Here is a 487,587-nt window from a genome sequence, read left to right as displayed (position 1 = left end):
CGTGTTCGATGTCGTGGTAACCATGGCCACAAACGCAGAGATTGCTGTCGGAAAGATTAAAACGAAAAAGTAGCGCGTCTAACGAACAGTGATTGGACATTAGTTGGGGGAAGGTGCGAATAAAGTCCCGACTCAAGTCCAGACTTTTGAACCATGGTTTGAGGCTAACCTTAGGGATAATTGAGTGGAGCCACCGGTCAATTTATACATGAAAACGAGTTTTAGTGTGTCAAAACGTTGTCAAGTCGCACTGGAATGGATCATATACTTTGTTTGAGTACGATTCAGATAGTTACAGCGTGTCAATAATGGAAGTCAACAAAGAGAAAATTCGGTACATTTTACACTTTTTATTTGATAAAGGCGAAAATTCAAGCCAGACCGCTGAAATCATGAATGGTGTTTATGGTGTCGATACTGTAACAGAAAAAAGGCGTGCAACTATTTTTTTAATTTTTTAATTTTTTTTTAAATTTTGATTTCTTTTTGTTTTGGTGCAATACACAACATTCAGATCTCTACTGTCACCTACTGAACCGGTTGAAGCTAGTTATTCACCAGAAACGTCCAGAATTTGCCAATAGGAGAGGTGTTGTATTCCATCAGGGCAACGAATGTCAAGGGTGACAGTCCGGACTTGGCACCAAGCAATTACCACCTTTTACACGCATCGGAAGACTTCCTGGGTGATAAGAAATTGGGATCAAGAGAAGACTGTAAAAATCGATTGCTAGAGTTTTTCAACAATGAGAAGCAAGGCTTCTATGAGAGAGGCTTTATGAAGCCACCCTTTAGAAAGGAAACAGAACGGTGCATATTCAATCCAAATCGGACAATCCGAAGTATATTAAAAAAAGGTTTGAACTTTACGCAAAAATAATGGAATCATTTTTCCCCAACCTAATATGTATAAAGGACATGTTCGGATTTCAATGGAAAATCTTATCAGATGATGTCTTCAATAAGCGCCACAAAAGTTTTTTTTAAATAAAACAAAAAAAGGTTTTGGATATCAATGAAATTGTTCATTCATGTACATTTGATGACATTATGTGTGAAACTCGATTTTTGTATGGCCATCACGGGCACGCTTGTAGAAGTCCAGACGCTCAACCCAATTTTCGACGGTTTTCAAGCATGAATCGGCGGATACTGATGCAATTTCACGTTCGATATTCATTTTATTTATTTATTTATTTATTTATTTACTATGATTCAACATCCCATTGAGAGATTAGACCTGATTCACAACTTTTCGCCAATAAACACGATCCATTGCTGCAGTTCTCAAACTCCCGGCTGCTCCGATTCTTCCCAAGTCCTTCTCAACCTGGTCCAACCACCTCGTTCACTGAGCTCCCCTCCTTCTTGTTCCTACCGGATTCGATGCGAGCACCATCTTTACAGGGCTGCAGACCAGCAATTTTGCAACATGCCCTGCCCATCGCATACGTCCAGCCTTGGCGACTTTCTGGATGCTGGGTTCGCCGGAGAGTTGCGCCAGTTCGTGGTTCATTCTCCTTCCCCATACGCCGTTTTCCTGTAGGGGAGAGGGGGGGGGGCACACATTCGGACACTTTTTTCCTTGATTTTTAATATTTTTTGTAAACTTAAAAAAACCTGAATTCATCCTGATTGTCATTTGGATATCAATGCATCATATGAGCGTGTTAGAGGTGTGCGTTGATGCGACTACGGATGGTTTATTCGAATTTTTGAAAAATTGCCTTCCTGTCCGAATGTGTGGGACAGTTTCGGTCAGTCCTGGGGCACTTTCGGACAACGAAAAAACATTAAATTAAAATTTTATGTTTATCAACAATTACCTCCGTTTCCTCTTATTTTCAGCATATTCTGCATTTTTCTATTTATCAGTATTTGTCTGAAAGGAAACTGCTTTCTATGAGAGTCAGTAAAAATTCGTGATTTTGCTTTCTTCCGTTTTCGAGTGGTGGTTTTTCGCGGTGAAATTTTTGGAAAAGATTCAACTTTTTCCGGGGACAAAGTTGCCAAAGTGAAATCTATCTGTGCTGTAGACGCAATGTTTTGCAGCATTATTGTATTACCCGATGAGTCAGTTGCTACATCCGCTCCAGTAGGTGAAATCATTTGAGCATTCTAAATCCTTGTCCGAAAAAATCTTTCTCGAGAATGGATATCAACCTGTCATTTTGAATCCAGCTAGGATATTACTCAGATTGAAAGAAGCATTATAAGCCGATGCAACTATACCTGAAAGGTCGTGTATAGAAACAGTTTTCCAGGATGATTGAGTAGCCAATCGTTCTGGGAAATTGAGAGCTTTTGCTTGAAAGGGCTATAACTGAAACATCCAGCGGTTGTAAGCGATTTGTGACATAAGGTGGAAAAGATACATGAATAGTGCAATTTCTCGGCAATAATTAATTGTTTCCAAAGTGCAATGACGTTTTGATTGATTTTTAATTTTTTGAAATTGATTCGTTTACGTTGATTTTTGCTACCTTTTTTAATTGTTCCAGAATATTGAGAAACAGTTTTTCCGTTTTGCAACCGTTAGTTGGGAAGTTAGCAAATACAATGGACCCAGTTGGACTACCTGTGAGCTAGAATCATGAAATGCTTCGTGCCCATAGAGAACAACCATTGACTCCGAATTTCGGTAGTAAATATCAATAATCTCGACTCGATGCTGGATCGTATATCTTTCCATTATGAAATGGCAAACCTTACTGAAGAGAAATGTCAAGAGAGCGGGAGAAAATGTGGCGTCGTTTGCTGCCCCTATCGGTCTACTTTTGTAGCGTCCCTATTGAAATACCCTTATCAATCCTGAGGCGCTCTTTCAGACAAAAAATTTCAAAGTGCAAAACTGGGCAAAAACTAAAAAAAATAGTATTCTCAGCAATGATCCCGGGCGAGGCCAGTAAAGACGCCAAGTCAAATAGAAAACTTGTCAGCACTCGATATGAAATAAACTGTCATATGCCACGCGTGACTTAATTTGCGTTATTCCTTGTTTATTACGAATTTCTTCTCGCTCATGGTGAAACAGTGCGTTGTATATAAGATGGAAAGCATAAAAACGCATCTATGTGATTATCAGAACGTCTCGCTCTGGGGTTAATTGTTGGTAACACTTTTGATTTCCTGAGAGCGGAACCATCGACTGAATTCCGGGAAACGTAATTTTCCACTCCATCTCTATTTTGCATTGTCGCCACCATGCCCGATTCACCGAGTTACTTTAGTTTCTTTTTCCCTATCAAGAGCTCTGGCACGATGCGTCCGATTAGCATTAAAAACCCGTACTGCTTTTTCATTGTAAAACGATGCACCACAAAGACCTGCAATTCTTTGGCGACCTCGATATTCAGTGAGGTTGGCAGGGACAATTGCTAAGACAGACTGCAAATTCTGCAAACAGAGGAATCAATGATCGGATCAGTCACGGCTTACAGAGACAAGGCTAGCTACTCCGGATCAGTCATTTTGACGTAGGACTACGTCTAACCGGAAGATATAGGGGGTGAAATGGAAATCTAGGCACTGAACAAGTAGGAAAAAATGCAAGATTTGGAACGCTTATAACTCGAGCATTTCTCAATAGATCGCAAAGGTTTTTGCATCAATTGATAGGAAATATATCTACGCATCTATCATAACGAATAACATTTCATTTTTCTTGAGATAAATAATTGAATAATTGTGAAATATCAAGCATTGTCCAAAAGCACTATGTGCCCATTTTTGATTGGTCCATTTTGTGCTCCTCAAATCGTACCGACCAAAACGGGCAACCAGAGCAGCAGCGAAATAGAATGAAGCACGATTGGAAAGGAAAAAGAAAAAAAAATGAACGAAACATTGGTCGCAGTCTCACACATGCGTAATTCTCGAGCCAGCCAGTCAGCTTAAAAATCCCCGCTCCGCTGCCGTAACGAGCATTCTCATTCAAACCGTACACCACATCGGTTCGCATCACAACACATCAACAAACCAACCCAAGCAGCCATGTCTGGACATGGCAAAGGAGGAAAAGTGAAGGGAAAGGCAAAATCCCGCTCGAACCGTGTTGATCTGGAGTTCCCCGCAAGGGTAGCTAGGCCGAGCGCGTTAGTACCAGTGCACCAGTCCACCTAGCGGGCGTTATATAGTTTCGGCCGCCGAAGTGATCGAGTTAGCTGGCAAAGCTGCTTGCGACGATAAGAAAACCCGCATTCGGAACAGAACACATTCGGTTCGGTGGACATCAAGACAACAGGCAGTTGCAGCGAGTGGCGAGTGGCAAACGCAATCGCAAAACGGCATCAGGTAGCAGAAGAAAAAAGTTTGTTCTTTATACAAACTGCTTTGGTGGTCAATCCAGAACAAGGCGGCATCGAGGGCGTTCGAAATGGTTTTTTTCAAAACCACGAGTACTAAGTTTTCTAAATTGGAACCATTCCATAAAACAAGGCGCTTTTCAGGGCCATTAAACCTTCCAAAAAAGAGTTTAGGAAATAAAGTTCAATGCTTTCTAAAACATTATCCAAAATAATAATAAAACACAAATTGATTTTTTCATAATTTGTTTGCCAGGATGTGATGAGTATGTGAGTTTGGCAGTTGTTTTGAGCTTATTGATTTTCACCAATTCTTAAATTGCTTCTAGATTGAAAGTACAGTAATTTAAACTTATCTCGACATTTAGCTAATTGGACGGACCTGCAATGCGACATATTTAGTTGGACATTTTTGTAAACATAGAGTTCGGGGTCCAAATTATGACCCCACATTGAAAGTCGACACTGTATCACTGTCATCGCAAATGTTCAATTACAGGTTAAAATTACCTCCAATCCGATACTGAGTGGTGGTAATGCGACGTGCCATTGAATGTAATTTACTGTAAAATATGTCACAAGCTGGATGGGAAGAAATTTTCCAACTGTGAAAGCTGTGGCGAGTGGCAAACGCAATAGCTAATCAGGAAGGTTTAACCGAACAAGATGGGAATATCGAGCGATAACAAAAACACAACACCAAAGGTTCTTTTCAGAATCATCAACATATTCATAAAGAGTAAACAGTAAACTAATCCATTTTTCAGGTAGATAGGTAGGTATTCACGTAGGAGAAGAAAATAAAACAATATATTTAAAATATATATTTAACAAAAGCTGTCCCCTTTGTATAGTCCTATGTCACTCCGGTTATGTCCCCGACATTACCCACCCGTCTTTTTTAGTGACGTCATCTGAATCATTGAAGTAAACAATGTGTTCTGGATTTACTTTGATGAACATCAACAAGGAGGAACATTTTGAAATTCCCTAACCTGTCGTACTCAGAAATAGCCTCCTGTACGATTTCCTTCCGTTCGGATACGGTGATTTCGTTTTTCGCAACAAAATTGTTTCCCGCAGGCAATAATTGGCTTGGAACCGCATCTTCCAGCAGCATTCGTTTGCTCCATACGGTGTTTAGTAGAATGTCCTTCAATCGGTAGTCCTCATCTAAAAAGAATCTCTTTTTTTGCTCGATAATGTCATTTTCATAATACATCCGCTCACAGCGCATTGAACCATTTTCGATTTTTCATTTCAGGAACATTTACGCATAAGTCGGAAAACAAAATACAACTGGCGACTGTTTACACTAACGAATCAGATGACGTCATCAAAAAAAAAAGTTTACTCGCTAAAGAACCAGCCTTGTCTCTGTAAGCCGTGGGATCAGTTATCTGTCAAAACGGACAAATGCAATGATATGCTGATCAATTCTAAAGGATTGCCAATCATACTTGAAGTAAAGTTATGTGATAAACCCACTGTCATTAACACTCCTATTTATACTCGCGCATTGGTCTGTCAGACCGAGAAATCAATAATTCGTTCATTTCTCAGAAAATATCAACACTACGACTTTGCGATTCTCTCTAGCTTCGTTATTCGTCGTTCGTCATCTTTTAGCGTATCGCATGTGTTGGTACAAAGGAAACGTGTACCACTTTTTTAACACTTTCGGTCTGACACACCGACGCGAGTATAGGAGTAACTTTTTTGGACAAGTGCCTTTTTCATATTCTAGAATATTGTTGAATGAAATGAAAAAATTAATGCTAGTGGCGTGGAATATTTATTAAATATAATGTATAAGATCATTACCGGACTATTCTTATTTGAATTCAGTGCCTTTTGTAACTGGATTGCCATCCATATATTAACTATTCGTCGATATATTCGTCGTTAGAGTCATACGTTCAAAAGCAAACTATAAATGTTTGACTTTCGTATAGTTATTCGCTAAATATAATGGTTATACATATACACACTTGTGAAAGAATTTCACTTGTGTAAGAATAGTAAACAGTGAACTATAAACTAATCGGTAGCTTATGGTAATTTTTAACAGTTACAGTTTCGGGGAATTTTTTTTTATAATGGACAATATCGACAAGAAAACAAGAAAAAGAAAAGGAAATTCGTAGAAATGCTTTTATATCATCTTTTTATGCCCCATCTAAAAAAAGGCATTAATTCTTACTTTACCAAGAAAACAGAGACAAAGAATATTAGAAATATGCAAACATTATATTCCAGAACCTTTATCATCTGGTAATTATCTAGAAGTTCGTTATACATTCTTCTCTTCGATAAAAGACTCGAAAAACACGCAACAACTGCATGAAATGTAAAAATATGTTTGTTTCGAGCATGCAGTTATGCTATGGTCTGATTCTTACTCCAATGAAACCACAATCAATTAATACGTTTTTATGTTATTTTATAGCTCTTTATACTTCCATGAATTATATTCAGTTGCTTACTATCAATCAATAACAGTGAAAAATTCGAATTTCGTTATTTGTGTTGGAGTATCAAAAATTACTCTATTTGAGGAGGCTGAATTAGGTGACTATTAAAACATAATAAAGACGAAGAAAACATATTTTTTGGAATTTTTTCATTCAATCATACCCTCTTCTTAAAAAAAAATGCCAATAAAGCCCGAAAAATACACAATGGCAACATTACAGAGAAGTTCAATTTTTGGTCTGTGACACCGTGCGCGAGTATACGTGTTATGATTTTGCACGCGAGTACAGGAGGGTTAAGAAAAGGTAAGAAGCGAATTGTCAGGGCTCGTTTCAGGATAAGAAGTTTAACAAGCGAAGCAACAGGTTGAAAAAAAAGTAACAGGAGGGTTGTGTCCGAGACACGACCGCATAGTTGACGTAGGATTCAGTTAGGCTATCTGTTGATTTTGGATATGTTTGAAGAATAACATCGTTAAACTTTTTGATAATGATTTGGTGGCCCTGAAAAGGACCGTTTTGTTTGGTTGTTTGGTATTGTTTGTTCACTCCACCGAGTGATGATGAGAGAAGGATGGTAAACAGTCGTTGGATGGTGCGTATCAGATAAAAAATAACGAATTGGAACAAGATATGATGAGAATCGGCCTCCGTGATCCTAGACGAGATGCCTCCTGTGTTATGTATGGATGAAATGAAGAAAAAAAAACTCACCAATGTAATATAGGATAATTACCAATACCGAACACAATTATCAATTTTACTCATCAGTAAAAACATTTAAGTAACATGTTTTTACTGATGAGAAAAATAGAGAAAACATATTTGAAATGGAAAAGGTAAATTTCTTTTACAATTTTTACTTTCTCTGTGTTTATTCAACCCAATGCGAGTTTTATATGGACTAACAACAACTGATGGATGCATTTTCTAATATTTCTTCTTTTTTTTCTAATATTTCTTCACTTTTCTAATTTTTCTCGCCGTATAAACTTTCCTTGGGTGAAAATGAATACAACAAAACAGACAGCTTGAACCAAACGACCCGATCTCGAGTGGGAACACACCTTGCTTTTTATTTATGAGAATTGAAATAAAGCGTTTCATATAGTCAAGTTACCACCCAGGCACGGTACATCAGCAGCAGGGAGCATTGCGACCCAGTGCACCGAGTCACAGGCACATTTTTCGCAACACTCGGCATAAAAGCAAACATTATAAAAACAATAGTGTAAGCATATTTAGGCAATCGTGTAAATCAATGAAATAATAAAGTCAGTTTACATTGTGACTCCGTTCAGGGTAGTTCAGCTTTTTTAAAAAGTCAACCGAACTTCCCCAAACGTAACTGGCGCCCGAAGTCGGGACCCTCCACCTGGTAACAGTATTGTACTCCTAGTAGTGAAGCCGCTCCGAGTTAACTTTCTAAAGTTACTCCTACTCCGGACCCAAGCTCCGTCCGTCGTCAACCGAGGGATTTGCGTGTAGGAGCACAGCGAACGAGCGCACCAGGAAAAAGAAGGACCCGAGTCAACCGGCATTAATAGGACTTCCAAGGACTAAGGCGTTGTCCCGCGGTACTCGAATGTACCTCCTAATAATCTTGTGAGTATAAACTCGAAAGAAATAGACTAAGCTAAAACCGTACCGCAAAGCGGATAGTACGGAACCCAATAAACTTATACTAATTCAGAGCGCCGAGGCCGGACCCACCGTAACCGGAGCGCTGTTATATCACAAAATAACGCGGAAACTAACATAATTCCTCCAAACAATAATTAATCTAAAGTGAAGTGTTGTGTGAAAGGTGAAAGTGTTTAGAATTAGCAAAAATTGATTCAATAATCGAGGCATTAGAAACACTTACGATCGATCCCGACATGGCCTTGAACCCGTCGAACCCGATCGTTTCTGTGCCACCTGTTTTGGAAAACGCCACACCACGTTTTACGATCGACACCAGAATGTCGTTCCACGAGCGTGGCAAAATTCCAGCTATCGTGGCAGACTTGCCCATTTACACAGGGAATCCGCGCAACCTCGCGCAATGGATTCTCGATGTAGAAGATATATTGGAATTATTCGAAGATGGTAGAGATACATTTCACTATCATCTGATAATAAAAACTATCCGACGTAAAATTAAAGATGAAGCAAGTGATGTACTCATCACAAACAATACGTTGAGTGGGAGGCAATAAAAAACACTTTGCGTCTGTATTACGCGGACAAAAGGGATTTGATGACACTGGACAGCCAGCTGAAAAATATGACAAAGGCAAAGAACGAATCAATCGAAACCTACTATAGCCGGATCACCGAGATGATAACTCTCATAAGTTCCGCAATAAACTTAGACGAACAATGGCGGGGACACGAAACCGCCCTAATAAAATTATATAATATGCTTTCCTTAGATACCTTTGTGAGAGGTCTGGGAGAACCGTTCTCACTTTTTTGCAAAAACTACAAACCAAGTAATTTAGCACAGGCCTACCACTATTGTGTAGAATACCTGAACCTAAGTGCAAGAAACGCTCCATTTAATACACAGACACCACTGCCATTACCCGCTCCTCGTAGCAATCTACCAACGAGAAATATTACGCCACCAGTGCCCCCGCGTTATTCGCAACCCAAATTTTCAAATTTCCACCCAGGAAAATTGCCAATATTACCACCTCGAAATACACCATTCCAAAGTCAAAAGTTCCAAAATACCAATTTCCAATCACAACCTAACGTATTTGCACCCAAAAGGACATTTATGCAACCTCAACCACGACCGGAACCGATGGATACGAGCTCTATTCGTACTAATCAAATTAACTACGGTAATCGACCTTTTGCACAACGTAGGCAAGCAAGCGATTCAATGCGTGTTCACGAACCTAACGCTAAACGAATGGCAAACATCTTAGAAGAATGCCCCGATCCGGAAGAATATGAAAAATGGTACACCGAACAATTGGAATTGAGTAAGGATGATTTCAATAACGAAAATTATGTGGAATCGTTAGAAAATTTAAATCTAAACGCCGAAAATTCTAACGAAGCTAACACCAATCAAATGCCCGACCAAGCTGAAGAAACTAATTTTTTAGAGGACACCGATTGGGTCACGAAATGGTTTTAGGAGAACCTGACGTTAAAACCCTCCCTTACGTTGAAATACCTACATCGAAAGGAGTCATTAAAATGCTCATCGATTGCGGTGCCAACGTAAATGTTATCTCAAAGAAATGGGCTAATTCATCCGGAATGCCAATAAATACCATGCGTGAACAAAACATTAAAGGTGTTATTGGTACTCAGAAAATAAAAGAATGCGTCAAATTAAAAATTTTCCACCCACTTTTGCATCGAAGTTTCAACTTTTTGGTATTCGATTTTCATCCTTTTTTTGACGGAATAATCGGAACCGAAATTTTTTTCGGCAATAGATTTAACCTTATTAGTGCGGAAAAAACCCTTAAAGTTAAATGCGATTCAGGAGATCTGAGAACCATCCCTCTAAAATTTTACAGCCCTACACCTACACGAAGACAAACGATAAATAAAACAGAAACAACAAACATTTTAGGAAAAATTAGAATTTCCCATCTAAACGAAAATGAGCGAAATTCCTTGATACCCATCATAAATAACATCAAAGAAGTGTTTCATAATCCCGATAACAAATTAACTTGTACCACCAACGTCGAATGCGAAATTCGAACTGTTGACGACATACCCATTTATCAGAAAGCATACCCGTATCCAATAGCATACAAATCAGAGGTCGAAAAACAAATAAGCAAACTTCTCAACGATGGTATAATAAGACCATCTAGATCCGCGTGGAATTCACCTGTTTGGATTGTCCCTAAAAAACTGGATGCCTCAGGGGAAAGAAAATTCCGGCTTGTCATAGATTATCGAAAATTGAACGATAAGACTATCTCGGATAAATACCCTATGCCAGAAATATCGAACACTATAGACCAATTAGGAGGAAATAAATATTTTACTACTCTCGATCTTGCATCCGGTTTCCATCAGATCAAGATGAAAGGAGAAGATATTGAAAAGACGGCATTTTCCGTCAATTATGGCAAATACGAATTTGTTCGTATGCCATTTGGCCTAAAAAATGCACCGGCCATCTTCCAGAGATCTATAGACGACGTATTACGACACCACATCGGGAAACGGTGCTTTGTTTATATAGACGATGTAATAGTCATGGGAAAGACACTCAAAGAACACCTCGAAAATCTAGAAATCATTTTGAAAACGTTGCACGACGCCCATCTTAAAGTTCAGTTAGACAAGTCAGAATTCCTACACGAATCAGTGGAATTTTTAGGTTATATAATAACCAACGGAGGAATAAAACCCAACGAGAAGAAAATCGAAGCAATAAAAAAATATCCGGAACCCAGAAACCTGAAACAACTTAGAGGATTTCTGGGCATGATGGGATATTATCGGAGATTTATTAAGGATTTCGCTAAAATAGCCAAATCCTTAACTAAACTCTTGAGAGGAGAAGGAGATCAAAGAAGTGCTAAAAGTATAAATTTCAACACTGATGAAAGAAGATGTTTCGAAAGTATGAAACGGATACTGACCGGAAATGACATCCTAACTTATCCAGATTTCTCCGAACCTTTTTGCTTAACGACCGACGCGTCTAATTTCGCGATTGGTGCTGTTTTAAGTCAAGGAAACCCTGGAAAGGATAGACCGATACATTTTGCCTCTAGAACTTTAAACAAAACTGAAGAATCGTACAGTGCCATAGAAAAGGAACTGCTTGCGATTGTTTGGGCTTTGAAGGTATTTAGAGGATATCTCTATGGTCAGAAGGTTAAGATCTATACAGATCACCAACCTCTAACATACAATCTTTCTCCTAAAACTTCGAATAGAAAACTCATGAACTGGAAAAATTTCATTGAAGAACATGATTATGAAATCATGTACAAACCGGGAAAATCTAATGCAGTTGCAGACGCCTTGAGTCGCGTTCAGATAAATTCATTAACGCCCACTCAACACTCTGCAGAAGACGATGATTCCAACTACATCATTTCAACAGAAGCCCCTTTGAACAGCTTCCGTTCCCAATTAATAATTGAAATTTCAACAACTAACTCAGAAACAATAGTAACAAATCCATTTCCTGGCTATCGTAGAATTCTGATCAGAAGAACGAAATTGAACGAAGAAATTTTGACCACTATTCTAAAAGAATTTTGTGATCCAACTAAAACCAACGGATTGTATACTCCTGAAGAAATTCTGGGACAAATCCAGGAAGTGTTTAAAAAATATTTCAGCAGGCCCGGATTGCTCAAGATTCGTTTCACCCAAATTATATTACGAGATGTTACAGACGCAGATGAGCAAACAAGAATAATTCAAGAGACTCACAATAGAGCCCACCGCGGAATCCAAGAGAATAAATTTCATATTTTACGTGAATTTTACTTCCCAAATATTATACAACATTTGAAGAAATTTATACGCGTTTGCGATGAATGTAACACTTCGAAATATGATCGACACCCGCTCATTATCCCTATACAAGAAACACCAATCCCTAATCATCCCTACCAAATCCTTCATATAGATATATTTCAAATAGAGTCCAACTACTTTTTATCTAGCATTGATAAATTTAGTAAGTATGGTCGCATGATTCCTATTAGATCCCGACATGCTGTTCATATTGAGAAAGCAATATGGGAAACAGTTACCTCCTTTATCGTACCAAGCTCCCTTGTAATGGATAACGAGCGCGCATTTCAATCACCCGATATCAAAGGGAAATTACTCGATTTGAATATCAAGGTTTATTTAACCCCAAATAGCAAATCAGAAGTAAATGGCCCTGTGGAGAGATTTCATTCCACCATCCTAGAACTATACAGAATTCAAAAGCAAATCACCCCTCACTTGCCATCCCATAACATTATCCACATAGCAGTGGAAAAATACAATAACACAATCCACTCATCCACACTCAAAACCCCTAAGGAAATTTTATTCGGAAATCAAAGGAACCCCGACAGACAAATTAATCCTGACGAACTAGAACAAATACGACAGAAGACTTACGACGAAATAATAGTTAGACTAAAAGAAGCCCAACACAAACAACTTGAAAGAGCAAATAAAAATAGTAAAACTGCACCTGCACTAGAAACTGGGCAAATGGTATATGTAAAAGACAAAATCATTAAACCGAAGCACAAGAAAATATTCAAGAAAACTTTTGTTCAAAATAGCAATGAAGTAACGTTCAGGAACGAAGAAAATGCAAAACTACACAAATCTAATGTAAAAAATATCAACTTATTTCCAGGATCCCAGCAGTCTTAGGAACACTGCAAATACAAAGCCTTAACCAAGTACATGTAGCAATCATACACCTATCCCAGAGCAAAATTGTAACAGGGCAGTCTAAAGTTATAAACAAAATAAACACAACAAATATAGCATTAGCCGTACACGACATCAAAACCAAGATTCTGACTAGAGAAAATGACGACCCCGAAATGACAGCTTTACTAAAATGGAAAATAGATGAACTAAAAACAAACCTCAACCAAATACAACCGGCACACCGACGACAAAAACGATGGGACGCACTCGGAAGAGCATGGAAGTGGATGTCAGGCTCACCAGACGCAGACGATTTACGACTTATCGACTCTGGAATTCACAAAATTACCGAAAATAGTAACCAACAAATTACTATCAATGACGATCTTTATGATGGGCTGAATAACATGACAGAAACCATTAATGATCTAATTAAGGAAGAAAATAAAACACACAGAGCAGTTAAGGCAGGAAATGATTTAATAAATATTATTCTCAATCTAGATATTATCAACCAGGAAGTATTAAAAATTCAAAATTCCATTACGCTATCAAAGTTGGGAATTGTTAATAATAGAATGCTTACATCAAAAGAGACAGATTTCATGATTCAAATTCTTAGCGATCAAGGTATACCAACCGAATTAATAGACGAGGCACTTGGGTTCGCAAGCGTCACCATAGGCACCAACGGACAAACTATACTCTACATCATCAACATTCCAAATCTTAGCAACTCAACATATCAGCACCTGAAAATTGCTCCTATAATAACAGATTCATTACGTATAAAACTGGAAGGAGATGAGTATCTCTACGGTAATGACAAACTTTTCCTGAAAACAGACCATTGTTCAAGATTAGGCAACTGGAGTCTTTGCGACCACAACAGTTTGAAAGATGTTTCCTTAGACGAATGCATATCCAATATAATAATTGGCCACGACAGCAAGTGCACGTATGAGAACGTCGCGCATTACCCAATAGTAACGGAAATGAGTCCCACAATACTACTATTAAATCAAGTGAACGATTCATTTCACAACACATGCGGAGTTTCCAATCGACGATTAATCGGATCATTCCTGATCACATACCAAAACTTCTCAGTTTCGATACGAAACATGACATTTACAAATCAAATCATAGAAACCGTTGAGCATCCAATCTTCTCGCTTTCAACAGGACTAAATGTTGTTAAGCGGAAAATAGAACAACAAACCGACATTCATTCATTGAAAAGACTTCACCACAAAAACCTGGAACATCTGGAAAACCTGAAACTCACAACAGTTACACACCATTGGACAATAATCGGAGCACCTGAAAATTGCTCCTATAATAACAGATTCATTACGTATAAAACTGGAAGGAGATGAGTATCTCTACGGTAATGACAAACTTTTCCTGAAAACAGACCATTGTTCAAGATTAGGCAACTGGAGTCTTTGCGACCACAACAGTTTGAAAGATGTTTCCTTAGACGAATGCATATCCAATATAATAATTGGCCACGACAGCAAGTGCACGTATGAGAACGTCGCGCATTACCCAATAGTAACGGAAATGAGTCCCACAATACTACTATTAAATCAAGTGAACGATTCATTTCACAACACATGCGGAGTTTCCAATCGACGATTAATCGGATCATTCCTGATCACATACCAAAACTTCTCAGTTTCGATACGAAACATGACATTTACAAATCAAATCATAGAAACCGTTGAGCATCCAATCTTCTCGCTTTCAACAGGACTAAATGTTGTTAAGCGGAAAATAGAACAGCAAACCGACATTCATTCATTGAAAAGACTTCACCACAAAAACCTGGAACATCTGGAAAACCTGAAACTCACAACAGTTACACACCATTGGACAATAATCGGAGGATTTTCATTTACAACTTCTATGATCATAATCTTTATCATCTACATTCTTTTCAAGTTTAGAACCCAATCAGCTAAAGCAACAATCAACCCAGAAAAGTCAACCATAGATGATCATTTCGCTGACCCAGCACCAGTACATTTTTACCAACCACCATCGCTAAGAACCTGACCGTTGAACCAGGAGTTTCAACACTAGGGGAGGAGCAGTTACCACCCAGGCACGGTACACCAGCAGCAGGGAGCATTGCGACCCAGTGCACCGAGTCACAGGCACATTTTTCGCAACACTCGGCATAAAAGCAAACATTATAAAAACCATAGTGTAAGCATATTTAGGCAATCGTGTAAATCAATGAAATAATAAAGTCAGTTTACATTGTGACTCCGTTCAGGGTAGTTCAGCTTTTTTAAAAAGTCAACCGAACTTCCCCAAACGTAACTGTCATTTTTAAGTTGTTGCTACCATATACAATTTTACACTTACACTTGTGCAAAATTTTCCACAATAGACGATCGGTCATTGATATGAAATTTCACGAAGCAGCCCACATTGAATTTCCAAATTTAAATTTTATTTGCTAGAATTAATCGTATCACTCACTTTACTCGCAATATAAAAATGCCCCCGACTGGCATATATTTGGGATGCCGATTTTCCCCAAGCACCTTGGTTTTGATATCTCTGTTAGGGACAAAAGGAACATAAGCTCGCCCTACATTTCATGTTTCATGCTTTGATGTCTCTGTTAGTGAACACATTTCGGTAGGAATAAAAGTTCCCCATTTTTTCATGTATTTTCAATAGAAGAAGGAAGGAAGGAAGGTCTTGAATTATTGAGACTTTAAACTTTTGCAGTTCATTCGTCTCTAGCCTTGAGAAAGGCCCTTTGAAAACTCTACTCTATTCTACTCCAGCGCTACCACCTCCGCCCTCTTGCCTTGAGAAAGGCACTCGATCCCTCGCCGTCCAGCCCGTCCAGCAACCTTTTCAATGGCGATTTCGCCCAGGCAGCTTGGCTTTGATGTCTCTGTAAGGAAATACATTTCGGTAGAAACAAAAGTTCCCCCTACTTCTATGTATTTGTAATGTCGATTTTCTCAGGCAGCTTGGTTTGATGTCTCTGTTAGTGTTGGAAGAATAGTCGCGAACGTCGCCAGAATTAAGCGAATTCAATAACTTTATTACCGAGAGTAAATAACGTGAGTTATAAATTCCTTTTAGTAATTTCACTCCTCTTCATATAAATCCGAATGTGTGTCGAATTTTCCTTATTTGCTCTATATCGTAAATTTATAAATTATATATTTTTTAGGAATTGTATAATAGTGTTAAGTTCAGATTCTCACCGATAAGATAATTTGTAGGTATAGCGTAATAGTAAGTAGTAATTTCTTCTTAGTTTCTATTTGTAGCTGTAACCTAAATTTTTGCTAAGAGGATGAATCAAAAATCAAATTCCTCTTTCATTTTCAAAAAACCAATAATACATGCAAAAAAAAAACAAATGAAAAAAAAAATTTTTTCGACTCGATTATATACAGGTTTTGATTATATACAGTGAAAAGAAATCAAGAACTGTGTATAATCGAGTCCGCGCTGTATTGTTATTCCCACATCATGGAAGATTCAATAAATGTATGTATGAAAAAAAATATCTCAACATTTTCATTCTATTCAAACTGAAGTCCCGATGTACAGTGATGTCTAGCATTCAGATTAAAACCGAATCTAGCTTAAGTGGGTATTCTAGTGTAGAGACACGATTTTCGGATGTTTCTTCGAGCTCTAAAAAAAAACAAAGAACATTTTTACTATCCATCATTTCATTATTTGTTTCTTCATCTTTTAACAATTCAACAAGAACTAAACGAAAAAAAATAATGATCGCATGGCGTACACCATTCCAGCCATTCTGGTTATCCGAAACATAATATCGAACAGATTCTGAATCAGTAAAAATCCACTAAAAAACTCCAGCTTCATACTTAGACAAGTAAAAAAAATTACGAAATGGTGACAGTTTAAAAAAATGGCTTTTTGCACGTTTGAACGACATTTTTTTTTAAATAGTAAAATAAAAAAAAAACAATTTCTATTGGTTCATGCGATAGAGAGATGTATAAAGATCTAGTCACATTAAATTAGGAATAAATCGGTTGAGTTCGAACTAGTTTCAAGATAAGTGCGTTCGAAGTTTTATGTCGAGGCCGTACTAAATACCGCATCACTAAAGAGGCTATAACTTGGAAAATATTGGAAATTTCGAAGTCTTTTCTAGGGTATATTTTGGAATGTCCAAACTTCAAATATTTAAAGAAATAAAAATCGCTTTTTTTTACGAATTTCTAGACTAGAATTAATTAAAAATTAAAAAAAGATTAATTAAAAATTGTTATGAAGTACCGAATTCGATTAACGCAAAAAATTCATCAATCCATCATGAAATGACTGAGCAATAAGCGTTCGAAATTGGACAGTTTTCACGATGTGCTCCATTTTAGCTATTCAATTTGTACACCAATATGTTCCCGAAAAACGAAATCCTACGTCAAAATTAGCGAAGGCTTGAATGACAGAAATGAATAAAAAAAGATCCCATGGAATGTCCTGCTTTATCGTTTTGAATGTTACTTTGACCAAGCTGTTTTCCTCACCTCATTCGTACCACCCTTTAAGAAAGACTAATTTTATCACAACCGAAGAGTGAGAAATGATAAGACACTCTGCGAGAGCTATTTGTTGTACTCTAAAGTGAGGGTTGAAAAAATAGGTACAGTATCACTATTTTTCAGCTCATCATCACTAAGAAAATTCGGTTGGGTATTTTTGAAAAACTTGAAAAAATTTAAAGTAAAAAAAGAGATTCTATTCAAATGACATCTGGCGGTGGTGTCATAAAACTTGTGCACGGTCAATGTTAGAAAGGAGCGGAGAGAGAGAGAGACCATAAAAGCACGTGTCGCGATGATGACGCCGGCGCCGTTGTTTACGATTGTAACATTGATGATGATGATTACGTTTTCTAGTAACTGATGCATTTTGGAACTGCCATTAAGAATGTGCTGGCTGATATGTGTCAGTCGGACGTCGTCAGCCGGACCTGTTGGACGCATTCGTCGGATCATTTTGAGCGAAAACGGAATGATAAAGATTGTCAAGACCACACACTGGAACGGGATAGTGAAATTTTGGCAAGTGCGATCGGATTCGTACCGAAAATTTACACAAATCGTATCGTGTTACAGCGGCAGAAAAATACACACCCGCGAATTTGGCCGCTGATTAGTGGGTGGATTATAAGGGAGCGGTGTTTACACAAGCATGATATATTCGTAGATGATTTGTGAGCAGTTTTGCGTAAATGGGATTGATGTGTGGAAGTCATTCGGCGACTTCCTGTGTCACATATTGAAGCCACTAGCTACGAGTCGTGTAGTCTAATGTGAAGTGTTAATTTATAATTTCTTAAGTGGAATTTTCAATTAGATATAAAACACCACCGCAGCCCTCTGGTGTGAAAGGAATTAAGGTGTAGTGATGGTTTCAGTTTCATAATTACGTTGATGGTACTTCACATCGAGCGAGTGCATATTTCATTAAGGATAATTTGCAGGAGGAAACATTTAGGCGAATCATTTTTTAAACGTTAATTTGCTTTGGTAAGTAATTTTCGACACCGGTCCGTATAAAATTGATATTGAGAGAGAATTGCAACAGGTTTTATATATTGAACATTGTTATCAGTTAAGACATACTATTATCCTACTTGACTTGACGCCTTGTATTCCGATAAAAGGTGAGAATGGCAAACAGTGATAAGATTACAACGAATCTAATTTCGATGTACGATTCGGAAGGTGTCGCCATGATTATGCGCAAAATAAATAAGCGAACATGCTCCTATCGATATTGGAACTGGAAAACAAGACGGTATCAGTTAAATTATTTGCACCACGAATATTTTTCAGTTATTGGCAGTGGCAGTGGCAGAAGTCATCTGAATCATTTGCATTTATTTTTATATCATGCAATTAAGAGCATTGAGTCCTTACCACCTGATCACTATTTTATTTTCTCGGATAGTCTTAGCAGTATACAAGTCATTCAATCCTTGAAACAACAGACGAAAGCATCATATTTTCTTATCGAAATTAGGAATGCATTGAATTTTCTTGTTGATAAAAGTATTCGAATCACTTTCATTTGGATTCCTTCCCATTGCTCTATTCCTGGTAATGAGAAAGCGGATACACTCGCGAAGATGGGTAGTATGCAGGGCATGGTTTTTGAAGGACAAATAGCGTATCGGGAATTCTTCTTCATTTCCCGACAGCTCATCACTCATCAGTTGACAAAACCAATGGAACAGAGATGAGTTTGGGAGATGGCTATACTCTATTATCCCCAAAGTTTCAACGAAGGCCTGGTTTAAAGGGCTAGATCTTGACAGAAATTTTATTAGAACTATGTCCAGATTGATGTCCAATCATTCCGCGCTAAATGCGCATCTCTTCCGCATAGGTCTTGCTACTAACAATTTATGCAATTGTGGTCAAGGATATCATGACATCGAGCACGTTGTTTGGTCATGTCATGAATTTTGCAATGAAAGAATAAAACTGGTTACCGATTTAGAGGCTCAAGGAGTACACTCACGCATGCCAGTTCGTGATATTCTAGCTACTTGCGACCCTAATTTTATGTTCCCCATATATGTCTTCCTAAGAAGCGCTAATGTTATTATTTAGGTCGCATCTCCTACTCCCACTGTCCATTCTCCCTTCCTTTTCTATTACCCAAGCAGAACTTAGTATCCGTTGAGATAAGATCATTACAGGAATTATTAACATAACAAGGAGGCACTTACTACCAAAGGATACCGTTGCTACATCAACTGGCGATGTAGTTGTTACGACCCACCACAGGCACTGTTCAAGACAAGGATAATACCGAAGAGGCAACGAAGGAATAAATTATATATTTTTTTATATAATTTAAACTACAGTGCAATAGGTTTAGCTAATTAGACTTAAGTTAATAATAAAGTAGTTATAATATATTCAAATAGTTTTAAAATGTATTGCTTGATGGTGGCTCTTTATCCACTTGAACCGAATTAAATCAACAAAGGAAAACAAAATTGTATTTATTCTTCATTTGTATCATTGATTGTGTCGTGATGGGAACAGTGCGCCTTTGATGCCATCTGAAGATAGTTGGAAAATTAATTTCTTGCAAGACATCCACAGTGAAACAGTAAAATTGAAAACAATTTCCCCCATATTATCCGGCCGCTTCCCCGCTTTTTCCAACATTGTACATACGATGATGGCTACTCAAAATTACAATTAGTCAGAATGTAACAAGAGTGAAGAATTGACGAAAACATTTCAGGAAAGGGTTTGATGATATCGACACATTTATTGATAACAGATAAGATACAATGCAACGTAAAAGAGCATCCCATTTGTTAACCCTTTCGAGACTGTAGGGACACACAGGCCCCAGCCAAGTTTAAGGCAGTATTCTAGTCTAGAAATTTGGAAAAAATCTAAATTTTTTTGATTCATATTTCTGTAGTTTAGGCATTTAAGAATATACTCTAGGAAGGACTAATCGAAAATCCTACTATTCATTCAGGTCGAGCCATTCTAGTGAAGCTGGTTAGCTACGGCTACGTTAGGTACGGCCATAACAATGAACTTCAAACGCGTTTTTCTCGAAACTAGTTTTTCCAAACTGGCGTACACGATATCTCAAGTTCTACTGAACCGATTCATGTCAAATTTATGTGAATACAATCCACATGCTTCTCTCTATCGCATGAACCTCTAACAAATGATACTTTTTTAATTTCACTATTTTAAAAAAATCGGGAAACGTAGGAAAAACCGTTTTGAACCGTATTTTGTTCTTCAAACGGCCGCCATTTTGTCAAAAAAGTTCTTTTTGACCTGTCCGAGCTTCATGCGATAGCAGCATCTTTACTGATTCAAAATCTGTCCGATTTTTTTGTTTCAGATAACCAGAAGGGCTGGAATCGTGTAGGCCATGGCACAATTTTTTTCTGAACTCCCTCACTTCATCAGCTTGTAACTATTCCAGTTATGGATAGTGATATAATGATATGTGATATAATGGAAAGTAAAAATATGCTTTGTGTTATTTTTACGGAGCTCGGAAAAACGTCCGAAATTCGTGTCTCTACACTAGAATACCCCCTCAATCGTAGATGCTAACTATCGAACTTTTTTTTATATATTGCTCCATTGTGAACAGATTACGCTCCTTAACATCCAGTATCACAATGTCTTGCTGTCGAAAGGTCGCGTGAGTGTGAAATATCAACGCGGTATCATTATTTGTGGATATTTTCCAAAAAGTGGTAACGTCATATAAGAACAATGTTGTGATCAATTTTTCTCGTTTTATTTAGAATTAATTTTTATTTTGATTTGTATCCAATTCTAATTGCTCAGATTTTATGTAGAAAAAGAGATGGGACAGATACATTTTTCTTTAAATCCAGAACAAAAATAATGAGGTAGTTTCAGAGCTTTTTGATTTTTTTTGTTGCTATTAGATACAATATTACTATGACGAATTGTATGCCATCGCAGATTGCAGAGCAACGTTATGGGTGGAAAAACATTGGTTATTTAAGCAACTTACTTGAAATCTTCTTTTCTTAAATTCTTACAAAAATTTCTAGCGGACTATGAGGCCTACCAAATTTTGGAAATGTGGAAAACTTTTCACATGTTCATTCAAAAATATATAAAAAAAGAAAAATTACTCTGATTTTTTTTTAATTAACACGTTGAGCCCCGAATGATTGCTCCGCCGTGATTTCGCAAAGTGACGCAAGCGCCAAAATTGACATTTTACTTTTTATGTTATAAATCGATAAAGCATACCAAATCCTTTCAAACGACTGCGAAGTTTTATAGAAATGTGGAAAAATAACCCCGTAATAGCTTGAAAACGGAATGGCGTAAGCGCCATTTCCACTGTGATTAGCGCAAGCGCCACATCCCTTATAATGTGACATAATTTGGAATCTGATGCGATATGATTTTTAATCCGTCCTGACGGCATAGAATGAACGAGAAGGGACAACAAATTTCAAATAACAACATCAATCAAGGGACAAAGCATCTTAACGATGTTCACTTACCTCACTTGCTCAATGTCTTTTTCGGATGAATTGAAGCTGAGAGTTGATCGAAGGGTAATGTCTAAAATCTCCATCGAAACGCATCTTATATCAAAACTCAGAACATCCTCGCGTAAACTGTATTTGCTTTACATCGGATAATTTCGGACGGCATTATCTTATTCAACACGGATGTTTTCAATTGCATTTCGATTGGAATAGAAGATGCTGTCAATAGTTATTACAATCGGGTTCTCAACTACGTTGGCCCGCTCGACACACGCTACAAAGACGGAAAATGTGCAGAACTCTTCTCTCTGATGCTACCTCATGCTCCACTCAACGGTGGCATGTTGTAGAAAATATTTGGAAACATTGTCTCCCATACTTTGATGGATGAACGCCAATCGGTTGTGGAAACAGCGATTAAAATTTGCTGTTTTCACAACAAACTGGCGTTGGCAACATAGCTTAAGTAAAACTGCATTTTTTCAAAAATCGAGCCGATGGCAATGTTTTTCCATCAATTGTAAACAATTTGTACAGATAAGATTTTCGTAATGTACGCGTGTGCTGATTATACATGCAATTTTGCGAAAAGTCTCGTACTGAAAATTTCTCCCTCTGGCGCTTGCGTCACTTCGCGAGATTACGGCAGTGCTGCTTCACTTTCCCACGTCAAGAGAATTTGCACAATATCAGTGTTGGTCCTCGCTCTCTAAATTATTAATTGTGTAAAGGTTTTATGTGCTATTACAACGGGAAAAAGTTGAGTATTTTTTAACAACAACTATTAGGTGTACCGGTAAGTTTCTTAGGTTTTACAACAGATGGCGTAGCTTGATTATTATTCCAGTGAATCAAATTTCCAGACATTCGTTGGAAAGCTACTTTCATTGCGCGTCTTTTTCAGTATACGTCAAAAAGTTGAAGCGTAAACAACAAAACTTTTTGCCACTCCGAATTTTGTACCAACGAGAGTGTTTTTGCGGAGAGTGTTACTTCATTACTTCAATATGAAGAATAAAGCTGCGGAAAGTCATCGCATTCTAGTGGAAGTTTATGGTGGCCATGCTCCAACTGAGCGAACGTGTCAGACGTGGTTTGCACGGTTCAAAAGTGGTAGTTTTGACTCTGAAAACGAAAACGTTCCGGATCGAAGAATGAAGATGAAGAATTGGAGACTTTACTCGATCAAGATCCTTCACAAACGCAACAAGAACAAGAATAGCTCAGTAAACCATATCCGATTGTTTAAAAGCAATGGGAATGATCCGAAAGTTAGGACATTGGGTGCCGGATGAATTGAAGCCACGAGACGTCGAACAACTGCTCCAGAGGCATAAAAAAAGGAGTTTTATGCATCAAATCGTTACTGGCGATGAAAAGTGGGTCCATTACGACAGTCCTAAACGTCGGACAACGTATGGATACCCCGGCCTTGCATCAACATCGACGGCCGCGTGGAATATTCACGGCCAGAAGGTTATGCTGTCTATTTGGTGGGACCAATTGGGTATGGTGTTCTATTAGCTGCTAAAACCGAATGAAACCATTACGGGGGAACTCTACCGACGACATTTGATGCGTTTGAGCCGTGCACTGAAGGAAAAACGGTTATCATACGAGTAAAGACACGATAAAGTTATTTTGTAGCACAACAATACTCGGTCGCATGTCGCGAAACCGGTCAAATCATACTTGGAAATGCTGAAATGGGAGGTCCTACCCACCCGCCGTTTTCTTCAGACATTGCTCCATCCGATTACTACCTTTTTTGATCGATGCAACATGGCCAACATGGCGACAAACCGGCCGATTATTTCCGCAAAGGGATCCGTGAATTACCAGAAAGATGGGAAAAAGTTATGACTAGCGATGGGCAATACTTTGAATATTAAATTTGTAACAATTTTTGCAGAATAAAGCATTAATTTTTGGAAAAAAACCAAGAAACATACAGGTACTCCTACTAAATGTCAATTTCGTGTCCGAATGATCGAAATTGACATTTTGTTTCCGTTTAAAAAGTTGTCGTTTGACAAACTCTTTTCCTGTAGGAGTGCTCGCATTTTTTTCAGAAATGTGAAAAAACGATTTTGAATAAAATTAATCTCGTGTTTCAAAATATTTTGTTCACAGTGTATTTTTTTAAATTTGTTTTGATATTCTTAACTAAAAATATAATAATTTCCTATACACTGCAGTCACTTTTTACGCGGTTTTTTTATACCCGGTTTTATTTTACGCTGTTTCTGGAATTTACGCGGATTTCGGAATTTACGCGGATTACGGAATTTACGCGGATTTCGAAATTTACGTGTTTTTTTTCACGCGACACGTATCAAACGCGTAAAAATTCAATATGCTAATTGATGTGACTTTTCACGAAAAAAGTTTGTATTGTATCACTGATTAGTAGCTGTGAAATAAAAGAAGATACAGATATCATGAATATAACATGCAAAAAAAAACAGTTAATCAATTGTTAGAATATGGGTTGCATTTTACACTAACAATTCACTGTTTGTTAGATTTTTACACGGATTTCGAAAACTACCTGGTTGTTTTTTACGTGGATATTGGGATAATCGCGGTTAGATTTTTTTCAAAATTTCGAAAAGTTCCAACTCAAAACCTATAAGACCCACAACATTTTAGTAAAATAATGAAATGTAGGGGGTCCCCATTGCCCGATTTTAACGCGACCATCTTCGACTTTCGTAGTTCGAATATCATTCATACTACTAAGCCGATTCAGATGATCAATATATCAATTTGAAGCCAATGAGTTGGCTTCTTTGAAAAAATACCACACTTGCGTAAAAATTGGATTCTAGTCGCATAGGAATATTGAACGGAAACCGAAAACTCAAGAAATCATAACTCAAAACCGAAAAAAAAAACCTCTCTGATATCCGGATATGTTATGTGAAAAAACCTCAGCTTTTAAGAAAAAATATTAAAATTAACGGCGCTCTTGGTCCCGAAAACATGTAAATTTTGAAAATCAAAATCCAATTTTTACTCAAGCATAATATTGCAAGACTAACTCAATTGCTTCAACTTGATGTGTCGATCAAATAAATCGGTCCAGTAGTTCAAAACTTATACATTTTTGTGGAGGAAAAAGGGGATAAAAATTGATTTTTTGGACCATCGGTTAAATTTCAAAAATAATAACTCAAGAACAAAAAATGACTCCTCTCTGATTTTGGATATGTTATGCAAATAAAACTTAGGTTTCAAGAAAAATTATAAAAAAATAGCGCCTTTGATCCGGAGCCCTTTAAACTTTAAAAAAATAAATCAATCATTAATTACGGAAACAACGTCATTTTTTTTTACAAATTGTAGTATTTTTTCAAAGAAGACTAGCCCACTGGCTTTAATTTGATATGGGAAAAAGGGGACAAAATTGATTTTTCGAACCATCCTAAAATGGAAATGGACATCCTAATAAAAAAATAAAAAAAATACGGGTTTAATATTTATCGATGAAGAACAAAATTACAACTTTTCACGGAAGTCTGAGAACTACTATATCGGATTGACATGGAATGGATGTATGGTGGCTCGACACCCCTCCTCCTCGGGAAGGGGACGGCCATCAATATATTGGTATACAATGTATTGGTATGCACAAAACTCGAGGAAGGAATCGTCCGATCTCCGATGTCTTCATTTTATTATATTTTCAGTATCAACCATGTATTTCATGTAACGAATAAATATGTTTTTTGCAAGTGATTGAAAACTCTTGAACGAGAATGTGACTGAAAATTATTTTATATTAGAATGACAGGTTTTGGTCGATTGGCCCCATGAACGTTCACTTAGTAAGAAAACGTGGATATTTGAACGTATTGATAGCATAAAAAATCCATTTTGGGCGGGACGAAGTTTACCGGGTACGCTAGTAAGAATATAAAATGGTTGAAAACGGAACGCTTTAGCCACGACTTTTGAATATCCAAATTACTATCTTGCATATACATTCGACTCGTGAATGGTGAATCCCGTAGCTTCAGGCGGGTCATCAAAGATGTGTGAGGCCGAGCGTTGTCCTGGTGGAAAACAACACCATTCCTATTGATCATTTCTGGCCGCTTCTGGTCAATCGCCTGCTTCAAACGGTCAAGCTGCTCACAATAGAGAACCGAGTTGAGGGTCTGACCATCGTTGAGCAGCTCATAGTGGATGATTTTCGTTAGCAGTGTGCTAAGTAAAAACCGAACACCTTCGTCTGAAGCGTATCTAGACAGTTTTCCTCGATATGATTTTAATATGGCGTCTTTCAACTTTTCTGTCGGCGATGTGCTGGACAAACTGCAGGGACTAGATGCTACCAAGGGTGCGGGACCAGACCGACTATCTCCGCTTTTTATCAAAAATTGCGCCGACTCGCTTACCGTTCCCACTACCATCCTCTTCAATCGTTCCATTAAGGAGGGTATTTTCCCAAGCTTGTGGAAAACTGCGGCTGTCACTCCCATACATAAATCTGGCAGTATACACGACGTCGAGAACTACCGTGGCATCTCTATTTTGAGTTGTTTGTCGAAAGCCTTCGAAAGTCTCATCCACGATTTGCTTTACCCGCACGTGCATCGAATCATTTCCGAGCACCAGCATGGTTTCGTACGAAAACGCTCGACCACAACAAACCTGATGGTTTATGTCTCTTCGTAGGTCGCCGCTATGGAAAATCGTCAGCAAATTGATGCCATCTATATCGATTTCACCAAAGCGTTTGATAGAGTTCCACATTCTCTTGCGGTGGACAAATTGTGCAGAATGGGCCTACCCGCTTGGCTGACTTGCTGGATTCTTTCCTACCTCATCGAACGTCGGGTTTACGTACGCATTGATGGAGTTAACTCGGTCCCTTTTGACATCACGTCCGGTGTACCTCAAGGCAGTCACCTAGGCCCTCTTATATTTGTGCTATTCGCCAACAATCTCTGCCATTCCATCAATTCTCCGAAAATAATGTACGCCGACGATCTGAAATTCTACCGTGTAGTCTCATCAGTAGTTGAGTGCTGTGCCATCCAAGCTGACATTGATGCGTTGCTGAACTGGTGTGAGCTAAACGGAATGGAGGTCAACACAAGAAAATGCAATATAATCTCATTCTGTCGGACAAGAAATCAAACGGTCTTTGACTACAGAATGTCCACAACGAGCATCGTCAGAGTCAGCACTGTCAAGGACCTCGGTGTGCTACTCGATAGTAGGCTGAATTTTGCTCAGCACATAGCAGCCACAACAGCCAAAGCATATTCGATGCTTGGCTTCGTAAAACGGAACACGCAGCAGTTTAAAGATGTATATTGCCTGAAGACACTCTTTTGCGCGCTGGTACGCAGTGTACTTGAATATGGTGTGCTCGTGTGGGCGCCATATCATGCCGTTCAGGTGAACCGAATTCGATATGCGCTTCGCTTGCTACCGTGGAATGATTCTGTTCGGCTGCCACCGTACGAGCAACGTTGTGCTCTGATACAACTTCAGAGCTTGGCGAGTAGACGGATTCTATTGCAGCGGCTATTTGTTTTCGATATCTTCAACGACAACGTGGACTGCTCGATACTGTTGGGAAACATTAACATCAATATTCCGGCCAGAACAACGCGGCGTGCAGCTTTCCTCCGTCTACCAATGCATCGTACTATCTTTGGACAGAACAACCCGTTTGATGTATGTTGTTGCCGTTTTAACGAAGTGTTTAGTAATTTTGATTTTGCCGTTTCCAAGAACGTATTTAAAAATAGAATAAGCTAATCTGTCTGTACGATCAATTTCGAAGACTAGTAAATAAATAAATAAATAAATAAATAAATTCCCTTCCAATCCCACCAAACACACAGCAAAACCTTCCTGGCCGTCAATCCGGGCTTGGCGATGGTTTAGGCCGACTAACCGCGCTTCGACCACGACTTTTTTCGCTTTAGGTTGTCGTACCTGATCCACTTTTCACAGCTTTTTTTGGAATCCAATCTTCTACAAATGGTTCCAAAAGGTTTTATGGTCTATACCCAGTTCCTTGCCAATCGAGCGAGTGCTCACATACCGGTCTACTTGGATGATTTCAACGATTTTATAGGTTTCCACGACGATTGGCCTACCAGTACGGGGTGTATCTTCGACAGCCACTATACCAGAACGAAATCGATCAAACCAACGCTGTGCTGTGCGAATCGTTACAGTATCGGGTCCATAAACTACACGATTTTTCTCGGTCGCCTTCGTTGCAGTTTTACCTCGCAGGTTGTAAAAACGTAAAATATGGCGAATATCTTGCTTGGTGGACTCCATCTTTGATGTGCTATAACTTGAGACTGAAAAGGACAATAGGGGTAACATCCATACCTTTAACGCTCAAGATCACGAGTTCAATTCTGACTCCCGATATTCTTCCAAAAATGGAAGCAAAAGTGACGAACCAGCCAGAAGTGTTGAAAATCACTATAATACAAAAAAAAAACACTATCAAAACGCACTTGTAGCACAGATTGTCGTCTTTAAATAGCCGTGTAGTATGACCTGATGCGATAAGTACAACACAAGATATGTTTAAGTGTTGCCATATATTGACAATATACGACATTTCTTTTTCCCCAACCCAATATCAACGAATACTTATCAGAAGACCCCTCGAATGTTTACGTTTTATATTTATAAACAAAACATTCCCTTTTTTGGCATTCTTGTAACAGGTTCGCTTTGTTTGCAAGCCGTTCCATTTAGAATCAGGAATATCCCGATGTTTTGGAACACAATTCCTTTATGTTTCCGTAAATTGGTGGTTCAAGATGAGGAAAATGACAAATCACAGGAAAGTATGGTACACATTGACTACTTTCTGAAACTGCATCCCATTTTCATAAATTTCGCAGCGTTTACAGCGCAATCGATGTTGTGTAAAAATGTACGTCTGTCAGTAAACACATGTTTTGCTTAGTGTGAAACTTCTGATATTCACTGCACGGGTTCCTCAATGCTGTTTGTATAATCCTACAGTGAAATCACCCGATACAGAGAGGGAAATATTAAGCGTGGCTTACCTATTCCACCGTTGTCTTCTGAAGAAGGAAATGAAGTGGAAATGTATGCTACTACTGCTGCTATGATATATCACCAACATCACTGTTATACTGTCAGCTGCGAGGGGTAGGGTATTGTGCATTTGATCTTTCTTCCACGCACCTCACATCTCCCTTCTCCCTTCTTCTTTTTGTGTTGTTTTTGTTTGTCTTTTGTCTGTCATTCCTATTTATATTTTTTTCAATCTACGATACGGAATACTCCAAAAAATATGATTAAAAATATTCTGCTGCGTGAATTTTCTCTGATTACAGTCCTCACGGTCAATTCTAACCTGGATTATCTATCTATAACTAATATAATTTGCCACATGTCCACATATTTTATAGGGTAGGAAATAAATAAAAATGACGACACTCTCTCTGGGTGCCATCTGTGTACTCAACGCGCAGCGATAGAAACAAGTACTGCACGCACTCGATAACACACCAACTGTCAAAATTCATTGATTGCGCTGTCTATTATTTTCTTGTTTTTGAATCATTCAGTTGACTATTTTGGAATAGAAATATCAATGACATTATTTTGCATGCATGGCGGTAGTTTAAGTGGAATTTGAAAAAAAACATATATTTATATATCGCTCGCTTTCACTGTTTTATTTTAGGTGTGTCTGTCTGATGATCAATAGTGAAGGTAAAACCGTTTGAATGATCCTTGTCAATCGCACAGTCAGATGAATAACCAGGAGCTCTTTTTTCCTCTGCTTGCTTTTGGAATTTCCTCCGGACTCTGTTCTTTAGTTTCTACTTTTCGCCATGAATACACTTTTATCGTTCGAGTGACATGTCGTCTGAGCGGATACCATCATTGTCATTCAAGAGTAAGCTACCATTATGCTCTTGTACTACAACCTAACGTCCATTGTCAAATCTTGAATCTTCCTTAGTTTTAGATTATTGATCGGTTATTACGGTGTCGCCAGGCTGAACATTGCACGGTCTAGCGTCTCGCGTTTTATCCCAATTCTTTTTCGAAGACAGTTTCGTCTTTGCGTCCCTTTCGTTGAGCAACTGTTCATCAATATGCGCTTATTCTCGGTTCAATAGTGAAACCACCCTGGTTTATTCAGAATGACTTCCTCTGGATAAACTGGTGGTTTAGTGGGCAGCAGCATTATGCGGCTGTATTGCAGCCTGCAGCCCATCATTGTAGTTGTTCCCGGTTAGCTTTATTAAAAATTCTCATGAATTTTTCGACTAACCCATTTTGTTTAAGGAAAAATGGTGTAGTGAATATAGTCTGTTCCACAACAATAGCTTCTGACGGCGCCAGTGGTTGTATGGTTAGCGTAACAGCCTCACAATCCGATCGGCCTGGGTTCAATCCCAGCTGGCGTCGTTGGGATTTTCTGAGGCGAAAAATCTCTGGTTACGTCTTCCTTCGGAGCGGAAGTAAAAGAAGTTGGCCCGGCTCATGAGTTGTTGAGTCTGATAGGTAGGAACAGGTGGAGTCGCCTCCCTGATGTCGGTGATTGGCACTAAAGTGGCGGAAATAGGCCGACGAAAAATAAGCGAAGATAAAAAAAAAAAAAAACAATAGCTTCCATATTCTTCAGTATTAAATGGTGGACTATTGGAATCGAGCGCAATCGTCTCCCAAACCGTTTTAGGAGTGAATATCTTTTGCATTGGAATTGGTTTCACCGGTCTACCATTTATGGCACAAGTTTCGCATGAACCATTGATCAACATCTGTGGCTATGCCAGGTCACCATACTCGCTCTCGTAAAATGCTTTTAAATTTCGCTGTTTTTTGAAGTTCAACTGGAATCACGACACAAATGAGTTTTGTCAAATATTCCGTTCCTGGTGGATAAGTTGAAATCTACTACAAAGCTTCCAGTTCCAGTTGGAGTGTTTCACCTTTTATAGTTGAATTCCAGGACGACATTAACGCGTTTTAGTTGCAGCAAAATGCCCAAGTTGACCGCATTTGTTGCATTTCAATTTCAATACGGGCAGCACCTATTCCAGTGAGCCCTCCTATTACATACACTTCACCTCTCGTTGCCGATTGTACGATGAATTTTACTTCGTAACTAAATGTGCTAGCAGTTCTAGCAAGTTCGCTGTTGGACATGCCCTTGAGCAACTGAGCCCTGACGAAACGATCCTGATCTGCTGCACTATACTCACGAAGACGTACATTCTTCATTGGTCTGACCTGGAAACTCATAATCGATTTCTCCGATCGTTGTCTCGTGCAAGAAAATGCTTCGTGCTCAACCGCGGTGTCGATTGTTCATCAAAAATTACTTTCGTTGTTCTTAACAAAAGTTGTGTAGCAATGACCTTTCGTCAGGTTTGGCCTCAACTTACATACTCGTACAATACCCTGCAATTCTTCACCCATTGAAAGAAAAAGCAGTTTGACCGTTGTATAGGTCACACACGTTAGATAGAAATGCTGCGATCTCAGAGCTTCCAATATATTCGAACCACCCTTCCCGCATTTTGTTTGCATTTACGTTTTTTTAAGAAAGGTTCGATTTGGTCGCATCGGACGTTCGTATTACTTGTCGTCGCTTCATACGCCGAAATGTCACGACACTTCTAGCTATCATCTGCTTCAGTGCATCCAATGTTGTTTCCTGAGAACTATTGTTACTGAACGAGCATTTCCCAGCTCGCTGTTTCTTTTCGATATTGGGTGGTTTCTTCGACACACCATTTTTTCAAAAGCGGTTGTCCCAACACGCCCCCTTTTGCAAGCGGTTGTCCCAACACGCATTCTTTTAGGCGGTTGTCCCGACACGCCCCTTTTTGCAAGCGGTTGTCCCAACACGCATTCTTTTAGACGGTTGTCCCGACACGTCACTTTTTGCAAGCGGTTGTCCCAACACGCATTCTTTTAGACGGTTGTCCCGACACGTCACTTTTTCAAACGGTTATCCCAACACGCAACATCTCAGGCGGTTGTCCCGACACGCCATTTATTTTCACAGACGGTTGTCCCAACACGCCATTTTCTTAAATTTCTTTCCTCTATGCCGGATGATTTCACTGAATATTTAACGTATCGTTTTTTTTGGCCAAAAACATAAAATGTCCGGCAGGATCGCCAATGTGAAACTTCTGATATTCACTGCACGGGTTCCTCAATGCTGTTTGTATAATCCTACAGTGAAATCACCCGATACAGAGAGGGAAATATTAAGCGTGGCTTACCTATTCCACCGTTGTCTTCTGAAGAAGGAAATGAAGTGGAAATGTATGCTACTACTGCTGCTATGATATATCACCAACATCACTGTTATACTGTCAGCTGCGAGGGGTAGGGTATTGTGCATTTGATCTTTCTTCCACGCACCTCACACTTAGGCTATTTCGATGATGTATTGCAGCATGTGTCAATAACACTTATTTTCAGGCCCTTTCATCATCAATGCTACTTATAGATGATTGATCATGACCTATTCTGATTCTGTCATCGCCAAACAAAATTGTGTTTTCATATAAGTTGTCGCAGTTTGAAAAATATAAATTTCAAATATAACTTATTTGTTACTTGAAAATTGATGCAAGAACTCCTTGTTCAGTTCAGGGCTCCAAATTCCGATGATGACTATACTCCAATAAGTCGCTAACAAAATTATTGTCACGAATGCATATCAAACTGTTTGATTTCACAAAACTATCTTCGACGGAGCGATTAACAATTAAACACTGTTTAACCCTTTCCCGTACAACATCGAGTCTCACTCGTGGTGCCATATGAATGAAACAGAAATTTCTGATTACATTTTATAATTTCTGAAATAACTATAAATTTATCATTGTTGAAATTCGACCATATGCGTAGAAGGATTTTTTCCATCAGATATTATATAGAATCTGACGTCTCTTGAGAGATTCCAGATATCTGTAGTATTTTTATAGAAAGGTGTTCTCTGACTTTAAGTGGATTGATAAAAAATTATTCTTCTATAATCTAGAAATCCAGCTCTGTTACAGCTAAAAATGCTAATGAGCCTAAAAACGAATAAAACAAATGGGTTAGAACAAATTCAAAACATTTGAACTACTGGACCGATTCAGATGATCGACATATCAAATAAAATTTAATTAACAATTAGCCAAAGTTTTTTGAAAAAAATATTACACTCGCAATTTTTAGATTTCTCATGTTCCTATATTCTCTCCAATAAGTAACCACAATCAAAACATCTTAACTTTGGGAAATAATAACTCAAAATCAAAAAAAGCCTCTATGATTGTTGGATATCTTATGCAAAAAATCTCAGGTTTCAAGAAAATATATATAAAAATTGGTCCCGAAACCATGTAAACTATAAAAACAAAAACAAATACAATAAAATACAACACATATATTTTTACCATAATAAGATGTTGAAAATCACAAGCAAATTCATAAAATTTCATGAACATGGCGGTATAGTACGACAAAGATATTAAAAGAACCTATTTTCTATGAAAAAAAGATAATAAATTAAAAATATTTTTTAAATACCTCGAGAATGGCTGCATTTAGAAGGAAATTGATAAAGATCGTTTTTTGTTTTAAATCATATTAGGATTCATAATTTGAGCCTAGAAATGATTTTTAACATGTGAAATTTCCTTGTTTCGAAAATTCATAAAAATTCAATGTTCCACAAAGTTTGTCAAGAATAATTTTATATATATTATATATATTATATATATAAAAATGGAGTGATGTCTGTCTGTCTGTCTGATTCTTATAGACTCGGAAACTACTGAACCGATCGACATGAAAATTGGTATGTAGGGGTTTTTGGGGCCGGGGAAGGTTTTCGTGATATTTTGAGACCCCTCCCCCCTCTCTAAGGGGGGGCTGCCATACAAATGAAACACAAATTTCTGCATTACTCGGAAATTAACCAAGCAAACGAAACCAAAGTTGGCATGTGAAAGTTTTAGGGTGCAATAAATGTTTCTATGATGGTTAGACAGTCCTTCCCCCACTCAAAGGGGGGGCTGCCATACAATTCAAACACACATTTCTGCATTACTCGAGAATTAATCAAGCAAATGAAACCAAATTTGGCATGTGGAGGTTTTAGGATGCAATAAATGTTTCTATGGTGTTAAGATACTCCTTCCCCCTCTCTTAGAGGGGGTTGCCCTTGGCCGAGTGGTTAGCGTTATAACTAACATGCCGGGTGTTCGGGTTCGATTCCCGTTCTGGTCGGGGGAATTTTTCGTCAAAGAAATTTCCTCCGACTTGCACTGTGATCACGCGTATTCTAGAACTTGCCACTCAGAATGCATTCAAGGCGTGTTATTTGGCATAGAAATCTCAACTAAGTACTAATAAAAATGACGCAAGTAATACTAGGTTGAGACGGCGAAGTTCCTCTAGGAACGTTAGTGCCATTGAAGAAGAAGAAGAAGAAGAAGAACGAAATGGACTGTTATGTCAAAACATTAAAAATCGATCGCATTCTAATCCAGTCAGACAGTCAGTCAGTTCAGAGTTGGACCAAGGCGCCTAGAAGTATATACTAAGGTGGGCCAACTTGCTAAAACCACTTTTCAGCCATCTTGGAAGTCTACTGTGTTTTGTTTGAAAACAAAACACAATACGCTATTGCCGAAGCTCGCTCGTGATCAGTCTGTCTCTTTCACGCTACAAGCAAATAATTCCCCTTTTACTTTCTTCCGTGCTGTTTTCATATACCGCTCCCCTAACCAACTTAGTGACGAAACGGCCTCACCTAGTACCATAGAACCGTCTTGAGTTAGACGTGGGAGATTTTTCTAGCTTTTGACGTCTGGTTAGGTGTTGAAAGTTGAGGACAACTTTCTCGGTTCTTGCTATGTTGTGAGGTTTTATAAATATAGCTTCTGAAGTTTGAAGATCTTCAACTACATCTCGACCGCTTTCGATTACACTATACCACTATAAACATGTGGGTTTTCTAATAAATCGATTTACCGTAACTTTCTGACATATTCACCAAATCTTCACATCTTGAGACGAGTTCTGTATTCTATATTTTCAACCACTGTAAGAAAATCTGAGACTTTTTGTGAAATGCATCTATGTATTCACACATAACACTATCACAGTTCGAGTTCTGTTGATGGAATTCGCTGAGATGAAGTATCGCGTAACTTTTGAAAAGGTCCAATGTAACATTTTAGTCAACTCGAGAAAAACGAAGTTGAAAACCCGAACATTATTCCGCGAATTGTCTTAAAAGCAATCGATCTTTATCGCTACTCTCACCACTAGCAGTCAAGAATAACTCTGAAAAACCAATCGTAACTGTTGTTCCGTGATTTGAGATTAAAGTTGAAGTTTCGGAGTGAAAAATGTTACTTTGGACGTTTGCACATTGGACATATTACGTTGCAAGATAAGAATTTGAAACTGACTACTAAACAACAATCCAAATATCAGCATTTCGTTCTTAGGATAGATTATTATTGTTATCACTCGTTGAATTGCACTGAAATCGTTAACAACACCTGTAAAAAAACAAAAACTCAGAACGACCGAAGTACGACATCGTGTTGTTTTGACTGCTTTAGTACTTCGGACGTTTCGGGCGTCGGAGGTAAGTGACGTCCGAAGTAACAGCCGGGTACTTAAAATCCCAATCTGTACATAGGATATTTTTTGTATCGGCGATAAAAAGATGTAGAAAATAGATACGTGAACGATTGTTTTTGTAATGCATCCAATGATTGAAAACTAATAGCGTGCATCCATTAACTCGATTTGTTTACATTTGTTACATAGGACCTTTTCAAAAGTTACGCGAGAAGTCTATCAGAAGAAGGAAGTCGAAAAACGAGATAAACCGTGTCAGCGGGATGAATCGAGTGCATTCTTTTTTGCCGAATCTACATCTTCATCCGAAGCATTTTGCAGTCGAGACAGGCGTGGGTGTGGAAAAGTTTCTCATCGGTTCTACCGCTGGGTGATGATCAACTTTTTCGATGCTATTAATGTTGTAAACTTTCAGAATTGTTGCTTTCGATACGTTATAGTCTGCTTGGTAGATCCAGTCCAACGCAGAAAGGGTTAAAGTTTGATAAATGAGTGGAAGCTATTTTCGAATTAGAAATGTGACGGGAAGATAGAACGCCTGGTCAGGAACTTTGACAAACTGGTAGAAATTACGTCAATGATTTCACAATACCACGGTATATTTTTAAACTGACGTTTCTGAGGTTAAAAACCACAACAATTCCACACCAAACTAAAAGCTATCCTGTTTAATCTGCTGATTGGAATAAGCAAGAATCGAAGACCAAGGGCGCTCTATTTTTTATATTTTTTCTTGAAAGCTGGGGATTTTTTACACAAAATATCTAAGACCCAAAGATGTATGTTTTTTTCTTTTTTAAGTTAGAGTGATTCGGAATATCAATCTTTTCTCTTTTTTCTATTTTCAAAAACTCATAACTTTTGAACTACTAGACCGATTCAGATGATCGATGTATCAAATTGAAGCTAACGAGCTGGACTTTGAAAACTTGCGGAAGGATTGGGTTTTGCTCGTTGATTATTTTTTTATTTTTTTACAATTCAGGCTCAATCGCATATGCTTTGCGTAGCCGCTAATTCAAGACTTGTTTATTCAAAATTTCAACTTAAATCTATGTTTAATAGGATTCGACCAGTTACTCGCGGTTTACAGGTTAGAGGGGCAACAATTTTTGTGGGACGAGTCAGGTTAGGGATATGGACATCGTTGTCTCAACCGAGGGTTGCCGCACCCACTGTAGCATTGTGCATAATGACCAGGCATAGCATCTGGTGTTTGACTATTTGTTGAGGGTGGGCGACTGTGAGATAAGGGGACAAGACAAACAAATTAATAACGTAAAAGAAAAACATAAAAGCATTAAATTCTTATACTAGACCGTTTCCCAAACATATTGATCAATTGCATATAGCAGATGTTGCGAGTTCCCAATACGTCTCTACCAGGAACATAGGGTTGTCCTCCTTCGGCCTCAAGGGCATTCAAATGGTACTCTCTGGCTGCGTAATTATCCGTACATTTCCAAACTGCGTGATCGATGTCATCGTAACCGTTTCCACACCGACAGCTATTGCTTTGAACAAGATTTATTCTGTGGAGATGCACATCTAGCGAGTAGTGGTTGGACAGAAGTCTACCACTTACACGAATGAAGTCACGACTTACGTCTAAACCTTTGAACCACGCTCTCGAAGAAACCTTTGGAATAATTGAATATAACCACCGCCCAAGACTTCCACTGTCCCAATCGGTTTGCCAACTTAGGAGAGAACTCTGACGCAGTAGTTGGAAAAATTCATCGTATGAAATCTGTCTATCAAACAAATCGCTTTTCTGGGCACCCACCTTTGCGAGAGTATCCGCCTTCTCATTGCCAGGAATTGAGCAATGAGAGGGTACCCAAACAAAGGTTAACTTATAAGATCTTTCGATCAGTGCACTCATCTGCTGCCTCACTTTTGTGAGGAAATAAGATGGGTGCCTACTAGTTTTCATCAACTGGAGAGCCTCAAGCGAACTGAGACTATCCGAGAAAATGAAGTAATGGTCTGCAGGCTTGTTCGAGATCATCCCCAATGCGAGGTCAATTGTTGCCAGGCTCAGCAACACAAACGGAACAAGGATCCTGCAGTTTACGGAAGACGCAAGAATTATCATTGAAACCACCGAAGCCAGTGGATCCATTGAGGCGAGACCCATCAGTGAAGTATCTTTTCATGCAATTGACTTTTTGGTACTTTCGGTTAAAAATTTGGGGTATAAAGGTTGGTCGAAGTTGTTCTGAAATCCCAAGTATTGCTTGTTTCATCGACAGATCGTATTCAATTGAGGAACTGTTGATGGTGAGTTTATTGATTATTGATTGTTTCTGTTTTTTTATAGTCTTCATTGTTTCGGGACCAAGATATATTTTTTAAATATTTTTTCTGAAATTTGAGAATTTTTAACAAAGCATATCCAAAAATCAGACATGTGTTCTTTTTCGTTTTTGAGTTATGATTTTTCAAAGTTAACATGTTTGTTCTCGTTTGATGTTCCTATGCGACTAGACTACAAATTATGTTTGGTGACATTCGGATGGCTTTTTAAAAAAGCAGAGCCGTCCTGAACGGAGTTAAAATGTGAACTGATTTATTATTTCTTTGATTGAACACTGTTTCATGGTTGGGCCTAAAATATGCTTACACTATGTTTTTTGATACATTTGTTACTTCTGCTGTTTATTGCAAAAAAATGTTTATTGCAAATTCATTCACTTGATTCAGTAATAGTATTGTGGGGCTCATTTCCGTTACTATCGGGTAATGCACGATATTCTCGTGAGTGCACTTGCTGTCGTGGCCAATTATTATATTGGATATACATTCGTCTGAGGAAACATCATTCGAACTGTTGTGGTTGCAAAGGCTCCAGTTGCCTAATCTTGAACAATGGTCGGTTTTCAGGAAAAGTTTGTCGTTACCGTAGAGATACTCATCTCCTTCCAGTTTTATACGTAGTGAATCTGTTATTATAGGAACGATTTTCAGATGCTGATATGTTGAATTGTCAAGATTTGGAATGTTGATGATGTAAAGTATGGTTTGTCCGTCGGTGCCTATGGTGACGCTTGCGAACCCGAGTGCCTCGTCTATCAATTCGGTTGGTATACCTTGATCACTAAGAATTTGAATCATGAATTCTGTCTCTTTTGAGGTAATCATTCTGTTATTAATAATTCTTAACTTTGATAATGTAATGGAATTTTGAATTTTCATTATTTCCTGGTTGATAACGTCTAGGTTGAGAACAATATTTATTAAATCGATTCCTGCTTTAACAGCTCTGTGTGTTTTGTTTTCTTCCTTAATTAGCTCATTAATAGTTTCTGTCATGTTATTCAGCCCATCGTAAAGATCGTCATTGATTGAAATTTGTCGATTGCTATTTTCGTCGATTTTGTAAATTCCAGAGTCGATAAGTCGTAAATCGTCTGCGTCTGGTGAGCCTGACATCCACTGCCAAGCTCTTCCGAGTGCGTCCCATCGTTTTTGTCGTCGGTGTATCGGTTGTATTTGTTTGAGGTTCGTTTCTAGTTCGTCTATTTTCCATTTTAGTAAAGCTGTCATTTCTGGGTCGTCATTTTCTCTTGTCAGGATCTTGGTTTTGATATCATGTACAGCTAGTGCTATTATTGTAGTGTTTATTTTGTTTAGAACTTTAGACTGCCCTGTTACAATCTTGCTCTGGGTTAAATGTACAATGGCTACATGTTCCTGGTTAAGACTTTGTATTTGTAGTGTTCCTAAGACTGCTGGGATCCTGGAAATAGGTTGATATTTTTAACATTAGATTTGTGTAGTTTTGCATTTTCCTCGTTTCTAAACGTGACCTCATTGTTATTTTGAACAAAAATCTTCTTGAATATTTTCTTGTGTTTGGGTTTAGTTATTTTGTCTTTTACATATACTATTTGTCCCGTTTGTAATGCAGGTGCAGTTTTACTATTTTTGTTTGCTTTTTCGAGCTGTTTGTGTTGGGCCTCTTTCAGTCTAACTATTACTTCGTCATAGGTCTTCTGTCGTATTTGTTCTAATTCGTCAGGGTCGATTCGTCTGTCTGGGTTTCTTTGATTTCCGAATAAAATTTCCTTAGGAGTTTTCAGTGTGGATGAATGAATGGTGTTATTATATTTTTCCACTGCTATGTGGATAATATTATGGGATGGCAAGTAAGGAGTGAATTGCTTCTGGATTCTGTAAATTTCTAGGATGGTGGAATGAAATCTCTGCACGGGGCCATTTAGTTCTGATTTGCTATTTGGGGTTAAATACACCTTGATATTCAAATCGAGTAATTTCCCTTTGATATCGGGCGATTGAAATGCACGCTCGTTATTCATTACGAGAGAACTAGGTACTATAAAAGAGGTAACTGTTTCCCATATTGCTTTCTCAATATGAACAGCATGTCGGGATCTAATAGGAATCATGCGGCCATACCTACTGAATTTATCAATGCTAGATAAAAAGTAGTTGGACTCTATTTGAAAGATATCTATATGAAGGATTTGGTAGGGGTGGTTAGGGATTGGAGTTTCCTGGAGGGGAATAATGAGTGGGCGTCGATCATATTTCGAGGTGTTACATTCATCGCAAACGCGTATAAACTTCTTCAGATGTATATTGTAATATTTGGGAAGTAAAATTCACGTAAAATCTGAAATTTATTTTCTTGAATTCCGCGATGGGCTCTATTGTGAGTTTCTTGAATTATTTTTGTTTGCTCATCTGCGTCTGTAACGTCTCGTAATATAATTTGGGTAAAACGAATCTTCAGAAGTCCGGGCCTACTGAAATATTTTTTAAACACTTCTTGGATTTGTCCTAGAATTTCCTCAGAAGTATTCAATCCATTGGTTTTAGTCGGATCGCAAAATTCTTTAAGGATAGCGGTCAAAATTTATTCGTTTAATTTAGTTCTTAGAAGCTGTTCAAAGGGGCTTCGGTTGAAATGATGTAGTTTGAATCATCGTCTTCCGCAGAGTGTTGAGTGGGCGTTAATGAATTGATCTGAACGCGACTCAAGGCGTCTGCTACGACGTTAGATTTTCCGGGTTTGTACATGATTTCATAATCATGTTCTTCGATGAAATTTTTCCAATTCATTAGTTTTCTATTCGAAGTTTTAGGGGAAAGATTGTAAGTTAAAGGTTGGTGGTCTGTAAAAATCTTAACTTTCTGACCATAGAGATATCCTCTGAACACTTTCAAAGCCCAAACAATCGCCAGTAGTTCTTTTTCTATGGCACTGTACGATTCTTCGGTTTTGTTTAAAGTCCTAGAAGCGAAATGTATCGGTCTATCCTTTCCAGTGTTTCCTTGACTCAAAACAGCGCCAATCGCGAAATTAGACGCGTCGGTCGTTAGGCGAAAAGGTTTAGTGAAATCTGGATAAGTTAAGATGTCATTTCCGGTCAGTATTTGTTTCATGCTTTCGAAACATCTTCTCTCGTCAGAGTTAAAATTTATACTTTTGGCACTTCTTGAATCTCCTTCTCCTCTCAAGAGTTTAGTTAAGGGTTTTGCTATTTTAGCAAAAACCTTAATAAATCTCCGATAATATCCCATCATGCCCAAAAATCCTCTAAGTTGTTTCAGGTTTCTGGGTTCAGGATATTTTTTTATTGCCTCGATTTTCTTCTCGTTGGGTTTTGTTCCTCCATTGGTTATTATGTAACCCAGAAATTCTACGGATTCGTGTAGGAATTCTGACTTGTCTAAGATTGGCATCGTGTAACGTTTTCAAAATGATTTCTAAATTTTCGAGGTGTTCTGTCAGTGTTTTTCCCATCACTATTACATCGTCTATATAAACAAAGCATCTTTTCCCGATGTGGTGTCGTAATACGTCATCTATAGATCTCTGGAATATGGCCGGCGCATTTTTTAGGCCAAATGGCATACGAACAAATTCGTATTTGCCATAATTGACGGAAAATGCCGTCTTTTCAATATCTTCTTCTTTCATCTTGATCTGATGGAAACCAGATGCAAGGTCGAGAGTAGTAAAATATTTATTTCCTCCTAATTGATCTATAGTGTTCGATATTTCTGGCATAGGGTATTTGACCGAAATAGTCTTATCATTCAACTTCCGGTAATCTATGACAAGTCGAAACTTTCTTTCTCCTTAGGCGTTCATTTTTTGGGGTCGATCCAAACAGGTGAATTCCACGCGGATCTCGATGGTCTTATTATCCCGTCGTTGAGAAGTTTGCTTATTTGTTTTTCAACCTCTGATTTGTATGCTATTGGGTACGGGTATGTTTTCTGATAAATAGGAATGTCGTCGACAGTTCGAATTTCGCATTCGACATTAGTAGTACAACTTAATTTGTTATCAGGATTGTGAAACACTTCTTTAATGTTGTTTATTATGGGTATCAATAAATTTCGCTCAGTTTCGTTAAGATGGGAAGTTCTTATTTTTCCTAAAATGTTTATTGTTTCCGTTTTATTTATCGCTTGTCGACGCGTAGGTGTAGGACTATAAAATTTTAGAGGGATGGTTCTCAGATCTCCTGAATCGCATTTAACTTCAAGAGTTTTATTCGCACTGATAAGGTTAAATCTATTGCCGAAAAGAAGGTTCCGATTATTCCGTCAAAAAAAGGATGAAAATCGAATACCAAAAAATTGAAACTTCGCTGCAAGAGTGGATGGGAAATTTTTAATTTGACGCATTCTTTTATTTTCTGAGTACCAATAACACCCTTGATGTTTTGTTCACGCATGGTGTTTATTGGTATTCCGGATGAATTAGCCCATTTCTTTGAGATAACATTTACGTTGGCACCACAATCGATGAGCATTTTAATGACTCCTTTCGATGTGGGTATTTCGACGTAAGAGAGGGTTTTGACGTCTGGTTCTACTAGAACCATTTCGTGACCCAATCGGTGTCCTCTAAAAAATTAGCTTCTTCAGCTTGATCGGGCATCTGATTAGCGTTAGTTTCGTTAAGATTTTCATCATTTAGATCTAAATTTTCTATTGATTCCACATAATTTTCGTTATTGAAATCCTCTTTGCTTTCGTATTCCTCCGGATCGGGGCATTCTTCTAAAATAATTGCCATTCGTTTAGCGTTAGGCTCGTGAACACACATTGAATCGCAAGCTTGCCTACGTTGTGCGATAGGTCGATTACCGTAATTAATTTGATTAGTACGAATAGAGCTCGTGTCCATCGGTTCCGGTCGTGGTTGCGGTTGCATAAATGTCCTCCTAGGTGCGAACACGTTATGTTGTGGTCGCAAATTGGGGTTTTGCAACCTTGGAATTTGGAATGGTGTATTTCTAGGTGGAAATACTGGGAATTTTCGCGGGGGCACTGGCGGTGCAATGTTTCGTGTCGTTACTACGGTTACTACGTGGCGCGGGTAATGGCAGGGGTGTTTGTGTGTTAAATGGGGCATTCCTTGCGCTCAGGTTCAGGTACTCTACGCAGTAATGGTAGGCCTGTGCTAAGTTGTGTGGTTTATAATTTTTGCAGAAGAGTGAGAGTGGTTCTCCCAAACCTCTCACAAACGTATCCAAGGATAACATGTTGTATAATTTGATCAAGGCGGTCTCATGACCACGCCATTGCTCGTCTAAGTTTATCGCGGAACTTATTAGAGTTATCATTTCGGTGATCCGGCTGTAATATGTTTCGATGGATTCATTCTTCGCTTTGGTCATATTTTTTAGCTGGCTGTCTAGCGTCATCAAATCTCTTTTGTCTGCATAGTGCAGACGTAAGGTGTTCTTAATAGCCTCCCACTCAACGGGAGTATTGTTCGTGATAAGGACATCACTTGCTTCGTCTTTTATTTTACGTCTTATTGTTTTTATGATTAGATGGTAGTGAAAGGTGTCTTTACCATCTTCAAATAATTCTAATATACCTCCACATCTAGGATCCATTGGGCAAGGTTGCGCGGATTCCCTGTGTAGATAGGTAGGTCAGCTACAATTGCTGGAATTTTTCCACGCTCGTGAAACGACATTCTAGTGTCGATTGTAAATCGAGGTGTAGAACTTTCTAAAACAGGCGGTACGGGACCGATCGGGTTCGACGGGTTTAATGCCATGTCGAGATCGATCGTAAGAGATTCGAAAGCTTCAATTATTGAATCAATCTTCGCGATCTAAAAACACTTTCACTTTTCACTTTTCTCACTTCACTTGTAATCTTATTATCTATTTTCTTTCTAGTTTATACTCACAGGAGCGGAACGAAGTTATTTCGTCGGGGCATCGATTTGACTCCAGTAAACCCTGTGGAAACGATGAATCGATCGCCGCCGGTTAATTCCAATAGCCAATGGTGGGTATCCTCTTGGTGGGTATCCTCTTGGTGGGTATCCTCTCGGTGGGTATCCTCCTGGTGGACTCCTTCGCTGGTATAGGCCTCAAATCTTCGATCCTGGTCGATGACGGTGTTGTCTTAGTGCTCAGAGCCGCTTTTCCGTTTCGGATTATACTGTTACCAGTCGGGTCCCTATTCGGGCGCCAATTATGTTTGGTGACGTTCGGATGACTTTTTAAAAAAGCAGAGCCGTCCTGAACGGAGTCAAAATGTGAACTGAATTATTATTTCTTTGATTGAACACTGTTTCATGGTTGGGCCTAAAATGTGCTTACACTATGTTTTTTAATACATTTGTTACTTCTGCTGTTTATTGCAAAAAATGTGTTAGCGACTCGGTGCACTAGGTCGCGACGTTCCCCGCTATCGGTGTACCGTGCCTGGGTGGTAACTTACATCAATACGAAAAGGATTCCATTTTTTTGCAAGTGTGATATTTTAGACTAACTCATTGCCTTTAATTCGATATGTCGATTATCGGAATCGCTTCAGTAGTTTGAACGTTATAATTTTTTTTGCTAAACGTCATTTTTGGAAAAAGGGGAAAAATGATTTTCAGATCATCGGTTTACTTTAAAAAATCACAATTCAAAAACTAAAATGAACACATCTTCAACTTTTAGAAATGTTATGTGAAAATTCTCCTCTTTCAAAAAAAATATATATATAAAAATATAGTGCCTTGGTCCCAAGACCATAAAAACTATAAAAAACAAATACAATCAATAAAAAGAAAAATTAAATTTTCTGCATTAGCAGTATTTTTTTCAAAAAAGATCAGCTATTTGAATTAATATTTTATGTCATCTGAATCGGTTCGGTAGTTCGAAAGTTATGAGTTTTTGAAAAAAAACCTTTTTAGAAAAATGGAAAGAAAGTTGATTTTTCGGACAACCCTAAAATAGAAATGGGAACCCAAATACAAAAATAAAAAAATCGGGTCTAATATTTTGGGACAAAGAACAAAACTATCATTTTTCATGAAATTCTGAAAACCACAATATCGATTTGACATGGAATGGCTATAACATTGCTGGAAACACGGATTGATCTCAAAGAAAAACTATTTAATTTTTCTTTACTAAATTATTAAATCAACTAACTATTAAATATGCATCAATACCAAGGATGGAAAACTAGGGAGCATGATGTGATTAACGATTATTCGCGAACTGCACAGATCACGAACCGTACAAACTGAACAAAGATTGAGTTTAGAAAACTCCCTTGGGGCCAGAGGGAACAACCCAATACTCCAGTATCGGCTAGGTAGAATCTTGTTTATATATTCAAAATCTTTGTTTCTCTCAATGCTATTGATTAATTGGGCCAATATCCCAATATTGTTATATCCCGTAATCTTCATGTCGAAAATACGTCATCCTACTAAAATCGAGACGTTTGCGAACGATCGATTTTTCATACTATCAGGGATGGTCTAAGTAATCTGAGTGTACCCCCTACACTCACTTCACTACAAATAGAAACTATTACGGGTATTAATTTGATGGTCCCACCTCAAACCCCTACAAAGGTTTGAGCTGGACGATTTATCTTCAAGATAATTATGGATTTACGGATGTACATGGAAACCAGGATGCAAAACAAAACGGAATGGTTTAGTTGCAGACATAAATTTGCTATCAATAGAACAACGGGCAATAAGCGAAAACTGAAAAATTGGCTCAGACGATTGTAGACAACTCTGTATTCTTTAACTTAATTTTAACAACAATGATGTATAAAAATCCATCATCACCAGTACGAACATAGTAGCTAATGCGTTTGGAAAAATATTAAACATATAAACACTTTTGCCATTTTATAACATAGATTTAACATACACAATTTTTTAAACTCGGCTATTGTTGTTGCTCGTTTAATATTTCTGAGAAACGAATTGAAAAAATTCACTCCTTTATATAGTAGCGAGTTTTGCGACCTACTAAATAGAAAGTTGGGTGTTCTTGCATCATTCGCGTTTCTTGTATTATACCTATGTAAATCACTTCCTCGTTCAATTCGATCACACAAGTATCGAGGCAGCATTCCATTCAATATTTTAAAGATGAACACCATTGTCAAGTAATAAATCCTTTGCCTAACTTATAACCACTGTAGCGCGTCCAACATTATGCTAGAGGAAGTGTATCTATGACATTTTGATACTAATCGGTACTAATCTCAATAATTGTGTGCTATTTGCAAAGAACAGGATGGATGAGCAGAAGTCTACGTAAGGTGAAACTAGTGATTTGTACAATCTAATTTTACTAGATATAGTTAACTCATTCTTCAAACGGCATATGACGCCATACTTTTAGCAATTTTTTGATGACATTATCAATGTGAGACTTAAAAGCTAATTTGTCGTCAGTCAATACTCCTACATATTTGATTTCTGTAACGCGTTCGAGTGCTTCACCATCGATTTCAAAATTACCGTCGAATCTGGAGTTTGTTGAAGAAATGAGCATGTATTAAGTCTTACTAACATTTAACTTCAATTGTTTAAATTTCAGCCAATGAGCGAGAAAATGAAGATCTTCGTTCAAATGTACAACAGATTCATTCAAGTCCATAGCTGCGATAAACAGAACAGTATCATCCGCGAACAAATTAGCATCACGAAATCGTAAAACTCGCCGCATATCATCAATACAGGCAAACCTTTTTTTGTGCGGGGGATAGGGACCGCACAAAAAAGTCGCATAAAAATATCGTGCAAAACATTACCAGCAACTTTAAAAAATCGTGTTGGGTACACATTTTGAAAAAAAAACTTTTTTTGTGCGGTAGATAGGGACCGCATAAAAAAAGTTTCCCCAAAGAAAATAACTCAAATCCACGTCATTCAGCGTTCAATTTCCTTCTGTTTCCTTGCTATGCGATGGGACACTTTGCCTTTTCGGTTGCGCGTGGCTGTTTTGTGCTTTTAGTTGCATGTCGAAACGTGTTGCTGTTAGAAATCATGTCATGCAACTTAGAAAAACTTAGAGCATTTGTTGAGAGGAGAGGAATGATTTCAGAAGTGGATAATTGAGACGCAAACATGCTTTTTTCGCACTGAAATGCATATAAACCATCGAAAAGAACTAAATGAACGATAACTCCGTCAAATATGCTTCTTTCCATACATCGCACAAAAAAAAATGGGTAGGTTATATCTATGATATAACCGCAAGGTTGACGTGGGACGACCTTTGCTTAGCAATCATTTGTTTGTACTGATTAAATTTTTGATTTAAATTTAACAATTTCCGAATTCAATATATTTGCTTTGTGAGTAAAAAGATTGTATAATGTCATGTGCATTGTGATAGATTATGTTCTTCGTTACAAGTAAATTTAATGACACTCTATTTACGTTTGATATGATGCCTGTGATGAATTATCAAACGATTATTTTATTTTACATTTCCCTCTGAAGTTTGCATCTCTCAAGTGTAAGTACTTCTCGAACCGCGAATTTTCTTGATTTGATGAACTTCAGGCACCCAGTTTCGATTTTGACATGTACGTCGAACGCTTATTGTTTAATCAATAAGCGTTATCGCAGCAAATGGCTATCAACATTTTGCCTAATCATAAAGTTGTATGCGTAGAAATTCAGTGAACAGAAGATATGAAGGCATATCGTTCAATGCAATCTTGAATAACCGAGCCAAAGCGTTGTGTTCGTACCGCTTTTATAATCCGTGTTCGGAAAACACTTTTCGGAGTGCAAAAAACATGCGGGTGCAGAAGTATCCCCAACAACTAATAAACAACTTAAACTTCTACTTTTTATTTAATTTAAAGCCTCAAATTCCAAAGTTTTTTCGCCTCTAGTGTCTGCACGATTTTCCCAGGCTCCTAGGTTTAGGAGACCGTGTTGAGGCAACATATGCTAGTCTACACAAAGACAAGCGAGTACAAAAGTACTCGCAGTTTGTATTTATTTGCAAAGCCGATTTCCCCAGACGTCTTAGTTTTCAAGTCTGTGTTAGGCAAACACATTTCAGTCGGAACAAAAATGCACCCGACCTGCATGTATTTGCAATGCTAATTTCCACACGCTCCATGGATTTGAAGTCTGTGTTATGGAAACACATTTCAGTCGGAACAAAAATACCCCCGACTTATATATATTTGCAATACCAGTTTACCCACGTTCCATGGATTTAAAGTCTGTGTTAGGGAAACACATTTCAGTCGGAACAAAAATACCCCCGACTTTCATGTTTTTGCAATGCCGATTTCCCCAAGGCTGCTTGGTTTTGATGACTGTGTTGAGGAAACCATAAATCGGGCCAATCAAAACGAGGCAGTTAGGGCGTTTAGATAACGCTTACCATTTTACAGTTATTCAATTGTTTATCTAATGAAAAATATCATTTTAATAATTGCGATAGAAGCGTAGAGATATTCCCCATCAATTGATGCAAACATCTTTCCGATCCAGTAAGAAATGTTCGAGTTATAAGCATTCGGAATCTTTCATTTTTTCCTGCATGTTCTGTGTTTAGGTTTCCATTTTACTCCCATATACTCCGGTTAGACGTAGTCCCACGTCAAAACCGCACAAGAACAGAAAACCGCACAAAAAAATTTCGCACAAAAAAAACCGCACAAAAACAGGTTTTACTGTATATAAAATGAAGGCACAGGCACAGTAACTCGTGTCCAATAACATGAAAGCAATCTTGAATCACTTTTGCATTGACGACTCAACCGGCTCAACAGAAGTGAAGCTTGATGAAGCACTGCGTTATGCTTTTGTATGTGATGTAATTTAGCGTGTTGTTGTATTCAAAATGAGAGTATCTTTGAACGTTGGAGGGGGATGGAGTCAACTAATTACTTAGAGGAATATCCAAGCTATCTGATTGCGACCTTTTAGATTCGAAGCGAAAAGTATAATTGCTAACAAAATCGACTGTTATGTGAAAATATTCCTGATCGATCGCCATCACGATCCTATGATTTGGTGGTTACTCTAAGCCAGGGGTTCTCAAACTATTTTGACCTAGAGACACTTCTTCCAGAATGAAGTGATGCCACCGACCCCTAAATTCAATTTCTTATAAAACATTATCTTTATCTTATTCACACAAAATACACTTATCTATTCAAAACTTTGCGGTTAGTTTAGTGAGTAAACATGACATCATTTTCTCATCAAAAGATATACATAAAATTCAGTAAATGTCAAGTGTTATTAACGGTTATTAATACGAATCACAACAATAATACTTTCTACTAAAATATGAGTCAATCTCATTATAAGTTAGTTCACGTAACACAACTTATACAACTTATACAGTGGATTCAGATAAGAACTTATGTTTATTAATAGGGGCGATTTCTAGACCTCGTCGACTCCGGAAATCAGTTTTACATTTATGTCGACCCCTGGGAAAACGACACTGAGACTTTGAGAACCCCTGCTCTAAGCAGTACGTACTTCAGCTCATCGCTGGCCTGGTGTATGGAGCAAGACGAAATCGGTTATTACCATGAACTGCTCGAAAATTATTATTCATCATCATACCACTGGTTAATTTTGAGTACTGTTATTATACTAACACTGTTATGAGTTGATAATATTTTAATTTTAATACCATTTCGGATATGTTACACCTTAGTTCTTAATTCGAGTGAATTATGTTTATAAGCTATTTTGTTATAATTTATCTTATGTTAATAAGATATTATTTGTTTTGACGTAGGATTACTTCTTTCGGGAACATATTGGGGTACAAACTGAAAGTCGACAATCGAACACATCGTGAAAATTGTCCAATTTCAAACGCTTATTGCTCAGTCATTTCATGATGGATTGATGAAATTTTCGCGTCAATCGATTTCGCCACTCCATAACATTTTTTTATATTGAAGAAAAAAATATATGTCATGAAACTAATCATCGAACAATTGAAAAATCTCAACCCCTATCCTAACGGAAATACCCACTTCTGATTGGTCGAAATTGACGACACATGCGACGGGTCCCTAACAGACACATCAAAACCAAGCTGCCTGGGGGAAATCGTCATTGCAAATACATGAATGTAGGGGGAACTTTTGTTCCTACCGAAATGTATTCCATAACAGAGACATTAAAACAAATCTGCCTAGGGGGAATCGACATTGCAAGTATATGCAAGTCGGGGGCATTTTTATATTGCAAGTAAGGTGAGTGATACGATTAATTCTAGCAAATATAATTTAAATTTGGAACTTTAATGTTGGTCGCTTCGTGAAATTTCATCCGATTTCCGATCGTGTACTGTGAAAAATTTAGCACAAGTGTAAGCGTAAAATTGTATATGGTAGCAGTTGTGTTAAAAATGACTTGATATATGAAACGATTTATTTCAATTTTCATAAGTAAAAACCAAGGTGTGTTTCGGAGTCGTTTGGTTTGAGCCGTCTGTTTTGTTGTGTTCATTTTCACCCAAGGAAAGTTTATACGGCGAGAAATAATGGAAAAATGAAAAAAATTAGAGGAGGGTAGTGATTTCTCATATACTCTACATATAGTATTAAGTGTTGTTAGTCCCATTAAAATTCGCATTGAGTTGAATAAACACTCAGAAAGTTAAAATTATAAAATAAATTACCTTTTCTATTTCAAATATTTTTTTCTCTATATTAAAGTATTATGTTTTTAATGATGAGAAAAAATGATTATTGTGTTCGGTATTGGTGATTATTTCATATTACATTGGTGAGTTTTTTTTTCTTTATTTCATCAATACATAACACAGGAGGCATCTCGTCTAGGATCACAGAGAGCGATTTTCATCATATCTCGTTCCACTTCGGTATCTTTTATCTGATACGCGACATCCAACGACTATTTACCATCTTTCTGTCATCATCACTCGGTAAACACTGGAAGAGTGAACAAACAATACCCAACAACCAAACAAAAAGGCTCTTTTCAGGGCCACCAAATCATTATCAAAGGGTTTAACGACGTTATTCTTCAAACATATCCAAAACCAACAGATAGCCTAACGGAATCCTAAGTCAACTATGCGGTCGTGTCTCGGACACAACCCTCCTGTGACTTTTTTATTCTTATTTCCATTATCCGGCCGCTATCCGGTATCCGGTCGGATAACAAATATTGGTCGGATAGGCCGCATAACGGATACCTTTGCCTTTTTTTTCTTTAAATAGCCTCGATTTCCTCATCTGATATCCTCTTCCCCAAATTGAGGATGTTATATTTAAGTGGATGTTGGTCCCTCACGTGCCTCACATAGTTCGAGATCACAAGAGATTTTGGCTGGAAATCGCAGCTTTCACCTGCTCGCCGTTTTCACAAGCGATAAAAAAATAGACGGATTGTTTGTCTTCGTTTTATTCAGTTTTTTTTCACCTGCTCGCCGTTTTCACAAGCGATAAAAAATTAGACAGATTGTTTGTCTTCGTTTTATTCATTTTTAATTGAATTTTGAATAATTTGATTGCACCGATAAACGGCCTACGGAGCGGGTGACGAGCAATACAATGACACTCAACCCGGTCAATGTAGAAGCTATGCAAAAGGAAAATTAGAACTCATAGTTGTTCGTGAGATGTACATTGTCGGAACAAGTTCTCATCGCAAGCTTTATACTCTGCGATTGATCGTTTGTAGCAATCGCTCACGATAAAGCTTGCATAGTAGAAGCATTGCGTTGGAGAGTTCAGGCCTCAGCGATTCACTGCTCATACTGCTCTCTTGAGATCTTGGTAACTCACCGTTCAAAATATTCTCTGTGTAAAAGATTGACGAGTAAAAGAGTGTCGCCTGCTGACGGGGATGTCAAGAAATCCGATAGAGAAATATACCTATTCATTGTTCGCATGATGCGATTTTTTACCATCACTGATCAATACACAACGTCATTTTTGTCAGGTTTTGCACTACAGAAGTAATATAGTATTTTAGAACCTCCATACTTTAACCTTTTTACTTCATACTTCATCTACTGATGATGTTAATCTACAATATAAAAAGTTACAGTTCGATTCCTGTATTTAAAGGGTGTGTCACATCAAATTGCATCACGGAAAAAACGCTGTAGAAATTCGCCCAGTAGACCGATCCTTTTGAAAATTTTAGACAGTAAAATAAAAACTATTAAACAACTTTTGGAATTTTCTTTTTATTCATACTTCGAGCCCAAGCCCGTATGCTCGCACCTTCCTCTTTACCCCGTCCATAAGGCCCGGCAGCTGACGAAAGTCCGCTTTGACGTAGGTTTCGTCGTCCATTACCAGGCAATGCGGCTTCGTCAGGATTTCGGTGTACAGCTTCCGGGCTCGCGTCTTCCCCACCATATTTTGCCTTTCGTCGCGGTTAGGAGCCTTCTGAACCTTGTATGTACGCAGGCCCTCCCGCTGCTTGGTCCGCTGGACGAATGAACTTGACAAATTCAGCTTATTGGCGACATCCCGGACCGAACTTCTCGGATCACGTCTAAACTGCTTAACTACGCGCTTGTGATCTTTTTCACTGACGGAGCATCCATTTTTGCCGTTCTTCACCTTCCGGTCGATGGTTAGGTTCTCGAAGTATCGTTTTAGTACTCTGCTGACCGTGGATTGGACGATTCCCAGCATCTTACCGATGTCCCAATGTGACAACTCCGGATTCTCGAAATGAGTGCGCAGGATTAATTCACGACGCTCTTTTTCGTTCGACGACATTTTTCCAAATTTACGAAAAATTGACAGTGAAGCATGGCCAACGTGATTTATACACTCTTATCTGATTATAAGCGAAAGCTGAAGATATAATTCCTAAAAATTAAATTTCTACAGCGTTTTTTCCGTGATGCAATTTGATGTGACACACCCTTTAGTTCGCTATCAGAACTCAACTTTGAGTTATTTTGCAAAAGTTTCACTGCAGTTGGTGAAATAATTGGGGTTTCTTCGATCTTTGCTTCCGCGAGCTGCCTATCAGAGGACTGGATGACATATATGTACAATCTTACAAAAGGGACCTGAAATTAAAATTTGATTAAAACAAGTATGTTATCAAAAATAAAAAAAATAACATATCTTGAACTTTTTTTGGATCGCTTTTCACGAAATCATTATGAATCTTTATTTCTTCACTCTTGATGTTTCTTTGACAGACAACCACTCGGAGGCATTGCTGTCAGTGATATCAGCTTCGTGAATGAGAATGCAATTTACCGATGACGGCATGTGATACCACCCGCAATGACTAACGTAATATTTCGGTTCATAGGACAACTCTTTGAATGCTGGTATGTACATGAGTTGACCATATTCCAAACCACTCAGAATTACTGGGAACTTCTGTTCTGAACGAAAATCGGACCCGAATAATTTCCCACCGAGATATGTGTGATGTGATAAGCTCTAACCATACGATAGCCATACAACCTTCTGTTGAATTGATGCTGTTTTCCGCAAATTCAAAAATAAAACGATGGGCATTCACTGTCGTCTCGGCAACGATTGCATATAAACTGGATAAATTCTAGGTGTTATCGGGCATTGTTACACTAGACGTGAACATTTGGTGGTGATATCGCGTTGTAAAAAAAGGTATGGTTCGCAGTACACAATTTTCTCGGAAGCTGTATACGGAATTATGATGAATTCACCTGTTTCAATCGTGAATGATAATTTGATCCATCACTTTGACATTGTGTCGATTTTGTATGAAAGGACTCCAACCCAATTGAACGCAAATACTCTGCGATGTAATGTATTTCATCTGCTTTGTTTTTGTGAACCGTATTATGGTGGCATTCAAGTTGTAGTGGCGATGCGTTTTTGTCCAAGAGTTGTAATTGTGTGCGAAATTGAGGTGATGATGTTGTTTACGAACAAATTCATTTGGTTTTACTCGGTTCAATCCGATGATGTTTATTTAAAGGGTGTGTCACATCAAATTGCATCACGGAAAAAACGCTGTAGAAATTCGCCCAGTAGACCGATCCTTTTGAAAATTTTAGACAGTAAAATAAAAACTATTAAACAACTTTTGGCATTTTCTTTTTATTCATACTTCGAGCCCAAGCCCGTATGCTCGCACCTTCCTCTTTACCCCGTCCATAAGGTTCTGTACAACGTCAGGTTGTAGTTTTTTTTGAACAGAAATCCATTTTCTCTTGAAGTCCGCCTCCGATTTGACAACTTTTGGGTTCTTCCGGAGGGCCTGCTTCATAATCGCCCAATATTTCTCTATTGGGCGAAGCTCCGGCGCGTTGGGCGGGTTCATTTCCTTTGGCACGAAGGTGACCCCGTTGGCTTCGTACCACTCCAACACGTCCTTTGAATAGTGGCACGAAGCGAGATCCGGCCAGAAGATGGTCGGGCCCTCGTGCTGCTTTAATAGTGGTAGTAAGCGCTTCTGTAGGCACTCCTTAAGGTAAACCTGCCCGTTTACCGTGCCGGTCATCACGAAGGGGGCGCTCCGCTTTCCGCAAGAGCAGATCGCTCGCCACACCATGTACTTTTTGGCAAACTTGGATAGTTTCTCCTTGCGAATCTCCTCCGGAACGCTGAATTTGTCCTCTGCGGAGAAGAACAACAGGCCCGGTAGCTGACGAAAGTCCGCTTTGACGTAGGTTTCGTCGTCCATTACCAGGCAATGCGGCTTCGTCAGGATTTCGGTGTACAGCTTCCGGGCTCGCGTCTTCCCTACCATGTTTTGCCTTTCGTCGCGGTTAGGAGCCTTCTGAACCTTGTATGTACGCAGGCCCTCCCGCTGCTTGGTCCGCTGGACGAATGAACTTGACAAAATCAGCTTATTGGCGACATCCCGGACCGAACTTCTCGGATCACGTCTAAACTGCTTAACTACGCGCTTGTGATCTTTTTCACTGACGGAGCATCCATTTTTGCCGTTCTTCACCTTCCGGTCGATGGTTAGGTTCTCGAAGTATCGTTTTAGTACTCTGCTGACCGTGGATTGGACGATTCCCAGCATCTTACCGATGTCCCAATGTGACAACTCCGGATTCTCGAAATGAGTGCGCAGGATTAATTCACGACGCTCTTTTTCGTTCGACGACATTTTTCCAAATTTACGAAAAATTGACAGTGAAGCATGGCCAACGTGATTTATACACTCTTATCTGATTATAAGCGAAAGCTGAAGATATAATTCCTAAAAATTTAATTTCTACAGCGTTTTTTCCGTGATGCAATTTGATGTGACACACCCTTTAGTTCGCTATCAGAACTCAACTTTGAGTTATTTTGCAAAAGTTTCACTGCAGTTGGTGAAATAATTGGGGTTTCTTCGATCTTTGCTTCCGCGAGCTGCCTATCAGAGGACTGGATGACATATATGTACAATCTTACAAAAGGGACCTGAAATTAAAATTTGATGGTTTACAACAAGTATGTTATCAAAAATAAAAAAAAATAACATATCTTGAACTTTTTTTGGATCGCTTTTCACGAAATCATTATGAATCTTTATTTCTTCACTCTTGATGTTTCTTTGACAGACAACCACTCGGAGGCATTGCTGTCAGTGATATCAGCTTCGTGAATGAGAATGCAATTTACCGATGACGGCATGTGATACCACCCTCAATGACTAACGTAATATTTCGGTTCATAGGACAACTCTTTGAATGCTGGTATGTACATGAGTTGACCATATTCCAAACCACTCAGAATTACTGGGAACTTCTGTTCTGAACGAAAATCGGACCCGAATAATTTCCCACCGAGATATGTGTGATGTGATAAGCTCTAACCATACGATAGCTATACAACCTTCTGTTGAATTGATGCTGTTTTCCGCAAATTCAAAAATAAAACGATGGGCATTCACTGTCGTCTCGGCAACGATTGCATATAAACTGGATAAATTCTAGGTGTTATCGGGCATTGTTACACTAGACGTGAACATTTGGTGGTGATATCGCGTTGTAAAAAAAGGTATGGTTCGCAGTACACAATTTTCTCGGAAGCTGTATACGGAATTATGATGAATTCACCTGTTTCAATCGTGAATGATAATTTGATCCATCACTTTGACATTGTGTCGATTTTGTATGAAAGGACTCCAACCCAATTGAACGCAAATACTCTGCGATGTAATGTATTTCATCTGCTTTGTTTTTGTGAACCGTATTATGGTGGCATTCAAGTTGTAGTGGCGATGCGTTTTTGTCCAAGAGTTGTAATTGTGTGCGAAATTGAGGTGATGATGTTGTTTACGAACAAATTCATTTGGTTTTACTCGGTTCAATCCGATGATGTTTATTTAAAGGGTGTGTCACATCAAATTGCATCACGGAAAAAACGCTGTAGAAATTCGCCCAGTAGACCGATCCTTTTGAAAATTTTAGACAGTAAAATAAAAACTATTAAATAACTTTTGGCATTTTCTTTTTATTCATACTTCGAGCCCAAGCCCGTATGCTCGCACCTTCCTCTTTACCCCGTCCATAAGGTTCTGTACAACGTCAGGTTGTAGTTTTTTTTGAACAGAAATCCATTTTCTCTTGAAGTCCGCCTCCGATTTGACAACTTTTGGGTTCTTCCGGAGGGCCTGCTTCATAATCGCCCAATATTTCTCTATTGGGCGAAGCTCCGGCGCGTTGGGCGGGTTCATTTCCTTTGGCACGAAGGTGACCCCGTTGGCTTCGTACCACTCCAACACGTCCTTTGAATAGTGGCACGAAGCGAGATCCGGCCAGAAGATGGTCGGGCCCTCGTGCTGCTTCAATAGTGGTAGTAAGCGCTTCTGTAGGCACTCCTTAAGGTAAACCTGCCCGTTTACCGTGCCGGTCATCACGAAGGGGGCGCTCCGCTTTCCGCAAGAGCAGATCGCTTGCCACACCATGTACTTTTTGGCAAACTTGGATAGTTTCTCCTTGCGAATCTCCTCCGGAACGCTGAATTTGTCCTCTGCGGAGAAGAACAACAGGCCCGGTAGCTGACGAAAGTCCGCTTTGACGTAGGTTTCGTCGTCCATTACCAGGCAATGCGGCTTCGTCAGGATTTCGGTGTACAGCTTCCGGGCTCGCGTCTTCCCTACCATGTTTTGCCTTTCGTCGCGGTTAGGAGCCTTCTGAACCTTGTATGTACGCAGGCCCTCCCGCTGCTTGGTCCGCTGGACGAATGAACTTGACAAATTCAGCTTATTGGCGACATCCCGGACCGAACTTCTCGGATCACGTCTAAACTGCTTAACTACGCGCTTGTGATCTTTTTCACTGACGGAGCATCCATTTTTGCCGTTCTTCACCTTCCGGTCGATGGTTAGGTTCTCGAAGTATCGTTTTAGTACTCTGCTGACCGTGGATTGGACGATTCCCAGCATCTTACCGATGTCCCGATGTGAAAACTCCGGATTCTCGAAATGAGTGCACAGGATTAATTCACGACGCTCTTTTTCGTTCGACGACATTTTTCCAAATTTACGAAAAATTGACAGTGAAGCATGGCCAACGTGATCTATACACTCTTATCTGATTATAAGCGAAAGCTGAAGATATAATTCCTAAAAATTTAATTTCTACAGCGTTTTTTCCGTGATGCAATTTGATGTGACACACCCTTTAGAACCGAAAGCCTGGGTTTGACCTGGTTGTGATATATCCCTAACTTCCATTAAAGGCAATCGGCTCAGATAGGGAGTAATTTTTGGGGCATTAAATTTACACATTTTAGCTATGAATAATAGCGCACCCGTGGCCGAGTGGTTAGCGTCCCACACTATCATGCCGGGTGTTCGGGTTCGATTCCCGTTCTGGTTGGGGGATTTTTCGTCAAAGAAAATTCTTCCGGCTTGCACTGTGGTCACGCGTATTCTAGAGCTTGCCACTCTAGAGTACATTCAAGGCGTGTTATTCGGCATAGAAATCTCAACCAAGTATTAATGAACGACGCTAGTTAATGAATACGTTGAGACGGCAAAAGTTCCACAGGGAACGTTAACGCCATTCAAGAAGAAGAAGCTATGAATAAGCTTAAATTCATTAGTGGTTCTCATGGCCGAATCAAACATACCGCTCTGGGATTATCGGGTCATATTTCCATTTCAGCTGGTTGATTTTTTTTTTGTCAAGAATATTTCTTCCGACTTGCACTGGTGAATTTTCAACTTGCAGTAGAGCTACTCAGAAAATAGATTCAAGCCAACACTGACTATGGCACTATCTCAACTATGTAAGGTACACCGGGCAAGTTGAAACACGGTGTAAGTTTAAACGGAAGCTATAACTTTTACTACCCCCAAAATTAGTTTTTAGCACATGTTATGGCATGCCGATTTGTTACATTAAATGAGCCGAAAAATAACAGAAAATGCTCTACTTCCCAATACGTTTATATATTTGTATAATATGGCTCTAGCATCCAATATGAACCAATATGAGCGAGCGGAACAGAAGGCACATTGAAATAAAAGCACATGAAAGCTCTTCGTACAATTTGCCAAATACACGGACTGCCGTTCTACGCATAGTTGTTCCATGTTCCAAAATCAGCAACTGAGAAAAACGCAATCAAAGTTTTCTTGCATTTTGTCTACCAAAAGCTTTAAGCATTTCAATTTAGCAATACACCGGGTTTTTTATAAGCACTGTACTATTGTTTAATGGAATGTGATGAGATCCCCTCACTGAATCAATCAAGCTTGATTACGGGTTTAAAAATTAATGGTGGGACTGCTATGCCTAGAATATCAACATTGAACTTGATGTTGTTTTTTGATATACTGGGATCAAACAATATTTTTTTATATATATGTTTTTTTTGTGATTATGCATAGAAAAATCGTTCTATGAAGAAATGAGTGATCTGCAACACCTTCGCAGAATATAAATCTCATTGATATTAGGAATTCGCTAACAAGGTGTACATGTGTTCTGTTAAACTTTTTTCTTATTTGTTTGAGAATTAGTTCGTTCTCCCAAGCCAGAAAAGAGTGCATTAGGCCTGCTGAAAGTGTGACATGAAATTCTTGTACTTGAACCGACTTATTCGATATGGATCTACAAAAAATATATGGTAGGACAGTTATGAATAGAATATCAACATGGGGCAATTGAGCTTGATGTTGTTTTTTAAAGTTGGGAATGAACTATATGTTTTTTTGTGTTTTCCGTAAGATTATGCATAAAAACAACGTTTTATGAAGAAAAGTGAAAATCGTCAAAAAGTAACATGGGACAATTATGCGTAGAACGGCAGCGGATCAGACAGAGAAAGATATTTATTCTCGTTTATGCTCTTCTTTTTCCTCTTAGAAAACGCAATTCAATTTCATTTTATAATGAGGTAGGAAGGAAGGTCTTGTATTATAGAGACTTTAAACTTTTGCAGTTCATTCGTCTCTAGCCTTGAGAAAGGCCCCTTGAAAACTCTACTCTATTTACTCCAGCGCTACCACCTCCACCCTCTTGCCTTGAGAAAGGCACTCGATCCCTCGCCGTCCAGCTCGTCCAGCAACGATGTTGTCCAGTCGGTGTCCACACAAAGAATAGTATAATGAGGTGTAATACTATCACGCTTTTATACAACAGTATATGGATAGCGTGGTCGTGTGAAACAGCATTCCAGCCAGCCTTGGTTCGATCCCCATTGACATCGAATACATTTTTTTTGGTGCAATTCCTAATGAAATGAAAAAAGAAAAAAACAAAGAGATGTCTGCTCCCATACATACAAACAATTTTGAGGCTTTTAAAACAGCACAGCGCATTATTTCTGCAGAAGATGAAATGTTTTCTGCCAACGCTAGTTTGGCTGTAGGAATGATGGATTGACGTGTTATATTTTTTCTGTAGACAGTACCTTTTGACCCACCGTACTTTTCCTTGATCCGTGAAATCAAAACAAACATTTTTACGCGCTGACTGAATCGGCTCAGTTCACGTAAGGTGATAAAATAGTGATAATTAAGTGCAGTGGTAGTGTTGTTTCAACTTACCCCATGTTTGTTCAATTTGGGTAAGTTGAAACTGCAGTGAGAATCGACTTTTTTATACTTTGCTACAGGTTTTAATGTATGTACTGGTTCGGACATTATGAATCAATGAATCAATGATGATGAACTCAAAAAATAAGAATTTTTGAAAGCAAATTTAAGACTATTGAAACAAGTTTTTGGATCAGAAAGTAACAAGTATAGAACGCGTAGACATTTTATCTTTCGAATGAAGTGTTTATCATACCATTTCGTTCAGTTGTTTAGGAGCTATTAACACTCAAAATCTCGGTCTTCGGCGTAACGTTTTCGTTTTCGAAACTTTGATTTTACACCCCAGTATAGAAATGAAAGACGTAGTCCTACGTCAAAAATAAATTGGTAAAGGGATAGGAAGGGTGAGTAGGGATATTATGTATACATTGTGAATTTATTTTACATAAAATGGGTAAAACTGAAGCACACATATTAGGCTGTCAAAAAAGTCCTGCGGTATTTCCGCGAGGTGTCGTTGTAAGCGCGTAGTTCTAGTTGTATTCATTGTATCGAGTCATATTATAGCTTGTTGGTAAGGTATTTTTGCGCGCTATAATATAGTCCTTGACAGTGTTTTGTTTGGTTAAGTCGTTCGTGAGTTATAGTGTCGCAAATAAAGCAAAATAAAGAGAAAATCCGACATATTTTACAGTACTACTATGACAAAGGCAAAATTGCATCTCAAGCTGCCAATAAAATTTATGCAGTTTGCGGACCCGATACAGTTTCCATTTCCACCGCACAACGATGGTTTCAACGTTTTCGTTCTGGTGTAGAGGTCGTCGAAGATGCGCCATGCTCCGGAAGGCCTGTGGTCGAAAATTGCGACAAAATCGCTGAATTAGCCGAGAGAGACCGGCATAGTAGCAGCCGTAGCATCGGCCAAGAGCTGGGGATAAGTCATCAAACCGTTATTAACCATTTGAAGAAGCTTGGATTCACAAAGAAGCTCGATGTATGGGTGCCACACACGTTGACGCAAAAAAACATCTTTGACCGTATCGACGCATGTGAATCGCTGCTGAATCGCAACAAAATCGACCCGTTTCTGAAGCGGATGGTGACTGGCGATGAAAAGTGGGTCACTTACGACAACGTGGAGCGCAAACGGTCGTGGTCGAAGCCCGCTGAAGCGGCTCAGACGGTGGCCAAGCCCTCATTAACGGCCAGGAAGGTTCTGCTGTGTGTTTGGTGGGATTGTCTTCCATCAGGACAACGCCAGGCCACACACTTCTTTGGTGACGCGCAGAAGCTCCGGGAGTTCGGATGGGAGGTTCTTTTGCATCCGCCGTATAGTCCGGACCTTGCACCAATTGACTACCACCTGTTTTTGTCCATGGCGAACGAGCTAGGGAGTCAGAAGTTAGTCACAAAAGACTAAAGGCCTGTGAAAATTGGCTATCCGAGTTTTTTGCCAATAAGGAAGCGAGCTTCTATAGCAGGGGTATTATGAAGTTGGAATCTCGTTGGGAACAAGTCATCGAACAAAACGGCGCATATTTGACTTAAAACAGATGATTGTAACTAATTTTATGAACAAATAAAAATTCAAAAAAAATACCGCAGGACTTTTTTGACAGCCTAATAAAAAAAACTGGATAATACTGGATGATATTTCAAAAAATTGGAAGATTTCAGGATTTAACTGTTCGACTGAATCGAGAGAAAAAAAACTTTTAAATTTCAGTTTAAACTTGAACATTGGCAACGCTGGCTACGACAGACATACGTGAAACCACTATCACGTGGACATAGTTTTTCCCATATGTCATGCAGTTGTAGTTGTTGTACGACTGCTTTGAGAGCGGGACTCGCGTTCGGGCTGCTTGAATCGCATGTTCGGAGCACGCAATTGAAGTCGCCAGTCAATATTACATTCGTTGTGTTATGACGAAGGTAGTAGGGGAGCGTTTCGTGGAAAAAATTCTCCCGAACGGCGCGTTGTGAAGAACCGGAGGGAGCATAAACATTGCAGATCGTCGTGTCTTGTACTCGCAGCGCAATCAGTCGGCTGTCCAGGCTTCGCTCAACGTTAGTCACCTGTAAAGGGTGTGTCACATCAAATTGCATCACGGAAAAAAACGCTGTAGAAATTTAATTTTTAGGAATTATATCTTCAGCTTTCGCTTATAATCAGAGTGTATAGATCACGTTGGACATGCTTCACTGTCATTTTTTCGTAAATTTGGAAAAATGTCGTCGAACGAAAAAGAGCGTCGTGAATTAATCCTGTGCACTCATTTCGAGAATCCGGAGTTGTCACATCGGAACATCGGTAAGATGCTGGGAATCGCCCAATCCACGGTCAGCAGAGTACTAAAATGATACTTCGAGCACCTAACCATCGACCGGAAGGTGAAGAACGGCAAAAATGGATGCTCCGTCAGTGAAAAAGATCACAAGCGCGTAGTTAAGCAGTTTAGACGTGATCCGAGAAGTTCGGTCCGGGATGTCGCCAATAAGCTGAATTTGTCAAGTTCATTCGTCCAGCGGACCAAGCAGCGGGAGGGCCTGCGTACATACAAGGTTCAGAAGGCTCCTAACCGCGAAGAAAGGCAAAACATGGAGGGGAAGACGCGAGCCCGGAAGCTGTACACCGAAATGCTGACGAAGCCGCATTGCCTGGTAATGGACGACGAAACCTACGTCAAAGCGGACTTTCGTCAGCTACCGGGCCTGTTGTTCTTCTCCGCAGAGAACAAATTCAGCGTTCCGGAGGAGATTCGCAAGCAGATGACCGGCACGGTGAACGGGCAGGTTTACCTTAAGGAGTGCCTACAGAAGCACTTACTACCACTATTGAAGCAGCACGAGGGCCCGACCATCTTCTGGCCGGATCTCGCTTCGTGCCACTATTCAAAGGACGTGTTGGAGTGGTACGAAGCCAACAGGGTTACCTTCGTGCCAAAGGAAATGAACCCGCTCAACGCGCCGGAGCTTCGCCCAATAGAGAAATATTGGGCGATTATGAAGCAGGCCCTTCGGAAGAACCCAAAAGTTGTCAAATCGGAGGCGGACTTCAAGAGAAAATGGATTTCTGTTCAAAAAAAACTACAACCTGACGTTGTACAGAACCTTATGGACGGGGTAAAGAGGAAGGTGCGAGCATACGGGCTTGGGCTCGAAGTATGAATAAAAAGAAAATGCCAAAAGTTGTTTAATAGTTTTTATTTTACTGTCTAAAATTTTCAAAAGGATCGGTCTACTGGGCGAATTTCTACAGGGTTTTTTCCGTGATGCAATTTGATGTGACACACCCTTTATGTGTTGTTTCAGAGCAATAGCTGTTCCCCTTTTCATGTGGTCTATATTGAGGAAAACGACGTAGCCCGGCAAGGAGAGCTGATCGTTCTCTACTTCTTGCAGACACTCGATGTCAAGGCTTCGACTGTTGACGAAGCGTGAAGCGTTCAATTTCGTGGGTTTCGTGATGGTAGCGATGTTGATGGACGAGATGTTATACGATGTGAGAGCCATTTAAACTAACATTACTTCAAAACTCTCTCCGTCGGTGTCGTCTCGGCGAGGATTCTTACCAGCCGGTCTTCCACGGTTCGGTCTGCTGTTGACGGATGTGGTAGAGTCATCAGTTTCGTTACCATTGCTACTCTTGCTCTGCGATCGCAACGCTGGCTTCTTGAAAAAATCGTCCACAGCCACGATAGCTTGCGGAGGCGCTAGTAAAGACGATTTGGTTCGTTGAGATTGAGCGGCAGGCTGGCTGCTTGTATTCGTTTTTGGAGCTGATGTGCTTTCGGGGTGACTGGTTGTGTGCGTTTTCGAACTAGAAGGTTCCTCCTGGTTCGTGACACTCGGCAGTTCTGGAAACATTTGCGACGATGTCAGTGGTGGCACGGTAGACTTCTTCGTTTGTGCCGGTCTCACAGCAGCTGCTTTCTTAGGTAGTTGACCGGTAGTTGACCTGTTAGTTTTTCCAGGTTGTTTCGCAACAGAAGTTTACAGAAGCTTTTTGTTCTGTACACATGATATGCCAGTGTGCGCTTGCTCTTTGCAGTGGCGACAGGAGTGTAGCTGTCCCTTGTATACGACAAACGCTTGCTCTCCGTCGATGGTTACCCACGAATCGATATTCCGCTTCACCAACATACGAGCAGACCATATGCCAAGCGGTATGCCTTGGGCTTCATTGTTTTCGCCCCACGTTACTTCTCGGATCGAGACTACTTCACCGAACGTAGTAAGAAAATCGACGATCTTCCTTTCCGATACATCTTCAGAGTACAAAATACAAAACATCAGGAAAAATCAGGATCATTTCAGAAAAATAAGGATAAATTGAGTGTTCGTCAGGAGCATGCTAAAAAGTCTGGGAAATCCTTAGAAATCAGGAAGGTTGGCATCTCTGGTGGAAACCATTTGTGAATTTCTTCCACATTCACCTTAACTACATACGAAAATCCGGTGGCGTTAATCCAGTCAGGAGAGGAGAAGCTAATACGCTGAACGAGTTATTTTTTTTTAATTATTCATGCGGTACCAATCTAGGGTATTTTCAGCTACCTAATGTGAACTAAGTCATATCTAAAGAAATTACATATTGTGCATCCTTAGCAATAAGAAGATTGTGTCTTATTATAACAGAAGATTGTGTCCCTCCCTCCGATTTGGATGAACATTTCCGAAGTTTAAGTTGGAGTTGATGGATAGGTTTGACGTTCGTGACTAGAAAACAAATTTAGTATACTTCTTCGGAGAAGAAAGAAAGCTTGTGAGAAAAGCATTGTTGTATTGAAATATGCAAATCAAAGGACGGACTTATAAAAATGCAGAAATATTTTGTTCTGCTTCAACAGTGCTTTGATATTTCTTTATACAGAATGTAGCTGTGCTTGTGTCATGTGTATGCAGGTTCTGGTTTAACGATTTCTGGAAAAGTAATCGTTTCATCCAGGTGTATGACACGATTATCGCTATCACACTCTACCTACCGTCACCGCCTATCTCACTATCCCTCTGCTGTAAAAATTCATCATCGACATCACGATATGTCAGATGATGGTAAATTGGTAATTCGCGATGACGTCGACGTCTGGTGGCGACTTCAAATTAGAGCCATAATTTGGGTCCCAAATTCGTTAGTGTAATCTCTACCAGATAAGAAGACACGGAGCCGGTTTTTAAATTTTAGAATTTGAATGAAAATTTTCACATTATGTTATTTAATTATTAGAAACACGTATTTCTGACTTTCATTCAACCATATGGCCATACAATTCCAACATTGTTGCTGATTTTTTTCATTACAATATAAAGTTGTCTTCATAAACAATTTTCGTATGAGACTTTTTCCCCACCTGCAAACAAGAATGTTTTTAATTTAAACAGAATACTAATTTGATATGGAAAAGCTAATTTTCATTCATAATTTTAATTTTGAAAACGTTCACTCCGACTGAAAATCAGCTATTCTTTGACGCTCACCTAAACTAGTAAACGAAGCTCAATGCCATCTACGCGGATCGCTGTTCTGAAGAAAACAAATACTTTTGACGTTTGAGATGTTGGCACCAAAAACATGGCGGGTGCCATACAGCTAGTTTCATCGTAAACTATCAAAATAAACTTATTCTCTACATTATTCCTTACACAATGATGATGATGTTGGATTAAAGAGGCTTTAAACTTTTCAGTTCATTCGCCTCTAACCTTACACAAAGTAATTCTGAAGCCGGTATGTGGCGCAACGTGAATTTCCTTCCGGTATTTGGTTTCTGGCGAATATATATTTCTTCACTTCTGAGTTTTGTGGAAATATATGTCTATGTCAGCTGGCTTGTCTTCTACTCTCTCGTTATGAAGCTATTAGCTGCTATTTTCAGATAAAAAGAAGCGATGAAAGCAACTCTTCAAGCAGTTTTTTTTCGTCAAGTAATAATTGGTGTTATCGTTTCCTCGAAAGAACGGATGGCATAAATAACTGACGAAATCAATAATATACAGAGACTGGGTCATCGCAAATTTTACTGGAAAAAATAATTGAGTGCTGGCACGATACCACTGAAGCGGTTGTGTAAAATTTTACCGCATCCCATTCTGACGTTCGCCAGAATGTAACAAATACCTGAATGAAAGTGTTGCATTCTGATGTTTTGTACTATGTGAATCTCTATTCAAAAATTAAGGCAATATTAAAAGAAAATATCGGCGTTGAAAATCATTTCTAAAAATGAGCGAATGCACGCATTTCTGTTGCTCTTGAATCATAATAAATATTGATTTGAAACTGGAGAAAACAGCTCTGAATAATACAATCAACAAATATTGAAATAATTTCATACTCACTATCGCTACCCATGTTTTTCGGGCGAAAGTTCACAGCTCGAAGGGATGTCCCCGACAAGTTAAAGTTTGCCTTTGCAGGAAAGACGGCAGTAAGCTACTGTATTAGTATTTTTCCTTTGCAAGTTCGAACCCCATCAGCTTATGAAACAGACCTCTCGAACTAGGTCAGATTATTTCTGTGCCAACACAAATGAATACGAGAAACAGAGATAGGTGTGTGGGTGTTTCAAATGATTTCTATTAGAGCAGATTAACTCGGGAAAAGCGGCTCATCTCATAAAGATCCTATTCAATTTTCATACTATTCATAACGAAGCATTCCCAGCAAATAATAGTTTAGGAGAACGACGTTACTTCGAAATTCATTCTGATTGAGCAAGATACCAGATACCAGATACCAGTCTATTGTTTTTTTGTCGGAAAATATGTTCAGATTTCCCACCATAAGTAGTCTCAAGTTATCAATTTCCTCAATGTAGCGCAAATGCAATTGGTACTGCCTCGATGTACTCTCCCACAACCAGTGCCACAAATTATCAAAATTCATTCATGAATGAAGAAATTAGCTTTTTCCCAGTGTCAGTTGACTTCTCTTCTGTTGAAACTCAGCACCATATCTGTCCTATTGAGTATAACACAGGAGTCGAGACGCGTGAACTTTGTTTTGTATAGTGAACGAAAACAGCATGAATGAATTTCATTACTGTCAATAATTTCAGGTGATTATCGCGAACGTTAAGTTGATGTTCATCGCTTGCAGTGAATTTTTATTGAAAACGTGTTTAATTTCCATATTTAGGAAAAATCGATCTTTGTTTCTAACAGTTTCTTTGTCTAACTTCACTTCACTAACTTCATTTTCGGTATTTCAGGGCCTTTCACAATGAACAGGAAGCCAGCATTTTCTTTTCTAAAATGGCATCGGAATACGATATTCGACATCTGCTGTTGAGGCCCTTCATCCAATACCCATATCGTAGGGGTTTTATATTGATGCTGGTCATTTAGAGCCAGTATCATTAAGCCGGAAATCAAAACAAAATTATGGTCGTTTTCTGCTCTGCTGGTATTTTCACCTATTGCCCATATAATTGGACGTTATGCCGTTTCTGGTCAATCGGGGGTAGATTAACAAAACATAGTCAGAATTATACTGTACATTCCATTGCCGAAGTCGCCAAAAACAAGAATTTTGTATGATGTATGGTCATCCTTCCCCATTAATCGATTTTACTCTCAACTGGTTGACGTTGAACTTTATGCTTTGATTTTCACTAATACGCAATGATCTTCAATTTCGACGTTTCGAGTATCATTACGAAAATGAAAAAGCAAATGAAAAATGAACTTCATGGCAAGCTGATGTTCTTGTTCATTCCACTGGTGTTCATTGACAGTGTTGTTTCATATTTATTGACTCTCACTTGAGCAGCAGGTTATCAATACAAGATGGGCTGAAATTCACTGTATTTGAATGTCGTGAACATGAATATTTTCGGCACCGCCCACAACTGAAGCCGAAATATGTTTTCCATTCAAAGCTTCCTGAGAAGAAGAAGGCGACAAATGAAAGGAAAGCTCTTCGTACTGTTTTGGAGAAACGTTTTATTTATTCCAAAATTGTTAACGCTGTATTTTTCTATGTTGTTAGCAGAGTAGCAGAGAGGGAATCGAGAGTATTGTTGGAATAAGATAACATATTGGGAGGTTGGGGAAAATGTAATCTATTATTTTTAGGTGAAATTCAAAACTGTTTTTAATATGCTTCGGATTGTCCGATTTGGGTCAAATAGGCACCGTTTGTTGGAAAATTTCCTCATTCATTCTAAAGGTAGCTTCATAATCATAGAGGTCTTGATATTTATTAGCGGAAAACACTAGCAATAGATTTTAACAATATTCTCTTGATCCTAATTTCTTATTCCTCTGGAAATTTTAAAATGCGAGGAAAAAGTGGTAATCGCTTGGTCTGGAATATATGGTGGATGCATTAAAACATCCCAATCATGCTCTCGGAATTGTGTGGCCTCGCCTTGTCCTGATAGAACACAACACCTCTTCCATTGACCAATCCTGGACGTTTCTGGTCAATCGTTAGCTTCAAACGGTCCATTTGTTGACAGTAGAGATCTTAATTTAGTGTACTGCACTAAAACAAAAATTGAATTTTTTTTTTAAACTTTGAAAAAATAAATTAAAAATAAATTAATTTACACGTATTTTACTGTTGCAGTATCCGCACTATAAACACCATTCACAATTTCAGCGGCCTAGCTTACATTTTCGCATTTATGAGATAAAAAGGGTAAAATGTACCGAATTTTCTCTTTGTTGACCTCCATAGTTAACACCTTGTCACTTAAAATTGTATGGAACAAACAAAAAAGTCACAGGAGGGTTGTGTCCGAGGCACGACCGCATATTTGGCGTAGGATTTTGATAGGCTATCTGTTGATTTTGGATATGTTTGAAGAATTACATCGTTAAACTCATTGATAATGATTTGGTGGCCCTGAAAAGGGCCGTTTTATTTGGTTGTTGGGTGTTGTTTGTTCACTCCACCAGTGTTTACCGAGTGATAATGACAGAAGGATGGTAAACAGTCGTTGAATGGTGCATATCAGAGAAAAGACACCTGAGTGGTACGAAATATGATGAAAATCGCCCTCTGTGATATGTATGGATGAAATGAAGAAAAAAATACTCACCAATGTAATATAAGATAAATACCAATACCAAACACAATTACCAATTTTTCTCATCAGTAAAAACATATTACTTTAATATAGAGGAAACATATTTGAAATGAAAAAGGTTATTTTATTTTATATTTTTTACTTTCTGAGTGTTTATTCAACCCAATGCGAATTTTAATTGGACTAACAACACCTAATACTATATGTAGAGCATATGGAAAATCACTATTTCTTCACTTTTCCATTTATTCTCGCCGTATGAACTTTCCTTGGATGAAAATGAACACAACAGAACAGACAGCTTAAACCAAACGTCCCATTCTCGAGCGGGAACACATCTTGGTTCTTATTTATTAAAATTGAAATACATCGTTTCATATATCAAGTCATTTTTAACACAACTGCTACCATATACAATTTAACACTTACACTTGTGCTAAATTTTTCACAATACACGATCGGTCATTGATATGAAATTTCATGAAGCAACCAAAATTAAAGTTCCAAATTTAAATTTTATTTGCAAGAATTGATCGTATCACGTACCTTACATGCAATACAAAAATGCCCCCGACTTGCATATATTTGCAATGCCGATTTCCCCCAGGCAGCTTGGTTTTGAAGTTTCTGTTAGGGAATACATTTCAGTAGGAACAAAAGTTACCCTACTTTTATGTATTTGCAATGATGATTTCCTCCAAGCAGCTTGGTTTTGATTTCTCTGTTAGGGAACACATTTCGGTAGGAACAAAAGCTCCTCCTACTTTTATGTATTTGCAATGCCGATTTCCCCCAGGCATCTTGGTTTTGATGTCTCTGTTAGGGACCCGCCGCATGTGTCGTCGATTTCGACCAATCAGAAGTGAATATTTCCGTTAGGATAGGGGTTCAGATTTTTCAATTGTTCGATAGTTAATTTCATGACATATATTATTTTCTTCAATATAAAAAATTGTTATGGAGTTCCGAAATCGATTGACGCAAAAATTTCATCAATCCATTATGAAATGACTGAGCAATAAGCGTTTGAAATTGGACAATTTTCACGATGTGCTCGATTTTCGATTTTCAATTTGTACCCTAATATGTTCCCGAAAGACGTAATCCTACGTCAAAACTGCAAAGGATTTTTCTAATGTGAAATTTTACCTTTACAACGGGCCTATATCCGAAATTGTATGATCGATATTACGCGAGATATTGTTCACTAAAGCCAGCCAACGAGAAAATAATGAATATTAGTTATCTAATATTAGGTTGGGGAAAAAGTTATCCATTATTTTCTCGTTGGCTGGCTTGAACAATATCTCGCGTAATATCGATCATACAATTTCAAGTTTTGGCTCATTGTAAAGATGACATTTCAGACTAAAAAAATATTTTGTGGTTTTTCGTTTGTTCCATTTAGTTTTGAGTTACAGGGTGTTAACAATGGGGGTCTACAAATAGAAAATTCGGTAAATTTTACACTTTTGCTTTCATAAATGCGAAAATGCAAGCCATGCCGCTGAAATTGCGATTGATGTTTATAATGCCAATACTGCAATAGTAAAATACGCGCAAATTAATTTATTTAAAAAATTTTTTTTTTGTAAATTTCTTTTTAATTTTTTTTCAGTTTAATACATTAAATTATGATCTCTACTGTCAACAAATGAACCGATTGAAGCTAGCGATTGACCAGAGACGTTCAGAATCGGCCAACAGAAGAGGTGATAGAGACATTTTGAAGCTACCTTTAGAATGGCAATACATTTTCCAACAAAACTGTGTATATTTAACCAAATCGGACAATCCGAAGCACATTAAAAATAGTTTTAAATTTCACCCAAAAATAATGGATTACCTTTTCCCCAACCTAATATGATGGGTATTTTGCAGTCTTGTCTCGGGACGGGTGGAGACATATTCAAGAACAGCGTGTTTTGAAATTCATCTAGTGCAGACTCAGGAGTATGTAATATCGAATAAATGAATGTAAAACATTTTCCTGCATCCAGGAGTCTGGCGTTTGTATGTTTTGGGGCGGAATAGGTTGGCTCCGGTGTCCGGGCAGTAAGCGGCGTTAGTGCGTATTAATATAGTAAAGCGAGCTTTGAGTTTGTTTTCCGAGCCGCGTTATCATTTTGTCGAAAAATGATTCAATCTATTTGTTACTGAACGCAATTACTTCGAACTTGCCACTTAAAAATATAATCAACGTGTGTCGTCCGCTATCGGAATCTCTACCAAGCATAAACGAAAATGACGCAAGTTATATGTTGTTGATATGACGAAATCTCTCTACGAACGATGATTCTATTCAATAGATGATTTTAATATTAGGCTGTCAAAAAAGTCCTGCGGTATTTTTTTAAATTTTCATTTGTTCATAAAATTAATTAAAATCATCTGTTTTAAGTCAAATATGCGCCGTTTTGTTCGATGACTTGTTCCCAACGAGATGCCAACTTCATAATACCCCTGTTATAGAAGCTTCCTTATTGGCAAAAAACTCGGATAGCCAATTTTCACAGGCCTCTTTTGTGGCTAACTTCTGACTACCTAGCTCGTTCGCCATGGACAAAAACAGATGGTAGTCACTTGGTGCAAGTTCCGGACTATACGGCGGATGCAAAAGAACCTCCCATCCGAGCTCCCGGAGCTTCTGGCGCGTCACCAAAGAAGTGTGTGGCCTGGCGTTGTCCTGATGGAAGACAATGCGGATTGCATACAACCATTTATTAAAATTTTCGAGCAGCCGCCATGATGTTTAATCGAATCTTTTGATCTCAAAATAGCGTTCATCGTATCGTTTCTAAGCCGATTTAGAAGCTTGTTTTTGTTCTGATTAGTACGGCTCAACTTGGATTTTTCATAATGTCATCTTCTTTTATTAATGAACCGTGTGTAACTAACGTAAAAAAAACATTGGTAAAATTCGACAGGTGGAAGGAAATGGTAGCATGAACACACCAAGAACTTTGATTGTCCAAAAATGTGAATTTTCCGATCGTGGTTTTAAGGTTTTTCCCGCTGATTAAACAAACTTTTCGTGTATTGAGCAGTAAAGTTCTGTTCGTCTACAGAAGAGGATAAATTTGATGCAGCGAAACTGTAAGTTTGATATCAATAAATGAGATTAATTGCATTTAAATTTTTGCATGTTGTGTGGGGTGATATGGACATGTTTTTGTGGGGTGAATTGGTCCTACAGATTTGAGGTTTTTCTTTGGTTTAATTGATTCCAGATGCCCCTGAATTACAAAAAGAGGATTGGCGGACAACGTTGGAAGAAGGAGGAGCTTGAAAGAGCAACGCAGACCATCAAGAACGGATTTTCTTTGACCAAGCATCGAAAGTGTTTGAAAATGCTCGAACAACAGTGAAAAAATCCATGCAGAATTCGAGATGGTCTCAATCCAATTTTTCTGGTCTGGAATCTGGCCAAGACACCTGGTATCGATCCCAGAACACTGTACCTGGTTGTAACATTATTCCAAAATACTTTACATAAACATAAGTATGTTCTTTTCGATGAAACACACACTGGACCAAATCACCCCACAGATGGTCCAAATCACCCCGCATCTAATTTTAATGTCCAAAAATCATCTCTTTTATTTTATGATATATTTGGTAGTTTAAAGCTTGATATAATGATTAAACATTATTGATTGAGAGAAAACAAGTGTAGCTTAGTATACAATGTGACATTTTTTATTTAGACCGTATTGGTTTGGAAATATTAGGTGATTTACGCATAGTGAGAGCGTTACAAACAAGTCATCGAAGCGCCGAAAATGCGAACGAACCGTCAATTCAATTTATGCATTTAATTTTTGTCATTTCTGAAACTGTGATTTCTGGAACTTCTGAAACTGTAATTTCTTTCTTTTCTGAAACTGTGATTTCCTTACGGATTAATTTTACCTTTAGGGTACGGAATTCATTTTCCAGATTTTATATATTCCCATCGTGGAACCCTGGAAACGCCTCTAACACAACGTTGATGCTTGTCAAATTGGAAAAGCTTTTGGAATTTTAAATTGCCACAGCCTTGAGTGTCGAATCAACAAAATTGATTTTTTCATTTGCTTGATCAGCTCCACGCAAAAACTGTGACAAGTATCCTTAAAAATGATCTGCATTTCGCTGTCCACTGTTCTGATAGTTTATACTGCTGCCATTCCAACCTAAAAATTCTTGCCGCTTTTAAATGATCTTCAAATTTATTAGCGTTGGACATTGAAACAACGCTATATTCCTTGCAGATCATAGTGAGAATGGCTAGATCAAAATCTCTCTGCTCTTTATTTAGCATCGTGAATTCAGGATTATCGGCCTGGAACAAGCGATTCAAAAAAAAAAAGGCACAGAGTTTTTGTCATTAAATCTTTGGGGGCAGTCAATATTTTGCAAGTAGTCTGATTCATACTAAATGATTAAAAATAAAATTAACTCTGAAAATCGTGAAATGCATTTTCTCACCACCACCGCTAATGAAAGCCAACGGCCGAAGGGTGTAGGATTTTAAGCGGCTTGAGTTCAAAAATTTCCTGTATTTCCTCGAATTCGTTAGTTCTTTTTGGGGTATTGGATATATGGGTATATATGTCCCTCAATCAATTCTCAAGATAGTCAGCGATTTTCTCGAACGACATGTACATTTGACGAACACTAGATCTGGGTAATCGATTTTTATCATGCGAACCCTTTCAGACGATCCTTGTGATGCATTCCGTCCTTATGAAACTGATAAATTATTGCCTTTTAAATGCTTTTGTCAATGCCAGCACCAAGCGATACTGCGGCGTAAAAGTCATCACGTACCTTAATATTGCTTTGTTCAAATATAAACATTTTCACACGCGGAAAAAATCTATACCAATCTGTACTTTTTGACGAAAACCTGTACCCTGTACCGTACAGAATCTATACCAAAAATAAAGAAAAAAATCTGTCTTCTTCTTCTTCAATGGCACTAACGTTCCTAGAGGAACTTCGCCGTCTCAACGTAGTATTACTTGCGTCATTTTTATTAGTACTTAGTTGAGATTTCTATGCCAAACAACACGCCTTGAATGCATTCTGAGTGGCAAGCTCTAGAATACGCGTGATCACAGTGCAAGTCGGAGGAAATTTCTTTGACGAAAAATTCCCCCGAACAGAACGGGAATCGAACCCGAACACCCGGCATGTTAGTTATGACGCTAACCACTCGGCCACGGGAGCACAAAAAAAATCTGTACCTTTCCAGATAAATCTGTTCGTGTGGTAACACTGCTCCTAATTTTACACCATCTCACATCGAAATACGTCTGAGTTTAACCAAAGCTCACATGAACCGACAGTATGAAGGATCACAAGCTTGACTTATTGGACTGGCCGGCTCGCTCTCCAGACATGAATCCTGTTGAAAATCTTCGGGGGTTCCTAGTACGCAGAATCTACGCTGAGGGAAAGCAGTACACCACGGTTGATAAACTGAAGGCCGCAATTTCGAAATCATAGGAAAATATTCAGAAATCCGTTCTGCAGAATTTGACAAATAGTATGCCAAAACGAATCTTCTAGGTTATTACCCGAAATGGCAAGGTTACCAATTATTGATGTAATTGATAATATTTATGAATTTTGGAAATGGTCTTATTAAAACAGGACAGCTGAAATTATCATTTTTAAGCCCAATAAATAAACAAACGATTCTACTGAACGAAATTGACGTATACTTAATTCTAAGCAATGTTAAAAAAAAAATCTTGTTGGAATTCTAACTGTTTGTGTTACAACGAAATATATTCAAGGTGGTCCTTTAGATGTTGGACAGAGTGTATAGATAGAAGAAAGTGCGTTTATTTATTCACCTGGATATCCATTTCCACTTCCGTAACTTGTTCCCTTTAAAAGTGGCAATCTTCCAATGTATGGGTGACTTGTTGAAAATTGTATGAGCTATTCATATAATTTTTATGGGGATTTAAAAAAATAGGTTTTTAAGAAAAATGAATTTCAAATTTTAAAATTTTTATTATATTCCCTTTGAAAGTGGCAATCTTCCAGTGTATGGGTGACTTGTTGAAAATTGTATAAGCTATTCATATAATTATTATGAGGAAGGTTTTTAAGAAAAATGAATTTCTAATTTTAAAATTATTATTATAAAATTTATAAAAATTATAAAAAATTATAAGTTTCATAAAATAGCCAAGAAACTTATTATGAAATGAGTCATGAAACTCTTCTTCGAAACACTATCGACACTTTTGTTGTCATATGTTGTTAGTAGATCAAAACACTAATCCGATAGTAAGTTTTCAAGTTTTTGAAAGAAGAAAGATGAATCGATGATGATTACGATGATCAATGATATGTAGCTAAATACAAATTTTGTGATTTTTTTTTTGATTTGGGTTGCATACTAATAATTCTATCTTGTTTAACTTTATTTACAGTTATCCGATTCGATATTCAACGCTTCGCTAAACCTTCAAATGATAAACTGGAGTATGGGAACAGTTGATTGTTCATGGATGCGTTAACTAGAGCGGCCTTGCTTGCGGTTATCATTATCGCTGGGATGAAACAGGTACTGTGCAGGTTTGGTATCATCAATAACACAATCAGTTATAGGTTGGGTTGTTGAGTGTTGGGTTGTCAGCGTGCGCCGTTCAATCAGTTTTGTGCCTATTAGCATTTTCATCCTTCTCGTTCAATATTCATCATATTCAAAAACTGATTAAACTTGACATTTGTTTTCAAATCGAAGATAGAAAGTTCTGATTCCAGAACTGTGCCAATTGAAATTTTTATTTTTAATAAATCATTAGAATAATATTTTTTCTGTCCATTTACAGAATTCGCTTGCCCAGGACTCAAACGGTATAGAACCAAAAACATTGTTTTTAACCAGCGTGAAAGAATAATGTCCTGATTCCTTCGCAGAGCTCCTGGTTGATACAAAACGATTTAATAGTAGCACAGAGGCGCTTCAGTTGAACGTTTCATGGTATCCAACATCGAAAGGTAGTTCTTACTATGGGGTTTTTGTTGATCACGTGCCAACGGAAAACTGTTCTATACGCACTCTCTCTGACAACAATACGGACATCAAATGTCACACAATTAGAATAGATACGGTAAGTTTCTCCCTGTTTTAAGTGGTAAATATTGGCGGAGCTTCCTATTCTCGATGATAGAAAAAGTTTGACCCTCGAGTGAAATCGCGCTCATCCGCGCATTTTTAATTTGACCGGAATGAAGAAGATTGCAGCACAGCGTAACTTGAGCTATTTTCCATCCGTTCGATTGGTTCTGTTAATACAAAATTCGATCGATTTGAAATGCAGGACCAAGAGAAAATCACCAGAGATTTCAAGAGACATTATGTTTTTATAACGTACCGTCGATGGGGGTGAAAAATGGAGAAAGTTACTATTAGTAATATTTTGACAAATATTGCGAATATTTTTGAAAGCTGTGAGCCGTTTAATAGGAGACATATTTCCACAACTTCCAATGCATAATACTTAACTGTAGTATAAATAGTTATTATTTAATAATTCATCAAAGTTTGATGAGTAAATAGTCATCAAATAACATCTAAAAAAAATCTCATGCCCAGCATTATACAGAACTACTAAAATTGTAAATATTGGATAGAATTATTCTTCGTGCCAGATGAGTCATTACTGATTTTGAACATCTCAATATTTTTTTCCATTCGAATTTCAATAATTTCGAAATAATCTCTTATTTACACTGAGTGGAGGTGAGAATGGGTCAAGCACAAAATTGAAGTCAATGCCAAATCGATATAGTGATTATAAGATTTTCATGAAAATTGGTAGTTTTTTTCCTCATCGTGAAATAGTAGAATTCAAACCAACGAATTTGATCGAATACTGCCAAGTAGTGCATTTCGTCGTCCATAACGACGAAATCACATTTTGTTAACACATTTTTGTACAATGTCTTCAAGCACTTCTTATTCCGGCCCTCTCCTTCGTCTGTGAATATAGGATTACGAAACATTTGTCTTTTTCCACGCTTCCCTCGATGACAGCTTTGGGATTCGTCCAAAAGATCCTGTTTGTTTTTAAATTTGCTGGCTTTGCCGGTCTGGCACTTTCGGTTCTCATGACGATGATCAAACTTTCCCCGAACCTTTTCAGAACGTCACACACCGTGGGTTTATGAAAATCCTCATTTTCGACAAATGCTCCGTTTTTCATCGAGGTAAAAAGCTGCCGAACCAGCTTGGGACAATTGTCAAGTGTATGGAGAAGGTCAGCAGCAACGCTATGGACTTATTCCCCAACCCAATATTATGTTATTTATACATAACCGATTACTCCTGGATTACTAGAGGTTAAAAATACGATTTACAGAATTATAATTATTATTGGGATGCAACTGACCACAAATCAGCAACGCCCCTTAGTCTATATCCCACATCTAATGTGGTGTGTCAACTGAAAGGATCTATAAAAAACAGGAAGTGGGTTATATCTATGGTATAACCGCAATGGTGACGTAGGACTATCGTTGATTTAGAGATCATTTGTTTGAAGTTGAATCTAAATCCATTCTGAATGAATGGATAAATGAATATTTGGAGGACTTTGAAAACGAGAGCGTTACGTTGGAGGCTCAAGGTTTTATGCATCCAATATTGGATACAAAAAACCTTGTTCTGAAGAATAATCTTCAGAAACTTTCCTGCTAACTGCACTTGATTGACAAATCACAAAACCAAATGTATGTGGTCGCATTATTATATGGATAGAAAACATTAAAATAAACTCGCTTGAATGTAATTTTCAATTCCAAGGGGAACTGGCAGATTATTTTTCAGCAACGATCACTTCTTTCCAGGTTTCTTCTCGAAAAGAGTTGCGCGCGTGTATGTGTGTGTGTGTGTGTGTGGAGGCTGCTTCGATGTCTTCCCGGGGAACCGTTTTTCGATGCTGATACTCTTTTGGTCACCTTTTCTCCTCCTTCTGATCGTTCGGCTTTTCTGCGCTCCCTCACAGTTAAAACAAACTGATTGCTTTTCAGGTCAGGCCAGGTAATGAAATCCTCGATACCTCGCCGTCCAGCACGTTCAGTAACGATGTTGTCTTGCCGATTTTTTTTTTTTTTTTTTTATTAAATCGTTTATTTTTACAGGCTCAGTTACATAAGTTTAAAGGAGCCAAACTCCTATTTGTATAGTTACAAGTATATATAAACATTTTTTATTAATTCTAATGTTAATGAAGTAGAGAACCGATTACTCGCGGCTTGCTCGAGTTTAGAAGGGTGACATTTTGTTTCAGGAAAAGGATGGGATATAAGGATATGTTGACAATGTTCACACTCACATTCGCACTCACATTCATCATACTCAATTCTTAAGCCTATCTTATATCTAACATGTATTTACATTTCACCTTATTCTATTTTTAGTAAGAAGGGATTTGATTTCTCGCGAAGGGAAAGGAAAAGGAGAATATAAGGATATAAGGACAATCACACACGAAGATTGATAGCTTTTAGGAAGACATATATTTGGGACATGTAATCAAGGTCTAAACCAGCTAACACATCTCTCACCGGCACATTGGGCTGCCTTCCTCTAGCCCGAAGAGAGTTTTCTAAATTCGATCTGGCAACAAGATACTCCTCGCACGACCAAACAACGTGTTCGATGTCGTGGTAACCTTGGCCACAAGCACAGATATTGCCATCGGCAAGATTAAAACGAAAGAGTAGCGCGTCTAACGAACAGTGATTGGACATGAGTCGAGAGAAGGTGCGAATAAAGTCCCGACTTAAGTCCAGACTTTTGAACCATGGTTTGAGGCTAACCTTAGGGATAATCGAGTGAAACCACCGGCCCAATTCATCTTCGTTCCATTTACGTTGCCAGTTAGCGATGGTATTTTTACGGACTAAAGAATAAAATTCATTGAAAGCGATTTGACGCTGATAAATATCGCCTTCAATTGCACCTACCTTTGCCAATGAGTCAGCCCTCTCGTTACCCGGAATTGAGCAATGTGAAGGGACCCAGACAAAGGTAATGACATAACAGCGTCTGGATAAAGCACTCAAAATTTCTCGTATTCTCTCAAGGAAGTACGGCGAGTGCTTTTCCGGCCTCACTGAACGGATAGCTTCGACAGAGCTAAGACTATCCGTTACAATGTAATAGTGTTCAACAGGTCGTGAGGCGACGCTGTCCAGCGCCCAATGTATTGCTGCCAATTCAGCAATATACACAGAGCAAGGATTCTGAAGACTGTGGGAGGTGCTAAAAATTTCGTTGAACACTCCAAATCCTGTGGACTCATTCATAGAGGACCCATCAGTAAAGTACATATTATCACAATTGACACGCCCATACTTTGCATTGAAGATCGTAGGAATGATCCCCGATCGATGATAATCTGGAATTCCATGGATTTTCTCCTTCATGAACAGATCAAAATGTACAGAGGAATTGATGTAGTCAGGAAAACAAACACGGTTGGGAGTATACGAAGAAGGATCAACCTGCATGGAGATGAATTCATGATATGAGCTCATGAATCCTGAATGAAAATTTAGCTCGATAAGCTGCTCAAAATTTCCGATCACCAATGGGTTCATAACCTTACACCGGATGAAGAACCGAAGAGATAATAAATTGAAGCGATCTATTAGTGGGAGTACGCCTGCCAAAACCTCGAGACTCATGGTATGCGTTGAGGGCATACATCCCAACGCAATACGGAGACAAAGATACTGAATTCGCTCGAGTTTAATGAGATGTGTTTTGGCAGCTGATTGAAAACAGAAACTGCCATACTCCATCACTGAGAGAATAGTTGTTCGATACAACATTATAAGATCTTCGGGATGGGCTCCCCACCATGTGCCGGTAATTGTACGGAGAAAGTTTATTCTTTGTTGGCATTTTTTACTCAGATACCTAATATGGGCCCCCCAAGTACATTTGGAGTCGAACCAGACCCCAAGATACTTGAATGACATAGCATGAGTGATCGGTTTACCCAAAAGTTGAAGCTTTGGTTTTGCTGGTCTATGCTTCCTAGAAAAAACCACCATCTCTGTTTTCTCCGTGGAGAATTCGATCCCTAGCCCAATGGCCCAGGTTGAAAAATTGTTCAAAGTATCTTGTAAGGGTCCTTGCAGGTCGGATTCGTTTGATCCTACGACAGACACCACTCCGTCATCTGCAAGTTGTCTTAGGCTGCAATTTTGTGTAAGACAATTGTCGATGTCGCTTACATAGAAGTTGTACAAAAGGGGGCTTAAACATGAGCCCTGGGGGAGGCCCATGTAGGAGACCCGATTTACTGTCGAATCCCCGTGAGAAAAATTCAACTGTTTCTCACAAAGCAAGTTATATAACATATTATTCAACAGAGGCGGCAGACCCCGAGAGTGTAATTTGTCTGACAAAACCTCTATTGAAACAGAATCAAAGGCCCCCTTTATGTCCAAGAATACTGAAGCCATTTGTTTTTTTTCGGCGTAAGCCATTTGAATTTCTGAAGAAAGCAACGCAAGACAATCATTCGTCCCCTTGCCCCTGCGGAACCCATATTGTGTATCTGAGAGTAAGCCATTCGTTTCAACCCAATGATCAAGGCGAAACAAGATCATTTTCTCCAACAATTTCCGTATACAAGACAGCATTGCTATTGGGCGGTACGAATTGAAGTCGGACGCGGGTTTTCCGGGTTTTTGAATAGCTATAATTCGCACTTGTCTCCAATCATCTGGAACAATATTATGCTCCAGAAACCGATTGAATAAATTCAACAAGCGATGTTTCGCCACATCAGGGAGGTGTTTCAACAAGTTGAACTTAATTCTATCCGTTCCTGGAGCCGAATTGTTGCAAGAAAGGAGAGCAAGAGAGAATTCTACCATCGAAAACTCGGAATCAAGATCGCACCTATCTTGTGGTATATCTCGAACAATTTTTTGCACAGGAACGGAATCGGGACAAACCTTGCGTGCAAAATTAAAAATCCATCGATGTGAATATTCTTCGCTTTCATTCGATGAAGAGCGATTTCTCATGTTTCGAGCCACTTTCCATAATTTTTTCATTGACGTTTCTCGTGACAAACCTCCCACGAAAGTTCGCCAATAAGCACGTTTTTTCCCTTTGATCAAGTTTTTAAATTGATTTTCAAGGTCCAAATACGTTTGAAAATTCTCAATGGTTCCACGTTTTCGAAAAGCTTTAAATGCGTTCGATTTATCCTGATAAAGCTTGGAACATTGGCTATCCCACCATGGATTGGGAGGCCTTCGACGAATAGTGGAACCTGGGATGGGTTTCGTTTGAGCGCGAACCGCGCTGTCATAGATCAAACGAGAAATGAAGTTATACTCCTCCAATGGAGGCAAACCATCTTTGGAATTGATGGCTAGAGCAATCGCGTCCGCATATTTTTTCCAGTCAATGTGTCTTGTGAGGTCATATGCCATGTTTATAGATTCAGAAGAATTCGACCCAATGGTGATGGAAATTTTGATTGGCAAGTGATCACTACCGTTGGGGGTCTTGCCGATATCCTCACGAAAAATTAATAGGTTTCACCACCAGAATATCGCTTAAGTATGCTTTTCGTGCGTGATTGAAACGAGAGAAGGTGTGGTTTACGATGGCAATTTGGAAGGCAAACTAGAGGGGAATGAACTCTCTGAGTTTGAAACTTTCGGCGACTGAGCAATAATCGATTGAAAATTATATTATTTTCGCGATACGAAACATTTTCCGTTGCGCGCGCATACAATATTGGATACGAAAATATCCTACTGATGGGGGAGAATAATCTTCAGACACTTTCCAGCTAATTACACTTGATTGAAAAATTACAAAATCAAATTATTTGGTCGCTGTGTTATATGGTTAGAAAACATTAAAATAAACTCTTTCGCATGAATGTATTTTTCAATTCCCAGGGAACTGGAAGATTATTTTTCAGCAACGATTAGATCTTTCCGGAATTTTCTAGATGCTGAATGGCATCCAAACGAAGAGAATTCCGCGCGTGTATGTGTGTGTGGCGGCTACTTCGATGTCTTCCCAGGGAACCGTTTTCGATGCTAATACTCTGTTGGTCAACTTCTCTCCTTCTGATCGATCGGTTTTTCTGCGCTCCCTCACAGTTAAGACAAACTGATTGCATTTCAGGTCAGGTTAGGCCAGGTAATGAATCCTTCGATCCCTCGCCGTCCAGCTCGTTCAGTAACGATGTTGTCTTGTCTATGTCCTCACGAAAAATGAATGGTTTTCACCAGCAGAATATCGCTTAAGTATGCTTTTTATCCGTGATTGAATCGTTTACGTGAATGGTTTACGATGGCAATTTGGAAGGTAAACTAGAGGGGAATGAACTCTTTGAGTTTGAAACTTTCGGCGACTGAGCAATAATCGATTGAAAATTATATAATTTTCGCAACATTTTCCGTTGCGCGCGCATACAATATTGGATACGAAAATATCCTACTGATGGGGAAGAATAATGTTCAGAAGCTTTCCTGCTAATTACACTTGATTGAAAAATTACTAAATCAAATGTATTTGGTAGCTGTGTTATATGGTTAGGAAACATTAAAATAAACTCTTTCGCATGAATGTATTTTTCAATTCCCAGGGAACTGGCAGATTATTTTTCAGCACCGATTAGTTCTTTCCAGATTTTCCTCGATACTCGAAGCCCACAAGTGGGTAATGCTAACTCGAGAACCACCTGTTAATAGCACTTGATTGAAAAATATTTGGTCGCTATGTTATATGGTTAGAAAACATAAAAATAAACTCTTTCGCATGAATGTATATATGTATATTTTTCAGCAACGATTAGATCTTTCCGGAATTTTCTCCATACTGAATGGCATCCAAACGAAAATACTCCTTTCAGTTTGGCCTGAGAAAAACTTTCCTGAACTCTAATCCATCAAATAACCGCGGAACTTTGGAAGCGCAAATCGGTTTTGAAGTCCTGAGCAATTCCACGAACCAAATGCTGCAAAGCTAGCTTGCGGATCAGCAATTCGGTCGACTTCTGATAGCGACGAATTTCACGCAAAGTTCCCGGTCGATAGCGATGTGGCTTCTTCACACTTCCTGCGGCTGGTGCGCTTATCCGGGCTGCTATTCGAAGATACCAATTTGAGTGTTATCCATGCAAAACGCGTCACACCATGCTCAAGGACATCCAGCTGGCACATCGTATCCGAGGAGAGCGTGCTATATTAGCTTAGCATATAATCAACGGCCCTTTTCAGGGCTCCAAATTTGATGGAAATAATCTCTTTCTGGCAAAACGAAGTGGTATGAATCACATTATTCAAAAGATAAAATGAAGATGTTTTCTGCCAATTTCATTCAACATCCAAACATCTCTTTCTGCCTTTTGTCATTTTTGCGCTCGCTAATCCTTTCTCACAACACTTATTTCTCGTTTGAGAAATTGTTGAGTAAACATCTTCTACTGATGGGGAAAAATAATATTCAGAAGCTTTCCTGTTAATTGCGATTGATTAAGAAATCACAAAACCAAATGTATTTGGTTGCATTGTTGTATGGATAGAAAACATTAAAATAAACTCTTTCGCATGAATGTACTTTTCAATTCTCAGGGGAACTGACAGATTATTTTTCAGCATATACGATGATAGCAACGAGAATTCCGCGCGTGTATGTGTGTGTGTGTGGCGGCTGCTCCGATGTTTCAAGCGGAACCGTGGCATCACTCTCCTCCTGATGGATTCCCTTCTGGCCTAAGGTGCACAAACAGGCTCTTGGTGACACCGTTCATCAGCGCTTTTAAAATAATCGAAGTTAGCTTCACCACAACAGCGACAACATGCTCCAATCGCTGTTCAATTATAACTGAGTGGGTTTCCGAGCGGTGCTCGCTTATTTACCGATTGGTGATTTCAATAGCCTATTTTGAAAGCAATTTTAAGGCTATTGAAACAAGTTTTTGGATGAAAAAGTAACAAGTATATAACGCGTAGACATTTCGAATGAAGTGTTTATCATACCATTTCGTTCAGTTGTTTGAGAGCTATTAACGCCCAAATCTCGGTGCCCGGCGTAACGCTTTCGTTTTCGAAACTTTGATTTTACACCTCGGTATAGAAATGAAAGACGTAGTCCTACGTCAAAACCCTTATTGGCAGCGGTTTTAATTTGTCTGGACTTTTTCGTGTTCAACCTTTAACATATGTTCCCAACTAATGATAACTAACGTTTTTGTTTTCGTTTTTTTTTTTGCAGAAAGCAACATCAGTGTTGGTGCCAGATTATTCACCCCCCAGAACACCTAAATACCAGTGTGTTATTCTTCCGGTTTGTTCATATAACATTTCCGTAATGTCTTTAAATTATCCAGAACTATTCGATACAATTAGTGTGGTATATCAAGTTCCAGGTAAGTGAAGCGCTCAATTTATTAGAGTGTACGGTAAAAACAATACGAAATCGTGAATTCTATGAACTCTAGTGAAATGGGAAAATTTAGTATCGTTCTTTAAACCATGATATTGAGATATACTTCGTTTTTTGAAAATTGTCAGATCAGCAATTGGTATCCTACTGCCCATTGGTATATAACTAATACGGTAAAATAATAGAAAATTTCCGCCCATGATCCTAGAGTCGTCGTCAATACGGTATAGAACATAAATCAAATATCCGGTGTACAAGTATGTATTGCGAAAACAGATGGCGCACCAATGCAGTGTGTGATATGTGAGTGCCTTTTTGCAGTGCCACCCAGGGTTGCCAACTATTTTTTTGTCAAAAATCAGGAAGAATGCAAATAAAAATCAGGAAGAAATCAGGATAGCTCATATAGGGTTGTCCGGAAATTTGGTGCTGATTTTTTGAAAACAAAAACATCATTTTCATAGGTAGTCTAACTATATCTATATTCTATGTTCAAATTTATTCTACATTCTAATTATTTTGTTCTTCAATTATTCGTCATATATCACACAGCTTCAAAATTATATCCTCTCATAACATGTTTTTTACTAACATTTTTTTATGCTGGTATATATTTTTTGCAGGGATCTATTGATTGTTTATATATTTTTTCCAAAAATCTACAGCATCACTACAGTAAATTGTAGAGAATCAATATTCCGAATTTCTTTAATACATCATCCATACTCTGGAATTAATCTTTATTGATGAGGAAAGCACATCAGCAGAGGATGAATTGTTGTTTTTTTTGTTTAAATTTTGATATTATCTGACTCGGTCATAACGGGTGTTAAATAAAAAAATGAGAATTTTTTCAATCACATATAATTTTTTTTCTTTTTTCATCGATTTCAGTATTTTTTTATTAATAACAAAATGTATTTTATTCAAAAAAATGTCAGTGAATTTTTGAGTAAGGGCCGTGGTCTGCTGTTAGACGCAACTTTGTCGCGATGCACTCACAAGAACGTTGTACGGCACTTACGTCCATTTTCCGGATACAATTACGGATTCTTGTAGTCAGTTGCTTCGTGTCCTTGGCCCTCCAATTGTTTTTATACACTAGGGCACTGAGTGAGCCAAAGAAATCCTCTATTGGCGGCATTGGGGCAAGTTTGTTGGATTACGATCTTTCGGCACGAATGGTATCTTTTTCTCCTCAAGATACGCCTGCGTTTTCTTGGCATAATGGGAAGACGCCTTGTCCGGCCAGAAGACGTACTTCCAATCCGCGTGATGCTCGTTCAGGAACGGCAGCAGGATTGCCCCGGTCAGAAATGGCGATGTACAACATAGCCTTTTTTTTCAAACTTGTGATTGAATTTATATTTCACTTCAGGCGGTGTGGATGACTTGTCGCTGGAGTAGTAACTATCATTTCCTGGAATATGCGTTTTGGACAGCGGAAAATAGCTTTCGTCGTTCAGAACGAAAGACGTCCCGCGGTATTTTTTGGTCATCCACTGATACTGTGATTTAACCGTCTCAATCTGCTCCTCCGTGTACTCCGGCGACCTCGTCTTCTTCCTGCAGACGATTCCTTCTATCTTGAGGGTCCGATGGATCAATACGTGGGAGCAGCCATATTCCCGACCGGCGTCACGCAGACTGGTTGCGCCCTTGTTGTCAAACAGCTTCTTTAACGATGTCTTCCTCTGCTTCGTAATTATCGTCACCGGACGACCGCTTCCGACCTTCCGCTCTACGTTCAGGGAACCCAGGATACGATATACCGTACTGACAGGTACATTTTCTTCCTTAAAATGTGCCACCGTGAACTTTTTTCCTTGCTGGAAATGCGTTTCGTAGAACCGTACAATGCGTTCGCGGATCACGTGCTGTTTCGACGCCATCTTTGCTTTGACTAAATTCAAACTAGCAAAACCAAACACGCCTACTGTTTCTAGGGAGCCCAAAGAGCAATTTTCTTGGAGAAAGAAAATTTTACGCTCTTTATTTGAGTTACTGAAAGGTATTGAAAAAAATCTCATTTTTTATTTAACACCGGTTAGATATGTTCATTATGATTTCACCAATAAAATTTATTCTACTTTGAGTCTGACGAACAAATGTGATATGAAATCTTATTATATTTACTTTGAATTTAAAAACTTTCTCCTGAGTAATATTACACTCAGAAACGTATTCCTTCCTTAATAACTTTGCGGCTACTCGTACATACACATCGGGTCTGATCACGAACGTCACTTCACGGTGAAAACGAAAGGAAGTGCGTATAACCTTGCATACAAATAACTTCATTTTCACCGTGAAATGACGTTCGATAATGCAAGATGATGTTGTTCCTCGAACTTAGTCCCGTTACTTTTTTTTAAAATTCGTCAAATTTTCTGGTTCCATGAAATCATCTAGCGCCGTTTTGAAGAGCCTCAAAACATTTGTGCGTAGTAAAAATAATTCGGGATTTCCACTCTGGAAAAATCAATTCAGTCGATTTGCAATGATTATACATATTGATATAAATGATTTATATATAAAATATATGAATGAATATATAAAATTTCCAGGATACAGGCAAGGAACACGGCCGGGAAGGTACGAACATATAGCAATGAAAGCAATGCTGGATGATGGTGGTCTCCAATGAGGTGTTGGGAGTCGCCTACGATTAAAAAAAAACGATATATACATTCTGTCAAATATATTCCGGGGGCTTGAGCTTGGGTAGACTGTACAATTCGTAGTTGCTCTCCGTGATTGACCTGAACCTACCAAATTGCACAAAGAACACACAGAATGACGCTTGGGACTAGCAAATCATTCTCGTTTTCGGTGATTCGAGCTTTAAATGGTCAATAGCGACGCCGGCCACGTCCTCACCAGGGGAAGGGAAGGAATGTTAGTATGATATTCGCCGCCCGAAGGCCAGAAGGGTCGCCTCTATAGCGTGGTTCCCTAGCGTTTATCATAGAAGGGATAGTTGTTAGTGGGAATGGTTAAGAAAAATCAGGATTCATTGCGGTAAGTGATGTGATTCTAGAAACGCAAACAATCGACGAAACGAGAAAATGAAATTTCGAAAATCCTATGTGTCTCAACGGCAGAAATTATCTCCAAGTATCCTGAGAAGGAAAACCTGCAAAATTGATTGAACCGACTATATATTATATTATTTATTGCACGTACTTTTTATTGAAATCCAATCGTGACGGCGGATAGTTTTCTTTGGGAAACCTGAGAAGGTAACCGAGAGAGCAGCTTCAAAACTAATAAGACCGGAAATATATATATATACACATATCTATATTCATCACGCGTCTTCTTTATCGATCTTCCATGCCGACGATGAAGAGTTGTCTTTGGGAAACCTAAGAAGGTAACCGAAGTCACAGGTACTATTTATAGAACTCCAATAACGGCGGAAAACTGTAGATTTCAAATATCATTTCCTGAAGCTGAAATTTCTAGTCTCAAACTCCAGATTAAAAATTGAAATATCGAATTCCGAATACCAAATCTAAAATTCTCAATTTCAAAATTTCAATCCTTTAAGTTGTATATTTCAGACCTATGTTTTAATTATAAATTTCAATTTTTGAATTTCAAATTCTAATTCCGAAATTTCATTATCTCACATTCTATTCTTGCCAATCATGCATTGTGCTCCCCCTTCCTTAAGAGAATCACATTCATTAATTCTAATAAGATTCCTGATTGAGCTGAAGGAAAAATGAAAAACAGAGAGACACTGGTGCTATTCGATTATAAGCTCTAAATGAGTTATGTAGGATTAATGTATGAATATAAAAGAAGAAATGTTATTCAAAGAGTAATAAAGTACTTAGCTGGGATCGTTGTCAACTTATCGTTCCTGCAATCCACCCTATAGTGATACCTGCACTACCGAACACACAGGCACGTACTTCGCCCTAGCCAGAGCTGCATTTTTTCATCAATAGGCTGTATGAATAAAAACAAAATTCACCTTTACTTTACTTCATTCGAGCAGTCGAGCAGTGAGATTATGTTTTTACTACGTTTGGTATGAATAAAAGAAACAACAAAGTATTTACTTTTCGAAAATGGATGTTTAGCTGATTTCGTATGAATAAAACAGCATTCATCAAGTATTTACTTCGTTATTATCAAGTATGCTCATGAGCATACTTTGGATCTGAAAACACTATCATTCGTTTTGATGTCATATCCGATTTATGTTTAATGCTGCTATCTTGCGCTTGATGTTAAACAAGTTAACGATCCGCATTGATGGCATTGAGCTTCGTTTACTAGTTTAGGGGAGCGTAAAAAAATTGATTGATTTTCAGGCGGAATGAACACGTTTTTAAAATTTAAATTATGAATGAAAAATCACCTTCCCGTGCCAATTTGGCATTCTGTTTTAATGAAAAACATTTTTGTTTGCAGGTAGTGAAAAAATCTTGTACGATATTGTTTTTGAAGACAACTTTATATTATAATGAAAAGTTTCAGTAATGATGTTGGAAATGTATAGACAAAGGGTTAAATAAAAGTCGGAAAAAAGTGTTTTAAGTGATTAAATAACATGATGTGCACATTTTCATTCAAATTTTAACATTTAAAAACTGGCTTCGTGTCTTCTAATATGATAGGTATTACACTAACGAGATAGGGACCCAAACTATGGTCCCTAATTGAAAGTAGTCACCAGACGTCGACACTATTCCTTTTTCATCGCGAATTCACGCTTTGTCCAAAAAAAAAAATTACAGGAGGTTGTGTCCAAGATACGACCGCATTGTTGACGTAGAACTACGCTGTTATTTTATATAAGTCGCTTGTTTATATCTTCGGATATCATTCTATAACGCTTTGGCGCACACTCTTAACGTCTGCTTCGCCATAACGTCAGTTTAATGCATTGATGCATCCTCAAAGGCACCAACGAAGCCCTTATGATGACGGAAAACAAACAATGTTAACTGCTTGGAAAAAGACTGAATTATGCCACACAGCGTGTACCCTGCTGTAACACTCTTCGATGCGAATTCGCTGATGAGTTTGTCAAGAGCGACCGCCTTCACCACCAGCGGGGAGAGCTGGATTTGGTTGCTGCCTGGGTAAGCGTAAGAACACACTGGACGGCTTCCCCGCGCGGATTTTGCAATGACAGACCGCCGCGGGGCCTCGATAATGGAATGTGAATGAGATAAAACACACAAGGCGGAGCGGGTACGGCCGGTTCTAAAGTCACTGTTGTAAGGTTCCTCATTCTCTGCGGTGGCTCGATGGAGATGATGCGCCGCAACGGTTTTGTGATAGTATTAGTGTTTATGCGGTGCACATGAAGCAAGGTAATAGTTAATGTACTATCGGTGAGCCAATACGTGAAAATCACTCTGCGGTCATGTAGCTGCGGATTCTCGAATACTACCCAAATTATCGAGAAATGCAATATTTCAGACGTGTGCGATCAACTTCTTTCTCCCTCTCGCTCAGGTAAACATCCCTCTTCCGTTTTCCACCATTCTGTCTTTATATACCTTCCCTCTAATCCGCTTACTGTCCAAACAGTTGTACCTTGTACCATAGACTCGTCTTGCATCCGTCTATAAAAATATGATAATGGCCGCTAGTGAAGCCGTCGAAAGCCGCTGAATGTGTTTTTCATCGAGCTCCTGCTGCGACTTGTCATTGCGAGAATCGCGCGGGAGAGCCGTCTAATGTGTTTCCACGCTAACGGCGTTTACATGTTCGACCGACGCGCCGAAATCGCCTACTTCGCTGTTGTTCGATGCGGTGTCACACTCGCGAAGGCTCGTTCAGTGCGAGCGCTTTTCACTGCACCAACATCGCGTGCATCATTAGATGACGCTTGCCTCGAAATTTTATTGCCCCTGGCAATGCGTTCGTTTTTTGCAGGGCTCGAGCCTGCCTTCCTCTTCTTCTTGTGTCCAATTTATGACGCGGAAAGAAAAACACATGATACGAATAACGCCAAAAACGAACTGAAAAAACCACACGACGATATTCAAGTTGGATTACCACTGGTGGGGTCCAATCTTAGATCGAAGCTTAGCGAAAGCAAAGTGAACTGGATTGCTCAACAGTCCGATGCCGAATGAAAGTTTGCCTTTCTTTCTTTCTTTGTTTTTAAGAGGCTTTAAACTTTGCAGTTCATTCGCCTCTAACAAGTTTGCCTCAGCGAGATCCACTTTTTAAACTCTAAGCAAAAATTCCCCTTCATTCTTCTACTTTTTCTTTGTTCACGAAGACTTGAAATCCTACGGCTTCCCCTCCGTTGGTCGTCGATAAGTTGCTCGTTACTGACTGCTCTGTTCGGGAAAGCACACAAGTGTACAGAACAAATGTATGGGAAAATGAAAACGCTAAAAGTTTTCATGATTTTTAACCATTTACAAACCAGGGAATTCTAATGTATAGCATATTGAACAAATCTTACGGAATTTCCGATTCGTTTAGTATGTGAATCGCCAAAATCCTTTCGCGGCGAAAATAGTTATTAACTTTAACTTTATTTCATCTCTCACGCAGAGATCACGAGTTCAATTCTCACTCCCAACATTCTTCCAAAAATGGAAGTAAAAGTGACGAACCAGCCGAAATGTGTTGAAAGTCACTATAATGAAGAAAAAAAAAAAAACTTTATTTCATAAAAACGTGACCTGTTTTCTGAGTTGGCACCATTAATGAAAGACGTAGTTCTACGTCAAAAACGTTTTGAAACGAAACCTAAACAATCAGTTGATAGATGTTTGACAAAGTAAAAACTATGTTCGAATTCGAAAATCAAATTAGTAAAATAAACTTTTATTCATACGGATTCAAGTAAATACTAGCAAAGTTTACTTTACTTGGAAACGGGCAGAATAAGTAAATACTTTTTTTTATTCATACGACCTAATGTCACTGACAACTGACGAGGCACGTTAGTCACTTCCTTCTGACAAAAATCTCGGTCATATGGTGATTGACAGAGTACGATGCCACAATGTGCCTGTTACTGAGCTCTTTCAATACGCTTTAACCGATCAAGTAGACGGTAAAATTGTCCATAATGAATTGATGATTGTCGCAGATTGTTTTTTATTTTCATCGGGCAAAGCTTCGATTTTCATTCCGGTTGTTGTTTCTTGTATTTACAGAAGTAAATAATATGTCGAACGCGCGATAACGCGTGAGCGATTGCAAACCATTTAGGCAACGGAATAAATAATTGACCAAAGTTTCAACAATTTCTACATGCTGAAATAATGAAGAAAATTCTCTTTTCGTTGAAATTTCTGCCCGATATCGAAATTCACGTATTTGAAAGTCTATTTAGACTCATTTTTAACCTTTGTTCTCCTCGATGTTTTCTATATAAGCATTTTATAGCATTTTATATAAGAATGATATTCAGCTAGCAACGTGAACAAATGCATCCTGGTAAACGTGTAAACTTCCATTACATCAGGTGACATGGTATTTTATGTGTTGACGATCATAATGCGCCGACTTGCAACATGCACTCTGACAAACTATTTCGCATCAAAGAGTGAGGAATTTGTTTTGTCGGTTTATATTTTGTTGCACGTCATTTGGTGGTAATGTTGCAATGGTCGTCATAGTAGCCCAAATATATGCAGTGACTGTGACAAATTGCTGCTCTAGCCCTAGCAATGAATAAAAAAAAGAACACACACACATACACACAAATGGAAAAAAAAAAGTCTGACGAAGCCAAACGAAATCTTCGCGTCTTCGCATCACTAACAATTGCTTTCTTCGGAGATCATTAACTTTTCAACTGCTTCAGTGAATTCTAAACACACTCGCGAATTTAAGGTCAACCGCTAGAATTGTACTCAACTATCAGCAGAAAAAAACGCGTTCGAACATGTCTGACGAAGATAGAAGAGCCAAACGAGGAGCGAATAAAAAATGCGTCCTCTCCCGACGACTGCCCGATCGAAACCACCTTCTGTCAAATATATTCCGGGGTTGTGTTTTAAAAGAAAATGCTTTATTTATCATCTAAATTTATATTAACGCCTTCGATAATGCCTCTTCTAAAGCAATACAATTTTTCCATCGAACAATACTGTCATCGAAACATTTTTGTATGGCAGTATTTAGGAATAGCCTTCAGTTCACGCATTGAGTTCATTTTTATCTTTTAAATGTTGTGAAAACGGATCCCACGAAGTTGTAGTTTGAGTTTCAAAAATAGGAAAAATCAAATTCACATCGCCAGTAATAATGCCAGTCAAATGAACGTGGAATCAGAATTTGATCGTTCAAGCTTGCCTTCAGTCACTTTAAAATTTTTTTTAATCTTTTAAATTTAAATTAGGTTTAATTTTTTTTCCAGTGCAGAAAGCCAACCCAAAATAAGAAAAATAAATAATAATAATAAAAATGTTGAATGAGTGTTTTAGAGGCCTTTATTTCAATTCAAATGTAATTGAACATATGACATTTTTTGACATTAAATTCATTTTTATTCATCTGATCTTATATCCTGTACATATTAACTTATATTCTAAGAGATAAAATCATCATATCTTTCCTTTTTTTTTAATTTTTATCTAACATTTTGAAGATTTTAGGATAATCTACTGAATTTGAAAACTTTTAGCTGCGATTTTATTTTCATCTACAGCAGTAAAGCAATGATTTTTGTGCTCCCGATATTGTTTTCGCGTGATTGAATAGTTCCTCAAGCTCACTCGTCTTTTTTGTATGTTGTTCTTTGGATACGTAACAGAAATTCAATTTCGTGATAAAAATGTCATTTTGTTTAACTGCCCAATCATAAAGAACTAGTGTTGTTTGGATTGTGTTTCCGTAATCTTGAGCAAGACTTGCTCTCTTTGCCATTCGTTTTAAAGTCCCTCCTATTGCAACACGGTGTCCTTTCCCTCGGGAGGTAGCAATAAAATATAATTCTGCTCCTAGTCCGTAAACTTTTTTGAAATTACACAGACTAGCGAATTTCTTTTTGTTCTGGTAGTGTGCTGCTGCTCCATCGGACATCAAAGCTATTTTAGTAAAATCGATTATATTTGTGACAAAGTCTATGGACAAAGTCTATTGGTTTTTCTATAAACAACTGCTCTGTAGTATATTTCAAAGAGGTAAATAGTAGCTTTTAATTCTGAATGAATCATTCTCTGAAAAATCACATTTTACTATTATTTCTCCTTGCGTCAAAGATCCTTTATTATTTCGTAAAAAAGCAGACTGCTGTTTGTAAATAAATCCATGCTCTATGAGTTTGTCTACTTTTTCAACAAAATACGTCACAAATTCAACGATTGGTTTTAAAATCGTTTACTAAATTACAGCGGCCTGTGGTCAGCCATTGTTGAAAAACGATTTCTTCTTTTCCAGCTTCCTCTAATAGAAGAGTTGTTACTTCATGAATTGATGTTTTGGAAACACAATCCTTACAAGTACGAAGATGACAATCTTCGATTTCTTCTTTTCAGAGACATCATCAAAATGCGCTTCTGGACATGCTCTCTCTTATCATTTCGAAGCTCACATACATAATCGTTATTTCCAGGCATTGTCCTGCAGATATCACCACTGTCATAGAACTCGCTAACTTTGAGTTTAACTGTTTCACGAATTCCATGCCCACTTTGCGCACTAAAACTGCAAAGAACTAGTTTTTTCATTTACTTCATGGTGCATTGAACTCTTCCACGATTTTGTTTGACGACCGTGAATAAGGAAGTATCGATAAAATTCTCAGCTGGTCGTTTCTGTCAGCAGTCGGTTAATTGAACTTCTCTTTCAATCGTTACATTATTTCGTCAAAAGCGTCTGCCTTGCTAATGTCTGAAGCCTCCAAACCAAAAACCAAACCATTTAACATTTGCATTTGAAAAAAAAAACTTTTTTCGGATTGTGATAAAAACAAGTTTAAGTTCCTTCTTCGCTTTATTTATCAATTCCTTCTCAGCTTTCGCGACAAAATTGTTGGAATAGATCTTACGCTTCAGGTTTGGCCAGAAATCCTTAGAAATTTCTTGATGATCGACGCAACTTCCGGCAGGCACTTCGTACTATAAATTTCCTCATTCACAACTAGTTCGGAGCTAAAGAAGAGCGGCTTTGACATCCCCTTCTCGCTGATTGTCAGTCACAGCCAGCACCTTCTTAGGTAACTTGGCGTATGAAAAAAACTTCACTTTGAAATTCACTTCCTTCATGGGCAAAATAGGAAGTGACCTGCCAGTTGTTGCCACCCTGGGTTGGGATAGGTCTCGTCGTACATCACCACCGCCACGTCGCGATTCACCGGGAAAATCGACTTGACTATCTTATTCAGTCGCTACCACTGCGTCATTGCCTGCAGCTCCGTGACCAGTGACGGGACTTCCTCTTCCAGCGCACGCAGCGATGTAGCCACTTTTCCCTCGACCTTCCTCTTCAGCATCCTTTGGAGCTTCTTGTCGCTCAGGGCCGTCGGCTGTTCGGAACCGGGTGTTCGATGCTCTGATTGTTTTCCAATATTGCCAAGATGTTATAGATGTCGAGGCGTATCTGGCGTCCACAAAGTGCCGCACGATGTCCGTTTTCGATGCAGCGGGGTACCGTTCTTTGAATTTGCACATACCTGAACGGAATAGCTTCACTGTTTTCGTCATCACGGTTTGAGTTCGACTGATAGAGCTGTCAGTTTTTTTCTGCTGACTCATGGCTTACAAAGATTGATGCTACACGTGTCAGTGCGTGTGAAAGTAAACCCATGAAAAATCTCCATTTTTTGTCCATTTTTTTAATGCAAACGTTATACTCAGCCAAAACTGATGCATTTTCTAACTATTGCCAACACTACCACACATACTCAACTTATTTACGTACCTTCTGCATTATCGAACTCCAGACCATTTGATGGATCTTGTGAGTCTTCAATGTTTTGGTTAGTTTTATCCTCATCTATACGTCGTTTTTTCTTTGGAACACATCTATTGGGCCAATTCACTACAAAACAAGACTCACAAATTCGCATTGTATCATCCAACGGGTGAGTATTTCCCAGTAAACGTATTATCTCTAATACTGTTGATGTTAACCGACGGCCTGACTCATGTTGCTAAACAATGTCACACTTTTCTTTGTTGAATCCTGATGATTACGCAGAAACAAAATAATGCTATTTCTTTTCCGCCACTTTGCATCTACTGCCGGTCACGACTGGTAAATTTCAAGACTGTAAACCAAAAATCAATAGATTTTTGGCAGAGGGCTATTGTTTGAGAGCTGTTCTTGCTCTCTGAATTGAAAAATATTGTATTTGACTACAAAAATAAGCTGAAAACTGTACCTTAGCACCAACGGACCACCATAAATCCATTTCTACCTTTATTGATTTTTTTGTATAACTGTACACAAAAAAAAATTGAAAATTTTCGAGAAAATATCTTTTTTTTATTAGAAAAACTTTTTTGCCTTAAATAAGCACTTGCGATGTAGGGTCCATATTTATCTTCCACAAAAAAATCATCAAATTCTGAGATGAACATTTTGAGAAAATCCACTTTAGTTTAGTTTTTGAAATCGATTTTTTTCAGTGTAGGATTTCAAAAATTATTTTAACAGTTTTTTTTCTTCTGAAAATTCAATTATTTTCTTCAAGCTCTTCCATAGATCACTTTTTTGTAGGACTCACCATTTTAGAGTAAAAAAATTTTATAAAAAATTGTCAAAAATATTTGGCCCTCTCCTTATGTTAGTCTAGAAAATTTTTGGAAAAATGAAATATGCCATGTTGTTTAATCAGGTAAGATCTGTACACCCACAAAATTTCATTAGGTTCTGAGAGGGTTGTGCAAATCTCATAGCCGAGTTGGCGCGAACCTCGTCAATAGTAGAATCAGTATTTCAGTTAGTAAAATCATAAAAATATTGTTGCGCTATTTTTGCTTCGTATTTGTCTTATCTATTATGACCTCTTGAAGTATGATGAAACTATTGAATGATTTAAACTATCTTGCTTGAAAAACGGCAAAAATACAAATATGGTAAAAACAAAACTATTTTTCTTCATGACCATGCCCAACACATGTGACAAAGTCGTCTCGGGAAACGTTGGAATGTCACGCATTGCATACTTGTACACACTTTAAAAGCGAAATAAATGGAACATGAAATACTTAGTTCTCGGGAGAATCACATGATGTCGATGTTCAGTACAGGTAAGATTAATAATGGTAGGAGAAAGATGATAGAATCGTAAATGCAAGCAACAGAAAAACATTAATGTTCGCCATGGATTTTTTCCAACTCGGTAAAAAATAATTATCGCAAACATTTGCAGAGGTCCTGGTCCATGCACAGCGGTTCAATGATACGGCAGACGCGCTACAGTTGGACGTTTCCTGGTATTCTGCATCGGAAGAGAGTTCCCCCTATCAGGTTTCTGTGTATCACGTGTCAACAGAAAACTGTTCCATAAAACACACCCCGTTCGCCAACAACGCGGACATCAAATGCATTCCGATAATTGCAGACACAGTAAGTGATGGCATTCATTACGTAACGATCTAAATACTGAAACTAATTATAATCAATTCATAGTAAAACCGGTTTTAATGAAGTTGTACGTTTACATCGTAGTATCAATTTAATAGTTTTGTTTAACACGATACCGATGCGAGTCAGGCACTCATTACACTTAGAGCATTTCAAAATGAAATCGTCATAAAATGCAGACTTGAAAAACATGTATTTTTGATTCGAATGAAAGTTTGTATTTCGTTTGGGTTGGGGGAAATATGAGTTTTCGAGCGTATTGATGTCTGAATGTGAAAAAAAACTGAGACAAAATAGTACTCTTTTTTATTTACAGAATAAAACTTTAATTTGCAATATCTTAAATATGTATGTTTTATTTTTTTTAAATGTTTCATATGAAATATAAGTCATGTAGAAAATTTAAAAAGTCCAAGATGGTTAAACTATTTTTGACAAATTTTGTAAAACATTGAATTTTTATGAATTTTCGAAACTTCGATTTTTTGTATTTTAACAATCGTTTTTAGCTACAAATTATGAATCCTTATGTGATTTCAAACAAAAAAGCTCATTATCAATCTCCTTCTGAATGCAGCCATTCTCGATATATTTAAAAAAATATTTCTAATTGGTTTACTTTAAAACCATCTGACCCGGCAAGCTTCGTCCCGCTCAAAATTTATTTTTCGTTATCACATCCACGTTTTCTTACTAAGCGCTCGTTTATGGGTCGAATCGCAAAACTGTTCATTGATTGATCAACTAATCTACCCTTCAAATTTTTTTTTACCATAAAAGTTTAGTACTTCTACCAAAACTCAACATTATAATATCAGATTATTTTCAGACACAATTCTCGTGCAAGATTTCACATCCACTTGCAAATAACATGTTTCCTCGTTGCATGGAATAAATGCACCCCCCTCTCCCCCCTTAGAGGGGAATCTATTCACCATAGAAACGTATCTTGCCCCCTAGAACCTTCGCATGTCAAATTTGGCTTTAATGTCTTTTCTAGTTCTTGATTTATGCAGAAATTTATGCTTCATTTGTATGGCAGCCCCTCTTAGAGAGAGGGAAGGAGTGTCTATTCACCATAAAAATGTTTCGTGTCCCTTACACGCCAAATTTGGTTTCATTTGCTTGATTAGTTTTCGAGTTATGCAGAAATTAGTGTTTCATTTGTATGGCAGCAAACCCTCCTCCCCTCTCCTTAGAGAGGGGGGAGGAGTGTCTAATCACCATAGAAACATTTATTGCACCCTCTAACTATCTCAAACTATCATAAGAACCTTCCCCGACCTCAAAACCCCTACATATCAATTCCCATGTCGATCGGTTGAGTAGTTTCCTAGTCCATAAGAAAACAAAAAAAATGTTTCGAGATGACACTAGATTTCGACGTTTCATGATGTTTCAATTTTAAGACATTTGACATCAAACAATTTATTTCGAAAACCCCGATTTCCTTTACTCCCCCCTTGGGTGATATTTCGGGTTTCAAAAAACTTAAACTTTGACCGCTTTGCGCTTAAGTCCGATTGAGCTAATATTTGGCATAGGGTGTTTTTGGAGGTGGTGAACATTTTGTATAGGGTAACTTCTTGAAATTTTAGGGTCGATTTTTTCCCATACATTCATTGGCACCCTAATATAGATGCATGTATATCGTCTCCACTTTTCTGCGTATACGTCTTTTTTGCATCAGTACGATTTAATAAATGGATTTATATACAAGTTTATTGCTGTTATAAATTGTGATAAACTTTAAACATTACCTTAGGATGGATATTGAAAAACATTATACATCTTCTTCTTCTTTGTTTTAAAGAGGCTTTAAACTTTCCAGTTCATTCGCCTCTAATAAAAGCATGATATACAAAAGAAATCATATCAGACCCCCTACTTGATCTTGTTTTACAAAGCCAGTGTCATCCCGATCAGCAAAAAATGTAATCAACCGAGTCAACCGAAGAAATGACATAGTAGGTGAAAACACTGAACCATGCTATCATCGATCATCACAGATTACATCTTCTACAGGGTTTTCCATTTCGGGCTTCCGAAAGTATACAGCCCTGCGCTGACAACCGTTTGACATAGCTGTCAACCAAAGCGTCATATCGTTAGTTGAATGTCTGCCATTTTTCAATATGGATCGTTTTAGCATCGCACAACGTGTTAATTTTGTTAAATTATACTATAAAAATTATGAAAAACCGGCAAATGTTTTTCGAGCATTAAGGACGGATTTTGGTCGTCATGGACGGCCTACAGAGCACACAATCGCTAATGTAGTGCGTAAATTCGAACAATCTGGATCCGTAGCGGATATTGTGAGACCTGTGCATCATCGTAATGTGCGTTCGGCCGAAAATATTGCTGCTGTTGCTGCCAGTGTGGAGGATGACCCGAATGTTTCGATTCCACGGCGTGCTCAGCAATTGGGCTTGTCAAACACATCATTGTGGCGAATTTTGCATTTGGACTTGCACCTACATCCATATAAAGTCCAACTGGTACAAAAATTAGAGCGTGGTGACCATGGAATGCGTCGGGCATACGTCGATTGGGTGAACGAACAACAGCAGCAAAATGCTGAATTTTCGCATCAAATTTTCTTCAGCGATGAGGCACATTTCGAGCTCGGTGGCTATGTGAACACCCAAAATTTCCGTATATGGGGTTCAGAAAATCCACACGTGGTTGTTGAGAGGCCATTGCATCCGCCAAAAGTCACTGTTTGGTGCGCATTATGGTCTGGTGGAGTCATCAGGCCGTATTTCTTTGAAAATGAGGACGTCCAGATCATGCGATTTGAACCCGCTAGACTTTTTTTGTGGGGTTATGCGAAAGACCGTCTATGCCAACTTTCCGCAAACTCTTGAACATTTGAAAGACAACATTCGTGAAGTTATGACCGAGATACCGCCCCATATGTGCCGAAAAGTCATCGAAAATTACCTGTTCCGTGTCAAGGTGTGCGAGGAAGCCCTAGGTGGTCATTTGAATGATGTTTTATGAATATTTCATACATAATGGCATAAACCAAAGTTTATTTTGAAATAAAAGTTTCATCGAAATTCGAATTCTAAGTGTGTTTTATTTCAATTTACTTTCCGAATTTAAAGTTGGAAAACCCTGTACAACGTAAACATAAATGCAATCGCTAAATCAAATAACAAACAGCGATGTAACCCGACTTCAGAAGTGCGACCAACTAGCGTCAAACAACATAGATTATTCCCAGGAATAGCCCAGGATTACTGTTTATATGCGTGGAAAAAAATCGTCCGGATATCAATAACAAAAACAATGACAGATATATATAAACACGTTCGTCGCCCACCGCGGTCCCAGGAACATTGAATTGCATTTTTTCCTACAATCATATTTCCCCATTATCATATTTCATCTTTCAATTGAGGAAAAAAACATCCATCATGAGTAGTTGCTTCTGTCCGTACATTAATAAAACCAATAACCTCTCTCTGATTTTCGCAAAATTGAAACACCCAACACCACATTACATCAATACCCTTTTGATTATTCGCTACGCATACCTGGGCGCCTCTCCATGCAATGCAAAACAGATGCATGGAGCCAATACAGAGGGGCGGAGGGGCGCCGAAATAGGCCGTGAATGGCCGTACGATGTTTTACAGTTAAAGCATGTTTCAGTTTGAATTTGGTCGCATAAAGTAGGACATTTCTCAGCATAGAAAAAACCTACAAAAAAGGGAAGGATGTTATTTTGTGGGTTTGTCGACTTTAAGGTTAAAAAACATGAAAATTATTCCTCAACTGTTCGGATGGATTTTCGAACATTTCGTGTGATACCACCAATCATTTTCTGCACAGTACTGCTGGTAACTTTTTTTGCTATCTTCTTGGAAAAGTGATGCATTTGAATTGTATTGATGATGGTTTGTCGCATTTCTTCAATTTGCCTTTGATATTGTCCATTATCTCTCGAAAATCCGAACAATTTAGTGGATTGATAGTTTTTTCAATGAAGTCGATTTTGTTCTCCTTATACCACTTGATGCCATCCCGGCTGTAATGGCAGCTTGTCAAGTTAGGCCAGAACTTCACTGGACCATTGTGTAATAGATTGAATCGCAAAATCCTGTTCTGAAGCAACACACATGTGACAATGCTTGACCCAGGATAAATAATATTCTTGGTTGACTGTCTAGCCCAATGGAAGGTACTCATAGTGCACTACGCGTTGACAACCGAAGAAAACAGTCAAGATCACCTCCACTTTTGAGTGGATTTGCCGCGGTTTTTTCTCGTCTTCGAAGCGCTACTCGGACGATTCTTGCTTTGTTTATATGTCAAATTCATAGACCCATGTCTCGTCGTTCGTAATTATCCGTTTCAGGAGGGTTGGATCACTCTGGGCTTGAGAAACAATTTCTTAGGTCTCAGGTCCTTCGGATCGACCCAAAACAATATGCTGTACAGTTCCAGGTGCAATGCCAAATTCACTAGACATCTCTCTTTAGCTGGCATGACGATTTTCAAGCACCACTTCTTTCACTTTCTTCAAGTTTTCATCGGTGTTCGACGTCTCCCGGTAACGTTTGAGTACGGCATTTACAGTCGATTTTGGAAATTTGAGGAATTTTGCCACGTCCCACGTCGGGTTCTCAATGTGATTGTGCTTTTTTTTCGCCTTTCGCGTTCCATCGTCGATAACTTTTGGATGTATCCTTCAATTTTGGCGAATTCTGTACTACTGAATAAACAAACCACCCGGATCAAAACATTTTCAATAGTTTCTCGATGTGACAACTAGGGGCGCTGAAGTGAATAAAAATAAGCGACCAAATTCTAACTGAAACATACTTTATTTATAAAGCTGCATTATAAGAACTTCTAAATAATGTCTGTGTTATTGAAAGGCAATTTTTTGAGCAATTTTTGTGCTGGAATGAAAGAGTTTGCTAGTCTGGTTTACACTGAAACGAGTAGGTTGTTTCAGAGAGATTTTATTAGAGTTACGCCTATTGGATATCACCTGCACTGCTAGAACCAGACACTCAAAATAATCGATAAAGATCTTAGTAGTCCTCAACGAAGATTCTAGATTAACGGATAGAATAAGGTCAGAACTGGAAGTAGGGATAGGATAATTGAGAGTTTTTCTAGAAGTTTCGAAAGGTTTCGCGATTAGATTTTTTTTTATTGATAAATTTTCGGAGTGATTCAAATAAAGTAGAATAAGAAAATCGTGAGTTGTGCGATTATTCGAATCGATTTTGAGACAATTGTACAATCGTGTACAAATATTTAGTAGTGATAATAATCAGTTGCAGCAGTGTGCTTTTGCACCCAGAAAAACGGAGCCTTGGTGGCTCCGTGTACAGGTTACATTTACGTGCCCGAGTCCTGGTCTGGACTGCGCTTGCGTTCCGGCGATCTGTCATCGCCTGGTGAAATCGGTAAATCACCCGGAGTGGTCTATCGCCTGGTGGTTGCGTACCACTATAGACCATACTGGAGCGCGTTGGTCAACGAGAGGGAAGCTCGGCCCCGTGTGAGTCGCACGTTAGGGTAAGGTAACATTGGCTCGGAGTACGCACGAAAATTTGATTGTACGAATACAAACAAACAATTTTGTTCGATAGAAGCTGATGAATTCGATCGAAGCAAGGGGGAAGCAATGTAACTACACCAATACAATTCAATGTGGTTGTTTACTTTCACTATTGCATACAATTCGTACGACCATTTTTCTGCATCCAGTGTCACCGACGCCTTACATGCGACCCAACTCCAACACGGTTAGCTCAGGACGGGAAAGTTCACCAACGCCAGCGAGATTTACCGAAACTCACGTCGGTGAGAGGTTCGGTGTGTGAGCGGTGAGAATCACCACGCGGCTCCACTAATTGGTAAGCCCCACCGTTGCTGCACGAGTATACCTATCAATGAGAGTGAGTATCGTGAAACAGAACGCTATATAACGGACCACCAACACAGCTACACGTAAAACGACACCTATAAGTAGGGACAGAATATTGTGTTAGTAGGAGAATCACAGGAAAACACATAAAAAAAAAGAGTAACGTCACAAGGGATTTGGAATTGTTGGGAAGAAGGAGTTAGGTGTTTTGACGAAAATATGAAAAAAAAAACATTCGGAAAATTTCTGTAGAAAAGTTTTTATTAAAATATTAGCGGTTTATTTTAAAATTAGTAATATTTTTTTTATTTAGTTTTGGTTAGAAAGAAAGATTGGTTTCCTCAAAACGACAGAGAAACTTTTCGAAATTCTCGTAAGCAAATTGGGAAGTGTGGCAAGCAGCAATTTGAAGGAGGATACTGTAGCGAGGCCTACGGTACGCACTAGTCCGGGCAACGATCAATCCGAATCCCGACAGAGGACATTGGTCCTCTGGCGCAAAAGTCGGCGATTTTGAAGACCCGCACAGCACCCCCTTTACAACACTAAAGTAAAAATGGCACAGACCTCGCATCGTGCGAACACAGTTTCAGCATTCGTAAATTGATTGAAAATTATCTGCGTTCAAAAATGAACCAAGATCGAAAATGAATCGTTAGCAGATTTTGATTTGAAGGCAATTAAGGATCATTTTGCTTCAGTTAAAGCACGCAAGACAAAGATTTGACTAGAGCATAAGCGAAGCTGGTAATGAATTTCCCTAACCTTCTTAATACGAATAAACTGCTCAAAGTGAACTTTGGTATAACAGCAGTTCCAAATGAAATCGTCCTAAAAATGCAGATTTTTAAAACTTGTATTTTTGATTCCAATGAAAGTGTGTATTCCGTTTGGATTGGAGGAAATATGAGTTTTTCACAGCAATTGGGATTTTTTTGACTCAAGCGTAAATTTTGAAAAGGGCGTATCGATTTTAGTAAGAAAAATCTTTGATAATTTATATCTTAAAAACTATGAGTCGTACCGAAATAGTGTCATAGAAAGAGTTATAGAGTATTGATGGTTGAATATGAAAAAAACGTACACTGAGAAAAAAATTAGTACTCTTTTTTTATTTACAAAATAAAAATTCAATTTGCAATATCCAAAATACATATTTTTAATTTTTTTTTTCATACAAAATAGAAGTCATGCAGAAAATTTAAAAAATGGGCCCAAGATGGTAACACTATTTTTGACGAACTTTGTGGAACATCGAATTTTTAGGAATTTTCGAAACTTCGTATTTTTGTATGTTAACAATTATTTTTAGCCACAAGTTATGAATTCTGATGTGATTTAAAACAAAAAAGGTTATTATCAATCTCCTTCTAAATGTAGCCATTCTCGAAATATTTAAAAAAATATTTCTAATTTATAATCTTTTTTATAGTAAATAATCCCTTTTAATATGTTTGTCATGTTATACCGTCATGTTCATGAAATTTAATGAATTTGCTTATAATTTCCAACAACTTTTCCAAATACATCATCATGGTTCATTTTTTGACTCGAGCGTAACTTTTGAAAAGGGCGTATCGATTTGAGTAAGAGAAATCTTTGATAATTTATATCTCAAAAAATATGAGTCGTACCGAAATAGTGTGTTAGAAAGAGTTATAGAGTATTGTTGGCTTAATTTGAAAAAAAAAATACACTGAGAAGAAAAATTAGTACTCTTTTTTTATTTACAAAATACAATTTTAATTTGCGATATCAAAAAATATGTATATTTTTATATTTTTTTCAATTTTTTCATATAAAATAGAAGTTTTTTTTAAATATCTCGAAAATTGTTGCATTTATATAATTGTTGTGGCTAAGAATGATTGCTAACATACAAAAATTCGATGTTTCGAAAATTCCTAAAAATTCGATGTTCTACAAAGTTCGTCAAAAATAGATTTACCATCTTGAGCCCGTTTTTAAATTTTCTGCATGACTTCTATTTTGTATGAAAAAATTAAAAAAAAAATTAAAAATATGTATTTTGGATATTGCAAATTGAATTTTTATTTTGTAAATAAAAAAAAGAGTACTAAATTTTTTTCTCAGTGTACATTTTTTTCATATTCTACCATCAATACTCTATAACTCTTTCTAAGACACTATTTCGGTACAACTCATAGTTTTTGAGATATAAATTATCAAAGATTTCTCTTACTCAAATCGATACGCCCTTTTCAAAAGTTACGCTTGAGTTAAAAAAATCCCAATTGCTGTGGAAAACTCATATTTCCTCTAACCCAAACGAAATACACACTTTCATTCGAATCAAAAATACTCATGTTTTGTCATTTGTCGATTTCATTTGGAATTACTCATTTCGCACAGATGTTACCAGCTAATGCTAATAGGGGGTTTTTCTGTGTTTTTTTTTTATTTTGCAGGAAGGAACATCAGTTCGGGTGCCAAGGTATACACACGCCAAACTACCCACATATCAGTGTGTCATACTTCCGTTGTGTACATATCAAGTTTCAGTGCAGTCACTGAATCATCCGGAACATTTCGAACCACTAAGTGTGGTATATGAGGTTCCAGGTAGGTGCTCTTTCCTAGCTTTTAGAGCAACATAGAACATATGGTCCTAATGTGAACTGTGGCGAACGAGGAAATTCAATAATCATAGTCGGCAAATACAAAATCACATGGGGCAACTATTATTAGTAACATTCATAGCATGACGTTTGCTGCTGAGAAAATGTTGATGTCAGACCTACGGAAAAAAAACAAATTAATCGTTAGAATAAGACAAAAATAGCAGAATAGATGGAATTAAATGGCCTGCACTTGACTGCATCACTGAATGATGCATTCATTCTACCGTTGTACCATCAATAACAAACCGGAATATGCAATTCCAAGCAGGGTAGCAAGCATGAAATAGATTAACTGCAAGCAACGATATCGAGAAAAGCGATACAATTATTGAGCCATTTGTTTGGGAAAGCTCCATGGCAAAGTTTGCACAGGCTGCAATAGTGAAGCAATTGGAGACTAGTGAGTGTAATATTTTGAATCACAGCACAATGGTCCAGGAGATGCATTTAAGTGGAAATTAGCATTTAGAGCTCGACAGTCATATTTAAAATTCTACTTTTATATTTAAAATTCTACATCAAAATGGTCTTCGTACGACTTTTAGAGCTTATCAATACCAACATTTTGCGATGCAGACCATGTCAATATCTTAATCCTGCTCAAAGTTATTGATAAGTTTTCATCCAAAAACTCATGATTTCAATTTTAATTTACTCAAACACAAAAAATAACATAGTTTTGAAAATCACATATTATATAGAGTGAAATATTCTCCTTCTAATGCCGCCAATAAACTTTGTTTACGTATTCCCCAGAAAGAATGACAAACAAATGAAAAGAGCATGTTTTTTGGGGAGATAATAATAACTTTGAGTAAAGTTCTGCATCGAAAAATGTTTGTATTAGTAAGCTCTAAAAGCCTTTCGAAGACAGTTTGCATGTAAAATTTGAAATATGAAAGATGGAGCAAAAAAACAATTTTTTTCATAGTGACCCTAACGTAACTTAAAAAAAAGCGCTATATCGGTTATTTCAAGAGATAGAGAAAAACTTTGTTCTACAAAGATGTCTCAAATAATTGGAGCTACAACATTGTCGAACTATGTTTACCTCTATCTATAAAGATAAGAAAGTTATATTTTTTATTTGATTGACAATTTTGGTCACCCTATTTTTGACAACATAAAAACGAGCGCTCTATCATGAGTAACAACTTTGGCTGAGACAGTTTTTGTCTAGATAATAACTGTCGAGCTCTAAATGCTAATTTCCACTTAAATGCATCTCCTGAACCATTGTGCAATGGTATACAAATGCAACTGATTGAAATTAATGAAAAATGATACACATAATGGTTGTCAAAAAGGCGGAATAATAATCAAACTAAAGTTTGTGCAGCTAGAATCTGTTATGGGAATACTTCGATATCTGGCGAATGACATCAGTTTCATAAACAACATGGGCAAAACATTTGATGAAAGGAAACTACTCGAGATATATCGGCAGCAAATGGATGCATACTTGTGAGAACTCATGATATCTAGAACAAATAGAAAGTGAGCGTATCTGCGAGTAAAGTGTGAGAAAAATAAAAAATAAATAGTTGGATTATCATCTTTCATGGGGTTTCACTATACATCAAAGTGTCACTCACAATGTATTGATATTACGAATTCGCGAAGCGAGAGCACATTTGATACGCTTTAGAGTCTTTTTTGTGATGATAGCTTTCAAATCTGAAAGTGAATTGAATTATACCGGTTGTGTGGGAAAATTTATAATGTAATGAGAAAACAAGATGTTTTTATCTAGTAACAAATGTCCAACACTGAGAGCTTACAAATAAATTTCTGAAATACCTCTAGCGGATTTTTTTTCCATATAGAATAAAGTCATTTTAATCCCTTCAACTGGATACAATCTGTGTCAGCCCCTCAGGCTGTCAGCAAACATACCAGATAAGTCGTTTCTCTACCAATCCTCACTTGCAAGTGGTGGAGTTAAATTCCGGTTTAAATGAATAAAGGGTATGTCACATCAAATTGCATCACGGAAAAAACGCTGTAGAAATTTAATTTTTAGGAATTATATCTTCAGCTTTCGCTTATAATCAGATAAGAGTGTATAGATCACGTTGGCCATGCTTCACTGTCATTTTTTCGTAAATTTGGAAAAATGTCGTCGAACGAAAAAGAGCGTCGTGAATTAATCCTGTGCACTCATTTCGAGAATCCGGAGTTGTCACATCGGAACATCGGTAAGATGCTGGGAATCGCCCAATCCACGGTCAGCAGAGTACTAAAATGATACTTCGAGAACCTAACCATCGACCGGAAGGTGAAGAACGGCAAAAATGGATGCTCCGTCAGTGAAAAAGATCACAAGCGCGTAGTTAAGCAGTTTAAACGTGATCCGAGAAGTTCGGTCCGGGATGTCGCCAATAAGCTGAATTTGTCAAGTTCATTCGTCCAGCGGACCAAGCAGCGGGAGGTCCTGCGTACATACAAGGTTCAGAAGGCTCCTAACCGCGACGAAAGGCAAAACATGGTGGGGAAGACGCGAGCCCGGAAGATGTACACCGAAATGCTGACGAAGCCGCATTGCCTGGTAATGGACGACGAAACCTACGTCAAAGCGGACTTTCGTCAGCTGCCGGGCCTGTTGTTCTTCTCCGCAGAGGACAACTTCAGCGTTCCGGAGGAGATTCGCAAGCAGAAACTATCCAAGTTTGCCAAAAAGTACATGGTGTGGCAAGCGATCTGCTCTTGCGGAAAGCGGAGCGCCCCCTTCGTGATGACCGGCACGGTAAACGGGCAGGTTTACCTTAAGAAGTGCCTACAGAAGCGCTTACTACCACTATTGAAGCAGCACGAGGGCCCGACCATCTTCTGGCCGGATCTCGCTACGTGCCACTATTCAAAGGACGTGATGGAGTGGTACGAAGCCAACGGGGTCACCTTCGTGCCAAAGGAAATGAACCCGCCCAACGCGCCGGAGCTTCGCCCAATAGAGAAATATTGGGCGATTATGAAGCAGGCCCTCCGGAAGAACCCAAAAGTTGTCAAATCGGAGGTGGACTTCAAGAGAAAATGGATTTCTGTTAAAAACAAAAATAACTGCCAAAAGTTGTTTAATAGTTTTTATTTTACTGTCTAAAATTTTCAAAAGGATCGGTCTACTGGGCGAATTTCTACAGTGTTTTTTCCGTGATGCAATTTGATGTGACACACCCTTTATTATCTCCTGGAGAAAACATCTTTTCATTAGTCATTCGTTAATCAGATAAAAGGATGAGCTTATTTTACATTGCCTTGCTGGTATGAATAGTAGCTGGAATGTGAATTTTTGAGACGATATCAACGCAAAAACGGTAGGAGAGAGGATTCCAGAACATGTATGTTATTCTTGAATGATGTGAGAACTATCTTGAGCTCCCACTCGGTCCCACTTTCGGTTCATGTGAGTTTTGGCAAAACTCAGACGTCTTCCGATGTGAGATGGTGTAAGATGAGGAGCTTCAACTCTTTAAGCCTTCTTTATGTGAGAATTTTTTACCAAAACTTGACGAATTGTCACCCGAGTCACATTTAAATTGAAATATTGCTTTATTTTCATAAGCGATTTTGAAGTATTCGAAGCTGTTCTGGCTGTTCGATTTACTTAGAGCTCTCTCCTTATTACTGTATCCTTGAGGATTCTCCAAATATTTGAGCACTACTTGATGGGATCGTAAAATCCGACGAGCAATTTCTCTGATACCAACTTTTTTTTTTGAAATGCACCGATTTGTCTTTCTTCTCTCTCCGTGAGCACTTTTCCCTTCGGAATTTTCCAGATTTATTGATCAAAACAACTAAAACAACGGGAGATGTAACTGGTGTTATAGAAATTTGACACTTGAAAAATACAAAAACATTCGTTTAGGTTTAAGTTTCGTTACGTTTACGTGTATATTCTAGAAAGGACTTATCGAAAATCCCATCATTTACCGAGTTAAAGTCATTTTCATGATGCGGTATCTAACCTGGTACAGCCATAACCAATGCTGGTAATTAACGAGAGAATCGACGAAAACATCCAACTTTTTTCAGCATGTGAAAACAGCTTCTTCAATCAATGTGTTGGTCTCGCATCATACGATACCACTCAGTGAGTGAGCGAATCCAAACATGTGGTAGACAAGTTCATTCTGTCTCGTAAGTAGAAAGAACAGCAGCTCTGTCAACCAATGATTCACTCTCCATCAATCGGATTTGTGTGCGGATGAGACAGAGAAGGATCGCCAAGCGATAATTTTCCCGTGATTGCACTCATTCGAGCAATTATCATACCGTTTTAGGGGCCAATGCAGCAAATGTCTATATATTGTGATGCATACTGTACAAATATTTATAAGCAGGGAACAAAGCGGCGATTTTTATTCGATCAGTTGTTTTTGAATATCCCCTATTTATTCTTTAAATTTATCATGTGTAATACATATTTTAGATTAATGTGGGCTAATTGTATATGCGATAAAAGATGTTATGTTTTGTAAATGCTTGTGGTACTGTAGTTTGTTTTCGAAGAATAGCAGCATTAAAGGAAATTGGAACACTGCCAGCAAGTAACTTTTAACAACAAAAAACAGGACCACACGGCTAACGTAAAGAAGAAATCATCGAATAAAAAAGTCCGGTGCATGCGAATATACACACAGATGTGATATGAAATTGATAGCAAGAATTTTTCTGTTTTCCGGATGGTCAATATTTACCAATTTTCGTATGGAGTATAGCGTTTCACCAATCGATGGAAAATAAATCCAGATTGTATCCATTACTTTTCCCAACAAAACGTTTTTAACCTGTTTTTAACCCTAATATACTCGCGCAAATGGTCTCCCAGACCGACAATCAATAATTTGGTTTTAAAGAGGATGAATTAAATGACTTTAAAAACTGAGTGAAGGCGAAGAACACATGTTTCTGGAGTTTCTTCGTTCAATTATATCTTTTTCTTCAAATAAATACCAATATCGCCTTAAAATACACAATAGCAATATAACAGAGACACGTACAGTCAGAAAATTTTGAATAATTTGTTAATATACTTTATAAATATGATTATTACGAATTTGTACGAAGCTATATAGAGGAGAGGACTGGAGAAGGGGTTGGTCAATACAACTAGTTTCGATTATCTGCAAATTTAAATGAATACATCGATTTAATATTTAAACATACCTAATATTTCTTCTTCTTCTTCTTCAATGGCACTAATGTTCCTAGAGGAACTTCGCCGTCTCAACGTAGTATTACTTGCGTCAATTTTATTAGTACTTAGTTGAGATTTCTATGCCAAATAACACGCCTTGAATGCATTCTGAGTGGCAAGCTGTAGAATACGCGTGATCACAATGCAAGTCGGAGGAAATTTCTTTGACGAACGGGGTCTGTTTAGTATGTTTTAATTCGGTTCTTTCGAATAATCACGGATGTAGTAAGGAAAAGTTGGGGTAGGAGTGTTGTGATTGTTGCAAAGAATACAAAATAAGTGATAAATCTTTGAATCCGCTTGGATAGTCCTTTGATTTATCGGATTCTCAAAGGATGTCTATTTAGCATCTTTATATTAGGCTGTCAAAAAAGTCCTGCGGTATTTTTTTAAAATTTTCATTTGTTCATAAAATTAGTTACAATCATCTGTGCACCCTTCACCAGGCATCTCCAACCAAGTTTGCTTCCCTTACTTCTGCAATTCCTCTGTCATTTTTGATCTGTCCATGCGACAAAAAATCCATGGAATCACCTACGCTCCGATTCTATTCCGCCGATATTTTCGGCAGAATATGGGAAAGTTAGATCTGATAAAATGTTCTTTACTGACGGTTCATTCATAAACGGGTCCACTGGCTTCGGCATCTTCAATGAAAATTCCAGTGCCTCTTTCAAACTCAAAGATCCTTGTTCCGTGTATGTCGCTGAACTGGGTGCGATATATTACGCATTAGGGATCATTGAAACATTGCCCATCGACCACTATTTTATTTTTTCAGACAGTCTCAGCTCAATAGAGGCAATCCGCTCAATGAAAGTTGATAAACGCTCATCTTATTTCCTAACAAGAATAAGACAACTATTGAGTGTTTTGGTCGAAAAATTATTCAAGATTACCTTAGCATGGGTTACCTCTCATTGCTCGATTCCGGGGAATGAGAAAGCGGACTCGCTAGCTAAGGTGGGCGCTTTAGAAGGCACACTTTTTGAGAGGCAAATTGCTTATAATGAATTTTTCCACATTCCTCGTCATTATACGCTCGTAAGTTGGCAGCGCATGTGGAGTGGTGATGAGTTCGGTCGTTGGTTACACACGATTATCCCTAAGGTCTCGACGAGTGCATGGTTCAATGGATTGAATGTAGGTCGTGATTTCATTCGCGTGATATCTCGGCTTATGTCCAATCACTACAACCTAAACGCGCATCTCTATCGCATTGGGCTCGCAGCAAACAATCTTTGTGATTGTGGCGATGGCTACCACGACATCGAGCATGTTGTATGGTCGTGTATCCGGTTCCATGCTGCTCGCTCTCAGCTCTCTAGAGCACTGAGAGTACAAGGCAGACATTCGGATATCCCCGTCTGGGATATCTTAGGTAGCCGGGATCCTGATCTTCTGCTTCATCTATACCTGTTCCTCAGAAACGCCGATGTCAACGTTTAATGATGTTTCCTTCGTTGTGTCCCCGTTTCATATCCCTCCTATCCGATCGATAAACTTTTACTTAGTCGCGGCAATACATACACACACTCTTTACAGATGCACGGACCGAAGGTTGTGCAGTCCACTGATTATTCAACAAGAGCCAAAGGTTGTACCGCTCATGACAACTCTACACGAGCTGATGATTGCGCCGGCTAGTGACCATTCTATCCTGGATTCCTCGAGTCGAGAAAGACGCACCACGCTAGATATGGGGTACAGACTAGGGGGGCGTTGCTGATTAATGGTCAGCTGCATCCCAATAGGAAGTATCCCATGTCGGGCACACGCATCGAAGCATCGAAGACTGCGACATACCAATTATGAGAACACTTGTAATACTAACCTCGAGTCAACCGCGAGTAATCGGTTACATATTACTAACATAGTTATAAGGCAAACATTGTCGAAATATTGAACTCCCGGCCCCGTTAGGCTGACGCCATATGAGCCTTAATAAAATATATATTTTGGATAAAAAAAAAAAAATCTGTTTTAAGTCAAATACGCGCCGTTTTGTTCGATGACTTGTTCCCAACGAGATGCCAACTTCATAATATCCCTGTTATAGAAGCTCGCTTCCTTATTGGCAAAAAACTCGGATAGCCAATTTTCACAGGCCTCTTTTGTGGCTAACTTCTGACTACCTAGCTCGTTCGCCATGAACAAAAACAGGTGGTAGTCACTTGGTGCAAGGTCCGGACTATACGGCGGATGCAAAAGAACCTCCCATCCGAGCTCCCGGAGCTTCTGGCGCGTCACCAAAGAAGTGTGTGGCCTGGCGTTGTCCTGATGGAAGACAATGCGGCCTCTGTTTATCAAAGATGGCCTCTTCTTCATGAGTGCTACCTTCAAGCGGTCCAGTTGTTGGCAGTACAGGTCCGAATTGAGCGTTTGGCCATAGGGAAGCGGCTCATAATAGATTATTCCTTGACAATCCCACCAAACACACAGCAGAACCTTCCTGGCCGTTAATGAGGGCTTGGCCACCGTCTGAGCCGCTTCAGCGGGCTTCGACCACGACCGTTTGCGCTTTACGTTGTCGTAAGTGACCCACTTTTCATCGCCAGTCACCATCCGCTTCAGAAACGGGTCGATTTTGTTGCGATTCAGCAGCGATTCACATGCGTCGATACGGTCAAAGATGTTTTTTTGCGTCAACGTGTGTGGCACCCATACATCGAGCTTCTTTGTGAATCCAAGCTTCTTCAAATGGTTAATAACGGTTTGATGACTTATCCCCAGCTCTTGGCCGATGCTACGGCTGCTACTATGCCGGTCTTTCTCGGCTAATTCAGCGATTTTGTCGCAATTTTTGACGACAGGCCTTCCGGAGCGTGACGCATCTTCGACGACCTCTACACCAGAACGAAAACGTTGAAACCATCGTTGTGCGGTGGAAATGGAAACTCTATCGAGTCCATAAACTGCACAAATTTTATTGGCAGCTTGAGATGCATTTTTGCCTTTGTCATAGTAGTACTGTAAAATATGTCGGATTGTCTCTTTATTTTGCTCACTATTTGCAACACTATAACTCACGAACGACTTAACCAAACAAAGCACTGTCAAGGACTATATTATAGCGCGCAAAAATACCTTTTCAACAAGCTATAGTATGACTCGATACAATGAATACAACTAGAACTACGCGCTTACAACGACACCTTGCGGAAATACCGCAGAACTTTTTTGACAACCTAATATGTCCTAATATATCTAATTTTTTCCTTGCAAATTATTATTTATTTGGTTTAAAAATACATTCATAAGTAACGATGTGCATTAGAGTGCCAGTGAGAATGGTCATCTCAAATTTACGAATAGGACTTCCTGAAGAATATTGATTACCTCGAAAAAATACACTATACAACATTTTAGCTCATTCAGACTTTACTTACTATTGTCGTAAAGACGCCAAAGTTTGAGTCTTCCGAAAACCATAAAATCACCGTTTATACGTTTATACATTCATGCGTTTTTTACAGCCGACAACGGGGTATCAACATTTTCCTTGACTTCACAATGGAATCAGTCGGTACCTCATCCCAAGCCTCGGCCACCCAAAACATAGCATGAGTCGCTTAACCATCTTATCGAACTCTCCTTGGCTCCAGGATGCCAAGCTTTTGCTTGCATTTGGACTTGACCATTTGATTTTTTTTTTTTTGTATTTGGCACTGGTTTTTTTTTCGAATTTCAAAACATTAATCCTCCCTCATAGGGCGCTAGTCAATTTGTGGCTAAGATACTGCATTATACGAATAAGTCAGTGCAAATCATAGTTATTCTACGTTTACCGAGAGATTTCCTTTTAATTTTTTTATGATTCGGTTATCCGAAAAATTCGATCATCCAGAGTGAAAATAAAATCAACATTCCGTTTCATCTCTAGTCGAGAGTGGGCAGTCTGAGAAACTGATCATCCATTGCAGACCATTGGACAAAACGATTTGTTCAAAGATTTGGTGTTTTTGCGAAAGCCATCAAAGTCCAGCGTGGATACAACCAGATTACAAAACTAGAGGGACGAGATCTAGCTTCATGAGGATGCATCGTATGCCTTTTCGAAATTTACAACAAATCAGTCTAGCCAGCAAGTAATCAACTACCCATCCCCTCTTAGATGATGCCTACACACGCTACTAATGATTTTATCACACGCTACTAATGATAAATCATTGATTTTTGATACAACTTATCTCAAAAGTTTATTTCAATTAGTGCGATCTTTTGCCCAATAGGCTGCGAACTTGTGCCTCATCTATTGGACAAAAGTCCGCATTTGACAATTTGTATTATAATAAATATTGGACAAGCAAAACTCGAAGTGTTTATAGATTGCGTTTCGAAGGTTATATATAGTTACTATTTGGTAAGCAAACTGAACCCTATTGGCTTTCCTTTTAAAAGTTATTAGACGACAACTGTTAGATGCGCACCTGCGAGCATTAGCACATCGAATAGTTATATTTTCATCGCATCGCATTTTTGCCTTGAGATTCAATTCTTTTCTGAGAGCGACACCACTCTATCACAAAGCGATTCGATCCAAAGCTCCGAGGCTAAGCACCCAATCGGATCAGGAAACGAAACTTTGTCAAAAGTGATGGATTGGACTTGTCCGAGGTTCATGCAATAGCTGCATCTTTACTGAATCAGAATATGTTCGATTTCTTGTTTAAGATAGGACCAGAAGGACTGGAATCGTGTACATCATGGCCAAGGTTGCAAAATCTCATAATAGGGGAGCTGTGGGTCAGACGGACAGTGGGGGTATGATGGACAGGTGGTTGATTTGTATAGTTGCATTATGAATTTCAAATTTCTGTTGATGGGAAACTCTTCTACATGCTATTCTATAATATTTAAACCATCCTATGACAATGAATTCTGATCAAAAGTGGAATAGAGAAACAAAAACCGTAAATCGAACATGATTCCGCGTGTGGATGTAACTTTTGCGTCTTCGATATTAAGCATTTTGAGTGGTTTAATTGCAAAATTGAATTCGCTGATGGTTATATTTCGGTTTGTGAGTTGACAGAGAAGCGATATTAGGTATGTACGGAAAAGTAAATTAATTTGTAAGTGGTAAATTTAAATTATGGAAATAATTGCACTGGGGGGTGAAATGGACAGTCACATCAATAATCACATACAATGCATGATGGAAAATGGAGGGAAGAATATTAAACTCTTTTTTATATTGCTTTCACTTTTTGTTCTATTTTAGTTACTGGACACACAAACACTGAGAGAGAGAGCGAAATTATTCTTCTCGCGAGCGATAAACCTCTACGCTTCATATATTATGAACCGGTCCATAATCCGCCCCCCACCCCCCCACTACGTGTCCATTATACCCGCACCGATAAGAATGTTGTACTTTTCGACCTGTTTTAATTTCAGTAAAATACATGGAAAAACACATTTTTATAAAACATTTAGTCAATTATTTCGAAAACCAGTATATTGAACTGTAAGAAACTGCTTTTGAATTTTTGAAAACATGAGTTTCCAAAGATACAATAGAAGTTTTCCTTAACATGTCCGTCTTATCCCCATCTCCCCTAATTCTACTGACAGTGCAAATATCGACACAATATCGTATTCAATAATTCATCCGCCGCAGTTCATGACAAATGAACCGAACAAAATATCACGCAGCCGACAAACATTTCATTATTTCTCACACTCGTTCGTAAACTGATTCACTGAAAATGAACACCCGAAATATTCGCATTCGTCTTAGATCAGCTGTAAGTGATGGAAACAAAAATTCATTCAGAGAAATATTATACTAATGATACCGCATCAGATGTGTTTACGCGCGTTCGTACAGATGTGAGAATAAAACTCGTTTATTATTTTTATTTTTATGTAGATTTAATGCAACAAAATTGGACGACAAGTATCATTTGATTGCCTAAATCAAACCTTTTTTTAATTTCCTTCCAATTAAAGGCTGAGGTAATAGCTTGTGGGAACAACGCTTTCTTCAACTCGACCAACAAGAAGTTTGTCAAGGTGTCCTCTTCAAGTTGTGTTCGACGGTTGGATAGTACTAGACCAAGTACGCTGAAGGCTACGGAAACTCGATGGAGTAGGCAATACAACCATGGCCACTGCATATAACTCTGGGTACGTTGTCTTACGACTCACCCAGTGATCCCAAACGTTATAGCTGTGTCTTTCACGTGGTTCTAAATCCAGCGACTGAACCTGTTGTAAACATTTAGTTTGAGAAGGTGTATTTTCCGTGTCCACAGATCCACCGAACATCTCGGTAAGATATTCGTCAGAATCATCGATACCTTTGGATACTGATAAACACTCGTTAGACATGATAGAGGATGATGATGTCGATTGTAATTGGTGAATCCGCTGCCATGTTTCATTAATGTATCTCTGTAACGATATGAAATTGATGAAGCATATATGGAAAGTAAATGTGTAGGATTCGGGAGTTTATTTCACATAGTTTAAAACAAAGTTTTTACCTGTATCTCCACTTTCTCTTCAGGTGGAAAAAATGTAGACCCATGCTAATTCATGCGTGGATCAAGATAGAGCGCCATTTCAAAAGCCTTAGACTTACGTAGAGCTGCTAACCTAGTCTCCAGCGAATAAATAAGGTACAAATAAATTTTCTTTAATTTTTCTTCATTCATAGCCATGAGCCTGGCAATATAGAAGTCTGGTAATGAGACATGTTGCTCTTGCATTTTTTTCGTACATTGTACAATGGTTTAAATGCATCGTAGTAGTTGTCAATGTTCTAACGTTCCGTAATATCTGTAAAAATCAATGATATATATTACAAAAAAAAAAAATCATTCGAAAATGTTTATCAATTCGTTGCTTTGTTGATCACAATTACTTGTTTTTTATAAGTACCAAGCTCAAGAAATTGAATGGCCAACTGCTCGAAAAATAGTTTTTGATTTTTGATGGATTTAACCATTTCAAAAATTCCTCCCCAGCGTGTATGACACCAAACAGGGGGATGTGCATGTACATCATGGTGGTCAAAATTTGTCTTCTATTTGACGTTTTTAGTTTTTTTCGTGCTCCCGTGGCCGAGTGGTTAGCGTCATAACTAACATGCCGGGTGTTCGGGTTCGATTCCCGTTCTGGTCGGGGGAATTTTTCGTCAAAGAAATTTCCTCCGACATGCACTGTGATCACGCGTATTCAAGAGCTTGCCACTCCGAATGCATTCAAGGCGTGTTATTTGGCATAGAAATCTCAACTAAGTACTAATAAAAATGACGCAAGTAATACTACGTTGAGACGGCGAAGTTCCTCTAGGAACGTTAGTGCCATTGAAGAAGAAGAAGAAGAAGTTTTTTTCGGCAGCTCGGTAAATGTTTTTACCCTTGTATGTGATTTATTCACAACATCCAAAATGGCTCACTGTAGAGTGTGCACCGCACACCTAACCAGATTGATTCGTTCGTTGAATTCAGCACATAGTTCAGTTGAAATATCGTGTCCTAGATCTCGTTCATCCGTATCGTTTCCGTCGTTCAATTTCTCAAATAATGTCATTTCCAACTCGACTTTTAGCTTTTTCACCGCCGCAACCATGTTGGTCTGATGAAATTTCCCGAATCTAAACTTATCCTGTATATAGGCGCAATCGCTTTTTTGGTCGATGTTGCGTTTAAATTTTCCTCTATTCTCAACGATGAAAGATAATGCGATGTCCGTATACGTACGCTTCTTATTTTTCGCGGTGCTTGTAGGCGTTCTGATATCAATGAATTTTCACCAAGATACAATGATAGATGATATAACTGGCTTCCAACATTCAGTGAACTTGGGAATGAACTGACGGACGTGTCGCAAGCAAAGTAAATCAAAGCAAGCATGATAGTGAACCAGCTGTCGAATCGTCGTGAGCGCAGAGACAAAAAGTCACAGGAAGGTTGTGTCCGAGACACGACCGCATAGTTGAGGTAGGATTCAGTTAGGTTATCTGTTGATATTGAATATGTTTGAAGAATTACATTGTTAAACTCTTTGATAATGATTTGGTTTTAATGTCTCTATTAGAGAACACATTTCGGTAGGAATAAAAGTGCCCCCTACTTTCATGTATTTGCAATGTCAATTTTCCCCAGGCAGCTTGGTTGTGATGTCTCTGTTAGGAAACACATTTCGGTGGGAACAAAAGCTCCCTCTACTTTCATGTATTTACAATGCCGATTTCCCCCAGGCAGCTTGGTTTCGATGTCTCTGTTAGGGACCTGCCGCATGTGTCGTCAATTTCGACCAATCAGAAGTGGGTATTTCCGTTAGGATAGGGGTTGACATGTTTCAATTGTTCGATAGTTAGTTTCATGACATATATTATTTTCTTCAATACAAAAAATGGTTATGGAGTGCCGAAATCGAATGACGCAAAAATTTCATCAATCCATCATGAAATGACTGAGCAATAAGCGTTTGAAATTGGATAATTTTCACGGTGTGCTCGATATTCGATTTTAAATTTGTACCCCAATATGTTCCCGGAAGACGTAATCCTACGTCAAAAGAAGTAAATAATGGTGGCGCAAATATTATGCACTGAAAAAAAAAATCATTTTCGATTTCAGCATGCTCTTTTGAAATTTTGCGTCTCTGGTCATGGCACAACTTTTTTTTAAACCCCCTTACTTCATCAGTTGGTAACTATTCTTTTATGAATTCTTTTCCACCGTTCAATTTTTGTTTCATTTTTAAAAAGATAAATAAACAAATAATCGTAATCCACAAGTAAGTATCTAATAATACTGGACGTAATAAATGCAGCAACATAGATCGTTCCAATCCTGCTGTGCTGGTGGGTATCGTTGTAAATAGGATCAGGATATGTCCTGCGTTGATATGCAGCAAACGCTAGCGGATGAAAGTACATTATGGCTCCAATAGAATCAGCATTCGGAGTGTTTGTCAATCAACACTAAATCGATGCGGGGAAATCAGCCAAATACCGAACGACATTAACTTCCATGACCAGACTGCTGTCATCGTAAGAAAAATACGTTCATCCATTAAACCCCAATGAAGTCCTACTATGCATGACCATTTTCGGCTCACACCGGAATAACAATATCTGACATGTTGTTCTGAGCCCTTACAAATTTGTACTTTCTATTTCAATTATACAAAATGAAAATGAAAAACGATTGCAAGTTGTATTCACGAACGTCTTGTTGACTACGCTGTTATTTTATTCAAGTCGCGTCTTTATAACTTCGCATGTTATTTCATAATGCTGCGAAATTTTAGAAGTAACTGTTTAGTAGAATGGTTAGGTCGTCCTGAATAAGATTTTGACGTAGGATTACGCCTTTCGGGAACATATTGGGGTACAAATTGAAGATTAAGATTAATCGAGTACATCATGAAAATTGTCCAATTTCAAACGCTTATTGCTCAGTCTTTTCATGATGGATTGCTGAAATTTTTGCGTCAATCGATTTCGGCATTCCATAACAATTTTTTATATTGAAGAAAATAATATATATCATGAAATTAATTGTCGAACAATTGAAAAATCTCGACCTCTATCCTAACGAAAATACCCACTTCTGATTGGTCGAAATTGACGACACATGCGGCGGGTCCCTAACAGCGACATCAAAACCAAGCTGCCTGGAGGGAATTAGCATTGCAAATACATGAAAGTAGGGGAGCTTTTGCTCTCACCGAAATATGTTTCCTAACAGAGACATCAGAACCAAGCTACCTGGGGGAAATCGACATTGCAAATACATGAAAGTAGGGATAACTTTTGTTCCTACAGAAATGTGTTCCCTAACAGAGACATCAAAACCAAGCTGTCTGGGGGAAAACGGCATTGTAAATGCATGAAGGTAGGGGGCATTTTTGTATTGCTAATAAGGTGAGTGATACGATTAATTCTAGCAAATAAAATTCAAATTTGGAGCATTAATGTTGATTGCTTCGTGAAATCTCATCAATGACCGATCGTGTATTGTGAAAAATTTAGCACAAGTGTAAGTGTAAAATTGTATATGGTAGCAGTTGTGTTAAAAATGACTTGATATATGAAACGATGTTTTCTAATTTTCATATACAGGTCGGACTCGATTATATATAGTCAACCATGTTTTTCCAACAATTATTTTCAAATCCTATACATAATCGAATCTCAAGAAATAAATTTTTTCATTAATGTATGAATGTCAAACATTAATAGAAAAATAGCTTTTTTGACGTAGGACTACGTCTTTCATTTCTATACCGGGGTGTAAAATCAAAGTTTCGAAAACGAAAGCGTTACGCCGGAGACCGAGATTTTGAGCGTTAATAGCTCCTAAACAACCGAACGAAATGGTATGATGAACACTTCATTCGAAAGATAAAATATCTACGCGTTATATACTTGTTCCTTTTTCATCCAAAAACTTGTTTCAATAGCCTTAAAATTGCTTTCAAAACAGGCTATTGAAATAACCAATCGGTATATAAGCGAGCGCCGTTCGGAAATCCACTCATTCGTTGCGTGGACACCGACTGCACAACATCGTTGCTGGACGGCGAGGGATCGAGTGCCTTTCTCAAGGCAATGAGGGTGGAGGTGTAGTGCTGGAGTAGAGTAAAGTTTTCCAAGGCCCTTTTTCAAGGCTGAAGACGAATGAACTGAAAAAGTTTGAAGTCTCTATAATACAAAACCTAACCTAACCTAAATCCACCCAGTTATAATTGAACAACGATTGGAGCATGTTGTCGCTGTTGTAGTGAAGCTAACTTCGTTTATCATGAAAGCGCTGATGAACGGTGTCACCAAGAGCCTGTTTGTGCACCTTAGGCCAGAAGGGAATCCATCAGTAGGAGAGCGATGCCACAAACGGTTCCACTTGCGACATCGGAGCAGCCATCATACACATACATACACACGCGGAACTATTTTCGTTTGGTTGCCATCCAGCATCGTGAAGATTCCGGAAAGATGTCATCGTTGAAACATAATCTACCAGTTCCCCTTGGAATTGAAAAATACATTCATGCGAAAGAGTTTATTTTAATGTTTTCTAACCATATAACACAGTAACCAAATACATTTGATTTTGTAATTTTTCAATCAAGTGAAATTAGCAGGAAGGCTTCTGAAGATTAATCTTCTCCACCAGTAGGATATTTTCGTATCCAATATTGGATGCGCGCGCAACAGAAAATGTTTCGCGAAAATCATAATTTTCAATCGATTATTGCTCAGTCGCTGAAAGATTCAAACTCAGAGAGTTCATTCGCCTCTAGTTTGCCTTCCAAATTGCCATCGTAAACCTCACCTTCTCTTGATTCAATTACGTCCAAAAAGCATACTTAAGCGATACTCTGGTGTTGAAATGCATTCATTTTTCGTGAGGATTTCGACAAGGCAACATCGTTACTGAACGTGCTGAACGGCGAGGGATCGAGGGATTAATTACCTGGCCTGACTTGACCTGAAACTCATTCAGTTTGTTTGGAACTGTGAGGGAGCGCAGAAAAGCCGATCCATCAGGAGGAGAAGAGAAGGCGACCAAGAGAGTGTCTGCATCGAAAAACATCGGAGCCATCACACACACACATACACGCGCGGAACTATTTTCGTTTGGTTGCCATCCAGCATCGAGAAGATTCCGGAAAGATGTAATCATTGCTGAAAAGTAATCTGCCAGTTCCCTTGGAATGAAAATTACATTCAAGCGAAAGAGTGTATTATGTTTTCTATCCATATAATACTGCGACCAAATGCATTTGGTTTTGTGATTTTTCAATCAATTGCGATCAACGTAAGACCACGTCTTTCGGCAATTTATCAGAGCTGCAATGAATCTTAAGAAGGAATTCCCGCTCTACGCGCACTGGCAAACGATGTTTACTCAACAATTTCTCAAACGAGAAATTGAATTGTTAGAAAGGATGAGCGAACGCAAACATTATGTAGACTGATTTGATGCAACAGATATTTTGTCTATTGGAAATGGAATACAAATCGTATCACAATACAAACAAAGTGTATTATGTATTATACAACTTTCGTGTGATTGCTTCTTTTGCTGAATATCGTGCATTCAACGTACCGCTCTCGTTTTCGAAGTCCCCCAAATGTTCATTTATTTATTCATTCAGAAGCAACTCAAAACAAATGATCACTAAACCAACGATAATCCTACGTCACCCTTGCGGTTATAACACAGATATAACCCACTTCCTGTTTTGTGATTCGAATATGTATTGGATTCGAAAATTAACGTTGAAAGTGAAATTGCGATTATATATAATCGAGTCTGTCCTGTATAAAAACCAAGGTGTGTTCCCGCTCGAGAATGGGTCGTTTGGTTTAAGCTGTCTGTTTTGTTGTGTTCATTTTCACCCGAGGAGAATTTATACGGTGAGAAAAATTGGAAAAATGAAGATATATAAGAAAAACAATACCCAACAACCAATCAAAACGGCCCTTTTCAGGGTCACCAAATCATTATCAAAGAGTTTAACGATGTAATTCTGCAAACATATCCAAAATCAACAGATAGCCTAACGGAATCCTATGTCAACTATGTGGTCGTGTCTCGGACACAACCCTCCTGTGACTTTTTTTTATTGTAGAATCTGTTGACGATAATTGATTGATGATTCATTTCAGCCCTAATCGCATGTCGCAGTTTATTTCATGTCAATGCATTGGAAATTTACCTCGAACGCTATTCCGGTGGCCTATTTCGCAATTAACATGCACTCGGTTACAGTCGATTATACACTTGTTGCACCAGCACCATTATTCCACATCTCAGAACTACAACAATCTATCTTTGGTACCGCATGGAAACGACAACAATGACAATACTTGCAAGTATCACGTATCATGCAAATGTTATTTAGTATTGCCTCAGTGGAATTGCACCTCTAGATATCGTTCGTACAACGTAAACCTACCAGCACCAAACAAGCGTTCAACATAGTATGTATACAGAGTCATACATTGGTGCCTCGAAGCGACTAAGAATATGAACGCTTCTCATCAATTTGTGCTGTTCTCAAAAGAAACGCTTCTGTTAACCCTTTTGCAGTCTGAATTAATTTCCCTTCAGAGAGATCCTTTTATCTTTCCACGCTAATAATATTTTGTTTATACCGAGTACCGGTATCTATTGTTAATAGAAACTCAGTATATTTTCGTGAATAAGTTCACTAGACATGAAAAATCATTCAGAAAAATGTAATCTATTACAACGTTGAATAAAATCTTTAGTTTGATTTCTTTTGTGGTGACTGAGAGCAGACGAACGACCGCAAAGGGTTAATATTACTGGCCTCGAAAAAAGTTGCATTACCTTCTCATGCTCGAGGTAAGCGCAGCTGTCATCCTTAGTGAAGCAAGCATTGCTACCGGCAAGCGAAACCAAATCACATACAAAATTCCAGAACGACATTTACTTTCTTGGTGACTAAATAAACGAAATAAACTCTTTCTGTTAATCTCAGTAACCTCGAAAAAAGTAGCATTGCTTCATTATGATCAAGATTAGCGCAAATTCAATCCTAGTTGAAGGCAGTTTTGCGACTTTTGCGAACCCAAATAACTCATAACATTCCAGCACGACATTCACAATGGTCTAGCTCGGTATTCCCCAAATAATTATTTGGCGCACAACCTTAACGGTTGCTTTGCCATAGCGTCAGTTCAATGCATTGATGTAATGTCAAAGGCACCAATGAAGCTCATATGACGATAGAAAACAAGTCTGCTTGGAGTAAAGAGAAAACAGAATATTTGTCTAAGCAGAGATTCATTTCTCATACTCTAGCGCCAGTGTTTGTCAATTGATCCTTTCACCTAATAAATCGCTTCCGCTCGTTCAAATATGATCTTACAGAAATCATTTCTCCCAGTGGTAGGGTAACGGAGGTATTTTGGACCACTTTAGGAAGTGATTGTAAAATTTATTGAAAAAAGTATGATTTTATCGATAAAAATGAATGACTAAACATACCATTGCAAAGAGCTGAATGTATTTGTTCAAATGTTTCGTTCAAAAACTCATTTCAATGGAAAATCACCCAGAAATATCCATTGCAAAGAGCTGAATGTGTTTGTTCAAATGTTTCGTTCAAAAATCCATTTCAATGGAAAATCAGCCAGAAATATCACATTTTCTAAACACTAATAAAAACATATTTTGGACCACCTTGATTATGTTTTGGCCCACCAACAGAACATATTTTGGTCCACCTTTTAATTTTGAGCTGCGTGTGGAAATATATTTTGGACCAGGCATAAAACATATTTTAGACCACCGGTAATCTTATACGGCAATCGTTACTGATTTTAATCATTATATTGTGCCTGGAAGCCCAGGCAAAATGTAGGCAAAATTGAGACAAAAGTGAACTCAGGCAAAATGGGCCTGAGTCCACTTTTTTCGATTTTGCCCAACTTTTACCCAATTTTTCCTGTGTTTCCAGGCAAAATCTAATGATTTAGGCAAATTCTAGGCAGAGCAAAATTAGTAAAGATTGCCGCGTAAGGAATAAATGTAGGGAAATGTAGTGAAAAATGAATAATTGCTAGTCTGCCGACATATTATATCAATAATTTGAAAATAAAAATATATTTTGAATCGCCAAACGCTTTCAAATTATCTTTTTAGTAGAAAAAAACAATCATAACCAAAAAACAATCGCTTTTAATTCATGAAATCAATCGTATGAACGTAAAAAAACAATTTTGAATTCATTAAATCAATCATATGAAACTGTATTTTTTGTGATTTAACTCCAGTGTCTTATTTCGTTAATCTTCAGTTACTTCTATTAACCTTCCTTCTTCTTCTTTCCTCTCTCCTGTTTGGGTTTATCCGTTCTTTTATTCTTCAATTTCTGTGCTTGTTTGCTCGTTTGTTTCATCTTCCTTTCCTCAGCCTTAATTTGCTTTTCCTCAGCCAACTTTTGCTTTTCCTCAGCCTTCCGTTGCTTTTTCTCTGCTTCCTTTTTCTTTTTCTCCTGTATTGCCTCAGACTTCTTTTGCTTTTCCTCAGCCTTCCGTTGTTTTTCCTCTGCCTCTCTCTTCTTCTCCTCGAGAATTGCCTTGTGGTACTCGAGTCTCCGACGAAAAGTCAAAATAGCAGAGCTTCTACGCTTGTATTTCATATTTCCTCTTCGGTGTGGTGTTTCTGGAGATCCCAAAAACTCGGAGAGCACGCTACAGTGCTGTTAAGTATCATCGCTTGGGTGCTGACCATTATCATTCGAAACGTCATAGTCGTCGGTGTTTGAACAGTTATGATTTCCTGAAATCAGCGCTGTTTCATTTCCAGGTGCTTCAGGATCGGTGTCCATGATGTATTGAACCTTATATGCTGGCTGATCAATAAAAAAATCTGCTAATATTTCTTCCTTCAGTTCAGGCTTTCCTGCTGGTTCATACGATCCCGAGTATGAACACTCCGGACCCATTTTGATATCATTTCGATCGAACGAAGAACGAAGAATCGTCGGATTTGAGTCCTTCATCAGTGGTTTCATTCGCCAAATTCACAGCTTCACTATGTACTCCTTCAGGGTGGGACGTTGCGGCATTTCGACCAAGGCATTTGGAGTAATCAACGAAGTTCTCATCAAACGGAAACAAACCGCAGCATTCAAATCCGTTTTTAATGACATTTTCATTGATGTTCTCCATCGCCTGCTGAAGAAGCGGAGCAAAGTTTTCCGTTTTTATATACTTGTTGGGATTGGTCACTTTCCACGAGTCGAATCGAGGTCTAGGAATCCTTCAATGGTTTGAAGACGGCCACATCGAGTGGCTGTAATATGCGTGTGCTATTGGCGTTTAGGCAGACCAGATGAATTTGAAGTTTTCGGTATTCATCGGCAGTTTCCCAAGCGGTATGCGAAGAGTGGCTGTCTACAAAATAGACAGCCGGAAGTGCATCATCTTCAACCAGTTGAGGATAGAGTATGTTCTTAACATATTTCAGGAAACAAGCTGTGTTCATCCATCCCGAATCCGTTTTGCCTATATCTCATTCTGCGGGTACACTACGTATAACTTCCATGGGGATTTTCTTGTACGGTAAAACCACCATCGGCGGGTACATTTTTCCAGCAGCGGAGCAGGTGAACATAACCGTTATGTTCTTCTTGGAAGGACCTTGATCAACTCTATATACATTCCTCTCTCCTCGCATGGTGATTACCAAGGCGGTATAATAAGGTGGAACGTTATGTCAGAACTGCTGTTCAGCCATTACTTGAGTTCGAATTGACAGCGGCCAAACGAACGGATAGAGTTTTCCGAGAAAGAGGATAACAAATGGCATGCAATGAGGAGTGCATGCCGCTATGTGTTTGCTGCGCATAAATGTTGGTTTTGTTTACGCTGTTGGCATCATTGTAGTGTTTCGGTGACTGCTGCAAGTTATTGTCTGCATTGCTGTTCTACGGGACGTGAGGGTTGTTGCCGTTGCTGCTGGGATTGGAAACTCAGCGATTGTGGGAGCTTTGCTAGTGGGTATATAAAAGAGGTGGCTCTTAATAACCGGTGGGCTTGTGCCGTACTGCTTTAGCTGAAGACTCGCCTGATCGTTCGGGTTGTGAGACACAACAGCTAGTTCGATTGAAACCAGCCCAGCGTAGGTATATGTTGGTGGTTTTGTTGGTGGTGGAGATTTGATCTACTTTGTTTATAAACAAAAAAAGCCGCTGTCATTTTTCATCCCCTCCCGCATCATCCATGCCTTATCCTCATACTGTCGAAAACGAACCACCTGTCAATTCCAGCTCCTTGGTGATTATCTTATCCGTCGAGGATCGAGGATCGAGGTAGAAGCTGGATTCATCGCCGCTCAGGACATATTTGGCCTTTCGAAGAATAGCTACAAAGTCCTCTTCTTGGGCAATTCCATAAACTTCCCGGAACCAGTTTCGTAGATCCTGTTCGACGATATTTGCACTGGCGTTGGTGACACCTTCCGGCTTCCGAATGGCAAGATCCTTGTGCCGTTTCATGAAGCTTCTAGACCACGCATCACCTACACAAAGAAAGAAGTTTGGTTAGTTACAGCTGTTCGAGGATTCAATATGTCCATCGTACTTGATGTGCCGGTTTTGAAGCAGCCTTTCTCGGGATTCTGCTCGACGTAGCTTGTCACTCAGTTCAATAAAAGGTATTTCATTACCGGAAATTCTTTCCGGGCCATTTTATTGATCCAAGTGACCAGCTTCCTCTCCTCATCCGCTCCTATTGCCGTGGGTGGTCCGGTTCTTCCCTGATTCCTACATTTCTGTCCCAAACGGATTTTTATTGTGGATCGAGGGACTCGGTTTCGGAAGCAGGCTTTTCGAACGGGGACTCCCTTACTAATATCATGTAAACACCTGCTTACGTCGGCTTCGGAATATGCCTTCTGCCGTGGAGTTTTTGCAATTTTCTCAATCTGGAAATGAAATGAACGGATGTTTGTCTTATTTCATCCATTTTCAGTCAAGTTCAAGTTGTTCTCACGTAATAAATTAGTAAATAACTACCTGCAATTATCTACGAAGTGCTGCTCCGTGCTGGGTGAAACAAATGAATGGTAAACAAAGACCTGTCAAAGCTTGGTTAGGTGGTATGGCCAAAATATGTTGTCGCTAGATAATGACGTACATAATTGGGCCATACCCAAATTAGCTATTTTAACACATTTTTTTCACTTGTAAGTGAATAAAAATTGTTTCTATTGAATATTATTGATGTAATAATCACATTGGATTGTTCCAAATGTATGCATACTGCTAGTAATAACTCTTCAAAATTGGCTTGATTTTTGCCACCTCCTCTTGATTTTGGACCTGTTTGCCATGATTTTGAAAATGCGTAAATTAATTTTAAATTTAACACCCTTTAAATACAGAGTTTAACTGAAAACTAATCTAAGATAGACTTCGAAAATATCTTATTTTTATTGGTGCATACACAATTCTATGGTATGCGATGATTTTATGTGATAAAACACACAAATTGTAGCCAGGTGGGCCAAAATACCTCCATTACCCTATTCTTTTGTTTTTGCGTGCTACAAATCATGACACAAAAGAGAACGAGACAACTCTGCTTCGGTTCGTATTTCATGACATACGAGTAAGCAAACCAAAACGTCATGAACGGTTTCGGTGCCGAAAGTTTATATTCTTCTTTGCCTCTAACTTATTACATGTCTAACCTTTCCATGCATCATGAAGTAGCAGGATCGTACGGACTACGCAGAGCGAATGATTCATACTCAATTGATGTAGCAAATTCTGATCCATGAGTGTCAGAGAGTCCAAACTGTGTGAATATTTTGCTAGATAGATTCTCAGGGAAGGGTAGTCAGATTATATTTTTCATTATAATAATAAAATTACAAAATTATATTAAAAATATTTTAGGTTTTCACAATTTTTTTCTTGAGATATTTCTGCACTTGCTTCACCAAACTTCAATATCTATACACTGCGTTTCACAACTATAGAACCACTCATTTTTTTCTGAGTTTTCAGTGATATGTAAGAAGTCGGTTGTATTGAAGTATACGAAGTATGGCTATTAAATAACGAGATTGTGCGCCTGGAGGGCGCCCTAGAGGGGTGGGGCAAAACGAATAGTGCGTTCGGTAGCTTGAAGTGTCTGCTATAAACGTACGAAAACACGTTTTTATCACTATAGTAGTTCGCGAGCAGCAGAGGTTTGAATGGAACGCGGTTTGTAGTGCGCGTCGGAAATCATGTGTGACGAAAAACATGAACAACGACGCACCAGTCCATAACGTGCTGTCGGTGAAGCAACTTTTAGCCGATAAGGGCATTCCAGTGCTCGAACATACCCCGTACTCGCCAGATCTAGCCCCATGCGAAACATTAGAAAAAACTGAAATTCCAGTGTTTCATATAGAAACAGATGGAAAAACTATCACTACAAAAATAAACGTCAATTTCACATGAATTACAATAAGTTTCTAATTCATAGGTCATCTTTAGCTCTCAATCAGTTCAAATAACTCATTCGGGGTGGTTTTGGCCAAGATGCGCCATCTTGTAGTGTGTATCTCGTTCTACGCAGAGGATACTGCTCGTTTAAGCTCTTCAAATCACTCATACTGCTTGTAAGCTGCATCTACTATTCGTACGATTACTTCTCATATGTTCTCGATATGGTTTTGATCTGGTAAACAAGCTGACCAGTCCAGAATCTGAAGCCCCTATTCATTAAATCATGCCATGAATTTCCGGATTTTATGAATTGATGCCAAATTACCCGATTATCACATTATTTTTGACCTGAAAACAGCAGTAAATGAATCTGAAGTACTTCTTTGCACTTCTGACTGTTCATGCGTGTTGATGGTAAGCTACCTAAACCAGGACTTTTTGAGAAAATTCTCCCCAAACCATGAAAATCTCATCTCCAAAACTGCGGATCCAAAAAATAATGTGAATAGAATTTCTTTATACTGGACGGACTTACGGAACGTGTCATGTAATTTTTCAATTTGTAACTTTGCAGGTGGCAGTTTGATGGTTTGAGGTAAATATTTTCAAAACGGCCTGGTTTAGAGCTTTTCATCAACACCAATGTATAGTCAGAAGTGCAATGATCATTTACTTCTGTTTTTGCATCAAAAACAGTGTGATAATTGGATAATTTGGCATCAGTTAATAAAATTCGGAAAGTCATGGCATGATATTATGAATAGGGGGTTCAGATTCTGGACTGGTAAGCTTGTTTACCAGATCAAACCCCTATCAAGAACTTATGAGGAGTGATCGTACGAATAGTAGATGCAGCTTACAAGCAGTATGAGTGATTCGAAGAGCTTGAACGAGTAGTATCCTCGGCGTGGAACGAGATACTTGGTCAAAACCACCCCGAATGAGTTATTTGAACTGATTGAGAATTAAAGATGGCCTATGAATTAGAAACTTATTGTAATTCATGTGAAATTGACGTTAATTTTGTAAAGGAGTGAGAGTTTTTCCATCTGTTTTTATAGTTATGAAACACTGGCATTTCTGTGTTTTGAATGTTTCGCGCCTGAACACATGTGTTGATACAAAGGGGACGTGTGCCACTTTTTTAACACTTTCGGTCTGACACACCGACGCGAGTATAGGAGTAACTTTTTCGGACAAGTGCCTTTTTTTATATTCTAGAATATTGTTGAATGAAATGTTAGTGGCGTGGAATTTTTATTGAATATAATGCATAAGATAATTACCGGACTATTCTTATTTGATTTCAGTTCCTTTTGTAACTGGATTGAACTGATCCATATATTAATTATTCATCGTTAGATTCATACGTTCAAACGCAAAATATAAATGGTTGACTTTCGTATAGTTATTCGCTGAATATAATGGTCATACATATACACACTTGTGAAATAATTTTACTTGTGGAGGAATTGTAAACAGTAAACTATAAACTAATCGGTGGCTTATGGTAATTTTTAACAGTTACAGTTCCGGGCATATTTTTTTATAATGAACAATATCGACAAGAAAACAAGAAAAAGAAAAGGAAATTCCTGGAAATCCTAGAAATATATCATCTTTTTATCCCCAATCTAAAAAAGGCATTAATTCTTAGTTTACCAAGAATACTGAGACAAAGAATATTATAAATATGCAAACTTTATATTGAAGAACCTTTATCATCTAGTGATTATCTAGAAGGTCGTTATACATTCTCCTCTTCGATAAAAGACCCGAAAAACACGCAATAACTGCATGGAATGTAAAAAATATGTTTGTTTCGAGCATGCAGTTATGCTATGTTCTGATTCTAACTCCAATGAAACCACAATCGATTAATACGTTTTTATGTTATTTTATAGCACTTTATACTTCCATGAATTATACTCAGTTGCTTGCTTCTAATTAATAACAGAGAAAAATTCGAATTTCGTTATTTGTGTTGGAATTACTCTGTTTTGAGGAGGCTGAATTAGATGTTCTATTAAAACATAATAAAGACGAAGAAAACATATTTTTGGAGTTTTTTCATTCAATAATACTCTCTTCTTCAAATAAATGCCAATAAAGCCTGAAAAATACACAATGGAAACATTACAGTGAAGTTCAATTTTCGGTCTGTGACACCGTGCGCGAGTATACGTGTTATGATTTTGCACGCGAGTACAGGAGGGTTAAATGGAGGTAGTTGTTATATGCTGCACTATATACTTCAATTTGACCGACTTGTTACATATCTCGGGAAACTCAGAAAAAATTAGTGGTTCTATAGTTGTGAAACGCAGTGTGTACTAAAGAATGTATAATTGAATACTTGTTTGAAGAGCCATGGGTAGACCTAGGATCCATTTTGTAATTTGTGAGAGACAAGGATTTGGAAAGCACGTATTTTGAAGCGTTGTCACGTCACAAAAATAAATCATTTTTTCAGTTTATCAGATGAGCCGAAGTTTAAACATTTTTATACTTGGGTTTCTTTTAGCAAACAATAAGGGTCAACAACCCATAAAATTTGGTTAAGATCGGTCCTCAAATAGAGGAGTATCAACTGTCTCAAGAAGTTTTTGTCACGTCACGCAAAGTATACGATCCATTCCAGCGTGACGAAACAACATTTTGATTTACTACAACACTTTTTTTGTAGTTCGCAATTTTCCGAAACTACCGAGATTACTCGGATGGGGCCAGACAAATTACGAGTTGTCGTCTCCAGCAGAACCCAAGCGAATGAAAAAACGAAACTCGTTTGACTCGTTTGACTCGAAAAGAGATGCTCGATGGTGTCGGTCGCTTCAAGAACTCTTCACTTAAAAGTGTGAAGATTCTTGCATGCGATCGACTGAAATCTGTGTCACTTAAAAATGACAAAAGAGTCCTCAATCGGACAAACTCTTTTCGTGTGACATTTGAGGGTTCCGCCCTTCCTAACTACGTTGCAATAGGTGCACTTCGTTTACCTGTTCGGTTGTTTGTACCCCGGGTAATGAAATGCAACAAATGTATGCAACTCGGTCACATGATGAGAATCCTTGCCCGAAAGAGCGCAAGTGTCTTCATTGCGGCGGGACTCCTCATGATCTTACTCAATGCCCGGTGTACATACAACGAGGGGAAAAAATCAAGCGTTCCTTAAAAGAACGTTCCAAGCGGACTTATGCAGAAATGCTTAAGAGTCCCGTTCCAACGACTCAGGACAATCCCTACTCCATTCTGCAGAACGACGAGCCTGTTGCTGACGCTCCCAATGCAGGAAGTTCCGGTACATCGCAGGGTGCCATCAGGAAAAGAAAAATTACTTCTTTTCCATCACTCCCCAGAAAGAAAACCGAAACTTCCCAAGTTGGAATGAAAACTCGAATCGAACGTGCTGAGAATAGACCGAAGCAAGTACCTCCTGGTTTAAGCGGTTCTTCTACGCACCAGGGGCCCTCAGCACTTCCCGGAGCAGCACTCAACACGTCTGCTGCTTTTTCGCTGTTGCCTCAGCCACAATATGGCTTGCTTGCGCTTTCTGACCTGGTGGACAACATTTTAAATGCTTTAAATATAAACGACCCTCTTAAAAGCATAGTATTATGTTTGCTTCCGATTGTGAGAACATTTTTGAAAGAAAAATGTGGTTTTTTGGCAGCGTTCATTTCCCTCGATGCCTGATTCAGTGCAAGAGGTCAAGGATTTGACCACTGTAATACAGTGGAATTGCAGGAGCATTATTCCTAAACTAGATCAGTTTAAATTTTTAGTTCACAGCTCTAACTGTGATGTATTTTCTCTCTGTGAAACATGGCTTTCTTCAGCCGATGAGCTGAATTTCCACGATTTCAACATGACTCGTTTAGTGGCGTACTATTGGGGATTAAAAAATGTCACTCCTTCTATAGAGTCACTCTCCCATCGATGACAGGCATTGAAGTTGTTGCTTGCCAGACACAAATCAATGGCAAAGACCTCTGCATTGCTTCGATATATATCCCTCCCAGAACTACGGTAGGCCGCCATCAGTTCTTCGATACTATCGAGGCAATGCCGGAGCCGCGGGTAATCTTAGGTGATTTTAACTCCCATGGAACAGCATGGGGATCACTCTACGATGACAACCGTGCCACTTTGATTTATGATCTGTGCGACAACTTCAAATTGACAGTTTTGAATACTGGGGAAGCAACCAGAATAGCCAACCCTCCTGCACGGGCAAGCATGCTAGACATATCTCTATGCTCTTCTTCGTTATCCCTGGATTGCATGTGGAAGTTAATCCAAGATCCCCACGGTAGTGATCACCTACCAATAATTTTATCGATCGCTAATGAATCAAGCTCTCGTGAGTCAGTCAATATTTCGTATGACCTCACGAAGAATATTGACTGGAGAACATTTGCGGAAATAATATCTGAAGCAATTGTTTCAATGCATGAACTTCCTCCACTCGAAGAGTATAACTTTATATCGAGTTTGATTTACGAAAGCGCACTTCAAGCTCAAAAGAAACGTGTACCGGCTACCACTTTCCGACGTCGTCCTCCATCACTTTGGTGGGACAAGGAGTGTTCAAAGGTCTACCTTGAAAAATCATCCGCTTTCAAAAAATTCAGGAAAACTGGATTAGTGGAATGGTTTCTAAAGTACCAAGCTCTAGAAGCCAAACTAAAAGGTTTGAATAAAGCAAAAAAGCGTGGATATTGGCGGAAATTCGTCAATGGTTTGTCAAGGGAGACCGCTATGAGCACTCTTTGGAATACGGCTAGGAAAATGCGTGGCTGGAACCATACAAACGAAAGTGAGGAATACTCTGACCGTTGGATTTTTAACTTTGCAAGGAAGGTTTGCCCCGACACCGTTCCTGCACAAAACGTCGTAAGCGACATTCCACTTCAAAGCGATTATCAGAATTTTTCGATGGTGGAATTCTCAATTGCCCTTCTCTCATGTAACTATTCAGCTCCGGGGTCGGACAAGATTAAATTCAACTTGTTGAAGAATCTTCCCGACTTGGCAAAACAACGTTTGCTGAACTTGTTCACCAAGTTTCTGGAGCTGAATATTGTCCCGCATGACTGGAGACAAGTGAGAGTGATAGCCATACGGAAACCCAACAAGCCGGCTTGCGATCACAACTCGTATAGGCCGATTGCAATGTTATCCTGTATTCGTAAATTGTTAGAGAAAATGATTCTACTTCGTTTGGACAAGTGGGTCGAAACGAACAATTTGCTGTCAAATACGCAGTTTGGCTTCCGCCGAGGTAGAGGGACAAATGATTGTCTCGCGCTGCTATCTTCTGAAATCCAAATCGCATTTGCTCGCAAAGAACAAATGGCTTCCGTTTTTCTCGATATCAAAGGGGCATTTGATTCAGTTTCCATGGAAATTCTCTCAGAGAAGCTTCATAATCGTGGACTTTCACCAATTCTTAACAATTTCCTGTACAATTTACTGTCAGAAAAGAACATGATTTTCTCTCATGGCAGCTCGAAATCTTCTCGTTACAGTTTTATGGGCCTACCACAAGGCTCCTGCCTAAGCCCCCTCTTGTACAGTTTTTACGTCAATGATATAGATGATTGTCTAACTAGAGACTGCACGCTGAGACAACTTGCAGACGATGGAGTTATTTCCATCACGGGTACTAATCCCGTCGTTCTGCAAAAGTCGTTGCAAGATACCCTGAACAATCTGTTCACGTGGGCCCTCAAGCTGGGTATCGAATTCTCTACGGAGAAAACTGAAATGGTCGTTTTTTCTAGGAAGCACGAACCCGCCCAATTCCAGCTTCACCTATCCGGCAAAACGATCAAGCACTCGATGTTTTTCAAATACCTGGGAGTATATTTTGACTCTAAATGTACCTGGGGAAGACACATTGCGTATTTGAAACAGAAATGCCAGCAAAGAATCAATTTTCTCCAAACAATTACCGGAACATGGTGGGGTGCCCATCCAGGAGACCTCATTCAGTTGTACAAAACAACGATATTATCAGTGTTAGAATATGTTATCAAGCTGGAGAGAATACAATATCGTTGCTTGCGTATAGCCATGGGGTGTTAGCATTCGACACATACGATGAGTCTCGAAGTTTTGGCAGGAGTACCCCCGCTTACTCTTCGGTTCACAGAATTATCCTACAGATTTCTCATCCGTTGCAAGATCATGAATCCATTGGTAATTGATAACTTCGAAAATCTACTCCAACTGACTCCTCAGTCAAGTTTTATGTCTTTATACCATGAGTACCTTACACACGACGTGCACCCTTCACCAGGCATCTCCAACCAAGTTTGCTTCCCATACTTCTGCAATTCCTCTGTCATTTTTTATCTGTCCATGCGACAAAAAATCCATGGAATCCCAGATCACCTACGCTCCGATTCTATTCCGCCGATATTTTCGGCAGAATATGGGAAAGTTAGATCTGATAAAATATTCTTTACTGACGGTTCATTCATAAACGGGTCCACTGGCTTCGGCATCTTCAATGAAAATTCCAGTGCCTCTTTCAAACTCAAAGATCCTTGTTCCGTGTATGTCGATGAACTGGGTGCGATATATTACGCATTAGGGATCATTGAAACATTGCCCATCGACCACTATTTTATTTTTTCAGACAGTCTCAGCTCAGTAGAGGCAATCCGCTCAATGAAAGTTGATAAACGCTCATCTTATTTCCTAACAAGAATAAGACAATTATTAAGTGTTTTGGTCGAAAAATTATTCAAGATTACCTTAGCATGGGTTCCCTCTCATTGCTCGATTCCGGGGAATGAGAAAGCGGACTCGCTAGCTAAGGTGGGCGCTTTAGAATGCACACTTTTTGAAAGGCAAATTGCTTATAATGAATTTTTCCACATTCCTCGTCAGTATACGCTCGTAAGTTGGCAGAGCATGTGGAGTGGTGATGAGTTCGGTCGTTGGTTACACACGATTATCCCTAAGGTTTCGACGAGTGCTTGGTTTAAGGGATTGAATGTAGATCGTGATTTCATTCGCGTGATATCTCGGCTCATGTCCAATCACTACAACCTAAACGCGCATCTCTATCGCATTGGGCTCGCAGCAAACAATCTTTGTGATTGTGGCGATGGCTACCACGACATCGAGCATGTTGTCTGGTCGTGTATCCGGTTCCATGCTGCTCGCTCTCAGCTCTCTAGAGCACTGAGAGCACAAGGCAGACAATCGGATATCCCCGTCCGGGATATCTTAGGTAGCCGGGATCCTGATCTTCTGCTTCATCTATACCTGTTCCTCAGAAACGCCGATGTCAACGTTTAATGATGTTTCCTTCGTTGTGTCCCCGTTTCATATCCCTCCTATCCGATCGATAAACTTTTACTTAGTCGCGGCAATACATACACACACTCTTTACAGATGCACGGGCCGAAGGTTGTGCAGTCCACTGATTATTCAACAAGAGCCAAAGGTTGTACCGCTCATGACAACTCTACACGAGCTGATGATTGCGCCGGCTAGTGACCATTCTATCCTGGATTCCTCGAGTCGAGAAAGACGCACCACGCTAGATATGGGGTACAGACTAGGGGGGCGTTGCTGATTAATGGTCAGCTGCATCCCAATAGCAGGTATCCCGTGTCGGGCACACGTACAGAGCATCGAAGACTGCAACATACCAATTATGAGAACACTTGTAATACTAACCTCGAGTCAACCGCGAGTAATCGGTTACATATTACTAACATAGTCTAAGCAAATATTGTCAAAATATTGAACTCCCGGCCCCGTTAGGCTGACGCCATATGAGCCTTAATAAAATGTATATTTTGGATAAAAAAAAACACTTTTTTTACATTTTCTTGTATAAATCACACAAAATTGAACGGTGTCATTGAGAAACTTTCCTTACAAGAATCATCGGTTGAAGAATATTGTATACTTAGATTGGTTTTTTGTCAGTCAAATAGTTTTCTGAAGTCACAACGCCTGACTTTTTGCTGTTTTCAACTTTTGAACATTAATGCTGTATCTTCAGTTCCGTTTCAAAACATTCAAATGAACTTTCCTCTATATTTTGTCAACAATAGACGGACGTAGATTCCAGAATATAGAATATAATCTTGTTTCGATTTCCGGTTTGCTGATAATTGTATTGAAAGACAAAAAATATGGGAAACCTATATGATTTGGGTATTGCTTGTAAGTATTATACCAGGATGGTGACTTCCGGTTCGTTAGAAACGGATCTAAAAGACTGGAAATTGCATGAATTCCCACAGTGTGATCGTGAATGGTTACATTAAAATACCATTCTGAATCATATTTTGGACCCTTTGTCAAAATAACTTGAAATGCTTAATGCCATGATGGTATAACTAAAGGGTCACTTTAAAGAATCAATTGAGGGGCTCAGAATGTAAGGGGTGTAAGTGACTTGATCGATTCCTCTTCATCGATTTTCTCTTTTGATCATAACATATCTGCAAACACGTTCCCAGCCTATTTGGCAATGTGGACGATAGGTCAGAACCTCAATTATCGGTTTCTATATCAAAATCAAATTGGAACGTTTTTGTGCGCTGAGTTATTCACGTAAGAAAAAGTTTATGAAGAGAAATCGATCAAATCACTTACACCCCTTGCATTCTAAGCCCCTCTATTGTGATAATTAATTTATAGTTATATCATCAGGGCATTAGGCATTTTAAGTTTTTATTACAGAGTGCCCGAAATATGAGTCTGTCCGAAATATGATTCACAACGGTATATCTATGGGTACGCGAAGAAGAGCGACGCGTGTGGAGTTAGACAATAAAAAATACACATTCAAATGAACACGCAAACGTCAACGGTCAACAGTCAAAGTCAACGTCAAAGTCAAAGTCAAAATCATCTTTAACACGCAAACATAAACGCCCTTACACAGGTACGCGCACATGCACAAAGAGTTTCTGATTACAAAATCAAATGCGTTCCACCTCTAGTGAGCGCCACTCATCATATTGTCAGCGTTGTGACATCTTTTATTTGGCACTACTAACAATTCGGTAGGAAGCACCGTTACTAAGATACAAAGAAGAGTAGGTTCAGGCCGAGTGGTTAGCGTCATAACTAACATGCCGGGTGTTCGGGTTCGATTCCCGTTCTGGTCGGGGGAATTTTTCTTCAAAGAAATTTCCTCCGACTTGCACTGTGATCACGCGTATTCTAGAGGTTGCCACTCAGAATGCATTCAAGGCGTGTTATTTGGCATAGAAATCTCAACTAAGTACTAATAAAAAATGACGCAAGTAATACTACGTTGAGACGGCGAAGTTCCTCTAGGAACGTTAGTGCCATTGAAGAAGAAGAAGAAGGTTCAGGACCACCGATCGCGTTAGGACCACTGTTTCCAGTCCATTTTCGACTTTTTGGGAGATCTTAGTGGAAAGTGAGAGGTATTCAGAGTATAAAAAACATAAAAAAACAGTGGTCCTAACGCAATCGGTGGTCCTGAACCTACTCCTCTTTGTATCACATTTGTACCTCTCACTTTCCTCTGAGATCTCTTCTTTCCCTTCAAAAAGCCAGAGGATAGTGAGAGGTATTCAGAATGATAAAAAAAACAAAAGAAATATAGTATAGCTTGCTAAAATACAGTGAATTTCTTATGTAATGAAACTTATAGATTGTGTGACGTTGCAACGCTTTGTGGACTGTTTTTTTCGCAAAGAGTGCGTTGTCACGTCACAAAATGCATGCCGATTTTTGCAAAGTTCTTGTGAGTTTTTTGAAAAACTGAATCCGGGAATCCACGTTCATCTTTTATTGACAAATCATAGAACAAAATTCATTTGTATGTTTTGAAACGGAACTGAAAATACAACATCAATGTTCAAAAATCGGAAACCGCAAAAAGACAGATGTTGTCACGTCACAAAAGTATTGGGCTGACAATAAGCGAATTCGACTTCATTCAGCTGATTCTAGTAAGAAATTTTTTCAATTTTAGGAAATCGTGTGATTTATACATGAAAGCAAAAAAAACTGTTTTTGGTGAGTCAAAACGTTGTCATGTAACGCTGGAATAGGTCATTAGGCTTAGGGCAAGTGCTCCTATAGTGGAGGCAGTACCAATAGTGGATGTATAGTAATAAAAGTCGTTTTATATCAAATTTAAGGGTAATTAAGGCAAATAAACTGAAAACAGAACGTTCGCTGGGTATTTACGTCACATTTGAGGTAATAATGACGTCTTTATAATACAAAATCATCCAGAAAAACTGTTTTCAAAACTCGTTGCAAAAATCAGTCCGATTTCTTATCATTTTTTTAACCGAATACCAATTTTGCTTAACGCTTTTACAAGTAGTAAAATAATGTTGCCCCATCCCTTCACTGTTTTTTATCAAGAACATGACTTATTTCAAGTTATGCAAAGTGTTTTAATATAACATTACTTGTTTTTCCTGCTTTTTACTTTTGTGCCATTATAGGCACATAAAAGCATGCTTGTTCCTATAGTGGCACATCACAATGTTTACAAATGACAGTCGCAGATTCGGTCGTAAACAAATCGTAGACAGTGAAAGTTTTGATTGATATTCTTTGTGATATCGGGTAAGAAACAGTTATTTACTCATGAAAATACATATAGTGACTCCCCAATTTATTACAGAACGGATTTGTCAATGAAGACTGTGCGGAAATACGGTGCAGCGACCATTTCCCGCTGCATGGAGTTAGTGATCACCAAGCAAAAGACTCTTTACGCGGCATGCAGAGCTTACGGCATTTCTCAATCTACCGTGCGTTACCGGCTTAGTGGCAACAAAAGCTCGGAAAGGGCCTTAGACTGTACTTACCGACCAGGAATAACGGAAGTTTCTCCTAAACTTGGCTACAATGCAGAAGAAAGGACTTCCGGTGACGTAACAGTTGCTGCTGAATAAAGTAAAGATTTTCTTCGAAACCAATTCTCGTCCAAATCCGTTCAAAAACAACGTTCCAAGTTAGTATTTAATCTTTTTTTTTTAAAAAAAAAGAGATGTGTTAAGAATATCCTTATCGGTTGTAGGTCGAAAATGGTTGAAAAGATTTCTTCATCGACACCGCGAGCTTACCTTCCGCACACCGGAAGCAGTAACGTCCGCCAGTGCAAAGGTCAAAGAGGCTGACATTCACCATTGGATCCAAGTCGCATGTTCAACGACGATGAAACATCATTCTACATCCGCAGACAAAAGCCGTGCTTGCTATTCACGGCAGCAAAAATGTAGTTGAACACGCAGACAGTCACAAAAACATAACCGTCATGTTTTCTTTTGGTGCGGTTGGATCAGTTGTACCACCAGGTGTTGTACTTCCTATGCAGCGCTTATCTGTGGAGATCCTGCAGAGCTTTCCTGACGAATGGCGTATCGGTAAATGCCCAAAAGGATGGATGGATATTACCAATTTTATGTTATACATCAGGAATGTTTTCTATCCAAATCTTCTGAAGAATAACATTCAATTACCAGTGTTGTACTTTGTGGATGGACACTCTTCCCATACGACTGCGGAGGTGGCCGAACTTTGTTTGGGTATCGTATTGATTGCGTTATACCCAAATATCACGCGTATTACGCGGCCGGCAGACGTTGCTATATCGGAATGGCGGATGAACAACGGAGGTACGAATCTTTCGCTGAAGGACTTTCCCGACGTGTTGCAAAAAGCGATAAATGAAAGGATCAAAGAGGAAAGCATTAAAACGGATTCAAAGATTGCAGTCTGTTTCCTTTTGGCGCTGATAATGTTGACTGAGAGAAATGCATTGCCAGGACAATAACTGAGGATGACGACCGTCCTGCAATATCCGATGCTCATGAACCAGCTGAGAAGGATCCTGTTGCATCCGATGCGGTTGAGGATAATCAAGGCATTGCTAGGACAGTATGTAAGAATGAGGCTAGTCCGTCAGTATGATGCTGATGCTTCCTAGACAGTTCATAAGGATCCTGTAGCATCCGTTGTGGTCGAGGGTCATGAATTAAACGAATATATTGTTGGCCAAGATGTTCTGGAAGATTCGATTATCATTCCAACGTCAACAATCCAATCTGCGATAGAATGTATTGGCAGGAAATGCATAGACGAATTCAATGACGGCTCAGTCAAATCCGAGGAAGAAGAAATCATTCGACAGCTTTACGAGATGTTGCTAATGCCCTTTGATATGCAACATATGGAAACCCCCAACTTGATTCCTGAGGTACCTACTACTAAAGACTCTATCCCTGGAGAGGTTTCAGCATTTGTCGAGCAGATGGGCGACGATTGCTTTAAGCAGGAAGAGCGTAACATTACACCACTCAGAGCTCTGAAGGAAGTAAATGGAGACAACATTGCAAGACGTGAAATGAGCATATCGGAACTGCTTCAGACGCCGCCAACTCCAAGAAGAAACAGCAATCACCGAAATTATAAAAGGAAATTTCACCCAGTCTTAGCAGCGGCTTGCGGAAACTCGTCAACTCGTCAACAAGAGGTGAAGCAAATCTTCCTATGAATTAGTATTAGCGAACAAAATATAACGTTTGTATTAAAAAAATGGACAAAAATTGCCGACTTTTCATGGGTTTACCTCACCCTTCGGCCATATACTAGCACAAATGAATTGACAGCGTCAAACACTGCCAAACTCTCAAGCTGGTGTAAATCAAGACGCTTAACATACTGCCAAGTGGGCCAAAATATGAAAACCACTCTGCAGCCATCTACAAACTATACAAAAGTAATTCAAGACAATTAAGCACAATTTGTGAACTATATTGATACTTCATTACATATGTTACATATATTAGGCTGTCAAAAAAGTCCTGCGGGGTTCCGCGAGGTGTCGTTGTAAACGCGTAGTTCTAGTTGTATTCATTGTATCGAGTCATACTACAGCTTGTTGGAAAGGTATTTTTGCGCGCTATAATATAGTCCTTGACAGTGTTTTGTTTGGTTAAGTCGTTCGTGAGTTATAGTGTCGCAAATATGGTGCAAAATAAAGAGAAAATCCGACATATTTTACAGTACTACAAAGTACAAAGGAAACAATGCATCTGAAGCGGATGGTGACTGGCGATGAAAAGTGGGTCACTTACGACAACGTGAAGCGTAAACGGTCGTGGTCGTAGCCCGCTGAAGCGGCTCAGACGGTGGCCAAGCCCTCATTAACGGCCAGGAAGGTTCTGCTGTGTGTTTGGTGGGATTGTCAAGGAATAATCTATTATGAGCTGCTTCCCTATGGCCAAACGCTCAATTCGGACCTGTACTGCCAACAACTGGACCGCTTGAAGGTAGCACTCATGAAGAAGAGGCCATCTTTGATAAACAGAGGCCGCATTGTCTTCCATCAGGACAACGCCAGGCCACACACTTCTTTGGTGACGCGCAGAAGCTCCGGGAGCTCGGATGGGAGGTTCTTTTGCATCCGCCGTATAGTCCGGACCTTGCACCAAGTGACTACCACCTGTTTTTGTCCATGGCGAACGAGCTAGGTAGTCAGAAGTTAGCCACAAAAGAGGCCTGTGAAAATTGGCTATCCGAGTTTTTTGCCAATAAGGAAGCGAGCTTCTATAACAGGGGTATTATGAAGTTGGCATCTCGTTGGGAACAAGTCATCGAACAAAACGGCGCATATTTGACTTAAAACAGATGATTGTAACTAATTTTATGAACAAATGAAAATTAAAAAAAAATACCGCAGGACTTTTTTGACAGCCTAATATATTACAAGCGTTTCGTCTATTGCATTCGTGTTGATAGCAATGACCATTTGCCATTACGATTTGCGCCATTTGGAAAAAGGCATTAATAATGAATTTTCAGGATTATATTAACGCTAATAAAACGCACTAAAATAAAAAGTAATGAATGAAAATTTACTTTTCTGTATCAAATAATTTTCGCGAATTTAACGATTGTTTCGAGTTGAATATGGCGTTTACGTAAGTGTTAAGCCAGATATAAAGAAGGTATTTGAAAGTGTTGATAGGTGTGTTCTTCGGCTGAAAACTAAAGCTGAAAAATTTATTTCGTTTCGAGTGCTGTTGCCTCCACACCACAACCAATCTGGTTCGCTCTATACTGTAACCATTTTAAAAGTATACTGATGGTGTTAGAGGCGAATGAACTGAGAAGTTTGAAGCCTCTTAGAGTCAAAAAAAAGAAGAAGGACTTTCCTGTCTGCTCTTCAACGTGGCGCTGGAAGGTGTTATGCGGAGAGCGGGCTTCAACATGCGGGGCACGATTTTCAACAAATCTAGTCAGTTTATCTGCTTCGCCGACGACGTGGACATAATCTGAAGAACACATGCGACGGTAGCCGACTTGTATACCCGACTGAAACACGAAGCAGGGCTGATTGGGCTTGGGATCAATGCGTCTAAGACTAAATATATGCTAGCTGGAGGGACTGATCGCAACAGAGTTCTTCTTGGTAGTAGTGTTGTGATCGACGGCGACGAGCTCGAGGTGGTGGAGGAATTTGTCTACCTTGGCTCGTTGATAACAACTGACAACAACAACAGCCGTGAAATTCGAAGACGCATTGTCAATGGAAGTCGTGCCTACTATGGGCTCCGCAAATCCTTGAGGTCCAACAAGCTCCGACCCCGTACGAAGTGTACCATGTACAAATCCATAATTCGACCGGTTGTTCTCTATGGGCACGAAGCATGGACGATGCTTGAAGAGGACTCACAAGCGCTCGGAGTTTTCGAACGCCGAGTGCTCAGAACAATATACGGTGGTGTACAGGAAAACGGAGTATGGAGAAGGAGAATGAACCACGAACTGGCGCAACTCTACGGCGAACCCAGCATCCAGAATGTCGCCAAGACTGGACGAGTGCGATGGGCAGGGCATGTTGCAAGACTGCCGGACAGCAGCCCTGTAAAGATGGTGTTCGCATCTAATCTGGTAGTAACAAGAAGAAGGGGAGCCTAGCGAGCGAGGTGGTTGACCAGGTGGAGCAGGACTTGGCAAGAATCGGTGCAGCCGGGAGTTGGAGAACTGCAGCCATGGACCGGGTTTATTGGAGAAGAGTAGTGAATCAGATCTAATCTCAATGGGATGTAGAGTCATAGTAAATAAATAAAACGAGTAGCAGCTGAATACCACTGAAATTATTAAGAGAATGTAATTTAGACCCTTACACAGCATATCTTGTTTTATAGATCTACCTTGAGCTCACCGAGTATATTGATAAGTTTGGCAATAACAGCTAAATTTGCAGCACATTTTGACTCGCGAATCATATCCTCTTAGCTGGGCGTGGTTTACCTTCACACGCCCTGACGAAACTACCCATGCATCATCAGTCATAGTAACCCACAAGTCAGCAGAAAAAAAATGACACTATCAGTCGAACTCTAACCGTGATGGTGAAAACAGTGAAGCTACGTGAAGTGACAGTGAAGTGAAGAAGTGTGCGCGTTCAAAAAACGATACCCCGCCGCGCCCAAAACGAACATCGTGCGGCACTTTGTGAATACGCCCGTTCCGGCATCTACAAAATCTTGGCACTATTGTACAACAATCAGAGCATCGAAAGAAAGGCCGGTTCCGGACGGCCAACGACCATGAGCGACAAGAAGCTTCAAAGGATGCTGAAGAAGATGATCGATTGAAAAGTGGCTACATCGCTGCTTGCGTTTGGCCGGGAGGTCGGTGCAACCAGCCAAACAGTGGAAAAGTATCTGGCGAACATGAACATAAATGTCCGGAAGAGAAGTCCCGTCCACTGGTCTCGGAGCTGCAGGCAATGACGCAGCAGCAGTGGCTGAGGGTGGTCATGCCGACGAGACCTATCTCACCCTGGATGGCAACGACTAGCAGGGCACTTCGTATTTTACTTCCCTCGCGAAGGAAGTGAGCTCCGAAGTGAAGTTTATTCCACACACCAAGTGCTGCTGTGGCTGAGAATCAACGAAAAGGGGATGTCAAAGCCGCTCTTCTTTAGCTCCGGACTGGCTGAGAATGGGAAAATTTTTAGTACGAAGTACCTGCCGCAAGTTGTGTCGTTCATCAAGAAATACCATAAGGGCGAAGATGCGGTGTTCTGGTCGGATCTGGCGTCGGCCCACTACTCGAAGCGATCGTTAGAGGAGCTGGAGCGGCTGAATACCGATGGTTTTTTTTTCGTTTTTGAAACAAATATAAATATAAATTTATTTCACAAATACAACAGGTAACATTTGCCCTAATGTTAGATACTTAAGTACTATTATCTTAATTTATTTCTACAAAGCCTGTTGTTGTACCCAAGTCGGTGAACCCGCCCAACGTCCCCTAGCTGCGTCCCGTCGAGAATTTCTGGGCAAACCTGAAGCGTAAGATATACCTCAACAATTTTGCCGCGAAAACTGAGAAGGAATTGATAAATAAAACAAACGAAGAAAGAACTCAAAAACATGCCTACACACATGTTTTCGTCCGCCATAGCGAATTCACTGCCGGAAGGCCGCTCGCAAGGGCGTAGATTATTTTCCATGGGAAATTTATCAAATTCAACTATCTGTCTTAGTTTTTTTTTTCTTATCACCATCCGAAAAAGGTCCATTTTTTAATGCAAACGTTTTTGTGAACGCAACTCGTGACGTCAAAATTTACCCGTTGTAAACGGCTCTTTATGATAACTTTATGATAACTTAGTGTTCTGCATCAAATTATCAATTTATTAGCTTAAAGAAACGTTTCGCCACAGTTCTTATTATGGGTTTACGTATGCTGATAACACAAAATTTTTGTTTTTTTACAGAATGCGTGGAAAACGTGTGTTCATGCCACTATGAACAGAGGCTTCCAAACATCAGTATAAGTTCCGTCATTCGAGAAAACCTTCTCATTGTGAATTGGACACTGGGGCATTACATTAAAGCTGACCTGCCGGATGGCGTTGAACTGAACCACACCGTGATCACGTATGTTTAATAGAATAACTGTTGCCATTCATTTCAATAATAATTGTGAGAACAAAGCCTAACAGCGCCACTTTGGTTTAAAACCGTCTCTGTTTTCATTGAGAACCATCGTTTCTTATTTTCCATCACTTCTTTCAGACTATACAACACGATTTTTTGACGTAGGACTACATCTATCTAGAAATGAAATGAAAATCTAAACATTTAACATGTAGAAAAAAAATTGGAATGTTTATAAATTGAGTTTTTTGACGTAGGACTACGTCTAACCGGAAGATATAGGGGGTGAAATGGAAATCTAGGCACTGAACAAGTAGGAAAAAATGCAAGATTTGGAACGCTTATAACTCGAGCATTTCTCAATAGATCGCAAAAGTTTTTGCATCAATTGATAGGAAATATATCTACGCATCTATCATAACGAATAACATTTCATTTTTCTTGAGATAAATAATTGAATAATTGTGAAATATCAAGCATTGTCCAAATACACTATGTGCCCATTTTTGATTGGTCCATTTTGTGCTCCTCAAATCGTACCGACCAAAACGGGCAACCAGAGCAGCAGCGAAATAGAATGAAGCACGATTTTAAAGGAAAAAGAAAAAAATGAGGGAAACATTGGTCGCAGTCTCACACATGCGTAATTCTCGAGCCAGCCAGTCAGCTTAAAAATCCCCGCTCCGCTGCCGTAACGATCATTCTCATCCAAACCGTACACCACATCGGTTCGCATCACAACACATCAACAAACCAACCCAAGCAGCCATGCCTGGACATGGTAAAGGAGGAAAAGTGAAGGGAAAGGCAAAATCCTGCTCGAACCGTGTTGATCTGGAGTTCCCCGCAAGGGTAGCTAGGCCGAGCGCTTTAGTACCAGTGCACCAGTCCACCTAGCCGGCGTTATATAGTTTCGGCCGCCGAAGTGATCGAGTTAGCTGGCAAAGCTGCTCGCGACGATAAGAAAACCCGCATTCGGAACAGAACACATTCGGTTCGGTGGACATCAAGACAACAGGCAGTTGCAGCGAGTGGCGAGTGGCAAACGCAATCGCAAAACGGCATCAGGTAGCAGAAGAAAAAAGTTTGTTCTTTATACAAACTGCTTTGGCGGCAAATCCAGAACAAGGCGGCATCGAGGGCGTTCGAAATGGTTTTTTTTTAAACCACGAGTACTAAGTTTTCTAAATTGGAACCATTCCATAAAACACGGCGCTTATCAGGGCCATTAAATCTTTCAAAAAAGAGTTTACGGAATACAGTTCAATGCATTCTAAAATAATATCCAAAATAATAATAAAACACAAATTGATTTTTTTATAATTTGTTTGCCAGGATATGATGAGTATGTGAATTTGGCAGTTGTTCTGAGCTTATTGATGGTTGGGGACTTTCCCGATTATCCAATTTTCACCAATTCTTAATTTGCTTCTAGATTGAAAGTACAGTAATTTATATTTAGCTCGACATTGAGCTAATTGGATGGATCTGTAATGCGACATTTTTGTAAACATAGAGTTCGGGGTCCAAATTATGACCCCACATTGAAAGTCGACACTGTACCACTGTCATCGGAAATGTTCAATTACAGGTTAAAATTACCTCCAATCCGATACTGAGTGGTGGTAATGCGACGTGCCATTAAATTTAATTTACTGACCAACATGTCACAAGCTGGATGGGAAGAAATTTTCCAACTGTGAAAGCTGTGGCGAGTGGCAAACGCAAAAGCTAAACAGGAAGGTTTAACCGAACAAGATGGGGATATCGAGTGATTAAACAGTAAACTAATCCATTTTTCAGGTAGATAGGTAGGTATTCACGTAGGAGAAGAAAATAAAACAATATATTTGAAATATATATTTAACAAAAGCTGTCCCCTTTGTATAGTCCTACGTCACTCCGGTTATGTCCCCGACATTACCCACCCGTCTTTTTTTAATGTATCTCAAAGATCTAAAGCATAAAAGATGTTTTCGTCAATTGATGGGAAATATTTCTATGCATCTATCACAGTGAATAACGTTTCATTTTTCTTGGAATAAACAATTGAATGATTGTGAAATGTCAATCATTATCCAAACGCGCCAATTCGTGCTCGTCAAATGGCACCGATCAAAAGGATAGTTTTTCTCTCAGTGCATTTATGCATACCGGAATGCAAATGAACTTTCAGGTTTGAAACCTCTATAGCATGAAAAATTGGAATTGAAGTTTTTGTATCAGCATACATTTTTGTACTCCAGAATGTGTTTTCCTAACACGGACTACAAAATCGGATTCGAACACAATACTCATTCAATCGATAATTTAACCAATACAAACAAGAGATTACTAAGTCTTCTTCAACGGATATATCATAGATATAACCCACCCATTTTTGACGTGGGACTACGTCTAACCGGAATATATGGGGGATATAATGAAAACATAAACACTGAACATGCAGGAAAAACGCAAGATTTCGAATGCTTATAACTCGAACATTTTCTACTGGATCGAAACAATGATTTTTTTTTCATTGAATAAATAATTGAATAACTGTAAAATGTTAAGCGTTATCTAAACGCCTTAACTGCCTCTTTACGGTTTCCCCAACACAGACTTCAAAACCAAGCAGCCTTGGGGAAATCGGAATTGCAAATACACGAAAGTATGGGGACTTTTGTTCTCTCCGAAATGTGTTTCCTAACACAGACTTCAAAACCAAGTAGCGTTGGAGAAATCGACATTGCAAATACATGAAAGTAGGGGGAGCTCATGTTCCCACCAAAATGTGTTTCCCTAACACAGACTACAAATCCAAGGAGCGTGGAGCGAGGGGGAGTTAGTAGTGATGTCTAAATTTTTCATTTATTCGATTATCGATTAATCGTTGGGGCATTTTACAATATTCGATACATTCGAATAATTGTCTTTCAATATTCGATTAATCCAGCGAATATTTTTTCTTTCAATAATCACGAATCATGTTGTCATTCTGGTCGTGTGGTCTATCAGGTTGTAGATGTTCCATTATTGGATAAAAAATGATGGATAAAAAATTTATATAGCCTATTTCTTAACCGAAAAATGCATTAACCTTGAGAAAAATGCCTTCTTTATTAATCGCGATTACAGTGACAACTATTCGATGTATTCATATTTTGATTTTAAATTATTCGATACAAAATTACTCGATTATAATTTCAGATATTCGATTATTTGAATTAATCGTATGATTAACCGACGTCTCTAGGAATTAGAATTGCAAATACATGCAAGTCGGGGCATTTTTGTTCCGACTAAAATATGTTTCCTCAACACAGGCTTCAGAACCAAGTTGTCTAGGGAAATTGGGATTGCAAATTCATGCAGATCGGGAGTATTTTTGTTCCGACTGAAATCTGTTTACCTATAAAGATTTCTAAACCAAGGTGCCTGGGAAACTGGCATTGCAAATACATGCAAACTACGAGTACTTTTTGTACTCGCTTGCCTTTGTGCAGACTAGAGTGCGTTTCCCTAACACGGTCTTCTAAACTTAGGTACCTGGTAAAATCGTGCAGACACTAGAGACATGGCATTTGTTCAAACTTTTTACTCACAACGCAAATATAGTGAATTCAATTGAATTCGGAAATTGTTTCATTTAATCAAAAATTTAATCATTACAAACAAATGATTACTAAGCTAAGGTAGTCCCACGTCATACTTGCGGTTATATCATAGATACAACCCACCCATTTTTTCTGCTAATTATTCGACTCTGTTTTTCGTAGAGCTTCGACACTGTTTAGTGTAGACCGTTTTTTTTTTGTTTGTAAAAACTCATAACTTTGATCTCTATTAGCTGTTGCCCGTTACATCGTTCCGTAATTTCGTTTCTCCATTTTCTCTTACCAGTTTCCCCATGGATAACTCTTCTTACGGTCCTTGGGGATATTTTTACGGCGGCGGAAATTTTGTTGCGGCCTTTTTACACTGAGTAAATCGCGAAAACACTGTTGACCAGACTAAGAGTACCCATGAAATAGCTAATATGTTGAAGTGTTAAAGTGAATCTAAATTTATTGGACAATTTCTAAACGATTGTTCTCAACACCTTACATCCATTACATTATTAACATTCAGTAGTAGAGTAGATGAGGGCATGTTTTTTCTGTGAGTATTCTAAGCTTTCGCTCTCAATTGTAGCGTTCGATCCATTCTCAATAAGACCATCGGCTGGGAGGGCCGAAAAAGTATCAAGAAGTCAATTGCATTCGACCCGCTGCAGTTTGGCAGTTACGCATTCAACATGGATGATTTTCCCGGAAGCAAAACACATTTCCTCGTCGAAGCGAGCCTCTATGATAGCAGACGATGCTATTCTGATGCGGATACAATACGTGGTGCGTACATAAATTCCATTCGAACTGTTGACCAAAGGGAGAAGTAAACTGACCTATTTCCCGTCTGCAAATCTGAAGCGGCCCATACACGCACAATGTTACTGTGCAAATGCGTGTACAATAGTATTAATAGATTGTGCGCAAACATACAATATTATTGCGCAACAGTAGGATTTGTGCAACGAAATTGAATATGTGGAGATTATATTGAAGGTTGAACTGGATATTATCCACAAATGAAGCATTATTTTCAAACATTGCACAATAAATATTTAAATTTTAAGATTTTCTACAATATATTGTACAGCCTTTCAATATCAGAAATACACGTTAAATTTTGTTGTGCGACCTCTTATGTGGCGCATTAATATTGGATGTGTATGGGACCCTTAAGGCTTTCGTCCTTGCTGTTTGTGCATCTAAAAATATGTTTCTCTTTATGTTTATTTTGCAGTGTATATTCCAGCCATCGTGGCACAGGTATGTTCAAAAATTTGTCTCGATTAGAAAGGTATACTAAAATAGTTCTTTTCAGGATTCTAACCGTCGGCAGGAGAGTAAGTATCATAATTCTGTAAAGAAATCCTTATTTCAATAAAATAACACGAGCATTCAAAGCTGCTCGCAAGTTCGTGCTTGAAATGCAAATAATTCATTTGGAAGCAAGAAAAATGTGACACGAAAAAATATATTGAAATTTTCAAATTTTTCTCTAGAGGATATCTTTTATTTTCTTAATGATTTAAATAGACAAGCGGTTGATTCGAAAAATGACATTATAAAAAATAAAGAATGATGCTGCGTACGGATGCAATTTTGTGCAATCGATGTTAGGCATTTTGAACGATTTAATTTCAAAATTCAATTTGCTGATGCTTTTATTTCGGTATGTGAGTTACCGTAGAAGTATGTATCAAAAAATAAAGTCCTTTGTGAGAGAAAAATTTAAATTATTCAAATAATTTTACTAGTGGGGTGAAAAAGACAGTTACGTGAGGGAGTTAAAACGGACAGTGAAAGGTTTGCATTTCTAATTTCAAATTTTAAAAAATCACGTAACAGGTTTCGGAGACATGGGATAAACATGTTCTATGGTATGAAAAAGCACGATTTCTAGGTCGACCTAGTTCTTTGTGGAGTTTATTATTGCACCCAACAAGAACTGAACACCATGGACATTGATTAGAGAATCTGTTTAGTTTCTAATTCAACTGATGAACAATTAAGAGCAAATAATAATGTTTTCCTGTTTTCTTCCAGAACCCGAACCGGAAGCAAAGTCATCACAGGTAAGTCGAAACTTAGTGATAGCGCTAGGTAAACCTCATGATCTCTATGTCCATTTGATACAACCATAACTCAAAATAGCATGGTTCGGAAACATTCTTCGTAATGAAGCCGAAACTGCTCGTAAAGAGTAAAACGCGGTTCTGTATGATACACAGCCGCATAGTTGGCGTAGGATTACGCTTGGTTATTTTTTGCATTTGAATGTTGCACATGCTTGAAATGTTCCATTGCTAAACTCTTTAATAATAATTTGGTGGCCTTGGGAAGGACCTCCTCAACGTAGCATTACTTGCGTCATTTTTATTAGTAGCATTTGGTTGAGATTTCTATGCTCAATAACACACCTTCAATGTACTCTGGGGTGGCAAGCTCTAGAACACGCATGACCACGATGCAAGCCGGAAGATTTTTGACAAAACACTATGTCTTTGATTTCATACCACAATAGTTCAAAATAATGGACGCAGTGGTTCACACCCAACAGGGAAAAAAAATGTCTTTGATTTCTATATAGGTGGGTAACTCTACGAAAAATGTAACGACTCATGAAGAATTTTCAAACGCATATTACTCAAAATAATTATTGCACCATATGTTGTGTTATATACCATTAGAAATCTATCCAGCATTTTTGTGCTTGAAACATGAACAGTGAATATAGTAAAAAAGTTAACAATTTGACTATTGAAATGCATGTTTTTCGATTGTCTCGCTTTCTTTTCCGACGCAACGACCAATTTTGTTGCCTAACTTCGGGCGTTCGTTGATGCATTAATGAATTATTCTCTATTTTCCGATAATAGGCATTTATCAGTTATTGTATTGTATGTTGTCCAATCAATTCGTGCTCAATTCACGTTTTTATCGTGTAGGTCTTGCTACTAACAATTCATGTAATGTTGATCCAGGATATCATGATATCGAGCATGTTGTTTGGTAATGCAAAAAATGCAAAGAAAGAATTTAACTTGCTGCTGAATTAGGGTTTCGAATAGGGTATACTCACGCATATCAGATTATGATAGCGTGAGCAGTCGCGATCTTAATACATGTAGGTCTTCCATATAAGCCCGCTACACTTCCTCGAATGCACTTGCTCATTCTCCTTTCCCTTTTCTATTCATAAGCTTAGCACCCAATGAGATCAATTCACTACAGCAGCCACACGAGCTTCCCAAGAGAGCACTCATGGCCATAGGATACTCAATATACATCACCTATAAAGTTATTACAACCCTCTACAAATAATGTTCCCAAGAACGTGGCAACAAAGGAGAAAATGCTATTTTTATCTATAATATATTTCTGTAGTCATACATTTATTTGACTCAGTCTTATATTTATATATATCTTAACTATTTAGACTTGTGTTTAAAATTGATAAATGATGGCCTCTTGTCTTCTTCTGCATGATTGAATAAACAGAAGAAAAAGGGTAATAATGTCTTTAATGGTATTTTTATGTACATTTTAGAACAGAATGTGGTTCCGGATTCTACCACGTTATCTCATCTAACCCGTTTAAAGGATAAAAGTTCATATAAGAAACGCTTCCGTTTAATGTATTAAAAAAGATAAAAATATAGATTTTAAACAATGGAAAAACTCAATTCAAATGCAGTTACTACAAACGATCACAGTCCTATGTCAAGATCCCGTCCGTGACCCTAGGCTCAGACCCATAAACTTTTTTGACGAAAAATCCCCCGGCCAGAACGGGAATCGGAACCCGAACACCCCTGGCATGGTAGTGTGGGACCCAACCACTCGCAGGATTACCTTCTTCCTATCTATTCTTTGAATTTGAGAGCGTAGTTTTGGAATTCCTAAGAAAAGGACGTTTTTGTTGAAACGGGACAAACCTCGATGCTCGATTCAGCACATGTTCCTTTTAATCAAATATTGGGTTGGGGAAAAAGAAATGTCGTATTGATCGAAATATGACGCTTTATTTAACATACTTGAAATTATCCAATTTGAGTCAAATATGCGTCGCTTTGCTCGCAAAACTTGTTGCCATTTAGAAGGCAACACCATTATCCCCCCCCCTTATAAAATCCCCCTCCTTATTTGCAAAAAACTCAGACAGCCAGTTTTCGCAAGCCTCTTTTGAGGCCAACTAAATATCACCAAGAGCGTTTTGCATGGACCGGAAGAGATGATAATCACTTGGAGCCAGGTCCGGACTATACGATGGGTGCAATAGGACATCCCATCCGAGCTCCTGGAGCTTCTGGCGGGTCATCAAAGATGTGTGAGGCCGAGCGTTGTCCTGGAGGAAAACAACACCATTTCTATTGATCATTTCTGGCCGCTTCTGGTCAATCGCCTGCTTTAAACGGTCAAGTTGCTCACAGTAGAGAACCGAGTTGAGGGTCTGACCAGCTGCTCAGCTCATAGTAGATGATTCCCTTCAAATCCTTGTTCTCTTTTTGCACAAATTACGTAACACGCTAATAATGCAGTTTTAAGACCCCCTCCTCCCTATGTAACAAGAAGTAACGCAAGACAAACCCCCCCCCCCCCTCTTCATGTTTTATAACGCTAACATCATTTGTGCACAAAGTCGAAGTCGTTGGAAATATTGACATAGGACTATGTCTATGCATTTCTATATAGGGGGATCACCCTACGAAACATGTAACGATTCATTTAGAGTTTTCAAACGCATATTACTCAAAATCGTTATTGCGACTTATTGGATTGGGGAAAAAGAAATGTCGTATATTGTCACTATATGGCAACACTTGAACATATCTTGTGTTGTACTTATCGCATCGGGTCATACTATACGACTATTTGAAGACGACAATCTGTGCTACAAGTGTCGTTTTGACAGTGTTGTGATTGTGCTTTTCAGTCTCAAGTTATAGCAAGTCAAAGATGGAGTCCACCAAGCAAGAAATTCGCCATATTTTACATTTTTACTACTTTTACTGCGAGGTAAAACTGCAACGAAGGCGGCCGAAAAAATTCGTGTAGTTTATGGACCCGATACTGTAACGATTCGCACAGCACAGCGTTGGTTTGATCGATTTCGTTCTGGTGTAGTGGCTGTCGAAGATACACCCCGTACTGGTAGGCCAATCGTCGTGGAACCCGATAAAATCGTTGAAATCATCCAAGTAGACCGGCATGTGAGCACTCGCTCGATTGGCCAGGAACTGGGTATAGACCATAAAACCGTTTGGAACCATTTGCAGAAGATTGGATTCCAAAAAAAGCTGGATGTATGGGTGCCACACGAGTTGACGCAAAAATCTTTTATACCGAATCAATGCCTGGGACGGAACGAACTCGATCCATTTTTGAAGAAGATGGTGACTGGTGATGAAAAGTGGATCACATACGACAACCTAAAGCGAAAAAAAGTCGTGATCGAAGCGCGGTGAGCCGGTCCAAACCATCGCCAAGCCCGGATTGACGGCCAGGAAGGTTTTGCTGTGTGTTTGGTGGGATTTGAAGGGAATCATCTACTATGAGCTGCTCAACTATGGTCAGACCCTCAACTCGGTTCTCTACTGTGAGCAACTTGACCGTTTGAAGCAGGCGATTGACCAGAAGCGGCCAGAAATGATCAATAGGAATGGTGTTGTTTTCCACCAGGACAACGCTCGGCCTTACACATCTTTGATGACCCGCCAGAAGCTCCGGGAGCTCGGATGGGATGTCCTATTGCACCCACCGTAAGTCCGGACCTGGCTCCAAGTGATTATCATCTCTTTCGGTCCTTGCAAAACGCTCTTGGTGATACTAAGTTGGCCTCAAAAGAGGCTTGCGAAAACTGGCTGTCTGAGTTTTTTGCAAATAAGGAGGGGGGTTTTATAAGCGGGGGATAATGAAGTTGCCTTCTAAATGGCAACAAGTTTGCGAACAAAACGGCGCATATTTGACTTAAATTGGATAATTTTAAGTATGTTAAATAAAGCGTCGAATTTCGATCAGAAATACGACATTTCTTTTTCCCCAACCCTATATTTTGCAATGCCGATTTCCCCTAGCTCCATGGTTTTGAAATCTGTGTTAGAGGAACATCCATACATTCCAGCGATCCTTCCTCAATCGTAGCGCAATAATAACTGAGTGGATTTCCGAGCGACACTCTCTTATTGGTACGTTTCAAAAGTTCTTACTCTCCATGGCCAATCGTCCCCTAAGTGCCCGGAAGGCACTAATGTTCCAGTGGAACTTTCCACAGTTTAACGAAAAAAACCCCAGCCAGAACGGGAATCGAACCCGAACCCCCGACATGACAGTCTGGGACGCTAACCACTCGACCACGGGAGCATTCCCCAAATGCCTGGTATAAAGGCGCGTCCACATCATGCCGAATGATGCCGATCGGTATGTACCAGGCGGCATATTCGGTTCGTTATGTAATGTGGACGCCCCATCGGGTGCACGAAACCGAAGTCCCATCTGATGCTTGAAGTCGTCACGAACACACGAAGCACGATGTCGTCAACGCTAATTTACTTCGTTTTGTTTTGGTTCAACTTTCTCGAACCGGACCCACTTGTTTCGGGTTGGGTTCGGTTTGATTCGAGTCGGTTTTCGACACGTCGGCAAGCCCGGGCGATACGTCCACATTTAGTCGGCTTTACCGGGCGGCCAAGGCCGATTGGCGTAATGTGGACGCGTCTTAATTTTGAACACTATCTTACGCTCTTGCATCCACTGTGCAACCACTGTGTTGTTCATATGCTCACACGGAGCAACTGGGCAAGACGAGGGCAAGACTTTACACACAACCGTTGTGTGCTGTGCTGTGTGGGGGAACTTCATCACTTGACGCTTTTTATTCCGGGACTTGGAATAATTTCATCGTGCAACACACACACGCACACATACGTGCGCGCACACACACACACACACACGGTTGCATACTACCAGGCGCAAAGCGACTTTATGAAAACAGAGAGAAGTCACCACGCGCGGGCAGCACTAGGCTACCACAGTAGGACTTCTCTCTTACGACGCACCACACACCAAACCCTCACAGCGCGTAGCGCATAGCGCATTACACATCACTCTGTTGTGTGCTATACTATGTGGGGGACTTTTCCAGCACTTGACACCTTGCATTCCGAGACATGGAATAATTTCACAAACACGCACAATTGCATACTACCAGGCGCAAAGCGACTTAATGAAAAAAGAGAGAAGCCACCACGTGCAGCTCTAAGCTACCGTAGGACTTCCCCGTTACGACACCCAACACACAACACACGCCGCAGCGCATATGTTCACCCAACGGGCATCGCCGCCCATCGAGCGAACACACATAGCCGCCAACCTCCAAGCAAGGGTAGTCTTTTTTTTTATAGAGGTGAGGAACGCTCTTCCAGCCTTATCTGGGAAGGGATAACCCAGACGTCGAGTGGGGATCGCACCCACAAAAACCAAGCCCTCTACTCGTAGCCTCATTCCCCCCGGGACCACATCTAGGCGACTACTTCAGGGGCGGCTGTGCTCATGCATTTCACGACTCAACGCTTCAACGCTAACTAGCGTTGATCCTTCCCTTTTTCTCTGTATATCTCATTTACGAATCCGTTGTACTCCGCCACGCACATCCGTTACACAGGATTCCTTTTACCCGTCGAGACGTGTACCGATTAGGAATTGCCCTCCAACTTGACGCGCAACCCGTCACAGTCACCCTTGCGGGGTTTCTCACCTGTCGAGACGTGAACCGATTAGGAAGCGCCCTCCAACTTGACGCGCGCCCCGTCACAGCCACCCCCGCAGGATTTCTCTTCCCAACGGAGCGCCGATTAGGCAGTGCCCTCCAACATAACGCGCACTCCGTCACAGCAGCTCTCGTGGGGTACACACCGATTTGATGACACCCTCCTAGGCGCTCGCTCCGTCGAAACGACCCTCGCAGTGTTCCTCCTTCCAATCCACCAACAGGCATTGTCAGCCTTTTGTTGTCCTGCTCTCCAGATTCCGCTTACCCGTCGAGACGTGTACCGATTAGGAATTGCTCTCCAGCTTGACGCGCAACCCGTTACAGCCACCCTCGCAGGGTTTCTCACCTGTCGAGACGTGAACCGATTAGGAAGCGCCCTCCAACTTGACGCACGCCCCGTCACAGCCACCCTCGCAGGATTTCTCTTCCCAACGGAGCGCCGATTAGGCAGTGCCCTCCAACATAACGCGCACTCCGTCACAGCGCCTCTCGTGGGGTACAGTCCATTGCAGCAGCCCTCGCAGTTGTTTCTCTTCGACGGTCAGGGGTTATTACCACGCTGGTCGACCCTCCATTTCCGCTGTAGCTCGGACATGATGTGCACGATTACATTGTTCACAGCGTTCCAGGTGCCCTCCTCGCGACACATTTCCTCCACTATGTTCCCGGCATGAATGGCAGGCAGCCCCTCGCGTCTTGCGGTGAACCTGGGACACTCGAATACCACGTGTTCTGGTGTTTCCACCACATCTTCACACTCCGGACAGAGTGGCGACGTTGCGTGCCCGAACCGGTGCAAATATTGCCTGAAGCTGCCATGTCCAGACAGGAACTGTGTCAGATGAAAATTCACCTCCCCGTGCTTCCTGTTCAGCTAGGTCGATAGTACCGGTATGAGCCCATACGTCCACCTACCTTTCTCCGCCGTGTCCCATTCCTGCTGCCACTTCAAGAGTGATTCTACTCTCGCTGTTTTCCGGATACCTCTGATTTCCTTCCGTCTGTAGCACTCTGCGTCTTCCGACAGAGTGATGCCAATCGGGATCATGCCAGCGATAACGCAGACTGCCTCCAATGAGATAGTCCTATACGTGCTCGCAACTCGCATCGCCATGAGCCGATACGTACGGTCCAGTTTTCTACGATTCCGGTGGGTTTCGAGAGCCGCAGACCAGGCTGGTGCTCTATACCGCAGTATGGACGAGGATACAGCAGCCAGAAGACGTCTTTTGCTACTGCAAGGTCCTGCGTTATTCGGCATTATTCTCGCTATCGCGCTAATGGACTTCTCCGCTTTCTCGCAGACGTGGTCGACGTGGTTGTTGAAATTCAGCCGGTCGTCAATCATAACTTCCAAGTATTCCAAACTACGCTTAGAAGTTATCACGTGTTCCCCGACTGTGAGTTCCGCTCGCTGCACGGCTTTGCAGTTATTCACCAACAATACTTCCGTTTTATTATGAGCAATCTGCAGTTTCACTGCTTGCATCCAGTTCCCTACTGAGACGATGGACTCGGTTGCAAGCATCTTCACCTCTTCGAGTGTCTCGCCTGCCACTGTGAGAGCGATATCATCCGCGAAGCCCACGATCTCCACGCCTTTTGGAAGCTTCAGATTCAGTACACCGTTATACATTACGTTCCAGAGCGTTGGGCCCAGGATAGAGCCTTGTGGTACTCCGGCCGTTATATTCAACGTTGTCCGCCCCATGCTCGTCTCGTAGACTAGGACGCGGTTCTGAAAGTAGCTCAAGAATTCTGCACAGGTACCCAGGAACCTTCATACGGTGTAGGGACTCGGCGATGGCTTCCCAGCTAGCGCTGTTGAAAGCATTCCTCACGTCGATCGTTACTACAGCACAGTGTCGGTTGCCCCTCCGCTTTTGCTGTGATGCCTTCTCTGCTTTTTCAACCACTGTCCGGATAGCATCAACGGTGGACCTGCCTTTCCGGAATCCAAACTGCATCTTTGACAGGCCATGGTCACTCAATCCATAATCCCGACTAAATGAACGTTTCAGTGATTTCCCGTTCCTCTCGGAATAGGGTACACGCTGCTGCCCACATTGTAGCGCGTGTGCAGTCCAGAACATCTAAGGGCATCACGGACCTGTTATCGCTCAATCTAACTTTGCTGAACACAAATTGTCACATTAAGCAGAAGTCAACCTCGATGAGTTGACGTATTATCAGGTCACACTACACTGCGCCAGTGTCCTCCCCCTGCATGGCCTCACTGCTTGCACAGATAACCATGGGATCATTGATAGCGACTATATACAACGAGTGGAGATAGCGGCCCGGAGTTGGGACCCAAAAAACATGGATTACAAACAAACAACAACAAATGATGGAGAGGAGATTGCGTTCACAAGAAGCGGAAAACTACAGAGGTCACCGGCCCGAGCGGCCGCTAGCAGTAACCAACAACAAGGTGAGCAGCATGCACTCCAGGAGGAACTTGTACCAAGCCAGGTGTCCACGCCGACTGCATCCAACAGCACATCCCATAATGGACGTCAGAAGTAAGGTGAACGAGCTATTTGACTTTGAAAAGGATAAGAACAACGTCCATCTAAAAATCAAGCAGCTGGTGACAAGTATTAGATCCGCCGTTATGTTCGCTGAACGCGAGCATAAGGGACTGCAGATGAGAGCAGAGGGTGCTGAAAAAGCTCTGCTCGATGCGAAGGAGAAAACCGTCGAGATACTTGAAATGCCAAAGGGTCCTCTGAACCCACGATCGGACAAGAGAAGGAGGGACACCCCAGGAGGAGAAGAAGAGCTGAAAAAGGCCAAGAACGATCTGAGAAACGCGAAAGGAGGTGAAAGCAGTGAATGGTGTACTGTCGATAACCAGGCAGAAAAACGCAAAAAAACAGAAGGAGAAGAAGAAAAAAGGTGAACAGGAAAAGAAGAAACTCGGACCTCGAGTGGAGCGAATCAAGGGCGATGCTCTGATCGTTGAAGTGTCAGCAGGGGTATCGTACGCAGCTATCCTTCGGAAAGTGAGAGACGATTCGGAGTTGCAGACACTGGGCGAGAACGTCGTGGAAACTAGGCGCACGCAGAAAGGCGAGATGCTCTTCGAGCTTAAAAAAGATCCAGCGGTTAAGAGCTCTGCTTTCAAACAACTCATTGAGAAGTCATTAGGGAGGAGGCGAAGGTGAGAGCTCTCTCTCAGGAGTCAACCATCGAGTGCCGGTATCTGGACGAGATCACGACTGTTGAGGAATTGAGAACTGCGTTACAGTCACAATGTGACTTAGGCGATGTGCCGATGACAATCCGGCTGAGAAAGGCGTACGGTGGGACACAAACGGCCTCGATACGGCTCTCGAAACAAGCTGCGAATAAACTGGTGGAGAAGGGTAAAATAAAAGTGGCGATGAAAGCTACCCCTCGTATGGCCAAGCAAATGGAGAGATGCTTTCAATGCATATAGGCTTCGGTTACCAGGCGAAAAGCTGCGGTGGTCCTGACAGATCGAAATAGTGCAGGAAATGCGGGACGGAAGGTCACGTTGCTAGAGACTGCACAAAGAAACCGAGGTGCATGTTGTGCAAGGAGGACGGAAACGACCACGTCACAGGTAGCTTCAAATGTCCGGCGTACAAAATGGCGATTGCGGGTTCGCAGTAATGGAGGTTACCCAGATCAACCTCAATCATTGCGATATAGCACAGAAATTGTTGTGGCAGTCAACAATTGAAACTAAATGCGACGTTGCAATGATCGCAGAACCGTACCGAGTTCCTCGCGATAACGGAAACTGGATGGTGGATAAAGCAGGGATGGCTGCAATACTAGTAATGGGAAGGTACCCCATCCAAGAAGTGGTGGAAAGCTCACAGGAAGGTTTACCAGTTTACCAGAATTAACCAGACAAATCAATCCACGAACTAAGAACGGTCATGCACCACTACCCTTAATTTTAAGAAAGAGCTATTAATCTGTCTTACCTCAATAAGTTCGGACCTGGTTAGTTTTCCCGTGCTCAGTCAAATTAAGCCGCAGGCTCCACTCCTGGTGGTGCCCTTCCGTCAATTGCTTTAAGTTTCCACTTTGCAACCATACTTCCCCCGGAACCTAATTTTGGTTTCCCGGAAGCCACTGAGAGCACCATACAGTAGCGTCTCCCAATTGCTAATTGGCATAGTTTACGGTTAGAACTAGGCCGGTATCTAATCGCTTTCGATAGTGGCACGAAGCGAGATCCAGCCAGAAGATGGTCGGGCCCTCGTGCTGCTTCAATAGTGGTAGTAAGCGCTTCTGTAGGCACTCCTTAAGGTAAACCTGCCCGTTTAACGTGCCGGTCATCACGAAGGGGGCGCTCCGCTTTCCGCAAGAGCAGATCGCTTGCCACACCATGTACTTTTTGGCAAACTTGGATAGTTTCTGCTTGCGAATCTCCTCCGGAACGCTGAATTTGTCCTCTGCGGAGAAGAACAACAGGCCCGGCAGCTGACGAAAGTCCGCTTTGACGTAGGTTTCGTCGTCCATTACCAGGCAATGCGGCTTCGTCATCATTTCGGTGTACAGCTTCCGGGCTCGCGTCTTCCCCACTATGTTTTGCCTTTCGTCGCGGTTAGAAGCCTTCTGAACCTTGTATGTACGCAGGCCCTCCCGCTGCTTGGTCCGCTGGACGAATGAACTTGACAAATTCAGCTTATTGGCGACATCCCGGACCGAACTTCTCGGATCACGTCTAAACTGCTTAACTACGCGCTTGTGATCTTTTTCCCTGACGGAGCATCCATTTTTGCCGTTCTTCACCTTCCGGTCGATGGTTAGGTTCTCGAAGTATCGTTTTAGTACTCTGCTGACCGTGGATTGGACGATTCCCAGCATCTTACCGATGTCCCGATGTGAAAACTCCGGATTCTCGAAATGAGTGCGCAGGATTAATTCACGACGCTCTTTTTCGTTCGACGACATTTTTCCAAATTTACGAAAAATTGACAGTGAAGCATGGCCAACGTGATCTATACACTCTTATCTGATTATAAGCGAAAGCTGAAGATATAATTCCTAAAAATTAAATTTCTACAGCGTTTTTTTCCGTGATGCAATTTGATGTGACACACCCTTTATTGCTTCTTTTTCGCACCGTAGGTTGCTAAATACGATTGCTACAACTAGGAGAAATGACGAGTGTTTGTTTGTTTTTGTTTTCTGTGAGCTTCGAATAAGAAAAAATATGGAAAACCGGGAGTCTTTTTCGAATATACTTCTGAGCGACGAAGAAAATCAGTTCTCGGAACAATTATTAATTCATTCATGGCAAGCATCATTGCCAAACGGTAAATGCAACCGCGGTGGTTCCCGTCTTGGGAAGCGACCCAATATTGATCGTAGAGCGGAAGAAGGTGCTGTGCTCTTCGATGGACCGAGAGACAGTGTCTGTGAAGTAACGAGAGCTTAAGATACTGTTGCAGCGTTCCTGAATCGATACAAAAAAGTATATGATGCTAGGCTTCTCCATGAGCTGCAAAATGACCTAATTGAGCATCTTTGGAATATGAAAGGAAACGGAGAATAGTTTCAAGAAATTTTTGAGCATTAAATAGTTTTATTTTAATCATTATTAATTAAAATATACATTATTATTTATTTGACGTGAAAAACATCATCGCCTAAAGACAACGATTCTGGTTCCAATTCCTGTTTGGCAAATTCTCTGGTTTCGTTTAAAATGCGCTTTTGCTCTAGCAAGTAATACTCCTTCGCAGTCGTACTCAAACTTTCTAGGTTCATGGACATTATGGTATGATTTGCCATCCTGGTCAAAGCTACTGCCTTTTGCTTGCTGAATGTAAGCCGTTAATTTGCCAGCTTGAGCCATTCCAGTTGCTGTGTTAGAACCAACCTTTTGCTTAAAATTACTAGCTTTTGATGCTTTCTGGCCAATCGGACGATTGTAATGTGAAGGGTCAGAATCTGCTTCGTATACATCGTCTAGAGCCAAATCAACACTCTCTGTAACGCATGTTTTCTGATTGCTTGATATCTAATTGAAGAAATTGTTCATTAATTCATGAATACATGTATACATAAATATATTTTCATTATTTAGATATACAAACCTTTACGGTGTGATATTGTGGCCATTTTGAAGCAGTCTGAATAATGATGTAATAATGCATTTATGTAAAAGGGTTTTTTCCGTTGATGCCAACAATGCAATGGCTTGCTTGACAGCATCTTCCGGAGAAGCTCCACTTTGGCCACGATTCATGATTTGGGCAACAAATCTAGCTAACTTTGCGACGACTCTGTTGATTTGATACCTTCGAGCTTTGATGCCGGTAGGGGCACGTAGTTCTGGATTTCTCATCATATGTCGTTCGGTGCAAATCTCAAAAAAAAATAAAATTTCGGACACTCGATCGTATAGTGTTTTTGCACACTGATTGATACCGATACTGGCGTCCTGCGAAGTATTCAGCCACGCAAGGCACAATGCTTCATCTTCCGATGTTGTCCAATTAGATCCTCTTTACGTCGCGTTCATTTTCTGGTAAATAAATGTAATACATACAGTTCCGAAATAATACTTGCACAAGGCGAATGAAACCCACAACAGATGTTTGACGTTTGTTGAAAATAGCAACACTTGGCTCGGTTGCTATCGCGTTGCCAAATTTGTTAACTCACTATTCACCGAGAGGCAGATTACTATTTCCCACACCTGAACCGCAACCACCATTGGGGATGCTGCGTTATGGTGAGGGTTGTCAAAATGTCTGTAACAACGCATTGGTGCGGATGCCCTTATAGTCATGTAATGCTGTACTGCATACTACCAGGCGCAGGAAGAAATAAAAAAAAAGTATTGCCAGTGTCAATGCCGCGCTGATGACGATTTTATAAACACTCCGTAGGGAAAAAGGGGGGAATTTGGACCACCTAAGCAAATCGCCTAATATTTCCAAACCAATACGGTCTAAATAAAAAATGCCACATTGTATACTAAGCTACACTTGTTTTCTCTCAATAAATAATGTTGAATCATTATATAAAGCTTCAATCTACCAAATATATCATAAAATAAAAGAAATGATTTTTGGACATTAAAATTTGATGCGGGGTGATTTGGTCCAGTGGGTCCAATGTTTTGGGATCGATACCAGGTGTCTTAGCCAGATTCCAGACCAGAAAAGTTGGATTGACACCATCTCGAATTTTGCATGAATCTTTTCACTGTTGGTCGAGCATTTTCAAACACTTTTGATGCTTGGTCAAAGACCATCCGTTCTCGATGGCCTGCGTTGCTCTTTCAAGCTACTCCTTCTTCTAACTTTGTCTGTCCATCCTCTTTTTATAATTCAGCGGCATCTGGAATCAATTAAACCAAGGAAAAGTCTCAAACCTGGAGGACCAATTCACCCCACAGAAATGCGTCCATGTCACCCCACACAACATGCAAAAATTAAAATGCAATTAATTTCATTTATTGTTATCAAACTTACAGTTTCGCTACATCAAATTGTTCCTCTTCTGTAAGCGAACAGAACTTTACTGTACAATACACGAAAAGTTTGTTTAATTAGCGGGAAAAACCTTAAAACCACTATCGGAAAACTCACATGCTTGCTGTGTTTATGCTACCGTTTCCCTCTACTTGTGAAGTTTTACCAAAGTTTTTTTTTTACTTTAGGCACATACGGTTCAACAATAGAAGGAAATGACATTATAGAAAATCCAAGTTGAGCCGTAATTTTTGAGACAAAGGGGTGGTCCAAATCACAAACTTAAACAAACTATTGTGTGCTGTGCTGAGGGGGGACTTTTCCAACACTTGACACTTTATTCCGGGACTTTCCAACACTTAACGTGTCGCAAACAGTTGCATACATTCAGGCGCCACGGGAATTAAGAGCAAAAAGAGAGAAGACACACCACACGCAGCACTAAGCCTCCGGGTCACTTCTCTCTTACGATAACCACACACAACAACAAGTCCAACCAGCGGGCAACATATGCCGATGGAGCATCGTGCATCGTTACATACTGCGTACTGCCTACGCATACGTGTTCCTACGGCACGTATTTCCCATTATTAGCTACAACGTGCCTCCACCTAGCCTTGAGCTGGTCTATACCCCTAGCAAAGAATGCGCCCGACAAGCTGCTGAAATACTCCGTTAGGAAGTCCATGACCTCCTGCTTAGTTTTGAATTCCCTGTTCCTCATACGATTGTGCATAGACCTGAGCAAGTGATAATCAGTTGGGCTCAGGTCGGGCGAGTAAGGCGGATGCTCTAATACATCAAACCCTAATTCCTGTGCCTTCGCTACCGTCTCCCGTGCTCTATGCGGGGGCGCATTATCGTGCAACAAAGGTATGGGTTTGCTAGCAGCAGAGACATTGGATCTGCCTAGCTTGTTGGCCACTATGCTTAGCTGATTCTGATATTGGTGCCGATCGACTGCCTCACCCTTACTCCCAGTGGATCACACCATGACGGTTCCAAAACACACACAACATGAAGGAACGGTAATTGCTGAACTTTTTTGGAATAGTTTCCGGTGGCATACCTCTTTTTATCCAGTGGAGTCCTCTGTATGGGACATAGGTCGAAATTTTCGATTCATCACTGGTTACCAGACTGGATCACGGGTTACCCGACACTCGCTTCTCTTCAGCAAGACTTGCGACAGCTCGACTCGTCTCTGCAATATTCTCGCGTCTGCCTTAAATGGGTGATAGCCTAACCTGCGGGATGTGTAACTAAGTGAATGAAGTGTTCTAGTCATAGTGGCAGCTGAACACCGATATCTTCTAGCCAAAGACCTCGTTGATTGTCTTGAATTAACACTCACGTCATCACTGACCTCCTCAACATTTTCGATGACATGTGGGCGGCCTGACCGCGGCAAGTCACTGTAACTCCTATCTCTTCGGAACCTATCATACCACTTCCGGCATGTTTTGATATTAACGACTGGCCCATAACAATTGCGAATAATGATTCTTAAATCATTTCTGGTTAAACTAGGCCGCAGACGTGTGATCGGTCGTTCGATCTGGGCTTGCGTTTCGACAGTTCCTAGTGGCTGATTGGGCATCTGACTTGCCCTCAGCGGTTCAATCCGAACGCGTAGTTCTTTGTTCGTGATAACATGCTGTCACTGATTCATATTCAGTGGACTTAAAGCTACCTGACATGTTGGCAGTAGCTGAATCGCATTGAGCGGTTCAATCCGAACGCGTAGTTCTCTCTGTTCGAGATAACATGCTGCCACTGAGCCATACTCAGTGGTCTTAAAGCTACCTGACACATTCGAAGTAGCTGATTCGCATCGAGCGGTTCTATCAGAACGCGTAGTTCTTTGTCCGAAATAACATCCTTATTACTCATTTGAATCTCACGAGACGCTGGGGAAATAAAAGTCCACTATGCCAGTGCCCCGCTATAACACAGTAAGGGCAAATTACTGTGGAGGGTGCCCTGGCCCTCCACAATAAATATACCCGCTAGCGAGCGGGTATATTTATTTTAAACCCCCTCAGACATTCATGCCTCGGCACGGTTACCTTGGAGTTGGGGTTACCCACACGATTTTCCGGAGCTTGAGGCTAAGTTTTGACTCCAACGCTCCTCATTTCCGGGCTTGCGACCGGCAGTAGAGTTTTCAACGATTTCATGTTTCCAATCATCAGTTGAGGCCCTCTACTGGCTGAGTTAACACTCTGATACGGGTTCGAAGCGATACACATATGGCCACCGCACCCGTCATGCGCTATCGCTATCGGGGTAAGACGGGTAAGAACTTTTGCAACACACCGATATATACCGATTGGTATGATTTCAATAGCCTGTTTTAAAAGCAATTTTAAGACTATTGAAACAATTTTTGAGATCACAAAGTGACAAACATATAACGCGTAGAATAATTTTGAATAGTGGCAGAACCGAAGGTTTTGAAGAAAGCCGGATAACTTTCCATCGTTTTCCGACCAACAAATTAGTAATCTTTTGGGGATATTGTTTTAACCGATAATCAGCAAAGAAGGCGTCTTCGTACTGGAGGTAAGTGTGTGTTATATAAATTGTGATGAGATAAACTAATCGAAGATGCTCCCAGGAGGGATTACATTACCGTGCCAAAATTTCAATAACCGGTTATTCGGTAATGAAAATTTCATTACCGCTAAAACCGGTAAAAAATACTTTAAAATAAAACCATTTTCTTAAAGTAACGGCTTCACACTCTACTTTGTTGTGCCAAATTGGTCCCAGAAAATAATGTCGACATCGGTACCGACATCGTGCCATTTTGCAATGATTTTGTCGACCTATCCTTGGTGTTTGACAACCAAATACGGGCCAACACTGTGTCAATCTGGCACCACGTCGACCGAATGCGAAACTACTCGACCCTTATTATGACTATATTTATTTTCAAGTATGATCAAATAGAAAGTAAAACAAACATACAGCGGATGGAATTGATTCATTATGTACAAATACATTACATTTCATTGCATAACATGCACGGTTATTCTTAAATTTAATTTCGTTACTACTTTGTTTGATTGTCTACCGATCACTCCCTACCGGAATAGCGTTCAGTATTACAATTCATCAGTTCCATAATATCAATCCGTGACATCCTCTGGTATTCTGCGTACTGTCGCGACGAATGAAGAAATCATTTCTGGGCAATATGAAAAATGTAACAATTATAAATCGTTATCTCACGTTATCTCAAAATCACCTAACTTACGAAGACCGCTCATCTATCTCGAAATATTTTTCCGAGTTTCACAATAATATAAACATCTTAGCATATTATTACACAAATAGCAATCATTTAGCGCGAATGGGCTGACAAAATGCTATCGCAATCAATACTGAAACAAAGCATAAATTGATTAAATATGTGACAACCAATGCTCATACCTAACGGTCCTTGGTAATAGGTGAAAATTTAGACCTCGCATGAACAATATCCGGGGACTATGTCATGATGAAAGTCATAGTATATAGGATCCGTTTGTAAATCCACATAGCGATGCTGGTGGTGGTTACTTTTTGTGTTGAAACACGCCACTTCAGTCAAAAGCTGGTGTTCACTCATGTTCGCAGGAATTAACCTTGAATCAATTTTGATAACCTTCAATTGTTCTGGTTCGTACACGCTATCAGTATATCGTTGGATACGTTGGAACGGCATCGGTCTTATTTCTAACCGCACATCACGAGACGATATTGAGGCAGCACCGGAACGTTAGCATACAAGTTCATCACTGCAAAACTCTCCGCACGGTTCTCTTCATATCACTATGACCACGAATAACTTTACGGATATGCTCAGGATGCATATCATTTTTCCGAGCATCGACAAATAAATACTGCCGTTTTCGTCTGCAACTGCTGCATTTGCATCCATTTTTCTTCGAAATAAGATATCCGATTCGTGGGGGCCCATTCATGGAATAAGTCGAACAACTGCTTGCTGCTGTTGTGTTTTGCTCGCTGCATTATGTAGGTCTTCCAATCTGTGATGTTGTTCAGAAAAGCTGAAAAACAGGAAGTGGGTTATATCTATGGTATAACCGCAAGGGTGACGTAGGACTATCGTTGATTTAGAGATCATTTGTATGAAGTTGAATCTGAATTCATCCTGAATGAATGAATATTTGGAGAACTTCGAAAACGAGAGCGTTACGTTGGAGGCACAAGGTTTTATGCATCCAATATTGGATACGGAAATATCCTACTGATGGGGAAGAATAATCTTCAGAAGCTATCCTGTTGATTGCGATTGATTGAAAAATCACAAAACCTAATGTATTTGGTCACAGTGTTACATGGATAGAAAACATTAAAATAAACTCTTTCATATGAATGTAATTTTAAATTCCCAGAGGAACTGGCAGATTATTTTCAGTAACGATTAGATATTTCCACATTTTCCTCGATACTGGAAGCCCACCAGTGGTTAATGCTAACTCGATAACCATCTGTTAATAGCACTTGATTGAAACATATTTGGTCACAGTGTTACATGGATAGAAAACATTCAAATAAACTCTTTCACATGAATGTATTTTTAAATTCCTAGAGGAACTGGCAGATTATTTTCCGGATCTTTCTCGATCCAAACGGAAAGAATTCCGTGCGTGTATGTGTGTGTGTGTAGCGGCTGCTTCGAGATCTTCCCGGGGAACCGTTTGTAGCATCACTCTCCTCCTGATGGATTCCCTTCTGGCCTAAGGTGCACAAACAGGCTCTTGGTGACACCGTTCATCCGCGCTTTCATGATAAATGAAGAGCTTCACCACAACAGCGACAACATGCTCCAATCGCTGTTCAATTAGAACTGAGCGGCGCTCGCTTATATACCGATTGGTGATTTCAATAGCCTATTTTAAAAGCAAATTTAAGACTATAGAAACAAGTTTTTGGATCAGAAAGTAACAAGTATAGAACGCGTAGACATTTTATCTTTCGAATGAAGTGTTTATCATACCATTTCGTTCAGTTGTTTAGGTTGCTATTAACACTCAAAATCTCGGTCTCCGGCGTAACGCTTTCTTTTTCGAAACTTTGATTTTACACCCCGGTATAGAAATGAAAGACGTAGTCCTACGTCAAAACAAAAAATTCATCATGATTGATATTTAAATAAAACAACAAATCTTGTCGTACCTACGAAACTTGATTCTCGATCCATTCCATTCTCCGTTTTATTGTTTTGAACAAACTGTCTTTATCATGAGAGAAAGAGAAAAGACTCGATCAGTGATGCCGTTTCGCTCTGTACAAGTAATCGTGTACAATTATGGCTGAAACTATAGGCATTGCTGCCTATGGGGGGAAAGGCGGGGTGACATTCCGGCACTTTTGTAGCACTTTCCGTTGCTCGGTCCACATGGTGCTTATAACCGCTCGAAAAAATATGAAACTGGGTTTTATTGATAATCATTAACGAACGATGAATTATAGAGGTTTTAAACTTTTCAGTTCATTCGCCTCTAGATAATCATTAGTTTACAAAAAATTGGTTAACACATTGAGTGCCACGATTTTATAGCGATGGATGATTATTCATATACGGGGAAAAATTTGCATATACGAAACGTCCTTCTGCAATCCTTCCAATTAGGGCTTCAAGCAGCTGCTTCGAAATTTCTGATGATTGCTCCAATAGCTGTTCTACCATAAATTGCAAACTGACTTCAGCTTCATAAAGGGAGCATTTCTTCGAGGGCATCAACCAATTCCTTCATCGCTGAAACTTATCTTGTGGTTCGTTTTCTGATCGAGCGGCGATTTTTGAGTTGAAGTTCGGAGGTCGTATGTAGAATCGGCGGAACACTGCTAGTTGTGATTTTTCGATCTTATTTTGATTCTCGAGTCATATTTCAAAGGGGCATAAAGGCAAATTTTATTTATGGTGTAAAAATGAAAATTACCGAAATTACCGGTTAATGATTATCGGTAATTCGGTAAAGAAGAATGACCCGGTATTACCGGTTAAACCGGTAACGGTAAAACCGGTTAACAATCCCTAGTTTCCAGCTATCCCATACATTCGCTCCTTGGATCTTCCAAAACGTTCCGCTACCATTCGTAGTGTATCTAACATTACCAAGGAATCTGGTGAAGCTGCTACCGCACCCCATTCAACTGTTTCCTACTGCCATTTTATCTTTCGAATGAAGTATTTATCATATCATTTTGTTCAGTTGTTTATCAACGCCCAAAATCTCGTTGCTCCGGCGTAACGCTTTCGTTTTCGAAATTTTGAACTTACATCCCAGTATAGAAATGAAAGACGTAGTTCTACGTCAAAACAGTCAGCAATCAAGCAAAATTTCACTGATGAAGACATCGTTCATTTAAGAGAATAAGCCGTTCTTCAATTTTCATCCACTGAAAATCGAGTCGTTTTAAGATTTCAAGTGGACCTATAATATATTAAATTCAACAATTGATGAAACTATTTTTATATGCCAATTCAAATATATCTTGCCTAATCTTCGCCCTGATATGTGCGACATTAGTTTCATACTGGTTCGCAATGAAGAATGAACAGCGTCGACATCTGGAGGCGACATTTTTATCTATGCAACAATTTAACCTTTTGTGGTCGTTTGTCTGCTCTCAGCCACCATACCTTTTGACGTAGAACTACGTCTTTCATTGGAGGTGCCAAATCAGAAAACAGGTCACGTTTTTATGAAATAAAATTAACGTTAATAACTATTTTTGCCGCGAACGGATTTTGACGATTTATATACCAAACGAACCGGAAAATCCCTAAGATTTGAACATCCATACTTCTCACGCTCAAGATCACGAGTTCAATTCTCACTCCCGACAATCTTCCAAAATGGAAGGTAAAAGTGACGAACCAGCCAGAAGCGTTGAAAGTCACTATAATACAGAAAAAAAAAATATATATATATATATATATATATATATATATATATATATGTATAGTTCACAAAACAAAAATTTAAAAAGCTTATTTTTATAATCATGTATCACTACTTTTTCAAGTAAAAAATAATTCCGACCAGTCGACACTCATGCCCAAATTTCATACGACCGTAAAGGGTTAATCTTTATTGACGAATTTACGCAAAGCGGGATCAGCTCATGCGTCACCTACATTAGAGCTCAGAACCACAAAAGTGATAATGTTTGTTCATTCTACATACATAAAAGCAAGATTCGGTCGTGATTATTTTCATTAATTTCTATTTAAAATCATTTCAGCCATTAAATGTCATCAGTAAATGTTAAAAAAAAATATATTTTTGTCTATTTACAATGGTCTGAACACCCGATTGGACCAAATTCATAGATAATCTTCGAAATGTTTATGTTTGATAGTGAATATAGGTTATGAGTACTAATTTCCGGACATTTTTCAGAAGGTCAAACAGTGAATAATAACGATGCAATCGATATCATATCAAGTTGATTGATATCATTGATTATGCAGGGGCTTCCTTTCGGCCTATACGAGAAGGGTTTGCAATATTTGAAGAGCAACAAATGCCACCCATCATTTGCCTAGTGAAAAAATGTAAATTATAACACTTGTACCGAATCATTGGTCATATGTTATGAATGAAACAACGTAAAATGATGATTTTCGAACCTTTTCAGCATAGAAAAAATACTTCCGGAAAAAAAGGTTTTTGATTTTTCAAAATAGATCAAACCAATTCCATACAAAAAAAAAACATCTTCATTTCACTCGCTGCGCCATCTGGTTGCATTTCTAACGTAAATTCGTTAATTAGTATAGCGGGCCTGAAGGCAGCATTAAATTGTTAAAACGTGAATGCAAAATTTTACTTGGTGTTATCTGAGTACATTAAACTATTTTTTATGATTTTTTTTCGCTGAAACTTCTTCACTATGATATAAAATCGTTATCTGACACAAATTTTCCTCAAAATTTTCTCCATGAATACATATCCGACTCGGAATTATGAATGATTTGAAAAAGCTTGATTTCCAAGATCAAGTTCACAATAACGGAACACGAATCTCAAAGCCATCAACGCGAAATTCAATTTAAAAAAATATTGCTGTAGAAAATATAAGTCAAAGTGACATTTACACAGACATGCAAAATTATTCATGCTATACAATAAATTACTCGCATAAATAAGAATTAATAAGTTCGGAATTAGTAACAACATTGTGATTTTTAAAGGGCATGAAATGAATCCACACTAAATCACCAGCTCTATGGAAAACATTGTATAAAGTCTTAAATAAGACATCCGAAATTCAAACACAATTTTTTTAGTGCTGAATTTTTTGACGTAGGACTACGTTTCACCGAAAGATATAGGGGGTAAAATGAAAATCTAGGTACTGAACATGTAGGAAAGAAATGGAAGACTTCGAACGCTTATAAAACGAGCATTTCTCAGTAGATCGTTAAGATGTTTACATCAATTGATAGAAAATAACATTTTTTTTTTGAGATAAACAATTGAATAATTGTTAAATGTCTAGCATTGTCCAAATGTACTATGTACCTTGTTTTGATTAGTCCACTTTGTGCTTCTCAAATGGTTCCGATCAACAGGAGCAATCAGAGTAACAGCGGAACATAATTTTGATACAAGCAATAAATTATATTGTAAGCCACTCCCCATTTGATTCTACCGCTACCGTAGAATACCGTAGAACGAAATAAATTTTGCTGTTGCTTTTCGAAAATATCATTCATTTTTCAACCGTGAAGCAGTTAGAGAAGAGAAACAAGGAGAAAAAAACCGTGAAGCAGAGCGGATATATTCTAATATGCAGCGGTAGCAACAGCAGAAGTAGCAGAAACGGGAGCGACGGAATCGGCGACAGCGGACAACGAGTTTCAATTTTGCAGCGATCATACACTAAGAGCCTTCGCAGACTACAGACTTTCCATTGGCCGATAGTTTTGGACAGCTTGGGCTAGTTCAAATACCGACCCAATTGAATAAATGCATTGTGCGGGAATGCATACTTCTCCATACTGATCAAACTAATGGATGAAACTAAAGTCTCCAGATTGCCGGGACTTCAAAACAACGGACAACGGGGTTTCATCCAATGGACAACCGTCACTTATCGCTTTCGTGTCATCGGCCCAGCACACAGTGATGATACTGATGTGAAATTGCTCATGCATTGGCAAAATGAGGGCCTCTTTTCAGGACCACTAAGAGTTACTAAAAGTTATTCGGGATACGATGCATTCTAAAGTGATATCCGGATAATAATGAAATATTTGTTTTCGGGAGCATTGGTGATGTAATTTCGCCAATATGTCAGAAAAACCACTCGGATATTTGATTTTTAAAGTAAAGAAGTTTTTCAATTTAATAGCCCTTGGCGTAGTCCTACGCCTCTTCGTTTATGTCCCCGTTTATATTCGACCTTCCCGTATTTTTATTTACTTTGAGATCCAGTACTGCTTTTATTTGTATTTAACCCCTCCTATACTCTCGCACAAAATCATAACTTGTATACTCGCCCACTGACTGTGCGTGTCTCTGTAATATTGCTATTGTGTATTTTTATTTAAAGAGAATGATATAATTGAATGAAAAAACTCCAGAAAATATTTTCTCTTCAACTTCATTCAGTTTTAATCATCATTGAGCCTCCTCAAAACAAAATTACAAAATTATTGATCTTCGATCTGTGAGACCGTATGTGCGAGTACAGGAGAGTTAAATATGTTCCTATACCGCTTCTAGACATGTGTGTTTTCTCTTCAGAATTTAAAAAATTTTGTGCGGCACAAAAAAAACATTTTATGCTTCAAAATTTTGAATTTTTCATAGTAGACCTCAATAATGGTCTAATTTATATTTAAATGTGATTTGTGATATATGTGATGTTTTTTCAAACGGTACAAACATATCTTTACATTTTCCCACTTCCTGTTTTTTTTTCATTTTCGTGAAATTTATGATTTTATTGTATTCGTGTATTCTCAACAATTGCCTCAAAATTTTATTTCCAGTCCTATGGAAAATTTTAAGTTTTCAATATTAAATATTTGAATTCAAAGATTTTCTAACAGTGCATGTAAAACTTTATTTTTTCGAAATAGTTCATTGTTTTTCCAATAACTTTGTCAAACATCATATTTTAATCAGACATCTGGATTTTGAGTTACGGTTTCTTTGAAGGAAGATCAATGATTTTGAATATGTTCTTTTAAAAAAAAGTCGTAATTTAAATTGCTCATACGGGGGCAGTCCGATATGTACTTAGCCTAAAAAAACAAAAATTTTGGAAAAGTGGCGATTTATTTCTCAACATAATCTCCTTTTAGTTCGATACACTTGACCCAGCGATGCTCCTCATTCGACTCAAATTTCTGCCCGGCGAGTGAGTTTTCCAAGCTTGGAAACTAAAAACGTCGCACGGGGCCAAATCTGAAGAATATGGTAGATGAGGCAGCAGTTCGTAGTGCAATTCGACCAATTTGGTCGTGGCGACGGCGGAATTTAAATTTTTTCCAATTTTCTAAAATCCGTGGACACGCCCACTCTCACACGCAGTCAAAACTACGAGTCCGATTCGGCTGAAATTTTGACAGCAGTCGTTCACGAGAATGTACTACACGATAAGTAATCTCTCCTGCGATACTGATACCATCGGGCGATGAGGCTGAGTACTTATCGGACCGCCCTCGTATGACAATGAAAATTGTAATTCTAAATAGTTTCCATCAAAATATAAAGTTTCAAAAAAATCGGAGAGGATCAGGCTGGGAATTGCTCTAGGGTGAAAACCCGTTTTTTTGTTTTTTCACGTCCTTCTCAGTAGATTGGAAATAAAATTATTAAAAAAATACCCATGGTATATCTTATTGTGGTGTACTACGACATATCGACAAATTAAATTTCCAGCGAAAAAAAATGTTTTTCGAAATTTTGAATATAGGAACATTACTGAATATATGTTTTGAACATATACTCAGATCTGTTCTTTTTTTCATTACCTAAAATTATAATTTGGTACCCTATACATTATTTTTCATAGCGCTGGCGATAAGTTTTAGGGGTAGTTTCTACATGATTACCTTGCCAGGCTTTTTTAATTCACTAATACAATGTTATTACATTACAAATTACATTTGCAAAAAATGGACTTTATTTTCGTAACATTGATTGTATTTGTTTTATATAGCTTACATGGTTAAAAATAGAGGGTGCTATATTCATTTTTTGCTATATTATATTTTGACATAGGATTACGTCTTTCGGGAACATATTGGGGTACAAATTGAAAATCTAAAATCGAGCACATCGTGAAAATTGTCCAGTTTCGAACGCTTATTGCTCAGCCATTTCATGATGGATTGATGAAATTTTTGTGTCAATCGATTTCGGCACTCTCAACCCATATCCTAACGGAAATACCCACTTCTGATTGGTCGAAATTGACGACACATGCGACGGGTACCTAACAGAGACATCAAAACCAAACTATCTGGGGGAAATAGGCATTGCAAATATTAGGCTGTCAAAAAAGTCCTGCTGTATTTCCGCGAGGTGTCGTTGTAAGCGCATAGTTCTAGTTGTATTGATTGTATCGAGTCATACTATAGCTTGTTGGAAAGGTATTTTTGACATTTTTGACGCGATTGACAGTGTTTTGTTTGGTTAAGTCGTTCGTGAGTTATAGTGTCGCAAATATGGAGCAAAATAAAGAGAAAATCCGACATATTTTACAGTACTACTATGACAAAGGCAAAAATGCATCTCAAGCTGCCAATAAAATTTTTGCAGTTTATGGACCAGATACAGTTTCCATTTCCACCGCACAACGATGGTTTCAACATTTTCGTTCTGGTGTAGAGGTCGTCGAAGATGCGCCACGCTCCGGAAGGCCTGTCGTCGAAAATTGCGACAAAATCGCTGAATTAGCCGAGAAAGACCGGCATAGTAGCAGCCGTAGCATCGGCCAAGAGCTGGGGATAAGTCATCAAACCGTTATTAACCATTTGAAGAAGCTTGGATTCACAAAGAAGCTCGATGTATGGGTGCCACACACACTAGGTAGTCAGAAGTTAGCCACAAAAGAGGCCTGTGAAAATTGGCTATCCGAGTTTTTTGCCAATAAGGAAGCGAGCTTCTATAACAGGGGTATTATGAAGTTGGCATCTCGTTGGGAACAAGTCATCGAACAAAACGGCGCATATTTGACTTAAAACAGATGATTTTAACTAATTTTATGAACAAATGAAAATTCAGAAAAAATACCGCAGGACTTTTTTGACAGCCTAATATATGAAAGTAGAGGGAGCTTTTGTTCCTACCGTAATGTATTCCCTAACAGAGACATCCAAACCAAGTTGCCTGGGGGAAATCGACATTGCAAATACATGAAATTAGGGGAAACTTTTGTTCCTACCGAAATATGTCCCCTAACAGAAACATTAAAACCAAATCATTATCAAAGAGTTTAACGATGTAATTTTTTCAAACATATCCGAAATCAACAGATAACCTAACGGAATCCTAGGTCAACTATGTGGTCGTGTTTCGTACACAAACCTCCTGTGACTTTTTCTTGAATGCTGAGGTTTTTTTTACATAAAACTCAGAGAGGTGTTTCTTTGTCATTTTCGAGTCTTTTCAATCACATTTGGAATAGAGGCTGTAGTTTTTTTTTTTATTGATCTACCTGTGTAACCAAAATATGTAAAACATTAGAAATATACAAAAATACAAATCTCAAAGAGGAAAAGAAATACAATTAATAATTACGAAAATAAAAAACTATGAGTAAGAGTGAGTTTTCGAAGAAGACTAGCTCATTGGCTTCAATTTGATATGTCGATCATCTGCATCAGCCCAGTAATTTAAATGTTATGAATTTTTGAAAAAAGGCAGTTTTTGAAAACATGATTTTTCGGACCACCCTGAAATGAAAATGTGCACCCTAATGAAAAAATAAAAAAATACGTGTCTAATACGATACGGAACAAGAATTATTGCTGAGCCAAAAAAAAACAACTTTCCAAAATGATTTTTAAACCGTGTCAGAAAAAAAATATTTTGGAGTATTTTAGAAAATATATTTAAATTTTGTAAAAATGGAATCAAGTACTCATGTTAGTTGGTAGTTGGTAGTTTTGGTAAACCCTAGCAAAATTTTTATACGCTTTTTTCCCAATTAATCAAAGTTTTAAGAAAATTGGAGAATCACTTCGTTGCAAATCATACCGAAATTACAAAATACCAAGCGTACACTTGAAATAAACGATTTTTACCTTTCGTGTCCATGTGTTTGTGGGTAGGTGGATTGTGTGCAGTGAGGGCATTTAGAAATATTTATCAGGGTTTTTCGATGAAGAAAACGCCTAATTTTCAGTATGACTCCCAAATTTTTTTTAACAATATTAATAAAATTTTGTTATGCAACAATCACACCTCGCAACAACCCACCAACCCTATCCCCTCCCTCCTATATCACACTAAGCAATGCAACCTTGAACCTACCTCCTCCACTCGCGTTGCGTAATTTGTGCAAGACGCCTTATATGACTACGGTCTTTTTCAACTCCTGGGCAGAAAACATACGCAGCGCTGCGCTTGAGTTTAATTTCCATCAGCGCGCGTTCAAATCGAACCCGTATTCCCTCTTGGTGCGAAGTGCACAAAATTATTAAACACGACAGCGTAAATGTACCCAGCGCAGAATTCAGATACTAAAAATCTCTTCTCGCTTGTGTGATGCGCGCCTCGTTCTACACACACACACACACACACACACACACATACACATCAAATTCTTGCGCCCGCTTTTTTGAGCCGTGGAGCTGCCGGCCTAGAATAGCACTTCGGGTCGAGGTCCCCGTCCCTGTCGTAGAAGGCGACTAATCGGGTGACAACGCGAGTAAGGGCGCGGTAAAGCCTATGGAGAATGCACGGGGGGAAAACCGTGTACAGGAGCAGCGAGAGGAGTGCCGAGCACATCAGGATCGACGCCAGTAAGATCCTGATTACGACACACTGGTATGACATGGAAACGGATATGACATGGAAACGGATATGACATGGAAACGGACAACATGCGACGCTAAAGGCTGACAGTCGTGCTATTCTGCTCCCTGAGTAAGGAAGGGTGACACCTTCTTGAAACGGCGGGTGGGGTAATAGTGCGGTTGCCCCCGTCCCGGTAACAACTTGGCTAGTCTTCGGGTACGTTCGATGCTCGTCTAGGCTCAGGCACTAGGTACTAGGCATCAGATGTCACATTCCTGACTTGCGCTGATCCGGCTCTGAACACGGTCCCCATGAAGGACCGTGTCAACCCCTGCATGGCCTCACTGCTTGCATAGATAACCATGGGATCATAAAAAGGCGACTATGTACAACGAGCGGAGATAGCGGCCCGGAGTTGGGACCCAACCAAAATGGAGACAACTAACAAAACCAACGAAGAACGAAGAAACAGTATGATGGATACAGGAGACCAAGTCAACGCGTTCGCTAGTAGTCGCCAATACTGAAACAAGTGGTAACACCAGGTCCTAGTAGCAGTAATGGAGGAATACCCGAGACCCAGCAAAGTCGGGGGATCAATCCCCTGTTCCTGCCAAAGTCCAGCGGTAGTTTAACGCAGGAAGGTGGCTTGACTGGAGAAAGCATTCTGAACACGATCATGATAAGGGTCAAAGAACTAGACACATTCGCGCAGGACAAACCCAACGTGCATAAAGAGATCAAGTTGTGGCAGTCAACGACAGAAACAAAATGTGATGTCGCTATTATCGCGGAGCCGTATCGCATTCCCCCCGGTAACGGTAATTGGGTGACGGATAAAGTGGGAATGGCCGCCATCCAGGTCATGGACCGATATCCCATTCAGGAGGTAGTCTCGAGGGCTCGCGAGGGTTTCGTGATCACAAAGATCAACGGAATTTTCATCAGCATTTGCTACGCACCTCCCAGATGGACGATGGACCAGTTCCACTATATGCTGGATGTCCTCACCGAGAAGCTCGCCGAACGGAAACCAGTTGTTATAGAAGGGGATTTCAATGCTTGGGCAGTAGATTGGGGAAGCAAATGCACCAACGCGAGAGGGACTTGCTTACTAGAAGCTCTGGCCAAGCTGGATGTTACCCTGTGCAACGAGGGTACCACTAGTACCTTCCGTCGAGATGGCCGAGAGTCCATCATCGACTTGACTTTCTGCAGTCCGTCGTTAATGACAAAAATGAGATGGAGGGTATGCGAAGGATACACCCACAGTGATCATCAAGCCATCCGTTATACCATTGGCCAACGACACTCCGTGGCAGTACGGATAACTAGGACATGCCCACGCAGGTGGAAGACAAAAACCTTTAACAAGGATCTTTTCATCGAAGCACTACGCGTGGAGAGCGACGTCTTGAACATGAACGCGGATGAACTGACGGAAACGCTAGCCAAAGCATGCGATATAACAATGCCAAGACAAAGTGAACCCAGGTATAAGCGACCTCCAGCCTACTGGTGGAGTGAGACACTTGGCGTGCTTCGGGCCAACGGTCAAGCATAGACACCAGAGAAGAGCGGAGAGTGGAATTTAGAAGAGGCTAGATCCACTCTTAAACGGGCGATTAAGCGGAGCAAATCTAATTGCTTCAGGGAGTTATGTCGGGACGTGGTCGTCAATCCATGGGGCAATGCTTACCGAGTGGTGATGGCGAAGCTCAGGGGCCCAACGACGCCTTCCGAAATGTGTCCCGAAAAATTAAAAACTATCGTGGAAGGGTTATTTCCGCGGCACGACCCAACGACCTGGCCACCCACGCCATATGGAGAGGATGAGGATAGCATCGAACGCAGAGAGGTGACGAACGACGAGCTAGTTGCAGCTATGAAACGCCTCAAAACGAAGAAAGCGCCTGGCCCAGATGGAATCCCCAACGTAGCTTTAAAAGCGGCAGTCCTAGCATTCCCTGATATGTTCAGGACAGCAATGCAGAAGTGTCTAGACGAATGCTACTTTCCGGATCGATGGAAGGTACAAAAGCTAGTACTACTGCCCAAACCAGGAAAGACGCCGGGTGATACAGCATCGTATAGACCCATATGCCTGTTGGACACTCTGGGGAAACTTTTGGAGATAATCATCCTCAACAGGCTGACGGAATGCACGGAGGGAGTTCGTGGACTGTCCGATAGTCAATTCGGATTTCGGAAAGGGAGATCCACGGTAGATGCCATTCGCATAGTGGTCGAAAGAGCAAACAGAGCATCTAAACAGAAGCTCAGAGGAAATCAATTCTGCGCAGTGATAACGATCGACGTTAAAAACGCGTTCAATAGTGCTAGCTGGAAGGCCATCGCGACTGCGCTCCACACGATGAGAGTCCCTGACTACCTGTGTAGAATACTTAGGAGCTACTTCGAGAACCGTGTGCTGGTGTACGAGACAAACACGGGCCAGGCGCAGATTAAAACTACGGTTGGAGTTCCGCAGGGCTCTATCCTGGGTCCATCGCTCTGGAACAGTATGTACGATGGCGTACTAAAACTGAATCTGCCCAGAGGTATGGAGATCATTGGCTTCGCGGATGACATTGTTATTCTCGTGACCGGAGAATCCTTGGAACGGGTCGAAATGCCCGCGACCGAGTCGATAGACATGTTCGGAAGGTGGATGCAAAGTGTGAAACTGCAGATAGCCCACCACAAGACGGAAATGTTGATTGTCAGCAACCGCAGGGCGGTGCAAAGTGCAGAAATCACCATCGGAGAGCACTTGATAACTTCGAAGCGAGATTTAAAATACCTGGGGGTGCAGTACGATGATCGACTGAACTTCACAGTCACGTCGACTACGCTTGTAAAAAAGCAACGAAGACAATCAATGCACTGACACGAATCATGCCCAACAACTTTGGCCCAAGCAGCAGCAAGAGGCATCTTTTGGCTAGTGTCTCCTCATCGACATTACGATACGGGGATCCAGCCTGGATCGCGGCGTTAGAAACTCAGCGGAACACGAGGAGGCTGAATAGTACGTACCGCCTCATGGCGATGCGAGTCGCAAGTGCGTACAGAACCATATCAACAGAAGCGGTCTGCGTCATAGCCAGGTTGGTCCCTATCAACATCATCTTGGCGGAAGACAGCGAGTGCTATATGAGGAGGGGAACCAGAGGAATCCGGAAGCTAATGAGGGCATAGTCGATGGCTAGATGGCAGCAAGAGTGGAGTGCGGCTCTAAACGGCAGATGGACACACAGGCTCATACCGACACTAATGTGCTGGGTAAACAGGAAACATGGAGAGGTGAATTTTCACCTAACGCAGTTTTTGTCTGGGCATGGCTGCTTCAGGCAGTATCTGCACCGGTTTGGACATGCAAGATCGCCTCTTTGTCCGGAGTGTGGAGATGTGGAGGAAACACCGGAACACGTCGTATTTGTATGTCCAAGATTCACCACAAGGCGCGAGGAGCTGCCTACCCGTCATGCTGGGAACATCGTAGAGGAAATGTGTCGTGACGAGGGCACCTGGAACGCAGTGAACAGTGCAATCGTCCACATCATGTCCGAGCTACAGCGGAAGTGGAGGACCGACCAGCGTGCGGATAACGCCTGACTATAAAAGATGAACCACAGTGAGATCTGAAGCACCGGAGTACCCCACGAGAGCGGCCGTGACGGAGTGCGCGTTATGTTGGAGGGCACTACCTAATCGGCGCTCCGCTGGGAAGAGAAATCCTGCGAGGGTGACTGTGACGGGGCGCGCGTTACGTTGGAGGGCGCTTCCTAATCGACTCACGTCTCGACAGGTAAGAAATCCCGCGAGGGTGGCTGTGACGGGTTGCACGTCAAGTTGGAGGGCAATTCCTAATCGGTACACGTCTCGACGGGTAAGCGGAATCTGGCAAGGAGGATTGACAAATTGCTGGCAATGCCTCATGGTGGATTGTAAAGAAGAATACTGCGAGGACTTCGACGAAGCGAGCGCCTAGGAAGGCGTCACCAAATCGGTGTGTACCTCACGAGAGTTGCTGTGACGGAGTGCGCGTTATGTTGGAGGGCACTACCTAATCGGCGCTCCGTTGGGAAGCGAAATCCTGCGAGGGTGGTTGTGACGGGGAACGCGTCAAGTTGGAGGGCGCTTCCTAATCGGTGCACGTCTCGACAGGTAAACGGATATTGCCGCGAAGAACAGAAAAATGCCTGCCTGTCAACGCCTTATCGTGGCCTGGATGAAGGAACACTGCGAACATTTCGAAGGAGCGAGCATCATGGAGGAAGCCATCGACAAACTGGTGCATACCCCACGAGAGTAGCTATGACGGAATACGCGTCATGTTGGAGGGCACTACCTAATCGGCGCTCCGTTGGGAAGAGAAATCATGCGAGGGTGACTGTGACGGGGCACGCGTTAAGTTGGAGGGCGCTTCCTAATCGGTGCACGTCTCGACGGGTAAATGGATGCCTGCAAAATGGTCATAAGCGCAGTGGAGAGCAACGAATGGCGAATAAGAATATAGAGAAAAAGGGAAGGATCAACGCTAGTTTGCGTTGAAAACTCGTGAAGTGCATGAGCACAGCCGCCCCCTGAAGTAGTCGCCTAGATGTGGTCCCGGGGGGAATGAGGCTACGAGTAGAGGGCTTGGTTTTTGTGGGTGCGATCCCCACTCGACGTCTGGGTTATCCCTTCCCAGATAAGGCTGGAAGAGCGTTCCTCACCTCTATAAAAAGAAAGCGCCCGCTTTATCTTCATTCGTTCTAAGCAAAGCATAAAACACCAGCCATATCATACCATACCATACGAACCGTATACGCTTGTGTGAAGAAAAATATTACAACAGAGAGAGCAATCCAGATTAAAGCGCGCAATATAGAAATACGGCGCAAAATTCAGCGTAAAACTCAGCGCAAAACTGGGCGCAAAAAAGGCGCTGACAACAAAACATTTCATCTGTGTTTCGGAGTATGCTCATTCGCCAGAGCGCATGTTTACAAAAGAAGTGAGAGCTCAACTGGGTACGAAAATCTTGTTGCGCATCAGCACCGAGTTACATTCTGAAGACTGCTACTGGGTAACTCTAGATTTTAACGAGCAACTAAAACCAGCAAAAAAAATGAGTTAACTATAACCCCTTTGCACGCTTCACATTCTTCATGAGGCCATCTCAAGCAGCGCTGCATGGTAGAGACCAGGGCTAGTTATTTTCGAAGCTAATAAATGTGATTGAATTTTGTTCATACAGCTCTCACTTCCACTACAGTCATTTTCGGTGGATTAATTTCAGTGTATCGGGGTGAAGTGGAAACGAAATATTCTCTACGCATACAGTAACATTGATTCTTTTGTTTCGTTCCATTCCTCTTTCGTTCTCTTACAAGTATAAAAGAAAAAGCTTTCACTGACGATTTAAACTGCTTGAACGGGTTATATTTATTTTCATTTCGCATGTTAGAGGATGCTTGCTGCTTTCAAACGTAAGTTTTATTTTACCAAAATGGATCGTCGCGGACCGTGCTCAAAATTCTTCAATCACTTGTAAATAACATGTTTCTCTGTTATTTGGAATACATGTTTGTTACAGAAAATATAATAAAATGAAAGACGGCACAGATCGGACTATTCCTTTCTCGAGTTTTAGGGGGCAAGGAATATTTCTATGATTTCTACCCTCTCTAAGGGTGAAAGGAATAGTCCGATTTGAGCTGTCTTTATTTTATTATATTTCCTGTATCAAACATGAATTCCATGTTACGAAGAAGCATGTTATTTGCAAGTACAATGGATTCATTTTTATGCGTTTTTTGCGTGATATTTTTTACGCTATTCGCTCAAAATTACGCTATTTTTTTATGCAATTTGCTTGAAATTACGCGATTTTTTTACACGATTTGCTCGAAATTACGCGATTTTCGACTAGGTCTGCGTTTTCAGCGTGCCCACGCAGAATTTCGAGCGCACGCACATACGCATACACGCACACACACGCGCAAACATGCACAAACATGTGCACAAAAACGCGAACGCACACAAACATACAAATGGACGCACAGGTGAGCATAAACGCGCACACACAAGCACATACACGCGCACAAACGTGCACACGCACAGACGCACGCACGGAAAGAAACGAGCTCGCACGTGCACACACGCACACAAATACGTGCACACGTACGCACACACACCCACACATGCCCACGCACAAAAAAGCGCGCACACCTGCACGCAAGCAAGAAAAAAACACGCGCAAACGCAAGCGCACACACGCACACAAACACCCAAAAAACGCGCGAACATACATAAACACCCACACAAATACACGTGCACGCACACAAACAAGCACAAACACAAACATCGGGCTGTCGAATACTCGGCTATCCGGACTCGAAGCTGACCGGTATCCAGTATCCGACAAAACCACTATCCGTTTCATCACTAATTTCACGCTGACAACTAGCACCGGTAAATAATTACTCCTGCACCGTTTTCATTAGTTTCAGTGAATAAGTTTCGAATGAAACAAGGAAACATTCATTTCTATAGAAACTGCCAGAATACATGGATGCTTCAAACTAATTTCCAAGTGACGATTTCTAACGTGGCTTTTGTTTGCAGAATGAAAGGAATCAACGTGAAATGAAAGGAATATGTACGAAAGAGACGAGATATTTTTCTTATTGTGCGTGAAAAGAGAATAGACATATTTTTAGCCTGCATGGTTCTGGTTCTGTTCTGAGAAGCGATAGACACATTATTGAGTGACGATGTGCTAATTGAAGTGAAATTGTCAGGCCCTGGTAGAGACAGTGTTGTAAACGGTCGACATTTCTCTCAACCATCACATACTGCCCTTGCTCAAGAGTTACGGCTCAATATGTATTGCGAATGTAACCAAGAATGCATTGCTCGGTTCTAACAGTCACATCAGAAATAAACGCACAGCCGCAAACACGACTATCAATTGAACGTTTATATGTTTTGTCTTTCTGTCGATCGTACCCAGAAGAGCGATGAAAATATGCTATTTCCATTCTACCATTCTTGCTCATAACCATCCCTCAATTCCGGCTAATATGACTGTAGTTTTAATGTCATTTGACATTAAAACTGCAGCGGTGTGCATTTTTTTCTCCCTTTATTCTGCATTCAAGCGTAGCTGCACGATGGATGGTATTCAGACGGATTGCTATATCAAAGCAACCGTCGAACTCTCCCCTATCAAGTGCGAATGTGTTGAATGAACGTTTTCAGTGGTGAGCGTTCCCCGTGAACACTGTTGTTTAATTACGGGGCGATGGATATCTAATGTATAGGACGAAAAAAAGCCGAAATGTCATATGACATTTTTAGTTCGACGGTTGTTTAACTGTTCATTTTATGATGTTCATTAATGACACAGCACATACGTCTCCATGAACAGTCATACGATGGTGACCATTAGCAACACTGGGTAGAGATAATCGCTTTATCCTGCCAATGTGTGCATAAAATTCTCGCTTTTTTTTTCCTTAGAAGCTTTCACCTATGATTACCGTTTTCAATGGACCATGTGTTATGTTTGGAAAAGATACCCATATCGATGCATCCAGTTGTAGTAGCAAAAAAAAGAGAAACAGAGAAAGAAACAAACACTGTATCCCTTTAGATCAAAGGTGTGAGCCTCTTCCAGGAGTGCCGGTGAACGAAAAGATATCATAGATTTCAAACAAGCATGGACACGTGTAAATTGAAATGTTCATGCAGCTCCTGTAATTAAAATTTCTACGTGTTTTCTCTAACGTCACTCGAGGAAGAGTAAAGGAATAAGCAAGGAAAGTGAAGTGGAAGGTATAACGTAATGACAAAATTACCGTTCAGGCGCTACTCACGTATGTTTGAATTTGTTTACAAATATAGAACGCATCTAAGCAACACTAAAACACTTTGAAGCTTTTTCGTCAACGAAATTTCTATGGACAAACATATTTTGGAGCTTACTATGTGAGTTCTGAGTGAGTTCAAGGCGTGTTATAAGGAAAAATAAATCTCAACTATGTACTATTGAAAAACACACTGCTAGCTTTATTACAGCTTTCTGTTATCCCGAATAAAACTTCATCCAAAACGTACGGTAAATAGGATCTTCGCTTCCCACGAGATTCTTGCTTTTGGTGTGTAATTTTTCAAATGTGTTTAGGCTGAAGTGGTGACTTGTACCGAATGACGAATCGTTCTGTGTGTTTAATTACTAATTGTAATAATATAAAAACCATAATCGTTGAATACCAGTTCCTGTCCGCCGTATGGAACGTAGCAAGCACCATGTGACGACTGCACTTCACCGACTATTTGAGTTCTCTCGTCCGATACACGACCGACGAACAGTGGCTCTCCATCCTCACATTCTCCTACCGGAATAGCATTCGGAGGGACGTAACTTCCGCTGACCGAAACAAAGGTACCAGTTGCATCACATAGAACTTCATATTCGGCAATTGTATTCTCAGCATCACCCCATGGAACGTGACACATTCCATGGGAGGCGATCAATTTTCCCAGAATGACTGCGCCTTAATGACGAGCGCGACCAATTAAAAAAAGCTTGTTAAAATATGTATGTGTTGATGACCTCTCTTCGTTCTTCAGTATAATCCACGAGCCAGTGGCACCCCAACCGGTGCAAACATCGATTGATTGGAAATGGATCAGGGTTCTCGTAACATAAAAAAGACGGGTGGGTAATGTCGAGGACATAACCGGAGTGACGTAGGACTATACAAAGGGGACAGCTTTTGTTAAATATATATTTTAAATATATTGTTTTATTTTCTTCTCCTACGTGAATACCTACCTATCCACCTGAAAAATGGATTAATTTACTGTTTACTCTTTATGAACATGTTGGTGGTTCTGAAAAGAACCTTTTGTATTGTGTTTTTGTTAACACTCGATATCCCCATCTTGTTCGGTTAAACCTTCCTGTTTAGCTATTGCGTTTGCCACTCGCCACAGCTTTCACAGCTGGAAAATTTCTTCCCATCCAGCTTGTGACATGTTGTACAGTAAGTTACATTCAATGCGACGTGCCGAAGCACCACTCAGTGTCGCATTGGAGACGATTTTAACCTGCAATTGAACATTTCCAATGACAGTGGTACAGTGTCTACTTTCAATGTGGGGTCATAATTTGGACCCCGAACTCTATGTTTACAAAAATGTTCAACTAAATATGTCGTATTACAGGTCCGTCCAATTAGCTAAATGTCTAGCTAAATATAAATTACTGTACTTTCAATCTAGAAGCAATTTAAGAATTGGTGAAAATTGAATAATCGGGATAGTCCCCAACCATCAATAAGCTCAGAACAACTGCCAAATTCTCATACTCATAATATCCTGGCAAACAATATATAGACAAACTTTTTCCTTCTTCTACCTGCTGCCGTTTTGCGATTGCGTTTGCCACTCGCTGAAACTAGTTGTTGCTTTGATGAGCGCCGAACCGAAGCTGCTCTGTTCCTGATGCGGATTTTCTGATTGTCGTGAGCAGCTTTGCAAGCCAACTTGAGCACTCCGACGGCCAAACCTCTCTAATCGCTGTGAGGTATACTGGTGCTCCGGCATCAATCCGTTCGGCCTAGTTACCCTTGCGGAGCAATCAGTGAATGCGACCAACAGGGAACTGGAGACCTGCACGGTTCGAGTGAGACTTTGCCTTTCCCTTAACTTGTCCTCCTTTGTTACGTCCACACGTCCACGTTGCTGCTTGTTTTCTTTTTATGATGTGATGCGATGCGATGTTAAACGATGCCGTACAAACACACGGGTTTACGGTTTGAAAGAAAATAAGATATTTTTTTGGGGTCCGCGTGTTTTATACTCTAGCGGTACCCACTCACAGGATAGAGACAAATCGGCAGACTCAGCCAAAGGGGCGAGTCCAACGAGACGATCGAATGAGCGTTAAAAGGCAGCGATGTCAAAAAAATACATTAGAGGCGAATGAACTGCAAAGTTAAAGCCTCTTAAAAACAAAGAAGAAGAAGAAGAAGAAAAATACATTCATTACGATTTGTTCGCTCGTTGGATTCACATGCAGGCTAAAAAGGGTCCTTTTCAGGATCACAAAATTATCTTTGATCTAAAGAGTTTATTGTTTTGTTATCACTCGATATCCCCATCTTGTTCGGTTAAACCTTCCTGTTTAGCGATTTGTTGCCACTCGCCACAGCTTTCACAGTTGGAAAATTTCTTCCCATCCACCTTTGTGACATGTTGTACAGTAAATTACATTCAATGCGACGTGCCGAAGCACCGCTCAGTGTCGCATTGGAGGCGATTTTAACCTTTAATTGAACATTTCCGTTGACAGTGGTACAGTGTCGACTTTCAATGTGGGGTCATAATTTCGATCTCTATGTTTACTAAAATGTCCAACTAAATATGTCACATTACTGGTCCGTCCAATTAGCTAAATGTCGAACTAATTGTAAATTACTGTACAATTTAAGAATTGGTGAAAATTGAATGATCAGGAAAGTCCCCAAATATCAATAAGCTCAGAACAACTGACAAATTCACATACTCATCAGATCCTGGCAAACAAAATATGAAAAAATCAATTTGTGTTTTATTATTATTTTGAATATTATTTTAGAAAGCATTGAACTGTATTTCGTAAACTCCTTTTTGAAAGGTTTAATGGCCCTGATAAGCGTCGTGTTTTATGGAATGGTTCCAATTTAGAAAACTTAGTATTCGTGGTTTTGAAAAAAAAACCATTTCGAACGCCCTCGATGCCGCCTTGTTCTGGATTTGCCACCAAAGCAGATTGTATAAAGAACAAACTTTTTTCTTCTGCTACCTGCTGCCGTTTTGCGATTGCGTTTGCCACTCGCCACTCGCTGCAACTGCCTGTTGTTTTGATGTCCACCGAACCGAATGTGTTCTGTTCCGAATGCGGGTTTTCTTATCGTCGCGAGCAGCTTTGCCAGCTAACTCGATCACTTCGGCGGCCGAAACTATATAACGCCGGCTAGGTGGACTGGTGCACTGGTACTAACGCGCTCGGCCTAGCTACCCTTGCGGGGAACTCCACACCAACACGGTTCGAGCGAGATTTTGCCTTTCCCTTCACTTTTCCTCCTTTACCATGTCCACACATGGCTGCTTGGGTTGGTTTGTTGATGTGTTGTGATGCGAACCGATGTGGTGTACGGTTTGAATGAGAATGATCGTTACGCCAGCGGAGCGAGGATTTTAAGCTGACTGGATGGCTCGAGTATTACGCATGTGTGAGACTGCGACCAATGTTTCGTTCATTTTTTTTTCTTTTTCCTTTCCAATCGTGCTTCATTCTATTTCGCTGCTGCTCTGGTTGCCCGTTTTGGTCGGTACGATTTGAGGAGCACAAAATGGATCAATCAAAAATGGGCACATAGTGCATTTGGACAATGCTTGATATTTCACAATTATTCAATTATTTATCTCAAGAAAAGGAAATGTTATTCGTTATGATAGATGCGTAGATATATTTCCTATCAATTGATGCAAAAACCTTTGCGATCTATTGAGAAATGCTCGAGTTATAAGCGTTCCAAATCTTGCATTTTTTCCTACTTGTTCAGTGCCTAGATTTCCATTTCACCCCCTATATCTTCCGGTTAGACGTAGTCCTACGTCAAAAAAAAGTCACAGGAGGGTTCTGTCCGAGACACGACCGCATAGTTGACGTAGGATTACGTTAGGCGATCTGTTGATTTTGGATATGTTTGAAGAGTTACATCGTTAAAATCTTTTATAATGATTTGGTTTTAATGTCTTTGTTAGGAAACTCATTTCGGTAAGAACAAAAGTTTCCCCTACTTTCATGTATTTGCAATGCCGATTTCCCCCAGGCAACTTGGTTTTGATGTCTCTGTTAGGGAACGCATATCGGTAGGAACAAAAGTTCCCCATACTTTCATGTATTTGCAATGCCGATTTCCCCCAGGCAGCTTGGTTTTGATGTCTCTGTTAGGGACCTGCCGCATGTGTCGTCAATTTCGACTAATCAGAAATGGGTATTTCCGTTAGTATAGGGGTTGAGATTTTTAAATTATTCGATAGTTAGTTTCATCACATATATTATTTTCTTCAATTTAAAAAATTGTTATGGAGTGCCGAAATCGATTGACGCAAAAATTTCATCAATCCATCATGAAATGACTGAGCAATAAGCGTTTTAAATTGGATAATTTTCGATTTTCAATTTGTACCCCAATATGTTCCCGAAAGACGTAATCCTACGTCAAAAGCTGTCACAGCTCCTTCTATACAGACGGTGATGACCTAGAAAGATGAGTGGTGACAAATAAGTCATTTTGCTATTATACTAAAGTGACCAGATGGTCAGAGGTCTAACGCGGGACACAAAAAACGAAACGTTATGTATATACGTTATGTGAACATAAACCATAGTTTAGCGAGTCTAAACTGATCAGTATTATGTCTTTCTGAGTATCGGCACTCAGTTGCGATTTTTCGGTGGTTTAGATTTTGTTTACGCCCGAAAATCACTCGCTCAATCAGAGCATTTACGCCTGGCAAGCATGATTCAAATTCTACAATTTTCTTCAAATTACCGAAAGGAATGCTCGAAAATTCCAATTCATTTTTCATCGATTTTAGTGTTAACGTTCTTCTTCTTCTTCAATGGCACTAACGTTCCTAGAGGAACTTCGCCGTCTCAACGTAGTATTACTTGTGTCATTTTTATTAGTACTTAGTTGAGATTTCTATGCCAAACAACACGCCTTGAATGCATTCTGAGTGGCAAGCTCTAGAATACGCGTGATCACAGTGCCAGTCGGAGGAAATTTCTTTGACGAAAAATTCCCCCGACCAGAACGGGAATCGAACCCGAACACCCGGCATGTTAGTTATGACGCTAACCACTTGGCCAAGGGAGCACTAGCAGCACTTAGTGTTAACGTATGCATTCTAAAAATGAACTAATTTCGGAAGGCGATGAAAGATAATTTATGGGAACAAATTTTCTTTAAATCTTACGTTTATTAAGTCTACAACAAAAATGATTCAAGGATGTTGATTCGCAGCAGCAGCACTGTCAAGCAACTTGATGATTTTTGCATACTGGAAGCTCCACCCCACAGCGAAGGAGTTGGACATCCGGAGGCACTTTGTGTCCGCCAGATATAGCCGATCTGGTATTTACAATATCGTCTCTTTGCCGCTCCTCAAGCCGGGAGATCGAAGCAAACGGCCAAACGGTGGAGAAGAATCCGGCCAAAATGGACATTTTTATGCGGAAGCGTCAGACGAGACCGGCCGTATCTGAGCAGCACGCAATCATCCAGAAGGAGTAGCTTGAGGTGCTGGTGAAAAACTTTCCGGCGAAAGAAGTGAAAAACTTCTTTTCGTACTCGTAATGAAAGACGAAACGTACTTGATGCTAGAATTCAACGAATGGCAGGAGACCGGGTACTTTACGTTCCCCAGGTAAGCGATGACGTCGAATATATCATTCATATCATGTTCTCGAAGAAGGTCCTTCTCTGACAGACGTGAAGGGAATGTCCAAGCCGCTCTTCTTTCGAGTCATATGGTGAACGGGAAGATATATAGTACGAAGTGTTTGCCGGAGTTGGGAAGGTGATGTGGTCTTTATGCCGAACCAGGAGGATGGATCGGCTGAAGATAAACATTGTCGCGAAGACTACCAACCTTCCCAACATTCACCAGCTGGGCCCGATAGAAAACTTTTGAGTAAATGGCCAAAATAGAGAGACAGACGACCATCAAGGCCACGAAAAGGTAGAATAACACGCCGATATATATCTTTTCATCGGCCATGGTTCAGGTTCCGGCCAACTTCCGTAAGACCGCCCAGCGCTTCATTTACGATACTTCATCAACTCTGCCTCTTCCTGTCGAGTGTACGCTAGTTTTTCCGGCTTATTTAAAACGTTAAACCCTGACCGAGCTAGCGGACCAAAGGTGAACTTTTCGTCTGACTCACGTTGGTCCCTGCGGATCAATAGGGGACTTTTATAAAATCATTTTCCAATGTTGTTGCTGTCGCTTCCAGTTGACACTCTCTAAACAAAAAGCCCAATATCGATGCGATGAAACCAGCTTGCATTAGAAGCGCTCTTGAACAGTCTAGCAAATAACAGTTTTTTTTGAGGTTCATCCATTTAAGAAAATCAACATGATTAAATTGTGATATTGAAATATATTGATATCGCGGGATATTTTGTTGAAATGCGGGACGTCTGGTCAGTTTATATTATACACTTAATCCAGAGTCCACGGAACTCGCCAGCGTAGAGAATGTCGGGAGCTTCCACCTCGCACACTTCCGGCTCGACACGGGTTTTTCGAATAATGAATTTGGTGTTCTTCCATCTACCGTTGAATTATTAGATTGCATGTAATCTTAAACTGATTTCGCTAAACAAAAATCATATACCAAGTTATCTACATGCTACAACTTTGAGATCGTTGCTGTCCAGATTGAGTTGCAGTCAGCTGTATAACCACGGGGATCCACGGGTAAAACGGACAGTGGGGGTATAATGGACAGGTGGTTGCTTTGTATAGTTGCATTATGATTTCAGATTTCTGATGATGGGAATCCCTTCTACATGCTATTCTATAATATTTAAACCATCCTATGACAATGAATACTGATCAAAAGTGGAATAGGGAATCAAAATTTGAAAATCAAACATGATTCCGCGTGTGGTTATAATTTTTACGGCTTCGATATAAAGCATTTTGAGTGGTTTAATTGCAAAATTGAATTCGTTGATGGTTTAATTTCGGCTTGTGAGTTCACAGAGAAGCGATATTGGGTATGTACGAAAAAGTAAATTCATTCGTAAGTGGTAAATTTAAATTATTGAAATAATTACACTGGTGGGGTTGAAACGGACAGTCACATCCATAATCACATCCAATGCATGATGGGAAGTGAAGGGAAGAATATTAAATTTTTTTAATGTTGTTTCCTCTTTTTGTTCTATTTTAGTCACTGGACACACAAACACTGAGAGAGCGAAATTATTCCTCTCACGAGCGATGAACTTCTACGCTTCTTATATTATTAACCTCTCCATGTTCCCCCCACTACATGTCCATTATACCCGCATCGATAAAAATGTTCTACTTTTCGGCTTGTTTTAATTTCAGTAAAAAACATGGAAAAACACATTTTTATAAAATATTTGGCCAATTATTCCGAAAGCCAGTATATTGAACTGTAAGACACTGCTTTTAAGTTTTGGAAAACATGAGTTTCCAATGATACAATTGAAGTTCTTCTTAACATGTCCGTCTTACCCTTCCCCTGCGTTCCGTGATAGAGAAAAAAATTTGTTATGCGCTCATGATGAAGAAAGACGAGCAATATAATTTTAGCAGACAAATTTCCTCTACCAAGAATTGATGATATTTTAGACCAACTTGGAAGAGCAAAATATTTTTGAACTTTCGATCTCATGTCAGGATTTCATCAAATACCTTTGGATACTGAGTCTAGAAAATTTACAGCATTTTCAACACAAAACGGACATTATCAATTTACGAGATTACCGTTTGGATTAAATATAAGTCCAAACAGTTTTCAACGCATGATGACCATAGCAATGGCCGGTTTAACTCCACAAATATCTTTCATTTATATCGACGACTTTATCGTCACGGGATGTTCTGTTAATCATCACATTTCAAATTTGACTCAAGTTTTTGAACGATTAAGATTTTATAATTTGAAGCTTAACGCTCAAAAATGCAAATTCTTTAGCACAGAAGTTACCTTCCTAGGTCATAAAATAACAGAATATGGCATGTTACCGGATGATACTAAATTTTCAGCAATTCAAAATTATCCAATTCCAAAAAATGCAGATGAAGTTAGAAGATTCGTTGCATTTTGTAATTATTATCGAAAATTTGTACCAAATTTTGCATTGATTGCAAATCCTCTTAACCAACTTCTAAAAAAGGATTCAAAATTTATTTGGACAGATAATTGCCAAAATGCATTTAACATATTACGAAATTCATTAATGTCACCTAGATTACTTCAATATCCAGATTTTACGAAGCAATTTATATTAACAACAGATGCTTCAGACATAGGTTGTGGAGCTGTATTGTCACAATAAACACCAAACGGAAATTTACCAATAGCATTTGCAAGTAAAACTTTTACACCTGGCGAGAAAAATAAACCAGTTATTCTGAAGGAATTAACAGCTATACATTGGGCTATAAATTATTTCAAACCTTACCTATACGGTAGAAAATTTTTAGTGCGAACAGATCATAGACCATTGGTTTATCTGTTCGGAATGAAAAATCCAACGTCAAAATTAACCAGAATGCGTCTTGATTTAGAAGAATATGATTTTACAATTGAATATATATCAGGAAAATCTAACGTAGGAGCCGATGCTTTATCAAGAATAATAACAACCTCTGACGAACTAAAGAAATTAAACATATTAGGAGTAAGCACGAGAGCAATGACTCGTAACATAAAAAACGACGATAGTATAGGAACATCATCTGATAAAGAGATTTCTGTACCAAGAGAACTTGATCACTTCTCTACGTACATGACAAACAACCCATCAGAAACCAACAAATTAATCAAACTTGAAACAAAAGTTGACAAAAATGAAATGAAATTTATATTGAAGAAAAATAATAAAATTCTTGCGCTAGTGCAGCAACAAATTTTTAATGAAAGTCAGACATTAGAATCTGCACTTCTAAAAGTCGAAGAATCAATGATTAAAATGAACCAAAGGAAATTAACGCTGTCAACTAAAGATGAAATTTTTAAAATGATATCAATTGAAAACTTTAAAATCTTAGCAAATGCACAAGTGTATTCCATTGAAATTATTATTTACAACCCACCAACATTTGTAACAAAAAAGGAAGATATTCAAAAAATATTATACAACTATCATAATACCCCTACTGGAGAACATATTGGTCAACATAGATTATACCTTCAAGTAAAAGAAATGTACAATTGGAGCAATATGAAAAGATCGATTGCAGAATTCATTAAGGCCTGTGAATTATGCAAACGAAACAAAATCATAAAGCATACCAAGGAAAAACAAGTAGTAACAACAATGTCATCCTACCCATTCGAAGTTATTTCCATAGACACTGTTGGACCTTTACCTAGAAGTCACAACAACAATAGATATGCAGTTAGTATTCAATGCGATTTGACAAAATATGTCGTATTGATTCCGGTACCCACAAAAGAAGCTAACGTAATTGCTAAGGCGTTAGTAGACAAGTTTATTTTAACTTACGGAACATTTTTAATTTTACGCTCTGATCAAGGAACTGAATACAATAATGAAGGCTTTGAGCAGATCTGTAAAATGCTTAAAGTCGAACAAAAATTTAGTACAGCTTATCACCCTCAGACGATAGGATCGTTGGAGAGAAATCACAGGTGTTTAAATGAATACCTGAGATCTTTCGTTAACGAACATCAAACTGATTGGGACGAATGGTTAAAATTTTATTCTTTCAATTACAATACAACCCCACATTCAGATCATGGATTTACCCCTCATGAACTTATTTTTGGAAATAAAGCTAAACTACCACATGAATTATTCGAAAAAGGAACAGAACCAATATATAATTTTGAACAATATAGTAAAGAATTAAAATTTAAAATACAACGATCTAATGAAATAGCAAAAGACAAGTTAATTAAGCAGAAAATTCAAAGAGCAAGCAACTCAGAAAACAATAGTAACCCAATTCATTTAAATATTAATGACAAAGTTTATTTGAAAGTAGAAAACAGAAGAAAATTAGATCCTTTCTACAATGGACCATATATAGCTCAAGAATTATTAGATCCAAACTGTAAAATTTTAAACCCCAGAACAAACCATACAGCAGTAGTACACAAAAATAGAGTAATAAAAATCTAAACAACAATTTTTTTATTTGTATTTCATTCCAAAATATATTCAACAGAAACTTTCTCATTTTGAATACATTATTTACCTCAAAAACTATATACCTTTAGTCGTAAGCAAACATTTTGTAATGTTGAGAGAAGCCAAGGAATAATTATTTACCATGAATTTACCTGAATACCATGAATGATTTCATTGCATTACATCATTCTCCTAAAGAGGGATGGTGTAGCATGATTTCAAATCCGATTCCTAATCCATTTCAAAACCCATTCTAAATCCCATACCAAATTCCATTGTCAACTCATTCCCATAAGCAGTTAATTATTTTCTAACAAATGACTCATGCGCAAGCACTTCAATGTTTACCATTCCCACAAGCATAACTGCATAACTTCGTTAATTACTTTTCTCCCACAAATATCCATCACCCATAAAAACTAGCCACATGCGCTAGCGGTATGAATGCATTCTTACATCATATCGCGCGCAGTTGATGGCGATAAACTTAAAACCAAAACAGACCTAGTTCTGTTCCGATGAAATATGCGACAGTTTACAAAGTCGTAACACTTTACGATTTCCCATGAAATCGATATGCACTATGCGATATGCGCGCTTACGCGCAGTAAGCATTTTTTATTCTTGACCCCAATCACATCGAACACTGCATTCGATTGATTGGCTATTTCTCTACGCCTTGGCTCCTCCCAACAAATTAAAGAACTCTACTCAATTATTGGAAAAAAGGTTAGCTTAAGACTTTCATGTTTAATATTAAGTTAGTTCTAGAGACACACTTCGCGCGAACGGTCGCGTGGAGTTTTAACTATTAAAGGGCTAAGTCTTTTTTCTACTTAAATAAACGGAAGTGTTTTTCGAAAAATAAAAGAGAAGTGTTTTCAATAGTAGAGAGAAAAGTGACCTAATGGTAAATGACAAAATAGTAAATGGGTCCCAGGTGGAACAAAATAGTAAACATTCAGTGATCATTTTTCTTCTTCCGTAAGCGATTTATAAAGTTAAATGACAAAAAAATGCTCACCCGAATGAAAAAAACTTTAAGGTGAAGGTGGAAGAAGGCCACAAATGGCTGCCACAATTGCGGAGGGAGATGAATGTCATTTCTATCATCTCCCTCCCTCACCCCTCGCCCGAATATCTATAATTTTTCGAAACTGTGTGAAGCAAATGATCGTTTTCGCATACTTTCCATCAAGTAATATCAACCAAACTTTAATTGATAACTCCCAACATATTAAATTTTCCATCTGCTGTCGCACTGGATAATGAAAAACGACGAAAAGCTCGAGCTAGTGCTCTGAAAGTTAAAATTTTATTTCTCAATTTTCCGCAATGGTTTTGTTTGTATTGGTGAAAGCATCGTTATTTTTTCAACACTGTTGCCAGACAACATCATCGAAACGGCTGCAAAAACCACTCAATAAAATGTTATTACTGAGTCATAGCGTTTCATGTCATGAAAATCAATAAAATCAAATTGTGTTGATATCAATACAATTATTATTTTTACGTTTTATGGGTCTATTATGTAAGTTTTAGCAACTTTAACATTGGTTAAGGAAATTGTATTGCAGAGCTCGGAACACTGCCACGGCTGCCTCTGCTATCAAAAATAGTAAACGGAAAAGTATTACATTCAATCAAAATGCCTCGGCCAACCAACAGAAGGGTGAAAGCTCTCCAACGTGGATGTGTGAAAAAAAAATACGATCAACGATGGAAAATATTAAGGAATTATCAACAACGAGTTTTTTAATACCAAAAGAGCTCCAATTCGCATTTGTTATAAATTCGCCCTCACGTATGTTCAGAATTTCATTTCATATGCAAATACACCTTCTATATACCGTTCTGAATCATATTTCGGACAACATCATATTTCGGACACTTTGTTCAAATATATTGAATTGCTTAATGCACTGATGATATAACTATTAAATTAATATCACAATTGTTTCTTTAGAGTAATTCCTTGGTTTCACTATCATTTCATATGAGAACTACATTTAAATTATAACATAATCGGCAAAAATCTATCAACACTACTCATTATCGTTTGTGTTCGACGTTTGTTTAGCGTGAGCACGTAGAATTTACCCGTTCATAAATATTTAAATTTCTCCCGTGTTTCATCAGTTCTCATCATCGTTAACAGTTTACTGTGATTGCTTGGTAAGTGTTTCGCAGTTGACTATAACATATAATCAAATGTAATGTAATTTTTGTCCAAAAAATTACAAAATAAAGTGTCCGAAATTTGAATTCAATCTGTCCGAAATTTGATTTAGTGTCCGAAGTTTGATTCTTATTCGCTTCATTTGAAAAGCATTTTATTCGATGAGTTTTTTTATGTTTTCAATCAAATAGGTACCAAAGAAGAAAGCTTAAAAGCATATTGAACTAATTTATTAATAATATCAACCAAATAACCTGTGCATAAAGTTTAGATCTGTTTTCTGCATCATATGCCTTAAGCGTCCGAAATATGATTCAGAACGGAATATTTATATTTGAAATTGTTCATCAGAACACATTGTTCATACATTTTACTTCAGTATTGAAATGTATTCTAAGACTCGTGTCAATGAAGCGCCATACAGTCTGGGATCAGTTAAAAAGTAAAATTTCGTAAACAATCGACGCCATATTCAAATGGAAGATTTGCTGTGAGGGGCATTCGAATGTGATTTGAAATGTTATGAAAATTGACATTCGCTGACAAAAACAATTTCATCAAATTATTTTTTTTTTTCTCTATTATAGTGACTTTCAACACATATCGGTTGGTTCGTCACTTTTACTTCCATTGTAGGAAGAATGTCGGGAGTGAGAATTGAACGCGTGATCTCTGCGTGAGAGGTATGGATGTTACCACTACGCCAGATCGCCTCCTCATCAAATTATATTTCATACCTGTTGTCGCACTCAATGCGAAACTTCCATTGGAATCCTTTTGTTTCTCCAATTTCGTTGTCAACGCGAATCAAACAATTCATTGAGGTTCCCCTCGATTTTATTTGACGTTTGTAAGGCAGTTATAACGCGAATGTCGATAACTGGTCTTCCCATTTCGCCCAGTTAGCGAATGTTTACTGTACTTGTGATGTATAGCATATCAAACAAATCTTAGAATACAAAATCTGATTCAATTGACATGAAAATCATCGTGATAGACTTGAGGCAAAAAATAGATATCAATGTTGAGTCCTTCATAAAAACGTTTCATGTTTTCTGATTTTGCAACCTTAATGAAAAATGTAGCTCTACTTCAAAAATAGGTTAAACTGAATCAGATAGCTGCCAGAGGTTTTTTTTTCTTTTTCATCATGCCTCCAGTGAGGTGAGTATAATACACCTCAAAAAGGATACTATGGAATAACATGAACAATGTACCTGGGCTGACCGAATTGTCCACTCTGATTAGAACGAGTCAGGGAAACATGAATCATATTGGCCATCAAACCATCTTTTCATAAAATTTCTTTCAAAGTTTTATTCGGCTGCTCAACAGCTACTAATTACACAAATAAGTTGTTCGATATGACCTACATTTGCCTTCCAGCCTAGGTGGAGACGATCTGACCATTCATCGATTGCATCACGCACTACTTCCATCGGAAAATTGTTCACTGCACGGGTGAGGGCGTACTTGAGCGACTCAATGGGCCTGATTCTCGAATACACTTCACGGTGGAAACGAAATGAAATGTATCCGCGATGACAACTGTACGGTGTCGACATCTGGAAACGAAATCAGTTTCCCACTAAAACTTATCATTATAATATCAAATTATCTTCAGATAAAATTTTTGTATGAGATTATTATGCCACATGAAGGAAACAAAGTTTTCCATTCACATTGAAAACCAGTTTGATACGAAGAAATTAATTTTCATTAATGATTTTATTTGAAAAGTGCTCATTTTGCCTGGAAACTCATTCTTATCTTCGACACTTCACTAACTCGTAAAACGTATAGTTCATCGCGTGCCGTTTATTTCGTTTCCACCGTTAAGTGTATTCGAGAATCAGGCCCAATATACGGGAGACGAGTATAGATTCCAAGTGGTTGCAAAGTGCGATAGATTTCATCATTATCCATGCCACATTTTTCGAGCCCAACTATCACAATACGATTTTCGACGTGTCATGATTGTAAACAACTGATACTACAAATTTATTGCGCAATAATCAACCAAAAGTAACAGCTGTCAAATACCTGTAGAGAAGGATCAGATACGGGGAACTTTGGGTAAGACGCACCGGGTCGGTTAAACGCACCACCATGAAAAATTATGGAAAACGCAGTAATCGACATGATTTTTCTGTGCTTACAACTTCCTTTTTTGCTTATTTATACTATTACATGTATTGTAGCACGAAAAACCACGTCCATCTTCATAAAATAATAATACAGGATTTTCCATTTCGAGCTTCCGAAAGTATACAGCCCTGCGCTGACAACCGTTTGACATAGCTGTCAACCAAAGCGTCATATCGTTAGTTTAATGTCTGTCATTTTACAATATGGATCGTTTTAGCATCGCACAACGTGTAAATTTTGTTATATTATACTATAAAAATGATGAAAAACCGGCAAATGTTTTTCGAGCATTAAGGACGGATTCTGGTCGTCATGGAGGGCCTACAGAGCACACAATCGCTAATGTAGTGCGTAAATTCGAACAAACTGGATCCGTAGCGGATATTGTGAAACCTGTGCATCATCGTAATTTGCGTTCGGCCGAAAATTTTGCTGCTGTTGCTGCCAGTGTGGAGGATGACCCGACTGTTTCGATTCCACGGCGTGCTCAGCAATTGGGCTTGTCAAGCACATCATTGTGGCGAATTTTGCATTTGGACTTGCACCTACATCCATATAAAGTCCAACTGGTACAAAAATTAGAGCGTGGTGACCATGGAATGCGTCGGGCATACGTCGATTGGGTGAACGAACAACAGCAGCAAAATTCTGAATTTTCGCATCAAATTTTCTTCAGCGATGAGGCACATTTCGAGCTCGGTGGCTATGTGAACACCCAAAATTTCCGTATATGGGGCTCAGAAAATCCACGCGTGAGTGTTGAGAGGCCATTGCATCCGCCAAAACTCACTGTTTATTGCGCATAATGGTCTGGTGGGGTCATCGGGCCGTATTTTTTTGAAAATGAGGACGGCGAGACGGTTACTACGAATGGTGAGCGCTATGGCCGCATGTTAACCGATTTTTTTTTGCCACAAATTGAATATATGGATACGGATGACATGTGGTTTCAGCAGGACGGCGCCACGTGCCACACAACACGACCGAACATGGCCATATTGCGAACGAAATTTGAGGGACGCATAATTTCGAGTTTTGGTGATGCCAATTGATGGACGGCCAATCATGCGATTTGAACCCGCTAGACTTTTTTTTGTGGGGTTATGCGAAAGACCGTGTCTATACCAACTCTCCGCAAACTCCTGAACATTTGAAAAACAACATTCGTGAAGTTATGACCGAGATACCGCCCCATATGTGCCGAAAAGTCATCGAAAAATACCTGTTCCGGATCAAGGTGTGCGAGGAAGCCCTAGGTAGACATTTGAATGATGTTGTATTTCACACATAATGGCATAAACCAAACTTTAATTTGAAATAAAAGTTTCATCGAAATCCGAATTCTAAATGTGTTTTATTTCAATTTACTTTCGGAATTTAAAGTTGGAAAACCCTGTATATTAAAAACTGCATGGTTTCATGCAACTTTGACTGCTTCTGTCATAGACTTTTGGAGCATTAGAAACTTATTTGAATTTTACAAACTCCAATACATTCTCAATTGTTACCAGAGCTATCAATTGAGTTTGAATGAAAAAATGTTAAAAATTCATTGTTTATATTAAAATGCAATTTTATAATCCATCTCATAATAGGGCACATCGCTCCAGCATGGAGATTAATAAAGAGTTAGTCAGTTCCAGTTCCAATTCACTCAGATATTTTCTGCAATTGTTTTATACCCAGATGGTTTCTGAAAAGAATGAAACCATTTTCACATATCTTTTCTTGTATTATGTAATAAGAACCAGAACGAACAGAATTATTTCAATGTTTCTGGCTACTAAAATCCATCCATTATTAAGAATAATGTAAACCTTAGAATCTAAACAAGAACTCATAAATACAAAGGCCAAAAGTTTGGCAGCACATTTGTGAACAGCGGCATGTAGAAATATATTTATGAACAGCGACACATATTGATACGCTTGTAAACAAAAATATAGGATTCAAAATTCATTGGCGCTTTTGGCGTTCGATAACAAAAATGCCTCGAAAATTCGAGATCATCTGATGATTCTAACTTGTAGGAACATAACGGAAGCGGAAGATATAAGCAGCGAATCAAGAGTTATCCAAAATGAACGCTTCGATATCGTTTGATGTTTTGACTCGTTGTTGTGGTGCGTTTTGGACACGCATATGGGCATCTTACCTCACTTATTTGAGAATGGTGTAATATGAATGCGTTCAGAATTCTCGTTATTTATGTTGGTTTGCCTATTCGTGATCGTTATTGCTAATTTCATTACAAAGGAAACAAACGTGGCTACGTTGTGGATGTGAAGAAACGTTGAAATATGTAGTAAAAATACATGTTTCACCCTGTTTTGCTTAACAGGGGTCCGTTTTTCCAAGGCTTCCCCTATAGTATCGGTCATTGCCGGGAATGTGGTACTTTGACAGTGGAAAAAAACTCTCATTGTTCAGCACGAACGGCGTCCCGCGGTAATTCTTCGTCATCCACCGGCACTGAGATTCCACAGTCGCTATCTGCTCGTCCGTGTACTCTGGAGATCTAGTCTTCTTCCGACAGACGATCCCCTTCTACTTGAGGGTTCTGTGGATATAGGAATGGGAGCAGCAACATTTTCGGCCGACGCCATGCAAACTCGTACTGTCATTGTTATCGAACAGCTTTTTCAGAGATTCCTTCTTCTTTTTCGTCATGATCTTCGCCGAAGGGCCACTACCGGTCTTCCGCTCGACGTTTCGGGGTGCCAGAATCCAGTAAACAGTGCGCATCAGCTCATTTTCGTCCCGAAAGTGGTCTACTGTAATTTTTTTTTCTTGACCTTCAAACGTTTCGAAGAACCGTACAACGCGCTCGCGGAGTGCTTGTTGTTTCGACGCCATCTTTGATCGAACCGACAGCACCCGAGCGAAAAGAAATGAGCAACCCGGTATTTGGGAGCCAAGAGAGATATTCTTTCGGTGAGAAAAAAATACGTTCTTTGCTTTTTTTTACAGAAAGGTATTGAAATCATCCTCATTTTTTCATTGAACACCTGTTAGTTTTCATAGAGAATTGCATGTTACTTTTCTTAAATGGATACGATTTCTCAAAGCTTTGAAGTTCCATAAATTTGAAAAAAAAACAATCTCCATTTTGAAGAATCCGACATCGCACAACTGTATTTCAAAATTTGTTAAATTAAAAGAGTTTCCTAATATAAACATATTGAAAAATATCGAAGGGATTTTTTTGAATATAAAAGTTTTTGACATGCAATTAAATTTTGAGCAATTGATTTTAACGGTATATTTAAAAATTGAATTTTCCTCAAACTTTAACACTTTGACGGGCATGGTGTTTTGGCCAAAAAGTTCGTAAAAACCTAGAGAGTCCAATGGTTGATTCTTATACCAGGGTGCCAGAAACTCATCTAGCATAAAATTTCATCCCCATCTGCCATATAAGGGTGAAAACTACCCGTGTGTAGTACTGCACACGCGGCCCCAACTCAAGGTAAACGAGTAAAATATCAATACAAATCATTATAAAACAATTTATTCTTTTGAAATTACTTTTTTTAAACCATTATTCCAAACTCGTAAAATGTCTTTCATTAAAATAATCCACATATAAAAACTTTTCGAAGCATTTCGGGCAATGATCAATTGTAATTGGTACACTGAGAGGAATATTCAGTAAATATTACCAATTTTTTGGTTAATATTACCAATTCGTTAGTCGTTTTCTACCGTACTAATTATTGGTACACCTTACGAAAACATATTTGTAAGCAAACATGTCAAGCAGAACGATGGTTTGTCAGTTCAGTGTTGGTCCAACATCGATTCAACAAAAGCGATTCGTCGGTTCAATATTGGCAAATTCGGTGACCCACCATTAGTTAAATGTCAGTGAAAATCTGGTTTCTCATTTGTAAGGGATAATCATCAGGGATCGTAATTATCACTTATGATATTAGTTTTTATTGAGATTGCTGTGTTTAATTACACATTATAATACAAATAGTCATATTATTTATAATATATTACAAATAACATAATTAAATTCATTATAAGTAAATCCATGTTATTTTTCTTGCTGGACCACAATACTTTTGCTTATTTTAGGTCAGGGACAACTGATTGGTCGGCAATCGAAGGCATCAGAAAACAGCACTTTGTGTCCTATTTTGCGTCCTCCCGTTACCTGATAAATAAAAATAAATACAGATATGTTAGTGATAAAAGATGAATTCATTCCAAGCTAATGTTTCTGGATAGCATAAGTGTGACAAATGTTTATATAAATATTGTAATGATACACGATATATATATATATATATATATCGTGTATCATTACAATATTTATATAAATATATATATATATATATATATATATATATATATATATCTATAATAGAATAATTATATGAATTTTTACTGACGTGTATGTAACGTGTATGTGATGAAATAGTATGGAAGTTAAAAGGTATTCATTTATCAATTAATACAAAATATTTTACATAACATATCTCGATATCAGAGATGCAATTTTTTCGTTTTTGAGATGTGATTTTTCAAAGTTAACCAGTCCAAAAAACCATTTTTGCCCTTTTATCCAAAATGACTTTTTGCAAAAAAACAACATTTGAAATACTGAACCGATTTGGATGATCGACATATTAAATTGAAGCCAATAAGCAAACCAATAACCTTTTTGAAAACATATCACACTTGCGGGAAGATTGGAATCTAGTCGCATAGGTCTAGTCTAGTTAAATTTGCAAGACAGTAACTCAAAAACGATAAATAATACATCTCTGATTTTCGAATATATAATGTAAAAAAAACCTCAGCTTTCCGGAAAAAATATAAAAAATATAGCGCCCTCTATCTTTAACCGAGAAAACTATGAAAAACTAACTCAATAATTACAAAAACTAAAATCCAATTTTTTTCCATATTGTTCCAGTTTAAAAAAAAGGTTAGCTTATTGCCTTCAATTTGATATGTGGCTTATCTAAATCGGTTTAGTGGTTCAAAAGTTATGAATTTTTGAAAAAGTCATTTTCGGAAAAGGGGAGATTATTTTTCGAACCACCCTAAAATGGAAAAGGATATCCTGATGAAAAAATAAAAAATATGGGTGTAATATTTTTCGATAAGGAACTGAACTACCAATTATCACGGAAATCTGAGAACCACTATATCGATTTGACATGGAATGGCAAATAAAATATGAAAATCTTTGATTAAAATATACTCATTGGATTTAAAAGGTTTTGTTTAGGTTTAGCTATTCAAACGCAAATGCAAACAATCTGCACAAAATTATTCTTAAACCACCAACGGATCTCTACAAAATTTTTACAAAAAAATTTAAAAAGTTTCTCCCCTGCGGAAGTTTGAAAATAGTTCCTTAACCTGGGTGATATGCTGTCAGCCCAGTTAATTTCTGCCGTGATTCAAATTCCCGGGAATCACTGAACAATATAGTAACGATGATTACAAAAAAAAAACAATTTTTAAGCTATTATGCGACGTCAACCGAAAACTTGACGCCCGGGTACGTGACAAATGAACGGAAAACATTTTGCAGGCGTCGAAAGATTAGCTCTTGGGAAATGATCAACAACGGCATCAGATGTAAACGGTAATAATGAATGTCCCATTTTTAAATCTTCGATAACCGCCTAGTGCAGCATACTTTCGGTTCTAAATCAAAAACTAACCCAATTGCAGAACTTTACACACTTAATAAATAAACATTTCCGCTCTTCTCTAATCAAAGAAACCTTTCTGCCTTTATATGCAATAACCGGATAGCCACAACACCCTTCTCCAATATATTACATCCCTATGCTTAACAGTAAATTATGCCTTCAAACGATTCCCTTCCTCTATCTGACCTTCAAAATAAGCTGCACAAGTTCAAGAATATAGTGCGGCACGGTGTATACCGGTGTAATCCGCACCGCGGATCATCCGCTTGCAAATCGTGGTTCTATTGTATCTACATGCAGTTTTTTGGAAAAATAAAATCATAGAAATCAATACATACCTCCAAATTGTTTATGCTGTCAGATGTTACTTTTTAATGCTAGCTGAAAAAGAGAAAAGAGGATAATTATGTTAATTTACATTTCATCAATACAATCTTTCTCCCCGGTGGATGGAATTAATTCCGAGAAGATGGATACAAATAAAAATTCAATAAAACAAAATACTCACCTCCGAATTCAATTTCAATTATTTCCTGGATTACGTTGTTACGATTTTGGTAAGATAATAAGCTGAAAGAAAAACGAAAAAGAGATATTTACAAGTAAATTAAAAAAGAGCAGAATGCTTACCGCCGAATCGCTTCGTTTCCAAAACAAAAATGGCGATTGCAAAGTGCACGCATCACAGATGCTAGGTATGATAAAAAGAACAAGGTTACTAATGGTATCGAGTAAAATGTACGAAGCTCTAGTAGGGATGTTCGTTGTATCTGACATTGATTTTACAAGATTTTGGTAATATATACAAAACATTTGTGTATTTTACCAATGTTTTAACTACTAAAGATTTTGTAACTGCATTTACTAAACTTTGTGTCCAGTGTAGAATAATACAAGCAGTGATGCCAAACTATGAGATCGAAGTGTCCTACTATGTATTGAGGCCAGTGGAAAACGTAAAGCACATTAGTTTTAACGTAAAACGTGGGCTGTAGCGCAAACGTTTGAAATTTTGGAAGATTTCGCGTTTGCAGTGCTGCACTCATGGCCCCAGCGGAATAATTTTTGAGTGCAGTACGGCACTCATGGCCATCATTTTTAGCTACAAATTATGAGTCCTGATGTGATTTAAAATAGAAAAGCTCCTAATCAATCTCCTTCTAATTACAGTCATTCTCGAGATATTTAAAAAAACATTTCTAATTTATTGTCTTTTTCAATTTAATTTTTTTTGTAAATTTATATATATATTTTTTATTTTTTTTAGTTTTTTCATATAAAATAGAAGTCGTGTAGAAAATTTTAAAAATGAGTCCAAGATGGTAAAACTATTTTTGACGAAGCATTCTTAATCTTAATTCCTACCCATTGAACTCCACAGGCGGAGCTTGCCTGTTCTATTACCTACTCTCTATTTCTCTCTACTGTTACCTATCTTATGCTGTATGGAATTTTCCGTTTGTAAATAAAATCCCGACATTCTTATATGTGAATCCGTATTGGATTCTTCCTTATGTTCTAGTTGGAAAAATATCTCATGAAATTTAGCTATAGATAGAACACATATTCATCACTGAATAATCGATTTTCATTAGAAGCTCAATTTCAGAAACGCACTCGGTCCTATATAAAATCATTTTTCTTCCGATTTTCCATTTTTTATGCCGTAACAACAATCCTTGAAGTGGATTGTATATTGTGTACAACTTTGAGCTCAATCGGTTCCGCACTTTTCAAGTTTTTGACGCGTACACAAACGAACAGAACATTTTTATATGAGGGGCTTAGAATGAAAGGGGTGTAAGTGATTTGATCGATTTCTCTACATCGACTCTCTCTTTTGGTCATAGCTTAGCCTCAGGTACATTCCCAGTTGTATTTGACAATGTGGAAGATAGGTCAGAACCACATCTATCAGATTCTATAGCAATCTTAAATTGGAACGTTTTTGCAATTGAGTTATTAACTAAAGAAAAAGTTGATGAAGAGAAATCGATCAAGTCACTTACACCCCTTGCATTCTAAGCCCCTCATATATATATAAAGATAGATGAGGGAAATCGATAAATTTTAAATCACTTCGAAACACAATTTCAGTTCATAATTTTGTCAAACACGTGGAAAAAAGATGTTTCCTTCACATAGAACACATATTCATTACTGAATAGTCGATTTTCATTAGAAGCTCAATTTCAGAAACGCACTCTGGTCATATATAAAATCATTTTTCTTCCAATTTTCCATTTTTTATGCCGTAACAACACTCCTTGAAGTGGGTTGTATATTGTGTACAACTTTTAGCTCAATCGGTTCCGCACTTTTCAAGTTTTTGACGCGTACACAAACGAACAGAACATTTATATATACCTAGAGATAGGCCTTTTAACCCTTTGCGGTCGGAGTTAATTTCTCTTGAAAGAGATCGTCTTATCTTTCCACGCTAATAATCTGTTGTTTACATCGAGTGACGTTATCTTATCTCCGTAGAAACTGCGCATTAATTCATGAACAAGTTCACTAGACATTAAAATTCGTTTATAAAAAGCGTAAACTATCTCATATGATGGATAAAGTATTTAAAGGGTGTGTCACATCAAATTGCATCACGAAAAAACGCTGTAGAAATTTAATGTTTAGGAATTATATCTTCAGCTTTCGCTTATAATCAGATAAGAGTGTATAGATCACGTTGGCCATGCTTCACTGTCAATTTTTCGTAAATTTGGAAAAATGTCGTCGAACGAAAAAAAGCGTCGTGAATTAATCTTGTGCACTCATTTCGAGAATCCGGAGTTGTCACATCGGGACATCGGTAAGATGCTGGGAATCGTCCAATCCACGGTCAGCAGAGTACTAAAACGATACTTCGAGAACCTAACCATCGACCGGAAGGTGAAGAACGGCAAAAATGGATGCTCCGTCAGTGAAAAAGATCACAAGCGCGTAGTTAAGCAGTTTAGACGTGATCCGAGAAGTTCGGTCCGGGATGTCGCCAATAAGCTGAATTTGTCAATTTCATTCGTCCAACGGACCAAGCAGCGGGAGGGCCTGCGTACATACAAGGTTCAGAAGGCTCCCAACCGCGACGAAAGGCAAAACATGGTGGGGAAGACCCGAGCCCGGAAGCTGTACACCGAAATGCTGACGAAGCCGCATTGCCTGGTAATGGACGACGAAACCTACGTCAAAGCGGACTTTCGTCAGCTGCCGGGCCTGTTGTTCTTCTCCGCAGAGGACAAATTCAGCGTTCCGGAGGAGATTCGCAAGCAGAAACTATCCAAGTTTGCCAAAAAGTACATGGTGTGGCAAGCGATCTGCTCTTGCGGAAAGCGGAGCGCCCCCTTCGTGATGACCGGCACGGTAAACGGGCAGGTTTACCTTAAGGAGTGCCTACAGAAGCGCTTACTACCACTATTGAAGCAGCACGAGGGCCCGACCATCTTCTGGCCGGATCTCGCTTCGTGCCACTATTCAAATGACGTGTTGGAGTGGTACGAAGCCAACGGGGTCACCTTCGTGCCAAAGGAAATGAACCCGCCCAACGCGCCGGAGCTTCGCCCAATAGAGAAATATTGGGCGATTATGAAGCAGGCCCTCCGGAAGAACCCAAAAGTTGTCAAATCGGAGGCGGACTTCAAGAGAAAATGGATTTCTGTTCAAAAAAAACTACAACCTGACGTTGTACAGAACCTTATGGACGGGGTAAAGAGGAAGGTGCGAGCATACGGGCTTGGGCTCGAAGTATGAATAAAAAGAAAATGCCAAAAGTTGTTTAATAGTTTTTATTTTACTGTCTAAAATTTTCAAAAGGATCGGTCTACTGGGCGAATTTCTACAGCGTTTTTTCCGTGATGCAATTTGATGTGACACACCCTTTAGTGTGATTCCTTGCTGTGGTGACTGAGCGTAGTCATACGACCGCAAAGGGTTAATATGTTTGTCGTATTATACCGCCATGTTCATAGAATTTTATGAATTTGCTTATAATTTTCAACAACTTTTCCAAATACATCCTTATGGTAAAAATATTCAGGAGGTTCAGGAGTTGCGTTGAAAAACATTATCGCTACGTTTTGTATCCCACATTTCTTCAAATGTTAGGTTTTATTCTATCGGATGAAATAATATAACCCAAAAATTCTGTTTCAGTCCGCAAAAACTCATATTTATCAAGTTGAACTTTCAAATTGGCTTCACTCAAAGGCGTCAAAAATGTATTTAAATTTTTTAAATGTTCATCTAAATCATTGCCGAAAATTATTACGTAAACGATACAAATTTTAACCAATTCGATCCCTGAGCACATCATCAATGGCTCGCTGTAAAATTACTGGAGCATTTTTGAGTCCTAACGGCATTCTAGTATGTTCGAATTTTCCATTATTAATGGAGAAAGCTGTTTAATCAGTATCGCTTAATTTCATTCTAATCTGGTGAACGCCAAATCAAGAGTAGAAAAATATTTCTGACCTTTCAACTGGTCTATGACATACAATAATTTCGAGCATTGGATACTAGTCAGCAATTGTCTTTTCATTGATCTCTCTATAATCAATGCAAAATGGTCCAGAAGGTGCATTCCGATGGAAATTAGCATTTAGAGCTCGACAGTTATTCTCCAGATAAAAACTGTCTTAGACAAAGTTGTTACATATGATAGAGCGCTTATTTTTATGTTATTAAAATAGGGTGTCCAAAATTGTCGATGAAATAAAAATATAACTTTCTTATCTGTATAGATAGACGTAAACATAGTTCGACAATGTTGTAGTACCAGTTATTTGAGACATCTTTGTAGAACAAAGTTTTCTATCTTTTGAAATAATCGATATAGCGCCAGTTTTTTAAGTTACGTTAGGGTCACCATGAAAAAAACAGTTTTCTTGCTCTAACTTAACTATTGAAACATTATTATTGTACATGCAAACTGTCTTGAAGACTATTAGAGCTCACTAATACAAACATTTTTCGATGCAGAACTTATCAACATCTCAACTCCACATAAAGTTATTGATATTTCTTCCCAAAACATACGCTCTCTTCAATTGTTTGTCATTCTTTCTGAGGCAAACATAAACAAAGTTTATTGGCGGCATTTGAGAGAGATACAACCGCAAGGTAGACGTAGGACTACCGTTGGCTCGGTAATCATTTATTCGAAATTGCATCTGAATCAATTCTAAACGAATGAATGAATGAATATTTTGAAAGATTGCTGAAATTTTTTCTTGTTAGTGTGTGGTTTTTATGAGTATAAGTATGGAATTGTTATTAACATAAAATTCAACTCTTTCGAACTTGTTGGTGGTCCCAAAACGATCCGATGAAATTTGAGTGGCCTTGTAAAAGTAACTGAAGTTGTTTGATACATGATTCATTTTTGTTTTCGTGAGAATAACACGAGATTTTTCATGATCACTCCATGCACAGAAAAGAAACAGAGGGCGCCATTTCACGGTGAAAACGAAATAAAGTATATATAACCTTGCATAAAATTAATTTAGTTTTTATCGTGATGTGGGATTTTTTCATGATTGTTCCATGCGAAAGCAGAACAGAAACTGATGCGAGTAAAAGTACTCACGTCTTGCATGTGTCCGCTATGCTTTCCCAAACACTAATGCAAGCAAGCAAAAGAAGTCGCAGCTTGCATGTATTCGCTATGACGGTTTCTCCAGGTGCCTAGATTTTGCGTCCGTGTTCGGGAACACATTGCGATCACTAATCATCATCAATGAGCAGTGATGATTTCAACAGCTTGCTTTCAAAGCAAATTTTAAGTTATTGAAACGATTTTTTGGACCAATAAATTACAATCATATAACTCGTTGAAATTTTATCTTTCGGATGAAGTGATCATTATACCGCTCCATTCAGCCGGTTAAGAGGTATTAACGTACAAAACCTTGCACTCCAGCGTCACTCTCTCGTTTTCGAAACATTGAACTTACACCCTGGTACAGAAATGAAAGACGTAGTCCTACGTCAAAAACCGTTTTTTATGATCACCCTAATACAACTTAGAAAAAAGCGCTAAATTAATTATATTAAAAGATAGAAAAAAATGTTGTTCTACAAAGTGGTTTAAAACAACTGGTGCTACAACATTGTCGAATTATGTTTGTCTCTGTGTATAATGATGATAAAGTAAGATTTTTCATTTCATCGACCATTGTGATCACCCAATTTTTGATAACATAAAAATAAGCGCTCTATCATATGTAACAACTTTGTCAAAGACAGTTCTTGTCCAAAGAATAAATATCTCCCACAATATTGTTTTTAGCGCTTTCTATCTACGTTGCATTTGGGTAACCATGAAAAAACTTACTGTAACTTTAATGTTTAAAATTCTACATCAAAATTGTCTCAGAATTTGTCAATATCTCAATCCTGCTCAAAATTATTTCATCCAAAAACTCATGATTTCAATTTTAATTTACTCAAACATGAAAAATAACCTGGTTTTTAAAATCACACATCATGTAGAGTGAAATATGCTCTTTAAAACGCCACCAATACACTTTGTTGAAAAGAGTGTTTTTTTTTTTTGGAACAAATATCAATAACTTTGAGTTGAGTGATATTGACAAGTTCTGCATCGCAAAATGTTTGTATTAGTAAGCTTTAAAAGTCTTTCGAAGACAGTTTGCATGTAGAATTTGAAATATAAAAGTTGGAGCAAAAAAACCGTTTTTTCCATGGTGACCCAAACATGACTTAGAAAAAAGGCGCATCAATTCATAAATTGAATTATGGAGTAAAGGAAATTTTTTTTTTTTTTTTTTTTTTTTATCTTCGCTTATTTTTCGTCGGCCTATTTCCGCCACTTTAGTGCCAATCACCGACAACAGGGAGGCTACTCCACCTGTTCCTACCTATCAGACTCAACAACTCATGAGCCGGGCCAACTTCTTTTACTTCCCCTCCGAAGGAAGACGTAACCAGAGATTTTTCGCCTCAGAAAATCCCAACGACGCCAGCTGGGATTGAACCCAGGCCGATCGGATTGTGAGGCTGTTACGCTAACCACACAACCACTGGCGCCGTCTAAAGGAAATTTGAAAAATGGAAAAAAAATGTCGATGCCAAATGACTTAAAAATGCATAAGATCTGGTGTTATCTCGAAAAAAAAAATTTGGCGGAAAATCGATCATTTGGGACTTTGCCTGTGTGGCCAAAAAGTCAAAACTTTGAGTGCTTCATGGTCGGTTCTGTAAATTCTATAATTAATTTTTTTCCATACCTTCATTGCACCTCAGGCTAAGTCCCAGAGGTCGATTTTCGGACAAAATATTTTTTTTCGTGATGACACCAGATCTCGACGTTTCATGCATTTTTAAGTCATTTGGCATCGAAATTTTTTTTTGGTTTCCAAATTTCCTTTACCACCACCTCCCCTTGAAAGATTTTCGACTAACAAAAAATTAAAACTTTGAGGCACCCATAAATCATGTCCGATTAAGCTGAAACTTTGCACAGGTCATTTTTTGGGCCAATAAAGAAATTGTACATCCATTGCCACCTTAGGTTACACTCGCTGATGTACCGGAATATCGTCGGTTGTGTTTATAGAACATTCAACTTTTGTTGAAAAAGTTTGTTTTAAAATGATTCCACTCTACGCAGTTGTTTTTAATTTAAAGATAAGGGTGAGGTTAGAAGAATTTTCTGTTGGGTAATATTGAAGAAAAGGAATTGTCAATTTTTCAAATTCCTTTTGCAAATACAAAATTTTGTTTTCTATATCAATATGTGCATTAAGATGCTCTAGAATATCTATATCTTTTATCACATGGAAAAAATCATGAGAAATTATGTAAGAGAAACCGTGCAGAATGATTAATAGCACGGATAGGACTGGGAAACTGGGGAACAATCGCCTTATATATCCAAACCAATGATTTGGACCGTCTGTGGGGTGATTTGGTTCAGTGTGTGTTTCATCAAAAAAAACATACTTATGTTTGTGTAGAGAATTTTGGGATAATGTTACAATCAGTAACAGTGTTTTGGAATCGATACCAGGTGTCTTGCCTATTGACTATTGTTCGAGCATTTTTAAACACTTCCGATGCTTGGTCAAATAAAATCCGTCCTTGATGGCCTGTGTTGCCTTTTCAAGCTCCTCCTTCTTCCAACGTTGTCTGTCCATCCTTTTTTGTAATTCCGTGGTATCTGGAAAAAATTAGACCGAAGAAAAGCCTCAAACCTGTAGGACCAATTCACCCCACACAACATGTAAAAATTGAAATGCAATTAATTTTATTCAATGTTATCAAACTTACAGTTTCGCTGCATCGAATTGTTCCTCCTCTGTAGACGAACAGAACTTAACTGCATAATACACGAAAATTTTGTTTAATCAGCGGAAAAAATCTCAGTACCACGATCGAAAAATTCACAAATCACTCCGTATACCAAATCACCCCGTGTTACCCTACTGTTGTTTGCATATAAATATATTTAACAAGTTTTGACCCACAAAAATAAATCAATGTTTTCCTTCTCATTTTAGTTTTTCTTCCTGACTCTGATTGCGTTGTGCATCATTGTAAGCGGGCTGACGTGTAGTGTGGTTTACTATCAGCGCAAAAAACGACAACGCCGGCAATTAGAGAACTGGCGTGAAGTTTATGTCACAAGTGGGTGAGTGCCGGGAATATAACTCTGATTGATGTCTCCAGAAAAAAGCGCATGATATATGACCTGTGCGTGATTGCTAGACGAGTATGTGCTTCACATTTTGTTTTGATATCATTTTTGATATCATTGTTGAACCAAAACATAATGCATTAGAATTGATTATGAGAACTAGGCTTCGATAGACTTCACATGGATTCGATTTGACGAATTGAATCGGATTAACGGTTAATGGCCGAGTTTGATTACTATTTTTTCTCGTCGCTGTTACAATACTTTCACTGAAATATATTTGTTGTGGCAGTGTTATATAATCTGGATAGACGGTGATAAATATGTCAGCTTCCGACTAATAGAAACTTCGTGTATCATTGGTATGTAATCGGGAACACAATCACTAAACAGTAACTGTAATGGCCAACCATTGTTGCAAAATTGTGTCAAAGTTTTCCTATTTCATATTGGAGGCTTCGTATTGTCACATGGAACATGCTTAATTGTAACAGAACGAGTGTCGATTTGAGACTCTCATTTGCTCACGTATAGTTTCGGGTGCTGAAGTGGTTTAACGGCTATTAGAAACATTTAGAAGCATCGCATGCACCGTTATCAAAAGTCTAGCATTGGAAGATTCACATTTCCATTGGCATCAAATGCAATTTGCATTTCCCAGATAAAGCAATTGCGAAGATACATTGTAGAAAATCAGAATCGTTATTGTATCTATCGCGGTGTTAGGATTCAGTTCCCTGCATCTGGTGAAATAGCATAACGAACTAAGCTGCAATTTGCCAACTATCGGAGCGGAAATAACGACGTCACGAGAAAAACACAGAAAAACAGAAGTGGATTATTTGTATTATTCGAAGACTATTAACGTTCGACTTAATGACATCGACATTCTGTTGTTCCAGAGCCGAACACCAATTGCAACCAATGCAAATGAAGGAAAATCTGCTCTATACCTCTATGGAAATACTGGTAGGTAAATTAGATGATCAAATATATAAAATACCGATTCACAATCGTGCAAACATGTTAATAAGCTTTTCATTTATTCGTGTGTTGCACTGGTGTGATAATACGCCGCGCGTTGAAAAGCTAAGAATGCAACGGAATTTCATTTATTTTTCGAAGCGTTCCTTGACTTTAAGCGCCATGCATCAAGATCATTTTTAGCAATTTTCGCCATAGCTGGTACGCTGAACCATCCATCTTTCGTGATATGATAAATCAAATATCATTTCATGGTCAATAGTAATCCACAAATAAGAGAATCATAGCATAATACGCAAAACTCGATATTATACTCCATATTCTCGCACAGGAAGCGCGGGCCAGAGGGGACGCAGACCAGCTCGAGGTTCCGCATTCCTGCCTACGGATCGGGCGGGAGATTGGCAAGGGAGCCTTCGGGCGCGTATTTATGGCGAGCGCTACCAAGTTGCCCGGCTGTAATGGACCAATGATAGTGGCTGTGAAACAACTGAAAAGTAAGTTTTTGTGTGTACATATGCTCCCCCTGAATATACACTCTGTCCTACTTCTATAAGACCAGGTGATGATCTTGCTGCTTTATACCATTATAAATAAACAATGTGGGTAAACTAAAGGTTTTTTTGTTTTCCAAGCGTCAAGTTTCTACCGTTCTGAATCTTATTTCGGACAACATCATATTTCGGACACTTTGTTCTAATATCTTGAAATACTTGATGCACTGATGATATAACTATAAAATTAATATCACAATTGCTTCTTTAGAGTACCGTTCTGAATCATATTTCGGACACTTTGTTCTTATATCTTGAAATGCTTCATGCACTGATGATATAACTGTAAATTTAATATCACAATTGCTTCTTTAGAGTGATCCCTTCGTTTCACTATCCCTTCATTTGAGAATAACATTTGAATTATTGCATAGTAGGAAAAAATTCAACAGCACCACTCATTATCGTTTGTGTTTGACGTTTGTTTTGCGTGAGCACGTAGAATTTACCCGTTCATAAATATTTAAATTTCTCCCGTGTTTCATCAGTTCCCATCATCGTTAACAGTTTACTGTGATTGCTTGGTAGGTGTTCGCAGTTGACTGTAAAATATAATCAAGTGTAATGTAATTTTCGTTCATAAAATTACAAAATAAAGTGTCCGAAATTTGAATTCAATCTGTCCGAAATTTGATTTAGTGTCCGAAGTTTGATTCTTATTCGCTTCATTTGAAAAGAATTTTATTCGATGATTTTTTCATGTTTTCAATAAAATAGGTACCAAAGTAGAAAACTTAAAAGCATATTGAACTATTTTATTAAAAATATCTACCATATAATACCTGTGCTTAAAGTTTAGATCTGTTTTCTGCATCATATGCCTTAAGCGTCCGAAATATGATTCGGAACGGTACTCCCTTGGTTTCACTATCACTTCATTTGAGAATTACATTTGAATTATTACATAGTAGGAAAAAATCCATCCAAAATCCAAAATCCACTCATTAGGCCGTATGAATAAAAACAAAATTCATCTTTACTTTACTTCATTCGAGCAGTCGAGCAGTGAGATTTAGTTTTTACTACGTTTGGTATGAATAAAAGAAATAACAAAGTATTTACTTTTCGAAAATGGATGTTTAGCTGATTTCGTACAGCATTCATCAAGTATTTACTTCGTAATTATCAAGTATGCTCATGAGCATACTTTGGATCTGAAAACACTTTCATTCGTTTTGATTTCATATCCTATTTATGTTTAATGCTGCTATCTTGCGCTTGAAGTTAAACAAGTTAACGATCCGCATTGATGGCATTGAGCTTCGTTTACTAGTTTAGGGGAGCGTAAAAAAATTTATTGATTTTCAGGCGAAATGAACACGTTTTTAAATTTAAATTATGAATGCAAAATAACCTTTCCGTACCAATTCGGCATTCTGTTTCAATGAAAAACACTTTTGTTTGCAGGCGGTGAAAAAATCTTGTACGATAAATGTTTTTGAAGACAACTTTATATTATAATGAAAAGTTTCAGTAATAATGTTGAAAATGTATAGACAAAGGGTTAAATAAAAGTCGCAAAAAAGTGTTTTAAGTGATTAAATAACATGATGGGAACATTTTCATTCAAATTTTAACATTTAACATAACTGGCTTCGTGTCTTCTAATATGATAGGTATTACACTAACGAGATAGGGACCCAAACTATTGTCCCTAAGTGAAAGTAGTCACCAGACGTCGACACTATTCCTTTTTCATCGCGAATTCACGCTTTGTCCAAAAAAAAAAACGTTTTGAAACGAAACCTAAACAATCAGTTGACAGATGTTTGACAAAGTAAAAACTATGTTCGAATTCGAAAATGAAATTAGTAAAGTAAACATTTATTCATACGGATTCAAGTAAATACTAGGAAAGTTTACTTTACTTGGAAACGGGCAGAATAAGTAAATACTTTTTTTTTGTTCATACGACCTATCCTCGTTTGTGTTTGACGTTTGCTTATCGTGAACACGTAGAATTTACCTCTTCATCAATATTTAAATTACTCTCGTGTTTCATCATTTTTCATCATCGTTATCAGGTTACTGTGACTGCTTGGTGTGCTCCCTTGGCCGAGTGGTTAGCGTTATAACTAACATGTCGGGTGTTCGGGTTCGATTCCCGTTCTGGTCGGGGGAATTTTTCGTCAAAGAAATTTCCTCCGACTTGCACTGTGATCACGCGTATTCTAGAGCTTGCCACTCAGAATGCATTCAAGGCGTGTTATTTGGCATAGAAATCTCAACTAAGTGCTAATAAAAAATGACGCAAGTAATACTACGTTGAGACGGCGAAGTTCCTCTAGGAACGTTAGTGCCATTGAAGAAGAAGAAGAAGAAGTGACTGCTTGGTAAGTGTTTCGCAGTTGACTATAAAATATAACCAAGTGTAATGTAATTTTCGTTCAAAAAATTACAAAATAAAGTGTCCGAACTTTGAATTCAACCTGTCCGAAATTCGATTTTTTTATAAATGGTGTCCGAAGTTTGATTCTTATTCGCTTGATTCGAAAAGCATTTTATTCGATGATTTTTTTAAGTTTCCAATCAAATAGGTACCAAAGCAGAAAGCTTAAAAGCATTTCGAACTAATTTATTAAAAATATCAACCCGCAGTGAAAATAAAATCAACATTCCGGATAATCGAGTCCGACCTGTATATATTAGGCTGTCAAAAAAGTCCTGCGGTATTTTTTTTTTGAATTTTCATTTTTTCATAAAATTAGTTACAATCATCTGTTTTAAGTCAAATATGCGCCGTTTTGTTCGATGACTTGTTCCCAACGAGATGCCAACTTCATAATACCCCTGTTATAGAAGCTCGCTTCCATATTGGCAAAAAATTCGGATAGCCAATTTTCACAGGCCTCTTTTGTGGCTAACTTCTGACTACCTAGCTCGTTCGCCATGGACAAAAACAGATGGTAGTCACTTGGTGCAAGGTCCGGACTATACGGCGGATGCAAAAGAATCTCCCATCCGAGCTCCCGGAGCTTCTGGCGCGTCACCAAAGAAGTGTTTGGCCTGGCGTTGTCCTGATGGAAGACAATGCGGCCTCTGTTTATCAAAGATGGCCTCTTCTTCATGAGTGCTACCTTCAAGCGGTCCAGTTGTTGTCAGTACAGGTCCGAATTGAGCGCTTGGCCATAGGGAAGCAGCTCCTTGACAATCCCACAAAACACACAGCAGAACCTTCCTGGCCGTTAATGAGGGCTTGGCCACCGTCTGAGCCATTTCAGCGGGCTTCGAACACGACCGTTTGCGCTTCACGTTGTCGTAAGTGACCCACTTTTCATCGCCAGTCACCATCCGCTTCAGAAACGGGTCGATTTTGTTGCGATTCAGCAGCGATTCACATGCGTCGATACGGTCAAAGATGTTTTTTGCGTCACCGTGTGTGGCACCCATACATCGAGCTTCTTTGTGAATCCAAGCTTCTTCAAATGGTTAATAACGGTTTGATGACTTATCCCCAGCTCTTGGCCGATGCTACGGCTGCTACTATGCGGGTCTTTCTCGGCTAATTTAGCGATTTTGTCGCAATTTTCGACGACAGGCCTTCCGGAGCGTGGCGCATCTTCGACAACCTCTACACCAGAACGAAAACGTTGAAACCATCGTTGTGCGGTTGAAATGGAAACTGTATCGGGTCCATAAACTGCAAAAATTTTATTGGCAGCTTGAGATGCATTTTTGCCTTTGTCATAGTAGTACTGTAAAATATGTCGAATTTCCTCTTTTTTTTGCTCCATATTTGCGACACTATAACTCACGAACGACTTAACCAAACAAAACACTGTCAAGGACTATATTATAGCGCGTAAAAATACCTTTCCAACAAGCTATAGTATGACTCGATACAATGAATACAACTAGAACTACGCGCTTACAACGACACCTCGCGGAAATACCGCAGGACTTTTTTGACAGCCTAATATTAGACAAAATGTATCTCTATTTTGAAGTTCACCGCAGCCAAAGTCTAAAATTACGATTTTTTTTTATTTTAGCATGATCGAATATATCAGTGATCAGATAATGTATGAGCTATGGCCAAAACAAAAAAGGAAGAACCTGCTACCTTTGTCTTTTCTAATATTGGAATAAATATTTCATGAAAACGACGACGAGAATAATTCATACTATTCTCAGCAATGATTCTTGTCAATATGTCAAAATCGATTCCAATTCAGAACACTCGCATACCCATTCAATGTTCATTGGCATGGCATCCGAATAGAGCGGTATGTAACGCCGGAGGATATTATCGGATGTTTTGACCGAATCTCATCATACTCATCTTATACTCATATTCAACATTAACACGAAATGAAAAAAAAACTCACTTTCCCTTCGTTGCAGAGAGCCCTGAAGCGGACGAAATCGACGAGTTTCTGGACGAAATAGAAATGTTGAAGCGAGTCGGACGCCATCCAAACATTGTGACATTACTCGGATGCTGTACCATCAAGAAGCCGCTAACCATGATAATGGAGTACATTGGATGCGGTGATTTGGTGCGTGACAAATACACCGTTTCCTGTTGTTATGTTTGATGTTCAGCTCGGGATGCTTCAAGATTAATTTATTCCACGAGATAATCAACTCCCAGTGACTCCGTGTGTAATGAGACTTCATTCATTCCTTGATTCCAGTCATGTTTGAAATTCCATTACTTTGTAAATATTTTGACATGACATTAAAATTGTGGTTATTACGGCGCTTAATTAATTGTGATAAACGTGTCAACTTGGCATCATACTGATTTATATTTTCTCTTCCCTATATACAGCTCGAGTATTTAAGAAAAATACGTGCAAAGCATTTGGCCCGAGTGGCACGGTATGAGGCTAACTCGACGAACCATTCGGAAACCATTAGCCTACAGAAGTCAATTTCCAACAACTCGACCAGCACCGTGTTCGGGCCGATGATTAAATACATCGACCTTGTGCATACATCGTAAGTGAAATCCTTTTTTCCCGGTGAATGGTGTTTGCTCAGTAAACAGGTTTTCAACGGTGAACAATTTGCTAGAGGTGGAAATAAAACATAGCAATTAAACAAATTTCCATCGAAAGTAAAGTATTATTTGCCCGTTTTTCTCAACGAATAAAGGGATATAGCGAATTATTATGCTTTATCTTTACACCGTCTCATTTAGAGAGGAAAATTGATACAATTAAGCTTTCACCTTAAGTAGTATTAAACAACTCATGTACTATTCTCATATTAAATTTATATTCGGAAAATTAATTTTAGTTTCTCAGCCATTCCGCATCTCATAATTTTTAAAAATCTTTATCGATATGGAGCAATCCAATGCTAAATCAGCCGAAAACAGCCAATTGAATGCCAACTTTTTTTCTGTATTAAAATTTTTGGATGACCATTTGTGGAAGAATTTCGGGAGTGAGAACTAAACTCGTGACCTCTAGCTGGAGCCTCCACTTAGCCCAATAAGTGTTTAAAATTATATTGAAGTGAGATTTAAAAAGGACGAGTGTAAACACCTAAGAAAACTCACTTTTTAATTCTTTCACTTTCAAAATGATACTTAATTCCACTAATTTATATATTTTTTAACTGTGTCCTGTACCAAATTTCCTCATCTTTCCAATCAAAGAAACAATGGCCCTGATTCTCGTATACACTTCACGGTGGAAACGAAATAAACGGCACGCCATTGAACTACGTTTTACGAGTTAGTGAAGTGTCGAAGATAATGATGAGTTTTCAGGCAGAATGAGCACTTTTCAAATAAAAAATCATTGATGAAAATTAACTTCTTCGTATCAAACTGGTATTCAATGTGAGTGGAAAACTTTGTTTTCTTCATGTGATATGATAATCTCATACAAAAATGTCATCTGAAGATAATTTGTTATTATAATGATAAGTTTAGTGGGAAACTAATCTCGTATCCAGATGTCGACACTGTACCGTTGTCATCGCGAATACGTTTCATTCCGTTTCCGCCGTGAAGTGTATTCGAGAATCAGGCCCAATATTCTTCGTAGCACCTCTTTTCAGACAACCCTTATATGAAGTACTTTTTTGGTAAACTGGGAATACCGAATATTTTCCTATTTATCATTTTTCTCAAAATTTCGTTACAAGTTGCAATGGTGGCAGTACACAATCTTCAATCCATGATTTTTATTACACATCTGCTATAAAGTCATTTTTTAGAACAAATTATTCACATTGTTATTATTCTCTTCTCCAGGAGCTCCAATTCTGACACATCATCGTATATTACACAACCAGACACAATATTGCGACCATCGCTGACCGAGAGTAAGTAATCCTGATTTTTTTTTATTTTTGAATTTTCTTCTTGAGTTTGGCTTCAAAAATACATATAACCTAAAATGTTTACCTCGATCCCAAATTTTTAATCGCGATTTTTGTATTTTTGTGTAAAAAATATCCAAATAATTTAATCGTCGTTTGTTTATCAAACAAAACGAATTTATATACGTTGTTAAATGACAGATGGCGCTAAGTTCGTTTCATCAAACCTTCATCCACACATTTCACCCTCAATTCGCCAGGCAAGGCCAGGCCAGGTGAGCTGGAAACCTGAATGATTACAATGAATTATTGAAAATTCTTCAAATCTAGAATATATGTTAGATCAGCGCAAGTCAGAAGAAATCTTTTGATGAAAAATCCCCTGGTCGTTCTGCAGAGACAAGATGGATATTGCATGAACATCAAACAACGAGATCTCGTCACAGTTACTTCATTCATTATGAACGTCAATTCTCATTTTGAATTAATTTTTATGAACATGCGGTTAGAGGAGACGAAAAAAACAAGAGAGTGGCGAGAGCTCGATGGATTTTTATGTGTATTATATGGCGATTCGACGTTGTCAGGACAACGTCATTCTACGATGTCGCTAACTGTGTCAACAATTCATTATCGACGTTTACGCGAAGGTAGAGATCAAGCGACTGCGATTCCTACAAAGAAAGTATTCTCTTGCGAGACGCTATCATGAGCAACGCCGACCCAGCCTTTGCTGTTGCCAGGCCAAAACGCAATGCATTTTCATGACATTACAGCACATGTGTTCAGACAAAAAATGATGTTTTCAATAAGCCACATTGCACATTACACGTATTCGGCCCAAACGTTGATAGATGTATTCGGCTGAATGGCAGAAACGAAGATTGCCTTATACACACATTTTTAGCATGGTTAGTAGACAAAATACGGCCTGAGGAATTCGATAGAGTAATTCCCTTGGAAATTCCAGATCTGTCTGACTCAAGACCAACCGAGTTGTGCGAATGTGGAAATCTTGCCACGCAATTCGACATAAAAGACATTGAGCTTCGTGTTCTATTTCTATGAAGCGAAAATTACAATAAAAAAAAGTGTTGACGGAAATACGAGGTTGTTTAGAAAAATAATTAAGTTGGTGTCAGGACTATGTCTTTTAAGAATCCAAATAACATCGAGTAATAATTTTTATTTTTTACATAACTTTAGCATTTCATCTTTTACATTTTTTATATACACTGAATTAGGAAAATGAATGGTATTTTTCGTTTTATTTTCATCGGTGATCATCGTTTATAGCAATCCGTTCCTCAGTATGTGAAAGATCCCGTCCCCACATATTCATGAGATCTTCTCAAAAGAATAGGCCGTAACCTTACTCGGGAAAATATGCCATGAAATGCTTGATTGCACTGGTACTTTTGAATTGCTCCGCAACGATACACGACATGCAACAACGTTGCAACATTTTTCATCATAATAGAACACAACATAAGAGGATAGAATAGATGGGTCACGAACGTTTCACGTTTGTTTATCGAATGAAAATGCGCGCCGTCCGGCAGCATGAACATCAAACACAAACACGTTCAAATCGTTTCATTCGTTCTATTTTGAAGATCACATCCGATAATTTATATAGATCGTTAAAACATTCAAAAACACTTATGATATATTAGTTATTTTTTTATTTAACAACCAAAATATTCACCAGAAATAATGTATATGGCAGAACAACGTTTGCCGGTTTAACTAGTATTATTATAAATCATTTTATTATAAATTGTAAAAGCTAGCTGAAATCGGTCATTATCATCATCCAGCATGCTATAAAATACAGTCGAACCCCGTTTATCCGCGGAATCGAGTGGAAAGGTCACCATGGATAATGAAAATCTTGGATAACGCAATCAAAGACTAAAGTGCAAACGGAAATGCGGAACAAGATATTTCAACGTGGAGCTTATGTTTTATCAATATAGAAATCATTGAACTCCATTTATTCCACACCACATTGACGAAGGGAAAATTATTTTTATCGGAAAAGACCACCTTTATCAAAAAAAACGGGAATAATGTTTTGCGATATGGAAAGAAAACTACAAATTTCAACGCAAATTTGAGAACCAGCATATCGGTTTTGCATGGAATGCCTGAATATATTGGGTTGGGGAAAAAGTAATCCATTATTTTTGGGTAAAAATCAAAACCATTTTAATGTGCTTCGGATTGTCCGATTTCATCAAATATACACAGTTTGGTTGTAAAATTTGTTGCCATTCTAAAGGTAGCTTCATAATGTCTCTATCATAGAGGTCTTGGTCGTTATTTGCGAAAAACCATAGCAATAGAGTTTTATAATCTTTTCTTCATCCCAATTTCTTATCACTCTGAATATTTTCCAACGCGAGGAAAAGGTGACAATCATTTAGTGCCAGGACCGAACTATATGGTGAATGCATTAAAACATCCCAATCAAGCTCTCGGAATTGTGTGGCCTTGCGTTGTCCTGATGGAACACAACACCTCTGCTGTTGCCCAATTCTGAACGTTTCTGATCAATCGCTAGCTTCAAACGGTCAATTTGTTGACAGTAGAGATAATAATCATGTGTATTGCACTAAAAAATTTAAGATAAAAATTTAAAAAAAAATTTAAAAAAAAATTAAATAAAAATTGAAAATAAATTAAATTGAATTTTCGCATTTATAAAATAAAAAGTTCAAAATGTACTGAATTTTCTCTTTGTTGACCTCTATTATTAACATCCTGTAACTCACAACTAAATGGAACAAACAAAAAACAACAAAAGATTTTTTTTGTGTGAAATACCATCTTTACAACGAGCCTAAACTCCAAATTCTACTAATGATATTACGTGAGATATTGATCACTAAAGCCAGCCAACGAGAAGATAATTTTTTTCCCAACCTAATATATTGGAAAAATGACATTCTTTCAATTTGCTTCGGAGACTATGATTCGACTATGATTGAGAATCCTATCTTTAGTATTTTGACGTAGGACTACGTCTTTTATTTCTATACCGGGGTGTAAGTTTCGAAAACGAAAGCGTTAAGTCGGAGACCGAGATTTTGAACGTTAATAACTCCTAAACAACCGAAAGAAATGGTATGTTAAACACTTCATTCGAAAGATAAAATGTCTACGCGTTATATACTTGTTTTATACTTGATCCAAAAAATTGTTTCAATAGCCTTAAAATTGCTTTCAAAACAGGCTATTGAAATCACCAATCGGTATATAAGCGAGTGCCGCTCGGAAATCCACTCAGTTAAAATTGAACAGCGATTGAGGTACCATCGCAGGAGTGAATGAATGTTTCCCTAACACAGACTTCAAAACCATGGAGCCAGAGGAAACTGGCATTGCAAAGTTTTTGCAAGTAGCGGAGAGTTTCGTACTCGTTTGCGCTTTTGTAAATCGGAATGTTCTCCTAACACAGACTTCAAAACCATGAAGCCAGGGGAAATCGGCATTGCAAAATAGATGCAAGCTGCTGGTACTTTTGTACTCGTTTGCTCTTTTGCAAATTTAAATGTTTCCCTAACACAGACTTCAAAACCATGGAGACAAGCGAAATCAGCACTCCAAAATAGATACAAGTAGCAGGTACTTTTGTACTCGTTTGCGTTTTTACAAATCGGAATGTTTTCCTAACACAGACTTCAAAACCATGGAGCCTGGGGAAATTTGCATTGCAAATGAGATGCAAGCTGCGAGTACTTTTATACTCGCTTGCGCTTTTGTAATCCGGAATGTGTTTTCCTAACACAGATTCCGAAACCAATAATTTGGGAAAATCGGCATTCCAGATCTCGGCAGTACTTTTTATACCCCCATGCATTTTTACACTCCGGAATGCGTTTTGCTAACACGGTCTACAAAAGCAGGTACAAATGCAACGCTTTGGCTCGGTTATTCAAGACTGCATGCCCCTTCATTTCGCCAGCTCACTGAACTTCTACGCATACCGTTTTGATGATTAGGCAAAATGATGATAACTATTTGCTGCTTTAACCACTACCATAATGCATGAATTGACCTGAATTGGGATTTGTTTGCAATTGAATTCGTGAATTATTTCATTCATTCACTGGTTTAATCTGTAATTTAATCAACAGCTTTGCGCAGCGGCGATATCGTATCCAATGAGGAGCATTCAAAGTGCGATTATTGCTAACTGAAAAAACACAAATGATTACTAAGCCAACGGCAGTCCTACGTCAACCTTGCGGTTATATCATAGGTATAACCCATCCATAGTTTTTTTCTTACTGAATAATTATTAATTTAGAAATATTGCAGTTGGTTAATTGAGTAAACTTGACATTATTTTCTCATGGAGGCGATCTGGCACAGTGGTAACATCTGTACCTTTCACGCAGAAGGTCACGAGCTCATTTCCCACTTCCGATATTCTTCCAAAAAAACAAAGCAAACCATCCAAAAGTTTTGAAAGTCAGCATAATGCAGAAAAAAACAATTTTTCTCATCATATTCAACAAAATAAATAGTTATAATATTTAGTAAATAGCAAGTGTAATTAATGATTATTAATACAGATTACTCACAAACTATAAAAACATTGGCCTGCGATCTATCCGCAACTACCAAAATTGATATACGGTTCAATATAGGTTAGTTGAAACCTTAAATCTCCGCGTTCGTTGATTTCAAATGGTTCCTTTGGTTTCGGGTTGTTTGTAACCATACTGAAGCCTTTTTCGACAAAGTAAGATGAAAAAACGAGAAGATATTTTTCAGCAATGTCCCTCAACGCAGGATACTGTGTTTCAACATTGCATTGCTACCAGAACTTATGACAACTTTGGTTGTACTCCTGTTTGAGCTCCTCATCTGTGCTGATGATAATTAACTTTTCTTGCATTATAACGTTGGCTCATTCCACGGCTGTGGTATAGTATGGATTTATTATCCATTGAGGAATTTGAAAACTTTGAAGATCCTAAAACATCTTAGTAAAATCTAGGGCTCAGATATTTTCCTAATAAAAGCTGCATGTGAATCACGCAGTGAATGACCAGTACATCACGCAGTTGTAACTTTAAGTGAGCTGTGAAACCACGATGACGACCAACCATAGATGGTGCACCATCAGTCACCATGTTAAATTCATTAATTGCATTTTTTCATAACCAAACAACATGCTCAATATTATGACATCTTGGACCACAATTACAAAAATTGTTAGTAACAAGACCTATACGATAAAGACATGAATTGAGTCCGAATAGACTGGATATTGGGGAAAATAGAGTAAAACCATCTTCCAAGATTATCCCTCCATTGATTCTTCTACCTCATAAATGTCCGTATGTCCAAAAAATGGAGAATAACTCATTATACGCATCGACTCACATTGTGAGCAAGCGTCGAATTGCAGGAAAAGATTGCTCGTTGCGAAGGGGAGGAAAACGAGCGGTTATTGCAAAACATACTCATTTTAATCGTCAATTTTTTTACTTTTTTACTATATTTTTGTTCGTGTTCCAAGAAAAAAATTGCTGGATAAATTTCCAGTTTAATGGTATATAACATAACATATATCGCAATAACGATTGTGAGTAATATGGGTATGAAACACTGAATGAATCGTAGAGTGACCACCCTATATCCCTGTACAGGCAAAACTGTTTTTGTGCGGTTGTTTTTTGTGCGATTTCTCTCTTGTGTGACTGTTTAGGTGCGATTGCCTATATAGAAATCAAAGACATAGTCCTATGTCAGAAAAAGTCACAGGAGGGTTGTGCCCGAGACACGACCACATATTTGGCGTAGGATTCCGTTAGGCTATCTGTTGATTTTGAATATGTTTGAAGAATTACATCGTTAAACTCTTTGATAATGATTTGGTGGCCCTGAAAAGGGCTGCTTTGTTTGGTTGTCGGGTATTGTTTGTTCACTCCACCAGTGTTTACCGAGTAATGATGACAGAAGGATGGTAGACAGTCGGTGGTTGGCGTATCAGATAGAAGAAGATTCTGAAGTGGAACGAGATATGATGAAAACCGCCCTCTGAGATCCTAGACGAGATGCCTCCTGTGATATGTATGGAAGGAAAAAAGGAAAAAACAGGAAGTGGGTTATATCTATGGTATAACCACAAGGGTGACGTAGGACTATCGTTGATTTAGAGATCATTTGTTTGAAGTTGAATCTAAATCCATTCTGAATGAATGAATAAATGAATATTTGGGAGACTTCGAAAACGAGAGCGTTACGTTGGAGGCACAAGGTTTTATGCATCCAATATAGGATAGGAACCTGCTAACTGTACTTGATTGACAAATCACAAACCCAAATGTATTATATGGATATTTTATGGATAGAAAACATTCAATTAAACTCTTTCACATGAATATATTTTGAAAATTCCCAGAGGAACTGGCAGATTATTTTCAGTAACGATTAGTTATTTCCACATTTTCCTCGATACTGGAAGCCCACCAGTGGTTAATACCAACTCGATAACCACCTGTTAATAGCACTTGATTGAAACATATTTGGTCACAGTGTTACATGGATAGAAAACATTCAATTAAACTCTTTCACATAAATATATTTTGAAAATTCCCAAAGGAACTGGCAGATTATTTTCAGTAACGATGAGATATTTCCACATTTTCCTCGATACTGGAAGCCCACCAGTGGTTAATGCCAACTCGATAACCACCTGTTAATAGCACTTGATTGAAACATATTTGGTCACAGTGTTACATGGATAGAAAACATTCAATTAAACTCTTTCACATGAATATATTTTGAAAAATTTGACAATTTGGAAGGCAAACTAGAGGGAAATGAACTCTCTGAGCTCGGAACTTTCGGCGACTGAGCAATAATCGATTGCGGGCGCATACAATATTGGATACGGAAATATCCTACTGATGGGGAAGAATAATCTTCTGAAGCTATCCTGTTAATTGCGATTGATTGAAAAACCACAAAACCAAATGTATTTGGTCACAGTGTTACATGGATAGAAAACATTCAATTAAACTCTTTCACATGAATATATTTTGAAAATTCCCAAAGGAACTGGCAGATTATTTTCAGTAACGATTAGATATTTTCACATTTTCCTCGATACTGGAAGCCCACCAGTGGTTAATGCCAACTCGATAACCACCTGTTAATAGCCGCGCGTGTATGTGTGTGTAGCGATGTTTTCCCAGAGAACCGTTTGTGGCATCACTCTCCTCCTGATAGATTCCCTTCTGGCCTAGGGTGCACAAACAGGCTCTTGGTGACCAATCCAATCGCTGTTCAATTAGAACTGAGTGGATTTCCGAGCGCCGCTTGCTTATATACCGATTGGTGATTTCAATAGCATGTTTTGAAAGCAATTTTAAGACTATTGAAACAAGTTTTTGGATCAAAAAGTAACAAGTATATAACGCGTAGACATTTTATCTTTCGAATGAAGTGTTTATCATACCATTTCGTTCAGTTGTTTAGGAGCTATTAACGCTCAAAATCTCGGTCTCCGGCGTAACGCTTTTGTTTTCGAAACTTTGATTTTACACCCCGGTATAGAAATGAAAGACGTAGTCCTACGTCAAAAACTTCACCAATGTAATATAAGATAATTACTAATACCGAACACAATTATCAATTTTTCTCATCAGTAAAAACATAATATAGTATAGAGAAAACATATTTTAAAGCTAAACTTTCCTTGGGTGAAAATTAACACAACAAAACAGACAGCTTAAACCAAACGACCCGTTCTCAAGCGGGAACACACTTTGGTTTTTATTTATGAAAATTGAAATAAATCGTTTCATATATCAAATCATATTTAACGCAGCTGATACCATATACAATTTTACTTTTACATTTGTGCTAAATTTTTCACAATCCTATCACTCACCCTACTTGCAATACAAAAATGTCCCCGACTTGCATATATTTGTAATGCCGATTTCCCCCAGGCAGCTTGATTTTGATGTCTCTGTTAGGGAATACATTTCGGTAGGAACAAAAACTCTCCCTACTTTCATGTATTTGCAATGCCGATTTCCCCCAGGCAGCTTGGTTTTGATGTCTCTGTTAGGGATCCGCCACATGTTTCGTCAATTTCGTCCGATCAGAATTAGGTATTTCCGTTAGGATAGGGGTTAAGATTTTTAATTGTTCGATAGTTAGTTTCATGACATATATTATTTTCTTCAATATAAAAAATTGTTAAGGAGTGTCGGAACCGATTGACGCAAAAATTTCATCAATCCATCATGAAATGACTGAGCAATAAGCGTTTGAAATTGGACAATTTTCGAGATGTACTCGATTTACGATTTTCAATTTGTACCCCAATATGTTCCCGAAAGACGTAATCCTACGTCAAAACCGCCATACACATAGGCAGGCATCGGAACACTCGCATCGATTTCCACTCAGACTGCTACTCGTCTGCTACTCGTCTGCTATCGTTTACCCGCGCTGCGTTATTTTGTTCCTTCATGTGTGACTGTCGATCGCCCCACATCCCCCTTAGCGAAAGCTAAGTATGGGAGCATTGCTCCCATACTTTCCCTTCCTCACTCGCTCTGATGCATAGCGTGATCTATTCCGTCAGACAATCGCTCGCATCCCCCTCCGAGGCAATACAAGTTTGACTCGCTCGGCAAAACGAGGGGCAAGATTATTTGCGATCGTGAATTTGGACCGAGTTACTTCGGATAGTTCACAGAGAGGCAAACGATTAGTTCGCATTGAGCAGCCAGTGCAGGATGGGAGATACATGCAAGGCGAACGCAAATAAATGCCGACCGCCTTGGACGGGAAATTTAAATGCATTACTGAGTTGATATAGGGCTGTGGGAAAACTAATTTCTCATATTTTTTTTTTTTTAAATTGCATTAGAAAGATTAATTGGTTTTATTCGTATCATGAAATCGTTCGACGTTTTATAATATAGTTCCTATTTGGCCTTGATATGTTCTGGATGCGAGCTATTTTCGATTTCAGGAGACGATAGTTAATTGAATAAGACAAGCTGCTGAATGATGCTTGTTGTTGCTTTACGTCGTGTTAAATCCTGGGCTTATCGTGTGATATGGGGTGACTTACTCTGTCAAGTTATTAAGAGTATAGTAAATAAGTGTCCGGCACACATTATCATGCCAGGGGTTCGGGTTCGATTTCCGCTCTGGCCGGGGGATTGTTCGTGAAAGGAATTTATTTCGTAAGTGTAAGTCAGTGTTATTCGGCATAGAAATTTCAATTAAGTACCAATGAAATGACGCAATTATACTGCGTTAAGAAGGGAATGATACTTTTAAAACGTTATTTGGTAAGTTTCAGAGAATTTCAAATTAACGCAACCCAAAGATTTGTAATATCGTAATGCTTTTGAGTCTGGACGGGTTTTTTTATCCGGGAAATGTGCTGTATTTTGCCAATTAGATAGTTACCTGTTCTAGCCGTTTGGCGGTATAAGTAAAAGATATAGGTAACTCTAATAACTCTAATAGGAACTTTCGATTATCTGGAGTATTTATTTTTTTACGTTTAATCGAATCATAAAAAAAAGAATTTTCCCGGTAAATGTAAAATAACAAATAAACAAATATTATACGAATCATTGGACTGATTTATTTGCATAATGCGTAACCAGAAATTGGGAGGGGAGTAATGTTTCGAAAATCGAAAAAAAAAAACAGGAAGTGGGTTATATCTATAGTATAACCGCAAGGGTGACGTAGGACTATCGTTGATTTAGAGATCATTTGTTTAAAGTTGAATCTAAATCCATTCTGAATGAATAAATAAATGAATATTTGGGGGGCTTCGAAAACGAGAGCGTTACGTGTGAGGCACAAGGTTTTATGCATCCAATATAGGATACGAAAAACCTTGTTCTGAAGAATAATCTTCGGAAGCTTTCCTGCTAACTGTACTTGATTGACAAATCACAAACCCAAATGTATTATATGGATATTTTATGGATAGAAAACATTCAAATAAACTCTTTACATGAATGTATTTATAAATTCCCAGAGGAACTGGCAGATTATTTTCAGTAACGATTAGATATTTCCACATTTCCCTCGATACTGGAAGCCCACCAGTGGTTAATGCTAACTCGATAACCATCTGTTAATAGCATTTGATTGAAACATATTTGGTTCCAGTGTTACATGGATAGAAAACACTCAAATAAACTCTTTCACATGAATGTATTTTTAAATTCCCAGAGGAACTGGCAGATTATTTTCTGGATCTTTCTCGATGCTGAATGGCATCCAAACGGAAAGAATTCCGTGCGTGTATGTGTGTGTGTAGCGGCTGCTTCAATGGTCACCTTCTCTTCTCCTGAAGGATCGGCTTCTCTGTGCTCCCTCACAGTTTCAAACAAACTGCTTGCGTTTCAGGGCAGATCTCGATCCTTCGCCGTCCAGCACCCTCAGCAACGATGTTGTCTTGTCGATGTCCTCACGAAAAATGAATGCGTCTCACCACCAGAATATCGCTTAAGTATGCTTTTTGTGCGTGATTGAATCGAGAGAAGGCGTGGTTTACGATGGCAATTTGGATGGCAAACTAGAGGGGAATGAACTCTCTGAGCTCGGAACTTTCGGCGACTGAGCAATTATCGATTGCGGGCGCATACAATATTGGATACGGAAATATCCTACTGATGGGGAAGAATAATCATCAGAAGCTTTCCTGCTAATTACACTTGATTGAAAAATTACAAAATCAAATGTATTTGATCGCTATGGTTAGAAAACATTAAAATAAACTCTTTCACATGAATGTATTTTTAAATTCCCAGAGGAACTGACAGATTATTTTCCAGAAATGATTAGATCTTTCCGGAACTTTCTCGATGCTGAATGGCATCCAAACGGAAAGATGTATGTGTGTATGTGTATGTGTGTGTAGCGATGTCTTCCCGGGGAACCGTTTGTGGCATCACTCTCCTCCTGATGGATTCCCTTCTGGCCTAGGGTGCACAAACAGGCTCTTGGTGACACCGTTCATCCGCGCTTTCATGATAAACGAAGAGCTTCACCACAACAGCGACAACATGTTCCAATTGCTGTTCAATTAGAACTGAGTGGATTTCCGAGCGGCACTCGCTTATATACCGATTGGTGATTTCAATAGCCTGTATTGAAAGCAATTTTAAGACTATTGAAACAAGTTTTTGGATCAAAAAGTAACAAGTATAGAACGCGTAGACATTTTATCTTTCGAATGAAGTGTTTATCATACCATTTCGTTCAGTTGTTTAGGAGCTATTAACGCTCAAAATCTCGGTCTCCGGCGTAACGCTTTCGTTTTCGGAACTTCGATTTTACACCCCGGTATAGAAATGAAAGACGTAGTCCTACGTCAAAATTCATTGCCCATGGACCAACATATTATTCAATTGGTCGAGTCCAACTACATGCAAAAGCTCATGCGTGAGCTTCTTGAACGCCAAGGAGAGCTCGATGACATGGTTATGGGAATCAACATTAACGGTGCTATGTTTTGGGTAGCCGAGGCTTGAGACAAGGGGCCTTATTCCCGAATACACTACACGAGAAAACAATGTGTAGTGAGTACAACCTTATTCCGGATTACACGCCACTGTAAATTTTTGGTAGAATTCATTATCAATACACCGAGTTCATCCACCGATGTTATTCTGGTTTACAGTTCACGCTCTCTTTTGTGTAAACAGCGATTCCTCGTGCTCATCATAATCGCCGATCATACACTCTCCCGAAAAGTTGGTATATATGACGAGCTTTGTGGTAAATATTACCAATATTTAGTAAATTTTTGCAATACGAATTCTTCGTACATATTACGCGATAACAATGGTAAACAAATGTAAAATCTGCCAATATAACCCAGTATAAGCAGTCGATTCAACATTGGTTTAACATATACCTAAAACATGTTGGGCCTGATTTTCGAATACAGTTCACGGTGGGAACGAAAAAAACGGTACGCCATTGAACTACGTTTTACGAGTTAGTGAAGTGTCGAAGATAATAATGAGTTTTCAGGCAGAATGAGCACTTTTCAAATAAAAAATCATTGATGAAAATTAACTTCTTCGTATCAAACTGGTATTCAATGTGAGGGGAAAACTTTGTTTGCTTCATGTGATATAATAACCTCATACAAAAAAATTCATCTGAAGATAATTTGATATTATAATGCTGAGTTTTAGTGGGAAACTAATTTCATATCCAGATGTCGACACCGTACCGTTGTCATCGCGGATATATTTCATTCCGTTTCCACCGTGAAGTGTATTCGAGAATCAGGCCCGTTATGTTAACCCAACCTTTATGCATATATTGTTATGAATTTATTGAGCTTTTGTATGCATCTTTATTCATTTATTGAACTATCTAAACTATTTAAATTATTTATTGAACTATCTGAACTATCGACAGCTGATCCTGCATCGATTGGGTCTGATCCATGGCTACAAATTAGGAAAAAATACACAATTATTACTACAAATAGTTACGACAGACTACTCAATTCTCCCAGGACCAGCGTGTAATTACTTCTCAGCCAAACACATTCGGGAGATATCACGAAGCTGACGAAACCCAGGCGGCATTAAGTGAGGATAGCTCAACGCCCCGTTACAACATTGACTTAACGCGTAGAGTCAGTGGATACGGAACCTGCGTCGTGACGAATCCGGAAAACATCCAATTGATTGGAACATCGATCACAATCGTCTGCAAAACGTTTATGAAGTTGTCCTTGACCAAATCCAATAGGATAAAGGTAGAAATAGGACTCGACAGGGCTCGTTTTGTGTATCGAAGTACCCAGATTCCTTATTATTGAAGTAATGTCTTCTCATTCTCCCGCAGCAGACGAGCACAAATCATTGCTATCCAATATGTATCAATATTAATTAAAGAACATAAATTGAATTAATTTTCACGAACATTACTTACCTGTCTCGAATCTGAGTTAATACGTCCTTCTTTTGTGAAGAAATCAATATCGGAAAGTAGTGCCGTGCAACTCAATTAACAACTCGGTAGTTAGGCTAATAAAGTTATATTTACATTTTCTTCGCGGTTGCCTGTAATGACAATCGTAAAAGTTACTAATACCGCGAAGTAAAATGAATCAATCGTTGGTAGGGATGTGTATTGCATCTGACATTCATTTTACAAACGATTGGTAATATTTACAGAAAATATGTACATTCTACTGTTTGCATTACAAAGGATTTGGAACCTTTTTTTTAGTAATCCATTTTCTGGGTGTATCAACACAATTCGAGGATAAACAAAACAAAATACAACTGACGTTTCTCTTACGGTGGGTATAGACTAGTGATATATTCATGTGAAGAAATATAATGAGATTTATAGAAATCGCATCAACCGTTTACACTAGCGCGAACTTGTATACTGAATATATACATATTTTCGGTGAATTTATTCACCTGAAGTAGAACTGCATCCAACTTTAGAGATTTCTCACCAGTGAGAAATTCACCAGCGTTTACATATTACAATTTATTCTATTCATAGTGATTATATATACCTTGAGCAAGTGTATCATATATGCTCTCATCCGTTTATATCTATTTTCGTGTGAATAAATCCATCTCCCTAATGTAAACGCGCCATTAGAAACGACATTGGAAATGAACACAGGGTCATTTTGGTATCCACTCCATTTTCTACACGAAGTTCATTTTTACACTTCACGAAACGGGAATGAGTACAACAAAGTGAAGTGAAATGTAAGCGTAGTGGGAACGTAAGTGTACGTGGATACGGGAATAAGGCCCAAGGTATCGGCTGATTTCATTGTGAAATCATGGAACATGCATATATTCCGTTGTCGGTTGTAAGAGAAAGCATATTTTCGATTCAGCAGAAATAGAAGGACCAAGGCAATACCGTGCACGACGAGGACGTGGAGTATGAGGCTCTGAACGACGATGACATAGTCAACATTGTTTTGCATCCAAGCACATCTTTCTACGATGATGAAAATTCAATTTCGACTGCCGATGAAGCGAATACTTCATCCATTCCAGGACCAAAAATGTGTTTCAAATGAAACAGCCTTATGTGGAATCGATAAAGTTATCACTTAGGCTGAGGAAAACGGATTGCAATTGGAAAGACAATTGCGAGAATTAGGTAGAAATATTTTAGTGAAAATCATTCATTCACAAATTGTTAGCTTTTAATTTTTGCTTTGTGGCATATTATGTATATTAGAGTGCCAATGAGTGTATGGGAAAAATGTGACTTTCGAATTCTCGAATGGCACTTCCTGCAAATTGTTGATTTCGGCGAAAAATTACCCTATGCAAATTTTAAGCTCAATATAACTGTATTCACTAGCGTGCCAGGACGTCAAAGTTTGAGTTATTTGCAAACCGCAAAATCACCCAAGGGATACTATCAAAAATCGTCTCTGATACTTAGATGACAAAACAATAATTTCGAGATGACAGAAGATCTGACGGTTCATGCAATTTGAAGACATTAGGCATCAAACGATTTTTATTCCTAAACTCCAGTTTCATGTACTCCCTCCTTGAGTGTTTTTACGGTTTTCGAAAGATCAAACTTTGACGAACTCACGACACAAAAAAAATTCTGAAAAATTGTATAGTGTATTCTTTCGCGTGAATCATCGTTTTCCAGGAAGTCCCTTTAATAAATTGTTTATGAATAAGTTACACAAAAAGCCACAAATTTTTAAGAAATGTTATCATAATGTGTCATCATTATTTTTCTAATTGAAATTAAAAAACAGTCAAAATGACTTCCTTGGGTCTTGGCCCTTACCAGGACCATCGGTACAAGAATTGTGCACTAGTGCTGCTCCGTTCGATATACTGAAGCACTGGGAGACACAAATATATTCCAATCCTGTTATGTATCGTCTATATATATACACTAGCTGACCCGGCAAACTTCGTACCGCCCATTTACTTGATTAATTCTCGAGTAATGCAGAAATTTGTGTTTTATTTGTATGGCAGCCACCCCTAAGAGAGGGGGGAGGGGTATCTAACCACCATAGAAACATTCATTGCACCCTAAAATTTCCATATGCCTAATTTGGTTTAATTTGCTTGATTAATTCTCGGGTAATGCAAAAATTTGTGTTTCATTTGTACGGCAGCCCCCTCTAAGAGAGGGGGAAGGAGTATCTTAACACCATAGAAACATTTATTGCATCCTAAAACCTCCACATGCCAAATTTGGTTTCATTTGCTTGATTAATTCTCGAGTAATGCAGAAATTTGTGTTTCATTTGTATGGCAGCCCCCCCTTTGAGTGGGGGAAGGACTGTCTAACCATCATAGAAACATTTATTGCACCCTAAAACTTTCACATGCCAACTTTGGTTTCGTTTGATTGATTAATTTCCGAGTAATGCAGAAATTTGTGTTTCATTTGTATGGCAGCCCCCCCTTTGAGTGGGGGAAGGACTGTCTAACTATCATAGAAACATTTATTGCACCCTAAAACTTTCACATGCCAACTTTGGTTTCGTTTGCGTGGTTAATTTCCGAGTAATGCAGAAATTTGTGTTTCATTTGTATGGCAGCCCCCCCTTAGAGAGGGGGGAGGGGTCCCAAAATATCACGAAAACCTTCCCCGGCCCCAAAAACCCCTACATACCAATTTTCATGTCGATCGGTTCAGTAGTTTCCGAGTCTATAAGAATCAGACAGACAGACAGACATCACTCCATTTTTATATATATAGATAGATAGATAGATATACGCTGCATCAATTTTACATTCCAGGATGAAAAAGCACAGGAAAATGAAAATATCTAAGAAAAAAACCTTCATCCATCTATTGATGTGGCTTTCTTTTTTTTATTATTTAACTCATTACCGGCAAACTTTTTCTCACAAACGAAAACTATTGCTGTTATTTTTATTGTTGGCGCTGGGGAAATGTAAATGCAAAATAATTATTTCTCTCCGATTATCTGTTTCCCGTAAAAAGGAACATTTTCCAAAATATTCAAAGTACAAATGCGCTGTGAAAACACAATGGCATTAAGGGCTTCAAGGTTGCTATTCAGTAGAATATATTGAATTTTTGTGAATTTTCTTCGTTAATAAGATGCCCATTGGATCCCACGGGGGCACATTCAGCACAATTTCAATCCAACTCTCATTGTTAGTAAAAATATATAAATATATTTAACAATAATACATATATTACACTAGCACAAAAACTAGGTACATGTTATAAGTTATTACTCGATTATTTGATAAACAATATTGTCCTCCGGTGAATAACCGCAACGGTTCAAATCGCCGAATAATTATGAAAAAAACAATAATAAAATAATACAAATTAAACATAATTTACTTTGCAGCACACTTCCAAAATTCTCCGATCGAAGATTCGACGGAGGCTTCTCAATGCAAAATTAATAGACGACTTGACGTCGAAAATCAAGCCAATTATTTATGCGCAGCCTGATATACTCAAAAATTACATTTTAACACGTTAGTCACCCAGCGCGATAGTATGTATCTCGCTTAACTTTTGAAAAGGTCCTATGTAACAAAAGTAAACAAATCGAGTTAATGGATGCACGCTCTTAGTTTTCAATCATTGAATGCATTACAAAAACAATCGTTCATGTATCTATCTTCTTCATCTTTTTATCGCCGATACAAAAAATATCCAATGTGCAGATTCGTATTTTAAGCACTCGGCTGTTACTTCGTACCCCACTTTCCTCCGACGCTCGGAACGTCCGAAGTAACAAAGCAGTCAAAACAACACAAAGTCGTACTTCGGTCGTTTTGGGTTTTTGTTTCTTACAGGCGTTGTTAGCGATTTCAGTGCAATTCAACGAGTGATAACAACAATAATATGTCTTTAGAACGAAATGCTGATATTTTAATTGTTGTTTAGTAGTTAGTTTCAGATTCGCATCGTGCAACGTAATATGTCCAATGTGCAAACGCGGCAGTCAAAACGTCCAATGTAACATTTTTCGTTCCTAGGCTTCAAATTTGAGCTCAAATCACTGAACAACAGTTACGATTGGTTTTTCAGAGTTATTCTTGACTGCTACTGGTGAAAGTAGCGATAGAGATCGATACCTTTCAATACAATTCGCAGATTAATGTTCGGGTGTTCAACTTCGTTTTTCTCGAGTTGACGAAAATGTTACATTGGACCTTTTCAAAAGTTACGCGAGATATAGATCTAGATGCTAAAGACGTCCGCAAATACATACCAATACAACTTTCATATCATTAGGAGACTCGTCAATCATCCGAAATATAAATGAATAGAAATTATATTTTTATAATTTTTATTTTATGATTATTCTATATACCCTATATTTATATTTAAATGCCTATTTCATCATATTCCTATTCAACTTGATCGAGAAAAATGTCACGCATTTACGGCTCGATTCAGCCCCCCAGAAAATAAACACGCATCCACATGTGTGACGACGAGGGAGGAAAGACAACGAACGCTATACGCTTCCTATCCACGATAATCTTCCAACCATACTGCAAGAGCAAATTTCGACTCAACTCATACTGCCCGGTAACCGTCATATTTATAAAGGGTGTGTCACATCAAATGCATCACGGAAAAAAACGCTGTAGAAATTTAATTTTTAGGAATTATATCTTCAGCTTTCACTTATAATCAGATAAAAGTGTATAGATCAAGTTGGCCATGCTTCACTGTCAATTTTTCGTAAATTTGGAAAAATGTCGTCGAACGAAAAAGAGCGTCGTGAATTAATCCTGCGCACTCAATTCGAGAATCCGGAGTTGTCACATCGGGACATCAGTAAGATGCTGGGAATCGTTCAATCCACGGTCAGCAGAGTACTAAAACGATACTTCGAGAACCTAACCATCGACCGGAAGGTGAAGAACGGCAAAAATGGATGCTCCGTCAGTGAAAAAGCTGAATTTGTCAAGTTCATTCGTCCAGCGGACCAAGCAGCGGGAGGACCTGCGTACATACAAGGTTCAGAAGGCTCCTAACCGCGACGAAAGGCAAAACATGGTGGGGAAGACGCGAGCCCGGAAGCTGTACACCAAAATGCTGACGAAGCCGCATTGCCTGGTAATGGACGACGAAACCTACGTCAAAGCGGACTTTCTTCAGCTGCTGGGCCTGTTGTTCTTCTCCGCAGAGGACAAATTCAGCGTTCCGGAGGAGATTCGCAAGCAGAAACTATCCAAGTTTGCCAAAAAGTACATGGTGTGGCAAGCGATCTGCTCTTGCGGAAAGCGGAGCGCCCCCTTCGTGATCACCGGAACGGTAAACGGGCAGGTTTACCTTAAGGAATGCCTACAGAAGCGCTTACTACCACTATTGAAGCAGCACGAGGGCCCGACCATCTTCTGGCCGGATCTCGCTTCGTGCCACTATTCAAAGGACGTGTTGGAGTGGTACGAAGCCAACGGGGTCACCTTCGTGCCAAAGGAAATGAACCCGCCCAACGCGCCGGAGCTTCGCCCAATAGAGAAATATTGGGCGATTATGAAGCAGGCCCTCCGGAAGAACCCAAAAGTTGTCAAATCGGAGGCGGACTTCAAGAGAAAATGGATTTCTGTTCAAAAAAGTCACAGGAGGTTGTGTCCGACACGACCGCATAGTTGACGTAGGATTACGTTAGGCTGTCTGTCGCATGCTGATTTTGGAAATGTTTGAAAAAATATATTGTTAAACTCTTTGATAATGATCTGCTGGCCCTGAAAAGGGCCGTTTGGTTTGGTTGTTGGGTAGTTTTTGTTCACTTCACCAGTGTTATTATCGAGCTTCCGGTATCAGTGATAGAAAGTTGTTTCAGCTCCGATGCCCGTTTACGGGATGTGAGACACAACTCAATTGTTGACCGCTCAGATTCGATGCTCGTCTTGAATTTCACTGCTGCACCTTCACCATATCAAGAAGCACGTTCTCGCACTTCTGACGGAGAGAGCGTGCCCGAAACGCTCCGCTCGTGATACTTGCTGCTGCCACTAGTAGTAAGTAGTAGTAGTAGTAGTTTGCCGCTGCTTCTACTGCCATAGAAACTCAATGTGTGGCACAGCTCGCCTATTGACCACTCAGCTTCGATGCTCGCCTTGATATAAGCTGCTTCCACTATTGCTGCTGCTACTTGTTGTCCGTTCCACGTCCATTGTGAGAATGAATGATATCTACGAGTGCTTCCTCGTTTTATATCATTTGGTATGTGTGAACTACGCGCCTCCTACTTGCTTGCGATACAAATATTTGTCTTATCGGGCGCGAAAAAGCGAAGCGAAGTTTTAATATAGCTTTTAAAAGTATGATATCATAACCCTTTTCATCATCGATGCTTTTTCAACAAATAGTCGCTCAATTGATCGAATACTTAAAAACGAATGTTCCATGATGAATTGAACGAAAATTTTAGACATTTCTAGCCGTTATACGACGGTTCCCTGTTAATTGCACCTGGTCAAAGAAAAAGCCAAACTTAACAATATTTTTGATCATAGTTTTACATCAGTTTTATGATTAGTGGAAAACAATAAATTAAACTCTTTCGTTCAAAGCAATATCGATAGTCCTGAAAAGGACTGGTTGATTTCTCTGTTCATGTTCATGTTAGTCGGATGTAGGCAGTTGTTTACTTTTTAGCAGCGGTAGTTTTCTCCAAAGCCGTTGCTGCTTTCTTTGGCTTTGGCATCTTCGGCTTCTGTGCGTCGGTTTGCGTGGGGTTTCGTTGACACCACCACGGCGAGCTGAACGACGGGTAGCGTGTTTGATACCCTTCATGATGCCAAGAACACGTTCTCGTACTTCTGACGAAGAGAACGTGCCTGAAACGCTTCGCTCATGATTCTTGCTGTTGCCACAAGTACTAAACCGGTTTCAGCAATCGTTGCTACTGTTTGCCGCTTTTTATGCTGCCATAGAAGCTCTATGTGAGGCGCAGCTCACATTTTGACCGCTCAACTTCGATGCTCGCCTTAAGAAAAGCCGCTTTCACTGCTGCTGCTATCCACTTGTTGTTGTCCGTTCCACGTCCGTTGTAAGAATGGATGAGATCCACGTATACTCCTTCCTTTTATATCATTTGGTATGTGTGAAGTAGGCGCCTCCTACTCGATTTCCATGCAGCTTGCCGGTGAACGAACGAATCGGACGCGAAAATAAATGACGTCAATTTCGACCAATCAGGACTGGGTATCTCTGTTTGGATAGGGGTTGAGATTTTTCAATTGTTCGATAGTTAGTTACATGATAAATACTATTTTAATCAATGTGAAAAATTGTTATGGAGTGCCGGAATCGTTTGATGCAAAAATCTCGCCAATCCATCATGAAATGAATGAGTAATAAGCGTTTGAAATTGGACATTTTTCACGACGTGATCGATTTTCGTTTTTCCATTTGTACCCCAATATGTTCCCGAAAGACGTAATCCTACGTCAAAAAAACTACAACCTGACGTTGTACAGAACCTTATGGAAGGGGTAAAGAGGAAGGTGCGAGCATACGGGCTTGGGCTCGAAGTATGAATAAAAAGAAAATGCCAAAAGTTGTTTCATTGTTTTTGTTTTACTGTCTAAAATTTTCAAAAGGATCGGTCTACTGAGCGAATTTCTACAGCGTTTTTCCCGTGATGCAATTCAGTGTTTCAGTGTTTGCATTTCGATCAAAATCGAATGATACACAATGTGATACACAAGTAACCTCTCACGAACATATAACCAATATAACCAATATATGAGAGGATCATTCAGATACTTGTATGAATGACAGTAATCACTTGTGTAACATTACATGATTAACCCAAGAGAGGAACGAAGACTGTTGTTTGCATTTTGCTAGAGGCAAATGAACTGAAAAGTTTAAAGCTTCTTTAATCCAACATCATCATCATTGTTTGCATATTCGAGCTGTATCAAACATCGCAAACCATTTTCGATGCCTGCATACAAGTTTGAACCGCATATATCGTCCCGCTCTACTATAGCGAAACCCACTGCACAGAAAAGTGCAAAGCAATAAATGATACAAGAAAAATTATGTCATCATTCGGTCACCATTTGCGGAGAGCAACGAATGGGAAAAGAGAGCGATGTTGCTAGTAAAACTATGCGGTCTATATATATATATATATATATATATATATATATATATATATATATATATATATATATATATATATATATATATATATATATATATTTCAAGGGACAGCAGCGTTGAAAATGGAAAATATAATCTGACTACCCTTCCCTTAGCCTCTATCGAGATAATAATCATATAGTTTGCACGCTCTGAGACTTAAAAATCAGTATCTGCTACATTAGCTGATTATGAATCATTCGCTTTGCGTAGTCCGTACGATCCTGCTGTTTCATGATGCATGGAGAGGTCGATATGTATATGTTAGAGGCAAAGAACCGAAAGCGTATATGATGGTTCTGCTTGCGTGTCGGTGTATCATGAAGTGCGAACCGATGCAGAGTTGTCTCGATCTCTTTTGTGTCGTGATTTGCAGCACATAACAACAAAAGAATGCCGCTGTGGGAAATGATTTCTGTATGATCATAATTGAACGCACGAAAGCGATTTTGACGTAGGACTACGTCTTTCATTTATATACCGGGGTGTAAAATCAAAGTTTCGAAAACGAAAGCGTTACGCCGGAGACCAAGATTTTGAGCGTTAATAGCTCCTAAACAACTGAACGAAATGGTATGATAAACACTTCATTCGAAAGATAAAATGTCTACGCGTTCTATACTTGTTACTTTCTGATCCTAAAACTTGTTTCAATAGTCTTAAAATTGCTTTCAAAACAGGCTATTGAAATCACCAATCGGTATATAAGCGAGCGCCGCTCGGAAATCCACTCAGTTCTAATTGAACAGCGATTGGTGCATGTTGTCGCTGTTGTGGTGAAGCTCTTCATTTATCATGAAAGCGCGGATGAACGGTGTCACCAAGAGCCTGTTTGTGCACCTTAGGCCAGAAGGGAATCCATCAGGAGGAGAGTGATGCCACAAACGGTTCCCCGGGAAGATCTCGAAGCAGCCGCTACACACACACACACACACATACACGCGCGGAATTCTTTCCGTTTGGATGCCATTCAACATCGAGAAAGATCTGGAAAATAATCTGCCAGTTCCTCTGGGAATTTAAAAATACATTCATGTGAAAGAGTTTATTTGAATGTTTTCTATCCATGTAACACTGTGACCAAATATGTTTCAATCAAGTGCTATTAACAGATCGTTATCGAGTTAGCATTAACCACTGGTGGGCTTCCAGTATCGAGGAAAATGTGGAAATATCTAATCGTTACTGAAAATAATCTGCCAGTTCCTCTGGGAATTTAAAATTACATTCATGTGAAAGAGTTTATTTGAATGTTTTCTATCCATGTAACACTGTGACCAAATACATTTGGTTTTGTGATTTTCAATCAATCGCAATTAACAGGATAGCTTCTGAAGATTATTCTTCCCCATCAGTAGGATATTTCCGTATCCAATATTGGATGCATAAAACCTTGTGCCTCCAACGTAACGCTCTCGTTTTCGAAGTCCCCAAATATTCATTCATTCAGAATGAATTTAGATTCAACTTCAAACAAATGATCTCTAAATCAACGATAGTCCTACGTCACCCTTGCGGTTATACCATAGATATAACCCACTTCCTGTTTTTTCAGTGAATGGATCATTTGGCAAAAACTGCTCGGGTTTTTCGAGTGGTAACGACCGAAACGATCGTTTTTACGACCGATCATGATCATCAGCGATCTAAGTTCGGCAGCGATCAGGAACTCGTTGCTTCGGTAGGTGGATCGTTTGCTAACTATCTTGAATTTTGCGATTCTCTTTTTCTACCCGCTCGTAAGCAGGGCGATCACTACCGAGGAAGAGCGCCTTCGTTATTCGCTCATGGGAGTGCGGGTAGTTAATGATTTTTGCTGAAGGATGCTTAGCGGCGTTCTGAGCGGTGAGCGATTTTTTCCGTCCCTGATTGTCACCTGATATGGAGAATGCTCACAAATGCAGGACAGGATTTGTATAGAGTAATTCCAAATGAAATCGACAAATGACAAAACATGAGTATTTTTGATTCGAATGAAAGTGTGTGTTCCGATTGGGTTAGAGGAAATATGAGTTTTCCACAGGAATTGGGAATTTTTTGACTCAAGCGTAACTTTTGAAAAGGGCGTATCGATTTGAGTAAGAGAAATCTTTGATAATTTATATCTCAAAAAATATGAGTCGTACCGAAATAGTAAGTTAGAAAGAGTTATAGAGTATTGTTGGCTTAATTTGAAAAAAAATACACTGAGAAGAAAAATTAGTACTCTTTTTTTACAAAATAAAATTTTAATTTGCAATATCAAAAAATATGTATTTTTTTATATTTTTTTCAATTTTTTCATATAAAATAGAAGTCATTTAGAAAATGTAAAAAATGGGCCCAAGATGGTAAAACTATTTTTGACGAAATTTGTGGAACATCGAATTTTTAGGAATTTTCGAAACTTCGAATTTTTGTATGTTAGCAATCATTCTTGGCCACAAATTATGAATTCTGATGTGATTCAAAACAAAAAAGGTTATTATCAATCTCCTTCTAAATGCAACCATTCGCGAGATATTTGAAAAAATATTTCTAATTTATAATTTTTATAGTAAATAATCTCTTTTAGTATGTTTGTCGTGTTATACCGTCTTGTTCATGAAATTTCACGAATTTTCTTATAATTTCCAAAAATTTTTTTGATTGATTGAAGTTTGTATTAAGATAAAAAAGATTTTTTAGTTTCGCTACGTTTTGTATTAACCCACATGTCTTCGAATGCTTTGTAACGTAACTCCTAAACATATGTCTTTACCATAACGATGTATTTGGAAATTACAAATATTTTTTTAAATATCTCGAGAATGGCTACATTTAGAAGGAGATTGATGATAACCTTTTTTTTTTGTTTTAAATCACATCAGAATTCATAATTTGTGTAAATTTTCTACATGACTTCTATTTTATATGAAAAAAATGAAAAAAATTTAAAAAAATACATATTTTTTGATATCGCAAATCAAATTTTTATTTTGTTAATAAAAGAAAAGAGTACTAATTTTTTTACTCAGTGTACTTTTTTTTCATATTCAACCATCAATACTCTATAACTCTTTCTAAGACACTATGTCGCCTTAAGAAAAGCCGCTTTCACTGCTGCTGCTATCCACTTGTTGTTGTCCGTTCCACGTCCGTTGTAAGAATGGATGAGATCCACGTATACTCCTTCCTTTTATATCATTTGGTATGTGTGAAGTAGGCGCCTCCTACTCGATTTCCATGCAGCTTGCCGGTGAACGAACGAATCGGACGCGAAAATAAATGACGTCAATTTCGACCAATCAGGACTGGGTATCTCTGTTTGGATAGGGGTTGAGATTTTTCAATTGTTCGATAGTTAGTTACATGATAAATACTATTTTAATCAATGTGAAAAATTGTTATGGAGTGCCGGAATCGTTTGATGCAAAAATCTCGCCAATCCATCATGAAATGAATGAGTAATAAGCGTTTGAAATTGGACATTTTTCACGACGTGATCGATTTTCGTTTTTCCATTTGTACCCCAATATGTTCCCGAAAGACGTAATCCTACGTCAAAAAAACTACAACCTGACGTTGTACAGAACCTTATGGAAGGGGTAAAGAGGAAGGTGCGAGCATACGGGCTTGGGCTCGAAGTATGAATAAAAAGAAAATGCCAAAAGTTGTTTCATTGTTTTTGTTTTACTGTCTAAAATTTTCAAAAGGATCGGTCTACTGAGCGAATTTCTACAGCGTTTTTCCCGTGATGCAATTCAGTGTTTCAGTGTTTGCATTTCGATCAAAATCGAATGATACACAATGTGATACACAAGTAACCTCTCACGAACATATAACCAATATAACCAATATATGAGAGGATCATTCAGATACTTGTATGAATGACAGTAATCACTTGTGTAACATTACATGATTAACCCAAGAGAGGAACGAAGACTGTTGTTTGCATTTTGCTAGAGGCAAATGAACTGAAAAGTTTAAAGCTTCTTTAATCCAACATCATCATCATTGTTTGCATATTCGAGCTGTATCAAACATCGCAAACCATTTTCGATGCCTGCATACAAGTTTGAACCGCATATATCGTCCCGCTCTACTATAGCGAAACCCACTGCACAGAAAAGTGCAAAGCAATAAATGATACAAGAAAAATTACGTCATCATTCGGTCACCATTTGCGGAGAGCAACGAATGGGAAAAGAGAGCGATGTTGCTAGTAAAACTATGCGGTCTATATATATATATATATATATATATATATATATATATATATATATATATATATATATATATATATATATATATATATATATATATATATTTCAAGGGACAGCAGCGTTGAAAATGGAAAATATAATCTGACTACCCTTCCCTTAGCCTCTATCGAGATAATAATCATATAGTTTGCACGCTCTGAGACTTAAAAATCAGTATCTGCTACATTAGCTGATTATGAATCATTCGCTTTGCGTAGTCCGTACGATCCTGCTGTTTCATGATGCATGGAGAGGTCGATATGTATATGTTAGAGGCAAAGAACTTTCTGCACCGAAAGCGTATATGATGGTTCTGCTTGCGTGTCGGTGTATCATGAAGTGCGAACCGATGCAGAGTTGTCTCGATCTCTTTTGTGTCGTGATTTGCAGCACATAACAACAAAAGAATGCCGCTGTGGGAAATGATTTCTGTATGATCATAATTGAACGCACGAAAGCGATTTTGACGTAGGACTACGTCTTTCATTTATATACCGGGGTGTAAAATCAAAGTTTCGAAAACGAAAGCGTTACGCCGGAGACCAAGATTTTGAGCGTTAATAGCTCCTAAACAACTGAACGAAATGGTATGATAAACACTTCATTCGAAAGATAAAATGTCTACGCGTTCTATACTTGTTACTTTCTGATCCTAAAACTTGTTTCAATAGTCTTAAAATTGCTTTCAAAACAGGCTATTGAAATCACCAATCGGTATATAAGCGAGCGCCGCTCGGAAATCCACTCAGTTCTAATTGAACAGCGATTGGTGCATGTTGTCGCTGTTGTGGTGAAGCTCTTCATTTATCATGAAAGCGCGGATGAACGGTGTCACCAAGAGCCTGTTTGTGCACCTTAGGCCAGAAGGGAATCCATCAGGAGGAGAGTGATGCCACAAACGGTTCCCCGGGAAGATCTCGAAGCAGCCGCTACACACACACACACACACATACACGCGCGGAATTCTTTCCGTTTGGATGCCATTCAACATCGAGAAAGATCTGGAAAATAATCTGCCAGTTCCTCTGGGAATTTAAAAATACATTCATGTGAAAGAGTTTATTTGAATGTTTTCTATCCATGTAACACTGTGACCAAATATGTTTCAATCAAGTGCTATTAACAGATCGTTATCGAGTTAGCATTAACCACTGGTGGGCTTCCAGTATCGAGGAAAATGTGGAAATATCTAATCGTTACTGAAAATAATCTGCCAGTTCCTCTGGGAATTTAAAATTACATTCATGTGAAAGAGTTTATTTGAATGTTTTCTATCCATGTAACACTGTGACCAAATACATTTGGTTTTGTGATTTTCAATCAATCGCAATTAACAGGATAGCTTCTGAAGATTATTCTTCCCCATCAGTAGGATATTTCCGTATCCAATATTGGATGCATAAAACCTTGTGCCTCCAACGTAACGCTCTCGTTTTCGAAGTCCCCAAATATTCATTCATTCAGAATGAATTTAGATTCAACTTCAAACAAATGATCTCTAAATCAACGATAGTCCTACGTCACCCTTGCGGTTATACCATAGATATAACCCACTTCCTGTTTTTTCAGTGAATGGATCATTTGGCAAAAACTGCTCGGGTTTTTCGAGTGGTAACGACCGAAACGATCGTTTTTACGACCGATCATGATCATCAGCGATCTAAGTTCGGCAGCGATCAGGAACTCGTTGCTTCGGTAGGTGGATCGTTTGCTAACTATCTTGAATTTTGCGATTCTCTTTTTCTACCCGCTCGTAAGCAGGGCGATCACTACCGAGGAAGAGCGCCTTCGTTATTCGCTCATGGGAGTGCGGGTAGTTAATGATTTTTGCTGAAGGATGCTTAGCGGCGTTCTGAGCGGTGAGCGATTTTTTCCGTCCCTGATTGTCACCTGATATGGAGAATGCTCACAAATGCAGGACAGGATTTGTATAGAGTAATTCCAAATGAAATCGACAAATGACAAAACATGAGTATTTTTGATTCGAATGAAAGTGTGTGTTCCGATTGGGTTAGAGGAAATATGAGTTTTCCACAGGAATTGGGAATTTTTTGACTCAAGCGTAACTTTTGAAAAGGGCGTATCGATTTGAGTAAGAGAAATCTTTGATAATTTATATCTCAAAAAATATGAGTCGTACCGAAATAGTAAGTTAGAAAGAGTTATAGAGTATTGTTGGCTTAATTTGAAAAAAAATACACTGAGAAGAAAAATTAGTACTCTTTTTTTACAAAATAAAATTTTAATTTGCAATATCAAAAAATATGTATTTTTTTATATTTTTTTCAATTTTTTCATATAAAATAGAAGTCATTTAGAAAATGTAAAAAATGGGCCCAAGATGGTAAAACTATTTTTGACGAAATTTGTGGAACATCGAATTTTTAGGAATTTTCGAAACTTCGAATTTTTGTATGTTAGCAATCATTCTTGGCCACAAATTATGAATTCTGATGTGATTCAAAACAAAAAAGGTTATTATCAATCTCCTTCTAAATGCAACCATTCGCGAGATATTTGAAAAAATATTTCTAATTTATAATTTTTATAGTAAATAATCTCTTTTAGTATGTTTGTCGTGTTATACCGTCTTGTTCATGAAATTTCACGAATTTTCTTATAATTTCCAAAAATTTTTTTGATTGATTGAAGTTTGTATTAAGATAAAAAAGATTTTTTAGTTTCGCTACGTTTTGTATTAACCCACATGTCTTCGAATGCTTTGTAACGTAACTCCTAAACATATGTCTTTACCATAACGATGTATTTGGAAATTACAAATATTTTTTTAAATATCTCGAGAATGGCTACATTTAGAAGGAGATTGATGATAACCTTTTTTTTTTGTTTTAAATCACATCAGAATTCATAATTTGTGTAAATTTTCTACATGACTTCTATTTTATATGAAAAAAATGAAAAAAATTTAAAAAAATACATATTTTTTGATATCGCAAATCAAATTTTTATTTTGTTAATAAAAGAAAAGAGTACTAATTTTTTTACTCAGTGTACTTTTTTTTCATATTCAACCATCAATACTCTATAACTCTTTCTAAGACACTATGTCGGTACGACTCATAGTTTTTTCTTCAAAATAATCTAATCTCGTTGCAGCGATGTATACATCACTCGGTACGAGCGGCAACGAAAAGCACGACTGTGGGAACACACCTTCGATTGAATACGTATTGGATCACATGGAACTCCACGATTTTGCACGACAAATCATCTGTGGAATGCAGCATCTGGAGGAGAAGCAGATAACACACAGGTATGCCGTTATATGCCACACATGGCGCTTCTATAGTTTGCATGCCTGATATGTGGTGCTGATGAGACGGAATCAACGAGTATGTTGAAGACCGGACACCCACCTCAAGTTTCTGCACTCGCGGTAAACATCCGGTTTCAAATGAATCTACCGATTTCAATCGATTATCGAACAGCTGATTGGAACCAGAATCGCGTGATGATAAAAGCCCATAAGCTTAGCCTATAGCCTATATTAAAAGGCAAATTTAATTTCAAGATCTCATTCCAACGCTTATTTTCAATTTCTATTTTTCCCGTTTCTTTCTTCCAGAGATTTGGCCGCTCGTAACATTCTAATCGATGAGAGGAAAACATTGAAAATTTCCGATTTTGGATTATCGCGATCGGGCATTTACGTGAATACTCGGAACAAAAAGGTATGCACTGTCCATGAAATTTATATTTTACAGGTTTCCCAACATATTTGTTTGCACAGCACAGAAAATGTCACATAACAGTGTATAAATCTCGATTTATTTTAACTTTACAGAGTCGAATCAAATAATTGTATGAATTGCGTTCGACCCTTATAAAAACACCCATTATTTGGCGAGAAATGTAATATATGGTGTGGCTCTTTTTACGTAATTTAGCTCTGTTTCGATCGCCAACATGACTGATAACGAAAAAATAGCAACATTCTATGAAAAAATCCCTCAACAGCGTGACCGAATAAACTCAACAGCTATAAATTTGGTGGTTATATAATTTAACTCTCATCACAGGTTCCACTTCGATGGCTTTCCATCGAGGCAATGCGCGACAATTTGTACTCCAGCAAGAGCGACGTGTGGGCTTTCGGAATTGTGCTGTGGGAAATTGGAACCCTAGGTGAGTATTGTTAACCCTCCTGTACTCGCGTGCAAAATCATAACACGTATACTCGCGCACGGTGTCACAGATCGAAAATTGAACTTCTCTGTAATGTTGCCATTGTGTATTTTTCAGGTTTTGTTGGCGTTTATTTGAAGAAGAGGGTATGATTGAATGAAAAAACTCAAAAAATATGTGTTTTTTCGTCTTTTTTATGTTTAAAATGGTCATCTAATTCAGCCTCCTCAAAACAGAGTAATTTTCGATACTTCAACACAAATAACGAAATTAAAAATTTTCACTGTTATTAATTAAAAGTAAGCAACTGAATATAATTCATGGAAGTATAAAGAGTTTTAAAATAACATAAAAACGCATTAATCGATTGTGGTTTTATTGGAGTAAGAATCAAAACATAGCATAACTACATGCTCGAAACAAACATATTTTTTTTACATTTCATGCAGTTGTTGCATGTTTTTCGGGTCTTTTATCGAAGAGAAGAATGTATAACTATCTTCTAGATAATTACCAGATGATGAAGGTTCTGGAATATGAAGTTTGCATATTCTTTGTCTCTGTATTCTTGGTAAACAAAGAATTAATACCTTTTTTTTAGATGGGGCATAAAAAAATAATATAAAAAGATTTCTAGCAACTTCCTTTTCTTTTGCTTGTTTTCTTGTCGATACTGTTCATTATAAAAAAAATTATCCCGAAACTGTAATTGTTAAGAATTACCATAGGGGGCCTTCGTAGCCACTTTGTTACGCGTTCGCGCTTACTAAGCGATCGGTCGTGAGTTCAAACTCAGGACCCTCAATTGACCATCTTTGTGTTGTTATAGAATAACTACGTCCACGCAAACATCATCAACGATGGAGATCGATCCACGGTCGAAATTAGATCGATTCATCCATACAACTGCTCTGCTCTGCAAGAAACATCGGGCTTCTGTTCTATAAATAACCCAACAATGATCAATATCAACTGTCTCCGCTGTCCGGTCTGCTGAACAATGGAAGAACAGAAAGAATACCCTTACGCCGAAATGACTACTATTAACTACTGTGTAATTTACAGTTTATAGAAACATAAAAACATATGTACATGTACACGATTAAAACCCGGCTCTGTTACAGCTAAAATGCTAATGAGCCTAATAAATAAATAAATGGGATAAAAAAAAAGAATTACCATAGGCCACCGATTAGTTTATAGTTTACTGTTTACAATTCTTCCACAAGTGAAATTCTTTCACAAGTGTGTATATGTATGACCGTTATACAGATAAACTTCGATATAACGTACATTTCACTTTCAAAATTGTACATTGTATCGAATTGTACGTTATATCGAAGCATAATAAAGTACTCACAAACGTAGTCTATAATACATTATTGTGTTGCTGTTTTAGTAAAGTTAATGAATAACTTCAATTAGAAGACGAAGCCAGCCTTTTTCATGATGTTTCCCTTCGTATTGTTGATTAAAGCTTGATTCATTTAGAATCCGTTATTACAAAACCAGCTGTATTTCGGGATCGATTAAAGGTACAAAACTTGTTTTAGCATCACAATACAGATAATTCATTGTTCTATCAGAAAAAAAAAAAATATTGAAAAAAAATTTCCTTTACACTTTGGAAATGTGTACGTTATATCGAGGTAAAATGTACGTTATATCGAGGGTACGTTATAACGAGGGTACGTTATATCGAAGTTTCCCTGTATTTAGCGAATAACTATACGAAAGCCAAACATTTATTCTTTGCTTTTGAACGTATGAATCTAACGACTGATACATCGACGAATAGTTAATATTAGGCTGTCAAAAAAGTCCTGCGGTATTTTTTTTTGAATTTTCATTTGTTCATAAAATTAGTTACAATCATCTGTTTTAAGTCAAATATGCGCCGTTTTGTTCGATAACTTGTTACCAACGAGATGCCAACTTCATAATACCCCTGTTATAGAAGCTCGCTTCCTTATTGGCAAAAAAAAAACTCGGATAGCCAATTTTCACAGGCCTCTTTTGTAACTAACTTCTGACTACCTAGTATGGCAGTACAGGCCATAGGGAAGCAACTCATAATAGATTATTCCTTGACAATCCCACCAAACACACAGCAGAACCTTCCTGGCCGTTAATGAGGGCTTGGCCACCGTCTGAGCCGCTTCAGCGGGCTTCGACCACGACCGTTTGCGCTTCACGTTGTCGTAAGTGACCCACTTTTCATCGCCAGTCACCATCCGTTTCAGAAACGGGTCGATTTTGTTGCGATTTAGCAGCGATTCACATGCGTCGATACGGTCAAAGATGTTTTTTTGCGTCAACGTGTGTGGCACCCATACATCGAGCTTCTTTGTGAATCCAAGCTTCTTCAAATGGTTAATAACGGTTTGATGACTTATCCCCAGCTCTTGGCCGATGCTACGGCTGCTACTATGCCGGTCTTTCTCGGATAATTCAGCGATTTTGTCGCAATTTTCGACGACAGGCCTTCCGGAGCGTGGCGCATCTTCGACGACCTCTACACCAGAACGAAAACGTTGAAACCAGCGTTGTGCGGTGGAAATGGAAACTGTATCGGGTCCATAAACTGCACTAATTTTATTGGCAGATTGAGATGCATTTTTGCCTTTGTCATAGTAGTACTGTAAAATATGTCGGATTTTCTCTTTATTTTGCTCCATATTTGCGACACTATAACTCACGAACGACTTAACCAAACAAAACACTGTCAAGAACTATAGTATAGCGCGTAAAAATACCTTTCCAACAAGCTATAGTATGACTCGATACAATGAATACAACTAGAACTACGCGCTTACAACGACACCTCGCGGAAATACCGCAGGACTTTTTTGACAGCCTAATATATGAATCCATTCAATCTAGTTGCAAAAGGAACTGAAATCAAATAAGAATAGTCCCGTAATGATCTTATGCATTATATTCAATAAATATTCCACGCCACTAACATAAATTTATACATTTCACTCAACAATATTCTAGAATATGAAAATAGACACTTGTCCAAAAAAGTTACTCCTATACTCGCGTCGGTGTGTCAGACCGAAAGTGTTAAAAAAATTATAGGATGTTGTGTCCAAGATACGACCGCATTGTTGACGTAGAACTACGCTGTTATTTTATATAAGTCGCTTGTTTATACCTTCGGATATTATTCTAAATTGCTGTGAAATTTTAGAAACAACTGCTTAGTAAAATAATCTTTGAAACAGTATTGCCTCCAAGGAATCGAACCTCTAGGCATCGTTCGTACAACGTAAACCAAGCGCCAAACAAGCGTTCGCCATAGATACATTGGTCGCTTGAAACTACTAGAAATGCTTCTGTTAATATTACTGGCACAAATGCAATCCTAGTTGAAGGCAGTTTTGCGACTGGCACGCGAACCCAAATAACTTATAACATTTCAGTAAGACATTCAAGATGCTTGGTATTCCCCAATTAATTTATCGGCGCACATCCTTTACGCTTGCTTCGCCATAACGTCAGTTTAATGCATTGATGCATTCTCAAAGGCACCAACGAAGCCCTTATGATGACGGAAAACAAACAATGTTAACTGCTTGGAAAAAGACAGAATTATGCCACACAGCTTGTACTCTGATGTAACACCCATCGATGCGTATTCGCTGATGAGTTTGTCAAGAGCGACCGCCTTCACCACCAGCGGGGGGAGCTTGATTTTGGTTGCTGCCTGGGTAACGGCGTTTACATTTTCGACCGACGCGCCGAAATTGCCTATTTTGCTGTTGTTCGATGCGAATTCCGTGCGTGTATGTGTGTGTGTAGCGGCTGCTTCGATGGTCACCTTCTCTTCTCCGGAAGGATCGGCTTCTCTGTGCTCCCTCACAGTTTCAAACAAACTGCTTGCGTTTCAGGGCAAATCTCGATCTTTCGCTGTCCAGCACCCTCAGCAACAATGTTGTCTTGACGATGTCCTCACGAAAAATGAATGCGTCTCACCACCAGAATATCGCTTAAGTATGCTTTTTGTGCGTGATTGAATCGAGAGAAGGCGTGGTTTACGATGGCAATTTGGAAGGCAAACTAGAGGGGAATGAACTCTCTGAGCTCGGAACTTTCGGCGACTGAGCAATAATCGATTACGGGCACATACAATATTGGATACGGAAATATCCTACTGATGGGGAAGAATAATCTTCAGAAGCTATCCTGTTAATTGCGATTGATTGAAAAACCACAAAACCAAATGTATTCACAGTGTTACATGGATAGAAAACATTCAAATAAACTCTTTCACATGAATGTATTTTTAAATTCCCAGAGGAACTGGCAGATCATTCTCCGGATCTTTCTCGATGCTGAATGGTATCCAAACGGAAAGAATTCCGCGCGTGTATGTGTGTGTGTAGCGGCTGCTTAGAGTTCTTCCCGGGGAACCGTTTGTGGCATCACTCTCCTCCTGATGGATTCCCTTCTGGCCTAAGGTGCACAAACAGGCTCTTGGTGACACCGTTCATCCGCGCTTTCATGATAAACGAAGAGCTTCATCACAACAGCGACAACATGCTCCAATCGCTGTTCAATTTGAACTGAGTGGATTTCCGAGCGGCGCTCGCTTATATACCGATTGGTGATTTCAATAGCCTGTTTTGAAAGCAATTTTAAGACTATTGAAACAAGTTTTTGGATCAAAAAGTAACAAGTATAGAACGCGTAGACATTTTATCTTTCGAATGAAGTGTTTATCATACCATTTCGTTCAGTTATTTAGGAGCTATTAACGCTCAAAATCTCGGTCTCCGGCGTAACGCTTTCGTTCGAAACTTTGATTTTACACCCCGGTATAGAAATGAAAGACGTAGTCCTACGTCAAAACCGAACGACGATATCCAAGTTGGATTACCACTGGTGGGGTCCAATCTCAGATCGAAATGCAGCGAAAGCAAAGTGAACTGGATTGCTCAACAGTCCGATGCCGAATGAAAGTTTGCCTCAGCGTGATCCACTGTTTATACCCTTCATTCTTTTCTACTTTTCCTTTGTTCACGGAGACTTTAAATACTACGATTTCTCCTCCGTTGGTCATCGATAAGTTGCTCGTTATTGATAGATCTGTTCGGGAAAGCACACAAATGGACAGAACAAATATATGGGAAATGGAAACGCTTAAAGTTTTCATGAATTTTAACCATTTACAAACCAGGGGATTCTAATGTATAGCATATTAAACAATTCTTACGGAATTTCCGTAAGCATGTTAATCGCCAAAATCCGTTCGCGGCAAAAATAGTTATTAACGTTAACTTTATTTCATAAAAACGTGACCTGTTTTCTGATTTGGCACTCTTAATGAAAGACGTAGTTCTACGTCAAAAGTGGCACACGTCCCTTTTGTACCAACACATGCGATACGCTAAACGATGACGAACGACGAATAACGGAGCTAGAGAGAATCGTAAAGTCGTATTGTTGATATTATTGATTTCTCGGTCTGACAGACCAATGCGCGAGTATAGGAGTGTTAAACTGGTTGGGAGCAAATATAAACTTACCAGGGGTTCCCGGTGTGCGTTGCGACGCGTCCAACTGAAATTAAATAGAAACAAAAACTTGTTATGGAATCATTCAGTTCATTTCGAGTAATTTTATGGTTTATTTTTGTTCCATGAAAATAATCAAAATTAAATGTATAATTTTCATCCGGAAATTAAAAAAAATAGGTGGGTTATATAAATATACTAGCTGACCCGGCAAACTTCGTCCCGCCCAAAATTTGTTTTTTGTGATCAATACCTTCAAACAGTCACGTTTTCTTACTATGAGCAAGTTCATGGGTCCAATCGCAGGACTGTTCATTGATTGATCTTCTAATCGACCCCGTTTAATTTTGTATGGCAACTTCCCCTTAAATAGAGGAGTGGAGTGTCTAACCACCGTAAAACATTTATTGCACCCTAAAACCTCCGCATGCCAAATATGGTTCCATTTTCTCGATTAATTCTCGAGTTATGCAGAGAGTTGTGTTTCATTTGTATGGAAGCCCTACCTTAAAGAGGGAGAGGAGTATCTGACCAACATAGAATCATTTATTACACCCTAATACTTCCACATGCAAAATTTGGTTCCATTAACTTGATTAATTCTCGAAAAATGCAGAAATTTGTGTTTCATTTGTATGGCAGCACCCAATTTTTTTTTCGGTGCACAGCCTTAACACTTGCCGTCAGTTTAATGCATTGATGACAGGAAACAAACAACGTTCACTGCTTGGAAAAAGTCTGAATATTTGCCTCAGCAGAGATTCATTACTATTACCATAGCGTAAATATTTCTCTCCTCCTATTTCCCCTTCTTGTTTATATTTATCATTACGACTTATTTTGCAGATACAAATGGGCCTCCAGCGCAGCGAAGATGCACTATTTCTACGTACGGGTTATGAAGCACGCACGTACTCACACAAATATCCATATATCGATGGCTTGAAGCAACTAAATATGCACACACTTATCTCCGTTTTCCGCTCTTCTCAACAGAAGCCCTTTTTGTTAATATTGCCAGTCTAGATTAGCTTAGCTGTCATTCTTTGTGAAGAGTTTTCCTACCGTCATGCGAAACTAAATCACTGACAAAATTCCAGAACAATTATTTTCTTGGTGAGCTGACGAGAACCTAGCTTGATGATTCCCCACACAATTGTGTAGCTCAGAACCTTAATGCAATGGCGTCAGTATGATGCAATGATTGCAATGCCAGAGACATCAGCGAGTGAGTAATTCGGTCACGTCCACAGCTCAATCCGAAACGAAGACATGTGATGTCGCAAAACAAGAAAGAACAAGCGATATGCATTGCTTTGAATACAGAACGAGGCTGAAAGTATGCCTTCCTTCGTTGCATGAGACTTTAAACTTTTTCAGTTCATTCATCTCTAACCTTCAAAAAGGTCCTTGGAAAACTTTACTTTATCCATCAGATTACTCCCCCTCCCCCATTGTATTGAGAAAGACATTCGATCCCTCGCCGTCCAGCTCGCCCAGCAACCATGTTGTTCAGTCGATTTCCTCACGAAGAATGAAAGTTTGCCTTAGCGAGATCCACTGTTTATACTCTAGGCAAATATTCCCCTTCGTTCTTCTTGTTTTCCTTTGTTCACGGAGACTTTACATCTTACGATTTCCCCTTCGTCGTTCGTCGATAAGTTGCTCGTTATTGACAGCTCTGTTCGGGAAAGCACACAAATGGACAGAACAAATGTATGAGGAAATGGAAATGCCTCTAATTTTCATCAATTTGAACCATATACAGACTATGAACAAATCTTAGGGAATTTACGATTCGTTTGGTATGTAAATCGCCAAAATCCGTTCGTGGCAAAAATAGTTATTAACGTTAACTTTATTTCATAAAAACGTGACCTGTTTTCTGATTTGGCACCCTTAATGAAAGACATAGTTCTACGTCAAAAAAAAAGCGGTGCAGAAGTACCTTCGGCTTGCATGAATCAAGAACTTCAACTTCTACTTTTCATATTATAGAGGCTTTAAACTTGAAACTTCATTCGTCTCTAGTGTCTGCGAGATTTTACCAGGTTCCTAGGCAAGCGAGTACAGCAGTACTCGCAGTTTGCATTTATTTGCAAAGTCGATTTACTCAGACACCTTAGTTTTGAAGTCTGTGTTAGGCAAACACATTTCAGTCGGAACGAAAATGCCCCCGATTTACATGTATTTGCAATGCCGTTTCCCCAAGTTTGCTTGGCTTTGATGGCTGTGTTGGGGAAACCGTAAATCGGGCTAATCAAAACGATGCAGTTATGGCATTTAGATAACGCTTAACATTTTACAGTTATTCAATTTTATTAGATGCGTAGAAATATACCCTATCAATTGATGCAAACATTTTTCCGATCCAGTAAAAAATGTTCGAGTTATAAGCTTTCGGAATTTTTCTTTTTTTCTTGCATGTTCTGTGTTTAGGTTTTCATTTTACCCCCTATATACTCCGATTAGACGTAGTCCCACGTCAAAAAAAAAAGGTTCTGCTCGTGAGTACACAACACCATTTGTTTTCCTGTCTGAAGCGTATATAAATAAACCAGATTGTTTTCCCCACGCGTGAGCAGACCGGATGCAGCTGTCCGTGTGAGAAGCTCTTCAATGAACCGAATGAAAATTATATGTAGAGGGTTTCCCAACTTTAAATTCCGAAAGTAAATTGAAATAAAACACACTTAGAATTCGAATTTCGATGAAACTTTTATTTCAAACTAAAGTTTGGTTTATGCCATTATGTGTGAAATACAACATCATTCAAATGTCCACCTAGGGCTTCCTCGCACACGGAACAGGTAATTTTCGATGACTTTTCGGCACATATGGGGCGGTATCTCGGTCATAACTTCACGAATGTTGTCTTTCAAATGCTCAAGAGTTTGCGGAGAGTTGGCATAGACACGGTCTTTCGCATAACCCCACAAAAAAAAGTCTAGCGGGTTCAAATCGCATGATCTGGACGGCCAATTGGCATCACGAAAACGCGAAATTATGCGTCCCTCAAATTTCGTTCGCAATATGGCCATGTTCGGTCGTGTTGTGTGGCACGTGGCGCCGTCCTGCTGAAACCACATGTCATCCGTATCCATATCTTCGATTTGTTGCAAAAAAAGTCACAGGAGGGTTGTGTTCAAGACACGACCGCATAGTTGACGTAGGATTCCGTTAGGCTATCTGCTGCATGCTGATTTTTGATATGTTTGAAGAATTACATTGTTAAACTCTTCGATAATGATTTGGGTCCGTTTTATCTGGTTGTTAGGTATTGTTTGTTCACTCCACCAGTGTCCATAACCGAGTGATAATGCTAGAAAGATGGTTATTAGTCATTAGATGGTGCGTATCACGTACTAAAGACGCCCTCTGTGGTCCTGGACGAGATGGCTCCTATGTTATGTATAGATGGAATTAAGAAAAAAAAGCTCAACAATGTAATATAAGATAATTATCATTATCGAACACAAGTTTTCTCACCAGAAATGAACTGTTACTTTAGTATAGAGAAAATATATTTGAAATGGAAAAGGTAATTTCATTTATATATTTTTTTATTTTCTGAGTGTTTATACAACCCATTTCCTTTTCGCTTTAAATCCAACGGAACACGATGCTAAAGGGTGTGTCACATCAAATTGCATCACGGAAAAAACGCTGTAGAAATTCGCCCAGTAGACCGATCTATTTGAAAATTTTAGACAGTAAAATAAAAACTATTAAACAACTTTTTGCATTTTCTTTTTATTCATACTTCGAGCCCAAGCCCGTATGCTCGCACCTTCCTCTTTACCCCGTCCATAAGGTTCTGTACAACGTCAGGTTGTAGTTTTTTGACGTAGGACTACGTCTAACCGGAAGATATAGGGGGTGAAATGGAAATCTAGGCACTGAACAAGTAAGAAAAAATGCAAGATTTGGAACGCTTACAACTCGAGCATTTCTCAACAGATCGCAAAATTTTTTGCATCAATTGATAGGAAATATATCTACGCATCTATCATAACGAATGACATTTCATTTTTCTTGAGATAAATAATTGAATAATTGTGAAATATCAAGCATTGTCAAAATGCCCTATGTGCCCATTTTTGATTGGTCCATTTTGTGTTCCTCAAATCGTACCGACCAAAACGGGCAACCAGAGCAGCAGCGAAATAGAATGAAGCACGATTGGAAAGGAAAAAGAAAAAAAATGAACGAAACATTGGTCGCAGTCTCACACATGCGTAATTCTCGAGCCAGCCAGTCAGCTTAAAAATCCCCGCTCCGCTGCCGTAACGATCATTCTCATTCAAACCGTACACCACATCGGTTCGCATCACAATACATCAACAAACCAACCCAAGCAGCCATGTCTGGACATGGTAAAGGAGGAAAAGTGAAGGGAAAGGCAAAATCCCGCTCGAACCGTGTTGATTTGGAGTTCCCCGCAAGGGTAGCTAGACCGAGCGCGTTAGTACCAGTGCACCAGTCCACCTAGCCGGCGTTATATAGTTTTGGCCGCCGAAGTGATCGAGTTAGCTGGCAAAGCTGCTCGCGACGATAAGAAAACCCACATTCGGAACAGAACACATTCGGTTCGGTGGACATCAAGACAACAGGCAGGTGCAGCGAGTGGCGAGTGGCAAACGCAATCGCAAAACGGCATCAGGTAGCAGAAGAAAAAAGTTTGTTCTTTATACAAACTGCTATGGTGGCAAATCCAGAACAAGGCGGCATCCAGGGCGTTCGAAATGGTTTTTTTCAAAACCACGAGTACTAAGTTTTCTAAATTGGAACCATTCCATAAAACAAGGCGCTTTTCAGGGCCATTAAACCTTCCAAAAAAGAGTTTAGGAAATACAGTTCAATGCTTTCTAAAACATTATCCAAAATAATAATAAAACACAAATTGATTTTTTCATAATTTGTTTGCCAGGATCTGATGAGTATGTGAATTTGGCAATTGTTCTGAGCTTATTAATGGTTGGGGACTTTCCCGATTATTCAATTTTCACCAATTCTTAAATTGTTTCCAGATTGAAAGTACAGTAATTTACAATTAGTTCGACATTTAGCTAATAGGACGGACATGTAATGCGACTTATTTAGTTGGACATTTTTGTAAACATAGAGATCCAAATTATGACCCCACATTGAAAGTCGACACTGTACCACTGTCATCGCAAATGTTCAATTACAGGTTAAAATCGCCTCCAATGCGACACTGAGTGGCGCTTCGGCACGTCGCATTGAATGTAATTTACTGTACAACATGTCACAAAGCTGGATGGGAAGAAATTTTCCAACTGTGAAAGCTGTGGCGAGTGGCAACAAATCGCTAAACAGGAAGGTTTAGCCGAACAAGATGGAGAAATCGAGTGATAACAAAACAATAAACTCTTTAGATTGAAGATAATTTTGTGATCCTGAAAAGGACCCTTTTTAGCCTGCATGTGAATCCAACGAGCGAACAAATCGTAATGAATGTATTTTTTTGCCATGGCTCCCTTTTAACGCTCATTCGTTCGTCTCGTTGGACTCGCCCCTCTGGCTGAGTCTGCCGATTTGTCTCTATCCTGTGGGTGTGTACCGCTAGAGTATAAAACACGCGGACCCCAAAAAAATATCTTATTTTCTTTCAAACCGTAAACCCGTGTGGTTGTACGGCATCGGCATCGTGGACGTAACAAAGGAGGACAAGTTAAGGGAAAGGCAAAGTCTCACTCGAACCGTGCAGGTCTCCAGTTCCCTGTTGGTCACATTCACTGATTGCTCCGCAAGGGTAACTAGGCCGAACGGATTGGTGCCGGAGCACCCAGTATACCTAACAGCGATTATAGAGTTTCGGCCGTCGGAGTGCTCGAGTTGGCTTGCAAAGCTGCTCACGACAATCAGAAAACCCGCATCAAGAACAGAGCAGCTTCGGTTCGGCGCTCATCAAGGCAACAATTAGTTTCAGTGAGTGGCAAAGTGTTTCTCCGGCACGTCGCATTAAAGGTAATTTACTGAACAACATGTCACAAGCTGGATGGGAAGAAATTTTCCAACTGTGAAAGCTGTGGCGAGTGGCAAACGCAATAGCTAAACAGGAAGGTTTAACCGAACAAGATGGGAATATCGAGTGATAACAAAAACACAACACCAAAGGTTCTTTTCAGAACCATCAACATATTCATAAAGAGTAAACAGTAAACTAATCCATTTTTCAGGTAGATAGGTAGGTATTCCCGTAGGAGAAGAAAATAAAACAATATATTTAAAATATATATTTAACAAAAGCTGTCCGCTTTGTATAGTCCTACGTCACTCCGGTTATGTCCCCGACATTACCCACCCGTCTTTTTTGAACAGAAATCCATTTTCTCTTGAAGTCTGCCTCCGATTTGACAACTTTTGGGTTCTTCCGGAGGGCCTGCTTCATAATCGCCCAATATTTCCCTATTGGGCGAAGCTCCGGCGCGTTGGGCGGGTTCATTTCCTTTGGCACAAAGGTGACCCCGTTGGCTTCGTACCACTCCAACGCGTCCTTTGAATAGTGGCACGAAGCGAGCTCCAGCCAGAAGATGGTCGGGCCCTCGTGCTGCTTCAATAGTGGTAGTAAGCGCTTCTGTATGCACTCCTTAAGGTAAACCTGCCCGTTTACCGTGCCGGTCATCACGCTTGCCACACCATGTACTTTTTGGCAAACTTGGATAGTTTCTGCTTGCAAAATTCCTCCGGAACGCTGAATTTGTCCTCTGCGGAGAAGAACAACAGGCCCGGCAGCTGACGAAAGTCCGCTTTGACGTAGGTTTCGTCGTCCATTACCAGGCAATGCGGCTTCGTCAGCATTTCGGTGTACAGCTTCCGGGCTCGGGTCTTCCCCACCATGTTTTGCCTTTCGTCGCGGTTGGGAGCCTTCTGAACCTTGTATGTACGCAGGCCCTCCCGCTGCTTGGTCCGCTGGACGAATGAACTTGACAAATTCAGCTTATTGGCGACATCCCGGACCGAACTTCTCGGATCACGTCTAAACTGCTTAACTACGCGCTTGTGATCTTTTTCACTGACGGAGCATCCATTTTTGCCGTTCTTCACCTTCCGATCGATGGTTAGGTTCTCGAAGTATCGTTTTAGTACTCTGCTGACCGTGGATTGGACGATTACCAGCATCTTACCGATGTCCCGATGTGACAACTCCGGATTCTCGAAATGAGTGCACAGGATTAATTCACGACGCTCTTTTTCGTTCGACGACATTTTTCCAAATTTACGAAAAATTGACAGTGAAGCATGGCCAACGTGATCTATACACTCTTATCTGATTATAAGCGAAAGCTGAAGATATAATTCCTAAAAATTAAATTTCTACAGCGTTTTTTCCGTGATGCAATTTGATGTGACACACCCTTTACTTGCCTCAATGCAAATTTCAATTAGGCTAACAGCACCCAATACGATATGTAGAGCATATGTGAAATGCCTTTTTCGAATATTCCTTCATTTTTCCAATTTTGTTCGTCGCATGAACTTTCCTTGGGAGAAAAAAAATCGTTTCATATTTCAAGTCATTTTAACACAATAGCTACCATATACAATTTTACTTTTACAGTTGTGTTAAAAATTTTACAATACATGATCGGTCATTGATATGAAATTTCACGAAGCAACCAACATAAAAATTCTAAATTTAAATTTTATTTAATTCTATCAAGCATAAGTTCTATTCAGTTCATTGAAACATCATTCTTCAATCAACCCATCGAAAGATTCTTACTGGAACGAAAATAACAAAAAAACACTCGTTCATCGCTCCCAACTTATTCGCCAGCACGTATGCAATCAGCAATGCCCACACTAGTTACAATGAGCACTATCCATTTGTGCGCGTCGTTAGTTAAACTATCGGCCACGAGGGTATTTACATGCTGATTACCCTCAGACACCTTGGATTAGAAATCTACTTAGGGAATACATGTCAGTGGGAAAAAAAGCTCCCCCTACTTTCATGTATCTGCAATGTCGATTTCCCCCAAGCAGCTTGGTTTTGATGTCTCTGTAAGGGAACATATTTCGATGGGAACAAAAGCTCCCCCTACTTTCATGTGTTTGCAATTCCGATTTCCCCCAGGCAGCTTGGTTTTGATGTCTCTGTTAGGGACTCGCCGCATGTGTCGTACATTTCGACCAATCAAAAGTAGGTATTTCCGTTAAGATAAGGGTTGGGATTTTTCAATTGTTCGATAGTTAGTTTCATGACATATACTATTTTATTCAATGTAAAAAATTGTTATGGAATGCCGAAATTGATTGACGCAAAAATCTCATTAATCCATCATGAAATAACTGAGCAATAAGCATTTGAAATTGGACAATTTTCACGATGCGCTCGATTTTCGATTTTCAATTTGTACCCCAATATGTTCCCGAAAGACGTAATCCTACGTCAAAATCGGTTAGCATGCGGCCATAGCGCTCACCATTCACAGTTACCGTCTCTCCGTCCTCATTTTCAAAGAAATACGGCCCGATGACCATAATGCGCACCAAACAGTGACTTTTGGCGGATGCAATGGCCTCTCAACAATCACGTGTGGATTTTCTGAGCTCCATATACGGAAATTTTGGGTATTCACATAGCCACCGAGCTCGAAATGTGCTTCATCGCTGAAGAAAATTTGATGCGAAAATTCAGCATTTTGATGCTGTTGTTCGTTCACCCAATCGACGAATGCCCGACGCATTCCATGGTCACCACGCTCTAATTTTTGTACCAGTTGGACTTTATATGGATGTAGGTGCAAGTCCAAATGCCAAAATTGTGTAAATCAAGTATATTTCGTTGTTTTGTCAAAGCTATTTACATAATTGATTTTAAAATTCAATACATAAATGAAAATTCAGTTCTCCAACATCTATCACATTATCGCAGTTCATGATAAACATTACATAGTTTATGAAAAGTTTCATAATTTCTCCACTCATACCTCCTAAAATTGGTTGTATTAAGTCGTCGAATATAAGTCTCCTTCTGCCGTTAAGTGTCGCTGCTACTATTCTTTGAAGAAGCGTCCATGCCGCTGATACTCGTGGACATTCACTCAGTTTGTGTTTGAGTGTTTCACGTGCAGCGTTGCAGTGTAGGCATTGTTCGTTATCAACTCGTCCAATTGTGTGCCACAGAACACGATGCTGCATTTTTTCGTTTACTAATAGATACCAATTAATACGCTGGGCTGAAGACAGTTTGTTGCTTCCAATATTGATCCACACGCACATCCAATTCACTGTGGGATGCCGTCCACTCTTGGCTTGGCTGTCTGATCGATAAACAAACGGTGAATTTGATCGGAGGAAGGATTCAGTTGAATCTGGGGAGGCAAACGTGGAAATGTTTGCAGGACAGTTTTTACGCAGGGAAGGTTCGGTGGGGGAAGGCGGGGATTTGCTTGAGTTATGGAGGAGGCATAGTAGGGAGTGGAACCGATCTCTTGAAGTTGGCGATTGATTAGTAGTGCTTTACACTTTAGCGCCGGTAGCTCCTTGTTTTCGTGGTCTTGCCAACTGTTGCATCGGAACGCGTGCTGGATGTCTGTTCCATAGTAGTATCCCCATAGTGGCAGTTATTTTTGCTGAATGCATACTGTACAATGGCAGAATCGATGACAGATACCATACTTTAGAAGTAACGAAGGTGTTGAGGAGTATCACCTTCTGATGAAGAGTGAGCGAGCGCAAAGAATGTAGCCGTACCTGGTGAGCTATTTTGCCTATCAACGTATTCCAGTTGAGATTGATCATAATTCGTAGCGAGTTAGCAAAGATAACGCCCAGAATTTTGATACTGTCCTCCGTTCTCAACCAGTCCACTTGAATCGTATTTTCATTCATGAAGCCGACATTAATCGACGTCGTTTTGACGTAGGACTACGTCTAACCGGAAGATATAGGGGGTGAAATGGAAATCTAGGCACTGAACAAGTAGGAAAAAATGCAAGATTTGGAACGCTTATAACTCGAGCATTTCTCAATAGATCGCAAAGGTTTTTTCATCAATTGATAGGAAATATATCTACGCATCTATCATAACGAATAACATTTCATTTTTCTTGAGATAAATAATTGAATAATTGTGAAACATCAAGCATTGTCCAAATGCACTATGTGCCCATTTTTGATTGGTCCATTTTGTGCTCCTCAAATCGTACCGACCAAAACGGGCAACCACAGCAGCAGCGAAATACAATGAAGCACGATTGGAAAGGAAAAAGAAAAAAATGAACGAAACATTGGTCGCAGTCTCACACATGCGTAATTCTCGAGCCAGCCAGTCGGCTTGAAAATCCCCGCTCCGCTGCCGTAACGATCATTCTTTGTGTGGACACCGACTGGACAACATCGTTGCTGGACGAGCTGGACGGCGAGGGATCGAGTGCCTTTCTCAAGGCAAGAGGGCGGAGGTGGTAGCGCTGGAGTAGAGTAGAGTAGAGTTTTCAAAGGGTCTTTCTCAAGGCTAGAGACGAATGAACTGCAAAAGTTTAAAGTCTCTATAATACAATACCTTTCTTCCTTCCTTCCGTAACGATCATTCTCATTCAAACCGTACACCACATCGTTTCGCATCACATCACATCATCAAACTAACACAAGCAGCCATGTCTGGACATGGCAAAGGAGGAAAAGTGAAAGGAAAGGCAAAATCCCGCTCGAACCGTGTTGGACTGCAGTTTCCCGTAGGTGTATTCGCCAATTGCTCCGCAAGGGTAGCTAGGCCGAGCGCGTTAGTATCAGTGCACCAGTCCACCTAGCAGCCGTTATAGAGTTTCGGCTGCCGAAGTGATCGAGTTGGCTGGCAAAACTGCTCGCGCTTTGGTTCGGTGGACATCAATACCTCAACAGGCAGACGCAGAAGAAAAAAAGTTTGTTGTTTATACAAACTGTTTTGGTGGCAAATCCAGAACAAGGCGGCATCGAGGGCGTTCGAAATGGTTTTTTTTCAAAACCACGAGTACTAAGTTTTCTAAATTGGAACCATTCCATAAAACACGGCGCTTATCAGGGCCATTAAACCTTTCAAAAAAGAGTTTACGAAATACAGTTCAATGCTTTCTAAAACAATATCCAAAATAATAATAAAACACAAATTGATTTTTTCATAATCCTGTTTTTCAGGATATGATGAGTATGAGAATTTGGCAGTTGTTCTGAGCTTATTGATGGTTGGGGACTTTTCCGATTATTCAATTTTCACCAATTCTTAAATTGTTTCCAGATTGAAAGTACAGTAATTTACATTTAGTTCGACATTTAGCTAATTGGACGGTCATGTAATGCGACATATTTAGTTGGACATTTTTGTAAACATAGAGTGCAGGGTCCAAATTATGAACCCACATTGAAAGTCGACACTGTACCACTGTCATCACAAATGCAAAATTCAATTACAGGTTAAAATCGCCTCCAATGCGACACTGAGCGGTGCTTCGGCACGTCGCATTAAATGTAATTTACTGTACAACATGTCACAAGCTGGATGGGAAGAAATTTTCCAACTGTGAAATATGTGGCGAGTGGTAAACGCAATCGCTAAACAGGAAGGTTTAGCCGAACAAGATGGGGATATCGAATGATAACAGAACAATAAACTCTTTAGATTAAAGTACAAAACGCGCGGATCCGCCGAAAAATATATCATTCTTTTTCAAAACGTAAATCAGTGTGGTTTTTTTATTATCTTCGCTTATTTTTGGTCGGCCTATTTCCGCCACTTTAGTGCCAATCACCGACATCAGGGAGGCGACTCCACCTGTTCCTACCTATCAGACTCAACAACTCATGAGCCGGGCCAACTTCTTTTACTTCCGCTCCGAAGGAAGACGTAACCAGAGATTTTTCGCCTCAGAAAATCCCAACGACGCCAGCTGGGATTGAACCCAGGCCGATCGGATTGTGAGGCTGTTACGCTAACCATACAACCACTGGCGCCGTCATTCAGTCAGTGTGGTTGTATGGCATCGTTTCACATCACAATATACCCTAAGCGGTTATAGAATTTCGGCCGCCGGAGTGCTCGAGTTGGATTGCAAAACTGCTCACGACAATAAGAAACCCGTCTACAGAACAGAGCACATTCGGTTCGGTGGCAACAACTAGTTTCAGCGAGTGGCAAACGCAATCGCAAAACGGCAGCAGGTAGATGAAGGAAAAAGTTTGTTTATACAGACTGCTTTGGTGGCAAAACCAGCCACCGTAAAACACGGCGCTTTTCAGGGCCATTAAACCTTTCAAAGAAGACTTATTAAAAGTTTTCACAATACCAAAGCATTCTAAAGTGACATAATGTGACATATAATATAAACTGATTGATCATTCAGTTTTCACAAACCCATGCATGGTTTCCGAATTAAAAGTGGCTTCAAATTACAACACATTGTATGCAGGATGGCATTGACGAATTTTCTCGGTAGCAACAACTGCTTTCTTTGGTTGATAACTGATGTTGAAAATTGACTGACGTTACATCTGCATTGTATAGAAACATAACTAAGGAGCAACATGATGAGCTATGTATTTCCTGCTGCTCTGTTCTTATTTTAAAGGACTTTAATCCTGTGTTAATTTACTGTTGGTTTTTAAGAACGCTTATAGCTCGTTTAATTCTCGACAGATCGTAGAGTTCGTCTCCAAAATCTCAGTTCTTTTTCATTTCTACGAGGGTCACTATTTATATTTCGGGAATTGGCAACACTGATGTCATGTGAGTCCATCTGACGGTTCCATCGTAAAGTTTGACATTTTTGACGATATACGTACTCAGAACATTTGGTCATACGGACGCTATTTGTTCATTTTATATTTAGTTGAAAGTTTGGTCTCGGCAAAAAAATGGAACTGAATCGTGAACATTTTCGTGCGATAATTTTTTACGACTTTCGACGTGGATTATCACAACAAGAGCGCGTCAATCAACTTAATTTGACTTTTGGCGATGAAGCTCCATCAAAAACCGCTGTGTATCGCTGGTATAGTGAATTCAATCGTGGTCGTAGTTCGCTATCCGACGAGTTTCGTGAAGGTCGTCCAAAATCGACTGTAGTGCCAGAAAACATCGATGCTGTGCACGAAATGATTAAGCAAGATCGTCATGTAACCGTCATGTGAGATTGAGGCATCTCTAAGCATTAGTTCCACCAGCATATATGCGATTTTACATGAACACTTAGTTGTGGGAAAATTATGTTCACGTTGGATCCCACATAATTTGACAATCGCTCAAAAAAAAGGCTCGTGTCGATTGGAATAAATGCTTTGAAAATTGGTTGAGGCGCATGCAAAAGTGTATCGATCATCGTGGCGAGTACTTTGAAAAACAATAAAAATATATTCGCAGCTTAACTATTTGTTTTTGTTCCTATTCCCGAAATATAAATAGTGACCCTCGTATTTACTTTGTTTGCGGAGATACAAATCTTACAATTCATTCGTCTACGAAACCACAGTTTAAGATACGGTAATGTGCTCAATAGTGAAATATATGATAGTGAATGAGCTGATGACCACCTATGCATTCCCTATCACAGCCATCATTTTGATTGTACGATATGTGCATACGCCAAAAGATGCCCGGCGTTGAACATTTAATAAGTACAAAGCCTTCAGACAAAAATCAAGAATCAACTATGAGATAGTGAGAAAAAATTGAGAAAGTTGGTAAAAAAAAGCAAAAACACAACACAAAAGGTTCTTTTCAGAACCGCCAACATGTTCATAAAGAGTAAACAGTAAACTAATCCATTTTTCAGGTAGATAGGTCGGTATTCACGTAGGAGAAGAAAATAAAACAATATATTTAAAATATATATTTAGCAAAAGCTGTCCCCTTTGTATAGTCCTACGTCACTCCGGTTATGTCCCCGACATTACCCACCCGTCTTTTTTATTCAGGTTGAGCACAGCGCCCGATACTCTTCCAAACCGACGAAACAAATCAAGCATTTGTTCAATTTTTCTCACAGATGTGACGACAACGCTGATATCGTCCGCATAGGCCACTATCAAGTCGTTATCGCACACACGCTCAAGCTAAACCAACAGAGGATGTAGATACAACACAAATAAATGCATCGAGATTGGATCTCCTTGTCTCACAGATCGTTCGATGGGAAAAGATGCTGTCATGCGTCCGTTTATCAGCAGGCGAGAAGAAGATAGTGCTGCGATTCGTCTAAGCAGTTCTACGACCTGACTGTTTATGCCGAGTGAACGCATGTTTCCGAAGAGGAACGAGTGTCTCACTCGATCGAAAGCATGGTCCAGATCGAACGATACAAGCTTACCCTTCTGTTTTCGTGCGGTTAATAACGCGATTCTGTCTTTGAGAGCCAGTGTGGCTTGGAAGATGTTATTGTCCGCATTAGAACATATTTGGGCGTTGGTGAGAATGTTGTGTGCTGTCATTATGTTCTCTAAACGCACCTTCAAGATACGGGAGAGGAGCTTGTAGTCAAAATTGAGTAGGGAGATAGGTCTGTATGAGCTAACAGTGTCTCCAGATCCTCTTTTTCACGTAGGACTACGTCTTTCATTTCTATACCGAGGTGTAAAATCAAAGTTTCGAAAACGAAAGCGTTACGCCGGAGACCGAGATTTTGAGCGTTAATAGCTCCTAAACAACTGAAAGAAATGGTATGATAAACATTTCATTCGAAAGATAAAATGTCTACGCGTTCTGTACTTGTTACTTTTTGATCCTAAAACTTGTTTCAATAGTCTTAAAATTGCTTTCAAAACAGGCTATTGAAATCACCAATCGGTATATAAGCGAGCGCCGCTCGGAAATCCACTCAATTATAATTGAACAGCTATTGGAGCATGTTGTCGCTGTTGTGGTGAAGCTTTTCGTTTATCATGAAAGCGCGTATGAACGGTGTCACCAAGAGCCTGTTTGTGCACCTTAGGCCAGAAGAGAATCCATCAGGAGGAGAGTGATGCCACAAACGGTTCCCCGGAAAGAACTCTAAGCAGCCGCTAAACACGCACATACACGCGCGGAATTCTTTCCGTTTGGGTGCCATTCAGCATCGAGAAAGATCCGGAAAATGATCTGCCAGTTCCTCTGGGAATTTAAAAATACAATCATGTGAAAGAGTTTATTTGAATGTTTTCTATCCATGTAACACTGTGACCAAATATGTTTCATTCAAGTGCTATTAACAGATGGTTATCGAGCTAGCATTAACCACTGATGGGCTTCCAGTATCGAGGATAATGTGGAAATATCCAATCGTTACTGAAAATAATCTGCCAGTTCCTCTGGGAATTTAAAAATACATTCACGTGAAAGAGTTTATTTTAATGTTTTCTATCCATAAAATATCCATATAATACATTTGGGTTTGTGATTTGTCAATCATGTGCAGTCAGCAGGAAAACTTCTGAAGATTATTCTTCAGAACAAGGTTTTTCGTATCCTATATTGGATGCATAAAACCTTGTGCCTCCAACGTAACGCTCTCGTTTTCGAAGTCCCCCAAATATTCATTTATTCATTCATTCAGAATGGATTTAGATTCAACTTCAAACAAATGATCTCTAAATCAACGATAGTCCTACGTCACCCTTGCGGTTATACCATAGATATAACCCACTTCCTGTTTTTTAACAAGGACAATTACACCGTCCACAAACTTTGATGGAAAATTAGACGCTAGCGCTTCATTTAAAATGAAATTTAATTCTCGGTGAATAACGTCGAAAGCTCGTAGGTAGAATTCTTTCGGAATTCCATCTGGCCCTGGCGATTTTTTGGAGGCGCTCGATTCAATTGCGCTCCAAATATCAGCTGTTGTGATAGCATCCATACACGCCGCGTTTGGCGCATCATTTTCTGGGATCATTCGGACACACTGAAAGTGTTCGGGTTGTTCTATTTCTCTAACTGTCTCCGTATATAACTCGGAGAAATATTGGAGCACATGGGCTTATATGCGTCGTGAATCGTCAATTACTTCACCATGATCGACATCTAGTCGTGTTATCATTGTCCGTTTTCTTCTCCTTTCGCCGAGATGGAAAATCGATAGAGACTCTCCTGCCACTATTTGCTCATGGATACGAACGAAAGCTTGTGTAAACCGTCGTTGCAGAGCGAGCATTTCTCCCTTGAGGCGGTTGATATTTACTAGCATTCCCGGATTTTTGTAATAGCTGTCGTATGCCCGTCGTAGCTGCGTATACAGCGTTTGCTGCGCGTGATGAAACTCGTCATGAACTTGTTTTGATTTCCATTTGAAGAAGCTGGTTAGTTTTGGATTTCCGTATAACAGCCACCATTCCATCCAGCTACCATAGTTACGCCTTTGGCGTGTCCAGAATTGCCATCGTGTCTGGAGCTCCGTTATGTTCTCGTTGGTGAGGAGATGAGGTCGAAGTGACCAAAAACCACGCCCGTGAGGTTGTCCGAGGTTTGGTAGACATATCCGTGATGTTAATGCCATGTGATCAGAAAACGAGCATGCATGTGTATGTACATTTCGTAATTGTTTACACAGACCTCTGCTTACATATATACGATCTAGGCGTGAGGAGGAGTTAGACGTGATATAAGTATGTCCGACGTCATTCCTGCGCAGTTTAAGCCACACATCATGCAGCTGTAGCTGTTGGACGGTACTCTGAAGAGAGGGACTCATGGTGTATCCCGTTGAATCACATTGCCGTATGACGCAGTTGAAGTCACCAGCCAAAATAACATGATCGGTACGATGACGAAGGTAGAAGGCGATCGTATCATTGACAAATCGTTCTCTCTGGGCACGATGAGCCGAGCCGGACGTCTTTCAACGCGATGGCGGTGCCCCTTCTCATGTGATCAACATTAGCTATGACGTTGTAGCCAGGGAGAGTAATTTGCTCGTTTTCTATTTCTTGAATGAACACGATGTCAAGCTCCATTGTTCAGATGAAGGTTCGAAATGCTTTAATTTTTGTGGTGTTCGTGATCGTGTTTACGTTTACGGTAGCAATATTGTAACTGGTGAAGATACTTATTTCAGGAGAGGTCATTGTCCTGCAGGTCATCGCCATCATCTCTGCTACATGTAGATGAGTCTGTCTCATTCCCGTTCGTTTTCCTCTGCAAATGTGATTTGCGAATAACTTTGGTCCATGGCTCGTTTTCGTTTTCGTGGTCTTTTGCACATTTGTGGGTATAGCGATGTCATCGAAATTCTCGCGCTGAACTAAAACAACAGGAGGAGGCATTGTGCTGCTTGTAGACATGTCTGTATCTGTTGATGCTGTTTGTGTTGTTTCTGCTGCTTTTGTCGCCTTCGCAGCCCGGGATTGTGGAGTTAATGGTTTCGTACGTTGGGGTTTTGTGTTTTTAGCAACGTCTGCATACGATGAGCTGTTCGCTGCCAGTTTTTGGACAAGTAACTTTTTGTTCTGCATACACGAAACGCCGTTGTGAATAAATTCACTGCAATGTCGGCAGGTTTGTTGCTGACCATAGTATGATATGAGTGTCGTTTCACCATCGATGGTAACGTAGGATGGTATATTTTTTTCACCGTCATCCTCACGATACGAACGCCGGGCGGCAGCCCAGGGAAAAAATGCTTCTCGTCCCACACCTCTTCTCGAATGGATAATACTTCTCCGTATACACAGAGGAATTTGTCAATCTTTTGATTCGATACATCTTCGGAAAGATTGATTATTTTTACTTCTACCGCTCCATCCTCCATTTTTAGACGTAGTACATATGTCTTTCCGTCTACTGTAATTTCGTGCGTGTTGTCATTCTCTTTTACTACTTTTAGTGCAACTTCGAGAGAAGTAGTTTTAACGAAAGCGATCCCGAGATTGCGACTATACTGAATCCGCTTTATCTCCTCGAGCTTCATATTGAGCGTTACACCGACAAAACGGTGAACTACCTTTGACGATGGCTTTTTCGGCACATTCGCATAATCGATGCGAAATGTGTTTTCGCGGCGTTTCATCGCGGACATCGCGATAACACACGAAAACTCTCGAAAACTTTTAAAAATAATAGCCGGCAAAGGACTTCCGTAGACGATAGCAGAACACGAAACGCGTCTGTTCAACTCGGGAGTTGAGCGCTAACTGGAAATCGAAACATTCGGGTCATCCTCCGCACTGGCAGCAACAGCAGCAATATTTATTTTGACGTAGAACTACGTCTTTCATTAAGGGTGCCAAATCAGAAAACAGGTCACGTTTTTATGAAATAAAGTTAACGTTAATAACTATTTTTGCCGCGAACTGATTTTGGCGATTTACATACCAAACGAATCGGAAATTTTCTAAAATTTGTTTGATATGCTATACATTACAATCCCATAATCTGTATATGGTTAAAATTGATGAAAATTGGAAACATTCCAATTTCCTCATACATTTGTTCTGTCCTTTGTGTGCTTTCCCGAACAGAGCTGTCAATAACGAGCAACGAAGGTGAAATCGTAAGATTTAAACACGGGTATTGCTTGATTCAAGTTTTACCCACTAACGTTTTCTTCTTACCTTTTTATTTTCAGAAGCCGTTTTCCCGCCAAATTTGCGCTGCGTTGTGTTGTGCTGTGTTTGAATGAGAAAAAGTGCTGCAAAAGTCTATATTAAGACTCAGTGAATTTGAAATAAAAAGAAAGAATAGAAAAAGAAAATTATAAGCGAAGTTATAAGGAAACCAAAAGAAGAGAATATATTGGTGATCCAGTTTAGTGAGTGCCAGAGGGCCTCTTCGAAGGCTATTTTTTCATTTCGTGGTATTGAGGTGTTTCTACGGCGATAACCAGAGATCTCGTTTAATCACTGGTTGTTATCTTCAGGTACGCGGTAAGCGAAACCATTTTTCTTATCTTATCTCATCAATAAATACCATATTAAAAACTCAGTGGGTCGATCAGCCCAGCCGTCATTATGGCGGCTAAAAGCAGTGGTGGCGCGGTACCACCTGATGTAAATAAAAGGCGCAACAATTATAATTATACAGTTCCACTTTTTATGGACCCAAATGGCGAGTTCGGGCAAGCACATTTCCTTTTGCTCCAGGCAGAGGAAGGTTGTAAACTTCCAAAGAACCAGTTTATAATTGGGAAAACCATCCAAGATGCGGTGAAGGGAGATATTGAAAACGCCCACACCGAAGAAAACCGATACGTGTTGAAGGTGAGAAATCCCGAACATGTTGAAATCCTTCTTTCTCTGAAGGAATTAATTGACGGTACAAAAATTAATGTCAATTACCATCCAACGCGCAATTATTCTAAATGCGTCGTTACTTGCTGGGAAGCCATAGAATTGTCTGAAAAAGACCTTATGGCTTCACTAAGCGATCAAACTGTAATGAAAATTCATCGTATGACTAAAAAGGGTAAGGACGGTGAAGTAATTCCTCTTCCTACTTTAATATTGACGGTTTTGGGTACTGTTCCTCCACAATTTATAAAATTTGGTCTACTAAGAGTGGCAACCAGACCTTTTATACCAGAGCCAATGCTCTGTTATAAGTGCTGGAATATCGGACACACAAAATTGCGTTGCCCAAGAAACGAACCACTTTGTGGAACTTGTGGCGAAGAGCACAAAATTGTCAAAGATACCAAATGCGACAAACCAGTTTTTTGCCTTAGATGCAAAAACAATGGGCATGGATCTTTCAACAGAAAATGCCAATTTTACCAGGACGAAAAGGAAGTCCAACGGCTTCATATTGTCAAGGGGATCTCGTTTGAAGAAGCGCGTAAAATTGCAAAAGGCGGTAAAACCACCTATGCAGGAGTAGCGCAACTAAGGCTAACTCAACACAAAACAGATGACGAATTCAAAAAAATCATCGAAATTAAAAATCGCGAGATCGAAGATCTCAAGAAACAATTGGCAAATCTTAATAAAAAAATTGATTTGCTATGTGCTAATAAATCTTTGACCGAAATGGACACAGAAAGCGATCGTGAAAATACTAATATCGGAATTAACACTGAACAACCAGAACACACCATATACATGAACAAAAAACGATAAAAAAACACAAACGACATTTAACAATGGACAACGGACAACAACCGGCAAAAAAGACTCCTACTAGAGAACACATGAAAACTCCACCAAAAACGAAACAAACTAATAAAGAACCACTTATAATCGGACCCAGCAACACATAAATGAAAACAAATATGGAAATAGACCAATCTTTTGACAAAATGACGCTAAAGCCATCCACTTCTGGTAACAGTACATCTGCCCCAGCTAGAAACAACTCTTCATAAATGGCTAACAATCCCACCAAAAATAATTGGAAAATTTTTAACAATTTAGCCGTCCAATGGAACGTTAGAGATCTCAGAAGTAGACTTACTGATTTACAACTATTAATTTCCGAAATTAATCCCATTATTCTTTGTATTCAGGAAACAATGACTCCTGGTATTTTTTCTTCAGATTACATAAAAAATTATGTAACATATTTTAAGGAAGGCCCCACCCCATCTTCAAACGGGGTTGCAATTGCAATTAAAACCGGGTCCCCCCATAAACTCCTTAAACTCAACACTTCAATGCAAGCAATAGGAATTTTATCTGAATTCCCAATTGCAGTTACAGTTGTTAGTCTGTACATCCCACATCATGCTGACTTGGCTACACTTGGTGGTCAACTGGATCATCTAGTGAGCCAGCTTCGCCCCCCATTTATAATTACGGGTGATCTTAACGCTCACTCTCATACTTGGGGTAGTACACACCTCGATCGAAGAGGAGAGATAATTGAGGATTTCACTTCTGATCACTCCCTTCACATTTTGAATAATGGTCAACATACCAGATTACACTCTTCTAATGGTCTCACAACCGCCATTGATCTCACTATCGCTTCTAGTCAACTTGTTTCGAAGCTATTATGGAACGTTTATGACGACAACTGTAATAGTGATCACTTCCCCATTATTATTTCCCTTGGTAAGTCTTCTCCGGAAGTACCCACTAGACCAAGGTGGAAATTTGAATTCGCAGATTGGACTAGTTACCAGTTAGATACTGAAAACCGCCTCTTAGCCAGACAGGATTGGTCTGCAGAAAGCTTTTCTCAGACCATCCTTGAAATTGCTTTATTGCACATACCAAGAACCAGTGGAAATCCTGGAAAAAAGTGCGTCCCTTGGTGGACCCCTGAGGTCGGAACTGCTATTAAATGCAGAAGAAAGGCGTTAAGAAAATTGAGGAACACCAACTCAAACAGTCCGCTCAAGCCTATTCTGTTGAAGGAATTCCAGAAGGCGCGAAGCGAAACAAGGTCTGCCATTTTCAGAGCCAAACAGGACAATTGGGCCAAGTTTGTCGAAGACATCAACCCTCAAACGTCATCAAAAGAGTTGTGGAGCAAAATTGGAAGGCTAAACGGCAAAAAGAGAAGAAACCAATACAATCTCCTTATTGATGGTCAATATACTATTGACCGTAAAACAATAGCAGAAGCTTTTGGAGAACATTTTGCCAAAGCCTCGTCCAACCATAACTACAAATGTCTTTTCCAAACCAGAAAAGCCGAATGTGAAAATGAACTCGTTGACTTCAACTCCGATTCTGAGTTTGATTACAACAGGGATTTTTCCATCATCGATCTTGAATGGGCACTTGGTAGAGCGAAAGAAGACTCTGCAGGACCAGACGAGATTAGCTATCCTTTGTTGAGAAATCTGACCTACCTTGGAAAAAAAGTCTTATTGAAACTTTACAATAAGGTATGGTCCAGCGGGAATATTCCCAATTGCTGGAAAGAAGGTCTGATAGTTTCACTTCCGAAACCAGACAAAAACCAACATCTTCTTGACAATTTCCGACCTATAACTCTTTTGAGTTGTGTCGGAAAAGTTCTAGAAAGGATAGTTAATCGACGCTTAAAGACCTTCTTAGAGTCTAATAAGCTACTAGATCCAAGACAGTTCGCTTTTCGTGCGGGAAAATGCACAGAAGATCACCTCGAAGAATTAGAGGCTATTGTACATGACGTTATCGAGAAAGATCACCACGCAGATGTGGCCTCACTTGATCTTAGCAAGGCATTTGATAGAGCATGGAGGTACCCAGTATTGAGGAGTCTCTTCGACTGGGGGATCCGTGGAAGACTAGGTTTTTATATTAAAAGTTTCCTAGAAAATAGAACCTTTAGAACCATAGTCAACAACACAAAATCTTCACTAAAAATCCAAGAAAATGGAATTCCCCAGGGCTCGGTTATATCACCAACCCTCTTCTTGGTCATTATGCAATCCCTTTTTGCAAAAATTCCTGATAATGTAAAAATCCTTGTTTATGCAGATGACATTGTGCTAGTTTCAGTTAGCGTCGCTGCTTCAGCAACAAGAAAAGACTTCAGAGAGCAATTGATTCCGTTCTAGACTGGGCCCAAAATCTTGATTTCGAAATATCTCCGGAAAAATCTAAAGTTCTTCATATATGCAGTCCAAAAGCTCACTTCCAAATTTCCAACCCCAAAATTTTCGAAACCCAAATCCCCTCAGTCAAAACTCTTAAAATACTCGGAGTAACCTTTGACAAGAAACTTAGTTTCATGCCACATGCTTAGGCGATCAAAAAAGAAGCCCGAAACAGATTAAATTTATTGAAGGCAATTTCTGGCAACCTAGTTTCCGGACATGAAATGAAATCTCTTTTAAGGATAGTAAACGCTTGGTTAATTCCAAAAATTCTCTATGGAGTAAGCATCTTCAGCAGAGGTGGCGAAAAACCGCTTAAAACGATCGAACCGGTATATAAGGCAATAAAGATAGCCATCGGTGCCTTTGTTACAAGTCCCACTCTCGCTGTTATGGCGAAAAGTGGGCAGCTACCATTCGATCGGCTCGTTACGAAGATTGTAACCGATAGAGCTATCCGTTACCTTTCAATTCCTGACCGCGACCATGATGTCCCATTAATATCTCGGGCGAAGGACCGATTCAAAGAACACACCAATCAGGATCTTCCCGATATATGTGTACATTCGACGGTTATGGAAAGGAATTGGAATGTGAAACCGCCGAACGTCAACCTTTATTTACTCGAGGAAGTTCGTGCAGGAGATCTCCAATCAAAAGTAAAGGCATGTTTCAATCACCTCGTAGAAACAAAATTCCAGTTTGAACATCAAGTTTACACTGATGGTTCTGTAAGCACTGACGGTGTCGGTTGTGGAATTTTTGATAACCAATACACTGGTAGCTTCTCTCTTCCTCCTCAATGCACAATTTTTAGCGCAGAAGCTTTTTCGCTTCTAATCGCTACCCAAGAGTGCACACACGATTCTCTTCCTACTGTTGTATTTTATGATTCCGCGAGCTGTCTCCAGGCTCTTCAAAAAGGTAAAAACCTTCACCCATGGATCATTGCAATAGAAGAAGCTGCTTCTGACAAAAATATTACCTTCTGCTGGGTTCCCGGTCATACCGGAATTCCTGGAAACATTGCCGCCGACAAATTAGCCGGTAGGGGCAGAACCCAAGAACCCCCTAATATACCCATTCCTCGCTCTGATGCGAAACTTTGGGTAAAACAACAGATCCGCCAAAGTTGGGACATAGCCTGGAGAAATAGCAGATCAACTTTTCTTCAAAGAATTAAAAACAACACTCTTCCATGGCATGACAGAAACAACAGTAAGGAAAGACGGCTTCTCACCCGTCTTCGAATCGGCCATACAAAGGTCACTCATACATATCTTTTTCAAAGAAATAAAGAAAAACCTCAATGCTCTTGCAACGAGGCTCCCATCTCTGTAAGTCACTTGCTACAGGATTGCCAACATACGAATGATGCTAGAATTAGGAATAATATTGGACAGAACCTAAGGGACATATTAAGTAATGATGACACTCAGGAGAATAACTTAATTGAATTTTTGAAAGAAACAGAACTTTTCAAGAAAATATAGAACATTTGAAACAAAAATAATAAAAATAGTAGAAAAGAAAATCGGAGACGAATGAATTGTTAGATTTAAAGTCTCCGTAAACAAAGGAAAAGAAGAAGAAGAAGAAGATTTAAAGTCTCCGTGAACTAAGGAAAAGAAGAAGAACGGAGGGGAATATTTGCCTAGAGTATAAACAGTGCATCTCGCTGAGGCAAACAGTAGAGGCGAATGAACTGCAAAGTTTAAAGCCTCTTAAAAACAAAGAAAGAAGAAGGCAAACTATCATTCTTCGTGAGGAAATCGACTGAAAAACATCGTTGCTGGGCGAGCTGGACGGTGAGGGATCGAATACCTTTCTCAAGGCAATGGGGGTGGAGGAGTAATAATTATCCATCATATCCATCATATTACATCATATTACACATTAAGTTTTCCAAGGGTGTTTTTGAAGGTTAGAGACGGTTTAAAGTCTCAAGCAAGGAAGAAAGGCAAACTTTCATTATGATTTGAATACAGCAATGAATATCGCTTGTTCTTCCTTGTTTTGCGCCATCACATGTCTTCGTATCGGTTTGAGCTGTGGACGCGACCAAATTACTGACTCGCTGATGTCTCTGGCATTGCAATCATTGCATCAAACTGACGCCATTGCATTAATGTTTTGAGCTACACAATTATGTGGGGAATCATCAAGTTAGGCTTTCGTCAGCTCACCAACAAAATAAATTTTCTGGAATTTTGTCAGCTATGACAGCTGACAGACGACAGCTAAGCTAATCTAGACTGGCAATATTACCAGAAAGGGCTTCTGTTGAGAAGAGCGCAAACGCGGATAAGTGTGTGAATATTTAATTGCTTCAAGCCATCGATATATGAATATTTGTTTGCGTACGTGCGTGCTTCATTACCCGTATGTAAAAATAGTGCATCTTCGCAACGCTGAAAGCCCATCTATATCTGTTGGTCTTATTTTTTATGCTATGATTGACGATTGTTTGGTGTTGCAAATTATGCAGTCGTAATTTTAAATATAAACAAAAAGGGGAGATAACGGGAGGGAAATATTTACGCTAGGGTATTAGTAATGAATCTCTGCTGAGGCAAATATTTAGCTTTTTTCCAAGCAGTTAACATTGTTTGTTTTCTTCAATCAATGCATTGAACTGACGCTATGATGAAGCAGGTGTTAAAGTTTTGCACCAAAAAATTATTTGTGCAGTGCTACTCTTTTCGAGTTTGTTGATATTAACAGATAGAGTTTATTTCGTTTATTAAGTTACCAAGAAAGTTAATATCATTCTGGAATTTTGTATGTGATTTGATTTCGCTTGCCAGTAGCAAAACTTATTCCACTAAGGATGACAGCTGCGTTTATCTCGAGCATGTATTGTTCTGCGAGCACAAGAATGAATCATCAAACAATCATCGTCAAATGGTTCTACAATAATAAAAAAAATCGAGGGGTTGTATCCGAGACACGACCACTTAGGACGTAGGACTAAGTAACCTTTTTTTTTAAATTTTTTGGTTTATCATTTCCGATATTATTTGCGAATACGACGAAAGTTCATAAATAACTCTTTAGTAAAAAGTTCCGGGGACCCTGAAAAGGTTTAATGGCTTGTGTGGTTTTGTAGAATCATTTCTAAAAGCAACGATTCTTTCTTGCCATAGCACGCATTGCACTGGGTATTTAACGAGAGGCGTCTTCCATTCATCGCCATTCAACAAGCATCAAACACGCGTCTAACAGATGCACACAGTTGCAGCAATAAAAATGAAACATGAAACGCGAGAATGACCGTTTATGAAAAATCGACACTCGATTCTCGGTCAAAACCGTCAACAGAACCGTATTGCATCAGAACATGTCGTTGTGCACGAGAACAAATACGAATGGCAACTTAAAGTATGGAAGGTGTGCTATTCACATGTACAGCTAGCGTTCACAGCTCGAGGGTAAAACATAAAACACAAAACGAGCAGAATAAGCGACCATTGATGCAATACTTATACGTTAGCGACAGCTCACTTGCTTCGCAAATATTCTTTTTTCGCTATCCCCCTTCGTTGTTTCTATTCTTCTTCTTCTTCTTTTCTTTTATTTACGGAGACATTACATCCAACGACTCATTCGTCTCCGACTGTTCCTATTCTGGCGGCTGCATAAGTTGCTCGTTATTAACAGCTCTGTTCGGGAAAGCACTCAAATGGACAGAACAAATGTATGGGGAAATGGGAATGCTTCCAATTTTTAACAATTTAAACCATATAAAGACTATGGGATTGTAATGTATAACATATCAAACAAATCTTAGAGAAGTTCCGATTCGTTAAAATCCGTTCGCAGCAAGAATAGTTATTAACATTAACTTTATTTCATAAAAACGTGACCTGTTTTCTGATTTGGCACCATTAATGTAAGACGTAGTCCTACGTCAAAAAAACATTACAGGGCGACCAAACTGATAGAATGGTTATTTCAAAATTTTCGTAGCATTATAAAATAATATCCGCAGTTATAAACAACCGACTTGAATTAAACTACAGCGTAGTTCTACGTCAACAATGCGGTCGTGTTTTGAACACAACCTTCTATAATTTTTTTTTATATATCGAACGCACATTACGATGATGCACAGAATTCATGCTTCTTATGATTCGCGCTGTAATCAATCCCTTTAAACTAATCCATTGCGGTCTAGACTAGTTCTCATTAGTTTATGTTTCCCAATTCCAGGTGGCTATCCATATCCAACAGTAAGTAACCACGAGCTGCTAGCATTCCTGTATCAGGGTAAGCGTCTCGAACGACCAGACAACTGTACCGCTGAGCTATACCAGCTGATGCTCAAATGCTGGAGAACCGACCCGGACGAGCGGCCATCGTTCCATGAAATTGGCAAGATGCTGGAGCCGCATCGTAACATTTACATCGATTTCAATGAAATCGAACCAACATACGTTCTCCCGCCCACTTCCGACCAAATCAAACGAGTTATTGCCAACAACAAATAGATAAACCGGGCCAAGCACTAAAGTGAGACACATTTCAACGATTCCTATTGACAGTTTTTCATACGTAAAATTTGCAGAACCAATATAGTATTATTATAGAGTTTAGACTATACTATATAGTATAGACTATGCTCAAATTGTCTAGCTGGTGCTATTTATTATGAGTTAAGATCATTCAAATATGTCTGTCATTGAATGTTAATGGTGAGATTAAATAACGCAACAAAAACACAATCAAAAAAAAATCAATTTTCCTGGAAAATTGTGATTGTTTGGTGATGCCGTTGCTTTGTTAGCATTCGATGTCTTTTCAAAAGTTGCAATTGTCAGCGTATACTGAACGGTTTTCAAATGTCTTGAGAGATGTTTCATAATTGTAATTATATCTGTGATATATTTCAGTGATTTTTTCGGTACAAATTACGGAAATATATGCGAGTTTTTGATGTAGATGAGATGATCATTACGATAGAAGTGAAAGAAACTCCTGATTCCAAATCATTACAGCGATCATCGATTCAGTAAAATTCAGGATACCATAATTTTGCCATCGCATGCTCGCCAAAAAATGATAATTTTCCTCTGGGCTTCTATACGAAGATCCAGCCTCCTAGCGTCAAATTCTGAAAAAAAAATGAGTGGGTTATATATATGATATAACCGCAAGGTTCACGTGGAACTACCTTAGCTTAGCAATCATTCGTTTGTATTGATTAAATTCTTGATTGAATGAAACAGTTTCCAAATTCAATTGAGTTCAATATATTTGCTCTGTGAGTGAAAAAAATGAACAAATGCCGTGTAAAGTCAATTCATTTATTGTGATTGATTGTTCTTCGTTACAAGTAAATTTAATGACGGACCTTTTACGTTTGATATGATGACTAGAACAAAATATATGTACGGAAGAATTATCAAACGTTTGATGAACCAGCCTAAGGCTGAAAATCTTTCCAATAAAGACAAAAAAAATTATCAAACGATTATTTTATTTTACATTTCCCTCTGAAGTTTACATCCCAAAAGTGTACATACTTCTCGAATCTCGAATTTGCTTGAAACTGGGAAGTTCATTCGCTTCTAGTGGCTGCACGATTTTCCCAGGTTCCTAAGTTTAGAAGATCATGTTAGGACAGACATATTCCACTCTGCACAAAGGCAAGCGAGGACAAAAGTACTCGCAGTTTGCATTTATTTGCAGAGCCGATTTCCCCAGAAACCTCGGTTTTGAAGTCTGTGTTAGGGAAACACATTTCAATCGGAACAAAAATACTCCCGATTTGTATGAATTCGCAATGCCGATTTCCCCACGCTTCATGGATTTGAAGTCTGTGTTAGGGAAACACATTCCAGACGGAACAAAAATACCCCCGACTTGCATGAATTTGAAATACCGATTTCTCCAGGCACCTTGGTATAGAAATCTCTATTAGGGAACACATTTCGGTGGGAACAAAAGCTCCCCCTACTTTCGTGTGTTCTTTTTCTTCTTTTTTGCTTTAAGAGGGTTTAAACTTTTCAGTTCACTCGCCTCTAGGCTCTTTCGTGTGTTTGCAATGCCGATTTCGCTGCTTGGTTTTAAAGTCTGTGTTGGGGAACATTTTTCGATGAGAACAAAATTCCCCCTACTTTCATGTATTTGCAAGGCCGATTTCCCCAAGGCTGCTTGGTTTTGATGGCTGTGTTAGGGAAACCGTAAATCGGGCCAATCAAAACGATGCAGTTAGGGCGTTTAGATAACGCCTAATATTTTACAGTTATTCAATTGTGTATCTAATGAAAAACAACATTTTGTTAGTTGCGATAGATGCGTAGAAATATTCCCTATCAAGTGATGCAAACATCTCTCCTATCCAGTACGAAATGTTCGAGCTATAAGCATTCGAAATCTTTCATTTTTTCCTGCATGTTCTGTGTTTAGGTTTTCATTTTACCCTCCATATATTCCGGTTAGACGTAATCCCACGTCAAAAAAAAAACAAACATCTCGATCGGTTATTTGTGTAGTGTTCACATTCCGAAATTGAGAGTGATACGAGTTGTTATCGTGAAGTTAGGGACAAACATGTGAAAAATTTAAGCGCGTTTCTACAGTTTTCATCGCGAGGTGGAGAAAAAGCCATTCCATGCCAAACCGATATAGTTGTTCTCAGATTTTCGCAAAAAGTTATATTTTTGTTCCTTTTCGCAAGATATTAGACCTGTATTTTTGACGTAGGACTAGTCTTACATTAAGGGTGCCAAATCAGAAAACAGGTCACGTTTTTATGATATAAAGTTAACGTTAATAACTATGTTTGCTGCGAACGGATTTTGACGATTTGCATAGCAATCGAATCGGAAATAAGATTTGTTTTATATGCTACTAGCTGACCCGGCAAACTTCGTCCCACCCAAAATTTATTATTCGTTATCACGTTTATGTTTTCTTACTAAGCACACGTTCATGGGTCCAATCGCAGAAGAGATCATTGATTATCCTTGACATAGGACTATGTCTTTGATTTCTATATAGGGTGTCACTCTACGAAAAATGTTTTCAAACGCATATTACTCAAAATGGTTATTGCGACATAGGTTGTGTTATATATCATTAGACAGGAAATTTATTCAGATTTTTTTGACGTAGGACTACGTCTAACCGGAAGATATAGGGGGTGAAATGAAAATCTAGACACTGAACAAGTAGGAAAAAATGCAAGATTTGGAACGCTTATAACTCAAGCATTTCTCAATAGATCGCAAAGGTTTTTGTATCAATTGATAGGAAATATATCTACGTACTATCATAATGAATAACATTTCATTTTTCTTGAGATAAATAATTGAATAATAAACAAATATCAAGCATTGTCGAAATGCACTATGTGCCCATTTTTGGTCCATTTTGTGCTCCTCAAATCCGACCAAAACGGGCAACCAGAACAGCAGCAAAATACAATGAAGCACGATTCGAAAGGAAAAAGAAAAAAATGAACGAAACATTGGTCGCAGTCTCTCACATGCGTAATTCTCGCGCCAGCCAGTCAGCTTAAAAATCCCCGCTCCGCTGCCGTAACTAGTGATGTCTAAATTTTTCATCTATTCGATTATCGATTAATCGTTGGGGCATTTTTCAATATTCGATTCATTCGAATAATCGTCTTTCAATATCGATTAATCGATTAATCGAGCGAATATTTTTTTCTTGTAATAATCACGTATCATGTTGTCATTCTGGTCGCGTGGTCTATCAGGTTGTCGATGTTCCATTATGGGATAAAAAAATGTTGAATAATAAAATTATAAAGCCTAATTCTTAACTTGAAAATGCATTAACCATGGGAAAAAGCCTTCTTTCATTAATCGCGATTACAGTGACAATTATTCGATGTATTCATATTTTGATTTTAAATTATTCGATACAAAATTACTCGATTATAATTTCAGATGTATTCATATTTTGATTTTAAATTATTCGATACAAAATTACTCGATTATAATTTCAGATATTCGATTATTTGAATTAATCTAACGATTAACCGACGTCTCTAGCCGTAACGATCATTCTCATCCAAACCGTACACCACATCGATTCACATCACATCACATCAACAAACCAACACAAGCAGCCATGGTTGGATATGACAAAACAGGAAAAGTGAAGGGAAAGGCAAAACCCCGCTCGAACCGTATTGGTCTGGAGTTCCCCACAAGGGTAGCTAAGCCGAGCGAGTTAGTATCAGTGCACCAGTTCATCAGCCGCCGTTATATAGTTACGGCCGCTGAAGTGATCGAGTTAGCTGGCAAAGCTGCTCGCGACGATAAGAAAACCCGCATTCAGAACAGAACACATTCGGTTCGGTGGACATCTAGACAACAGGCAGTTGCAGCGAGTGGCGAATGGCAAACGCAATCGCAAAACGGCAGCAGGTAGCAGAAGAAAAAAAGTTTGTTCTTTATACAAACTGCTTTGGTAGCAAATCCAGAACAAGGCGGCATCGAGGGCGTTCGAAATGGTTTTTTGACGTAGGATTACGTCTTTCGGGAACATATTGGGGTACAAATTGAAAATCGAGAATCGAGCACATCGCGAAATTTTTCCAATTTCAAACGCTTATTGCTCAGTCATTTCATGATGGATTGATGAAATTTTTGCGTCAATCGATTTCGGCACTCCATAACAATTTTTTATATTGAAGCAAATAATATATATCATTAAACTAACTATCAAACAATTGAAAAATCTCAACCCCTATCCTAACGGGAATACCCACTTCTGATTGGTCGAAATTGACGACACATGCGGCGGTTCCCTAACAGAGACATCAAAACCAAGCTGCCTGATGGAAGTTATAAAAGAAAATTACCTTTCCCATTTCAAATATATTTTCGCTATATTAAAGTAACATGTTTTTACTGATAAGAAAAATTGATAATTGTGTTCGGTATTAATAATTATCTTATATTACATTGGTGATTTTTTTTTCTTTATTTCATCAATACATATCACAAGAGGCATCTCGTCTAGGATTATAGAGGGCGGTTCTCATCATATCTCGTTCCACTTCGGTATCCTTTATCTGATACGCACCATCCAACGACTGTTTATCATCCTTCTGTCATCATAACCCGTTTTTTTTTATTTAAATCGTTTATTTTTTACAGGCTCAGTTACATAGGTTTAAAGGAGCCGAACTCCTTACTGTATTGTTACTAGTATATATACATTTTTCCTTAATTCTAATGTTAATAATAGAGGAAACCGATTACTCGCGGTCGACTCGAGTTTAGAAGGGTGACATATTTTCTTCAGGAAAAGGAGGGGATATGAGGATATATTGACAATGATCACACTCACACACTCAATCACACTCATCACACTCAATTCTTAAACCTATCTTATATCTAATATGTATTTACATTTCATCTTATTCTTAAGAAGGGATCCGAAAAATCCGGAAAAGGAAAAGGAAAAACTAAGGGTATAAGGACAATCACACACGAAGATCGATAGCTTTAAGGAATACATATATTTGGGACATGTAATCAAGGTCTAACCGAGCCAACACGTCTCTCACCGGCACCATGGGCTGCCTTCCTCGGGCCCGAAGGGTGTCTTCTAAATTCGATCTGGCGACAAGTACAGCTCGCACGACCAAACAACGTGCTCGATGTCGTGGTAACCTTGGCCACAAACACAAAGATTGTTGTCGGCAAGATTAATACGAAAGAGTAGCGCATCTAACGAACAGTGATTGGACATGAGTCGGGAGAAGGTGCGAATAAAGTCCCGACTCAAGTCCAGACTTTTGAACCATGGTTTGAGGCTAACCATAGGGATAATCGAGTGGAGCCACCGGCCCAATTCATCTTCGTTCCAGATCGTTGGAACGATCCTCGATCGAAGATAATCTGATGTTTCATGGATATCCTGCTTCATGGACAGAGGAATTGATGTAGTCAGGAAAACAAACACGGTTGGGAATATACGAAGAAGGATCAACCTGCATGGAGATGAATTCATGATATGGACTCATGAACCCAGATTGAAAATTTAGCTCGATCAGCTGTTCAAAATTTCCGATCACCAATGGGTTCATAACCTTACACCGGATGAGGAACCGAAGAGATAATAAATTGAAGCGATCTTTTAGTGGGAGTACGCCTGCCAAAACCTCGAGACTCATGGTATGCGTTGAGGGCATACATCCCAAGGCGATACGGAGACAAAGATACTGAATTCGCTCGAGTTTAATGAGGTGTGTTTTGGCAGCTGATTGAAAACAGAAACTGCCATACTCCATCACTGAGAGAATAGTTGTTCGATACAACATTATAAGATCTTCGGGATGGGCTCCCCACCAGGTGCCGGTAATTGTACGGAGAAAGTTGATTCTTTGTTGGCATTTTTTACTCAGATACCTAATATGGGCCCCCCCAAGTACATTTGGAGTCGAACCAGACCCCAAGATACTTGAATGACATAGCATGAGTGATCGGTTTACCCAAAAGTTGAAGCTTTGGTTTTGCTGGTTTATGCTTCCTAGAAAAAACCACCATCTCTGTTTTCTCCGTGGAGAATTCGATCCCTAGCCCAATGGCCCAGGTTGAAAAATTGTTCAATGTATCTTGTAAGGGTCCTTGCAGGTCGGATTCGTTAGATCCTACGACAGACACCACTCCATCATCTGCAAGTTGTCTTAGGCTGCAATTTTGTGTAAGGCAATTGTCAATGTCGCTTACGTAGAAGTTGTACAAAAGGGGGCTTAAACATGAGCCCTGGGGGAGGCCCATGTAAGAGACCCGACTTACTGCCGAATCTCCGTGAGAAAAGTTCAAATGTTTCTCACAAAGCAAGTTATATAACATATTATTCAATAGAGGCGGCAGACCCCGAGAGTGTAATTTGTCTGACAAAACCTCTATTGAAACAGAATCAAAGGCCCCCTTTATGTCCAAGAATACTGAAGCCATTTGTTTTTTTTCGGCGTAAGCCATTTGAATTTCTGAAGAAAGCAACGCAAGACAATCATTCGTCCCCTTGCCCCTGCGGAACCCATATTGTGTATCTGAGAGTAGGCCATTCGTTTCAACCCATCGATCAAGGCGAAACAAGATCATTTTCTCCAACAATTTCCGTATACAAGACAGCATTGCTATTGGGCGGTACGAATTGAAGTCGGAAGCGGGTTTTCCGGGTTTTTGAATAGGTATAACTCGTACTTGTCTCCAATCATCCGGAACAATATTATGTTCCAGAAACCGATTGAATAAATTCAACAAGCGATGTTTCACCACATCAGGGAGGTTTTTCAACAAGTTGAACTTAATTCTATCCGTTCCCGGAGCCGAATTGTTACAAGAAAGGAGAGCAAGAGAGAATTCTACCATCGAAAACCCGGAATCAAGATCGCACCTATCTTGTGGTATAACTCGAACAATTTTTTGCACGGGAGCGGAATCGGGACAAACCTTCCGTGCAAAATTAAAAATCCATCGATGTGAATATTCTTCGCTTTCATTCGTTGAAGAGCGATTTCTCATGTTTCGAGCCACTTTCCATAATTTTTTCATTGACGTTTCTCGTGACAACCTTCCACGAAATTTCGCCAATAAGCACGTTTTTTTCCTTTGATCAAGTTTTTAAATTGATTTTCAAGGTCCAAATACGACTGAAAATTTTCAATGGTTCCACGTTTTCGAAAAGCTTTAAATGCATTCGATTTATCTCCATAAAGCTTGGAACACTGGCTAACCCATCATGGATTGGAAGGCCTTCGACCTGGGATGGGTTTCGTTTGAGCGCGAACTGCGCTATCGTAGATCAAATGAGAACAGAAGTTATACTCCTCCAATGGAGGTAAACCATCTCTGGAATTGATGGCTAGAGTAATCGCGTCCGCATATTTTTTCCAGTCAATGTGTCTTGTGAGGTCATATGCCATGTTTATAGATTCAGAAGAATTCGACCCAATGGTGATGGGAATTTTGATTGGCAAGTGATCACTACCGTTGGGGTCCTGGATTACATTCCACTCGCAATCTAACGATAGTGAATTCGAGCAAAGCGAGAGGTCAAGAGCACTTGGGTTAGCAGGAGGTTTAGGTACACGTGTTGTTTCCCCAGTGTTCAAAACGGTCATATTGAAGCTGTTACAAAGGTCATATATCAACGATGAACGATTGTCGTCGTACTGTTCCCCCCAGGCAGTTCCGTGAGAGTTGAAGTCTCCCAAGATTAATCGTGGCTCAGGAAGGAGTGAGCACATGTCAACAAGTTGCTTGCGGCTAACCGCAGCTCTCGGAGGCCAATACAAGCTGACTATACAGAGGTCTTTGCCTCTGATGTTTGCATGACAAGCAACAGCTTCGATCCCTCCAATAGGTGGAAGGTCAATTCGAAAAAATGAGTGGCACTTATTGATCCCCAATAGTACCCCTCCGTATCTGTCATCACGGTCCAAGCGTATTATATTAAAATCGTGGAAAGAGAGATCATTTCGAGAAGAGAGCCAGGTTTCGGACAGAGCAAAAACATCACAATTGAGTTTATGAATTATAAATTTGAATGTATCCAATTTAGGGATAAGACTACGACAATTCCACTGTAAAACAGTGATATCTCCGACCTCTCTATTTAAATTAGACATCAAGAGAGATAATCATTGCAAGGAGGGGCCATGTTTGCATCAATTGCTGCAAAATTGTCTTTAGTTCTGATGGAGTCGGAAACATTAAAACACGTGAAGATTTGATCCACAAGGTCAGACAACTTTATAAATCCCGATTGGGAAGTTGAACTGGACGGAAAAACAGGGACAGTTGGGGTTTTTGATGTCCCCTCGAGTGCTGGGTTGTTCGAAGGTGAACTATTACCACGGAGGCCAGGATGGACCTGATTTTGCTTATCCGCTGCACTCGATTTTTTAGGCAAGCTAACAGGGGGTATCACCGGAGGGACTTGTCCTTGAACTTTGGGAGTGGTCACATTTTTGCGCCGGGGATTCCCTTGAGAAATAAACGGCGTGCCCCCGTTAGCTGTATCCGCTTCCATTTCGTCAACTGGCAACGTAGCGAAGACATTGTGTGTATTGATTGGTTGTTGTTCTTGAGCCAGTGGAGAAGCGCCCTTCAAAATTTCTGCGAAAGTGCGTTTAGAGCGTTCCCTCAAAGAGCGCTTCTGTTTCTCCCAGCGAGTCTTGTATGTTTCACAAGCTGAGAGCACGTGTGGGGATCCCCCGCAATATGGACACTTATGCTCAGTCGCACTGCAGGATTTCCCCTCATGTTGTTCTCCGCAAGTGGCACATCGTTCTTTATTGGCACAATAAGCAGCCGTGTGACCAACTGACTTGCACTTTAGACAAGTCATTGGCTTTGGAATAAAAAGTCGCATAAGGTATAAGGTTGAGAAGGAGCGAGGAGAACAGAGGGAGAAGACGAGGTTGAAGGTAAAGTGGGATCGTTAAGGGCAGATGGGAGATTTGCTAGTTTTTTGGAGGGAGGCTTGGTAGGGTTAGCTGACTCGTCCCCAGAAGAAGTATCTTCCGTATTAGGTACGCGTTTGAGTGACTTTTTTTATCACTTAGGAGGGAACTGGAGTCAGAGACCTCCATATCCGAAGGTCCCCCACTCTCTGCTATTTTAAAATTTGCACTTATATTCTAAGTATTTTTTGTTTTTTAAACAATATTTCACAATAAAATAATTCACAAAAACAAAAAAAACTTATAATTAATAAATATTTTCGCTGAGTATATTTAATCTTATTCACCTATGAACGCACTCCAGTGCAAATGAACGGGAGCGCGCTGAAAGCTCGTTGGTGGTGAGAATGTGCTTACGACACCACTACACAAAGTCGTCGGTAAGAGCTTACCCGCACTGGTACTGTCGGCACGATGATTCGGCGAAAACTCCAATGCGAAGCAGCGACAAAATAAAAACCAATCCTTGGTTTTCCGATGATGAAAGCCTCTATCCGCTTTCATTCAGGGTACTCCACTCACTATCCAGATAGCGAAATGAACTCTTCAGCGGCAAAAAAAACAACAAAACAACAACAATCACGCGGTAACCGATAACGAAACTTAGACGCGACTTTCCTTCGTCTGGTTACTTCGGGCAATCGGCGAAGAATGATCATAGCCCGTTAAACACTGGTGGAATGAACAAATACCCAACAACCAAACAAAACGGCCCTTTTCAGGTCCACCTAATCATTATCAAAAAGTTTAACGATGTAATTATCCAAAATCAACAGATAACCTAACGGAATCCTACGTCAATTATGCGGTCGTGTCTCGGACACAAACCTCCAGTGACTTTTTTTTCAAAACCACGAGTACTAAGTTTTCTAAATTGGAACCATTCCATAAAACACGGCGCTTATCATGGCCATTAAACCTTCCAAAAAAGAGTTTACGAAATACAGTTTAATGCATTCTAAAATAATATCGAAAATAATGATAAAACACAAATTGATTTTTTCATAATTTGTTTGCCACGATCTGATGAGTATGTGAATTTGGCAGTTGTTCTGAGCTTATTGATGGTTGGAGACTTTCCCGATTATTCAATTTTCACCAATTCTTAAATCGTTTCCAGATTGAAAGTACAGTAATTTACAATTAGTTCGACATTTAGCTAATTGGACGGACATGTAATGCGACATATTTAGTTGGCCATTTTTGTAAACATAGATATCCAAATTCTGACCCCACAATGAAAGTCGACACTGTACCACTGTCATCGCAAATGTTCAATTACAGGTTAAAATAGCCTCCAATACGACACTGAGTGGTGCTTCGACACTTCGCGTTAAATGTAATTTACTGTACAACATGTCACAAGCAGGATGGGAAGAAATTTTCCAACTGTGAAAGCTGTGGCGTGTGGCAAACGCAATCGCTAAACAGGAAGCTTTAGCCGAACAAGATGGGGACATCGAGTTATTACAGTTTATAGTTTAACTCTTTAGATTAAAGTTAATTTTGTGATCCTGAAAAGGACCCTTTTTAGCCTGCATGTGAATCCAACGAGCGCACAAATCGTAATTAATGTATATTTCTTTCTTTCTTTCTTTCTTTGTTTTTAAGAGACTTTAAACTTTGCAGTTCATTCGCCTCTAGCCCAGTGAAGAGCCACAATAAAACCAGTCCAGAGGGAACTGGCGAAATGGAAACCAAAAACCAAAAAAATCACTCATCAAATCTGTCCGCTCGATTTTCGGATCAAGAAGAAGGTAGGAAGGGATCCTATGCTTCATAAGGTATTTAATATATGCTGTAAAGAAAAGTAAATATTTACTGATCCGAAGACCGAAACAGTAACGAAGCACAAATGACCTATACTCCAAGCGAAGGGCGTGTTCCGAAACCCAAAAAAAGGCCCTTCTCAGGAGGATAGGAAGGAAAGGAGTGGAAAAAAAAAAGATTTGGGTGGGATTAGAGGAGTGGAAGGGGGTGGGAGTGGTATGGGAAGAAAAGAGTGGAGGAGTGGGGTGTGGGGTGGGGTGAGATGAAATGAAATACAGTTTGAATAGATAATAATAATATTTTACCAAAGACGTCGGTTTCTTTCAGAAACGCAATAAGATTGGTTTCTCGGGTCTTGTCTCTACTGAGGATATCTCGGAGACTCTGACCTTTATTGTGTCGGGCTCGAGCATCTTTGGTATGTTGGCATTCTAATATACGATGGCTAACGGAAACGGGTGCTTCGTTGCAAGCACATTGGGGGTTTTCGGCTCTGTAGAACAAGTGTGAGTGGGTGAAGTTAGTGTGCCCAATTCGAAGACGGGTAAGGACTCGCCTTTCCCTACTATTGAGACGGTCCTCCCAAGGGAGAGTGGAATTTTTAATTTCATGAAGATGAGTGGGACGGCTGTTTATCCAGCCTTTGTCCCAACTTTCACGGACTTGCTGTTTTACCCAGCGGACAATGTCAGATGGAGGACAGGGCATGTCTGGGGGTTCTATTTTGCTGCCCTTGTCGGCCAATATGTCGGCGGCTGTGTTTCCGCGGATTCCTGAGTGACCGGGAACCCAGCAGAAGGAGATGTTTTTATCTGAAGCAGCCTCTTCTGTTTGTATTATCCATGGGTGTTTGCTGTTTCCACTTAGAAGGTCATGGAGACAGCTAGCTGAGTCGGAAAATATTGTGGTAGGAAGGAAATCATGGGTGCGTTCTTGGGTAGCTATTAAGAGAGCGAAAGCTTCCGCACTGAAGATGGAGCATTGCGTTGGAATAGAAAAGCTACCTATGTATCTACTCTCAAAAATTCCACATCCAACTCCGTCGGCATTGACTGAATATAGTTATGATTTATACACCATAGGTGGTGTAAAAAAAACAAACTTTTATTTACCGAACTTTTGATTATAAAGTCAACTTAGATACTAACCCTAGTTCCCTGTCGCTAAGCCTTTTATAACTATAAATTTCTAAGTCAGCATAATTCAATCTTGGTTTGTTCCCGTTCATGATGTGTCGTGTTGCATCTGGTTCTCCGGATTCTGCTGACGATGAGTTAAGAAACTTCGGACTTACTTAATGTTGAAAAATATCTTTTCTTTCCGAGTGAGGCTCCGTCTTTTATTTACTGGTTGAAATATAACTTCAGAATGCCTTTACAATTGTTATCCCTGTCTTTTATATTCACTGAGATGGTTTACAATAATTTTATCTTATCTTAATTCAGCATATTTAGCGGGAACGATCCGTGTGGTCTGATGTGTTGTTGATGTTATCCGGGCCGTCTGAGAATGTTTATGTTTATCGACCGCTGGTCGATATTGTGATGACTCGTATTTTGTTTATCTCGAGTGTCGTATGTTGAGCTGGCTGGTGTTGCGTTAACTGATGTCTTCTATGGCGATAGCGCTGCAATTTGTTTTGGCATCGTACGGTTCGTTGGAAATGTTTACATGATGACTGCGCGGCTCGATGATTCTCTGACCTTGATGTGTAGTGTGGATTGTTGTGCTGCTGGGCTGGTTTCCGTACATAACTTCCCCCGTCTTAGATTGAACCGTCCCGGTTCAACATGTTATGACAAGGTTTCGGCTCCCGTTAACATGTTTGGGTTGATGGTTATTACTGAACGAATTGATCTCGTTTCTTTGATTATGAACCAAATTATTATTGATACAATTACTGCCAACATTATAATTGTTCCAAATGTGATAGTCCGACTTTTCTGCGTCATTATTTCAATATGTTCCAATCTGTGGCGGTTTTGAATATGCAATTGTTCAAAGGGTGTCATCTCTTTCTTTATTTCGTTGATGTGAACTGAGTACAGGGGTAGAACTGCCGGTTTGATTTCTGTATTGTAGTTTTGAGTTTTGTGCTGCACTCCGTTTAAATAAATTGAGCAGTTCTCGAACATTATGAGAAATGTGCCTGTTAGATTTCTCGGGCCAAAACCACAATCGTTTAATAGTGTTACTGGTTTTCTTGCGTTTTTAATCATTACTCCAAGATTTTCGATTGTCTTGATTTCTGCTGTTTTTGATGATTCGATAAAGGTGCAATTACTTGTATTTCCTCTTAATATTGTATGTATGCAATTGTCAGGAAACATTGAACAAATTTTGGATGTCACAGATGAAATTTTCTTCGATATTTGAACATGGGTATGTTACTAAATATGATTCGTTGTTGCTTATAACAGCATTTGTTGCGTTTATTGCAATAATTTTGTTTCTTGCGGGTATTGTTTCTAATTTGAGTAGTTCATAATCGCCTTGTCTTAATTTTGGTATTTTAACGAGAATTGTTATGTTAACGCTATGGAAAGCTATCGGTTTTAAAAACTCGTAAGTTTGATCATAGCTTTGAATTTTAATGCCTTGTGATTCTAGGATTTGGGTTGCGAAATCCAATTCTGATGGTTGCAGGAGTAGCTTGGAAATTATTCCGACTTTCATGAGTTGTATAGATTCGAAGAGGTCTTCCAGCTGATGCCTAACTGCGTCGATGTTGAATATAATACTATGTATGTGTAATGTATGCTCGTATTTAATTGAGTTTTCTGAGTTCAACCTAGCTTGTTTGATAATATCATTGATTGCTATAGATTGTTTAAATGCATGTATCGTCAAATTGTTTATTCTTTCTTCAAATAATTTGTTTATTGCTATTTGTTCGTTATTTTCTGTGATAAGTGCATTATTTGAACTTTGTATTGTCTGAATTTGATTTTCAATTTTTAATAAATCTTCGTTGTCTAGGTTTCCTGTTATCATTTTGATGGCTGATCCTAAAAAGTTTAGTGACCTTTTCGTCCTTTTCCTGGGTATTAAGTTTTCAATTACAAAATTTGCTTGATTATGTTTTTGTTTGATGATTTTAACAATTTCACAAAATTTTGAATTTTCTTCTAATTTAGCTATTATTGGTTCGTATTGTTTTAATACAATTTTGAATGAATTCAAATTAAATATATGTAATAATGTGTTTCCACCTTCTTTTATGAAAACGTTCCCTGTCTTTGCGGCAAAAAGGCCAGAATTTTGATTTAGGTCCATGATTTCCATGTGGGATGAGTGGATAGGATTGGATAGGATCAGGAATAAGAGGATAATTGTGATCATCCTTCTGTTGTCCTGTGAAGTAAAAATCATAGTTAGTTTCCAGAGTATGATGTGAGGGCTCAAACGGATATTCGTCTATGATCCTGCAAAGTAGAAAAATGTCATTAATAAAGTGTTTCATAATAAACTATAGATTATTCGTTTCCTTTTTAATTTACTTTTGTGAATTTTTCGGTTATTTTCATCAATTATGTTAGTTTCCCTGTTTTCTCTTACTTTGTTTTCTTTATATCTTTCTTGATGTTTGAGATTATTTCTTTTTCTTTCATATACAGTTACATTATCTCGAAAAGTTTCATAATCTTCTCGGGATTGGTTTAATTTTTCTATTTCTTTACGTTTTCGTTTCATAATTCTTTCTTTGAATTCTTTATACATTTTTTCTTTCATTCTAATTTTTTCGTCTAGGTCTTCAGGGATCGTCGTATCTTGCCTAAATCCGTAAAATAATTCTCTAGGGGTGATATTTGTTTGGGTATGAATGGAATCATAGTAAATTGCAACTGCTAAGTTAATTTTGCTCGATTCAGGAAGATCTTTGGTAGAGTCTTTGTTCGAAAGAATATTATGTAGTTCTCTTAGTGTTCGATGAACAATTTCTATAGTTCCGTTTGATGAGGATTGACCAACGCTGGTGTAGTGATATTGTATTTGATTTTCTTCTAGAAAGCTTTTCACAGTGGTAGAAGTAAATGCCGCTTCCTGGTCCATTATGAGTAGTGCTGGTTTACCAAGAGTTGATAGGAAATGAGATAAAGCTCTGAGAATGTGTACAGTATTACGCGTACGAATTGGTATAGCGAATGCAAGTCTGGAGAATTTATCACAAAAAGTGAGATAATTCTTTTCTTTTATTATGAAAATATCCATGTGAACTATTTGTATTGGTTTCGATGGAGTTTCAGTGTTTGCAAGTTTCTATAATACCTCTGTGATTATAGTTATGTTGCGTTAGAATAATTTGGTCTTGTTCCTCTTCGTCTGGTACATCAATTAAGAGTTTTTCGGTCCAAAGTATTTTTAATGATTTGGCTCGAGAGAAGTAGTTTTTGTAAATGATTTGCAATGATTTAAGAATTTCAGTGTGACAGTAAAGTCCATTCACACAGTTAGATGATGCATAGTCTTTTAAAATATTTATAAGAATAGCAGGACTGAAAATTTGTGTTTTGATGGTTATTCGATGATAGTTTGGAAAAATTGTTAAATTTTCTCGACTATTCTCGTTTGATTTTTCGAGGATGATTTGATTTCTAAATTCATTGAGAGGTTTTTCTGTGTTTTTAATGAAGTCACTATCATCAGAGTCTGCTGAATGTTGAGTCATACTTTCATCTGTTGTATTTGAATTTATTTCGTTGTTCACTGATTCCTCTGGTTCAATTCTGGAAAGGGAATCAGCATTGTTATTTAGAGTACCTTTTTTATATTTGATTTCGAATTCAAATTCCTCTAATTCAAGTTTCCAACTCAGTAGCTGGCGATTCAAGTCATTTTTTTGTCTTAGCCATAAAAGAGGTTTATGGTCTGTACGGATTTCAAATTTGGTACCATAGATGTATGGCCTGAAATGTTTGGTTGCAAAAATTATGGCTAATAATTCTTTTTCGGTGGCTGAATATCTGCATTCTGTGTCGTTCACGGTTCTAGATGCGTATGCAATTGGATGTTCTTTTCCATCATCTGAGCGTTGTGATAAGACGGCACCTAACGCAAAATCGCTTGCGTCTGTTTCAAGGATGAATTGTTTTTCGAAGTTTGGATATTTGAGGATGGGATCTGTTACTAACAGTTGTTTGCAATCTTTGAAACAATTTATAAATTCTTCGTCATGGATAATCTTTGCATCTTTCTTAAGGCATTTTGTCAATGGCTTCGTGAGTTTGGCAAAATCTTTGATGAATTTCCGATAATATCCCAATAGTCCTAGGAATCCTTTAATCTGTGAAGTAGTCTTGGGTATCGGCCAATTTAAAATCTTTTCTATTTTATTGGGATTAGGTTTTATACCATCTTGAGTGACGATATGGTCTAAAAATTCACATTGCTTCTGAAGAAATTCACATTTATCGAACTGGATTTTTAAGTTTGCATTAATAAGTCTTTGAAACACTTTGTCTAGGTTTTCAAGATGTTGTTGTAATGAATTACCAAAAATGATTATATCGTCTAGGTAAACTAAACAACATTTACCTATCAGATCGTTCAATATGCTATTCATCGCTCTTTGGAAGGTAGAAGGAGTCTGTACTGAAAGCTGTTTTTGCTCTGTCGTTAGGTTCTACTTCTATCTGATGAAAGCCGGATTTCAAATCTAAGGTTGTAAAATAAATACTGCGACCTAACCTGTCCAATATTTCTTCAATGTTTGGTATAGGAAATTTGTCATCAATGGTTTTTTCATTCAATTTGCGATAGTCAATTACAATGCGAGATCCGGCCAGAAGATGGTCGGGCCCTCGTGCTGCTTCAATAGTGGTAGTAAGCGCTTCTGTAGGCACTCCTCAAGGTAAACCTGCCCGTTTACCGTGCCGGTCATCACGAAGGGGGCGCTCCGCTTTCCGCAAGAGCAGATCGCTTGCCACACCATGTACTTTTTGGCAAACTTGGATAGTTTCTGCTTGCGAATCTCCTTCGGAACGCTGAATTTGTCCTCTGCGGAGAAGAACAACAGGCCCGGCAGCTGACGAAAGTCCGCTTTGACGTAGGTTTCGTCGTCCATTACCAGGCAATGCGGCTTCGTCAGCATTCCGGTGTACAGCTTCCGAGCTCGCGTCTTCCCCACCATGTTTTGCCTTTCGTCGCGGTTAGGAGCCTTCTGAACCTTGTATGTACGCAGGCCCTCCCGCTGTTTGGTCCGCTGGACGAATGAACTTGACAAATTCAGCTTATTGGCGACATCCCGGACCGAACTTCTCGGATCACGTCTAAACTGCTTAACTACGCGCTTGTGATTTTTTTCACTGACGGACCATCCATTTTTGCCGTTCTTCACCTTCCGGTCGATAGTTAGGTTCTCGAAGTATCGTTTTAATACTCTGCTGACCGTGGATTGGACGATTCCCAGCATCTTACCGATGTCCCGATGTGACAACTCCGGATTCTCGAAATGAGTGCACAGGATTAATTCACGACACTCTTTTTCGTTCGACGACATTTTTCCAAATTTACGAAAAATTGACAGTGAAGCATGGCCAACGTGATCTATACACTCTTATCTGATTATAAGCGAAAGCTGAAGATATAATTCCTAAAAATTAAATTTCTACAGCGTTTTTTCCGTGATGCAATTTGATGTGACACACCCTTTACTATGACAAAGGCAAAAATGCATCTCAAGCTGCCAATAAAATTTGTGCAGTTTATGGACCCGATACAGTTTCCATTTCCACCGCACAACGATGGTTTCAACGTTTTTGTTCTGGTATAGAGGTCGTCGAAGATGCGCCACGCTCCGGAAGGCCTGTCATCGAAAATTGCGACAAAATCGCTGAATTAGCCGAGAAAGACCAGCATAGTAGCAGCCGTAGCATCGGCCAAGAGCTGGGGATAAGTCATCAAACCGTTATTAACCATTTGAAGAAGCTTGGATTCACAAAGAAGCTCGATGTATGGGTACCACACACGTTGACGCAAAAAAACATCTTTGACCGTATCGACGCATGTCGTTTCTGAAGCGAATGGTGACTGGCGATGAAAAGTGGGTCACTTACGACAACGTGAAGCGCAAACGGTCGTGGTCGAAGCCCACTGAAGCGGCTCAGACGGTGGCCAAGCCCTCATTAACGGCCAGGAAGGTTCTGCTGTGTGTTTGGTGGGATTGTCAAGAAATAAATGAGCTGCTTCCCTATGGCCAAACGCTCAATTCGGACCTGTACTGCCAACAACTGGACCGCTTGAAGGTAGCACTCATGAAGAAGAGGCCATCTTTGATAAACAGAGGCCGCATTGTCTTCCATCAGGACAACGCCAGGCCACACACTTCTTTGGTGACGCGCCAGAAGCTCCGGGAGCCTCGGATGGGAGGTTCTTTTACATCCGCCGTATTGTCCGGACCTTGCACCAAGTGACTACCACCAGTTTTTGTCCATGGCGAACGAGCTAGGTAGTCAGAAGTTAGCCACAAAAGAGGCCTGTGAAAATTGGCTATTCGAGTTTTTTGCCAATAAGGAAGCGAGCTTCTATAACAGGGGTATTATGAAGTTGGCATCTCGTTGGGAACAAGTCATCTAACAAAACGACGCATATTTGACTTAAAACAGATGATTGTAACTAATTTTATGAACGAATGAAAATTCAAAAAAAATACCGCAGGACTTTTTTGACAGCCTAATATTATTCAATCCGATTTTTTGTAAATACGAATATAATTTTAGAATGCATTCTAAATTTTTGAAATAACTTCTTAGTTATTCAATTATTTTTACTTTACTTCAGTAGTAAAAATCTTGACTCAAAATTTGAACAATTTAAAACTGCCTTCGGACTTGGTAAACCGATAGAGGATAATATGCCTCCCTAAATTGATATCGCTACCAGACGTCGAAACTCTAGATCTACATATTATATGTAGAAAAGTTAATTTTTATCTTGAAAGTGTGTTCGTTCCTCCTGAAAATTCATTATAGTCATTGTCACTTCCCAAACTCGCGATAGAAACCTTAATGAAACTTAATGAAATTAATGAAATAGAAACGCAAATTTACCTTCTCGCTCCAAAAACAAATATCCCCGCTCCGTCTGTGCTTCCAGTCTTACTGCGAACCCGCTATGTCTGACAATATAAAGATATCATGTATTTGTCGGCTCGTCGGCCGGTACTGATAAAACCGTGTTGTTGTTCCTTGTGTACAACATACTTCATAGTAATTCCCTTGTTTCATTCAACAACTATCAACTTTTGCACAAAATGTTTGTACTGACCAGCGCGAGTAGAAATATCTCCTATCGGTTGATGCAAATATCTCTGCGAACCTCTCCATTTCATTCTTGTATCGAGCTGTGTGTATATGTGTGTGGAATCATCATTTAGCATGAATGATGTCCGCTCGTTGTGTTGTGCTTGCTAACTCGCTTTATTCCGTTGAATTCCATTTTTGTTTTTAAGAGGCTTTAAACTTCTTCAGTTCATTCGACTCTAGCCCTGAGAGGACCCTTGTGAAAAGAAGCTCTACTCCATTCTCCTTCTTCACCTGTCTGCAAAAAGACAATCCATTCCCGATGCTCGCCGGCAACGATGTTGCTTCGATGGCCACTAAACAAGAAATGGTGTGGTTTCAAAACGTGGATGGCTTAATAACTTGAAAACGGACAGAAACTGATGCATTAATTGCTCGTTATTGACGGAACGGGAAGATATGCACACAAATCGGCAGAACAAATTTATGGGAAAAAGGGAATGCTTCCACTTTTCATTAATTCAAACCATTTAGGGAGTGGGGAATTGTTATGTATAGCATATCAAACAAATTTAGAGGATATCCGATTCGACTGATAGGCAAATTATCAGGATTCGGTCGCTGTGAAAATAGTTTTTAACGTTAACTTTATTTCATAAAAACGTGACCAGTTTTCTGATTTGGCACCCTTCCAGAAAGACGTATTTCTACGTCAAAAAATGTTATGGAGTGCCGAAATCGATTGACCCAAAGATTTCATCAATCCATCATGAAATGACTGAGCAATAAGTGTTTGAAATTGAACATATTTCACGTTGCAATCGATTTTCATTTTTAAATTTGTTCCAACGTATTCCTGAAAGACGAAATCCTACTTCAAAACCTATATCTGACCAAGTATTATGCTAGCGTTATGGTGTTTGGGTTGGTGCCTTCCGATGGCAAAAAATGAACCCATTCCAGAAGGCGTCAAAGTAATCACAGAGGTCTATGTCGGGATTTTAAGTAAGTATGTTCTTCCGTGGATCAAAGAGCAGTACTGTCCGAAACCAAAAGACGTATTTCAACAAGAAGGGACTCCGTGTCACACCCCGAACCGCACCACAGAAGTGGTTTCAGGAACATCTGCTGGTCCGGGCGAAGAATATGTGGCTGCCATCCAGCCCTGATCTTAATCCGCTGAATTACTCAGTATGGCGCGTCAAGGTCTGTTCACCCGAGTACAGCAAGCCTCAGACAAACATTGAACCGTACCTGGAGAGAAATTGAACCAGGCTACATTATAACAACCTGCCGTGCGTTCCGGGCGCGTGTGGAGGTCGTAATTGCAGCAAATGGAAATTCGATCGACGATTCCCATAGTTTAAGACTCTTAGAAACACCCCCCTTTTTGAATAAATAAAAAAAACTCTAAACCGAAACTTTTGGAAATTTTTCAAATTTTGAAAATTATTATTCGTGCAATTATTTTCTCTTTTTTATTGATTGACAAGTGATATCAACAAGACGGTGCTACGTGCCATGCTACAAGAATTTGGTAAGCACTTCATCTCTCGTTGTACCAGTAAATTGACCACCCAGATTATGCGATTTGTAGTCATTGGACTATTTTTTGTGAAGTTTTGACATACTTGTTTATGCCGATAAACCAGCATCGATTCAAGCACTAGAAGAAAACATAAATCGTGCTATCGGTAAGATACCAGCCGATATGCTCGAAAAAATAATTCAAAATTGGACTTCACTTGAACGCAGTCGTGGAAAACATTTAGACGATATAATCTTCAAAAAATAAATGACATTGATCGATTTATAAATAATAAATTGTATGTGTCTTTACAAATTCTCGGTGTTTTTTTCGTTAATTAAAAACCAAACGTTTGAAAAATAAAACATTATAACAACATATCTGCTGCCTGAGAGATGTTCAGGTTGCGAAAGTTTATCATTTACAATTATGCGAACATAGCATTGCCAAATATTGCAATTGAAATAACAATTGGAACTATTCGTAAATTATTATTTACCTAACATGTTTTTTTCCCGCGTGCGATTATTTTGCATCCAGCATTTGCTTGCTTCGCTGAATGCTGTTCCCTAACGTATTCCTCCGGGTTATGCTCTATGAATCAAATAACCCAAAATGTCGACAACGCCGTGAAGTGTAAATATATCCCATCATATATCAGGCTTTCTCACTATTATGCATCCACCTGCCAGCGCTTCGGCTCTTCTACTTCTATCAAACATCAATCTGACGATATTCATCAAAGATGGAAATATTCCCAGAACGGCTAATAGCCACATGAAGTTTCCTCTGATACTTATTTCGCCTCTATGAGAAACCTGGTGTATATTATTTCGCTGTGATTCTCCATGCTTGGGATAGTGTGTATTTATCGTCTGCAGATGATAAATTTGAATATATATTCGCCCTGTTTTAGCAACTTAGCATCATTGAATTTTGCCCGGATTCATCATGTAGAATTCTTAGTATCACTCAATATATGGTATTGGGACGAATGAATTTCTTAACTGTAATTGTTATTAATTTTAGGTTATTTTTGGGGCTATGTGAAGAAAGTGCGCACTGTTACAAACAATGTTTAATTTTTATTTATTTAGTTTTCTAAAATGACACCTTAAACTCATTTTTCTCAAAAAAGATGTTTTTGATTTTATCATATTTTTATATGTTGCAGCGGACAACTAATGAAGTTTATTTCACAGTGAGCCAAAATGAAAAATAATAATGAACAAAAAGTTATATTTAAAAAAAAAAAGGAAGTTGGAAAAATTGTCGAAATATTTCTTATTATTAGTTTTGGACTCGATTTTATGAAAGTACGCATTATTTGTAGTCAAAAAGGTGCAATGTGTTTGCTTAATGCTACAGTCTCTGAGATACAGTGTTTTCAAAATTAAATTTACTGAAAATTATCCACTTTTGATCATTTTCGAATGTTATTCGAGCCTTTTTAACCTAGAAGTAAATTTTCCTATATGAGTAGATAATTTTCACTTGTTTAAATTAATCGAGTGAAGTGGTTAATTTTTATGGTATAAGGTTGTGTAAAAAACACTATTCATCCATTTTCGAATTATTCCGAGAAAATAAAGCATGCGCAATCATTTAAGTTTTGTAGTAATTTACGAAGATTTGCGTCATGCTTCTATATACATGACCTTATTTATCTCAAAAATGATTAGTTTTATACGCCAAGAAAAGCACTAAAATTTGAACAAAATTTATTTATAAAAATGAAAAAAACTGTTCCAGTCTTTGCGAATTTAAGAATAACTATGATATACAGGGTATTCCAACTTTAAATTCCGAAAGTAAATTGAAATAAAACACACTTAGAATTCGAATTTCGATGAAACTTTTATTTCAAATTAAAGTTTGGTTTATGCCATTATGTGCGAAATACAACATCATTCAAATGTCCACCTAGGGCTTCCTCGCACACCTTGATCCGGAACAGGTAATTTTCGATGACTTTTCGACACATATGGGGCGGTATCTCGGTCATAACTTCACAAATGTTGTCTTTCAAATGTTCAAGAGTTTGCGAAGAGTTGGCATAGACACGGTCTTTCGCATAACCCCACAAAAAAAAGTCTAGCGGGTTCAAATCACATGAATGCGTCCCTCAAATTTCGTTCGCAATATGGCCATGTTCGGTCGTGTTGTGTGGCACGTGGCGCCGTCCTGCTGAAACCACATGTCATCCGTATCCATATCTTCAATTTGTGGCAAAAAAAAAATCGGTTAACAAGCGGCCATAGCGCTCACCATTCACAGTTACCGTCTCACCGTCCTCATTTTCAAAGAAATACGGCCCGATGACTCCACCAGACCATAATGCGCACCAAACAGTGACTTTTGGCGGATGCAATGGCCTCTCAACAATCACGTGTGGATTTTCTGAGCCCCATATACGGAAATTTTGGGTGTTCACATATCCACCGAGCTCGAAATGTGCCTCATCGCTGAAGAAAATTTGATACGAAAATTCAGCATTTTGCTGCTGTTGTTCGTTCACCCAATCGACGTATGCCCGACGCATTCCATGGTCACCACGCTCTAATTTTTGTACCAGTTGGACTTTATATGGATGTAGGTGCAAGTCCAAATGCAAAATTCGCCACAATGATGTGTTTGACAAGCCCAATTGCTGAGCACGCCGTGGAATCGAAACATTCGGGTCATCCTCCACACTGGCAGCAACAGCAGCAATATTTTCGGCCGAACGCACATTACGATGATGCACAGGTTTCACAATATTCGCTACGAATCCAGTTTGTTCGAATTTACGCACTACATTAGCGATTGTGTGCTCTGTAGGCCGTCCATGACGACCAAAATCCGTCCGTAATGTTCGAAAAACATTTGCCGGGTTTTCATCATTTTTATAGTATAATTTAACAAAATTAACACGTTGTGCGAAGCTAAACCGATCCATATTGTAAAATGGCAGACATTCAACTAACGATATGACGCTTTGGTTGACAGCTATGTCAAACGGTTGTCAGCGCAGGGCTGTATACTTTCGGAAGCCCGAAATGGAAAACCCTGTAGATATCGGATGGCATTTTTTTTGCAGCATCGCATGGCAAAGAACCCTTAGGGGGAGTAATAAAACGCCTGACTACAAGGGCTGGTCCAGCTGAAGAACGTGAGCATTCCATCAAAAATGCAAAAGAACTAATCGATTGGGCTCAAAAGCGAAAGGAGGAGCAACTAACCCAATAAATGAATAAACCAAACAACAGTCTTATGAACAATATTCGAAAGCGGTCACTATTCAAGGAACACAAGAATATCATTCATTTATTTAAATTTCCGTAGATTAAAAAGAAGTTACGCAATTTTCAAACTGTAATGGTAGTTAAAAAAATGGTAGTCATTATGAAACAATTAGAAATCTATAATAAAATGCGACCCTCTATCATTCTATAAAAACTTTAAAAAAATACTTCCAGAAAAATAATTTTGTTATTTAAATAAACTCTAAAAAAACATTAAAAAAAACTTTAAAAAAACATCCGAAAATGACTGAAAGTAGGTGATATTCAATAATTTTTCTAAACCATTGTATGATCATCATATTAGAACCGCTGATCAGATTTGCGTCGTCTATATATTGTTGAGTTTGTCTCCACCAAAATTAGAATGATAAAATACTTTGGAGAATTCCTAAGATAGATAGAAAAATTCGAAAAATTGGGCTAGACATAACTATTTTCTAGACATAATTTATATAACAAAACAACGATTTGCCGGGTCAGATAATTTTCGAAACTGGAGGTTAACACGAATAGGTTAAGGAAAACATAGATCCTATAAAATCGATTATTTATTGTTAGGCTCATTAGCATTTTCAGCTATAACACAGCCGTATTGAATCGTGTACATTTTATTTCAACCAGTTAAAAGCCAAACTACACATTATCAGAACCAGAAATTCAACTTTAAGAAACAGTATTCAATCAATAACAGGTGAACTTGGCGTGTGTCTTGAAGATACCCACCCCTTCTTCTAAATAAACACACAAACACACACACACATACAAACACACATACATAAACATACACCATGTGAACCAACCAATAATGTCTCTCAACTGTCATCGATCTATACAAGTGTGATGATGATTCTGGGTCGTTTAAATATAGGACAACTTTTCATTATGATGCAAAGTCGTTAAATTTACTCACTTGCATACATTCATCTCAACGTGAAAACGTCCCAAGGCCAATTTCTGATTAAACCAATGTGATGATTACGGTTGAGTTACACATATAGACATTCTGATGTTCTGATGCGGACAGATTCTGGCTTCAGCCCTAATGAACAAACAGAAATCATATCACTCTCGAAACAATTCCCCCTATCGTTTCTAATGTTGGCAGTATCTCCTCATTTATGTTGCCATCCCGATCGTATCTGGTGCAACTACCATGAAATGCTTTTATGCAAATTAGCATCTGGAATTATGCAATAATTACAACACAACCTAGGAGGCAGAAGCCATGTTTACAATAAGCAGTGACTCTTTTGCGCCAATTATGCATGGTAACAGAAGCATGGATCGTTTACCTACGCTGCTAGATAAACAGTTTTCAATCGTTCCACTTGCCGTAACATTGTGAGTTTAATTGATAGCAGAGTAATTCCGCCATAACTAAGGAAAATTGTATCAAACAACTTCATCTATTCATTCCAATCTAGCTGAAACATGAGACATTATGGGCTGTCCACATACCACGTGGACAACTTTAGTAGAGGTTACGAAAATGTCCACGTATGTCCACGGTGAGGGGGGAGGGGGTTTTGATAATGTCCACGTGGACACGTTAAGTTTTTTTTTAAAGTAAAACATTCAAGTTAATAGTCAAACTTAAATGAGATCTGTTTTGTATTTACACGATTTTTTTAACTTCACGCCCGCCCTGAATACTCAGTATTCATCAAAAAAAATACTGAACTGCCTGAGAGTGCTGCTCGGTCAAACATCCATACTTTTTCATATGACTGAACCTCTTTCCTGAAATGTATATTCTGAAGGTAACGCACATGAACTCGGATCCATCAATTTATTCCAATCGGTAATAGAGGGCCATTAAATCCGTCAGGATAAAGACACCCAATAACACAAAGAATGTTGGATTTTTTGTAGTATTAAAAATCACGACTTAAGTGCGGGTTGAATTCAGCTTTTGCTCTTGATGACAAAACTGTTTGGTTTTTTTTCGAGAACTCTCAAGGATTTCTGAACGAACGAACAACAAATTCTTCCATAAGTGTACGGGCCGTATCTCTGGAGATCTATTTCTTGCAATGATGTTGGCCTTCATTGATGTCTGGTAATTTTTGTAATACACTTCTTTTGAGTTGTCTGGAAAGTTCATGCTGCAACTGCTGATTAATCAAAAGAAAAGATTATCCCTTGATGCACATGAATTAGTAGATTCGCTACAGATGTCGAAAATCACCGTTCATGAGAAACGAAACACCACGAAAAACATGCCTGCAACAATGCATGCACTACATATTAACCCATATTACGGAACCCGATCGGATTTGACATATCGCGATCCGAACGAAATAAACTTTTGCATTCTGCATTTGAAGGTTGCACCATTTGCACAATCCGATAGGATTTATCTCGATCAGATTAAAGAGGATAGAGACACGAATTTCGGACGTTTCTTCGAGCTCCGAAAAAGTAATACAAAGAATATTTTTACCATCTATTATATCACTATTTATTTATCTATCTTTCAACAATAAAACAAAAATTGAACGGAAAAAAATATATCCATAATTAGAAGCTGATCAAGTTAGGGGGTTCAAAAAAACAGTTGTGCCATGGCGTACACGATTCCAGCCCTTCTGGTTATCTGAAACAAACAAATCGAACAGATTCTGAATCAGTAAAGAATGGAATGGAAACCCGAAGCAGGTTTTCGCTTGAAGAATGTTATGGCTGGGTCTGGTAGGACTGGAATAAAATCTGTATCATGAGCTTCTACCAAGCAACTAGTTTCGATGAATTCCAACAAGTACTGCTGGCAGCTGAACGTATAAAAATCAACGATCCAGAACGCTTCTAGGGCACTTTTAAAACTCCACCCGTATTACACACCAGATACTGCAGCTTCAGATTATTAACTGTTAAGATTCTTGTAAGAACTTAAACTTACTGCATAGCATAAGTTCTGAGAGGATGGAATTCTCAAGTTGCATGAAGGATGCTTTTGGTTTTTTCCTTGGAATCGGCACGAATTTTGCAAGACAATACTTAGCATGATTTAACAATTAAGGGTTGTAGGTCAACGGAATCGTCGATCACGATGATACTGCAGATGTTTTGTTTTTACTAGGTTCGTTATAGCCATCAGGCACTACCGAACCTCTAAAAGCGAAAGTCACTAATGTTTAGACGAGAAAATTCTACTTTCAAACAAAGTGCTGGATTTCATTGTCTGATTTTTTGAAAACTCAAACAGCCAGCCAGCTTTAATAAAAATGCTCGTGAATAAGCTCACAATCGATATTTTAAAATGGATGTGGAGATAACGTAAATGGAATTCGGAAGAAAATAATGAGCTCCCGGACAATGCTGAAAAAAATCTAACTTTAAAATTTTAACGAAATTACTTTTTCGTCGATTGTTATATTCTTGATTTAAAAAGTTTGTTTTCAATTATAGATTAGGAAAGGGGGATATGGTAATCGAAGAAGATGATAAAGGAATTGTTTTACTCACTCAAATGAACAGATATGCGAGACGATGGAATATCTAAGAAGCACGTTTCCATTATTACATGCTTCCTCAACAGCCAACAGCAGTCTACATGACTCAAACCATTGACCGCTCTCGATTGTAATAAAGAAAAATGTGGTACAGATTATTCAGACCAAATGGTTTCTTATGCCACGATGATGAGGAAATGATGTCGGAAGTATCGGAAGTTTGCTATTCAATTTCAGCTGGTATTTAAGCTTTGGCGAGCCCTGGATTTTCGAGTTATTTTTTTAAATGTTGATGCTGATTCATATAGTCTGGAGTGTTTTCTATCATATTATCTATTGGATGAGCAAAAAAACTAATAAAAACTTGTCCACCCAAACGCTTTGCGCACAAAGAGTCGAATTCGCCTGAAATGCCGAAATGCCTGGAGGCAAGTCGGCGAATATGGTTTGGTCACCTAAAAATCAACAAAATGTAATAACAATTATTTATTTATCCTTGGTTGGAACAGTGGACATGCCATTTTCATCAACACTGTAAATATCACACGCAGGAAAACGATACTGAGATCGTATATCTCTCAAAGTTCGAAAAAATAAGTCACAATTTTCTTTATTGGACGCCATTAATCGAGCCGCTGAGGTATTTTCTGGCTTTCTCAAAGATAGCTTATGAGCCTTCATAAACATGTCAACCCATGTCCGTCCAGCGCATGTTCCTTTGAAAGGGTGCTCTATGCCATTTTTAACCGCAAACGAGTAGGCAGTTCTTCGAAGCTGGACTTTGAAGCGGCCTTTATTGGACGACGTATCCTGAAATTGATACAGATTCAATATTCCTTGCATAAAGAACATGGAAACGCAAATGCTGAATTTTCAATCTAACCTACATGTCCGGATATTTTCGTCGATAGCGTCTTAAAGTTGGTTCTGGCACACCGAACTGTTTTGAAGCACCCAGAACAGACAAACCTTCTCCTATAGCTTTCATAACATTCTCCAAACTGGTGTACGACCAATATTGGTCTCTTTTTCGTTTATAAGTTCTAACCATCTGCAATAAAAAACCAAAAATTAACATAATGTTGCAGTTCGCCAACTTGCCCCCAAGCGACTTTTTCAATAAAAAAAAAAATAGTTGAAAAAAAATCATGATCGCCGGAAACAAACAGATTATGTACAATAGAGTACCTTCATCACGTATAAAATTATTTTGAAATTTTAACTTTTCTCATAAAGTGGATAATAAAATTTGAAAAAAACGGAAAAAATAACAAAATCAAGATTTTTCTCTTTTTTATTTTTCACTTTTTTTGTGATAACGTTTTCGGCAGACTTACCGAGTACAAAGTTTGGCCTTGTTATGATGCATCTTCAGTAAAAAGTAGGTGGCGCTACCTTCATTACAACGGCTGAAATTACCGATTCGTTATCTTGCCTCCCTCGCCAACTTGCCTCCCTCTCACCTACTTAACAAGATAGCCAGGAAGAAAATTGTGGATTTTGGAAGGCATAGAGTTAATGGTTGCATTTTGTATCATAAATAAATTTAAAAACTGGAAAATAAACTCGAGTGTAGGTTGTTTTAGTTGGGTCTCTATTTTCTAGTTAATCGATCAAGATCATCGAATATTTGACAACGTGATCCAAGTTTCAATAGATTTGATATGAATTAATTTTAAAATTGCTCAAACAAAAGTTACATTCAAAAGATTTAAAAAGTAAATTGCATGATGTTCAACACAAAGTTTTTGAAAAGATTCGCTGCGAAGGTTCCAGTGGAATCTGCTTCTCAGTTTATGAATTACTATAGTATATTGTATACACATGCAAGCACACGCAAGAAGAATTGCATTCTAATCCATTCACCAGAAATCTAAAGGGTGTGTCACATCAAATTGCATCACGGAAAAAACGCTGTAGAAATTTAATTTTTAGGAATTATATATTCAGCTGTCGCTTATAATCAGATAAGAGTGTATAGATCACGTTGGCCATGCTTCACTGTCAATTTTTCGTAAATTTGGAAAAATGTCGTCGAACGAAAAAGAGCGTCGTGAATTAATCCTGTGCACTCATTTCGAGAATCTGGAGTTGTCACATCGGGACATCGGTAAGATGCTGGGAATCGTCCAATCCACGGTCAGCAGAGTACTAAAACGATACTTCGAGAACCTAATCATCGACCGGAAGGTGAAGAACGGCAAAAATGGATGCTCCGTCAGTGAAAAAGATCATAAGCGCGTAGTTAAGCAGTTTAGACGTGATCCGAGAAGTTCGGTCCGGGATGTCGCCAATAAGCTGAATTTGTCAAGTTCATTCGTCCAGCGGACCAAGCAGCGGGAGGGCCTGCGTACATACAAGGTTCAGAAGGCTCCTAACCGCGACGAAAGGCAAAACATGGTGGGGAAGACGCGAGTCCGGAAGCTGTACACCAAAATGCTGACGAAGCCGCATTGCCTGGTAATGGACGACGAAACCTACGTCAAAGCGGACTTTCGTCAGCTGCCGGGCCTGTTGTTCTTCTCCGCAGGGGACAAATTCAGCGTTCCGGAGGAGATTCGCAAGCAGAAACTATCCAAGTTTGCCAAAAAGTACATGGTGTGGCAAGTGATCTGCTTTTGCGGAAAGCGGAGCGCCCCCTTCGTGATGACCGGCACGGTAAACGGGCAGGTTTACCTTAAGGAGTGCCTACAGAAGCGCTTACTACCACTATTGAAGCAGCACGAGGGCCCGACCATCTTCTGGCCGGATCTCGCTTTGTGCCATTATTCAAAAGACGTGTTGGAGTGGTACGAAGCCAACGGGGTCACCTTCGTGCCAAAGGAAATGAACCCGCCCAACGCGCCGGAGCTTCGCCCAATAGAGAAATATTGGGCGATTATGAAGCAGGCCCTCCGGAAGAACCCAAAAGTTGTCAAATCGGAGGCGGACTTCAAGAGAAAATGGATTTCTGTTAAAAAAAACTACAACCTGACGTTGTACAGAACCTTATGGACGGGGTAAAGAGGAAGGTGCGAACATACGGGCTTGGGCTCGAAGTATGAATAAAAAGAAAATGCCAAAAGTTGTTTAATAGTTTTTATTTTACTGTCTAAAATTTTCAAAAGGATCGGTATACTGGGCGAATTTCTACAGCGTTTTTTCCGTGATGCAATTTGATGTGACACACCCTTTAAGTTATAAAACCTGTGTAGGGAAGGTGGGGGTAAAACGAACATGTCTTCTTAACTTCAATTATATCTTTGGAAACTCATGTTTCCCAAAACTTTGATGCAGTTTCTTGCAATTCAATATACTGTTTTTCTTCCTGATTGGCCAAATATTTTACAAAAAAGTGTTTTTCAATGGTTTTTACTGAAATTAAAACAGACCGAAAAGTACAACATTTTTTTCGATGCGGGTAATATGGACATATAGTGGGGGGAATATCGACAGGTTTGTAATATATGAAGCGTAGTGGTTTATCGATCTCGAGAGGAATAATTTTATTCAACCAGGATCTGAACTCATCACGAATGTCCGTTAAATGATGAAAAATTCGAATTAATCCACCTAGAAGTGATATCGTGCTTTTCAGCAGTATAAACGAACAGACCCTCAACTATTTTGATTTTGGTTCCAGTCAGACTCTAAACAGTCCACATTTGGCGATTTGATTTACATTTATAGACGCAGACCAACCTTTAGGAATAGATTATCCATCTCACTCCCACTGGCAACTGTCCGTTTTACCCCATCAGTACAAATATTTGAATAATTTAAATTTTCCACTCAAAAACGAATTTACTTTTCCGTACATACCTAATATCGCTTCTTTGTTAACTCACAAACCGAAATATAACCATCAGCGAATTAAATTTAGATATTAAACCACTTAAAATGCTTAATATCGAAGCAGCTAAAATTACATCCACGCGCGGAATCATGTGTCGTTCTGAATCATATTTCGGACACTTTGTTCTAATGTCTTGAAATGCTTAATGCACTGATGATATAGCTATAAAATTAATATCACAATTGCTTCTTTAGAGTAATCCCTCAGTTTCACTATCACTTCATATGAGAACAACATTTGAATTATAACATAATCGGCAAAAATCTGACAACACTACTCACTATCGTTTGTGTTTGACGTTTGCTTAGCGTGGGCACGTAGAATTTACCCGTTCATAAATATTTAAATTTCTCCCGTGTTTCATCAGTTCTCATCATTGTTAACAGTTTACTGTGATTGCTTGGTAAGTGTTTCGCAGTTGACTATAGAATATAATCAAGTGTAATGTAATTTTCGTCCAAAAAATTACAAAATAAAGTGTCCGAAATTTGAATTCAATCTGTCCGAAATCTGATCTTCTTCTTCTTCAATGGCACTAACGTTCCTAGAGGAACTTCGCCGTCTCAACGTAGTATTACTTACGTCATTTTTATTAGTACTTAGTTGAGATTTCTATGCCAAATAACACGCCTTGAATGCATTCTGAGTGGCAAGCTCTAGAATACGCGTGATCACAGTGCAAGTCGGAGGAAATTTCTTTGACGAAAAATTCCCCCGACCAGAACGGGAATCGAACCCGAACACCCGGCATGTTAGTTATGACGCTAACCACTCGGCCACGGGAGCACGTCCGAAATCTGATATAGTGTCCGAAGTTTGATTTTTATTCGCTTCATTTGAAAAGCATTTTATTCGATGATTTTCTTATGTTTTCAATCAACAGGTACCAAAGTAGAAAGCTTAAAATCATATTGAACTACTTTATTGAAAATATCAACCAAGTAATACCTATGCATAACGTTTAGACCTGTTTTCTGCATCATATGCCTTAAGCGTCTGAAATATGATTCAGAACGGTATGTTTTTGTTTCCCTTTTCCACTTTTGATCAGTATTCATTGCCATAGGGTGGCTTAAATATCATAAAATAACATGTAGAAGATGTTCCCATCAACAGAAATCTTAAATTCAAAATACAAATCAACCACATGTCCATATTACCCACAATGTCCGTATTATCCGCGGTTTCCCTGCATGGGGATGAACTAATTGGGTTTCCATCACAGTCTTCAGTGCATAACTTTTTTTTTGATTGGACAATCACATTTTTACTCCCATGGTGGCGACCCGTATTCGGAATGAACCCATATGCGCCGCAAAACAACCCATTGCATCTATTCGATTCAGCTATCTCTCAATAACGAACAGAATGCCCATTGGGAATGCTTTGTAATCATTTTTCCCCGCAGAATGTTCTTAAGAGCGTTAAAAAATCCAACTGCGATAGACAAATCCTTTTACCCGGAACATATTTCTGTCATGCGTTGTGTTGTGGTTATGTGGATTCCTAGGAAAATGAAATGAATATAAATATAATCGCATAGTAATGGAAATATTATGTAGTGGTTTCAGCTGGGCGAGTTATCCTGGAGATAGAAAGGACCCATCCATGAACGGGACGTCATGAAAAAATTGTAAACTGTGCTACGAAGCGCTGTAACTGGGATATCGTCTATGTTCTGGTAAACTGATTCACCATTTAGAACAAAACATACCGCTCCGAATCATATTTCGGACGCTTAAGGCATATGATGCAGAAAACAGATCTAAACTTTATGCACAGGTATTATTTGGTATATATTTTTAATGAATTAGTTCAATATGCGTTTGTAACGTTTTTCCGCTATCAATATTTAAAAAAAGAATCATTGCCGAATATTTAAAAAAAACCACAACAACGACATCTATTAGGGGTCCAGTTTTCCTCAGGTATCCATTATCGATATTGACTATCGATAAGGGACGTCGTACAGTTTCACGGCGAAATCGTTTGCAAGAAACTTTCGGGCGGAAATAAGCGAGCGCCGCTCGGAAATCCACTCAGTTCTAATTGAACAGCGATCGGAGCATGTTGTCGCTGTTGTGTTGAAGCTCTTCGTTTATCATGAAAGCGCGGATGAACGGTGTCACCAAGAGCCTGTTTGTGCACCCTAGGCCAGAAGGGAATCCATCAGGAGGAGAGTGACGGCCACAAACGGTTCCCCGGGAAGACATCGCTACACACACATACACGCGCGGAATTCTTTCCGTTTGGATACCATTCAGCATTGAGAAAGTTCCGGAAAGATCTAATCATTTCTGAAAAATAATCTGCCATTTCCTCTGGGAATTTAAAAATACATTCATGTGAAAGAGTTTATTTGAATGTTTTCTATCCATGTAACACTGTGACCATATATTTTTCAATCAATTACTATTAACAGGATGTTATTGAGTTAGCATTAACCACTGGTGGGCTTCCATTATCGAGGAAGGAAGGAAGGAAGGTATTGTATTATAGAGACTTTAAACTTTTGCAGTTCATTCGTCTCTAGCCTTGAGAAAGGCCCTTTGAAAACTCTACTCTACTCTACTCCAGCGCTACCACCTACGCCCTCTTGCCTTGAGAAAGACACTCGATCCCTCGCCGTCCAGCTCGTCCAGCAACGATGTTGTCCAGTCGGTGTCCACACAAAGAATGGCCAGTATCGAGGAAAATGTGGAAATATCTAATCGTTACTGAAAATAATCTGCCAGTTCCTCTGGGAATTTAAAAATACATTCATGTGAAAGAGTTTATTTGAATGTTTTCTATCCATGTAACACTGTGACCAAATATGTTTCAAGCAAGTGCTATTAACAGATGGTTATCGAATTAGCATTAACCACTGGTGGGCTTCCAGTATCGAGGAAAATGTGGAAATATCTAATCGTTACTGAAAATAATCTGCCAGTTCCTCTGGGAATTTAAAAATACATTCATGTGAAAGAGTTTATTTGAATGTTTTCTATCCATGTAACATTGTGACCAAATGCGTTTCAAGCAAGTGCTATTAACAGATGGTTATCGAATTAGCATTAACCACTGGTGGGCTTCCAGTATCGAGGAAAATGTGGAAATATCTAATCGTTACTGAAAATAATCTGCCAGTTCCTCTGTGAATTTAAAAATACATTCATGTGAAAGAGTTTAATTTGAATGTTTTCTATCCATGTAACACTGTGACCAAATATGTTTCAAGCAAGTGCTATTAACAGATGGTTATCGAATTAGCATTAACCACTGGTGGGCTTCCAGTATCGAGGAAAATGTGGAAATATCTAATCGTTACTGAAAATAATCTGCCAGTACCTCTGGGAATTTAAAAATACATTCATGTGAAAGAGTTTATTTGAATGTTTTCTATCCATGTAACATTGTGACCAAATACGTTTCAAGCAAGTGCTATTAACAGATGGTTATCGAATTAGCATTAACCACTGGTGGGCTTCCAGTATCGAGGAAAATGTGGAAATATCTAATCGTTACTGAAAATAATCTGCCAGTTCCTCTGGGAATTTAAAAATACATTCATGTGAAAGAGTTTATTTGAATGTTTTCTATCCATGTAACATTGTGACCAAATACGTTTCAAGCAAGTGCTATTAACAGATGGTTATCGAATTAGCATTAACCACTGGTGGGCTTCCAGTATCGAGGAAAATGTGGAAATATCTAATCGTTACTGAAAATAATCTGCCAGTTCCTCTGGGAATTTAAAAATACATTCATGTGAAAGAGTTTAATTTGAATGTTTTCTATCCATGTAACACTGTGACCAAATACATTTGGTTTTGTGATTTTTCAATCAATCGCAATTAACAGGATAGCTTCAGAAGATTATTCTACCCCATCAGTAGGATATTTCCGTATCCAATATTGTATGCGCCCGCAATCGATTATTGCTCAGTCGCCGAAAGTTCCGAGCTCAGAGAGTTCATTCCCCTCTAGTTTGCCTTCCAAATTGCCATCGTAAACCACACCTTCTCTCGATTCAATCACACACAAAAAGCATACTTAAGCGATATTCTGGTGGTGAGACACATTCGAGCCTAGAGTCTTTATCTCGTCCGTTCTGGAAAATTAACAAAATACTCAAATCAAAACCAAAGCCAATTCCTCCTTTTAAGGTAGATAACTCCAATCTTATTACACCACAAGAAAAAGCAAACGCAATTGCATTCCACTTTGCATCATTCCATCAGCTAGGTTGCTCAATAAATAGTCCAATAGAGGAAGAGATACAAAGGACCTTAGATACTCTTAGAATGACCAATTGCTATATACCGCAAGAAAAGAAAGTTACCTCTGATGAAATATCAACTGCTATAAGGTTTTCTAAAAATATGAAGGCACCTGGTTTGGACTCGATTTTCAATATAGTTCTCAAAAAATTGAGCTTCAGGACGTATAGCTACTTGGCAAAAAAATTTAACAGATGCTTAGATCTCCAATACTTCCCGAGTAGTTGGAAGCTAGCCAAAATTATTCCAATATTAAAACCAGGCAAGGACCCAACAGACACAAGAAGTTATCGTCCTATTAGTTTATTCTCGTCTGTTAGTAAAATATTTGAAAAAACAATACTGACCCGCATTCTGGAACATGTAGAAAGCAATAGGATTATCCCTCCTCAGCAGTTTGATTTTCGCAGAGGGCATTCGACGACCCAACAACTTTACCGTGTTGTTAAAGTTATAAATGATAATAAACGTGTTGCTAAATCTACCGCCATGGCGTTACTCGATATTGAGAAAGCGTTTGATAACGTATGGCATGCAGGGCTCATACATAAGCTCTACCGTTATAATTTCCCAATCTATTTAGTAAAAATTCTTCAATCATATCTTTCGAGCCGGTCGTTCAAGGTTTTCCTTAGTGGAGTCTGTTCCGATTCTTTTGAAATTTATGCTGGAGTCCCCCAGGGTAGCCTACTGGGTCCGGTATTATATAATATATATAATTCAGATATTCCAGAACTTCCTGCGGATGCCAGTCTGGCATTTTATGCTGATGACTCGGCTATCCTAGTGAAAGGAAGAAATACTAAACAAGTTACTTCTAAATTACAGTCTTACTTAACCACTTTCACCACTTGGCTTGGAACTTGGAAAATAAAAGTAAATGGTGCAAAAACTCAAACAATAATTTTTCCGTACAAAAACTCAAAGCGTCTAGAACCGACTCCAAATTGCTCAGTGATAATGAACAATAATAGAGTGCAATGGTCCAATGAGGTCACGTATTTAGGTATGACATTAGACAAAAAGCTGCTATTCAGATCACATGTAGAAAAAATCAGAACGAATTGCTCATTACTGAAAAAAAAGTTGTATCCACTAATCAATCGCAATTCAAGGTTGTGCCGAAAAAACAAATTGGCTGTTTACAAATGTATCATCTATCCTGTCTTGAGTTATGCAGCTCCTGTTTGGGAGAACTGTGCTAAATCTCACAAAAATAAGTTGCAGGTAGTCCAAAATAAAGCACTGAAAATGATTGACATTCATTTTTCGTGAGGACATCGACAAGACAACATCGTTGCCTAACGTGCTGCAGGAGGTGGACGGCGAAGGATCGACACATACACGCGCAGAATTCTTTCCGTTTGGATGCCATTCAGCATCGAGGAAGTTCCGGAAAGATCTAATCATTGCTGGAAAATAATCTGCCAGTTCCTCTGGGAATTCAAAATATATTCATGTGAAAGAGTTTATTTGAATGTTTTCTATCCATGTAACACTGTGACCAAATATTTTTCAATCAAGTACTATTAACAGGTGGTTATCGAGTTAGTATTAACCACTGGTGGGCTTCCAGTATCGAGGAAAATGTGGAAATATCTAATCGTTGCTGGAAAATAATCTGCCAGTTCCCCTTGGAATTGAAAATTACATTCAAGCGAAAGAGTTTATTTTAATGTTTTCTATCCATAAAATATCCATATAATACATTTGGGTTTGTGATTTGTCAATCAAGTACAGTTTGCAGGTTAGCTTCTGAAGATTATTCTTCAGAACAAGGTTTTTCGTATCCTATATTGGATGCATAAAACCTTGAGCCTCCAACGTAACGCACTCGTTTTCGAAGTCCCCCAAATATTCATTTATTCATTCATTCAGAATGGATTTAGATTCAACTTCAAACAAATGATCTCTAAATCAAAGATAGTTCTACGTCACCCTTGCAGTTATACCATAGATATAACCCACTTCCTGTTTTTCGCCTGGTGACCGAAGCCCATGCATTGAAAGCATCTCTCCATTTGCTTGGCCATACGAGGGGTAGCTTTCATCGGGCACACGGACCACCCCACTTTTATTTTACCCTTCTCCACCATTTTATTCGCAGCTTGTTTCGAGAGCCGTATCGAGGCCGTTTGTGTCCCATCGTACGCCTTTCTCTGCCGGATTGTCATCGGCACATCGCCAAGGTCACATTGTGACTGTAACGCAGTTCTCAATTCCTCAACAGTCGTGATCTCGTCCAGATACCGGCACTCGATGGTTGATTCCTGAGAAAGAGCTCTCACCTTCGCCTCCTACTCTAATGACTTCTCAATGAGTTGTTTGAAAGCAGAGCTCTTAACCGCTGGATCTTTTTTAAACTCGAAGAGCATCTCGCCTTTCTACGTGCGCCTAGTTTTCACGACGTTCTCGCCCAGTGTCTGCAACTCCGGATCGTCTCTCACTTTCCGAAGGATAGCTGCGTACGATACTCCTGCTGACACTTCAACGATCAGAGCATCGCCCTTGATTCGCTCCACTCGAGGTCCGAGTTTCTGCTTTTCCTGCTCAAGTTTTTTCTTCTTCTTCTTCTTCTGTTTTTTGCGTTTTTCTGCCTGGTTATCGACAGTACGCCATTCACTGCTTTCACCTCCTTTCGCGTTACTCAGATCGTTCTTGGCCTTTTTCAGCTCTTCTTCTTCTCCTGGGGTGTCCCTCCTTCTCTTGTCCGATCGTGTGTTCAGAGGACCCTTTGGCGTCCCAAGTATCTCGACGGGTTTCTCCTTCGCCTCGAGCAGAGTCTTTTCAGCACCCTCTGCCCTCATCTGCAGCTCCTTATGCTCGCGTTCAGCAACCATGACGGCTGATCTGATGCTCGTCACCAGATGTTTTATTTTTAAGTTCACATTGTTTTTGTCCTTCACGAACTCGTAAAGTTCGTTGACCTTTTTCCTAACGTCCATGATGCTGAGCCTCCCAAGTTGCCCTTCTTGGGATGCGCTTGAGGTCAGCGTAAGCAACTGGCTCTGTACGGAGCCAAGATCTCCTTGGAATGCTTGAGCAGCAAACACTTCTTGTGGTTTTGTGTTGCTTGTTCTCGTTGTGGCTACTCGAGTGACAGGTGACCTCAGCATTCGTCCACTTCTCGCGAACACATTCTCCTCTCCATCGTTTGTTGGTGTGTTATTGCTACTATTCATATTTTTCTGGGTCCCAACTTCGAGCCGCTATCTCCGCTCGTTGTACATAGTCGCTACCAGTGATCCCATGGTTATCTATGCAAGCAGTGAGGCCATGCACGGGTTGACACGGTCCTTCATGGGGACCGTGTTCAGAGCCAGATCAGCGCAAGTCAGGAATGTGACATCTGACGCCTAGTACCTAGTGCCTGGGCCTAGACGAGCATCGAACGTACCCGAAGATTTGCCAAGTTATTACCGGGACGGGGGCAACCGCACTATTAGCCCAAACGCCATTTCAGGACGGTGTCACCCTTCCTTACTCAGGGAACAGGATAGTACGACTGTCAGCCTTTTGCGTCGAATGTAAATCATTTCCTGATCATGTCCGTTTTCCGTATCGTACCAGTATGTCGTAATCAGGATCTTACTGGCGTCGATCCTGATGTGCCGGGCACTCCCTTCGTTGCTCCTGTACACGGTAGTTCCCCCGTGCCGTCTCCCTAGGCTTTACCGCGCCCTTACTCGCGTTGTCACCCGATTAGTCGCCTTCTACGACAGGGACAGAGACCAAGACCCGAGGAGCTATTCTAGGCCGGCAGCTCCACGGCTCTTTTTGTATGTTAGTATGTTTGTATGTTTGTATGTTTGTATGTTTGTATGTTTGTATGTTTGTATGTTTGTATGTTTGTATGTTTGTATGTTTGTATGTTTGTATGTTTGTATGTTTGTATGTTTGTATGTTTGTATGTTTGTATGTTTGTATGTTTGTATGTTTGTATGTTTGTATGTTTGTATGTTTGTATGTTTGTATGTTTGTATGTTTGTATGTTTGTATGTTTGTATGTTTGTATGTTTGTATGTTTGTATGTTTGTATGTTTGTATGTTTGTATGTTTGTATGTTTGTATGTTTGTATGTTTGTATGTTTGTATGTTTGTATGTTTGTATGTTTGTATGTTTGTATGTTTGTATGTTTGTATGTTTGTATGTTTGTATGTTTGTATGTTTGTATGTTTGTATGTTTGTATGTTTGTATGTTTGTATGTTTGTATGTTTGTATGTTTGTATGTTTGTATGTTTGTATGTTTGTATGTTTGTATGTTTGTATGTTTGTATGTTTGTATGTTTGTATGTTTGTATGTTTGTATGTTTGTATGTTTGTATGTTTGTATGTTTGTATGTTTGTAGGTAACAATGTTGTATGTAGCGCTGACCCACATTAATAGAAAGTTGATCCCCTTTCTGTTGACCGATTGATCTGACATTTGGAACACACCTTTATCTCTGTAGTCATTATAAAACTGTGTACTTCATGATCTTGAAAATCCCAGATGGCGGCCGCTACAAAATGGCGGACAACATATTTTGTCAAAACCCCGTTAATATGGGGATCAAATGAAAGGGCTTGACTAGTAGAATACAGTTATTTATGAAAAATGCAAATCCAAGATGGCAGCTACTACCAAATGGCGGACTACATATTTTGTCAAAACCCCGTTAATACGGGTATCAAATGAAAGGGCTTCACTGAAAGAACACAGTTATTTATGAAAAATACAAACCCAAGATGGCTGCCACTACAAAATGGTGGACTGTATGTTTTCTTAAAACTTCATAAATATGGGTATCAAATGAAATGGCCTGAATAGAGAAATATTCTAATGAAACAGATAATGTACTAATAACTAGAAAATAAAATAAGTAAAAAGTTTTAAGTTAAACGGTTTAATTGTGATTAAATATAATTATGTACTAAAAGCTAGAAAATAATTAGGCAAGTAGCAGTTAGCAGTTATCACACCTCTCCTTCATTAGTCTAGGGCATTTTGAATGTCTTATCTTTCTTAATTTCGCTGCAATATCGATATATACAATTCCTGGTGAAAATTCAAGCAAAATCATCAAAAATACGATTTTTACCCCATCGCTCCAAATTGATATTAAGACAACTAGCAGTAGAATCTTAGAACTTAAAAAAATGAAAAATGTTCAGGGGGAAGATTTAAAATTACAAAAAAATCAGAGGAACGAAAGTCGCAATTTTCAGATGATTTTTGATATGCAGTAACTTCGGGAAAAGTCAACGGATGAAGATGGCTTGTACATCATTTTAAAGCTTAAAATTCGAATACTAGCTGACCCGGCAAACGTTGTTCTGATATATAAATTATTTCCAGTAAATATTTTGGCTGTTCAATAAAAAGTAACTAATGTATTGTAAGTGTGTTTAAATGTTTTAACGATCTGCAAAATTAATCGATTGTAATCGAGGATAGATTTCACGTAGATATCGAGCAGATACGTGAAGGTTTGACCGTGTATTGCATCGTACCGTGGGAAATTGAACTTCCCGAACCCGAGTGTGATGTGGAGATGGAGATGAGGTGAAACGACACGAAAGCAATTCTTTATCCGTAATATGAAATTATTATCAAAGACAATTTGTGAAAGTGTTTTCTTGTTACACAGAACACATATTAGAAACTTTCTTCATTTTTTTCCGTAGAGCCCCTTCGATCCTTCGGCTGAAGGAGGGCTAGATTTTGATAGGTCAGGAATCTGAATACTCGTTACACTTTGGTTTTATGGAAGCCCAAACCGTTTGGATGTGGCTTGTTGAAGAATCAAACTCAAACAATCAAACACATACTATCTAAACACAAACTTGATTTATTGCGATGCTTCACAGTTACACATTGGAATTTGAATCGCGAACTATCACACTTGGAGGTTAAATATGGAATGGCGAATATGGCATTGATATAGATCGATTGTATGCACATATGTGTTTGTTTGCGTTTCATACTTTAAGTTGGTATTTGCTGATGTCTGTCGTTGCGTTGTACACCACACATTGCATTCTGAATTGGAAGGAGTGATTTGGACGGGGATAAGGATCGCGAAGAAATATGGAATCTATTACTTTTCACACTTGCTCAACATTCGCGCTGTCGGTCGCGAAACAGTTGTTTTTTCATTTAATTTTTTTGTTCTCAAAGCTTGTTTATTTCACCCGAGAATTCATTACCATTGTTGCTTCACAGAAATATCTCAATGTCGAATTACATGGCAAGGCTGCCACATTTGCACTACTCGATTGAACTTGAGTTGCGATTCGTACAGGTAATTCTGATTCGATTGGATTTCAGAATACAGGAGAACAGTTAATCAGTAGATGGATCTGGGATTCCCGAGAAAATTACTCCATTCTAAAAACTAAAAATGTGCGTATAAGGTAATCTTCGTTTTTGTCATTCAACCGAATATGACCAGCAACATGTTGGACGGGAAACGTGTAATTTAGTCTTAGAGCTAACTAAATACATCGTTTCTTTTGTTTGAACACACGAGCTGTCGTTTGTACAAAGGCTGTGTCGGTGTTGCTCATGATAGCGTCTCGCCAGTGAATGTATTCTGTTGATTGTGTCATAGGAATCGCAGTCATTTGCTCTCTACCTTTGCGTATATGTTGATCATGAATTATTGGCACAGCTCAAGACAACGTCGAATGACTTTGCCCTGACAGCATCAATTCATCATACGAACACATAAGAATCTATGGAACGCACTCTCTTGTTTGTTTCGTCTCCTCCAAACACACGTTCGAAAATATTAATTCAAAATGAGTAATGATGTGCTTTTGGTGCTTTTACGAAGCCAAATCAGCGTGGAAAGCAATAACTACAGTGAGTATTGGGGATTTTTCCGGTACCGCTTGTTACTACCGTCTATCTATAGACGGCCCAGAACTCGATTCAGATTATCACAAATTGAATGTGATGTCCCCGGTCTGCCACACAGAGTTTCACTTTTAACAAATATACATTTTTCAAATATCGTGTACCATAAAGTGTAATGAATCCGACCCACGAATGATATCAAAGGAAAGTAACTTAGATAAGTCCTACCTGCTCTATAGAGTTTATTACTACTGAAAAGCTGATCTATCAGTCGATAAGCCATGCAGTGCTGAGATGGAAGAAACAGAGCGGAATTTTCAACCCTATCTCATCAGGGACAGTCACCCATGAAAATAAATCAAAAAATAGAAAATATTGTAAAAAAATAAAATGCAGAAACATTCGTATAGTGGAAGATGGCCCTCTGTTTCATTGAAGCTGTACAAAATATTCGGCAACATGTTCCAAAGATTATGATTAAAAGATGAAACTGCAACATATTCAACGCAATGCTATTGAAATGATATACCATCATAGCTACAGCTAGTATTGCCACATTTTAATCTGAACCAGGGGGGTTAAACATTTACCCATCTGTACTGTTTCTACCCAAAATATGTAACATCGAAATATTACATAAAATATTCCTAGTAGAGAAAAATCCATTTTATTAGCATAAAACATATTCCTTCGTCATTCGTGTGTTTGATGATTTTTATACATAGTTTTTCTGAATCTAGATTGCATACTATCATTTATTAAACTTTCGAGCTGCCGCACCAAGCGATACTGCGGCGTAAAAGTAATCATGTACCTTAATGTAGCTTTGTTCAAATATAAGAAATTTCACCCACGGAAAAAAATCTGTTCCAATCTGTACTTTTTGACGACAACCTGTACTCTGTACCGTAAGGAATCTGTACCAGAAATAACGAAAGAAAAACGGTACCTTTCCAGATAAACATGTACGTGTGGCAACACTGGTTACAGCATGGACCAGTTACATCAATCATTAGAACTATTGTAAACTATTTTACAAAATGCGATAATTAATTTTCTGATCCGTTCACTGCTGATTCACTACGTTATAAAAACAGGATGCAGCTGGAAGCTGTAAAAATCAGTGAAAGATCTCCGATATTACTATTCAACGCATAACGGTATCCAGAGAGACGCATAAGCTTTTTTTTTATTTCCATTCCAACGTATGATGAGCCGAGCAGAACGATGATGAGCCTGAGAACGGTTACTCTTTTTCCGTGTAATCCGCCCTTTTTTGGCTTCACAAAATCCAACTGCACCAACCAAATCCTCTCATCCGGAACACATTTTTTTCTCCAATCTGCCATCCGTTGTTGTATGGGTTCCTGGAAAATAGAAAGAATGGAAAAATCAATCATAACGGAAATATTCATGGGTGCTTTGTACTGGACGAATTATCCTGTAGATGAACGAACAATAAACGGGTTTTAAAAATTTTCGTGGAACATTCAAGGAATCAAATTAAAGCTGAATGGTGGGGTCAATTGGATTCGTTATTGATAACCAACCAAGATATTATAAAAAAGATTCATTTCTTGATATTTTTATTCATTACACCTACACGCATCGATGTTTTGTTTTCACTTCAAGAAAAGAGCCACAGAAATAGGGATATCATCTAGTCGAAAATCAGGACACCTATCGAAGCTACGATTGTGAACAAACCATTATCATTTTTTTGAGATATGAATGAATATAAACAAATTGTATGTGATTTATTTAGCATATTTCTCGAACGATCCATGCGGTGAAAATACTCCGGAGGTTATGGCTTCTGTTATGTTCGAACACGGGAGATTTTGGACGGTTTCCGTGTCATCAAACATCGACAAAAGTGCAAAAGTGTAATAGCGCAACAATCCATAGAATGGAAGCTTTTACGATGTATAAACGCAAGTGCATCTTCTGAAGCCCAATTCTTCTGAGCGATTTGATTTTTACACCACATAATTCTGCAGGAATTTGGAGGTGGATTCCAATTGAATGTTCTAGCAATGTTTCGGTGTTTGGATATGCTTTTCCAAATCAGAATTTAATTGTAATGGTTAATTGTGGATTGCATTATTGTTTTTGTTGATTTTTTCAACAAAATGTACAACAACACTCATAAATCATTTCCGGCGCAATTCGTCGGTAAAGTTCCACTCCCGTTTAGACATTTAAAATCAACTTGGAATAGTGAGACAAAACATGAAAATAAAACGGTAAAATGGAAACTCTGAATGAAAACATGGAATGGATGCCAAGTGATCTTCTCTGATGTCTTCGCATGGTAGGAAAAAATGTCTTTAAATGTATTCACAATCTATTGAAGGAAACTAAAATTCATAACTTAATTTTAAACAATGTATGATAGATTATTCAATGTTTATTTTGATTGATATTTTTGTATAGCACGTTTCATTAAACTTACCTTGAGGCCCCGTGGCCGAGTGGTTAGCGTCCCACACTATCATGTCGGGGGTTCGGGTTCGATTCCCGTTCTGGTCGGGGGATTTTTCGTCAAAGAAAAATCTTCCTGCTTGCACTGTGGTCACGCGTATTCTAGAGCTTGCCACTCCAGAGTACATTTAAGGCGTGTTATTCGGCATAGAAATCTCAACCAAGTATAACTAAGAAAAATGACGCAAGTAATGCTACGTAGAGAAGGCAAAAGTTCCACTGGAACGTTAGTGTCATCCAAGAAGAAGAAGAAACCATTGAAACTGAGACAAAAGTCTTACTTTTTTATATTTTTGTCCAATAGTAGGATTTTTATGGAAATAATATCTCCAAAAAACTCCTATCACATACACTATCATGCTGAAATGTCTTCACATAATTCATAATATCTTCAAATTGTCTTCACAAAATCAAATATCTTTCGGTATGTCCAAAGTCTTCAAAACAAAGACATGCCTTCAAACCTACCATCTCTGGATGAAAGATCTCGTGGAAGATGTCACTCTGTACACGCTTGCAAAATTTTAATCGTCAATAAAAAAGATTTCAACTCAGGAACAAAATACAAAAAAAATGTTTGTAGTTTTTCCGCCGTCACGATTGGGGTTCTATAAAGAGTACGCTCATAAATTTACGGAACATAGGAACATATAACATTGGTTCCAAAAGAGTTCCCTTTTTTTAGCTCTAAGGTTTCCCACAGATAACTCCGTCGTCACGATTGGAGTTCGATAAAAAATACACGCGATGAATAACAGAATGTATCGCTGCTCTTATCGATTTCTCAGGTGTTCTCTCGGTTTTCTTATCAGGTTTCTCAAAGATATTCCTTCACCGTCTCGATTGGAGTTCGATAAAGAATACGCTCGATGATCATATGCAACATAGAGTAGTTTTTTTTTTATTTTGAAGAACCACCACTACGCTTCATAAACAGAATTGGGAACTCCTATGTGCTGAATGGTTCCCGGAATAAATCGCCACAGAAAACGACTGCAACAGAAACCACCGCTTATAAAATGTGTAGTAGGCTATAAATATTGTGGCGCGGTATTGTATTTCAAAACAAGAATTAACCGGGCAAACGTATCGCCCCAGGCAAACGTAACGCCCCGGGCAGACGTATACCGTCCGACGCTCGCTAGAGCTCGGTCGGACATTGCTAAAGGATCGTATCCTATGTTTCAAACTAACCGGGCAATCAGTGGATCCCAGGTTTGCGTGCGAGACACCGCCGCTTCCGACGGCGGGTCGGCGGTGGACTCGGATTGCGTCATCTTGGCGGCATGGGCCGCCTCGATTCCTTATCCTCGCCAAATGGGGACTTCGTCCCCATTACATTGTCCTCAGAATAAATTTCGAAAAACGAGAACAAGAGAATAAATTTATAATAGAAATGTGAGGCACATGATGTTTTTCCCGCGCCAAATATTTCTAGCCTACTACACTTTTTCTAAGCGGTTGTTTCTGTTGCAGTTGTTTACTGTGGCGATTTATTCCGGTCACCGTGCTGAATGTTGTATTTTAATGTTTTCATGTTTTTTTTTCAGATTTAATTTATTTAGACAATGTCAAATGAGTTAATATTAAAACATTAAACAATAAACTAAATTCGAAACAAATTTTATCAAAATTCGAAGTTTTCCAAAAATCCAAAACCCAAAACCCCCAAAAACGTTTCAGACAGGGGTCCTCTCTTAATGAAGATTATGTATTTATAGCTTAGCGAAAACGCTCGGGCACAATAAATCAGGACGAGTAGAGTACTAAAAACAGCTTCTTCTTCTTTTATTTGATTTTTTTGCCCTTGTTGGGTGTGAACCCTGCGTCTTTTAATTTGAACTATTATGGTATGAGCAATTCCAAATGAAATCGACAAATGACAAAACATGAGTATTTTTTGTTCGAATGAAAGTGTGTATTCCGTTTGGGTTAGAGGAAATATGAGTTTTCCACAGCAATTGGGATTTTTTTGACTCAAGCGTAACTTTTGAAAAGGGCGTATCGATTTGAGTACGAGAAATCTTTGATAATTTATATCTCAAAAACTATGAGTCGTACCGAAATAGTGTCTTAGGGTGGGTTTAGACCAGTGATATATTCATGTGAAGAAATATGATGAGATTTATAGAAATCGCATCAACCGTTCACACTAGCGTGAACTTCTATAATGAATATATTCATATTTTCGGTGAATTTATTCACCTGAAGTAGAACTGCATCCAACTTTAGTGATTTCTCTCCAGTTTCATTCACAAGCGTTTACATATGATGAATTTATTCAAGTTATATATACCTCGAATAAGTGTATCATATTTATTCTCACCCGTTTACACCTATTTTCACAAGAATAAATTCATCTATAGCTATAGATCTCCCTAATGTAAACCCGCCATTAGAAAGAGTTATAGAGTATTGATGGTTGAATATGAAAAAAACTTACACTGAGAAAAAAAATTAGTACTCTTTTTTTAATTTACAAAATAAAAATTCAATTAATTTTTCAAATTAAGCCAACAATACTCTATAACTCTTTCTAACACTCTATTTCGGTACGACTCAGATTTATTGAGATATAAATTATCAAAGATTTCTCTTATTCAAATCGATACGCCTTTTTCAAAAGTTACCCTTGAGTCAAAAAATGAACCATGATGATGTATTTGGAAAAGTTGTTGGAAATTATAAGCAAATTCATAAAATCTCATGAACATGATGGTATAACACGACAAACATATTAAAAGAGATTATTTACTATAATAAAACAATGAATTAGAATTTTTTTTTTAAATATCTCGAGAATGGTTGCATTTAGAAGGAGATTGATAATAACCTTTTTTGTTTTAAATCACATAAGGATTCATAATTTGTGGCTAAAAATGATTATTAACATACCAAAATTCGAAGTTTCGAAAATTCCTAAAAATTTGATGTTCCACAAAGTTTGTCAAAAATAGTTTTACCATCTTGGGCGCATTTTTTAAATTTTCTGCATGACTTCTATTTTGTATGAAAAAATTATAAAAAAATTAAAAAATAAGTATTTTTGATATTGCAAATTGAATTTTTATTTTGTAAATAAAAAAAGAGTACTAATTTTTCTTCTCAGTGTATATTTTTTTCAAATTAAGCCAACAATACTCTATAACTCTTTCTAACACACTATTTCGGTACGACTCATATTTTTTGAGATATAAGTTATCAAAGATTTCTCTTACTCAAATCGATACTACCTTTTCAAAAGTTACACTTGAGTCAATTGCTGCTGGTATGCTGGTATGCCCCATTTTTTCTACTACGCTTCAAGCTTATCTACTGCTTATTGATGAAGGAGTAGACTGAAGGGTATGGCGAGATAGATGCCAATAATAATCTGTTTGATGAAATTTATAGCCCTGATCGGCGACACAAATCAAACTTTCTTAGGTTCCAGAATAACCTTATCAAGGTGTTGAAGTCTACGTCTTATTAGAGCTCCGCAATTGCAGAACAAATGTGCCGAGGTTTCGCTTTCGGCATTACAAAAGCGACAAATATCATCTTGCACTAATCCAATGTTTTTGAGATGACATTTACTCGGACAGTCTCCTGTTATAAGACCAGTCTGAAGTCTTTCCTATTGAGACTCAGCAATTGTTGAGTAATTTTAATACTCGGCGTGATGATTTTATTGATTGGTGAGGTTGTGCAGCCATCCAGTTAGTCGTCACTTCCCGGTCTTCCCTTTTGTTCAGCTCACTTTTCAACACACATTCAGAAATTCCACAGAATGGTTCTGGACCAGTGAAGGGTGAGCTTGAGCCGCGTATTACGAGTTCATCTGCTAGTTCATTTCCCTCTATATCGCAATGGCCAGGAATCCAGTAAAGTTGTATCGAACTTATCTGACATAGTTGCCATAAGACGCAAATGCATTCCAAGACAATTTTTGAATAGCACTTGAAAGCATTGAAGGCTTTAAGTGCCGCTTGACTAGGCTGACCAAACGTACCATTTTTAAAGGGACAGTACCGTTTTTTCGACCGATTTCGATTGTACCGACTTTTTTTATCAATTTGTACCGTATTTTGAGTATACAGAAAATTCTTATATTCCTTAATATTTCACTATCATTATTTCCAATAATTTTATTCGAGTTAACAACTGATGAATGAAATGAATTGAACATTGTTACATTCGCTGAGATTTCACACAACTGTCTTCAACATGCAATCGATACTGAAAGCTACGTTTTTAAACTTTATAAACATCTTTATATTTACACTATTCTCACTTGCTTTACTTAATGTTGCTGCGCTCCACGATTCGCGTAGAAAAATAGAAAAGTTTTTGTGAATTCGTCGGTGAACATGATGCTAAATTGCTTGAGCAGGATAACACGCGATTCCTTTCTCTTGGACCTTCTGTCGAGAGGATTCTTACAGGGTTGCCACACATACAGAATATTCTGTATTTTACAGATTTTTCGCCAAATTTCAGATACAGAATCTGTATATACAGAATTACAGATTTTCACCAAAAATACAGAATTTACAGATTGTTTTTGAAATTCAATTTAAAATATTAAATTTATTACATTGAATCCATGTATTCCTAACCTAAGTGCCTAAGTTATGTGAGATAGAATTGTAAGTTATGTATGACCATAATCAATCCGCCATTCGTATATTGACTCATTTTAACTATCCTATGACTAAACCGATTATACTGTTCCTAAACTTTGTTCTACAACTCATCAATAACGTCATTCGCACTTTTCAATCAGAAAGATCTCAATTTTGCGAACTTTATAATGAGATAAAACTGTTATTGTTAATCATGTTGGGTAACTTATGTTTGGAGAACTTCGTGCAACGATTCGTTGACGCTGACCTTGATGTGAATGATTTGAAAACTTTCTGAAGAAGCCTGAGGATGTTTGCGTTGGTATCGATGCAGAAGAAGCTGAAAAAGGATTGGATGCAACTAGGAAGTTTATCTTCAAATCGATTTTTTCGTGATTTCTATATTGAACTGGTGAAACAGAACTGCAGCCTTGATAAACCCTCAAAATTTCTTCAAGCTACTATACCTTAATGGTTGATGGTTGATGCGCTAATTTTCTTAATTCGTCGAAACAGGTAAAAAACAGGGCTTGTATAACGAATTCAGGCTACTCAAGTCGAATCTTATGAGGCATAAATTGAGTGAGTTGAGTGGATATAACTTTGTCCCAGCTGTTGGATACCAAATCGGTTGGCTCCCACAATTATGAACTCTTTTTTTAAAGCGAAGAACTATGCGTCACCTAATTTTGGTTGTTGCTAACGTAAGGACAATTGTCACCACTCACGAGACGCGACACGAAACTAAGACTAACTATGTATCGACTCAAGGAGGAGCGTCAAGGATGAAGATGAAGGAAAATTTGAAGACGCAGTTCAACAAAACCATGTAAAAACATGATACAATTCAGAGGCGAAAAACTTTTTTATGATTTATTTTGTTGTATTGACCCGACTTTAACAACCCATAAATAAAAAAAAATTAAAGTGAAAATAAACCTTTATTTTCTTTGTTTCCCTCAAATTTTGGATACAGATTTTTTGGCTAAAAATACAGATATACATATTTTTTCAGAAAATCATACAGAATTAAATGTGGCAACCCTGGATTCTTAGTATTTAAGAAGGGTTGCGCTCTTATTTTCCTTATCAAGAGAAGTGTTCTGTTGTACTACGGGATTTAACTGGGACCCGATGCTTTAAACTATGATTGCTTCCATCCAGAACCATCAGTAGGTGACCTTTCAAACATTTATACATCTTTTTGAGAGAGACGATGCATCTGTCACTGATATTGTCCCTAATTTTGATGATGAGAATTTTTATCAGCATCAAATCGTCTTCAACTCGATTATCCTCAAGGTTAGCCTCAAACCATGATTCAAAAGTCTGTACTGGAGTCGGGACTTCATTCGCAACTTCTTCCGACCCCAATCACAGTTCGTTAGACGCCCTGCTATTTCGTATCAAGGTTATCACGACCAGCGTCGTAGTGAGGGAAGACAGGGCCCCCGACAAACTATGGAAATGGTGCCCCAAAAAAATACCGATTTTTTCACTAACTTTGAGTTTGCTACTCACTTATACCAAAGTTCACTTTAAGCAGTTTATCCGTATTTAGAAGGTTAGGAAAAATCATTACCAGCTTCGCTTATTCTCTAGTCAAATCTTTGCCTTGGGAGCTTTAACTGGAGCAGAATGATCCTTAATTGCATTTAAATCAAGATCTGCTAACGATTCATTTTCGATCGAAAAAATTAACAAGCCATTCAGTCGGTCTTGGTTCATTTTAGAACGCAGATAATTTTCAATCAATTTACGATTGCTGATACTGTGTTCGCACGTTGCGCGGTCTGTGCCATTTTTACTTTAGTGTAAACCAGACTAGCAAGCTCTTTCATTCCAGCACAAAAATTGCTCAAAAATTGCCTTTCAATAACACAGACATTATTTAGAAGTATGCGTTCTTATGATCCAGCTTAATAAATAAAGTGTGTTTCAATTAGAATTTGGTCGCTTAATTTATTCACTCCAGCGCCCCTAGTTGTCACATCGACAAAATATTGAAAGAGTTTTGATCCGGGTGGTTTGTTTATTCAGTAGTACAGAATTCGTCAAGATTGAAGGATGCATCTAAAAGTTATCGACGATGGAACGCGAAATTAAGAGAGATATGTCTAGTGAATTTGGCATTGCATATGGAACGGCGCAGCATATTGTTTGGGTATGAGACGCGTGGCAGCCAGGCTCGTTCCGAAGGGTCTGAATTTCGTGTAAAAACACCATCAACAGACAGTTGCTGAAGAGATGATTTCTCAAGACCAAAGTGGTCCAACCTTCCTGAAACGGATAATTACGAGCGACGAGACCATGGGTCTATGAATTTGACATAGAAACAAAGCATGAATCGTCCGACCGCGTCAAATCCACTCAAATGTGAAGGTGATGCTGACTATTTTCTTCGATTGTCAACGCGTAGTGCATTATGAGTACCTTCCACCGGGCTAGACAATCAACAAAGAATATTATTTATCCGTTTTGAAGCGTTTGAGAGATGCTGTACGTCGCCAACCACCAGAAATGTGGGCCGACAATTCTTGGATTTTGCCAGATGATAACGCACCATCGCACCGAGCCAGAATTGTACTGAATTATTTGACCAAACATCAAGTAAAAACCACCGAGTAAGCACCGTATTCACCTGATGGCCCCATGCGACTTTATTTTGTTTCCCTAGTTGAAGTTGCCACTTCGTGGAAAAAGATTTCAGTCGATCGATGAGATCAAAGAGAATGTACTAAACTAAAAACCATCCTTTCGTTGGCCGACCAGATAAAATAAATTTGCCTGAAATTTAACTCAATTTTGTTTCATTTAAAAAATCCCGGTACTTTCTGATCATAGGGTACGTAAAAATGGATTTTTAGACAGATAGTCGGTAACAAATTTTACCTTGTGAGGTAGATTCAAATTTGTTTACGCAGATAAATTTGCCCGTAAGTTGATGATTTGGCAAGGTATCTGTAGTTGTGGAACGACGACAATGGTTGTCATCACTGGGGCAACAATTACAAGGAGGAGTGTCTTTGAAACAGGATTTTGCGATTCATTCTATCACACAAGTGAAGTTCTGGCCTGACTTGACAAGCTGCCATTGCAACCGGGATGGCATCAAGTGGTAAAAGGAGAACAAAGTCGACTTCATTGAAAAAACTATCAATCCACCAAATTGTTCGGATTTTCGAGAGATATTGTGCAGTATCAAAGGCAAACTGAAGAAATGTGGCAGAACCATTAAAAATACAATTCAAATGCACTACTTTTCCAAGAAGATAGCAAAAACAGTTACCAGCAGTACTGTGCAGAAAATGATGAATGGTATCACACGAAAAGTTCGAAAATTCATCCGAACAGATGACGAATAATTTTCATGTTTTTTAACCTTAAAGTTGATGAACCTACAAACCAAATTCTAAGTGAAACAGGCTTTAACTGTAAAACATCGTACGGCCATTCACGACCTATTTCGGCGCCCCTCCGCCCCTATGTATTAGCTTCATGCATCTGTTTTGCATTGCATGGAGAGGCGCCCAGGTATGCGTAGCGAATAATCAAAAGGGTATTGATGCAATGTGGTGTTGGGTGTTTCAATTTTGCGAAAATCAGAGAGAGGTTATGGGTTTTATTAATGTACGGACAGAAGCAACTACTGAAAGATGAAATGTGATAATGGGGACATATGATTCAGTAATTTTCCGATTTAGTGCTATGTTTATTCTATCATATTTTCTGTTTCAAACATTTATTCGACGTAACGGAGAAACATGTTTTTTGCAAAAGATTGAAAAATCTTGAACGAGAATTGTGTCTGAAAATAAGCTGATATTAAAATGACGAGTTTTGGTAGAAGTCCTAGGAAATTTATATTGAAAGTAAATTGTAAAGGAAGAAGATGAATCAATGAACAGTTCTGCGATTGGACGGGTCAGGCCGGGTCAGCTAGTCTACTATAAATGAAGAAAAAAAATCTTTAATACAGAAATCTTCTTCTTCAAATCATCAACACCTAACACCATTTGTAAACAAATGTTTGTAAGGACTTTCCTTGCAAAAAGGAACGAAACCGTACTTTTTGATGTGCAGCCATTTTCTTCCATTTTCTTGTTATTTTTATTGTATTTGTTTTTTTTTTAAACAGTTTACATGGTTTCGGGACCAAGGGCGCTATATTTTTGATATTATTTTCTTAAAAGTTTCTAATCTTTCTTGAAAAAAGTCATTTATGATAAAAAGAGAAAAATTTGATTTTTCGGCCCATCGGTTAACTTTTAAAAATCATGACACAAAACCAATAAATATCACATTTCTGATTTTTGAATATCTTGTGTTAAAAAAGCTTTCAGCTTTCAGGAAAAAATATAAAAAACAGCGCGCCTTTGATTCGAAACCATGTAAACTATAAAAACAAATACAATCAATAATTAAGAAAAAAAATTTTTTTTGCGAGTATAATAATTTTAGTATTTGCGAGTATAATAAAAAAGACTAGCTAGTTGGCTTTAATTTGGTATATCGATCATCTGAATCGGTACAGTAGTTCAAAAGTTATGAGTTTTTTTTTAAATTGCATTTGTGCTGTTCGGAATTTGAGACAAAAGTGTTCAGAATATGAGTCAGTGACAAAAATGGTGTTAAGAATTTGAAACAAATATAACTAAACATATTTGTAGTTTTTTACCATGAATATATATATTTATATATCAATTTTATTGTAATCAAGTGAGAATAAAGTAAGTAAAAAAAAAATTTTAAGTTAAACGGTTTAATTGTGATTAAACATAATAATGTACTAAAAGCTAGGAAATAAGGTAAAAAAATAAGACCGCCAACCCGCCGTCGGAAGCGGTGGCCTTTCGCAAACAAACCTGTGTTCCATTGATTGCCCGGTTAGTTTGAAACATAGGAGACGATCCTTTAGTTAGGTCCGACCGAGCGTTAGCGAGCGTTGGACGGCATACGTTTGCCCGGTTACGTAATTGCTATCTATTGTATTTCGGCTCCGGTGACGCTAATACGAAAGTACCGAAAATAATTAGGCAAGTAGCAGTTAGCAGTTATCACATCTCTCCTTCATTAATCTAGGGCATTGATAAGACTAAAACAAAATCATGGGATATATCATGAAGTCCCTAATTGTGGATAATGCAAATCCAACGTGCCCCACAATTTTATTTTAGTCTTATCAATGCCCTGGACTAATGAAGGAGAGGTGTGATAACCTCTTAAATGCTACTTGCCTAATTTTTTCTTAGCTTTTAGTACATAATTATATTTAATCACAATTAAACCGTTTAACTGAAAACGTTTTTTTTACTTATTTTATTTTCTAGTTTTTATTACATTATCTGTTTCATTAGAATGTTTCTCTACAATAAAACCATTGTATTGTATTCTGAAGGGCGAACACGAAATTATTGTGAAACCGAAAATGTCATGCCAATTTTCTTATAATGTTTAGAATCAAACCAAAATTTTAGGGTAGTTTTATACATATATTTACTTCAAAAATCAAAGAAAAGTTAATCGATGGAGCCTTGAGTGTAAAATTGAACGCATTTTCGCTTGATGCCCTCCATCAAAGTCTTTACAGTGTCATCCGGTACCAGTTTCTCAGTTTTTTTCCATTTTCTTAACATGTCCTTCTCGTCTTTGACTGTCTTCTTGCTCTTCCGAAGTTCCCGCTTCATTATTGCCCAGTACTGCTCCACCGGGCGCTGCTCCGGACAGTTTGGCGGGTTCATGTCCTTTGGAACAAAATGGACAGAATTGGCCTCATACCACTCCAGGATACTTTTAGAATAGTGGCATGATGCTAAATCTGGCCAAAATAGCGAAACTTCGTCGTGCTGCTGCAAGAACGGCAAAAGGCGCTTCTCGAGGCACTCAGATTTGTAGATCTCGCCATTTACTGTGCCCTTTGTCACGAAAGGCTCACTCTTCAGTCCGCAAGAGCAGATGGCCTGCCAAACGAGATATTTGGAGGCGAACTTCGACATTTTCTTCTTCTTAAATTTGCCGTCCACATCGAACTTGCTCTTGCCGGTGAAAAACTCCCACCCCGGAATTTGCTTAAAATCGGCTTTTATATACGTTTCGTCGTCCATCACACAGCAGCCATATTTTGTCAGCATCTTCTCATAGAGCTTCCGTGCCCGAGTTTTAGCCGTCGATTGTTGCCGCTCATCGCGGTTTGGGAAGTTCTGTGCCTTGTATGTATGTAGTCCATTCTTTGCATTCTGAACGTAGCTCTGCGACATGCCGATCTTTTTAGCCAAATCACGGCTTGAGACGTTGGGATTTGCTTTAATCATCCGCTTCACCTTTCCCTCCGTCTTTTTGTTCTCCGGTCCCAGTTTTCTTCCAGTTCCTTTGCCGTGGTCCAACGTCAACCGCTCCTGGAACCGCTTCAACACTCTGGAGACGGTTGTATTGGGAATGTTCAACATTTTTCCCAACTGCCGGTGCGACAGGTCAGGAAATTTCAGGTGTTTGGAAAGATTTTTTTCTCTCGACTCGCGTTGGTTCACCTCCATTTTCGTTGAAAAGTTCGCCCTTTATCAGTCAAATAATTTCATTTGATACAGATATTGAGTGGATTGCAGAAAATACGTAGAGTGTTCTTCAAGTCAAGTTCGTTCGTTTGATACACATATCTCAATCAACCTTTTTTTGAGATGATATGGAATCAGCTATTTTGTAGAGACGGTCAAGTTGGATTTTTCAAGATAAGCAGTTTTAAAATGACAACAGAGATAAAGGTGTTTTTTAAATTCGATCAGTTCCTATTGGACAAATTTCTAATTATATGGGACAACCCTACAGACATACAAATATACATACACACAGTTCAAGCTAAATAAAACCGTTTAATAAAGTAATTTGCTATTTTGTTATTGCGGCCATCTTGGGTTTGGTTTTTGCGTGATCTACTGTGACCTGCTATTCAAACCCTGCTATTCAATTCAATATCGGGTTTTAAGAAAATATGTAGTCCGCCATTTTGTAGTGGCAGCCATCTTGGATTTATATTTTTCATAAATAACCGTATTCTACTAGTGGAACCCTTTCATGTGATACCCATATTAATGGGGTTTTGACATAATATGTGGTCCGCCATTTGATAGTGGCAGCCATCTTGGATTTGCATTTTTCATAAATAACCGTATTCTACTAGTCAAGCCCATTCATTTGATATCCATATTAACGGGGTTTTGACAAAATATGTAGTCCGCCATTTTGGATTTACATTTTTAATAAATAACTGTGTTCTACTAGTCAAGCCCTTTCATTTGATACCCATATTGATGGAGTTTTGAAAAAAAATATATATGACGCCATTTTTTGGTAACGGCCATTTTGGATTTGCATTTTTCATAAAAAACTGTATTCTACTAGTCAAGCCCTTTCATTTGATTTCATTTGATACCCATATCGATAAGGTTTTGAGAAAATATCCGCCATTTTGTAGCGGCCGTCATCTTGGATTTTCAAGATCATGAAATACACAGTTATATAATGACTACAGAGACAAAGGTGTGTTCCAAATTTCAGAACAATCGGTCAACAGAAAGGGGGTCAAATTTCTATTAATGTGGGTCAGCGCTACAAACATGTTACAAACATACAAACATACAGATTACAGGGCAAGCTAAATAAAACAGTTTAAAAAAGGCTTTACTCTTTCAAAAAATCAAATAAATTTCACGAAACAGTATCATTTTGAGTAATGAGACGCTATTTAATGGCCAACCAAGCTTAAGTGTTCGGAATTTGAGACAAACCGGTACTATTGCGCCGCACTAATGTGAAATTTCCAACAAGAATGAGTTTTGTAACTTCTACTCTTTTATGACTGTGCTACTTTGCTGCAGTTCATGCTAAGCTAACCGATAATTATGATCTTAAGTTTAGCGTTGCTAGAATTGTCGGAGTTGTCGGAGTGCCGGAGTGCGACCAGCACTTAAAACTAATACGATCAACCACATACAAACACTTAACACTATTTAATTTAGATTGAAACGAAGCATGGAAAATGGTGGAGATTGCCATTATTTTGGCTTTATTCGGAAAGTAATTCTTTATAATTTTCATTTCTGCAATCGATGAAAACAAAAAAAAACTAAAAACTAATTAATGGTACGTTCATTCCAAGGGTACGCAGACACATTGTACTAATGATACAATTTGCGATGAAGAACTATTCTAATGTACTCAAAACATCGATTGATCGGCTTAGAAAATCGCTGAAGTTATCAATATGAAACGTTCGCTGGAGTATTTGAGGATACACTAGATTAAAAACAGGAAGTGGGTTATATCTATGGTATAACCGCAATGGTGACGTAGGACTATCGTTGATTCAGTGATCATTTGTTTGAAGTTGAATCTGAATCCATTCTGAATGAATGACTAAATGAATATTTGAGGCACTTCGAAAACGAGAGCTCTTTCGCTTGCATGTTATTTTCAATGCCAAGAGGAACTGGCAGATTATTTTACAGCAGCGATATCTTTCCGAATTCTTCTCGAAGTCCACCACCAGTGGTGAATGCTAACTCGATAACCACCTGTTAATTGCACTTGATTGAAAAACCACAAAATCAATTGTATTTGGTCGCAGTATTATATGGATAGAAAACGTTAAAATAAACTCTTTCGAATGTAATTTTCAATTCCAAGGGGAACTGACAGATTATTTTTCAGCAACGGTCACTTCTTTCCGGATTCTTCTCGATAATCAGCCAACGTAAAGAGTTGTGCGCGTGTATGTGTGTGCGAGTGTGACGGTTGCTCCGATGTCTCAAGCGGAACCAATTTTCGATGCTGGTATTCTCTCGGTCGTTTTCTCTTCTCTTAATGATAATGAATCCCTTGATCCCTCGCCGTCCAGCTCGTCCAGCTCGTTCAACTCGTTCAGTAACGATGTTGTCTTGTCGATGTCCTCACGAAAAATGAATTCATTTCAAGGAAGGAATGTCTTGTATTATAGAGACTTTAAACTTTTACAGTTCATTCGTCTCTAGCCTTGAGAAAGGCCCTTTGAAAACTCTACTCTACTCTACTCCAGCGCTACCACCTCCACCCTCTTGCCTTGAGAAAGGCACTCGATCCCTCGCCGTCCAGCTCGTCCAGCAACGATGTTGTCCAGTCGGTGTCCACACAAAGAAATGAATTCGTTCCACCACCACAATATCGCTTAAGTATGCTTTTTATCCGTGACTGAATCGAAAGAAGGTGTGGTTTACGATGGAAATTTGGAAGGCAAACTAGAGGCGAATGAACTCTTTGAGTTTGAAACTTTTGGGCGACTGAGCAATAATTGAATATTATATGATTTTCGCGATGCGAAACATTTTCCATTGCGCGCGCGAACTGTATTCGATACGAAAATATTCTACTGATGGGGGAGAATAATCTACAGAAACTTTCCTGCTAATTAGTTGCACTTGATTGAAAAATCACAAAACCAAATGTATTCGATCGCAGCAGTACTATGTGGATAGAAAACATTAAAATAAACTCTTCCGCTTGAACATAATTTTCAATTCCAAGGGAACTGGCGGATTATTTAGCAGTAATGATGACATCATTCCGGATTCTTCTCGAAGTCCACCACCAGTGGTTAATGCTAACTTGATAACCACCTGTTAATTGCACTTGATTGAAAAATCACAAAACCAACTGTATTTGATCGCAGTTTTACATGGATAGGAAACATTAAAATAAACTTTTTCACGTGAATGTATTTTTCAATTCCCAGGGAAACTGGCAGATTATTTTTCAGCAACCATTGAATCTTTCCGGAATTTTCTCGATGCTGAATGGCATCCAAACGAAAAAAAAACCATGCGTGTATGTGTGTGTGTGTGGCGGCTGCTTCGATGTCTTCCCGGGGAACCGTTTTTCGATGCTGATACTCTCTTGGTCACCTTCTCTTCTCCTCCTGCCTCCTGCCTCCTGGCTTTTCTGCCCTCCCTCACAGTTCCTTGATTCCTGTTAATTGCGATCGATTGAAAAATCACAAAACCAAATGTATTTGGTTGCATTGTTATATGGATAGAAAACATTAAAATAAACTCTTTCTCATCAATGTATTTTTCAATTCCCAGGGGAACTGACAGAGTATTTTTCAGCAACGATTAGTTCTTTCCCGATTTTCCTCGATACTCGAAGCCCACCAGTGGTTAATGCTAACTCGATAACCACCTGTTAATAGCACTTAATTGTAAAATATTTGGTCACAGTATTACATGGATAGAAAACATTAAAATGAACTTTTCCGCATGAATATATTTTTCAGTTTTCAGGGGAACTGGCAGATTATTTTTCAACAACGATTAAATCTTTCCGGATCTTTCTCGATGCTGAATGGCATCCAAACGAAAATAGTTCCGCGCGTGTATGTGTGTGTGTTGGCTGCTCCCATGTTTCAAGCGGAACCGTTTGTGGCATCACTGACTGACTGATGGATTCCCTATCGGCCTAAGGTGCACAAACAGGCTCTTGGTGACACCGTTCATCCGCGCTTTCATGATAAACGAAGAGCTTCACCACAACATCGACAACATGCTCCAATCGCTGTTCAATTATAACTGAGTGAATTTCCGAGTGGTGCTCGCTTATATACCGATTGGTGATTTCAATAGCCTGTTTTGAAAGCAATTTTAAGAATATTGAAACAAGTTTTTGGATCAAAAAGTAACAAGTATATAACGCGTAGACATTTTATCTTTCGAATGAAGTGTTAATCATACCATTTCGTTCAGTTGTTTAGGAGCTATTAACGCTCAAAATCTCGGTCTCCGGCGTAACGCTTTCGTTTTCGAAACTTTTATTTTACACCCCGGTATAGAAATGAAAGACGTAGTCCTACGTCAAAAAATTACCTTCTAACATTAAATTTTTTTGAAAAATCACAAAATACTCACCATCATCGACGAAGGAATACTTTTTTATTCAATCTTTCGAAGAACCAAATAAAGGCTGGTTGATTAGATTAATTTGATCCGTTATTTACATAGTTAGTAAAATACTGTGTTCTTGTTTTTTATTCCATCTCTATATGTTTGTGCATTAAATCTACACACGTCAAAAAGTTACAGCATTCCCAAAATCACATAAAATTGTCGACTTCACACTCTTCTCCTCTAATTTTCTTGGCGAGTGTAGATTGAGATTGATGCATTGAAGCATGCGTTCAAACTAACTTTTGAAAAATTCTTGTCACTCCAAATAAGTGGGGTGGTGGTCTGGGATGGTGTCGCGGAATTACATCGATTACTTGAAAATATTGTAGTGATCAAGCTTTATCGCATTCAACATGTACACAAAGGTAATGATTACGAAGTCAATGATAAACCACGACGAAAGAATCATTGACCAAACTGAAAAAATGAAGATGGTTTGAGCAGTACATGCTTCCGAAGTGTTGAGAATGGTTCGGCGTATGGATTGCTCGGAAACCCACATCGCCACATCGAAATTGTACAGCACAGTAGCCAGAACGATTGGAAAAAGTTGGAATAGGCTTTTCAGCTTTTTCCGGGTGTAAAATAATTCAAACCCCAAACGTATTTTCAATCGATGCGTGGACACTTCTATAAACGAAAAAATATTTCAACACGTAGTAACTCTTCTCTTCTCCAATGCTAATATACCCATATTCTACGGAAAACAGTTGTCTCAACATGAATCTATCCCACAGCTATTTTCAGAGTATAGAACCGCAATAATTCTGGGTGAACTATATTTACACATCGTGCTCATCATGATTTGGACGGATTCTGACTAATTTCAGCCGAATAAGTCAACATATACCACATCATTCACGCGGAATAACATGCTTCCCGTGAATGAGATGCCTCCGTATCGTTTCTAATGTTTAGAAGAGCGGTCCTCACTTGCGTTCCCGTTCCCATTCCATCGTATCTAGTCCACCACAAAGCACCACTAGAATAGAAAGCTGTTATGCCAATTAACACCTGGATTTATATGAAAACACAACACAACCTACGGCAAAGGTAATGTCCGCATGGTGGTTCTCGTGAGCCGAGTATCAGATGGAAACAGATTCAGGGTTCGTTTGTGTATATGCAATGGGCACGTCTTATAGTGTTTCGAGTAACTCGTTTCGAGAAAATTCAAACTCGAATCGAATTGAGCTTGGTATTATGTATCTTTCCCATTCTGAGGCCTACGGAAAATAAACACTTTTTTCCACTCCTAAACATTCCGCATCGGGGTCCCTCGCTGTCCCATAATTTGTGAGAAGTCCTCTTCGCATCTGGAGTATTCAGTGAATTTCGGGCGAGAGGGAAGTGTTGATGTTCATTGTATTTTCTTGTGATTTCATAGTGCTAAAATAACAAGTGATTAACTTCGTCCCGCTCAAAATTTGTGTTTTGTTATCAATACCTTCATCCACGTTTTTTACTATGAGAAAGTTCATGGGTCCAATCGCAGAACTGTTCATTGATTGATCTTCTAATCGACCCCGTTGAATTTAACTTTTACTATAAAATTCCTAGTATTTATAACAAAACTCATCATTATAATATCAGATTATTTTCAGACACAATTCTCGTTCAAGATTTTTTAACCACTTACAAATAACATGTTTCCCCATTGCCTGGAATGAATCTTTTATACAGAAAATATGATAGAATGAAGACAGCCCAAAATGGTTAAATTCCTTCCTCAAGTTCTGCACTCATGAACACATCCGGCGATCCTTTTTTGACGTAGGATTACGTCTTTCGGGAACATATTGGGGTACAAATTGAAAAACGAAAATCGAGCGCACCATGAAAATTGTCCAATTTCAAATGCTTATTGTTCAGTCATTCCATGAGATTTTTACGTCAATCAATTTCGGCACTCCATAACAATTTTTCACATTGAATAAAATAATATATGTCATGAAACTAACTATCGAACAATTGAAAAATCTCAACCCATATCCTAACGGAAATACCCACTTCTGATAGGTCGAAATTGACGACATATGCGGCAGGTCCCAAACAGAGACATCTAAACCAAGCTGCCTAGGGGAAATTGGCATTGCAGATACATGAAAGTAGAGGGAGCTTTTTTCCCACCGACATGTATTCCCTAACAGAGATTTCAAATCCATGGTTTCTGGGAGAAATCAGCATGTAAAAACCCTCGATAGTTTAACTAACGACGCGCACAAATGGATAGTGCTCATTGTAACTAGCGTGGGTATTGCTGATTGCATACGTGCTGGAGAATCAGCTGGGAGCGATGAACAAGTGTTTTTTCGTTCCAATAAGAATCTTTCGATTGAATTTCGATTGATTTTTTTTCTCCCAAGGAAAGTTCATGCGACGAGCAAAATTGGAAAAATGAAGGAATATTCGAAAAAGTGATTTCACATATGCTCTACATATCATATTGGGTGCTGTTAGCCCAATTGAAATTCGCATTGAGGCATGTAGCATCGTGTTCCGTTGGGTTTAAAGCGAAAAGGAAATGGGTTGAATAAACACTCAGAAAATAAAAAAATTATGAATGAAATTACTTTTCCATTTCAAATATATTTTCTCTATACTAAAGTAACACTTTTTTCTGGTGAGAAAAATTGGGTTCGATAATGATAATTATCTTATATTGCTTTGATGAGCTTTTTCTCTTTATTTCATCCATACATAACACAGGCGCCATCTCGTCCAGGACCACAGAGGGCGGCTGTGGTACGTGATACACACCATCTAATGACTAATCACCATCCTTCTATCATTATCACTTGATTATGGACACTGGTGGAGTGAACAAACAATACCTAACAACCAGACAAAACGGACCCAAATCATTATCGAAGAGTTTAACAATGTAATTCTTCAAACATATCCAACATCAGCGTGCAGCAGATAGCCTAACGGAATCCTACGTCAACTATGGGGTCGTGTCTTGGACACAACCCTCCTGTGACTTTTTTTGTATAGATAGAAGAAGATATAGGAGCGCTTTTCATCACATTAAAATCCATTTCCAGTTTCGAACAAAGATCAATTTCGCTAACGCAAATATCAAATGAACTAACAGCCCTTGTCACTATGTAATTGTGGAACATATGGGAATTTAATTTTCCGAATTTTCCCTTTTTCCTTCAGAGTTTTCCGAAATTTTTCAATTGTCATGTTTGATTGGAATATTTTTGGTTGAAATATGTGTAATATTTTGATGGGACCCCCTCTCCATTCCAGAGGAGAGATGGGTGCCATACTATTATAGAAACATTTATTGCACCCTAAAACCTCCACATGCCAAATTTGGTTTCATTTGCTTGATTAATTCTCGAGTAATGCAGAAATTTGTGTTTCATTTGTATGGCAGCCCCCCTTAGAGAGGAGGTGAAGAGTCTAACCACCATAGAAACATTTACTGCACCCTAAAACCTCAATGTGCTTAATTTGGTTTCATTTACTTGAATAATTCTCGAGTAATGCAGAAATTTGTGTTTCATTTGTATGGAAAGTCTACTACTGCATCATTCGTTTTACTCGTTTCGAGCTCGCTGCGAGATCCATAAGGGCAAAAGTGGTCGAAACGAACAAAAGTCACTCGTTCCGAAATGCGAAATGCTACCCCTGTTTTGAGCGGGGTGCTAAGAGGTATTAAAATGTTTTCTTTGAATTCAAAAGAGTGACTTAGCAGCAAATAAAATACTTCGTTTTGTTCACCTGTATGTTGACAATGTGATTGTGTGACAATCTCATATTAAAAATTTTACTATGCACGCAGATAACGTTCTAATCTGCCATGCTTCCATATACAATTTGTCCTAAGCTTGTTTGTTCGTAAACAGGTAAAACGAAGAAAATAATTCCAAGGGATGAAGGTTTCCATTCAACAATGATGCTCGAAAAGAATAAATGGCTTCCGTTTTTCTCGATATCAAAGGGGCATTTGATTCAGTTTCCATGGAAATTCTCTCAGAGAAAGTTCATAATCGTGGACTTTCGCCAATTCTGAATAATTTCCTGTACAATTTACTCTCAGAAAAGCACATGTTTTTCAATCATGGTAGCTTGAAATCTTCTCGATACAGTTTTATGGGCCTGCCACAAGGCTCCTAAGCTCCCTCTTGTACAGTTTTTACGTCAATGATATAGATGATTGTCTAACTAGAGATTGCACGTTGAGACAACTTGCAGACGATGGAGTTATTTCCATCACGGGTACTAGTCCCGCCGTTCTGCAAAAATCCTTGCAAGATACCCTGAACAACCTGTTCACGTGGGCTCTCAAGCTGGGTATCGAATCCTCTACGGAGAAAACCGAAATGGTCGTTTTTTCTAGGAAGCACGAACCCGCCCAATTCCAGCTTCACCTATCCGGCAAAGCGATCAGGCACTCGATGTTTTTCAAATACCTTGGAGTATATTTTGACTCTAAATGTACCTGGGGAATACACATTGCGTATTTGAAACAGAAATGCCAGCAAAGAATCAATTTTCTCCAAACAATAACCGGAACATGGTGGGGCGCCCATCCAGGAGACCTCATTCAGTTGTACAAAACAACGATATTATCAGTGTTAGAATATGGCAGTTTTTGCTTCCGATCAGCTGCTAGGATTCATATTCTCAAGCTGGAGAGAATACAATATCGTTGCTTGCGTATAGCAATGGGGTGTTTGCATTCGACACATACGATCAGTCTCGAAGTCTTGGCAGGAGTACCCCGCTTACTCTTCGGTTCACAGAATTATCCTACAGATTTCTCATCCGTTGCAAGATCATGAATCCATTGTTGATTGATAACTTCGAAAATCACTCCAACTGACTCCTCAGTCAAGTTTTATGTCTTTTTACCATGAGTACCTTACCTATGAAGTGCACCCTTCACCGGGCATCTCCAACGTTTGCTTCCCATACTTTTGCAATTCCTCTGTAAATTTTGATCTGTCCATGCGCAAACGATCCATGGAATCCCAGATCATCTACGCTCCGATTATATTACGGAGATATTTTCGGCAGAATATGGGAAAGTTAGATCTGATAAAATGTTCTTTACTGACGGTTCATGCATAAACGGGTCCACTGGCTTCGGCATCTTCAATGAAAATTCCAGTGCCTCTTTCAAACTCAAAGATCCTTGTTCCGTGTATGTCGCTGAACTGGGTGCGATATACTACGCTTTAGGGATCATTGAAACATTGCCCATCGACCATTATTTTATTTTTTCAGACAGTATCAGCTCAATAGAGGCAATCCGCTCAATGAAAGTTGATAAACGCTCATCTTATTTCCTAACAAGAATAAGACATCTATTGAGTGTTTTGGTCGAAAAATTATTCAAGATTACCTTAGCATGGGTTCCCTCTCATTGCTCGATTCCGGGGAATGAGAAAGCGGACTCGCTAGCTAAGGTGGGCGCTTCAGAAGGCACACTTTTTGAAAGGCAAATTGCTTATAACGAATTTTTTCATATTTCTCGTCAGGACACACTCGTTAGTTGGCAGCGCATGTGGAGTGAAGATGAGTTCGGTCGTTGGTTACACACGATTATCCCTAAGGTTTCGACGAAAGCTTGGTTTAAGGGATTGAATGTCGGTCGTGATTTCATTCGCGTGATATCTCGGCTTATGTCCAATCACTACAACCTAAACGCGCATCTCTATCGCATTGGGCTCGCAGCAAACAATCTTTGTGATTGTGGCGATGGCTACCACGACATCGAGCATGTTGTCTGGTCGTGTATCCGGTTCCATGCTGCTCGCTCTCAGCTCTCTAGAGCACTGAGAGCAAAAGGCAGACAATCGGATATCCCCGTCCGGGATATCTTAGGTAGTCGTTATCCTGATCTTCTGTTTCATCTATACCTGTTCCTCAGAAACGCCGATGTCAACGTTTAATGATGTTTCCTTCGTTGTGTCCCTGTTTTATATCCCTCCTATCCGATCTATAAACTTTTACTTAGTCGCGGCAATACATACACACACTCTTTACAGATACACGGGCCAAAGGTTGTGCAGTCCACTGATCATTCAACAAGAGCCAAAGGTTGTACCGCTCATGACAACTCTACACGAGCTGATGTTTGCGCCGGCTAGTGACCATTCTATCCTGGATTCCTCGAGAAGACGCACCACGCTAGATATGAGGTACAGACTAAGGGGACGTTGCTGATTAATGGTCAGCTGCATCCCAATAGGAAGTATCCCGTGTCGGGCACAGGTACAGAGCATTGAAGACAGCAACATCACAATTACGAAAACACTTGTAATACTAACCTCGAGCCAACCGCGAGTAATCGGTTACATATTACTAACATAGTTATAAGGCAAACATTGTCGAAATATTGAACTCCCTGCCCCGTCAGGTTGACGCCATATGAGCCTTAATAAAAATATATATTTTGGATAAAAAAAATAAAAAAAAATTATGCAATATTGCCGCTGAGGATTATTTCCAAAGCCATCAGGGAATAGGATGAAGTAAATACAGAAGAAAGCCATCTGAGAGCATGTACTGGGCTGAGAGCGAAGAAAACGGAAAATCATTTCTATTGAGATAAAACATGTTTTCTTAATTTTGTCCCTTGTGCTGTTCAATTTGTTTAGTAAAATACTTCGTATAATGCGTCCAAGTGATAAAATTTCACATTTGAATCGTGTCCTATACGATACCGCCATGCACCGATTCTGTGCCAACACACCCCTTCGTGGACGCGGAGAAAACGTTTGAAATACATAAATAGTACAATCATAGCCTTCAAATAGGCAGTGAAGTGCGAACGCAGTAGCAATACGGAAGCGAATAAGATAGACTGTTGCCCGGTGATTTACATCCCTTTATTACTTAATAAACAGTTCCGAAAATGAGAATCGCGTCAATCAGTGGTTTGGTGATATATGTAACAGTGACTTTGGGGGCGAAAGCTTTCGGATTCATCGATGAACCGTATTATTATAACAGGCCTTTTGGCTGGGACAGGTATTAGAACGTATGTTATGCTCACGGCTATACGAGTAACAGGAGAAAATTCTCGGGAACTAATTAAATTAGATTACATACTCTGATTTTTAAGGAGAATCGAAATTTTTTTGATTTCATCGTCATTCGCCCATCAACAATACCTAGTTTAGTTTTCAGATTGCGCAACCCTGGCTATGTCAGATCAAGTGATGCTTCTTGTTCGAAACAGCGCAAGAATTTTGCTCATCCTCGCTAGCGATGCATAAAGGTGTATTTCCGATGGTATTTCGGGTATTAACTTTGGCGGAATATTCTAGAAAATACCGGAGCTATTTCAATCGTATTTGTAAGCTACCCCGATTCAACGGTCTGTGCGGTTATCAGTAATGTTAATATCAACTCCTTGTGCCTTGCCAATTTCATTGGTTCCATATGCACATTCCGCTGCAAGCAATTGAACGGAATTCAGATTCCATCCAACCGTCCCAAGGATTGCCAAGGTTGCATTAGAATAATCAATGGCTTCCAGCAGAGTGGGAGCCATTTCCAACAGTTACTTCACCAGCAAATCTCGACTTCGAACAAATTCGACTTTCAAATTCTGGTGGCATCGATATCTCAGGACCTACTGGACTGATTTGGCTGATTTTTTTTACCAGCATGTAAAAATGAATTATCTAAAGCGTCACATAGCCGTTTTTTGAAATCTCATTTTTTCCATTTTTTATGAGCGTCTAAACGAAGATTTTACATGAAAAATAACTGATTTTTAACAAAAAATGGCCGCCATTTCCCTGTTTAACACTTTAGGTGTTGTCCTGGAGTTTCAAAATATTCATTGGAATTTGTTCTGCGACACCATTTCTCGATCATACATCAGCAAGCCGTGGAATAAAGGTGACGTATAATTTTCATCATAACGAATATTGCAGATTTTCTTCGTGATTTTTTCTTGTAGGTCATTTCAGTGTTTTGAAGACTATTTCTCGAAGAAGTTGTGAAGTTGTTGGAGGCATTTGTTTAGCGAGTGGAATTCCCCGAAGAAGATATACGAATTTTGAATTTTCAAGTGTTTTTCGGTGTGTGTGAAGCTTCCCGCTGTATTGAACCTTAGTGCAAGATTCCTGAAGATTCCCTGCTTCTGGAAAATATAAAACAGCTAAGTTTTTGTTTTGTGTTACTTAATTAATTAATTTATTTTATTTTATTTTTTTTTATATATATACAAAAATAATAGTTTTATTTTCTGTGAGTGTTAGGCATTTTATGCTCTCTCTGCTCTCATTTTTATTACACAATTCTATCTAAATGGAGAGGAACGAACCCTCCGATGTTGGTATGAGCATCGTTGCTTCTCCTAGTAACTGTTTTTCTGAAGTTCGTCCTTCGAAGAAAAATAAAAAACAATCACAGTTAAATTCGACACAGCCAACAATTGATTCTGTTTCACTCAGTTCGGTTCAAAATCTAATCAATTCTCCTCAACATCCAATCATTGAGAATATTCCTCCCAAGAATCTTTCTCGAATACGACAATACCAGAACTAATTAAATTAGATTACATACTCTGATTTTTAAGGAGAATCGAAATAAAATGAAAATAAAAAACAATCACAGTTAAATTCGACACAGCCAACAATTGATTCTGTTTCACTCAGTTCGGTTCAAAATCTAATTAATTCTCTTCAACATCCAATCATTGAGAATATTCCTCCCAAGAATCTTTCTCGAATACGACAATACCAGAACTTTTCGGGTTCATCGAAAAATCGTTGGGTGGTATTCTTCCGTCCCAAAGGGAAACCGTTAAGAGTGACCCAAATTTGTAAAGACTTGAAATCTAATTACTCAAGTGTCTAGGAGATTACAAAAGTGAATAAAGACAAACTTCGTGTTGTGCTCTCGGATTGTAAAGACGCTAACGCAGTTGTTAATAATTCTTTGTTCACTGCTGAATATCGAGTGTATATTCCGGCACACATTGTTGAAATCGATGGTGTGGTTTCGGAAAAATCTCTCCAACTAGCAGATTTCGAAAAAGCAGAGGGTATTTTTCATGATGTAAAACTTCCTCATGTGAAAATTTTAGAAGTTCGATCGCTGAATTCATTTATAATTAATGGCAACGAGAAGAAATATTTCCCATCTGGTTCTTTTAGAATCTCCTTCGAGGGCACAGCTCTTCCAAATTATGTGCTCATTGATAAGCTTCGTCTTCCAGTTCGATTATTTACTCCCAAAATAATGTCATGCACTAATTGAAAACAGTTAGGTCACACTAAAACCTTCTGTTGCAATAAAATTAAATGTTCTGTGTGGAGTCGATCATGATGAAAGTATTTGCAACAAGGATGCTGAAAAATGCATTCTTTGTGGAGGTGTTCCTCACACAGTTAAAGACTGTCCAAAATACAAATCCCGTTCAATTAAACTTAAACAGCCACTTAAAGACCGTTCTAAGCGATCCTTTGCTGATATACTCAAGGCAGCTCAGGTATCCGAGATTTCAGAAAATCGTTTCTCTGCTTTATCAGAGGATGATGAATCGGATACTACTTTCGATTCAATAATCGCGGGAAGAGCCAGGAAGAGAAAAAATACTTCCTCCTCCAAGCCTGCTAAAAAAAAGAGGATTATCCTCTAATCAACCAGAAGCTTCTTCTCATTTTTCTGCTCCTTCCAACAGGTTGGGGATCCTCTAACTATGACGTTCATTTCCCTGAATTTTCAAGTCATTCCAGATTTGCCCCAATCATTTTCAGGAGGTATTTGCTTTTCTTCAATTGTTGGATGGATCTTTGATATTTTCGGTATTTCAGAATCATTGAAATGTCTCATTTCTGCTTGGCTCCCTACTATCAGTCAGTTAGCTGAGCAAATGGTTGCAAAGTGGCCCCTCCTCTCCTTCATTAATTTCAATGCCTAATTTATTGGATGAGTCAGAGAAATCTACTATTCTACAGTGGAATTGTAGAAGTCTTCTTCCAAAACATGACTCTTTCAAGCAAATGCTCCATTTTTTGAATTGCGATGTGTTTGCTCTATCTAAAACATGGCTTCGTTCGGACAATATATTAAACATCCATGATTTCAATATTATTCGTTTAGACCGTGATGATTCCTATGGAGGAGTTCTCATAGGTATTAGAAAATGTTATCCATTTTACAGGATTCCCCTGCCTTTAGTCACAGGAATTGAAATTCTTGCGTGTCAGGCACGCATCAAGAGTAGAGATTTGTGCATTGCTTCTATTTATATTCCACCAAGTACAATGCTTAATTATCGAAACCTTGTGAATATTTTTTTTTTTATTTAAGTCATTTATTTTTACAGGCTCAGGCTACATAGGTTTAAAGGAGCCGAACTCTTAGCTATACTTTTGTTAGTATATATCAACATGTTTCCTTAAATCTAGGGTTAATAAAGTAGGAAACCGATTACTCGCGGGCGACTCGAGATTAGAAGGGTGACATAGTTTCTTTTGGAAAAGGAGGGGATATAAAGATATTGTACAATGTTCACACTCGCATTCACACTCACGCTCATCATACTCAATTCTTAAATCTATAATTATATCTATTATGCATATACATTTCAGCTTATTCTATAGTTAGTCAGAAGGGTAACAGTCGCTCGCGAAGGAAAAAAAGGAGAGGATGAGGGTGTACGGACAATCACACAAGAAGATCGATAGTTTTAAGGAAAACATATATTAGGGACATGTAATCGAGGTCTAACCGAGCCAACACATCTCTCACCGGTACATTGGGCTGTCTACCTCGGGTCCGAAGGGAGTTTTCTAAATTCGATCTGGCAACAAGATACACCTCGCACGACCAAACAACGTGCTCGATGCCGTGGTAACCTTGGCCACAAACACAGAGATTGCTACTGGCAAGATTGAAACGAAAGAGTAGCGCATCTAACGAACAGTGATTGGACATGAGTCGGGAGAAGGTGCGAATAAAGTCCCGACTCAAGTCCAGACTTTTGAACCACGGTTTGAGGCTAACCTTAGGGGAAATTGAGTGAAACCACCGGCCCAATTCATCTTCATTCCATTTGCGTTGCCAATTAGCGATGGTATTTTTACGGACTAAAGAATAAAATTCATTGAAGGCGATTTGACGCTGATAAATGTCGCCCTCAATCGCACCTACCTTTGCTAATGAGTCAGCCCTCTCATTACCCGGAACTGAGCAATGTGAAGGGACCCAGACAAAGGTAATGACATAACAGCGTCTGGATAAAGCACTCAAAATTTCTCGTATTCTCTCAAGGAAGTACGGCGAGTGCTTTTCCGGCCTCACTGAACGGATAGCTTCGACAGAGCTAAGACTATCCGTTACAATGTATTAGTGTTCAACAGGTCGTGAGGCGACGCTGTCCAGCGCCCAATGAATTGCTGCCAATTCAGCAATATACACTGAGCAAGGATTCTGAAGACTGTGTGAGGTGCTAAAAAATTCGTTGAACACTCCAAATCCTGTGGACTCGTTTATAGTGGACACATCAGTAAAGTACATATTATCACAATTGATACCCCCATACTTTTCATCGAAGATCGTTGGAGCGATCCTCGATCGTTGGTAATCTGAATATCCATGGATATCTTGCTTCATGGACAGATCAAAATGCACAGAGGAATTGATGTAGTCAGGGAAACAAACACGGTTGGGAATATACGAAGAAGGATCAACCTGCATGGAGATGAATACATGATATGAACTCATGAATCCAGAGTGAAAATTTAGCTCGATCAGCTGCTCAAAATTTCCGATCACCAATGGGTTCATAACCTTACACCGGATGAAGAACCGAAGAGATAATAAATTGAAGCGATCTTTTAGTGGGAGTAGGCCTGCCAAAACCTCGAGACTCATGGTATGCGTTGAGGGCATACATCCCAACGCGATACGGAGACAAAGATACTGAATTCGCTCGAGTTTAATGAGGTGTGTTTTGGCAGCTGATTGAAAACAGAAACTGCCATACTCCATCACTGCGAGAATAGTTGTTCGATACAACATTATAAGATCTTCAGAATGGGCTCCCCACCAGGTGCCGGTAATTGTACGGAGAAAGTTTATTCTTTGTTGGCATTTTTTACTCAGATACCTAATATGGGCCCCCAAGTACATTTGGAGTCGAACCAGACCCCAAGATACTTGAATGACATAGCATGAGTGATCGGTTTACCCAAAAGTTGAAGCTTTGGTTTTGCTGGTCTATGCTTCCTAGAAAAAACCACCATCTCTGTTTTCTCCGTGGAGAATTCGATCCCTAGCCAAATGGCCCAGGTTGAAAAATTGTTCAAAGTATCTTGTAAGGGTCCTTGCAGGTCGGATTCGTTAGATCCTACGACAGACACCACTCCATCATCTGCAAGTTGTCTTAGGCTGCAATTTTGTGTAATGCAATTGTCGATGTCGCTTACATAGAAGTTGTACAAAAGGGGGCTTAAACATGAGCCCTGGGGGAGGCCCATGTAAGAGAACCGACTTACTGCCGAATCTCCGTGAGAAAAGTTCAAATGTTTCTCACAAAGCAAGATATATAACATATTATTCAATAGAGTCGGCAGACCCCGAGAGTGTAATTTGTCTGACAAAACCTCTATTGAAACAGAATCAAAGGCCCCCTTTATGTCCAAGAATACTGAAGCCATTTGTTTTTTTTCGGCGTAAGCCATTTGAATTTCTGAAGAAAGCAACGCAAGACAATCATTCGTCCCCTTGCCCCTGCGGAACCCATATTGTGTATCTGAGAGTAGGCCATTCGTTTCAACCCATCGATCAAGGCGAAACAAGATCATTTTCTCCAACAATTTCCGTATACAAGACAGCATTGCTATTGGGCGGTACGAATTGAAGTCGGACGCGGGTTTTCCGGGTTTTTTAATAGCTATAACTCGTACTTGTCTCCAATCATCTGGAACAATATTATACTCCAGGAACCGATTGAATAAATTCAACAAGCGATGTTTCGCCACATCAGGGAGGTTTTTCAGCATGTTGAACTTAATTCTATCCGATCCCGGAGCAGAATTGTTACATGAAAGGAGAGCAAGAGAGAATTCTACCATCGAAAACTCGGAATCAAGATCGCACCTATCTTGTGAAATATCTCGAACAATTTTTTGTACGGGAACGGAATCGGGACAAACCTTCCGTGCAAAATTAAAAATCCATCGATGTGAATATACCTCGCTTTCATTCGTTGAAGAGCGATTTCTCATGTTTCGAGTCACTTTCCATAATTTTTTCATTGACGTTTCTCGTGACAAACCTCCCACGAAATTTCGCCAATTAGCACGTTTTTTCCCTTTGATAAAATTTTTGAACTGATTCTCAAGAGCTAAATACGTTTGAAAATTTTCAGGGGTTCCGCGTTTCCGAAAAGCTTTAAATGCATTTGATTTATCCTGATAAAGCTTGGAACATTGGCTATCCCACCATGGATTGGGAGGCCTTCGACGAATAGTGGAACCTGGGATGGGTTTCGTTTGAGCGCGAACCGCGCTGTCATATATCAAACGAGAAAGGAAGTTATACTCCTCCAATGGAGGTAAACCATCTCTGGAATTGATGGCTAGAGTAATCGCGTCCGCATATTTATTCCAGTCAATGTGTCTTGTGAGGTCATATGCCATGTTTATAGATTCAGAAGAACTCGACCCAATGGTGATGGAAATTTTGATTGGCAAATGATCACTACCGTTGGGATCCTGAATTACATTCCACTTGCAATCTAACGATAGTGAATTCGAGCAAAGCGAGAGGTCAAGAGCACTTGGGTTAGCAGGAGGTTTAGGTACACGTGTTGTTTCCCCAGTGTTCAAAACGGTCATATTGAAGCTGTTACAAAGGTCATATATCAACGATGAACGATTGTCGTCGTACTGTTCCCCCCAGGCAGTTCCGTGAGAGTTGAAGTCTCCCAAGATCAATCGTGGCTCAGGAAGGAGTGAGCACATGTCATCAAGTTGTTTGCGGCTAACCGCAGCTCTCGGAGGCCAATACAAGCTGACAATACAGAGGGGTTTGCCTTTAATGTTTGCATGACAAGCAACAGCTTCGATCTTCGGTGGAAGGTGGAAGGTCAATTCGAAAAAATGAGTGGCACTTATTGATCCCCAATAGCACCTCTCCGTATCTGTCATCACGGTCCAAGCGTATAATATTAAAATCGTGGAAAGAGAGATCATCTCGCGAAGAAAGCCAAGTTTCGGACAGAGCAAAAACATCACAATTGAACTTATGAATTAAAAATTTGAATGCATCCAATTTAGGTATAAGACTACGACAATTCCACTGTAAAACAGTGATATCTCCGACCTCTCTATTCAAATTAGACATCAAGAGAGATAATCATTGCAAGGAGGGGCCATGTTTGCATCAATTGCTGTAAAATTGTCTTTAATACTGGAAGCATTGAGATGACAAGGGTTCTGATGGAGTCGGAAACATTAAAACACGTGAAGATTTGATCCAAAAGGTCAGACAACTTTATAAATCCCGATTGGGAAGTTGAGCTTGACGGCGAAACAGGGACAGTTGGGGTTTTTGATGTCCCCTCGAGTGCTGGGTCGTTCGAAGGTGAACTATTCCCACGGAAGCCAGGAGGAATCTGATTTTGCTTGTCCGCTGCACTCGATATTTTAGGCATGCTAACAGGGGGTATCACCGATGGAACTTGTCGTTGAAGTTTGGGAGTGGACACATTTTTGCGCCGGGGATTCCCTTGGAAAATGAACGGTGTGCCCTCTTCAGCTGTGTCCGCTTCTACTTCGTCAACTGGCAACGTGGAGAAGACATTGTGTGTGGAGATTGGTTGTTCTGGTTGTTGTTCGGCCGGTGGAGAAGCGCCCTTTAAAATTTCCGCAAAAGTACGCTTCGAGCGTTCCTTTAAAGAGCGTTTCTGTTTCTCCCAGTGACTCTTATAAGTTTCACAAGCCGAGAGCACATGTGGAATTCCTCTGCAATATGGACACTTTTGCTCAGTCGCACTGCAAGATTTACCCACATGTTGCTCTTCGCAAGTGGCACAGCGCTCCTTGTTGGCACAATAAGCTGAAGTGTGACCAACTGACTTGCATTTTTGACAAGTCATGGGCTTTGGCACGAAGAGTCGCACTGGCAGCCTCAATTTGTCCACCATAACGTAGTTCTGGTCGGGGGAATTTTTCGTCAAAGAAATTTCCTCCGACTTGCACTGTGATCACGCGTATTCTAGAGCTTGCCACTCAGAATGCATTCAAGGCGTGTTATTTGGCATAGAAATCTCAACTAAGTACTAATAAAAATGACGCAAGTAATACTACGTTGAGACGGCGAAGTTCCTCTAGGAACGTTAGTGCCATTGAAGAAGAAGAACGTAGTCAGGGAGAGCGGAACCAGCAAAAGTTACTCGAAACGAGTCGGACGGCGTAAATTTAGAGTTTTCCCCTTCCTGGGAGACTTTGCCGAGTTGTCGGCATTCTAAGATTTTGATTTTCATCAAAGGTAGTTTTTTAAATCTACCATCTCCTTCTATAATTGATTCGCTCGTCAGACCCGTTTCGGTTATCACTCCCGAGATTTCTACGACACGATACTCTAGGGTAAATCTCTGGTCGACGACAATATCGTTTGCTTCTTTCCGATTATCCACGACAACACGCAGTTTGGTCGGTCTAACTTTTGAAATTTCTTTCACGGAGGAGTATCTTGTCAGATCTTTCATGATCTGAATAACATTAAGCGCTTTTCCGTTTGGCTTAGGCCTGAGGAAAACAACCCATGGACCAGTTCCAAGTGCATCTTCCGGATAGACCTTGACACGTGGAGAGGTGATAACATGAGAAGGAGATGGCGTGGATTGAGTGGGATCGGTGGGAACATGAGAATGAGATGACGTGGATTGAGGGGGATCGGTGATAACATGAGAAGGAGATGACGTGGATTGGATGGGATCGGTGACAACAGGGAGGGGAGGTGGGATCGAAGGAAGGGCGGAAGGGCTAGGGGATGGAGAGGAGTGAGTGGCAGACTTTTTAGAGGGGGGGCTTGGTGGAGTTAGCTGACTCGTCCCCGGACGAAGCATCTCCTGTTAAAGTAACGCGTTTAAGTGTTTTCGCTGTTCCTCTTTTGTTATTTTTTACTAACATTGGGGAATCATCGTCAGAGATCTCCATATTTGGAGACCCCCCTTCTGACATTCTACAATTTGTACTTATAATCTAATGTATTTAACATAATAATAAAAATAATAATATAAAAATAAAATAGAAAAAAAGAATTAAATATATTAATTTTTATTCACCCAATTGTACACCAGTGCAGATAAACTGGCAACCGATGCTTGCTTCCCAATCGGTTGATCGTACTCGGCACAATTGAATGTGTGTCGCACACTACCACACACAGTCGCCGGTGGTCGTTGAATCGCACTGTATGCGAATGAGTTGTAAGTGCGACGAGGATGGCGGCTCCTCCTCAATCGGATGATCACGCGCAAAGAATAGCTGCGATTATGAGTCGGTCAACGGCACTTCACCACACTATCCACGGTATGCGCAATCACACTGGTATTGGTGTGTACACGCGCGATATAATGCCAGCAATGGCGATGATACAGCAGAAACCAATCACTTTTCCAGCTCTGCTGAAATGATTTCCCGGTTTGTACACTGTCCAATGTTCCGCCGTGACAACCACGCGCGACGTGAGAAAAAAAATCCCAAACGAAAAAAGGAGAAAAAAAAACACTTGTCCGGTTTTGTAGCTAACGAGACCAATCGAATATCCGGAGTCGCAACAATCACGTCTGGCTACCACAAACTTTAGACATGCCTTGTGAATATAATTGAGCTTCTTCCCAACCTCATCTTATTTTGGGAGATTTCAACTCACATGGCATTGGCTGGGGTGAATCTTTTGATGATCGCAGAGCTAATTCTAGCTATGATCTATGCGATGAATTCAACATGACAGTTTTAAATACAGGTGATATAACAAGAATTGCTCCTTCATCAGGCCGCGCAAGTCACTTAGATTCCCTTTGTTCTTCCTCTTTATCATTAGATTGTTATTGGAAGGTTATCCAAGATTCACATGGAAGTGATCATTTGCCGATCACCGTTTCTATTTCAAATTATTCTAAATCGTCTGGAACTAGAAATGTTCAGCATGATTTATCTTGAAACATTGATTGGAAGAGATATTCTTCAATTATTTCAGAATCAGTGGCATTAGTTAATGAGTTACCCCCGTTAGAAGAATATAATTTTCTAGCTGGTTTAATTCATGACAGTGCTATTGATGCTCAAACACAACGTTTTCCTAGGAATTCGTTTCGCAGACGTTCTCCTAATCTGTGGTGGAATCAAGATTGTACAAATCTCTATAAAGAAAAATCGAATGCTTTCAAGAATTGGCGTAAATCAGGCTCCTGCGAACGTTACGACAATTACATTTATCTGGAGCGTAAATTCAAAAGCTTCATAAAAGCCAAAAAGAGAGGCTATTTTGTGAATGGGCTTTCCCGAGAGTCTTCCTTGAGCACTCTTTGGAGAGTTGTCAGACAAATGAGAAATTCAACTCATTCAAATGAACAAGTAGAATATTCTGAAAGGTGGATCTTTGACTTTGCCAAGAAGATATGTCCAGACTCAGCACCTGCTCCACCTCCCTTCTTGGAGACATCTGATCAAATTCAACTTATTGAAAAATCTACCTGATAATGCGAGAAACGTTTGTTAAATTGTTCAATGTTTTTCTTGAGCAAAACGTTGATCCGCATGAGTGGCGACAGATTAAAGTTATAGCTATTCTGAAACCTGGTAAACATGCGTCTGATTATAATTCTTATAGACCAATTGCAATGCTCTATTGCATTCGAAAATTATTAGAGAAAATGATTCTATGTCGCTTAGACAGCTGGATAGAATCCAACAACCTCCTCTCACCTTCGCAGTTCGGGTTTCGTAGAGGTAAAGGAACTAATGATTGTCTTGCTCTGCTTTCATCAGAGGTTGACATTGCCTTGTGTAGTAAGCAACAAATGGCATCAGTGTTCCTAGATATCAAGGGTGCGTTTGATTCAGTTTCCATTGAGGTTCTTTTTGAAAAACTTCATCTAAATGGGTTTTCTCCAAATTAAAATAGTTTTTTGTTTAACCTAATGCGTGAAAAACATATGAGTTTTTCCCATGGTTCTTCGTCAGTTTTATTGATTAGCTACATGGGCCTTCCTCAAGGCTCATGTCTTAGTCCAATCCTTTACAACTTTTATGTAAATGACATCGATGTTTGTTTATCAGGAAACTGTACTTTGAGACAATATGCAGATGATTGTGTAGTGTCGGTAACAGGCAAAGACAGTATCCATCTGTATAATCCCTTGTAGATTCTCTTGATAATTTGGTTGAGTGGGCTTGTAAATTGGGTATTGAGTTTTCTACTGAAAAGTCAGAAATGGTTGTGTTTTCAAGAAAACACCGTCCCGCACAATTGCAACTTGAACTTTTGGATAGAACAATTAGGCACTCGCCGTCATTCAAGTATTTAGGAGTTGTGTTTGATTCCAGAGGCACATGGGGTGAACACATAGGTTACTTGAAACAAAAATGTCAGAAACGAATAAATTTTCTCCGATCCATAACAGGGACTTGGTGGGGGGGCTGATCCCGACGATTTGATTAGGTTGTATAAAACAACCGTTCTATCTGTTATGGAGTATGGAAGTTTTTGCTTCAGGTCCGCTGCCCGTACTCATATTCTGCAACTGGAAAGGATCCAATATCGCTGTTTGCGTATTGCTCTAGGATGTATGCAGTCAACACATACAATGAGCCTAGAAATTTTAGCTGGTATCCTTCCTCTTTCTGTGCGCTTTTTCGAGTTATCATTTCGTTTTTTGATACGTTGTGAAACACTCAATCCGATAGTGATAGCAAACTTTGAAAAAATGCTAACCTTAGGCACTCAATCTAAGCGAATGTCGCTATATCTTAAATTTCTGACCCTGGAAAGCTCATCTGCTTTACTTGGTTTCCAGACGATTCCTACAATTTTGTTCAATCCTTTTATTAATTTTGACTTGTCAATGAAAGTTTATGTGAGTGGTATTTCCGTGATCTCCGCCAAATAGTCATGCCTGCAATTTTCTTGTCAAGATATAAACATATTGACTCAACCAAAACTTTTTTTACTGATGGATCTAGTCTTAATGGTTCCACAGGTTTTGGGGTATTTAATAATAACTTCTCCATATTCCGGAAGCTTAGTTTACCCTGTTCGGTGTTTGTTGCGGAATTGGCTGCAATATACACTGCATTACAACATATTCAGACCTTGTCCCCTGAACATTTTCTACATTTTTTCTGATAGTCTCAGCTCTTTAGATGCACTTCGTTCGGTAAGGTCTAGATATTCTTCGTATTTCTTCTGGAATCCAACATCTTTTAAGTGTTTTGATAAGAAGATCAATTAATATCACTTTTGTATGGATTCCCTCTCATTGTTCGATACCAGGAAACGAAAAAGCTGATCTTCTTGCTAAGAAGGGCGCTGCGGAAGGACTGTTATTTCATAGGCCAATTACTTTTGATGAAAATATCCATTTTCCTCGTGAACGTGCACTTCAATGTTGGCAGACAAGTTGGAATGGTAGTGATAAAGGTCGGTGGCTGTATTCTATCATTCCTAAAGTTTCCCTCAAACCATGGTTCAAAGGATATAATTATTCTCGTGATTTCATTCGAGTAGTGTGCAGACTCATGTCTAATCATTATTCCTCGAATGCACATCTTTTTCGAATTAACATCAGTGATAGTAACCTATGTATTTGTGGTACAGGTTACCACGATATTGATCACATTGTATGGTATTGCTCTGAATTTCAAAATAAAAGGTTATCTTTAATGGAAAATTTTCGCAAAAAGGGAATGCCACTCAATGTTTCGATCCGTGACGTTCTGGCTACTCGTAATCTCGATGCAATTATGTTGATTTATTATCGTTTACTTCTCCAACTTTTTTGTTTTTTGTTATGAATATTTTTATTATTTATCAATAATATATGGTTATTAACGTTTTCATTTTTCTTCAACTATTTTCTTCAGAACTCAAAAATACTCAGATGCACGCAATTGCTCGAAATCATCAAGGAGGTGGTTATCTCTATAAAAAATTCTCAAGAAAAAGTCTTAAATAATATTTTATAATGAATTGTTGTATAATTATTTATATTGTTCTATTTCTTGAAAAAATCATAGGGTTTTTATGCCTTTATGAAAAAGAACATTCGCATAGTTCTACTCACAGAGGCTTTTCCCTATTCATAAACACGGCTCATTGATGCTTAACGTTGCTGAGCCAGTTGAAAATAAATTAAGTTAAAAAAAAACATTTCCCGATGATTCTGGTTAGTTCATTGGCATGAACTTTAGACTTAAAATAGAGCATAACATAGAGGTGTTAGGTTCCGATATCGGTGGTCAGTTGTGAGGTCCAATTCGCGATATTATCGGATCAACGAACCATCTTGTTGAAATAGAATGTCATCACTATCGAATTCAATTAGACTAATTCGACTAACATTCCCTTATAACGCTCGCTATTGACGGTAACTGTGAGCTTCTCAATATTTTTGAAAAAGTACGGCTCGATTGCACCTATATCAAAATGAAAACAAAACCATAATTTTTTGGTGAATAGACCACATGTATAAAAAATTGAACTAATTCCGGATAGCAATGAAAAAAATACAAAAAGTAATGAACCAAATTTTCCTCAAATTCTACGTTTATTGAGCCTTTCTCTTAAAATTCTTCGACGCCCTTATAGGTTGATTTGCAGCAGCCATGTTGGAAACAGTCAAGTAACTATGCCCGATTCTTCGCTCCTACACTCTGTCCAATTTCTATAAGACCACTCCGATTCTATTTCGTTGGAACACAAACAATTAGAATTTCAACAAGATACATTCATACATTGTTGAATGCTTAGAATAAAGTATATTTCACGTTAATTTAGTTCAAAAGAGTTGTTTGTTTATTTATTGTGCTTAAATATGATAATTTCAGCTGACCAGTTTCTATAAGACCATTTCAAAATTCGTAGATATTATCAATGAAAAATTCAAAACGTTCGGCTGATTTACATCTCAATAATTGACAACTTTGCCATTTGGCTAATAACATGGAAAATTCTTGTTGGAATACTATTTACCAAATTCTGCTGAACGGATTTCTCGATATTTTTCACGTTATCGAAATTGCAACCTTGAGCTCTTCAATCGTGATGTACCGTTTTCCCTCAGTGTAGATTATGTGTACAAGGTTCCCCCTAAGTTTTTCAACAGGATTCAAGTCTAGAGAGCGAGCCGGCCGGTCAAAAAAAAAATAAGGTTTTGGTCCTTAATCCATTGTTTAGTTTCCTTGCTGGTATGAATAGTAGCATTGTTCTGCTGAAATGTGAATTTTTTTTGTGACGATATCCACGCAAAAACGGTAGGAGAGAGGATTCCAGAACATGTATGTAACCCTTAAATGATGTGAAAGCTATCTTGAGCTTTCCTGTTGCACAGAATCCCGCCCAAACCATGCACGAGCCTCCACCAAAATTCCTGGTTGAAAAACTGTTCCTTCTTCCGTAAATCACGCCAGTACTCGTTGAAACCATCCGCACCATCCAAATTGAACTTTTTTTCGTCAGTGAAGGTAACCTATAAATTGAAGAACTTTTCGTTGTGATATATAGCAAAATGAATTCGTGTGAAAACATTCTTTGTCATAACATACTGTCCCACTGTCGGTCCATGTGAGCTTTGGCGAAACTCAGACTTTTTCCGATGTGAGATTATGTAAGATGAAGAGCTTTAACCTTTAAAGCCCTCTTTATGTGAGGATTTTCCACCAAAACATGACGAATTGCCACCGAGTCACGTTTCACTTATACACTCTCAACTATGGCATCTCAGCTTCGACGGAAAGCAGCGATCGCAAAGCAATTCATAACAAGTTTTTTTTTGTTTCGAATATTACTCGTTTTGCTACTTTTTTTTATTGAAAATATGTCAATAATACGTGAGATCGAGGAGTTAGTGAACCATTAAAGTCAAAATAATTAAACGAGTACCCAGGACACATTGTTTATGTGCTGCTTTTTGAAACTGGTCTTTTTACGGCGGCTCGACTGCGAAAGGATGTATATAAAATATTTCCATTTTCGGGCAACTCTATGGCTCGATGAGTGGCACTCGGATGCGTGTGCGTTTGGTCATTGATGCCCGGGCTCGAGTCCAACTTATGAAACATATCCCACAAGTTATCATTCCATCGATTCCCGATGGACGTCATTCGGAAGAAATGGCTCCGATTCTTCGGACAAGACCTAAACAACAATACTAAAAACATGTACATTTGCTGCTTCAGTCCAGATTTTTTCATGCATATCGATGTCTTGGATGTACAATATCGTCGAAAAATTATACGAACAGGCAAATTTCAACAAATCCAGATTATACAATTAGAACATAAAGTAGTTTATTTTTAGCTGTTCCTACTGTGGTTCTCCTTTAACACGTAATTCGTTCGTTCAATTATTCATTCTATCTCATAAATTTTCATCCTGTTTTCCCGGATGCCCTTCTCCCACAGCGAATGGTTTCCAGTGTCACTTCCGTAATCACAATTAAGACAGCTATGTCAACTGTTCAGCTTTTTTTGCGCATTATCATAAATAAACACTGAGAGACAATATTTTTCTTTCAAACTAACAAACGTTCGTGAGCTATGTTGTAAGTAACTGACCTAGGCTACAGATATGGTTGCTTTCAACATGCGAACAAATTATGGAAATGATTTTAATGAATTTGAAATAAACCTAATCATTTCAAAACATTTGTATTTCAAATAAGTTGTTCTTATCTAATAGCTTACATTGTCCAATCGCTTATCATAATGTTCTCGCACAAAACATAACCCTGCTTCTAATAACAAACTATTTGCAGAACACACAACACCAACAACGTACGTTATATAACGGATAGAAATCAACCTTGGTATGGAGTCCCTGGCGCTACCAACAGTCTTATAGACATACCAAGAATAAGTAATACAAACGTTATTTATGCGTACCGGCCGTCATACGGAGACAGAGTCGATGCGCATAGTAATAGATATGGCGAAAGGTACAATAGCATAGCTCCTGGTATCCAGTATCCTGTTCAGCGCGGCTGGGAGTATATAGCTGCAAATAAGAAGATTCCGTATCCCACATACGGCACAATAAGTTCAGGGAGCTATTATCAATTCGGGGAGCCTGGATGGAAATATGCCGGCAGAAGAAGGTATGTGCAGCACTTTTCGCTGTATAATAACACTAGATTCATCACAACAGTCAAAATGACTTCATTTTTTGACGTAGGACTACGTCTTTCATTTCTATACCGGGGTGTAAAATCAAAGTTTCGAAAACGAAAGCGTTACGCCGGAGACCGAGATTTTGAGCGTTAATAGCTCCTAAACAACTGAACGAAATGGTATGATAAACACTTCATTCGAAAGATAAAATTTCTACGCGTTCTATACTTGTTGTTTTTGATCCAAAAACTTGTTTCAATAGTCTTAAAATTGCTTTCAAAACAGGCTATTGAAATCACCAATCGGTATATAAGCGAGCGCCGCTCGGAAATCCACTCAGTTCTAATTGAACAGCGATTGGAGCATGTTGTCGATGTTGTGGTGATTGCTCTTCGTTTATCATGAAAGCGCGGATGAACGGTGTCACCAAGAGCCTGTTTGTGCACCCTAGGCCAGAAGGGAATCCATCACACACATACACGCGCGGAATTCTTTCCGTTTGGATGCCATTCAGCATTGAGAAAGTTCCGGAAAGATCTAATCTTTTCTGGAAAATAATCTGCCAGTTCCTCTGGGAATTTAAAAATACATTCATGTGAAAGAGTTTATTTGAATGTTTTCTATCCATGTAACGCTGTGACCAAATATTTTTCAATCAAGTACTATTAACAGGTGGTTATCGAGTTAGCATAAACCACTGGAAAATGTGGAAATATCTAATCGTTACTGAAAATAATCTGCCAGTTCCTCTGGGAATTTAAAAATACATTCATGTGAAAGAGTTTATTTGAATGTTTTCTATTCATGTAACACTGTGACCAAATACATTTGGTTTTGTGATTTTTCAATCAATCGCAATTAACAGGATAGCTTCAGAAGAATATTCTTCCCCATCAGTAGGATATTTCCGTATCCAATATTGTATGCGCCCGCAATCGATTATTGCTCAGTCGCCGAAAGTTCCGAGCTCAGAGAGTTCATTCCCCTCTAGTTTGTCTTCCAAATTGCCATCGTAAACCACACCTTCTCTCGATTCAATCACACACAAAAAGCATACTTAAGCGATATTCTGGTGATGAGACACATTCATTTTTCGTGAGGACATCGACAAGACAACATCGTTGCCTAACGTACTGGAGGAGGTGGACGGCGAAGGATCGACACATTCACGCGCAGAATTCTTTCCGTTCGGATACCATTCAGCATCGAGAAAGTTCCGGAAAGATCTAATCATTGCTGGAAAACAATCTGCCAGTTCCTCTGGGAATTCAAAAATACAATCATGTGAAAGAGTTTATTTGAATGTTTTCTATCCGTGTAACACTGTGACCAAATATTTTTCAATCAAGTACTATTAACAGGTGGTTATCGAGTTAGTATTAACCACTGGTGGGCTTCCAGTATCGATGAAATTGTGGAAATATCTAATCGTTGCTGGAAAATAATCTGTTAGTTCCTCTTGGAATTTAAAAATACATTCATGTGAAAAAGTTTATTTTAATGTTTTCTATCCATGTAACACCAAATATGTTTCAATCAAGTGCTATTAACAGATGGTTATCGAATTAGCATTAACCACTGGTGGGCTTCCAGTATCGAGGAAAATGTAGAAATATCTGATCGTTACTGAAAATAATCTGCCAGTTCCTCTGGGAATTTAAAAATACATTCATGTGAAAGAGTTTATTTGAATGTTTTCTATCCATGTAACACTGTGACCAAATACATTTGGTTTTGTGATTTTTCAATCAATCGCAATTAGCAGGATAGCTTCTGAAGATTATTCTTCCCCATCAGTAGGATATTTACGTATCCTATATTGTATGCGCCCGCAATCGATTATTGCTCAGTCGCCGAAAGTTCCGAGATCAGAGAGTTCATTCCCCTCTAGTTTGCCTTCCAAATTGCCATCGTAAACCACACCTTCTCTCGATTCAATCACACACAAAAAGCATACTTAAGCGATATTCTGGTGATGAGACACATTCATTTTTCGTGAGGACATCGACAAGACAACATCGTTGCCTAACGTACTGGAGGAGGTGGACGGCAAGGATCGACACATACACGCGCAGAATTCTTTCCGTTTGGATGCCATTCAGCATCGAGAAAGTTCCGGAAAGATCTAATCATTGCTGTAAAATAATCTGCCAGCTCCTCTGGGAATTCAAAAATATAATCATGTAAAAGAGTTTATTTGAATGTTTTCTATCCGTGTAACACTGTGACCAAATATTTTTCAATCAAGTACTATTAACAGGTGGTTATCGAGTTAGTATTAACCACTGGTGGGCTTCCAGTATCGAGGAAAATGTGGAAATATCTAATCGTTGCTGGAAAACAATCTGCCAGTTCCCCTTGGAATTGAAAATTACATTCAAGCGAAAGAGTTTATTTTAATGTTTTCTATCCATAAAATATCCATGTAATACATTTGGGTTTGTGATTTGTCAATCAAGTACAGTTAGCAGGTTAGCTTCTGAAGATTATTCTTCAGAACAAGGTTTTTCGTATCCTATATTGGATGCATAAAACCTTGTGCCTCCAACGTAACGCTCTCGTTTTCGAAGTCCCCCAAATATTCATTTATTCATTCATTCAGAATGGATTTAGATTCAACTTCGAACAAATGATCTCTAAATCAACGATAGTCCTACGTCACCCTTGCGGTTATACCATAGATATAACCCACTTCCTGTTTTTCCATTATACTTTTTGAAACATGACATTATTTGCAACGATCAACTGGATATTTTTGAGCAGCAAGTGTTATTTTTTATTCATAATTCAAAGTGTTTGATTATCATCGCTACCTAAACCGAACTAGTCTAAATGACTGGTTCACTATTTTATGTGAGTAAATTACTACGTTAATTCTCATAAACTTTGAGGCTTCAGTATTTATGGAATTAGATGTGGAGACCCAACTATTTCTCCAGAACTAAAGGGCGATTTTTTTGTTGTTTGGTTTTTCAGTGCACTGCTTTTTTTTTATTAATTCGTTTATTTTTACAGGCTCAGTTACTTAAGTTTAAAGGAGCCGAATTCTTAAATATAATTTTAAAACTATATATATAAACAATTTTCTTAGATCTATGGTTAGTAAGGTGGAAAACCGATTACTCGCAGTGTACTCGAGTTTAGGAGGGTGACATATTTTTAGGAGAAGGATGGGATATAAGGAAATTGTAACAATGTTGATGAACACTCATTTCTTAAATCTATTCGTATATCTATAGTGTATTTACATTTCAACTTATTCTACTATTTATAGCAAGGGGACGAATTACCCGCAAAGGAAGGAAAGGAGGGTATAAGGATGTAGGGACAATCACACACGAAGATCTATAGCTTTAAGGAAAACATATATATGGGACATGTAATCAAGGTCTAACCGAGCCAACACATCTCTCACCGGCACATTTGAACCACGGTTTGAGGCTAACCTTAGGGATAATCGAGTGAAACCACCGGCCCAATTCATCTTCATTCCACTTGCGTTGCCAGTTAGCGATGGTATTTTTGCGGACTAAAGAATAAAATTCATTGAAGGCGATTTGACGTTGATAAATATCACCTTCAATTGCACCTACCTTTGCTAATGAGTCAGCCCTCTCATTACCCGGAATGGAGCAATGTGAAGGGACCCAGATAAAGGTAATGACATAACAGCGTCTGGATAAAGCACTCAAAATTTCTCGTATTCTCTCAAGGAAGTACGGCGAGTGCTTTTCCGGCCTCACTGAACGGATAGCTTCGACAGAGCTAAGACTATCCGTTACAATGTAATAGTGTTCAACAGGTCGTGAGGCGACGCTGTCCAGCGCCCAATGAATTGCTGCCAATTCAGCAATATACACTGAGCAAGGATTCTGAAGACTGTGTGAGGTGCTAAAAAATTCGTTGAACACTCCAAATCCTGTGGACTCGTGATATGAACTCATGAATCCGGAGTGAAAATTTAGCTCGATCAGCTGCTCAAAATTTCCGATCACCAATGGGTTCATGACCTTACACCGGATGAAGAACCGAAGAGATAATAATTTGAAGCGATCTTTTAGTGGGAGTAGGCCTGCCAAAACCTCGAGACTCATGGTATGCGTTGAGGGCATACATCCCAACGCGATACGGAGACAAAGATACTGAATTCGCTCGAGTTTAATGAGGTGTGTTTTGGCAGCTGATTGAAAACAGAAACTGCCATACTCCATCACTGAGAGAATAGTTGTTCGATACAACATTATAAGATCTTCGGGATGGGCTCCCCACCAGGTGCCGGTAATTGTACGGAGAAAGTTTATTCTTTGTTGGTATTTTTTACTCAGATACCTAATATGGGCCCCCCAAGTACATATGGAGTCGAACCAGACCCCAAAATACTTGAATGACATAGCATGAGTGATCGGTTTACCCAAAAGTTGAAGCTTTGGTTTTGCTGGTCTATGCTTCCTAGAAAAAACCACCATCTCTGTTTTCTCCGTGGAGAATTCGATCCCTAGCCCAATGGCCCAGGTTGAAAAATTGTTCAAAGTATCTTGTAAGGGTCCTTGCAGGTCGGATTCGTTTGATCCTACGACAGACACCACTCCATCATCTGCAAGTTGTCTTAGGCTGCAATTTTGTGTAAGGCAATTGTCGATGTCGCTTACATAGAAGTTGTACAAAAGGGGGCTTAAACATGAGCCCTGGGGGAGGCCCATGTAAGAGACCCGACTTACTGCCGAATCTCCGTGAGAAAAGTTCAAATGTTTCTCACAAAGCAAGATATATAACATATTATTCAATAGAGGTGGCAGACCCCGAGAGTGTAATTTGTCCGACAAAACCTCTATTGAAACAGAATCGAAAGCCCCCTTTATGTCCAAGAATACTAAAGCCATTTGTTTTTTTTTCGGCGTAAGCCATTTGAATTTCTGAAGAAAGCAACGCAAGACAATCATTCGTCCCCTTGCCCCTGCGGAACCCATATTGTATATCTGAGAGTAGGCCATTCGTTTCAACCCATCGATCAAGGCGAAACAAGATCATTTTCTCCAACAATTTCCGTATACAAGACAGCATTGCTATTGGGCGGTACGAATTGAAGTCGGACGCGGGTTTTCCGGGTTTTTTAATAGCTATAACTCGTACTTGTCTCCAATCATCTGGAACAATATTATTCTCCAGAAATCGATTGAATAAATTCAACAAGCGATGTTTCGCCACATCAGGGAGGTTTTTCAGCAAGTTGAACTTAATTCTATCCATTCCTGGAGCCGAATTGTTACTTGAAAGAAGAGCAAGAGAGAATTCTACCATCGAAAACTAGGAATCAAGATCCCACCTATCTTGTGGTATATCTCGAATAATTCTTTGCACTGGAGCGAAAGCGGGACAAACCTTTCGTGCAAAATTAAAAATACATCGATATTCCTCGCTTTCATTGGATGAAGAGCGATTTCTCATGTTTCGAGCCACTTTCCATAATTTTTTCATTGACGTTTCTCGTGACAAACCTCCCACGAAATTTTGCCAATGAGCACGTATTTTCCCTTTGATCAAGTTTTTAAATTGATTTTCAAGGTCTAAATACGTTTGAAAATTTCTCAATGGTTCCACGTTTCCGAAAAGCTTTAAATACATTCGATTTATCTCCATAAAGCTTGGAACACTGGCTATCCCATCATGGATTGGAAGGCCTTCGACGAATAGTGGAACCTGGGATGGGTTTCGTTTGAGCGCGAACTGCGCTATCGTAGATCAAACGAGAACAGAAGTTATACTCCTCTGGAATTCATGGCTAGAGCAATCGCGTCCGCATATTTTTTCCAGTCAATGTGTCTTGTGAGGTCGTATGCCATGTTTATAGATTCAGAAGAATGCAACCCATTGGTGATGGAAATTTTGATTGACAAGTGATCACTACCGTTGTGATCCTGAATTATATTCCACTTGCAATCTAACGATAGTGAATTCGAGCAAAGCGAGAGGTCAAGAGCACTTGGTTTAACAGGAGGTTTAGATACGCATGTTGTTTCCCCAGTATTCAAAACGGTCATATTGAAGCTGTTACAAAGGTCATATATCAACGATGAACGGTTGTCATCGTACTGTTCCCCCAGGCGTTTCCGTGACAGTTGAAGTCTACCAAAATCAACCGTGGCTCAGGAAGAAGTGAGCACATGTCAGCAAGTTGCTTGCGGCAAACCGCAGCTCTCGGAGGCCAATACAAGCTGACAATACAGAGATCTTTGCCTCTGATGTTTACATTACAAGCAACAACTTCAATCCCTCCAATAGGTGGAAGGTCAATTCTAAAAAAATGAGTGGCACTTATTGATCCCTAATAGCACCCCTCCGTATCTGTCTTCACGGTCCAAGCGTATAATATTACAATCGTGGAAAGAGAGATCATCTCGCGAAGAAAGCCATATTTCGGACAGAGCAAAAACATCACAAATGCAGTTATGAATTAAAAATTTGAATGTATCCAATCTAGGCATAAGATTACGACAATTCCACTGTAAAACAGTGATATCTCCGACCTCTCTATTTAAATTAGACATCAAGAGAGATAATCTTTGCAAGGAGGGGACATGTTTCCATCAATTGCTGCAAAATTGTCTTTAATACTGGAAGCATTGCGGTGACAATGGTTCTGATGGAGTCGGAAACATTAAAACACGTGAAGATTTGATCCACAAGGTCAGACAACTTTATAAATCCCGATTGGGAAGTTGAACTGGACGGAAAACAGGGACAGTTGGGGTTTTTGATGTCCCCTCGAATGTTGGGTTGTTCGAAGGTGAACTATTTCCACGGAGGTCGGGTCGGACCTGATTTTGCTTATCCGCTGGTATACCTTGGTATACCTTGCCAGATCTTTCGCGATCTGCATGACTCTCAACGCTTTTCCATTTGGCTTAGGCCTGAAGGAAACAACTCAGGGACCAGTTCCGGGTGCATCTTCTGGATAGACTTTCACACGGTGAGTGGGAATAACAGGGGGAAGGCGAGGACGGGGATTGAGAGGGATCGGGGACAGTAGGGTGGGAAGGCGAAGATTGAAAAGGAGTGGGGAGAACAGATGGAGAAGAAAAGGTTGAAGGTAAAGTGGTATCGTTAAAGGCAGATGGGAGATTTGCTAGTTTTTTGGAGGGACGCTTGGTAGGGTTAGCTGATTCGTCCCCAGAAGAAGTATCTTCCGTATTTGGAACGCGTTTGAGTGACTTTTTTATCAGTTAGGAGGGAACTAGAGTCAGAGACCTTCATATCCGAAGGTCCCCCACCCTCTGCCATTTTAAAATTGGCACTTATATTCTAAGTATTTGTTTTTTAAATAATATTTCACAATAATAATAATTCACAATAATAATAATTCACAAAAACAAAAAAAAAACTTATAATTAATAAATATTTTCTCTCAGTATATTCAATCTTATTCACCTATGAACGCATGTCGGCGAAGCAGCGACGAAAAAAAACCAATCCTTGGTTTTCCGAGGATGAAAACCTCTATCCACTTTCAGGCAAGGTACTGCACTCACTATCCAGATAGCGAAATGGACTCTACAGCGGCAAAAAAACAACAATCACGCGGTAACCGATAACGGAACTTAGACGCGACTTTCCTTCGTCTGGTTACTTCGGGCAATCGGCGAAGAATGATTATAATTGCTCAAAGGTTATTGATATTTCTCCCCAATCTCCCAACATCAATCCCAGTAAAAAAATATGGTCATCTGTGTAAGACAATTTAGAAATCATCGAATTTCTAAAAATAACGATTTGAAAAACCACTTGATCAAAAAATGGATGAATATTCCTTCCGAATGCACCAAAAAACGGCTAAAGATAATTGCAATGAACAAGGGATACCATGCTAATGATGGAATCCTGAAATTGATTAACGGCTTATGACTCGAGTTGAAATTTCAACCAGAGTACGATTATGAGTTTGAGTCAATATTCATACATTCGCAATTTTTGAAGAAATGAAAACCGTTATTCTGAAAACAGTTAGCAAACCTTTTAACTATCATATGCCACTACGACTTCATCTGAATAGAATGCTCTGAAACTTTGTTTTCGACATTCAAAAGAAGGGAAAAGAGATTTGCACGGTGCAGTACGATTACACTGCATTTATGAACGGGTAAATTCTACGTGCTCACGCTAAGGAAACGTCAAACACAAACGATAATGAGTAGTGTTGCAAGATTTGTGTCGATTATGTCTCAAATGTAGTTCTCATGAAAAATGATAGTGAAACCAATTTAAGGACATTTTTTCCTAGTGTCTGGCTCTCCGCTTCTTGCTGCTGCCCGAGAAGCATTCTTGTGATTGGCCTCGTTCAATGTTGCTCTCGACATCCACTTGTTTGCCAAAACCGGAAGGGCCGTCCTCCGAGTCACTATCTCCAGCATCCACACCGCTGTCTGCACCGCTTGGGGACACGATGACAAAGTCAATATAATTTGTTGACACTAGATTTTCGAAGGCGTCTTCGTTCAAATCAATCAGATAATTGTACAGCTTCTCCGGATTATCGGGAAGCTGATATATCCGGGTGAATGAGTGGCTAATAGCGCTCGATTTGATAGAATGCTGGAGTTTTTAAACGGTTGTATTTAGTTATGACATATTTGTATGTTTGTATGTAACATCTTTGTCTACGGTACGGTACCACATTAATTGAAATTTGACCCCTTTCCTGTTGACCGGTTGATCTGAAATTCGGAGCACACCTTTATCTCTGCAGTCATTATAAAACTGCGTATTTCATGATCTTGAAAATCCAAGATGGCGACCGCTACAAAATGGCGGATTACATATTTTCTCAAAGCCCCATCAATATTGGTATCAAATGAAGGACTTGACTAGTAGAACACAGTTATTCATGAGGAATGCAAAGCCCAATTATATCACGATACCAGGCGGTAAATTCCTATTACGATGTGCTTGCCATCAACTGTGTGTTCGTTGCCGGCTGAAAAATAACTCCTACAACATTTGCACCGCACGACATTTGCACGACAAACTTTTTATTTTTTCGTATTTGAATAGAAACGTTTGAGTGTTTGCTGAGTACTGAGGTTTTATTTTATCCTTTGATTTTTTTTTCTGTAATTTTGTACATGAAAAGCTGCTCATTCTGGGATCTGTGCTCCATGATATTCGAATAATTGACACTCCTTGGTGTAGTCCTACGTCTCTCTGATTATGTCCCCCACATTACACACCCGTCTTTTTTATATTTTTCGTGAAAAATAAGGATTTTTAATATGACATATCTCGATTTCAGAGATGCTATTTTTTCGTTTCTGAGATATGATTTTTTAAAGTTAACCGGTGGTCCGAAAATCATTTTTCCCCTTGAGAACGCATGGAATGGCTGTATATATATACTAGCTGACCCGGTGAACTTCCTCCCGCCCATAATTATTGTTTTGACATGAATTCTTTAGAACGAATTTCTAAACTTTTTCTCATCATAACATTGTTCTATGAGCAGAATACAACAAATACAACAAAATGAAGATGGCTCAAAAGGGACCTTTCCTTCATCGGATTTTGCGATTAGCAACACATTTGGCCTTCCATTTTTAACATTTTTATTTATATATTTATTTTTATCTACCTAGATAGAAGATATAGAAATGCGTTGTTTTGCCTGAAATTTCATTTTCCACTTTCGAACAAAGATCAACTTCGCTAGCGCAAATATGCAATGGCCTAACAACGCTTATCATGATGTAATTTTCGGTCGTATGGGAATTCAATTTTCCAAATTTTCCGACATTCCTTCAGAGTTTTCCGAAAATTTTCCAGTTTTGCTCTCCACTTTATTGATCTATGGGAAATGACAAATTCAACAAAATAAAGAAGCTAAAATCCATCCCTTCTTCGGGTTTTCCGCTTACGAACAGATTTGGCTTTCCATTTTTATTTATATAGATAGATAAAGGCTAACAGTGCGAGGTTGAAGAGATGCTCATGAACTGGGATGAAATGAACTCCGTTATCGCTTGGATGTAGTCAATCTTAACACTAAACCTACCACGAGGGGTCAAATGACTCATTTTAAACTTTTAGTCAAAATTTTCTTGTAAATTACATTGTTACAACATATTGGGTTGGGGAAAAAGAAGTGTCGTATTTATGATCGAAATTTGACGCTTTCTTTAACATACATAAAATTATCCAATTTAAGTCAAATATGCGCCGTTTTGTTCGCAAACTTGTTGCCATTTAGAAGGCAACTTCATTATCCTCCATTATTTCAGTGTTTACCCCTCTCTTGTTATTTTCTTTATTGAGAAATATATGTAATCTGCCCTAACTACAGCAACCGTCATTTGACCTGTGCAAACATTCATGATATCAGAAAGATTTGTATGTGTGGTTGTGTGGTCGTCTTCTGCATCAGGATCCATTGGCAAAACAAAGACCTCAGTGACAGCTCGTTTATACTGCCCTGTTGTCGTTTTAACGACGACCACACAAACATGGCCATCCTTCCCAGGGATGGTCTCGACGATGCACCCCAAAGGCCATTGGAGCGGCGGAGTGTTATCTTTCAGCAGAACCAGTTGTCCTGGCTTCAGGTTGATTTGAGAATTCCTCCACTTAGTTCGTTGGTGCAGTTGGCTTCGGTAATCCCGCGACCAACGGGTTCAGAGATTTTGCCTTGATTTCTTCATCTCCAGGAAGTGATCCAGGCGTCCGGGTTTTATGTGACCCAGATCGGGTTCAGCAATCGTAACTAGTGGCTCACCGATTAAAAAATGTGCCGGCGTGAGGACATTAAGAGCATCAGGAGAGTCCAACAAAGGCGACAGAGGACGAGAGTTGAGTGTAGCCTCCACCTGAGCAAAAACCGTGAAAAAATGGTCCATAGTGTACGCTTTCTGTCCCATAATGCAACGGAAGGGGTGCTTAAATGACTTGACTCCCGCCTCCTTCAAAGTCCTTCAAAGTGTGGTGAACGAGCAGGAATAAATCGAAACTTGTGCAAACAATGATGTCGCCACTCGTCGCCCTTGAACTGATGCAGGAACTGATGGGTTACGCGACGCGATGAGCTCACGATTTGCCCCGACGAATGCGGTCGCATTATCGCAATGTAGCTCAATAATACGGCCCCGGCCCGCAACGATGCGATTCACGGCGTTGATACACGACACAGCGGAGAGATCGACGACGACTTCGCTACGTACACTTTCACCGACACGCCTCTCCCATTCAATGGACGAACGTAAAACGGCCCGCAATAATCCAACCCCGTATACGACAATGGACGGGCTGGTGTGAGGCGGACTGCTGGTAGAGGTGCCATGATCTGAGTGGCAGGTTTTGGTTGACATTGGAAGCTGGTCACGCAGCGACGAACTACTTTACGTATCAGATTGTGACCCCGGAGCGGCCAGTAACGTTGACGCAACGTGGCAAGCAGGAGTGTAATGTCTTGAGATGTGTTGCTCGTGCAATCAGGAAATTAAGTTTGTGATTGGACGGTAGCAAAATTGGAAAACGGCTATCAAATGGAGCATTAGAGTTGCGTATTCGGCTATCAATTCTCAGAAGTCCGAAATTATCCGTGAATAGGTTGAGGTTACGGAGTGGTGTTTTCGGTATTCTCGGCGAATCTTGTGCAAGAGCCAAGCTTTTAACCTCTAATGGGAAGGCTGAATGTTATGCAATACGAATCAAATTCTTCAATGCCATCTCGCATTCGTCTGGCGAAAGCGGTCCATTCGAACGTTGACCTTTTGGAGTACGACAGTTACTTCGAAAACGGTGACAGTAGGCGACGAATTTTATCAATTCTGATAGTTCAGAGAAGCGATCGAAGAGTTCATCTTCGCTGACGCAAACATGTAGTGCCAAAACGGATCGAACTTCTTCGTTAACTATATGCCGTTCTGGAACCATAATAACTCGCTCGGGCCATTGTTTCATTCTAAATCGCAGGAATCTAGGTCCGTACCACCACAGGTCATCGTGCAGGATTAGACTCGGCATGACACCTCAGGATATCCGGTCTGCAGGGTTCAATTCAGTGGGCACATGTCTCCATTGGAGTCCCTTCGTCAATCGTTGAATTTCAACCACACGATTGGATACGAAGACCTTCCAGCTGTTGGACTTCGACTTGATCCAGTGTAGCACAATAGTCGAATCAGTCCACATAAACGCTGGTTCTATGAATTCTGTCGTCTTGCGAAGTGTATCGATGAGTTGGCTCCCCAGTAAAGCAGCACAGAGCTCCAAACTTAGAACTGAATGACTCCGCAATGGTGCGACTTCGAAGTAAAAAGATAACTTAGGAGCTCTCCCGTGTCATCTTCCAAGACGACGTAGACGGAACATCCGTAACCTTTCGTGGAAGCATCACAGAAACAATGTAAAGTATATTGGCGAACCATGTTGACCAGAATTCTTCACGGCACTTTCAGAGACCGCAACTGCTGGATATCAGTACGATAGTTCAACCACCAATCTTGAAAATCCTTCGAAAGCTCCGCATCCCAGGATAGGTTCTCCGCCCAAAGGTTTTGCACAAACATCTTGGCAGTGATGACGACAGGACCAAGGAGGCCAATGGGGTCGAACAGGCTCGACATCTCGGACACCATCACTCGGTTAGTGATGATGTTTAGTTCCTGAAGTGCTGGAATCTTGAATACGAATTTGTCGGATTGAGGAAACCAAAGTAAGCCGAGTGTTCTAACAGCAGACGAACGATCGATTTCCAGTGGGTTGGAAGTCTCCCACAGCTCTGTTGGAACGTTGGCCAAAGCTGCGACATTATTAGTAGCTCATTTTCGCAACACGAAACCTGCGCCCGCCAACAGGGAAATTAATTGCCTGCAGGTTTCCCGTAGAGTAGGAAGATCATCGTGTCTAGTCAGAACATCATCAACATACATTCCTTTTCGAATTACTGGCACGGCGAGAGGATATCGTTCTCCATTATCTGAAGCTAGCTGTTCAAGAACACGAGTGGCGTGAAACGGTGAGCCTGCGAGGCCGTATGTAACGGTTTTGAGTTGGTACACTTGAATCGGTTCCGACGGGTTATTTCTCCACAGGATTTGTGTGAATCGGCGATCATCCGGATGGACCCAAATTTGCCGAAACATCTTCTCTGCTTCGGCGGTTTCAACATAGCATGGCATTCGAAAGTTGATGAAAGTAGAGTATAGTACAGGTTGCACCGAAGGGTCAACAAACAGAGCATCGTTGATTGACACGTTGTTGAATGCACGACTAGATCCATCAAACACCACTCGAATCTTTGTGTTGTGCTCTCTGGGCGGTGGATGGCATGGTGTGGAAGGAAAAATTGCAGACCGTTCAACGCGTGCGTACTCACCTCCATATGTCCTAACTGCTCGTATTCCTCCATGAATTTTTTATACTCAGTCTGTAAGACCTTCATCGACGGCAAGCCTTTTTTTCCATGGACAAAAACCGACGGAAACGACTATTGTTATCTCTCATAACTGTTTGACGAAAATGATCTTGACAAAACTGCTCATCTGCAGTGTAAGCCTTCTGGTCATCAAAGCTCTGGATCTCCCAGAATCGTTCCTATTGTGAGTCAAGAGATTCACCAGAGCAATAGTGGCTCGCCAGCGCAATAGTGCAAGGGACTTTTTCAGTAAACTTGCCACAGAATATATAACCAAGAACTGTTTTTGGAGGAATGGACATCCAACGTCGATACTGATCTGCTCCTTTTCCAATAATGTGAAGAACAGTTCAGCGCCTATAATGACATGGAAATGCGGATCCGCTAGAGGCAAGTGTGATGGAATACGCCAATGAGTTATATCGATATTGTGGCTGGGTAGCGCGACGGTGAGTTTCGGTAAAACGAAGCATTCTAGGCTGGATTCAAAATTTCCAAAGCGAGAAGCAATCGGAAGCGTCACTCCATAACGTACGTTAACCATGGACTGTCCGATGCCACTAATCAGCGTGTTAATTTTTGTCCGCTTGAGACCAAGCCTCTGACACAAAGCTTCCGAAATGAAGCTGGGCTGTGGTCCACTATCCAGAAGTGCTCTGGCCAACTGAAAATTGTTGTTCGCATCCCGAACCTTAACCACTGCGGTAGAGAGAAGTATTGTAGTTTGATCGTGGATCTTTACGCTTTGGCAGGCGTTATGAGGTGGATTTGGATTAGACGATACAACCGACGTGGAAGGAGTGTAACCGAGAGTTGACGACGAGTGTGGTGAGACTGTGGTGAACACTTTTGAGCGACACTGTAAGTCGCCAACCGATGCAACATTGTTGCTACGGTTGATTATTTTATCATGGTGTCAAATTGCGCCGACTGGTAAATTAAACATCCACGCGCAATTGACACGCTGTGTCAGCAATGGCATCGACCCTCCACATCGATGCCCGAGCGTTCTCTATGGGTCTCGCTGATATGAAATCAGAACAATAAATCATTAGTTATTCGAACCTAGAGTTGAGTAGTCTGCTGCCTAATAGAGAAAGTCCCAATGTTAGAAGTAAAATGTTAGATGGCGACTGTGGCAGCCTCACTATTAGAGTGAGAGTGTTCTGCGGGCGAGACGGTTCTGCTGTTTTGCACCGTGCCTCGAAGTGTCGCTGGCGGGAGGATGTGATTTCCTCATGAAAATTCAGTGAATTTAGTGTTGGACAGTGGACTGTAGCGACAATGCGCTACATGTTAGCTTTTCTTGACTTTCAAGTGGTATTACTGGATCCCTCTTTAATGTTGAAGTGTTAAGTGAACAATGTCCTGAGTGGCGAACAGGGGAAAGAGCTGCCTAATGAACTGTGGGGCGCCAGTGCTCCTGAATTGTATATGGAAGTGGAAGCAGTCTTCCAGCAGCATACAGTCTGCCGACGAAGCCGCGAGAACGCGCCCGTGCACCAAATTACACCACTATGTCTGTCCTTCATCACCAGCACTGGGTTCCGAAAATATCCACTCAGTGCACAACGGCTGTAAAGAATCCGACTTGAAGCCACTAATCGAAACGGATACGAGAACCACGAAGCAGGCGACAGGCGGGACGGCCCCGTGTGAACATCGGCGAAACGGAGTGACAAATGCTTGGAATACCTTCGCAACAATCTTTTGAATGAATCGCAGAGAGCCGCATTCCATACGCTGCTAGAATTTTACTACATGAACATCGGCGAAACGGAGCGACGGTGGTGCAATGAACACTTATATATGAATTATAGATTAATTAACACATATCAGTGAAAAAGATAAATTAAATGAAGAATTCAATGTAAGTACCTTCATTTGTTTCATTTTCTTAAATAAGTGCCAAATTTTTCCACCTCGCCAATGCTGAAGAAATTGAAAAGTGAGGAACGAAGTTTGTTAAACGAATTGAAAACTATATACATAAATCTAAAAAAGAGTCCTAACAGAAAATACCTGAGGAATACTTTACTCGCCAAAAGAGAATATGCCAGACAGGTCTATAACACAATTTTATATCTGCTCGATGATTATGAACATCACGAGCAGAGGGAAATTGTGTTAGAGGCCAGAGATTTATTCGGCGGTATTCAAGTATTGATTAATTCCAAACTTGATTCCGCAAAACAGTTATTAAAATTTACGACGTTAGTAAAAATAATAATAGCATTTAACCAATTGTTTAAGAAAAATAAAATGGCTACCCCGAAGGTGGACATTAAGCTGGGAACAGCTATCGTCCAAACCTATGAGGGAAACCCGGAAGGGTTGAATCAATTTATTGATTCTGTTGCGCTGTTTGCAGACAGCGTGGAATCGGAATTCGCTGATGCAACAGCTGCACAAAAATCAGCAGCGAAAGAGACGGTAATCAGATTTATTAAAACTCGACTAACCGGGAAAGCTCGAGCAGCTGTCGGAGACAGACCACAAAACACTGAAGAAATAATAAATAAGCTTAAGACATGTTGTGGAATGAAAAAATCTCCTGATGTTTTTGTAGCAAAACTACAAGAAACGAAGCAGATTGGTGATATCAATAAATTTACCAACGAAGTCGAAAACTTAGTGTTCCTGTTGGAAAAAGCATACATATCGGAAAATATCCCCACTGAAACGGCCTGCAAAATGGCTGTTAAACAGGGAGTAAAAGCACTTTGCACCGGAGTTAGGTCCAGTGAAACCAAGCTCTTGCTAAAAGCGGGACAATTTTCGTCCTTAACTGATGCGATAGAAAAGGTGATTGAAAACGAGGGAGCATCATCTGCGAATCAAAACTCGCAAATAATGTATACCCGTCGTGGCCATTTACAACGGGGACGCGGTAGAAATCAAAACCGTGGGAATAGAAATTTTTATGCTCAAAATAATTTCAGTAACCGTGGCGGTTTTTTCAATCGTCGCGGCAGAGGAAATTTCCAGCAATACGACAATCAAAGAAATTTTCAAAATCAACGTGGTAGGGGATCGCAAAGAGGATATGGACGTGGATTCATGCAACCACGCATATTTTACGCAACTGCAGAAACTGGAAATGGTATGGCACCAGTACCACAAAATGCGCAGAATGTGCAAAATTGGAACCAGTGCCAACAACCTCCATTCCAATTTCAGCAGCAGCAACAACCACCACAGCAAAATTTTTTAGGTCAACCCCGAAGCTTTTCACAATAAATGCAACTGCATCAAATTTTGTGAAGGCATACGTTGAAATGGCCAATTCAACGTGTACTTTCATGATTGACTCAGGGGCTGACATTTCAATTTTCAAAATAGGTAAGGTAGTTAATAATCAAATAGTAGATAGAACTAATAAATGTATAATTTCTGGTATATCCGGTGAAAAATTGGAAACTGTAGCTTCAACGATTACTACATTGAAATTTCAGAATGTATTAAAATTGAATCATAGATTTCAATTGGTCAATAACGATTTCCCAATATGCACTGAAGGAATATTGGGAAGAGATTTTTTATCACAATATAAGTGTAGCATTAACTATGAATATTGGATTTTAAATTTTACGTTTAATAATATAGAAGTTAATATTCCAATTGAAGATAATCTTAATGAAGGAATACTGCTTCCGGAAAGATGCGAAGTTATTCGCCGTATCCCAAATTTAAAACTTGAAGACGATGCTTTAGTGTGTGCACAGGAAATTCAGAACGGAATTTTTTGTGGGAACACTTTAGTATCTCCGAAAACGACATATGTTAAATTTATTAATACTACGGATAAACCAGTTCTTATTCTTAATTTTAAACCCATAGTTAAACCATTGAATGATTTCATTATAGCTAATATAAATAAAAATACCGAAATTAAACAGAGATCGGATGAAATAAAACAAAAAATTGACTTTACTGAAATACCAACATACGCTAGTAAACATTTTGAGACATTGATAGAAGAATATAATGACATTTTTGCGTTGGGAGAAGATTATTTGACCACAAATAACTTCTACACTCAAAACATCGAATTGTCGGACAATGTGCCCGTATATATTCCAAATTATAGGAGTATACACGCACAAAATTCCGAAATTGAAGGTCAAGTGAATAAATTACTGGAAAACAAAATAATCGAACATTCAGTATCGGCTTATAACTCACCAATTTTATTGGTGCCCAAAAAATCGAACACTGATGATAAAAAATGGAGGATGGTCGTGGATTTAAGACAGCTAAACAAGAAAATTTTAGCCGACAGATTTCCACTTCCAAGAATCGACACAATTTTGGATCAGTTAGGAAGGGCTAAATATTTTAGCACCTTGGACCTGATGGCAGGATTCCACCAAATCCCGTTGGACCCAGAATCTAAGAAATACACTGCGTTTTCTACGTCGTCCGGGCACTACGCCTTCACGCGCTTACCGTTTGGCTTGAATATAAGCCCAAACAGTTTTCAGCGCATGATGACTATTGCCATGGCAGGATTGACGCCAGAATGTGCATTTGTTTATATCGATGATATTGTAGTTATTGGATGTTCTACAAATCATCACATTAAAAATCTGACTAAAGTGTTTGAACGATTGAGACAATACAATTTGAAACTCAATCCGGAAAAATGCCAATTCTTTAAAACAGAAGTAACGTACTTAGGCCATAAAATTTCTGATCAGGGAATACTTCCTGATGACACAAAATTTAATGTTATACAAAATTATCCAGTACCAACGAATGCGGACGAAGTTCGTAGATTCGTTGCTTTTTGTAATTACTATCGTAAGTTTGTTCCAAACTTCGCGAAGATAGCAAAACCATTAAACGAATTGTTAAAGAAAAATTCAACTTTTATTTGGAATGATGAACGCCAAACATCTTTTGAACAACTCAGAGAAAACCTATTATCTCCACCAATTTTAAGTTACCCTGACTTTTCAAAGAAATTTATTCTGACCACAGACGCTTCCAACACAGCTTGTGGAGCAGTCTTATCTCAAGAAGTAGACGGACATGATCTGCCAATAGCCTATGCAAGTAAAGCATTGAACAAAGCAGATTCTAAAAAGCCAACAATATTGCAGGAAATGATTGCCATACATTGGGCTATCAATCATTTCAAGCCATATTTGTATGGTAGAAAATTCACAATCAAAACGGATCATCGACCCCTTGTCTTTCTTTTTGGAATGAAGGAACCTACCAAAAAGTTAACACAAATGCGTCTTGATCTCGAGGATTACGATTTTGACATAGTACATATCAAAGGAAAAGACAATGTAGGCGCAGATGCACTCTCAAGAATCGTGTCATCTGACGACCTGAAAAACAAAACAATGCTCGTGGTAAACACAAGGTCCATGAGTAGGAAAAATGAAACAGCAAAACAAAACAAACCGATTATACAAGTCGAGAAGCCTGATCAACTTCTTGTGCGTGAAATCGAAAATTTACAACCAATTAGGGTTATGAAAAAGATATTAACCGAAATAAAAGACGACGTCATACACATAAAAATAAAAAGCGCAAACTTAAAGAAAACATTTGTTACAATTGAGATAAATAAAGAATGCTTACTAAATGGAAGTCAGACACTAGAGTCTGCTCTTTCAGAGCTAAATGGAATCATGATGAATATAAATGAAAAAAGGATAGCTATACCATTAAATGATACAATGTTTTCATTAATAACAGTGGAAAAATTCAAAGAAATTGCCACTAAACAAACGAAAAATTTTGAATTTTTTCTATACAGACCTCCAAGATATATACAAAATAGAGAGGAAATCGAGAAAATCTTACATGATTTTCATAACAGTTCTATCGGTGGTCACATAGGTCAACATAGACTTTACCTAAAACTACGTGATCTATATGCCTGGCATGGAATGAAGAGTTCTATAGCAAAATTCATAAAGGCCTGTGAGTTTTGTAAAACGAACAAAATAACGAAAAAAACGAAAGAAGCATCAATTGTTACAACTACTCCAGTAAGAGCATTTGATGTTATTTCGATAGATACTGTCGGGCCATTGCCTAAATCAGGAAAAAATAATCGTTATTGTATTACATTGCAGTGCGATCTCACAAAATTTATAGTTCTAATACCAATTCAAAATAAGGAAGCTAATACCATTGCTCGTGCATTAGTGGAAAACTTTATTTTGACATACGGAAACTTTTTAGAACTAAGATCGGACAGAGGTACTGAATATTGCAATGAAGTACTTTGTCAGATCGGTAAAATATTAAATTTCAAACAAACATTTTCAACCGCATATCATCCTCAGTCTATCGGTGCTTTGGAGAGAAATCATAGATGCCTTAATGAGTATCTGAGATCGTTCTCCAATGAACATCATAACGACTGGGATGACTGGATTAACTTTTACGCTTTTGTATATAATACAACCCCACATACGGACACACAATATGCACCATTTGAGTTAGTTTTTGCACGAAAACCAAATTTACCTCAAGACCTCTTTAATACAAAAATAGAACCAATCTATAACCTTGATCAGTACTACAATGAAATGAAATTTAAGTTACAAAAAAGTCATTCAGAAGCTCGAAACAAATTAATTGAACAAAAAAGATTAAGAACTGAAAATTTGAATGTAAATCTGAATCCAATCAATGTATCTGTAGGAGATTTAATATATATTACTAACGAAAATCGCAAAAAATTGGACCCATTCTATATAGGTCCCTTTAAAATAGTAAAAGTAGAAGGATGCAACTGTGATGTGGAAGATTTGGCACAGGGAAAACAAATGAAAGTACATAAAAATAGAATTATAAAACTATAAATGAGAAAATTTAAAATTTACTTTTGAAAGAGGGAAGGAAAGGTCATTCATTTATTCAAATCCATTCAGGGACAAATATTCTCTACGAAATATAAATAATAAATTTTAAATTTTTCGAAATAATCATGGTCAATATATTTTAGGTGTATAAGAACAAAAATGTAAACCTTTGTATTATCATCAGCGAAATTCCTAGAGAACCTCAACTAAAATTCAAATCACGAATAATTTGCTATGCTACATTCTTCTTCCGAAAGGGGGAAGGTGTGGTGAACACTTTTGAGCGACACTGTAAGTCGCCAACCGATGCAACATTGTTGCTACGGTTGATTATTTTATCATGGTGTCAAATTGCGCCGACTGGTAAATTAAACATCCACGCGCAATTGACACGCTGTGTCAGCAATGGCATCGACCCTCCACATCGATGCCCGAGCGTTCTCTATGGGTCTCGCTGATATGAAATCAGAACAATAAATCATTAGTTATTCGAACCTAGAGTTGAGTAGTCTGCTGCCTAATAGAGAAAGTCCCAATGTTAGAAGTAAAATGTTAGAAGACATTCCGAAGGTTAACCGACCGAGAGCTTTCTGTCAAACCGACCGAACCAATTTCCGACACTTCACAATTTGGAGATTCGCTCGCACCCGCGAAGGAACTCTGCTGGGACTGACGGTCGCTGGACCCTATGGACGTTGCCAGAGGTGGCAGATGTAAGAGTGTGTGGTGTTTTTTTGCACAAATTTTGCATACTCCGCTGGTGCAGTCCTTCGCCATATGAGTTCCTTTCAAGCAATTAATGCAAAGGCTATGTTTCTTTGTCAAATTGAAGCGTTCATGTGGTGTAAGTTCTAAAAATGTATCACACATGAAGAGGAAATGTGTTTACTTGCAACAAATGCACTTAGTGTCGTTTGATGTACTCACGTGAGTCGTAGATACACGTGGTTTGGGTTTACTTTCCATTGTTGAATTGGTACAGATTTGGGAGAGCCTGAGAGTTTGCAAGATTCGAGATCGCTTCTGAATAAACTCAAGAATTTGTTTGTAAATTGGCCTGATTTCTCCAACAGATTGAGTCTCCCATTCACGGAGTGTGACGGGATCAAGATAACTACTCAATCGTTCAACCAAGAACGAATTCCAATCTTGCTCAACAGGGATGTTTTCAGTGCGAAGTAAAGATTTTGAAAATACCGTCTATCTTCACTAAAATCTTCCTCGGGCTTATCTAGCTCCTCGATTTGATCTTGAATCGTCTGGAAATCCCACGTCAATCTATCCAGCGGGGCAAAGTTCATCGATCTGAACCATATTATGCTTTTTGGAAAACTTATGCAACGTACCATAGCGTACCTCCGGGGATTTTTAACGTACCTCAATAGTTTCGGAGTTATATAACTTTTTAAGTGCGCGCTGGAGTAAATTTTGATCGTCCATAACTTCTTAACGGCTTGACACAGAAACACCGAAATAGCACCGCTATGGTACGTTGCATAAGCTTTCCAAAAAGCATAATATGGTTCAGATCGATGAACTTTGCCCCGCTGGATAGATTGACGTCTCGTCAATGGAAGATAAACGAATTGGTGATCTAACGTACAAATCTTCACCTAGGCGGCGCTGCGGTGAAAGTGATGATGGTTTTAAGTTTTGCAATGTGAGTTTATGGGAGGCTTGTAGTTCTTTCAATAAATGACAATGCTATAATCATATAAGATTATTTGATTGCGATAAGTTTGGAAGAAATTTAATTCTGCGCAATTTTATATATAACATATTATTTGCTTACCTCTTCCAGCAGTGAAAACTGTATAACTGTATCAAAAACAAGTAGAAAAATGCATGATCCCTGTATGTGAGAACTACCTTGGAAAGCCCGGAAGTAAAATATACGTGATTTGTATATTTTACTATTTGTACAAAATCCAGATGTCTCACCGATCGTTTACGTTTTGCGTTAGATCGTCAATACAGATTGCCTTCCTCAAGCAACTACTTCTTGTGGTAGGGCGGGTTTCTAGTAATCCTTCCTTGACACGATAAACAAAAATTCATACGCTTTAGCTCGCAATATTTTACGAAATCTATTAGAATAATCGAATGTAAACTTATAGGCACAATCACCAAGATAGTCCAGGTGGCGCCGGAGAAAATACGTTTCATTGTTTCAAAGGGGTTTGGTTTACTGTGTAATTTGGCTTGGGTATGATGAGGACAAAACACAAGATTTCTGGATTGCAATTACGCTTCGTGTCCAGATTAATTAGACAAATGTAGGAGCACGAGTTGGAACGGTGCAGAATTCAGACGAAGACTAAATTTGGTTTAGCTCCCCTGTTCTCTCCCCTACTCCGTTTCCTTTGGCAGATAACCATGCGGTTGTCATCCGTTAGCAGAATGCACTGTAATACCATCGATAATGAATACACAGAATTTGCATTCGATCCATGATGCGCGTGAATTGTTTGTTTATGCTGTCCTTTTAGCAGTTGCCTGGGTGGTTCGGCTAATAAGGCAATAGGGCGGAGTGGTTCTCCCCCTTTAACACCTTCGTCGCGCAATGAGCCGTTTTTGAGTTTCTCGCGAGCCTCAACTTGCGGATGAATTATTGCATGAAGATCAAACTTAGTTTGTAGACAACTTTTACATGATGTAGTGAAATTTTATTCTATTTGAAGACGAATTGACAACAATAGCACATGCCAAAGTCATATTATACGGTATTCGCAAAAAACTCCAGTACAAACCATCCGTACTATAAATTGATAAAAAGTATAGTATAAACATTATATTAATATGGTTATGATTTTGTTATTTTTCTACATATCCTATAGTTACATTTAGGTGCCTATCCTGTCAAATTTTCATTTTGAAAATCCTATTCAATTTGAACGAGGAAAGTGTCACTCATATCTGGGTTACGGGGCGTCGAAAGTGTTAAGTCGGACACGTGGTGCATGTAAGGGAGATAGGTGTAATATGCCCCTCACGGAAAAACGGACATCTACATCTAGTTTTGAGTTTACGTGAAGTGATTGTTCGCTCTTCAGACTAGCATACCTGAAGGTAGTTCTAAAGTGTTAAAATTGTAATGAAAATAATGTCTAGATTTACATCGAATGCTCAAACCACGTAGGATGAACCCTTATTGAATCATTATGAAAAAAAAAAATTAATATTTTCAAGGCGACCTCTTATTGGACCTTTTTACGGTCGCCGACGAGATGAGTTCATCCGAAGTGTCAATTTGGCATCACGAATGAATTAGGTGTTTTTATAATAACACATGTCGTGGATATTTGACACTTGTATTTTGGGCGGTTAATATAAATCACTTTACACCACCTTTGTCACGTGGAGATGGTAATAGGTCAAAAAGCACAGAGCACTCAACTCAATGAATACAATCTAAAGTTATCGCCTCGGATTCGATTTAAATAATTAAAAACCTTTCTGAAACGAAGTAGAAAATGGCATCAGTAACTGCTACTAGAGAAAAATACTTTTTATTATTTTTAAAGCACGTTACAACTCTCAAACATGCAGAGCAGGAAGCCATCTTTCCTATCAGTATTTTTCATGGCGTTTGCATTTATATTATTGCTGATTTCGGAAAACTGCAAATGGCCCATTTTGCTCGGTAGGTGCGTGCTATGCAAATTTCTCCTATATTCTTGCTACCATTTTCCCAGGGGCCATTATGCTCTTGGAGCATATTATATCTATCTCCCTCAGAATAAAGTGCACGAGGAGCTCGAGGTTTCACTGACTCGCGAAAATAACAGTTTAGGCGAAACAAACACGACTACGCGGAAATTCAAACGTTAAATCCGATCTTATCACACTACAACTTGCAATAACGAGAGCGATTTTTACTCCTGGTAAATGCGCACTCGCTCGTTGTTACTTCTCGGGAAAAGATTCTCTGTAAACAAATGAGTTAACGTGAATGAGAAAATGTGAAAATAACTCTGTCCAAGGCATTGTAACTGAAGTAGGATGGAAATCTAAGCGAAATTTGCGCGTGAGGTGGAATCTTTATCGTGAAGAGGAGTAAAGATGAATAGTAAAATGATGTATCTTTACAGCTATTCTATGCCAAACCGATAGTGGTTCTCAGATTATCGTGACAATTGGTTACTTTATACCTAATCGCAAAATTAGGTGTTCATATCCATTTTGGAATGCCAACTCGTCTTAGGAGTTGGCAGCACCATCTCAGATAGTAGTGAAACATTGTGGGTGTAAAGACATGGGTCATTTAAGCAACTTTGCATACTTCAAATATTCGAAAAAAATTAGACTACTTTCTGGAAAAAAGACAATTATTTTTCTTAATTTTTTACAAATTTTTACAATTTATAACTTAAAAACTATGATACCTACAAAATTCTTGTCAAAAGATGAAATGTAGGAAATTATTTAAATTTTCACAAAAAAATACCAAAAATTTTTTGGAAAAAAAATTCGCTGACAAAAAAGTTATTTAAAAAATTAAAATTGATCTTTCTCAAAAACATATTTTTTAAAAATTCACAGAAATATATATATGAATAGCCCTTACAAATTCCAACGAGTCGTCCATACATCGGAAGATGGGCACTTTTAAAGGAAAAAAGTTTTTCGAACAATAACTTTTCCATTTTTTTTTTTTGAAAATATACTATTAATGTTTAATTCGTAACATTTTTATGTATAAATTATCGCAGTTTACATGCTCTGCTAACTTTTCTCTATTTAGAAATATGTCAAGAACATGTCTAACGTGAGATTTTACACACAAAAATGTTACGAGCAAAACATTATGTTTTTCAGGAGTCTTCATACAAAAATGACTTATATTCCAAAAACTATAAAAGATCGAAAGTTGATGTCTTCGACAAAAGTTTTTACTTTAACAAGATCTAAAACTTTGTCGAATACACTATATCGCTATCTTGACTTAAAACAAAATTAGGGTTAGTTGTATTTTTTTCAAAGAAAACATGAAAAAGTTGTTGTTCGAAAAACTTTTTCCCTGCAACAGTGTCATCTTCCGATGTATGGACGACTTGTTGGAAATTGTAAGGTAAATTTTAAAAAAGTAAGTTTTTGAGAAAAATCAATTTTAATTTTTAAAATAACATTTTTTTTCAGCGAAATTTTTTTCCAAAAAAATTTTGGTATTTTTTGTGAAAATTTAAATAATTTCCTACATTTCATCCTTTGACAAGAATTTTGTAAGTATTATAGTTTTTAAGTTATAAATTTTTGTAAAAAATTAAGAAAAAAAATTTGGCTTTTTTCAAAAAGTAGTCTAATTACTTTTCGAATATTTCAAGTATGCAAAGTTGCTTAAATGGCCCATGTCTTTACTCCCACAACGTTTCACTGCTATCTGAGATGGTGCTGCCAACGGCCAGTCGAGTTGGCATGAAATTCGTCAATTTTCCCCCTTTTTTCTAAAAATGACTTTTCTCAAAAATACATAGCTTTTGAACTACTGGACCAATTCAGATGATTGACATACCAAATTAAAGAGATTATTTTTCCATCCGTGAAACAGTTCACTTCAATTAAAACCAAAATAGAAGCAGAACAAGAAACTTTGAAACGTGTTGGAACATGTTTTTTCCTCCACCATATTGGACAGTGAAGAGTTGAGATTTTTGTCAAACGAAACCATACAAACTATAGTGCAATTCCAAATGAAATCGAACTAAAAATACAGATTTTTGATTCGACTAAAAGTTTGTTTTCCGTTTGGGTTGGAGGAAATATGAGTTTTCTACAACATTTGGGAATTTTTTGACTCAAATATAACTTTTGAAAAGGGCATATCGGTTTTAGTAAGAGAAATCTTTGATAATTTATATCTCAAGAACTATGAGTACTACCGAAATAGAGTCTAAGAAAGAATTATGGAGTATTGATTTCCAAATGTGAAAAAATATACACTGAGAAAAATAATTTTTTTATTTACAAAAAATCTTTAATTCGCAATATCTAAAATACATATTCTTTAATTTATTTATTTTTTCATATAAAATAGAAATTATGTAGAAAATTTAAAAAATGAGGTAAATCTATTTTTGACAAGCTTTGTGGAACATCGAATTTTTATGAGTTTTCGAATCTTCGAATTTTTGTATGTTACCATGTTACCATTTTTAGTCAGAAATTATGAATCCTGATGAGATTTTAAATAAAAAAAGCTCTTCGTCAATCTCCTTCTAAATACAGCCTTTCTCGAGATATTTAAAAAAACATTTAATGTCTTTTTCAAATTTTAATTTTTTTTTTCAAATTAATACATGTGTTTTTTAAATTTTGTTAGTTTTTTCATATAAAAAATAAGTCATGTAGAAAATTTAAAAAAAGAGTACAAGATGGTAAAACTATTTTTGACAAATTTTGTGGAACATCGATTTTTTATGAATTTTCGAAGCTTCGAATTTTTGTATGTTAACACACATTAACACAAAATTAAGCCACAAATTATGCGTTCTGATGTGATTTCAAACAAAAAAGCTCTTTATCAATCTCCTTCTAAATGCAGCCATTCTCGAGATATTTAAAAAAATATTTCTTATTTATTGTCTAAAAATACACGAACAAATTTACCACTTTTCACGAAATACTGAGAACCACTATATCGGTTTGACATGGAATGGCTGACAGGTGAGCTAGATTGTTTTTGTATCGTACACGAAAATTACTCACACGTATAAAATAGGGTGCAATGTTGTGCCCAAACTGCACGCTATTTACTAATACTAACGTGAGAGCCATACCTAATAACTGTCTAAGTTCGTTGGGTTGAGTTCACGGTGGGTAGACAATAAATCGTCCATTAATGGTGTAACTACTTTTTTCCATCAGAAATCAAGTTTTCGTTTCACTTTATATGGACGTAAAAATAAGATTGTGTATGCGGGTAAGAAATTCGGTAAGAGGGAAATAGATATGTGGATTGAAGTCAGTTGAATGAAGAGGCAGATTTGTATTCATCAGTCACGTCAATTAAAATAAGTATTGATTAGAATAATTCATCAGTCATCCTCGTTCTCAACTCTAGTCAATTCATTTTCTAGTCAATTCACTTCCTACCATGTTCGCCATTGAACTATCAATGGCGAACATGGTAGCTTGTGTACAAATTGTGCTCCGTTAATTTCAGTGTTTATTGTGTATAATCGTGTGTGAATATTGTGTTCAACAGTCAATTTAACTGACGATTCGTCAGATAAGTACAAGTTGCATTGCATGCTTTAATTATTCTGATTTTCGCCAATACAATTGAACAAAACGCTACAGTCTGCTATCATTTTGGTGGCGACTGTAGCGGCATCATTGTTTGAGCGTCTTTTTGTGTTACTTGTGTGTTTTGTTCTCGGCTATTACTGCCATTTATATGGTATATTACATGCAAGATGAGTGTTCGCGCCGAGAATGTGATACGAAAATAATGATCAATGATGATCCAGTCGCTTGTGGAGGGATTTGCGGCGCCCGATATCACCGGCGCTGCACTCCCCTCACAAAAGCGGCTGCAAAGTTAATGGCGGAAAATGAAAATGTTCTGTTCAAATGTAATCAATGTTTGTTGGATAAGAATAGTGGTGCGCAAGATGGTGCTTTGGACTTCGGAGATGTAAAGAAAGAGATGGAAAAAATCTCTTCTCTTTCACTTTCTCTGAACGAGTTCCAAAGAAACATCGATGAGGATGATGCGGACTGCTCTAGTAGAATAAAAACAAATTTTAATGAATCAGCGCGAAGAACCGATACAAGTGGAAATAGATGACAATATAAATGATGACGAGGTTGAGAATAATGTTCGCACATACGCAAGTGTGTTAAAGTCGAAATCCGAAAAAAAGTCACAGGAGGGTTGTGTCCAAGACACGACCGCATAGTTGACGTAGGATTCCGTTAGGCTATCTGCTGCATGCTGATTTTGGATATGTTTGAAGAATTACATTGTTAAACTCTTCGATAATGATTTGGGTTTGTTTTGTCTGGTCATAATCATTATCGAACACAAGTTTTCTCACCAATAATTTTTAATTTTTTATTTTCTTATTTTAAAATTTATAATTTTTTATTTTCTGACTGTTTATTCAACCCATTTCCTATTCGCTTTAACCCTAACGGAACACGATGCTACATGCCTCAATGCGAATTTCAATTGGGCTAACAGCACCCAATACGATATGTAGAGCATATGTAAAATCACTTTTTCGAATACTCCTTCATTTTTCCAATTTTGCTCGTCGCATGAACTTTCCTTGGGGGAAAAAAATCGTTTGATATTTCAAGTCATGTTAACACAATATCTACCATGTACAATTTTACACTTACAGTTGTGCTAAAAGTTTCACAATACATGATCGGTCATTGATATGAAATTTCACGAAGCAACCAACATAAAAGTTCCAAATTTAAATTTTATTTATATTCTATCAAGCATAAATTCTATTCAGTTCATTGAAATATCATTCTTCAATCAACCCATCGAAAGATTCTTATTGGAACGAAAATATTAAAAAAAAACACTCGTTCATCACTCCCAACTTATTCGCCAGCACGTATGCAATCAGCAATGTCCACGCTAGTTACAATTAGCACTATCCATTTGTGCGCGTCGTTAGTTAAACTGTCGACCACGAGGGTATTTACATGCTGATTTCTCCCAGACACCTTGGATTTGAAATCTCTGTTAGGGAATACATTTCGATGGGAACAAAAGCTCCCCCTACTTTCATGTGTTTGCATTGCCGATTTCCCTCAGGCAGCTTGGTTTTGATGTCTCTGTTAGGGACCCGCCGCATATGTCGTCAAATTCGACCAATCAGAAGTGGCTATTTCCGTTAGGATAGGGGTTGAAAGTTTTCAATTGTTCGATAGTAAGTTTCTTGACATATATTATTTTATTCAATGTAAAAAAATGTTATGTAGTGCCGAAATCGATTGACGCAAAAATCTCATCAATCCATCATGAAATGACTGAGCAATAAGCATTTGAAATTGGACAATTTTCACGGTGCGCTCGATTTTCGATTTTCAATTTGTACCCCAATATGTTCCCGAAAGACGTAATCCTACGTCAAAAACGTAAGGCTTGCCCTGTCATTGTTATTAAACCTGTCGAGTCTTCGCATAAAAATGATGATACAAGAAAATTTTTGAAAGAGAAATTAGATCCAAAAATCCACAAAATTAGTAATTTTAGAAACGGGAAAGACGGCTCGATTATAGTCGAGTGTGCGGCAGGGGATAATGTAGAATCTGTGAAGAGTAGCAACGAAAGTAATATGGGAGATAAGTTCAACGCTGTTGTTCCCAAACCGATAAAACCAAGATTGAAAGATTTTCCTCAGATGTTTTCGTTGACCTTTTGAAAAGTCAAAATGAAGACATCACGATTAAAGATGTGAAAGTTATTGCGGAATATGAGAATCCACGTTTAAAGTACAACAAATACAATACGATTATTGAGGTAGATTATGACACTTACAGATGTCTGATGGTTACTAGAAAAGTAAGCATCGGATGGGATAAGTGCACAGTTGCTGAGGCCTTTAATGTTCTACGTTGTTTCAAATGTGGAGAATTCGGGCACAAGAGTAAAATTTGTGATAATGAAGAGAAATGCTCAAGATGTAATGAACATCATCTGGGTGCTCATCAACTGAATTTAAGTGCGTGAATTGTATCAAAATCAATAAAGAACAAAAATTAAAATTGGACATAAATCATCCAGCTTTTAGTACACAGTGTCCAGTGTATCGGAGACTGTTAGAAAAGAGAAAAAGCAACATTTTTCCTAGTAAATAGTAACTCAAGAAAAGAAAATGTGACAAGAAGCTAGAATTAATATACTACAATATAGCTGGACTTTCGCTGGACATGTCGTTGCAATGCGACATGTCGTAGAAAACTTCCGTCCACGGTTAGTCTTTCTCTCAGAAACTCATTCGAATTCGAAGAGAATTCATTCGATCAATATAATATCCCGGGTTACAAAGTTACTTTTTGCCTATCACACTCCAGACATACTGGAGGAGTTGCTATTTACGCAAAAGAATCGATTAAATTCAATATTCGGATAAACGAATCTGTTGAAAATAATTGGTTCTTGGCAATTTCAGTTGAAAGGGGTATGCAGATGGGAAATTTTGGAATTTTATATCATTCCCAAAGTTCAAGTGACCAGCGATTTTTAGAAATTTTGGAAAACTGGTGGGAAAATTTCATCGATAGTAGCAAATTAAATATTATTGCTGGTGATTTCAACATTGATTGGCTCAACGTGCAGAACTCGAAGCAACTGAAACAACTCTCTGATTTTTATAACTTGAAACAGACTGTTTCCGATGTAACTAGAATTAGCAGACACAGTAGAACTTTGATAGATCACCTTTTCACTAATTTTAACACAGTTCATTCTTTGATAGAGGCCAAATTTAAAATTACGGACCATGAGACAATTTTTGTTTATATTGAGAATGAACAGAGTGAACGTGAAGAAAATAAAGTTAAAATCAAGTGCTGGAACAAATATTCAAGAGAAGCACTGTCTCATCTAGTCGCGAGTAATCTCGATTCTTCTGCAATAACTGACAATTTGGATTTGAAGGCAGCTGTTCTCACTAATATATTGAAAGTGTGTACCAATAGCTTAGTTATTGAAAAACAAATCGATTTGAAAAATTCGAACAGCTGGTACTCTTTCTCACTCTCACGTCTCAAACGTAAAAGAGATAAACAGTACGTGAAGTTTCGTAGAAGTAATTTAGAGAATGATTGGTATAGGTACACCTCCGCGGAGAACATGTATTCACAAGCCTTGAAAAAGACTAGATGTGAATATATTCAGAGGAAAATCGATCAACATCAGAATAACAGTAAGGAGTTTTGGAAAATATTGAAAAATTTACTTAACACTAAGAAAAGTTTATCGCGGTCCATAACTTTCGAAGATTCAGAAGAACATTCAGAACAAATGATAGCGGAAAAATTCAACAATTATTTTGTGAGCAGTGTTCAATTGATCAATCAAAGTATTGAATTGGTCAGTGAGCCTCACGAAATAATACAGCCGATACCTAACAATTGTAGATTAGAATGTTTTCTACCCATCACATTTGCAGAGTTGAGAGATATTTGTTTTTCTTTGCAGAAATCGGCTGGTATCGACAATGTCAACGCAAAAGTGATTCAAGATTGCTTTCATGTTATTGGACACGAGTTGCTGAGTCTGATAAATGAATCATTGCAAACTGGGCACGTGCCTGAACTTGTGGTTCCCATCCCCAAAGTTAATGGGACGGATAAAGCCGAAGAGTACCGTCCTATTAACATGTTGCACACAATAGAAAAAATTTTAGAACTTGTAGTGAAAGGCCAGCTGATGGAATATATAGATAATAAAAACTTGCTGATATCAGAACAGTCGGGATATCGAGAGGGACACTCTTGTGAGACCGCACTGAATCTGGTGTTAGCAAAGTGGAAAGAAAATATCGAGGCTAAAGAAACTATTTTTGCGGTTCTCTTGGATTTAAAACGCGCCTTTGAAACAATTTCTAGGGCCTTATTGTTGCAAACATTGAAGCGCATGGGAATTGTAGGAATATCATATAAATGGTTTGAAAGAACTCAGAAGACTTCTTTTAACAATTTTATTTCTGTTTCCATCGGTAACACAATTGGAAGTGTGTTAGGGCCTATTCTTTTCATTTTATATTATATATTAATGATATGCGGAGAGTTTTACGTTTGCGTTTTGAACGAGGAAGTGATTTACATAGGTATAATACAAGAAACGCGAATGATGCAAGAACACTTTCTATTTAGTAGGTCGCAAAACTCGCTATTAGGGTAAATGATCTTGGTTTGTCCAATGTGGGGTGTTTTTACGCAACTAGTAAATGCTAATCGATTTTTATTCATGAAAATCACACATAATCGATACGAGTTTGGGTTTGTTAAAAAACCCCAAGTCTCTAGTTGCTAATACTAAAACCATAAGGTGTTGAAATTATTCAAATTTTTATGTTTTTTAACGATTTTGCTCAAAGAAGAATTATGATCATGGTTTGACCACCTCTGATCAGGGTTTGCCCAAAAAAATGATCATGGTTTGTCCGATTTTAGAAATCTCCATTTTTGAATGAAAACATTCGAATTCACAATTAGATGTTGCATTTATCATTGCTTGAGTTTACTGTCATCATATTGATTCATTCATAATTTAGGCTTTCTTCAGAATATTGCCTTTTCTTGGGCATTTTAGAAGTGTTCACCTCAACACAATCAACTCAGAAAAACCATACTTCTGCTATGCGCGAAGCACACCATAAACAAACATAAACAAACTGCAGCGCGCCAAGCGGTTGCCATAGAAATCATGTGGACAAAACAACATTATTGAATTGGACAACTCATGATCAGAATTGAGTTCATCAAAATGCGTTAATTTAATGGTTTAGCTATGTAAATCCGATACAAATGGTGAGCAAGCATGATGTTTACAATATTTATAAGTGTTGTAATCCAGAAAAGGTCTGAATACGTGCCAAATAATCATCTGGTGATCGATTAAATGTTAGCTCGAATGAGGGGCGCATTGACACAAATAGAAGGTGTATTTTATAATCCTTTAAAACATGTGATTTCGTAAAAATATACTATCAAACTACTATAAATCATGTAAAAGGCAATTTCATTTATATGTTTCGAAACATTCGAAGGTCTCATTTGACACAGGAGCGCTGAATTAGAGCATTCAAAAAAGTGGGCAAACCATGATCATATTTTCGACTGGACAAACCAAGATCATTTACCCTATATAAAGGAGTGAATTTCTTCAATTCGATGCCCAGAAATATTAAACGAGCAGCAACAATAGCCGAGTTCAAAAAATTGTGTATCATATATGTTAAATCTGTGTTATGAATAAGCAAAAGTGTTTATATGTTTAGTACTTTTCAGATGCATTAGCTACTATGTTCGTACTGATGATGATGGATTTTTTCTACATTATTGTTGTTTAAATTATGTTTAAAAAAATACATACAAGAGTAGTCTACAATCGTCTGAGCCACGCGCGCGTTTCTGTAGGCATAGACAATCTAGATTCTGAACACTGACGAAAACCGATATACAATGAAATTTTCTAGGATCTACAGTGGAAACCGGAATCGAGCTCGGGATAGCCCCTACATAATATTCGTAAACTATCGCACTAGCAGATGGTTATGTCGTGGTTTTTTTCTGTACTGTGGCAGATCTCAGAGTGAGTCTCTAGTAGAAACTTTAAGATATCGGGTTCAATTCCCGATCAGTCAAGGATCTTCCCGCGATGGAAATTTTCTTGAGAAGCCTTGACCATTCAATTTTTCAGTTTTCGCCTATTGCCCGTTGTTCTATTGATAGCAAATTTATGTCTGCAACAAAACCAGTCCGTTTTGTTTTGCACACTAGTTTCCATGTATATCTGTAAATTCATAATTATCTTAAAGATAAATCGTCCAGCTCAAACCTTTGTAGGGGTATGAGGTGGGACCATCATCTCATGATCCTGTTGACGGTGATTGCAGGAGTAGTCGAAACGAAGCTACCTAGAGTAGAGTCGATCTTCACTTTTCACCTTCGAAGATTTCGGGCCCTGCCTATAGTACACGGTATGCCGTAGATTGAAAAAAGTCAGGGTGGTTCTAAATCGACCCTGTGTTTTTGCGTTGAGCGTTGAGATTTTAGCGTTAGGTATTGTCGTAGCATTTGTTCCCGTTTCCGTTTCCGTTTTTAAATTTCTTCGAACTATGCAAATAAATTATTATAAATGGATTGAAGCACTGGATTGGATTATTTTTTCTCAAAGTTTTGTCCCTTTTTTCGCTTTACCAGTGGCTTAATGTTTTGTCCTACACTGTATAAGGCTCAACTTGAAATTTGGACGCACTGCTCATTCAATTGCAACGCTTCTAGTATTCGAGACAGATGAAAGGGGGAATCTGCGGAGTCAAATGGCGAAAACGTTGAATTTGGCAAAATCTACCGGCTGCAGTGTCCTCAATGGATTACAGTAGACGGATGGGTTAGAGTAAACATATGAATACTATATTGTGTTGATTAAAATTAGGATAATCTTTAGTGCCTCGGTTGGTGGTATTACCAAAAAATATAATTCCAAAAAAGGTGTCGTCAGGAGTTTTCCGAAAACAATTGGAACCTATCGGACTTATTAGGTGTACCGGTAAGTTTCGTCGGTTTTAGAACAGGCGTAACTTGATTATTATTCCAATGAATCAAATTTTCAGACATTCGCTACTGTCATTGCGCGTCTTTTTCAGTATATATCAAAAAATTGAAGCGGAAACAACATAGTTTTTTGTCACTTCGAATATGTCGAATTTCGTACCAACGAGAGTGTTTTTGCGGGGAGTGTTACTTCATTACTTCAATATGAAGAAAAAAAACTACGGAAAGTCGTCTCATTTTGGTGGAAGTTTATGGTGACCATGTTCCAACTGAGCGAACGTGTCAGACGTGGTTTGCGCGGTTTAAAAGTGGTTATTTTGACTTGAAAGACGAACCGTTTCGGACCGCCAAAAAAAATTGAAGAATCGGAGGCTTAACTCGATCAAGATCCGTCACAAACGCAACGAGAACTTGCAGATATACTTGGAGTAGCTCAGCAAACCATGTCCGATCCTTTAAAAGCAATGGGAATGATCCGAAAGACATTGGATGCCGTAAGAATTGAAGCCACGAGACGTCGAACGCCGTTTTTCACGTGCGAACAACTGCTCCAACGGCATAAAAGAAAGGGTTTTTTTTGTATCGAATCGTTAATGGCGATGAAAAGTGGGTCCATTACGACAATCATAAACGCCGGGCAACGTATGGATACGCCGGCTATGCATAAACATCGACGGCCGCGCGGAATATTCACGGCCATAAGGTTATGCTGTCTATTTGGTAGGGCCAGCTGTGTGTGGTGTACTATGAGCTGCTAAAACCATTACGGGAGACCTCTACCGACGAGAATTGATGCGTTTGAGCCGTGCACTGAAGGAAAACGGCCACAATACGAGCAAAGACACGGTAAAGTTATTTTGCAGCACGACAATGCTTGCCCGCATGTCGCGAAACCGGTCGAGACATACTTGGAAACGTTGAAATGCGAGGTCCTATCCCACCCGCCGTATTCTCCAGACATTGCTTCGTCTGATTACCACTTTTTTCGATCGATGCAACATGGCCTGGTTGACCAGAACTTCTCCAATTTTGATGAAGTTAAAAAATTGGATCGATTCGTGGTTAGCCGACAAACCGGCCGATTATTTCCGCAAAGGGATCCGTGAATTGCCAGAAAGATGGGAATAAGTTGTGACTAGCGGTGGGCGTGGGTGAATATTAAATTTGTAACCATTTTTGCAGAATAAAATATTAACTTTAGAAAAAAAAACCAAGAAACTTACCGGAGTACCGGTAAGTTTCTTGGTTTTTTTTTTCAAAAGTTAATATTTTATTCTACTACTATTACGAAATTGGCAACTTTTTTTAATTCCATAAAATGCACCATCATACAGTTTTAAATAGTTTTTTTATTCTTTCCACAGACAAGATACGATGACGCAAAACCATTACTGGAATAAACCGATGTTCATTAAGTCCACGACTTCGAAGCCGAGTACGACGACAACTCATCGAACGGCAACAAGAAGAAGCAAACTCTTCGTACCAAATGTGTGGGGATAGCAAAACCTTTCGTCATGTCAAACAATAAAAATATATATTCGTTCATTTATTGTAATTAAATTTTTCCAAACATCCGAAATACTTCCCGTTTCAAAAAGAGCACTCATTTCATGCGTTTAATTTTTTTGTCTACCAGCGAGCGATACACTTTCTCGAAAGTATCCATGTTCCTGGCCATGTTTCCAGTCCCAACATTATAATCCAAATTTTTTCGTATCTCATGCAGCTGACGATGCAGACTAGGCTTCAACAAACGGCCGGCACCTAATCCGAGTGGTTTGGGAACCACTTCATCGCAACGTTCCATCGCAACTTCGCGATTGCATGAAATACAAAGCACATTCTGTACCGCCTTGCACTTTGTACCTGCAGCCCGTTCCTCATTCGCCCGAGCCATTCTGCGCGCTGTCTGCCACTCGTGGTGCAACTGTTTAACCTGTTCATTAATTGCACTCGTCACTGACAACAAATAGTCGACACTGGCTTTCGCCTCCATCCCTTCGCGGAGACCATTCACTTCGACCTGATTGGCCCGCAATTGATCTGATAACGCTTCCGTTCTCTCGTCGATAAGCTGTTGTAGCTGTTGTATCTGACCACTGGACGGAACACCCGCTAAGGATGCGTTCGACAACCGGATAGACTGCCGAACGCGGGAATCAATATCCAAATCGTTCGCTTTTTCTTGGAATAAACGATTAATAGAATTTTCCAGCTGTTCAATTTTAGCGGCAAAAGTATGTTCGATTTTTCCCAATTGTTCCGTCAGTTGATCAACTACAACGGTCTGTTCACATTGCGCGGAATTCGGCTGATTTTCCCCACTACAAATATCCAGCTGGTTAGCGAAAGCTTTCAGCGAGTCATCGAACTGCGTCTGTTGCTTTTGAATTTCACGAAGAACTTCTGCTAGATTTGTAGTTGCCTTTATTGGTGGCCTTCCAGTTTTCTTCGCTTCGGACGACCTGTAATTGAAATAACATAGTCATTCACATTTACAATTTCATATGCTCATGTGGAATTTGCATTATGAATCCGGTTAACCACAGTTACGGTCAATTACCTATTTATACCTCGCTAGTCTTTCTTGAATTTTGTTTCGTAATTTGGAAATAAACAAAATGAAATATATGTACAACAACTTTAGAGAATCGAACAAAACGGTGAATATATTTGTCCTAAACCAGATTGCCCTAACTATGCTATGAAAATTTTATGCAAAATCAATTAATATCTCACATGTATACATGGCTTAACAAGGCAACGACCTTATCGATGGTGAAAAACAGTGATAGTATTTAAATCGAGCGCAAAAAAAGAGCCGATTGAAAAATTACAAACTCTTCATTAAATTCATGTCTAGCTTAGTTAGCGATAAATCAAGATTAAAGATGCTAAATTATGCAATTTATAATGTATGAACAGAGAAGAGACATAAACATCGGTGAAACACAGCAAGTGTAACAACATCCAAGTGGATCTATTTACTGAACGTTTTTCCATTAATTACAATCAAAAATCCCTCCGAATCCTTAATGATGGAAAACGCCTTTTATCGTTCTATTCGTTTTGTATGACTTCATCCTAACTCACCCCTGACTTTTTATTGGAAATGTAATCTTTTGAATCCAACTAGCATGCTAACATCACTAACATGCAATTAGGAGTTTAAACTACTCTGTTGAATTGTAATCTGTTTTTTCTCCATGCAATCGTTTCACAGTTGACCAACTAATCCTAATATGGATACACGCTGATGCACACTCCAAATAAAGGTTCACACATGTCCTCTCTGCATCCAAATTGGAATATGGTTGCGAAACTTTCATTTGCAGATATGCACTGGGCTTAGGTGGAATGAATGAAGCTGCTTATGAATTATTTAGATAAAACCCATTCCAGCGTGACGTGACAACGTTTTGACTCACTAAAAATGATTTCCAAACAGTAAACGATATCAAAGTAAAATCGAGAAAATTTCTTATAAGAATCTTCTGTTGGAGAATATTTAACAGTAAAATTCGCTTGTTGCCAGTCCAATACTTTTGTGCCCTGACAACACCTGTCTTTTTACAGTTTCCGACTTTTGAACATCAATGTTATATTTTCAGCTCCGTTTCAAAACATACAAATAAACTTTGTTCTATGATTTGTGTACAGAAGATGAACTTAGATTCCTGTATATTCAGTTTTTCAAAAAAAAATTGTAGCGGGTTGTATCCAAGACACGACCGTTTAGTACGTAGGACTACACATTCTTTTCATTTAATTTGCTTGTTTATCATTTCGGATATTATTCATAAATAGAATGAATTATGAATTATTAGAGCCTGAGAGGGTAAATCATTCACTTTTGATTTTGCAGAAGCAGTTCTAGAAGCAGCGATTCTCTCTTGCCTTTGCGAGAACAATACACGGAGTTGCATATGTCGCATATGTATAAGTTGCAATTCGTTTCTTCATGTCAATGCACGCCATTGCAATGCCAATCCACAGCAAGTGAAATATTCGCTCGCGTCCAAGGAGGGAACGAAAATGACACAAAACGAGCAGAATGAAAAACACAATTCATTCCCACTCGACTCTCGCCGGCAACGATGTTGCTTCGATGAACACCAAACGAGAAGTGAAAATTTCCGTCAAAGGATATGCAATATTAATACGCTAGCGACAGTGTACTTAGTGTGCCAAGGTGGAGTTTACGTCGCAAATATTCTCTTTGCGTTATTTTCCTTCGTTGTTTCTATTCTCGCGGCTGCATAAGTTGCCCATTATTGACAGCTCTGTTAGGGAAGCGCACAAATGGACAGAGCAAATGTATGGGAAAATGGGAATGGTTCCAATTTTCATCAATATAAACTATTTGGAGACTATGGGATTGTAACGCATAGCATATCAAGCAAATCTTAGAGAATTTTCGATTCGATTGGTATGCAAATCGTCAGAATCTGTTCGCAGCAAGATTAGTTATTATCGTGAACTTTATTTCATAAAAACATAACCTGTTTTCTTTTCTGATTTGGCACCCTTAATGAAAGACGTAGTCCTACGTCAAAAAATCCGCAAGAACTTTGCAAAATTCGGCATGCATTTTGTGACGTGACAAAGCGACAATCAATACGTTGTATTAAATAAGAATTCCACTGTATTGTAGCATGCTATATACTATTTTTATGTTTTTTTATTACTCTGAATACTTCTCACTTCCCTTTGAGATCTCCCCTTCTCTTCCAAGAGTCCATCCTATAGGGGAAGGTGATCCTAACGCGATCGGTGGTCCTGAACCTACCCCTCTTTGTATCTCGGAAACGGTGCTTCCTACCAAATTTTCAGTAGTGTGAAATGAAAGGTGTCATAACGCTGACAATTTGATAATATGGTGACTTTTTTCTGGCTCTCTTCATTCTAGCGCTTAATAATGAGTTCAATGTTCTTTTAGATAGTGAAACATTGCGAAACAAGGCAATTTTAATTGCTTACCATAAGTAAATCAAAATAAGCTATATAAATTAAGTCTACCTGTTACGGCATGCCGTTATTTAAGAAAGTCGGAGCGAGCCTAAGCCAACCCCCAGTTTTTACATCGTGATTGTTTAACACATTCACGCTGGCGCTCACCATCAATGGCTCGCACAAGCCTGGTTCATCGAGTGGCGCTCACTACAGGGAGGAACGCATTTGATCTTGCTATCAGTAACTTTCGATAAACTTTTCGTATGCATCCGTTTGCATGTGCGAATACCCGTGCAAAGACGTTTATGTTTGCGTGTTGAAGTGTTGCACTTTGACTTTGACTTTGATGTTGACTTTGATCGTTGACCGTTGATGTTTGCGAGTGCATTTGTATGTGTACTTTCTTTATCTAACTCCACACGCGTCGCTCTGAGACGGCAAAGGTGAAGGCTTTGTCACAGGAAGCGCTGGTCGAGTGCAGAAATATGGATGAGATCACAACAGAAGATGAACTGAAAGAAGCACTGAAAACACAGTTCAAGCAGGGTGAGGCCTCATTGACTATACGGATGAGGAAGGCGTATGGTAACACGCAGCGAGAAACAATACGGCTACCAAGAAACATCGCCACCTAGCTGCTGATGGTGAGAAAGGTTAAAGTAGGATGAACTGTGTGTACCCTGAGGCCCACCCACCAAGTTGTGAGGTGCTTTAGATGCATGGACTTCGGCCACAAAGCCAAGTATTGCCAGAGTGTAGATGGATCGGTGTTCTGCCTAAGATGTGGTGAAAACGGACACTTAGCCAGAAAGTGCAATAAACCACCAAGATGCATGCTCTGCTCTACCGAGAACGAAAATGACCACGTTACGGAAGGCTGAAATTGTCCAGTCTTCAAGGCGGCACTGGCATCGAAAACGGGATGGAGGTAACCCAGATTAATCTCAACCACTGTGAAACAGCTCAACAGCTACTAGAGCAATCTGTAGCAGAAACTAAGTGCGACGTTGCTATTGACGTAGGACTACGTCTAACCGGAAGATATAGGGGGTGAAATGGAAATCTAGGCACTGAACAAGTAGGAAAAAATGCAAGATTTGGAACGCTTATAACTCGAGCATTTCTCAATAGATCGCAAAGGTTTTTGCATCAATTGATAGTAAATATATCTACGCATCTATCATAACGAATAACATTTAATTTTTCTTGAGATAAATAATTGAATAATTGTGAAATATCAAGCATTGTCCAAATACACTATGTGCCCATTTTTGATTGATCCATTTTGTGCTCCTCAAATCGTACCGACCAAAACGGGCAACCATAGCAGCAGCGAAATAGAATGAAGCACGATTGGAAAGGAAAAAGAAAAAAATGAGGGAAACATTGGTCGCAGTCTCACACATGCGTAATTCACGAGCCAGCCAGTCAGCTTAAAAATCCCCGCTCCGCTACCCTAACGATCATTCTCATCCAAACTGTACACCACATCGGTTCGCATCACAACACATCAACAAACCAACCCAAGCAGCCATGCCTGGACATGGTAAAGGAGGAAAAGTGAAGGGAAAGGCAAAATCCCACTCGAACCGTGTTGATCTGGAGTTCCCCGCAAGGGTAGCTAGGCCGAGCGCGTTAGTACCAGTGCACCAGTCCACCTAGCCGGCGTTATATAGTTTCGGCCGCCGGAGTGATCGAGTTAGCTGGCAAAGCTGCTCGCGACGATAAGAAAACCTGCATTCGGAACAGAACACATTCGGTTCGGCGGACATCAAGACAACAGGCAGTTGCAGCGAGTGGCAAGTGGCAAACGCAATCGCAAAACGGCATCAGGTAGCAGAAGAAAAAAGTTTGTTCTTTATACAAACTGCTTTGGTGGCAAATCAAGAACAAGGCGGCATCGAGGGCGTTCGAAATGGTTTTTTTCAAAACCACGAGTACTAAGTTTTCTAAATTGGAACCATTCCATAAAACAAGGCGCTTTTATCTCGGAGTCATATCGAGTTCCCCCCAACAATGGAAATTGGGTAGCTGACAAAGCTGAGATGGCTGCTATAACAGTTACGGGAAATTTTCCTATACAAGAAGTGGTATCCAGTGGCAAGGAAGGGTTCGTAATAGCCCGCATAAACGATATCTTCATGTGCAGCTGCTATGCTCCTCCAAGATGGACAATCGGACAATTTGAGGAAGTTCGATACATTAACGGACGAACTCACAGCACGAAGCCCTATGGTTATCGGTGGCGACTTCAATTCCTGGGCAGTTGATTGGGGGAATAAACTAACCAACGCAAGGGGCTTTAGCTTACTTGAAGCCTTACATCGCCAAGATTAGCGTCTAACAAATTATTTTGAATAATAAATGAAAATCCCTTACATCACTAAACTTTAAGCTCGTTTTTATGCAAATTTTCTATACAATACATTTCTACATTTCTATACAATATATCCAAGTTTATCAATGAGTAGACTCGTAAGAATATCTAAAACATCTAGTACTTACACTCACAAAAATGCGTAGTAAAATGAGCTACAAAATCTTTGGTACTTCTAACGTTTTGGTACGTATGAGGGCGGTTCAAAAAGTATCGCGACTTTCGAATTTACGCGGGTTACGTTCGGGCTTCCGGCATGCTTTGCGTCGTTTACATCTTTTCGACCCTCCGAGAACATTGTTTCGAACTCCGATAAATGTTGTTTCGCTCCAAGGTAGGTTCACCAGATGTCACAATCAACATTCGGAAAGTGTTCCCGCATTTTATTTTGTTTTTCAGACAAAATTTGATACAGATTCTTTGATCCATTTTTGCAATAGGCAAAAATCAAAAACAAAACACGTGTAAGAAAAACAGTTGTCAAAAATTAACTGAACATTCAAAATAGCCGTACTTGTCAGCATAAGTGAGAGACATGAGTACCAGCATAATACCATAAGAATCTAGAATCGAATATACGTAACCCGCGTAAATTCGAAAGTCGCGATACTTTTTGAACAGACCATGTACTTTCTACTAAAAATGGTTTTGAGCAATGACATCGCTCAGAGACGAAATGACGGGGTGTTATTACAGACCAACAGATCCTCTCTTCAGTTGGGTGAGTCTGCATTACCTGGCATCGGAGCTCTGTTGTTAGGGTATGTTCTATATATTAAAGATGAACAAAGAAACCATTAGAACGCGGAGATTTAATGCTACAACTCACCAATATTGAACCGGATTTAGATAGATTGGTAGAAAGTCACCAGGTTCATTCACCACATCAATTTGATGCAAGGTGCGGGTACTTTTGTGCTCTTAACAGTTCTGCAGATCGGAACGTGTTTCCCCAACACAGATTTCAAAACCAATGAGCCTGGAGAAAAAGGCATTGCGAAATAGAAGCAAGATGCGGGTACTTTTGTACCCGCATGCATCTTTGAACTCGGGAATATGTGTAGACTTCAAAAGCGGTATGAGCACAATACTTTGGCTCGGTTATTCGAAGATATCCCTTGATGTCTTCAGCTTATTGAACTTCTACGTATACCGTTTGGCAAAATGTTGTTAACAATTTGCTACGATAAAGTCTATAATGTCGATTGAACAATATGCGTTCAACTTACATGTCAAAATTAAAACTGAGTGCCTGAAGCTCAATAAATCAAGCAAGTTTGCGGTTCGAGAAGTATGCACACTTGGAAGATGCAATAAATTCAGTGGGAAATGTAAAATACATTGATCATTTAACCATTCTGGCGTTCACATATTTTGGAAGTCCACGAGAAAAAATTAAATGAACCAGGCGACATGCCATACGACTTGCAACGAAGAAAGTAAATGCATGAAATGCGAAAATGCGAAGAAAATATGCATGAATTGACCTGAATTGGGATTTGTTCGTGTTTGAATCCGGATATTGTTTCATTCAATCACAGGTTTAATCAATAATTACACTCAAATACACTCAAATGACTACTAAGCCAACGTTAGTCCTACGTCAACCTTGTGATTGTATTTTTGGTATAACCTACCTATAGTTTTTGATGTAGGATTACGTCTTCCGAGAACATATTTTCATTTTTACTTTGCGATTTTAGAGTTGGAGTTTAAAAATTAGTTACCCACTTTATTTGTAAGTAATGTGTATTAACAATTATTAATTACACTTGTAATTAACCGAAGTTAATGTATACATTTATTTTGTTGAATTTCAATGAGAAAATAATGAAAATAATAGCTATAGGGATCTATGGTATCACTTTGAAACGAGTAGGTCGTTTCATGAAAATTTTAAATTGAGTTACGCCTAATGTTGGATATCAGACCACGAATAGAATCAGACGCTCAGAATAATCGATCAAGAACTTAGTAGTCCTCGACGAAAATTCTAGATTAGAGAATGGCTAAAGATCCGGAAGTAGAGGCAGAAATATAAAAAAAAATTACTAGAAGATTCGAAAGGTTTCGCAATCGGAAAGAACAGAGGAATCGACCTTTCCATTCTGAGCCGCCGAGCGAAGAAGTTCAATTTTGGTGAAAACGAGTGACATTATTTTGAGTAGTATTATTTCCAGATATTTTCGAAGTGATTTGGATAAAAATATATCGTGAGTTGCGCGATTATTCAAATCAAGTAGAAGTGAGTTTATTGTTTACTATAAAGACGCTTTTGTTCATTGTGAAATTTTGTTTAGGACAATTGTACAATTGAGTACAATCAATTAGTATAATTAAATGTTAGTGCAGCAGTGTGCTTTGCACCCAGTAAAACGGAGGTAAATTTTTATTAAAGCAACATTGGTTTGATGATTTTATAATAATGAAAGGCAATTTATACAGCCTTGGTGGCTCCGTGTACAGGTTACATTTACGTGCCCGAGTTCTAGTCGGGACTGCGCTTGCGTTCCGGCGATCAGCCATCGCTGTGAGATCGTGGTGCTACGGTAAATCCCCCGGAGTGGTTTATCGCCTCGTGGTTGCGTACCACTATAGACCATTCTGGAGCGCGTTGGTCAACGAAAGGAAAGCTCGGCCCCGTGTGAGTCGCACGCTACACGCGACCCTACTCCAACACGGTAAGCTCAGGACGGGAAAGTCCACCAACGCCAGCGAGATTTACCGGAACTCACGTCGGTGAGAGTTTTGGTGTCGGAGCGGAATAAATCATGACGCTGCTCCACCATTTGAAAACCCCACCGTTGCTGCACGGGTGAGCTCATCCCGGTATTAAAACATCAATTAGAGTGAGTACCCTGAAACAGAACGCTATATAACGGACCACCACCACAGTTACGCGTAAAACGACACCAATTAGTAGGGACAAAATATTGTGTTAGTAGGAGAATCATAGAGTTAGGAAAACACGTAAAGTAAAGAGTGACGTCACAAGCAATTTGGAATTGTTGGGAAAAGGAGTTAGGTGTTTTGACGAAAATAAGAAACAAAGATTCGGAAAATTTCTGGAAAAAGATTTGGTTAATTTTTTATTAAAATATTAGCAATTTATTTTAAAATTAGTAACATTTTCTTATTTAGTTTCGGTTAGAAAGAAATATTGGGTTCCTCAAAACGTCAGAGAAACTTTTCGAAATTCTCGTCAGCAAATTGGGAAGTGTGGCAAGCCGCAATTTGAAGGAGGATACTGTAGCGAGGCCTACGGTACGCGCTGGTCCGGGCAACAATCAATCCGAATCCCGACAGAGGACATTTGTCCTCTGACGCAAAAGTCGGCGATTTTAAAAGACTCGCACAGGACCCCCCTTACAACTTCATTCTGGGAAAGGGGTATATTGTCCAGAACAGTTTGAGAACCCCTGGGGTAATGGGTCACGATGGCGAAATTCAGAGTACCAGCGACGCCACACAAAAGGTGCCCAGAGAAACTGAAAAGTATCGTTAGTGGACATTTTCCAGAACATGAACCAACAATCTGGCCAGCTACACCTTACTGTAGCCAGATAGATGGGGATGATGGAATGCTGGTATCCAATGAGGAATTAATGACGGTAGCAAAGGGGCTGAAGAAAAATAAAGCGCCGGGCTCAGATGGAATTCCCTATGTGGCTCTGAAAGTGGCAATACAGAAGTGTCCAGACACGTTTAGGATGGCACTGCAAAAGTGCCTGAGTAAAGGATATTTCCCAGACCAATGGAAGAGGCAAAAACTGGTACTGCTCCCAAAACCAGGTAAGCCGCCAGGAGAGTCTTCGTCATATAGACCAATATGCCTGCTGGACACACTTGGAAAGTTGCTGGAAAAAATCATCATCAACAGACTGTCAAAAACCACATAGAGTGAACGAGGACCGTCGAAGAGGCAATTCGGATTTCGGAGAGGCAGATCGACCCTGGACGCGATTATCTCAGCGATCGACATAGCAGAAAAAGCTTTTAAACAGAAAAGAAGAGGAAATCGATATTGCGCCATCATCACGATAGACGTTAAAAATGCATTTAGTTGGGCCAGCTGGAAAACTATAGCCGAAGCATTGCACAGTATGGGTACTCCCGTCTATCTGTGTAAAATCATGGAGAGTTATTTCCAGAACCGAATACTGATGTACGACACAGCTATTGGGCAGATGACGACCAAAATCACAGGAGGCGTCCCGCAAGGCATCCTTGACCCTATATTATGGAACAAGATGTATAATGAAGTGTTGACACTAGGGCTTCCAAGGGGAGTTGAAATCACTGGCTTCGCTGATGATATTGTGCTAACTGTGACTGGTTAAACATGCGAGGTAGTCGAAATGCTAGCTACTGAGGGGTTTGGAATCATTGAGAACTGGATGACTCTGAAAAAACTCCATATTGCTCACCACAAAACCGAAACGGTGCTAATAAGCAACGAGAGCTCAAGTATCTAGAAGTTATTATTGACGACCGACTCAACTTCAACGGCCATGTAAAGTATGCTTGTGGAAAGGCGGCTCAATCCACCTCAGCTCTCGAAGAAGGAGGTGGTTTTTGGTGAGTAGGAATCTCACACTACCCAGTCAACATGGCGACTGGGTGTCTAGGCAAGATTTCCACCTTCTACAAGAACAAAAAGAAACACGCGTCGCTATAAGGCTAAGTTCTTACCACTCAAATATTATCTCCCTCTCGTTCAAATCCTATCTGCTCACTATCAAACATTATTCTCTTTTTTCATTATCCATCGCGTACCCATGGATATATGCCAACGCTACCATTCATGTATTGTGGAATTTCATGCCATTTCCGGTCTTTAAGATCCGTTTTTCACGCACCAGAAGTAACCATCCTCGATTTTGACATCGGAATACGATATTCGACTTCCGCTGGTTAGACGCCTGCAACCAATGCCCGAATCGTATGGGTTTTCCATATTTTTTGCCAATCAATACTGTTATCAGCAAACCGGAAGTCGAAACAAGTTTATATTCTATATTCTTGAAATTCTGAAATCTACGCTCATCTATTGTTGACAAAACATAGAAGAAAGTTCACTTGTATGTTTGGAAATGGAACTGAAAATACAATATGAATGTTCAAAAGCTGGAAAGAGCAATAAGTCAGGTGTTGTGACTTCAGAAATGTATTCGACTGACAAAAAGCCAATCTAACTATGAAATATTATCTAACTGATGATTGTTCTGGAAAAATTATGTGATTTATACATTAAAACGTAAACAAAGTGTTCGTAGTGATTCTCAATGTCACGCTGGAATGGATCGTATACTTTTCGTGATGTGACAACAACTTCTTGAGATAGTTAATACTCCTCTATTTGTGGACCGATCTTAACCAAATTTTGTGGGTTGTTCCCAAAAATCAAAATGTTTGAACTTTAGTTCATCTGATAAACTTTAAAATGTTCTATTTTTGTGACGTGTCAACTCTTCAAAATACCTGCATACAAGCATTTAATGCTTGTTTCTCATAAATTACAAAATAAAACCTAGGTCTACCCACGGCTATTCAAACAAGTATTTAATTATCCATTCAATGGTAAAGGGTGTGTCACATCAAATTGCATCACGGAAAAAACGCTGTAGAAATTCGCCCAGTAGACCGATCCTTTTGAAAATTTTAGACAGTAAAATAAAAACTATTAAACAACTTTTGGCATTTTCTTTTTATTCATACTTCGAGCCCAAGCCCGTATGCTCGCACCTTCCTCTTTACCCCGTCCATAAGGTTCTGTACAACGTCAGGTTGTAGTTTTTTTTGAACAGAAATTCATTTTCTCTTGAAGTCCGCCTCCGATTTGACAACTTTTGGGTTTTTCCGGAGGGCCTGCTTCATAATCGCCCAATATTTCTCTATTGGGTGAAGCTCCGGCGCGTTGGGCGGGTTCATTTCCTTTGGCACGAAGGTGACCCCGTTGGCTTCGTACCACTCCAACACGTCATTTGAATAGTGGCACGAAGCGAGATCCGGCCAGAAGATGGTCGGGCCCTCGTGCTGCTTCAATAGTGGTAGTAAGCGCTTCTGTAGGCACTCCTTAAGGTAAACCTGCCCGTTTACCGTGCCGGTCATCACGAAGGGGGCGCTCCGCTTTCCGCAAGAGCAGATCGCTTGCCACACCATGTACTTTTTGGCAAACTTGGATAGTTTCTGCTTGCGAATCTCCTCCGGAACGCTGAATTTGTCTTTTGCGGAGAAGAACAACAGACCCGGCAGCTGACGAAAGTCCGCTTTGACGTAGGTTTCGTCGTCCATTACCAGGCAATGCGGCTTCGTCAGCATTTCGGTGTACAGCTTCCGGGCTCGCGTCTTCCCCACCATGTTTTGCCATTCGTCGCGGTGAGGAGCCTTCTGAACCTTGTATGTACGCAGGCCCTCCCGCTGCTTGGTTCGCTGGACGAATGAACTTGACAAATTCAACTTATTGGCGACATCCCGGACCGAACTTCTCGGATCACGTCTAAACTTGTAATCTTTTTCACTGACGGAGCATCCATTTTTGCCGTTCTTCACCTTCCGGTCGATGGTTAGGTTCTCGAAGTATCGTTTTAGTACTCTGCTGACCGTGGATTGGACGATTCCCAGCATCTTACCGATGTCCCGATGTGACAACTCCGGATTCTCGAAATGAGTGCGCAGGATTAATTCACGACGCTCTTTTTCGTTCGACGACATTTTTCCAAATTTACGAAAAATTGACAGTGAAGCATGGCCAACGTGATCTATACACTCTTATCTGATTATAAGCGAAAGCTGAAGATATAATTCCTAAAAATTAAATTTCTACAGCGTTTTTTCCGTGATGCAATTTGATGTGACACACCCTTTATATAGACATTGAAGTTAGGTTAAGCAAGTTAAGCTAGACATCTCAGGAAACACAAAAGCAGTGAAAACCTAAAATATTTTGAATTTAATTATGTGGTTTTTTAATCTTGCTCCTCTCAAAGGTTGGTGCAAAATTTTTTTCCTGCAATTTGAAAACATTTGGCATCTTTTTTTTCGTAAACCCCGATTTCGAATCATGTAAACCCATGATAGCATGCCGTTATAGCGAAACATTTAGGCCGTAAATCGGAAACGTGCCCTAATTGAAGAGGGCCGTTATAGCGAAATGCCGTATAAAGAGCGGCCGTATAGCGAGGTATGGGTGTACTATTATTCGAACTATTATAAAGCACCTTAATGAATCAATGATGATTTCAGCTCCTGCTAGTGGCATTTTCCTTTCAAAACAAATCGAGTGTATATTATTTTTATGTTTATCATCCCACCAGCATGCTATAAATTGCATGTTGAATTGAAGCAAACAAATAAAGAACGCCAACGTGTATCACTTCGAGAGAGATGCACAAATAACGTCGCTGAGTTGATTGAGCCTACAGGCAATTGAACACTTCAGGAATACCAGCGGTTTTTATTCGATGAAAGTAATGCGAGTATTACTTTATCTGATACATTCGTTGATTTAATGGTTCATCCTAGAACGAAGTTTGAATGAAATGGCGGTTTTTAACTAGAATGAATTTTCTCACTTCAATACACCCAATACTATTCTGTCCCGGCTCTCTGTGATTGAACCAATGAACAAACTCACACTAAAAATCCATTAATGGAATCGTTCGGAATTGAAATGAAGTGCATTAGATTTTCCTGTTAATATTTATAGTGTGTATCATCTTCGAAAGATAACCTAATGCCATTCGATCGCACAGTATGCACATAACAGAAACTCAATAGCGCAAGCGAAAACATATTAGTGTGTACAACTCAGCCGATATTCATAGAACTAGACAAATTGCGAATAGAGAAACAATCGTAGTGTGAAAAACAAATCTTCTACCTCCAGACAGACGAATTCATTCATGTTGATCATTGGTATTTGCATAGAAAATGGTTTCGTTAAGTATTTCTTTCTCAATGGCGCAAATTCGAAGAATTCACTGCCTGCCTACGTGTCTATAGCGAATCGTATACCTTGTGTTATCTTATAGAGGAGATGGGTTTGAAATGCATCATCTGGAACAACTGACATCTATATTGTATGCTGAGAGACAGATGAAGAAAAAAGTTCACTGCTTATCGGAGAAACTGTTGCAAAAACAAAAAAAGTGCAATGGAAATATTCATGAACTCTTCTATAAATTGGGCTTCAGCAAAAAAAAATCTTAAGTGGGGACCCCTGTCTGGAAAACCAGAAAATAATGAATTTTCGTGAATTTTTTTTCGGATGTTACGAATAAAGGGAGGTGTTCGTGTATTTTGGTTATTGTGAAAGGTATTTTTGAAGATGTATTTTCCGTTTTTTGAGTGTGCAAATAATGACTATGACGCTGTTGACAGCTGGATGCGTAGATGTTGTCTGAAAATCAGTACCTTGCCGGTGGTATCGGTCCTGAAGCAACGGGGTGTCGTAGAACAAATTCCAATGAACATTTTGAGACTGTAGGACAATACCTAAAGCGTTACATAGGGGTTTTTGAAAATTCGAAAAATGTCCAAAACGGCGGCCATTTTTGTTAAAAATAAGATATTTTTTATGAAAAATTTCTAAATAGCGAGAGATTTGAAAAAATAGAAAAAATTAGATATCAAAAAATGGCTATGTAACACCTTAGATAATTCATTTTTACATGCTGATACAAAAAAAATCAGCCAAATCGATTTTTTCGATTTTCCAGACTAGGGTCCCCCCTTAACACTTTTGTTATCCTCACGATATAATTCAAGAACGGAGCAATGGATTTAACAGGATTGATGCGTCTTAATCTGCATCAGGTTTATATGCCTAAAATAAAATTATATACCACGGATATAGATCACGTACAAAAAAATGCGAAGGTCTTTCAAAAAATAAAATTCAGTGCCTCAGAAATCGCGGAAAAATAAAGTTAGGACGAAAAACAAGGTGACTTTCGTAATCTACGTTTCATTTTCTATTTTCCTACATAATCGCCGTAACGTTCGAGGCATTTTTCATAGCGTGGCACGAGTTTTTCTGTTCCGAGCGCGAAGTGCATAGCGTCCAAATTTTTGAAGTACGATGTAACTGTGTCACGAATTTCTTCAGTGTTATCGAATCGTTGACCGCCGGACGCCTGTTTATTATAATAATAGATATAATTATACCAATGCCGAAATACAACTTTTTTGTGATTCCGGATTCTAAATGAACCAAGCTTTAATCAACAATACGAAGGGAAACATCATGAGAAAGGTTGGCTTCATTCGCTAGTCGAATTTATTCATTAACCTTTCCCAAAAAGTAACACATTGAAGCTACGGTAATTTTGTTCTTTATCACAAAACATTTTTGGGAAAAAAATGGAAACAATTGATTTTTCGGACCACCCTAAATTGAAAATGGGCGCCCCAATGAAAAAAATAAGAAAATACGGGTCTTATGTATTACGATAAAGAACAACATTACCACTTTTGGTGAAAATCTGAGAACCCCGGTTTGGCATGGTATGGCTGAATATAAGCATATATAAAGTCGTATATACCGAGAAACGATACTTCTTACACTGAAATTTGACCTGACAATGTTATAAAAAATGAATATAATGTACGTAAATAATATCGCACATTTCAATATTAGAATCATTATTATACCGGTATACGATATAGATATATAGAAAATCGAGTTTTCACATTTTATACGATTTCAAATACACATGATGCATCCTTTGATTGATATTTTATGCGATAGTAATTTGATACGAATTTATATGCGACGTACCATGTGCAAAAGATATACGATTTAATGTTTGCTGGGAAGTCCCAGAGAGTCAATTTTTGACAAAAAAATGTCTTTCGAGATAAAGGGCGAACACGAAATTATTGCGACACATTCAACAGGGAATAACTTTTTTATCATTGGTTAAAAATCAACCAAATTGTGCACACTTTCTCATTGATGTGTATTGTCTACATGCTGTCAAACTCGAAGTCGTGTTTTTCGACTCAACGAAAATGGAGGTGAACCAACACGAGTCGAGAGAACAAATTCTTTCAAAACACCTGGAATTTCCTGACCTGTCGCACCGGCAGTTGGGAAAAATATTGGACATTCACCATTCAACCGTCTCCAGAGTGTTGAAGCGGTTCCCGGAACGGTTGACGTTGGACCACGGCAAAGGAGGTGGAAGAAAACCGGGACCGGAGAACAAAAAGACGAAGGGAAAGGTGAAGCGAATGATTAAAGCAAATCCCAACGTCTCTAGCCGTGATTTGGCTAAAAAGATCGGCATGTCGCAGACCTACGTCCAGAATGTGAAGAAGATAGCTGGACTACATACATACAAGGTACAGAACTTCCCAAACCGCGATGAGCGGCAACAATCGACGGCTAAAACTCGGACACGGAAGCTCTACGAGAAGATGCTGACAAAATATGGCTGCTGTGTGATGGGCGACGAAACGTATATAAAATCCGGTTTTAAGCAAATTCGGGGGTTGGAGTTTTTCACCGGCAAGAGCAAGTTCGATGTGGACGACAAATTTAAGAAGAAGAAATTGTCGAAGTTCGCCTCCAAATATCTCGTTTGGCAGGCCATCTGCTCTTGTGGACTGAGGAGTGAGCCTTTCGTGACAAAGGGCACAGTAAATGGCGAGATCTACAAATCTGAGTGCCTCGAGAAGCGAAAGACGACGAAGGACATGTTAAGAAAATGGAAAAAAAAACTGAGAAACTGGTACCGGATGACACTGTAAAGACTTTTATGGAGAGCATCAAGCGAAAATGCGTTCAATTTTAAACTCAAGACTCCATCAATTAACTTTTCTTTTGATTTCTGAAGTAAATATATGTATAAAACTACCCTAAAATTTTGGTTTGATTCTAAACATTATAAGAAAATTGGCATGACATTTCCGGTGTCGCAATAATTTCGTCTTCGCCCCTTAACAGCAGATATCAATGTTTCATGCAATTTGAAGGTATTTGGCATAAAACACATTTTTTTGAAAACCCCGATTTCATGTGATGTGAACGGAATGTTTTTATTTTAGATTCCTCACTTCCGAGATCGTCGCTTCTTCCAGGGCAGGCTCTGCGGCCGCCTGTTGACTGTGTAGTAACAGTTGGGGAACAATAGTAATAACGTTATAATTTACGCCGAGGAATTCGAAATAGTCGCACATCCAAATTCCTATGATCCAACAAACTACGACCTCATTCAAAGTGTGCCATGCACAAATCATTTTTATGACCGATATTCCGGGATTTAAAATAAATCAAATAAAAACTAACCTCATTTTGGCTTCACTTGCGTCTTCAACAGGATCGACTACTTCAGACACACCGTTTGAGGCTTGCTCATCCTGCATGTCAAGCAACTCACCTTCCGCCGTAGGTGTGATGATTATGTTCTGTTCGACCATAGCATGGAGCTCATTTATTTGATCTTGTAATGCTGCGATAGCGTTGCTCATTTGCTCTATACCACATCGGTTCGTTAGTTCATTTTTCTCATCTCCCGGTTCGAGTTGTGCATCGTCCTTAATTGAAATCTTAGCAGTTTGTTGTTCGATAAGAGTTTCCAGATTTTCAATACGCTTGCCCAGTTCTTGTATTTCAGCTTCCAGTACATCGTTTGGTTTTTGGGAAATCTCCTGCATTCGTTCCTCTAGGTTAGAAACGACGGAGGACATGGCGCTCAAACGGGATTCGATTTTTAGAGATCCATTCCCTGCCAACTGTTGTTCCTCCCAGGGAACGACAATTCGTGAACCTGTGATCTTGAGTCTCTGTTCCTCGCTGGATCTGTTTCGGATTCGTTGCACCATTAGACGTGTCTGGCTACCGCTTCTTTCGCCGCTTGCCATCAGTGCTTGAGCTACATTTTCACTCAAATGGCTAATCTCAATCTCGTCACCTTCAGGCGATTTATTTCGCACAGCAAGGATATAAAGAATTTTATGGAGAAGGTGCAAGTTCACAGAAAGTGGGCTTGGGAAGCCAATAGCTAAATCAATTAACTTCAACAGACTTGTGTGATGCGATGACATAATGAAGACTGAATTTAATTCCAACGAAATAGTTTGCTTCGATTAGAGTTGATTACGTTTAATCAAAGACGGGTGGGTAATGTCGGGGACATAACCGGAGTGACGTAGGACTATACAAAGGGGATAGACTAAATATATAATATATTTTAAATATATTGTTTTATTTTCTTCTCCTACGTGAATACCTACCTACCTGAAAAATGGATTAGTCTACTGTTTACTCTTTATGAATATGTTGGGGGTTCTGAAAAGAACCTTTGGTGTTGTGTTTTTGCGTTTTTTTTTTCACAAACTTCATTCTTGATTTTTTTCTTCTTTCTTTCTTTGTTTTTAAGAGTCTTTAAACTTTGCAGTTCATTCGCCTCTAGTCCAGTGAAGAGCCACAATAAAACCAGTCCAGAGGGGACTGGCGAAAGGGAAACCAAAAAAAAAATCACTCATCAAATCTGTCCGCTCGACTCTCGGTTAAAGAAGAAGGTAGGAGAGGATCCTATGCTTCATAAGATATTTAATATAAGCTGTAAAGGGAAGTAAATATTTAATGATCCGAGGACCAAAGCAGTAACGAAGCACAAGTGACCCAGCGAAAGGCGTGTTCCAAAAAAAAATGGAGAGGTTTATTTAATGAATTTATCCTCCTTGGTGAGTGTGGCTGTAGGAATAGGAAGTTGATTAAAGTATAATGTAATGGATAGAAGATAGATGTGAGTATGTAAGTATATATTGCATTATTTGCTATTTATTATTATTAAATGCGTGTATACACATGTATGATTTCCTTCCTTCCGACCCATACATACATGTGTATACACACATAAACACGCATACATGACAGTAAAGTGGCGAACTTTAATAAGCAATTTTCAAGGTATTTAGTATTTCGATTTAGATTTTCCCAAAGAAGTCGGTTTCTTTCAGAAACGCAATTAAATTGGTTTATTGGGTCTCGTCTCTACTGAGGATATCTCGGAGACTCTGACCTATATTGTGTCGGACTCGAGCATCTTTGGTATGTTGGCATTCTAATAAAAGATGGCTAACGGAAACGGGTGCTACGTTGCAACCACATTGGGGGTTTTTGGCTCTGTAGAACAAGTGTGAGTGGGTGAAGTTAGTGTGCCCAATTCGAGGACGGGTAAGGACTTGCCTTTCCCTACTATTGAGGCGGTCCTTCCAAGGGAGAGTGGAATTTTTAATTTGATGAAGATGAGTGGGGCGGCTGTTTATCCAACCTATGTCCCAGCTTTCACGAACTTGCTGTTTTACCCAGCGGACAATGTCAGATGGAGGACAGGGCATGTCTGGGGGTTCTATTTTGCTGCCCTTGCCGGCCAGTATGTCGGCGGCTGTGTTTCCGCGGATTCCTGAGTGACCAGGAACCCAGCAGAAGGAGATGTTTTTATCTGAAGCAGCCTCTTCTGTTTGCTTAATCCATGGGTGTTTGCTGTTTCCACTCAGAAGATCGTGGAGACAGCTAGCTGAGTCGAAGAATATTGTGGTAGGAAGAAAATCATGGGTGCATTCTAGCTTGGGTAGCTATTAAAAGGGCGAAAGCTTCCGCACTGAAGATGGAGCATTGCGGTGGAAGAGAAAAGCTACCAGTGTATCTACTCTCAAAAATTCAACATCCAACTCCATCGGCACTGACTGAACTATCTATGTACACCTGGTGAGTGATTTGAAAATTGGATGCAACGAGGTTATTAAAGCAGGCTTTGACTTTTGGAGAAGGGTCTCCCGCCCGAACTGCCTTGAGAAGTTCAAGGTTAATGTTCGGCGGTTTGACGTTCCAATTTCTTCCCGTCGCAGATGAACGTTCACATATATCGGGAAGATCTTTGTTCGTGAGATTTTTGAACCATGTTTTAGCCCTATGTATTAATGGGACATTGTGGTCGCTTTCGGGGAGTGACAAGTGACGGATGGCTTTATTAGTGATGGCTTTTGTTACCAGGTGGGTGAAGGGAAGTTGCCCACTTTCTGCCATTACAGCAAGAGTAGGACTGGAGGGAAAAGCGCCAATTGCGAGCCTAATTGCTTTATTGTAAATTGGTTGAATGGTGTTTAACACCCTGTCCCCTCCACGGCTGAAGGTGCCTATTCCGTAAAGGATTTGTGGGACCAACCAAACATTTACAACATTTAGCAGCGTCTTTCTATGACCAGAAGCTAGGTTTCCTGCGATAGCCTTGATGATGTTCAGTTTCTTTCTGGTGGCTATTTTGGTCTTTTGGGAATGTGATAGGAAGTTGAGTTTCTTGTCGAAAGTAACCCCTAGTATTTTCAATGTCCTCATTGTAGGGATCGGGGTTTTGTTGAGCTGAAGATAGGTTCTCCTTCTGAGAGCTTTTCCGATATGTATGTGTTTGGATTTCTCCGGGGAAAGTTTGAAACCTGTTTTTAGAGCCCAGTTTTGGATGGAGTCTAAGGTTTTTTGAAGCCTCTTTCTCTGAATTAAGCCGAAGCAGCTCGTAGAGATAAGAGTGATGTCATCTGCATAGACTATGATTTTTATATGGTCCGGGATATCCTCGAATAGAGATTGCATGGCAATGTTGAAAAGGGTTGGTGAAAGTGCTGAGCCTTGGGGGAAGCCGTTTTCTGGGATTTTTAGAGAAGATTGGTGGTTGTTAATAACGGTTTTGAAAGACCGGTTTTCTAGAAAACTTTTAATGAAGAGACCTAACCTCCCACGAATCCCCCAGTCGAAAAGGCTTTTCAGCACTGGGTATGTCCATGCCCGATCGGAGGCCTTGGATAAATCCAGGGAAACAATATCAATGTGGTGTAATTTTTCAGTTGCGTCGTCTAGGATTTTTTCGATTGCTACAAGGCAATCTTCTGTACCTTTTCCCGCACGGAAGGCGAATTGTCTGGGATCAATCAGCTTATTTGACTCTAGAAAAGTCGTTAAGCGTCGATTGATCATTTTTTCCATGACTTTCCCAACACAACTTAGAAGAGTGATGGGGCGGAAATTGTCAAGAAGATGGTTGTTCATGTCTGGTTTCGGGATACAGATCATTAAACCCTCTTTCCAGCAACTGGGGAGGGTTCCACTGTCCCAGACTTTGTTGAGGAGCTTCAGAAGTGCTTTTTCCCGAGATGGGGTAGATTCTTAAGCATAGGGTAGCTGATGTCATCAGGTCCTGTGGATCCTTGTTTGACTTTGTTCAGTACCCAATCGAGCTCTTTGAGGGAGAGGTTTTTGTTGAAGTCAAATTCCACATCGGTATGAAAATCGATGGGAATTCTTTCGCATTCTGTTTGTGGGTTAGAAAGGTTTGGTCGTAGTTTTGATTGGAGGAGGCGGATGCAAAGAAATCTCCAAACGCCTCGGCGATGGTTTTCCGGTCATTGGTGTATTGACCGTTAATTAGAAGATTATATTCTTTGCTCCTTTTCTTGCCATGAAGCCTGCCAATCTTACTCCATAACTCCTTTGTTGACGCGTTGGGATTAATTTCGTTGACGAATTTAACCCAACTGTTGTGCTTGGCTGTGTTGATAACAGTCTTAGCTTCTTTGCGAGCCCTTTGGAACTCTGTAAGCAGAGTGGGCCTCAGTGGGCTGTCCGGATGGACCTTTCTTAATTTCCGTAAGGCCTTACGTCGACCTTTGATCGCTGCCTTCACGACAGGGGACCACCATGGGATACATTTCCTGCCAGGGATGCCACTGGTTCTGGGGATGTGCACCATTGCAACTTCAAGGACAACTTTGGAGAATTCCTCGGCTGTCCAATCTCGTTCAGCGGAGAGGCGGTTTTGAATGTCAAACTGATAGCCAGCCCAGTCAGCGTATTCAAATTTCCATCTTGGCCTTGTTGAAAACTCTGGAGAAGTTTGGCCGAAGGAAGTGAAGATTGGAAAATGATCGCTTCCGCAAGTATCATCGTGGATGTTCCAAGAAAGTTTTGAAGAGATTTTGTCTGATACTATAGTGAGATCGATGGCTGAAGTAGTACCAGAATAATGGATTCTGGTGTGTTTGCCGTTGTTAAGAAGGTGAAGAGAATGGTCGGATATGAAATCCTCAATGATGGATCCTTTTCGATCGAGGTATGCACCTCCCCAGGCGTATGAGTGGGCGTTGAAATCGCCCATAAGCATGATTGGGGCGGGGAGTTGGGCGAACAGATGGTCCAGTTGGCCGCGTAGAGTGTTCGGATCGGAATCATTAGAGATGTAGATGCTAACGACGGTGATTGGAAAGGGGTGTTTAATGCGCACTACCGCTGCCTGAAGGTCGGTGGTAATGGGAAGAAGATCATGTGGAGTGCCATCCTTGATTGCGATTGCAACTCCGTGTTTTGAGGGGTTGGGACCCTCTTTGAAATATGTGATATATTTTTGAGATGAAGTGTTTATTGAAGTTGTTTGGTGTCATAGTTTCTTGAAGGGCTATGACTGTGGGATTAGAGTTCGAAATAAGCATTTTCAATTCTAGAATATTTTGTCGGATACTTCTGATGTTCCATTGTATTCCAAATTTCTGTGTTGGAGTGAATGTGTTGGTGTTTTTAACTCTAATTCCTAAGTCTTAATTATGTGTATGTTTGAACTATTCAAAGAGAATTAGTTCGATGGTCCCTTACCCTTGGAAAGAGAAGCTTTCTTTGAGGTATTGGTGTTGTTTGTGTTTGGTGTAGAAGTCTTTGGAGTGTTTGTTGTGTTTGTGTTGTTTTTTGTTTGATGTGTGTTGTTGTTGTTGTTGTTTTCTGCTGGGGTTGTATTGTTATTTGTTGTTGGTGTCTGTCTTTGTTCATTCTTAGTTCTTTTCTTGTCCTTGTTTGTTTGGGTCTCATCTTCAGATTATTGATCTGACTCTGAGGATGATCCTTTAGTTATTTTTCTTTTGTTTTTGTTTTTGTTTGGAACATCAGACGTATCCATAGAGACAACTGATTCGTTTTCAGATTCAGTTGATGAACTACCAGTTGTTGAATCTGTCATGGTTGTATCGAATGTGGTGTCAATTGGGGGGGTGCTTTCGCGACTAGAAGTGGCCGAAGCGGCCGAGGCGCAGTTACATTTGCAGTTACATGTGGGTGCTGGCTTTTGCAAGTTGGTGAGTCTGTTTTGCAGAACACTTGCGAATGAAAAGCCATTGTTTTGAAGTTGAAACTGTTCCTTTGCATCTTTGTGTGAAATTCCATTATCGATTCTTATTCTGGTAATTTTATTTTCATTTTGCCATACGGGACAATTCCTACTGGAAGAGGAGTGGTTCCCTTGGCAGTTGACACAAAAAGCTGAAGCATTGCAAACTATGTTTGCTTCTGTTTGTTGTTCCGGATGTTCTTGGCCGCAGTTTCTGCAAAGCGGATTTTCGCGCTTGCATTGCTTGGTCGTATGCCCAAATTTGTAGCATTTGTAGCATTGCATGGGATTAGGATAGAAGTTTCTAGTCCCGACTCGAATGAACCCGAAATAAATGAAATCGGGAATAACCGTTCCACGAATGGTCAAAATTAAAGTTGCTGTTGGGACAACAATGTTGTTATCCTTCCTGGTAATACGCTTGACATCGATCACACCTTGATCGGAAAGCTCAGTAACCAGTTCGGATTCTTTGATGTCAATGACATGACGGCAAGTGACAACGCATTTGCGTTGATTTAATGTTGGGTGAAAGATAACTTTAACAGGGGTTTCATCTATTAATTTAGTTATAGAAAGGAGCTTACCAATAATATCCTTGTCCTTGGTTGTAAGAATATACTGCGTCCTCTTTTTTTCGTCTCGTTGTGGTCGCGCGCTGTTAAATTTATCCCCCGCAACGTTGGAGATAGTTTTGCTAACTATGAACGGATTGGAAGGGATCACGTTCTCTCCTGTTGCACGAAGGAGCAGAATTTGCAAATTGCCGTTGAGTGGGTCGGCCCACTTTGGAGAGGTACGTTGGGTAGGTTTCCCTTCGTACAGGTTTGTAGCCCGGCCTTTAGGAGGCCCGGAGCTACTGGAAGCCATTTTGTTGTCTGGCTACACCCTAGGTATAGCCGACAGGTGGGTTTACCTTTGCACTAAAGCACTGAATAATTCTTGTGGGGGCTTGACACTTGGGGATATGTTCCCAGAAAATACAACTTTTTATACGAAAGCACTTGAAAAACCACCAATATCGCGAAAACGCTATTGAAATTGTTTTTCACCAGTCACTTCACTGTCCGTATGCGCACGTCTTCTTTTTAAATTATATTTTAATTTAAGATCACTACTCGCTACAATTAAACTGCCAACACTGCCCAAAAGAAAAAAGGGGGCGTGGCGTTGGTGACGCCGAAAAGCGCGCGCTTTTCCGGTTTGCCGGCAAGCGCCCGCTTCTAACGGTCAACACTAGCCGTTGCTATCTGCTTCTTCTTCTGCTGCCGCGCTGCAATAATGAAAACGATGCTCCTTCAAAACTCGCCAACGAGAGACGTCCTAGTCCAATGTCCAGGAATTCCAAATGCCGAGCTGAAAAAAGAACGACCTTCTCGGTCGGAGGTTAAAATCAGTATGTTGGAATGTATTTTTTTGCCATCGCTCCCTTTTAACGCCCATTCGTTCGTCTCGTTGGACTCGCCCTTTTGGCTGAGTCTGCCGATTTGTCTCTATCCTGTGAGCGTGTACCGCTAAAGTACAAAACGCGCGGATCCGCTGAAAAATCAGGGGTTAGACATCAATTGAATATAGGCTTCCCAAAATCAAAATCAATATGGCGTCATTTGTTTATCAACATATCATTTACGAGGATTGAAATCGAAAAATGCGCTGCTTTATTCTAACTACATGAGCGATTTTCATATTTCGGTTTCACATGGAGGTGTTCACATTTAACATGGAGTTTAAAGTTAGCCACTATTCGACTATATAACCGGACCGAGTTGTAAACAACAGTAATTGATTGAACCAAAATGTCAGTAAACCGCAGCAATATTGGGTACACTGGCAATATGAGGGATTTGACGTTTTAGTCGTACCCCTGTGAAAAATGTATCACCATTCTCTTTCAAACCGTAAATCAGTTGCATTCGCTGCTTGACTGTGGAGCTAAGCCGATCAGTATTTTTCCACTCTCTCGAGTGTTTGGACAGTTTGAATCTTGTTGTAACACGTTTAAACCGAAAAAGTGACATCACACTCGTTGACTATTAGTTATCCGCTGTCGCCTATCGTGCAAGATGGGTAAAGGAAAACATCGCAACCGGCAGAAGAATAAGAAGAAGAAATATGACGCTGAAAAACAGTCGTCTGATACTGAATCGCCGAGGGAGAAGATAACCGTAAGAGAAAAATACGAAATAACAGCGTTCGCTCCAGGAGTGATCGCTCATCGTATGAATCAGAGAGCATGTGCACCATCAGTGAAACCAATGTCCCAGCTGATCGCGTTCAATCTGCAGGTACGCTGCCGTCGAATAAGAAGTATGTTCCAGTCTCAACTGCACCCTCTTCCAATCAAAAACCTCCTAAATCATGGTGAAAATTTTTCCTCTGGACAAGCTGATGAAGGAGCTCGATGCCGAAAAAGTATCTGTTGAATACAAATTGTGCCGTATCGGCACTAAAGTGACTGCTGCCAGCAGAGAAGTTTATGACGCCGTTATCGTTTATTTTCAAGGACAACAGGCACTGTATTATTCTCACGACTTCTCGAACGAAAAACCATTTAAGACGGTGATAAAGGGGCTCCCGAATATGGACACTAAAAACATCGAAGCTGAGCTCATAAATCAATACAAGTTGCAGCCCCTGGCTGTGTATGCCATGAGACGCAAGGATGAGGGAACGAGAGAATATCATGATCGATTTTATCTAGTGCACTTTCGGAAGGGAACCGTTACTGTAGGTGCTTTGCAAGCTATCCGCATCATTGGTAAGGTTCACTGTCGCTGGGAGCCGTACCGTGGCTCGAAGAACGATACTCAATGCCAACGATGTCTAGATTTCGGACATGGGACCAGAAACTGCAACTGCAAACCACGTTGTGCTAATTGTGCCCAAGGACACCTTACCGTGAACTGCTTACTGAAAGGTGAATTCGAGCTTAAGTGTGCCAACTGTAGGGGCAAACATCGAGGTAATGACCGTACCTGTCCCAAGCGCGTGGAGTACAGGGAGATTCGTAAAAAAGCATCAATATCCAACCAACGTGGGAAGAAGAAGGACAAGATACCGCTTCCGCCGGCTGTAAATATACAAAATTATCCCGCTCTTTCGGCTAATACTTCCCACTTAACTATCGTTCCGCCAGTCGGATCTAACTGGGTTGATCCGAGAATCAGAACTACTCATCCACGTACCGTCAGACCGGAACAAGTACAAGAAGAAGACAATATCTCTGAAGAACTGAGGCCAGATAAGACGACATGGAAAAAATTCTGGAAATTTTCAACGAGATGATCACCGAACTACAGAAATATCAACATCGGAAAGATCAGATCCGCATCCTGGGTCATTTTATCATCAAATATGGCTGCTGAACCTATCAAAATTTTACTGTGGAACGCCTGCTCGGTGGCGGGTAAACGTGAGGAGCTAATTGAATTTCTTCAAACGAACAACATTGATGTGGCTGCTTTAACAGAGACACATCCCAATCTTAGCACAAATTTTAATCTTCCAGATCATATTATAATCCGATTAGACCGAACATCAAGTCGCAGAGGTGGAGGCGTTGCTATCGCCGTTCGGCGAGGCATTGATTTTAGAACCCTTCCTAGTTTCAATACAACCGTCATCGAAGCTGTAGGTATAGAAATCACGTCTGATCTAGGATCAATAAAAATATTGGCAGCATACTGTCCGAAACAATGTACGGAGAGGAACGGTCTATCCCGACACTTCAAGCATAATCTCAGCAAACTGACCAGATTAAACGGTAGATTCATATTGGCCGGTGACCGTAACGCGAAACATGAAGAATGGAATAATATACGACGTAACAACAACGGTTGTCGGCAGGCGGGGTACTACTCTGTCTATGCTCCAGATTATCCCCCGTTTCTATCTTCAAAGGGCAACCCATCAACATTGTACATCTTTTTGTCAAATCTTGGAAACAATTTTTCTCATCCGCATACCATCAACGATCTACGATCGGATCACTATCCGGTAGTGGTTGAAGCTGAACATATCGTGTGGAACAACCATCGTAGAGTGCGAAAGGACTTTCACCACGTCGACTGGGTAAGATTTCAACGTATTTTGGACCAGCAATTGAACGTTGATACCCACCTTGTTACAACCGAAGACATCAATCACTCCCTGGTGGAATTCCAAAGGGCCATCTGCTTAGCAGAGGAGGCTTGCATTAAGAAAATTCCTGTTGTAAGTAGATTTTTAACTCTTGATGATACTACAAAGCGTATTAATAATCCATGTGAGTTTTCGTTAGTGCCTTATATGTGAGTTTTTTTTCGTATTATCTATTGCCTTGGCATAGATTTAGTTTAATGATATAATTTATCATATTTTATTTCATCATCATTTCATTTAGTTAGTTTTTGATTGTTGATGGCATACGAGGTAACTATGAAAATAATAATGCTTTTCAATACACAGTTACAATTGATTGCATCGCCCCATCGTATTTGCATGCCCTATTTGAATCCCGATTATTGTTTTTTTAGCGAATCTATTATCATATGTTAGTTTGATCAGACCAGTTTTGGTTATGTGTTCGTCTGTAGTAAAACATATGTCATACGAGTGTATGTGAATGTAAAAATCCGCCGCCGGGTTTATCATCGAATATATCGTCGGTTGGTTTCAATGTAGAAGAGTTAACCAGGTAACCTTCTCAGGTTACCGATGAAGTAAAATAAATTAAATATTCAAGAATTCGTACTGCAATGAGGAGACCTTTTCAGGTCACGCTTCAATATGTTCAGTTGCTACGAAATGCATTTGATGTTCGAGTTTTCGTTTTGTCGAGAGGTCAATTGTTCGCATTTACATAATCACATCACTTACCACAGTGAATCCTGATTTTCCTTAACTATTCCCACTAACAACTATCCCTTCCATGATAAACACTAGGGAACCACGCTATAGAGGCGACCCTTCTGGCTATCGGGCGGCGAATATCATACTAACATTCCTTCCCTTCCCCTGGTGACTGTAAGGACGTGGACGGCGTCGTTATTGACCATGTAAAGCTCGAATCACCGAAAATTGCACAACGAGAATGATTTGCTAGTCCCAAGCGTCATTCTGTGTGTTATTTGTGTAATTTGGTTGGTTCAGGTCAATCACGGAGAGCAACTACGAATTGTACAGTCTACCCAAGTTCAAGCTCAAGCTCTTGATGATACTACAAAGCGTATTATAAATCAGAGAAACGTAATCAGGAGGCAGTTCCAAAGATCTCGTGATCCCCGGATTAAATTTTAGTAAACAAATTCAACAAAATTATATCCAAACGTATTCAGAGGCACAAAAATCAATCATTTTGCCGATCAGTGGAGAGCCTAGAGTCTTTATCTCGTCCGTTCTGAAAAATTAACAAAATACTCAAACCAAAAAAAAAGGATCGGCTTCTCTGTGCTCCCTCACAGTTTCAAACAAACTGCTTGCGTTTCAGGGCAGATTTCGATCCTTCGCCGTCCAGCACCTTCAGCAACGATGTTGTCTTGTCGATGTCCTCACGAAAAATGAATGCATCTCACCACCAGAATATCGCTTAAGTCTGCTTTTTGTGCGTGATTGAATCGAGAGAAGGCGTGGTTTACGATGGCAATTTGGAAGGCGATCTAGAGAGGAATGAACTCTCTGAGCTCGGAACATTCGGCGACTGAGCAATAATCGATTGTGGGCGCATACAATATTGGATACGGAAATATCCTACTAATGGGGAAGAATAATCTTCAGAAGCTATCCTGTTAATTGCGATTGATTGAAAAATCACAAAACCAAATGTTTTTATCACAGTGTTACATGGATAGAAAACATTAAAATAAATGTAATTTTAAATTCCCAGAGGAACTGGCAGATTATTTTCAGTAACGATTAGATATTTCCATATCTTCCTCGATACTGGAAGCCCACCAGTGGTTAATGCTAACTCGATAACCATCTGTTAATAGCACTTGATTGAAACATATTTGGTCACAGTGTTACGTGGATAGAAAACATTCATATAAACTCTTTCACATGAATGTATTTTTAAATTCCCAGAGGAACTGGCAGATTATTTTCCGGATCTTTCTCGATGCTAAATGGCATCCAAACGGAAAGAATTCCGCGCGTGTATGTGTGTGTGTGTGTAGCGGCTGCTTCGAGATCTTCCCGGGGAACCGTTTGTGGCATCACTCTCCTCCTGATGGATTCCCTTCTGGCCTAAGGTGCACAAACAGGCTCTTGGTAACTCCGTTCATCCGCGCTTTCATGATAAACGAAGAGCTTCATCACAACAGCGACAACATGCTCCAATCGCTGTTCAATTTGAACTGAGTGGATTTCCGAGCGGCGCTCGCTTATATACCGATTGGTGATTTCAATAGCCTGTTTTGAAAGCAATTTTAAGACTATTGAAACAAGTTTTTGGATAAGAATGTAACAAGTGTAGAACTCGTAGACATTTTATCTTTCGAATGAAGTGTTTATCATACCATTTCGTTCAGTTGTTTAGGAGCTATTAACGCTCAAAATCTCGGTCTCCGGCGTAACGCTTTCGTTTTCGAAACTTGATTTTACACCCCGGTATAGAAATGAAAGACGTAGTCCTACGTCAAAACAATACTGAACCGCATTCTGAAACATGTAGAAAGCAATAGGATTATCTCTCCTGAGCAGTTTGGTTTTCGCAGAGGGCATTCGACGACCCAACAACTTTACCGTGTTGTTACAGTTATAAATGATAATAAACGTGTTGCTAAATCTACCGCCACGGCGTTACTCGATATTGAGAAAGCGTTTGATAACGTATGGCATGCAGGGCTCATACAAAAGCTCTACCGTTATAATTTCCCAATCTATTAAGTAAAAATTCTTCAATCATATTTCTCGAGCCGGTCGTTCAAGGTTTTCCTTAGTGGAGTCTGTTCCGATTTTTTTTTAATTTATGCTGGAGTTCCCCTGGGTAGCCTGCTGGGTCCGGTATTATATAATATATATATATATATACAGGGTTTTCCATTTCGGGCTCCCGAAAGTATACAGCCCTGCGCTGACAACCGTTTGACATAGCTGTCAACCAAAGCGTCATATCGTTAGTTGAATGTCTGCCATTTTACAATATGGATCGTTTTAGCGTCGCACAACGTGTTAATTTTGTTAAATTATACTATAAAAATGATGAAAAACCGGCAAATGTTTTTCGAGCATTACGGACGGATTTTGGTCGTCATGGACGGCCTACAGAGCACACAATCGCTAATGTAGTGCGTAAATTCGAACAAACTGGATCCGTAGCGGAAATTGTGAAACCTGTGCATCATCGTAATGTGCGTTCGGCCGAAAATATTGCTGCTGCCAGTATGGAGGATGACCCGAATGTTTCTATTCCACGGCGTGCTCAGCAATTGGGCTTGTCAAACACATCATTGTGGCGAATTTTGCATTTGGACTTGCACCTACATCCATATAAAGCCCAATTGGTACAAAAATTAGAGCGTGGTGACCATGGAATGCGTCGGGCATACGTCGATTGGGTGAACGAACAACAGCAGCAAAATGCTGAATTTTCGCATCAAATTTTCTTCAGCGATGAGGAACATTTATTCGTCTTCGAAACCACAGTTTAAGGTACGGTAATGTGCTCAATAGTGAAATATATGATAGTGAAAGAGCTGATGACCACCTATGCATTCCCTATCACAGCCATCATTTTGATTGTACGATATGTGCATACGCTGAAAGATGCCCTGCGATGAACATTTAATAAGTACAAAGCCTTCAGAAAAAAATCACATACTGATTTTAACCTCCGACCGAGAAGGTCGCTTTTATTTTCAGCTCAGCAGTTTGACGTTTTGGACAAGCGGACTAGGACGTCTCTCGTTGGCGAGTTTTGAAGGAGCATCGTTTTGATTATTGCAGCGCGGCAGCAGAAGAAGAAGCAGATAGCAACGGCTAGTTTCGACCGTTAGGAGCGGGAGCTTGCCGGCAAACCGGAAAAGCGCGCGCTTTTCGGCGTCACCGACGCCACGCCCCCTTTTTTCCTTTGGGCAGTGGTGCCAGTTTTTCTTTTAGTATTGTAGTGATTTAACATAAACAAAAAACTTAAAAGAAAACACGCATTACGGACGGTGAAGTGACTGAAGGAAATCAAATTCAAAAGTTTACTCCCCTGAATTGTTCGCGATTATTGGTGGTTTTTGTAAGAGCTCTATAAAAAAAAGTGACAGGGTGTTTTTCTAGATAATATCCCAAAGTGAAAAGCCCTCATAAGTGTTCTCTCTTCTAAATAATAAAACGATCTTTCGGCTATACCTAGGGGGTATAGCCGAAATAGGGGGTATAGTACAGTATGGCTTCCAGTAGCTCCGGGCCTCCGGGAGGCCGGGAGCGAGGGTAAACCTACCCAACGTACTGCTGAAAGGTGGGCCGACCCACTGAACGGCAACCTACAGATCCTGTTACTACGTGCCACAGGAGAGAACGTGATCCCGACTAACCCGTTCGTCGTGAGTAAGACGATCGCCAACGCTGTAGGAAAGAAGTACTACACAGCGCGACCGCAACGAGACGACAAGAAGAGGACGCAGTATATCCTTACGGCCAAGGACGAGGATATCATTGGTAAGCTCCTCTTAATCAACAAATTAATTGACGAAACCCCTATTGAAGTGATTTACCACCCAACCCTAAACCAACGTAAATGTGTTGTTACTTGCCGTGATGTCATGGACATCAAGGAATCCGAACTGGTGACAGAGCTTTCCGATCAAGGTGTGATCGATGTCAAGCGCATCACCAGGAAGGAGAACAATATTGTTGTGCCAACTGCCACTCTTGACGATTGACGACTTGACGACATTTTGACGATTCATGGAACTGTTGTTCCCGATTTCATTAATTTTGGATTTTTTCGGGCTGGGACTAGAAATTTCTATCCCAACCCAATGCAATGTTTTAAGTTTGCAAGTGTTCTGCAAGACAGACTCTCCAACTTCCAAAGTCAACACCCAGCTGCAACTGCAAATGTAACTGCGCCTCGGCCGCGTCGGCCTCTTCTAGCCGTGAAAGCACTCCCCCAATTGACACCACAATCGATACTTCTATGACAGAGTCGACAACTGACAGCTCAACAACGGAATCCGAAAACGAATCAGTCATTTCAATGGACACTTCTGATGTTCCAAACAAAAATAAAAATAAAAGGAAAATGGCGAAAGGATCATCTTCAGATTCAGATCAAAAATCCGAAGATGAAATCCAAAATAACAAGGACAAGAAAAGAACAAAAAAAACGAACAAAGAACTACACCACCAACAAATAACAACACAACACCAACAAAAAAAACAACAATAACAACAACAGCAACGCACGAACCCGCCCAATTCCAGCTTCACCTATCCGGCAAAACGATCCAACACTCTATGTTTTTCAAATACCTGGGTGTATATTTTGATTCTTAGTATACCTGGGGGAGACACATTGCGTATTTGAAACAGAAATGCCAGCAAAGAATCAATTTTCTCCAAACAATAACCGGAACATGGTGGGGTGCCCATCCAGGAGACCTCATTCAGTTGTACAAAACAACGATATTATCAGTGTTAGAATATGGCAGTTTTTGCTTCCGATCAGCTGCCAGGATTCATATTCTCAAGCTGGAGAGAATACAATATCGTTGCTTGCGTATAGCCATGGGGTGTTTGCATTCGACACATACGATGAGTCTCGAAGTTTTGGCAGGAGTACCCCCACTTACTCTTCGGTTCACAGAATTATCCTACAGATTTCTCATCCGTTGCAGGATCATGAATCCATTGGTGATTGATAACTTCGAAAATCTACTCCAACTGACTCCTCAGTCAAGTTTTATGTCTTTATATCATGAGTACCTTACCCACGACGTGCACCCTTCACCAGGCATCTCCAACCAAGTTTGCTTCCCATACTTCTGCAATTCCTCTGTCACTTTTGATCTGTCCATGCGACAAAAAATCCATGGAATCCCAGATCACCTACGCTCCGATTCTATTCCGCCGATATTTTCGGCAGAATATGGGAAAGTTAGATCTGATAAAATGTTCTTTACTGACGGTTCATGCATAAACGGGTCCACTGGCTTCGGCATCTTCAATGAAAATTCCAGTGCCTCTTTCAAACTCAAAGATCCTTGTTCCATGTATGTCGCTGAACTGGGTGCGATATATTACGCATTAGGGATCATTGAAACATTGCCCATCGACCACTATTTTATTTTTTCAGACAGTCTCAGTTCAATAGAGGCAATCCGCTCAATGAAAGTTGATGAACGCTCATCTTATTTCCTAACAAGAATAAGACAACTATTGAGTGTTTTGGTCGAAAAATTATTCAAGATTACCTTAGCATGGGTTCCCTCTCATTGCTCGATTCCGGGGAATGAGAAAGCGGACTCGCTAGCTAAGGTGGGCGCTTTAGAAGGCACACTTTTTGAAAGGCAAATTGCTTATAATGAATTTTTCCACATTCCTAGTCAGTATACACTCGTAAGTTGGCAGCGCATATGGAGTGGACGATTATCCCTAAGGTCTCTAAGGTCTCGACGAGTGCATGGTTCAAGGGATTGAATGTAGGTCGTGATTTCATTCGCGTGATATCTCGGCTTATGTCCAATCACTACAACCTAAACGCGCATCTCTATCGCATTGGGCTCGCAGCAAACAATCTTTGTGATTGTGGCGATGGCTACCACGACATCGAGCATGTTGTCTGGTCGTGTATCCGGTTCCATGCTGCTCGCTCTCAGCTCTCTAGAGCACTGAGAGCACAAGGCAGGAAATCGGATATCCCCGTCCGGGATATCTTAGGTAGTCAGGATCCTGATCTTCTGCTTCATCTATACCTGTTCCTCAGAAACGCCGATGTCAACGTTTAATGATGTTTCCTTCGTTGTGTCCCCGTTTCATATCCCTCCTATCCGATCGGTAAACTTTTACTTAGTCGCGGCAATACATACACACACTCTTTACAGATGCACGGGCCGAAGGTTGTGCAGTCCACTGATCATTCAACAAGAGCCAAAGGTTGTACCGCTCATGACAACTCTACACGAGCTGATGTTTGTGCCGGCTAGTGACCATTCTATCCTGGATTCCTCGAGTCGAGAAAGACGCACCACGCTAGATATGGGGTACATAATAGGGGGGCGTTGCTGATTAATGGTCAGCTGCATCCCAATAGGAAGTATCCCGTGTCGGGCACACGTACAGAGCATCGAAGACTGCAACATGCCAATTATGAAAACACTTGTAATACTAACCTCGAGCCAACCGCGAGTAATCGGTTACATATTACTAACATAGTTGTAAGCAAACATTGTCGAAATATTGAACTCCCGGCCCCGTTAGGCTGACGCCATATGAGCCTTAATAAAATAAATATTTTGGATAAAAAAAAAAAAAAAACAGCAACGCACATTCAACAAAAAACAACACAAACACAACAAACACTCCAAAGACTTCTATACCAATACCTCAAAGAAAGCTTCTCTTTCCAAGGGTAAGGGACCATTGAACTAATTCTCTTTGAATAGTTCAAACATACACATAATTAAGACTTAGGAATTAGAGTTAAAAACACCAACACATTCACTCCAACACAGAAATTTGGAATACAATGGAACATCAGAAAAGTATCCGACAAAATATTCTAGAATTGAAAATGCTTATTTCGAACTCTAATCCCACAGTCATAGCCCTTCAAGAAACTATGACTCCAAACAACTTCAATAAACACTTCATCTCAAAATATATCACATATTTCAAAGAGGGTCCCAACCCCTCAAAACACGGAGTTGCAATCGCAATCAAGGATGGCACTCCACATGATCTTCTTCCCATTACCACCGACCTTCAGGCAGTGGTAGTGCGCATTAAACACCCCTTTCCAATCACCGTCGTTAGCATCTACATCACTAATGATTCCGATCCGAACACTCTACGCGGCCAACTGGACCATCTGTTCGCCCAACTCCCCGTCCCAATCATGCTTATGGGCGATTTCAACGCCCACTCATACGCCTGGGGAGGTGCATACCTCGATCGAAAAGGATCCATCATTGAGGATTTCATATCCGACCATTCTCTTCACCTTCTTAACAACGGCAAACACACCAGAATCCATTATTCTGGTACTACTTCAGCCATCGATCTCACTATAGTATCAGACAAAATCTCTTCAAAACTTTCTTGGAACATCCACGATGATACTTGCGGAAGCGATCATTTTCCAAACTTCACTTCCTTCGGCCAAACTTCTCCAGAGTTTTCAACAAGGCCAAGATGGAAATTTGAATACGCTGACTGGGCTGGCTATCAGTTTGACATTCAAAACCGCCTCTCCGCTGAACGAGATTGGACAGCCGAGGAATTCTCCAAAGTTGTCCTTGAAGTTGCAATGGTGCACATCCCCAGAACCAGTGGCATCCCTGGCAGGAAATGTATCCCATGGTGGTCCCCTGTCGTGAAGGCAGCGATCAAAGGTCGACGTAAGGCCTTACGCAAATTAAGAAAGGTCCATCCGGACAGCCCACTGAGGCCCACTCTGCTTACAGAGTTCCGAAGGGCTCGCAAAGAAGCTAAGACTGTTATCAACACAGCCAAGCACAACAGTTGGGTTAAATTCGTCAACGAAATTAATCCCAACGCGTCAACAAAGGAGTTATGGAGTAAGATTGGCAGGCTTCATGGCAAGAAAAGGAGCAAAGAATATAATCTTCTAATTAACGGTCAATACACCAATGACCGGAAAACCATCGCCGAGGCGTTTGGAGATTTCTTTGCATCCGCCTCCTCCAATCAAAACTACGACCAAACCTTTCTAACCCACAAACAGAATGCGAAAGAATTCCCATCGATTTTCATACCGATGTGGAATTTGACTTCAATAAAAACCTCTCCCTCAAAGAGCTCGATTGGGTACTGATCAAAGTCAAACAAGGATCCAAAGGACCTGATGACATCAGCTACCCTATGCTTAAGAATCTACCCCATCTCGGGAAAAAGCACTTCTGAAGCTCCTCAACAAAGTCTGGGACAGTGGAACCCTCCCCAATTGCTGGAAAGAGGGTTTAATGATCTGTATCCCGAAACCAGACATGAACAACCATCTTCTTGACAATTTCCGCCCCATCACTCTTCTAAGTTGTGTTGGGAAAGTCATGGAAAAAATGATCAATCGACGCTTAACGACTTTTCTAGAGTCAAATAAGCTGATTGATCCCAGACAATTCGCCTTCCGTGCGGGAAAAGGTACAGAAGATTGCCTTGTAGCAATCGAAAAAATCCTAGACGACGCAACTGAAAAATTACACCACATTGATATTGTTTCCCTGGATTTATCCAAGGCCTCCGATCGGGCATGGAGATACCCAGTGCTGAAAAGCCTTTTCGACTGGGGGATCCGTGGGAGGTTAGGTCTCTTCATTAAAAGTTTTCTAGAAAACCGGTCTTTCAAAACCGTTATTAACAACCACCAATCTTCTCTAAAAATCCCAGAAAACGGCTTCCCCCAAGGCTCAGCACTATCACCAACCCTCTTCAACATTGCCATGCAATCTCTATTCGAGGTTATCCCGGACCATATAAAAATCATAGTCTATGCAGATGACATCACTCTTATCTCTACGAGCTGCTTCGGCTTAATTCAGAGAAAGAGGCTTCAAAAAACCTTAGACTCCATCCAAAACTGGGCTCTAAAAACAGGTTTCAAACTTTCCCCGGAGAAATCCAAACACATACATATCGGAAAAGCTCTCAGAAGGAGAACCTATCTTCAGCTCAACAAAACCCCGATCCCTACAATGAGGACATTGAAAATACTAGGGGTTACTTTCGACAAGAAACTCAACTTCCTATCACATTCCCAAAAGACCAAAATAGCCACCAGAAAGAAACTGAACATCATCAAGGCTATCGCAGGAAACCTAGCTTCTGGTCATAGAAAGACGCTGCTAAATGTTGTAAATGTTTGGTTGGTCCCACAAATCCTTTACGGAATAGGCACCTTCAGCCGTGGAGGGGACAGGGTGTTAAACACCATTCAACCAATTTACAATAAAGCAATTAGGCTCGCAATTGGCGCTTTTCCCTCCAGTCCTACTCTTGCTGTAATGGCAGAAAGTGGGCAACTTCCCTTCACCCACCTGGTAACAAAAGCCATCACTAATAAAGCCATCCGTCACTTGTCACTCCCCGAAAGCGACCACAATGTCCCATTAATACATAGGGCTAAAACATGGTTCAAAAATCTCACGAACAAAGATCTTCCCGATATATGTGAACGTTCATCTGCGACGGGAAGAAATTGGAACGTCAAACCGCCGAACATTAACCTTGAACTTCTCAAGGCAGTTCGGGCGGGAGACCCTTCTCCAAAAGTCAAAGCCTGCTTTAATAACCTCGTTGCATCCAATTTTCAAATCACTCACCAGGTATACACAGATAGTTCAGTCAGTGCCGATGGAGTTGGATGTTGAATTTTTGAGAGTAGATACACTGGTAGCTTTTCTCTTCCACCGCAATGCTCCATCTTCAGTGCGGAAGCTTTCGCCCTTTTAATAGCTACCCAAGCTAGAATGCACCCATGATTTTCTTCCTACCACAATATTCTCCGACTCAGCTAGCTGTCTCCACGATCTTCTGAGTGGAAACAGCAAACACCCATGGATTAAGCAAACAGAAGAGGCTGCTTCAGATAAAAACATCTCCTTCTGCTGGGTTCCTGGTCACTCAGGAATCCGCGGAAACACAGCCGCCGACATACTGGCCGGCAAGGGCAGCAAAATAGAACCCCCAGACATGCCCTGTCCTCCATCTGACATTGTCCGCTGGATAAAACAGCAAGTCCATGAAAGCTGGGACATAGGTTGGATAAACAGCTGTCCCACTCATCTTCATAAAATTAAAAATTCCACTCTCCCTTGGGATGACCGCCTCAATAGTAAGGAAAGGCAAGTCCTTACCCGTCTTCGAATTGGGCACACTAACTTCACCCACTCACACTTGTTTTGCAGAGCCGAAAAACCCCAATGTGCTTGCAACGAAGCTCCGGTTTCCGTTAGCCATCTTTTACTTGAATGTCAACATACCAAAGATGCTCGAGTCCGACACAACATAGGTCAGAGTCTCCGAGATATCCTCAGTAGAGACGAGACCCAAGAAACCAATTTAATTGCGTTTCTGAAAGAAACCGACTTCTTTGGTAAAATCTAAATCGAAATACTAAATACCTTGGAAATTGCTTATTAAAGATCGCCACTTCACAGTCATGTATGCGTGTTTATGTGTGTATACACATGTATGCACGGGTCGGAAGGAAGGAAATCATACATGTGTATACACGCATTCAATAATAATAAATAACAAATAACATAATATATACTTTCATACTCACATCTGTCTTCTATCCATTACATTATACTTTAATCAACTTCTTATTCCTACAGCCAAACTCACCAAGGAGGATAAATTCATTAAATAAACCTCTCCATTTTTCAGCTCTACTATATACCTTTAAATTCAAAACCACTATATTTTATTATCTATTCAAACTGTATTTCATTTCATTTCACACCACCCCACACCCACTCCTCCCATCTTTCCTTCCCATACCACTCCCACCCCCTTCCACTCCACTAATCCCACCCAAATCCTTTCCACTCCTTTCCTTCCTATCCTCCTGAAAGGGGCCTTTTTGTTTTTTTTTTTGTTTTTGGAACACGCCTTTCGCTGGGTCACTTGTGCTTCGTTACCGCTCTGGTCCTCGGATCATTAAATATTTACTTCCCTTTACAGCTTATATTAAATACCTTATGAAGCATAGGATCCCTTCCTACCTTCTTCTTGATTCGAAAATCGAGCGGACAGATCTGATGGATGTTATTTTGTTTTTGGTTTCCCTTTCGCCAGTCCCCTCTGGGCTGGTCTTATTGTGGCTCTTCACTGGGCTAGAGGCGAATGAACTGCAAAGTTTAAAGCCTCTTAGAAACAAAGAAGATAAGAAGAAGAAAAATACATTAATTACGATTTGTTCGTTCGTTGGATTCACATGCAGGCTAAAAAGGGTCCTTTTCAGGATCACAAAATTATCTTCAATCTAAAGAGTTTATTGTTTTGTTATCACTCGATATCCCCATCTTGTTCGGCTAAACCTTTCTGTTTAGCGATTGCATTTGCCACTCGCCACAGCTTTCACAGTTGGAAAATTTCTTCCCATCCAGCTTGTGACATATTTTACAGTAAATTACATTCAATGGCACGTCGCATTACCACCACTCAGTGTCGGATTGGAGGTAATTTTAACCTGTAATTGAACATTTGCGATGACAGTGGTACAGTGTCGACTTTCAATGTGGGGTCATAATGTGGACCCCGAACCCGACCCCGCTTACAAAAATGTCCAACTAAATAAGTCGCATTACATGTCCGTCCAATTAGTTAAATGTCGAACTAATTGTAAACTACTGTACTTTCAATCTGGAAACAATTTAAGAATTGGTGAAAATTGAATAATAAGGAATGTCCCCAACTATCAACAAGCTCAGAACAACTGCCAAATTCACATACTCATCAGATCCTGGCAAACAAATTAGGAAAACATCAATTTGTGTTTTATTATTATTTTGGATAATGTTTTAGAAAGCATTGAACTTTATTTCCTAAACTCTTTTTTGGAAGGTTTAATGGCCCTGAAAAGCGCCTTGTTTCATGGAATGGTTCCAATTTAGAAAACTTAGTACTCGTGGTTTTGAAAAAAAAAACCATTTCGAACGCCCTCGATGCCGCCTTGTTCTGGATTTGCCACCAAAGCAGTTTGTATAAAGAACAAACTTTTTTCTTCTGCTACCTGATGCCGTTTTGCGATTGCGTTTGCCACTCGCCACTCGCTGCAACTGCCTGTTGTCTTGATGTCCACCGAACCGAATGTGTTCTGTTCCGAATGCGGGTTTTCTTATCGTCGCGAGCAGCTTTACCAGCTAACTCGATCACTTCGGCGGCCGAAACTATATAACACCGGCTAGGTGGACTGGTACTAACGCGCTCGGCCTAGCTACCCTTGCGGGGAACTCCAGACCAACACGGTTCGAGCGGGATTTTGCCTTTTCCTTCACTTTTCCTCCTTTGCCATGTCCAGACATGGTTGCTTGGGTTGGTTTGTCGATGTGTTGTGATGCGAACCGATGTGGTGTACGGTTTGAATGAGAATGATCGTTACGGCAGCGGAGCGGGGATTTTTAAGCTGACTGGCTGGCTCGAGAATTACGCATGTGTGAGACTGCGACCAATGTTTCCTTCATTTTTGACGTAGGACTACGTCTTTCATTTCTATACCGGGGTGTAAAATCAAAGTTTCGAAAACGAAAGCGTTACGCCGGAGACCGAGATTTTGAGCGTTAATAGCTCCTAAACAGTTGAACGAAATGGTATGATTAACACTTCATTCGAAAGATAAAATGTCTACGCGTTATATACCTGTTACTTTTTGATCCAAAATTCAATAGTCTTAAAATTGCTTTCAAAACAGGCTATTGAAATCACCAATCGGTATATAAGCGAGCGCCGCTCGGAAATCCACTCAGTTCTAATTGAACAGCGATTGAAGCATGTTGTCGCTGTTGTGGTGAAGTTCTTCGTTTATCATGAAAGCGCGGATGAACGGTGTCACCAAGAGCCTGTTTGTGCACCTTAGGCCGAAAGGGAATCCATCAGGAGGAGAGTGATGCCACAAACGGTTCCGCTTGAAACATGCGAGCAGCCAACACACACACACATACACGCGCGGAACTATTTTCGTTTGGGTGCCATTCAGCATCGAGAAATTTCCGGAAAGATTCAATCGTTGTTGAAAAATAATCTGCCAGTTCCCCTGAAAACTGAAAAATATATTCATGCGAAAGAGTTCATTTTAATGTTTTCTATCCATGTAACACTGTGACCAAATATTTTTCAATTAAGTGCTATTAACAGGTGGTTATCGAGTTAGCATTAACCACTGGTGGGCTTCGAGTATCGAGGAAAATCGGGAAAGAACTAATCGTTGCTGAAAAATACTCTGTCAGTTCCCCTGGGAATTGAAAAATACATTGATGGGAAAGAGTTTATTTGAATGTTTTCTATCCATATCACAATGCAACCAAATACATTTGGTTTTGTGATTTTTCAATCGATCGCAATTAACAGGAAAGCTTCTGAAAATTATTCTTTTTCGGCGAGGAATCAAGGGATCGAGCGATTCATTACCTAGCCTGACCTAACCTGAAAGACATGCAGTTTGTTTGGAACTGTGAGGTAGGGCAGAAAAGTCAGGAGGCAGGAGGAGGATAAGAGAAGGTGACCAAGAGAGTATCAGCATCGATAAACGGTTCCCCGGGAAGACATCGAAGCAGCCACACACACACACATACACGCACGGATTTTTTTTCGTTTGGATGTCATTCAGCATCGAGAAAATTCCGGAAAGATTCAATCGTTGCTGAAAAATAATCTGCCAGTTTCCCTGGGAATTGAAAAATACATTCACGTGAAAAAGTTTATTTTAATGTTTCCTATCCATGTAAAACTGCAAACAAATACAGTTGGTTTTGTGATTTTACAATCAAGTGCAATCAACAGGTGGTTATCAAGTTAGCATTAACCACTGGTGGTGGACTTCGAGAAGAATCCGGAATGATGTCATCGTTACTGCTAAATAATCTGCCAGTTCCCTTGGAATTGAAAATTATGTTCAAGCGGAAGAGTTTATTTTAATGTTTTCTATCCACATAGTACTGCTGCGATCGAATACATTTGGTTTTGTGATTTTTCAATCAAGTGCAACTAATTAGCAGGAAAGCATCTGAAGATTATTCTCCCCCATCAGTAGAATATTTTCGTATCGAATACAGTTCGAAAATGTTTCGCATCGCGAAAATCATATAATTTTCAATTATTGCTCAGTCGCCGAAAGTTTCAAACTCAAAGAGTTCATTCGCCTCTAGTTTGCCTTCCAAATTTCCATCGTAAACCACACCTTCTTTCGATTCAGTCACGGACAAAAAGCATACTTAAGCGATATTGTGGTGGTGAAACGCATTCATTTTTCGTGAGGACATCGACAAGACAACATCGTTACTGAACGAGTTGAACGAGCTGGACGAGATGGAAGGCGAGGGATCAAGGGATTCATTATCATTAAGAGAAGAGGAAACGACCGAGAGAATACCAGCATCGAAAATTGGTTCCGCTTGAGACATCGGAGCAACCGTCACACACACACATACACGCGCGCAACTCTTTACATTTGCTGATTATCGAGAAGAATCCGGAAAGATATCGCTGCTGCAAAATAATCTGCCAGTTCCTCTTGGCAGATATAAAAACATGCAAGCGAAAGAGCTCTCGTTTTCGAAGTGCCTCAAATATTCATTTAGTCATTCATTCAGAATGGATTCAGATTCAACTTCAAACAAATGATCACTGAATCAACGATAGTCCTACGTCACCATTGCGGTTATACCATAGATATAACCCACTTCCTGTTTTTTTCTTTTTCCTTTCCAATCGTGCTTCATTCTATTTCGCTGCTGCTCTGGTTGCCCGTTTTGGTCGGTACGATTTGAGGAGCACAAAATGGACCAATCAAAAATGGGCACATAGTACATTTGGACAATGCTTGATATTTCACAATTATTCAATTGTTTATCTCAAGAAAAAGTCACTGGAGGGTTGTGTCCGAGACTCGACCGCATAGTTGACGTAGGATTCCGTTAGGCTATCTGTTGATTTTGGATATGTTTGAAGAATTACATCGTTAAATTCTTTGATAATGATTTGGTGGCCCTGAAAAGGGCCGTTTTGTTTGGTTGTTGGGTGTTGTTTGTTCACTCCACCAGTGTTTACCGAGTGATGATGACAGAAGGATGGTAAATAGTCGTTTGCTGGTGCGTATCAGATAAAAGATACTGAAGTGGAACGAGACATGATGAAAATCGCTCTCATCGATCCTAGACGAGATACCTCCTGTGATATGTATGGATGAAATAAAGAAAAAAAAACTCACCAATGTAATATAAGATAATTACCAATACCGAACACAATTATAATTTTTTCTCATCAGTAAAAACAGGTTTCTTTAATATAGAGAAAACATATTTGAAATGGAAAAGGTAATTTTCTTTTAAAATTTTTACTTTCTGAGTGTTTATTCAACCCAATGCGAATTTTCAATGGACTTACAACACCTAACGCTATATATAGAGCATATGGGAAATAACTTTTTCTAATATTTCTTCAGTTTTCCAATTTTTCTCGCCGTATAAACTTTCTTTGGGTGAAAATGAAAACAACAAAACAGACAACTTAAACCAAACGACCCGTTCACGAGCGGGAACACACCTTAGTTTTTATTTATGAAAATTGAAATAAATCGTTTCATATATCAAGTCATATTTAACACAACTGCTACCATATACAATTTTACAATAACACTTGTACTAAATTTTTCACAATACATGATCGGTCATTGATATGAAATTTAACAAACATTAAAGTTCCAAATTTAATTTTTATTTGCTAGAATTAATCGTATCACTCACCTTACTTGCAATATAAAAATGCCCCCGACTTGCATATATTTGCAACGCCGATTTCTCCCAGGCAGCTTGGTTTTGATGTCTCTGTTTGGGAACACATTTCGGTAGGAACAAAAGTTCCCCCTACTCTCATGTATTTGCAATGCCGATTTTCCCCAGGCAGCTTGATTTTTGATGTCTCTGTTAGGGACCCGCCGCATGTGTCGTCAATTTCGACCAATCAAAAGAGGGTATTTCCGTTAGGATAGGGGTTGAGATTTTTCAATTGTTCGATGGTTAGTTTCATGACATATATTATTTTCTTCAATATAAAAAATTGTTATGGAATGCCGAAATCGATTGACGCAAAAATTTCATCAATCCATCATTAAATTACTGAGTAATAAGCGTTTGAAATTGGACAATTTTCACGATGTACTCGATTTTCGATTTTCAATTTGTACCCCAATATGTTCCCGAAAGACGTAATCCTACGTCAAAAATAAATACATTTAAATTTTATCAATTCAAAACTGCCTTCGGGCCTGCTAGTTCAATGGGAGATTAATCTGCCTCCCTAAATGAATATTGCTCATGGCGTCGCTTGATGCCGCCGAAAGCAGACTCGTTTGCTGAGGAGTGCTGAGCGACAATGAAAATGTCTTTCTAAAGGAAGGTCGAGAAAGAGTATGAACTAGTTTTCTTCGCAAGGGCCCTTCTCAGGGCTAGAGACGAATGAACGTAAAGTTTAAAGTCTCTATAATTCAAAAGAAGAAAAATATTGCTACCAGATGTCACGAACTTCGACATTTTTGCTACTATGGTGCTACTCGCCCGTGTAGTTGGCGCAAAGGTACCGCAAAAATATAATTTTTATTTTATAGAATTCCTTCATGCATTTGTCTGATACGGGCTGTGTATCGTTCGTTCTTGTTTTTGAAGGGACTTTAACCCAAAGGTCATTCGTCCCTAACGGGCTGTGTATGACTGGAGCGTTCCGTTATATACATGCATGCATATGTCCTTCGCTTCTTTTGCCAAATCCAGTAAAAGGTGGTTGATGAAACGTATGTTTTTGACGTGATACGTTCCATGTTAGTTGTTAGTAGAGAATGTAAAAATAAACAGTATTTTTGATCGGTTTCATATAGTTTTTGTGGTAAGTGGAAAACAGTAAAGTAAACTCTTTTGTTTCAAAACAAATTGATAGTCCTGAGAAGGACTGGAATGGTTTAATGGGTTGTACGGAGTCTGCTGCGTTTCAGTCGGATGTAGCAGTTTAGTTTTGGGAGCGGTAGCTTTTACGGATTCGCTGATGCTTTCCTTGACTTTAGCGCCATCAGCTTCTATGCGTCGATTTGCGAGGGTTTGATTGGCACTACCACGACGAGCTAAACGACGGATAACGAGTGTGATACCATGCACTTCGCTCCTCTGCCTCCTTTGCCGCATCCAATTGTTGATGTGAAGAGGAGCGCACCAGCAATGCACACTAGATTTAATTCGATGCTCTCCGCTGCTTCCTTCTTCTCCCTTTGCCGCACCGCATCCATCGTTGGTTGCCGATGGCTTCCTCTCCTTTGCCGCACCGTATGGTGTTGGTTGATTTGTAGAGCACTGCACACTAGAAGCCCAGATGTTTGCCGATCTGAGCGCGGAACGAGAATGAGAAATCCAAAAATGCTACCGTCCATTTATATCAGTTGGTATGTGAGAAATAGGCGCCCCCCACTCGCTCGCCATGCAAATATTTGACTTATCGGGGAACGAAAGAAGCGAAGCAGGCGAAAAAGAAATGACGTCAATTTCGACCAATCAGTACCGTTTGGATAGGGGTTAAGATTTTTCATTTTGACGTAGGACTACGTCTAACCGGAAGATATAGGGGGTGAAATAGAAATCAAGGCACTGAACAAGTAGGAAAAAATGCAAGATTTGGAACGCTTATAACTCGAGCATTTCTCAATAGATCGCAAAGGTTTTTGCATCAATTGATAGGAAATATATCTACGCATCTATCATAACGAATAACATTTAATTTTTCTTGAGATAAATAATTGAATGATTGTGAAATATCAAGCATTGTCAAAATGCACTATGTGCCCATTTTTGATTGGTCCATTTTGTGCTCCTCAAATCGAACCGACCAAAACGGGCAACCAGAGCAGCAGCGAAATAGAATGAAGCACGATTGGAAAGGAAAAAGAAAAAAATGAGGGAAACATTGGTCGCAGTCTCACACATGCGTAATTCTCGAGCCAGCCAGTCAGCTTAAAAATCCCCGCTCCGCCGCAGTAATGATCATTCTCATTCAAACTGTACACCACATCGGTTCGCATCACAACACATCAACAAACCAACCCAAGCAGCCATGTCTGGACATGGTAAAGGAGGAAAAGTGAAGGGAAAGGCAAAATCCCGCTCGAACCGTGTTGATCTGGAGTTCCCCGCAAGGGTAGCTAGGCCGAGCGCGTTAGTACCAGTGCACCCGTCCGGTTTCGGTGGACATCAAGACAACAGGCAGTTGCAGCGAGTGGCGAGTGGCAAATGCAATCGCAAAACGGCATCAGGTAGCAGAAGAAAAAAGTTTGTTCTTTATACACACTGCTTTGGTGGTAAATCCAGAACAAGGCGGCATCGAGGGCGTTCGAAATGGTTTTTTTCAAAACCACGAGTACTAAGTTTTCTAAATTAGAACCATTCCATAAAACAAGGCTCTTTTCAGGGCCATTAAACCTACCAAAAAAGAGTTTAGGAAATACAGTTCAATGCTTTCTAAAACAATATCCAAAATAATAATAAAACACAAATTGATTTTTTCATAATTTGTTTGCCAGGATATGATGAGTATGTGAATCTGGCAGTTGTTCTGAGCTTATTGATTTTCACCTATTCTTAAATTGCTTCTAGATTGAAAGTACAGTAATTTACACTTATCTCGACATTTAGCTAATTGGACGGACCAGTAATGCGACATATTTAGTTGGACATTTTTGTAAACATAGAGTTCGGGGTCCAAATTATGACCCCACATTGAAAGTCGACACTGTACCTCACTGTCATCGCAAATGTTCAATTACAGGTTAAAATTACCTCCAATCCGATACTGAGTGGTGGTAATGCGACGTGCCATTGAATGTAATTTACTGTAAAATATGTCACAAGCTGGATGGGAAGAAATTTTCCAACTGTGAAAGCTGTGGCGAGTAGCAAATGCAATCGCTTAACAGAAAGATTTAGCCGAACAAGATGGGGAAAGAATTAATAAAAAAAAAGATGGGGATATCGAGTGATAACCAAACAATAAACTCTTTAGATTGAAGATAATTTTGTGATCCTGAAAAGGACCCTTTTTAGCCTGCATGTGAATCCAACGAGCGAACAAATCGTATTGAATGTATTTTTTTGCCATCGCTCCCTTTTAACGCTCATTCGTTCGTCTCGTTGGATTCGCCCCTCTGGCTGAGTCTGCCGATTTGTCTCTATCCTGTGAGTGTGTACCGCTAGAGTATAAAACACGCGGACCCCAAAAAATGTCTTATTTTCTTTCAAACCGTAAACCCGTGTGGTTGTACGGCATCGGCATCGTGGACGTAACAAAGGAGAACAAGTTAAGGGAAAGGCAAAGTCTCACTCGAACCGTGCAAGTCTCTAGTTCCCTGTTGGTGGCATTCACTGATTGCTCCGCAAGGGTAACTAGGCCGAACGGATTGGTGCCGGAGCACCAGTATACCTAACAGCGATTATAGAGTTTCGGCCGTCGGAGTGCTCGAGTTGGCTTGCAAAGCTGCTCACGACAATAAGAAAACCCGCATCAAGAACAGAGCAGCTTCGGTTCGGCGCTCATCAAGGCAACAATTAGTTTCAGTGAGTGGCAAAGTGTTTCTCCGGCACGTCGTATCAAATGTAATTTACTGAACAACATGTCACAAGCTGGATGGGAAGAAATTTTCCAACTGTGAAAGCTGTGACGAGTGGCAAACGCAATAGCTAAACAGGAAGGTTTAACCGAACAAGATGGGAATATCGAGTGATAACAAAAACACAACACCAAAGGTTCTTTTCAGAACCATCAACATATTCATGAAGAGTAAACAGTAAACTAATCCATTTTTAAGGTAGATAGGTAGGTATTCACGTAGGAGAAGAAAATAAAACAATATATTTAAAATATATATATTTAACAAAAGCTGTCCCCTTTGTATAGTCCTACGTCACTCCGGTTATGTCCCCGACATTACCCACCCGTCTTTTTTTTTCCAAAATATATATTTTTATCAAGGCTCATATGGCGTTAGCCACACGGGGCCGAGAGTCCAATACTTTGACAATTTTTCTTATTATCTATGTTAGTAATATGTAACCGATTACTCGCGGTTGGATCGAGGTTAGTATTACAAGTGTTTTCGTAATTGGGATGTTGCTGTCTCCAATGCTCTGTACGTGTGCCCGACACGGGATACTTCCTATTGGGATGCAGCTGACCATTGATCAGCAACGCCCCCCTAGTCTAGTGGTGCGTCTTTCTCGACTCGAGGAATCCAGGATCAGTTCGTGTAGAGTTGTCATGAGCGGTACAACCTTTGGCTCTTGTTGAATGATCAGTGGACTGCACAACCTTTGGCCCGTGTATCTGTAAAGAGTGTATGTATGTATTGCCGCGACTAAGTAAAAGTTTATCGATCGGATAGGAGGGATATGAAACGGGAACACAACGAAGGAAACATCATTAAACGTTGACATCGGCGTTTCTGAGGAACAGGTATAGATGAAGCAGAAGATCAGGATCACGGCTACCTAAGATATCCCGGACGGGGATATCCGATTGTCTGCCTTGTGCTCTCAGTGCTCTAGAGAGCTGAGAGCGAGCAGCATGGAACCGGATACACGACCAGACAACATGCTCGATGTCGTGGTAGCCATCGCCACAATCACAAAGATTGTTTGCTGCGAGCCCAATGCGATAGAGATGCGCGTTTAGGTTGTAGTGATTGGACATAAGCCGAGATATAACGCGAATGAAATCACGACCTACATTCAATCCCTTAAACCATGCACCTTAGGGATAATCGTATGTAACCAACGACCGAACTCATCTTCACTCCACATGCGCTGCCAACTTACGAGCGTGTGCTGACGAGGAATGTGAAAAAATTCGTTATAAGCAATTTGCCTTTCAAAAAGTGTGCCTTCTGAAGCACCCACCTTAGCTAGCGAGTCCGCCTTCTCATTCCCCGGAATCGAGCAATGAGAGGGAACCCATGCTAAGGTAATCTTGAATAATTTTTCGACCAAAACACTCAATAGATGTCTTATTCTTGTTAGGAAATAAGATGAGCGTTTATCAACTTTCAATGAGCCGATTGCCTCTATTGAGCTGAGACTGTCTGAAAAAATAAAATAATGGTCGATGGGCAATGTTTCAATGATCCCTAAAGCGTAGTGTATCGCACCCAGTTCAGCGACATACACGGAACAAGGATCTTTGAGTTTGAAAGAGGCACTGGAATTTTCATTGAAAATGCCGAAGCCAGTGGACCCGTTTATGAATGAACCGTCAGTAAAGAACATTTTATCAGATCTAACTTCACCCCCATATTCTGCCGAAAATATCGGCGGAATAGAATCTGAGTGTAGATGATCTGGGATTCCATGGATTTTTTGTCGCATGGACAGATCAAAAGTGACAGAGGAATTGCAGAAGTATGGGAAGCAAACTTGGTTGGAGATGCCTGGTGAAGGGTGCACGTCGTGGGTAAGGTACTCATGATATAAAGACATAAAACTTGACTGAGGAGTCAGCTGGAGTAGATTTTCGAAGTTATCAATCACCAATGGATTCATGATCTTGCAACGGATGAGAAATCTGTAGGATAATTCTGTGAACCGAAGAGTAAGCGGGGGTACTCCTGCCAAAACTTCGAGACTCATCGTATGTGTCGAATGCAAACACCCCATTGCTATACGCAAGCAACGATATTATATTCTCTCCAGCTTGAGAATATGAATCCTGGCAGCTGATCGGAACCAAAAACTGCCATATTCTAACACTGATAATATCGTTGTTTTGTATAACTGAATGAGGTCTCCTGGATGGGCACCCCACCATGTTCCGGTTATTGTTTGGAGAAAATTGATTCTTTGCTGGCATTTCTGTTTCAAATACGCAATGTGTATTCCCCAGGTACATTTAGAGTCAAAATATACTCCAAGGTATTTGAAAAACATCGAGTGCCTGATCGTTTTGCCGGATAGGTGAAGCTGGAATTGAGCGGGTTCGTGCTCCCTAGAAAATACGACCATTTCGGTTTTCTCCGTAGAGGATTCGATACCCAGCTTGAGAGCCCACGTGAACAGGTTGTTCAGGGTATCTTGCAAGGATTTTTGCAGAACGGCGGGACTAGTACCCGTGATGGAAATAACTCCATCGTCTGCAAGTTGTCTCAACGTGCAATCTCTAGTTAGACAATCATCTATATCATTGACGTAAAAACTGTACAAGAGGGGGCTTAGGCAGGAGCCTTGCGGTAGGCCCATAAAACTGTATCGAGAAGATTTCAAGCTGCCATGATTGAAAAACATGTGCTTTTCTGACAGTAAATTGTACAGGAAATTATTCAGAATTGGTGAAAGTCCACGATTATGAAGTTTCTCTGAGAGAATTTCCATGGAAACTGAATCAAATGCCCCTTTGATATCGAGGAAAACGGAAGCCATTTGTTCTTTGCGAGCAAATGCGATTTGGATTTCAGAAGATAGCAGCGCGAGACAATCGTTCGTCCCTTTACCTCGGCGTAAGCCAAACTGCGTATTTGACAGCAAATTGTTCGCTTCAACCCACTTGTCCAAACGAAGTAGAATCATTTTCTCTAACAATTTACGAATACAGGATAACATTGCAATCGGCCTATACGAATTGTGATCGCAAGCCGGCTTGTTGGGTTTTCGTATGGCTATCACTCTCACTTGCCTCCAATCATGTGGGACAATATTCAGCTCCAGAAACTTGTTGAACAAGTTCAGCAAACGCTGTTTCGCCAAGTCTGGAAAAGATTTTTCAATTGTTCGATAGTTAATTACATGATATAAATTATTTTATTCGAGGTGAAAAATTGTTATAGAGTGCCACAATGTTTTGATGTAAAAATCTCATCAATCCGTCATGAAATGACTGAGCAATAAGCGTTTGAAATTGGACATTTTTCACGATGCGATCGATATTCGTTTTTCAATTTGTACCCCAATATGTTCCCGAAAGACGTAATCCTACGTCAAAATGAAATGTTATTCATTATGATAGATGCGTAGATATATTTCCTATCAATTGATGCTAAAACCTTTGAGATCTATTGAGAAATGCTCGAGTTATAAGCGTTCCAAATCTTGCATTTTTTCCTACTTGTTCAGTGCCTAGATTTTCATTTCACCCCCTATATCTTCCGGTTAGACGTAGTCCTACGTCAAAAAAAAGGCGGGTGGGTAATGTCGGGGACATAACCGGAGTGACGTAGGACTATACAAAGGGGACAGCTTTTGTTAAATATATATTTTAAATATATTGTTTTATTTTCTTCTCCTACGTGAATACCTACCTATCTACCTGAAAAATGGATTAGGTAGATAGGTAGGTATTCATTCTAGGTAGGTATTCTATTCATTCTATCATTCTACGCCTTAGAAAGAGTAGGTTGTTGTTTTCACTTGTGCGAAATCAGTGGTAAAATTTGTGCAAACAAAGTGTTGTTACTTGATTTTTATCGCAGTGGTTAGCACTAGTGGATTACATCTATGTGTTCGGCGCAAGAAGGATAAGTTTGGATGTTTATTTTGTACTTGTAATTTGCGATCAAATTGATGTGTTAATTGGTATTCAAGAAAATCACAACACTTATCACTGTAGTAGTGGTAGTGTTGAAAGCAGCTTGAATACCTCACTCTTGATTTAATTTGCTGCTGATACATAGTGTGTTCTCCCAGCACTTTCTACCAGCACGCGCTTGTGTTGTTGTTTTTTTTTATCTTCATTTGCCTCGCACGGCCCGGCCGATGGCCGGTGCACACGCAGATACAATTGAATGTATTGATATGGGTCTGGTTGATATGTGTAGCCGCTGCTGTGAGAAGATAGAAGATCCGAACACAGAAGCGATAGAGTGCTACGGTAAGTGTCATGAAACAATACATGTTGTATGCTTACCAAGCGCGGTGCGGGAAAATATCGATGTTTTGAGAAAAATAAAAAATGCCGTTTTTGTTTGTGATACTTGTCTCTTGTTACATGAAAATGGTTTCGGAAATAATCACTATGATGACTCCGTCAGTAAAATTTTGAGTAATATAAATGAGCTGAAAGGTTTAGTTGACTTGGCCAACAACTTTGAGCTCAAAGTCAAAGAGGCAGTACGGACGGAAATTGGTAATCTATTAAAAAACAATATTGATATTAACGCAGATGCAGAGGAAACACCTCAGCGGTACAATCTGCGTTCAAATTCGAAAAAGCGCCGACGTGACGAGCCAGCAAATCAAAATGAAAATACAACTCCATTGAGTTTTGCTGCGGTTTTGAAAGATGCTAGGAAAACAACAAATGAGAGTGTAGCTGATAAAAAAACTAGTACAAAAAACAAAATTTTGACCAGGGAAAAAGTTTTAATCATTAAGCCAAAAACAACGCAAGAGTCAGATGTTACAAGACAAGCTTTGAAAGAAAATGTTAATCCCAAGGGATTAAATATAAATGGCCTGCGAAACGGGAAAAATGGCGCTGTTGTTGTCTCTGCTATGGATAAAAACTCAATAGAGTTATTGAAGGATAATTTTGAAAAAAAATTGGGTCAGGACTACGAGGTTAAAATACCAGAAGCACTAAAACCGACCATTAAAATAATCGGATTTAGCGAGGAATTAAATGAAAATGATTTAAAAATAACGTTGATGAAGCAAAACCCTTTGTTGCATAAAAATAAGCATTTTCAAGTGAGAAAAATTTACAGTAACAACGCTATGAAATACAACAAATACAGTGCAATTATAGAAGTCGATGGCGATACATATAATAAAATTATGGAAGCCAAGTCAGTATTTTGTGGTTTCGAAAAATGTCGGGTAGTTGATGGGTTGATGGTTCTTAGATGTTTCAAGTGTTGCGAATATGGCCATAAAATTGTCGATTGCAAATCAGAGCTTAGTGTATGCCCAAAATGCGGTAAAAATCATCAATTCAAAGATTGTAAATCCGAAGAAATTCAATGTTCCAATTGCACCAAAATTAAAAATGAGCGAAGATTAGACATAGATACAAAGCATTTTGCTTGGAGTACTAACTGCCCTATGTTCCTTCGCAACTACGAAAGGAAAAAGGGGCAGGTGGATTTCTCCATCTAGCCATCCAAGAAAGGAGCATATGATATACTTTACCTGAATGTGGCAGGATTACGCACACATTTCGACGAAATTGAAATCTTGGTATCCAACAAAAAACCGAAAATACTAATATTGGTTGAAACACACTTGACGGTTTCAACCGATCTAAATGGATTCAATGTAGCTGGGTATTCAATGGTAAATTGCTTGTCGAGATCTGTACATACTGGAGGTGTATCTATGTACATTTCGAACCTTATGAAATTTAAAGAAATCTATAATGATACATACGGGGACAATTGGTTTCTAGCTGTAGAAGTCAGAGGATGCAAAATGGCTGGGATATACGCTGGCATATACCATTCGCCTAGTAGTAGCGATAGGGACTTTTTAGAATTTCTGGAAGATTTGTGGCTGCAACACATTCAAATTCATGAACAAAAGAGAATAATCATTACTGGTGATTTTAATATTGATTGGGCCGAACGTAAGAAATCTCATGAATTGAAAGCAATCACACAAGCCGCTGGATTCAAACAGAGAATTAATGATCACACCAGAATAACAAGGACAACTTCGACGACTATTGATTTAGTTTTTACTAATTTTGACGATGGTGTTATGGAGATTCTTCATGACAGCAAAATCTCGGATCATGAAACAATTGGTATGATCTATAACTTCTCTGATGTTGAGTTTATCGAAATAAAGGACAAGTTATATAAGTGCTGGAACAATTATTCGAAACGCAAATTGGAATCTGTTTTACAGAACAAAATAATGCCGATTGGAGAACACTCCTCTCTTCATGATGTTGCAAAAAATCTTGAGGAAGCACTTTGCTCTTCAATGAAAAAGATATTGACCCCTAGAGGATCGGGCATTCCAGCACAAAGACAGAGCGGAGACAAAGCTTGGTATACCACTACGCTAGCTTCCATCAGAAGAAAACGGGATCGTTACCTAATAATAGCTAAACGTACAAACAGTATTAAATATTGGGACATGTACAAAGTATGGAGAAATATTTATGTACGTGAACTAAAGAATTCCAAAAAATAAATTAATTCAAAGTGAATTAATGGCAGTTCAACATGATCCAAAGAAGCTGTGGAAAAAAATAAAAGATTTGTGTAATCCATGCGGAAGTAAAGATATCGACATTGAATTTGACGGTAATACAGAATGTAATTTCATAACAGCTGAAAAATTGAACAAATTTTTCACGTCAAGTGTGGAGGAAATCCACAATGGTATTGTGCCTCCTACAAATCGACTAAATCTTGCTTTTCCTAGTTTGTCTTCACAATGGAGATGCTTTAGAACCATCAGTATGGAAACACTGAGGAAGGTTGTGATGGATTTAAGAAACTGTGCGGGTGTTGACGATATCAATAAAACGGTATTAGTAGATGCATTTGATTTAATCAAAGAGAATCTACTATATATAGTAAATGAGTCGATGATTCGAGGTGAATGCCCACATAGTTGGAAGAAATCCGTTGTCATACCGATTCCAAAAAATCCGAAATCGACCAAACCAGAAGACCGTAGACCAGTTAATATATTACCAATGTACGAAAAAATCCTAGAAATCGTTGTCAAAGATCAACTTCTGGAACATATAACGGAAAATGAAATACTGGTAGATGAACAGTCTGGATTTAGGAAAAACCACTCTTGTGAAACGGCTCTTAATTTGTTGCTTCTAAAATGGAAACAGGCTATAGAGGAGAAGAAAGTTATTTTGACGGTATTTATTGATTTGAAAAGGGCCTTCGAGACAGTAGACCGGTGTAAATTGATAAAACTACTTTCCAGTTATGATGTAACTGGACCTGTATTGACGTGGTTTGAAAGCTACTTATGCGGGCGAACACAAATCACTATTTATAGGGACAGTAAATCATCGGCGGGATCAGTGAATCTGGGTGTGCCTCAAGGAAGTGTTCTGGGGCCGTTACTTTTCTTGCTTTATATCAATGACATCAAACAGGTGTTAAATGACAGCGACGTGAATTTGTTCGCTGACGACACAGCTATATTTGTTGTGGCAGATACATTGCAAGACTGTTACAGAAAAATGAATCTTGAACTACAAAACTTAGATGACTGGTTAAAATGGAAAAAATTGAAATTAAATATAAGTAAAACGAAATACATGGTAGTGTCGACACGCAGTCTTGATAGTGGCAATCTAAGTATAAGTATAGATGGGCAACCCGTAGAAAGAGTATCATCAATCAAATATCTTGGCGTTATTCTAGACGAAACGCTGCTTTTTGAAGAGAACATTAATTATACTATAAAGAAGGCAGCTCAAAAATATGGAGTGCTTTGTAGAATAAATCGTTTCTTGACTTTTGAAAGCAAAATAACGATCTACAAAGCGCTGATCGCTCCACATTTTGATTATTGTGCATCTGTACTATTTCTTGCAAATAAGAGACAGATGCAAAGAATGCAAATGTTGCAAAACAAGGCTATGCGCCTGATATTGAGATGTGATCGACGAACTCCGCGGAGATTCATGCTAGAATGCCTACAATGGATGTCAGTCAGTCAGCGTATTAAATATTGCACGCTCACGTTTATATACAAAATGACTAATAATATGACGCCGAATTACCTACGAAACACTATAATGTATGGAAGAGACATGCATCGATATAATACAAGACAAGCAAGCGACCTCAGAACCATGAACTTCCGAATGTCGTGTACCCAAAATTCAATTTTTTATAAGGGATATCGACTGTATAATACCTTACCCAATGAGGCAAAGACAGCAACAAGCCTTCGAATGTTTCGTAGTATTTGTAAAGAGTTTTTGAAACATGATTTAAATTTTTGACCTGGTGTGTAATCAATGTTAGTATGTAAGATGACGAAGCTATAACGGATTAATTTTTTTTTTTTTTTGTTGTGCTTTTGTCTTTTTTATCATTAGACTATGATGATGGTGGTATTTTATTTGTTTGTACTCGTTTTTAATTAATTAATTTTTTCTTTTTATACATTTCGAGTAGTCTACAACAGTTTGAGCATCGTGCACGTGAAACGGCATAGAGAAGCTTAACATTGAGCATTGGCTAAAAAAATTATTCTGTTTTTAAGAAAATCATATTCTAAGGGATTGAAAGTGGAAATTGCGAACAAGCTAGGGATAGCTCAACCGGAATTCTTGTAAATTTTTCTTTTTTTACAGATGATTGACGAGATCTTTCTGTGTTGTGGCAGATCTCATTGCAGATTCTGATTGAAGCGATTATACCCCAATTTGAACGAAGGGCCTGAAGTATCGGCTGGAATTAGGCTTAGGTTTGCTCAGCTGTCTGGTCTCGAAAACGATTAACAGATCGTTGTCGGGTATCCAGTAAAGCGGGATTTCCTTTGTAAATTCAAAGCTGGTATGGATATAGGTATTAGGTTCGATTCCTGATCGGTCAAGGGTCTTCCCGGATTGGAAATTCTCTTGACATGCCTTGGAATATCTAGCGTTCATATAATGCCTTTACTTGCTCTTTCGAGTGACAATCTATGTATATGCTCTTAACTAATATACTGGTTTTGTTTGTCTTATAAAAGAAATCCATATATATATATATATATATATATATAGTTATCAAAGAAAATTCGTCCAGCTCAAATCGTTGTAGGAAAATAAAGTGGGACCGTCATCATTATTACATAATGAATAGAGTACTGTTTTAGGTGTAGGTGCATGTGTGTGTGTTTTTTTTATCTTTAGACTATGATGATGATGGTATGTTGTTTTTATTATTTTTTTTTTCTTCAATTTTTAATAATTTTAGTTATTAGATTAGTTTAAAAATAATTGTGAAGTCTACAAGAGTTTGAGCATCGCGCGCGTGAACCGGCATAGTAAAATTTGAAATTGAACATTGGCAAAAGTGATTTTTTTCTTTGTTTTTGTTTTGTTTAATAAGATCGATCCATTCCAAGGGATTGAAAGTGGAAACTGAAAAGAAGCTAGGGATAGCTCAACCGGAATACTTGTAAATTTATCCTTTTGACAGATGATTGACGAGATCTTTCTGTGTTGTGGCAGATCTCATTGCAGATTCAGATTGACGCGATTATACCCCAGGTTGAATGAAGGGCCTGAAGTATCGGCTGGAATTAGGCTTAGGTTTGCTCAGCTGTCTGGTCTCGAAAACGATTAACAGATCGTTGTCGGGTATCCAGTAAAGCGGGATTTCCTTTGTAAATTCAAGGCTGGTACTGACATAGGTATTAGGTTCAATTCCTGATCGGTCAAGGGTCTTCCCGGGTTGGAAATTCTCTTGACATGCCTTGGGAGAGTTACTGGGCCTGAAGTGTCGGCTAGAATTAGGCTCGGGGTTGCTCAGCTGTCTGGACTCGAAAGCGATCGCATTAGTAGATCGTTCTCGGGAATCTAGTAAAGCGGGAAATCCCTTGTAAATTCATGGCTAATTCTGATATAGGCATTGGGTTCGATTCCCGATCGGTCAAGTGTCTTCCCGGATTGGAAATTCTCTTGACATGCCATGGAATATTTAGCGTTTAGATAATGCCCTTACTTGTTCTTTTGATAAACATTCTATGCCAGTGGTACAACCGGACCGTTTTTTGTTTTTAACTAGCTTACTGGTTGATTTGATATTACAAAGAAACTCCTCCATATAATTATCCACAAGATAACTCGTCCAGCTCAAACCTATGTAGGGGAAAGAGGTGGGACCATCATCATTTAATAAAAAAAAAAAAAAAAGAATTAGTTTACTGTTTACTCTTTATGAATATGTTGATGGTTCTGAAAAGAACCTTTGGTGTTGTGTTTTTGTTATCACTCGATATTCCCATCTTGTTCGGTTAAACCTTCCTGTTTAGCTATTGTGTTTGCCACTCACCACAGCTTTCACAGTTGGAAAATTTCTTCCCATCCAGCTTGTGACATGTTGTTCAGTAAATTACATTTAATGCGACGTGCCGGAGAAACACTTTGCCACTCACTGAAACTAATTGTTGCCTTGATGAGCGCCGAACCGAAGCTGCTCTGTTCTTGATGCGGGTTTTCTGATTGTCGTGAGCAGCTTTGCAAGCCAACTCGAGCACTCCGACGGCCGAAACTCTATAATCGCTGTTAGGTATACTGGTGCTCCGGCACCAATCCGTTCGGCCTAGTTACCCTTGCGGAGCAATCAGTGAATGCGACCAACAGGGAACTGGAGACCTGCACGGTTCGAGTGAGACTTTGCCTTTCCCTTAACTTGTCCTCCTTTGTTACGTCCACGATGCCGATGCCGTACAACCACACGGGTTTACGGTTTGAAAGAAAATAAGATATTTTTTGGGGTCCGCGTGTTTTATACTCTAGCGGTACACACTCACAGGATAGAGACAAATCGGCAGACTCAGCCAAAGAGGCGAGTCCAACGAGACGAACGAATGAGCGTTAAATTACTGTACTTTCAATCTGGAAACAATTTAAGAATTGGTGAAACTTGAATAATCTGGAAAGTTCCCAACTATCAATAAGCTCAGAACAACTGCCAAATTCACATACTCATCAGATCCTGGCAAACAAATTATGAAAAAATCAATTTGTGTTTTATTATTATTTTGGATAATGTTTTAGAAAGCATTGAACTGTATTTCCTAAACTCTTTTTTGGAAGGTTTAATGGCCCTGAAAAGCGCCTTGTTTTATGGAATGGTTCCAATTTAGAAAACTTTGTACTCGTGGTTTTGAAAAAAAACCTATTCGAACGCCCTCGATGCCGCCTTGTTCTGGATTTGCCACCAAAGCAGTTTGTATAAAGAACAAACTTTTTTCTTCTGCTACCTGATGCCGTTTTGCGATTGCGTTTGCCACTCGCCACTCGCTGCAACTGCCTGTTGTCTTGATGTCCACCGAACCGAATGTGTTCTGTTCCGAATGCGGGTTTTCTTATCGTCGCGAGCAGCTTTGCCAGCTAACTCGATCACTTCGGCGGCCGAAACTATATAACGCCGGCTAGGTGGACTGGTGCACTGGTACTAACGCGCTCGGCCTAGCTACCCTTGCGGGGAACTCCAGATCAACACGGTTCGAGCGGGATTTTGCCTTTCCCTTCACTTTTCCTCCTTTACCATGTCCAGACATGGCTGCTTGGGTTGGTTTGTTGATGTGTTGTGATGCGAACCGATGTGGTGTACGGTTTGGATGAGAATGATCCTTACGGCAGCGGAGCGGGGATTTTTAAGCTGACTGGCTGGCTCGAGAATTACGCATGTGTGAGACTGCGACCAATATTTCATTCATTTTTTTCTTTTTCCTTTCCAATCGTGCTTCATTCTATTTCGCTGCTGCTCTGGTTGCCCGTTTTGGTCGGTACGATTCGAGGAGCACAAAATGGACCAATCAAAAATGGGCACATTTTGCATTTTGACAATGCTCGATATTTCACAATTATTCAATTATTTATCTCAAGAAAAATTAAATGTTATTTGTTATGATAGATGCGTAGATATATTTCCTATCAATTGATGCAAAAACCTTTGCGATCTATTAAGAAATGCTCGAGTTATAAGCGTTCCAAATCTTGCATTTTTTCCTACTTGTTCAGTGCCTAGATTTCCATTTCACCCCCTATATCTTCCGGTTAGACGTAGTCCTACGTCAAAAATTAGTTATTTGGAACATTTTTGTCGCACCTGGTACCATCGAGTTATCCCTCGCGCAACTTCGATTCAACAACAAGGCGCCTTGAAAGCCGGTTATGTTTGGGTCCACACAATGAACGGTAAACTGCGTGTATGAGGCTTATAATGGAATCATCCGCAAAAAAGAATAACATACGTTACAACCGCAGCGTATCACACGCACACCAAGCAAAGCTCGGCCAGTCGATGATGTCATTCTCTCCCACTACCTTGACGGAACAACTTGTTGCGTGATACTCTCTCCGCTCTTGCAATGTATCGTATCGTACCGGCAGAGAAATGCAACACAACAATCGTTGCGTTTTCCCAGACATATCGCTGTATATCAGCATTGTAATTATATTAGCGATGACTCAATAACAAAAATGCGAGTTTTCCAACGAATACGCAACAGTAGTGTTGTATCGAGAAGGAAAATGAGAGGTGGGAAGATTTTTTAAATCTGTGACGTCACAGATTTTGTTTATGTATGTTACTTTTCTTATAATAGTCCACTACATAGGAAAAGTGTTGTTATTAAAAGTAAAAATAAACAAATGAAATGAACTACTTTTTTCCTAAATCAATGCTAGCGTTCAAAATCACAAGGGCCCGACATTTTAACAGAAACTGAAATTTCAGTGTTTTTGAAGTGTTCTAAACATAATTTCAATTCAATTTTACTTCTCGTTACGTCGACCAAAAACGTAAACGAACAAAGTCAGAGTCATACAATCTTTTGTTCCTTTGACGGATAAACATTTGAGACGAAAAACTTTCCGCTTGCGTCTTAGTTTTAGACGACTGAAATTTTTAGCACCTTAATTGTGAAAAAGTAATTACAATTGCTGACAAATATCAAACTTCCATGAAGTTGCTCTAGAATCCAAACATAGTAGACATTAGAATACTATATCTGAAATCAAAGAAATAATTAAACATTTTAGTTCGTGATATGTTTCGTTTTTTTTCATGATGCGAAAAATATGATTTGGAAATCTGTTATTAGTTTCTGTATATCCTCTTTCAACGTTATTCGTTGACACATTCAATTTTACTCAAATGGTAGTAACTGGTATGTGAACTTCCTATCTTCCTGGCTACTAACACAATCAAAGTTCAACACAACCAAAACCCGTGAATCTTCCCACCTTCTATTCTTCATCTCGGTGTTGTATATGGTCAAAATGCTCACACATGGTTAAGCTTCTAACATGAGAGTATTTTGTGTGAATGTAAATTCAAATAAATTATATTACCATCAGCATATATTTGAGCAGCGTTCATGAGATGAGATGGTATCATGTACAGTGATCCATTTTGTTATTGTTTGTGTATTAAAACCCCATTTAATCTGCTAGGCGATGACACAGTACTCTCGATGGCGAAAGGCTGGCTTTACTATAGTTGTCATTAGCATGAAATGGGAGCTGAAAGCTGAGGTGACTCTGACGAACAACGAATAAGGATAATATCGAGAATCGCAAAGTTGGTTGAAAAATTTTCTGTTTCAGTGGCATTGTTACAAATGATACAGATTTGGAAAAAAAATTGTAACAGAGGGAAAAATGAAAAAAAAAACATTACTTTGAACAAAAATTTAGGGGATACATGTTCGAAGATTGAAAATTTGAGAACACACAAGTTGTTTCGGGAAAACGGGAAGTCCATCGACATCGCGGACAAATAACAATGCGATCCGTGTGCGTCAAATTATCAACACAGACTTTCGGCTAAGTATTCGTTTAACTGCTGACCTAGCAAAAAAAACTCTGTGCACGAAATTATATCGGAAGATTTAATCGTGCGCGAGATTTGCACAAATCTCTTTTCATGGATTTTGGATGAAAGCTCGTACCGACCGAAACGGGCAACCAGAGCAGCAGCGAAATAGAATGAAGCGCGATTGGAAAGGAAAAAGAAAAAAATGAACGAAACATTGGTCGCAGTCTCACACATGCGTCTCGAGCCAGCCAGTCAGCTTAAAAATCCCCGCTCCGCTGCCGTAACGATCATTCTCATTCAAACCGTACACCACATCGGTTCGCATCACAACACATCAACAAACCAACACAAGCAGCCATGTCTGGACATGGTAAAGGAGGAAAAGTGAAGGGAAAGGCAAAATCCCGCTCGAACCGTGTTGATTTGGAGTTCCCCGCAAGGGTAGCTAGGCCGAGCGCGTTAGTACCAGTGCACCAGTCCACCTAGCCGCCGTTATATAGTTTCGGCCGCCGAAGTTAGCTGGCAAAGCTGCTCGCGACGATAAGAAAACCCGCATTCGGAACAGACCACATTCGGTTCGGTGGACATCAAGACAACAGGCAGCTGCAGCGAGTGGCGAGTGGCAAACGCAATCGCAAAACGGCATCAGGTAGCAGAAGAAAAAAGTTTGTTCTTTATACAAACTGTTTTGGTGGCAAATCCAGAACAAGGCGGCATCGAGGGCGTTCGAAATGGTTTTTTTCAAAACCACGAGTACTAAGTTTTCTAAATTGGAACCATTCCATAAAACAAGGCGCTTTTCAGGGCCATTAAACCTTCCAAAAAAAGAGTTTAGGAAATACAGTTCAATGCTTTCTAAAACAATATCCAAAATAATAATAAAACACAAATTGATTTTTTCATAATTTGTTTGCCAGGATATGATGAGTATGTGAATTTGGCAGTTGTTCTGAGCTTATTGATTTTCACCAATTCTTAAATTGCTTCTAGATTGAAAGTACAGTAATTTACACTTATCTCGACATTTACCTAATTGGACGGACCTGTAATGCGACATATTTAGTTGGACATTTTTGTAAACATAGAGTTCGGGGTCCAAATTATGACCCCACATTGAAAGTTGACACTGTACCACTGTCATCGCAAATGTTCAATTACAGGTTAAAATTACCTCCAATCCGATACAGAGTGGTGGTAATGCGACGTGCCATTGAATGTAATTTACTGTAAAATATGTCACAAGCTGGATGGGAAGAAATTTTCCAACTGTGAAAGCTGTGGCGAGTGGCAAACGCAATAGCTAAACAGGAAGGTTTAACCGAACAAGATGGGAATATCGAGTGATAACAAAAACACAACACCAAAGTTCTTTTCAGAACCATCAACATATTCATAAAGAGTAAACAGTAAACTAATCCATTTTTCAGGTAGATAGGTAGGTATTCACGTAGGAGAAGAAAATAAAACAATATATTTAAAATATATATTTAACAAAAGCTGTCCCCTTTGTATAGCCCTACGTCACTCCGGTTATGTCCCCGACATTATCCACCCGTCTTTTTTTGGAGCAGCATTATTTTATTCTATTCACTTGTAAATCGCTCCTGATATCATAGAATAATGTATCGAAATTTTAGAAACATCTCTTTAGTAGTTTGCTTTGATTGCCAATGCTCGGAATTTCTTCATATTACGTCAGCTTATGAAGGGATCTATTGCGGACATTCCCCCGCAAACCGATTTCAAAAATCTTGATTTGGCTAAGAGCTTTGAGCATAGAAGTAAAACAACTCAAACTCGAGTACCCGAGATGCCTAGGTATTAATTTGGCACCCCATTTTTTTTATTTTTTCAAATTAAAAGAATCATTCTGAAATCACTGAAAAATGTATTTTTTGACATTTTCATACAAAATAGAAGTGGAGTACACTATCTTACGTAAATTAACTAAATTTTGACGAAAAAGCATGCAACTTTACAAAACAAAGAGGAACAAAAAAAAATGATTTTTTCAAGAAAAAGTGAAAAAAATTCATCTCGATTTATTTCTAGCTAAACAAATAAAACGCAAGCGTAGTAATCAGTCTCGCAATCGGTGCAGGCGGAATGGGCCCATGGATTACGTTTACATTGGGGTGCCAAATTACCCGCATACCGAATTTTCTCTTTGGAATGAAATCTATGAAATTTGTAATTAAAATCTCGATACACTTACTCGAATTTGTTGAAGAACATCAATTTCTTGATCCAAATCAGCTTTAATAATTGAAATCGGCTCACTATTCGATTTTTAATTATTTTTCATGAAAAATTTTCGAGATTTCAAAAACAACAAAACTTGAATTTTTTGTTAAAAACACAGATATTTTGGGTTTTTGGCATCTGACGTTTGTTACTATATTACTAGAACACTTTTTGACGTAGGACTACGTCTAACCGGAAGATATAGGGGGTGAAATGAAAATCTAGGCACTGAACAAGTAGGAAAAAATGCAAGATTTGGAACGCTTATAACTCGAGCATTTCTCAATAGATCGCAAAGGTTTTTGCATCAATTGATAGGAAATATATCTACGCATCTATCATAACGAATAACATTTCATTTTTCTTGAGATAAATAATTGATTAATTGTGAAATATCAAGCATTGTCCAAATGCACTATGTGCCCATTTTTGATTGGTCCATTTTGTGCTCCTCAAATCGTACCGACCAAAACGGGCAACCACAGCAGCAGCGAAATACAATGAAGCACGATTGGAAAGGAAAAAGAAAAAATATGAACGAAACATTGGTCGCAGTCTCACACATGTGTAATTCTCGAGCCAGCCAGTCAGCTTAAAAATCCCCGCTTCGCTGCCGTAACGATCATTCTCATTCAAACCGTACACCACATCAGTTCAGAGAAGTTCGTACATTTAACGCGACGTGCCGAAGTTCCGCTCAGTGTCGCATTGGAGGCTATTTTAACCTGTAATTGAACATTTGCGATGACAGTGGTACAGTGTCGACTTTCAATGTGGGGTCATAATTTGTACCCCGAACTCTATGTTTACAAAAATGTCCAACTAAATATGTCGCATTACTGGTCCGTCAAATTAGCTAAATGTCGAGCTAAATGTAAATTACTGTACTTTCAATCTAGAAGCAATTTAAGAATTGATGAAAATTGAATAATCAGGAAAGTCCCCAACCATCAATAAGCTCAGCACAACTGCCAAATTCTCATACTCATCATTTACTGTACAACATGTCACAAGCAGGATGGGAGAAATTTTCCAACTGTGAAGGCTGTGGCGAGTGGCAATCGCTAAACAGGAAGGTTTAGCCGAACAAGATGGGGATATCGAGTTATAACAAAACAATAAACTCTTTAGATTAAAGATAATTTTGTGATCCTGAAAAGGGCCCCTTTTAGCCGGTATGTGAATCCAACGAGCGAACAAATCGTAATGAATGTATTTTTTTTTGTCATCGCTGCCTTTTAACGCTCATTCGTTCGTCTCGTTGGGCTCGGCCCTTTGGCTGAGTCTGCCGATTTGTCTCTATCCTGTGAGCGTGTACCGCTAAAGTACAAGGAAGGAAGGAAGGTCTTGTATTATAGAGACTTTAAACTTTTGCAGTTCATTCGTCTCTAGCCTTGAGAAAGGCCCTTTGAAAACTCTACTCACCGACTGGACAACATCGTTACTGGACGGCGAGGGATCGAGTGCCTTTCTCAAGGCAAGAGGGCGGAGGTGGTAGCGCTGGAGTAGAGTAATAGAGTAGAGTAGAGTTTTCAAAGGGCCTTTCTCAAGGCTAGAGACGAATGAACGGCAAAAGTTTAAAGTCTCTATTATACAAGACCTTCCTTCCTTCAAACCATAAATCAGTGTGGTTGTATGGCATCGTTTCACATCACATCGCAACAATGGATTGGTGCCGGAGCACCAGTAAACCTAATAGTGGTTATAAAATTTCGGCCGCCGGAGTGCTCGAGTTGGCTTGCAAAGCTGCTCACGACAATAAGAAAACCCGCCTACAGAACAGAGCACATTTGATTCGGTGGCAACAACTAGTTTCAGCGAGTGGCAAACGCAATCGCAAAACGGCAGCAGCTAAAAAAAGGAAAAAGTTTGTTTATACAGACTGCTTTGGTGGAAAAACCAGCCACCGTAAAGCACGGCGCTTTTCAGGGCCATTAAACCTTTCAAAGAAGAGTTATTAAAAGTTATTTACAATACCAATGCATTCTAAAGTGACATAATATGATATATAATATGATCTGATTTATTTTGTTTATGCTTGTTTTTGTACTTATTGGTGGTTGGGGTCTTTTAAGTAGATCATTAAGTTTTCACAAACCCATGCATTGTTCCCGAATTGAAAGTGGCTTCAAATTACAACACATTGGATGCAGGATGGCATCAACGAATTTTCTCGGTAGCAAGAACTGCTTTCTTTGGTTGATAACTGATGTTGAAAATTGACTGAGGTTACATCTGCATTGTATAGAAACATAACTAAGGAGCAACATGATGAGCTATGTATTTCCTGCTGCTCTGTTCTTATTTTAAAGAACTTCAATCCGAAGGTCATCCGTCCCTGTATTCACTGTTGGTTTTTCAGAACGCTTATAGCTCATCTATTTCTCGACAGATCGTAGAGTTCGTCTCCAAAACCTCAGTTCTTTTTCATTTTTATTTACTTTGTTTGCGGAGACTACAAATCTTACAATTCATTCGTTTCCGAAACGAAAAGTTTAAGGTACGGTAATGTGCTCAATAGTGAAATATATGATAGTGAATAAGCTGAGGACCACTATGCATTCCCTATCATAGCCATCATTTTGATTGTACGATATGTACATACGCCAAAAGATGCCCGGCGTTGAACATTTAATAAGTACAAAGCCTTCAGAAAAATATCAAGAAGCAATTATAAGATAGTGAGAAAAAATTGAGAATGTTTGTAAAAAAAAACGCATAAACACAACATCAAAGGTTCTTTTCAGAACCTTCAACATGTTCATAAAGAGTAAACAGTAAACTAATCCATTTATCAGTTAGTCACGTAGGAGAAGAAAATAAAACAATATATTTAAAATATATATTTAGCAAAAGCTGTCCCCTTTGTATAGTCCTACGTCACTCCGGTTATGTCCTCGACATTACCCACTCGTCTTTTTTTTTTATTCACCAGCAGAGTTCGCTCATTACCGCAGGAGATCCGGGTGGGTACCAAATTACCCACGGTGTACCGAGTTTGTACCAATTCCTCTACAACTCCACCTGCGAATGACGGATCTTTTTTTGTGAAAAGTGGTAGTTTATATTTTTATTTTCTGAGCTAGTTTTCTTTGAAAAGAATATTACATTTGCAAAAAAAATTGTAATGGGTTGTATCTAAGACACGACCGCAGTTTTCGGCGTAGAACTACGGAATTATATTATTCGATCCACTTGTTTATCACTTCGGATATTATTAGTGTAGTGTAGAGAATTCATCGAAATTTTTGTAGTATTTTTTAGCTACTTACTTTTTATCCACTTCAGTAGAATCGAAAGAGTCGAGTAGAGTCGAAAGCTATCAGCACTTCTCGTTTATTTGGTTCAACTCGTATCAGACTTTCTCCTTCCCACTCAGATATCGATCACAAACTATCAACCCTTTTGCTCCTATATTCCGCTTGAGATGTGATCGAATCCCACAACATGCAACAGTAAGGTTACCCTACTGGAATTTGAAAGCATACTTTCATGAAATATACGTTTATCTGAATAAATGCAGTGTATATCTAAATCCCGGTTTCTGGATACTCTTCCACATCCGCACCAGCACAAAAGATCCTCGTATGCTGCTATTCTTTGTCGTAGCGCACTTCGATATAGAGGGCTTCCTCTCCTTGTATCGAGCTGTGTGTGTGTGTCAGCATTAGACATGAATGATATTCGCTCGTTGTGTTATGCTAACTAACTCGCATCTGAGTTTTAATTCTATTCTATTTTTGGTTTCCGCCTCTAGCCCTGCGAAAGGCCTTGTGGAAAAAAACTATATTTCATACTCCTCCTTCACCCGGCAAGAAAACAATCCTCTCCCGCTCGCCGCTCTGCGGCAACCATATTGCTTCGATGACCACCAAACGAGAAGTGGTGTGGCTTCAAATCGCGGTTAGCTTACGGATGTATCGGTTGCTCATTTTTGACAGCTCTGTTCGGGAATGCACTCAAATCGGCAGAACAAATGTTTGGCAAAATGGGAATGCTTCCAGCTTTCATTAATTACTGTTTAGGCATTAATGAATTATACTGTATAGTATATCAAACGAATCTTAGAGAATTTCCGATTCCATTGGTGTGCAAAGTATCAGATTTTGTCCGCCGTGAAAATAGTTATTAACGTTAACTTTTTCTCACAAAAACGTGACGAAAACGTTTTTTGATTTGGCACCCTTCATGAAAGCCGTAGTTCTACGTCAAAAAAATTGATTTTATTTTCGTAATTATTTATTATTTTGGTTTTTATAGTTTACAGGGCTTTGGACTAGAGAGCGCTAGATGTTTTTATATTTTTTTCTAGAAAGCTGAGTTTTTTTACACGCTACTGATGCGTATCGTTAAGTTAGTAGCATCTTTTGGAAGAACACACCAAGTTTCAGTTAGATCGGTCTGTTGCTTCGTCTGAATCGAGGAAATCGAGCGATTTGTTCCATTACGACAACCCTCAACCGAGGGTTGCGAGGTGAACTTAGGACTACCATTGGCTTAACAATCAATAAGTATCACACTTTTAGCCATTTCATCTTTCGAATAAAGTGATTATCATACCACTTCCTTAAGCCGGATAATTATTACATTATATGTTATTAACACATTTCGTTGGAACACAAATAGTTAGAATTTCAACAAGATACATTCATACATTGTTGAATGCTTTGAATAAAGTATATTTAACGTCAATTTCGTTCAGAAAAGTTATTTGTTTATTTATTGTGCTTCAATATGATAATTTCAACTGTCCAGTTATAAAACCGTTTGAAAATTCAATGTTATTCAATGTGTTATCAATGCAAAATTAAAAACGATCGACTGATTCAAATATCAATAATTAGCAACCTGAAATGGCAAGGTTAACTAATTATGCCAATAACCTGGACAATTCGTGTTGTCATACTATTTACCTAATTCTGCTTAACGGATTTCTCGATATTTTTCCATGTTTTCGAAATTGCGACCTTGAGCTCTTCAATCTTGGTGTACCGTTTTACCTTAGTGTAAATTCTGCGTACAAGGATCCCCATAATATTTGTAACAGAATTCAAGTCTGGAGAGCGAGCCGGCGAATCCGAAAAATTGAGTTTTTGATCGCTAATCCATTGCTCAGTTTCCTTGCTGGTATGAATAGTAGGCATTGTTTTGCTGGAATGTGATTTTTTTGTGACGATATACATGCATAATCGGTAGGAGAAAGGATTCCAAAATATGTATGTAATTCGGTTGCACAGAATCCCGCCCAAACCATGCACGAGCCTTCACCGAAATTCCTGGTTGAAAAATACTCATACTTCTTCCGTAAATCACGCCAGTATCCGTTGAAACCATCAGGCCCATCCAAATTGAACATGTTTTCGCCGCCGAAAATAACCTATACATTGAACAACTTTTCGTTATGGTATATAGCAAAATTTATTCTTTTGGGATGATTCTTTGTCACAACATACCATGTCCCATGGTCGGTTCATGTGAGCTTTGGGAAAACTCAGGCGTCTTCCGATGTGAGATAGTGTAATATGAGAAGCTTTAACCTTTTATCCCGTTTTCATGTGAAGATTTTTTACCAAAAATTGACGAATTGTCACCCGAATAACATTTGAAATGATTTTGAGGTTTTCGAAGCTGTTCTAGCGATTTCCTGCTTATCCCAGTCAGGGAGCTTCGATATCTGTGGAAATCTCTCCTCCTTACCGTATCCTTGAGGAATCACCAAATAATTGAGCTCTACTTGATGGAATCATCCAATCCGACGAGCAATTTCTCTGATACCAACATTATCTTGGTAAAGTGCATCAATTTGTCTTTCTTCTCTCTCCGTGAGCACTTTTTCCTTCGTCATTTTTCAGATATATTAATAGAAACCACAAAAACAACAGAAAATGTAACTGGTCTTGTAGAAGTACAAAAACATTTGTTTACGCTCAGCGTTTGTACACACACATATGAAAATCATACAATGTATGGTAGTCACCAATACCTACACACTAGATTATAAATTGAAGCAATGTTTGTTTGCAATGACACAAAGAAATAAGATCATCACCTAGTCTCATAGAAGTTGGACAGAGTGTACATTTCACCTTTTGAATAAAATGATTACCATACCATTTCGTTTAGCTGGAATATAATTATTAACGCTCAAAGGAGGAATCGATTTCATCTCGGAAATACCTTTGCACAAATAATACTCCCTTCCCGCCAATTGGGATCATCGATCGATTGTGGCATTCGTCAACAAATGATACTACAACTGCAGCCTTCATCAAACAATGGGCCTGATTTTCGAATACACTTCACGGTGGGAACGAAATAAACGGCACGCCATTGAGCTACGTTTTACGAGTTAGTGAAGTGTCGAAGATAATAATGAGTTTTCAGGCAGAATGAGCACTTTTCAAATAAAAAATCATTAATGAAAATTAACTTCTTCGTATCAGACTGGTGATGTGGTTAATGTGAGTGGAAAACTTTGTTTTCTTCATGTGATATAATAATCTCATACAAAAATGTCATCTGAAGATAATTTGATATTATAATGATAAGTTTAGTGGGAAACTAATCTAGTATCCAGATGTCGACACCGTACCGTTGTTATCGCGGATACGTTTCATTCCGTTTCCAATGTGGTTTCTTTGATATGGTGTAATATCCACTACACATAACACATATACATCCACTATTTCATATTTTACAGTATCGAATCCATAGCCAATGTCACCATTTGTACACAATCTATATCTAACTGTCATCGATAATTCATGTTTGGCGGAGTGCTCCATTCAGTCCGGCTGTACAAATGCATAGGCGTGCGAGCGTGACCATCCTCATCTCACATCACAATTACAACTAAGTGGATTTCCGAGCGAGTGCCAGTTAATATACAGATTTGTGTGATTTCATAGAACTGTTTCCAAGTCAATTTTCAACCTGTTGAAACAATTTTTCGAGTTAATAAGTAACAATCATATAAATCTTAGACATTTTATCTTTCGAATGAAGTGATTTTCATACCACTTTGTTCAGTCGTCAGAGTTATTAACGTTCAAAATCTTGTACTCCAAGTGTCACGCTCTCGTTTTCGAAAATTTCGAAACTTACACCCCGATATACACTGGAGAAAAACTTTAGTAAATGCAGCTACCAAATCTTTAGTAGTCGAAACATTTTTAAAATGTACAAATTTTTTGTAAATATTACAAAAACTTTGTTAAACTGATGTCAGATGCAATGTACACCCCTACCAATGATTCGTACATTTTACTTCATAGCATATGTAACCTTGAGTAATTTCATTTCTGGCAACTGTGTGTATGCAACCGCCATTTCTCTAATGGAAGCGAAGCGATACCGAGGTAAACATTTGGTTTTATTATGATTCATTTTACCTAAATATTTTCCTTTTTTCAGCTTAAAATCGTAGAAATCTATAGCAACGGTTTCACGCAGCCGTAAGTGTTTAGATAAACTAAACATTAGAGGCCAAAAACGGCGAATGTCGACGTGCACAATTGATTGATCCGATTATTGTTTGTTTTTTCCCCTTATTCTATTATCCAAAGATCGCAACCAACAGCAGCAATTGACCGCCTCTCGATCGATTCGTTGTTCCAGGAAACGATGAATATCAGTTGGGCCAATCGTACCGTCAGCAGCAAGGAAACCAACAACAACCGTTTTACACTGAGCAATCAACAGCGACCGATTCGGACAACATTGACTCGGATGGAAGCAGCAGCAACAGCGCAGATTGTCGGTGTTTGCAGCAAAAACTCCACTAGCTGATGAACGATATGCTACGGCGAAAGTATCACAATTTGAAACACATCGTCCCGACAACATTAATTCTACAGCAGTACTTGGCGACGGCATCCAGCGAAAACCATCATCATCACTACCACCGACAGCAGTCCACTAATCCTTCCATCGAAGGATCGGAGGGAAAGCGATATGTGTCCCATTTGTGACACAATTTCCTCCACAAATCACGACTTTACGGAGCTCAACAACAGAAAATCCGCGTCTGAGGATGATGGGGAGAGTCAGTTTGCGTGGTAAATTTGCTTCAAGCCGCTTCGTTACTGGATCGGTACATGCTGCCTCCGCTCGAATTTAGAGCGTCACATCAAGCAGAAACATCCTTAATTCTGGTCGTATTGTCAGCGCGGAGGCAGAGATCCAAATCCATCGTCGACATGGCAGAAAAAAATCGTATAAAGCCTAGCGCCAAACCGAGTCAACTGCCCCTACCGGCATGTTCCCCTCGGACAACAACATCAGCATAGGATCAGAAAACAACAGTCCACTGGAGAAAACTGCTATCTCTTCGAAGGTGTTGCCCATGACAGATTCCACCGTGAAGAAGTATTTTTCTGATATCGAACTCTAGGGGGGAGGGTATTGGAAAATCGAAAATAATCACATCCAATGTGCAGTGGTTCAAAGCTAACATGTGGATGAGTGGAGAATTCTATCAAATTTAAAGAACAAGTACTATCAATTTTGATCTACAATGGTCAATCCGCATGTGACTGAACTGGAAGATTTTTTTCACTATGCAGCTTCCATTGGGATTTCCAGTAAAAATAGGTAAATGCTCAATTATTTTTAAAATATTTGGCACTATGTTACGCAATTCGTTCTATTTTCTAGAAATAACGCTGTTCCATGTGTTGAACGCGGTTGTCATATTTAGCAACGTATTCGAATAAGAGACATCCGTGACCAATGTGAGCAACATCAAAGAAAGCGAAGAGCGTACGGCATGCATTATCGAGGTTCACTGTTTCGATGTCCCGTTCGAGTACGTACGACGGGGAGTCGATTTCCGGCGTCAAATCATCTTCCAAGATGAGAACGAATTGATGCAATTTGCGATCCAGCAAAATTTCGCGACTGTCCGAAAAGGCACACTTTTGAGTACTGTGATACCCAACTCGCTCGCTAAAAGCATGCATGCTTTTCAATATTTTATAAAAATAAGAATAGAATAAGAATATTAATAAAAATTAAAATATTTTAAATAAAAATTATATCGAACCAATGGGGGGCCAACAAATCAGCCATTACTAAAGCCGAAATTGAGCCAACACTGGACTTACAAACCATAGTTTTGTTTGACATTTGTGTCTACCTTTTTTTTTCGTAAGATGTACCAAAATGACTAGAGAATCGGTAATATTTACCAAAAAATTGGTCATATATACTAAATTTTCCTCTTAGTGTAGAAATTAAAGACGTAGTCCTACGTCAAAATATCCTTTCGAAGTAATATATGAATCACATCAAGAACTACCCTAATAAAATGCATATGTAGCGCAACAACGGTGCGCATGTGTTGTGTCACATGGAAAATACACTTACGGCAGATTGCCTCAATATGGGTGATTATGATGCTTCTCATCCTCGCTTTTCTTCCGAATGATTCGCCTCGCCTTCGTTACCAGCTGTTAGTTTTGTGGTGACTTCATCCGAATAGCGACGGTTTGTTTGGTCCGCGTTAGCGCCGTATTTACTTTTTGTGTTTGTTGTTCTTTTCATTGTGCTTTCTCACATTTCTCCGGTTACTCAATACGACAACGCGATAGTGGAAGCCTTCCACCGGCAAAAGGCGAACGATACACGCAAATATAATCATAAGCTTTTTGTCATTGGAACGAAAATCAATCATTTTTGAAGGCTTCGGGCTTTAAACCTTTTTCGTGGTATGTGTGGGATACCGCGCGTTGTTGAGGTGTGAATATTTACCGTTCGCCGGAGTGGAGTGATATCATATTCTGTCGACCTCACCCGTGCTGGAATGTGTGGATACCCACTTTTGTTTGGAATAGTCGCAGCTATTTGTTTTTCGTTGTGCGATTTTCATTTAATCGTCACGTTACATCGCGTCCGGTTTATTCGGTGCAGTTGCTGAACACATTTGGCTTGACCGCACCTATCCAGAGGAGAGAGAGTTGAACTTTTCTTTCATTAAATTCAACAAGTGCTATCGTTGAATGAATCACTCCCACGATTAGCACTTTCCGAACATTGGGAAGAGCGCCGTCGGATTTGTACGATTGAATTCGATTCACGAAAAAGCAATTGTGCCATCGTTCGGGAAATTGTGAATGATGTGTTTACAGCGGAATAAAGAAATCAAATAATGAAGTGTTTGTAGTGTGAGCAAATATGGTGCAGCTGGAAATCCGGTGATTCATAGTGTTTCATAGTGCCAGCAAAAACAGCAGTGTGTATACAGCCCTAACCTAAAAATAAAATACCAAAAACAAGAATACACAGCAAGTCGCGGCGAATGCGCGACGGTCAGCATCATCATCATCATCATCAGCGAGAATACGAATAAGGAAAGCAGGGCCTGACAAAAGCAAAAGCACAACCAATAGCGCGGCTAAAGACAACAGCACCAACATAACCATAACGATGGCGATGCATCAAAACAGTCAGGAGGTCGGCGTGCAAGATTTTGTGCTGCTAGACGTGGTTACGATGGAGAATTTCATGGACAATTTGAAGAGAAGGTAAGAGCTCGGTATTTTGCGCTATAGCACTATGAAAGTTAGGGTTCTCAACCGACAAGAACGGATTCCACATGTGTGTGATACAAAGTACTGGGTTATCAAAATTATTTCGTATTTTTCGTCGTACATGACAAAACAATAAATACTCTACACCATAATTTTCTACGGCTATTGGGGGAAAAATAATGAACATTAAATAGAATTACGATTTTTCTTATAATCTCTTCTATTGTTGGTCATTGCCCATTCAAATTCAAATTTTGATTAATTGGCGATTATTATCTCACAACATACACACCGACACTGAGAGCCTTCGAAACATCATCTTCATAACGGTAAAATATTGAAACTTCGTTTGTTTCTATGAACGTGGGGGAGTGAAAAAGGCACATGGAAATATCACTTTTATCCGTGTTTTTCGACGTCATTTCACAAATATTCACTTCACACTATCACACATTAGCCTCATATTCAGCGGGGGCTCTACAAAAATGTACGTTTTTGATGAATTACTTCCTGAAAATAGCATTTTTACAAAGATGCGGTGGGCAATCAAAGATAAACACAACGACTGACGTCACTAGTTGCGAAATAGTTATGGCAGCGCATGCTATGTCGCTTGAAACTCGACCATCTTCATTACCATTTTTTCAGGACATTGGGGTAGGGGTTACGAAAATGTTAACGCTCGTCCACGGTGAGAGGGCAGGGGGTTTAGATAGCGTCCACGTGGACACGAGAAATATTTTTTTAGGAAAAACATTCATGTGTATAGTCAAAATTGAATGAGATCTGCTCTGTACTTACAAGATTTTTCAAACTTTATGCTCGCCCTGAGTACTTGTTCTCCTCAATAAAAAAGACTGAGTTGCCTGAGAGTGCTGCCCGATTAAACATTCATAATTCTTCATATGGCTGAACTTCTTCCCTGAGATGTTTTTTCTGGAAGAAACGCACATGAACTGGGATCGATCAATTTAATTCAATCGGTAATAGAGGATCATGAATTCCGTCAGGATAAAGACACAAAGAATGTTGGACTTTTTTAGTACCAAAAACAGGAAGTGAATTATATCTGTGGTATAACCGCAAGGATGACGTAGGACTACCGTTGATTTAGTGATCATTTGTTTTTAGTTGCATCTGAATCAATTCTGAATGAATGAATAAATGAATATTTGGGGGACTTCGAAAACGAGAGCGTTAAATTGAAGGCCCAATATTCAGCAAAGAAGAAATCACACGAAAGTTGTATGATACAAAATACATTGCTTGTATTGTGGTATGATTTGTATTGCATTTCCAAAAGACAAAATATATGTTGCATCAAATCAGTCTACATAATTTTTGCGTTCGCTCATCCTTTCTCATAATACCCATTTCTCGATTGAGAAATTGTTGAGTAAACATCGTTTCCCAGTGCGCGTAGAGCGGGAACTCCTTCTTAAGATTCATTGCACCTCTAATAAATTGCCGAAAGACGTGGTCTTACGTTGATCGCACTTGATTGAAAAATCACAAAACCAAATGTATTTGGTCGAAGTGTTATATGGTTAGAAAACATTAAAATAAACTCTTTCGCTTGAATGTTTTTTTTCCAATTCCCAGGGGAATGGCAGATTATTTTTCAGCAACGACATCTTTTCGGAATCTTCTCGACGCTGGATGGCAACCAAACGAAAATAGTTCCGCGCGTGTATGTGTGTGGTGGCTGCACCGATGTTTTTCGATGCTGATACTCTCTTGGTCGCCTTATCTTCTCCTTCTGATGGATCGGCTTTCCTGCGCTCCCACACAGTTCCAAACAAACTGGATGCGTTCCAAGTCAGGTCAGGCCAGGCAATGAATCCCTCGATCCCTCTCCGTCCAGCTCGTCCAGCTCGTTCAGTAACGATGTTGTCTTGTTGATGTCCTCACGGAAAATGAATGTGTTTCACCACCAGAGTATCGCTTTGCTTTTTGTCCGTGATTGAATCAAAAGAAGGTTGTGGTTTACGATGGCGATTTGGAAGGCAAACTAGAGGCGAATGAACTCTCTGAGTTTGAAATTTTCGGCGACTGAGCAATAATCGATTGAAAATTATGATTTTCGCGATGGGAAACATTTTCCGTTGCCGCGCATTCAATGCAAATTCTGAAGAATAATCTTCAGAAGCTTTCCTGCTAATTGCACTTGACGATAACGACGATAATCTTTTCAGATTCTCCTCGATACTCGAAGCCCACCAGTGGCTAATGCTAACTCGATAACTACCTGTTCATTGCACTTGATTGGAAAATCACAAAACCAATTGTATTTGGTTGCAGTGTTATATGGATAGAAAACATTAAAATAAACTCTTTTGCTTGAATTTTTTTTTCAATTCCAAGGGGAACCGGTAGATTATTTTACAGCAACGATGACATTTTTCCGGAATCTTCTCGATGCTGGATGACAACCAAACGAAAATAGTTCCGATGTCTCAAGCGGAACCGTTTGTGGCATCACTCTCCTCCTGATGGATTCCCTTCTGGCCTAAGGTGCACGAACAGGCTCTCGGTGACACCGCTCATCAGCGCTTTCATGATAATCGTTAGCTTCACCACAACAGCAACAACATGCTCCAATCGCTGTTCAATTATAACTGAGTGGATTTCCGAGCGGCGCTCGCTCATATACCGTTTGGTGATTTCAATAACCTGTTTTGAAAGCAATTTTAGGGCTATTTAAACAAGTTTATGGATGAAAAAGTAACAAGTATATAACGCGTAGACATTTTATGTTTCGAATGAAGTGTTTATCATACCATTTCGTTCGTTTATTTAGGAGCTATTAACACTCAAAATCTCGGTCTCCGGCGTAACGCTTTCGTTTTCGAAACTTTGTTTTTACACCCCGGTATAGAAATGAAAGGCGTAGTCCTACGTCAAAATCACGACTTATGTGCGTGTCTCGATTCAGCTTCCGCTTTTTATGACAGAACTGCTTCGTTGTTTTTTTTAAGATCTCCCAAAGTTTTCCGAAAATTGAAACGACCAACAAATTCGCCCATGGGTGCACGGGCCGCCTCTCTGGAAATCTGTTTCTTGAAATGATTCCCTTTATTGATATCTGGTAATTTTTGTAATACGCTTCTAGTTGGTTGTCTGGAAAGACCATGCTGCTACTGGAGAGTGGCAATCAAATAATATAAATGGTTTATATCTAATATATAATCGCAAGATGTTAATGTACCGTTTGCAGCGATCTCATAATAATAGACGGAATTTTACCCAAGTTTATGACAGGGCCCGAGCGAAACAAAATAAACATATCTTTATCGCACAATCCTTTTTGCAGATCGTATGAATCATAGCACACATTTTATGATAGGCTCGGGTAGATCCCGAATAAATAAATACATCTCTCTTGCACGATCCTTGTTTGTGGATCGTGTGATTCATAGGTCTAGTTTTACGACAGTGTTTTGTTTATGTTTTGGTGTTACGATAGCGGGGAGCTTATCGTATGTTTGTTTTGATCATTATATTCGAAAGAGGTAATAGATTTAAGAAAAACTTGTATATAATTTTTAAGATAGAAAATAAAGCAGTTAGTATCTAGACACAGTGGAGAGCGGTCGTGTTTTCCGTTAATAAATTCAAAGAAAAAGCCTAAGACCGCTCGGGCGTTTGCACGTTGTCTTAGTAAGCATTTGTATTGTATTGGTTGAAATTTCGATTGAATGAAACAATTTTCGAATTAAATTGAATTCAACATATTTGCTTTGAAATTAAAAGGTTGAACAGTTGCCATGTAAGATCAATTAATGCATTGTAATATATTATGTTCCACATTGGCATTGATTTTGAAGTCCGTGTTAGGGAGACAAACTTGGGTGTGCACAAAAATACCCCTACTTGCATGTATTTGCTAAGCGGATTCCCCTGGTACATTGATTTCGAAGTCCGTGTTAGGGAAACACAGCTCGGTGGGAACAAAAATACCCACTACTTGCAAGTCTGTGTCGGAGAAACTGTAAATCGGGCCAATCAAAACTTGGCAGTAAGGGCTTTTAGATAATGCTTGACATTTTACACTTATTCAACTATTTATCTAATGGAAAATAAAATGTTTTATTAATTGTAATAGACGCGTAGAAATGTCTTTCCATACTTTGTAACTGTTTTGATGCAAACATCTTTCCGATCTGTTAAGAAATGATCGAGTTATAAGCATTTGGAATCTTTCATTTTTTCCTGCTTGTTCTGTGTTTAGGTTTTCATTTCAACCTCACATACTCCGGATAGATGTAGTCCCACGTCAAAAATATTGGGCAAGTGAATATAACCCCGAAGCAGGTTTTCTGGGCCTGGTGAGACTGGAAGAATATTTGTATTATGAACTTTTATCAAACATCTAGTCTCGATGAATTCCAACAAGTACTGCTCGCGGCTGAACGTATCAAAATCGATCTAGATCTAGAAAGCTTCAACGGGTTCGAATGTATGTATATAAATATTATGTTTTAGATTTCTCGCTTAGAAACGGCACGAATTCTTCCGCGCAATATTTAGCATGATTTAAGAATCAAGGGTTATAACTAGGTGAACGGAATCAGCGATGATACTGCAGATGTTTTGACTAGATCCATTACAGACACCTAGCACTACCGAACCTGTAAAAGCGAATATCACTGCTGCTTAGACGAGAAAATATGTTCCAATTCGCGACCACGAATGTACAATGTCCACATTTATTCGCGACATCCGGGTTTGAGACATATTACGTTCTAGTACCATGTATTAGTAGGCTTGAAGCCAATTTAACATTTGAAAAATTTGAATGGAAATTTTGACTTAGTGTTATTTGATTATTGAAACACGTAATCCTTACCCCGACTTGGCTCCTATGGTATTCCCGCTGAATATGATCCTTATAATATAAATCATTAGACATATTTTTACTTTAAGATTTTCACCACTCGAAAATTAATATAATTTTCAATTGCATAGAACACATATTTGATACGGAAAAGTAAGTTTTGAATGATAATTTCTATTTTCAAAGTTTGTTCAATCCGCCAATTCACTGTCATTATTCCTTCCCAAAAATGGAGCACAAAGCTTAATGCAATCATCGCGAATAGTAAACTAATGTTATTATGAATCTTCGGATCGGCTAAATGAGCAGCAGCAAAAATTGGACACTGTCTAACGTAGGGTAAATGATCTTGGTTTGTCCAATTTGGTGTGTTTTTACGCAACTAGTAAATGCAAATCGATTTTTCTTCATGAAAATCACATATAATCGATACGAGTTTGGGTTTGTTGAAAAGCCCCAAGTCTCTAGTGGCTCATCCACTCAGGTTTTTTTTTTACGCGGAGGTCGCGTACCTCGTAAAAAACCGCGTTAACTGGCAAATCCGCGTAAAAAAACTGCGTTAATTGGAAAATCCGCGTAAAAAAACCTCGTAAAAAACCCACGCAAAAAAACCGCGTAAAAAAACCTGGGTGTACTACCATAAGGCGTTGAAATTATTCAAATTTTTATATTTTTTAACGATTTTCCTCAAAGAGGAATTATGATCATGGTTTGACCACCTCTGATCATGATTTGTCCAAAAAATGATCATGGTTTGTCCGGCTTTAGAAATCACCATTTTTGAATGAAGACATTCGAATTCTCAGGTAGATGTTGCATTTATCATTGCTTGAGTTTACTGTCATCATATTCATCCATTCATAATTTAGGCTTTCTTCAGAATACTTCATTTTCTTGGGCATTTTAAATATGTTCACTTCAACACAGAAACTTAATATAATTTTTATTCAATAAAAACATGTAATAGGAAATAGAAACAATCTTGAAATGAAATTTAAGCGAAAAATATACAATGTTTTTTTCTCAAAAACTGAAGGGATGTCCACTTGGACAACAGGGGAACGGGTATAAGAAATTTCTACGCTTGTCCACGAAGGGGGAGGAGAATGTCTGAAATCATTCTTCTTCTGTCCACGTGGTACGTGGAACTGTTACTGGTGGCGCGAAACATTGTAGAAACATGCAAGAAATCGTCGCTAGAAACTTAATTGATTGAAAAAAGTACTGCTTTGAGTGGGAAAATCTTTACTATAGCTTCATTTCATCCTTCAAGCAAGTGTAATAGCTAAGCAGTTCTGTAATTTTCCTTTTTAGTTCAATGAAATTTTCTCATCAAAATTGTTTCCTCGCCCTTGATTAGAAATTCTGTTCGTATTTTTCAAAACCACTATTATGATTCTTTAGTGATTTCAAGTAATGACACTGAGCAAAGAAAAACAATCAGTATCAAAAAAGCGAACAATTCTGTACCTTTCAGATAATTCTGCACATATGGCAACACTGATGCTCAGTGCAGAACTAGAGATGGACAAAACAGGTCACTTTGAAGAACGGTTAAGTCGCTAGCCGTTCATCTAAGTGAACCAGTTCTTTAGCTATTTCGTTCAGCGGCATCAATATCGCTAACGAGAACAACATAGGATGTTAGCTGGAACCCAACATACATAGACAGCTATTCATTTTCTAGCAGTGGCATCGTTGAACATTTTGACATAGGACTATGTCTTTGATTTCTATATAGGGGGGTCACTCTACGAAAAATGTAACGATTTATTAAGAGTTTTCAAACGCATATTACTCAAAATGGTTATTGCGACATATGTTGTGTTATATATCATTAGAGAGGAAATTTATCCACAATTTTTTTTTTTGCTTGAAACATGAACAATGAATATAGTAAAAAAAAGTTAACAATTTGACGATTTGATTGGGTATGTTTTTTTTCGATTGCACTATCCACTCGCTTCCTCCTCGCAACGAGCAATCTTTTTGCCTAAACTCGGACGTTAGCTCATAATGTGAGTTGATGCGTAAAATGAATTATTTTCCATTTATCGATAATAGGCATTAATTTTATATTATATTGTATGTTGTCCAATCAAATTGTGCTTAATTCATGCTTTTATTGTGTAGATCTCACTACTAACAATTTGTGTAATTGTGGTCCAGGATGCCATAATATCGAGTATGTTGTTTGGTTATGTAAAAATGCAATAAATGAATTTAGAAAATCGAAAGAGTATACCCACGTAAATCAGATTATGATAGCTTGAGTAGTCGCGATTTTACAGGTCAATAAAGTTATTACAAACAATGTTCCGGACAACGTGGTAACGAAGGAGATAATGCTATTTTTATCTATAATATATTTATGTAGTCATAGATTGATTTGACTCAGGCTTATATTTATGTAGGTCTATTTAGACTTGTGTTTAAAAATGATACATGATGACTCTTTGTCTTCTTCTGCATGATTGAATAAACAAAAGAAAAGGGTAGTAATGGCTTTAATGGTATTTTTGTGTACATTTTTGAACAAAATGCGGTACCGAGTTCTACCACGTTATGTCATCTAACCCGTTTAAAGGATACAAGTACATACAGGAAACGGTTTTTCCAGGGCATTCATTTGATGAATCAAAAGGGGATACGGATTTTGAACAATGAAAAAATCAATTCAAATGCACTTACTACACACAATCACAGTCCTATGTCAAGATCCCGTCCGTGCCCCTAGGCTCAGACCCATCAACTTTTTTTATTTGTATGGAATTCATATTTGTGAAATTACGAAAAATTGCTTCTTTAACACTAGAACTACCAACCTGTCTAAATGATCGGTCGCGTAAACAATTCACAAGTTTTTATCATGAAATTTTATTTTATATTTTCTAATTATGTTATGACTTTTTCCAAATTCATGTATTCGTTAATATTATAAACTGTTTTGATGTTCTACTTCTCATTTGTGTGATATACCTATTTATACGGATTGGTCAAAATGACTGGACGTTATTGTTGATGTTCTTAGAAATACTTATAAACTATTCAACTACAGTAAAACCTGTTTTTGTGCGGTTTTTTTTTTTGTGCGAATGTTTTTGTCTAATT

At 39.1% G+C, this 487,587-nt stretch overlaps 4 protein-coding genes and 2 long non-coding RNA genes across 10 annotated transcripts in view; 4 read left to right on the top strand and 2 right to left on the bottom strand.

Moving 5' to 3' along the window:
- The first annotated feature begins 18,134 nt into the window (after positions 1–18,134).
- LOC129778132 (platelet-derived growth factor receptor alpha) lies at positions 18,135–286,399 on the top strand. Of its 3 annotated transcripts, none has more exons than XM_055784842.1 (22): positions 18,135–18,702; positions 75,572–75,705; positions 75,974–75,998; positions 76,062–76,255; positions 84,412–84,565; positions 96,899–97,095; positions 105,439–105,592; positions 146,562–146,724; positions 150,901–151,097; positions 151,552–151,577; positions 151,633–151,654; positions 152,358–152,386; positions 216,054–216,184; positions 217,093–217,159; positions 217,506–217,671; positions 222,073–222,227; positions 222,503–222,672; positions 223,940–224,010; positions 252,519–252,675; positions 252,988–253,093; positions 253,442–253,547; positions 285,715–286,399. In XM_055784842.1, exons 2-22 carry the CDS (start codon positions 75,646–75,648, stop codon positions 285,990–285,992), a joined length of 2,628 nt encoding a protein of 875 aa, XP_055640817.1. In that variant the 5' UTR covers positions 18,135–18,702; positions 75,572–75,645; the 3' UTR covers positions 285,993–286,399. The 3 variants fall into 3 exon arrangements, with proteins under 3 accessions (XP_055640817.1, XP_055640819.1, XP_055640818.1); XM_055784843.1 differs by lacking the exon at positions 18,135–18,702 and adding an exon at positions 55,668–55,798; XM_055784844.1 differs by lacking the exons at positions 96,899–97,095; positions 105,439–105,592.
- On the bottom strand, positions 205,814–208,210 carry LOC129778133 (uncharacterized). The gene is made up of 4 exons (XR_008743377.1): positions 208,165–208,210; positions 208,043–208,104; positions 207,873–207,915; positions 205,814–206,018 (listed from the first exon to the last, which is right to left on the bottom strand). It is a non-coding gene; the product is annotated as an uncharacterized LOC129778133 (long non-coding RNA).
- Positions 286,400–353,025: 66,626 nt separating the features above from the next.
- LOC129777106 (uncharacterized) lies at positions 353,026–405,556 on the top strand. 2 transcript variants are annotated; one of them, XM_055783179.1, is made up of 3 exons: positions 353,026–353,223; positions 369,203–369,541; positions 405,398–405,556. In XM_055783179.1, the coding sequence occupies exons 1-3, from the start codon at positions 353,108–353,110 to the stop codon at positions 405,534–405,536; spliced, it is 594 nt and encodes a 197-aa protein (XP_055639154.1). In that variant the 5' UTR covers positions 353,026–353,107; the 3' UTR covers positions 405,537–405,556. The 2 variants fall into 2 exon arrangements, with proteins under 2 accessions (XP_055639154.1, XP_055639155.1); XM_055783180.1 differs by having other exon boundaries at positions 353,026–353,233.
- Positions 405,557–405,626: 70 nt separating this feature from the next.
- On the bottom strand, positions 405,627–423,417 carry LOC129777104 (myosin-2 heavy chain, non muscle-like). The gene is made up of 2 exons (XM_055783177.1): positions 422,660–423,417; positions 405,627–406,501 (listed from the first exon to the last, which is right to left on the bottom strand). The coding sequence occupies exons 1-2, from the start codon at positions 423,415–423,417 to the stop codon at positions 405,640–405,642; spliced, it is 1,620 nt and encodes a 539-aa protein (XP_055639152.1). The 3' UTR covers positions 405,627–405,639.
- A 44,734-nt stretch (positions 423,418–468,151) lies between these two features.
- LOC129777108 (uncharacterized) lies at positions 468,152–478,147 on the top strand. Its single transcript, XR_008743205.1, has 4 exons — positions 468,152–476,468; positions 476,524–476,564; positions 476,676–477,702; positions 477,766–478,147. It is a non-coding gene; the product is annotated as an uncharacterized LOC129777108 (long non-coding RNA).
- Positions 478,148–478,578: 431 nt separating this feature from the next.
- Positions 478,579–487,587, top strand: part of LOC129777102 (unconventional myosin ID) — a 73,225-nt gene continuing 64,216 nt past the window's right edge. For both annotated transcript variants that reach the window (XR_008743204.1, XM_055783172.1), the window contains exon 1: positions 478,579–479,633. Coding sequence is in view for 1 of the 2 variants with exons in the window: in XM_055783172.1 (XP_055639147.1) it covers positions 479,536–479,633 (98 nt within the window). In the remaining variant the exon portion in view is untranslated. The remainder of the gene's footprint in view (positions 479,634–487,587) is intronic.

The sequence above is a fragment of the Toxorhynchites rutilus genome, chromosome 3 (genome assembly GCF_029784135.1).
Source record: "Toxorhynchites rutilus septentrionalis strain SRP chromosome 3, ASM2978413v1, whole genome shotgun sequence".
Classification (NCBI taxonomy): domain Eukaryota; kingdom Metazoa; phylum Arthropoda; class Insecta; order Diptera; family Culicidae; genus Toxorhynchites; species Toxorhynchites rutilus.
The sequence above is the reverse complement of the archived record's forward strand: the minus strand, read 5'-3'. Positions and strand labels throughout refer to the sequence as shown.

Excerpts from the sequence above, each read along its gene's own strand:
- LOC129778132 (XM_055784842.1), top strand. The coding sequence starts at position 75,646 with ATGGATGCGTTAACTAGAGCGGCCTTGCTTGCGGTTATCATTATCGCT. Across the intron at positions 76,256-84,411 it reads ACACAATTAGAATAGATACG|AAAGCAACATCAGTGTTGGT; the intron begins GTAAGTTTCTCC and ends TTTTTTTTGCAG. Across the intron at positions 216,185-217,092 it reads GAAGTTTATGTCACAAGTGG|AGCCGAACACCAATTGCAAC; the intron begins GTGAGTGCCGGG and ends CTGTTGTTCCAG.
- LOC129777104 (XM_055783177.1), bottom strand. The coding sequence starts at position 423,417 with ATGTCATCGCATCACACAAGTCTGTTGAAGTTAATTGATTTAGCTATT. Across the intron at positions 406,502-422,659 it reads GCAAGTGAAGCCAAAATGAG|GTCGTCCGAAGCGAAGAAAA; the intron begins GTTAGTTTTTAT and ends TTTCAATTACAG.
- LOC129777106 (XM_055783179.1), top strand. The coding sequence starts at position 353,108 with ATGAGAATCGCGTCAATCAGTGGTTTGGTGATATATGTAACAGTGACT. Across the intron at positions 353,224-369,202 it reads AGGCCTTTTGGCTGGGACAG|AACACACAACACCAACAACG; the intron begins GTATTAGAACGT and ends AACTATTTGCAG. Across the intron at positions 369,542-405,397 it reads AAATATGCCGGCAGAAGAAG|ACAAGATACGATGACGCAAA; the intron begins GTATGTGCAGCA and ends TTCTTTCCACAG.